The sequence below is a fragment of the Homalodisca vitripennis genome, chromosome 8 (assembly GCF_021130785.1).
Source record: "Homalodisca vitripennis isolate AUS2020 chromosome 8, UT_GWSS_2.1, whole genome shotgun sequence".
NCBI classification, from domain to species: Eukaryota; Metazoa; Arthropoda; class Insecta; order Hemiptera; family Cicadellidae; genus Homalodisca; species Homalodisca vitripennis.
In genome coordinates this window covers 33,171,158-33,744,431 of record NC_060214.1, presented here as the reverse complement: position 1 = coordinate 33,744,431, position 573,274 = coordinate 33,171,158, and the positions used below count along the sequence as shown (strand labels likewise).

Genomic DNA, 573,274 nt, shown 5'->3' with positions numbered 1-573,274 from the left:
AAAAAAGCTGAAATGACGCCCATGTGTGTTGAGTGCGTAATCGAACTACTTTAAACTCGAGAGTAATGCCATAATGCAATATTCTAATGATGAGTAACTAGTAGTGCAGTCATTGAAGCATTATTGCTCCGAATTTTTTTACTGTGAACCGAATTGCAAACAATTTTGGAATTAGGTTCATCTTACCCTTAACTTCAAAAGTGAAAATGATTTGAACTCCGCAACCACCCTGGGGGTGGTTGCCACCCCTTCTCGGGGGTGAATTTATTTTTTTTCAAAAATAACCTCGGATATCGATATAAGGCCTAATTTTAAGCAAAAAATCATCTATAATGTTTTTCGAAAAATCCAATATTTTTTCAAGTTATTGGCAATTGAAAATGCGCAATTTTTTCACGTTTTTCATCGGTTTTTTCCAAATATCTCCAAAAATATGCGTTTTATCGAAAATTTTATAAAGAACACAATTGTAGCAGGTAAAACAATGAACCATTTGGTTTTTTATAAAGTACTCTAAGTGCAATATTAAGCTAGATATTAAAAAATCAAAGCCGTTTTTTATTTTGTCTGAAATTTAATCGATGTGGTGAATGGCCATCTAGCGGCGAGCAGATGCATTTTAGGCATTCTAATAAAAAAAAAAAATTTATAGTGCTTGAAATTAGCTTTAAAATGAGCACTATTAAAAGTCTTTTGCACGTAAAATAAGTGAGCTGTATTGCAAACAAGAAGAGCATCTAATGTTTTTTTCTTTTTAAAATCAACGGGTTTCATAAGTGCCATTTCCACCAAAATTAAAATTAATCGTATTTCGCCTAGAATCAACTTTATTATGAAGAGTTTAATAGATTGTATCAGTTTGGCTACTTCAGGACACATATTTTTTCAAAAAAGTCACGATTTAAAAAAAATTCAAATTTTAAAAAAAAAAACCACCTTTTTCATAGTATCTCCGAAATGACGACATATACGTATAAAAGTGTAGGGATTAAAAAAATGTAGGTATATTTCTGAAAAACAATTTGGATTTTTTTGATTTTTCTTTCAAACAAAAATTGACGGAAATATATGATTGTTTAAAGAGCGCCTGGCAGCGCAATCGCAGCCTCTCGTAAGCCCTTTAACCCTTCACCGTTTGAGAAAAAGGTTTTTTTTTACTATATATTGCAATAAAGGATGTTGTTGTAGCTCTCTTAATTACCTTTACAATGGTTTTTTATAAATCGTGATAGCATGAAAATTGAAGGAGTTATGGTCAAAAAAAACTTATCATATTTTTACTGCTTAGTAACTGAAAATTTCGGACTGTGTATATTTGGAGAGCAATGTGAAAGTACGCAGTATAATAGAGATCCAAAACTATTGTAATGTGTATATATATACATAATATGGCTCATATATTTTTAAAACGTAGGCATGAATACATACCAACGTTCCTATATGTATATATAACACATTTGAGTGAATTTTATATAATTTGTAACTATTTTTATTCAATAAATGGCAATTTTTTACTCTAAATTAAATTATTTTTAAATATGTAATCATATATATTTACTGTTTTTAATTTAGGGGTAGTTTTAAGGGTAGAAAAAGCTTAAGAATATGATAATCATTTTCTAGAGTGTGGAATAATATTAAAATCCTTTTTCATTTTATCAAAACAATTTTTTAAAAATTTTTTATCAAGAGGTAGATTTCAAGGGTTGAAGGGGGGTTAAAAATTTTGATAATTATTTATAGAGAATATAAAATATTACTTACTCTATACTTACATCTTTTTATGTCATACCAAAGTATTTTGACGTGACGTCTTAAATTAGGTTGCGGCTCGGAGTCACTCATGAAAAAGTGTAACGCCCGGTAACGTTACGATGCCCGTCCAGTGGGTCCGCCGCACGGGATCCGCACGGGATAAAAGCAGATAACAGTGGGTCCGCCGCACGGGATAAAGCAGATAACTATGTTTATTCGTGAAAATGTGGAGTGCTTAGATTCGTCATTTACAACAACTACAACAATAAAGGGTAAATAATTGTACACTGATATTTTCATTATCGTAAACTATGATTGATTCATTAATTGTTAGATTGACACAAAAGTTGAGGAAACTGAGTTTATAGGTTATGTCATACTATTGACAAATGTTGATAGTGTTAAGTAAATTATTAGTTTAAATCACTCTGCAATCAATCGTAATTCAGTCGATTGAGAAGAAACAGCGCGTATTGCTAGTCAAACATTTAAAATAACAAATTATAACCTCTAACCTGTCATAAACAGTGCAACCAAACAAACGAACTAAAACCGACCAATCACACGCGCGGAGTTAGAATTTAAACTGTGTTTAGCAAGAATTTCAAATTCCAATTTTAGTAAATGTTTTATTCAACTTTACCATTTACAATAACAAATTTTAATTAATTTCAAATTATGTACAATGTTTTAGTAAACAAAATATATTTCTATACGGTAGTTAAAATTTGTGCAATTCTATTTTCATTCAATTCCTTGTTTCCTATTGTGCAATTTAATAATATTCATATCAATAAATTATTCTACCGAGAAAAAGACGTTGTCACGTAAAATCTTCGCCCGTAAAACCGACTTTACAGGCAAACCATCCATTTTGTGTGTGATTTTTTTCAATTTTTAGGGGTTGTTTGCAAGGGTTGTAAGATTTTCAAGGGGTTGAAAAATGATTTTAATATGAGCTAATTGTGTTAGAAAACACTTTAAAATCTCACCAGTTACTATTAAACATGTTTTCTAGCGATAAAATGGCTCAATGTCGATTTTTCCATTAAGGGGTTGTTTACAACCCCTTAAAAATAATAGGCGGAGTTCAGATTCATTTTTCACTTTTGAAGTTAAGGGTAAGATGAGCCTAATTCCAAAATTTCATGCAAATCGGTTTCACAGTAAAAAAATTCGGAGGTAAGTTACCGTATTTTTTCGCTTCAATGACTGCACTATAGGGAAAGTTGTGTTCAGTAAATTTGATAATCGTATTTTACCAATAGTTCTGCACTGTACTTATCAATTGCTTAATAAATTTAACTTGAAAACTAAAATGAATTAACTTAATGTAGTTAATTGTGAAGTTATACATATAATTATAACATAATTATTACACATATAATTCAGAGTGATTTATATATCCATATACGAGTAAAGTATAACGTTAAAACTCTTTATGTTCAAAATTATCATTATATAAATTTTAGTTAAATTTAATACTTTTTGTAGTTACAAGAATTCGGGGTTCTATGCATATCCATGTGTTAAATTTATATATCACATTGCGTAAAATATAATTAGATATTTTATACATTATTTTATTCGTATGAGAGCCTTTTTTTATTGTTTTGTAATATTAAACTGTGTTAACGTAACAAAAAAATAAAATCAAAATCAAATTTTTTAATGAAGTGGAATTTAATTTTTATTACCAAGATTTATTAAAGAATATCTAGTGAGCCTATTAAAACGTACTTATGGAAGCAGGAATTTGTATTGCAATATTAAATACGTCTTAAATAGCATAAACATTCACGACCATAACAATTAATCCTGTTTATAGAGGGTTTGAAAAATCTATTTGTACTTTTGAATAAATACGTTGAATAATCGGTACCGCTGAATGAAGATACCAAAAGAATCGATAACGGATACGTACTGTCTGAACCATATCTTGACCACCTATCAAAATCGTTTATGGCTGAATTTAACGCTCAGGTAAGAATGACTGAAATGCAGTTTCCAAAGAATCAATGAAGACTACTCGTTTGGTCGACGAAGGCCGTACTAATGTGTACATCGATTATAAACGAATTACAGTTTTATCTGCAAGTAAGAAGGTATAAAATATCATAAGAATTTCTTTCTTTGTTATAACTTTCACTGTAAGATACACAGTATGCTGTTATAAATATTATAGTATTATAATTTCGTTGTTGTTTAATTCAAGCGAAGATGGTTTTGTATTTTAAATTTAAATTCTAATAATTAATAACTTTAAAGAAAGAAAGTACAACAAACGGCCCGTACCTACCAGAATTAGTCCAAAATAAGCTTTTAACTTGAACTGCGTGACATTTGTTCACAAAAACCTCCACCTTTTCAAATCTCACAATCCCCAACATCGTCACAACCTTCGTCACTCCAATATAATTACCATTCATGCCCATAGAACAAGTTTTTTTTAAAGACATTTATTAATCGGCGGCATTAAACTATATAATGCACTCACAGACTACGAAAACAAAAACAAGTCCTTTTTGAGAGGGAGGTCAAGCGGCATTTGGTACAGCGGGCTTATTACAGTGTCAGAGACTTTGTCGAGTGCTCTGGTCAGACTAGCTTATATTGAGCTTTATGTTAAGACTAGCCACCTATGTAAGCTTTAGTTTAATTTATTTTACCATTGACAAACACTTTAATGCCATATTAATTGATCTGACGTTTTTATATTTAATTTAATTAGGCTATACTGAAAATAACTTAAATTAACTATTACATATTATTGTTGACGCAATTTTGCAGTGTTATACTGTCTAACGATAAAGAATTTCTGATTTCTAACGCCACCGTGAAGCTAGCGTCACTTTATCGTCCAGACCGTGAAGTTATCGTCCATCTGTATTCTGTGCATTAATGCTGCAGTTCTCAATCTGAAGGCGCTGATAAAAATCCAAAAACTGAGATAAAATGTATAAAACTAATGATTAAAAATCGATCTTTCACAAAATCTACACAGTTTTTTTTTTGTATTTAATATGTTCTACACAGGTTTCACCTTAAATGTATAATAAATAAAAATCCCAAACGTAAAAGCTCGACCGTAGAAAATGTATCGTTATACGAGCGTTCTCGATTAAAAATCTCTCTTAAAATTAAACAAAACAAGTGCCTGCAATGAAAATTTGTACACAGGTGTACACCAACTTCACGGTGGTACTACGACTAGTCTTCAAAGCTGCAAGTCGCAACATGCTATACTGGACTTTCCTGATCGGCATGATAATTTTAATCATTGATGCTATTATGCTTCAAGATTATTAACTTTTTGTAATGTCATATGATAATTTACCAATAACAGTATTTACTTAATGTTGTAACAGATCGTAAATAAAATATTGTTAAAAATAACTAGTGTGATATGTCTAAACTATAATCACACTGTGTCCTCCTCCATAGACTAATGGTTATAGTCTCGGCTCTCTAACCGAGAGATCACGGGTTCAAATCCCGGGGAGGTCCAATCAGGCATAGACACGATTGATAGTGTACTTTGTAAATAAATACTTAGACACGATTGATAGTGTACTTTGTAAATCAAAAATACCAGTGTTAACTCAGTAAAATAAGGCAAAATAAGGATGCAACCTCGGAATGAAAGATAATAAGCTAAAAATTTGCTTACGTCTTTATTTTGATGGTATAAAACTTACCTCAAAAGTCTCATATAATCACGTGTACGCGTCTTTAGATATTTAAGGTCAAATCTCACGAAAATCAGTTTTTTGCAAATATCTCGTTTCCCTTACGCTAAATGACTTTGAAGGTGGTTAGAGAAATTGTAGAACGAAAAATTCTCTTCAACTTTTGTCTGAAGTAATTTTGTGTACGTTCAACCCTTTTTGAGATACAGCGCAAAGAGTAGGGGACCGCTTACATGTATATACGATAATGCGAGGTCAGCCAGTAGAATACAATAAATAAATGAGTTATATTGTTAATTATTCACTTACTATTATTATTATTACTTAATACTATTACTATTGTTAGCATTATTATCATTATTATTAAATATTTATTATTTAATATACCGAGACGAAACCACTACAACATATATCATCGATGGTGGTTTTCTCTTGCATCGCGTTGTATGGAATAAAGATGATACTATCTCTGATATTTTGAATAAATACGTCAAATATTTACAAACACATTATGGGTCAAGTATCGTTGTTGTATTTGATGGTTACTCAGACTACACTAAGAACATTAAAGCAATGGAACAATTAAGAAGAACTGCTGTTGTTTCAAAATCTTACGAACTCCGCTTTGATGAAACAATGGAGGTGCCAATCAGCCAAGAAAAGTTTTTATCGAATTCATCTAATAAAAAAATATTTATAGACATGCTTATCAACAAATTAAAAACTGTTAATATTACTACAAATCAAGCCAGAGATGATGCTGATGTTCTCATTGTAGAAACAGCTATTGCAGAGTCTGAACTTAAAAAAAAAACTTCTGTCATTGTAGGCGAAGATATTTATTTGCTAGTTATCTTGATAGGACGTGCTCAATCACATCAACAAGAAATTTTTTTCAAAAAAATGGGTAAGGGTAATGTGGAGACAAAACTGTATTCATCGAAAAGTATTTGATAAATACCCTCATTCTAAGAAACACATATTATTTTTACACGCATTTAGTGGATGTGATATGACTTCTGCGCTTTATAGAAAAGGTAAAATATCGTTTATTAAAATGTTCGAAAATCATCACGATTTTAAATCAATCAGCTGAACTATTTAAACAAAAAAACTGCTCTGTACAAGAATTATTTGGAAATGGAGTACGTATTTTCTTAGCAACGTATAATGCTCCGAAATCAGAAGACGATATAGACTCTTTTCGATACACCCAGTTCATCAAATCAACAAGACTCAACAAACCAGTGCAGTTATCAAGTCTTCTTCCTTAAAGTACAGCAGCTCGTCAGCATATATCCTTCGTGTCTATTATCAGACCCAAATTTGGGAAATGATTGAGAACCCCAGGAATTCGGCTGGGTACTGCAAAATGAACTCCTGGAACCAATAACAACATTATTACCACCAGCACCAGAAGATCTGCTGAATACAATATTTTCCAATTGCAAGAAAGGTTGTGGTTCTAATTTATTGCGGATGCAGGAAATCAGGATGCACTTTAATTTGTGGGGAGTGTAATGGACAATCATGCCTCAACGCTTCATCAACTTCAGATGGTTTCAATGAAGAAAGTGAATATGCACTTGATATTCTTGAATCTTTCTATTCTGATAATTTAGTAAACGAGAATGATGATAATGAATCCGATATTGAACAGCCAGAGGAAGAAGAAGAAGAAGACGATGAACAAGAAGAAAATGAAAACAAAAATATTAACCATTAATAATGAAAACAAATATTTTATATTTGTAATTTTAATAAATTGATTATTGGATCAATAAATAATAATATATAATTAAACTTCATTTGAAATATTTCTTTTAATATTGTATGTTTGGTAAAAATAAAATAAGTATTATTTAGAGAATATATAATTTATAATTAATATCTATAAGTATGGTATATTAAATAATAAATATTTAATAATAATGATAATAATGCTAACAATAATAATAGTATTAAGTAATAATAATAGTAAGTGAATAATTAACAATATAACTCATTTATTTATTGTATTCTACTGGCTGACCTCGCATTATCGTATATACATGTAAGCGGTCCCCTACTCTTTGCGCTGTATCTCATAAAGGGTTGAACGTACATAAAATTACTTCAGACAAAAGTTGAAGAGAATTTTCCGTTCTACAATTTCTCTAACCACCTTCAAAGTCATTTAGCGTAAGGGAAACGAGATATTTGCAAAAAACTGATTTTCGTGGAATTTGACCTTAAATATCTAAAGACGCGTACACGTGATTATATGAGACTTTTGAGGTAAGTTTTATACCATCAAAATAAAGACGTATGCAAATTTTTAGCTTATTATCTTTCATTCCGAGGTTGCATCCTTATTTTACCGGACTATGTAATAAAATATCAGTGTACATCGAAGCCAGCATAGCTTAAAGCTGAGGCTTAAAAAAGAATTAAAAAAAAATATATAATCACACCTAAAAAATGCAAGTAATCAAACTGAGAATAGAACAGCTGATCTGCTTGGTGTTATCGCACTGTATTGTTTATTGCTAACCTATCTTATAAGTTTTAAAGTAAAAGAAAAAATTGCGAAACATGATTTATATCATTCTTAGTGTATTAAATACAATATAGTTTGTATATAGGTAAGTAATTATCAAAATTATTGATACCTACTTTTAAGTATGCTTGTCAGTAGGCTATTTTTAATATTTTCCTCCAGAATTTTTGTAAATATTAAGTTTGTTTAATCCTCTCCATATTATTTGTTGTTTTTCAAAAAGAAAATACTTTAGGCTGAAGTGCAGTAAGTGGTCACCAACCCAATGGAATTAACTATCAATTTTAGAAGTATGTAAACTGTCAAATATAAATACATTTGACCTATAGATATTCATAATTAATCATTGCCAGCTATTTTTATGTATCAGAATAATACGATTGTTAAAAATTAATTTAAATGAAAAGAGTAAGATCAATTACGTACTCAGTAGACTAGTGACATTGGTAATGAACAATTGTGATGAACATGTGATTTTTGTCTCAAAATGTATTATTAATAAACATTGAACAATCTTTAAAATGTCTCTAAGATAAACCTTGATGGTGATCAATTCAAGCATTCTTTTAAATATGTCGGACCCTGAAAAGTAATTGTAAGTAACTTACTATGCTGTTCAACATACTGTAAATAAAGTGTCAGTGAGGTAAACAGCCGGAATAGCCAATAAACATTTCAACATTATTAACTTATTCTGCTCATCATCCAGAAATAAAAATATATATGGTTTTAGAGAGTGGAAATCACTAATAACTTTGTTTGTTTATTTAAGAATTTAAATCTAAATTTTTGGTTGTATTTTTGTAGCCTACTGTGCTGTTATCTATGATTTTCAGTTTTATCTGCTTTTAATAGCTTATCTGAGTTTTCTGTGGTCAGAACTTTTGAGTTAAATCACCATCAATAATTTCATACATACCCTTCACTGCTTCTTCAATTACAATGGTGTATATTACTGAATCGCGGTGCATTAACTCTAATACAGTTAATTGGTTTTAAAAGTTATTTACGTGTTTCATTGCGGATTATGTGAGAAGTAAAAATATTAGGAAATTAATTGATTCCTTTTTAATTGGTCATTGTTTTTCAGAATGAGAGTAAAAGTTTGTTGTTTAATCATGTGTTATTTTTAAATCAAGAAAAGCTATTTTTATGTGATCAGAGTACCAATCTTAAATATTTCTTTTACATATAGCTTCATTATAATACAAGTTTAAAAGCCTATAACGTAACTCAGTTTGACATTAGATATTGTTTTTATTTATCATTAATATATTAATTATTAATTAATTGTAAAACCAACAGAACTATATTGTCGTTTGAAATAACTATTATTTAATTTTGTTTTTAGTATTTTTAGATAGTCATTAATACTGAGGATCGATACTCATAAATATCAATGATTGATAGATATTGATGATTTAATTGTAGTGGTGGCCGCTTAATATACTGCAGCCATGCTTTAAAATAAAAAAAAAAAAACAACAGAAAACAATGTTTCAGAAAGCCTGAACAACTTTAAAAACCATGTAAAAGGAACTAGCCTAGTAGTTGAATGAAACTGACAGTAATGCCTCCAGCCATCAGGCATTACTCAGCGCTAATGTACCTTCAGTGCTCCCCTGCACTGATGGTGACCGACAAATAAAATATTACAAACTCATCTTCGCAGAGCTACAGCTAGAGGGGGGCGGGGGGATGGTTTGCCCTGGGCAGCATAATTATAGGGGTGTCAAAACTATAGAAAGTTGAGTCGTTGCGTCTGTTTACGTGTAGTTTTGTCAGTCTGCGTGTGAATCGCTTTACTTGAGGATCAGTATAGTAACATATAGATACCTGAGTTTGAACTTTAAAGATGGACTAAATAGTAGAGCTACACTAACTGGAATTATATTAAAAGTTAGCCTGTATATTTCTGTGTTTGGTCATATAAAGCAAATAATAAATTTCAACTAAACTTCATAAATTGGAAACTTAAGATCGAATGTTTGTAAATGATCAGCACAATTGTACTGAATTTGAATAGCCTATGTAATTTTTGAATTGCTGTATATGAAAAAAGTTGTTATTAAATTACCATCTTAACTTTTATTCTTGACCGGGTGGAAAAAATCGGTATTGAGTATGTTAAATGGAGTTTTTAAAACCATTATCTTAGGCTTGTCAATTTGTATTCAACATCGTTTCTTTATCTTCTCAAGATGACACCAGATGCAGAGCGGCCTGCTGTTTTTGTGGATGAAGACCTTTTAGAGAACACTAATTCCATGACGTTTTTGCGAATGCTCCTTGATAGGGGACTGACCTGGAACGATCATGTAGATAACATATGTGCTAAAGTTTCCTCAGGCATATTTGCCTTGCAAAAACTAGCAATGTTCTGTTCCCCAAGAGTCTTAAAGATCGTTTATTATGGCCTTATCCATGCACATTTAGCGTATGGAATAAGACTCTGGGGAGATTGTTCCAAAAGCAAAATGGAGCGAGTTTTTAAAATCCAAAAAAAGCTGTAAGAGTAATTGGAAAGTTAAACTTTAGAGAGTCGTGCATGGAATCTTTCAGGGAGCTGGAATTGCTGACTTTACCCTGCCTTTATATTTCTGAGGTGATCATGTACTGCTTGTCCAAGTGTGTCTTGGTTCGTGGCAGGGAAGTTCACCAATATGAAACCAGAGGCAGGGACAGCTTCAAAACACAGCAACACACAGACTGACGCTGTCTCAACACCTACCACAACAAGTTGGTGTCAGACTAATCAACAGCCTCCCTGAAAGTGTAAAACATTCAAACAACACAAATCAATTTAAAACTCATCTCAAGCACCTTCTGGTGTCTAAAGCGTTTTACTCTGTTGAAGAATTCATGATGAGCCGCTGGGAAATTTAAAAATCAAAATTCAGCCGCTGGATCTGACGTTGGAATGGATGTGTCCGTATGAATGTATAAAATGTATGACTGATTGAAAACGTGTACATGGTTTTTTTTTACAAAATGTGTTAAGTAGATTGCGATACAATGTCAGAAATTGTTTAAATGCAGTAAAGATATTATTATTATTATTATTCTCTGTGCCCAGTGTGGGTTCAGCTGGAAGGTATAAACCAGACAGAAGTAAACTCTCCTTGGGTGGCATGACCTTAGAATGGATAAAAATTAATTTTTTAAAGTTGCATCTCAATTGACTTTTAAAATTGTTATTTATGAGCAACACTTAGACGAAGATTATCCGTACATCACAATATACCGCTTACTCTTCCAGTCTCTGGCGATTTGGTGGAGAGCAAACTGAAGTTAACTTATCAAACACATAAACCAATATTTAAAACTTTTATTTTTGTGAGGCTTTTCAATAGTAAGGCTATCGTCATCAGACACATCACAATAGTGTTTGAATGTAAATAAGTTAACAAGTAGCCAATACAAGCATCTTCAACAAATTGAAGTTAACTAAAAATTATTTAAGAAGCGTTATGAAACAGATTAACAATTTCAAGTAGGCTACTGTATTAATATTGAACGTCAAAGAGCACAAAAATTTCATTTGACATAGTCAGTATATGTGCAGCCAAAATTTTTGAAAAGTTAAATTGTATTAAGTTCATAAATAATATTCATTCTTTTACATGGTAATTTATTATAAAGTTCAATGCAGAATTTAGTGTACTTTACAAACATGTTTGTGTCTGTTTAATTTATAAAAACCACTAGTGAATTGTCTTAACTTGAAAGAATGTATTTGACCATTAGTTCTGTTGGTTGTGCAATCGTAAAAAATTTGAAAATATTAAGTATTAATGTTCTAATATATAATTATGGAAACAAAGGTATTAATTTTTAAAATGTACGTAATTTAACTGCTGATATGAAAAGTATAAAAACTGTTTTGGTTTTCCCTGGCTACATCAACATATTTTAATTTTTTAAATGTACATAATTTAACTGCAGATAAAAAAGTTACATAATATAACATTATTTTAAATTTAATATTTAAAGTAAGTTTTAAAATGGACAGAGGGGATTGGTGGGAAAGGGTGGCAATTTCAGGATTTCCCCCCTATGTTGTGAAGTGATGTAAAATAAATTTTTTTTCTTTGTACTCTGTCCCAAGTTTTCTTGCAATATTTACTATTTTTTCTTTATATTTTGTTCTTAGAAAATATTGATTTTGTGGTGCTTCTTCTGATACATGAAAATATGAATTATGCATATTATATATATATATATATATATATATATATATATATATATATATATATATAAAATTTATTACTAGGAATAGATTTGTTCACACAACTTTGGTCTATAAGAAATGAAAATAGGAATAAGTGTAAATGTCAAGGAAAAAAGAGGAGTCTATTCAAGTCATTTTATCCAGTCCTGCCAAAGCTCTCTATGGCCTTGAAAGTAAAAATTCTACATTCAGTATTATATTTTGATTTCAGGTGAGGCCAGTTATGTTTGTGCCCAGCAGTGTTTGTAAAGATTATTAGAAGAGATTAGAAATGGCAGAAAAAGCTGCACACATAACATCATCTCTTCAGGCCAGGCCATCTATTTTCGAATTGATTGCACAAGAGTCTCTTTCTGGTCTGCTTTATCCATCCTTCAAAATAATTGTTCAGGTTAAACCATTAACATGGTGATAAAAATGTAGATAGTTTATCATTCATAGAATACTAACTTCATAATATAATTAAACATCATTGGTCAATACTCATGGTTTAGCTTTATAATTTAAACAACTTGTAAGCAAAATAATAAGAGATTATACATCTAGATAAGTACTGTGTAGTCAGTATTGGGCTTTTATTTTGGCTTTGAAAATAGTAACAGTTAAGGATTGTATTTTTTTTAAATTAACCATCCTGATTTTCTTTTAGAGTGTAGGAAACAAATATCAGTTTTCCAGTTTAGTATGATTAATAATACTAACTACCTTCTAGCTTTTGAAGTATTAAAAAACACATAGTCATAATTCACAGTAAAACAATATAGTGATGCTAGATATTGGCTTCTGATGTAGTAACAATTATTACAACTTTTTGGTCGGATTCTCTCAGTAATACCAGATTCTGACCTTGAACAAGAGTCTAGAGTGTGAGGTATTGGTTTGGGATTGATGAAAATAAAATTTGTCAATTAATAATACAATATTACCACACTTTTGTTTTGGAAGGATTAAAACTTGAGGGAATCTCATTTAAATAATATAGTAACACTAGAATCTTCTTCGAATAATAATAGGCCTGGTCAGACATTTTCAATTAACCAATCCTGGACATAAAGAAGGTAACAGTTAATGGTACTGATTTTTCAAAGCCTATTACTCAGTAGGCTGACCCAATTTCTCTGTTGTTCTATCTATTAATAATAATAAGAGTGATAGACTTGAAATTTTGCATAGAACCTTAGCGAATTATGTTACACGACACATTGTATGGTGTACTCTACCTTTTAATGTTCATAATATTGTACAACTTAAATATTACAAAAGATTGGTTTGCATTTGTTATTGAGGTAAAAAATCTTCACTAAAATATTTATTTCTCAATCAAGTTCTGTCAGTGATTTCAAGGTAACTGTTCTAGAGCTGAAGTAAAATATAGTCAACTAAATAATTCAAAATCAAAATGTTGTATTCATAATGGGTGGGGGGGGGGGGGGGTGGGGGGGGGGGGGGGTGGGGGGGGGGGGGGGTGGGGGGGGGGGGGGGTGGGGGGGGGGGGGGGTGGGGGGGGGGGGGGGCATTCTACATAGCTTACATCAAAAACAAGGCGTTGTGAATCCTATGTTCCTAAATCGTAAAGGATACAAGGAAAAATGACTTTCAAATTACTAAAAACGGATTAAGACGCTTAATAGAATACTATGAGAGATTAACTTTGCACAGTATAAAAAATATGCTATAAATATTAGTCGCTTGCTGACGTCATACGATTGCAATACTTTAGTTTTTTTCTGATCACGATAAAAACGGAAAAAATGGAAAAAATAATTAAAATTTCAAAAAGTAAGAGTGTGATGGGCACACATTACTTGCACACATTACCAACTATATCTGCTGTCCTAAAGTTGGTACATGACTATACACGAGTCGCAGTGAAAGTATTAACTGGACCGGATTTATAAATACAGGCCCATAGGCTCCATCGTGGTTTTTAATGAAAGAGGAGCCCGGCTCCACCGGGAAATTTTTAAAAATTAGGTGCAAACTCGTGATTTTTAAGGGAACTAGCGTTAAATATCGTGTATTGCCTGGCCTTAAAATATTTAATTTTTATACCCATATGATACACAACTTTAGACAACTTTAATATCGTTAATTTATTACTTTGGTTTATTGTAGGTAAAGATGAAAGAAATATTAGTAGTAACTTTGATATTTACACTACTTGAAAGACTAGTTACAACATTTACATCACTATTTTTGCCAAACTCCTTTATCCTAGGGAACTTTCAAAACATCTCGAAGCAATATGTAAATAAACACTAACGTTTGAGGACCAAAGTATAGGTTGTAGCATAATACCACATTTTGACCGCAGTTTAGCCAACTTATTGACTTGGTGAAGTAAAAACTTGATCTAGGCCTACTGTGCTCTGCAGTACTATATAAAGTTGCCAGGAACAGACAAATTTCACCCCGTGCATTGAAAGTCAGAAAATTCATTTTTTAATGTCATGTATTTGGTATCACTGTACTCAGAAATAATTAGAAAATAAAAATGACAAAACAAAAAATGAACTTTTTTTCATTAACAGATCCCCTTGACACGTTGACTACGGCAGAACGATACCAGACTTACTACACCTGCTGTCCTAAAGTTCATTACATGACTATAGTCGCAGTGAAGGTATTCTGTAGCTTATATGATGTATCGTAGTAGCAAGTTAAATCATCCATGAAGTTTGATATCTAGCGGTTTATGTTGTGATCTGTCAGAAAAACTTTAAAAAAAAAACATCGCGTGTGTCTGAGCATGGAACTTGCACATATATTGCCCAACATTAGCACTGTGTAAGTAGCTATTACTAGCTTTAGTCACGGTACTTGCTAGCCAAGTAGTGTGTAACTAACAAAGATAACGGAAGCTAACATTATTGCACTTCACCTGTACGCATAATGAGTATTCCTTGCGACCTGTTCAAGGTAAAGACAAAGCCTTCAACATTTCTACGCCCACTCTGACCACACATTCAGCGATATTAAGGTGAGTTCAATAACCCTAGAGGAACCATAAACGTAAACCTGTCGAACCGTGGAAAAAGCCCTCATCTCTGTGACCGTGACCACAACTCTCAGTTCGGTGTGTAGGAAGTCGCCTCCCATCCCCGGGTACTGTTAGGACCTGCTGCGTATGGAGACCATTAACCATTATGGTGTTTTACAGCTCCGGATACAGTTGTGAGAATTCATGCAAAGTAACACCTGACTGCACAACTTTGCATAGATTTAACGGTGTAGGAGTTTTAAGATGGGCAATAAAGTAAAAAAGTGCGCATTTGAAGGCAAATCGGCAGGATAAACGTGTGTAAGTATTTACAAATGTTAAATGAATTTTAACACACAGCAAGAAAATAAAAGTTTTCCATCAAAAATGTCAAGCAAAGAGTAGTAAAATGATTAAAATGTTCAATCCTAAAAACACATTTTTTATATCTGTGATGGAAATTTTTAACTCGTTCAAAAGAAATCTGTTTATGTTTAAGAAGAACGTTCTTTCTGTGTTGCACTCTTTAAATACAGTATATGTATTAATTAATACAACATAAAAATTACAATATAATTTTATGTTTATGATTAGGTGGTGATACATGGTACTCATACATAAACTTTAACATGGTGCAACTTCTGTAATATGTAAAAGTTAATACGAAACAACGTATTTTTAGAAATATATTTTAATTTACGGGATCGATTCAGTTCTTTTTCATTTTTTAAAAATTGAATTCGTTTAATGACCTTGACCTTAATAGCTTATGTGCAATTAATAATAATGATGATGAGTAGGAGTAAAACAAGGGTCACCCGATAATGTGTAAAATTCCTCATTTGGCAGCTTCTTTAATATCCTTCAGTTAAACTTCACCATTTTTAAACACGAGCTGAGTGCAATCTAATTTGGTTCATTTTGTTCTCACGCGTCATCCAGTCACCATACATTACCGTTGCAATACCGGTTTAATGCCATTCCATGGGGATATTATGTATGATCCAAAAGAACCCTAGCCTTGCTACATTCTTTTATAGCAATTATTGCTACGGTTTCACGAACTCCAGCTACTAGGACGGGAGGCATTGTCGAGTTAACAAGTCCAATTAACAACGAGGTCTTTTTATGAACACTTAGCCCGCGTGTCCTTAAATACAGGTAGTTAATTTTGCCGTAATAAGCGCAGAGCAGCCGTCATTACCGTCGTAACAGCCAGCTGATTAGTGGTATTAAAATCAAACTGTACTTTTAGACAGACTTCTATAAGGTTTAAGTCTACTTTGATTTATTAATACTATAATTTTTCTCTGGTGGGACAATTACCAAGCTCAGTTTTAAATTATTTATGAGGATATTGGTTTTGTTTTTGTACAGGGTGGGAAAAAGTTGTAACTCCGCTAATCCCGGCTAAATAATTAATCAGAACTTCCGATGGTTTTGGCTCAGGTTAATGAAGTACTCACGTGGCGACTGGATAATAAGTTTAATTTCGAATCTTTACTCAACTATAAAATCGGTTTTAAATTAATCGTATGCAATATTATATTATAAAATAATTTAGAAACAAACTAAATTTGGAAGATGATTTTAACAATGTTACATTAAACTAATGGGAGAGAGAGAGGACGCGGACCGAGAATGTTACCTACTTATAATTTTGAACGCTACTGACGACCACCGGCTCAGCAGGTCAAGAAAGCGGCGGTTCATCACCTCAGCGGCCGTGGTCAATCAAAAAGGGACTAGGGGCCTGTGTGTGAGAGGCTAGCTAGCCCTGGAGTCAGCAAATTGTATCAGCAGTGCACGAGGCTAGGCTAGCTGCACAATTTCCAGCTGTTATAACTTTGTACTATTTCTATTATAAAAATATTAGATTCCAGTTTCTGGGCTCAAAACCTTAAATTACTAGGTTGTTGACGGGTCAGATTAACTATTAATATCGAAAACAATTGGTTACTTATCAAATGGAATAATTGTGTGACCGATAACGATATATTATATTAATTCTGAAATCATGGTTAACATATGCTTTGACTGGCAGTAACGATTTATAGACGGGGCGTTACAAAGTATTAAAAACTATTACAGGATCCCTGCAATGGAGAGTTTAGAGTGCCTTGAGACGAAAAAGGATGCGAAAATCAGGTGCAGTATGGGATGTACCACTAACAACATCTGGAGTATTGGAAAATTCTCCAAATTAGTAATGAGGCCTTTGTTGCAGATCATGAGGTTCTAGGCTTCGCAGCAACCGGTATGAGTATGGAGACAGTGACTTCTCACAATGACCTTCAAATACCTCAAGGGACATCTCACGTCCTGATGAGGTTCCCTATAACGTCACTGACGGAGACCACGAGTCTGCAGGCTCAGAAAACCGCAATGGGTTACGGCATCGAGAATTTCCTGCAACCAATGACAGGTTTCGAGTTTTATCCACTTAGGATTCTCGAGACTGTGAGGGTCATCTGGCTCAGGCTTCTAGGAAGAATGCTCGTTCCGGTATCTTCTTAAATTTCGTTCGACGATGTTAGGTATCTAAAGTTATAACTTGTTATAAATATTAATTAGTGTGAGTAACAAAGTTGTGGATTTTGAATATATTCTACTCAAAGGCCGCCGCCTATTTGGTTTCCAAAGATCCAATACCAATATTATAGAGTATCTTTTTTTAGTCAGCTGGTTACTAAATCTACATGGGTTGCTTAATCCACTAACCAACTTAATATCAGCTGATTGGTTGATATTAAGATTGCATCCTCCAATCAACAGCTTATCGCTTTATGATGGTGGACAATAGTTTTTATTTCAACTAGAAGCATAGGCTGTCATCATAATGATAATCTTTTCACAAAAAAGTTCAACAATGTAGAAAATGCTTCTGTGCTTAGTTTTTCTTTAAGGTCTCTTTTAAGGAATTGTGATACTTTTCTACTTTAAAACTCTGTGCTCACGTATTTGTCGACATTTTATGATCCACCCCAAATGCGGCATGGTAAATATCGAAGTAAAAACGTACCAAAATTAATTTTGGACTAATCAACAGAATTCGGCGTCTCGGTCTCTGATCTTACGAGAGGGTTTGCTGGTAGATAGTGCCCAAATAGAGCGTCTCAAGTTCACAGATTTTAGCAATAGACGGTGTCTCTTTTCAAAGACTGACACAATCAAAGGTAAGGTCCTCTGAAATAGTTGTTCCTAGCCCAGAATGTAGGGTCACGTTGTGAATTGTGTTTCAGTCAGATTTCTGTTTCTTTTCTATGGTGTTCTTCGTTTACTAACACTGGTACTCCCTTTCTTTTTGAAAGAAACGATAGTTGGTGGGTGATTTCTTTTAATCGTAGTCTCAAAAACATATTTTGGATCAAAAATCTGATCTAATGGCATCTAACTGCTTGAAACGTAATAGAGGGGTGGTAATGACAATAACTACTATTCACTTGCCTGTAAGTAACGTGGAAACAGAATTGAAAGGTTTAATTTTGCAATATTGCCTTGTAATGGGTTTAAAAGTGACAAAAAAAACATTTAAAATAAATGAGAAATCCGTTCCATGTTGTCATATACTACTACTTACATCTTACACGACCACTGTTAATATTCAGAGATCGCTAATGTATAGTTATCGTTTCTTAGCACACTGCGTGTAGCTTCTTACTAATTTTGAATATTTTATTGCATAACAAGAAGGCAATTAAAAATGAGAAGAAATAAGATGAACTTAAAAAAAACTGCATTAGAAAAAAAATATCAAGAGAATCCACGTTTACATATATTTTTCAATTTGAACATCCTGGTAAACAAGAAATTCTATACAGTGGTTCTAAACTGTCGTATAGAAATAATGGACTTGTGAGTATATTCCAAAATTTCTCTAGTAAATTCCGATAATATAAAGGAACTACATATTTGATACATTAAATTTGGCTTTAAATACGAATAAACATTTAGGTAACGGATTAACATCTCCTAAAGCTTAACTATTGATTGCTGAGAATACCTTATTCTACCTTGACACCTGAAATATCTGTATCCTTAATATCAGGGTGTGCTACGCATGAATGTGTTCAAAATCAAATTATGAAAAAGACTTTCCACCTCTCAAATTGAAAAATAACGCTTCAGTGAGTACAGGTAATAGGTATAGTTTGTCACACTGAAATTTATTTGGTAGCTACTGCTGTTTTATATGCACAAACTATTGTAAAAGACATTCATAATCAACTTTAACAGTTATTTTAGAATACAGACACAATTTAACTAGTGTATTATAGAACAAAAATACAATGTACCAAAACTGTTCACATTTAAAAACAACGATTTCTGAAGACAGAGCTCACCAGGCTTTATCCAAGCTTGTTATCAACATGTATAAAACGAGGCACTCTTTGACTGGATTCTGGGACAGAACGGTTGGCCGCTAAGGCTAAGGCGTCACTGGTCTTTAAGCCTCAGCTACAGTACGGTAGAAAGTAAGGAATCAAAGCGTCAGTACGTTCCAAATCCGTCTGTGACGAGATCACTTTCTCAGAGACATTGAATCAGTAAGTTCACAAATCCGTCTGTGAAGAGATCACTTTCTAAGAGACATTGAATTAGTAAGTTCACAAATCCGTCTGTGACGAGATCACTTTCTAAGAGACATTGAATCAGTAAGTTCACAAATCCGTCTGTGAAGATATCACTTTCTAAGAGACATTGAATCAGTAAGTTCACAAATCCGTCTGTGACGAGATCACTTTCTAAGAGACATTGAATCAGTAAGTTCACAAATCCGTCTGTAACGAGATCACTTTCTAAGAGACATTGAATCAGTAAGTTCACAAATCCGTCTGTGACGAGATCACTTTCTAAGAGACATTGAATCAGTAAGTTCACAAATCCGTCTGTGAACGAGATCACTTTCTAAGAGACATTGAATCAGTAAAGTTCACAAATCCGTCTTTGACGATATCACTTTCTAAGAGACATTGAATCAGTAAGTTCACAAATCGGTCTATGACGGGTTCACTGTATAAAAGACAGCGCAAGCGGGAACTACCAGAATACGTCTAAAAACGAATTTGTGGCTCCCTTTAGTTGAAAAGCAGCTTTGGGCCGTAGTACCGCCATTCTGTTCCTTACCCATGCAGGAGTTCTTGCGATGGCAACAAATTTAAAAGTTTCATCGGTAGCGAGCGATAAATATTTTCATTGTATCTAAAAAATTAAAATACTAAAATTTATCCACATACTAAAGGTTAATGAGTTGGAATATTATATGAGTGAACACCCATATAAAAACTTAGAATGAATAGGTAATATACTATTAAAATTTAATTTTATTTGTATTACTAGCAGTTACCCGTGGCTTCACACGCGGTTTCGTAGGCTATACACCTGTATGAGCACTTCTGGTTCGAGTGAACTATATTTCTGACAGCAATATTGTGTTTGTCTTCTTCCCACGATAAAGGAAATATGACTTTGGGTGTGTACTTTCCTTGTTAGCACCAGACATGAGCAAGGGGGCCATTGTGCATACTTTGTTCCTAGCTTCATGTGTGATCTATAAGATCTTTGGACATACTTTACTTGGTGGAGGAGATATGTATAAGAAATTCTTAGGACACTCACTTTGAAAAGACTTCATGATTTTAGACCAAAATGTTCAAAGAGATAATTACAAATCTTTTAAGTGCCATGTTAAAGTCTGAATATTTTTAAAATCAAGCATCCACGAGGTCGCTTTATATTTCATAACCCATCTCCATACAGATGAAAAATACCAAACAATAACATTTGCGTAACATCCCATCTTCTTAACCTTGGAGCAGCTATTCCTTTTCCTTATCAGCATCAACACTATCAATGAAATGTAAATGTGGAAATTGAATACTTAATCGTTGAAATTACTGAACAACACTGCACGTTGCCAATTAGCAGAGATATTTATTTTATAACACAACCAGAATCAATGTTGCCGCGATCGCCACTCTGAGTCTGCACCTGGTATTTCAGAATACACGGCCTCCAATACTGACCCTGCCCCGGCTGACCTCCAGGACCCGCGGGTTTATTTGTTTTGCTCTTCTTCGCAGTTTGGCACTACTCGTGCGTGGGATGAGCTAAACTGGCGGTGTAAACTTAGCGCTGACGTCATACCTTGTTGTTCCTTGTCCATTTATAGAATAATTATCCCGATAGACTCTAGCACCGTAGTGAGGGACGTACTGTACTTGTGAAGTTGGAGAAGAAGATGTGCGACCATTGTATTCGTCACTGCCCAGACTTCCTCTTCCGTTCTCACCTCATTGTTGATGAATTATTCATCCACTCTAAAGACCAGCCTATAATAGGTAGTAACGTATCAATCAACGCATGATTTATCTTCCGAAGCGTTGTGAAGAATAAATATTTGTCAAAAGTGCTTAGATTCATTAATTGTAAAGTGAAGTATTTTTAATTAAGTTTTCACACCACGTAACCCTCGACTCCAACTACAAACTCTTGGTGCAGTGCCTCGTACTTTTGTTTTCTTCGCTTCAGTTTTATGAAGTAATTTTAATTTTAGTACGAGAGGTTAGAATAATTATAAACATTACATTAACACGTTATTAATTTGGTCAGTCACTTTATGAGAAGATAGACCATTTATCAAATTATTCAAAAGAATCAGAGTTTATCCTGTGTTGACAAAAGTAAATACTGATTTTGACTAACACTCTATTACTAATTATTCCGTCCTTGCCCAAAATGTTTCTTCTTCTATCGATTCCTTCCAATACTCATTCCCTGGGCAGCAAAAGCTGATAATCAACTGGTATAACAGTTAAACTTTGACATAACGTAATTTTAAATTACATTAAAAAGGTTTAGAGTTTAACTCCAGTTCACCTTCTTCTTGGTACAGCATCTGAAAACTGACGTTTTACATATATGATTCCTGGAATCTGGAGTCATGTTCGTCTGAAGAGATCCAAAAAATGTTGGCGACCTAGAAACTCAAAATACACAATATAATTGTTTCGTCGACATCAGAGGCAATTAGACTATAAAATATAGTGTAAGAGATGGAGAAATATACTTATTGCCTAATAAGGTGCACAATTGAGTGCACTACTATGTTCTAGAGACAATCCCAAAACAAAGCGGAACAACCGAGTCATACACACGACCTAGTCAGATGGGGAAGGGTTAATTCAATGTACATGCTGAGTTTAGCTGAAGTTCACCGTCCACTTAGCCATGCTTCTGAAGTCTGACGCTTTTTCAGACTTGACTCTTGCCTGTGCACCGTTTGAGACAATGAGAATACCTCATATTCACCTAGATTACACTATTTTTTGCAGTCGGATGTTGAAAAAATGTAAAGAATTCATTATGACCTTCCTTGTCAGCGACTTTATTTACATATCTTCAGACGAATATGACTCCAGATTCCAAGAGTCAAATTTGTGGCAGCGTTAGGTTCCAGACGCTGCACTAAAAGGAAGGTGAACTGCAGCAAAACTCAACATTCACATTAAATAACCCTAAATTTAATTTAATTCATTATCCTACTATTGTTTTGTTGTAATTGAGTTTTAAAACACCCTTTAGTAATGAAATAGGTATTGTAAATTTCTCAGATTTTCAATTGGTTTTAAGGTTTCATTGTCAAACGTAAATCGACTGACTGAAATTTAATCTGAAAACTGAGCTTATAATGGTTCGAATCCTGCCGGACGAAGGCAGGAAACTGCAGATTCCGTTGATCCGAGGTTCTTCAGCAAGGTACCATTAAAGCTGCAAATTGTTGGGGACAGATAAGGAAAACGCGTTTGTCACCGACAGCAGGCCTGCAATAACGCGAGCGTTGACTTCATGGTTCTGTACGGGGCGGGCGACATCGACGACAGGGCCGTAACTACTGAGGGGTGGTGCCCTGAGATACCAGAAGTACAGAACTTTCGCTGTGGGTGTGACCATGGTAATTTAGTCAGGTAGGTGAAAGTCAATGGAAAAGTATTTTGTGTAAGAACACAACCTAGGGTTTCATAAAGCCATCGAGAAATTGGAAAAACACCATGAGAAAGAATTCAATTGTCAACATGTTTGGGGGTGGGGGGCAGAATTCCTTTAGTGTTTGGGTTGAGGGGCCTGGAGAGCTGTAGGCAAGTGTTTTCACCAAGAACGTATACTAAACCTCCCCTCCATTTTATTTATTCCGTTTCAATTTACACTTTTTAAACACATTACCGATTTTCCTACCCACAATAATATATATCCCACCAGAAATAAAAATAGTTTAACAGTACCCCACCATAGTAATAATATGTTCCGCAAATCAATAGAATATTTAGGACCTACAATTTATAATAGATTGCCAGATTATTTAAAAGCCAGCACTTCACTTGCATCTTTCAAAAACGCAAGTCTTTCTTTCTTGTAAAAAACTGTTTTTACTCACTCTCTGAATTGTTGTGCCCCACCCAACCTTACAAGTAAAAATATCATTAGTACTGTTTTTTCAATATATTTTTAATTGTAGTTTTTACCAGATATAGCAATAAACTTTAATAATAATATTTTTAGTATTTAGTTATTTTTATACATATTGACAGTTATTGATACATTTTAATGTCAATGAGAAATAAATGATTTTGATTTGATTGATTTGAATGGATGGGTAGTGAAAAGGTTAAAATAAAATGAGAGCGATTCCGCAGTTTTATATTCTTCCTGAAGTTTTTAACGTGGTTTAAAGTACGCTTTATATACTATTATACTATGCACTATTCGCACACAAAAATGCACCTTTTTAAACGACCTACATCATAAACCCGAAAATTATCACCGAATACAAAAGATGCTGAAGTTCTTCTATAGTTAATAGTCAAGCTCTTTATTGCATAGACATGAGTTACATGTATAGCATGCGTCAATTCCTCGAATATAAAATTTTACCATCCACTCTACATCAAAAGCAACATTCAAACTTACAATAATCCATTCACACGTTTTCCTCTCATTCACCAATCTTCTCACCTACACCGCCGGGTTCGTTATCCCAATTGGCTGGTCTCCCAGTTTAATGCCAAAAACTCGTTGACATTATAAAATGCCCGTGACGCTAAAAAGCGTTTTAGACGAGTTTTGAGTTCCTTGGGCGTTGGGGCATTTTTTATCCAGGGTGTCAGCTTGTTAATAAAATGAACACCCACCTGCGACGGCAGGCGTTCATAAACCAGCGTTCTGTGTTGGCCAGTTCGGTAGTTTTCCACTACCTCTGGTCTCATACGACTGTATGTCTCAGCCAGTTGTTTTGTCACATTTAGACATTCAAAATAGAACTGTATCAAAAATGTAGAGACTCGGCAGGGTCAACAGCTGCAGATTTCTAAAGGACTCTCTTCATGACTCTCTGAAATTCAAATGTTCCATTATTCGAATCACTTGTTTTTTTCAAGCTGAACATTCTTGTCTTAGTACCACTCGATAGGTAAAGTGGGGGTAAATCAGGCCATAATACGCCGTCATCAGTACTAAGTAGGGCATATTTGGCTATATATTTTCTCAAAACATAAATGCCTGAGGATATTTTGGCTGAAACACGGTCAACGTATTCATTCCATGTCAACCCTCGATCAAAGGTGTATTCCAAGGATTTTCCAACTGTAGTCTTCTTCAAGTATGGAGCATACCAACATGGCGGCAGGACAACACTGGGAGTCCACTCTGTACTAAACTATTTAGAGATAATGGCTTCAACTCCTGGTGGATACAAAGCCTTAAACAACCCGGATCTCCTCATTGGTCATCGGGCTCCAAAGGGCAACTAAATCTTAAAGTATCTCTAAATCCGATCTAAATAAGTGGCTGAACAAACCGTTAATTCCATTCAAAATATCCCTGCGGGAAACCTACAGTCTAATTAATTGAAACATTTATGCTGCCGACATTAGCAATCGCGTGTGTATATCTTGACAATGTTACTTTATACTGATCAAGCGATAGTTACGTTACAGACGCAGTCCAGGGAATGTATTTAACGGCGATTGTTAACATGATCGCAAATCGTCGGGGCATTGACTCTCGTAGGTATTGTTGACTGTGGTCTCTGCCGCAAACCTGGCCTGACGCCAACCTGCGGACACTGTGGATACATTAGTTGTTGCTCATTACATAAATTAAATTTAACACGCTTTTGTTGTATGTTTATCTGCGTTTTCTTCTCTTTAATTAATTTTGTTTACTAATATCAGAGGGCAAATTTGCGCTTTTAAGGGGGTTATTTCTACGCTAATGGCATTTCCATTGATTATACTAAATTTTTTTTTTTACCGTAAAAAGGCTCAAATTTTCTTACAAACATTTATTGCCCTCCCCGGGAATCGAACCCGTGGCCTCTCGGTTACAGAGTCGCAGCCTTACCGCTAAGCTATGGTGAAGGACACAACCTGACATTTATTGATATCAGTAGAAGTATTTATCCTAAGAAAGAAATCAACTCTCAACTGCGCTAGTTTTAATGCAGGTCGAAATAAGGAGGTATTGAAAAGGTTTTAAACATATTAAATCATCATTTTTTCAAATTATATATTTCCTCGCTCGAGAAATTAAAACCGATTGTCAGGCACATTAAGATATATTACCATCCGAACTGGATAAAGAGATTGGAATTCGTCATTTTAACGGTCTGCATGTGGTTAGCTGAAGCTGATATAATATTTATTTACGAATCTGACGGTAAATTTTAAGTATGAAAAGCTAAGGAAAATATGATCTGAGATAAAATTATCTTTCACTTGCCGGGTGAATTTACTACCATTACACCACAGAGCCCTCACTTTTTACGATTCAATTGTATGTATATATATTGAATTGAATTGAGTTGAATTTATTAAAGAATGATATATTTCTCAGGCCCCGCTAAGTACAATACAATGTATAATAATATACATACAACAGTGAATTATTAATTTGGAGTGATTTCAAAATATTGTCTGTTATTACTGTAAGTTAATATAATCCATCATGTCCATAATACTATCAAATCTCGTATTTAGAAAATTCTATTAATTAAATTTTTAGATAACCTGCAAAGTTGAAGAAAAGTGAATAGATTTGGTGAATAGGTCAATGGTATTGACCGTGGCGAATAGTCAAAACACTCGGTCAACAATGTAACTCATTAGTCTATCAGTTATTATCCATGAAAACAAATTGTTGTATATACCTCAAATACTTTACAAGATGTTGTGCGGACAGAGTTTCGGAGTTATAAATATTTACCAAGCACTATTACATAAGTGGTGTTATAACTCCTGAGTTAACCTTTGTATACCACTAATATAGTGATATACGAACTAAAAATTTAAAATTAAAAAAAGATCCGAGTCTGCAACTGTTATGCTACTGGGAATTGCAAAGCCGGAGGTAAAAACCAGTCATATTTTATCCTTCCTTATAATTTTTGGTGGTTTCTCGTTTTGAAGTAATATTTTAAATTATATTATATGTATACTTAAAAATGTAATGATCACTAATTAATATCAATTACGGCCTTAATTTACTTCGCCGATTTACATAATCGTTAGTAGGATATTCAATCAAGACCTCCTCGGGCATCCGGACCATGTCCTGAAGAAGGCTTTATTTATATCCTTAATATAATACGAAAAAGTCCTTTCTCCTCACTTCGTCTCCTTTTCCTGCACTTTCACCGGAAGCTCATATAGTACAGCCTAAACGTCGGGATATAATTTCTAAACTAATGGTTTTTGGAAAACCTCACGTCCATATTCAGGACACCACGGATCATCAATCTCATTGGTAATAATAGATATTTTAAAATGTCTAATTTCAGTGACATTGATAAGAGAAATCTCCTTCATTCACCTCATTAATAACATTTGGGTCTGTTAAGACAGATAATACTGCAGGACAGGACATACAGTCACAACAACGAAATATGCATCCTTTTTGGATGGTGCAGGACATTATCAACTTAAAATCATTACACGATATGTCACCAACAATCTTAGAATATTGAAATTGGTCACAAGGAGCAAAATCCGCGCCTTCCAAAAGTCATCCTATTTTGCCCCATCTGGTCTCGAAGTTTGAGGTTTCTAACAACAATCTCTAATCTAGAGGGTTCTCTCTTGCACAAATTTCCAATACTGGTTTGAATGCTAGCGGTAAAAGAAAGACACTTGTGGTGTGGTATAATGCTGTCCAGTTAGTTCTGTTCCGTTGCACAGACATACGTACATCATCAGGGTCCATTATATAAGTCCGTCAATTATAAAGGACCTGGTAAAAACTGACTTGTAAACCGGGGTACAGTTATTGCCTTTCTAGAAATGGTGTTTATTGCAGAGCCTTATATTACTGAAAGTAATATGATTGTCCTGTATAAGAATATTGAAAAACTAGTTAAAAATTGAAGATATCTTTCTCATTTATGGGTCAAATATACTTGCATACGTTAAAGGCTACATAGCTCAGGCATTATATAAGCATACATACAATGTCCTTGGTGGGGGTCAACAAAATAGGAGAGAATGAAAAGGGTTCAAAACATAAAATTATAATTCTTTTCTGAGATCTTATTTTCCTAGTTTGATACATATAAAAACCGACCGACAGTTACATAAACAATAGATATATCACTGACAGACAACTAGACAGAGAGATTGATGGAATTACTGCTGATTTAAAATTGATATGTGCGTCTGACGATTGGTTTTCAGTGTTTCAATCTAAAAAATCGTGAAATCCGAAAAGTAATGTAATTTCATATTTTCAATCCATTTGATACCCTCCCTTTTCTACCTCAACCACAATTACCGAGCATGACGATAGATTTCCTTCTTAGGAATAGTACCTCTATCGGTTTCAAGAAAAACAAGATTGTATGCTAATAGAGTGTAAATTGACTAAGCTCATGTAATTGACTACTATGAATACATGATACATTCTAAATTAAAAGCTGTTTCGAAAGGAAGTTACAGTACAATGACAGTCGCTTGTGATTCTAGAGTACTCATTCAAATTAAATTATACAATCGCTATCATCATCTGCCTTGATAGCACAGTAAACACGGGCTGGATATGCAATCAAAACGCAATAAAAGACAGCAATAGGAGGAGCATTACCGGGTAAGGCCGCCAGGCCAGCTGTCGTCGGGTGAGGTGGGGGCAACATTACGTGCAGCATTTATTCCAGCATGCAGCATCGCGGTAATGGGAGAGCAGCGAGGTAACCGGCCCGTCTAATGTCGGGGCGGGGTTGACGATCGGCCTTGGGGGACCTTGAGGTTCAGCGCATCCTGCGTCCTGATCCTGCAGCGCCCGTTCTCCACAAGGCGACTTCTTTGTGACCGGACATTCGCACACGGCTCTGAATCTTGTAAATTTGTGCATTGATATGCATGTTCAATTTGGTAGGGTATTTCTTAAAGATGAGTATTGTTACAGCTTAAGATCTGCTCATACAATAAATGACAATACACAAACAAAAGAAGTCAAGGATGTATAGTTTAGCGTGGTTCCAAACCGCTACGCAATCCTCTTTTGTCGATAAACACAGTTAATGTATAATTTAGCACCATCATAAATATTGGTGGTGCACCGAGGGAAGTTCCATTTAGTAAGGGGTGGTGAAGATAGTAGAAGATGATTCTAGAACATATTTTAACCACATATTCAATCTTGGCATTTAAGTAGAAAGGTTAAAATAAGATGTTTTTATATGAGAAGGGCAAAAATAATTATGTCGATAAATTTTATAGAAGCAGGACATGTAACTCCAACGAAATAATTGTATGCCAATAAATCACACTTGTGTATTATGATAAGTAAACGTCCTTCAATAGAGTGACTCCTCTATAGGCAAGTAATTAAAAGATTGGCGTTATATTTTCTTAAAAGAGGCTGGTTTAAAATAATAAAATTTGGGTAATAAAGCACCCTAAAATAGATGATAATCAAAAGAAATGTTTTATTTTAAATTTTAATAGTTTTCAAATAATAAACATTAGAAAAGCAGTGTACAGAAAATAAGTTTTAAACATAATTTGTCCTTAGAGAGAAAAATGCCAAAGAGAGGTTTTTGAAAAGAGGAAGGCACTACATTTTAGAACTTCCTCCTCATGATTTTTGGTATCAGAATATCTTGCTAAGATAAGAAGGTTGACGGATGTTATATTTATTAATTATTAATAAGGCAGGAATACGACACACTTGGAAAGTTCGATGAGGTTTCATGGAACATTTAAAATCTTTAGCGATTTCATTCTTAAAACATCTTGAGGGCAGACAGCAGACATACAATCATGCAGGACAAATGTTTACAAACCCCTGCGATACACAAGTGACATTGTGGCAGGATACTGAGTGATAGGACTTGAATTGCTTGTCAGAGTAATACCGTGGATAAGCACCATCATCGAAGTTGATGTAACTTATATGGAATGAAGCTTCAGGCAGAGTCTATAGGTCAGTTCGGTCTCGAGGACACGCAGACAGAGAAATGAAATTTTTCACACCCTTTGAGTGATTGGCTTCGCTGACGCTCAGCCAGTTAATTGCACATTTCAATTTAATAAATCACAGTAGCTAAATTTTAAAGCATGAGCCTTTTGACAAACTCCCACCCTACATTTATAAAAACTAACTTTAAATGAATACCCAGTGACGTAAAATTGTGTGCGTAACTCAAGTTGTGTGATACTGCAGGTTGCAATAATATCTCCAGGCTCCGCAACTTCGGTGTTCATAAACAGGACAGATTATACGCTAATCTGTGTAATTTGTGTTACACAAATGTTGTTTATACTGCGTGCTACAGTCAATGAGATATCTTGCTGGCACCGATGTAGTGAAAAAGCATCGTTTCGACATATTGAGTTAATTGCCAGAGTTGCAATTATTGCTGTCCAAACTTGCAGAAATTGTTTTAAGTGACTTATGGACGAGTAGATAACACCTTTAAAGTCATACGATCTGAATAGAACAACGTGTTTTACGTGTCATCAACAACTTAAAAAAAAGTTAAAAACTTGTCTGCAAAACAACAGTTTTACGCAAATGTGTCATAGTTATGCGCTACATAAAACCAACATATTTTAATTAACGATTTTCTTTTCTTCTAAGGAGAAAACGATCTTTTTTATACCTTATTCTGCACGTTCTTGTGGGCCACTGACATGTGCAAGGTTCTTACAACACGGATAAAGGAGGAGAGTCGGTAGAGTACAAGGTCGTTGGCAAAAGTAATCCGGTCAAAGACAAAATTTGAACCCGCTCTATCTCTGGTAGATCTAAAGTCCAACGTCTTTAGACCTCTCGGGAATAGACTCTTCGGTTTCTTAAACTTTTCTTGGAGCGCAAATATACGATCCGTACAATTTCGAGACTTGTATCAAATCGGGTTCTAATTATCTTCAGTAACGAAATAAAAAGAGATGAAAGCGATCAGAGTTTACACCTCCAGACGAGGCAGTAAATTTTACAACTTACAGTAAAGTGTAAGGTGCGATTTTAACGGTCATAACCGCATCAATAAATTAACAAATTAGTGGCTAGAGTGTAGCATATCACAGTTCGTGGTCCAGTCGTTGCGGCGTAATCAGTTTTCAATGCTGATCTCCATTGTTCGCTGGGATCTTTAATTGCTAAACATGAAAGTTTTATTGCAGTGACAAAGATCTTGGGTGGCCATCACTTTTACGGTCCATCAACTGCAGTAATCAACCTGAGCGCATTCTCAATAACATCTGAACACGCGAATACCTCATTGCTGTGGAGGTGCAGTCGAATCAGGGGACAATATTGTTTATGTTAAATTCATATAAGGATATTATTTATTGTGAACAATGCAGGATGGGTAAGGTCTCGCAAAGAGACCGCCTCCTGTCGAGATCCCTAAGGAAGGATAACGAGCACTATCTTAGTCATGTCATCTTAGAAGACGGAATGGCCCAGCTCTGTTCCTCCTGTCCCATAATATCACCTTTTAAGATATTATATGAATGAAAAAAAGTAAATTATATCCCCTTCCGGCTTATTTAGAAAAAGGTAAGTTTCGTGTGGCTCTCATCTCGAAATGTAAAAGTGAAGATGCTTTACTATTGGTGCTTTTAATTAGATTTGCCCAACACTGATGGGACAATAAGTCTCAATGTTAATATAATCATATCACTTTCAAATATTTGTAAATTCCATTGTCCTTAAACTAACAAAAATCACTGTAAGCATTATAAATATGTTTTGTAAAAACGAGGACTTGATTTTATTACAATGCAATACGCAATGGTGTTTGTAAACATATTTACGTAGTATGAAACGTACTACATATTTACGTAGTACGTTTTCATAGTAGTATACATCAACTTTACAACGACCGCTATATTGAAATCTTGAGAATCATTTTAAAAATTTGTATGAATAAGTTATGTTTACACTTTGTACAACAGTTGTTCTTAAAAATAAATTTGATTAACCATAACCAACCATCTAGAATCCTTTTTGTTATTTGCGATTTGCTAATGAAACTTATGCCATCAATGTATAATTACTATCTATGTGCCTTGTTTAGGTTTGAATCGGCACAAAATTGTGTGAACTTATATTGTTCATAATTATTTTCACAATGTAACTGTATAATTATTAAAATCTTTGTACGGTCAGTATATAAAAACCTTATCAAGGGATATAAAAAATCCACGCAGCCTATATACAAAACGGTATTGTATGATTGAGAATTCTCAACCACTTTTCGGCTTTCTACGATATATACTAGTTTTTGTTCCAAATTTTTTGTTGAAAATTACTTAATATTTGAAAGGCATTTTCAATTTGGGGGTATGTCGAAAATATAATACAGTTAAAAAGTGTTGCTAAATATGTACAAATTTCACATTTTCACCAGCAGCTGTTTGGGGGGTGGGGGGGGGGGGGGGTGGGGGGGGGGGGGGGTGGGGGGGGGGGGGGGTGGGGGGGGGGGGGGGTGGGGGGGGGGGGGGGTGGGGGGGGGGGGACCAATCCCGAATGCCCATATGTTGCACCACATTCACAATTCCTTAACATTTGCGATGAAGAAAACCTTTGACATACCCGAAGGCCAATTACCCCAACTGTTCAATGGACACTACTTAACCGATTTAGTGTTCTTGTGCACTAGCCTTAACATCTGTCACGCAACAGCATTTATATAAGCAGACGACCGCCTAATTTCCCACACGGCATTTAATTGCCTAGACTGACTTGGGCTGATGTTAACTTAGTTATGGAATCACAACCACTACCCAGTCTGCTCCCAAATAGAGTAATAAAACCACAGTACAACCTGACAACATTACCTACTTTTCATAAGATTCCCCTAACCAACTTTGTGAGCCGTTGTATTTATACCCCCAAACGACCTTAGTCTTTTCCACTCCATATAAACGAATAATCCTCTATTCCCTACATCTCAACCCACCATCACCCCCCCCACACTTCTTCTCACAAACTTATCAATATCTATTACCTACCCACCTTACAACAAACCCTCACCATACATTACACAAAATCATGTAACCACCAGATAAGACCAGCCATCATTCTCCACCACCAAACAACCTACCTAATCTCCTATCCTCCTACTTAATTCCCAAAATCTCTAATTCGTTCACAAAAACCAAAACTGCTGAAAAAATTAGTAACTACTCACCTTTTTATCTATCAACTAACTTGATAACAACAACCACACAAACATGAACACACCGTAATAATTAATCCCTAAAATCTACCTTCACATCTTAACTTTACCAATACCCACCCTACCCCCACCAACTTCATACCTTAATTCAATACTCTATAACTTCTCAACCATTAAAAACATAACGCGTAAGATTTAAACAAACCCATTAACTAATCATTTTTTTAATGCTGAGCCAGATTCTACCAGGAAGTACCATACCCATTTCCCCCCCATACAAAACCACATCAATGTTCACACCTAAGATAACTCGTTATATATACATTTATACCCCCATCCATCTACCCTACATCAATGAAATCCTGCTCATTAAGAAATTGGATTATGTGATTTTTAGAGATAAGGATTAAGGGACATTGGCTATGGCAAGTATAACAATGAAGATAAACATGACGCATGGTAAAGGAATAAAAGTTCTTTCTCTTCTGCATTGCGAAAATTAATAAAAACAATATGGCGATGAAATACACCAAATTCAAAGTCAACATACAAATATACGCCAACAAAGCGAAACAGATTGGAACTAAGCTCCATCTTATCAGGAGACCTACAAATACAGGCATACGACACAAACGCCGAAGTATCCTTGAAAACAGATGACACACACAACAGCACCAAGATAGAATGGCAGGATACATTTTCATAATCCCGTTATCCCTCCAAATTGTACTTGGTCAATACATCTGCATATAAAACAAAAGTAAAACGGTCTTAGTAAATTGGAAACGATCGGATTTAAAACATCACAGTACAATGGTTGGGATACTATTCAAGATAGGCCTAATATTATTGGTCTATTGGTTTCTTTATATACCGCAAATTAATGAGAAATTGCTTTTACACAACAGTAAAGGAATGTACATTTCGTTCCCACACGAGTTCCTGAAGAAGCAAGTGTAGGGGTCCCGCAAGGTGGAACTGTAGCACCGTTACTGTTTCCTTAAATGGCGGAAAGATACGATAACGTCGGCGGAAGATGCTTCGCACCTATCTTAACCGGCGGACATCTCCCCGTACCGCCAGAGTAACGTTGTCGGCTGAGGCGATGTTGCGTGTGCCAGTTCGGCGGGAATGTTGACCGTGGTGGATATCTGAACATTAAAGGTCATGCGCTATTTCATTACATATATATTTCTATAATATTTATTACAAATCTGTAACTGTGCTTTAGATGCTGATATATACTTCAGCCACTGTAGTGAGAGAGCCTGAGTTTTTACCCCATAAAAAACAACGTGAAAACTTCCACACGTCTAACGAGCTATATTTTTAGTCTTAGATTTTTTGGGGAGGAATTCCCATTTTTACCCTCTCGAAACTCGAAGCATTTAGGATATGACATATAGGCTTGCTTACCTGACAACAATACATGGCTGGTAGTCTTTGAAAGTAAAATATGGTAAACACGAAACTGCTTGAGAAGACTCAGGATTCCAAGCAGCAGCACGCGTGACGTTGCTTGACCTACGCGCTAACTGCGCAATATCAAAGTTTTAAGATGTGATTCATACGAAACCCAATTTTTCTTTTAATTTTTTCTTGTAAAAATATACACTTTGATTACTTATAACATGAAGGAAACACATTGGTTTGTGATTTTAGCCTGAATAAACATTAAAAATATCGATGAAATACAAAATATTTATGGTTGGTATTGATTATTCTTTTTAATGTAACATGAAAAATTCCATGACGAAAAGCATTTTGCAAAAAATGTTTGAAGTTTAACATTGTTGCTAATCTAGGATGGTCGTCAGTAGCAGCTAGTTCTTAAATAAACTGTATACTATTTTTAATTTGAACATAACGATGGTGACCATTTTATTTGATCGACTATGTGGCAAAGATGATGATTTCTCCAACGGTATGCTAGACTCACAGTATCCTTGCACGGAATTCGTGGGTTATCTTTCTTACTGTATCTCTACGGAACCCAAATTCCAAACAGTCATGCAAGCATTTAGCTCTTGAAGTTGCAAATTAAATTTACGAGTTAAAAGAAAATCTGCTTAATTTGCTTACAAACCAACAGGGGTGTATGACCAATCCACCCTATTCTAAACAGCGAATTTTCCAGCCCTACTGGCACGCACGCGTTGTGACTGTTGAAAAGAAAGGGGAAAGCATTGATTAGTCAATAATTGATTGTGTTGCCGACAATATATCAGGCTGTGAAGTTAACGCTCCAGTGGGGCTGACTTTCCCGTGATAATTGACGCATGGACGCAGCTGTGTGCGAGCACGCAGTGAGCAACAGGGCCATCGACGGAGGGATCCGATAGCCCATAACTTTTCTGCGGCTTCGGGAAGAATGTGCTCGAGAAAACTACGTAAAAAATGTGAAACCCGATTTGCAATGCAAGTTGATCAATTTCCGACGACCAAAAAGTAAGAGTTTAGTTAATTTATTTCAACGGTACAACACAAATTTTACAAATATTTACTATTATATTGGAAAAAAAACCAAGCATGCAAATCCACTTATGCAAACAGAAACTAATTAAAATAATAAATACACAAATATCAAAGGCTATAACGACACGCATATCAACGAGAAACAATCATATAATAAGTAGTATGGCTAATTGAAAAAAACCAATTTGAATGAATACAAGAAATAGAATAATAGTAACAGAGTAACAGTGATAAAGACCTACTAACTAAATTAAATAATAGTAAACATCAATAAATCATAAATATTTTATAAGAAATAACAGAAACTACATATGACCCCAGTATAACACGGGCAACAACAATAAAGTCCCGAATGAAACCAACAATAGATAATTTAAGTATACAATAAAACAAACTAAAACAATATCAATGTATTTTAACAGATAGGAACTAATTGTAAAACAGCGATGGTACACCAACGTTTGCAATTATTTGTAGTAATAATTTCACCTTGTCCATCTTTGTGTTGTTTGAATTTGTTTGTGTGCATTATCTTTATAGACCACTTTTTGTACAGGTTTCAACCCAGCTTTATATACATTGTTCCTGACAAATTACTTGACAAATCTTACTTTAATCGTCAAGTCTCAGAGTTTAAGGTACTACAATCCGAGTTGTAAATACTAAATTACAATTTCAAAATCTGAATTGGATGAATATAATCAAAACTAGTTCTCCTTTTAGCCTTGCTTTGTCGTTCCAAAACCTATCCAGTTCAGGGCAACTCAGAGTAGGGGAGTTTCGGGTTTAGATACAGGTCAAACTCAGTATTGATAAAAGTAGTGACCGCCCCACCGGTCTTGCAGGATATACATCGTGCTATCTCTATCTCCAGCATCGAACTCTGGACGTCTCAATCATTGTGGCAACCAGATCTACAATAACAGTATTTTGTGTTTCGTAGTAATTGGGTTTTCAAAAATTAAACACGTATTTTGTTATTCGTACATTAAAAATTCGGTATTAAAAAATATTTTTTCTTGTTTGACCTCATCAGTTGCCTTAGTTCAGGAAGTTCTCGCATCTTTTTAAACGTTCATCTACCAACATTAAGAGTCAGAGAAATAGCTTCTTAGATCTACCGTTGCCTGGTATGATAAGGCGCCTTTACTTTTTATTTATATTTCCTTATAGATAAAATCAAGGTCCTCTAATTGACAGGATGACAGGTTCTGTACTGGAGCCTAACAGTTATAAACTTTTAGTATTAGGAAAAATAAACCACCTTTTGAGTAAAATAAACTTCCAATCTGGGGAAGACAACGCAAAAAATTCGGCATCACGTTTGACGAACAAATAAAAAGGGCACTTAAAAATAAAAGTAGACAGGTTTGCAACAACAAACTGCTCAGATTAGGATCGTCGGTTCCTCTTGGTTTGGTAAGAACAGTTAAAATCGCTGATATGTCAATTTCCCACTTTGCTAGCCACTAAACAAGGTGATCAGAAGCTATCTTTCAAATTAATGGGTTTTCTTTCGTACTGGCGGTTAGTCAAAAGGGAGGAGTGTGGTTTGGACAACGTTATTTAAAAGCTGTCAAGAGAACAAGCTTCCAATAATATTTTATTTCAAATTAATTACACATCTCGTCAATGGTATTTGGCAAGATATGAATTAGACTGTTTGTGCAAAGCAAGTTTTGAGCCACCCCACAAAGCCATTATCTTTGTCACCGTCCGAGCACAGCCAATACAACCTGCTCCCGCCTCCCAGATTTGCATTGCCGCAGAAGAAGATGTTAATTGCATGTTCCGGAGCGGGCGAGGGCGAGCCGGTGACGAGGACACGTCCGACGACTGCGTGGGACGGCCGCCCATTTTTTCCAGCAGTGTTGTCAGGTCGCTATTGTTGGCGACCAGGCAGCGGCCAATAAGCTATGACAGGACGAACCGCGGAGCCGTGGGTTGAACGGCCGCGTCGTCGACCTCCGTGCTCTGTACACACGGTGAGTCGGTGGGTCGTTGCGAGGACGTGACGTCTTGCTCCACAGGTTGGGCCTGTGTACTGAGGCCACGGAATGTGACCGCCGGTGGTCACACTTTGGCCATTCATATTGTACTACACACACGTATTGTGGCTACAGACTGGTGACCCGAGAATGCCCAAAACTGATTGCACCCACCCTGAGTCTAAGCCAGATGGTGGGTATTGTTTTCGTTTTGCTGACACAACACAAACTCATTAAGCGCTGTACGTTCGTTGAATATTTACTTTTGCTAAAACCGGGAAAAAACCCCGCACCACTTGTACATTGGAAGTGGCATAAACCAGGAAGTCGCATATACTTCTCTGCAATGTTAGAGAATGTGTTCGGACAGCTTTTTCAGTGCAGGCTGGATGCGTGCATGGTCAAGAAGGACATTATTTAAAGGACGTCATCTCTTCAGATCTTAAAGTGATTGTTTTCGGTGTTATTTTCATTATTTCCACAAACATCCTGCTGTGATAAGCAATAATAAAAGTCAAGTAATCATGATTGTTGCGTTTATTTTTGAAACCATAAAGTCTTTTTTCCACAACTCTGGTGGTTAGTTTCAATGTCATTCATTGGAATAAGTTGCAAAATACTATCATAACATATAAACTGACAGGTTACTTTTTATATCCGAATTTCACAAAACTAATCCAACAAAATTAAAAACCCTTTGACAACAAAGAAAGACGATCGTATATTAAAAGTAACTCTTGTCATCCGTCAAATCGTTCACCCTTGTGCTCAAAGAGTTGGCTGTATGAGGTATTGTGAGAGCGAGGGTTTTGCACGGTCTCATACGTCGTAAACTATGGATCTGAGTTAGAAATAGTGTAGGATCGAATCCTGTCTGTTACCGAATCACTTTTATCCTGTACTGTACGACTCTCCTCTATTATTCTGTTTGATTAACATTCCTAGCACACAGGCAGTCACTTATCGGGACGGGTAGGATGAGTCTGGAGAAGAGGGTCCCCGGCCTCTCGAGTTTTTCTAAAAAACCTACTAAACACAGAAGTGTAGTAGTCTTTGTTAGGATTCAATTAAAAATAAACTCTTGAACATTCAAGTCATACGATTTCGTTTGGTCTGTTGTCATTGATAGTTTTATCAATAATTATAAGTGCTTTGGTGAAAATTTCAAAATGGTTATAAAATATTGAAATAATCCGCAATTTTTAAATATTAAAAACAACTGCTAACTGCCATAATGTTGTTACAATATTTACACATATATTAGTATGATTTATTTTAACTCAGATATATTGTTGAAGATAAAGTTGCAACTTAAATTATAGCCAAAGGAAGCTTGTCAATGTTGTACAAACAAACATATTGTATTTATTTTAAAACCCTATTGTCCTGTATTTTCAAGTTTGGGCAATCTTTTAAGGGTTGCGAAGCATGTATGCAAAATACAAGAATTCAGTCAAGGTCCACTTTAATTATATTTTTTGGCATGAGGTGGCAGGTGTTTTACTTATAAAACTCTCAATCGTTTTTGTGTTAATTCAATCAATATATAAACGCGCGGAGCATCTTGTCGTATCGTATTAATTAACACACAGTAGGCGATGTTCGTATTGCAGTACAATATTGAGTTCACCACTTCAAAATACCTTCAATTTTACTTTCATATAGTTGCAGTGTGACAATAAATAAAAAAGAATAATACAATAAACAAGTGAATAAAACGCCAATGGGAGCAGTGTAGCGGGGACAGCGGTCATCGCAAAGATATCCAGTTCAAGCAACGTCGTAGCGTGGCAGCTGCTTGGATAGTTGACCGCTGGAGCGATCCTGTCCTTGCAAGCGGCTCCCCGGGCCTGCCCGGCCATGGTGGTGGTTTCGTGAAGTTAACCTTTAATCCGTTGGCTCCCAGGTTAAATGTTAGAGAGGCTTCTTAGCCCAACTTAGCCTGGCCAAATAAGGGACATTTCTTCTACTTGACTGTTACTTTTTAATAAACTACAACGGGACACCGACTCCAGGTTTTGACGATAGCAATTTGTCAGAGAAAACGGAAAATTTCCAATTGTGGTATCACTGCGTAGTTCTTGAAAATAGGCTGTTTATCAGCGCTATAGTTCAGCCAGGAAGAGCAATCAAGGTTCTTGCTACTCGGATTCAACGACGTTGCAGATATAAAGCGATACTCGTAATCACAATACCTAAACTGAATATTCCTGTTGCGTAGTTAAAGTAGGTGAGAAAGTAGAAGTCCAATGATCTTCCAATTTGGGAAGTGCACACAATCTTTTGAAAGATATTAGATCGCACCTCATCACCGATATATTCCAACATCAAACTCCTTGTCTTCTTCTCAAACGCAATAATAGGACAATAGATAAGATGAAGGAGTATCGATTTGAGGAGGAGGTGGGATAAAAATTTGGAATGATAAATCATAAAATCATAATATACTTGGACTACAGGATTTTCAAGTTATATTAGCTATATTTTAGCAAATTTCAACACAATATACCAATTTGGGTACAGTTTTAATTTAAAGGCTATCTTTTTTTTTGAATCAAATTTAGTGGGTTTCGCCCATACAAAGGACGGTAAATCTCAGCCTAAACCACTGTCTTTGTGATATATACTTGTTACAGGCGATAAAACAAGACTATATTGTAACATTTTTCGTGATGAAAGGGTTCAATTTTAAAAGTGCAGTCGTAAGAAGGTTTTCCTCAACTCCTATTGTCGCAAGCAATCGGTTGTAAGATGAGCACACCTTGAAATGTAAGCTAAGCTAAGTGGGCGTTCTTTAATCATAAAAAATTTTGATATATATAGTGTCTTTTCAATTTCTCCGAAAATAAAAATAAAAATTCTTTACAAAGCAAATCAACATATATAAGCTAGATTTTTACAGTTAAATAGCGTGTTTTTGTACTTTCCACTAGTGGTAAAATCGACAAATAGGGAACAAAAACCGGGGAAACATCGGCTTGGAGCGGAGTCGTGGAAAATTCTTTTCAAAGGTCAATAAAATAGACAAGCTAGCGTTCTGTTAATCCGCGTGTGGTGCCTTGGTGCACTTTCCACTAGTGAAACCGGCTGCAGGTAGCAAAAACGGGAAATTGTGGATCGTCGCGGGGAGATGAGTAGTGATGGAAGAATTCTTTTCTAAAGTCAAATCATAAATAGACAAAAGCTAGCAGTTTCCTGTTAAATCCGCCGTGGGTGCCTTGGTGCACTTTCCTCTAGTGAAAACTCGTCTGCAGAGTGCAGCAAAAACCGTGGAAAACAGAGGCGCGGCGCGGCGGCACTGTTTTGTTCTGTCATGTTTTTCCCGAAACAGTTACTGCCATAGCCAATACATCATCCAGCTTACAAACAGTACAGGGTTGTTGCGAATTTTCTTACACATGTCTGTTTTTCTGTAATGGATGTTCGGTTGGGTGTATTCCCACTTTGTTAGATGTCATAGTTGGTGAGGGAGAAAGTGGGTCTTGCACTGTATTGATTGAAATCCCCCAACCCACCAGTATGACGTCATATCATTTTATTAAACTAAATGAAAATTTTTTCCTTTCGTGTACAGGATTTTTTATGTTAATTTAAGCAATTTTGGAATTCACCGTGTTCAAAACTGGAAAATATGACCTTGTCCACTAAAGTTTATTACTTTAAGATGAATTATAACCCTTTATAACGCCAACGTTCATTAGTTGGACTGTAACCTGAATTGTTTAGAAAAACCCCAGGTTGCCTCTATACATGTTTCATAGCTTATAACTACCGGACATCAGGATTTAACCAACATTTGCAATGATTCTCAACCAGTTTGATGTTTCCGATAACTGGTTTCTTCCGCATGGTTCACGAACTTCAAGGAAAGTATCGGTTTGTAAGAGTTTCATGTCTTTTCACAAGCAAGATCATTTGTTATCCAGTATTTTTTTGTATGAGATCCAATACTGGATGCACCGGGATCGCAACACTTTTGCTATTTTGAACACCGTTGTGTTGAACTTCAATTTATGCAACAAGAAAATAACTTACTGCGTATTTGACTTCTGTGTCATTGTATGAATTGTTCACTTTTACCTCCATTTATAGTCTGTACCCAAGCACTTAAGAAAAGAAATATATTAAAGGTATCAACGAAGTTGTTCCTGTTTTGTTTCATTTGAACAACAAAACTCAAAATCCAATTACTTCAGTTTAGTCCTTTTTTACAGAGCTGTGACTGTTTGACGTACTATAACCACTCACCTATTTAGTAAGACCTACATTTTTCTAGTGGTTACGTGTTTGGGCTTCGTGACGTTTAAGTCCAAAGAACCAAGGGGGGGGGGGATCGCCGAAGTATAAGGGTTATTCATGGGGAGTTTCATTAAAAGCTGCAGAACCAGAATAATGATTCTGAAATACTTAATTATAAAGATTCATCAGAAAAATAATTTTGGGGTACAGTATCCTTAGGGAATTCAAACTTTCCTCCTCAGCAGTCCCATAACGTCCCATGTACAACGGTTTAATACAGCTTATACTTCGGCTATTCTGGGATACTCGAACTCATCTATTGACCTTTTAACCAGGTTCCACTTTAGTTACCAAAATATGTCAGGATTAGTCTTGTTTATGTCATCTAAATATGTATCGTATTTCACTTGGTTAAAAATTACTTGGTCAGCTACTTAAGGTAGAAAAAGGTATGCTGTCAAAGATCATACGAGGCGTTTGACTGAGCGCGACGCGGGCGGCCTTGTGCAAAGATAAGTACTTGTTATGGAGTGTACACTACTTATAACAGTAATTATTCAATTAATCCACCGTATTTTAAAGCGTTGACGACTTAGTTGTGTTAAATTCCGTGACCGAACACAACAGTTGCCCAGAGGGTCGCTGCGGCGCGGGGCAGGTGGTTTGATCGTGCTGGTATGTCGCTCGTTTCTGCCGGTTTTAAAACCGATTCCTTCGGCAAATTTGGTAAGTGATTGGCTGTCGGCAGAGAGTGAGCAAGCCGTGTAAAACAGATTGTGCGGGTTGGCGGGTTTAGCGTGCAGCGACCAATCAACACAGACTCTATCAGACATACCGTTCAAAGCCCAGACCGTATGCAGTGTCACAGACCTTGCTTCCATTGCTCCAGGGCACAGGAGATGGTCTACAGGGAGCTGGTTACAGTTGGGTATGTTTCAGTGGCCGCACCACGTCTTTGAAAGGAAGGAGAGAGTTAAAAATAGTCAACCATGACAATTCGTGTGTTTGGATTTGGGATGAACCAAGCATTCCAAGGATGAAAGCTGGAAACATACAGCTACTGCAATTATGTGTTTCCAATAGTTTGTTCATCCTAGAATCTCACGTGTCACAATGGAAAATTATCTGTCAACTCATTCCATCACAAGTTGGATATATTCACAAAGGGAACACAACCACGAGGGGGAAGAATGATTTAAGCAACAGTGAGCAAAAGTCCTCAAATTCTATTTAATAGAAGTATTTATGCGAAAATGCTGTTATAAAACGGTTTCATAGTTTTAAGGTTTATAAAAACAATTTTTGTAGTGTACTGATCTCTAAAACATTGTGTACAAAGTTTTGGATCTCTTTATTCTATGTATTCCAGCAATAAGTTACATAACATCTGAATGAAAAAGGAAATTGTTCGCTTACTCGATGTAAACGTAACTGGATAAATTCGAGGTAATATAAAAACGACAAGTTCTTTAATGTTTTTAGATATTAATCATGTTTCTGTTGGTTAAAGTTTCTAGTGGAGGCGTCTTGAAACTAAATGGGTTTAAATAGGCCATGATTAATTCCTATTCATGACAGACAAAACATCATAAGCTTCAAATAGGCTGGCAACTCATCAAATTAGAATAACCCAAAACAGCCAATAGAAAGTGTGTGTATATGAAACTTACTTAACGATTCAAACACTTTGAGGGGAAAATCTTTTGGTCAAGTAATATTATTTTTATTATCCTACTTACAAATCATGTTTTCGTGACAAATTTTATATTTCTCGAGTTTAATTACAATTCCTCCGGGAAAAATATAATATTTTATGTTATTTTGCATTGTTTTTCCATTCTGGTAATCTTGAAAATAAACTTTGTTGGATAAGCCATTCGAAAAATTGCTTAGTAGTGTTTTTGTTGTTATAATGAACATTATAGAAAAGAAGACTATCGACCAATTTGTCACATTCTATTCAAAATTTCAAAAAAGTATTGGATTGATTCAAACCTGATTATAACTGCTAATACTGTATTGTAAATATGGAATAAATACCTACCCTAGGCTGGTTTTTTTTAAAGTTATAATTAAATGTATTTCACTTGTTTTCTCTGCAACTTTTCCTATTTTAATATCATCATTGATAAAGGTTTGGTCTAGGATTTTAAATAAGCAAAAGCCCTATAGTGCTCATGTAAATTTAATGTGCCTAAAATCTAAGTACAAACTGTAGATCATCATTCATTATTTTCAACAATTAACAGATTAATTTGTGCGGTCAAGGATCGCCTGCGTGTAGGCACGGTCTGCCAGGCTGCGGTTAATTGTTGGTGCCTATTGCCTACACTAGCGCCGTATCATATGACTTTCAGTGCCTGAACTATTGTGATTTTTCAAAATAATATTCTTATTTATGAGAAGCCCATATTTATTGATATTTGTTGGGCTTGATACACTTAAGTGGGCAAAGTTTCATAATTCGGTGTAGCAAATGTCACATAGTAAGTGCAGCAATTTACACATAGTTAAGTGCAGCAAAATTCCAATAGTTATAGTGTAGCAAGTCACATAGTTAGTGCAGAAAGTCACATAGTTAAGTGCCAGGCAAAGTCTCATTAGTTGAGTGACAGCAAAGTCTTTATAGTTAATTGTAGGCAAATTCACATAGTTAAGTGTAGGCAAAGTAACATAGTTAAGTGCAGCAAAGTAAATAGTTGTGTAGTATCACTCAAATTCATACATTCGAGTATTTGCACGTAAGAATACGGTTTTTAAAACAACGAAAATCTAGAAATAACCAATTTCCGTTATGTATTTGCCGTGGGCATGGAGAAAATATTTAAAAGTTGGTAGCTAAGCGTACTGTACCGGTATTTTTGACGACGGACATTCGGTTTAAATTCTGTTCTCAGTTAGATTACATTAAATTAAATTATTTATGTTTTTTTTTTTTTTTCCCGTGAGAAGAGGGACATTATTTGAATAAAAGTGGAATTATATAAAAGAAGTTACTAGTGATTTTCAACGTAAATTGATTCTCGTTAACGATGTAAAATAAAAACACGTTTGAATATTTAGTTAGCAAATCATTGTTCTGTATAGAGTACGCTAGCTTTTAATTGAAAAATGTCTTTATTTGAGGCGAAGTTAGGGACTATAAAGTCCTCTCTACCATTAACCTTTAATATGTGTTTTCATAGTCTCTTTAGAGCACATGAACTATTAGAGGATTCAAGTTTTTATTGAATATTTTAGACGTACTAGAATATGTGAAATATAAAGAAGAATTTTAATAGCACAAACCTCACATTCCTGGAACTCTTCACACATAGAACACGCCATTACAGCATAGATTCTGACAACAAATTCCTAACAACATTCATGTTCCTAAAATATTTTTTTTCTCTAAAAAGAACTTCTTACAGTGAGGGTTTTAATGTAATGACGAATTCCAATATACATTACCATTCATACTTAATGTTTCCGATAATAAACAATATTTTAAACTTACAATATTAAACTCATAAATAATAAAATTTGAAATTAATTCATCCATAGATTCCTAAAATAATCATAATACAACACACTTTCACAAGGGTGACAACATCATAAAATAAATCTGAAACTGCTTTTAGAAACCCAATTATTTACAACGAAGAAAATAGGGAGGTTCATGCTTTAGAGAAAAGATTATAATTTAATTCAATACAAGTTTTCACGCCCATTTTTCCATCTCCAGCCAATATACCGTGCACAGTAATACCCTTATAAGGTACTCCTGTTTGAATCTGATACAAGTGTTAAATATTGGATGTTTTTCAACAACTGCAAATGTCTCGGTTGGTCTGAATGTTACATTTATTAATCATGATTATACGGAGATAGCGGAAATGTCAGATACAGTTTAAATATTTTAATTGCGATTTTTAAGGCTGATTGATACAAGTTAATATAAAATGGAGTATGGTGAATAATGTTTCTTTTTGACGGAACTGTACTGTGTATAACAAATTCAAAATTGGATTGTATAAAATGTATATCACTTTATAAAGACATTATATGTACTGTGTTATTGACTTAATTTATAAGATACTATTTCGTTTCAATATACTTAGTATTTTATGAAGAAATGGTATTATCGTTGGTATTCATAAGAGGTAGGCTACCTTCACTAAGTGTACACACTGATTGCAGTGACACGAGTTTGTAAAGGATCTTGCACTTTAACTCAACTAGACACAGCTGACAAGGACACGTTGATATAGCTCGGAGAAGCGCAAGATTGTGCCACGACCCGGCAGGACCGTCCGGCCGAGGAGAGCCGTGGTGATTTCACGCCCCGCAATCCTCAATATTTATGCTGACCACGTCCTTTCCTGGCAGACGAGACCTTCCGTCCCGCCCCACAAACCTCAGTCGACCGTCCGTCCGTCCACGCGGTTCACTTGGTCAAACCTTCCGCGTCTGTTTGCTTAATGCAGTTCTGGGAGGTTCTGGAGCCTGCTACGTTATCGAATCGAGAAACTGACGAACGAATCATCAATTATTTTGATTCTTTGGATACTATACTAAAGATAGCACAGACCTTAATTCATATGGAACCGAAACTTTTTTATCAATACCATCGTCCTTTACTGGATTTCTCCTCTTCATAGTCAGTTTGATACAAAGTGTCTAGCACAGAGCACAGTGAGAGTCGAACAAAATAAACCTTAGATCGGCCTCCTCTTTTTCTAAATTAAAAAAGATACACGAGTTTGACTGTTATTGAAACATATTCATGGTTGTCTGTGAATCATTGACCACATTCAAACGTCCTTCCCTCCCTATGGAAAAATGGGATTTTTAAGGCTAATAGTATTATGTGAGGTAGAAATGTACTAATCTCAAAAGGAAAAATGTTTAATATAAATGTTTCATATATTTTTTTTCATTTCATGGATACCCACAAAACGTTTTATCAATAAGTACAAGTGAATTTCCAATATGCTTTAGTTTAACTGAAGGTTGTCCCAACAGATTTATCCAAATTGCAAACCATTACATACATACATATTTACATTAGTTTAATATTTATTACTACGAGAAAAGAATATCTGAAGGATAAAGCTCTAAGGTTAAGTTCTGAGTTCTAAAGTTAGTTGTGTTGAAATGACTTTCGCGTTGTATCATACAATGTTAAAAATCAAATTTATTCTTCTCTCATTTTATTAAACTCCCTGATGAAGAAGACAGTTTAGCACCCTTATGAAACCTCTAGGTGGATGGCTTGAAAGAGCTAACATGTTCGTTAAATTACGTTACAATTTCTTGTCTAGACGTGCACTTTGTTACAGAGTTTTCTAATATGCTTTATTTAACTCCACCATACACGTCAATCTCACCAAGTTGTGGTTGTGACAATTACGTAATGATGCTACATATTTACGATTATTCAAGCGCTGCGATCAGCATGATTATTATTATTCACGACGTTCATAATGAATAAGGTTCGAGTGAAAAACTGAACAGCTTGAGGACATGCGAGGTTGCACAATTTCCAGAGTTACTTAGGTAAAATCAACAATCCCTTAATGGTCCATACAGTTATTATGCTCTAGCAAATTACACTTTCTAAACTTCTGACGTTTGTACCAGACAGTAGGTTTGATTTTACTTGATTTCCTTGGCTTATGTTAACCTCTTATAAATTTAGATTGTGTGTAGAGGCTACACAAATCCTTTTCTCTCCTGTTCGCAAAGTTATTTCGGATCGAGCGATCTATAACTTACAAGTTTTGAATGTGAATTTCATTTAAATGGAAGCAACTTCGAGTTCGATGACAGTGCCGTAAGTCCATGGGATTTGGCTGGGCGTTTTTTCTACAGGTCTGCTCTCCGAGTGACAGGATATTCAGGATGGGTATAAGTTAGGAGAGTACGGCTGGCCTCCTATCGTGATCCATTGGGAAGAACATTAGGCCCTTATCTCAGTCATGTGGCAAGATAGGAGAGGACACTCTGACCAGCTTCACCAGTTCAAAAAGCAGGTAGTGGAGGCACACCCTTGTTTGAATTGCTAGCAAGAACCTCTGATACTTAAGGAATGAAACCCACAGTCCATCTCCCTTAGCGTATATCATTAGACATATCCAATTAACCCTTGGCACCCCGGAATCTTGACATTGCGGTTGTTATATGCGCTCCTGGACATCCATAAGGTTACCCAGATTAAGTGACCATCGTATTTTTGCTTATACCCAGTGCTAGGTTAACTGAAAAAAGTATAACCATAGCCAGGAGTGATTCCCTGCGGGTATTGTTTGGAGAGTTAGCGACAATTTTACTTTATTTTATGAATAGCTATGATTAACAAATAGAAAATCCACCAATATTTAATAAATTTTCACAACAAATCGTTATACATCTTCATCTAAGGAAACACATGTTAGCCTAAACTATTAGAATTCAAAGGCCCATATACTAGAAATATTTCCATGCAACCTCATTGAAGTTAAAGTGGCGTGGCGTAGCACACTTTCTTGAATTTCTGCTCATTATTCTTTGATATTTCCTTTGTTCAAACGCCTTTTACTTTTCCTTGTGTCCTTTTTTGTACAAAAGGTACTTAAATTAGTTTTTTCTTTTAAGGCGCAAGGCATATTCTAATTGTCTATATAATCACCAGGAAAGTAACATGAGTATTTTTGGACATGTTACTATTGCAATTGCCAATCACCTATTTATTGAAATCTAAAGGTGAAGCATTTTTAGAGGTTCAATGATTATATCAAAAATAATTATTACATCTTGGCCGTATCCGCCATATTTAGTAATACTTGATTAGATTCTGGTTTTCAAATCATAATAACTACTGGGAAATTACTAAATTGAACAAAGAGGTCGTTTCTACTTGTGTTATTGCCTTCTGCAGTGGCCTGAGTGGTCAATTTGTAACTTTATAACATCAGTGGCCCCGGGTTCGAATCCTCAATCTATCCTCATTGGTCTAGCCTGAAGTAATGCAATAAACTGCTCCAGACTAGAGCTTCAGAATGGCCGTTGAATTATGTTGGTAATCAGCTGATCGAGCGGAATTCTGTCAACCGTTAAATACGGTCTAGGGGAGAGTGGCTATATACAGTTATCAATCCAGTTCTACCGGAAATGTTAAAGACTCCAGTTGCATTTAAAACTAGTCATTTTCCTCCTCTCCCCTCCACACACTACCAGGAGTTACATTGAGCAACTATGTACGTAAAATTGAAAAAAAAGTAGATATTGAACGTCAACAAGTAAACCTGAGATACCATCAAAGTACATTTTGTCAGTAAGTTATATTCTCAATCAATGATTTACAGATATTATATGGCTAATATCCAGTTTAATTTGTAATATTCACATGTGTAGTTTACTGTATGTTACTTTAGAAAACTTCGGAAATTTTTTTAAAACTTCGTTTTTTATTTATTTTCATGGACCGCGCGATTGACTCTTTTGTTTGAAGAGGTTTTGTAACCTTTATATGCACACATATTCTCTATCTTGAGTAGTAGCACAGACACAATCAACCTTGCGTTTAAAAGGCATGTAAATGATTATATGTCAGGAAAGTGTATCTCTACTTCCCAATAACAATATGAACCAAACATAAAAATAGTATATTAACTTGTGAAGCACTTAACCATTGTCACTAAAGTAATAGGTAGCAGACGCCTTCTTCTGTTTGAAACTATAATCATAGGGTGTCACTAGAAGATTACGCCATTCGAATTAGAAAATTCCGTGCGAACTAGCCACGATTAAAGCTAGTTCTACAATAGATATATTAGTCTATTATTGACATTACAACAGAACCCATCTGTGATTATGAGCCACTCTAAACCAAATTAATGTGTGTTATTCTCAAGTGTCATGATGGTTAAAAGTGTTGTCATCTTAACATCGAAAATGGGCTTATGATTTTAAAGTGGCATATTGGAAAAGTTGAGATTTAAGACATACGCTTTCGTAGTTTCCTCTATGCTGTTTCACTCTAAAGTTTGTACGGTAAGAGTACACATTTTGTATAGCCTGATATATGGAAAATAATAGATTACTCACTGTATAGTGAACCTCAAAATTCCTCGGAGAAAGATCACTTCTGGGTGGCTTACCCCCGTCCAGTTAACCTTCAGTGGGTACAGAACTATACAGCAACTGGGACAGCAAAATCTGATGTGTCACTAATATCTAGGGCAAACTATTGGTATAAAGGAAATGCTAAAGCCCTTCCAACTTATGAAACACCCTTTTGACCACCAAGCGTATTAGTATTGTGGGATGAAATAACCCATATCTGTCAACACTTTAGAACTTCGAAATTAGGTAGCTACCAGTTTTTGAGTTCGAGACTCTACTTGATTCAAACCTTACTGCCATAGGTTTCCTTCTCCCACCTCTTTAAATTGTAGTTTTCTCTTCTTGATAAGAGGTGGTCAGTCGGAATCGTTAGCCGTCACGCTTCTTGAACTCTTTACGACACCATGTAGGAGTAACATACGAGTATGAAGTGATATGGTTGTTGATGACCGTGTTTTCAACCAGCGGTACCAGTTCTTGTAGTCTCCAATCTATACTTTCTTTTCCCAATTACTTTAAACCTATTGATAGAATTTTTTCTGTTCACTTCTCGTGTATAAAGGGAGGATGTGATTGTCCGGCCAACTTGTTCGTCGTGCTTCCTTATCTTACTTACAGCTAGGCTTATCGTTGACAATGGTCGTTCTCTAACCTCGTTTCTGGATGTATCTGTAGATTTACCTGTCTTTACCTGTTCCGTATTCTACATTTTCCTGGATGGGTTTTCTCGCTGTCATTGAACTTCAAACTACCTAGGAGTGAAGAGGATCAGGGTTTAATATCAGTTCTTCAAATACAGTTCATTAGACTTTATCAAAGCTGGCTGATCCCGCTCCCTAAAGTCCTAGCACGTGGTTTTTAGTTACCGTTTCTTACCTTCCTAAAGGTCCACATTACGTCTTAAAATTATTGTTTTAGAGCCCAAATTTCAGTGAAACCGATAAAGCGTGCAAGATACTCTGCAGGAAATTTAAGTGCTTTTCTATCATTTAGATGAATAAGGATTGTGACCTATGTGTGATTTCCATTTCTAATGCTTTGAATCATTCCATAGAAAGCTACGTTACTTGTGGATAATAAGTCTTTTCAAATTTTAATGGAATCTACTTTTAAACTCCAAACTTGGCTTTAAAATATCAGGAATAACTACAGAAACGAGGCACAAAGTATATTTAGGAGCTACAATCTAAACAGCTTAGTAAGATTGTTGGGAAGCAGTTCAATATGCATGGAGGTGCGAAACCCATCGAAATTCATGTAAAAAAGAGGTTTGAGAGGTGTATCATATCAACCACAGTGAATGATTCACTGTGTTCTCGCGCTCTGAAACACCAATAATTTTGGTTTTTTCCAAATTTAGGATGAATATCGTGACAAGTAGATCTCGAGTATTTTGATAATGTTATAGATTTAGCACATGCATACTGTGTCAATTAATAAATATTTAATTAATAAATAATTAATAAACATGGTAAAGTTGTCAACATAATATCGAGTTATGTGACAATCGATAGTGAATAGTGGGCCTTCGATGGATTAGATCGATATATTGACAAGTATCGATATATCAAGAAATATCGATACTACAATCGGTACGCTACTAATGAGACTGGTAAACAAACATCCGATATCTCATTGGAATGCAGCAAGACGTATGTTCAAACACACGCCACCTTATGGCAGAACCAATTATATTGAGCAATAAAGACCAATTTGCATTTCTCATAAAAAACCCTGCTGCCTCAGCACGGCTGTTAGAATGCGCATTTGAATCTGTAATCGCCTTCCTGTTGACTGTTTAGCGCCTCCTATCGTATTATATGTTGGTGACTCCTCGCTATTTTTACACATGTAGAGGTCACGGTCGGGCCGAGCGGTGAGTCACTTAGATCCTCGCCTAGCGCTGATTACACGGCCATGAACGGCCTTGAACTGCAGCCTGCAAGGACGTCGCGCCAGGAGCAACCTTCCGACTCGTCTTCACCGGCCGCTGCGTGTACGTTGGGCCCAAGGTCGTCCAAGATGCGTTGACCACCTGCAAAGGCGCATGCATAGTAAAAAATAAATTGACAGTAAATGGTTTTTTACCAGTGCAAGTTATTTGCTAAAACTAACGTTTTTAAGTAATGAAAAGACCGACCTTCTATAATTTTAAGTATGCTATTACATTATATATAAAAACTTGAAAATAAAACGAAATTGAATGTCTATTTATATATACAGTGTCTCCCGTAACTCTTTGGACTAAAGTATACCACTTTCTTGCTCAGGATCAAGAACACATGGCCTCCAAATGAAAATGTGTTTCCATTCTGTCTGTCTGTATATGTTTTTTTAATAAAAAATTTAATATCTTAAAAACTAATTAATTAAATTTTACTTAAATTTTTTTTGATAGCAAAGTTATTTACTGAAAAAGAATATCCTGAAAATTATTCTTTAGTACTTTCTAAATGGCGGAAAAAAAACTTTTAAACTTTGGAATATCTTAAAAACTACCATTTTTCTTAAGTATTGCATGGAATTTCAGAGGATTTATAACAAATCAAATGACACCAAAATGATTTAGATATAATAGAAATTAACTGTTTTAGAGCATATTTACTGTGACAAGACATAGCCCACATTGGGCTGCTGCAGTTTTATTCAGTTTTTGTATTGTTGGCTTTTTCGCCGAGAACTCGTTATGTTAAATACATATTATTTCCTCAAGATGTTTATAAAATGTTGTTATTTACAGAACATGGACTGTTCAAATTATCGAAAATACTAAGCATCTGTTATTCATCTAGGTTAAAAACTTAGGTTCTAACTCAATTTATGGCTCCATAACTGTTTAGATGTCTTTTCATGATTTTGATGTGGTAAGGCACCCAAAATTTTTGTAGAGACAACATATTAATAATAACGAGACACATTCACGAAACACATACTGTACAAATTTGCCTTTTTAAAAAAAAAAAAAAAATTAAAAAAATAAAAATTTAAAATAAAACCACAAAAACACCCCACGTATTGCTTCTTCAATGTGGGCATTATTATATGGGACAAATATACTATCAAATCTACCTTTCTTTTCAAATGTGCTAGAATTGATATTTCGCAATTGAAATTAAAACTTTTACAGTATTGGTAGTTTTAACTTGCTTCTTAATGAGAGTGCCTCCCTCTTATGTGTTTCAGCAGCTTCTCCTTTTCTCAGGTTTACAACAACCCATCAGTAAAAAAAGTAATTATAAAAGCTTTGAAGTTTCAAGAAAAATTAATATCTGTTCATATACAGGATGAAATTTTTTAAATTTAATTCCTGAAACTATGCTAGATTAAGATTTAACAATATTTCGAATATACGTTTTGTTTGAAGGGACACCCTAGAAGTGCAACATTTTATAATTACCATATCCAAATAAAATCCAGAATGTTGCGTATTATTTTTTTTTTTTTTTTTGTGATATCTTAAATAATGTACGTTTGAAAACATACTAACAAAATAATATAATAGGATATTGTCTGCGGCGGAATTTCTCGCATTTGTGATTATCTCATGGCTGACACGAACGCGAGGACATTGTTTGTGACTCGTATAATTGTTATGTACACCGTACCCCGCCACTCAATTAAATTTCAATATCACTCTCCTCTTCATAAAGTTTCCTCTTCCAACCTCTTACAGACTACTGAGACTGTATTTCTTCAAATACGCTATACGAATTGTAAAAAGAATACTGATTACATATCTCGTAGATAAATGACACAATAGTATGCAGTTTTATTAACTGCAATCCTAATAGGTTTCGTACTGATATTTTTTTCGCACACTTTGTTCTCATCACTCAAGGCTCTTTGTACAACGCACAAAATAAGCATCATTCTGGTAAGTATTTTAAATATGTTATTGAGTGAATTCTCAAGGGTTATATGTTCTATTTATTTAAATTTAAAAACAGTTTTTTTTGTTCAAGCCATCACATAAAATTAAGGTAATAAGTGGCAAGGTGAAATTGGTTTTTTATAAACCAATGAATTTTTAAATTTACACAAAAATTTGCTAGTGCATCTGAGAATAACCTGCTCTGAAGCTCTCTCACTCACACGTGCTTTTAGGGTTTATCAACTGTTTTCAAAACTAAAAAACAATACTCTCATAATATTTGGCATTGGAAATTTTGGAAGACAGTGTGGGGGCGGATCTTTACAGTCGATTGTAATTAAATCCATAATAAGGGCACGTCTATAGGTATACAAGAGTATTTGTTATATAACCAAATATTGTTACATAAATAAAATATTATTACATACATATATAAACGACTGTAAATAAGAAAAATTCTGTTAGTATTAGGCCACCACGAGTATGGAAACGTTGCAACGATGCCATTTTGCGAAAACCTGTGTATAAATGCTTTTCTTGACCACAACTACCGATGGGAACCCCCTGGATACTCTTGTAGCCCTGGTCTTTTTCTTGGCCTTTGTCAAAGGGACTACAATCACTGACACAATTAAGGAAATGTTACCTTTGTGCATACAGCCGGCTAAGTGCACTTATGCAATATAGCACACGTGCAGGTATCTTACAATTACAAGGTGACTGGGGCAAGGACTCGATTACTTTCCCAAAGGCAACGAACCCGACCCCCGCCCGTCGGCCACACTAAAGTAGCTTCTTCAGACAACAAACACCGAGTATTATCCTGCGGCAAGCAGCAAGAAAGTTCCTCTGATGTCCTCCCGACTGTATGCACTTGTGCAATACATTCGTGATTTACCTCGTGGGTTTCTCGCAACGATTCCGGAATGGATGGGCAAGAAGACTCCCCCACGTTTAGTTAAGGACAAATTATTACAAATTAACGTAGACGGCCGCCCTCAAAGGACAAATTTACGTTACGCGAAAATTACGATTATTACGTACGGTACGTACGTCCGCCATCACCTTTCGTGACAAAAATCTCCTTCGTCAGCTTTTTGCCACTTTCAGGTTTTTTCAACGTTACAACCCCTGCATTGTGGAATGTCCTAATCTAAACTCGTTTTACAAATCACCTACGTTTTGCCATAAGGAAACGTTTGGGATGAGCCTAATGTCCAACAACACTGAGCACCGAGCGAGCTGCTTGCCATTTTTAAACTCAATTTAACCCTGAATAAAGGGAACATCAGATATGTGACACTTGTGGGAATGGCAACTCAAAAAGAAGATCATTCAACTGCACTTTTTCAACTGCTCTTTGTGAGTGCAGTTCTGTAGATTTACTATAAGCGTATACCTCTTAAAAAAAGATAGGATAATTTCCGCATTTTTGTTTACTATCACATAAAATAAGGATAATTCTGATTTTTAAAAAAAAACAATTTTTTATTAATTCGCTGAGCGTTTAAGAGTAGTGACGAGTTTTAATCATTAAGAATCCTGTCTGTTTTTTTTTTAATATAGAGCGTATAGAGGTGAGGAGCCTAGATAACTTTATACTTTATGTTTTATATAGAATTTCAATTCTACATTGTCAAAAAAATAGAGTGTGATTGATGGTGCCAGATGCCCCTCCCCCTTGGGATTTGGCTGAGCGAAAAGTTAAATGTACTATAACAACGTATACTTGAGCACGATGAGTTACTGTAGTCCCTTTCAAGAAACGATGCATAAAACTGACAGTAGAAAACCTGTAACTACTTACCCTACCCTACTAAACGTCGAAATGAGGTGTGGCGTGTATTAGGGCTTTTTAAAACCTTTGTCTACAAAAACTTGTGATTAAGAAGTTCACAGTTTATCTCGAAACTGAGTAACCATGGAACTCTTTTTATTTTTTTTTCATTTTTGTTTTTATTTTTTTATTTAGCTTTTTTTTTTTTTTTTCCAAAGTTCCTTATTTTGCACTAAAAAATTAGTGTTTGTGATACGGAAACTGAAGGAAAAACCACCGCCACGGGGCGGGGGCGGGGCGGCCGGATTATACTTTCTTTTTTTTCTTCCCCGAACTTTTGCCCATTGTTAAGTGCAAAATAATCAGTAACCCAAATACGTTTCGATCAGAACTGCCCAATCGTGATTCTCTTTCTTTCAGGTAAAACGACGGACGACTAAATAAAGTCATGTTTCCTTCACAAAAATCCTTCCATCTGGTCCAAAAATAAACTTCCAAACCAACAAAATAAAATAACGGAGACTGAATCATTTTGTGATTTTGGGTGATGGGGGCATTTGGAGGGTATGCGTCGTAGTTGTTCTGTGGGCTAAAATTAATACTTTATACTCGGTTTTTAATTAAGGAAAAAAAAAGAAAAAAATAGTAAAAAATAATTTAGGAAGAAAGTAAGCAATGACATGAGACTGAATACAGTGCCATTTTGGTTTGCCATGTTTCCCCTATATAATCGAAGAATGAAGATGAGTAATTATGTGCTGCGTGTGTTCTTAATCAGGTGAGGGCTAAAACATTTTGTTTGTATTCTAAAGTGGTGCACAACATCTTGACAAAGGAGATAAGGATTTAACTCCCTCTCAGGATCTATGCCATTGTACTTGATGGTCATGTGCTTCAAGATCAAGCAAAAACGCGGAACGGGTAAGCACCCTGTTGGCCCCCAATACTTCGACGATATCCATCACCAGTGAAGGCCTACATACAGTGGTGAACGCGGCGATAATTATCAATCACATAATGAGAGGCAATATAGCTGAGATTAAGTGAGTGTGGTGAATTCGCATCACCACATCACCACGGAACGATCCTCGGTCGCCAATTCATTCTCCCTAACGCGACCTTGCTGGTCTCCAAGACCCCTGGGGGGCGGCGCTGACGTCAAGTAGGTCCCTGTCTTGTAATAAAAAAAAAAAATAAAAAAATAAAAAAAGAAAAGGTTGTGTTCCATATAATATATATCAAATTTATAACTGAAACGAGGATGAAAACCCCCACCCCCGATTTATTAAGTAAATGCGAATGGAGATCAACGTAGTATTAAAGTAAATAATAAATTTCCACCAGCGTCCACATCAAAATGAACTTTTTAAAATGAAACTTTCATCAACTATTTGAAAATGTAGTAACCGAAGACCATTCTAAACAAATGTAATATAACAATTCTATAATAATTGTACACACTGATTACAAAATTAAAATACGAATAAGTCTACCTTATTTAGTTAGAGATGAGTAAATGATTAAAATTTACACAAAATAATTGAATTTGATTGTGTATTGTTTACTTACCATTATTATATAATGGGGGGGGGGGGTGGGGGGGGGGGGGGGTGGGGGGGGGGGGGGGTGGGGGGGGGGGGGGGTGGGGGGGGGGGGGGGTGGGGGGGGGGGGGGGTGGGGGGATCTGAGAATTTCATACATAATGGAATTAATTAACTATTTACCATACTTAAAGACTTTTGTTAAACCGTACGTTAAAGTCTCCCCTATGGGTTTTTGCACAAACTACCATTTTACACCACAAGTATATTCTAGTATTATTTGAATTTGGCCATTTCAATTGCAATTATTAATTATTATCACTTAATTAATTATAAAGTACAAAATTACAATTTTTGTCATGAATTTGAAAGAATTAGACTTATATAGAACCTCAAAATAAATTCAACTAAGATGTAGTCCGTGAATTTAACCTCGACAATTTTAAACCACAAGTATATTATTTCCATACGGACAGCCACAAAGAATGTAATCAGAATTAAAGGGAGTCGTGGTGGCCACAAGTAGCTCAAGGACCGGTTGTAGCAGAGATTCGCCGGCTGGTCCTACAGCTGGTTACCGACCACTCGTAAGTGTGAGATACAAATAGCAGTCACCTATCATATTGAACAAAAAAAAGCAAAAGCTGAGTTGAAAATAATGCATGGTGCCTAATTATTTAGTTTAAACTGGCACGTCCTGCAATACGGTTGGTTATACCGAGCTCAAAATGCTATGCACCAACATCTTTTTCCAAATAGTTTTTATCTTTGAACGAGATTTGATTTTTAACGCTATTAAGTAATTTTTTAACCCTACAATATTTGTGTAAACAGGCATTCTTCGTTCGTGTAACGGAATAATTAATATTTCGTTTAAGAAAAGACGTAGAATTGTTTTAGTTAAATTGAAAACTATAACTTTCCTTACGTAGTTTATTTAAATTTAAGAAAATGTTAATAATTATTAAAATCTGTGGTAATTAATTATTATCAAAAGTAAGACACTAAACTCCTTTTAAACATTTTATATTGTAGACAGTTTCAGCACTAAGTCATCTGCAGTGTACAATTTTATAACCTGTACAACAAACAAATAAGTCAATATACACATATAGAACCTTTAAGCAATGTTAAATTTATAGTGACACAGTTGTAAGTTTAATCAGGGTTTACTATTTAATATTTTAATTTTGTTTAGTTAGATTCTTTTTGCGTTTTAGGTTTATATTGAGTATATTTCAAGGATCTTTATTATAATTTAGATAAATTAATATTTTATTCTTCTTTTATGTTTAATTTTTCTCGTCTTGTATCAATATTTTTAATTTGCATGTTCTTTTTTTCAAAATATGGTATTTGTTTTGTAATTCAGTACATTTTAGTTCTTATCATGTATACTACTCATGTATACTTTTCCTCTTTATATTTCTTGCCTTAAAGGTTGAAAATATAAAGTTGAAAGATTTTGTAATCTTCGATAAAAAAATTTATTTTTTAAATTATAATATAAAAATAAACTATATTGTTGTCAAGCTGTACAATTCCTGTATTGTGGCCCTATTCATTTCTTTACCGTCTTAAAAATGTAAAATATTACAGCATTATTAATCAGTCATTATCTGATATTATTAAAATTCTAAATCTACACATTTAGTCTGTATAACGACTAGAAATTGTTTTGTATTTATAGCCTATAGATGAATTCGATTCTTCAAACGTCCTCTTATGTGTAGTATTTCCTAAGCATTTAAGTTCATTAGTTTTGTTACTCCTTTTATTAATTTTAGATTTTTAATTTATGTCCTGATCGATGCAGTGCTTGGCTACAGCAGATTTTTCAACTCTTCCATAATGTGTGTGCATAAACATAAATAAAGAAAAACTCATAAACAATGAAGAAGGCTCTATTGAAAATTCCAGTCTTCTTTCTTCTCAACTTATTCAAAAATTATACTGTAGCCATATCTAATTTTTCATAATGGCTGAAATATTTCCAAAATCTTTGTATTCTTCTATATTTACACCATATGGTATTTTAATTGTAATAAAAATTATGTAAATATTTATTTGTGGAGTCGCCTGATGATGAAAACCTTTGGTTTCGAATGGCCTCGTCCGAAAAATAAATAAATTGGAAACTCATTGTATTCTTTACATTTAGTAGTATTTATTTTATTGTATATTCTGTTTTGATTGTTATCCATTGTTGTACCTATATTTAATTTTTAGTTTATCGTTTATTATTTGTAACTTATTGTTTCTATATGTAATGGTTTCTTCTTTGGAATAAAAATAAAAGTAAATAAAAATAAAAAATTGAGTTTTTTGAGTTTTGCTACCATTTATTTCACATCTCCCGCGCAAAGAAACACTGCCACTCTCAGCTGACGAAGGACGCACGCACCGGACTGGACAAAGACGTGCGGGCGGCAGGCGCCAATCTCACCGCGGGAACACGAGAAGAGAGAAGAAGATAACAATCGCAAGTGCTGACAGCTGATAACGTACATATTGTACCCGTCTCTCCGGTCAGCCGTATTAATAGAGTTGGCTCATCTCGTCCCTGCTGGTGCTGACGAGGCAAGTGTGTTGTGGCGTGCCAGGATAATACAACATGTTGCGGCAACACGCACACCTGCCGCTTCGTATTGTATAAATTACGTTCCGTATCCACATCTTGATCTTACTTTTTCTTTTGACGGTGCATTCCAAGTCACGGGACTGAATTCTGCTAAGAACGTAGAATGAGTGCGGCATGCACTCATTATAATTTCATTGTTATTTAAAGTCGAATGCTTCTGAAAGGATAAAGGGATGAGCCAATCAGCAAGGCAATTATGAAATCTTTATTTGGTAACCATAGTCTCATTTGGGCACATATATCATCTGGCAGGATGGCTCACTGAGTATTTTTCTTTGAATTCTGCACAAGTAAGTAAATTTGTCAAATGGCCCACTTTTAAAAATGTCGGCAAATGCCTTTCGAAGAAAAGTGCACATAATTCAAAATTGGTACCACCTCTGTGACAAAGGAGCACCATGAATTTGGCATTTTTAAGCATGCACACATTTTGTTTCACTATTATCTAGGTTTCCCGTTTCACACGGCGTCAAAAATTGGTTACATTATTCAAATCCTGAAATATTTATACTTCGCTATGGAGGACATCCTCTTCAAACAACAATATTGTTTAATAAAAATCCGTGAAATCTTTCAAGATTTGGATCGTGCTGGCGATTTTCCGACGCGGTACGATCCGGAAACAAGCCGTGTAGGTAGTAATGACGTCAGGTGCGTAAATTTAAGAAGATAAAGTTAGGGGGTTTTCTTAATATTCAAGGTCAAATAAAAATAGGGTGTTCATAATCATAAGTTATATTTAAATATTTCAACACACTATTGATGGATAACGCTCGGTGTTGCAAGCAATCTAAAACAATTCAGATTATACCCCTATTTATCGTTTTTTCCAGTAAAGGTTTTGTATACTGAGAGAGACAATAAAAAATACAGAATCCTGTTTGGAAAACTATGTCTTGAACGTAATAAAATAGTTTTTACTGTGGTGTAAAAACCAAGTACAATAATTTTTTACACTACATTTTTCTATAACCGATTTAAGTACTACGTAGTTAAATGAGAAAACAGCTGTTGTGGGAAGTAGGGAAAAACTGGAAAAATACTCTTTATAATAGTGTAATAAAAGATAATTCTCACTAAGATCATCATATTTACGGAGCAATTACTGTAATTAGGATCTATTGAAACGTTTTTATTTTAAATTGATTCAGTCACGGTTATAATACAGGTTTTCAAGTTTTCCTAATACTTTTGCAGTTAATACTGAACATTTTAATAAATTCAAAATTATTCTTACAAGCCGGTATTCAACTAGTTCTCCAGTAAAACCTACTGTTAGAAGCAAGAGAAAGATTGATTGTCGTTCCACCTTTTCATTGCTTATATTATGTAATTGCATTATTCTGATAATATTGTTTAATCTGATAATTGTAGTTGGACAGGATCCTGTCAGTCTTTCTTTACATTTAAGTAAATAGCCTAAGAGCTATTAGCCTATAAAAACTCCAATAAAAATTTTCAATATTTTTTTTGCTCTTTATTCACTCTTAGGAAAGTTTGAAATACTTGATACTTAACCAAATAAGTGAACATTTTTGTTACTGTGTTGCATGTCTGGAAGCATAGGTAAGACCTACGTGAAGCCTTCTTTCCTTTTTTTCCCACCAAATGGAGTTTTATTTGTCATTAAATCTTGAATTGATTTATTTACAGCCGTTAAAGTACGTATTATTACTAGCAACTTGAGCTCCACCCAACATAACCAGTCTAGCTTTCTTATTAATGCAAATTCGTTTCTGTTTATCATTATAGCAGGCAAGGATGTCCTATCCAGTTGAAGGTGTAATTTAAAACGGCTAAGTACTGTCCAAGTTGCTGGAGTTATGCCAAAATTTTTACTTTCGCAACAATGAATCAAGTATAATGGTAAAAAATATTCGTACTTTATAAATAAAAGATTTTATTTGACTTACTGTGACAATAAATTACATGTCATCATCACGATCGGTTCTTGTTTTCTCCCTCCCAAAAGGAAGTGATGTCGGCGAGAAGGCCACTGTGTCTCTATCTACCATTTGTTTTTAAGTTTTACGTAGGTAAATACATGCTTACGTATTATAAATTTAACGAGCGCGTGCGTGGTCTTTAGGTACTAGATTGAGCGATCTTTTTATTTCGTCGTCAGTAGGGGCACTTTCTATCGGTACTGTTCCGATCTCAGGTCAAGTCTAGATCGTCCAAAGTAACATGACGTCGGAAAAAATTATAAAAGTGCGCCACCCCGCACTTCTGACACTACCTTTTATACAGACAGAAAATTTGACATTTTAGCCATTTATGCGTTTAATTATGAAATAATGCCCGCAAAGCAACGGATATAATTATATAAATATTTTATAGCTTATTTATAAAATAAAACATCATTTTATATGAATAATAAGTAACATCGTTCACTTATATTTTATCTTCTTAAGCTGAAACACATTTAAAATGTTATTACTTTGAACTGTAATATTTATGTACGTACTGTAAAGTTAATTTATATTTTTATCTTCACGTTTTTATTTATAGCTTGGTGGCAATAATAAATTACCCAAAATCATTCCTAATGACATGACAAAGACATTTTTTCCAATTTTTTATGTATTAAGAAAATGCTTAAAAATCTGAGACTGAAATCTAAAGTATAAACTCAACTAAAACAGTAACACGACTTTATACTGTTTTGATATAAATAATTTCCTACAATAATTGAGATAAGATCTCAGCGATGCCCTCAATTCATATTCAACACTTCCTTACGCATTTAGCATGCTCTGATTTGCATTTTTATATTACTTGTTCATTTATAAAGGCCTAGTTATATTAATGAAGTCCTATTATACACTCCGTAACGTCGTTGGAACTATTCATGGATGCATTCACTTTAGTATTATTCCAGTAGTCGTTTTACTACAGAAAGCCTATCAATTACTAACGTTTTCGTAGCAATAAGACCATTTGTATACAGCCATCTTTATCTTGACGTAGAAGGCGCTCTTCTCCATACGGCTGAGAGAGTGATAGGCATCCAGCGCCCATTACAGAGTATAGAGCGGATCACAGACATAGTAATGATGCCATAACCATAACTCCAGCGGTCCTGGGTCTTTGTGTCCTGGGGGCATGAACCTTGCCGGTCGGATTCTTGGGACGTTGTCCTCTGCCGTCAACCCTTGCGGAGTTGGAGTACCTTTTCAACGAGCTTCGTTTAAAAGTCAAATCAAAGGATGATTCCATTGTTTTTCGTAGTGACCCAACACTGTGTATAATACAATTGTATCTGTGACCTAATGCAATATATACCAATCTCCACTGCAAGTATAGTAATATGGTTCTCTTACGAAATACCTAAATGTAACATAGTATGTAAAATAACTATCTACAAGTCCTCCTGTAAAAGCAAGAAAGAAAATCTTAGTGAGAAAGCAAAGAACGAACTGGCATATCCTCTTTAAAACCAATGGATGCTACATTACACCTGATTCGCCATTTGGACAAAGAAATATGCAAAATCAAAAAATAACAATGTACACAAGTACTACTTAGTGACAAAAGGTTCACCATCTGCTATTAATTGGCTTAGCGTTAGTGAAGACTTTTTAATTTCTCTTTATCTGTATGTCTGTCTTTCCGCACAATATCACGAGGAAAACTGACCCAAAGACTTGAAATTTTGCACAAGGCCCGATTTCTGTATAAGCAACATCGAGTTCGATGATGGTGCTTTTCGCTCTATGAGATTTGATTAAGCGCTAAGTTAAACTGATTAATAACATTTTTGCAACATTAGATTCATGGGTAATTATGATGGCAACAGTAGAATTTCAAGATTATTAAATTTGTAAAAAAGTTCTTTTATCAATTATAGATTACATTTTGCCTTTTACGCGGACTTGAAGGTTAGTTGAAGAAATATATCGTGAAGGAAAAGCAATTTGGTGACTATATTAATATGAGCTACCTTTTTCATATTTAAAACTCTAGAGGGTATCCCCAAAAGAAAGAGTGCTTCCAATTCACATAGTGAAAATACCAACCCCCTACATTTGAAAATCAACAAAAAAATGAATACCGCGTTGACTGATGGAAATATAACACATAAGTTAACATTCAAAATCCGAAGAGACATACTATGAATAAAAGTTCTGCATGGTAAGTACTTTTAAGATAGAAATACGTGGTTTATTACATAATGTGTTTGACACCTTTTAATACATAGCAATACAGAAAGATTAGCACGTTTTACTCATAAAATATTTTTACATATTCTAATTATAAAGTCTGCAGGAGCTGTTCTAATCTCATCTAATAGTAATAGACAATTCAAAAAAAAAATAATACAGAGTAAAAAATAATAAATAGTAATACAGAAAAATAGCAATACACTATTTCACAATTACCGCATTATTTAGTTTTTAATGTCCTACTTCTTTTTTGTCGTCAGAAGAGGGTAGACTTCAATCCTTGAAACTTAATGTTATACTTTTGTGTAACATATAACGATGCCAACTGTCCGAAATCCTATCATCCTTTGATAATATTTCAATTATTAAGTCTATCTTTATGATAACTGCACTAATTTCATCCGATAGTAATACAGAAAGATAGTGATACACTATTCCAATTGTTTGGTAACTGTCCTAAGTTTATCCAAATATTCCATGCAAAAATACCCTATAATTATTATCTATTAAACATTGCTTTGATAAATTACAAGTCATATTTGCATAATAATAAGAAAACTGATATTCACTGTTAACCAAGCAAGAATCGAAATAGATACGCTTTCCCCCAATCACTTAGACATTAAAAAAAACTAAAAACAGAAAAAATTGAAACTATTTTTAAAGCCTTTAATGGTTTATCACAAATTTAATATAACTATGATGTGCTTTTTAACTGTCTCATTCACCATCTTCACATGATTGAACTAGAGAGTGGGGAATGAAACTCTTATCGTTTATTTAGGACGAAAATCTTTGGGTTTTCTTTCCAAGTGAAAGGATATTCGCAATGGAAAGGTTGGTGGTAGGGACCGCCTCCTGCCGAGATCCCATAAGGAAGGGATCTTATGGAAGAAGGGAAGACTAGCTCTGTTCCAGCCTCTCCCAGTCAAAGCGAGCAAGGATGCTCCCTCATTTTTAGGATAGCAACAGCCTCTAACACTATTGGACTCGTGTCCATCTCAACAACTACTTTCCGCAATAAACTAAATTTATAGATTCACCCTTATACCTCAATATCTCTACATGTTATGTAAGTGTAGTACAGCTCCTGGACATTCACATGGTTGCCCAGATGTAAGTGTTACATCGCTATTTGTTGTACCCAGTGTTCAACTGGAAGGTATAAACCAGCCAGAAGTGACCATCCTGGAATCTTGTTCACTTCTTTTACTCATAACATGTAATCAGTAGATTTTTAGTTTTATTTATTTTTAAAATACGTGCCTCTCTTAACATCTTAACTTTTTAGAAGAGCCATAAAAATATAAGATCTTCTACTAACAATTTCCAATGAGGCTTCTTAAACTTATTTACGAATTTAACTGAAATTACTTCTACATCAATCACTTGAGGCTAAATAACTAAAAACTTTGCCTCGTCAGGCAGCTAATCCAGACAGCCAAACAGTATTTGGTAACAAACACATATAGTACAACCTGTTAGCCGAGGGCTTGCCTGCATTATCTACCAGCATAGGATCGGACCTTACTGATTCGACGTTGGACATTAATTAAGCCTAATTTACTAGAAATTATGGCCCAGAAATAGGATGCAATCGGAAAACCAATCTGGTGTATGGCACGACCTCAAATATCCTTGTAATCAATGAAGGGTATGGTAAACCGTACCTAAACAACGCATTATTCCATCTCACTGAAATTGGCCTTCCAAGTATTTTAGTCCACATCATGGGCATCTTTGAAGTCTTCTGCCCGGACGTCCAGATATACCTAGTCGTCTATGTCATCATAAATGGCTATTGGATGAAGATCAAATCTCTGTATTCCTCTCAATATTGTTGCAACTGGTTCAATAACCTGTCTAATAATTCTGCAACCAGAACCTCGAAGGTGAGATGTTCAAAAAAGTCCTGAGAGAATTGTAAAAAATTCTGAACCCGCTTCCCTCACTATCTTGTTGCACGAAACCCAGTAGTAAGTATTTTGGAGAATACTCAGTTGTCAAAATTATCGATAGAATTGTAATCATACTTAATTTAAATATATTCCTTTATAAAATGGTTACATCAAACTGATATTTTCCCACCGTCACAAAGGGAATTTATAAACACTAGGAAAAATCTATTCTTCACAACCTATATTACGTTTTTGCTGTCAAAGATTACTAACAATAATGGCAAAGTTTAAACCTATTTTTTATAAATTATTTTCAATCATCTGTCATTTAGAGATTTTTTATGTGTAGATTATATGAAATATACATAAATATTTAAAATAAAAACAACATATTACGAGTTTCGAGTTTAATTATTTTATAAAATACTTGTATGTGTCACTTTTTTGACAATAAATAATTTTTACTGTCTTTAAAAAAATTCTGTTTTCAAAATGTTTGAAAGACCAAAGTTGCAGAGTATTATGATTATTACAGGTGTTCCTCATATAACACCTATCCAATATAATTTTACAATTAGCAGTTACCCGCGGCTTCGTACACGATATCTTTATTCATGACGGCGACGTCATAGGCAATCCTGATATACCAAACATTCCTAAAATACATAATGGTTTCTTAAAGATATTCCAATCTCCTGATTTATTTTGGGATAATTAAAATTTAGGTTTAATCAGCATTGTTCTGAAGCCCTGAAACCAGATAGTGAAACTGTTTTAATACACACCCATTATATAATCGAATATCTGTGCAACATAGCATGACATTTAATTGATAAGCTTCAACGATTTCAGTAACACTTGAACTATTTCAGCGCAGTGTACAAGAATACTAAATGCGGAGTCCATAGCTTGGTAAGTAAAGTAAATACGATGAAGCTCTATAATAATTTTGAAAAGGAAGTAGATATATTTGAGGTACAGAACATACAGAATAGTAATATGAAAAATTCCAAAAATCATATCTGAAATATTTAAGTTTAGTTTGTAAATCTCATATAAGCACATGCCTGCTTCGCATGCCACCCGACTGGAAGTCTTTGGGTATCTGATTAAGGAAAATGTGGACATTACAGTTAACATGATACAATACATTATATATTATACTTACTCTGCAATATTTGTTCTCTATATCATCATATTATCTTGGTTCAGGCTAGGAATTATTTCATTATCATGTTTATATACCTCATCAGTGCAAAATGGACATTTTTTCTCAGCACTCATAAAATTGCACTTACTGTATTGCTTTGTGATTCCATTGAGAAAGGTCATAGGCTCGCTGCGCTCAATGTTTACCTCAAATTGTAGTCACGGAGTGCGACTGATTCAATGAGTTATGATAACAGCCCGGTGCAAATCTTTTATTCCTGTAGCTACAACACTTGAATTACGCCGTCCCAATCCCGAATACCATATGTGCACAAATTCACAATTCATTTCATTGAGTTGAAGAATACTTTGACATACGAAGACAATTACAAAAATGTTCAAGAACTATTAACCGATTTAGTGTTTCTTGTGCAATAGCCTTAACACTTCACGTTCAACATTTTATAAGCAAAGCTCAGCATAATTTCCCACACGGCATTTAATTGCTAGACTGAATTGGCTGATGTTAAGTTCGTTATTGGAATAAAAATAACTGTATGAGCAAAACTAGTGTTGTTATAATCAACTGTTTCAAACGAAAAAGTACTATTCTCTTAAACTCCCCCTCACCCGGTGGGGTAACACTCCGAGTGCCGGGTGTGTGTCGACAACCGGGACGGACATCGGTTAACATTACAACTTTGGAGCCCGTGGAGTTAAGCCCTATAGTCAGTTGTATTTTAAATCCATAAAAGATGTTCAGAGTGTAAGAGCTTTCAACTGATTTTAGTTACCTAACACTAAAAATCAAGAAATTCTTGAAATAATATAGGTAAAACACCTGTATACATTAATTATTTTACTATATTACCAAACTAAAATACGTTTCCTAGAACACATAGGTTCTGAGGATTCCATTTTAGGATTTGAGGATAATATTCACAATAAAGGGTTATCTTTTGTATTACATACTTGTGTGCGTTATTCTTCTCTGACTTCTGAAAAAAAACCTGAAAATCGGTTTCTTTCAAGTTCTGTACCGTTAGTTAGTTAGATTTTATATATTATGTAAATTTCACAACCTTGTCAGCCAGTATAATTTAATATTATTTTTTTATCCAAGGTTCCGGAACTAAATTATCGGCGGAGTAACTACCTAATTGGCACGCGTATGAAAATTTATTCTAACCCTTTGTAGCAGCCCAACTACGTGACCGATCTAACCTCGCGCGCCTTGTCCGGAAGTAAAATTTATCTTTCCGTATTCTCTTAAGATTAACATTACAAATTTGGAGCCCGTGGAGTTGAGCCCTATAGTCAGTTGTATTTTAAATCCATAAAAGATGTTCAGAGTGTAAGAGCTTTCAACTGATTTTAGTTACCTAACACTAAAAATCAAGAAATTCTTGAAATAATATAGGTAAACACCTGTATACATTAATTATTTTACTATATTACCAAACTAAAATACGTTTCCTAGAACACATAGGTTCTGAGGATTCCATTTTAGGATTTGAGGATAATATTCACAATAAAGGGTTATCTTTTGTATTACATACTTGTGTGCGTTATTCTTCTCTGACTTCTGAAAAAAAACTGAAAATCGGTTTCTTTCAAGTTCTGTACCGTTAGTTAGTTAGATTTTATATAATGTAAATTTCACAACCTTGTCAGCCAGTATAATTTAATATTATTTTTTTTATCCAAGGTTCCGGAACTAAATTATCGGCGGAGTAACTACCTAATTGGCACGCGTATGAAAATTTATTCTAACCCTTTGTAGCAGCCCAACTACGTGACCGATCTAACCTCGCGCGCCTTGTCCGGAAGTAAAATTTATCTTTCCGTATTATTAAATTAACCATTTGATGCCAAACATATAAAAATTAATGTAACTTAAAGTAAAGTTGTAAATAGTAAAGTAACTTACCCTTGAAGATCTTTTATTTGTTTGATTGAAATAGATACAAGTTGTGGCGTCGTCCTTCTGACGAGCACGTTGTTGTAATAAGTTTTTTGTCTCATTAAATGGCTAATACCGTCGCGAATTTGTTTTAGGCGAGCTCACGTATTTCACGTATTATTTGAGTAGATGGCTACCACTTTCACAACTTCTACTCATCTTCTAGTAATTACCAACTAGAAATAACCCTTCTTAGACTACAGCTTCAACGTCTCGAGCCAAGACGCCGACGCCCCGGTTGTGAGTCTACATATTGCGAAGGGAAGTGAAATCTTAATGTTGTATAAAGTAAAACATCGTAGGCATAATTCCATAGAACATTGGATATTTTAGGCCCACCTATCAGATATATACATTTTTAGTTCTTGTACTCTAATTGGCAGCAACGTGGCAAGGCATACATTTAACTTACCAACTAAAAGTGGTGCTTGTAAGTTTCACTGACTAAATTGAACTTATAAGTAAACTTTGCAATTCGAGTATTTATTACTACGACCTCAGAAGTCACCACCCCCTTGTGTTATCGTCATTCGGTACAGTTCTTACTGAGACTTCGTTGCACTCAACCGATAGTGTCTTGGCTTGTTAAAAATAAACACAAATGCTTCACGTTTGGACTAAAGTTGTTATGAATTAAATAACATAACGCATTAATACCATCCAACCAAGATTGTAATTTTTATTTTTTTATTACTGAGCCTCATTCTTACAGTATGAAAGTAAAAGAGCACCCTTGAGGGTTGCTTAATTAAATAAATTATGTAATTGATGTGAAACGTGGAGGGCATATAGGGATCTTAATGTGTGAGAAACATGCATTGAGGACAAAAATCACACATTAAGAAATAGCTTATTGAAGTTTTGAAGGGATACAGGACTAAGAACATTTACCATCGGCAAGAAAAAAAATGAAGAAACACGACTCGATAAGAACTGAAATATTTTCTCTTCTGCAATGTTAAATATTCAAAAAATAATGCCGGCGAACACACTAAATTCAAAGTCCACAATAAATATTACGCCAACAAGGCAAAAACTTAAACTAAGCAACACCATGTCAGGAGACATACAAACACAGAATCACGACACAATCAAAGAAGTATTCCTGAAACAGATGGCACACACACTACAGCAACCAAGATAAGAATGACAGGAAACATTTTCATAATCCCGCTATCCCTCCAAATTGTACATGGTCAATAATTGCATCTAAACAAAGTAACGATCTTAGAAAATTGGAAAGGATCGAGATTTAAAACCATCACAGTACAATGGTTGATATTATTCAAGATAGGCCTATTATTGGTCTAATGGTTTCTGATATACCGCAATTAATGAGAAATTGCTTTTACACAAACAGATAAGGAATGTACATTTCGTTCCCACACGAGTTCCTGACAGAAGCAAGTGAAGGGGTCCCGCAAGGTGGAACTGTAGCACCGTTACTGTTCCTTAAAAGGCGGAAAGATACGATAACGTCGGCGGAAAGATGCTCGCACTATCTTAACGGCGGACATCTCCTCGTCCACGCCAGAGTACCGTTGTCGGCTGAGGCGATGTAGCGTGTGCCGTTCGGGGGAATGTTGACCGTGGTTGGATATCTGACATTAAAGTCATGCGCTATTTTATATATATATATATATATATATTCTAAATATTTATTCAAATCTGTAACTGTGCTTTAGACTGCTTGAGATGTACTTGAGCCACCTGTAGTGAAGCGAGCCTGAGTTTACCCCATAAAAACAATGTGAAACTTCACACGTCCATAACGGCCATATTTTTGGTCTTAGAATTTTTGGGAGAGATCCCATTTTTACCCTCTAAAAACTCCGAAAGCATAGACTATGACATATAGGCTTTACCTGACAACAATACATGGCCGGTAGTCTTTGAAAGTAAAAAAAGTAAACACGAACTGTTGGAGAAGACAGGATCGCTGAGCGGTCATCCATCCAAGCAGCAGCCACGCGTGACGTTGCTTGACCTACGCGCTAAACTGCGCCAATATCAAAGTTTTAAGATGTGATTCATACGAAACCAATTGCTTTTTAATTTTTCTTGTAAAATATACACTTTTGATTACTTAAACCATGAAGAACACATATGTTTGTGATTTTCGCCTAATAACCATTAAAAATATCGATGAAATACAAAATATTTATGGTTGGTATTGATTATATCTTTATAATGTAACATGAAAAATTCCACGACGAAAAGTTATATTGCAAAAATGTTTGAAGTTTAACATTGTTGCTAATACTAGGATGGTCGTCAGTACAGCTAGTTCTTAAATAACTGTATACAATTTTTAATTTGAACATAACGATGGTGACCATTTCATTATCGACTAAGTGGCAACGATGATGATTTCTCCAACGGTATGCTAAGACTCACAGTATCCTGCAAGGAATTCGTTGGGTTATCTTTTCTTACTGTATCTCTACGAAATCCAAATTCCAACAGTCATTGCAAGCATTTAGCTCATGAATTGCAAATTAAATTTACGAGTTAAAAAGAAAGTCTGCTAATTTGCTTACAAACCAACAGGGGTGTATGACAATCCACCCTATTCAAACAGCGTAATTTTCCAGCCCTACTGGCACGCACTGCCGTTGTGACTGTAGAAAGGGAAAGGGAAAGCATTGATTAGTCAATAATTGATTGTGTGGCCGACAATTATCAGCTGCTGAGTTAAGCTCCAGTGGGCAGACTTTCCCGTGATAATTGACCGCATGGACGCCAGCTGTGTGGAGCACGCAGTGAGCAACAGGGCCATCGACGGACGGGATCCGATAGCCACATACTTTCTGCGGCTTCGGGAAGAATGCTCGAGAAAACTACGTAAAAAATGTGAAACCCGATTTGCAATGCAAGTCTGAACAATTTCCACGACAAAAAGTAAGAGTTTATTTATTTATTTCAACGGTACAACACCAATTTTACAAATATTACTATTATATGGAAAAAACCAAGCATGCAAATCACTTATGCAAACAGACAACTAATAAAATAATAAATACACAATATCAAGCTATAACGACACGCATAATCAACGAGAAACAATCATATAATAAGTAGTATGGATAATTGAAAAAACAATTTGAATGAATAACAATGAAATAGAATAATAGTAACAGGTAACAGTGATAAAGACCTAATAACAAATTAATAAGAGTAAACATCATAAAATCATAAATATTTTAAAGAAATAACAGTACATACATATGACCAGAATAACACGGCAACAACAATAAAGTTCCGAATGAAACCAACAATAGATAATAAGTATACAATAAAACAAACAAAACAATTTCAATGTATTTTAACAGATAGGAACTAATTGTAAAACAGAGACTGTACACCAACGTTGCGATATTTGTAGTAATAATTCACCTTGTCCATCTTTGTGTTGTTTGATTTGTTTGTGTGCGTTATCTTTATAAACTTTTTTAAGGTCAACCCAGCTTTATATACATTGTTCCTGACAAATTACTTGACAAATCTTACTTTAATCGTCAAGTCAGAGTTAAGGACATACAATCCGAGTTGTAAAAACTAAATTACAATTTCAAATCTGCATTGGATGAATATAATCAAAACTAGATCTCCTTTTAGCCTTGCTTTGCCCGTTCCCAAAACCTATCCAGTTCAGGGCAATCAGAGTGCGGGGAGTTTCGGTTAGTACAAGGTCAACAGTATTGATAAAAAGGGCACCGGTCCTTGCAGGATATACATCGCGCTATCTCTATCTCACCATCGAACTCTGACGTCTCAATCATTGTGCAACCAGATCTACATAACTAGTATTATGTGTTTCGTAGTTATTGGGTTTTCAAAAATAAACACGTATTGTTGTTATTCGTACATTAAAAATTCAGTTTTAAAAAATATTATTTTATAGTTTGACCTCATCAGTGCCTTAGTTCAAAAGTCATCTTTAATCCATTATTACCATATTAAGTGTTAGAGGAAGAGCTTCTTAGATCTACCGTTGCCTGGTAAGATAAGGCGCCTTTACTTTTTATTTATTTCCTTAATAGATAAAATCAAGGTCCTCTAATTGACAGATGACAGGTTCTGTACTCGGAGCCCTAACAGTTATAAACCTTTAGTATTAGGAAAAATAAACCACCTTTTGAGTAAAATAAACTCAAATCTGGGGAAGACAACGCAAAAATCGGCATCACGTTTGACGAACAATAAAAGGGCACTTTAAAAATAAAAGTCTGACAGGTTTGCAACACATAACTGCTCAGAATAGGATCGTCGGTTCCTCTTGTTTTGGTAAGAACCAGTTAAAATCGCTGATATGTCAATTTCCACTTTGCTAGCCACTCAAACAAGGTGATCAGAAAGCTATCTTTCAAATTAAAGGGTTTTCTTCGTACTGGCGGTTAGTCAATAAGGGAGGAGTGTGTATGACAACGTTAAAAGCTGTCAAGAGACAAGCTTCAAATAATATTTTATTTCCAAATTAATACACATCTCGTCAATGGTATTTGCAAGATATGAATTCGTTGTTTGTGCAAAGCAAGTTTTGAGCCACGAGACGATTTTCCAAGATCTGTAGCTGTAGCGTGGACGTTACCCCACAAAGCCATTTTCTTTGTCACCTTCCGAACACAGCCAATACACCTGCTCCCGCCTCCCAGATTTGCACTTGCCGCAGAAGAAGATGTTATTTGCATGTCCGGAGCGGGCGAGGGCGAGCCGGTGACGAGGACACGTCCACGACTGCGTGACTGCCGCCCATTTTTTCCAGCAGTGTTGTCAGTTCGCTATTGTTGGCGACCAGCGGCCAATAAGCTACTGACAGGACGACCGCGGAGCCGTGGGTTGACGGCCGCGTCTCGACCTCCGTGCTCTGTACACACGGTAGTCGGTGGGCGTGGCGAGGAGTGAGTCTGCACACAGGATGTGCTGTGTACTGAAGGCCAAGGAATGTGACGCCGGTCACACTTTGGCCATTCATATTGTACGTACACACACGTATTGTGGCTACGACTGGTGCCCGAGAATGCCCAAACTGAATGCACCCACCCATGAGTCTAGCCAGATGTGGGTATTGTTTGTTTTGTAGACACACAAAATCTTAAGCGCTGTACGTCTTAGAATATTTACTTTTGCTAAAAACGGAAAAAAACCCCGCACACTGTACATTGGAAGTGGCCATAAACCAGGAAGTCGCATATACTTCTCCTGCAATGTTAGAGAATGTGTTCGACAGCTTCAGTGCAAGACTGGAAGAGTGCATGGTCAAAGAAGGACATTATTTAAAGGACGTCATCTTCAGATCTTAAAGTGATTGTTTTCGTGTTATTTTCATTAATTTCCACGAAACATCCTGCTGTGATAAGCAATAAAAAAGTCAAGTAATCATGATTGTTGCGTTTATTTTGAAACCATAAAGTCTTTTTACCACACTCTGTGTTAGTATCAATGTCATTCATTGGAAAGTTGCAAAAAATTATCATAACATATAACTGACAGGTTACTTTTTATATCGAATTTCACTAAACTAATCCAACAAAATTAAAACCCTTTGACAACAAAGAAAGACTTTATCGTATATTAAAAGTAACTCTTGTCATCCGTCAAATCGTCACCTTGTGCTCATAGAGTTGGCAGTATGATGGTATTGTGAGAGCCGAGGGTTGCACGGTCTAATACGTCGAACTATGGATCTGAGTTAGAAATAGTGTAGGATCGAATCCTGTCTGTTACCGAATCACTTTTATCAGTACTGTACCGACTCTCCTCATTATTCTGTTTGATAACATCCTCGCACAGGCCAGTCACTTATAGGGGACGGGTAGGATGAGTCTGAGAAGAGGGTCGGCCTCTCGAGTTTTTCTAAAAACCTACTAAACACAGAATTGTAGTAGTCTTTGTTAGGATTCAATTAAAAATAACTCTTGAACATTCAAGTCATACTATTTTCGATTTGGTGTGTCATTATAGTTTTTATCAATAATTATATGTGCTTTGTGAAATTTCAAAAAGGTTATAAAATATGAAATAACCCGCATTTTAAAAATAAAAACAACTGCCTACTGCATAATGTTGTTACACATATTTACACATATATTAGTTATGATTATTTTAACTCAGATATATTGTGAAGGAACATTGTCAACTTAGATATATTCCAAAGAAGCTTGTCAATGTTGTACAAACAAACAATTGTATTTATTTTAACCCTATTGTCTTATTTTCAAGTTTGGGCATTTATTTTAAGGGTGCGATGCATGTATGCAAAAATAAAAGTGAGTTATCAGTTACATTCCACCTTAAATATGAAGTCCACTTTAAATATATTTATGCATGGGTGGCAGGTGTTTTACTTATAAAACTCTCAATCGTTTTTGTGTTAATTCAATCAATATATAAACGCGCGGAGCCTCTTGTGTATCGTATTAATTAACACACAGTAGCTATGTTCGTATTGCAGTACAAATATTGATTCACCCCTTTTTCAAAACAATCCAATTTACTTTCATATAGTTGCAGTGTGACAATAATAAAACTAATAATACAATAACAATAATAAAGCCAATGGCGCAGTGTAGCGGGTACAGCGGTTATCGCAAGATAACCAGATCAAGCAACGTCGAGCGTGGCAGCTGCTTGGATAGTTGACCGCTGAGCGATCCTGTCCTTGCAAGCGGCCCGCCTGCCCGGCCATTGGTGGTGGTTCGGAAGTCACCTTTAAGCCGTTGGTCCCCAGGTTAAATGTTAGAGAGGGCTTCTTAGCCCTAACTTCGCCTGGCAAAATAAGACATTCTTTACTTTTACTTTACTTTTTAATAAAACTCACAACGACACACGACTCACTGGTTTTGACGATAGCAATTTGTCAGAGATAAACGGAAATTTCCAAATGTGGTATCACTGCGTAGTTCTTGAAAATCGGCTGTTTATCAGCGCTATAGTTCAGCCAGGAAGAGCAATCAAGGTCTTGCTACTCGATTCAACGACGTTGCGATAAGCCGATACTCGTAATCACAATACCTAACAGAATATCCGTTGCGTAGTAAAGTAGGTGATAAAGTAGAAGTCCAAATGATCTTCCAATATGGGAAGTGCACACCAATCTTTAGAAAGATCATTAGATCTCACCTCATCACCCGATATATTCCAACATCAAACTCCTTGTCATCTTCTCCAACGCAATCATAGGACAATAGATAAGATGAAGAGTATCGATTTGAGAGGAGGAGGGATAAAAATTTGGAATGATAAATCATAAATCTTAAATACTTGGACTACAGGATTTTCAGTTACTATTAGCTATATTTTAGCAATTTCAACCACAATATACCAATTTGGGTACAGTTTAATTTAAAGGCTATCTTTTTTTTCTGATAATCAAATTTAGTGGGTTCGCCCATACAAAGGACGGTAAATCTCAGCTAAACCACTGTCTTTGTGATATATACTTGTTACAGGCATTAAAAAAGACTATATTGTAACATTTTTCGTGATGAAAGGTCAATTTTAAAGTGCAGTCGTAAGAAGGTTTTCTCAACACCTATTGTCGCAAGCAATGGTTGTAAGATGAGCACACCTTGAAATGTAAGCTAAGCTAAGTGGGCGTCTTTACATCCATAAAAAATTTTGATATCATATAGTTTCTTTTCAATTTCCGAAAATAAAAATAAAAATTCTTTTCAAAAGCAAATCAACATATATAAGCTAGATTTTACAGTTAAATACGCGTGTTTTTTTGTACTTTCCACTAGAGAAACTCGACAATAGGGAACAAAAACCGGGGAAACAGCGGCTTGGAGCGGAGTGGTGGAAAAATTCTTTTCAAAGGTCAAATCAAAATAGACAAGCTAGCGTTCCTGTTAAATCCGCGTGGGTGCCTTGGTGCACTTTCCACTAGTGAAACTCGGCTGCAGGTAGCAAAAACCGGGGAAATAGTGGATCGGCGCGGAGTAGTGGAAGAATTCTTTTCAAAGGTCAAATCAAAATAGACAAGCTAGCGTTTCCTGTTAAATCCGCGTGGGTGCCTTGGTGCACTTTCCACTAGTGAAACTCGACTGCAGAGAGCAGCAAAAACCGTGGAAACAGAGGCGCGGCGCGGCGGCACTGTTTTGTCTGTCATGTTTTTCCGAACAGTTACTGCCATAGCCAATACATCATCCAGCTTACAAACAGTACAGGGTGTTGCGAATTTCTTACACAATGTCTGTTTTTCCTGTAATGGATGTTCGTTGGGTGTATTCCACTTTGTTAGATGTCAGAGTTTGTGAGGAGAAAGTGGGTCTGCACTGTATTGATTGAAATCCCAACCTACCAGTATGACGTCATAACATTTTATTAAACTAAATGAAAAATTTTCCTTTCGTGTACAGGATTTTTTTATGTCTAATTTAAGCAATTTTGGAAATTCACCATGTTCAAACGAAAATATGACCTTGTCCACTAAAGTTTATTTACTTTAAGATGAATTATAACCTTTATAACGCCAACCTCATTAGTTGGACGTAACCAGACATGTTAGAACCCCAGGTAGCCTCTATACATGTTTCATAGCTTATAACCTACCGACATCAGGATTTAAACCAACATTTGCAAGATTCTCAACCAGTTTGATGTTTCCATAACTGGTTTCTTCCGCATGGTCACGAACTTCAAGGAAAAGTATCGGTGTAAGAGTTTCAGGTACTTTTCACAAGCAAGATCCATTTGTTATCCAGTATTTTTTAGTATGAGATCCAATAATTGGATGCACCGGGATCGCAAACACTTTTAGCTATTTTGAACACCGTTGTGTTGAAATTCAATTTTGCAACAAGAAAAACTTACTGCGTATTCTGACTTCTGTGTCATTGATATGAATTGTTCACTTTACCTCAATTTATAGTCTGTACCAAGCACTTAAGAAAGAAATCATATTAAAGGTATCAAAACGAAGTGTTCCTGTTTTGCTTCACTTTAACAACAAAACTCAAAATCCAATTACCTTCAGTTTAGTCCATTTTTACAGAGCTGTGACTGTTTGACGTACTATAACACTCACCTATTTAGTAAGACCTACATTTTTCTAGTGTTACGTGTTTGGGCTTCAGTGACGTTTAAGTCAAGAACCAAGGGGGGGGGGATCGCCGAAGTATAAGGGTACATGGGAGTTTCATTAAAAGCTCAGAACCAAATAATGATTCTGAAATACTTAATTAAATAAAGATCATCAGAAAATATATTTTGGGGTACAGTCATCCTTAGGGAATTCAAACTTTCCTCCCTCAGCAGTCCCATAACATCCCTGTACAACGGTAATACAGCTTATACTTCGTATTCTGGGATACTCCGAACTCATCTATTGACCCTTTAACCAGGTTCCACTTCAGTTACCTAAATATTTCAGGATTAGTCTGGTTTTTGTGATCTAAATATGTCTCGTAAATCACTTGGTAAAATTACTTGGTCAGCTACTTTAATTAGAAAAGTATGCTGTCAAAATCAACGAGCGTGTGCAAAGATAAGTACTTGTCTATGGAGTGTACACTACTTATAACAGTAATTATTCAATAATCCACCGTAAAGAGTTCGACGCCTAGTTGGTAAATCGTGACCGGAACCACAACAGTTGCCCAGAGGTCGCTGCGGCGCGGGGCGGTGGTTTGATCGTGTGGCTATTTCGCACGTTTCTGCCGGTTTAACCGATCCTTCGGCAAAATTGGTAAGTGATTGGCGTCGGCAGAGGTGAGCAAGCCGGTGTAAACAGATTGGCGGGTTGGCGGGTAGCGTGCAGCGACCAACAACACAGACTCTATCAGCAACCGGTCCAAGCCCAGACCGTAATGGCAGGTCACAGACCTTGCTTCCTTTGCTCCAGGGCACAGAGATGGTCTACAGGGAGCTGGTACAGTTGGGTATGTTTCAGTAGCCGCACCAACGTCTTTGAAGGAAGGAAGAGAGTTAAAATAGTCAACCCTGACAATTCGTGTGTTTTCAGATAAAGATTTGGGATGAACCAGCATTCCAAGGATGAAAGCAGAAACATACAGCTACTGCAATTATGTGTTTCCAAAGTTGGTTCATCCTACAATCTCCGTGTCACAATGGAAAATGATCTGTCAATCATTCCTCACAATTGGATATATATCACAAAGGGAACACAACCACGAGGGAAGAATGATTTTAAGCAAACAGTGAAGCAAAAGTCCTCAAATTCTATTAATAGAAGTATTTATGCGAAATGCTGTATAAAACAGGTTCATAGTTTTAAGGTTTATAAAAAACAATTTTAGTAGTGTATGATCTCTAAAACATGTGTACAAAGCTTTTGGGATCTCTTTATCTCTATGTACTTCCAACAAATAAGTTACATAACATCTGAATGAAAAAGGAAATGTTCGCTTACTCGCATGTAAAACGTAACTGGATAACTTGAGGTAATATAAAAACGACAGTTTTAATGTTTTTAGATCATAATCAATGTTTCTGTGGTTACAAGTTTTCTAGTGGAGGCGTCTTGAACAAATTGGGTTTAACTAGGCCATGATTAATTCCTATTCATGACAGACAAAACATCATAAGCTTCAAATAGGCTGGCAACTCATAAAATTAGAATAACCCAAACAGCCAATAGAAAATGTGTGCTATATGAACTACTTAACGATTTAAACACTTGAAGGGAAAATCTTTGGTCAAATAATATTATTTTTATTATCATACTTACAAACATGTTTCGTGACAAATTTTATATTTCCGAGTTTACATTACAATCCTCCAGGAAAAATACAATATTTTATGTATTTTGCATTGTTTTTCATTCTTGTAATCTGAAAATAACTTTGTTGGATAAGCCATTCGAAATTGCTTCGTAGTGTTTTTGTTGTTATAAATGAACATTATAGAAAAGAAGAACTATCGACCAATTTGTCACATTCTAATTCAAAATTTCAAAAAATGTATTTGATTGATCAAACCAGATTATAACTGCTAATACTGTATTGTAAATAAGGAATAATATACCTACCCTAGGCTGGTTTTTAAAGATAAATATAAATGTATTTCACTTGTTTTCTCTGCAACTTATCCCTATGTTATATAATCATCTGATTAAGGTTAGGTCGGATTTTAAATAAGCAAAAGCCATAGTGCTCAGTAAATTTAATGTGCCTAAAATCTAAGTAACAAACTGTAGATCATCATTCATTATTTTCAAAATTAACAGACTTAATATGTGCGGTCAAGGAACGCCTGCGTGTAGGCAAGTCTGCCATGCGGTTAAGTGTTGTGCCTATTGCCTACACTAGCGCCGTATCATATGATCTTTCAGTGCCTTGAACTATTGTGATTTCAAAATAATATTCTTATTTATGAGAATCCCATATTTATTTATATTTGTTGGCTGGATAACTAAGTGGCAAAGTTTCATAATTCGGTGTAGCAAAGTCACATAGTTAAGTGCAGCAAATTCACATAGTTAAGTGCAGCAAAGTCACATACTTAAGTGCAGCAAAGTCACATAGTTAAGTGCAGCAAAGTCACATAGTTAAGTGTAGCAAAGTCATATAGTTAAGTGCAGCAAAGTCACATAGATAAGTGCAGCAAAGTCACATAGTTAAGTGCAGCAAAGTCATATAGTTAATTTGTAGCAAATTCACATAGTTAAGTGTAGCAAAGTCACATAGTTAAGTGCAGCAAAGTACATAGTTGTGTAGTATATCAAATTCATACATCGAGTATTTGCACGGTAAGAAACGGTAAAACAACGAAAATCTAGAAATAGACAAATCCCGTTATGTATTTGCGTGGGCATGGAGAAATATTTTAAAGTTGGTAGCTAAGCGTACAGTACAGTATATTTGACGACGCATTCGGTTTTAAATTCTGTTCTCAGTTAGATTACTTTAAATTAAATTATTTTGTCCCATGAGAAGAGACATTATTTGAATAAAAGTGGAATATATAAAAAGTTACTAGTGATTTTCAAACGTAAACAGATTCTCGATAACGATGTAAATAAAACACGTTTAATATTTAGTTAGCAAATCATTGTTTTGTATAGAGTACGCTAGCTTTAATTAAATGAAAAATGTCTTTATTAGAGGCGAAGTTAGGACTATAAAGTCCTCTCTACCATTAACCTTAATCTGTGTTTTCATAGTCTCTTTAGAGCCATGAACTATTAGAGGATTCAAGTTTTTATTGAATATTTTAGACGTTCTATGAATATGTGAAATATAAAGAAGAATTTTAATACAAAACTCACATTCCTAGAACTCTTCACGCAAGAACCGCCATACAGCAAGTCTTCTGACAACAAATTCCAACACACATTCATGTTCCTAAAATATTTTTTCTCTCAAAAAGAACTTTCTTACAGTGAGGGTTTTTAATGTAATGACGAATTCCAATATACATTTACATTCATACATTAATGTTTCACGAAATAAACAATATTAAACTTACAATATTAAACTCATACAATAATAAATTTGAAATAAATACATCAGATTCCTAAAATAATCATAATACAACAACTTTCATACGGGGACAACATCATAAAATAAATCTGAAACTGCTTTTTGAAACCCAAATATTTACAACGAAGAAAATAGGGAGGTTCACTGCTTTAAGAAAAGATTACTAATTTAATTCAATACAAGTTTCACGCCCATTTTTCATCTCAGCAATAACCGTGCACAGTATATACCCATATAAGGTACTCCTGTTGTAATCTGATACAATTGTAAATCTGGATGTATCACAACTGCAAATGTCTCCGGATGGTCTGAATAGTACATGATTAATCATGATTATACGGAGATAGCGGAAATGTCAGATACAGTAAATATTTTACATTGACGATTTTAAGGCTGATTGTACAAGTATAATATAAAATGGAGTATGGTGAATAATGTTTCTTTTTGACGAACTGTACTATCTATAACCAAATTCAAAATTGGATTGTATAAAATGTTATATCACTTTATAAAGACATTATAGTACTGTGTTATTGACTAATTTATAAGATACTATTTCGTACAGTATACTTAGTATTTTATGAAGAAATGGTATTCATCGATGGTATTCATAAGAGGTAGGCTACCTTTCACTAAGTGTACACACAGATTGCAGTGCCCGAGTGTAAAGGATCTTGCACTTAACTCAACTAGACACAGCAGAAAGGACACGTGATATAGCGAGAGCCGCAAGATTGTGCCCACGACCCCGGCAGGCCGACCGCCGAGGAGAGCCGTGGTGATTCACGCCCGCAATCCTCAATATTTATGCTGACCACTTCCTTTCCTGGCAGACGAGACCTTCCGTCCCGCCCCACAACCTCAGTCCGACCGTCCGTCCGTCCACGGGTTCATTGGTCAACCTTCCCGCGTCTGTTGCTAATGCAGTTCTGGGAGGTTCTGGAGCCTGCAACGTTATCGAACTCGAGAAACCTGACGAACGAATCATCAATTATTTTGATTCTTTGGATCTATACTACAGATAGCACAGACCTTAATTCTATATGGAACCGTAACTTTTTTATCAATACCATCGACCTTATACTGGATCTTCTCCTCTTCTTATTCAGTTTGATAAAAGTCTAGCACAGAGCAGTGAGAGACGAACAAAATAAACCTTAAGATCGGCCTCCTCTTTTTCTAAAATAAAAAAGATACCGGGTTTGACTGTTATTGAACATATTCATGGTGTCATGAACATTGACCACATTCCAAACGTCCTTCCCTCCCTATGGAAAAGGATTAAGGCTAATAGTATTTATGTTGAGTAGAAATGTACTAATCTCAAAAGGAAAAAATGTTTAATATAAATGTTCATATATTTTTTTTACATTTCCATGGATACCACAAAACCGTTTTTTCAAATAAGTACAAAGTGAATTTTCAATAATGTTTAGTTTAACTGAAGGTTTGTCCCCAACAGATTTATCCAAATTGCAACCATTACATACATACATATTTACATTATTTACATATTTATTACTACGAGAAAAGAATATCTGAAGGATAAAGCTCTAAGATTAAGTTCTGGTTCTAAAGTTAGTTGTGGTTGAAATGACTTTCGCGTGTATCATACAATGTTAAAAATCAAATTTATTCTTCTCTCATTTTATTAAACTCCCTGATGAAGACAGTTTAGCCCCTTATGAAACCTCTAGGTGGATGCCTATGAAAGAGCATAACATGTTCGTTAAATTACGTTACAATATCTTGTCTAGACGTGCACTTTGTTAAAGAGATATTTTAATAGCTTTATTTAACTCCACATACCACGTCCAATCTCACCAAGTTGTGACACATTACGTAATGATGCTATATTTACGATTATTCAAGGCTGCGATCAGCTGATTATTATTATTCACGACGATCATAATGATAAGGCTTCGAGTGAAAACTGAACAGCCTTGAGACATGGAGGTTGCACAATACCAGAAGTTACCTTAGGAAAATCAACAATCCCTTAATGGTCCATACAGTTTTTATGTCTAGCAAATTACACTTTCTAAACTTCTGCGTTGGTACCAGACAGTATGTTTGATTTTACTTGATTTCCTTGGCTTATGTTAACCTCATATTAAATTTAGATGCGTGTAGAGGCTACACAAATCCTTTTCTCTCCGTTCGCAAAGCATTTCGAGATCGAGCCGATCTATAAACTTACAGTTTTGAATGGAATTTAATTTAAATGAAGCAACATCGAGTTCGATGACAGTGCCCGTAAGTCCATGGGATTTGGCTGAGCGTTTTTTCTCTCAGTCTGCTTCCCGAGTGACAGGATATTCAGGATGGGTAAAGTTAGGGAGTACGGGCTGCCTCCTATCGAGATCCATGGGGAAGAATTAGGGCACTAATCTCAGTCATGTGGAAGAAGGAGAGGCCACCTCTGAACCAGCCTCACCAGTCAAAGCAGGTAGGGGAGGCACACCCTTGTTGAAGCTAGCAAGAACCTCTGATACTTAAGGAACGAACCCCACCAGTCCATCTCCCTTAGTATACTAGACCTATCCAATTACCCTTGCACCCCCGAATCTTGACATTGCGGTTAGTTATATGCCGCTCCTGGACATCCATAAGGTTACCCAGATTTAAGTGACTCATCGATTTTTGCTATGCCCAGTGCTAGGTTCAACTGAAAAGTATAACCCAGCCAGGAGTGATCCCTGCTGGGTATTGGCTGAGAGTTAGCGACAATTATTACATTATTCTTATGAATAGCTATGATAACAAATAGAAAATTCCACAATATTAAATAAATTTTCAAACAAATCGTATACAACATCATATAGGAACACATGTAGCCTAACTATTAGAATTCAAAAGGCCATATACTAGAAATTTTCCATGCAACCTCATTGAAGTAAAGTGGCGTGGCGTAGCACACTTTTCTTGACTTTCGCTCATATTCTTTGATATTTCTTTTTCAACGCCTTTTACTTTTTCCTTGTGTCCTTTTTTGTACAAAAGGTACTTAAATTAGTTTTCTTTTAAGGCGCAAGCGCATATTCTAATTGTCTATATAATCACCAGGAAAATAACATGATTTTTATGACTGTTACTATTGCAATTGCAATCACCTATTTATTGAATTCAAAAGGTGAAGCATTTATTAGAGGTTCAATGATTAATATCAACAATATTTATACCATCTTGGCCGTATCCTCCATATTTAGTAATACTTGATTAGATTCTGGTTATCAAATCATAATAACTACTGGGAAATTAACTAAATAGAACAAAGAAGGTCGTTTCTATTTGTGTTATTGCCGTCTGCAGTGGCTGAGTGGTCAATTTGTAATTTATAACCTCAGTGGCCCCGGGTTCGAATCCTCATTCTATCCTCATTTGGTCTAGCCTGAAGTAATGCAATAAACTGCTCCAGACTAGAGCTTCAGAATGGCCGTAGAATTATGTGGTAATCAGCTGATCGAGCGAAATCTGTCAAACCGGTTAAATACGACTAGGGGAGAGAGCTATCATACAGTTATCAATCCAGTTCCTACCGGAAATGTTAAAGACTCCAGTTGCATTAAACTAGTCATTTCCTCCTCTCCCCTCCACACACTACCAGGAGATACATTGAGCAACTATGTACCGTAAAATATTGAAAAAGTAGATATTGAACGTCAACAAGTAAACCTGAGAATACACTAAGTACATTAGTCAGTAAGTTATCATCTCAATCAATGATTTACAGATATTATATGCTAATATCCAGTTTAATTTGTAAATATCACAAGTGTATTTACTGTATGTTACTTAGAAACTTCGGAAATTTTTAAAACTTCGTTTTTATTTATTTTCATGGACCGGCGATAGACTCTTTTTGTTTGAAGAGGTTTTTGTAACCTTTATATGCACACATATTCTCTTTCTCGAGGTAGTAGCACAGACACAATCAACCTTGCGTTAGGCATGTAATTGATTATAGTCAGGAAAGTGTACTCCTACTCTCCCAAAACAATATGAACCAAACATAAAAATAGTATTTAACTTGTGAAGCACTTAACCATAGTCACTAAAGTAATAGGTAGCAGACGCCTTATACTGTTTGAAAACTATCAACATAGGGCTGTCACTAAGAAGATTACGCCATTCGAATTAGAAAATTCCGTGCGAAGCCACGATTAAAAGCTAGTTCTAAATAGATATATTAGTCTAATTATTGACATTCACAACGAACCCATCTGTGATTATGAGCCACTCTAAACCAATTAATGTGTGTTATTCTCAAGTGTCATGATTGTTAAAAGTGTGTCACTCATAACATCGAAAATGGGCTTATGATTGAAAGAGGCATATTGGAAAAGTATGAGATTAGACATACGCTTTCGTAGTTTCCTCTATGCTGTTTCACTAAAACGTTTGGTACGGTAAGAGTACACATTTGTATAGCCTGATATATGAAAATCATTGATCTACTCACTGTATAGTGAACCTCAAACATTCCTCAGAAGAAAGATTCACTTCTGGGTGGCTTACACCGTCCAGTTGAACCTACAGTGGGTACAGCAACTATACAGCAACTGGGCACAGCAAAATCTGATGTGCCACTAATATCTGGGCAAACCTATTGGTATAAAGGAAATGCTAAAAGCCCTTCCCAAACTTACTGAAACACCCTTTTGACCACCAAGCGTATTAGATATTTGTGGGGATGAATAAACCCAATCCTCCTGTCAACACTTTAGAACTTCGAAATTATGGTAGCTACCAGTTTTGAGTTCGAGACTCCTACTTGATCAACCTTACTGCCACTAGGTTTCTTCTCCCGCCTCTTTAAATTGTAGTTTTCTTCTTGACTAGAGTGGTCAGTCGGAATCGTTAGCCGTCACGCTTCTTGAACTCTTTACGACCATGTAGGAGATACATACGAGTACTGATGTGATATGGTTGTTGATGACCGTGTTTTCAACCAGCGGTACCAGTTCTTGTAGTCTCCAATCTATACTTCTTTTCCAATTACTTTAACCTATTGATAGAATTTTTTCTGTTCACTTCTCGTGGTATAAAGGGAGGATGTGATGTCCGCCACTTGTTCGTCGTGCTTCCTAATCTTACATACAGCTAGTCTTATCGTCTGACAATGGTAGGTCTCTAACCTCGTTTCTGGATGTATCTGTAGATTCTACCTGTCTTTACCTGTTCCGTATTCTACATTTTTCCTGGATGGGGTTTTCTCGCTGTCTTGACTTCAAACTACCTTGGAGTGAAGAGGATCAGGGATTAATACAGTTCTTCAAATACAGTTCATTAGACTTTATCAAAGCTGGCTGATCCGCTCCCTAAACGTCCTAGCACAGTGGTTATAGTATCGTTTCCTTACCTTCCTAAAAGGTCCACGTACCTCTTAAATTATTGTTTTAGAGCCCCAAATTCAGTGAAACCGATAAAGCGTCGCAAGATACCTGCAGGAAATTTAAGTGCTATTCGATTCCTTTAGATGAATAAGGGATTGTGACCTATGTGTGATTTCCATTTCTAATGTTTGAATATTCCATAGAAAGCTACGTTACTTGGATAAAAGTCTTTTCAAATTTAATGAATCTACTTTTAACTCCAACTTGACTTTAAAATATCAAGGGAATAACTACAGAAAGAGGCACAAGTATATTTAGAGCTACAATCTAAAACAGCCTTAGTAAGATATGTTTGGAAGCAGTTCAAAATGCTGGAGGTGCGAAACCCATCGAAATTCACTGCAAAAAGAGGTTTGAGAGGTGTGTCATATTAAGACAGTGAATGATACACTTTAGTTAGTGTGTCTCGCGCTCTGAAACACCAATAATTTAGGTTTTTTCACAAATTTAGGATGAATATCCGGGACATGCCTTATCATTGTGGTGTACTTTGGCTAAGTAGATACAAAAGTGGTGCAAAGGTTATTTGAATTTCGTCAACCTATTGATATGACATTATTGAACTGGCCAAGCCTGTAGAAGAGCTTTTAAATCATCACGGGGTTTGAAAGCTTGAATTTTCAGTAATCATAGCACTCAAATCATTTCTTCACCCAATCCGTCAGAGATTATTCGATTACTTTTAGCCAATAACGGTTTTGACAGAAATCAGAATGCAAATATTTCAATCTGGTTTTGGTACGTTTGTCACTTGGGTGGATTCCAATTAATCTTAAGAGGGGCTTGAATAGATTGTGCTTATATTTTCAACCGCCTTCAAATATGTGCAAATCACTAACGTGAAAAATTTTACAAAAGTTAAATATAGTGAACGTATTAGAAATAGATGATCTGGAACTAAATTCACTATTCACATTTGATTTAACCCTTTCCACCAGGTACGTTAAATGTAGAAGACTCGGTTACTTCACCGAGCTTTGGGATCGTGTCTAAAACATCGTAGAGAAGTCAATTGTGCAACTGATGGAGACAATGAGAATACCTAACGAAGGTCTAGATTACACTATATTTTGTAGTTTAGGTGCCTCTCATGATGAAACGATGCAAGGAGGTCGTTTTGATTTTCATCGTCACCGAATTTTTTAGATCTCTTCGGACGGACGTGACTTCAGCAGATTCCAGAAGTCAAGTCTGGAACAGTGTCAGATTCCAGACGCTGCTATAAGTGGAAAGTGAACTGGAACTAAAATAAACTCTACATTCGCATGTTACGACTTATTAAACGCGGAGTTCAAAGTGATTTAATAGGTTTCTGTTTAGCCTAACTGTTTATACTAGTCATTTTAACATTCACTTCCATATAAGATTACAAAACAATATATATACAATTTGTTTATAACTTCGTTATGGGGATTTACAGTAGATATTTTGGATATTTTCGTAATCAGGGGACAGGGCAAATCTGCTGAAGATAAGAATGCATATATAAGTGTCTCTGATGTTGAAACGATGCAAAGAATTTGTTTTGATTTTCATAGTCACCGACGTTTATAAGACTATTATGTCTTTATATATATATATATATATATATATATATATATATATATATATATATATATATATATATCTTATATATTATCTATGGAATGAGTGAGTGAGTTATTCCATTCCTGTATTTCAAGTTGTATGGTTAGATGAGCAGATGATGTATTTGGTCTCATATCGGACTGTAATGTGGGTATGATGACTTTATGTCTACATACGATGTTACACATAAAGGGAGGTGTATACTGTTGTATATACATACAAGACATAACAGTATGTATATAAGCTATGAGTTTATAAATGGAAAGTTTTTACTCATTTACAAATTAAGGAAGTTCAATTTTTTATTACGTGAACTGAAAGAGAAGTCGGTTTTAGTTTAATATATAAAAACAAGTCACTCGTTTTAACCATATTTTACGAGATAAACATACAGTGAAAATGTCGTATCCTTATCTCCAATTATCTTCTATCAGTCAAATACTACTGTAAATGCCTTGTAATTTGTCATGAAACGTCTTCAAGATTTACAAATTTTCTCTTCAGGCAAGATGTCCTAGAAGGAACAAAAATATGTTTAATTAAACAAATATTAACCCAACAAAACACCGACTGAACTACTTCAAGACGTTTAGAGACTCTTTTTTTACACAACTCACTATGACGGGTTCTGCAGCAGTAAACCAACATTGCGCGAACGGCTTTTGATCTATGTAATAAGGGAAACTTGCTCACCACATTTATTACCTAGAAAAGTCACCGTTGCACAACAACCGGTCTCAGATCTGACATGTACCAGCTGTACGCGGTGCTGCCCAAGTCTCTGAGTGAAACCGGAATGGCATATGCCACTCGACATCAGCGCCCGCACTGCGCAGCCGTGGTACGGGAAACTCTAGAGTCATAGCTCATTATGTGCTACTAGCACTCCCCAGGGGGTTTCGCTTCTGGCTGGCTTATACCGTCCAATTGAATCTACATTGGGTATAGCAAAAACTGATGTTTCGCTTAAATCTGGCCAACCCTATAGATGTCCTGGAGTGGCATATCACTAACCGCAAATGTCAATATATTACGGTGTATGGTTAGTTCCGTAGGTCTAGTCTATTGCACGTTATGACTGTTGGATTTGTTGGGACCGTAAGTGTTGAAGGCAGTTGCTCCTAGACGTAAGAGCGTGCCTCCCCTGCCTGCTTTCACTGGAGAGGGTGGTTATGACTGTTGGATTTGGTGGGTCCCTAAGTGTCGAAGGCAGTTGCTCCTAGACGTTAGAGCATGCCACCCCTGCCTGCTTTCACTGGAGAGGGTGGTTATGACTGTTGGATTTGGTGGGTCCCTAAGTGTTGAAGGCAGTTGCTCCTAGACGTAATAGCGTGCCACCCTTAAATGCTTTCACTGGAAAGGGTGGTACAGAGCTCGTCTCCCCTTCTACCAGAGTCAAGACTGAGATTAAAATCCAAAATCTTTGATCCTCATGGGTCTCGACAGGAGGCAGCCCCTATCTTCAACCTTGCCCAACCAGAATATCCTAGTGACAGACTCCGGAAGCAGCGCGAAGGTTCTTTTAGGACTAAGCAGTTTATCAGCTTTTTATCCTAAAAGTATAAAAAAGACAACTAACATTAGTAGAGCTTAAACAAGTCTAGTGTGTACCTTATTATGTAACCGCCTACATTAATTTTTAGATATATTTCTATCCAAGTGACCACGTTCAAACAGTATTGGACAATGCTGCAGCATTGGCCAAATCTTTAAAGAATCATTCAACAAAGCTCTTTCTTTTGGATTTATATCAATGAAATCGGTTGAGTTTTGAGGCAACACAACTCAAAGGATAGTTTTAACATAAAAATGTTTGAAAATATAATAGACTTAATACAAAATGAAACAGAACCCTTTTGTGAATATAATTCTACAATCCGGTTTTCTTGAATAATAAAGAGATATCCATACCCTACTCTGAAACAAATTGTAGAAGTTACACTGTGCTATTGAAGCAATATACTCCCAATACCCAGGTTCGTTTCCTAGGCCAAAGCATTTAAAATGCATGCTACCATAGCGAACTAACAAGTTCCAAAAATACCATACTTTTTTACCAAGTGGTTTTCAAAAATGGACGAAAAAGAATTTCGTGCGTTGATAAAACATTATTTTTGAAAGTTAAACGGCCTCAGGAGACAAAATGGAGGTTTTATAAATATTATGGCTACTGTTCACCTTCGATAAGAATAGTTTATAAGTGGTTTTAACATTTTCGGTCTGGCCATATAAGTACAAATGACACAACACTCTGTATGCTCTGTTGGGATCACAACTCCAGAAATCAGTGAAAAAGTCCATTTTATGGGAATGGATGATAAAAGAGTCAAGGTGCGTGAGATTGCTAGTGCTAGGTAAATTTTACATGTAAATTGATATATTTATTTAAATATTAATTTAGTGTACATCACTCGAATGGTTTACCTTAAAATTAAATTCCCATATCTATCTAAGCCCACCATTTTGTTTATCGCCAAGTTAAAATTTTTGGATGGGTATAATTTCACTCTCCATTCGAATAAAACGACTATTGCAAGGAGGTTTAGAAATTGAGGAAATAGTATAACAGTTTTGCCGGCTGTAAATGAAGAGTTAATAACTTCTGGAATAGTTGTTCTCATTCATTGAAGTTTTCTAATCATAATTTCGTTTGGATATTACTAGTGTCGATATCCCATGAGGAGGTGTAGCGTGCACACTATACTCTGTCAAGTCACCTTGGAAGAAGCTGAGACCGCTCTGTTTTCCAGTCGACATTCACGGTTAGTGGTGTACCGGTTCTGAACATCCATGGAGTTTCTCAGACATAGGACTCACATTGGTTTTAGGTGTACCGATTATAGGTTCACATGGAAGGTATAAACCAGTCAGAAGTGAAACTTTCTTCTGGGAAGAAATTATTGTTATGACTAATGAGGGTATGACGAATTGTTATGAACACATTGAGGTTCTCAGTGAATAGCCAACAATACAAACAATGAATAAACGGGAGCTCATAATGTGCCGTCACAGTAAATCTGTTATTAATCAGCTATTTATTATTCGAATTTAATAATGTTGGTGGCATTACTTTTTTTATAAAATCCTCTACAAGGGCTATTTTTGTAATTATTCAGAAATATTGCAGTTCTTAAGATATCTAAAGTTTGAAAGTTAATGGCAACCATTTTGAATATACTAAACATAATTTCAATATTTTTTCAGCAACTGGCCTTGTTATCATATACATTTGAGCCAAATTTGGTATAATTTAATTAATTATTTTTCAAGATATGAATTTTTTATGTCTTTAAATCTGTTATTAATCAGCTATTTATTATTCGAATTTAATAATGTTGGTGGCATTAATTTTTTTATAAAATCCTCTACAAGGGCTATTTTTGTAATTATTCAGAAATATTGCAGTTCTTAAGATATCTAAAGTTTGAAAGTTAATGGCAACCATTTTGAATATACTAAACATAATTTCAATATTTTTTCAGCAACTGGCCTTGTTATCATATACATTTGAGCCAAATTTGGTATAATTTAATTAATTATTTTTCAAGATATGAATTTTTTATAATAAGCACATACATACAGACAGATGGGAAACTAAACATCGGACACCCATGTTCATTTTGAAATATGTCTGTCTTGTCCTGAGCAATAACGTGGTATACCTTTGACCAGAGAATTAAGGGACACTCTGTATACATTTTTTTTTATAAGCAGTCTTAGTAATATTGCACAAAAATACATTTTCAAACTACTTTATAGTACTACCTTTTTAACTATGCAAAGTCTTACTATAGAAAATTGGTAAATTTTAAGGGAACATCCAAATAAAGGTATATAGATCAAGAAAATTAAGAAATTATATTTTTGTGGTTACAATAACAGAAAATAATTATAAAGCAAGCTTCTATTTTTATTTGTAAGTTAATATAAAAACATTGTATACTTTTATTTTTATGTACTTAGTATTTAAAGGGCACTATACTCTCTGTTTAGTGGATATGTAACTCGTAGACGCTGTTCTGCATAGTCCATATGCAACACACGTGTTATGTAGAAAATTGCAAATGCACTATTCACGTTTTTTCCCAGACTACGTAACGATTTCAAATTGCATAACTTCAAAACACAACCGTTCCACGCCTATCAGCCACGCGTCGCTGTGGGTAAAAAAGAGACTGCATTAGAAGAGGGTTTTGCAACGTGAACATCGACAATGTTCCAAAAGCCTAGGCAGAGCTTCCGTAACATCCCGAGGAAATAAAGCAATGTTTCAAAAACAACATTAGAAATATTTTCTGGATATTTTTCAAGATAATTGAAGCTGTTCATTTGAAGTAGACACGGTTTAAAAATTTGTTGAAGGGAATACTAAATTCATTTCGTTTCTTGTTTGATTGCAAATCAAGAAGAAATCATTGTAATGTATTTCTATGCTTTTGTATTATTTCAGTGTTACAGTATTTCTCAAAAATTTGTACAAACGGTATGTTAAAACCTAACTAAACCATAAAAAATCCGTAAATTACCTGAAATTCTTTGTTTTGATCTATAATCTCTAATAGATATGATATCAATTTCCCTTTCAAAATTTTGAACGGCCATCATCTTCAAATCTTGTCGAGAAACGTATATGTGTAAAAGTTGATTAAATACCTCTGGAAAATTATATCTTGCTTAAAAGACCACCATCTTGAACTTTTTCCATGAGGTAACCTAAAAATATGACATGAGACGAATGCTTTTCCAATTTCGGTTTTAAATCTTGTCTTAGCCATCCTTAGTATTTTAATAAAATTATCGTGTTAAAGAATGCTTTTTAAATTTTTACCACTGCTCTCTTAAGAGTCTTACAATTGGAAAACTACAAAGAACAAATGTGCCGAGAGTACAAAACCCCTTTTCGGGTTTCACTCTGTGATACCTAATGGCAGAAATAACAATTTCTCATGAAATTCAAATGGCCTTAAGAAATATGAGAGAGTTTAAGTTATTAAAGTTTTGCTGTTGTTATGGAACTAATCGATTGGAGAGAGTTAATGTCGATAATAATCGTGAGCGCGCCTCGTAGACATTGCACTATCAGCACACAACCCGTTATTAAGCACTACAATAACTCCATTGCAATGCATATCTTGTGCTAAGTAATGTTCAGGCTTTACTAATGACTCAATTTTTACCAAGTTCCAATTGAGCATGAACATGAACGTCTCGCGATGACGCGGTGATAAGGAAGATCCTGCCTTGGCCGGGGGCCTCTATGCAGTCATAGCTTGTCCCCCGGTGACGTCATACAACTCTGTACCAAGGCCCTCCCTCCACTAATTTGCCGCAACAGGGGCCTGACATTGCCCGGGACTGCAGCAGTTTACGGACAAGGTCACGTCGCCTGCTTCACCGTGGATTACCGCTCTCATGAAGGTTATATTTGGCTCTTCATTTTTATATTCTTCCACGATCATTTTATCTTGATAAGACCTATCATCTTGTTGCGATAACATTAGGATAACAACTGTGCGTTGTCCGTGTAGTATTTTTAGGTATAAAATACTCTGGCTATTCGGTGTCCTCCAAGGATTACTTTTGTTCTTCTGAAACCCCCATTATAAAATCATAGTTTGTGCACCATTTTGGGTTTCGTGCAAAATTCCAAGTCTGTAGCTCAATTCGCTCTCGAGATATCGTGCGGAGAGGCAGACAGACAGAATGAAATTTTTCCAACGCCACGAGTGAGTTTCACTAACGCACAGCCAACCATTCTATTTCAACAACTACTCTTTCACAAGTGAGCGGTAATCTAAACACACATATAGGGCCGTATGTCAACCAAAACCAAATCCACCAAATGGAATATATTAAGCATCCCTTCTCCTCAGCTTAAAGAAGCTGATGCCACACAACGAAACTCAATTAATTTGTATAGATGAAAAATACTTACGAAAAAAAACTTGGTTAATCTATTTTCCAAGAAAATGCCACTTAAAATAACGATGTATGAGCAGTTCTAACACATTGAAGCCATAATAAAGGGATCCTTGTTTCAAAAATGTTCTTTTATGAATTATATTTATGAAGCTCCAGTCATATTACTAATTCAACAATGATAAATTCTTTGTTTAAAGTTTGTTATGGCGATGAAAGGGGTTTTTTTTAAAGAATAACAGGATTGTTATTATTTGCCACCGTTTATATGTTATAAAAGGTATAATTCTATAAGGTAACGTTTCAATGATTAATCCATACCACCAAACGGTATATTATTTACCGTGCTCTATTATTAGTACAGATCAAATTCATATCAATATGATTCCACTCTTTATTTCATTGCTCAGTTTATAGAGGGAATCGTTTAAGAAAACGATGAAAATCAATTGATTTAGAACAGTTGATTTACAGAAGCTAAAAGTAAAAGTCAAAACCATTAAAAATCTACCAATACTTTTAAGCAAAGACGATATACTTCACTGAGAAAAGTAACAGAAACAATAAAGAATTCGTTCGTTGCGCTGTATGCAGTAAATAGTAGTTTCTAGGTATGTCCATAGGTGGCGTTGTGAGCTTCTGTGCTTTTATGGCTAATTCAGGTTCGGTCAACCCACTTTTGGTTTAGAATGTACACATAACTTATAGTGACCGGAATTTTATTCAATTCTTCTTCGGTTATGAAACTAATGGGTACTAGCCAAATAAGTATTAGTCAGTTACCTCGTTATGTATATTAGCTGAAGGCGTTTCAAACTATATCAAACTATGAGTTGAGGCAAATCAATTAATGCTATTAATCATGGTTATGTTATTTGCTGTTTTCAACATTGAAAATACTATTATTGTAATTTATTCTCATTAATGATTTTTTAAGTGAAGTGTTTTTGTAACGTAATATGCTTGCCGCATCCCCTCACATAATACGTTTACTGCTTATATTGCATGGCAATTAATGGAATTTATAATGGAATTTAATCGAAAGCAGTTCACTATTTGTAATGAGATGTCCATAAACCAAAGTCAGCGAAATTTATAAATTTTATAATGATAAAAATTATTTCAAAATTGGTGCCATGTCATAGATGACAGGAACTAGCACCACTCGTTTCCGGTGGGTGATGATTTTGGCACCGAATTTTAACACGACACTCCATTTTATATTTTTCTTCTTTTAACCTATGGCCTAAGTCAGTTTTGTATTCCTCAACTGTACATTAACATGTTTCATAGCAATAAGTGAGATATAATATTAAATAGAGACGCATTCGCAGCATAAACAAAGCTGTGTACGTGGCGCTATCGGAACTGCAATATAAACCTATCAATTTCATACGTTATCGAGGCATTATTGAACCCGAACTCGTTAAAAGGTGAGAAGTATAAGCTACTAAGAATGAAGTTGTGAACATAAAAGCAAGAGTATCCTATTTGTGATTGGCTAATCAACGCAGCAATCAACCAGCTTCTCTGAAGGTCAGGTTTCAACACTGTTAACTGCACGCATGGTTGATTTACTTGTAATATTCACTTAATCAACAGCTGTGGGTTGGTCGGTCTGGGCAGAAATGATGACCACAATCATTTCTGGCACCTCTTGTTTGAAAACCATAATTAAGAAAAATTACACAATCATACCCACTCTGCTGAGGGAGGTCTTTTTGGCGGATGTCTTCTCCGCTCGTTCCATCCGCAGTCATTTGCCGACCCGTGTCCCAGCATAATGCGTGCTGTACATCAGCCGGTGTGACGTCACCTTATGACATCACGTGACCTTGACCTCGGCCCTGTTCGGCTGTTGTCGGCGATGTCCGGCTGAGTAGAGTGCGTGTCATCATCACCTCTTGTACTACACCGTCATCGTGTCGTGTTGCCTTCTAGTCATTTCCTATGGACCATGCTTTATAGTTCTAGTATTGACGCAGGGAATCCACGCGTTTGGCCTTTATTGAAGACGTATTCATATTAAAAAACGTGTCATTATTTCGATGACATTTGAAGTACACACGTTTACGTAATATTTCCTAACGAGAATTGTGCAAATTCCAAACCGAATATATCAAACATTCAGATTCGTTTGGTTTTATTAGTGTTCATCTGAGAACATCTGGAAAAAATGATCAAACAGACAAATATACTGGTGTGTCTACATTGAAACTAGCGACTCTATCCTTAGTAAATTATTATATCTTTCAAAAGCTCTATCATTGCTAGGCTGAGACATCTACAGATAATAATAATAATAAATGTTTTATTGCTTATAAACAAATACATATTACTGCAACCGTCAAACCAAATTACTGTCTATAATTTAGTATTCATGAAATACATTTGATCTCATTCATACGTACATACAAATTTTATATTCACCCCAATTCTCATTCATTCCGAATTTTTCTCACTCTTCCCCAATGTCAGTCAGCCAAACACGGTCTCCCAAACATGAGTCATAAACTCGTCTATACTGTAGAACGCTTTTGATATCAACGTGTTTTTTGAGAAATTTTAAATGCCTTTGGCATCGCAGCATTTTGTAATTGAATTTGCCTGAGAAGGCAAACGTTTATAAGCTGCAGTCTCCCATTTCGTTAGTTGTCCCTGTCTCTATTTTCGTAAGAGTGTATGACGCTACTTCTTATGGGATTGCACTTTGTCTTAAAAAAAGACTTCTCAAAAATATAAAGGCAGGGCAATGTTAACAGTTTCAGATTTCTGAATGCTGGTCTGCAAGACTCTGACAGTTTTGAAATTATTCTGATGGCTTTTTATAAAGTGAACATTCGACAAAAATGTATACTTGCACAACCTTCCCAGAAAACTACACCATAGGAGAGATGTGAGTAGGTTAATCCATAATACGCCGTCATCAGCATCTGAATTGGACAGTATTTTGATAAATAATGTCTCAGTACATATCAAATAAAATATCTCCATTGCTGTAAAACAAAATACATTGCATTAGCATTCGTCACATGTTTTCCCTTAACTAAACATATTTTTTTCTAAAACATTTTTAGTACTATAACAACTATGTTCAACATAGCCTTTTTTGCATTGATCAATAAAATGGTGATATAACATTCTTTCATAAAACTATCTGGAAGGTTATTGAAAATGATTATACAGTTCTAACGGGTAGGGTTTTTGATAAAGGCAGATTTATGTGGCGGTGTGTTTAACTTGTGATGGTTTCTAGTTTTCCCAGGTGTCAAAGGAAAAAGTTTTGAAAAATGTGTTCATTTATAAGCAAACATGTTAGTCACTTCAGGATATATATTGAAGTTATGAGGGAGAAAATTGCACATTGCATCAATAGTAGACTTGTTTTTGAAAAAGCCAAACTGACCAGGAAATAACAGCTTGTGTTTATTGATGAAAGAGGTCAATCTGTTAAGAACTTCCTTCTGAAATATCTTAGAAAACAATGTCATTGATATTGATCTATAGTTATCAAGAATCTCCTCATTCCTTTTTTGTGTATTGGGCTTACAACAGGAAGCTTAAGAAAATCGGAGAATACTTCAGCCTCAAAGGAAGAGTTGATAATATGGACGAGAGATTTGGCTAGAATGTCTGAACATAATTTTAAAAGCTTACATGACTCATTGTCCATCCCAGAAGATGTTTTTGGCTGTAAAGACTTTATCAAGTCTGTGATTTCTGCTGCATTTAAAGGTTTGAAAAAGATTGATATCAAGTTGGGGTCATTTTTTGGAGAAGGACTGGCTTTGCTTTGCAACAAAACGGTCGTTAAAAACATTGGAAACCTATTTAGGATGACAAACTAAGTTGCCTTATTATTTTTTTTTTTTTGCAGAAAGAATGGAATCAGTCTGAGACTTTGAGAAACCCATATTTTCATTTTTATTAATTGGGGTTTTTATTATTTACTCTCGAAACCAATGTAACTTTAGTGTTCCATTTGCACTTTTCCATTTTAGTTTTTCGTTAAATTTTAATTAAAGGGCAGGTTACATTCAAATATAAATTGAGATGATCTTCAAAGCTGTTAAATGGTGATTCAACGGTATCTAAGAAATTTAGAAAACTTTTATTCTGTTATAGTTAAGAAGTGCAATGTTTGTGGGCCTCGTGTCTCGGATTTTTTTGTTTTTTTATTTTTTCTGATTGGATTCCGTGTAGGCTTGTTACCATCAATGGCGATCTGTTGGGCACAGTGGTCTGAGATCACTGAGTTAATCAAAGAAACCTGGCAGTCAGTCAGATTTGTAAATGACCTTTTCAGTTACTGTCACTGAAGTGGCGGTCACTCGTGCTGGTGTGTATATTGATTAGACAAGACCAAACGACACCAACAAGTCAGCGAACGTTTTATTATGGGGGAATATTAAAATCCTCCATAACAATGAAACATTGGTCATTTTTGTAACGACAGTCAATATATTTTCAAATTCTGAAATAAATTGCTCTTCATCTCCGTTTGGAGACCTGTATACTCCAATGACGTGGATATAAGTATTATTTGTGTGAATTTTCACTTCTGTAAATTCAAAATATTTGTCTGTTGGTCCGTCAAGAGAGTAGGGAGTGATCGAATAATGATTTCACACAGAGACTGCTGATCCCCCTCCCCCTCATTTGGCTGAGGTGCGGCAGAACACATTAGCCAATTGGTAGCCAATTTTGAATTTTTAAACATTCTACATTACTGTTGTTAAAACCGAGTTTGGTGACAACAAGCAGGTCTGGACGAAGTTAAAAGGATCAAGATAACAAAATCTACACCTTGGTATGTTATCCTAATGAAGGTAGGAGAAGTTTTCATCAACGTTTACCTCTATCTGCAGTTCCCAACATCATACAGTCTTTGATTGTATTTTACACTAATGTCTTGCAAGAAACAGTAGGCCATTTAACCACTCGAGTTTCCAGCGTCATAACTCAAGTAGCAAGTGTGCTGCCAATATACACGGAGCTGGTAATAAAAAGGTTGAAAAACAGAATTTGTAACGCGTATCTTACGTTTTGTCGTATTATCGCTGGTACTTAATCGGGTGCCTCTGATGTAAAAAATATCACGAAGTACTGAAGACAATCCTAGCTCAATGTAGTGAAAGTACCAAGTATGTTTCTTAAGGCAGATTAACCACACCCCGAGACGAATGTGTGGAATAAAATAAAACAACCGGTCGTTTTGCTGAGGTTTTGTCCTATTAAAATACTCACTACTAAGCTCTAAACTCAATTTCACTCAGAGTCTTTTATTACGTGTAACAAAAGCATTGCTTTTAGTAAAGAGAGGGAGAGAGACATAGAGAACGAATCTCTACCTATTCAACAATTCTGAAATAATAGATTGAAAAACAAGTGAAGTAAGATGTTTCATGTGCCCAAATATCACGAACACGGTGTCTGTGTAGTCCTTCGATTTCCATCAAAGCTTTTCATTTATTCGACTTCCACGAATGTATCAGTCTTAAAATTTTGATTTGAGATCATTTGGGATGTTTGCTTCACAATGTCTGTATAGTCCTTCGATTTCCATCAAAGCTTTTCGTTTATTCGACTTCCACGAATTTATTAGTCTTAAAATTTTGATTTGATAGCATTTGGCCTGTTGGCTTCACAATGTCTGTTTAGTCCTTCGATTTCCATCAAAGCTTTTCGTTTATTCGACTTCCACGATTGTATTAGTCTTAAAATTTTGATTTGAGAGCATTTGGCCTGTTGGCTTCACAATGTCTGTATAGTCCTTCGATTTCCATCAAAGCTTTTCGTTTATTCGACTTCCACGAATGTATCAGTCTTAAAATTTTGATTTGAGAGCATTTGGCCTGTTGGCTTCACAATGTCTGTTTAGTCCTTCGATTTCCATCAAAGCTTTTCGTTTATTCGACTTCCACGAATGTATCAGTCTTAAAATTTTGATTTGAGATCATTTGGCCTGTTGGCTTCACAATGTCTGTATAGTCCTTCGATTTCCATCAAAGCTTTTCGTTTATTCGACTTCCACGAATTTATTAGTCTTAAAATTTTGATTTGATAGCATTTGGCCTGTTGGCTTCACAGTGTCTGTTTAGTCCTTCGATTTCCATCAAAGCTTTTCGTTTATTCGACTTCCACGAATTTATTAGTCTTAAAATTTGATTTGATTTGAGAGCATTTGGCCTGTTGGATTCACAATGTCTGTATAGTCCTTCGATTTCCATCAAAGCTCTTCGTTTATTTCGACTTCCACGAATTTATTAGTCTTAAAAATTTTGATTTGAGAGCATTTGGCCTGTTGGCTTCACAGTGTCTGTTTAGTCCTTCGATTTCCATCAAGCTTTTCGTTTATTCGACTTCCACGAATGTATCAGTCTTAAAATTTTGATTTGAGAGCATTTGGCCTGTTGGATTCACAATGTCTCTATAGTCCTTCGATTTCCATCAAAGCTCTTCGTTTATTCGACTTCCACGAATGTATCAGTCTTAAAATTTTGATTTGATAGCATTTGGCCTGTTGGCTTCACAGTGTCTGTTTAGTCCTTCGATTTTACATCAAAGCTTTTCGTTTATTCGACTTCCACGAATTTTATTAGTCTTAAAATTTTGATTTGAGAGCATTTTGGCCTGTTGGGCTTCACAGTGTCTGTTTAGTCCTTCGATTTAACATCAAAGCTTTTCGTTTATTTCGACTTCCACGAATTTATTAGTCTTAAAATTTTGATTTGAGAGCATTTGGCCTGTTGGATTCACAATGTCTCTATAGTCCTTCGATTTCCATCAAAGCTCTTCGTTTATTCGACTTCCACGAATGTATCAGTCTTAAAATTTTGATTTGATAGCATTTGGCCTGTTGGCTTCACAGTGTCTGTTTTAGTCCTTCGATTTTCCATCAAAGCTTTTCGTTTATTCGACTTCCACGAATTTATTAGTCTTAAAATTTTGATTTGAGAGCATTTGGCCTGTTGGATTCACAATGTCTGTATAGTCCTTCGATTTCCATCAAAGCTCTTCGTTTATTCGACTTCCACGAATTTATTAGTCTTAAAATTTTGATTTGAGAGCATTTGGCCTGTTGGCTTCACAGTGTCTGTTTAGTCCTTCGATTTCCATCAAAGCTTTTCGTTTATTCGACTTCCACGAATGTATCAGTCTTAAAATTTTGATTTGAGAGCATTTGGCCTGTTGGATTCACAATGTCTCTATAGTCCTTCGATTTCCATCAAAGCTCTTCATTTATTCGACTTCCACGAATGTATCAGTCTTAAAATTTTGATTTGATAGCATTTGGCCTGTTGGCTTCACAGTGTCTGTTTAGTCCTTCGATTTCCATCAAAGCTTTTCGTTTATTCGACTTCCACGAATTTATTAGTCTTAAAATTTTGATTTGAGAGCATTTGGCCTGTTGCTTCACAGTGTATGTTTAGTCCTTCGATTTCCATCAAAGCTTTTCGTTTATTCGACTTCCACGAATGTATCAGTCTTAAAATTTTGATTTGAGAGCATTTGGCCTGTTGGCTTCACAGTGTCTGTTAGTCCTTCGATTTCCATCAAAGCTTTTCGTTTATTCGACTTCCACGAATGTATCAGTCTTAAAATTTTGATTTGAGAGCATTTGGCCTGTTTGGATTCACAATGTCTCTATAGTCCTTCGATTTCCATCAAAGCTCTTCGTTTATTCGACTTCCACGAATGTATCAGTCTTAAAATTTTGATTTGATAGCATTTGGCCTGTTGGCTTCACAGTGTCCTGTTTAGTCCTTCGATTTCCATCAAAGCTTTTCGTTTATTCGACTTCCACGAATTTATTAGTCTTAAAATTTTGATTTGAGAGCATTTGGCCTGTTGGCTTCACAGTGTATGTTTAGTCCTTCGATTTCCATCAAAGCTTTTCGTTTATTCGACTTCCACGAATGTATCAGTCCTTAAAATTTTGATTTGAAGAGCATTTGGCCTGTTGGCTTCACAGTGTCTGTTTAGTCCTTCGATTTCCATCAAAGCTTTTCGTTTATTTCGACTTCCACGAATGTATCAGTCTTAAAATTTTGATTTGAGATCATTTGGCATGTTGGCTTCACAATGTCTGTATAGTCCTTCGGATTTCCATCAAAGCTTTTCGTTTATTCGACTTCCACGAATTTATTAGTCTTAAAATTTTTGATTTGATAGCATTTGGCCTGTTGGCTTCACAATGTCTGTTTAGTCCTTCGATTTCCATCAAAGCTTTTCGTTTATTCGACTTCCACGAATTTATTAGTCTTAAAAATTTTGATTTGATAGCCATTTGGCCTGTTGGCTTCACAATGTCTGTTTAGTCCTTCGATTTCCATCAAAGCTTTTCGTTTATTCGACTTCCACGAATGTATCAGTCTTAAAATTTTGATTTGAGAGCATTTGGCCTCTTGGCTTTTAAGATTATAACCCCATACATTTTGATACACAGCAGAACAAGTTATCTCGATTTAGATGTGATTTCAAAATTTGATAATAATTACAATTAACAGTAATGATTTATTTCATGTTTAGATAATCACGTCCAAAACATGTACATAGTCAGAGTGCACACTGCCACGTTAACCAGAATTGTGGCAGGCAAACTAAGAAAATACAATTTTATAATAAGGAAAGAAAAGAAGAGTCCAGTCCTAATACAGTATTTACTGTCATCAATACCGTCCGATATGGCAATAAAAACTTTTAAAAGATTTTAACATACCTAAAGTATTTGTACTAATATAAAATATCGTCGAAACTTTTACACCCTCTTTAGCAAATAAAGACTTCTCAATTTTAAATATTATTTTGTTATGGTGTTACTGTTAATTTAATTTGTTTACATCCAACCGTCATTACATTGACAGGGGCGGAAAGTTTGATCATTCCTTACACCCTTGTTTATGTGATCCTCAGAAATAAGATCATACATGCATCTCTGCTCCTGTCATTAGTTTCGTATTATGCAGTGTAACCCTTCCCATTCAACACTCCACGCGGAGCTGTTTGCTATTCCATCGGTCTCACGTGTTCGCCAATCACAGTCGGCAAAACTAATATTATCCAACAGGACCTGCTCTGTGGGAAGTTGATTGGCGGAGAGGAGTGGCGGACTCGGCAGCCGCAACGCATTGTGGGGCGTGAGAAGCCATCAGTCAGTCGGTGTAAACACGCGGCTTGGCGGGTAAATGGTCGCGACACGAGAGACACCTGTCAGTGTCAGCTGACCGCTTGGAAACAGCTGATGATAACATACATTCGCCCCGCCAATGGTGCCACCTGCGCAGAACTAATTGGTCTCAAAGAAAAGCGATACTGTTGGCGATGCATATAAAATTATTTGGTTACCGCTTTTGTGCGTTATAATGGTTTCACGGTTGTAATCATATTTATATTTCATTAAAACATCGCTGACTTAACAGACCTTTATTAAAATAACCTCTAGGAGATTAGAATTCGTTTCTTTGCTAAATTAAAATCCAGTTTTTTTTACTTTCATGTTACTATTACCGTGGTACAATTAGTCACTTTTTTGTGAGTACTTCATCTGTTAAACTTTTATCAATGCCTATAGGTTACGGGCCTACTTAACGGCGGTTTTATAAGTAGGCGACGATTAAAAATTAAGAAAACTACATTTTTAACAAAGAGCAAAATTAAACAGTAACACGTAGTAAGTCAAATATTACAAGATGGTTGCTTTACCAAAGTCTTCTGAAGATTTAGTTTAGAGTGGATGTTTATTGTTCATTTCCAATTGAGCACATTTGTATGAACTAAACCTAAAAGCCGTAGTTTTACTTACGGAAAAAACAACTGCTCTTTTATAAAGAAAACTAAATTCTTTGGCTATCCAAAACATTATAGATTTTGGCTGAATGGCTATTATGTTTCACGACAGCTATTTTTGTATTCTCCTCATTGCCACAAATCCAACCTTATTTAAAGTGATAGGCTAGAGAACAAAACAAAACCAGACGTACATAACGCAGAGGAAAATTGAAAAAAATTTGAAAAGAATTATTATAAAACGTACCAAAAGCGTTGTATTTACATTCTAGAAAATTATGCGAACTCTTTTAGTCCAAAGGTCAAGAAGGTTTGGGCCACTTCAGAGAACGCAGACGCACGTAGCAGTGGTCAGTGGGCACAGTGAGAGGACTTGCACAACATCGTCCCCGAACTTGCACAACATCGTCCCCGAACTTCTGCGGCCCTATTACTCCACTTACGCAACATCACTAATGTTCAACATTTACGAAATGCTGTGTTAGATAAACATCGACCGCCCGCCACCGTAGCGACTTGCACTGATTTTAAGCCGACTGTTGTTAAGGCGTTAATGCTCAAGTATGACTTGCGTCATAAGGAACATTACACGGAACTTTCTAACGCCATATCTGCTTCCCACAATACGACAGGCAGTCTTGACTAAAGTACGCTTGTGTCGTTTATCATAGCTTTTTATACGCCAAAGTTTAACCGCCTTGGCGATAGTGCGGGCTGAGGTCATTACGGGTTGTCTGGAAAGTGATTGATTAGTTTAATGCTCTAAAATGTAAATCTATATTTATTCTTGTATAATTAATAAGTCATCTTCTACATAAACAGAGGCAGGAGTACACCATACCACGTGTTGCGTCAGATTATATGCAACATTTCAAATCCACAGCTAATTTTATTAGGTAATATATGCTGCTATGTCACGCTTTAAATTTCATACGGTTTTACCCAGTTTGCCTACAAATTTATTTATTTTTCGATTACTGATTTCCATCACAAATGGAGAACAAAGTCAAAAACTTTCGCTAACACTCAGCCAAATCCCATGTATTGACATGCACCACAATCTAATTCGATGTTGCTTATATAGAAATGGCACGTCATGCAAGGTGTCAAGTCTATATGTCAGTTCGATCTCGAGATATCGTGCAAACAGACATCCAGAAATGAAATCTAGATATATGTTTCATCACCTGGTTTGATACAATTAAATACCGAATGTAAAGGTTATTTTTATTTTTTTTTAAATCTTATTTAAGCCTTTGTCAGCTATGCCGGCTTCGAAGTGCACTGTTTTTTTTTATTACAGTCCAATCACTGGGATTTGAACCCGAGATCTGTCGGTTAGAGATCCGAGACTATAACCATTAGTCTACGGAGGAGGAAAGGTTATCATATTTTTGAATTCAACAGTGTATTGATCTTAACCTTAAAACTGTATTACCTTATGTCTTACGAACTGAGTAGCTGGCTATTGTCTTCGAAATTCCCATTTAATTTAATTGAGAAAAGTATCCTTTTCTGTATTATGTTTTACTTCCTCATGAATTTGCCTCAGATATCATTTACATATATCGTATTTCGAAGCAAATAATTTTTATCGACTTTAAAATTGTCTAGACTTTAGGCTTTGGTTTGACATCTAAACTTGTACCCCCAAGGTTCTAAAATTAATTCACTGGTACTTATTGGATTTCGTGTATTGTTCTACATTCTTAGAACCTTTGTTCTAAGAATGTTGGATGTCTTTACATGGCTGTGAAAGAAACGATACAACGTAACAATATCTGGTTCTTTGTTCTTTTATTCGTTCAAATTGCAAATTCGTTTGTAATTTCTTTTTTACAAGAGAAAGAGAAACGCACCAATGTTAATTTTTTATTTCTAAATACATAAACAACTTGTCTTTATGTTTAGTTAAAAGTCTATGAATTTATTACGCTTCTCGCATGTATTCGTTTGCGCCATAACATATTATAAAACATCTCAAACTCTTTCGTACTTTATCGTTTTGATATTCAGAAAGTGCACTTTACAGAAACAACTAAAAATGCATTCGGATGCATATTAATTAATCATATATCAAAAATTATATATATCCCAAAATTCTATGACAAAAAATAATGGAGTTAACCCTTGTAAAGGTTAACTATGTTTTTGTGGAGCCTCTAAATCGTTTTGCTACAGCCGGTTCTTACATGACCGAGCCCCCCCACTTAGCCTCCTAGATACGGCACTGGCGATTATTATACTGCAGTAATTCGAGCAGAACCCTCACGCCTATTGGAGGATCTTCTCTTGTTCTGCGAAGGTCCCTCGTTAAGTATCTGTTATGAGTTACGCCCAGGAGGTTGTGCTTGAGCGAATTTTTATTTCGTCTCGCGTTTAGAGCCAGTCCTGGTTATGTGTGAACGAGTTTGAATTAAAAAAGTACGAACTAATAATTCTTAGGTTTTGAAAACAATAATAACTGTTGAGCAGTTTCCTTTTAAGTCTGAATATAAAGAGTAATATTTATTGCAAATAATAACATTAGTCAATGTCCACAAATTCTGCTTTTGTTGTAATGTCTTTTAACTTTAGGTGACAGTTACATATGGGCCAATAGGTGAGTGCGATTGGAGGAAAAACTCTGCCTTTTTTAATTCTGGAACAAAATTGTTTAGAAATTAGTGGATACATTTTTATGGTGGAAATGACTATTTGCAGGAAAGATGTAAAGATTATTCTTATAAACCTTTTTTAATCAAATAAGATCCATAATATATACTTGCATTGATTGACTGTGTTACGTACAGATGAGTAAAACAGTTTTGGCCACTGTTGGAGACACAACCCATAGTATGTTTGGATAAAAATATTCTTAGCTTCTAAGAGCACAGTCTCCAATAAAGGATCCCTTTATTTTGATCTTTTCTTGGTTTTAGGTTGTACTATTGAACCTATGTAACATCCACAGACGATGATTACCTTATAGGTTCCACTTGAATATCTGCAGTCGCCCAAAGACATTCCATTTTAAAAAAACACTTGCGTGGTTAAATAAAATTCTAAGAGTTACGCTTCTGAAACTCTTCAGTTGTGACCAGTTCCACTGAATACTGATCCAAGAGATTTAACTAAGTAAAAGAAATAATCGATATTTGTTATGGCTGTGATTTTTTTACTGATATATACATTCCTCCAAGAGATTCAATTAACTAAAAAATCATTGATGCTTATTATTTTTCTGATTCCACTTTTACTTGTGGTGTGAATCGTAAACAGAGTTTACGAAATTTACCATTTCAAATACTGGCTATGTTGGCAAATTGGTAATTGTTGGTAGTTGATTTCAAATTCATAACGCTAAACACGGTGAAGTATGAACACAGACGACAAAATCTGCGCCTTCTCACTTAAGTAAATGTCTCGTTCACCTTATCTCTTAAAACAAATGCAGCTAAGATGCAGCCACTAGAGAGTACAATATGCTATTAATAGAGCGTTTATGAAATATACAGCTTTTCATTGTATCTGTTCTTTTCATAAAACGTTATAGCTTCAGTAAAGAAGCTAAGGAATGACAATTTTCAGACCATTTAGACTGAAGATTGTTATGGTAAAATTAGTCTTCCAATAATACTTTATATTCATTTTGGATTGTAAAAGAAAATAATAGGTTTCAGATCCTCAGTATTTACTTGCTTATTAATAAATAAATGTTGCTTTGAGTTTCGCTTAACAGTATCTGTTTTCCAGCTGTTGTAAAGTAATAACGATAAAATTCAACAACATCTGTAACCATCACAGGAATGAATACTGTAAATTTTAGGTTGTAGTTTTGCCGTTACAATTGTTTTGCTTATAAAGTGTTATTTGCTAATGCGAGTTGCCATGCTACTTATTTTCTATCATAAATTTGTTAACTATTGTTTTTATCTTTCTTTTATTTTATTTCTCAATTAGTTATTGTTATCACTGAAAATTACCTTCATTTCTATTTGTTTGACAGTTGAATGTCTTTTAATTTACCCGAGGTTGTCGAATTAAGTCTAGTCTCTTATTACATTTACAAGCCTTTAATACGAACTGGCAAAACTTGCCAAATCTGAAGAAAACTTCATTAATTTAATATTTTAGTGGAGAGTGCCTTGAACCACCTATTCCCAAGGTATTTCTTACTTACGCATTTGCACGTATATCGATTGTTCTTTCCAAAAGTTGTGACTGTTCATATAAGATTTTCCCCTCAACTTCTTTTCAATTATACTTGTCACAAAGAATTAGATCCTGTATATGTTAAAATCTACTTTTTGATACGTAAATTACAATAATCATAGCATTTGGGGGTGGGGGGGGGGGGGGGTGGGGGGGGGGGGGGGTGGGGGGGGGGGGGGGTGGGGGGGGGGGGGGGTGGGGGGGGGGGGGGGTGGGGGGGGGGGGGGACAAGGTTGTGAAATTTACATAATATAAAATCTAACTAACTAACGGTACAGAACTTGAAAGAAACCGATTTTTCAGGTTTTTTTTCAGAAGTCAGAGAAGAATAACGCACACAAGTAATGTAATACAAAAGATAACCCCTTTATTGTGAATATTATCCTCAAATCCTAAAATGGAATCCTCAGAACCTATGTGTTCTAGGAAACGTATTTTAGTTTGGTAATATAAGTAAATAATTAAATGTATACAGGTGTTTACCTATATTATTTCAAGAATTTCTTTGATTTTTAGTGTTAGGTAACTAAAATCAGTTGAAAGCTCTTACACTCTGAACATCTTTTATGGATTTAAAATACAACTGACTATAGGGCTCAACTCCACGGGCTCCAAATTTGTAATGTTAACCGATGTCCGTCCCGGTTGTCGACACACACCCGGCACTCGGAGTGTTACCCCCACCGGGTGAGGGGGAGTTTAAGAGAATAGTAACTTTTCGTTTGAAACAGTTGATTATAACAACACTAGTTTTGCTCATACAGTTATTTTTAATTCCAATAACGAACTTAACATCAGCCAATTCAGTCTAGCAGTTAAATGCCGTGTGGGAAATTATGCTGGGCTTTGCTTATTAAAATGTTGAAACGTGAAGTGTTAAGGCTATTGCACAAGAAACACTAAATCGGTTAATAGTTCTTGAACATTTTTGTAATTGTCTTCGTATGTCAAAGTGTTCTTCAACTCAATGAAATGAATTGAGAATTTGTGCAACATATGGTATTCGGGATTGGGACGGCGTAATTCAAGTGTTTGTAGCTACAGGAATAAAAGATTTGCACCGGGCTGTTATCATAACTCATTGAATCAGTCGCACTCCGTGACTACAATTTGAGGTAAACATTCGAGCGCAGCGAGCATATGACCTTTCTCAATGGAATCACAAAGCAATACACAAAATTGACACGAAGTGCAATTTTGTGAGTGCTGAGAAAACAATGTCCATTTTGCACTGATGAGGTATATAAACATGATAATGAAATAATTCCTAGCCTGAACCAAAGATAATATGATGATATAGAGAACAAATATTGCAGAGTAAGTATAATATATAATGTATTGTATCATGTTAACTGTAATGTCCACATTTTCCTTAATCAGATACCCAAAGACTTCGAGTCGGGTGGCATGCGAAGCAGGCATGTGCTTATATGAGATTTACAAACTAAACTTAAATATTTCAGATATGATTTTTTTTTGTATTTTTTCATATTACTATTCTGTATGTTCTGTACCTCAAATATATCTACTTCCTTTTCAAAATTATTATAGAGCTTCATCGTATTTACTTTACTTACCAAGCTATGGACTCCGCATTTAGTATTCTTGTACACTGCGCTGAAATAGTTCAAGTGTTACTGAAATCGTTGAAGCTTATCAATTAAATGTCATGCTATGTTGCACAGATATTCGATTATATAATGGGTGTGTATTAAAACAGTTTCACTATCTGGTTTCAGGGCTTCAGAACAATGCTGATTAAACCTAAATTTGAATTATCCCAAAATAAATCAGGAGATTAGAAATAAATATCTTTAAGAAACCATTATGTATTTTAGGAATGTTTGGTATATCAGGATTGCCTATGACGTCGCCGTCATGAATAAAGATATCGTGTACGAAGCCGCGGGTAACAGCTAATTGTACAATTATATTGGATAGGTGTTATATGAGGAACACCTGTAATAATCATAATACTCTGCAACTTTGGTCTTTCAAACATTTTGAAAACAGAATTTTTTTAAAGACAGTAAAAATTATTTATTGTCAAAAAAGTGACACATTTTTACAAGTATTTTATAAAATAATTAAACTCGAAAACTCGTAATATGTTGTTTTTATTTTAAATATTTATGTATATTTCATATAATCTACACATAAAAATCTCTGAATGACAGATGATTGAAAATAATTTATAAAAAATAGGTTTTAAACTTTGCCATATTGTTAGTAATCTTTGACAGCAAAAACGTAATATAGGTTGTGGAGAATAGATTTTTCCTAGTGTTTATAAATTCCCTTTGTGACGGTGGGAAAATATCAGTTTGATGTAACCATTTTATAAAGGAATATATTTAAATTAAGTATGATTACAATTCTATCGATAATTTTTGACAACTGAGTATTCTCCAAAATACTTACTACTGGGTTTCGTGCAACAAGATAGTGAGGGAAGCGGGTTCAAAATTTTTTACAATTCTCTCAGGACTTTTTTGAACATCTCACCTTCGAGGTTCTGGTTGTAGAATTATTAGACAGGTTATTGAACCAGTTGCAACAATATTGAGAGGAATACAGAGATTAGATCTTCATCCAACCGCCATTTATGATGACAGACGACTGGGTATATCTCGACATCCGGGCTGAAGATTTCAAAGATGCCCATGATGTGGACTAAAATACCTGGAAGGCCAATTTCAGTGAGATGGAATAATGCGTTGTTTAGGTACGGTTTACCATACCCTTCATTGATTACAAGGATATTTTGAGGTCGTGCCATACACCAGATTGGTTTTCCGATTGCATCCTATTTCTGAGCCATAATTTCTAGTAAATTAGGCTTAATTAATGTCCAATGTCGAATCAGTAAGGTCCGATCCTATGCTGGTAGATAATGCAGGCAAGCCCTCGGCTAACAGGTTGTACTATATGTGTTTGTTACCAAATACTGTTTGGCTGTCTGGATTAGCTGCCTGACGAGGCAAAGTTTTTAGTTATTTAGCCTCAAGTGATTGATGTAGAAGTAATTTCAGTTAAATTCGTAAATAAGTTTAAGAAGCCTCATTGGAAATTGTTAGTAGAAGATCTTATATTTTTATGGCTCTTCTAAAAAGTTAAGATGTTAAGAGAGGCACGTATTTTAAAAATAAATAAAACTAAAAATCTACTGATTACATGTTATGAGTAAAAGAAGTGAACAAGAATCCAGAAAGTTTATACCTACCTGGGTACAACAAATAGCGATGTAACACTTACATCTGGGCAACCATGTGAATGTCCAGGAGCTGTACTACACTTACATAACATGTAGAGATATTGAGGTATAAGGGTGAATGTATAAATTTAGTTTATTGCGGAAAGTAGTTGTTGAGATGGACACGAGTCCAATAGTGTTAGAGGCTGTTACTATCCTAAACATGAGAGCATCCTTGCTCGCTTTGACTGGGAGAGGCTGGAACAGAGCCTTCCCTTCTTCAATAAGATCCCTCCTTATGGGATCTCGGCAGGAGGCGGTCCCTACCACCAACCTTTCCATTGCGAATATCCTTTCACTTGGAAAGAAAACCCAAAGATTTTCGTCCTAAATAAACGATAAGAGTTGCATTCCCCACTCTTTAGTTCAATCATGTGAAGATGGTGGATGAGACAGTTAAAAAGCAAATCATAGTTATATTAAATTTGTGATAAACCATTAAAGGCTTTAAAAATAGTTTCAATTTTTTCTGTTTTTAGTTTTTTTTTTAATGTCTAAGTGATTGGGGGGAAAGCGTATCTATTTCGATTCTTGCTTGGTTAACAGTGAATATCAGTTTTTCTTATTATTATGCAAATATGACTTGTAATTTATCAAAGCAATGTTTAATAGATAATAATTATAGGGTATTTTTGCATGGAATATTTGGATAAACTTAGGACAGTTACCAAACAATTGGAATAGTGTATCACTATCTTTCTGTATTACTATCGGATGAAATTAGTGCAGTTATCATAAAGATAGACTTAATAATTGAAATATTATCAAAGGATGATAGGATTTTCGGACAGTTGGCATCGTTATATGTTACACAAAAGTATAACATTAAGTTTCAAGGATTGAAGTCTACCCTCTTCTGACGACAAAAAAGAACTGTAGGACATTAAAAACTAAATAATGTGGTAATTGTGAAATAGTGTATTGCTATTTTTTCTGTATTACTATTTATTATTTTTTACTCTGTATTATTTTTTTTTTGAATTGTCTATTACTATTAGATGAGATTAGAACAGCTCCTGCAGACTTTATAATTAGAATATGTAAAAATATTTTATGAGTAAAACGTGCTAATCTTTCTGTATTGCTATGTATTAAAAGGTGTCAAACACATTATGTAATAAACCACGTATTTCTATCTTAAAAGTACTTACCATGCAGAACTTTTATTCATAGTATGTCTCTTCGGATTTTGAATGTTAACTTATGTGTTATATTTCCATCAGTCAACGCGGTATTCATTTTTTTGTTGATTTTCAAATGTAGGGGGTTGGTATTTTCACTATGTGAATTGGAAGCACTCTTTCTTTTGGGGATACCCTCTAGAGTTTTAAATATGAAAAAGGTAGCTCATATTAATATAGTCACCAAATTGCTTTTCCTTCACGATATATTTCTTCAACTAACCTTCAAGTCCGCGTAAAGGCAAAATGTAATCTATAATTGATAAAAGAACTTTTTTACAAATTTAATAATCTTGAAATTCTACTGTTGCCATCATAATTACCCATGAATCTAATGTTGCAAAAATGTTATAAATCAGTTTAACTTAGCGCTTAATCAAATCTCATAGAGCGAAAAGCACCATCATCGAACTCGATGTTGCTTATACAGAAATCGAGCCTTGTGCAAAATTTCAAGTCTTTGGGTCAGTTTTCCTCGTGATATTGTGCGGAAAGACAGACATACAGATAAAGAGAAAATTAAAAAGTCTTCACTAACGCTAAGCCAATTAATAGCAGATGGTGAACCTTTTGTCACTAAGTAGTACTTGTGTACATTGTTATTTTTTGATTTTGCATATTTCTTTGTCCAAATGGCGAATCAGGTGTAATGTAGCATCCATTGGTTTTAAAGAGGATATGCCAGTTCGTTCTTTGCTTTCTCACTAAGATTTTCTTTCTTGCTTTTACAGGAGGACTTGTAGATAGTTATTTTACATACTATGTTTCATTTAGGTATTTCGTAAGAGAACCATATTACTATACTTGCAGTGGAGATTGGTATATATTGCATTAGGTCACAGATACAATTTGTATTATACACAGTGTTGGGTCACTACGAAAAACAATGGAATCATCCTTTGATTTGACTTTTAAACGAAGCTCGTTGAAAAGGTACTCCAACTCCGCAAGGGTTGACGGCAGAGGACAACGTCCCAAGAATCCGACCGGCAAGGTTCATGCCCCCAGGACACAAAGACCCAGGACCGCTGGAGTTATGGTTATGGCATCATTACTATGTCTGTGATCCGCTCTATACTCTGTAATGGGCGCTGGATGCCTATCACTCTCCCAGCCGTATGGAGAAGAGCGCCTTCTACGTCAAGATAAAGATGGCTGTATACAAATGGTCTTATTGCTACGAAAACGTTAGTAATTGATAGGCTTTCTGTAGTAAAAACGACTACTGGAATAATACTAAAGTGAATGCATCCATGAATAGTTCCAACGACGTTACGGAGTGTATAATAGGACTTAATTAATATAACTAGGCCTTTATAAATGAACAAGTAATATAAAAATGCAAATCAGAGCATGCTAAATGCGTAAGGAAGTGTTGAATATGAATTGAGGGCATCGCTGAGATCTTATCTCAATTATTGTAGGAAATTATTTATTATCAAAACAGTATAAAGTCGTGTTACTGTTTTAGTTGAGTTTATACTTTAGATTTCAGTCTCAGATTTTTAAGCATTTTTCTTAATACATAAAAAATTGGAAAAAATGGTCTTTGTCATGTCATTAGGAATGATTTTGGGTAATTTATTATTGCCACCAAGCTATAAATAAAAACGTGAAGATAAAAATATAAATTAACTTTACAGTACGTACATAAATATTACAGTTCAAAGTAATAACATTTTAAATGTGTTTCAGCTTAAGAAGATAAAATATAAGTGAACGATGTTACTTATTATTCATATAAAAATGATGTTTTATTTTATAAATAAGCTATAAAATATTTATATAATTATATCCACTGCTTTGCGGGCATTATTTCATAATTAAACGCATAAATGGCTAAAATGTCAAATTTTCTGTCTGTATAAAAGGTAGTGTCAGAAGTGCGGGGGGGTGGCGCACTTTTATAATTTTTTCCGACGTCATGTTACTTTGGACGATCTAGACTTGACCTGAGATCGGAACAGTACCGATAGAAAGTGCCCCTATTTCGACGACGAAATAAAAAAGATCGCTCAATCTAGTACCTAAATTCAAGCTCAGACCACGCACGCGCTCGTTAAATTTATAATACGTAAGCATGTATTTACCTACGTAAAACTTAAAAACAAATGGTAGATAGAGACACAGTGGCCTTCTCGCCGACATCACTTCCTTTTGGGAGGGAGAAAACAAGAACCGATCGTGATGATGACATGTAATTGTCACAGTAAGTCAAATAAAATCTTTTATTTATAAAGTACGAATATTTTTTTACCATTATACTTGATTCATTGTTGCAAAAGTAAAAATTTTGGCATAACTCCAGCAACTTGGACAGTACTTAGCCGTTTTAAATTACACCTTCAACTGAATAGGGCATCCTTGCCTGCTATAATGATAAACAGAAACGAATTTGCATTAATAAGAAAGCTAGACTGGTTATGTTGGGTGGAGCTCAAGTTGCTAGTAATAATACGTACTTTAACGGCTGTAAATAAATCAATTCAAGATTTAATGACAAATAAAACTCCATTTGGTGGGAAAAAAAAGGAAAGAAGGCTTCACGTAGGTCTTACCTATGCTTCCAGACATGCAACACAGTAACAAAAATGTTCACTTATTTGGTTAAGTATCAAGTATTTCAAACTTTCCTAAGAGTGAATAAAGAGCAAAAAAAATATTGCAAATTTTTTATTGGAGTTTTTATAGGCTAATAGCTCTTAAGCTATTTACTTAAATGTAAAGAAAGACTGACAGGATCCTGTCCAACTACAATTATCAGATTAAACAATATTATCAGAATAATGCAATTACATAATATAAGCAATGAAAAGGTGGAACGACAATCAATCTTTCTCTTGCTTCTAAAGTAGGTTTTACTGGAGAACTAGTTTAATACCGGCTTGTAAGAATAATTTGAATTTATTAAAATGTTCAGTATTAACTGCAAAAGTATTAGGAAAACTTGAAAACCTGTATTATAACCGTGACTGAATCAATTTAAAATAAAAACGTTTCAATAGATCCTAATTACAGTAATTGCTCCGTAAATATGATGATCTTAGTGAGAATTATCTTTTATTACACTATTATAAAGAGTATTTTTTCCAGTTTTTCCCTACTTCCCACAACAGCTGTTTTCTCATTTAACTACGTAGTACTTAAATCGGTTATAGAAAAATGTAGTGTAAAAAATTATTGTACTTGGTTTTTACACCACAGTAAAAAACTATTTTATTACGTTCAAGACATAGTTTTCCAAACAGGATTCTGTATTTTTTATTGTCCTCTCTCAGTATACAAAACCTTTACTGGAAAAACGATAAATAGGGGTATAATCTGAATTGTTTTAGATTGCTTGCAACACCGAGCGTTATCCATCAATAGTGTGTTGAAATATTTAAATATAACTTATGATTATGAACACCCTAGTTTTTATTTGACCTTGAATATTAAAGAAAACCCCCTAACTTTATCTTCTTAAATTTACGCACCTGACGTCATTACTACCTACACGGCTTGTTTCCGGATCGTAACCGCGTCGGAAAATCGCCAGCACGATCCAAATCGTGAAAGATTTCACATTTTTATTAAACAATATTGTTGTTTGAAGAGGATGTCCTCCATAGCGAAGTATAAATATTTCAGGATTTGAATAATGTAACCAATTTTTGACGCCGTGTGAAACGGGAAACCTAGATAATAGTGAAACAAAATGTGTGCATGCTTAAAAATGCCAAATTCATGGTGCTCCTTTGTCACAGAGGTGGTACCAATTTTGAATTATGTGCACTTTTCTTCGAAAGGCATTTGCCGACATTTTTAAAAGTGGGCCATTTGACAAATTTACTTACTTGTGCAGAATTCAAAGAAAAATACTCAGTGAGTCATCCTGCCAGATGATATATGTGCCCAAATGAGACTATGGTTACCAAATAAAGATTTCATAAGTGCCTTGCTGATTGGCTCATCCCTTTATCCTTTCAGAAGCATTCGACTTTAAATAACAATGAAATTATAATGAGTGCATGCCGCACTCATTCTACGTTCTTAGCAGAAATTCAGTCCGTGACTTGGAATGCACCGTCAAAAGAAAAAGTAAGATCAAGATGTGGATACGGAACGTAATTTATACAATACGAAGCGGCAGGTGTGCGTGTTGCCGCAACATGTTGTATTATCCTGGCACGCCACAACACACTTGCCTCGTCAGCACCAGCAGGGACGAGATGAGCCAACTCTATTAATACGGCTGACCGGAGAGAGAAGACGGGTACAATATGTACGTTATCAGCTGTCAGCACTTGCGATTGTTATCTTCTTCTCTCTTCTCGTGTTCCCGCGGTGAGATTGGCGCCTGCCGCCCGCACGTCTTTGTCCAGTCCGGTGCGTGCGTCCTTCGTCAGCTGAGAGTTGCAGCGTTCCTTGCGCGGGAGACGTGAAATGAATGGTAACAAACAAATAAAAATGAAATTTACTCAAAAACATCAATTTTTATTTTTATTTTATTCTGGCGGCAAAACCATTAAATATACAAACAATAAAAAATAAACGATAAAATAAAAATTAAATACATAACAATGGATAACAATCCAAACACAATAACATAAATACTACTAAATGCAAAGTTTCCAATTTATTTATTTTTCGGACGAGGCCTTTTGAAACCAAAGGTTTTCATCGTCAGGCAACTCTACAATAAATAATTACATAATTTTAATTAAAATTAAAATACCATATACCATACCATAGATTTTTAGCCAGTATGAAAAATTAGATATGGCTTTTTGAATAAATTGAGAAGAAAGAAGACTGGAATTTTCAATAGAGCATAGATCGAGTAGTACATCAAATTAAAGGTATTTACTAGTAGAGTACAATGCCGCAAATCCGACCTCAAAGGGTTCACTTGCAAGTTCATTGCAGGACGTGCGAGTTTAAACTAAATAATTAGGCACCATACATAACTTTTAACTCAGCTTATTCACATCTGTTCGTTATTACAGGTGACTGCTATTTGTATATCACACTTACCGAGTGGTCGGTAACCAGCTGTAGGACCACCCGGCGAATCTCTGCTACAACCGGTCCTTGAGCTACTTGTGGCCGCCACGACTCCCTTTAATTCTGATTACATTCTTTGTGGCTGTCCGTATGGAAATAATATACTTGTGGTTTAAAATTGTTGAGGTTAAGATACACGGACTACAAGTCGACTTTATCGTACGTTCTGTATAAGTCTAATTCTTTCAAATGCTTGATAAACAAATAGTAATTTTGTACTTTATAATTAATTAAGTGATAATAATTAATAATTGCAATTTTAAATGGTCAAATTCAAATAATACTAGAATATACTTGTGGTGTAAAATATTAGTTTGAGCAAAAACCCATAGGGGAGACTTTAACGCACGGTTTTAACAGAAGTCTTTAAGTATGGTCAATAGTTAATTAATTCTACTCGCCTTCGGCTCGCTGGGGGCTACGCCCCCAGGCCCCCAAAGTAAACGCTTGCAAATTCGGGGATAAGCGGAATTCGGTGACTGGTTAAGTCCGGACATTAAGTAAATGACAAGGGATTTAAAAATTGACCTTTTTCATAGATTTTTTTCCGGATTCGTTAATAAAAACTTTTGACTTTGAGGGCATTTTGCGGTTAAACCGTTAGAGATACGACAAAAAGTGACTGGACCTTTCGTCCAACAAGAGTTGGAAATTTTAATTTTGTTTTTCGATTGTGCCCTCAGATCTGATCTACGACCTATGGTTTAGCCAGAAATGAGCTCGGGAGAAAAGTCTGCACGGGTCAGCTATCTTGAATTGTTTAGTATAAACATAATAAAAAACCGACCTCAAGGCAGTATTTTAAGTCGAACAGGGGGTTTAATATCACCAGGAGACTATCTAGTCAAGGCGAGAAATTCCCTGGGTGGGTGATTAATGTTAAGGAGGTTAAGACAAGAGGGGGTTTAATTTCGTCAGGATATTGTCTGGTCATATGAACAAATTCCCAGGGGGGGTTAACGTTACCGGGGGATAAGTCTCCAGGGGGTTATCTGGTCATACCAGGATCTTCCCAGGGGGGGGGGTTAAGAGATTTGGTGACTGGTAAAATTCGGACATGAGGTCATGGCAGGAAATTCCCTGGGGGGGTTTAATGTTACCAGGGGGGTTAACACATCAGGGGGTTGAATGTACAGGAGGTTATCAGGTCATACCAGGAAATCCCCGGGGGGGGGGGTTAATATTACCGGGGGTTAATGACACACTTGGGCCTTTTTTAGAGGGTATTGTGTCTGTGAACATAATAAATATTCCTCTGTCCCTATCTACTATTGACGCTTAGCTAACGCTCAGCCAACTCCCGAAGTCACTGAACCTTTTCTGTAGATCACGTGATTTCCTAAATCCCGTTTAAAATTTGTTTTGAGTTACGACCAACCGTTTAGCCGCTATCAAGCCCGGAATGTAAATTTTTAGGCGAAAATGTCCAATATTTTCACTTAATCGCGTTTTGCGGTCAAACTAAGGGAAATATAGTAAAAAGTCACTGGACCTTTTTTGTAGGTCATCTTATTTCCTAAATAAAACGTTAGTCTTATTTTGACCTCCGACCAATGGTTTCGCCGCTATCGACCCCAAAAACAAAAGTTTCGCGTAAAAGTTACAACAAAATTGTACATAATCACGTTTTTTTCGGCCAAACCAATCGAGATAGGGCAAAAGATTACTGGACCTTTTCTGTAGATCGCGCAATTTGCTAATTTGATGGGTCAATCAGATTTGAGCTACGACCAACGGTTCGGCCGCTATCGGGCTTGAAACATTATTTTTATCGAAAAAATCTCTGGAATTTCAAATGTTCGAGCGTTTTGTCGCTTAACCATGGAGAGATAGAGCAAAAAAGTCATTAGACCTTTTTTGTAGTTCACTTCATTCCTGACCATGAATTTTCCGTCAGATCCGAGCTAGCTCCAACGGTTCGCCCGCTATCGGGCTTACAAAAAATGCCTGCAGGGGTGAAGAATGCGCAATTTTTTGGGAATTTTTTTGAGGGGTTTAAAATGAAAAATTCTCACTTTTCGGGATTTTCCTGGTGGTTACACGTGGAAAGCTATCTGTGTACCAAATTTCAAGTCTCTAGCACTTCTAGAACTATGTTAGAATTAGTATGATCTGTGAGTGAGTGAGTCAGTCAGTCAGTCAGTTACACATGCGGTTGTATATATATTAGATTATGAATGAAATTCTCAGATCAACAGTTAATAATAGTACAATACTTCAAATAATAAAAATTCAAATACTACAGTAAATGGTGTAAATTACACTGCTATTTGGAGATTTCAACGCGAGTTTTATTCAAGTTTACTTTGCTCAAACGCTAAATACGATAGTCAACTCGATTGATTAACTATCAATATTAAAACGATTGACTTTATTGGAGATTGATCAGGACGTAAACTTCTTGTGGAAGCAGCAAATTATCTGAAAAAGAGACCAAAATAAGTACAAATACAATGTGCAGATTACGTATAAATATAAGCAAACCTATGATTATGGTCTTTTACTCAAAATTAAAATCATAATTATATTAATCCATTAAATAATAAAGAATTATTTGTTGAAAATGTGTAAAGATCAATATAAGTTTTCTTCTATGTCCGATTGAAAAAAAAATTGTTAATTCAAATAATTTGAACAGTTTTATAGGGTGTAACATACACACACAATCTTGTATGGTGAAATGTATTCGTAGAACGTATCAGCATAAGTTAGGTGGAAAATTTGCAATTTTACTCATGTAATAATATACAGTTCAAGGACATTAAAAATTGCATAATAAGCTAAGATGAATCTTTTTATTAAATAATAGTTTCTGGGTTTCCAGTTGCAACTATTTTCGAGAATTACTCAAGTATAATAGCCTACATTGTACTAGATAGTATCGGACATTTTAGTAATAATTAAAAAAAAATATGCAAGCATGATCACATGTGCATGAAACATGTTTTAATCAACGAGAAACATATGCATTTCACGCTTCAGTGCTCCGTGCAACAGATAAAAAAATCGGGCTGTGGCAAATCAGTAATAGAATAAGGAAGAATGTAATTAGCGTGCAAATTGCTGACGTGACTCAACGATAGGAAGTACAAGTGCAGCAGAACCAAATTAGGTCGTGAAAGCTCACTAAAAATCTAATTCTGTGTGGTGAATAAAGAAGAAAACTGCAATTAATCAGTCATTTGCAGGTGCAGTGAATAAACTAACTGAAGTTACGTAGGAAACAAAAAAACTGAAGAGAAACTAGATTTGTTAATCCGCCACAGTATTGTTTACTTGCACCTATGAAATACTCGCCGAGTAAGATTGAATATGATTTACGTAATTCTGTTATTAATTGTGCATATTGACTCCTATATCTATAAAGATATCATTTTTCATAGAAGTGTTGCACATTTAATTTATTAGAATCAGTTTGAAAATGACCTACCTACGATTGATTAACTTTAAAAACTATTTGTTAGGCACAACTTTCAAAATACATTTGGATTGATTGAATAACTCATTAAACTATTGTCCAAACTATCCTGAAATGGCATTGTAACTTTTAATGGTTCAGTGAAAATATTAAGGTTTACACTTAAATAAAGGTTTTAAAACCCACTTTTCTACGATTAAAAACCCTTTACCTTCTTAACAGGATTTTCGGCGTGAGGTCCATAGAAAACATAAATGAGAGCATATACCATGACGTATACAAAATTGAAGTCCCAGGACAAAAAAATAATATTAAAAAAAATTATGGTTGCCTGTAAAGTCGGTTTTACGGGCGAAGATTTTACGTGACAACGTCTTTTTCTCGGTAGAATATTTATTGATATGAATATTATTAAATTGCACAATAGGAACAAGGAATTGAATGAAAATAAGAATTGCTATAACTATAGAAATATATTTTGTTTACTAAAACATTGTACATAATTTGAAATTAATTAAAATTTGTTATTGTAAATGGTAAAGTTGAATAAAACATTTACTAAAATTGGAATTTGAAATTCTTGCTAAACACAGTTAAATTCTAACTCCGCGCGTGGTGATTGGTCGGTTTAGTTCGTTTGTTTGGTCGCACTGTTATGACAGGTTAGAGGTTATAATTTGTTATTTTAAATGTTTGACTAGCAATACGCGCTGTTTCTTCTCAATCGACTGAATTACGATTGATTGCAGAGTGATTTAAACTAATAATTTACTTAACACTATCAACATTTGTCAATAGTATGACATAACCTATAAACTCAGTTTCTCAACTTTTGTGTCAATCTAACAATTAATCAATCAATCATAGTTTACGATAATGAAATATCAGTGTACAATTATTTACCTTTATTGTTGTAGTTGTTGTAAATGACGAATCTAAGCACTCCACATTTTCACGAATAAACATAGTTATCTGCTTTATCCCGTGCGGCGGACCCACAGTTATCTGCTTTATCCCGTGCGGATCCCGTGCGGCGGACCCACTGGACGGGCATCGTAACGTTACCGGGCGTTACACTTTTTCATGAGTGACTCCGAGCCGCAACCTAATTTAAGACGTTGTCACGTCAAAACGTTAAATATAGAAGATCCTGAAACAATATAGAAATTTAAAACGTTTAACATTGCAAATGAAGTAGATTGTTTTAATTATGGCCTAAAAATAACAACAATTAATTCATAATTTTTACCTTTAGAAATCCATTATCCAACAATTTTTAAACAGAATATTTACAAAAATCACCATTCGTGACACAAATTTTAGAGCCCTCTTTGTATTAAATTCAAGTTTTGAGTTAAAGTTTGGTGTTCGTCTTGGATTAAATTATATTATAAACTGTGTAGTTTAAAGTGTAAAATAAAATATAAAATAATACTCATTTTTATCTAGTTGTCCAAATTTCAATTTTGTTTACAATTTATTTTGTTACAATATCCTTAAAACTATAATATAAAGCTGTATTTATGCTGACATTAAAAATATTTTTCTCTGGTTCCTCACTGGGAAAATGAGGAAGTGTTAATTACACAATAAGCTCTTTATGTGCCTACGCTCTACAATATTTATAGTCATAATACTTACTTAATTTATAAAATTTATTGGTATTGGTTCGTAAAAAATATGAAATCGTAGTTAAGAAGAAAATTATGTGTTATATACGTTGAATTTATCGCCATAATTTATTTTGTTTAAGTAACAAGACAATAAATAATGAGTCACTTGATTAGCTGTTTGAAGGGTTTACTCGTTAATATACGTAATAGTCTTCCGATTCACGCCGCATTGAAACATTGCTTACATAATGAACTTCTTGAGTCATTCGGCCTAGCTGTGAAGAGCCAATTTCAGTCAACAGATGTTAAACCGAATCTCAAGAACCGAAATATCCGTAATACGTAATGTTTTTATTGTGACATACGTCTCAATATTCTAAATTTATACCATAATCATCCAACAGAAGTATGAACCTATAAATAAGTCGTCAAAAATGTATGCCCTTTTTAACGTATCTAAATTTCGTTTCGGGAGTAGCAAAAATCGGCGCATGAGTCAGCTGATCTTGATCTGCTTTCCACTCCACCCTCACTCGGACAATCACCGTCTGCAGGTGCAATCGGGTGTCCTACTTCACGAAATCCGGGAGTCGACGTGACCTTGCGCGCGGCACTGCAGCTGCACAAGAGGTAAAAGTAGAGTCGCCGGGCGACCTTTACCTATGTCTGGGTTGCGATATCGCGGCGTGTGAGTCAGCGAGAGGGGCGAGGGCGAGTTAGAGGGCGGTGCTCTCCCTGCTATTAACATATGGCGGTGGTGGCCCTACTTTCAGTCGCGTTACGTCTAAAAGTTACGTTGAATTGATTTATAGACTGAAGTTATTTCAAGTGGTGTGTAATCATACTGGAGAAAAGGTTTTACGTAATTCTGCCTTGCTATAGTTAATTATGTCCGTGTTTGTTCGAAAATGGTGACTGTAAAGGTCAACGAAAAATGCAGTTTTTTGGAACAGAGATATGCTTGCGTCAAATTTAGCTTACTCCTGTATACACCCAAATGTTGTGACTGTTGAGATATTGTGGTTTTCATTGACAGTACTTCCAACTCCGATAAAAAGTCTTTTGGTAAATTTTCGCCCTTGTGTATCGGAAGTATTAGCGTGGAGTAATGTTGCAATCAGCAGCTTATGCCAAACTACGTAATAGACCGATTTTGACAGAATTTGTATGAAGATGTTGGTTGTAAATGTTCAGATTTTATAATTTAATATAAATCTTTTCTCAAAATAGACTCCTTGGTAAAACTTGTTCAATTATACTATGTACAAGATATTTATTTAATAATACTAATACATTCTTGTACCCTATACACACAATTATTTGTAATACGATAATATTACATCTATGGTACACAAGTTATTACATATATGGTAGATAAATGAGTAAAAATTATTTATACCTATTTAAAACTTATTTTTCAAAACTTAGGGTTGAAAAGATAAAATTTAAGTGTAGGTTAATATACAAATTAGAACCATGGCAACAATAATAGAGATAATCTAATATGAATCAAATTTTTTATGAAATTTTAAATCATGAAAATTTAAACAGATCCATTTGTTCAAAAACTAATACGTTTATTTACCCAAAGACCGCGTTTTCTTATAAAAAGCAAAGATTTTTACGCATATAGAATCTTTGGTTAAATTTATGCACATAAAAAGAATAACAACAAACAGTTTACAGTATTTACACAAACCAAGGATAGCGTAAACAAAATTTATGATTAAAACAATATTATTTTTCATTTAGTAAAAGTATTATCAATAGTATGAGATATGAAAAGACGACACAATCACCCAAATATCAGGCTATTTCTCTCTTTTATTTTACTCTATTACCTTTTTATTATTATTTGACGATAGAAGATTTGATAGGATAATAGGTTTTCGGACATTTCCTATCTTTAATTTTACAAAAATAGAACAGTATCTTTTGATGATTGAACAATATCCTTTCATTACGCGAAATTTAAGGTACTTTTAAATATTTATAAGCGCTTAATCTGTGCATATGGTTTTAGACACTTGATGAAGAAAATAGATTTCAATATTCGAAATGCTGAGTTCTATTTTTGTAACATTAAGAATAACAAATACCTAAAACCTGTTATATTATCAATGATTAATAGTATGAAAGACACGTGTTTTTATTCAAGGCCGATCATAACTTTTAGCCTTTTTCCAAGGCCGTCTTAACCTTTATTTTGCCGGTTTTCATGAGCCTCTGGGCCATGTAAGGATCTTACCAAACGTAATGAGGAGGAAAGTTAGTACATTACTTATGGACATCTAAGAAATCTAAGAGTTGTACGCTACATAGTCAGAGAATTAGTATCTTAGTACCGGTACTAGCGATTGAAGGTAACAATTATTGTTGGTGGCTCTTCAAAGAAGGCAAGTAAGCGTGAATATTAGTGTGGTAAAATTAGTGGAAGTTAGTGTGGTGACGCATGGGGACAATTATAACCAATTCTAAGTAAGGGAGTTAGAAGAATTAAAGAGGAAAATCACGTAGCGTAAGCGCTGCATCTTGTTTTCCTACTGGTAGTCTTATCACATACTTCTTTCTTCTTCACCACTTTGTAATTAATTTGACAAAAAATCATATTCTGTATAAACATTACAGGCTTGCAGTTTAACTGTTTTTGAAGTATATTTGCTTTTACTTTTACCCAGTAAAAATCTGTAATCTGCATTACAACATATATATATATATATGTATATATATATATATATATATATATATATATATCATATTCAAGTTAGGCCTACCTGGCCTTTTGAGAGATTTAACCCTTTTAGTAAATATGGCGTCAAAATCAATCTGACGTCGGTACGATGAGGACGTGTACTTTTTATTATTTTACTGGCCACCTATTTTACTAAATGCTTTGAAATTCTTCAGATTTCTATGAAAAGATGCATTGCATCGAAATATAAGTGTTCATAAAGTTTTTGACTTCGTATTTTGTCAGTCTGTGATTGACAAATTGCAATTCATCTTAGATGACTGCTCACCGATTATTGCATATAACTGTATTTCACTACGTTAGGAATATCCCACTTTGTTTGACGTTATTAGGTTAAAATAGTTAGTAATGGGCAGTTTAATTTTATATTGATACTTATTTTAATTGAAATTGAGTAACAGGAATCGTTCGAAGTCTCCCATAATCGTAAATACACCAATTTCATTTATATCTCTGTTGCAAGTGGCATGGATGTGGGCAGTGACGACGATTTGAGTGATAGCTATCTTGACATTTCTGAAAACATATTCAAGATATGTAAATATTATATTACATTTTTAAATATAGGCTATAAACAGTTTTAATTATTTTATTACAAATAACTTTGGTTTTATGTTAAGTACTACGAATTTCAAAGGTCATGTTACATTTACTTTCACAAAAATGGCAAAAAAAGGAGAAATGACTCAAAGTGTGAATAGAGTAATACAATAGACAACAAAATTAAATTTAACATGAAATAAATAGATATTTGTGTGTCAATTTTATTGACCACATGGAGTTCATCAACAAACTTTAAATTTAAAATTTTTAATTATTTTTTTATAAATATATAAAAAAAACATTTTCAAGATGTAATTTTGTTTGTTTCATATTTTTGTGAACTATATTCAATAAGAAGTGGAGCTAAATAGAATAAGGCTAAAATTTTAAAAACATAGCCTAGTTACGGGTAATTTAGAAAACACTTAAATTGTTTAAAAAAATAGCTTGGGATTTTGGAACATCACTTAATATTGGGCGGGGTTAAAAGGGTTAACTATAAATCGCGTCAAATTCTTTGTATCAAAATCCTTGTTTCAGTTTTTGTCTATTCTTTATGCAGTATAAAGTATATAGAAAGAATTATAGCCTAGACGTAATGTTTTACAAAATTGAAAAGTCGCTGAAGTATTAAATATACCTAGTCAGAGTTAAGAACACCTCTCTAATATGCAATCACACACAGTATAAACGGCCTAAAGTTGACTCCCAAACCAACACTTATAGCTGAGGAGGTGGATTGCCTCCAGATAGGATCGCTCAGCAGTTATTCATCCAGTTAAGCTTGTTATTTCTTGATTGTATTGGGTGTAACAGGAATATTTATATGTTTCCAAATATTTATCATACATCTACAACTCTTCTTTTGGAGTTTATTGGCGTAACGACGCGAAGCAAAATATCTACTAACCAATAAGCCACAGAATAATCACTCAATGTGGGCGAGTAACTTGGAGTCCCTCGGGGATCTGTATTGGGTCCTATAATTTATAATATCCATACATAGTAATAATTTAACACTGTACTTTAGCTAACAATCAACTGGTATTTTGAATGTGCAGAAGACGCACAATAAGCATTCAGCAAAGTCGAGGAATTGCAAATCAACAGTCGTTGCCTCAACGCAAATTTATAAACTTTATATCTTAAGTATAAATTAAAATATTATGTTATGTATACTTTTAAAATGTAACTTTTAAGAAAAAAGTTTTAGAAAGAAATATATATATATATATATATATATATATATATATATAAGAGAAAATAATGAGGATTTTTTAACTTTGGACGGGTCGGAGTAAAAACAATTGTTAGCAAGGGTTAGTTATTCGTACTTGGCAACCATCTTGAAAAGAACTATTTTCAAATTCAAATCCTTTAACGTCCTTATTTTAGATCTTAAAGTTAAGGATAAAGACTCATTTTAATTTTATCATTAATACGCATGTAAATACTGTTTAGTGTTTCAGTATCGATTTTAGTTATTCAAAAAACAATCTCATATTCTATTTCATTTGTGTATTTATTGTTTGAAAATATTTCTAAAAGTTTACTATGAAATCCTAAAGTGTTAGTATGCGTATTAAGAATTTTCAAATGAGACTATTATGTACAATGACAAAAATCAAAGAGCGCAAATATATTTTATATTTAACTTAGTTCTTATGGACTAAAAAACAAATCATTTCACTACAGTTTGTAAGTCAAAAAATGATCAAAAATTGGAAAATTGATCAAGTCTACGCCACTTAAAACTTTCAAACTTAATCACGGTTCCTTTGCGGGTATTTCCATGCAGCGAGGAGAATTAGCTTATTAAAGTTATGAAAACTGAAGAATTGGATTGATAGAAGTTTGATCATCGTGTTTTATTTACTATCCTGTTGCTGTATTATCGTGTCATCAGGAATCCACCATCAGCTATAAAAATAAAATCCACAGTCTGACGATGCCTGACAGTAAAACATTCCACGTGGGCTAAATCCGTTATTTCAGTTTAGTAGTTAAACTTTTTAGAACCTACCAGATATATCTATAACATGTCCTGATGGTTCGTCTCGCGAAACGGTATCCAATCGTAGTGAGTGGGCCAGTGATGACCCTAGGTGATGCAATACTTGGATGTTCCAGGTTTCACAACTCGAGTAGGCCGGCGCCTAGGTCCGTGAACTCAGGTGGGATGAGTCTACAATCAGCGTTTGACGTGCATTATCTGCATATACATGAGAGAAGAGCGAATGAGAAAGTGCTCCATTACGTGCAATAAAACGGAACTTCAATGCTATCTATCAAACTGTACATGTGATTGATTCTTAAGAATATTTCAAACTTTTTGTGTTGCAGATAATTAAACTAACAGAAGACCTATCTGGCTTTAATTGAAGTTTTACTTTTTGTTTGTTACAGTTTTCATTTGAATTATGGAAAAAAACAAAAAAAAAAAAAAAAAAAACAATGTAACAGAGTACCGAAAGACGTGGCAGAATATAACGAAAGTCTTGTCGACCAATCCAAATGAGTGACTTCATTTATCACGTGTTTCTGTATCACGTGATAAAATTCCATATGATTGTACTCAGTTTGTTTATTGCTACGATTGTGTCATAAAATTTTTCATATAGTAGCCGTTACCCGCGGCTCCGTACTCATTTAAAAAAATCAAAGTCGGTGGCCTACTTAGTCAAAGTACTTATGTTGGTTCCCCTATGATTTTTCTCAAACGTAAAAAAAACATTCGATCAGTTACATTATTTCAGTGTTTACGGTTACACGATGAGAGGTTGAAATGGAAAGACTATAACAGTTTTGCGTGTATATGAGCATTCTGGTTCACATGAATTACATTTCCGATGCTACAGCTACGCTTTCCTTGTTGCTCCGATCAAGAGAATATATACATACATTGGTCACAAAAACTTGACCCTACTTGGGTTAAAACAATTTATTTACAGCTCCTGTGATCTACTTCCGGTCTAATATATTTCAATTACCGTAGCTGAGTTTGCCTCGTTGTCCTGATGAAGGAAATATATTTAAGTACGTACTTAGGATTGAGAAGCCTACCTCCGAGCTCTTACATTCCCTTCTAATCTAATGCATTTACGGCGTACTGGATAATTACCCGATGCGCGCGCGCGCGTGTGTATTTGTGCACATTTAGGAAACCCACTTCTGTCAAAAAGAGTTGACGTCCGGTCTAAAATATTTCCAGTGCCATAATAGAATTGGGCATGTTGTCCTGATAAATAGATTATATGTAATCACGTAGGACTGAGAAACCTACTTCTGTCAAAAAAAGGTCTACTTACTTCTCTTGCAATCTTCTTTCGATCTAAGATATTTTGTCACGATGAAGAAAATATGTATACATACTTGGGAAAGCCATTACGGTAAAAAACGATTTACTCCCGGTATAAGAGGGAAATTCCTTTCCAGGATGTTGCATACAGGAAGTGTACGCAACATGTCATTAATCATTTATGATAGGATTCGAGTGGATGTCTTGTTTTACAGACAGAAGTCAGGGAAAAGATGGCTTGTTGAAGCATGGTAGCGTACAAATTCCACATCATAATGTCAAGGAAGCCAACCAGTCTTGAGTATCCAGATATTCTTGCACATAAACCTGCACAGTTATCATGAAACATAAATACTGTCATTATAATAGTGGTTAAATTAATTAAACATATGATCATGCGGTAATAAAGCAATGTTTAAAAAGAACAGTTGATTGTATTTAACAGGCTTTCAACTAATATTAGAAACCAAGATGGTATTTTAACTGCTTTAGAGACACGTAAGGCGTAGCCTGGAGGGATTATCGAAATGGGAATAAGTCTACATTCATCCCAAGGATGTTAAGAATGTCCATATACAATTTCAGAAAAATCGGTTTAATAGTTTATGCGTGAAAGCCCAACAAACAAACAAAGGTACTTTTGCATTTTGGTATATTATTAGGATTAGGGTAAGATTAGTTTGACCTGTAGATTCTAAATCAATAGGTTCACCTTGGACCAAGTGAGGCCTATGTACCAAATTTCAAGTCTATTTTTTTCCCAAAAGTTCACGAACAGACAGACATCGAGACCGTTTTAAGAACCATTTTAAGAACTCTGTTGGGTCCTTAATAATACTGAAAAAGCTTAATAAGGCATAGGAGCTGGAAATAAATATTGGATAGAGAGGAACTAAATAAAAGACTAAAGAAACGAAACCCCAATCCAAATAATTAATCGCAGCATGGTTTTGGTCGAAATATGGATAGACACAGCCTGGACTGCACTCCATCTGGGACATAATTCCGAAGGTTCATCCTTATAAAGTAAAAGTCAAGTGGTGGAATACAGCTATGTCAGGGAATCCGGGCCATCTTCAAGCCAGTCTCAGACTGTTACTTACGTGTACAAGCGTGTTACATCTACATATATAAAATCCAAATATCACTGACTAACTAGTCACAAAATATGAAATTACATAATGAATTTAAACTTAACTTTGTAGGTATGTTCGTCTTGGCTCTTAGTGCTCGCTAAGGAACAGCTTTGAAAAGTTTGCTGCTTAACCACAGAAATCCACGGAAAACCCCGTGAGAATTTTTATCACATTCAGAATGTTTAAAGTATTAAAATTATTATAAGGCTCTCACGCGCAATACGTTTTTTGCATATTTTCATAACCAATCGTGAGACTTCGTTGAAAACTACGATACCACTTACGTGAACTCAACACTCTTCGTAAATATTAGATACCGATGCTTGAAATATGGGTTGAAAATTAAAAACGTTGCCCAACATTCATGAATGAAATGGTGCTCAGTAATAACCAGTTTTATATATATGTATATATATATATATGTATATATATATATATATATATATATATATATATATAGCAATATATTGTACCTGAGAGCTATAAATACTTAAATGTACAATGTCAATGTATGAAAATTCATAACTCATTACTATTCAATTACAATAACTATTAATTAAGACGGCACCGTTGTAATTACACTTATTACAATTCGTAAGTTGTACTATAATTTTTTACCAGCGTGGAATTGGTGGTCCATAATATATAAAAGGACCTTACATATTATCAAGTACAAAATTGTAACGCCACTAAGGACGACTGAGGAAAGAGAGTTTTGACGGACACCACACAAAACAAAACAGTATCAAGACATTTCTCTCAAGAAAGTCAGAATGAGTTTGTTGAAATTGATGTAGTGCACGCGGTTTTCGGGAGGAGTTTTTCTTTATTTTTATTTTGAATGACCATTTAGCAGACAGTTTTAAAGATACTCTCTGAAGACAGGGGAATATAACACTTTTTAAACATTTCTCGAGTATTGGTACGAATTTAAGCAGAATTTTGGGACATGTTATAATCAAGACCAAAGAAAACTGACTGATGATAAGGATTTGGAATCTTTGCATTAAGTAATGAAGTGTGTAATAAAGTGAAGGAAACTACATGTTTTGTAATCATGAATAAAATTTTTTAAAAAAGTACTATAGACCGCTGTCGTAAATTGTATGTTCCATAAATCATACGCAAATAAAAACGTCACTCTCTGAAGTTATAACTGTTGTACATACTGAAAACTTTTCACATTCTTATCTCAATCAGTTTTTATTTGGGCTTGAGTAAGAAATTGTCAAAACCTCCTTACCTTACAGGCCTGTAATTCCTCAGGGTAATCAAAAAAATTGTCTTATTCTTTTTTCAGAGATACTATCTTAAATGGATAATGAATTTAAAAGAAACGAAATGGTTCTTCAACAAAAAAACTTGCATTACTTAACTTAATGGAAACTACTTAGACGCGGCAACACTGGCAACACTGTAACAGGTACGATGCGCGCGTGCGCGTGCGTGTGCGTTTGTGCGTGCTAAGTGTCGCGTGTGGGCTTGTTGCTGAGACCGAATAGCCCTCCGTCAAGCGCCATATATCTCGCGGTCGGCCGCAAGAAATAGTGCGACAGATGAGAAAAACTCGATCTCTTGAGAATTACAGGGGTCTGCCCAGGCCGACCCACACGGCCTGGCAGTGGGCAGAGGTCACGGGTCAACCCGCGGACTGGGAAGGCACCAAATTTTATACCACAGCACTAAAGATATCAAAGGTGTCTTTTTCAAAAGTTATGGTTACTTATTGGAATACATTTTTCAATGCTCAGGTTCGTTAAAGGTAACAAACCATAAATCAATATTGGCACGTCTTTGAATGAACCTGTCAAGTATAGATTTATACAAAGTGTACTATAAACGACATAAACTTTATCATGTACCCCCTAGCATGTATCAATTTACATACATCATTCTGACCAGTACTACCTTCGGAATTGTCACGCACTCATTACATACTGCCAAGAAAAGAATTAATCTAACTAATACAATAACTGGATAAAAACATATATAACTGCTAAATGTACCAAAAATAATTAAACACTGTTTCAAGAACTGCCACCTGCTCATGATTTTTACATTAAAAACGGAATATATAAAAGTTATAAATGAAGAAAGATTAAACTAAAAATATTTATCCAAATACACTAACGTCAATTTACGCTAGTTTGGATTACTAACTGGTTTATTATTTGTATACGTATGTAATACCTATCAACTATGTTGTTTATATTTATAAGTATTTTTTTTAATATAACACAAGAACGAACCTTGAGGAACGCCATATCGTATTCTTCAATGTATAACGTATTCTAGGATACAAGCTGATCTCGACAGTCTTAACCAAAAGTTCCTGAAATCAGTTTTATAATAATTTATGCATTGGTTTTTTTTATTTATCAAGTATAAAGTGACTACAACTCAAGAAATATCCTTGTTAAATATAACTTGTTAAATATCTTGCCTTGCTAATCCTTCGTAACCTACAGTTTTGTTATTCTATTTCAACCCTTCACATTAATCTTCAAAATAGTGTAAACATTTTTATAATGTAAAAAGATTATTGGCTTAAATTATGAAACTTCCTCCGTAATTTGGATAAAACAGAAAACAAGGATGTCAGCCTAAAGATCAGACTGCCAATTTCTTGGCAACTAGGGCGTTGAAAAGCGAGAGGCTTTTGTTTTATGTGGAATGGGAATAACGTTATTTGATGAATAAGTAGCTTAAATCCAGCTTCCTTTGCCAAATTCCATATCTGGTGACCATGGCACCTTTACTTAATGCCATCCAAGGGGTTAGTGTTCCATAATCTAAATCTGACTTCCATGGCGCCAAGTAGAGGACCATTACTTACCATTCTTAAGTTGATTCGCTGAACTGTCAGCAGTCGCAAACGTGATTGAAAAGCAGCTGCTGAGTAACTTTCGAACCACAATCGATGACTGGAGGGGTGACCTATTTACAAAATCGGGAGCGTTCCGCGGTCACCTATCTAAAGATCATGACACGCTCGTTGTTGCTTGACTTAAACTATCTGGGAAACAAGCTTTCAACCATCCGGCAAGGCTATTCGTACTTTTGCACCGCGTTGGCATTGCTAAAGAGAATGCCAATTTGTCCATTACAAAATGCCAAAAAGTTTTTGCAAAATTTCCGGTTCATACCAGGTTAAAACTTTATCAATACAACGATATTCTTGATATATTTTGGCCTCACTATGGAAAGCCAAATTAGATCAAGAGATAATACGCTGTCAGAACATTTTTATTTACTTTATTTACTAAGTTCCAGTTTAAAATCTGTTGACAGGAGATAGCTCTCCACCCGCAGACTGGAATATATCACTATCATAGGTTTAATATAGGTTTTTTTTTTTAAGAAACAGCAGAATAATTTTACGTATTTCCAAAGAGGATCAGCTCACGCGTCATATTTCCAAATTAACAGATTAATATTTACTTGTTTTAATAAGCTTAAAGGATGTAGAAGTTAATAGGATTTTGGACATTTCGGAGATGCCACTTTCGACTGTGCTTGTGTGACGTAGGATTATGCTCTTGACTTCTCGTGTTCGCGAGTTGTGCTTGTTATTTGCAACGCCTAGACAGGACTCCAAGCATCTTGGGGTATGTTTGTCTTCTTTTCATTCTCTTTTTTCTTACTTATTTTCTTTACTTTTTAATTATTGATTACCTCCCAATCTGATGAAGAGATTTCAATTTTCGAAACGTTGTGTTATACATATAACGGTGGCAAATGCTCAAAATCCTTTAATCCTTTCAACCTTTCTATCGTAAATAAAAAACTTTAAACAAAGGATGTAGGAGTTAGTAAATTATTTAACAGCAAGCAAAAATTCGCGAAATTTATTTTGCATCTGAACAGTAAAAGGTACTTCATTCATCAAATCTTTAAAGGTTCACTTCATTTATAACTGACGCAATCAGTAACAGGTCCCATTGTAAATATTGGTCTGTAAATAAAATCTTTTACTAAGTGTTCTTATGAATAATCCTGGCTTGTGTTGTAATCCATTTTGCAATTTTATCCAAGAAAATCCGCAACTTATCCTTTTGTTTCGAAATTAAATTCGAGCAAGGCTGTGAAAGTTCATAGACTGCAGACAGCCTTGTTCCGATTTATGGTGCCATTGTACCTACGAAGTACGCCTAATGGGGGCCACTGAATCGATAAGTGGTATTTAAGAAAACAATCACGCCAAGATTGCCATGGTGTGTTACCGGATTACTTGGGTTGCCGGCGTCAAATTGCCGAACCCTGGCGTGAACGGACCACCGGCAGCATAATGACACGCCGGCGGTTCTTTTGTAAACAAACACTGTGTTTAAGCTTGATGATAAAATCATGCAAAGCCTAATGGCATTCTTTCGTTACCACTCGGCACAAAGTTGCTCCTAGGTTGGCTAATACAGTCATGAAACGAGCACGTTTATGATGTCATTTGTTAAAGTATTCCTGTAATTTTGTTAATAGAGAAGACAATGCCGCTCTTTGTATGGAAATCGTTTGGATTTGCGAAGAACTAACTAATTACTATCCATCCAATCTTTCTGGAGTCCCGCCATCTTTGCAAACTGTAGTAGAGATATAATAAAGCAATTAGAATAAGGAGTAATAAAGCTTGTTGGAGAGGAGAAAAAGTCTGTAGCTTTAGTTTTGTTTTCTGGAAAACGTTATCAAAATTATAACTTAAAAGTGTTTCTTTTTTAACATAAACTAAACTCTGCAAGTGTTTAGGTCTCACACATATGTACTGTTTAGAATATTTTTAACAGCCTCTTCTATTTTTGCTGCGTGGGAACTGTGAATAAAAGCTTGAAAAAGAAAGCGGTACAATCCTTTGATAATCTTCTTTAGGATTCCCAAATTTTGAAGATCAGTCACAGGAGTACATGCTATATAAAATTTGAAAGTTATTTTCTGAAAAATGTTATTGACTTGAATAAAAAATGAACTAGATGTTGGTTCGACGTTCGTTGATCGGGTGAGTGACAGTAAACGACTCTAGATCACCAAAAAATAGCTGGTGTGATACAATCTATCTAAAATGACATAATTGATTCCATCCATCTAACGCTGGCAGTCAGGTCTGCCGAGTAAACCAGAACGTGGCAGGCACTAAGAGCAAACGGCAACCTTGGACTCCGCCCTAGCTGGCCATAGTCGCCTCCTACGGCCTCCCACTGTTCTCCCTGGTCGGCGACCCATGGTCTCTCCGGCCAGACATGTCAACTGCTCGTGACTGTCGTAAAATGTAACGTGATTGAATTTTTTTTATTTGCTCTGACTCATCTGTCTGTGAGCTTGTTGTTCGCCATATCTGGATTGCTTGCGTTTTACTATGTTCTTGTTCTTTTTACATTTTTTTGTATTTGAGTTTAGTTCAAAAATAATGTCAGATAGGCTTCTATGTGACAAAATAACAAGGCAGTTCAGAAATGTTTCTCCAATTTCCCGCAAGGACAGTATACGCTAGCAACCTCTACAAAGGAGCAAATGAAAATTATAATGTATCCCAAATAGTGATAGCCACTTTTCACAAGCCTAGACCTAATTAAACCTGTGTGCTTAATAATCCAGTGAGCTTTAATTTACAAATACGTAAAGTAATAAAATCATTGCTTGATCTTAAAATTAAAAGGATAGTGAAAATATTCCTTCCGACTCAGTGGGTAAATTTTTTCACAACTAAAAATATTTATTTGTTATATTAATTTTATTTTTCACCCAATATTTAAAAACTGCACAGAACTGTACATTTGTTAAAACAATTTTTACGAAATTTTAGAAGCGATCAAGAACAATTGATGTTTTTATCTAGGTCCTTAAATAAAGGAGTTCTGAATATTTGTAAAAGTTGGAAATGCGGCCAAGTTGTAATGCACAAATTTGGCTAATGATCCTAACAGAGATATTTATAAAATAACCTTTTTTTACAAGTTCAAACTTGTGTGGCCTTTTTTGAGATATTTATCGTTACCATAGGTACGTAGGTTACATAACATGCAATTACAGTTTCAAACGGGTGTGGTTTTGTGCTCTAGCAATCATGTTCGGCGTAATTTACTAACATTTTTGGAATGTGCTACTATAAGGATAATTATTGTAATATGATTATTTTTTATACAAAAACTATATAAAAGTTTTTATTACAATAATGATGCTGATAAAAACAGGGTTAGTCGTATCTACCAACTAATAAGTAAATAGACCTTGTTTGGAATGAAATTAATCCATCAACAGATCCACTGTAGGGAGCGGAGACCCGTACGTGCGCGTGTGTGCGTGAGGGTAACGTCCGTCTGATACAGAAGCATCAGCACGACTGGGACTGTTGCTGATAGCCATCTCGCGTGGACCTCGGGAGGCCGAGACCTCGCCGACAAATCCTCCAGTCTTAATGGCAGCTTAATTGCTTTAATTACAATAAATTGCGGTATTTGGACGACGATTCAATTTATGAAGCAATTTCGTTTGAAGCAAACCCCGCGTCACGCCGCCTATTCCTGAACAAGGATTCTCTCCTGTTGCTAGAAGTCTAGTGGTAATAATTATTTTGTAGTTGTGGTTTATCTATGAAACATAGGAGTGATAGTTTCAAATGTCAGACTATGACTAGCAGGGTAATCTATTAATAGTTGCTTTAAAGTAAGACTTTTTAAATGATTTTATCAAAGGATGAGAGGGAACTTTCCTTCGCCTTTGTGCGTCTTAGTTCCACATATTCATCGATAATATGTTGTCCCGTAAGAACTTGTTAAACGTGGACGATGAAGGGATTGAATGTTGCATAAAATGTTTTTTTGTACTAACATCTTAACGATTTTGGAATCTGCATGACGAATCATGAACCCCGAAGGGTTCACCTTAAATCCTAAAGTCCCTTTGGTTGAAATTAGTTACTGGACTATTAAAATGAATAACAAGTGTGTAAACTAGCAAATTATTCATTCCTGGGTGTTTACAATGGTGTATTTTGGTGTCTCAAGGCACTATGCTATGTAATTTGAAATTTATAATAAATATTTCGGCATTTAGTGAACTGTTCTGAAGGTTTGACAAGATGACAACAGGCGGCATGCCTTATATGGCATCTACTCAGTTTAATTTATTTACTGGATGCCAGTAAATAAGTACAGATCTGTATCAAATATAGGAAGCCAGTATATACTATTTTGAATAATATAGCTTTCACTGTAACATTATTCAATCATATCTAAATACAGAAAAACGAAGTTATACTGTATCTTTTGTCAAAATAGATGTTGAAACAACCAAGTTGAACTGTGTTCGGCTCAAATTTCTGTCCTGGCAGACAGCGAAAGAACAAAATTGCCTTTTGTTCGGATTTGTAATCATTTCAAATGATTACATGATTAATTTGATTACATTAATTATAGCCACCAGACAGTTATTGTGGAACACAATGTCAGCAGTCTCCTCCAAAGTCCATTTACTTCATTATAGTAACAACCTCGCTCCCCGCATTGAAGGTTTTTACTGCATTTACTCGAACTATAGCTAGACAGTTATTGCAGAGAATTGTACGTAATTGATTACTTAATATTCAACTCCATGAGCATTAGGTAGTCAATCATATTACATTTTATCATGGATTTTGAAATATAACATGTGCGATTCCTATAATGTTAAGTTGGCATTCTTAACCTTGCCAGAGGGGTGATACTGAGCCTGTTGGCGCTGCCAATTTTAAGAGTGGTTTGCTAAACTGGTTTAGCATTTATTACAAAATTCAACATAGTGGTTAAAAATTCCCTATCACACCCAACAACACTATATTAACAGAATTAGTTTAAACTGAAACAACAGCCAGACAAATAGTGCTCAGATATAATTTTCTTGCTGAACAAGAGTTACTACATGCGTGGCTGCCTTCTAGAATGACCACATGTCATAAAGAAGCCATTAGTACGGAAAAGTTTTGCCCATAAAGTTTGGCTTGACCTGCTTGCTCTCTTGCAATGGCTGCAGGAAGAACCTCTCACCGCAACTACACGCTTCTAGTCGGCAATTTCTTGCCGTGACCGATTTTAGACGTCGGGTTGACTCAATAGTAAGCTTCTTGCCTTCTGAGCCCTCTTTACACTCAGTCACATACATGCATAGAGAGCAGAAAAGATTGTTCTGTTCGACAGAGGGCACTACTGAAAATTAAAGGATCATTTACACCTAATATTTGTTCGTATAATTAATTTAATAGAAAATATTAATCAACTGACGCAACTTTGATCTTTAAAAAAGCAGCAGTTTTATACTATTTTATCAATTTTACTACTACTAAGTCCTTTGGATGTGACGAAATTACAAATCAGCAGCTCTTTCCACATCTGGCATCACTTAAGAGGAGGGTTATCCAGTTTTGGAATCGGACGCAGATGAAGACTGCTCCTTCATTTTGACTGGATTTTTGTTGTTAAAATTGTTGTCAACACTGCCACTTTAACTTAGCGTGTTTCTCATTATTCTTGTTATATTTTTATTGCTTGTTATATATTTTGCATTATTGTTGTTACCTCTGATAAATAAATGACAGGGTAAGGGTGCTTTCAAAATTTATTACATCATAAAATTTAATTGTGTGTAAAAATCCGTTTGTGTCATGACTGAAGGAGACAAAATATACTAGTTTTGTTTGACTATAACAGGAGATTTGATTGATTTATAAGTATTTTGAAACCATTTGAGACTTGTGCATTTACCTAAGAACCTTGGATTTTATGATGCCATATTCAATGTCAAAGTGTAGCTGAAGCGTAGGCCTACAGAAAATATATTTCAAAACACATATTAAAATTACATTGAAATCACTGAACATAAATGGTGGAGTATTAGTCCAATAATTGAGGTCCACAAAATCTGAGATCAGGACTATTTAGAAATAATATAGCCAATAATTTTATTACGAAGATAGTTGTTATCCTAGATGATTGAAAAAAAAACTTAATATTTACCCTAAATTATAATTATTATAACATAATTATTTGTCATGAATACCTGTATGTTTCTTATTTAAATACTATGAATTATTTGTAAAATGGGTAATAGTTTCAACGAACACAGAATTTCACTGAGTGGCCAAACGGGTGAAAAAAACTAAAAGTGCAATATCATTGACAATTAACAAAATTCTGTAATTCCGTACTCTTTGCTTCAGGCAAAAGCAATATATTCTAGATAGGTCTTAAGTCTTAATACATTGGTATTTTTTTCAATGTTGCTATGGTTTTGGCAATCATTATATACCTAATGCCTCCTAGAAAGTGACAAATTGAGCGGATTCTCAATTTCTTCTTGAGATAGGTGAGACATAGTTTATGCCGGTATTTTTGTAATTACAATGCTAGAATGAGGTTGGCGGGATCTTTTTTCTGGCAATGTCGGTGTATTGCTCTGTGGAGTTGACCGAAATAGATTATTGATAGCAAAAGCAGTGTACCCTCAATAAATGGCTGTGGGTGGGGGGGAGGTGGATTGTGTATTGTATATATATACTTCTGCAGGTCATACTGGGCTACTGACTAATACTTATGTACTATACATTTCAAAAACATCAATAATGTTACTTGAGATATTTTATGGTAATGTGAAGAAAGGTCAAGGTACGAGGTTATACGAGTGATTCTCGTATAATCCTCTCCACATTGAATGGCAGCTACAAAATTATCATAGTCACTAAAATACAAATACTACTATGCAGAATATCTGCCGGTTAGTTATTTTGTAGTAATGTTTGGATACTGACCAGACTGAGCAGTATGAAAACTTCTGCAGTAAATGACCGCGGCCGTTGTCTGAGTGGATGAGTCAACACTCATCAGTGTCTAGACTGATAGCGCACTTTTATTGGCCAGTCCTGTCTATATATGAAATATTACAGCATCAAGCTAAGTTCAAAGTTTAGTTTTAGATAGATTTTTTAGTCACCATCAGGAGGGAATTTATGGCAGATTTTAGTCGATCATAGCCTCCACGATATAAATGTGTACACATAGGGTTGTGCAATTAGTTCAGCGTTAGAGAAGACTATCACTGTTGAAAAATTTCACTTAAGTCTATCAGTCTGTTCGAACGCTATCTAGAATACGGACTAGCCTCTAAACTTGCAATTTGGCATTAGGATTTCTATATAAGTAATGCTGAAACGATGATAGTGCATGTCTCTCCAAGGATTGGGCTCAGGGGTAGGGTACGATAAGCGGACCCGGCTTTTTATATCGAAATTTGCAAACGATATTACTTTATCATAACCATCGATGTAATCAATCGATCCTGATTAATTGTTTTGAACAATTAACGTAAAGTCCTCCTCCGTAGACAAACGGTTATAGTCTCGGTTCTCTCAGAGGTCACGGGTTCAAATCCCCGGGAGGTCCAGTCATGTATAGACACGAAACAGTGTGTGTATTTTGAAAATAAACCAGTTTACATCGAAGCCTACATAGCTGAAGCTATGTAGCATAAAGAAAACAACAAAACAAACAAAACAACAAATAAAAACAAAAAACTTAAATAATCTATATCAACAGCTGTAAACACTTTAAAATAATACACGTAAGGTAATATTTGTATTTTACTAAATTATATAAAAAATGGCAGTCAATTTTAGAAAACTACACGATATTGCTTTGAAAGATGATAAGACATGTTTTTTTTGTGGGACTCGTACCGAAAACCCCATTATGTGAAATTTGTGGGAAAGAAACAACTGTAACTGTGAGAGGAGCAAATATGGTCGTCTTCAGTTTTCCTAATTTTGGTTATAATAATTTGTTTGATCATTGTAAATATTAAATTCAAATTTTAATTTAAAACATATGATTGTTATTGAGGACTATATATACTTTTATATCGATTGATAGTGTAGGATTTGAGATGCGAATATTAGGTATTGATGATTACATTCTTCGATATAAAAAACCGGGTCCGCTTATCGTACCCTACCCGGGCTCAGCATTAGCAAATATTTTATATTGGTCTTATGGTTAACCATTATGGCAACAAGAAAATAGCAAAATATATACATTTGTAAACAGGCTGAGTACAACTATATGGCATTTTACCATGTGGCATTTACCAATTTAGGTTATTCATACAGTAAAAAAAGTAGAGTACAGTCAATTTTAAAATTTAGTGATAAGATTTGATTTCAGCTCACTCTTACGTTGTAGTACGTTTTCTACCTCACTGGAACCTTTATAATTTAAACACTGGTATGAAACATAACTAAATGATAAAAACTGTGAATGAATTAATATGTGGCAAGATATCTTGATAAAGACCATCTACAGACTTTTCTACAGAGAAATTTTACATGAAACTTCATTTCAAGATAAATCAAAAACATGGTAGGCTGACACAATTTCTCTTTTATCAGTCGGGAGGGGGGATGTAAAAATATTTTTCTGCACGATGGATTTAGCTTAGTTTTATTTCTGATTCAGTTCAGAAAAGTGCTAGATACACGAATATAGCTCACCAAATGAATGTGTCCACTAATAGGAAGATGATCATGTGAAACATGATTTGAACTGCCTCATTGGCAGGAATACAACTGTGCTATCTGTTTTAAGATATATTTAATTTCGCAGGAGTTTGGTGACAATTTGAAAGCATTTTAATGGTTCAAATATAAAACATGTTCACGTATGTTTAAAAATGCCTGTACTGCACAAGAAAAATTATAGATAAAAGAAAATAGGTCCTAGATAGTTTGTATATATCACAAGTTATATTAGGAACATAAACCTTAATAAGAGCTTATTTCAACGAAAACATGACAACCGGCATAGCAGTAACAACGAGTGCATCGTCATACGTACAAGCCACCGTTACACTCACAAACCAAATAATAAAACTGAGCCGAATTTTAAGAAAAAAACTCACAATGTAACTGACTTTTTAAAGAGAACGTGTTTAAATATTTTTGTATTGAATACTGTCATTAAAAAATTGTAGCAATTTATCACAAAGCGTACTGCCTGGTCATTCATTTTTAGCACTAGCACGTTAAGTATACAGTGTATGTTTAAAGGATGCAGTATGTGATAAGAAGCCAACCCACCGAAAATGACATTCGCCTTAACTGACGCACGTGTGTCAATGTGATTTGCAGTCGACTTTATTCGTGTGAAAGTAAATTTTCATCATTAATTAATCCTGAAAGTTTAAAGAAACTAAAGTACTCAAATACATATTAAATTTAACATATTCATAATTTCTTACATAAAACTTTTAAAAATTACGTTACCAAGTTAGATTGAGTAAGACAGGTCACATCTGCTTGCGTAAGCAACCATCAGTTTCACCGCCTGTAAAAAGTGAACGCTTATATTTAAACGACAACCGCGTGTCGAAACTAAACGCGTCCTGCGACAAGGCGACCATTAGCTAAGCTGGTGTGTGGATGATATTGTCGCCTACCACCATTGTCCGCGGGTCCTGGACAATACTCTGGGGGAAGCCACGAGGGCGCCAAGGACAGAGGATGATGCATCATCGATAAATCTAGGATGGTATTGAATTACAATTGAAACGGATATTTGTTCGTTTTTAACAAAAATATACCATAGGACTTCTAAACTGAGTTTCTCCATAAACCATTAAAATTCCATTATACAGTTTTAGATTACCTTCTAGACGGAGTCTACGCTCCGATGAGATTCTAGATGAGATCTACATGTGAGTTGCTATTCTTGTTGCTACAGGATGAAAAAAAAACGGGACTAATCAGCTGGTCGGCGTGGCTGAGAGACAAGGGTAGACTGTTTGGTCAGCTAATTGACGTGTGGATGTGATTGCTGGCTGGGCGCCTAGACACCTGGACACGACACGTGCCGACTAGACTGACCTGGTTGTGGCGAGGGTGTGACAACTAATAGAACCTGTGACACGTGACAGGAAAATAGGGAAAGTTATATGAACACGCCTCCAATTTCTTAGAGTGGCCGATAATTGCAGATTGCACTGTGCACAGTGTTGGTGTTTAAAGAGGGAGGTCCTCAAGTCAGTGCAATTGGCCCGTCGCTGTTTTGAATGAATGTTGAATTAATAGAAATCACAATAATGTATTCTATTGGTATTGTAGTACTTCCATATAATTTAATGCAAAGTTTGTTTGTCGATGCTTTCATGCAAATTTAGCTTTCGTTGTTATTATATTCCTACACTTATTAGAAATCCTTGAATAGCCTAAACAAAGCGACTGTATTTACTTACTATGGTTTTTTTAAATCAGTATTTTATGTCAAATCGGACAATTAACTTAGTTCATCATGACGCGTTTACTATTCAAGATTCAAATTTGTTTAAATAATACACACTGAACTTAAAACACTCTCTAGTAAAGCGAGAAACCTATTTTCACAAACACTATAAAAACAAAATAGTTTGTTGATTATTTCCATTTTAGCCTCTAAATGGGAGTGGTAGTACTATATAATAATAATATTTATAATAATAAGTAGAAGTGTTTAAAAACTATTTTTTTTTAATATATAGGCCCACATTCCACTCGAACTGGCAATCAACATTGTTATGTTAAACAGAATCTGTTCAGTAGTGGTAATCGACATTATAATGTCGATCCTAATAAGTTTGGATCGACAGCTATCTTAGGTTCTTGAAATTTGTTATAATATTACAGTTTATAAATTATAGTCCCACTACTCTAAAAACAATAATAAATTAAAAAAATCATAGTTAAAATTTGTCTTTAACTATGTATGCGTAATTTTGTTAACCATGATTTTCTGTTAACCATTGATTTGATACCACGATTTTCTTCACATTCCCCTAAAACAAAATTGTATTACACATGTAGGTGTATGATATAAATTTATTTTTTTCAAATTGTTTAAAGTACGAGTGCAAAAAAAATCAAAATTGGCCTGAAAACTATTGAAAAATGACAGCCATTTTCCGGATAAAACTACCAAACACATGTTAGTAGACCTTAATAGGTTTCGTATACAACATATAAATCTTACCTTTTCACCTTGAAAAGTATAAATAAATAAAAATAGTTTTGTGTTAGGAGATGAGAGATTCAATATACTCGTATTCCAGGATTATGCACAGCTAGATATAATAAAAGCTTTTACAACAACTATATACACCTTATACTGTGGTAAAGAAACAAATGGCTGACGATTAGTATAATTTGTAATCTGTAAGAGAACAAGACAAAAACAACACTTAAGACCTCCCATGATTGACCCAGATTAGTCAGAGTAAGTTTAGGACCATTGCAGCGATGAAACTATTACGAATCCACCCACGTTCGCAGAAAAACGGTTACATCAGATGATGCAGCAATTAGCTATTCCGCCTCGACTCACAGGTCACTGCCAATTTCAGTCAGGTATTCCTGGTATTTTCCGACAGCCGTATATCATCAGGATAGCTTTACGGTGTTGCTCGAGGGTCAGCGCAATCTGTTTCTGCATGGCGGTGACATACCCGTACTGAACCGGTGTTGGATCGTCGGCCGTGATATATCAGCACTGGATCGGAGTCGGGATCACTGGCAGTGATATATTCGCACAAGATCGGTGTCGGCATAGTTGGACGTGATATAGCCGCACTGGAGCTTGCATCTGCATAGCTGAACGTGATATGGCCGCAATTGAACTGCGTCGTATCGCTGGTCGTGGATATAGCCGCACTGGAGCTTGCATCTGCATAGCTGAACGTGATATGGCCGCAATTGAACTGCGTCGTATCGCTGGTCGTGGATATAGCCGCACTGGAGCTTGCATCTGCATAGCTGAACGTGATATGGCCGCAATTGAACTGCGACGTATCGCTGGTCGTGGATATAGCCGCACTGGAGCTTGCATCTGCATAGCTGAACGTGATATGGCCGCAATTGAACTGCGTCGTATCGCTGGTCGTGGATATAGCCGCACTGGAGCTTGCATCTGCATAGCTGAACGTGATATGGCCGCAATTGAACTGCGACGTATCGCTGGTCGTGGATATAGCCGCACTGGAGCTTGCATCTGCATAGCTGAACGTGATATGGCCGCAATTGAACTGCGTCGTATCGCTGGTCGTGGATATAGCCGCACTGGTGCTGCATCAGCATAGCTGGCTGTGATATAGCCGCAATGGTGCTGCATCAGCATAGCTGGCTGTGATATAGCCGCACTGGTGCTGCATCAGCATAGCTGGCTGTGATATAGCCGCACTGGTGCTGCATCAGCATAGCTGGCTGTGATATAGCCGCACTGGTGCTGCATCAGCATAGCTGAACGTGATATGGCCGCAATTGAACTGCGACATATCGCTTGTCGTGGATATAGTCGCACTGGAGCTTACATCAGCATAGCTGAACGTGATATGGCTGCAATTGAACTGCGACGTATCGCTGGTCGTGGATATAGCCGCACTGGAGGTTGCATCTGCATAACTGAATGTGATATAGCCGCACTGGTGCTGCATCAGCATAGCTGGCTGTGATATAGCCGCACTGGTGCTGCATCTGCATAGCTGGCTGTGATATAGCCGCACTGGTGCTGCATCAGCATAGCTGGCTGTGATATAGCCGCACTGGTGCTGCATCAGCATAGCTGGCTGTGATATAGCCGCACTGGTGCTGCATCAGCATAGCTGGTCGTGATATAGCCGCAACTGAGCTGCGAGAGATCACTGGAGATATTTCAGTATCACTGGCTTTGATATATTCGCACTGGAGAGGAGACGGCATCGCTGGTCTTTGGTGGTATATCCGCTCTAGATCATTGTCTACGTCACTGGTTGTGATATACCTGCATTGGATCGGATGTCTGTATCCGAGATATATTCTTACTAGTTTGGTGTCGGCATCGCTGGTCGTGATATAGTTGCACTGTCAGCATCGCTGACTATGATAGTTTCAAATATCATATACGTCTATTTCAAGACCTCAAGTGAGGATGAGCTGAATAGCATCATAAATAGGTGATTTTTGCCAAATTCATGTCAGTTTAAAATGCAATAAGAACCAAAGGATGATATTAAGGGATTTAGCTTAAAGAAGTTGATAAAATGATGTTTTACATCAGTCAGAAATTCTGTAGGAAGGAAACCACCCGAATCATTTATATTCATTTACTAATGGAAATGCTGTTAAATAAAAAAAAATACATCTTTATTTACAAACCAATAGTAATAGTAATTAAAAGTGCAATAATAACAATAACAAGTGCTGCTGATATCAATAACAATATGGTAGTACTCTTCAACAATTGTAACAATTAATTTATCAAGATGTGAGTACAGGTTTCAGCATTTCCTTTCAAAAGACAAGAATAATGGAACATGTTCTCTACTAGGAATTTTAAAAAATTGTGTCAAACAAACTGTCTTTTGTGGAAATACTTTACTGATTATACGCTTAGTACTGCATCAGTACTACTAAACTGATCTGCTGATGTGTAATACGCTGAATATGGCAGTATTAATACACACTGAGCTGCACTAGGTTAGAGTAATGATTAATGTTAAAATTCTAATGCCAAATGTGTCTGTTAAAGCGTAAAATGTGTAAAAATGAGTATATAATCATATGGATATTAAATAAAGGAAATAAATAGAAGAATTTATTTATCCGCTACCAGTACCGGAAATCATCTTCGCCGTAGAGTAAGAGCAAGGCTGCGGTTCTCTAAAAGAGAGGTCACGGGTTCTATTCTCGGGAGGGTCAACTCACATTTGCAAATGGGTTTGCACCTGTCCAAAAACGCTTACTGTAATCAACTGAAAATGTTACGGTTGTTTCTACTAATGATAATTTTTCTCTTAAATGATAATGATAATGAAAATCAATTTGCTTAGTTCTACACTTAAACCACCCGTCAGAGATAGATATCATTATTAAATCATCATCAGCTATCTGTGTAAAAAGCCTTGAATTGTGGAATTTCAGTCTTCGTATCTAGTTTTCTGACGGGTATAAAACTATTATTTTATTCGTTTGACGTCTGCAGTGTTTCAAGCTAGAGAAAACTTCTGTTTCATATTTTTAACCCTTTCGATAGCTTTCCATTTCGGCCTTCACCAAAAGTGGCGTGGCTGACTATCGATGTCTTAATAAAAGTCCCTCCACTGATTTCAAGATAAACAAAGTTGTGTGCTTATACAATTAAATTGGCATTCAGCTTTTGGACTAAAATAACGTACTACAACGTTATTTTAAACAAAAAATAATGTTCCACACAATGGTCCACACAAAAATATTCCGATTTGTACAACTATTGCGATTAAATACGCTCTCTACACGCCGCGCCCAACACTGTTGCCGGTTTTACGTTAAGGAAAAATTATTGATCCGTGTCAACATCAGGAAACAGCTGACAATCAGCTGAGATATGGCAACACCGCCGGACATTACGTTGGAACCAAGCCAAGATATCTCTATCTGAGTCACTATTGACAGTTAACAGTGTTGCTAACCTAGCAAATCCATATCTGGCAAGCATTATCTACCGCAAACACTTCAATTTGAGCTAGATGATTTCTGTTATACAAAAGGAGAATTTGTAGCAAAAGGTCAAATATGTTTGAAAAACTGTTCGTTGTAATGCACCCCTTAATATTTGATCACGAACAGATCAACCGAGACGCAATTGACCTGCTTATTCATTCCTCGTTAACTTCCTAAGCACCCACAGTCGAATGTACAGCACGCGGATAAATCCACGTAATTGGATACGTGCCGGTCACGACTGAAGACTACGACCATTGATGATGTTTGCAGCGTTAATTTACAGATAGCGGAGTCAGATCGTGATAGAGTTAGGTCGTGTAATTAAGTTGGCAAGACTGACAGACGCGACTGGCATCTTACAATCAGCCAATCAGCTGTTGAAAGACTCAATAATCAGCTGACATGAGACAGCTTGTATTGTCACACAGGTATCAGACCAGCGATCAGCTGCGTGACGCTGTGGGGGTTCTGCCTGTTAGTCATACAACAAACTACCGCCGATAAGCAAATATTATAGAGTAGCCCGCACCAAAATAGACTGATGACATTTGAGGCGGTGTTGCCATATCTATGTAAACCACCAGCTGCTCCCTGGTGTTGAGACGGAGCAATAATTTGTCCTACCGTGAAACTGGCAACAATGCTGGGTGTGGCGTGTAAGGAACGAATTTAAAAACAAAAGTTGCACACTTTGGACTAATTTTGTGTGGGTCGTTGTAGTGTGCTACTTTAGCAAAACAGTGTTTGATAAAAGTACACAGTATACTGTAAAATGATCAAATAATTTGTTAATCCAAATGCGCAAATGAAATATTCTTCTTGAAATAGTCTTATTTATTCTTCAAGAAGAAATGGGCAAAGTTAAAACATACCATTAAAAAAAAAATGAAGGTCTTCTCATGTTTCATAGTCCTCGAGAAAATTACAGTAAAGAGGTTCCAGATTGGTTGCATCTCTACTTATCACTCGGGGTTCTAATTTTGTTTTGCACACGTAATTTTCAAACGTCAAAAATAATCATATTATTCTAGTCTGAACAACATAATTAACTGTACTGTAGTTTAAGAGATTCAGATAATCCAAAAATATGTAATAAAGATGCAATTGTTTTCTTTATGGGAAGCTTTCTTGTTATTGGTTCACACCCCTGTAAGAAAATATTAACAGAAAGAAACCTCATCACGCTTACATTCGTTTAGAAGCTTTAGGAGTCTTGTAAAAGTTGTTAATATGTTCTAGACAACATGTTATTTAAGTATTCCAAATAAATATATATATAAATCTCTATTCCAAATGTGACTTAAGTATTCCAGATAATCAATCATTATGAAAGGGTTTTCTTACATTATCTTAATAAGTACTACTCGTACAAAAATGTTTATGGGAATTATTCTTTTTACATACTGATCATGCACATAAGAGTTGTTCTTCATTCTATTATACTTAAATCATTGTTACAAACCTTTTCCAGATAAGGGTCCCCGTCTAACTTCACGAACTCCTCGTAAGTGTAGTGAGACAGGTTCAGGGTAGCTAAAGTTGGCAGTTTTCTATAATAAATCCAATTGACATCATTGCTGTTCGGGTAACTCATTTGAATAAAAAATGCGCCCGATGGGCTTTTATGAATCTTTGAATCCTATATATCATATACTTGCATTAACACAAGTTTTAATAGATAGTTACCCAATAACCTTTACGTAATAATCACCTGATGACTTTACAATAAATTGTACAGGTTGCTTTCTAGACAAGCTTCATAAATTTATTTGAACTGGAGTAATTCAAGTAGCAAGATTCTTTTTTGAGGCAGAAAACCAGAGTCTATCAAGGCGTAAATATTTTTGTTTTAAAATAGCGATTTCTTGGCTCAAACTGCATTTTTTTAGGTGGTTATTTCCAGCTGGTTTACCCCAATATTAAAAAGGTGTGCTTTGAATTTGTAACCACTTGGACATAGGCATATCCCTAGCTCCTGACGTCATTTTGGCGTTACGAAAGGGAGTGCTAATATCAGTGCAGTGGCCGTGTAAATGCCCGGCATAACAACCCATAAATAGGAGGTGGTCCTACCTTCAGCGCCACTTAAATCCATGTGTTCATTTAGGAGCCCCTTCAATCAAGAGGGGTTGCAATATTCCAGAGGGCAACTAAGGCAGCGTCCCAACTAAAACACTCCTCTTCTTCATGGAATACCAGGCTGGAAATGGTGTTCCCAATACTTCCGGGCTAGGTCTTATTGTTTGAGGCCGTTATTCATGCATTTCTTTCAGTTTTCCTTTTTTCCCTACATTGTTCCACGATCTAGAGTCACCTTTTCCGAACTAGAAATTTCTCCAAGTATTTGCCTCATATTGCAGCATCCTGTCCTCAGCCTAGACATAACTCCAATTGATAGTCTGGCGGTTGAAAGATATTCCTGCAGCTGCGTTATCAGCTCCTCTTTCTTTCTTCCGTCCATCGTCCCCTACTTAATAATAGGTATGTTTCCGCATCAATCCTGAGCCGACATCTCCAAAAAAATGAAAGCGACCTTTAACTGCAAAGTCCTAGTTTTGTTTTCTCGGGGTGGTTAGCCGTAAGAGTTCAGTTTTCCCAAATTTTCATTAATTGTCTTCTATTTGCATTAATCCTACACATCCACACGAAAGTGGTTTCAGAGATGAGGAATTCTTGTAATGAGGTTTGAACAAAAGTTGACCGTAAACTTCCCTTGTTTTATTATGTGGTAACATAAGCACGAAGCTGTGAGTAACTGGAAAGTAAATTCTATATTCTTTGTGCAGCACAATATAAAATGTCTTGTTCGTCAATTATTAAGATGTAAAAATAAAGACCCTAAAACAGTGAATATCGTGGTTTCCTGTAATCAAATAATGATAGTAAAAAAAATAACTTGCTAGAATCAAATGTCAAAATTTCCAAAATCTATCTATTTCCAAAGAAATATAGACCGTACAACGTCTCCAAGTATTTTAAATGAAAACTCTTTAATTAAACATTTACATAAAGAGTAAATAACTACGCAAGCAAATCTTTCTAACAAGAGTTTATGCGAAACAAATATAATCTGAAATATAATAATCCTCTCATATGAATAATCCTATGAGTGGAGATAAATCGAAAATTGTGATATTCAGTTAAAGTGAAATAAGCAATACATTTGGTTTTTAACCAATACATTTGGTATATATTGGTTTAAAACCACACATTTAAAAATATCAATTTTAAATACGTACACGTTAAACAACCATTTGATAATGGAGGATCAACGAACACAATAGGTTTGTAAATCTTTTAATCCACACCACGTGTCCGCGGTAACAGGGTTTCGTTTCAGGTTCATTGCAAAATTTCAAGGATTTATAGCTTATTTCATTTATTGGACTGATATAACGACAGACAATTATATGGAAAATTAACTTTGTACATTCATCGGCAAACAAAAAAGAGAATTATTGCCAGGCCTACTGAGGTAATTTAGATAAAGGCCATAGAAACTCATTCTTGTCTGTTGTAGGAGGAACGTAGTTTCCATTCAAAATTCCAAGTCTTACTGGAGATGTCCCTTCACACATGATCATCATAATTTTTTCATTAAAATTAGGATTCATACCAGTGGTACAATAATAAAATGGATATTTCAGTTACATGTGTTTAATATGAAAAATTTTATAAAACCTCTTATAGTGTACTGAGTTAGTTAATTAATAATAAAGTTTATTATTCTGGCTTGTTTTCTCGGGGCCTTTACGATAAATGTAAAATGTTTCACTGACGCTCCAGCCAAATCCCATGGGAGAGTGTTATTTATCATCCTGGAAAACTCTGTGTTCCTCACACAGAAATATAAGCAAAAAACAAAAAAAAGAATAAAGAAATAAGAAAAAGAAAATTAAAAAAATAAAAAAAAATAAAAAAAAAAAATAAAAAAGGAAAAAAACTACAATTTTAATCTAAAGGTAAATTTTAATTTGAGGGATATCTTGCGAACAGTGACGGATATACATGCAAATTTTACCAGCCCCTCGAGTGGATGGGGGCTTTTTTTTTTTCACTAACGCTCAGCCAAATCCCACTGGAGGTGTCAATTTATCATCCTGGAACTCTGGTGTTCCTCACACAGCAAATATAAGCTCAATTTCAACTCCAAAGGTAAATTCTAATTCGAGATATCTTGCGAACATACGGGACATACATGAAATCTTTTAACCAGACCCCTCGAGTGATGGGCTTTACTAACCGCTCAGCCAAATCCCATGTAGTGTTTATTTTATCATCCTGGAACTCTGTGTTCCTCACACAGAAATATAAGCTCAATTTCAAACTCTAAAGGTTAAATTCTAATTTCGAATATATTGCGAACCGATCGGACATACATGAAATTTTTACCAGCCCCTCTAGTGATGGGGCTCACTAACGTTCAGCCAAATCCCATGAGAGTTATATTTATCAATCCTGAGAACTCTGTTGTTCCTCACACAGAAAATATAAGACTCAATTTTAACTCTAAAGGGTAAATTTTAATTTGAGATAACTTGCGAACAGACGGACATACATGAAATTTTACCAGCCCTCGAGTGATTGGGTTTGTACTAACTCTCAGCACAAATCCCATGGAGTTTTATTTTATCATCCTGGGAACTCTGTGTTCCTCACACAGAAATAGTAAGCTCAATTCAACGCTAAAGGTACATTCCTAATTCGAGATTATATTGCGAACAGACTGGACATAACATGAAATTTTTACCAGCCCCTCGAGTGATGGGCCTTCACTAACGCTCAGCCAAATCCCAAGGATGGAGTGTTATTTATCATCCTGGAACTCTGTGTTCCTCACACAGTAAATATAAGACTCAATTTCTAACTCTGTAAAATTCTAATTCGGAGATATATTGCGAACTAGACGGACCTACGTGAAATTTTACCAGTCCCCTCGCGTGATGGGTTTATACTAACGCTCAGCCAAATCCCATGGAGTGTCATTTATTCATCCTGGAGACTCTGTGGTTCTCACACAGATAATATAAGCTCAATATCAACCTCCAAAGGTAAATCCTAATTCGAGATATCTTGCGAACAGACTGACCATTACATGGAAATTTTAGCCAGCCCCTCGAGGATGATGGGCTTTTACTAAACGCTCAGCCAAATCCCATGTGAGTGTTATTTATCATCCTGAAACACTGTGTTTCCTACACACAGAAAATATAGCTCCAATTTCCAACTCTAAAGGTAAATTTCTAATTCGAGATATATTGCGAACAGACGGACCTACAAGAAATTTTAACCCAGCCCCTCTAAATAGAGTGATGGTCTTCACTAACGTTCAGACCAAATCCCATGGAGTGTTATTTATCCATCCTGGAACTCTGTGTTCCTCACACAGTTAAATATAAGCTTCAATTTCAAACTCCAAAGGTAAATTCTAATTCGAAATATCCTTGCGAACAGGACGACATACATGAAAATTTTACCAGCCCCTCGAGTGAATGGAGCTTCTCTAACGTATCAGCCAATCAGCTCTCGGGGGGAGGCTTCAACGTACTTAAACAGTACACATAATGAGTGACTGGGACGTTGGTAAAACTCATAATAAAAAGAGAATTATACACAATACCGATTGTAATGAAGAGATATTCGATCCCCACTCAAGTACCTGACATCACATTTGCGTGCCGCAGAACTTTCACTACATTCGATATACAAGGAGAAAGCTTGTCCTGGGCGATATGGTGTCGATGTCGTATATGTCGCGTCATTAACTCCGATCTATCAATTCCTCTTTGTTGCATTGCATTGTTGTAAATTTTATTACGCGCATTATGTAGAAATTTACAGGACAGTTAATTGAAAATGTATTAGGCTGTAGCTGCGTGAGGGCTATTACTTACAAATTGGTTGGTGATATCCGTTTTAATTGGTTGAGCGTTAGCGAAGACGCGTTAGAGTGGAAAGTCAAAGTTAAAAGTCAGTGACAAAAAAATTTGATTTCAGAGTACTCTTGATTGGAATATCCCCCCCCTCACTTATCAGCAGTTTTATTATTTGATCACTGCTATGAAAAGACCTAATGAACAAAAAAGTCGATGTGATGTGATATATTTCATTCGCTGATTAGTTTTTCACGAAACTACATTTATACATAGACCAAATTGTAATTGTACAATTTGGTCTATGAATACAATTCTACAATTGTATAGAATTTGGCTTAGAGTAATTTTTATATGAACTTCTTTACTGTATGAGTGTTTGCTTGTCTAGATGTCCGTAGGACATTTCAAGAATAAAATGACTTAGACCTGAAATTCTTCATGCAACGTTTTCAGCGAAGTCTGTTACGCGACATTGGTAACATGTGGCGTACACATGCCTTGTTTGATACGTGATACAAACATTTCAGTCAAAGTGTTTAGTGGTATATTTATACAGCAATACACATAGGTAAGAAGTCAATGCTGCACAATAAAAAATTATGATACATATTAATTCTGATCGGTACTTTCCCCACCTCAGACCACTTCCCAGATCGTCCAACTTATCCGACGTCAGTGGAATTCATTTGATTCTAAATCAATAGTTGGTTTCATTTAAGAGTTAATTAAATTCAATTAAAAAAATATTCACTTCTGTCGAAAAAAGAAAACAACGCTCGAGATAGTACCTAAAGACATGTTCAGATCACATGAACGCTAGTTAACTTTTTATATTTATAACATATGTTCGTATTTACCTATGTATATAGCCTAATAACAAACAGTGGATAGGGACAGAGTGTTTTCCTGCCGACATCACTTTTTTTTGCGAGGCAGAAAACAAAAACCGATCGTCATAATGGTATTTAATTTTCACATTAAGTCAAATACAGGTTATCCTTACTAATAATATACTTTATTTAGATTCCCGGTGAGAAAAACTTTCCTAAAAATAATGGCCTCTGGGTACTAAGTACCTTTAATTCATTGTTTTATTTTAAATTGAATACCGGTACTATTTTATTAACTTTTCTCCAATTTCATTGATTTATCTGTGTATACACTGGTTTGCACATATTTAACTGGTATGGACTCTAGTGCAAGAACTATATTTAAAGTAGTGAATATGTCTGTATCACTAGACTTATGTCTCTATTACAGAAATAGTTGTGGGCTGAATTTATTTGAATTTTACAGATCATTACTTTACTCAATTTTATATGAGTTCAAAATACAAGCATTATTTGAATTTTTTTTAAATTAATCATTAATTATTAATTAAGTATTCCAACAGTGACTAACATAAATGTTCTATTTTTGAAGAATTGTATTATTTGAATGAATTATTATGATTAAAATTTTTAACATTATAATAATTACTAATTGTTACTAAAAACTACTTACTTATTTACTAATACCGTAAATTTTTAGATTATAATTATTTTAAATGGCGTTTATTCTTTGTTTTATTCAAAATCAACTTTCAATTTCTCATATATATATATTGTTCATTTGGTACTGTGTAAGTAAAATAAATCTGTTCTAATTATGTTCTTTTTAGGTCCCCAGTAAGAAACAACTCTTCCAAATATAATCAAAATACAAAAATACTGGCCTCCAGCTAATACAAAAAGTACCAAATTAAAGGTTCTAATCTAATAAATTAAACTTATCTAAATCAAAACCAGTAGTCAAATACTAAATCAAAACCTGTAGTCAAATATTAAACTGAAGAAAATCTTAAAGTATCCATTTATAGTTAAAGTTTAATTGAATTCCCACAGTTAGTCATGATACTCGTAAAACATGCACAAGTGTAAAATATAAAAATGTTTGAAGCAAACCGAAGTAGAAGTGCATCATCTACTCATCACAGAACCAACTCAAGAAGTTGACCAGCCAAATTTAACATTGCCCTCCCCCGCAACCTAACAACAAGATCACAAATACCAAATTCCTATGTACTTTTGGCTCTTTGTAGTTACTCTACCTAATATGATTTTGGTTTCATTAAGGCAGGTTATCTCGAATTGCAAATGTTAGTAGTCTATATAAGTACACAAATTAAAGTTGTAATATTGAATGATAATTCTTTTAAAAATTGTATTTCTGAAAACAAACTTTTTTTGGAATATCAATGCAAATTATGGTTAGCCAACTCATTATTGTTATGCAAGTTGTTTTATATGTCGCACTTCTTTATAAACTGATTTGATTTTTAACTATTATATATATATATATATATATATATATATATATATATATATATATATATAAGTTCATGTGAGTACCCTTTATACAGAATATATGGCACGTATTTACTGAACAGTTATATTGAATTTATTATTGTGGAAAAGAAAATTTATCACTGTAAGCGTATTGAATTGTTGATAAAAAAGGGTATTCATTTTAGAACATTTTTATTGATAGAATACATGAACAAAACTGAAACAATTAAGCAATGAACAATTAATTTTGAACTATCCAGCTGTACAAATCTTCTTCCAGTGTTCAATTGATAGTTCTTAGTTATTTATGTTCAACTTGAAATACTTGTGGAGTCCTGCATTAGATTTGAATCCAAATTTAGATTTCTTCTAATGTTTATTGAACCTCTTCAACAAATTTTATTTTAAAATTTTACTTGTCTGGAACAACAATTATTTTTTCCATTGTTTTTGATCTTGCATGCAGAATATATTTTCAAGATTTTATGCTGGAACTGATGCGAGTCTTGAAAATGTGTCTGTTTTGAAGTTTAGTAAATTTGCAAGGAGGATTTTAATTCTGGAATAGCAAGAATTTATCTCTTACTGGTGTATATTGAAATAGCACAGGAAATTTTAATCCTTGATTTCATTCCTGGTTATGCAAATGCTTGTCTTGTTGTGTGTACTGGTGTGTACTAAACTTGTATGAGGAATTTCAATCCAAGATTTTGCTCTTGAAACAGCAGAAATTTGCTTCTGGCATTAATTGAACAAGCACAAGAAATTTGGTTCTTCAATGTAGTTCTTGGTACAGCAAACACTAGTCTTGTTGTGGTGTGCACTAAACTTGTACTACAAATTTCATTCCAAGATTTCCCTCTTGGAACAACAGAAATTTGTTTGCTTCTGATGTTTATGGAACTAGCACAGAAAATTTGGTTCATCGATTTAGTTCCTGGTACAGCAAATATGTCTTGTTGTGGTGTGCACTAAACTTGTACTAGCAATTTCATTCCAAGATTTCCCTCTTGGAACAACAGAAATTTGTTTGCTTCTGATGTTTATGGAACTAGCACAGAAAATTTGGTTCATCGATTTAGTTCCTGGTACAGCAAATATGTCTTGTTGTGGTGTGCACTAAACTTGTACTAGCAATTTCATTCCAAGATTTCCCTCTTGGAACAACAGGAATTTATATGCTTCTGGTGTTTATGGAACTAGCACAGAAAATTTGGTTCATCGATTTAGTTCCTGGTACAGCAAATATGTCTTGTTGTGGTGTGCACTAAACTTGTACTAGCAATTTCATTCCAAGATTTCCCTCTTGGAACAACAGGAATTTATATGCTTCTGGTGTTTATGGAACTAGCACAGGAAATTTGGTTCATAGATTTAGTTCCTGGTACAGCAAATATGTCTTGTTGTGGTGTGCACTAAACTTGTACTAGCAATTTCATTCCAAGATTTCCCTCTTGGAACAACAGGAATTTATATGCTTCTGGTGTTTATGGAACTAGCACAGGAAATTTGGTTCATCGATTTAGTTCCTGGTACAGCAAATATGTCTTGTTGTGGTGTGCACTAAACTTGTACTAGCAATTTCATTCCAAGATTTCCGTCTTGGAACAACAGAAATTTATCTGCTTCTAGCATTTGAGGAACTAGCACAGGAAATGTGGTTCACTAATTTTGTTCCTGGAACAGCAGAAATTGGTCTGCCTATTGAATAGTATGAAAAATATAATTCTATGACTTTATTACTAGAAGAATAAAGTTATATTTCTGTGTTAACTAACCTTGAATGAGGAATTTCATCCTGGCATCTCAAAATGTGTCTTCGTTTGATACAGTCTTGCTATTGGAGTTTACTCCCGTTGCGTGCTGTTTCTTGAACTATGTATACTTCATGTATATTGTGTGTATGTATGTCGATCTTGTAAATTAAGTTGATTGAAAAATAGAATTTACTATGGTGGATGGCTTCAACTTTGCTTGTCTCAACTATTAAATTGTTTCTAGTTTAAAACTCATTGCACAGCTGGATTCTCCAATATTACTATTTATGGACCTGAAAATGTTGCTTCTTTGAATTTTGAATTTAGAATGATTTTTTGTACTGTATTACCATGGAAACAAAGTGTATAGTTATTGCATTGTCAATAAAATTTTAATAATGAATTATTATAATTATTACATTTCAATATGATATCCCTGATTTCATCCTAGTTTTATTTTTAATTGCATGTATGACTAAACTAATTTTTGGACTCAACTTCCTGTTTCTTCTTCTACAGACCATATATATAAAACTGTATAAAAGTAGAGTTGAACACAGCCCAAAATAATCGTATACTCACTATAAATAGTATTTCAGCAAGTGAGAAACAAAAATCCTTTGCTTGCTCAGATGATTTTTGTGGCGTAGAATTTTGTCTAATGTAAGTCTTATTATGTAATTTGCGGTTGTAGTATGTCCCAAGAGGAATATATTATAAACTATGATATAGATTCCAAATAGTTTGTACATTATTACCTTATTAAAAAAAATTTTTGATTTTATTCAAAATTTAAATAACTTTGTTAGATTCATGTGCTATGAGTACCACTTAACCATTTGAGAATTCTCTGTGCTTATAGCTTGCAAAGTTGAGAACAAAACATTAAAAGGGCCAATTCACAAATTCAGTAGAGACTAACAATTTTATCACTTTTATTTACTTACTTGGGGGTGTCAATTGCATGAGTTTATTTGAAAACGTTAATTTATTTTGGAAACAGTAATTTAAAAAAGGTCAGTTTTTATTTTTCAGATTTTGGAGCCAGATTTATTATCTACTCAACTCAATTAAAAGTGTTTTCACTTAATTACTTCAGTATTTTTGTATGTTATAATCAAGAATATTCAATAAACAAATTCAAAGTAGTATCGAAAGACCTGAGAGAACACATTGAAAAACATAATTTGACAGATATAAGCACAGACCTTTGGGTTATCTGTGTAACCCTGCTATAACATACTTGTTATGGTGTCTGATTTTTGACCAACTTTGATACAAATAGCCTTCAAGATCAAGACTCGAGCTACAGTTTAATTTGAAATGTCCAATATTTGTTTTAATTTTTCAATCATGATTACGAGCTGAAAGTTGGAATTTGAAGGGCTCCATCATGGAGAGAAAATGCTTCAAATGGAAAGAAAAAATACGTCAATAATATTCCTGAAGACTAGGTTACAGAATCACATTGCTTGGACATAGAATCACTTTTTGCCTGATTTAAACATTGGTGCTTCCCTTATAGGCAACTTAGTGTACGCTACGCTTCGACATATGCGCCAAGTTCTTTAAATTTTTTAGTGGAAGTATTTAAAGTAGAGACAAGCACCTGATATTAAATTAGAATCACTGTTCCACCGAAGATAATTTTTACACTTGATTAAAGATTTAACGTCTCTTTTATAAGTTTATAAAAAAAACTCTCATTGGATTCCTTGCAAAAAGGGCTTCAGTCACTGACTCAAGTCCTTTTTTGCAGGGAACTGTAGATTTTTCTACTATGTTCTAATGTATTCTGAGCATTTGACTTAATTCCTTTTTTACATGTATAGATGAAACACACATCCTGAACAAACCATTTTCATCACTAACTCATTTTGGGCAAAATCATGACTGAAGCCCTTTTTGCATGGACCGATTCATTTATGGTATACATGGTTAAAATCCAACTGTTACCGTTAAATATAAAAGTGTCAAAACTTTAAACGGCTCCATCATAATTTAAGGATTTATAAAAATACTCCTGTACTGAGTGAAGACAATTTAAATAATTACTAATCTTGATCGGAGTTTTAATAATACCTGGATTTTAATATAATCAAATTGAACGTAATTCTAATGGATTCAGCTGAGTAAAGTAACTAACTGATCATGCGCAAATGAAGAGAACTAATCAGAAGTTGGGGAAGTGGGTTATCTTCTTTTAGTGGTATATACACGCTTCCCTCCCCCTAATAAATTATCTTTTGAAGTAGCTTAATTCTGAAATGCTCTGAGGAGTCTAACTTCCTATGCCTCTAGAACAATTTCATTTTGGATTTTGATCGAGAATTTGCTACTACGTAATATTTTAGGTCTTTGCAATGACAATTACTAATAATACGTAATTCTGTCTCTAAATGATGGCTCTGTGAATGGTTGGATTATATCAAACGAGAAAGTTTTATGGAGTCTTCCCGATCAAATGACACTTTTTAAATTAAAGTGTTGTTGTATTCCCTCATAAATATTTTCAAAACACAAGTATTAATTAAAATGTTTTACATTACTCTGACAACACAAGACATACTTGTAAATCAATAAATTCATGCTATCTTTAAAATAACCTTTCTACATCGTTCTAAATTACTTCATTACTTACTTACTTGACTAAAATAGTTTTAAATAATTTAAAGCTCAGGGTTTCTAGACCACTTAATTTGAAATTAGTTGCACAATTACATTTTCTTTATCATTTTTTTCAAATATTTTATTGTTATGAATGTTTATATCGGTTTATTGCATTTTAAGTTCTTATAAACTATTTTTATTATGTTAAGTGTACTGTATCGATGTACACGAGTATTAAATTTCATACTGTGAGAGTATTGTTAGTTTAATTCAGTTGTTATACTAGCCCTACTTTTGCATATTAATGAAGTGCAATTCCTGTTTGTCCTCGGGCCTCATTCCAATATGGCCGAAGTTACTAAATTAAATGCCTAGAATTCTTCGTGGAGTAAGAAACACATATTTTTCTATATGTCTTTATGGAGGATATATTAAAGGGCTGTGACAATTGAACTAAAACAAAATAACGTAACTCGATTGTACCGCATTTTAAGGGCCGCTTCTACCAACAAAATTAAACCATGCAAGTTGAATCAATGGTTCATACTAACGAGTGCTTTCTTGTGCTTACAAAATTTGAGGGTATTTAACTAACGTTTACCCATAATACCAAGAAAATAAAGTTGAGCATACATAAATAATGAAAGAAATAAAAGAGTGGGTGATAACAAAATTTAATTAGGTATTCCAATATTTCCTTTTATTACAATAAAACTAATAATGTGACATTTAATGGGATTTCTGGAACTCGCTCAATTTCAAAAACAAATTTGTATTTCCGTTTAGTTCTGTGAATGATTTTTAAATCATGAAAAATAAACTTAAAGGATTATTCTGATGGAGAAACGAGTATTATTCGTTTTGTTACATTTCAAGGATGTTCGTTTGGCTAGAAAGAGTATTGCAGTGTAATGTTTTAGGAGAACAGTTTAGCCCAGATTAGATGGAATATGTAGTAATCCGAGTTTCGTTACAACAGAGTAGGACAAACGAACAGACCTGTTAGTCTAGACGCCAAGAGCCAGTTTGCATTGTATAAGCACACAATCTGGTTTTTCTTGCATGTGAAAGAGGAATTTCTACTAGAAAATATATTGGACGTCAGCCACGATAATTTTAGTGCAGGTTGAATTGTAAGTGCATTAAAATGGTTAAACATATGAAACAATACTTTTTCCGGTCATTTTTCCCACTTCTGTCTTGCATGAATCCATTATATTCCACCAGTAGGTTGTACATCTCAGATAGCACTGTGAAGAGTGTGTTTCATCATTTCTGTGGCATAGAATGTTGCACTAAGTGACTAACATTAACCTCAGTTTTAACCAAATTCAAAATGTTTGGGGGTACACTCTTTGGTTATAACGAATTTGTTAACTTGGGTTGGTAGTTTAATGTGTTGGAGAAAGCAGCTCTATGTAGACATGTATAATGTTTGTGACTACAATTCAGTGAACGTTGTATAACATATGTATGCCAACTTCAAACATTGAACATAATTGCTTTATAGCGCCTAATACATCGTTAATCATTCCAATTAGTATTGCAACACGTTCCATTGCTCAAGAAACGTATTGGCAATAGACTTGTGTATGTCACTCGAGTCTCTCCAACTTACTAAAGTTTTTGTATCGAAGATTAGAAATGACTAATTAAAGCGAGAAGAGATAGGAAAGCAAGTTTAAACAGACTGTACTCGTACAATATGTTTAATGTTGCAACACGTCCCATTGCTCAACAATCATACTGGCAATAGACTTGTATATGACACTCAAGTCAGTCCAACTTAGTAAAGTTTCTGTATCGAAGATTAGAAATGACTAATTAAAGTGAGAAGAGATAGGAAAGCAAGTTTTAACTGACTATACTCGTACAATCAGTTTAATATTGCAAACTGGCTATAGACTTATATTTGTCACGTGGGTCAGTTCAACTTACTAAAGTTGTTTCTGCATCGCAGTGTAGAGATGACTAACTAAAGCGAAAAGAGATAGTTAAGCAAGTTTTAACATACTATACTCGTTCAATGTGTTTAATATTGCAACACGTCCCATTGCTCAAGAATCGTACTGGCAATAGACTTGTAAATGTCACGTGAGTCAATTGAACCTACTAAAGTTGTTTCTGCATCGCAGTGTAGAGATGACTAACTAATGCGAGAAGAGATAGGAAAGCAAGTTTTAACTGACTGTACTCGTACAATCAGTTTAATATTGCAAACTGGCTATAGACTTATATTTGTCACGTGGGTCAGTTCAACTTACTAAAGTTGTTTCTGCATCGCAGTGTAGAGATGACTAACTAAAGCGAAAAGAGATAGTTAAGCAAGTTTTAACATACTATACTCGTTCAATGTGTTTAATATTGCAACACGTCCCATTGCTCAAGAATCGTACTGGCAATAGACTTGTAAATGTCACGTGAGTCAGTTGAACCTACTAAAGTTGTTTCTGCATCGCAGTGTAGAGATGACTAACTAATGCGAGAAGAGATAGGAAAGCAAGTTTTAACTGACTGTACTCGTACAATCTGTTTAATGTTGCAACACGTTCCATTGCTCAAGAATTTAACTGGCAATAGACTTGTATATGTCACGTGAGTCAGTCCAACTTACTAAAGTTTCTGTATCGAAGATTAGAGATGACCAAACAAAGGGAGAAGTGATAAGAAAGCAAGTTTAAACAGACTGTACTCCTACAATCTGTTTAATATTGTATTGCTCAAGAATCGTACTGGCAATAGACTTGTATATGTTATCTGAGTCAGTCCAACTTAAACCGATGTCCGCAGTTATCAAGGTACTTAAAATAATTTACTATCAGAGTATTTATTCCGTATGGATTGAATGTCACTCTGAGTCATGCCGGTAACTGCTGACACCCTATACGTATTGGATTAAATAGAAAGAGTTGACCTTGACCTTCAACCCGCGATCTCGGACAGGATTTATCCCAAGTATCGACCCACTCCTGAAGGGTTTATGGCCCGCAAATATCCCGCGGGGGATGAGGAGGCGGGATACAGCGGATCGATTTTAATAGTCCTTTTACGTCCTGAGATGTTGAAGGTCTCAGAAAAAAACTTAAGCATTATTATGTCTGTAAAATTATAACTTAACAAAAAACTGAAAGAATGTTCCGACGAAAAGAAATAGAGGTATTGCTATTGTAAGTGAAATTATGGCTGCCTTGAAAATGCCAATTTAAATTTATTATCCATTATATTTAATGTTACGTACTCCCGTGACGGTATTTAACGATGTGTGATCTATATAGACTCCATGTTATTAAATTCAATTAGTAATTGTAAAATAAAGCAAGTAGTTCGAGCATTTCAAGGTACCTCAGACGATGTATTAAGCGGAAAGTTAAACGGGGCTCTTTATGTGTAGAATACTCGGTTGCTCCTCCGTACTTTGTGCACCTGATGAGACAATGAGAACAGGTCTTCATCTAGAGTACCAGACAGAGCTATTGTGTCTTCGTCTGGTGGTCTGGTGTCTCTGATGTCAAAACGTTACAGTTTTTTATTCATCGCCAACTTTTTAAATCTCTTCAGATGGATTTAGACTTCAGGTTCCAGGATTTATATCTGAGAAACTGTTAGTTTTTAGACGCTACAATGATTGGAAGATAAAATGGAGCTAAACTTTAAATTTAATCTTGAAAGTAGTTAAGGCCATCTTGCCCTTTTCCGGAAGACATTCATATGGATTGTATAAGAATTGATAGTTAATGAATTCTTGTAATAAAAAAATAAATACATGAATCAGAAAGTTCCTTAATCTACTTAATTTTTCTTTTAATTATATCTTGTTTTACTCATTTCTAATGGAGTGTTACAGCAAGATAACATTTGGAAATAAGAATTCGCATCTTTTAACTCATTACACTTAATTGGCGATGTAATCTATCCATAACAGTTGAACAGGTAAAGCATTTTGTACATTTTGGTGTAACTTTCTGAATAGAGAATGTTTGGTTTCAGAAAGTAAATTACAGAAAATAAAGGTTTGATTGAGTAAATTTCCCCCAGAAAACAAACATCTCAAATGCATATCGGGCAACATGGTAATACATTAATCTTATCTATGTTTATAAAATGAGGAGTTTTCACAGCATACGTCTGTAAACTTGATAGTATTTTATAACTTAAGTTTGCGATAGGAAGTAACTCAGCACATAATATATGTACAGCGAGGAACCTGCCAATATTGTGAAGTTTCGTGAATTGCTGATCAAATTAGAGTAGAATATTGTAGCTATTGTATTTCAACAGGGGTATATCCTTTAACTATATGCCCAAATCATAAATACTGTAAAAGACGTTGCATTTTTTCGTTCTTTTGTGTTAATAGTTGAGAGATAAAGGTAACTTTTTGAAAAGGTGAAACAGCCTTAACACTTGTCTGAAAACGGCCCAACAAAACTTAGGGACAAAAACTGTTCACATTATTATATTATTGATTATTAAATTCATTTAAAAAGTTGCTTTATTATTGACTTGTGTTTTCTCCTTTTTAAAGGTAATATAATTTCAAGAGAGTAATATCCATAATATTGAAAATCATTTTCCTTCCAAAGCAACCTAGACAAGAATAGGTCAAAGCCATATAATACTCATGTCTTTACATACATGTGTTTATATAAACTTTATATACAGTAATCTTGGTCAAAAAATGTTGATAATTAGTTTGAGAACTGATATTTAATGGTTAACCTCATACATAGACAGCAGGTCTCAATATTAATTTGCGACAGTCTAAACTCGAATATTGAGTTAATCTTCTCGACATTGAATAAGAAAAATGAAAATGAAACACCCGTTGTAGTGCGTATATCACGCCTTGCAGCTCATCTGTGGATTATCCTTAGTGCCTTTCTAACTATGACACTGGGTCTTTGTTTATAATTTTCACTTCTTTGCTGTTAAATTTAGTTTCGGTGTATTCACCACTATGTATACATACTCTTTACATCCCTTCATACTTAAATTTTATTTTAATATTTTAAAACCAGAAGAAGAGGTCAGACATCAGATCTAGAAACTTTGTGCGTCAGATTTTGAAAACTCCTAACCATGGAAAATATCCTTAATCTTGTTACCTTTTCACATCATCCGTTTTCAGTAGAGGTCTTTAAATAAATAAATTAATGACCATTAAAAATCAAATTGCCGATACATATAAGTTTAAATACGAATTATAGAGGGTGGGAAAGCTTGTCCATTTTAAGTTCCACTGTTTATAACAAGTGCCGTTGATTCATTGCCAAGAATCAATGACACCAAAAACTTAAAAAAATGTTACTTCGTAATTTAAGAGAGCACCATTATAAATTAAAGCTTTATTTAAGAAACTTAATGTTTATAAATAAAATATATGCTCATTCCTTTAGATACATTTCATGTACGAGTGCAAAATGTAACAAATTCATACCTTACCTTCTGCTATGTGTGGTCTGATTTTAATACGTCATCAGATTGGTATTAAATGTCTACCATTTTTTAATGATGCGGAATTTTTTATTATTTACTTCATTTATTTCAGGACTTGTGAATGAAGGTCTTTTTTAATAAAAGGAATCAACGCATTGATTTATATGACGTTCAGGGCCAATCTTTTTGGAATCTGTCAAAAATCATCTTTTAAGGACGTTTTCTCGCCATCTGAAAACAGGACTAGTATATAAAATATGAAATTAAGAATCTATAAAAACAGATGTTCATAAAGAATGTTTACTATTTAGCAAATCAAACTTCAAAAAACATTAAGGACTCCCCCATTAGTTGATATCCTAGGATATCCTAGCAGTTTGCCTCCTGGGATCGGTCACATCCGCGTTCTCGGTAAATACTTCGTGAACAGGATATTCAATTACTTCTTACCTTTAAGAATATACATTTTATATTCTTCTTAGTATGTCAAATAATATCACGGACATCAGTGGGTTATTATGCAACTTAACGCTAAAGAGATAACAATTTGGTTTGAAACTTTATTTTTTAAATAGTTTGTAAAAACTAGTAAATCAGCCTTGCAAAAAGGTTTTAGGATTGTAATAAGTGAAAAAACTCGTAATAGACAACCATGTACTAAAACGTTCTTGTGGAAAATTGCTGAAGTGGTATTTTTCAGATTCACTTTAAATCGTAATTATTTCCTTACACAAATACTTTTTCTATTTCAATTTGCAGACTAATAAAATGCTAGTGGTTTTATGCACCTTAATTAATTTTTCTTTATGATTTATTATAAAAAAAAACATCTCTTAAATGTTTGTTCTTTGCAACATATTTTAAATTGTTTTGCGGCCTCAAGGTCTTGACCAATGTTCTTCTAAAACACATTTTGTAGAAAAGAACAAGTATGTTATAAGGTTAGTAAAACACGCAATACCTTCTGTATGTCCCGTGACATTTAGACATTTTTTGTCACTAGTGATTTTGGTTTCAAGGTTGCAGTTCATCTGAAGGCTTGACATATCGACGGTCAGAAGGAGAGAAAGAGAGACAGAGAGAGACCACGCCCAATATATCCGGGAAAACCCGGTGAACTCATTGCGCTAACGGTACATACCAACCGCTCAGTGTTACCTTCTGAATTAAAAATATAAAAACCATTTATTTTTTACTGAGGTGATCCTGAAGTCAACTAAAACACGACACAAATAGTTCCGCTTTGACTTAAAAACTCCCATAAACATTCTCTACACGTTTGGTCATTTAGTGTTCTGCGCACCGTTGAATTGCTCAACAGAAATGCTCACCTTTGTCTTTACTTTCCCACAGTAGTTGTATTACATTCTTTGTAAGGATCTCGTCAACTTTACGAGACAAGTGCAGAATGAATGTGATATCCTTACCACCAACAATACAGAACAGTGCAATACAATTACGATATTAAGAATTAAGAAACAACAAATGAAATCTATTGTCTCTTGAAATGAAAAGGTCTGCAAACACCGTTGCACAGATCTTAAACTACTTTAGCGCTATGATAAAAGCACAAAAACCAATTAGACACTATAATAACGAGCACTTATTTATTAATCTTATTAATCCAATCGGTTTTCTTTACAATTTTTAAAAATTTCGGAGTCACAGAAATTTAAGATAACCTTCCTAATAAGCAGGAAAAGTAGGAAATAATTTTTTATCGCTCCATGAGGATTAACAGACATTTAAATTGGACATTTCACACAGTTTAGAATCAGATCCAAGGAAAAATAGCTGAGGATAAGGATTAACACTGTTTATAGCTCGTATATCAATGTATTACTTTAGGGAATTGCAATATTTTAATTGTTTATGATTTAAAGATATAATGCTTTGTAATAAAATATTAAAATGTAGTAAACTGTATGTGTTTTATGTTATGTTAAGTATCACAAAAGTAATCAAATTTTATTTTGTCACCTTTCATATGCATACTAGAGAAATATCCATAACCCTAAATTTAGCGATTTTTCTGTAGACTGATCGCAATGTATCCTCATATATCCTTATCCTACTGCATACGACTAAAATGCCTCTTGGAATTGTTTTTTTTTTTTTTTTTTTTTTTTTTTCTTCAGAAAAGGCATCTAAAGAGGTATGAATAAAAATCATGAAAAATCGATCGAACTGAACAATCGACTTATCGATAATCGATCTTAATGAAAGTAACAAGATTTTCAAACGATTATAAAGTGAATTTGTCACTCGAGTAGAACAGCTTCGACCGTCCGTTCGGTACACCACAAGCCGCTCTCTCCATCATTGAGGAAGCAGCGATTATCCACTGACATCTCTCACGTCCGGTTTAACGCTATCGTAATTGTTGCCCGAGGCCTGGATTGGCCATAACTTCTTCGTAAAGGAAAGTGTGCATATCCCTTGAATATCAACACATTGTTTACTACACAAAATGACTAGTTACATAACGGTGAAAGAAACCAGGTACATCCTTCCGAGAGATATGACACAATTGATAACACGCCTAAAGTTCCTTTTTAAAGATTATGCTGCGAATGTGGAAGCAATGAAATTATCCGAATTCGTGACACGAGAGATAATACAGTAAATTATTATCATGGGTTAAGCGTTAGCGAAGCCTATCACTTAGAAGACGAATATTTCTTGCCTGTCTGTCTGTCTGCAGGATACCTTAGAAAGACATGAGATTTTGCATGTAGATTCACTTCTATACAGGGTAAATCGAGATCGATGATGGTACATGGGTTATGGCCGATCGTCAACTGAGTTTAATTGCCTGGAGGATATCTTAAGAACAAGTTTAGCAATATACTTGAAGTGTTACACGAAACTTCATATGTATAGGCTACAGGTAAGAACAAGTTTGAAAATGTGTTGAAAGGAATTTGGCAAAGTACTTGAGAATCCTTTGAAAATGTGTTGTTGAAAGGAATTTGGCAGATTACTTGAGAAGCCTTTGAAAAATATGTTGAAAGGAATTTGGCAAAGTACTTGAGAAGCCTTTGAAAATGTGTTGAAAGGAATTTGGAAAAGTACTTGAGAAGCCTTTGAAAATATGTTGAAAGGAATTTGGCAGAGTACTCGAGAAGCCAATCTATCAAGAGAATATATCGAGAACAAATTGAACTAAAGACTTCACAATTTTCATAAAAGTTCATGGTAAGGTTGAGTTCGACGGCCGAAAAATGTCACTTAGCCCGGTGTATCTCTACTTTGTACAAAACATTACAATGGCTCTCAACCTTTTTTTAATTGTAATGGGAGTTGAAGTTGTAATGTTCAGACGTAGGTCTAAGAAAATCAATTACCAAGAAAAACTATATAAAATCTATTTGGATTTAAAGTATCATAGATGTTTCTTAAGTTAGGGTTAACAACTACCACTGAAATTTAAAGCTTGGTATATAAAAAGCTGTAAAAGGTTTTTACAGTTTTTATATATTGACCGTTTAGCGTTGTATAAACATCCTGTTATGTCTTGGGTGTTTTCTACCGACTAAAATGGTTGTGTGTAATACCATTATTGGTTAATGTCTGACATTAGATTGGGATATTTAAGTAATGTTATGTATTAAATGTTGAAACGTATCGTATATTACGTACCGGTACTAATTCACTGTTTAATAACAATCCAGTGTCCGTGACGAAACGATCCAACCGCTGTCACTGTTTGTTCATTTCTCTACGCGCGTTTTCTTTATCCTTTTCTAATCAGATCTCCACAGTTCTACCACAGGCTTTCATAAATTGGATTAATTTTAATGGAAAATGCTTGCTATACCAAATAGATTGCATTGTTATGCAATCGTGTTACAATATTAGATTATTACTAGAAGTTGAACTAGGATAGCTTGGATGTTGAACACTCTGATGTTCCGCTGTGCTTTGGGATAGTGTCTAAAACATCGCAGTGGGCACAATTGTGTACATGATGAGACAATGAGAACAACTCGTCATCTAGATTACACTGGGTAGCTGCTAGGTAACCAAACTCAGCTCTTTTATAGGCTAGGTGTCTCTTAATGTTGAAATTATACGAGAGGTTCGTTTTGAACGACTTTGTCACAGATATTTTGGATATTTTCAGACTGTGGCATTCCAGAAGTCATGTCTGGAACAGTATCAGATTTCGGACTCCTAACTGAGCGGAAGAGGAAATGGATCTAAACTCAACATCGCTACGTTATGCGTAGAATACTCGGTTGCTTCGCCGTGCTTTGGGGCCGTGTCTAAAAAATCGTAGTAGTGCACTCAAATTGTGCACCTGAAGGGACAATAAGAACACCTCTTCGCCTTGATTAGAATTCCCAGCGGCTTATCTGAATAAAATAAATTCCCTAAGGACAAAAAGAATCAAACAAAATCTTTCTGATTCAACGAAACTCTATAGCTATTTCAAACTGGGATTGTTTCTAAATTCGTAATTAGGGCCAAATAAAGGCGGGAGAGCCAAATGTATTCACTTGAATACAATAGTTATTACTTCCTAGTTGATTCCAGAAATTGAATAAAATACTAACATTACTGCTCACTTTCAATAATGATGGTATGAAGCTCCGAAAGAAGCTTTAAGATTTTATCTGTACCAATCTGCTATCAATCTCCCATCAGATCCTTGATCCTTGTTATTGTGGCACGAGACGGAGGTAGGACTCACGTGGTCCTATCCTAACCCGACACGTTATGTAAGGGGCGGAGGCGCTGACGGCTGGACGGGGGCGGTGCAGCAGTTGGGACAATAAGGGAGGTGGGCGTCCGGCCTTCCAGCCAAGGCTTCCTCGAGATGTACGGCCTAGATTCTGCCAGTGGGAGCAGCGCCGATGAATAATCTAATTGGTCGCCGAACTGCGATGTTCAGGAACTCCCTCTATCCCTAAAAGCTTTGATTATGTAAGATAGCTTTTGTAGTGCCATTTCAACAAATGCAAAAATCTGATGCAACTTGAAACGTTGCTACTGCATATAATATATATATATATATATATATATATATATATATATATATATATATTATATTATATATATATAATACTTCAACTTCTAGTAATAATCTAATATTGCAACACAATATTGCATAGCATTGAATCACAAAAAGTACTTGCTCCGCCGGGACTCGAACCTGGATCTCTCACTTACCGGGTGAATATGTGCTACCATTACACCACAGAGCCCTTACTTTTTACGATTCAATTATTTTGTATTTGGCCGTATCTATCACATATGCGTTTTAAATAACTAAGCTAACATATGATCGGAAAACCAAATACTTTTATTTTTATTCTATTCTTTTATTCTTTTTATTTTATTTACATTAAATTTGTATAAATGACAATAGCCTTATTTAATTTAAATAAACGTTGAATTAAAATTGTAAAGTTATTTCATCAGAATGAGAGAACTTTAATATAAAAATGGAGTATAAGTCTAAGAAAATCATGTTAACGCTATCTACAAACTCATCGTACAAAATATCAAGCAATATGGATAATCTCATGAATGCAGAATATTTTGAATGTTGACTCGTCATGAACGGTAAAATGGCCGAGCAGAGATCACGAAATGTTTGTGCAGATACCGAGCCCTACCCGTCATGTCCGTGACACAGATACCCCGGTGGCCCGCCTCGCCGCTGCGCCGCGCCGCTCCCGCCAGTTCCGTGAATCGCTAGTGGGAAGCAGTCATCATCCATGCGAAACTCTCCAGTCGCTTATGTAACTGACCGCTTTGACTATACGTATATCGATCTTCTATTGGTAAAATATCTTATTCACCAACACCAGACCTATTCAGTCTTAAATTATCGTTTAGGAAATCTGCATTTACATCAATTCACGATAATTTACAAAAGTAGCAAGATAGATGGTATAGAATTTAAAATGCCTATGCAGGAGTACCTTATCAAAGTGAACTATCACAAAATATATGATATAAACTGTGTGTATTCATTATATACTTGGTCCTTAGTTGAGTGCACACCACAAGATTCAAAATTTAATTTTCTTTTATTACATGTTTAGTTTTTCTTCCTTGACAATTTCATAAATATACAACGTACTTGAAACTGTTACGAGGATTGTAATCTATCCTCTTTGTTGGGTGGGGGAGGTATTAATACATACAAAAATAAAGAAAAGAAATAAGTAAAGAAGGGAAAGAAAAGGGTTCAAACATACCCAAAAGCTGCTTGGAGTCCAGTTCAGGCGTTGTCACTGCACAGGATGGACATTTCGGACATTTATCATCGTTACAGGTTATAAAAGGTATAACACAACTTTTCGAGGATTGGAATCTATCCTCTTCGTCAGGTGGGGGAGTTTCAGGTTGGTGGCCGTTTTAAAAATTTTTCACATAACCAAATGTAAGCTAAGAAATTTACAAATATAACTATTATATAAATGGTTTCAGTTAGACAAAGTAGCCAGATTTTGCGACAGTTTAATTATAAATGTGGTTTGCTTTAGAAATAAAATACGAAGAAAAGAAGCTTCCTGTGGAGGGAACAAAAATTCGAATTTTTATATGTTTTTCGAACACAAGTGTCGATTTATGAAGGAAAACGTTATAATTCCAATAGAAACACCTTGTTGTTGTTTACGTGTTCAAAACAGTGTCGTACTCAAACTTAAAAGAATTGGCCCTAAGGCGAACATTACTACGTTCGGTTTCATCTCGTTCTCCTCATTCCAAAGTCGGGTAGTGATCGAACGAGTTTAAAAATTTCCTCGTTATTATATTATTTAAGTAGAATTGATTTAGGGACGATTAGTGATTGATTATACAAGATATCTCATAAAACAATGTAATATCAGTGAAGAGTAGGAACCTAAGTACAAAATAAAGAAGTATTGTGAATAAAACTGGGCCTAAATGAGGTCCCTGAGGAACTCCAAATAACGCGATCTGCATTCCAAGGTAGATGGTGAATATTTGGCGTTATGAGGTTGATCAGAATTGTTATAACGATCGATATGGACATATGACGACGTTCAGCCTGGCATGGGTTGCAACAGATTGTAATTGACTCATTCAAAGACTTCCGAGTAGGCTATAAATATACAATCCACTTGATTCTCCTTCAGGTAGGCAGTATTTAAATCTTAAAGGAGTGCCTAGTTACAAATGGTTGATTTCTTAACTCTAAAGACATGTTTTTTTTCTACTGTACTTTTCGGATACAATTCTAGAGGATTAGAGTTCATGTTATCGAATAACAAGCTTACAATTTACCCAAAATTGGGAGGATGGGCCTGTAGTGCTTCAAATTTACACTTGTACATCGTTAATATAACAAAGCCAAATTTAAAATAAGAAGAGAAGACTCATATACAGGGCCAGATTGAATGGGACAATAGGACGACTGCTCACTTTTAAGACGGAATGATGTAAAGTGCAGTGAGTTTAGAAGAATCAGAACTGTTGTTTTTTCAGGCTGCGTATATAATGCGTAGATCTTTGGCCCTAACAACGATTGCTTGATTAGTTGGACGTGTGAAGTTAGTATGGAATAATAAAGCTATTAATTCAAAATTCTATTCTTCTTTTAAGTCTCAATTACTGTGATTATTTCATTTGAGTTTGTTAGAGAGGCAATCCCAGTTTATCTGAGAAATTAAATACTTTCAGAAAGACTACTGATTTCAAAACAGTGATTAAGTGAACAGTGGGATTGAAAGAATGCTCGAGGGAGAAAAGTATTTAAGACCCATAGAATATTGTTCAACTCAATCATTGATCTTCCAGCTAACGAGATCTTACATACAATATGGGAAAATAGCACCTGAATGAAAGAGAGAACAAGACTGGGAATTTAAGGTAATTTGGTATTGTTAGGCACTAAACCTTAATGTTCGAGTAGCCAAGAGCCAATTTACTTTGTATAAGCACACAAACTGGTATTTCTTAAAATTGATAGATAAATTTCACTTAAATAAGAAATTATTCGTGAATATTTTTGGTTGTTAAAATATATAACATTGCTTAATGTATGAATCATATTTTCCTTAAATTTACTCACTGGGAAACCCACCATTGGCATGTAAATAAGTGTTACATTGTCACCTACTCATATACAGGCCCATAAAGTGGTGACTGTCTGTCTATTTATATAGTCCTGTGATAATGGTATAACAGTTATCGATGTGTCTTACGGTCGGTTTTAATTGTATCGAGATAGGAAAAATGTCTGAGGAAATAATCGACCTCCACTTTCCTTTTTTTTTTTTTTTTTCCTTTGGGATATTGGGGTGGATTCCTAGATCCTCACACGTCAACCTGAGCTTATTGTGTGCCCCTTTGATGTTAGAGGGGTAAGCCTATCTTTGTGCCCTTAATTAGGCTAAGAAGCTTTTCCCCGATACTAGCATCTGGTTCGTCGCCTGGTTGTTTATCACCGAAAAGAGCCCTTCTCCTTGCTCCCAGTCTCTCACAGTCCAGTATTATGTGTTTTGCAGTCTCTTCAGACTTATTGCAGAGTCTACACTCCGAGTCCTCATTTCGTAAACCTAGAGTGTTTAGGTGTTTCCTGAAGTGGCCGTGTCCAGTGATCAAGGCAATCACTTGCTTAACCCGATCCCTCCCCAGCCCCATCAGCCATCTGGTGAATCCGGAGCTAGAATCGGCAAGCAGTCTTTTGCCGAGTGCTTGTCCTTGGTGACTCTGCCACCGCAAGCGGTGTGTCTTCCTGGACCATTTGTTTATACTTTGATAAGCGGCTGACTTGCTTATACCACAACTCGGTTCTGGACCGGTGTATGGCATGCTTGCTCCGCTTTTGGCAAGCCTGTCGGCGCATTCGTTGCCACCTATGCCTGTGTGGCCCGGTACCCAACCAAGACGCACACAGTTGCGTGATCCAAGCTTGCAGAGAGTACAGTCAGGCAGCTCTTAAAGCTCTTGACTCCAACAGCATTTCATCCAAGCTTGTGTGGGAGTGCTTTAACACTCTCTGCAAGCTTGGATCACGCAACTGTGTGCGTCTTGGTTGGGTACCGGGCCACACAGGCATAGGTGGCAACGAATGCGCCGACAGGCCCTCCACTTTAATTAGCACAGTTGGCGAACTTTTTTCCCAAAATGTATATCTATTTTTAAAAAAGAGGCTGTGCTTATCCATTTCAAATTGGTTCTCGACTCCTAGACTTGAATTATTTGTATTCATTGTTATTTACAAGAGGTACAGATTCTACTACAGTGTTCAGTAGAAAACTGTAGTAACAGATTCACAATACTGTTAACGTAAAATGTTTCAAGCCCATGCAAGAGTAAAAGTTTGGGATTGTAGAACTTTAAATGATTAATAGTTTTCGATTAAATGGGTATGTTTCAGCAGCATTCTTTAGACAGGAATCCAGTATCGAGTATTGCATCAAATACAGGATAATGGCCTTGCATTATCTTTGGATTACTTTACTTTGTATTGAAGGAAAGAAATCAATACTTCAAAAGAGGTGTTTCGACACAAGTTACGATCAATCAACTAATTCAATCGTTAGATCTCTGTTATAAATGAAATAGGACAGACAACTTTCTACAGCATGTTTGGCGTATTAAGATTATGGAGGAAGTTGGGCGGAATGTAGACTGCTGCCGTGGTAAAAGCCGATGTGAAAATCTTGACCAGGGAAACATATTATATATTATGTTACTTGTGGGAAGCAGCCACGAGTGAAACCTTTTTGAAATCGTACGTAGTATTACACCATGAGAATGTATCATTGCTTTAGCTATCATACAGCTTTTAAATTTCTATACAGCAATGTCTTTGAAATATAGCTATTTTTATGGCCACAAAGTAGAAACATTCTTATGTACAATTGAAAGTACATTCTGGCAGTAGTATCCATTTTGTAATCTTTTTTTATTATGAAAGGATATTTTTAACTTAACACTTGATCTTCAGTTCTTAGCCTCGTCCAAATCCCATGGGGTGGCATGCACCATCATTGACCTTAGTGTTGCCCATATAAATTAAACTTCATGTAAAATTCAAATTATATAGGTTAGTTCGTTTTCGAACTAAAATTAAATATTTATAGTTCCTTTACTGATAGTGATACTGATAATGATCTTGTTGTTGTTATAAAAGAAACAACATTCTACAGCAGCAAACTTCTTATATTCTTCATTTCTGTAAGTTTTATGATATTGAGATTTGTGATTCATCTCTCTACCAAAAGTGGTTAAAGAAGAAAATGAAACGTTTAAATATTCCTCGGTATTATTAATGTTTTTAGAAATCATTTAACCGGACTTTTCAAGATTTTATTGGGTATTTTTGTTGATAAAAATATTATCTAGCAAGTTTTAATACCTGATCTATATTTTTTGTGCCAGCCAAATGACCTTTCATGAAGCATGAAAATGAATACATTTAGAGATTTTACAGTAATTATTTTTACGAATCGTCATATATTAATGAATGATTATCATTGAATCTTCCAGGAATAACAACAAATTGTACTTATTCTTTTGCTAGCTGTTGTTAAATCAATCACAGTACTATGTTATTAGAAGTGTTTGTTTATGAGTCACACTGATGGCTGTATGTGACAATTCAAGTCAGACGTTCCATTAAGACTTGTTAATGTTATCCACAAGCTAAAAAAATTGTTGGTGACGGCAGTCATGGGCTAATGGAATTCGCCACTGGCGCAAGCACCTTCAGTTCATTTTTTGTCCCTTGGATATTATTTAGGGTGACCATAATTTGGCACATCCAGGCTTGGACGTGCAGACATCTGTTGCAATGCCCATCACATGCACTATTCATGCACTGTTTCGTCTCGACCACCTTTTTACACACATTGGACACGTGGTCTGACAATTTTGACAGTCTAAGTAAGTGTGGCAAAATGGGTGGTAAGCGGTGTGAAACTAAATAATGACAGTGAAAGTCATGTAAGCTCGGTGACTATGGATTATGTACTCTTATATCTATACAGGAGCATTACAAAGGAGTCATACGCGTAACATAAAAAAGAGGCAAATAAAAAGGAGGGAAAGCATGCAGGTCTCGTGTGTAGTGCAAAAGGAGCAGGAAGCAATTATGTCCAGAAGATGCTATGTCTGCAGAAATAATATGGGGCTCATATGGAAAGTGCTTAAGTCCCAAATTTAAGTAAATAAAAACGTTGTCAGATAGATGTTATATAGTTAAAACTAATTCAACGAAAGATCCCTCCTTTTTCAGTGGTGTCAAGTTATACTACTAACAAACTGACGTCATCACTCACGAAGGCATTAATCCATGCCAATATTAGCAACTAACTTATGTTACTCACCTATAAAATTTAGTAAACAGGAATGTATTGATTCCACTACCTGCTGTTTGATTCTCAATATGACGAAGTATAACGTTTATATCTGTAATGGACACTATAAAACTATTAGAAACCAAATAAGGAGACATAAACAGAAATAAAATGTTTTAAAACTGATGCCGTTTTGCACAATTGGAGAACAATTATATAAAATAATTACAGCCAGAAAATGCTTTAGGTGCCAAGGTAATGAAACTATCTGCCTATTTGTGTATCTGTCCACAAAATATCTAAAAAAACGAACTGATCTATATAGACTTGAAATTAGCTTCATTGCTTCATTTTTGCTTCATTTTTTTCATTGCTTCAATTGTGCTATTAGCTTCATTTTTATATGTGTAATACTCAGTTAGATGATCGTATATGTCACTCCATGGGAGTTGGCTGAGCGTTAGCGAATATTTTCACATTGGTCATATGAAGAACCATGATAGAAACGGGAAAATATTAGAATAAAAATAAGTTTACAAACAAAATACAGCCTTAAGTGATTCAAATAAGTGATATAATGACACATGTAGCATAACTATCCCTACTCATACATAATTTTACATTGCCTCGGTATGTAGGCTTTTGTTTTTGATACAGTAATATGAAATCCAATTTAATGAAAACAATGAAGTGTTATCTGACAAGATATGTCCAGAAAGATTGCATGTGTAGACTTTTGTGTGAATCTTCATTACTACAAGAATGAGTTTTATGATGCGTCATTGTCGTGTCAACCTCTTCTTTTACATGAATACCTGTCTGTCTGTTTGCCCACAGAACATCTCGAGAAAGGAATGTGCTACAGATGTAACAATCTGTATGCGAACACAACGAAGGCTGTTACGAGAGGTGATGTACTGCTTACTTGTAATTAAAAACGTTGTAAAAAAGGTCAACGAATTTATTATTTTTTTTTCTTATTTAATGGGATAGAAAATTTTGAATAGTGGTTCATTAACACTTTTAATAGGAACTCTATTGCATTTTGTAACCCACTTGCAAATTTGTGAATTAAATTAATATGTTAAATTATTAATTTCGATTTAGATGTTTATGAAGTTCAAAATAAATATCGTGTGGTGTAAAGGAAAATATAATTACAAATAGAGACCACACGAATGATTTTTAAACATATATACCATATTATGGTATATATATATTTTATAGTTCGCATCTAAGATAATCTAAACTTCCAAATACTCTTCATGAGGTTGTTACTAGGTAAATTACACTAGAGGCATATGTAGCATATGGTAGTTTTAGATCTAGCCGAGAGATGATGCTGTGTACAGTGTGTTGTGATACTTGGATAATTTATATAACATAAAGTTATCATGATAATATTGGTTCATATTTTGTCTTTTCTATATAAATTAAAACTATAAACTGTTGTAAAAAGTTTCCGACGCATTCCTTGTCACATAAAGGTTGGCAGCTATGAATGGTTTTATAAATGATAAGGTACATTCCCTCTCTCTATTGTGATCAACAACTTCTTTGTGATATACAAATATTGCATCAACCAACCTTTCTGCAACTCGCCAATCTGCTCGCTCTCCGTCTACTCCCCACACACTCGGCCACGCCTCGCCAACACTTGCTAAACACTCACCACACGTCTGGTGATGTCATTGTCCTCTCATCCCGTCCTCTAAACTTTCCTCGCTCTTCGTCACCTCATCACACACTCTGCCTCACCTCGCCATCACTTGCTAAGCAATCACCAAACGTCTAGTGTGAAATTTCCTCTCATCTCGTCCTCTAGACTTCCTCGCTCTTCGTCACCTCCTCACACTCGGCCTCACCTCGTCAACACTTGCTAAGCAATCACCACACGCCTGGTGATGTCATTGTCCCCTCATCCCGTACTCTATTTTTCTCGCTCTCCATCACCTCATCACACACTCTGCCTCACCTCGCCATCACTTGCTAAGCAATCACCAAACGTCTAGTGTGAAATTTCCTCTCATCTCGTCCTCTAGACTTCCTCGCTCTTCGTCACCTCCTTACACTCTCGGCCTCACCTCGCCAACACTTGCTAAGCAATCACCACAAGTCTAGTGACGACATTTTCCTCTCATCCCGTCCTCTACACTTTCCTTGCTCTCCGTCACTTCCCCACACATTCTGCTTCGCCTCGCCTACTCTTGCTAAACACTCACTACACGTCAGGTGATGTTAATTTTTTCTCATCCTACCTTCTATATTTTATTTGCTTTTGTGTCCGTGATCGGTATTCACTCAAAATCTTCACGTCCAGATTTGTGTCAGTGACAATGCCTTGATTGGACTCCAATCCAAGCCAAGCAGTGTTTGTTTATGTTTGAACCCTTTTCTTTGCCCTTTTTTGCCCTTTTCTTTTTTCTGTTATTTATTTTGTGTGTTTTAATACCTCTCCCCCACCTGACGAAGAGGATAGATCCCAATTCTCGAAATTATTTGTTGTACCTTTGAAATATATAAAGTTGGAAAATGTCTGAATTCTTGTTATTTATTAAATTCCTCCATTGTCAATAAAAACAAAGAATTATCGAGTAACTTTTAATCTCAGCATAAAAATCTATTAATGAATGATATGCCAGTAAATACGCGCCTGTGAATACTGACAGGTATAGTAATGAATTTACAGTGGCAGTCGAATCCATAGGCTCCTTGCTGAGATAATTTCATTTGTTAGTCTTCCTTTATCATGTTGTCTTGTTTATTGTCCGATTTGATTACCTTTGGTAGCAGAATAAAAGAAAACCAATGGGGGAAGTGATAGTGAGAAAAATTTTAATCAGATTTAAAACATAAAAATGCCACTCGTGGATGGAAATATTTTATCCCTGTGGTTGCTTCAACCACTTGGTAATGAAGAAAATCTTAATCCTTCCATTAATACTCATTTAGATGGCTACAGTAGAATCCTAGTTGTACGTCTCCGAGGAGCTTAGAACTAATATCTAAGAACTCTAAAGACATTCAGATTGCCCTTAGGAAAAATGTTATATAAAACGGTGTTACATGCTTTAAAGCTATAATTTTTATGTAAATACAACCTCTCATTATCAGGATACAAAAACCCTTTCTGGGCCTTTCCTTATGTGCAACCATGAATTTTTGGAACTCAACAACACCAGCTTTATGATTTTTTTTTTTTTTTTTTTTTTTTTTGTTTTATTTTGTAACACATAATTTTACATAATCATGGCCCCACCAAGTCAACATGACTTATCGGTGAGGTCCATAATGAAACCTAAAAAAAAAGCAAGGGTACAAAATTACAGTTTTCATTAATTATTTGTTTTGATCAGTTTATAGTTCATGCTTTTTCAAGAAAATGTTATATTTGCTCTTTGTGTGGCTGTGGTGCTTCTATAACTCCAGATTTTTAAATATTGGCATTTTATATAGCATTAAGGGGATAATACATACATTATTCAGAGTATAAATAGATAATAAATTATATAACTGGATATATAAACAAAATATATAAAATATTGCCCATCAACAAATAACATTCTATAAATAGTTAAATATAAGCAACAAATCTCTAAACATTCAACAACAATAACAAAAATATCAATAAATAACATGAACCATCAAACAACAACAATAACAATAAATATTTAAACATTATATACATCCTAGTTTTTAAAACAAAATCTGGTTGATCACAGAAGTAACGAAAATGTACCCACTCATTCACTTCATTTGTCTGTGCATGTGTGTGTGTTTTAGATGTTAGTGTAGCTAGATGTAGTTTAGATGTAGTTCATGCTAAGTAGTCAGCTCAATGTGTGTCGTAGTAATCCATCTCTGCACTGCCTCTCTAAAAACCCAGAAGTTTTCTCAAGCTTTCAATTTCATCTGGAAGTAAGTTAAAATAATATGGAATATAAAACTTGGGTAACCTCTCACCAAACTTTGTGGCCATTCTCGGTATAGAATATTTTTGTGGAGAGTCGTGTGTTGAAAATCCTTGTTCTTTTTATTTTGTGTTCATTTTTATTAAAAATTATCCATAATATTTCTGTATATATATAACTGTTTGGGATTCATTAAAGTTTTTAACCATTTCATTGTTTCCAAATAGTCTTATCAAACACCTATTTTGCAAATTCTTTATAATGTTTAAATGGGATGTAGCAGCTGCACCCCAAATACCAATACAATATCTAATGTTGGATTCCACCAGCGATTGATATGCAACCATCTTTACCTTATTATTGGTAACTTTATCACTTCAACGTACACATAGCAGCAACACAAGGATTCAACCTTTATGAGATCATAAATGTGTTCATTAAATATCATTTTCCTGTCTTGAGTCAGTCCCAAGTATTTGAATTTATCCACTAGCCTTATATTATCACAGTCACAATTAATGTTAATATTAGATTTATGTAGACAGTCACAACCATGTAACTTAACAATAATTTCTTCATTGGCTGACATGTTCTGGGGGCAAAAATGCATCATGGCTGTCTTCTGTCCGTTTATAATAAGTTTTTTATCATGTGCCCATTTAGTTAAAATTTTAAAATCTCTATTTAGTTTTCTCAGTTGCACTGCCTAATTGTCTATGTCCACTTATAATTACTATATCATCAGCATAGGCTAAAATTGTGCAATCTGTTATCAGCTCAAATAAACCATTTAAATAAATCAAAAACATTATTGGTCCAAGTAAACTACCTTGAGGCACTCCTAATTGTTATGGTTTTTAAATCACTATATTCATTTTCAACTTTCACAGTAAATTTTCTGTTTCTTAAATATGATTCAAACCAACTTAAAAAATATTCCTCTTATACCTATTCTCTTCAAGTGATTTTAACAGTTCTTTGTGTTCAATTGTATCAAATGCCTTACTTAAATCGATGAATAAGGAAGGCGAGTGCATGGCTTCTACTATTCATAAAAACCATTTACTTTGTTTGCAAAAATTGATTTTAAAGCGTGTTCATTGATTTATTTTTTTGGAACCCATACTGGTTGGGGTTTCTAATATGTTGTTTTCTTTCAAAATATTTATTCAGATAATTCGAGACATACCTTTCAAATATTTTTTCGATGGTTGGCAATATAGCTATAGGTCTATAATTACTAAATTGTTTCTTATCTTTACTCTTATATACTGGCCCCTTATTACAGAAATTTTTAGGCTATCAGGGAATACTCCGTTTTGTAATTAGGTGTTTATCATTCTAAGCTATCACATGTGCAATTTTTCCAGAAACATATACAACATCTTTAGCTCTAATTTTGTCACTACCTGGGGACTTGGTCGATTTTTATAGTATCTATTATATCCCTTATGGTTCTATAACTGGCAACGGGTATATAAAGATATCCATTTACATCATGATCTCTATGGCTTTATCTCGCTATTTGGCCTATAGGGGCATGTATGTGTTAGGTTTACAACTCCATTTAAAAAGTAGTCAGCAAAACCATTCACTATATCATATTTGTTCCTTGTCTTGCTCATAGCATCCATTATGACTTCATCTACATTTTTCTTTTTTTTTTTTTTCCTTCCAAGCAGTTCATTCACATTGGACCATAATTTTGTGTGGTTTATCCCATTTAAACATTTTCAAATTGTCGGTTATAGTAACGATTTTTTTGATTTGTAATAGCATTATTAACTTTATTTCTAAAATATCTATATATATTCCTATTTCCTTCAGATTAGTCGGGTCACCTTTCCACAACTTAAATAGCCTATCTCTCTCTTGTGTCATTTTAATTAAATGATTATTCATCCAGGTTTTCATTCTTTTAGGTCTAGTGATTTTAGGTTGACCTCCTTCTTAATTAAACAATCATTATAAACAGAATTAAATTTGTTTGTCAATACTTCAAAGCTATGATTTATGTTCACAATTGTATCTGCTCCGATCAGCTTATTCCAATTTAATTTTGTTTAATTTAGATTTAACTAGGGCTATCATTGTACTTGTAAATATGCTTTTCAAACTCTTTCTTCACATCTTTCCCATTCTAATTTCAATGTGATTGGATAATGGGTCTGAAATTTTTGACAAGATGATTCCAGTTTGAATTAGGTTTGCGTTGCTTCTCATATATATATGATCCAGACATTGTTGTGTTAAATTACCACGCTCTCACTTCTTCTCGAGTGTTACAGAATATGCCTCTCTGTAGTCCCAAGGTCGACAAAACAGTCTCATACTGCAGTGTGCCATACATATTATCATTTATGTCTATGTTTGGTATCACCTATAAATATTAAATTGCTATATGATTTTAATCTGGTTAATACTGTTTCAAGTTCATTCAGTGTTGTATTGATGGGTATACCTGTACTGGAAGTTGGTGGTCTGTAAATAGTGTGGATGCAAAATTTATCTGCGGATTGTGTACTTATAAATTCTAATTCCAGTGTTAAGGATTCATAAGAGTTTGTGTGAATATTTATTGGTGTGTATTGTAATTTTTTTTGAATTGTAAAAAACCATCAACCCTCCACCCACTTTATTATGTCTTAATTTGTAAATCAATTTATAATCCAGGTAATCTAAACTGAACAAATTTATTTCTGATTCATTACAAAAAATTTCAGATAATATTAAAAACATCAAACATTTTTATACCCAAGTTTAAATTTCAACTCAACTTGAAGACTATCCCAATGCTTTCCTTAAAGACCTTATATTTACATACATTACAGTGAGATTCTCCTTTCCAGAAGTGCCGTTATCAATTAATGTAAACCACTCACTAAAACCATCATATCTACCTGTAACCACCCTATCATCCTTAAAGTTGTCTAAATTTGAGTTATTTATGATGCTTCAACAACAACAAAAAAACCAAAAATATATACATGCAATAACTTACTTTGCCCACATTTCTAATGAATAAAAATGTATACACTATAAACCTATTGATAATAACATAATTCTAGCCTATTTCTAAAAAACATATATAACTAACATGAAAGTAGGCCTAGGTCTGTTATATATATAGAACAAAAATAAACTACGAAGCAAGGCAACGGTACAAATAAATAATAATACATAAAAATGTGTGCAAAATTGGAAATACTCAACAACCATTAAACTAAATAAATAAACAACAATAATAACAACGCATAACAAAACAGTTCCAAAATAATCAACGAAAAATATATAAGAGAATGAATAACAATTATAGATAATAAATCTTAAATATAACTTATCGATGTATGCAACAAATACTAAGCTTAACCTATAAATAAATATCTGTACTAACCTATAATTTTGAGGAGTTTTAGAAGTGCGTAAGCCCAGCCTTCACGTTGATATAAACATCAATTATTAATTTATTCAAATCAGCCCCTAAGGGCTTAATTTTCTTAGATCTTCCCTGTTTTTAACAACAATGACATTTCTATCACCCTCCCTCTTTCTGACCAAGACTTTGCCACCCTGACACCACACAAAGGCAAACATATGCAACTTAGCTTTTTACCTTAGTGTCTCTAAGTAGGTTACGGTAGAATGGGCACAGGTTTTCATTAAAGTATACTCCTCTTATTTTCTTTATCTTTCCGGCCTTCAACCAAGTGTCTCTGTCTTCCTTTGAGAAAAACTGTATGAGCAGTGTAGGCGGCTTTCCATCCCTCCTGTGCTGTAGGCGATGAGCACGGTGAATAATACTTTTGTCGTAAGGGCACCTCAATTGACTCCGCTAGTTTACGGACCGTTTCTGCAACATCTTCATTCCTAGTCCTCTCCGTTGCACTCAAGGCCGTGGATCTCCAAATTACACCGACGACCATATTGATCCAATTCGGCGATGTCACTCTCCAGTCTTAGTACATCTTGGTCACGGTCTTGTGCTTTCTTCTTGAGCATTCAACCTCCTTTTTCAGAAGAGAGTTTTCTTCTCTAAGACCCTTAATTTTCATCTAGCAACAAGTCATATTTTTGATGACAGAAATGAAATTGACTTTTCTATAGTATCCAAGCTTGACTGAATGTTAGGCAACGTATTAACTTTTCCAAAATAGCTCTTGATACTCCTATGCTACCAACCTCAACAGAGTCTTTTGGTTGAGTCTGAGATATTACTACAGCTTCTTCTAATATCTCGTCTCCTCCCTACAGGAGGAGAATATTTAGGCACAGAAAACAACTGTATTAGACCCACGACGTACATTTCTATGTTTAGCATAGCTTTTGTCAAGTCAAAAACCATAAATGATTCATACCACAACCGTATTCTAAGATAAATTGTAGCACTACGTAAAATATTGAATCTCTTATTTACTATAAGACTGATTTTCTACGATTAGCATAGCTTTTGTCAAGTCAAAAACCATAAATGATTCATACCACAACCGTATTCTAAGATAAATTGTAGCACTACGTAAAATATTGAATCTCTTATTTACTATAAGACTGATTTTCTACGATTAGCATACAACTTTTTCATGGGCATTGCTTACAAAAATAAATGTGAGCTCAATGCTCGGTTAAATTACTTCCGAACGTTGTTTACGAAAGAAAACTGTACCTGCGTTATGTAAACATAGAACGGACTCTATAAAAGAACATTTCTTAGTTGTCCCAGTTCACCAGCAAAAATAAACTTTTAACTTTAAAGAAGAATATTGTTGAATCAACGTTACCATGAAAATATAACAGTAAAATAAATCGTTTTAGAAATTTTAGCCCAACAATGAAGTTATTTTACATCGGTTTCTATGGTAAAACCTTGTCATTTCTCTTGTGATTTTAAGGTGAACGGATCACAAGTAGTGCATTATGTGGCGTTTAAGCGATTTCTGGAAGAGTGATGTTGCCCTCGGCACTCCACCTCTGGAAAAAGCTCAGGAGGCTCTCACTGCTCTGACAGTGTTCCTCCCTTTCCCAGGCCCACCGAGCGCCCCTATTCCAATCCCAGCGCCTTGGTACTGGATGCATTGGAGGTGTGCCTGGTGATCTCCCCCTCATACCGCCGGACTCTGTCCGGTGATACGCCAAACAGCCCTTTTCAGGGCTCACAACAAATTAATTTTGAGTTTATAAGAATATAGTAGTTAAACTAACGTTGCTAGGCAACAAACCAGTAGGGCCAGCGTAGATGCTAACTCGCCGGAGCCTCGGCCCCGACTGGGAACTACTTCTGAAAGATTTGTTCTTTGCGAATTAGGTTTCCATGGAAACACAAATTACATAAGTTAGAATTAAATCAAATATTGACAAGATATTCTTAACCCTTATATCGCTAATTTAGTATTTATTGTGACTGGGGGATGTGTCCTGAGAGTATATAAAGATTGCTTATAGGAAGCTTGGATTACTACCCCTATCATGGCTTATATTCTCGATTTCGCCCTGTACTGCCGAATTCAAGTTTAAATTGCGTCATTGCAGAGATATGCATTAGTACGTAAATAGAGACAGAGAGAACTTCCACACCGAACAGCACAGAATGACTGCTTTCAACAACTTAACATCACAAGTGGGGTCAGACTAATCAACATGCTCCCTAAAGAAACTAAAGGAATGATCAGCAAGAAATTAAAATATTTACTAAGACTCTTCTTGATGTCAAAGTTGTTTTAATCTTTTGACGAGATTATGGAGGACCGCTAGATCTAGGATCATCAGTAACCAAACATGATTTAAACCTGCACAAACTCGCTTGCTAATATCGTAAGGTATACGCTTTGTATAAATCGTATATCTATATGAAATTATCAATTCATGTATAATAATAAACACAGCAATTATTTAACAATATTTTACATTTAATTTTGAAATATGCGGTACAATAATTATTGTTAATTGATATAATGAAGTAAAATTGTATTATTATTATATCAATTTCTTGTAGATGGCTTCAGTTTTGTGATCTAAATTTTGTGAATTTTTAAAGGATTTTGCCAAAGATGGTGAAAGAAACAAACTAATTGCTCCATAAAACTTGTTATATTTAGTGTGTTCAGGAATCACCTTGAGTTTTAGAGCTTTCGACCAAATTCTCTAATATGTTATTAACGATGTTTGTTTAAACAAAAAAGTGGCAAATAAAAAAGAGGGAATACATGGAGGATAATTTTAATGTGAATTGCATAGAGATTGAAGATTCTGTGTAATCTAAAGACAACAGATGATATTCAATAAAAATGCTAAGGTCCTTAATGAAATACCTAAAAAAAAGGTTATCAGGTATACGTTACAGAGTTGAAATAAATTCAACAAATGAGTCACCCTTTTGCTAGTTTTATGAAGTGATGTCACTAACAAACTGACGTCATCGTTGACGAGAACGTCATCGCACGCCATTTTAATCACGTATAACATTCACTCAACTCACGAAAGGGTCTTGTGATTTCCATGCTTGGAAGATTTAATGTAAAGTAGATGTGGTAAAATATTCAACTTAAATAAACCAAGATTTAAGAAAAAATCACTAAAGCTTTATGAATAAGTTTCGTCAACAACCGTACTCTTAGTACGAATATAGATTAAATATAAGTTCATAATGATACTGTAGAGTGTGATGTGCTCATAACCGTTTGTATGGATTACTCGAAGACTATTCGTTACAGAGAAATCTATTTAACGTATACATCTCAAATGGACAACCAATTATTAGGAACGAAAAAAGGAGATATGGACATAAATAAAATGTTTGTAAACTATGCCCATTTTACTGCATTGAAGTATAAACATGTTTTTAAATACTAACAGGAAAATATTTCAATGAAAAAAAAAAACTGCAACCATTTATCCCAATTTTATTTGGGATGAAAAAGATTCCGTAATGAAAGGGAATAACTGTGGATGAGCTTTATCTGATTATAACGTTTTAAAGTTATTTTAAAATTTGTAACCATACAATAACGATAACGGTACTTGTAGTACCGTTGTGTTATAATTTAAAGCGTTCCCCAAGTAATTAAATCTGCACCTTTTTTAAGGGCATACAAAATTTTGAATTCTTGTTTATTGTACAAATACTGTAAAACCAACTTTTAAATTTTATTGTCTCTCGTTCAAGTCTAGGAATAAAATTAATACTTGGAATTAATACTTAATTTTATATATTTATGAAGTTCAAAATAAATATTAAATGATAAAATATAAAATTAAGATTCCAATACAATATATTAATAAGAATATTTATCGTTATCATCAAATATAATTCCAAATAAGACACTTCATACTGTTACTACTAGGTAAGGAGCACTCGCGCTATCTGTAGTAGATAGTACCTATAGGATGGCCGTGGGATGGCTCAGGGAACTGGTGGCGTGAGACTTTAATGTTTAATGTTTTTTTGTGGTTCACATCATAATAGTGACTGAAGAATTAATTTTTCCTATTCAAACTAAAACTAAAATAACTTGTAGCAAGTCTAAGACAAACTCCTTAATGTCCTTAGTCCAAGGGCCTTAAATTTTTTCAGGTAGAAAATGGCTTTATATAATCAGGAATATTTTGGTCTTCTCTATCTATTGTGGTCGGCCACATATTTGTGATATGCAAATATAGCATCCACCAAATTGTCCACAGTTCGGAAATCCAATCACTCACCGTCAGCTCCCCACACACTCTGCCATGCCTCGTAGACTCTTGCAAAACACTCAACACACGTAAAGTGATGTCAATGTCCTCTCATCCCGTCCTCTAGACTTTCCTCGCTCTTGTCCCTGGCATGGCACCTCTTAGTGATATGCATAAATTCAATCCACCTGACTTACCAAATTTCGCAAAAACGGCTCGTTTTCCATCTTTTCCAAAGTACACTGTCCGTCTCGCCAACTCTTGCTAAATACTCACCACGGGTCTAGTGATGGAATTATTCTCTCTTCCCGTCATCTAGACTTTCCTCGCTCTCCAACAATTCTCCATATACTCTGCCTTGCCTGGCCATCTCTTGGTAACCAATCACCACACGTCTGGTGATGTCCTTGTCCTCTCACCTCGTCCTCTAGACTTTCATTGCTCTCCGCCACCTCCTTACACATACGCCTGGTGATGTCATCTGCTTCTTATCCCGTCTTCTAGACTTTCCCTTGCTCTCCGCCACCCCCTTACACACACGCCTGGTGAAGTCATTGGCTTCTTCATCCGTCCTCTAGGCTTTCCTTGCTCGCCGCCTCCTCCTTACACACACGCCTGGTAAAGTCATTGGCTTCTTATCCCGTTCTCTAGGCTTTCCTTGCTCGCCGCCACCTCCTTACACACACGCCTGGTGATGTCATTGGCTTCTTATCCCGTTCTCTAGGCTTTCCTTGCTCGCCGCTACCTCCTTACACACACGCCTGATAGTGTCATTGGCTTCTTTCCCTTCCTATAGACTTTCATTGCTCTCCGCCACCTCCTTACACACACGCCTGGTGATGTCATATGATTCTTTCCCTACCTATAGATTTTCATTCCTCTCCGCCATCTCCTTACACACACGTCTGGTGATGTCACTGTCCTCTCATCCCGCCCTCTAGTCTTTCCTCGCTCTCCGCCACCTCCACTTATGCGCGCGCGCCTGATGATATCATTTATAATGAGTAACTATTTAAAATAGTCACATCACTATAGGGTGTTTACATAATTACATTCTTAAGTAACCCAATTGACTATTTTTTACAATTTTAAAATTAATAGAATTTTCATTTTACGCTGTATGTAGAAAGCGTTTAACTGAAGGTTAGAAAATCTCAAACACCTAATTAATTAATGAATAAATATCGAAATTTAATGAGATTCCAAGTTTTAAAAAATTCAGGCAACATCGTTTCTACTAAAATACTCATATCGTATAAAGGCAATATTTGCAGTATATTAACTTAGATTACAAATGTTAATTTAAAACAAATTAATTAAAACAATTTTACTTCGAAAGTAATTAAATTAATAATGATTCGTGAAAACATTTGTATCTTTAATATTTTGTTAGTAATTATAAAATACAATAGAATATCGAAGTTCAGAACGCAACGGCTTTGTTTGTATACCTACTGTAACTAACTATAACTATAAGGACTATATTTGCTAGATATTGATCTTTTGACCTAACATTAATAATTCTTTCTATAATTCTTCTTCTAATATTTTGTTAGTAATTATAAAATAAACCAATACGATAGAATATCGAAGTTCAGAACGTAACGGCTTTGTTTGTATACTTTGTAATTAACTATAACTATAAAGACTATTTTTTCTAGATATTGATCTTTTGACCTAACATTAATAATTCTTTCTATAATTCTTCGTCTAATATTTTGTTAGTAATTATAAAATAAACCAATACGATAGAATATCGAAGTTCAGAACGTAACGGCTTTGTTTGTATACTTTGTAATTAACTATAACTATAAAGACTATTTTTTCTAGATGTTGATCTTTTGACCTAACATTAATAATTCTTTCCTAGACCAAGAGAAAAATCTGTACCAGGTTCAAAGTCTCTAGTATCTTCTTAATACATAGACTGGTAAACCGACAAATATACGATTTTAAAAGAATCTTTCGAGTCCTAAGCGATCTTGAGTGAGCATGAACAATGTTTATATGTTGGGTCTCGAATTAATGTAATCATGCTTAAATTAAGGGTTGAGTACTTTATTAATTTGTTTTTTTTTTTTGAGAAAAACAGAGAATGAATTGTCTATGCTACTTAAATAATTTTTGTTAGAATATCGTAGAATAATGATGGAGATGTCTAACTAGTGCATGACAGTGGATACTAACAGGTTTTATTTCTAGGAATGATTGAAACAGATGGCAACCAATCCATATTGACAAGCTTCTTGCAAGGTTGCTATTCTTTCTTCAATCCTTCCATTCTCATCCTGTCTTGCCATATCCTATTTTATTAGTATATCCAACAGAATAGATGCAAATAAAGGAGGGAAATATATAAACACATTAGAGTGCAATCGCCAAAGATATTCAGTTGACCCAACAACTATGTGAAGATGGACGGATTATCTTATCCTGCAGATGGTGTAAGTAATCTTTGTCCAATCACTAAGTGTCATGTGTCCTCAGGGATAACCTTAATTCTGTATTTTAATCCAGCCGGTATTCAAGATATTGAAGCTAAGGCTTCTCCCCACCAACACTATAATAAAAAAAGTTTTTATTATTGTACAGTTTTAAACTGTGTACAGTTAAGAAAAAAGCAGCGTCATATTTACCCCTTTCTGTGTGCAATCATTCCTTTAAAAAACCCATAAATGGATACTCTTCATATTTTTCAGAAATAACTTATCTAAATGTATCTAACGGTAGTTTTGGGGAAGGAAGAATCCAACACATAGCAATAAACTTCTGTAGATCTAAAACAAGCTTATTTAAGTATAATTGTGTCAATTCTAAATCATAAGAGCCGTAATCATCGGTAAGGGCCATATAACAATAATTTCCATGTAAAAGTGTTTGAACTCCGTAAAATTTTGACTCTTTTATTACAATAACACTGAGATTCCATGATTAGCATTTTCTATCTTGCGAAAGTTTTTAATGGGTACTTGTCCAAGAATATGAGAAGGTCAAACAACATTAGGAAATTTGAGCTCTTGAACTTTTCTTTGTCATAGGAGTATTTGGAATAAACGTAACCATGAAAATATAACGTAAAATAATTCGTTTTAGAAATGTTAGCCCAACAATGAAGTTATTTTACATCGGTTTCTATGGTAAAACATTGTCATTTCTCTTGTGATTTTAAGGTGAACGGATCACAAGTGCATTATGTGGCGTTTAAGCGATTTCTGGAAGAGTGATGTTGCCCTCGGCACTCCACCTCTGGAAAAAGCTCAGGAGGCTCTCACTGCTCTGACAGTGTTCCTCCCTTTCCCTGGCCCACCGAGCGCCCCTATTCCAATCCCAGTGCCTTGGTACTGGATGCATTGGAGGTGTGCCTGGTGAACTACCCCTCTTACCACCGGACTCTGTCCGGTGTCACGCCAAACAGCCCTTTTCAGGGCTCAAAACAAATTAATTTTGAATTTATAGGAATACGGTAGTTAAACTAACGTTGCTAGGCAACAAACCAGTAGGGTAAGCATAGATGCTAACTGGCCGGAGCCTCGGCCCCGACTGGGAACTGGTTCTGAAAGATTTGTTCTTTGCGAATTAGGTTTCCATGGAAGCACACATTACATAAGTTGAAATTAAATCAAATATTCACAAGATATTTTTTAATCCTTATATCGCTAATTTAGTAGTTATTGTGACTGGGGTATGTGTCTTGAAAGTATATACAAATTTCTTACTGGATGCATTGGAGGTGTGCCAGGTGAACTCCCCCTCATATCGCCGGACTCTGTCCGGTGATACGCCAAACAGCCCTTTTCAGGGCTCAAAACACAGTAATACTGAATTTGGAATTTGGATATAATTCCAACTACTATCTGTTGCTAAGTTACCAAATAAGTAGTACAGACGAAGATGTTAACTCGCCGGAGCCTCGGCCCCGACTGGGACCGGATTTGTAAACCTTCTTCATTAAAAATTAGGTTTCCATGGATACATACATAATATAATTATGAATATAATTAATATTGATGAGAGATACTTAACACCTTTTCTAGAAACCAAGGTGAAACTCAAACCAAAGAAATGTAATCTGTTTCGAAGGCAAATCAATTACTTAGGCCTACGTTTTCTGACAAAGGTGTATGCGTGGACTCAGGGAAGACTGCAACAAATACCAAGTGGCCGGTCTCTCGCGACAAACACAAAGTAAGAAGCTTCTTGGGGCGTTGTGCGTACTATCGGTGGTTCGTGAGAGGATTTTCGACCATCACACAGCCCGTCAGAAAACTTACTTAAAATCAAAGCTTTGCTTGGGACGAGAACTTCCAAAAAGCATTTGACAGTTTATAAGAACCGTTTAGTAATGCTATAATCCTAGGATAACCAAGGCCATAGGGTACATTAATAATTCACACCGACGCAAGAAGTACCGGAATTGTGGGTGTACAATCCCAGGATCAGGAGGACGAACAAAGACCATTGCTTACTTCAGAAAATATTTATCAATGTCAGTGCAGAATTACTGTGTCACCTGAAGAGAGTCGCTGGTTGTAGTAAAGTTCAACCTTCACTTGCATAAATATATTCATGGCCGCCATTTTCTTCTGAGAAGAGATTACGCTGCTTTGATGCGGCTGCTAAATTTTAAGTCTCCGGAAGGTCAGGTGGCCCGGTAAATAGAACGTCTGCAGGAATTTGACTTTGAATCGGTACATCGTGCAGGACCTATTCAGCGGAACGCCGATGCTCTTTCCTGAAGACACTTGTCTTTTCTTCTTCTATGAGGTGGCCTGTTGCCATGCACTTAAGATTCAAAGGTCTCTTGCGCGCCCGGAAGTGTACCATATGGCCAAATAGTTTACAGCTTTAGCAGTTATATAAACAACTGAAAACTAATTAGAGCAATTTCACCACTCTTGTAAAGAATCATAGACGGTGTAGCCCCTTGCTATTGCAGGACAGCCAAAGAACAGCTGTTCAGCAGTCTACCCCTGCTCGGCAGGAATTCTACAGAGCGGATCGTCCCGGAGAATGCCGACTCTGTGAACATGCTTCCTTAGGTGACTAATTCACGTACTCAGACTCATAATCAAAGCAGACACCGATCTACGTAAGGAGAGAAGGTCAGACGCCACCCTTGAGGAAGGTGACCGTAAGACCATTCTGCTCACCCTCAAACCCGGATCGACCAACTTTTCTTATGTTCAGCTTGAACCCACTTCGAAACTGTCCAAATGGATTCAGAAAGTGTAACTACAGAACGTTTCAGGTCTTATCATGTTACACGCTGAGTCCAGTTTGGCCAGGGCATCATCTCGTTCCCAGAGATCTTCTCTTGACCAGAAACCCAACAAACAATCACGTTGTTGATTTTGACCAGGGGAGGAACGACTTGATGACAATCCCAGTCAAGTTTCGACATGAACACACAATAGTTCAACGCTTTTAATGCTGCCTGGATATTTGTGAAAACGCGAATCGTTATAATCCTATGCCACAGACTCAGATTCTCACGAGCGCATTCCATTATGGTTATAACTTCTTCTTGAAAGACTGTCAGATAAGAGCCTATAGGGATTATCAGCTCCCTACATGGTCTTATTCCCACAATTCCAGCAACTGTCCCATTTTTTGTTTTAGAATAATCCGCAAACAGTTCTAGCTCCGTTGGTGAAAGAGGATTCCTTCCCTGTGACCAACCCTCCCATGAAGATATATAAACCCTGAAGGATTTGTCGATTAAAAGGGTTATCATTTATAGCATTTGATCAGCGATCATATGTAGAGCATTCCACTGAATCAGGATGCTAATTCTGCACTGCCCATTGTTGCAGCCCAAGTCTGACCAAAGTCCCACCTGCTAAAGACAATAGGCACTTCTTCTGGCCATTGCCCGAATGGAAATATCTAGGGGGGCGAGAATAAGAGAACAGTCTAGAATTGTGCCCGGTGCACTAGGGATCCCCAATGAATAGTTTTATAGCCCATAAGGTCAATATAAACTTTTCCTTTGACTGAGGATGGAAAGAAGTACATTCTGGTGGCGATAGACTACTTAAGCGTAAAGGATGAAGCCTATGCGTTGCTAAATTAAGAGGCATTCACTTAAGCTGACTTATTTGTGGAGTAGTTAATCAGCTTTTTTGGGTCTCGATGGAATGGATTTCCGATGAAGGAAGGAACTTTTAGTCTGTAGTGTTCTCAAGGATGTATGAAGGAATGCGCATCCGTATGACAATTAAAACAGGAGGTGAAGGAATGGTGGAAAGGAAGAATAGAACATTAGGAAAATAACTATCCATGGTTGTGTCTCAGCATCAACAAGATTGGTACCAACGCATGCATTTCCTTCTAAAGACGTGCCGCAGCTCTGTCAGCGAAACTACGAAGCAAACAAAGGTAAGCATCGTGTTTTGTCCAGAACTGCGATTCCGTGCGACTTTCATTGTGGCTGCAAAAAAAAAGAAGACTTATGTTGGGAGGTTTCAATCACCCAACTCCAGAAGCAGCTAGATGAAACTCATGGGAGAGTACGTGCCTACATCCAGAAAGTTGTTGGCAGAATGAAGTACCGATACGACGTTCGAGGTGATAAAGGAACGAGATCTTGTCTTGTTATATAACCTTTGAAGATGCCGTGGTTTTTCTCCTGAACTACAAACGTCTTTGGAGGGTCCGTTTGAGGTGGTGACAACAATAAATGACGTCATCTATAGAATTAGGAAAATACTGAAAGGGGAGACTCGTACTGTAAACTTTAATTTCTTCTTCCTGTGTTATGATAAAAAAACCATTACCCTATGAAATATAATGGGACAATTGCAGTTTCCTCCACATACCTCCCATCGCCGAAGAAATCGTTTAAAGGATTAATTACACTGTTGGTTCTAGGTTGGTGACATTTGAAATCTAGCAACATGAGGTTAAATATTGGCTGCTTTGGGTATATTACGAATGAGAAGAGTTTTTTTTTTTTAATCTGAGAAAATTGAAATACATACAGCTTGCACCAAGTACCTCTCACCAATATTAATTTAACTAATTGTATAATTTTTGTTTCCATGGAAATAAAATTTGAAAAGAAAAGATTTTACAAATCCGGTCCCAGTCGGGGCCGAGGCTCCGACGAGTTAACATCCTCGCTGGTACTACTGATTTGGTAACCTAGCAACAGATAGTTCGACTATCTTATTACTCCAAATTCAATATTACTGTGTTTTGAGCCCTGAAAAGGGCTGTTGTTCGTCCTCCTGATCCTGGGATTGTACACCCACAATTCCGGTACTTCTTGCGTCGGTGTGAATTATTAATGTACCCTGTGGCCTTGGTTATCCTAGGATTATAGCATTATTAAACGGTTCTTATAAACTGTCAAATGCTTTTTGGAAGTTCTTGTCCCAGGCAAAGCTTTGATTTTAAGTAAGTTTTCTGACGGGCTGTGTGATGTTCGAAAATCCTCTCATGAACCACCGATAGTACGCACAACGCCCCAAGAAGCTTCTTACTTTGTGTTTGTCGCGAGAGACCGGCCACTTGGTATTTGTTGCAGTCTTCTTCGAGTCCACACATACACCTTTGTCAGAAAAGTAGGCCTAAGTAATTGATTTGCCTTCAAAACAGATTACATTTCTTTGGTTTGAGTTTTACCTTGGTTTCTAGAAAAATGTTATCTCTCACCAATATTAATTATATTAATAATTATATTATGTATGTATCCATGGAAACCTAATTTTTAATGAAGAAGGTTTGCAAATCCTGTCCCAGTCGGGGCCGAGGCTCCGGCGAGTTACCATCTTCGTCTGTACTACTTATTTGGTAACTTAGCAACAGATAGTAGTTGGAATTATATCCAAATTCCAAATTCAGTATTACTGTGTTTTGAGCCCTGAAAAGGGCTGTTTGGCGTATCACCGGACAGAGTCCGGCGATATGAGGGGGAGTTCACCTGGCACACCTCCAATGCATCCAGTAAGAAATTTGTATATACTTTCAAGATACATACCCCAGTCACAATAACTACTAAATTAGCGATATAAGGATTAAGAATATCTTGTGAATATTTGATTTAATTTCAACTTACGAGTGTAATGTGTGTTTCCATGGAAAACTAATTCGCAAAGAACAAATCTTTCAGAACCAGTTCCCAGTCGGGGCCGAGGCTCCGGCCAGTTAGCATCTATGCTTACCCTACTGGTTTGTTGCCTAGCAACGTTAGTTTAACTACCGTATTCCTATAAATTCAAAATTAATTTGTTTTGAGCCCTGTAAAGGGCTGTTTGGCGTGACACCGGACAGAGTCCGGTGGTAAGAGGGGTAGTTCACCAGGCACACCTCCAATGCATCCAGTACCAAGGCGCTGGGATTGGAATAGGGGCGCTCGGTGGGCCAGGGAAAGGGAGGAACACTGTCAGAGCAGTGAGAGCCTCCTGAGCTTTTTCCAGAGGTGGAGTGCCGAGGGCAACATCACTCTTCCAGAAATCGCTTAAACGCCACATAATGCACTTGTGATCCGTTCACCTTAAAATCACAAGAGAAATGACAAGGTTTTACCATAGAAACCGATGTAAAATAACTTTATTGTTGGGTAAAATTTCTCTATTCTGTTTTCATGGTTACTTTATTCAACAATACTCCTATTAAAACTTACAAAATATAGTTTTGCGGGTGACCTATAATATTTGTGGAGTAACACTTTTATTGTGATTGCAATGTAAGAATTTAGAACTAGAAGCTTCTAGATGGTTTCCACCATGTTTAGCAAAATCTGTTATCGTTTCCTTAGACAAGTATCCATGAACAGCTTTCACAAGAAATTTAACTGAGATCTGAGGTCATATTACTTTTTGTGCCCAATGAACAATAAAATATTAATAATATTCAAATTTACGATATTGTGAATAAATGATACGTCCCAACTTTGTATATTATGATTATGATCCCTAGACGTGATTTTGGACTATGTATAAACATAGAAATATAAATGATGAATTAACAGTTTGAACAGCAGCCTTGCAAGTAGCTTGTCAATATGAACCATTGTTTATTAACACCAAACTAAATATTGTTTATAATGTGTATGAGGGATATATTCTAAAATTACTTTTTGGAAATGTGGTATAAATCTATAGTAATTTGTTTTTAGTAAATCATAAGTATGTGATTATAAGGGAATGAAATTGGCTGCAGACAGTAAAGAGAGAAATGTAAAGGACAGCTTGTTTCTAAACATGTTCAAGCGTGTGGCAATTTATACGGTGTAATTTATAACGTTGTTATACTTCTCTACATGCAGTCATTTATTATAAGTCAACCTTACTTTACTTGTATAAATCTTACATATACCAGCACAATATATGTAACACCAGTTCTACTCATCGTTCAATTTTTAAAATGATTTCAACCCGTTTTGCCTTGGGAAAAGGTTTTGTAAAGAAGAAGAATGCATTCAGTGTTGGGAAGGATAACAAAGATACTATGAAGGTACAGAGTACTCACAGGATCTACATGGTCGATCGACAGACCAGTTGTACATACCATGTATCTTGTTGGGTGTGGGAGGCAGACAGACCAGCTAAGGCTGTAAACTGCCCACAGTCTGGCGGGAGTCTCGGTGGTTCTGGACGCCATGATGCTACTGCACCACTGATAGTTTCACTTGCACGCAACAAAAGTGGCAGTTTTAAGTAAATTATGGAAGACAATATATGGGCGTTAATTAATTGCGTATGAATAAACCTATGTGGGTAATACTGCTGTAATGAGCTGTTATATAACTCAAGATATACTTCTACATGTACCTTTGTGTTGAGGACATTAGAATGTTCGTTGACAGGCAATTTAGAGATGTTATTACCTTATGGATGGCTTAATGGGTTTTCTTTATATTAACAAAACTTATATCAGCCCTAATGATAAAATGTAGGAATCGAATTATTAAAATTGTTATGAACATATTCAAATTAATAAGTTATCGATAGATCGATATACCGACATACAGACGACTGGAAGGACTGTAATTTCAACTTTTGATCGCATATTATTACGGTTCTTCCTTAGTCCAAGAGAAATCTATGTACCAAGTTTTCAAGTCTCTATGATCATGCTGTTACAAAAATCATATTGGCGGGTAAACAATCATACAAAAGGGCAGCCCTTTGACCTTTTGGCAACAAAATAAACAGCAGTCTTTCTTGGACTGAGAAGCCCCTTTGTACCAAGTTCAAGTCTGTAGGACAGATTTATCTACAGAGAGTTACAGCACATACGGACTGAAGGTTCTTAATAAATAGGAAAGTGATGATGGTTTAAGTGAGTGTGTAAATTTATGAAAGGTAGAGAAAATATAATATTCATTTTGTCCATTTAATATAATGTTACGAGAGGTTGGAGTATGTTCCACATAAACAGGTCAATCTCCGATACAAGGGGATTGTGACAGAACATTAGAGATCATTGACAATATAAAAAAGTTAATAGATGAAGAGAGAGCGCTGAGTGGGTTAGGTTAGTTCCTTTGATCCGGCCCGTATCCGCACCTCCTTACAAGAGCGGCGATGACACGGGAGGGCACTGTGACCCTTCTCCACTTGTCTAGTAAGTTCTGGAATTTGAATATGTTCTCGAAGCGCCAATAAGCATATAAAGCGTTGTAGCGACACAGCGAGGGAGTTAAGCTTCAGAAGTAAACTTAATTAACGTTAAGTGACATAATTAAATATTAATGCTCGTAACAGTTGGAAAATAATTATCCGTAGAAGGTTTATACACGTAAAGTAAGGTGCTATAGTACTGCAGCAAGACGTCTGTATCAAGAGAACAATCCTAACCGCAGGTGTCCATGCGCAAGATTGTTTGCCACTATTCATCAACGCCTATATGAAACAGATTCTTTGAAGTCTTCGTAGCATAGTAATGCAGGCATCGCCCGATCATGTATGACTGTTGAATTAGAAGAGTTGTTTTTAATTAAATTTCTGATTATCCTGAAAAGAGCACTAGAGAATTGTCACTACAGTTCAATGTCAACCATTTAGTATTCGGAGAATATTACACGGATACCTGTTACACCCATTCCACTTCCAGCATGTCCAAACTCTTTTGCCACAAGACTAAGCTCCCCGTGTTGCTTTTTCTCGATGGCTTCTGGGAAAATGTGCTGATCCAAACTTTTTAAATACAATTTTGTTTACCGATGAGGCTCACTTTACAAGAACAGCTATCATTAACTTCCACAACAACCACACTTGGGCAGACAGAAATCCTCATGCTATCAAACCTAATCGCCCACAACATCAGTTTTCAGTAAAATGTTTGGGCTGGAATCTTAGCAGATCATTTAGTCGTATTCATATTTCCTCCCAGGCTTAATGACGTGGTGTACTTGAACTTTTTAAGAGACGAGCTACCTAACCTGCTTGATGGTTTACCCCTGCATTTGTGCCAAAACATGTGTTTTATGCATTACGGGGCACCTGCGCACTACTCGTTCGTGGACACCTAAATGAGAGAGTTTCACAAATCAATGGATAGGCCGAGGTGGACCAGTTTTCATGGCCAGCAAGATCACCGGACTTAAATCCTTTGGACTTTTGCCTTTGGGGACATTTAATAACATTACTTTACTCTTCCCCAATAGCTACCATTGAAGAACTCCGATTAAATATTTTGGAGTTTTTGATCGGGTCCGAAACTCGATTAGAAGATGCCTGACCGCGTGCATTTTGAACAACAGAGGTCATTTTGAGCATCATCTTTAATCTTCCGGTGAGACCTAAAGCGATTGTAGATATGTTTATTGTATTTAAAAATAAAATGTTGAACTAAAATATGTGTTTGTTTTTTACCAGCTGTTACCAATTAGATACTCATTCCTTATTATAAAACAGCAACAGTTTGCTGTGTAGTGTAATACGTGAGGAGTCAATTTCATAACTTTTTTACAAATCTAGTTAACTTTGCTTATTTACTCAATCACTCTATGGAAATAGTCACATTTTTAACATGTTTAGGATCAAGCTGTCCTTTAAAATTCTCTCTGGTCAAGCAAATGTAGCATCCATCAAGTTGTCACATTTTTAACATGTTTAGGATCAAGCTGTCCTTTAAAATTCTCTCTGGTCAAGCAAATGTAGCATCCATCAAGTTGTCCACAGTACGGAAATCCAATCACTCTCCGCCAGCTCCCCACACACTTTGCCATGCATCGCAGACTCTTGCAAAACACTCAACACACGTAAAGTGGTGTCAATGTCCTCTCATCCCGTCCTCTAGACTTTCCTCGCTCTTGTCCCTGTTATGGCACTTCTTAATGATATGCCTAAATTCAATCCACCCATTTTACCAAATTTCGCAAATCGACTCGTTCTCCGTCTTTTCCCAAAGTACTCTGCCCGTCTCGCCAACACTTTCTAAAAACTCACCACAAGTCTAGTAATGTAATTATCCTCTCATCCTGTCCTCTAGACTTTACTCGCTCTCCGTCAACTCCACACACTCTGCTTTGCTTGACCAACTCTTGCTAAACAATCACTACACATTTAGTAGTATCATTGGTCGCTCACCCCGTCCTCTAGACTTTCCTTCCTCTCCGCCACCTTCTTACACACGTTGCCTTGCCTCGCCTACTCTTGCTAAACAATACAAACTACACGTCAGTTGATGTTAATTTCCTCTCATCCTACCTTCTATATTTTCTTTGCTCTTGTCTCCGTGAACGGAATTCACTCAAAATCTTCACGTCCAGATTTGTTGCAGTGACAATGCCTGGATTGGACTCCAAGCAGTTTTTGTCTATGTTTGAACCCTTTTATTTCCCTTTTTTCTTCTTTCTGTTATTAATTTTGTGTGTTTTAATACCTCTCCCACACCTGACGAAGAGGATAGATCCCAATTCTCGAAAAGAGTTGAAATATATAAAGTTAGAAAATGTTCGAATTCTTGTTATTTATTAAATTTCTCCATTGTTAATAAAGACAAAGAATTATCGAGTAACTTTTAATATCAGCATAAAAATCTATTAATTAATGAGATGTCAATAAATAAGCGGCCATGAATACTGACAAGTATAGTAATGAATGTACAGTGGCAGTCGAATCCATATCAACAAGCTCCTTGCTGAGATGATTTCATTTGTTAGTCTTCCTTTATCTTGTTGTCTTGTTTATTTTAATATCCGATTTGATTACCTTTGGTAGCAGAATAAAAGGAAACCAATGGGGGGAAGTGATAGTGAGTAAAATTTTAATCCAATTTAAAATATCAAAATGCCACTCGTGGATGGAAATATTTTATCCCTGTGGTTGCCTCAACCACTTGGTAACGAAGAAAATCTTAATCTATCCATTAATACTCATTTAGATGCTTACAGGAGTATCCTATTTGTTCGTCCCTGAGCAGTTTAGAACTAATATATAAGAACTCTAAAGACATTCAGATTGCCCTTATGAAAAATGTTATATAAAACGGTGTTATATGCTTTAAAGCTATAATTTTTATGTGAATACAGCCTGTCAGTATCAGGATACTCAAACCCTTTCTGAGCCTTTCCTTATGTGCAACCATGAATTTTTGGAACTCAACAACACCAGCTTTGTGACTATTACAGCTTCTTCTAATATATCTCGTCTCCTCTCTAGATAAGGAGAATATTTAGGCACAGAAAACAACTCTATAAGACCCATGACGTACATTTCTATGTTTAGCATTGCTTTTGTCAAGTCAAAAATCATTAATAATTCATACCACAATGGTATTCTAAGAGAAATTGTAGCACTAAAATATAATATTGAATATTGAATATTATATTGAATCTCTTGTTTACTATAAGATTGATTTTCTACGATTAGCATACAACTTTTTCATGGGCATTGTTTACAAAAATAAATGTGAGCTCAATGCTCGGTTAAATTACTTCCGAACGTTGTTCACGAAAGAAAACTGCACCTGCGTTATGTAAACATAGTACGGACTCTATAAAAGAACATTTCTTAGTTGTCCCAGTTCACCAGCAAAAATAAACTTTTAACTTTAAAGAAGAATATTGTTGAATCAACGTTACCATGAAAATAAAACAGACAAATAATTCGTTTTAGAAATTTTAGCCCAACAATGAAGTTATTTTACATCGGTTTCTATGGCAAATCCTTGTCATTTCTCTTGTGATTTTAAGGTGAACGGATCACAAGTAGTGCATTATGTGGCGTTTAAGCGATTTCTGGAAGAGTGATGTTGCCCTCGGCACTCCACCTCTGGAAAAAGCTCAGGAGGCTCTCACTGCTCTGACAGTGTTCCTCCCTTTCCCAGGCCCACCGAGCGCCCCTATTCCAATCCCAGCGCCTTGGTACTGGATGCATTGGAGGTGTGCCTGGTGAACTCCCCCTCATACCGCCGGACTCTGTCCGGTGATACGCCAAACAGCCCTTTTCAGGGCTCACAACAAATTAATTTTGAGTTTATAAGAATATAGTAGTTAAACTAACGTTGCTAGGCAACAAACCAGTAGGGCCAGCGTAGATGCTAACTCGCCGGAGCCTCGGCCCCGACTGGGAACTAGTTCTGAAAGATTTGTTCTTTGCGAATTAGGTTTCCATGGAAACACACATTACATAAGTTAGAATTAAATCAAATATTGACAAGATATTCTTAACCCTTATATCGCTAATTTAGTATTTATTGTGACTGGGGGATGTGTCCTGAGAGTATATAAAGATTTCTTATAGGGAGCTTGGATTACTACCCCTACCATGGCTATATATTCTCGATTTCGCCCTGTACTGCCGATTCAGGTTTAAATTGCGTCAGTGCAGAGATATGCATTAGTACGTAAATAGAGACAGGGAGAAATTCTTCACCGAACAGCACAGAACGACTGCTTTCAACAACTTATCATCGCAAGCAGGCTAATCAGCATGCTCCCTGACGAACAAAACAAAGAAATGATCAGCAAGAAATTAAAATCTCTACTAAGACGCTTCTTGGTTACTTTTTGAAGAGACATTATGAAGGATCGAAGATCATCAGTAACCAAACGTACTCTAACCTTGCATTAACTCAATCTCTAATGTCCTAAGTTATACGCCTTTATCTATTGTATATATATATATATATATTATATATATTATATATATATATCAATTTCTTGTAGATGGCTTCAGTTTTTTGATCTGAATTTTATGAATTTTTAAAGGACTTTGCCAAAGTTGGTGAAAGAAACAAAACAATTTGCTCCATAAAACTTGTTATATTCAATGTGTTCAGGAATCACCTTGAGTTTTAGAGCTTTCGACCAAATTCTCCAATATGTTATTAACGATGATTGTGGAAAAACAAAATAAATCACAAAAAAATGGAAAATAAAAAAGAGGGAATACATGGAGGATAATTTTAATGTGAATTGCACAGAGATTGAAAGATTCTGTGTAATCTGAAGACAACAGATGATATTCAATAAAAGTGCTAAGGTCCTTAATGAAATAACTAAAAAAAGGTTATCAGGTATACGTTACAGAGTTGAAATAAATTCAACAAATGAGTCACCTTTATGCTAGTTTTATGAAGTGATGTCACTAACAAACTGACGTCATCGTTGACGAGAACGTCATTCCACGCAATTTTAATCACTTATAACATTCACTCAACTCACGAAAAAGTGTTGTGATTTCCATGCTTGGAAGATTTAGTGTAAAGTAGATGTGGTAAAATAAAATCAACTTAAATAAACCAAGACAAATAAATAAAACAAGATTTAAGAAAAATCACTAAAGCTTTGTGAATAAGTTTCGTTAAAAACCATACTAGTACTAATATAGATTAAATGTAACTTCATAGTGATACTGTAGAATTTGATGTGCTTATAACTGTTTGAATGGATTACCCGGAGATTATTATATACGGAGAAATCAATTTAACGTGTATAACTCAATTTGAGAAAATGTTATTAGGGACGAAATAAGGAGATATGGACATAAATAAAATGTTTGAAAACTGATCCCATTTTTCTCAATTGAAGTATAAATATTGTTTTTTAGTTACAGTAGGAAAAATATTTCGATGAAAGGATACTGCAACCATTCATCCCATTTTTATTTCCATTCATTCCCAAATGAAAGGGAATAATATTGTGGATGAGCTTTATCTCAGTATAAATGTTTAAAATTATTTTTAAAGGTAGTGGTTACTAATTTTAAAAAATAATAATAAAAAATAATGTTTATATAATTTACATTTACCGTTGCGTTATACTTTAAAATGTTCATCAAGTAATTAAATCTGCACTTTTTAACTTTTTTCAGAAATAGAAAATTGTATAGTGTGGTTTATTGTACAAATACTGTAAAGCCAACTTTTGAGTTTAATTGTCTCTCGTTCAATTCTAGGAATAAAATTATTACTTGGAATTAATACTTAATTTTATATATTAATGAAGTTTAAAATAAGTATTGTAAGGTATGAAACAAAAGTAGGATTCCATCACAATATATTAATAAGAATATTTATCGTTATCATCAAATATAATCCCAAATTAGACGCTTCATACTGTTACTACTAGGTAAACAACACTCGTGCTATCTGTAGCAGATAGTAGCTATAGGACTGGCCGTGGGATGGCTCAGGGAACTGGTGGCGTGAGACTTAGATGTTTAATGTTTTTTGTGGTTCACATCATAATAGTGACTGAAGAATTAATTTTTCCTATTCAAACTAAAAGTAAAATAACTTGTAGCAAGTCTAAGACAAATTCCTTAATGTCCTTAGTCCAAGGGCCTTAAATCTTTACAAAATAGAAAATGACTTTTTATAATCACGAATATTTTTCTCTTCTCTTTCTACTGTGGTCGGCCACATATTTGTGATATGCAAATATAGCATCCACCAAATTGTCCACAGTTCGGAAATCCAATCACTCGCCGTCAGCTCCCCACACACTCTGCCATGCCTCGCAGACTCTTGCAAAACACTCAACACACGTAAAGTGATGTCAATGTCCTCTCATCCCGTCCTCTAGACTTTCCTCGCTCTTGTCCCTGTCATGGCACCTCTTAGTGATATGCATAAATTGAATCCACCAACCTTACCAAATTTCGCAAATCGGCTCGTTCTCCGTCTTTTCCCAAAGTACTTTGTCCGTCTCGCTAACTCTTGCTAAACACTCACCACACGTCTGGTGATGTCATTTTCCTCTCACCCCGTCCTCTAGACTTTCCTATCTCTCCTTCACTTCTCCACACACTCTGCTTTCCTGGCCAACTCGTGCTAAACACTCACCACTCGCCTAGTGATGTAATTACCTATAAGTCACGCCCCATTAAAATTGGGTCTTCATTATGGGTTTTTATGTAATTACATTTTTTGAAACTCAGATGATTATTTTTTTCATTTTTAAACATAATATATAATTTTCATTTTAGGCTGTGTGTATAAGGCGTTTAACTGAAGATCGGAAATTCTCAAACCCCATTTATTTATGATTTAGTAAGGAAAGTTAATGAGATTTCAAGGAATTCAAACAACATCGTTTCTACTAAAATACTCATATCGAAGAAAGGCAATATTTGGAGTATATTAACTTAGATTACAAATGTTAGTCAAAAACAGTTTCACCTAATTTTATATCAGAAGTAATTAATTTCTTAACGATTCGTATAAACATTTTTTCCCTTAATATTTTTGATTAATTAGAAAATAAACCAATACGAGTATCGAAGTTCAGAACAGAACGGCTTTGGTTGCACACTGACTGTAACTAACTGAGTATAAGGACTATGTTTTTGATAGCCGTTGATCTTTTGACCCTAATATTAATAATTCTTTCTTAAACCAAGAGGAAAACCTGTAACGAGTTCAAAGTCTCCAGTATCTTATTGACACTTAGACTGAATAAACCGACAAAGGTAATGTTTTCTAAAAGGATTTTACGAGTCCTTAGCAATCTTGATTGAGCATGAAAATTGTTAATATGTTGGATCTCGAATTAATGTTATTATGCTTTAATTAAGGGTTCAGTACACTCATATATTTGTATTATTGTTTTACTGAAAAAAATCTCAGAAAGAATTTATATGCTAGTTAGAGGTGTTTTATTACAAAATAATATAATAATGATGATAGATATGTCTAACCAGTTCATGACTGTGGATACTGACAGATGCCGTTTCTAGGAATGATTGATACATATTGGCAGCCAATCTATATTGACAGGCTTCTTGCGAGGATGCTGTCTAGTCTGTCAGTACTTCCATTGTCATCCTGTCTTGCCATATCCTATTTTATTAGTATATCCTACAGAATAAAATGGAAAAAAGACCGGACGGAAATATATAAACACATGAGAGATAAATATATAAACCCTAAAGATATTCAGTTGACCTAACAACTTTGTGAAGATGGACGGATTATCTTATCCTGCTGATGTGTAAGTAATCTTTGTCCGTCCACTAAGTGGCCATGTGGCTTCATGGATATCCTTAATTGAGTATTTTTAATACGGCCCAACATTCAAAATCACTGCAATTCGAATAAGTTAAGGTTTCTCTCCAACGTAACACTATAATGCACACAATGCTTTTATGAGTGCACAGTTGAAATAAAAGCAGCGTCATATTTGCCCTTATTTATGTGCAAACCATTCCTGTAAAGAACCCAAAAATAGATACTCTACATCATTGGCAGAAATAACTTATCCTAATGTATCTCACTGAAGTTTTGCGAAATGAAGAATCCAACACATATCGATAAACTCTTGTAGATCTAAAAAGACTTGCTATGTAATTGTCTTATTTAAGTATAATTATGTCAAGTCTAAACCATAAGAGTTAAAATCATCGGTAGGGCCCATAGCCCAATCATTTATATGTGAAAAATTATTGTCCTTTCGAAAAATGTTGAATCTTTTTATTACATAGCATTGGGATTCTATGATTAGTATTGTATAACTTGCTAAAGTTTTTTTCAAGTGTTTTTGTCCAAGACTACGATATGATCGAACTCATTATTAAATTTGAGTTCTTTAACTTTACTTTCTATAGTAGTATTGTTTGAATAAACGTAACCATGAAAATAGAACGTAAAATAATTCGTTTTTAGAAATTTTAGCCCAACAATGATGAAGTTTATTTTACATCGGTTTCTATGGTAAAACCTTGTCATTTCTCTTGTGATTTTAAGGTGAACGGATCACAAGTGTATTATGTGGCGTTTAAGCGATTTCTGGGAGAGTGATGTTGCCCTCGGCACTCCACCTCTGGAAAAAAGCTCAGGAGGCTCTCACTGCTCTGACAGTGTTCCTCCCTTTCCCTGGGCCCACCGAGCGCCCCTATTCCAATCCCAGCGCCTTGGTACTGGATTCATTGGAGGTGTGCCAGGTGAACTCCCCCATCTTACCGCCGGACTCTGTCCGGTCGGTGATACTGCGCCAAACAGCCCTTTTTCAGGGCTCAAAACAAATTAATATTTAATTTAGAGGAATAGGGTAGTTAAACTAACGTTGCTAGGCAACAAATCAGTAGGACCAGTGAGGATGTTTACTCGCCGGAGCCTCGGCCCTGACTGGGAACTGGTTCTGAAAGATTTGTTCTTTGCGAATTAGGTTTCCATGGAAAACAAACATTACATAAGTTAGAATTAAATCAAATATTGACAAGATATTCTTAATCCTTATATCGCTAATTTAGTATTTTTGTGACTCGGAGATGTTGCTTAAGAGTATATAAAGAAATGCATATAGGGGAGCTTGGATTAATAACCCTACCATGGCTATATATTCTCGATTTCGCCCTGTACTGCCGATTCAAGTTTAAAATTGCGTCAGTGCTGAGATATGCATTAGTACGTAAATAGAGACAGGGAGAACTTCTACATTGAACAGGACTTTGTAATATGTTTATTTAGGGTATTTGTTGAAACATAAAAGTGGCAAATAAAAAAAGAATGCATGGAGGATATTCTTCATTTGTACTTGCACAGAGAGTTGAAAATTCTGTGTAACCTGCAGGACAACACAATTATACTCAATAAAGGTAATAAGGTCCTTAATGAAAAAATATATGAGGTTTACGTTACAGAGTTTAAATAAATTCAAAAAAATGAGTCACCCTTTTGCTAGTTTTATGAAGTGATGTCACTAACAAACTGACGTCTCATCGTTTGACGGGACCGTCATTCCACGCAATTTTAAATCACGTATAACATGCACTCAACTCACGAAAAGAGTCTTGTGATTTCCATGCTTGGAAGATTTAATGTATAAAGCAGATATGATAAAATAAAATCAAACTTAAATAAACCAAGATTTAAGAAAAATCATTAACGCTTTGTGAATAAGTTTTGTTAAACTCTTAGTTAAAATAAATATAGATTAAATATAAGTTCATAATGACACTGTAGAGTGTGATGTGCTCATAACCGTTTGTATGGATTACTCGGATACTAGTTTATACAGAGAAATCTATTTAACGTCTATAGCTCAACAGGACCGAAACATTATTAGGAAACGAAATAGAAGATATGGACATAAATAAAATGTTTGTAAACTATGCCTATTTTACTGCATTGAAGTATAAACATGTTTTTAAATACTAACAGGAAAATATTTCAATGAAAAAAAAAACTGCAACCATTTATCCAATTTTATTTGGATGAAAGATTCCGTAATGAAAGGGTATGTGGATGAGGGACTGTGGATGAGCGTTATCTAATTATAAACGTTTTAAAATTATTTTTAAAAATTTGTAACCACACAATAACGATAACGGTACTTGTAGTACCGTTGTTGTTATAATTTAAAGCGTTCGCCAAGTACTTAAATCTGCACTTTTAACTTTTTTTAAGGGCATTACAAAGTTTTTGAATTGTGGTTTACCGTACAAATACTGTAAAGCCAACTTTTGAGTTTAACTGTCTCTCGTTCAATTTTAAGAATAAAATTATTACTTGGAATTAATACTTAATTTTAGATATTAATTAAGTTTGAAATAAGTATTGTAAGATATGAAACAAAAGTAGGATTCCAACACAATATATATTAATAAGAATATTTATCGTTATCATCAAATATAATCCCAAATTAAACACTCCATACTGTTCCTACTAGGAAAACCAAACTCGTGCTATCTGTAGCAGATAGCACCTATAATAGGACTGGCCGTGGGATGGCTCAGGGAACTGCTGGCGTGAGACTTAGATGTTTAATGTTTTTTGTGGTTCACATCATAGTAGTGACTGAAGAATTAAATTTTCCTACTCAAACTAAAACTAAATTAACTAGTAGTAGGTCTAAGACAAATTCCTTAATGTTCTTAGTCCAAGGTTCTTAAATATTTACAGGTAGAAAATAGCTTTTTATAATTAGCAATATTTTGCTCTTCTCTTTCTACTGTGGTCGGCCACATATTTGTGATATGCAAATATAGCATCCACCAAATTGTCCACAGTTTGGAAATCCAATCACTCACCGTCAGCTCCCCACACACTCTGCCATGCCTCGCGGACTCTTGCAAAACACTCACTCAACACACGTAAAGTGATGTCAATGTCCTCTCATCCCGTCCTCTAGACTTTCCTCGCTCTTGTCCCTGTCATGGCACCTCTTAGTGATATGCATAAATTCAATCTATCTACCTTACCAAATTTCGCAAAAACGGCTCGTTCTCTGTCTTTACCCAAAATACTCTGCCCGTCTCGCCAACTCTTGCTAAATACTCACTCATGGTCTAGTCGTGAGTAATTCTCCTCTCATCCCGTCCTCTAGAGTTTTCGTGCTCTCCGTCACCTCCACATACACTCTGCTTTGCTTGGCCAACTCTTGCTAAACAATCGCGACACATCTGGTAGTATCATTGGTCTCTCACCCCGTCCTCTAGACTTTCCTTGCTCTCCGTCACCTCCCCACACACTCAGCCTTGCCTGACCAACTCTTGCTAAACACTCACCTAACGCCTGATGATGTCATTGTCCTCTCATATCATCCTCTAGACTTTCCTTGCTCTCCACCACCTCCTTACACACACGCCTGGTGAAATCATTGGCTTCGCATCCCTTCCTCTAGACTTTCATTGCTCTCCGCCACCTCCTTCCACACTCTGCCTTCTCTCGCCAACACTTGTTAAACACTCACCACACGTCTGGTGATGTCACTGTCCTCTCATCCCGTCCCCTAGACTTACCTCGCTCTTCGTCACTTTTCTACACACTCTGCCTTGCCTCGCCAACACTTACTTAACACTCACCACACGTCTGGTGATGTCACTGTCCTCTCATCCCTTCCTCTAGACTTTCCTCGCTCTCCGTTACCTCCCCACACACGCGCGCGCCTGGTGATGTCATTTATAATGAGTAACTATTTAAAATAGCCACATCGCTATGGGGTGTTTACATAATTACATTTTTAAGTAACGCAATTGATTATTTTTTACATTTTTAAAATTAATAGAATTTTCATTTAACGCTGTATGTAGAAAGCATTTAACTGAAGGTCAGAAAATCTCAATCACCTAATTTATTTATGATTTAGTATGGAAATTTAATGAGATTCCAACAAGTTTTTAAGGAACTCAGACAACATCGTTTCTACTATAATAAAGTAGAACATAGCAATCTTGATTGAGCATGAACAATGTTTATATCTTGGGTCTCAAATTAATGTAATCATGCTTAAATTAAGGGTTCAGTACATTAATAATTTGGTTTTTTTTTGCGGAGAAAAAACACAGAATGAATTGTCTATGCTACTTAAAGAATTTTTGTTAGAAAATCATAGAATAATGATGGAGATTTCTAACTAGTGCATGACAGTGGATACTAACAGATTTTATTTCTAGGAATGATTGAACAGATGTCAGCCAATCCATATTGACATGCTTCTTGCAAGGTTGCTGTTCTTTCTTCAATCCTTCCATTCTCATCCTGTCTTGCCATATCCTATTTTATTAGTATATCTAACAGAATAGATGCAAACAAAGGAGGGAAATATATAAACACATTAGAGTGCAATCGCCAAAGATATTCAGTTGACCCAACAACTATGTGAAGATGGACGGATTATCTTATCCTGCAGATGGTGTAAGTAATCTTTGTCCGTTCATTAAGTTACACGTGGCTTCAGGGATAACCTCAATTGTATTTTTTTAATACAGTCGGCATTCAAGATCACTGCACTTCGAAGAAGTTAAGGTTTCTCCCCAACGTAACACTATAATGCACAATGCTTTTATGAGTGCACAGTTGAGATAAAAGCAGCGTCATATTTGCCCCTATTTATGTGCAAACCATTCCTGCAAAGAACCCAAAAATAGATACTCTACATCATTGGCAGAAATAACTTATCCTAATGTATCTCACAGAAGTTTTGCGAAATGAAGAATCCAACACATATCAATAAACTCTTGTAGATCTAAAAAAAGCTTGCTATGTAATGTCTTGTTTAAGTATAATTATGTCAAGTCTAAACCATAAGAGTTACAATCATCGGTAGGGCCCATACCCAATCATTTATATGTAAAATTATTGTCCTTCGAAAAATGTTGAATCTTTTATTACAACAGCACTGCGATTCTATGATTAGTATTGTATAATTTGCGAAAGTTGTTCAAGTTTTTTTGTCCAAGAATACGAAACGGTCGAACTCATTAGTAAATTTGAGTTCTTTAACTTTACTTTCAAAAGTAGTATTGTTGAATAAACGTAACCATGAAAATATAAAGTAAAATAATTCGTTTTAGAAATTTTAGCCCAACAATGAAGTTATTTTACATCGGTTCCTATGGTAAAACCTTGTCATTTCTCTTGTGATTTTAAGGTGAACGGATCACAAGTGCATTATGTGGCGTTTAAGCGATTTCTGGAAGTGTGATGTTGCCCTCGGCACTCCACCTCTGGAAAAAGCTCAGGAGGCTCTCACTGCTCTGACAGTGTTCCTCCCTTTCCCTGGCCCACCGAGCGCCCCTATTCCAATCCCAGCGCCTTGGTACTGGATGCATTGGAGGTGTGCCTGGTGAACTCCCCCTCTTACCGCCGGACTTTGTCCGGTGATACGCCAAACAGCCCTTTTCAGGGCTCAAAACAAATTAATATTGAATTTGGAGTAATATAATAGAGTAACTATATGTTGCTAAGCAACAGATAAGTAGAGACAATGTAGATGTTAACTCGACGGAGCATAGGCTCCGACTGATGTTAGATTTGTAAAATGTCCTCTTTACAAATTTGGTTTCCATGGAACCGTACATTGTATCAAAAAGGATAAAACAACATATTAATTGATGTTTTCAAAAATACGTATTCCTAGAGACACTTAGGACGTATATATGTATATTGACAAAGTAAATACAAATAAATACTGAATGAAACGTCATGTGCTCAAGATGTGTAAAGTACTCTGAGAATCAACAGATAAATACATTTTACCCTATACATTTCAAAATAACATATTGAATTATTACGAACCAAATAACAATATAAGGGCAGAAATAAAATGTTTGTAAACTGGACATATTGTGTTAGATTGCAGGATAAATATTTAAAAAAAAATTATAAACGGAAAAAGCTTTCGGTGGCAAGATACCTAGACATATTTTACACTCCCATTTCATGTGTGATGATAGATTACCAAATGAAAGAGAAAAACAGAACTATGAAGTTTGGAGTTTCATTTGATTGGGAGGTTTTTAAAACAATTTTAAGAATTAGTAACTGTAAAACTTACAAGTGGCGTTGCGTTGTAATTCAAGGCGTGCTTCAAGTTAATGAATGGGCACTTTTTATATTATGTTCAAGATAATAAAATATTTTTAGTTGTGGCTATTGAATATATAAATTCAGACAAACTACCAAGACAATTTTTAAATTTTGAGGACCGTTGGTAAATCTGGAAAATAAATGGCTACGTTCGAGTTTTATAAAACTCTAATGTAAAAAGACTTCATTTTAGATGTTTATGGAGTTCAAATTAACAGAACCTTGCTTGAAACAAGCAACAATTACAAATGGGAACTACGCCATTTAACGTTGGAAACATGTAATTATAATACATTATATAAAGTTTACGAGTATTTAGTTCTAATCCAAAACTCTCTATGGTAGGCAAACCTCTACCCAAGTAGACACGTGAGATTACTACTAGGTAAACAGCCTAGTAAACAGGTAAACATTCGAATGTTGCGTTATATTCTCCACGCAAGGTCCACCTAGGTCTAGCTATAGGATGGCGCTGTGAACTGTAAACCACAGTGGGTCTGTGAGACTAGTATGTTTTATGTTTTCTGTATTTCCTATCATAAAACCAGGTTGAGACATTTTTCTCATTTACATTAAAACTAAAATGTTTCATAAGTAATAATAGTCTTTGATACTCAATAAATATTTCCATCTATAAATGATATTTTAAATCAATAAAGGATATCCTCTCTCTACTGTGATTGGCCACTTTTATGTAGTATGCACAAATTGTATCCACCAAACCGTTTACAGTTTTCAGATCATCCTGCCCTCCGTCACTACTTATAAAACTTATAAGTTATAAAACTTACAAATGTCGTTAACATGAAGAATATCATTTTAGAAAGTTAGCATTCAGATAATTGTGAGCTGACAGGTCCTTCTTAAAATGTCTCTGACCGTCTTTGCGAACACTTGATATAATGGTGCTAGAGACTTGAAACTTGTTATTAAATTTATGTTGGTCCTAGGAAGTAGTCTGTTAGTTTGGAGTTACGTTATGTCTGGTCAGTTTTATCACCATTGTATTGATATTTGTTTATGTTACGATAGTTGGAACTCACAATTATGAGCTTGTATCCAAGTGAGCAACATGTTAAGCGAAGTGTTATATTCCATTTTATTTCCTAACGATCAAAACTTATGAATTAATAAGAAAAAAATTATTATCAATTTATGTTTCGTAAACATAATCCAACGAATATTGTATTTATTGTTTTAATAATGAACAAAAGTTACTGGATTTACTTTGGTACTCATAAATGTCTGTTGTGAATATTTTTTCATTGACGGAATTTCCAGTTTAGGCTGATGTATAAGGTAAAATAACTGAAGCTCAAAAAATCTCAAACATTGTTTATTTGTGTTTTATCATGAAAATTTACAGATATTCCATCAAGTTTTTCCAAGAAGAAATTCAGCCAAGATCGTTTCTACTAAAATACTCATATCACAGAAAGACAATACTGTATTTGCAGTATATCAACTTAAATTGTACATGTTAGTCAAAGAACATTCCACTATATTTTGTATTCAAAAGTAATTAAGAATAATAAAGATTGGTAAAAACATTAATTTTTTTCCATTAATTTTTAGGAATGATTATGAAAATAAAGCAATGCAACAGAATATCGAAGGACAGAATTTATTAATATTATTTTGCTAACTGACAATATCTAATTGAGTATAAAGACATCTTTACTGATCATTGACCATTGGACCCAAAAATACCTTCATGACCAAAAGGAACTTCTATACTGTTTTAAGTCTAGGTTCGTATTAACACACATATGGATTGATTGATAACCGTAAGCGTTTTAGGAGAATCTTATTAATCCTTAGTTGATTTCATTTAGCATGATCTATTTTTACAAATATATATAATATTTATTTTATAATATATTTTTATGCGGGTTTTTTTAGAATCTATTCATACATTTTCAGGGCTCAAAACAAGTTAATATTTAATTTGGATGAATAGGATGGTTAAACTAACGTTGCTAGGCAACAAACCAGTTAGGCCAGCGTGCATGTTAACTCGACGGAGCCTCTGTCCCGATTAGGAAGTAGATTTGTACATTCTGTTCTTCCCAAATATGATTTCCATGGAAACAAAAATTATATAATTAAGAATTAAATTAATATGAGAGACACTGGTTTGTTTTAGGCTTTATGTAATAATCATTTCAATTTACTCAGATCCAAATAAAAGTCTTCACTTTTTTAATGAACTCAAAGCCGCCTTACGTTTTTGATTATGGGAGGTATGTAATGGAAGCTGGATTTTTCCAGACATTACATAGGTTTTGCTTTCTTTTTATTGTAACATAACACTATGATGAGGATTAGAAGATGTGTTTGATAAAATGTAACTGTTATCATGCCTCTTTACCTGCGTATCTTTTCGAATACGTACACGAACGATAAGATAAAAATCAGTCCCTCAGAATCAGGACATAAGGTATAGTTAGTGGTTACTATCCCTCCTTGTTGTTTTACAATACTGCATTACTTAAATATGTGTGACGCAATTGAAAATACCGCGATTTGTAAAGTGCGGTCGGTAATACGGAATTTGATGGCTAAGCACAATAACCCAAATGAGATTTATCGCCAACTCGTGTAAAGTTTATGTGAACGGTGCGGTTAATGAGTGTGGAGTATGCCTGTGGTAATATAGATTTAAAAACAGCCGAACTAATGTGCAAGATGAATAAATAAAATATTTGCTCCACCTATAGCCTATGTTAAACATTATTAATTGAATCTAGATAAATATAATAATAACACAGAAAAGTTTAACTATAATTTATACAATCTTAAAACTAACTTGACTTTAAATAACAAATATTTTTATACGGTCTCTAATTTAAACATTCCCAATATTAAAATTAACTGTGTTGTCTTTTCTGCCCCAAAATAGCATCCTCAGGGTTCGAGAGGGACGGTACCTTCTCTTGAATTGCGTCGCCTCTCTCCAGGGTCTCTACGTTTTCCAAGGGGTGAAAATACAAACGGTAATGTCGATTCCTAAGTCTTTTCCAATATTGATGCGATTTTCTTCCAGTCTAGACCATCGTTGCCACTGCCTAACTTAGGGGATACCGAGATTCTTCACATCTAAGTATTGCAGGTAGTCACGCAGATTGAACAGACTCTACAATGCATAAGTAGATTCCTTGACATAGTCTCTACTTGGTCACCAACTAGGTCATGTGTCGATACTGACGTTGAACGTGTATTAATTTCCCCGTAACAATCTCTTGAGCTCAAGTTCCTTGATTCCCCCACCGACTTCTTAATGAAAGACTTTGGCGATCCCTCGTGAAACTACTACATCCCCTGATACACAGTGAGCAAGGACAAACTCGTTTGGAAGGAAGGGCAAAGGCAAACAAATCTCTACCAATCACCTTGGTCACTTTCTTTACTTTATTTTATCCGATTCTAAGTTGGCCATGAATTCACCAAAATCAGTGCTGATTGAATAAAGAGCAAAAAATTCTCAGCTTTCTTTTCTTTCGTTTTCCCCATGATACAGGGAGAAGCAAATAAAATGGATATTACGGGTCTGCTTCCTAATACGATAGATAACGTAATTTATTCTTATGACCGCCTTAAACCCTCCCACGATGTTTGTAGTTTAGGATAAACCCACGGCGTCTTCGATCTCAAAAATCTTGTCGGTCATTTATCTTGCCACTCGCTTCCTGGATGTTAGCACGCACTCTCCCATGAGTTTCATCTAGCTGCTTCCAGAGGTGGGCAGTAAAATCCTCCGCAGATACGTCCTCTCATTGTTTGATGCCAAAATTGCAAACCGAAATAAGTCGCAGGGAGTTGCAGTTCCCGACCAAAAAAGAAGCTTGCCTTTGTTTGTTTCGCAGTTTCGCTGACAGAACTACGGTACGCCATCGGAAGGAAATGTATGTTTTGGTACCAATCTCCCTGATGCTGAGACATAAACTTGGACAGTTACTTTCCTAAAGTTCTATTCTTCCTTTCGATCTCCATCAGCTCTTTTAGTTATTGTCTTACCGGTGCGCTTTGCTTCACACATCCGGGAGAACACTACAGACTCAAAATTCCTTCCTTGGTCGGATTTCCATTCCATCGAGATCCAAAACAGCTGATGAACTACTCCACAAATAAGTCGGCTTAAGTGAATGCCTCTTGATTTAGCAACACATAAGCTTCAACCTATTTGCAATGGACATTGCAATGGTTGCAATGGACTACTACTGTAAGTAGTCCATTGCAACCGAAAAATGCACTTCTTTCCATCCTCGGTCAAAGGAAAAGGTCCAGTTATTTTGACCTACGTGCTCGAAAGGTGTTCTAACATTGTACTTCTTCAGAGGGGCCTCTTTTTAGACGCAACGGGCCATTTCCTAATGCGTAAGTAATACAGTTCCTGCATCAACTATTGACGTCCATCGTTATATATGGATTATAAAACTATTCACTGGGGATTCCATCAGAGGGAAGGAAACCTCTTCTACCAGCGGAACTAGAACGGATTGTTCTAAAACAAAAAGTGACGCAGGGGATGGCATTGTGGGAGTAAGACCATGTAGAAAGCTGATAGTCACTATAGGTCCTTATCTTATAGTATTTCAAGAAAAGACGTAGCCATAATGGGTTGTAGTCGTGAGAATCTCCGTCTGTGGCATAGGAGTAAAACGATTAGCATTTTCACAGACAGCTAGGCAGCCTTAATGGCGATAAACAATTGTTTGCTCATATCCAAACTTGTATTGGATTGTTATCAAGTCGTTTCTTCCCCGGTCACATTCAAAAATGTGATTGTTTGTTGGGTATATGGTCTTGAGAGGATCTCTGAGAACGAAAGAGCTGATACCCTGGTCGACTATGGCTAACCATCAAATATGATGTGACTTCTATCATTCTGTGGCATTTCTAGGTATGAATCCTTTAGCGATGTTCTGAAGTGGATTCACGCTAAACATAAGAGAAGATGACTGCATCCGAGTTTAAGCATGATTAGAATGGACCTACAATAGCCTTTCCCTAGAATGGCGTCTGACCTTCTCTCCTTAAGTAGAATGGTGTATTTTTTCATTATGAGTCTGTGTACGTAAATTAGAAACCTAAAGAAGCATCTTCACAGAGTCGGGAGGCATTCTCCGGGATGATCCGCTCTGTAGAATCCGTGACGAGCAGGGTTAGTCTACTGAACGCCTGTTTTGACTGTCCTGTAATAGAAAGGGGCTACACCATTTTTGGGAGCCCTTACAAGGGCGGTGAAATTTTCTTAATCGGTTTTCAGTGGTTTATAAAACTGCTAAACCGTAAACTGTCAGGCCATATGGTACACTTCCAGGCGTGTATGAGACCCTTGAGAATTAAGTGTATGGCAATAGGCCGCCTCTTAGAAGAAGAAAAGAAAAGTGTCTTCAAGAAAGAGCATCGGAGTTCATGCTCACATCAGAGTTGCGTGATCTGTTCTCAGAAGAAAATGGCAGCCATAAAGATATTTATGCAAGTGAATGTTGGACTTTGTTACAGCCATCAACTCTCTTCGGGTGACACAGTAGTTCCACACTGACATTTTCTGAAGCGATAGCCTTTGTTCACCCTCCTGCTCCTGGGGTTGTACACCCACAATTGCGGTACTACTGGCGTCGGTGTGAATTATTAATCTACCTTATGGCCTTGGGTTTCCTAGGATTATAGCATTACTAAGCGGTTCTTATAAACTTTCAAATACTTTTTGGAAGTTCTCGTCCCAGACAAAGCTTTGATTTTAAGTAAGTTTTCTGACGGGCTGTGTGATGTTCGAAAATCCTTTCACGGACCACCGATAGTACGCACAACGCCCTAAGAAGCTCCTTACTTTGTGTTTGTCGCGAGAGACCGGCCTCTTGGTATTTATTGCAGTCTTCCCCGAGTCCACGCATACACATTTTTTAGAAACGTAGGCCCAAATAATTGATTTGCCTATTACATTTAGAAAAAGTGTTAAGTATCTCTCATCAATATTACATATATTATGTATGTATCCATGGAAACCTAATTTTTTATGACGAAGGTTTACAGATCCGGTCCCAGTCGGGGCCGAGGCTCCGTCGAGTTAACATCCTCGATAGTACTACTGATTTGGTAACCTAGCAACAGATAGTTCGACTATCCTATTATTCGAAATTCAACATTACTGTGTTTTGAGCCCTGAAAAGGGCTGTTTGGCGTATCACCGGACAGAGTCCGATGGTAAGAGGGGGAGTTCACCTGGCACACCTCCAATGCATCCAGTACCAAGGCACTGGGATTGGAATAGGGGCGCTCGGTGGGCCAGGGAAAGGGAGGAACACTGTCAGAGCAGTGAGAGCCTCCTGAGCTTTTTCCAGAGGTGGAGTGCCGAGGGCAACATCACACTTCCAGAAATCGCTTAAACGCCACATAATGCACTTGTGATCCGTTCACCTTAAAATCACAAGAGAAATGACAAGGTTTTACCATAGAAACCGATGTAAAATAACTTTATTGTTGAGTAAAATTTCTCAATTCTGTTTTCATGGTTACTTTATTCAACAATACTCCTATTAAAACTTACAAAATATAGTTTTGCGGGTGACCTATAAGATTTGTAGCTTAAGTAATAACTCTATCTTTTATTTATTTGTGATTAAGATATATATTTAGTCTGTGCCATTTAATGTAATGGTACGAGAAGGTGGGAGTATGTTCCACAAAAACAGGCCAACCTCCGATACAAGGTGGTTGTGACCGAACATTCGAGATCCCTGATAATATCAAACAGGATAATACATGAAGAGCGCAGTTTGAGAGAGAGCGCTCAGTGGGTTGGGTTAATTCCTTTGATCTGGTCGCACCTCCCTACATGAGCGGTGGTTGGCATGGCAGGGCACTGTGACTCATCTTCATTTGTCTAGTATATTCTAAAATTTGAATGTGTTCTCGAAGTGCCAATAACCATAGGAGGCTTTGTAGCGACGCAGCTACAGAGTTGAGTTTCTGAAGTAAACTTGCTAAGTGACTGAATTAGTAGTAGTAGTCGTGACATTTGGATTTGTAATAATAATTATTGACTGTGTGCGTATTAAATTGACTTGTGTGTAAATAGATAGACAAAAATTAAATGATCAGTAGAAGATTTATACACGTAAAATAAAGTAAACTTGTAATACATCATTGCACAGAGGTGTAACATATTTATCAATCACAATATGGAAATAGTCACATGGATCTTAAGGTTAAACTGTCCTTTAAAAGTCTCTCGTCAAACAAATACCTAAGACGTGATTTGAGTGTCTACAGACACATTACATACGGAGGGAATTTTATTTTGCGACGATCACATTCTTATTTATAATTACTCAATGGGAAATTGTTATAAATTTACACTACCCAAATAAACTCTCAATGTAGAACATATCCATCTTGTACATAATCGGTAATATTTAGTTTGGTATTAATAAGCTATCACTTTTACCCTTTTTAACAGATAGAAGTTATCGTTTTTTGATGTGTTGAAGTTATAGTTATTTGGAGTTGGATAAATCCCAAAATGTTATAGTTGTAATATGCGATGTTGAGTAAAGTGATTCCAACAAATATTTCAACAGTTTTAGACAACACAACCTCGAAGCTACACTAACGGAACTCAAATAATTTGGAAAACATTAACTTGGAATAACTTGTAAATCTAAGTAAATAGCATCGTTCTTATTTTAATCATAATGATAACGGCTTGCAATATGATTTGTTAGTTTTATTTAACGCTTTGGGAGTAATAATAAAAACAATTTGTTTTAGCAGGTAAAATGTTTATAAGTAGGTTCAGGGTAAATAACTTCACACATAATTTAACTTTCCAATATGCATAATAATAATACATTACAAGTTTATTTTAATCATAAACTGTATTAATCTACTCATTTTTATTTTTATTTTTCAACTTAAAAGGAAAATCAGAGATAAATAAGAGATTGATGAAAGAGATATTTAACCAATACGCGGCTGTTGATACCATGAGATGAGTTTTCTTGAAATGGTTGGTGGCTGTCGAGTCCATATTATGACAATCTTCTTGCAAGATACTGCCCATATTGTCAGCCTTCCTTTCTCATGTTGTATAGACTACTTGATTCACCTATTTTATTACTGTAAGTGGTTGAATAAATGGATACTAATAGGGTAAAACACGAGAATGCTGAAAGAGAAAACTAATATATTAAACTTCCACTCGTGTATTATCTTATCCCAGCGGTTCCTTCCACCATTTATCAACGAAGGTAATCTTAGTATGTATTAAGATCCACATGGCTACAAGAGGATCCTAATAATTGTACTTCTTCTTCGTAGCCTTTTACTGTATGTACAATGAAGAATCTCAAAGTTAGTCCTAGTACCTAAGATTTATGCTTTAGACCAAATTTATATTTCTATGTTTAAACATGGTTTATGTCAAGTCCAAAATCATTGGTAGGGTGTATTGCAAAATCTTTATTAATTGAAAGTTGTGGATCTACTTAAGTTAGTTATTAAAAATGAGAAGAATTTCCATGATTTAATAAGAACTCAATTCTTAATTAAATTTTTTGTGAGCATTGTTCATTGATACATGTCTAAAAAATCCACAACGGCTTTATCTATACATGGTAACAATGTTATAGAAGATATATCATTTCTTACATTGCAATCACTATAAAAACCTATTAACAAATCTGAGTTGTTCGAACTCACCAGCAAAAGTGTGTTACAACTTTTAACAGGAGTATTGTTGGATCGATGAAACCATGAATACAGAATAGAAAAATAATTGGCAATAGGAAATTTACCGCAACAATAAAGTTATTTTACATCGGTTTCTATGGTAAACCCTTGTCATTTATCTTGTGATTTTAAGGTGAACGGATCACAAGTGTATTATGTGTCGTTTAAGCGATTTCTGGAAGTGTGATGTTGCCCTCGGCACTCCACCTCTGGAAAAAGCTCAGGAGGCTCTCACTGCTCTGACAGTGTTCCTCCCTTTCCCTGGCCCACCGAGCGCCCCTATTCCAATCCCAGTGCCTTGGTACTGGATGCATTGGAGGTGTGCCAGGTGAACTCCCCCTCTTACCGCCGGACTCTGTCCGGTGATACGCCAAACAGCCCTTTTCAGGGCTCAAAACAAATTAATATTGAATTTTTGAGTAATAGGACAGGTAAACTAACTATTGCTAGGCAACAAACCAGTAGACCTAGTGTGGATGCTAACTCGATGGAGCCTCGGCCCCGACTAAGACTGGATTTGTAAAACTTCTTTATTGCAAATTTGGTTTCCATGGAAACATAAATTACATAATTAAAAATACAACTAATAGTGTTGACAACTACTTACCCTATTTTTAGAGCTACGTGTGTAATATATTTTTCCAAACCATTTGTATGCTAAAATATAGATATGTTTAAACTATATTGAAAGTCATTATAGTACTTAATAGAAAGAATCAAAAATATCTTTTTTTATAATTCAATTATCGAAAATGAAAGTATTACGATAACTTTATGATTCGGGGACAAAAATATAATAGTTTATATCTTAATATAGGCTATTTTTGGATATCATAAAAGCTCATTTACTGTGTACAGTTTAATTTATAATTCATATGGGATTTCATATCTTGAGTTCTAACGCTTTCTCATTAATTCCCCTCACACGTTCACTCTCTGCTGAGCGATGACTTCCTGGAATCCTCGATAAAGCCCTGTTCCTGCAACTAATAATTTTCTAGGTTGTATCGCATATTCTTCTCCTTATTCGTCGGAAGCATTAGACACTCATGACAGCAATTGTAAGTTGATTCGCGTCAAGGCGTGCCAAAGAGGTTTCAAAGGAACAATTGTACCCCAGCAGAGCACAATGAGTGCCCGTTAATGAAAGATATTATTGAGGGGATTAAAGCGACAGTTTACAAGTAGCGTGGCGGGGTCGCGCTGCGAGAGGACGGAACGAATGATGAAAGGTGGGACCGTGGCAAGAATGTGATGTGTGCTTGTGGATAACAGGACCGTAGAGCACCGACCTCGACAGAACGGACAGAGGATTGCAGTAGATGTCACCTCGAACTCGGTATCTCCATTGACCATGGGTCACGAGAGACCACGGGAGCCCCCGAACTGAAGTGATCCCAAGCTTTTAGATTGACAAAGAGGTTCAAATACCACGGAACGTCCTCCGTAAATATACCTACATGGTACTCCTGGATTTCCACTTAGAAGAAGTGTCATAGGATTTAAGGATCCAGGCGAACTTCCTTGTCATTTCTGCTTTAATACATTTATACTGTTATGCCTAGCAACACTAAGTTCGTAAAATACAGATATTAATCATATCTTATAGAAACTTGCTAATAACGTAGTGTAGCTAGTACGGGTTTTATTGCATTATAATCGAGTTAAACTACGCTGAGCGTAGCTTAAATGGGAGGCAGCTGAGCGATTTTGTCCTTGCAAGCGAAAGCTTGCCAAGCAATCGGTAGTGGTTCAGAAATATCCCACAATGCTTACTATCAAATGAATAGTATCCAAGCGCATAGTAACACGTAAGAAATGGATACTTTAGATTAAAATGTAAATAAACTAGCCTCGTTTTCATAAAGAGTAATTTAAATCAGCTTTAATAAATAACATTCATGATTGGCTGATCTCTAGACGACAGTTACGTATTCAAAAAATGTTAGCTTTTAAATCAACTTACTATCATGAAAGTCACACCACGCACGATATGGTAGTATGAAGACCCCGATTGAAGCGTGTAATCGTGTCGTAGTCTATTCTTCCGTCTGTAAAAAAATTATAGAGAAATCCTAATTAGCCCGAATCTTAGCACATTGATTCCTATTTTCCAAACAAGAATGCCAATGTGTTGGAGTTGAATGGTTATAGGGCGTCCATATGTCCGTCTGAATATTTCCCTGTCCGTGCGCTAACTCTTGATATACAGATCATAAGATCTGGAACGGTATATAAGTTCCTAGGAACTTGGTACACAGTTCCTAGAGACTCTGAAACTTTCTTTATATGTTTCTCTTGGTCCAGGGAGTAGCTGTATTGGTATTTGGGTAAATAGGCAGTCCATCTGTTTGTTTTTTTAATTTGTCCGTCTATATGACAGCTCTTCATATGTCACTCAGGTTAACACTGAATATTGATTCCCCTACGTTCCTTTTAGATTGATTGATAATCCTCTATATATTCCTGTATTTTTTAAGGTCCTAGAGGCTTGAGACTTGATGAACTGTAATGAAATCACTTGGAAGGTCCAAGAAAGAGGTTTACTGAGTTAATGTTTTTAAATTACAAGGACAGTCTGTCTGTCTGCGTGATTCCTCTTCATTACGATCTATTGAGTTCTTTAGTACATAGTATCGGTTATTTGATTAAGTTATTTTTATATAGGTCAAATCAAATCAAATCAAAATCTTTTTATTCATACACACAAAACAATAACATATACACTTCCATAATTTAAATGAATAATTCCCCATATAGGTCTGTGTAAGGGGAAGAGTCCATCAATCAGTCTTTTCTTAATTTACATTTGTGTACCATAGTTTAACATAAAGATTTACCAAAGATCTGTTTAAGTAGTACAAAATACATTATTGTAAAAATTGTATATATATATATATATATATATATATATATATATATATATATATATATATAATGATACGCATACACACACACACACACACCCATCTCTATACAGTTTAGGCACCGCTTAACCACCATATTACTATTAGATGGATGAAAACAATCCAACAGCACCACCAAACCACATCCCACAATAATAATTCCTACTTACACAAAATTCCCAAATAATTTGCTATTAGCAGGCTTCCTCGTAATTTATTGGTAACTGGAACGAATCAGTGCCTCTGCAGCAGCATCACCCAGGCTGAGCTGAGGTATAATAAAATATTTTCTAATTCTTCGTAAATGACCTATTTGTCCAAAAAAAACTGATAAAAAAGTATTAGAGATTAAATGCAGTAAAAAAATAACATACTATCAGAAAACTGGAAGCTATTAGATTTACCTTCACTAGATGCCATCTTAATTTATGTAACAGTCTTTTCTTAAGGTGGCAGCCGTTACGAATGTTAAACAAAATTCTCCTGAGAAGAAAGACGTGTGACTTTTATTTATTTCGCATGGTCAAAGCATCATTAAAAACAATTTTTTTAGTCAGTCCTGCATAAGTTTTTTGAAGCAATGGGAAAAAAATCAGCACACCTAATGACGGTGCTTACAGAAAAAGATCACGAGCAAAGATACAAAACTCTTATGGAGCGTAGTAGTATGAGAAGTAAACATTTAGTATTAATATTCAAAAGTTATTTGTACATTGAACACTAATCCTCGATTATGTCTGTCTTTGTTTAAACAATTTTCTCATTTCTCTTTTAAATTCATTTTATTCATATAAAAGCTGCCATTTTAGGCAGTGCACCTAGATGTCTAGTAGTAAAATATGGGATTCTAGTGGGATATCAACGAGAAAATAGATGCAAGTCGTGGTTCTGGCAGTAGTGCGAGTCTACTTGAGAAGATCTGAAAACAGAGTTTATGACAAATGCACATGCACTAATACTTACAGGATGAATCAAAAACCGAAGTTGATAAGATGTCAGTGACAAGTTAAAATTTGGATGAACATATTGACCATGCCAAAAGGGAAAGAATAAATCCAAAGTTCGAAATTTCAAGCTTAAACCTCCTTGAAGTACCACCACCAACGCGTTGGCCGTGTCCATGTATTGTACTATCACCTGTGAGATGTGACTTGTACTAGTAACATTCTTGTAGTTATGTATGACGATAACGACATAATCTTAGGATCCTTGGTTCAAATGGACAGTAAATGTAATCCACAAGTACAGCTATTATGGTAGTATTAATATAATATAAATGCAATAAAATGGATTGGATATGCGTGGCTACAAAGCCATTTAATTACCTGCAATTTCGCCTTGACCCTTAGGCACAATAAAATAAATATTGCGCTAGGTTAAAATTCTTAAGCAATCGTAAATAGTTTACACGAACATGTTCCATCACAAACCATATAAATTATACCTGTAATAATCATGAAACATTTATATGGTTGATCACGTACTAAATCCTTATGAAGTCTTTATAAATTGATAATCGATTGATTAGGACTTGGCTTAGAAACGTACCATCGAGTAATGTTCTAGTTTGTACAGGTTTTTGTGCCAAACATACTAATCCTTAGTTTTAAATAAAAAGTCTTCATTTGTTATGAAACTAAGGCGGCCTTAGTCCAACCTTAAAATAACCCATTTCAACTGCTGACAGTTAGAAACAAAATTGTAAATCTTTATTTAAAGTTTGGTTTTTTAACCCTTTGAGTGCCAAGTATTTTTTGAGTGGGTATACTGAAAAGTGCTGGGTATTTTTCTAGTGGGTGTACCTAAAAGTGCCAGCCCTTTTTCAGGCATTTTGCAAGGTTTTAGTAAAAAATTCACAGTTCGATTATTTAATAAGCTATCAACATGGTTCTTTTTTATTTTTCTCTGAAAACTCTGTTTAATTAACATAAAATAACAAAGTTACCATAACACTAAATTTAGGAATACCAAAAATGGACCTACCTAAAAAATTTTCAAAAATATTTTTTAATTTCTTTTTTCAACCAAATTATTATGACCAAAAAAATTCATATCCTTTTCTTAGTCCATATCACTGGAAAGTGTATGCAATTGTCTGTAAATCTTGAAAAATTTACATTATTATCTTCAATAATAAGTAAGTTATACAACTTTTAAGAAACTATTGTCACATTGTTTTCTGGTAGCTATGTCAACCAAAAATGTTTATATGTGAGTTTCATAATTTGATCGGAAGTGTACTATAACAATTTATTTTGAAAAGAACGATTCTTCACAAACATTTCAATATGATATTATTTAAAGATATTTAAGGTTACAATTTTTATTGACTTTTTCCCGAACGTCCGGTAAAATCGGACGTCGGCACTTTTCGGCCAACTTTTGCCGTCCGGTAAACTCGGACGTTGGCACTCAAAGGGTTTTTTAAAAAGATTGCGATGCAGAACTACATTGTGTAACTGATTTCTTTTATCACTCAACAAAGGCAGTCCGAAATAATCTTGTTTCAAACATAGTAATACAATTGCAACGAGCTTTGGAGATTTGAAAGATGAGATTTAACTGTAATCATTTGTAATCTTATGTGTTCACTTGCGTCTCTTTTCAAATTAGTACACGTAAGAATTAAAACTTTTGATGGACTACTATTACGTATAGGTAAAATAAACAATATTGGGCATCGCATTTTGAACTTTTGAAATTGAAAACATGATAGAGATTGACATTTTAAATTGTGAGATTATCTTGAACCCAATTTAGGTACACACGCAAAATAAAAATATTCCTAACATGACAGTATATGATTTAGTTTCTGACATTAATGAAATACTCGTACGATCCAGCACAACGTTGCAGGCCAATTAAACCCGGATCTTCTTCTCTATGAATGAATGGAACAGTTTTTGTTGTTGGACTTCCTAAGACGTAGTACCTATATCACCTCTAATGTGCTGAATTTGTTAAGTGAAGTGACAGCTGTAATTGAAGTAGTAAATCTTGTCTTTCGATATAATGGCAAAGCTTCGTTGCTGTAATGATTATAAATAATTAAATACTGAACAAAACAACACACACAATTCGTTACATCAAGTTTTAAATAAGAGAATAATCGATTTTATGACAATCGATTGAAAGGTAACCAATTGTAATGGTATTATTGAAAAATTATATCATGTATCATTGACCCATCGTATAAAATTCATTGTATTGTATTTGTATTACGTTATTTTGCCAGAGTAAATTACTTTTTGTTTACTTTGATTGTTCATCTAAACCAAGGATCTTAAAATTATATACTTATAAAATTGCAACTGTTTTTATGTTATAGGACTCTTCAAGTTTACTAACATTAACCAAATTGGCTTATCTCAGATTCAAATAGAAAATGTATAATATACAGGCTGAGTAGCTAGATCACGTATTCGATTTATCTTCTCACACTACCTTCGCTCTTGGACGATGTAGGGACTTATAGATGTGATAAGTTGGTCACATGTAGTTCAGCCTAAATCTAGTTGCTTACTGATTGAAAGCCGAGACTTGACTTAACATAATTCAGAATCCACGTAACGCTGTAGGGTTTCCATAATTGTAGCAACATACGGTTATAAATCTCAGTATTTTGGTTATTTTTTGTAACTATACCATGACTTCGGACTCTACCAGTTTCCTATTTATGTTAAGTAACACAGACAAAGTAGGTCTGAAAGACATAAAAAGAAGGAAAGAGAGATTGATTGGTTAAACAAATCCAAAAAATAGACCTTATTAATGTCAAGGCTCCGTCACTCATCCACTTCAACCATCACGGACCCGACAGGGCCTTACTGAAATACTGCCTTCCATCTGATTGTCCGTCCGTCCAACTTTCTATAATACATGTTCACATTTTTGTACAGTCATGTAACTTTCTATAGAAAGGTCCTGCACACTTGGTCCTTGGAAGATTCTTATTGATTTTAGGTTCTAAAGGTTGTCTGTTCGTTTGTCCGTCTTTATGATAACTCTTACCAGAAAGGCCATAGAGACTTGAAATTTGGTACATAGCTTCCTCTTGGTCCTAGAAAGTTATAATCCTATTGATATGGTGTCAAAAGTACAAAGTGTAGTCCTTCCGTTCTTCTTTCTCTGAGCGTGGTAACTTATTAATTACAAGTTGGGTTCTTTAATACCACAGAGATATCTTTTTGGATTTCGACGTTTTTTACAGTTCATGGTTGATTTATTTTTGATAACTTTTATGGTATATTTCATAGTTTAGGATAGTATAAACTAAGAAATCATCTAAAGAAACCGCATTACGTCATCAAAAAAATTTCAAAATATTAATATTTTGTAGGTGTACACAATGCAATGGTTACTGTAGAGTGTAAAGTATAGTTTAAGATGCATAACAGCTTACTACAACAGTCTACAACAGTAGTATTACTCACCAATTATGTCATTTCATCCGCAAAATTTAGTTCGTCAATCACCTTCCGAAATTCACTTTAAAATATCTTCTGTTGCGTGCAAGTGAAACTATCAGTGGTGCAGTAGCATCATGGCGTCCAGAACCACCGAGACTCCCATCAGACTGTGGGCAGTTTACAGCCTTAGCTGGTCTGTCTGCCTCCCACACTCAACAAGATACATAGTATGTACAACTGGTCTGTCGATCGACCATGTAGATCCTGTGAGTGCTCTGTACCTTCATAGTATCTTTGTTATCCTTCCCAACACTAAATGCACTCTTCTTCCTCACAAAACATTTTCGAAAGGTAGAATGGGCTGAACTCGTTTAAAAAATTGAACGATGAGTAGAACCGGTGTTACATATATTGTACTGGTATGTATAAGATTTATACAAGTAAAGTAAGACTAACTCGTAATAAATCATTGTAGGTGTAAGAAATGTACAAATATATAAATTATATTATATTTATTGTCATACACTTGAACACGTTTACAACCAAGCTGTCCTTTACAAGCCTGTCTGGTTTATAAGTACATATGAGTATCAAAGACATGATTAGAATGTCTTCGGAATAAAATATGCTAATTTCATTCTCTTACAATCGCATTCGTATGAATTACTCTAAATAAATTATTATAAATTCAAACCACATTTACAAAAACTCGTTTTATAATATATCCACCATATACATAATTAAGAATATTTAGTTTGGTATCAATAAACAACGATGTTACCAATTTTTTATCTTTGTGTTACCTTTGTGTATAAGACATAGTACTGGTGGGCAGAAAATTCCGAGCTCTTTTATATGTGTAATGTTGATGAGAGTGATTCCAGCAAATATTTCAAGAAATTAAGACAACATAACGTCGAAGCTACACTTAAGGAACTCACACTTTAACTTGGATTAAATAAGTAAAGTCCACCAAATCTTATTTTAGAAGTAATCAGAATAATAACTTTTTGCAATAGCCATTGTTACTTTTTACGTCTTGGATATAATAATAATAAAAATATCGATTCAGCCTGTGAAGTCAGTAAAATAAGGGGTTTTGGGTAAATATATTTACAAGTAAATTAACAGTCTAATATGCATATTAATAATTCAGTAATAGTTCGAGTTTTTACTATTAACAGGTAGTATGAACCATCTTAACTTTAGTGATTGATATTTAAACTCTGCGGGAAAATCAAAGAGATGTAAGAGATTAATGAAAGAGACGTTGAACCAACACGGGGCTGTGAGGACTGGCAAGTTCTGTTTCTAGGAATGATTAAACAGTGGAAGTTGAGTCCATAAAGACAAGCCCCTTGCAAGGATTCGGTTTATACTGCCAGTCCCAAATTTGTCTCATTTAAATATATATAAAATGATTCATTATTCACAATAAGACATGTTTCATTGATTGATATTTTCTTTATAATTGGGTACTAAATGTAATATGACCTCAAAGTTTGGTTATCTTTCTTGTGAACTATGTTGATGAACACTAGTCCACGAAAGCGATTACGGGTTTACCTAAATATGGTTGAACCTTTATAAGATTTCTTATAAGATATTCTTATATAAGATTTTTTACTTTAAGATTTTAATTCTAAACTCTTACGTTGTAATCATTATAAACAAAACTTACTCAGCAAGTCTTACATGTTGGAAGTCACCAGCAAACATTTTAAAATTGGAAAGGGATATTGTTGAATTAACGTAACCATGAAAACAGAATAAAAAATTTAACCCAACAATAAAGTCATTTTACATCGGTTTCTATGGTAAAACCTTGTCATTTCTCTTGTGATTTTAAGGTGTACGGATCACAAGTGCATTATGTGTCGTTTTAGCGATTTCTGGAAGTGTGATGTTGTCCTCGGCACTCCACCTCTGGAAAAAGCTCAGGAGGCTCTCACTGCTCTGACAGTGTTCCTCCCTTTCCCTGGCCCACCGAGCGCCCCTATTCCAATCCCAGCGCCTTGGTACTGGACACATTGGAGGTGTGCCTGGTGAACTCCCCCCCCCCATACCGCCGGACTCTGTCCGGTGATACGCCAAACAGCCCTTTTCAGGGCTCAAAACAAAATAATATCGAATTTGTTGGAGTTTAGGATAGTGGAAATAACTGTTGCTAGGCAACAAACCAAAAGAATCAGCGAGGATGTTTACTCGACGGAGCCTCGGCCCCGACTGGGAACTGGATTTGCAAAATTTGTCTTCGTGAATTTCGTTTCCATAGAGACACCCAACAAGATACATGGTATGTACCACTGGTCTTTCGACTATTAACCCTCTCTGTACCTTCATGGTATTTTTGTTTTACTTCTAAACGGTAACAAATGCTCTTTTTTACAAAACCAGGTTGAACTGGTTTTATATAATCTGAATGGTGATGACTGGAACCAATGTTACTTAAACTGTACTGGTGTGTGTAAGATTTATGCAAGTAAAGTAAGGTCAACTAGTAATGCATCATTGCATGTACAGAGGTGTAACTACGTTTTAAATCACACTGTATAGATTGCCACATGTTTAAACATGTTTATAACTAACTTTTCCTATTAGCTATTAACAGCCACCACCACCTCCCTCACACACAGTGAACATTCATTGTACGAGTATATTTTTGATAATATTGCCACATAAAATAACAAAAAATAGAAGCCATATTTGAAAAATTCAATTTAAAACAATTTTTGTTCTGATACTTTTTAGGATACCATATCTATTAATCCTTTTTCCTAAATCTTGCCCGTATGCATTTGTACAAATATTTAAATTGCTTTGGAAATTACAATATTTTGTAACTAATTTTGAGCTTTGAACAATCTCATAAGATTTAATGACAGTGGACATTCCAATTTTAAAAAAATACATGTTACATCTTTACCGTAAAAAGGAGACAAGGTACATTAAAATTCGTGATATTTATGAAGAAACCCGCAAATTCTTGTAAGAGAATAGGTTTTGGAAAGTTGTTCCTCCTAAATCATCGTAAATTTCCGAAAACCGTATACTATCAATGACAAGCTTGAACATTGTTTATGCAGGTTTCTTGAAACACTTCCCGTTATTCAAACAGGCTATTAATGGAAAGCTCTTCTTTTTTATTCCATTTGGGATCCAACTGTATTCGAGAAGTGCGTAAGATGCACTGGTCCTAAAATGTCTATTCCACGACAACTGACCATCTTGTACATTTCTATCGTTAATTATCTTCCCTTCATAGTTGCTTACATTTTATACGTATCTTCCAAAACTACTTTCCGTGTTCTCAGACATAATTCATTCAATTAGTCTAAACCTCAACTTACGCCATCATTGCTTTAATTTGTAGACATTTCTAATGGTCCATCTGTTCACAATCATGACCTAAGGCATAATTTTATAAAGTTTATAGTGAATTCGCCACGATGATGGCGGTATTTCTCTCTTAAATGTTGACATATAATGATCGATACATGACCTAAATACGTAAAAGTTTATATTCCTTTTCGAAAGTTATATAATATATACATATAAGTTGTACAGTTTATTATATATGGATTATTTAAAGTGGTTCCTAAAATCAATAGTAAAATTCTTTAAACCAAACATACTTTTGTAGTTCATTCTGTGATTTCATAATTTGAACCCGGAATTGGTTATACACATGATACAGCCATGATGCGTATTTGATACCATGAAACATTTGTTCTGTATCCTTTGCATTTATAAACCAATTAGTTTTACGAATCACTTGGGTCAATATCATATAAAATAATAAAAAATTTGAAATTTAAGATTAACATTTAGTGCATCTTTAAAAAAGATTAACAGGAAACAATACAATAATACTATTAGCTGCAGGTAGAAGTTTGTCTAACTACTAATCACGAAATTACTGTAGATAATAATACCTGTAGATTGTCTAATTGATTATTTATTAATATTATACAGGAAACACGATTTTTTTACTGTTGGTTGAAATGTTGCCAAACCAAGAGAACGAAACCTAGTTTGTTTCTAAATAATTTGCATATGAAACTATTACTATTGTTCAATAAGAAATGAAAACAATAGTAATCTTAAACTGCAAATCACATGTTAGGTTGCTTTACACGCAATCAAGTTCTACAAGGAATGTGAATTGACTGAGTACAATAATGACTGTATTCACTGGGAGTTAATGAAATGGAACCACCTAAACCAATTGGTACCTTGTATGATTAACTACCAAGTTCCGTTTACTCGTGATTAATATTGTGAACGTTCCGCCTACCGCTGATTCCGAGGAACGGATCCCCGCAATAAACTGCACAAAGCAGTCGGCATTGAAGTTTCAGTCAAAGCTCGGGGGTGAGGGCGCCACTCCAAAACGGGAAGCTCACCGAATAACGCAGAGCGACCTTGGAGTCCCACGCGATCGATAATAAATCAACTTGCAAGCCTCGGGGGACTTGAGGCTATAAACCGAACAAACAGCGGTGGAGTGGGCGGCTTGGCTGGCAAACACCGTGAACCGCGCAGATGCAGTTTTACAATATGCAAATCAAAATCCGGGATGATGAGTCAAAAACCCACCCATCTCGCGTCAGCGTCCGCAAGTTCCGTACGAGCAGAGGATGATGCATTTTAGTGACCACTGGTTTGGATCTTGTGAACTTGTGTGGGAGAATGTTGAGTGGTAAATTTAGTTATGTTTTGTTAGAATACTCTATTCACCTTCCGCTTTGAGTTTCGAAACAATCGAAGTTTCGGCGACTTCAATAAATCGGTTTCAACCATTTACCCTACTGGATAAATTGCATTCAAGGGTCGACATCAAAATGATTACTACTTGTATCATTTGTTGCTATTTCGATGTTTTGGCTCATTTCAGATTTGGTGTACACCTCAGATTTCAGATGGAATAACTTCGTTTGTTTCGTAGCTCGAAATGCGAATTGAGTATAAACTCAACATCGTTGATTACCCTTTCAGCTCAGTCTTTGGACTATGCCCAACTTATTAGTAGTTCTGCGTGTGGATTTACAGATAGGCTACCATGATCATATTTGAAATGTTGGGTATCTCTTTTAATATTTCCTGTGTTTCTTAAATTATGACATGTTCAATACATGTATACAAACGTTGTTTCCATCGTTCGCCGCTAGATAGTACGTAACCACCACTTCACGACTGGAAACATATATTAGCATTGGATGAAATATCCTCTTAGACTATTTCATAATTAAAGACAATACCTAACTATATTAATAATATCTCATATGCTATGATAATTAAGGACTCCTCTTAAAATCGTGTCGTGCCCATCCCATGTATTTTTACCCGTCCGTCTGTCTGTCTATAAGTCCACATGTCTGTCTATCCGCCACATGTCTGTCTATCCGCCACATGTCTGTCTATCCGCCACATGTCTGTCTATCCGCCACATGTCTGTCATCCGCCACATGTCTGTCTATCCGTCACATGTCTGTCTATCCGCCACATGTCTGTCTATCCGCCACATGTCTGTCTATCCGCCACATGTCTGTCTATCCGCCACATGTCTGTCATCCGCAACATGTCTGTCATCCGCCACATGTCTGTCATCCGCCACATGTCTGTCATCCGTCACATGTCTGTCTATCCGCCACATGTCTGTCTATCCGCCACATGTCTGTCTATCCGCCACATGTCTGTCTATCCGCCACATGTCTGTCTATCCGCCACATGTCTGTCTATCCGCCACATGTCTGTCTATCCGCCACATGTCTGTCTATCCGCCACATGTCTGTCTATCCGCCACATGTCTGTCATCCGCCACATGTCTGTCTATCCGCCACATGTCTGTCATCCGCCACATGTCTGTCTATCCGCCACATGTCTGTCTATCCGCCACATGTCTGTCTATCCGCCACATGTCTGTCTATCCGCCACATGTCTGTCTATCCGCCACATGTCTGTCATCCGCCACATGTCTGTCATCCGCAACATGTCTGTCATCCGCAACATGTCTGTCTATCCGCCACATGTCTGTCTATCCGCCACATGTCTGTCTATCCGCCACATGTCTGTCTATCCGCCACATGTCTGTCTATCCGCCACATGTCTGTCATCCGCCACATGTCTGTCATCCGCCACATGTCTGTCATCCGCAACATGTCTGTCATCCGCAACATGTCTGTCTATCCGCCACATGTCTGTCTATCCGCCACATGTCTGTCATCCGCCACATGTCTGTCATCCGCAACATGTCTGTCATCCGCAACATGTCTGTCTATCCGCCACATGTCTGTCTATCCGCCACATGTCTGTCTATCCGCCACATGTCTGTCATCCGCAACATGTCTGTCTATCCGCAACATGTCTGTCTATCCGCCACATGTCTGTCTATCCGCCACATGTCTGTCATCCGCCACATGTCTGTCTATCCGCCACATGTCTGTCATCCGCCACATGTCTGTCTATCCGCCACATGTCTGTCTATCCGCCACATGTCTGTCATCCGCCACATGTCTGTCTATCCGCCACATGTCTGTCTATCCGCCACATGTCTGTCATCCGCAACATGTCTGTCTGTCTATCCGTCCGCACGTCTGTCTATCCGGCTGCCTCTCTGTGCGGCAGCTCTTTTTAGAAAGATTCTAGAGACATGAAGAGTACACAGTTTCGTCCCAGGAAAGTACTATATTAATTCTGAGGTCAAGAGACTTCTTTAGGTAGTCCGTCTGTCTGTGCAATAATCGTTCATGACGTCCTTTCTTGTTCTTCGATACTCCATCTTGTAGGTTTATTATGGTGGTGTTTATTATATCTGTATAGTACTTTATTTCAATATCTCACAAGGCTCGTTCCAGTAAGACCAACTCCTCTAATTCAACTTACATATCTGAAAACCCATTGACGGTCACCGTCATACTCTGTAAGGTATGCATAAACCCAATGCAATAATGGGGTGGTCTATATTTGCCTACATAACAAATGCAGATGTAGTAAATATATGTATTAAAACCTTTAGAGGTAGATTTTTTAAAATTCAAGGAAACAGTGCCCTTTTCAAGAACTTTATATGATTCCATTCGCTTTGAGACAATCATGAATTATGGCCTACCTAGGTACCTCAAAAAGATATCACAAGAATCGTTGAAGCGTAGAGAGCTTGTTAAATATTTTAATGCTATTTTTAGCATACTAAGTAACGATACTATTAAGTGTGAAAATGTTCAAGATAAAGGGAATTTTTATTAATTTACTTCTTTACTGGCTTCGGCGAAAATGTCATGTGAGCTATCAAAAGTTAAGAATTACCTCGAAAAGGTACTTGCTGTTTGATAAAATGTTTATCAAACCTAGCTTTAAATGAGTACTCCATTGGTTTGATGCCCAATATAAGTATGAATTTTACTACACCTTTAGCATCTTTCCAATAAAAGAAACATCTATCTTGTTAGACAGGCGTGGAAACGATTAATCCTTTCCTAGTGTGGGACATCCTAAATCCATGTTCATGGTGACATCATAAACAAGCTAATTTGATTTCCTAAGAAAGGCTTTTCCTATTTTAGGCATAGACTTAGGATAACAGATATTTTCTGAAATTCCATTATTGTTGAGTGTCAGATTTAATGGAGCCTGCACACTTCTGTTCCTCGAGTTTGCGGTAGCGACACCGCCTGCGGTTACACAACCTCTACTTACCTGTCATCGCCGCTTCGGCTCTGCGAGTCATTCATGCAGTCATTCATCGCGGCACCACAGTACGACCGGAGGAATGAATGATCACAGTTTCCTTCCCACTTTAGTACACTACAAAAGTTAACAGGAGAGACTTGTGGGTAGGGACACGACTTTCTACTAACATAATTATACAAGGTAGAACTACGCCACACAAAGTGTCGCGTAACAGGCTTCGCTGAGTCTGCATGGAAAATTTCAGATCTATGACTAATTTAACTCTCGAGGTGTCAGGCAGGCGATCTTACGGAGCAAATATTTTTACATCCACTCGGCAGAAAAAAGACAAGATTGTGTCAGCCTACTGAGTAATACAACTCAAATACTCTCAATGCATTGTTAACATACACTATCATAGAACACATTCATGTCTATGTAGAAATGAAAATTCATGCAAAATTAAAAGTTTACGGATGAAACCTTTCCCGTAGTACCTTACCACATGATACATTCATATTTTTGTCCATTAAGTTAGGTTTCAGTGCTCGAATACTAAAAGTTTCGGTGAGCTAGGGTGTGGGGTACTACAATGCAAGATTGCGAGAAATCAAATCTCGCCGACCTTTTACATTGACTTTCCGCTCTATTATTTTATCGTTTACTCCATGAACGAAACTGTTACACGTTAAAATCTGGATGTACTCAATTTGCTTACAAATTTATTTATCCTTCTGTTTTCTCTTTGCCAACATAGTTACCTATAAGATTAATGTGAAAATATTCACTAACGCTCAGCCAAAATCACATAGAGTGACATACATTCTTCAAAGTAACACAATTCGATAAAAGGGAATCCTTCAGTAAAATATGATTAAAATGTGTGATTAAAAAAAATTCATTTCGTTTTAAAACTTGTCGTTCAAAATATGTCACTCATTAAAGCTAACACTCGCTTATGTGCTGCAAATATTCCCATTTTTGTCTCCAGCCATTTTTACTTTAACGTGATTACATAATTACCTAAATTTACTACTTTACAACTTCTCATAGAGCGTATAAACTATTCTCTATGTTTCCAATCCCTCAGTTAATTTATTTTAAATAGCTACGGTTCTGACATTTTATAAAATTATCCCAACTAAAAACCTATTATACCACTTAAATGGTTTCATAGACTTTAGGCGTTAAGTAAAATACAAATCTACAACCATAGGCCCAACAAATGGAGAAACGATAAATCGTAAAAGAACTATTTTGTTTTTAATATTTTTGGTTACTTACCTTGGATCTCCCTCTCTCTTGAAGTTTAGTTCTCAGTCACATTTTTCAAACAACTTGTATAACATCATAAAAAATGTAGAAACAACAGAACTTGTGTGATGGCTATTATTTCAATCATTGCACTATTTTCCACGCTAGGTACGGTGCTGTGAAAGTTGCTCTCGGAACTGCATCCAGTATATGTATGAGTTAGATGAAAGTGAATTAATTTTACATACTGCTTAACAAAAAATGTCGAAGCAGCATTGTAATATCCCTGGAACAGTAGGGATATTAACTCTGGGGAAATGGTGCCTTTTGAATTCCGTCGTTGTCCGTTGAATTTATACATCTGAAGAGAGGCAGTGTGATCAAAATGGTCGTGGATCGGTACTGATCATTGTTTTGGTGGGGTTGTGTTGTATCAAACTACAATACTACAGGTGTAAAATTCCCATCTGAGCCGCAGGCATACTAATGCTTGAACAATTTCCGACGTAACGCAGCAGAATTAACTTACTGTCAGTGATTTTATGTGCATCGAGAGGGAATTTGCAGTACAAATATATACGACCACTGGTTTTGAAATTTGCAATGATCTAACCGTAAGTGTACTTGTCAATTAAACTATTAAGGCTATTGCTGTCTTTTATTATTAAAGTTTACTATATCAATGTGAATTGGATTCAGAAATCAAATAGTAAAATGAAGTGTAGTATATTTTTAATCTGGATCTTTCTACACTGTTTAGAACATGATCACGTAGAAGCCATTATGAACTAGATTATATTAGATTAAGGAGGGGGTATAAATTACATTTAGTTCCAAACGCATCAACCTACGCTTATTTAGCACTTCAAGTTCCGCCAGTAGGGCATGCCCTGTACCTTCAACGAGATCCAAAAGCTTCTGCTCAATGCTGATGTCGAATTCATCACTTGAGGTTCTAAATAGGGTTCTTCTACTAACCTCAAGCCTCTCACAATCCAAAATAAGGTGTTTAGCAGTCTTCTCTCGCTGATTAAATAGTCTTTAGTGGTGAGTGCAGGTGTTTTCTCAATTGACCGTGTCCAATAATAAGGGAAATGGTCTGTATCACAAGGTCTTTGTTAACCTTCGTCAGCCAGTTTGTAAAATGGATGTTCATGGAACTAAAAAGGGTTTAAAATTAATTTTGTATTGTATTTTTGACTCAGATATGACAAAACAGGGACAAAGTAAAAGAAAAAATAACACTCTATAAATACCATACGGGCGTAAACCGGACGTCATAAATAAATAAAGTGCTATCAAGTCGGTTAGGTGTCACTAACTGAACACCAGATGTGCGTTGTTTTGAATTTAATAAAGAAATATTGGGCATAGTTGCTATAGCCAGGTGTATTTAAAAACCAACAAAGGCACGTCTAGAGTATAAGAGCTTAATTATTAATACAAGTGATTTTGTATCAAAAATGTAAACTAAATAATTGTTTTACACACCTTAAGAACCAAGACATCTTTTAATAACTTATAGTTACTCCCTAGATGATTAGAACATTTTTCTTTCTTTTCTAAAGACTTTTCTTCTTTTACTTAGTAAAATAAGTTATACCTTGATATCTGTACGTTTTTATTAGGAAAACAACCATAACTTAGTACTTTAATGTGTAATTCAGTAACCACTGTTCTAGAATGAATCTAGATACATACACACACACACACATATATATATATATATATATATATATATATATATATATATATATATATATATACACACACAGCTGAGCATTGTTGGTCACCTCAGAGTATGTTAGAAGAATCGAGATAGATGTATAACAATGTAACCAACAATGCTCAGATGTTTATATATCTATCTCGATTTTGGCAACATATTCTCAGCTGAGCAGTAATCTTAGTAAGTAAATCTTAGCATTAATAGCCAACTGAGAATATGTTGCCAAAATCGAGATAGATGTATAAACATCTGAGCATTGCTGGTCAGCTGAGAATATGTTGCCAAAAATCGAGAGAGAGATATATAAACATCTGAGCATTACTGGTCAACTGAGAGTATTTTGGCAGAATCAAAATAGATGTATAAACAGCTGAGCGTATGTTGGCAATTACGATTGCAATCTTTTGTAACGTTGTGTTGTGTTTGGAAGTTGTGTTGAATAAATGTCGTAACAATTGATATTTTTTTTATTGAAGTCTTTGGTTTAGGAACGACGATACCTAATACCACCTTACAAAGTCAACAAATTTTTTTAATGATGTAGAGAGACTCGGCAGATAATAAAAACATAACATATATTTTTACGGTTCTTCCTTTACTTGCCTAAAGCGCCAAAGATTAGATGTCGTACTCCTTTAATACCCCATGCATTGTGGACTCCAATGCCACATGCCTTAGGCCCTGCTAATGCTGCCACATAGTAATTATAAAGCCGCCATCCTCAACGTACAGCACAAATAATAACCGAAGGCTAAAATTAACTCTCTTCTCCTTCATTATTCAACGGTTGCGCTCGGCGTGTTGCGTCGCACGTATTTATGCATACGATGTTGCAGCATAGTCCAGGATTATCCATTAATTATCAATTGTTTAACTTAACGCTTGCATTACATTCACGTCTTTTTGTATACGAACGAGTGCCCTTCGTCCTATTGTATCGTCTTACGCAGTGGTCTGATTGTGAAGCTAAATAAGGTTTACGGATTCATTAAGAACAAAAGACGTATTACTGGCTGAGCATTAGCGAAACTTATCATTCCTGTGGCCTTGAGGTTTAAAAGGTTTCTCTGCCAGCACCATATGGCGAGATCAAATTAATCTATAGATAAACCTGAAATTTTGTGTGAGGTAACATTTCTATAGGCAACATGAAGTTCGATGATGTGCATGTAACTCTGTGTGATTAAGCTGAGTACTAACGAACGTTTTTACCTTCGTATTTTGGTTGCCATGATGTCAACGTTAAAATCATAAAATAAATAAATTTTTAAGTAAATTGGGTACAGCCTTTTGACTTCGGGATTGGTCGATAAGAATTTTATTATGCTCCGTAGGGTCCTTATATACTCCATTGAATCGGCTAATTTGTTTAAAAACTACCAAAATTTGTCAAACTAAGTTTGTTCAAATATTTTTTCTGTCTGTCCGTATTCAGCAGTATATCGTAAGAACGAGTTGAGCTAGATGGTTGAAATTGTGGATATAACTTTCTACATAAGCAACATGGTGTTGGTGTAGTTCTATTTCATTGAGCATTATCGTAGCTTAAATAATCCGTAGAATATTCCAAGAACTATTCACCTCTACACTTTAAATTTTGCATGAAACTTCATTTCTACGTAGACAATATCGAGTTCGATAATGATGCATCTCTATCCATGGTACTTGATTTAGATTCATTGAAACCAATCACTGACAAACTGATTTTTACTTGTTTAGGCGCTGAAGAACTTTCTTACTTTTCTGATTTCCTGTCCGTCTGCCTTCATCATGAGAGTAAAGTGTGTCTGTAGACTATAGAAAATGTGTGTGCTATACAGGGAAGCATGTTACGCGACACGTGGTCTGGCATACTTTTACTTTCAATATTTTAAGACTGATAAAATATACTTATAATTTAGTGTCATACAACGGATAAATGAGAGTAAGGTGATTTTTCTTACCTTCATTTGCCGCTGAATCAAAAGAGTCCAATGATGCTTGTTTGACAAATGTCAACCATACATGCACCCGTAAAATTCCAATTTTAAAATCTCCATCGATGAGTTATGAAGCGAAAAAGTAGTGGTTTATTGTCCTTAATATTGCGAAGAACTGAATTATTTTTCAGATGAATGAATGAATTGGTTGTTCATCACCTCCATAAAATACTCGTATATCACAGGTTTTACTATACGTTTTCTACTGTCACTCTTTTATTACTCGTATATACATAAAATTTAATAATTTACCTTTAATATTAAGGTTTGCATAAGGGTGCCAGAAAAGATGAGAGTACGCGAAAGAAGAGGAATTCCCCAATCCCTATTGCAACAATAGGTCCTTACACGTTACTGAAGAAAGGTTGTGTGACTAGTTCGCTGAGAACTCAAGCTCATGACTTCATAGGGCAGACAGTTGTGTGATTTATGGTTCTCAAGGCACGATTTTTAGCTTGGTGCGCAGAACACGATACTCGTTACTTGCTGTAATACAAGTAAAGAAAGTGAAGATGCGCGTGAGAGGAAGGCAATTGGAAATGGGGGGAAGACCCCTCTCGCGACTATGTAGATAATTACTTGCCCCAGGCAAATCAAGTGGCAAAGGAATGCTGTTAAGCCCACAACTTGGAGCGGTTGAATAATTTTGTATCCAGTAGACGTATTTAATTATTTTTATGGAGGCAATTCCAACTTCTTGTTTTCATCCGGGTACTACAGGTTCTGGTTCACCTTATTTTGTTTACTTAGGAAAAGAAGCTGAGGAAATCCGTTGCGCTGCTTCCGGGGTAACAGGGTATTACATCTACCATGAAGAAGGGTGGTGTACAATAATCTTGTTTCCTTGGAATTAGATAAATTCGCGACTACCCAATCTTGTGCCTCGTTCTTTTCGACCCAACATACCCTCTCTGCCCTTCAACATCCCTGGTTTTTTATGCTTGGTGGGCAACAATAACATTTGCACAATCGTCCCTGCAGCTAGTTTCTTGGATCGAGTCACTCGAACTCTGATATTCCTTTCTCGTGACGATTAAAAACGTCTTTTACGTATTTAACAAGTACTTAAGGAAGGTGTGGTGAGTAGAATGAATAAACACATCTTCGTTCATATCGTTTAATCGACGGTGGTGTAATTTATACTTCATTGTCCATTTTTTTTTAAATTATAACGCCAAGACGATATCACGTATCCAATGCCACACTGATTGCCATGTATCAGATACTGTTAAGCATTTCATACGAAGCTGTCGCAGAACCACGAAGGCCGTATTTATTGCATCTACGGCTACTTTAGTGTAGATAGTAAAATGTTGACACTATAACGTCTTTGAGAGCGGCGTTCTGTAATAGACTTGGGTCTCAACTGTTTTGAAGAATCATCATGAAGATCACCCGAGGAATATACATGACTTCTTGAATGCTGCGTAAACTTTGAGGGGTAATTCCAACCGACCAACACGTATAAATTGAGTGAATTATGAGAAAGGTTAGCGCTGTCCTTTTCAGTTCTATCCCGTTCTATGATTATCCAATTTAAAACTATCTTTCGTTTATATCTCTAGCAATTAAAAAAATGCGTTCGAAATTTTCAGAAATGTTTTCCATAACAATTTGTCAGCTTTATAGTACATCTGTTGACTACTTTGAAAAACATGATCATTTCTCTTTTTCTGGCTCATTTACATAAAGAAAAAGTCTAATTGTACCGTATGAGTGACTCGGAGATTCCAATCTCTCTCGGAGCCATGATTCTATTGATAAATTTTGTGAATACCGGAAATAAAATATTTCACCGTTAGTGCTCATAGTGACTGAAAACGCCGTGCAGCTGAGTGCATGAATCAACTCACCTCAAGTACAGTTTAAAGGCTAATAGACCAAGACAAACTGATTTAAGTTTCATCCTTGATTTAAATAATTGCAAATGGAACATAAATCTAGATTCACTTAGGGACGCCTCAATTGTAATAATTCCCTCGTTCATTAGAGCACTTGGAGGCAGTAAACCGTGTGGTGTAACACAGGACAATTAGTGTAACAACGATCGTGCTCTCGTATTACACTTGTGCATTTCTCTGGAAAGTGGCTTGTAATTGGACTTGTCCTGTTTGGCCGTTACGCAGAGTGGCGTGGCGTGGCGCGGACACGCTGCTGCTCGATGGGCGGTTATCAGACCGTCATATTCAGCCTTATCACACCGGCCGACCTTGGAAGAGCGGTTCCAGGCAGTAATGATAATGGGAGTGGATTGTCGAGATCATTATCGCGCGACATGTCATTATATGGGGCGGCTGCCACTTGGTGTTAATGATACAACTTTATCAACTTACGCGTGATGCAATGTGGAATAGAATGTCCTTTTACATGTACGGTATAGTCCAGGAGTCTAGAGCCAGTTTGTATTGTATAAGCACATAACCTTGTCTTTCTTGAATATGACAGAAACATGTTTTCTGAGAAGAAGAGTAAGAAGAAGGTTCGACCATGTATCTCCGTACCGGGAAAATAAGCTGCCCGTATTCAGGATTTTAACTTGCTGCATGACACATAGTGTTTAGACGATTCTTGAGCCCTACTGCCTTTTCGACAGACTCTCTTCCCGTTACGAGGTGGCCCAGTGCAGGTCTCGCCATGGTAGGAAGCTTTCACCTTCCTCAAGTAAGCTTAGAATTGGGAAGGAAGAAGTTTTCATACTTCGGCCCCAAACCTTACAATGAGCTCCCCGATGACCTCAACACACACAATACCTTTAAAACTAACGTTACAAAATGTTAATGCATTTCATTTCCAATTACTTTAAAATAATTTAGTAATTTATTGTTAAGAATTTATGAAAATAGTTGTTATTTGAATCTGATATATCAGAGAAACGCTATAGATTTAAGTCATTTGATTTGATTGGTTTGATTTGATTTGAAGAAATCGTACGTTATCCGTACATTAGAGTTATCCGGTGAATATGAAATGGGAAGGCATCAGAGGATTAAACATATGAAGTAATAATGTCTTATCATATCATATTTTTCTTAACTTGTGACTCTTACAACCGACACATAGATACGTGAGTAAATTTTTGAAGCGGTATATACAGACCCTTAAAGTACATACTTTCAGTCTTTTGGTCAATTTTAAGTGTATCAAGCTAGAACAAATTTCTGAGGAAAACACTATCGTTTTTATTTTTAACCCGTTTTGGTACTCTCCTATTTCGACCTACGCGATAGTTATCGCGTCTAACGTTAGATTTCTTTCTTCGGAAGCATCCCTCAATCGATTTCAAGAAAACCTAATTTGTATGCTTATACAATGCAAATTGACTCTCAGATCCCTGACTATCGATAAACAAAGTGACTCCCTGACTAATAGTATTGATCTTCAACATGGTTTTTTTACAAACCGTATATTGTGATTTACGTAGATTTCATAGAATAGCTTCATCACTGAATATTCAAATCACTTCGTCATTTCCAATTATCACCTCCAAATCGAAATTTCCTCGTTAAAATATATAGTCTATATGTTTAGTAAAATTGTATTTATATCTATGTCCTTAGCTCTTAAGTATATGCAAGACAAATGCAACTTTTAGATATGCATATCGTAGTTTTGAATATACTCGTAGGTTAAAATTTAAATTAACTCAGCTATTTAGTTTAGTTGTAAGTCGAAATGATACAGAAAGTAATTGCCTTTGAATGGTCATACAGAGGATTTAAACGTCATGTTGAAAAGAGGTATGACAGCAATAATTGGTCTACAAGGAGTTCGGTGACAAGATTTAACGTAAGCATAGCTCAAGATGTACATTGTTTTAAAGTTTAATGCAAGATGAACATCAAGTAAAGTGCAAAGTCCAATCGAAAAATAAGTACTTTCTATTGTAATAACTGATACCAGGTTTTCCATTTATCATTCATCTCTGCTAAGCAACTCTTTCATAAAAGTGTGAAGAGTCACTAACTACCTTTAAAACTATTTCATAAGTCCAATATTCTACTAAGTTTAACCTTCACAACTTGAGCGAAGACAAGAATATTGAACCATCTAGAACAGGAACTACATTGTAAATGTTTCAAACTTTAAACCAGCATAATTTTTTAGAGTGAGCCTTTTGAAGCCGGATCTTTGCATTGTACTCCACTAATATAGACCTTTAATTTGATGTACTACGCGACCTATGCTTTCATTTAAGATTGCCTTCTGACTATTTGTGGACTATCCCTCTGACAAGACAAAAAAATGGTAGTTGCTTCAAAAAGTAGATTTTATAGGTGCAATAATGATGTACCAAGCTTTATTGATTTACCTGTAATCGTTCGGGAATTATCATGCCCATGCAGGGCTTTTTACACTCTGTACATGTGTATTACAATCGGCTCCTAAATAAAGATGGATTTAACCATCATTAATATCTCCTATAAAAAAAATTAAAATATTGATGAATCGTATTAAGCCTTTGAGCCCAATGAATAGTCCACACAAAACCATACTTTACGGTGCTTTTCGGGGTTAGGTTACCTTACGTTATGTTTGGTTAGGTTAGGTTAGGTTAGGTTATGTTAGGTTTGGTTAAGTTAAGTTAGGTTAGTTTATGTTATGTTAGGTTAGGTTATGTGAACGCAGCTCTTCACTCATTTCCTTATAATTTGTAAAGGTTGTTATATGCAAGGTTATTTCAAATGGTAACCAAAACCTATCCGAGGTGATTCTCATTAGAAGACCCTTATCTACGGAACTACTACTAATCATTAGATATGAAAGCCCTGACGATTGGATATTGTATCCGTAGATTTCTCTGCATATTATGTGAGATAACACGAGTGTTAACCTTTCCCAATAAGCTACTAAATGCAGTATTTCGTGAAATTTCAGTAGCATCTGCCAGTAGGGCAAGCATGCTACTCGTTGCCTTAGTTACTCGTTGAGGTGACTAGGTGGTGTTGCAAAATTATTAGTATTTGATTTTTACCATTGGATGTTCCTGTGCAAAAACCTGTTGAGTGGAGTTGTAAGCAGAAATAATATACTAATAATATTTGTTTGACAATTGCCTAGTTAATACTATGAAGCAATGTGAATGACTATGCAAAATTCCTTAGTACTTAATTAATAAATTATAATTTATTAATTAATTTACGTTTAATTAGCTGGACACCCTTGGCACAAGCATCATTACTTGTGCAGTATTAACTTGCAATACACTTTCACTTTATTCGATTCTGAACAATATTTACAAATATTTTTTGATAAAAAATGTTGTAATCTCTGAGTGAATAATTAATCATGATATTGGAAGAAATTATAGAGATGCAGCTGTAAATATTTACAAATGTTTGATTAAACCTTGAGTTTAAGGCCACTGGGGCGGAGCCGTAAGGTCAGAAGTTAAACCCGTTTTATGGTGGATCTGCATAATTGGGAAATGTAGTTGCCTAATTTCTTGTTTCCAGTGTATTCATTTCGCCAGGGGTGAATTAACTTTTGTTTAATTCAGTTTCCAAATCTCTCACATACCGATTATGAATATTAATGATTATACAAACTTGATGAATAGTGTATTTAAAAAAGTCGTACAACAAGGGCTTTAGATTACATGTATTTTATGATAAAAAAATGTGTAAACAACACAGCTAAATATGTATTATATAATTAATGGACAAAAAGGGAGCGCTCTGTTGTGTAACTGTTTTCGCTCTGCAAGTGAGAGATCCGGGTTTTGAGTCTCGTCGGAGCCAGTCCCTATTAATTATATATGAAGATGACATCAAGGAGGGCATAAATAAAGGGGGGGGGTGGGGAAATATTCGCTTCAACCCGGATCTCTCACTCGACGGATAAGAATTCTACCTGTAACACAGAACCCTTAATTTTTGTCCATCATTACTTCGTGTTCGGCAGATTCTGTCACACGTGTTTAACTATTGAAACTAACATATTATCTCAAAACAGAACACAGCTTTCAATATTCATTGCATTCGTTGATTTAGTCTAATAGTATAAATACAGAACTAGTAGTTTATTTATTGCAGTAATTTATTTTAGATGTTTCAAAACTATTATACCAATCTTTAGGAAATCCTAGGGCCATAAAACCTTCAATCATTATATAATTGTTGGATACTTCAATTGCATTATATATGTGATATTTACAATAGAATAAATTTTTATAACAACTTTTCGGTGCAGAATTAAAGTAAATGTTATCCGTGTTATAACCGATTTGTATAAAGAATTTTAAGTAAAACACTAACTTGTAATTAAAGGTGACACCCATTCCAAAATTTTAACTTTAATTATCTAAAATGAACCATAGTTTTTTAAAACACCAAAGTACACTTTTATAGAACATTTTATTAAATATCCACAATTGCTTTACCTTTTTAAATTGGAAAAAAATAATTGGGTTATAACTTTCTTTTGGATAGATTATATGCCAGGAATGTTGTCTCCGAGATGGAATTACAGATAAATTAATTGTCAAATATTCATAATTTTCCGGAATAAATATTTTTCTTACGTCTAATCAATTTTTAAGTGTGTTTTTTTTTTTTTTTTTTTTTTATATATAATGCTAAACGGTAAACTGTGTTATTATATTTAATTAGGTAGCTAATCAATTGATTTTAAGCTGAGTGATTTCACAGTTGTTCAGTGTTACTACTCTATTGCTGATCTAATGGCTATTATGTAAAACCAGAATTGTTGCTCAACTGTTCATTTAAACCAGACCTTTTCAATGCTAAGCTAAATTTGAAAGATCAAGTTTATTTGTTATAATAGCGTCATTAATTCCTTTTTATGCTAATAATCGTATTGTACGGATTTCCTTACAATACGATTATTACGATACGTTTCTTTAAGAAAGTGAACGTTTATTTTTAATATTTAATTATGATTTTTAGTTCTTGCAACCTATGATTAGCTAGTTACTTAATTACCTGTTTTAAACTATTAAATTTATTGCAAGTATACTAACACAGACCTATGGTTACATAATAACTTCAGTTTTGTATGACCCAACCAACAATTTCCCAAAGGGATGGTATATGGTTTTGGAAACACCCTGTATGTTAATTTTAAAAGCACAAAACTTGTATAAAAAATTTTCCTGTTGTAGATGTTGCTTTATACTGATAGTTTGTATTGCGATGTCAGCTGCAACAGTTATTTTCCTTACGGGCAACAGCTAGCACAGCCTGGCTTGAAAAGAACAAGTCACCTTCTTTATGTAATGTTTTACTGGAGCAATGCAGAATACTACAACACTACATTATCTACAACAAAAAGTGGAAGATCCAGATTTAACACTCTCCAGTTAAGCTGTAGAGGTGGAGAGTGGGCCCGAAGGCCGCATGCCTCTCATGTGTGCGGGCCCTGACCTCACCACGGCAAAGGGCATAGGGCCACTCGGACCCTAGGACACTATGAAATGTTAAATATCAAAACATATGTGAAGTACACCAGAGTACGTTTGTACTTAGTTTCTGCGGTCGATTATCGCCGTTGTTAAAGAAGTACGAACAAAGAGACAAATAAAACAGGGTTAAAAATTATGTACCTGATGATTCCATTATTTGAACTCAATCATGACTAACATGGATGTTTTTTAAGAACCTTTTGATTAGTAGGTCGATTTCCATTGCTTTAAAATCGTGTTTCATCCTTTAATTATTCCAGAAGACAATATCTAATTTTTATTATTCAAGAACGCAGTATAGTTTTACATGAAAGCTATCGAGAAATCTTCTGTGAGAAAAGAAGATATTGATCTTCAGACGCGCTAGATTTTTAGGAGTAAGAAAGGAAAGGTAGCGTAAGGTTACAAATATCAAAAGCTATTTATCCAGTTTTACACAATAAAACCCAATCATCACATGCATAGATAATATTTGTCAGCCACTGGAACAGACCACTGGTGTAACAACCCAGAATACAATTTGAATACAAATACAATACTCAGAAAGCTACTCACTATAATGGTGAACACCAGAAAGGGGATGCGTATAGGAAAAAGTGGTATCTATATATTATAACAGCCTCACCCTCCACTGAACTTTCATTCCATTTAAAATTGTGATATAGACGAGAAAGGAAAAATTAATATAACATAATTAAGGCTCTTTTGATCCATTATAGGAGCTTTATTGAACCTTTAACAAACAACAAATAAGTGATTATCTCTACCCAACTTCTTTCATCCCGATTTTATACCCCTTAATCCAATAAAAGTCCTTTAAATTCTCCTTGAGTTAATATATTTTTAGCAATATATGGGACAATAAATAATACACCATCTGTTAAACTGCAAGTATTAGTTGTGATTATCTTCGCTTGGGCCTTTTAATTTTACCGGTACAAGAGTAAAATACAGTAAATAAACCGGATTTATAAGTATACTATTACTGTCTGCTCAACGTGAATTACGGTTTTCTGTAGACTCTGTTTCGATTCCACAAACGACTTAAAAAAACCAAGTTTATTGACTCACAGACGTTTAATCTTATAGTACACATCTTGAAGACGGCACTTTAAACGAAGTCCATAAAGTAAAACAGAATCGATGATAACAGACCATCTGTCTTATACTACGATTCGCACTAAACTAACGTTCTCTCGCCTCCCATTTCAAACTCCATTAAGCTCCTTCTGGAGAAGATTGAGACATCTCGATTTTACAACATAATAAAATTATTTGGTGGTGTATTCCATGCAGAATCAGGAAGCTGGAGATTCAATTTGAAGTTGCGAGTTCTATCACTTTTCTTAAAAGGTGTGACAAGGTTGGACAAGAGCCCTGATGCTACATTCTCTGAGTCGAGTGTAATACCATCAAAACCAGGTGCAGTCGAAAAGGGGATTCCTCACAAGTCTTTTAAAATAAAGTCTTTTAAGACCCTGGAAAATCTTCTGGACCTTGGTATGACAGTTGATTGACAATTGAATTGTTGTCCCACCATCACTTTTTCAGAATAAATTTCTTTACCTCTGGTCACATATCAATTACCACATTTGGAATTCCGTTCTAGTTACAGACTTAAGTGTACTCAGGTCATCTCAACACCTTGTTTTAAAGATTATTAAACAGGGTAACGCACCCTTGGTTTAAACAATAAAGTCTGAACAGTATGTAAAACTCAATGCACTCATTTTTAAACCCTCTCCAACAAACTATTATTCTAACAATTAATTATCTAGCTAAGATAATAAATCTTTATGTCAACCATAGGATGTCAAGAATAGTTTACGCCAATGGTGGGCTCCGAAAACTGACAGACGATGAGGAAATCGCAAGCCTCCTACGACCTTTTGAGATGCTGCTTCGACGAGTCACCTTCAATTGAATATTAAGTGAGCAACCAAAAAGGCCTTCAATAGACGCTGATTCCTTTTGCATCATATTCACTTTGGGAGTTCCTGGGCGATGAACACCCAAGACAAATCTTTGTTGTGAAAATTCTAAAACCGTGAGGAGAATTGACTGAGAAAAGAGAACTTCGGAGAACATCTAGGCAGTCACCATTTCGGCCTCTCAAATAAAACCACTGAAGTGTTCTTATGTCAATACGTTTCATTTCATGCTATAATTCAAAATTTTCTAGATGAATTACCCAACAAAGGATTTTTTTAATACGTGTATTTTCGATTAATAAAACCCAAAATTTTAAATGCGTGGTATTCCATAATGCACATCTGTAGGTAAAATAGTGGCTTAATTTATACTGCATAGCATAATTGTTAACAATAGGGACGTACATCCATAAAGTATAATATTGTTTACTTGCAATAAACAGCAGATAAGTAAAAGCATAATTATATTGTTACAAAGAGCGCACCATACACGGGAACAAAACAGCAGACCCACGAGCTTTGAAAAGGCCGTGTTGAGCAAAACAAGGAGTTACATTCCCACAAACATCCACCAGCTAAGTAAACACTCTCAGACCTGTCATTAGCCAGCATTACAGGATAGCATCTTGCCGTTCTATCCGGTAATGTTTATAATAACAATGTGCTTCCTTCAGGCCACATCCTCGAGTCCTTACCGTCCTGCCTTGCACCAACTTCTGATGACTTCTTCGTGAATGGAGGATAATCGGTGTTATTGTTGCGCCGCCTCATTGTCCACATATTCTATCCTTACAAGAGCACATTATGGGGACGACTTCTATTCTTTTGGTGCGGCTGATTGTTACGGTTTGTTGAACCCTTTTCAAGAATTTCACGTCTCAGAGGTGTGGGTGATTAACCTTTTGTTGACCGACAATCATGTGGAATATTGTGTCAGACAACCATAACGAAATTAAGATTTTTTATATTTGTATTCCAGATACCTTCAATTTGTATTATGACTTTATGAACTAAGACTGATTCTCAAAAGACTCTCAGAACGTCGCGGAATAACAGATCCCAAGAGGGTCGCCGAATCAGAACGAAAACAGGATAGTACGCAATTGGGTCTAAATAATTTTCCATCTTGCACGACAAGTTCTCTCGCGCGGAAAGGTCTCCGTCACACAGAAATCGGTTAACCTTTTGGGATACGTAACTCTGTGACGACCTAAACGCGTTTTGCGAATGCGTCAATGCAAACTTCTCCTTTGAGCTAACGCTTTTATATCGTTGCGATGATTTGCCTGTTTCGACTTCGATTTATTTTACCTCTTCAGCTGTGAGGTAAAATATAGCATTACTTTTAAAATCGTTTTATGTTTTTAATTATATGTAATCTGATATGTAATATAGCGCCAACAAATTGCGTTGTTTAGGACAAAATGCCTGGTTAGTGAAGCCTCGAGAGGCTGGAATTTATTTCTGTCTGTCTGTCTTTACGATACCTCGAGAACTAAATAACTTATAAACTTGAAATTTTGCATGAAGCGAGTTCAATGATAGCAATGGCACCCAATGGGATTGGACAGAGTGCTAGCGAGCAATTACCTAATGCGCTGCAATTATATAAGTATACAGAGTGAGTTTTATGTCCTCGCACACCTAGATATAATTTAAACGGCCCGAGATATCTATGTGAAACATTGACCCTACCTATTATAACATTTTTTTTTAATTTTTCAAGTTGTTGAAAATTTTGCCCCCCTTTTCTGAAGGGGGGCAAAGGGGGGCAACTAAAAAATTTTAAATACAAACCCCTATCATGTGACCCCTCATTTTAAGGGGAATAAAAAAAGAAATCCAATAATGCAAACTAGAGGTCTCTACGTTTATTTTAACAGATTATAGGTTAATATGTTATAATAGGTAGGGTCGAGGTTTCACATAGATATCTCGGGCCGTTTAAATTATATCCAGGTGTGCCAGGACATAAAACTTAATCTGTATATAACAAACCTATGTATCACTCTTTTTCAACAAAATTTATTTCCCTAGACATTCTTGAATGTCAAATACATTTATATGTCAGACATTTTGAAACATTAAATCATTTTATTTTGTAGCATTGAATGAGTTAACTCATACTGAAGTCAATATCCGCATAAACTTTAACTTAAAACTGCACGAGCATCGAGATTTCAATTTATATAAGAGAAAATTATTGTAACTGCACAGGACTGTTTAAGTTTGCTCTTTATCTCCCTTTCCATATCGCTTTGAAACAGGTTTTGCTGTGTCCAAATGCTACTTGTTGATACACACTTGACGATTCAGAAACAACTGTGAGACATAGAATGGTAGCTTATGAACGTTTAAATTGTGAGGCACTATTCATTCCGTCAGCAGGCTTCTAGAAACAATAATAAATCTACCAATGCCCAAGGTTTTACCTATTGGCTTTCACATGGATTGTATAATTGTAGTACGCTTTATAAATTTGGCTAAGGGGCGACCAGTTAATTTCGCCTCAATAAAGAAGTGTTTCTTTCTTTTTTTCTTTCAGTTTAGAAGATGTACTCCTACGCTTCCATTGGGTATGAATAAAACAGTGAAAGTATGTTTGGTTGTGGTTAACGTTGCAATAGTGTTCAAATTTCAGACTTCAAATGAAATTTTCTAAACCGTGTATATTGTTTCAAGACTATTGGATTACTAGATAATTTATAGCTACGAGTTTTAAAGTAAAACTCATAACGAACAAATAGGAAATATCTAAACGAAATATAACGTATTTAAATTAACTTTAATGTTCCATGACTATTTTTACACGTAAATATGTTCCTGATTCTTAAGAAAAATAATATATTATTAATTATAAATGACGCTCTTTAGATGTGGTATAAAAAGACAACTGTTTAATTATAACAATTCCTGAGCGTATGTGTTGTTTAAAAATGTATTGCGTGATGTTTGAGATGGTGCAATACATTTTTGTTTGCGACAATGTTTTTTTTATTTTAAGATCACAGCCGTTTAAGATAACTTCCTTGAAGAAAATATGAAGTATTTTTTATCGCTCTCCGATGAAATACACGCATTTAACATAGGAAATTTGGGAAAGTTTTTAACCAAGCTAAAAGTAAAAACAGAAGGGAACAGAAATGTGAATTTTTACAATATGGAGTTATCGCTTCAGGACGTGACATTATTTATAATAATTTGTGGAAATTAAATTTTATAAATTAAATGTGACTTGATATACATTATCTTTTGATATTTTGTAAATAATACGTTTTATAAATAACAAAACGTCTAATTACCTTCTTCTTTTACATGAATATTGTAAAAATTCATATCTTTATGTTCAATAGTCCTTATTTGGTCCCTTAAATTTTGCTTAAAATGCTTCATTGGTTCAGGAATCATCAATTTTTGTAAATTTGTCTCGTCTTCCAAACATGTAACTTAATTGGCTGTTACCAAAATTATTTTTAAATTTAAAAAACATTTTCTATCCAAAAATCGAATGTACCACCTTATTTCTTTTGGTTTCAAAATATTGACGTAGAATATATGTTTTATGTAATTTTTATTTTGAATTATTTATACTGTTTGGCAAGACATTAATAAAATATTTTACAACGAGCGCTGCGGCATAGGATTAATACCATTTGTAGAACACCATTTGTTACCAAAGATGTGTCGAGATTTTATGTTATGTTTTCCTTCTTTTGGGTCACCAGTAAAAAGATAAATGGTGACCTTCAGTTAGCATAATTTCTTCATCACCCGTTATTGCTGTAATATATATTGCATAGTAATACCTTATTTTACATTTTCCCTTAAGATTTCCTCGGCAGCAGTGGAATGAATAAATTGGCTTGAGAGTCGTGGGATGCGCCAATGAAACACGGTAGCAAGTGATTTAGTCACTGTCAAGGCCGTGTCACTTTCAAGGTCACTCTCGGCACGTTCCTGTCACTGGTACTCTCGCTGTCACCGCTACTCGACTGTCCTCTACCGACTACGTGACTGCAGTTTCACTCAGTTTCAAATACTATAATAAGCGTTCAACGAGTCCTTCTGCAGTAGTACCTGCAGGAGAATTGGTGGACGGGTCTACTCCACGGTTCGATGGGTAATTTTCAACTAAAAGAAAGTCCAAATGACCCTGGTTGAGCAAACAGCTTTGGGAGACACCAGGGCTTATGCTCAGATCACGCCCTGATCAATAGCCTATCAATCGTGAAGAGGAAAATACTTATATGCCATTTTGCAGAACTACTCAGTAGATGCAAAGATGCCACAGAATTCAAGGACAACGGATCGAACGTCATATTTATGTACGCAAAGCGATGGTTATGGGTTTACCCGGTCTTTTGAGGACAATTGTCGACACATATTTAGAGTACATATAAATATTTCCTTTTTTTACAAAGTTATGACTTTTAAAAATTATTAAAGCAATTTTATATTATAAATGAAAAATTGTGTTCATGTGATATACGAGTATGTGCTCGTTTTGACCATTTAGATCGCTTGGAAAGTCATTAAAAATACTAGAAACAGTATTGTACCTAGGATTGAACCTTGGGGAATACCAAGCTAGTGGTTTGTACTCGTGTAGGTTGGTCATATTGATATAAATTCTAGAGGTAGAATATCTCGAAAGTTTTCTGGTCATCGTGTGTGACCCCTTGGCGTTGGATCGGTTTGTTTTAGTGCACCGGATTTTGGTGATTCAGAATATACTTTATTTTCTTATTATGCCAGCAAAACAAATAGAAGGGAAGACCAATAAGGATAAAACAGGAAAGGTATGAAAGGATGGGATGAACGTTGATGTCCACAACATTGGTCCCTTTTTAATCATTCGATTTTTTTGTTAAAAAAGAGGCTAAGGGATTACCAAACCTTACAATTGCTGCAACTCCGGTTCTCATTTTAGTCCTTGCTGAAGTTTATGCGGCTCAGAGAACGTTATTTGTGATTCTGTTGAGCAGCCGAAATGTTAAGCACACACTCCAATAACTCCGCGCTTAAAAGAATGCAACCTTATGGACTTACAGTTGGAACGAGATTATCCCTACATCTGTTCCAGGTTTGGTTGCCATGCTGTCTGTGCACTTGATAGAATATGGATGGGACCCAAGCAAAAAGTGATCAAAGAATTTTGGGTATCAGCAATTTCTTGTCTTTCCCATTCTGTTCTATTTATGCCGAGGAAGAAACCCTTTTATTTTGCGATCAATAGGACAAAGGGGAGTTCGTCTATCTGTCTATCTATCTGTGCGATACCTCACGATAGAAAGGCCCTTGCTACTTAAAACGTGGTGTAAAGGATTCTTTTGGTACTGTGATACCTATGATACTGCGTGGTATCGGTTTATTTTAGTTCTGAATGTAATATAAATGCAACACGGAGTGTACCTCGCAGTGGTCGTGAAGATATGGTAAGGGCTTTTCTAGTAAAAAAAGATATTTAACCAGGCAAATGTGTTGGTGAATGTCCAACGTGTGTGAACAATGTGAACATTCAAAGCCATAACTGGTTGCACCATCACGTCGCCTTTGTGGTGTCGTGGAGGCGATGGACTGGATCACTGCATTGAAAGTGAAACGTTCACGAACACGGCCACCGGAATTTCCTGTGTAACCGGACAGACCTGTGCCGCATCAGCCATTATCCGTCAGTCCTCTGTCGGCGGGGCGATTAACCCGTGTCTGTGTCAACCGTTCATTACGTAAGGCTAGACTTTGTAAAGAAAGGTAAGGTGCTGAATCCAGCGAAATCGCGTGGTATTCCAGTAATAAGAATTAGGTTTTTTACTAGGCTCAGAAGTTTTACTAATCGGATTGAATTCGTAGTGCAACGAGTATATCCGATTTACTGCAATTATTTTAAAATCCGCTTTCCTTATTTCTTTATGGATATACTGCCATCACCCACATAGCCTTGAAGTGTAATGAATAATTTACCAAGTTCATAATTTATATAAACCGATTATTGATCTTAATTTTAGCTACTCCTAAATTAGTAGTATGGGAGTTAATCTTTGGTTTTTCTTGGATGAACTCGTTTAGAGTATACACAGTATTACGATCATATAGAATTAAAACATAGACCTCTAACTGGTCAGTACTAGGACTGATAAAAAAACTTGTTAGTGTTGCGATATATCCAGTAAATGTTGGTTAATAAGTCTGGCCTTAGGAGCGCGCTGCGAACTGCGTTCCAGTGGGACTTCTGTGATTTATATCTATGACTAAAATTTATTTTCAATACGGTAAAATTTTTCATTAATAATTTGTTTCAGTTGTGACCACGACTATCAGCTATGAGGTCTCCTAAGAGAGGGTTATAGGATTTGGACACACCCATCTGCTCATTTCTCCTGGCACGATCAACCCGACTTGGACAACAACGGGGTGAGAAATGTTCTTCGTAGTAGTAAAAGTTTAGTATTTCTAAAACCTTTTCCTCTCGTTCCCTTCAATATTACGAAGAACCAATTATGGTCGGTTTATATACCTTTGATTGTACTAGTTACACAGGAGATTAATCATTCATACGGACGGGGTGTGCTGAGGGGGGGGGGGTGTTAGTTACGAAGTCCGATGCCGACAACGTTCATATTCGATCTCCTTCCAAAAAAAACCCTCTCTGTCCACCGAAGTATCATGCCAAGTAACAGAGCTAGTGTCGAGATTGCTTTTCCTGTCTCTACAAATTCAGCAGGACTAGGTTGTAATTCTGGTGAGCTGGCTCGAACAGAGGAATCTATCTACTCAATACTTGCACCCTGTTAACGAAGCGAGTGAGGGAGACCATATAAGATACCGTAAGTTCGTTTCACGGCAGCCAGGGCCTGTCTATCACACTAAAGTAAGTGTTCGAGTGCCAACATTCGCCGTACCTTAATTATTTATAGAATTATCGATAGGGTTATCCCTTGAGTAACTAGTATACAATCAAAGATAATAATCTGGATTAAAATATAATTGAATTAGACAGCAAACCTCTGACAATCTAGTTGATTGATGTATCGTCTATCTTACCTGACTATAGAGGCAGAGACAGAAGGTATTTCAGGCCCATAAATCACATTATCTAGGGCACAAAATGTACCTTTAATATGAATTGCATTAATTACGAGTGGAAACGTTATAAAATGTTTTTGAAGGGAACAAGGTGATAACAAAAATATTTTTTTAATTTATTACTCTTTGTAGTTATTCTTTGTTTTATCTGTTTATTGTATTATAAAACTTATAATATGCAATAAATAAATTTGTATTAACATTTTTAGGAACTATGCATACTTTTCTAAGGAAACAAAAGAGATAGACTCTTGAAGTATTTATACATGTTTAATAAATACGCATTTTATAAGGTTTCACATGAAATTTGTACATTATTTACCTTGAAAAATATAATAAAAACGTAAGCAAAAGAGAGCAAATTTTTGATATGTGAAAAAATAGTCGTAAATTTTGTTAGTTTTATATGATACACTATTATAGTTTGACAATCCTTTTTGATAAAGGCATTTGCTGAAATATTAAAGGACATTTAATGAAAGAAGTCTACTTACATAGTGTTAAGTTAAAGTGTGAACGCGTTCAGAACGTTAAAGGATTGTTGTAAATGGGCCTATCCCGTTCTTGTCTGGTTCTTATCTGAAAGAAATGAAGTAACAAAGTTCTAATAAACATATTTCATTTCATTTGGCGTTTTCTTCCTGTCGGAGTTTTAAATTAATTGTAAAGTATATAAACGGTTTACTTCTGTCCAAGCATTTTTGTGTCAGAAATTCACGTAATGCGTGACTATTTTTCCTATTAGAGCCTAAAACAGAGCAAACGTTTAAACAATTATTTTGATGGTTTTCAAATGGCACAAGTATTAAATTTGTAATGTTCGATTTCACAAAACATAAAAAAGTTGTATGCAACTGCACAAAAAATTATTGTTTTAATGTTACTCGTAATTTTTAAAATATGCAAAGGAAATTCAGTTATGTAATAACTTTATTATGCTTTATATTACAAACTTTTAAAAAAAAAAAAACCTTGCGTTGAAAAAAGGAGTAGTTGCTCCACTTAGTGAAGCTGTTTTAAAGTTTTTTCATCTCTTCGGACACAGTTAAACAGCAGATTTCAATGTCACTGTATTCAGTTGAAGATTGAGAGCTTTGCTGTCTCTTTGAGTCCCACCCAAGTCAGTGTACGAGACTATACTCTACGTCTTGTATAGCTTAATTATACTTTCCAGCAATTGAGCACTACCTCGGGAAGCTTTAAATGATAACAAGAAGACTGAAGCCGTAGTATTTCCATATAATATATTTAACCGTCGTCGCGTCGGCTAAACAATTACCTCCATTCTCCAAGAACACCCCATCATAATGCGTGTCAAGTTTTCAAATTTAAATTTTATATTAGGTGAATTTGATTCAGGAGTGAACTCGTATAAACAAATCTTCTTCCCTGGTTGATACCAGAAGATTATAAGGCACTTGAACGGACTTAATGATTCGTTTAGTTAATCCATCACATCTGAACGGTTCAAAACATTTGAAAAAGTGCCAATGTAATTAAAAGCAATAACAAAACTTGTTATACACATAATAGCATTTACTCTTTTTGCACACCAATGACCAGACCGATTATCCTTACGTGGTGTATATCATCACGTGTGATCAGAGAGCTCCTGCTAGTGTGAGCGTTGTTCCATGACTCAGTGGGTCCGTAGGCCGCCGCCCACTGTCCCGTTGCGAGGTGGACGCTCCCCAAGGCCTCGTGGGAGTCCCGCTGTTTTTTTCCACTTTTCGTGTGGGCACCCGGACCCGTAATGGCAGCATTAACGAGCGGCTCGAGATCTCTGCCTTGGTCGCGGCGGCATGTGCCCCGAGTATGCCGGGCATGCTGATCTTTCCACCCTCCCGGAATTTGCCGACAGCTCCTTGTGGAATCGGAATTGTCATGACCGCGACTGAGGATTCTTCTGTAATTCTACACAAAACCGAAGTGCGCCATAAATTTACTACATTGCTCTTTTACGAGTGGTAATGCATTAGCATGCGTTATACGAAATGCTTTTTCTCTACTCCGACCCGACTTGATAATGGCTCAATCTGGTGGGTACATCGGTTGTCGAGAGATAACCGAGTCAAGCAATGTCGAGCGTGGATATTTCTTTGATAGGTCACCAAAAATCATCTTGTCCTTGCAAGCAGCGATCGCGTTGATCCCTTGTGAGGTGTTAGGGAGGAATGAGCCCTAACTTCGCTTATAAAAATATAAAATCTCTATAAGGATTTAAGCGGCTATCCGGGATTGTACAACAAAAAGATCCTAAATATAAGCACTTTCTCGTGTCTCACGAAATAGTCCACTAACAGTTTTCGTCTTATCTTAATAACAATAATATTCTGACCAAATTCCAATCTGGATTCAGATCCAATCATAGTACCTCTACAGCCTTATTGAAGATTACTGATGACATCTGATTGGCAAAGAGACTAGTGACCATTTAATATTGTTTGACTTCTCCAAGGCCTTCAACCACGAATACCACTCCCTCCTCCTAATAAAATTAAAGAAGTATGGTTTCTCTGATGGCTGTATTAATTGGGTCGAGTCTTACCTTACTGGACGTCAGCACGGGGGGTTCCACAGGACTCTGTACTTGGGCCCCTTTTATTCTCACTTTATATAAACAACGTTACTTCAATTATAACACATTCAAAGTTTCATCTGTATGTCAACGATTTGCAAATATACGTTCACTGTTTACCAAACGAATTAGCTACTTTTGTGTCACTACTCAACTTGGATACAGAAGCCATTAACTTTTGGGCAACACAACAAGGACTGAAACTAGATGAAAACAAAACGCAAGCAATGGTAATTGGTGACTCAAGAGTGATAAACTGAATTAATCTTAACACCGTACCGAAACTTAAACTTAACAGTTGTGAACTAAATTACCAAAACAAACTGAAAAATCTCGGACTCACTATGAACACAAATATCAAATGGACTGACCAAGTTACGATAACGTGCAGAAGAGTCTTTGAGGGCATCCACAGTTTGAAGCAGTTCGCCTTGTACCTGCCATTTAATGTTAAGGTGATGCTCATTAAGACTCTTAAACTACCACAGTTTAACTTCTGTGACGTCGTGATGAATGATGACCGTTGAGCAATCGGACAGACTCCAGCATGCTCAGAACTACTGTATAAGAGATATTTTTAATCTCAGACGTCAAGACCATGTTATACAATATTTTCTGTATGTTAGTGTGATTGAATGTCTTGTTATTCCTCATTTTGAGTTTTTCTTTTATTAATTATAATATATAAAAACATTTTCTTTTGTATTTTAAGTTTTGAATTCATTTTATTATGTAGATTATTACTTTAAGCTCATTTAATTTTGTGTAGGTTAAAAAATTTTGTTATTTTATATGTATATTATAATTTAATGATTTACCGAAATTGTATCAAACTATTGTAAATTTACTGTGTATAATGTGAGGTGGAGTGGTAGAGAGGGCTTGATAGCCCTAACTCCGCTTCTATAATAAAGGCATTTTTAATTTAATTTCATTTTCATTTTATTTCAATTTCAAAAGATGCGTACATAATATAAACTCTGCAACTTTTGGTCCTACTCGTCCATCCAAATTGAATTATTAGGACCGATTTTTTTATTTAAATGTTATTTTAGTACATATCATACTTACACAAGAATTATTTATATATAAATGTTCTTTTCTTTGGTGGGCGCATTACTTATTTTTCAAATAGCAGAAATCACAAAAAAGAAAGGCTGTATAGTATACCTGATGTTCAAATACACAGAAGCAATTATATTCTAAATTATACTACACCGACCAGTCTAAGATAATAACAGTGGCAATTTTAGACCTTTTGCCGACGAATATTAACTTTGCATTTTACACTATTGTTAGAAAACAAATTCAAAAAGGTAATTTGAAAGAACACTGGCAAAACATGTGGGTATACGAGTCACTGATTTTTTACAGAAGCAAAAATATCATAGTAGGATTATTTGGCACACAGTAATCATACAAACCATACTCATAATAAGTAAATACTTGCCTTTAAAGAGCCAGGTTAATGTAAAGTTAAGGGGCTGAACGCAATTTAAGTACTCAGATAGCCTGCAGCATGAAATTCTGTAGGCGCTCCAGTCCGTCCAGCAAGCATACTGGTGAAAGTTCTGTCCTTCGCGTGACGTGCCGTTTAATAGAGTAAATATCTCATTTTGGAGTTTAAAGTTACTTTACGTTAGCTTAAATAAATTGTGTGCTGGAGATTTGTATTATTGTTTTTCGTTAGTTCAGTACTATTCAATAGTATTTTTCATAACTGGTAGCAGAAGTGGTTGTTTATAGTGCGCAATCGTATTTTATGAACGAGGAGAAGCCGAAGTCAAAACTCAGACTAAGGGCTGAATTATTCTTTTGTTCCACGTAGTGAACAAAGTGATTTTTTATATGGAAAAATAATTAAAATTTATAGGTTTGTATTTATTTATTGACAGTGTTATCAAAGGAAACATAGTCAATATTATAATAGGATTACGCGTCGAAATTTTCTTAAACAACAAAAAATCAATTGAGATTGACTGATCACTATAATAATTTCACGAAAAAAAACACTTCATGGACGTACTTAGCGTCTAAAATAGCTATTATTTGTGCATGATGATAAAATAATATATTCCAGTATTGAAATATCGCGTTTTTCGTGTAATGCATAGTGGAGTTCGGAAAATAAAGCGATGAAGCATCAGCATTGTTTTACGGACGGATTATTAACGATATTTTTCATTAAATAGGAAAGCATATTTTTATAAACCATATACTATCGATTTGAGTTTATATGTACAAATAAGTACACTTGTTACTGCGCGGGAAAAGTTCATTACGTTCATTCTCTGTGCAATAAAACAATACGTAGTCGCTTACTTTGGTAGGCCTAATAAGTTGTTTACTACACGAATTGAGGAAAATGTTTTTATTCCTTTTAATACCTGTCTCACGAAATATTAGATATCAACTATGTTTAGCCTTTTCCAACAAGTCTTGAGGAACATTTTTCCTATCACGCCTCTAAACAAAACTTTAGCTAAACCGAAAAGTAAGTAATACTGGTAGTATTAAATGTTTACTCATGGCAGTAATGTTTATCAGAAAAAGAGAGGAACAGCTGTTTCACTAGGCAAGGAGTGGGAAACTGAACTTTGTGTACTTTTCCCGCTCCCTTTTACAATGGCATTTAATTTTTCAGTATGGAACTGTATCAATGTTGATTTCATGATGTGAAAGCTTGATCTAAGACTAACCTTTGAGGTTATAAAATCAATGTAGAAATATCCCGGCACTTACATAACACTGACAAAGCAATCCAAAAGTGTTAAATTCTAAAATGCTTCCATACATTGATCGTAATTGGCTCGCAAATGTATAACCAGCGTGAAAATAAAATGGTCGAAACCAACCACCTCAATTTTCACGACCTCCCAGTAGATCGATTATCTCAAATCGCTACGAGAGAAATTCGGCTTTTCCGACAAACCTAATTTAGTGACTAAAATTCCAATACAATGGCTTTAGGTGTAAGTAGAATTATCCATTCCAGCACTTCAATGGTGTTTTTACTTCTGTGACGGTGGAGTGATAGGGAGCTTTTTGAGTTAAGGGTAGTCCTTTCCTTTTCCTAAGGTGAAATGATTTGATATAATGCCCGCTGAGTACAGGAATCTCGACAGGAAGCGAGCTTTTAATCGTCCAACCATTCTCAATATCCTGTCACTCCGAAAGCAAGCTCACAAAAGTTCCTTAAATACAATGAGGGATTTCCTTAGAGTATTTACCCCCAATTTGAACAAAAAAAAACCATTTTTAAGACCTAAGTTATAAAACCTCCAAAGCGAGAAACGATAATACCAGAACACAACAATGGACAACCTTGCAAGCACACAAGTTCAAAACATGGAAATTGACGCCAACAACGCTCGAGTGTTTATGGGCCGTGTTTGACACTATGGTTGTCAATTAAATGTCCGCGGAAACGGCTTGTAAAAATTATTTTAACCTTCACCAAATAGAGATATAAAACCTATTACATGTTGTTTAAGGTGCGCCAAATTAGAGTACTGATTTTAATACCGTAACTGAGTGGACTGCTAACCCAAGTCAGAAGAAAAGTTACAATTGAGGCATAGGCTCTAAGTAATACATCAAATGAAAACCGATCCACCTTTGAAGAGAAAGATAAGTCCAAGTGTAATCTAACGTTATTTCCATAATGAGATGGAATTCCACCCTCTTGAAGTAAAAAAATTCCTATTTTGTAGTGCTTTTAAAAAAACCAATGTTTATGTCAAATTTACTCCCTTTTCGGTTCGCGTTTAAGTAATGATCGAATTGGTTGATGATTACTTAAAAAATAAATTTGTAAACCGCCGCTCCTTTTCTCTGCGGTTTCATATAGTTTTTAAAATCAACATATGTAAAATTCTCAACATGTTTACATTATGTTAAACATACACTTTTTCCTGATCAGGTCTTTGTTGTATTTTACGTATTTCTTAGCGAACGTGGAACGTTACGGTGTTCATAAGAATAAATAAATACACATAAACTGTTTTTAATACATACAAAGAAAAGCATGTTTGACTAATGGACGATATTAGGGTTAAGGGCCAGATATCAGCACGTTGGTGAATGCCTTAGACAAACTTATTATCCACAAAATAACGGTATGTCCTTATAAAATCTTCTTTAAATTTCTTATTAGCTGCACATTTTAATTTCCTTTTGACCTCGGACCTTTTGACCTAATTGAGGTCGGATTTGTGGACATTGTTATTTTCTATTAATAACGACCTTCAAATTTGGATACGCTACTCAAGGCTATGTTGTTACTAAAAACTGTGTTCCTTATTACGTCTATCTGGGAGCGTAGCGGTTCTACCTGAAGACGCGTTAAAATTAGTTTTGGATGCACTAACAAGATTTACAGTTTTTTTAATTCTATTCGTCAATGGTTAAAAGAATATAAGGCCGTCCTTAGAACTTGGTTGGCACCTATTGCACATTATAAATCATTTCAATCTAGATAATTGGAGTGACTATCTCAGTTCCATAGGGAATTATACGAAGCGCGTTTCGATTATACAGGGTGGAGTCTGAAATATGGTTAAAAAAATATGTTAAGACGTGATTGTAGAAGCTGTATCAGATAAGAAGAACAAATGTTATATTACAAGGTAGGTCCGGAAACGCTCCATTACGTGAGTAATGGCTGGCGAACGATTTTTGCATTTGTTTTCAGTTCACCTGGTGAAATTAAGTGATTCCTGAAAGGTCTTTGTTCTTACTTTTTTAACTCCAAATAAGAATGGGAAAATGTATAAAGAAAATCACCTGAAAAATCAAATAAAACCACTCTAGAGGTTGTTGTTGGGGGGCTTGTGAACAGTTTTTTTGGAGAAAAAGTAATGAAATTTGCCAAAAATTCTAATTAAAAAAATTACCGTCTTAAATGTTTGATGTCGAATAACATCGTTTAAATGACCATTAAAACAAATTGTTTTTCCTTAAAACTGATTGTAAAGAGAAATTTTAATTCCTGGAAAACAACCATTAATAAACAAAGTTCACCGTGGAGCGTTTTCCAGGGACCTAACCTTTATATAACATTTTTTTTCGTATTTTTAGCTCGAATATCACGTCTTAAAAATATTTTACCATATTTCTGACTCACCCTGTTAATAATGATGAATTGTCCGGACGCATGCAATGCAATTATTGTATTTGTGTGACGTCATAAAGATTATTATTATTTCATCATTATTATTATATTATTAATATTATTATGGCCACAGAAGATGAGTAACAAACACTTATTTATTGCTACATAGTACGTCAAACATCTATTTCTAACATACTGCGCGCGGTAACAGTTATTTTGTTATACCTTTAAGCTGGCCCCATATAAGTGATTGGGTTTCGTTAACCTTCTGGTTGCTCTTAACCTCCAAACTTTGGTTATTGTATCGGTAGAAGGAGCTGCACACACATGTTTTTTAAAATGTAAACTCGACCAGTAATTATTATGCTAAGTTATTATGTAATAAAATTTAAATTAATACATTGTAAGTTTTAATTTTCCCCCCTACATGTTAAAAGCCCGTTGTTCACCGACAAGTGGAGCAAAAGGTCTTAATCGTATGTCCGAACGCAGCTTCGTCGTGTTTGTAAAACTCGATTGCTCCCTAGTGATGAAAAAGTAATTATTATCACAACTGCTGCAACATGACACTTTTCCTTTGAATTAATTGTAATAACCCTCCCCAGTGCTATAATCCCTGATTGGATGTGTTAAAAGAATAATTTATAAGGTATTTAATACCAATAAAAACACAGAAATACAAAACAGTGTATAAATCCATGCTATGCATATACAAATGTTGAATGATTTACTTTTACATCTTCGTTAAGGATGTGTTCAATTTTCAACCTGCGTAAAGTTGTTATTTTTTTCCTTTGTATATGGCTTTTAAACAAAAACCCACACAGCGGAAACCTATTACTATTCTTATAGAATAATATTTATATCTTCTAATCTTCCCTTTTGGCGTAATTTATTTACGGTTCCCCCAATACTATGCACAAGGTTCAAAATCCGTTTAAAAACAAAAACCGGTGCTTATAAAACTAAAAAGTTCATTTGTAACACTAACACGACTATTAAATATATAATTTTATTTAATATACTTCCGTTGCAGGCGCTGAGGAACTAAACGAAGTGGCACCAAAATCGTCGAAATCTGTTCGTTCCGTTTTCTCCAGCTTCTGTAGTCTCTGACCGGACAACGCTTATTACACAGTAGAATTTGTCCTTTCACTACACGTCCGGCAGTAGCAGCTTATGCAGACGCAGGACAGACCGCTGGCAGTGAAAGGGTTAAAGACGATAATATAACACTGTCCACTCTTCATAATATAGAGGAACGTGATACTTCCTAATAGTTGTTACTTATTTCCATGACAGCAGTAGAGAGGGAGATTATGTAATACACTGTCACCAATACCGCAGATCTGTAGAGTCTATTCATTCTTACAAATCCATACATAGTAGTCGTTTTCTTCTCCTTGTCTAACGGCCGGCTGTTGTGAAACAATATTGAGTTTTACCCTCTAAAATAATTGTTAACATTAAACACTTTTGTGCCCTTATATTTGGCCGTATAATTGTGGAAGATTTCCCTTTTGAGGAAGATATATCACTTTAAAGATGTTTCATTTCAAAGATGTCTCATGTCTAATTTATGAAAGATATCTCATTTCAAATAAGTCTCATTTATGGAAGTTATCTCATTTAAGTATGTCATATCTCATTTATATAAGATATGTCATTTCAAATGTCTCAGTTTTTGAAAACGTCTCATTTGTGAAAAAATGTTTCATTTCAATGATGTCTCATTTATGGTAGTTATCTTATTTAAATATATCTCATTTATGGAAGATATATAATTTGAAATGTCTCAGTTTTTTATATGTTTCATTTCAAGGATGTCTCATTCATGGAAAATGTCTCATTTCAAACATCTTACTCATAAGCATTTCCAAAAGCGGTTCCTGCTATTCTTGTAAAATTGTATAACTTTCAAACACTCAAATGGCCAGTAAACAGATTTGAAATTGTTTGCTGAACAAGTAATAAAAATTCTAAAACAAAACAACCGTTTCGGTGCGTATTAAATTTATCTGTAAAATGAGATATGTCTCCTAATTCTACCATTACAAATAATGGCTTAGAAGTGTTTTAAGTTCGGCACTGCTATTATGGTGTTAAAACCAAAGATGGCTACCAGTGCAGCCGGCTTTTCAGGTTCACGACTACAGCTGGATTTATTACAAGCTATATTGTATTGCAAGCACCTCTCACTTACACAAACGTTCAAGCGGAAATGTTTAATATTGGTAACAGAGTTAAGGAAATTGTTGATTAAGTCACAAGCCTATGATTGGGATTTAGCAAAGAAGTGTGTAAATTTCTCAAAATGCTCAAAAACATGTATATTATAAGCTAAATTATTATGAAGAAACTTATCATATAATAGATTCTTATATGAAAAATCTTGAATTTCTTAAGTTTCCTTTGATTTTGTATAGAAGAATAGTTATTACATGTATTATTTTCCCTATAAACATCATTTTTATATTCGCTTTAGTAAGATTGAATTTGTCTTACACATAGCCACATTATTAGCTAGGAGGTATCCACTGCTAATCTGTTAAAAGAATAAATTGTGTAATATTAAGATGTTTCTCATGTACCGCAATTAATTATTTTTATGTACAGCATATAAAATTAAACAATGTACCACTGCTCTACTCGTATATTTATATTCTATTAAAAAAAGTTTTGGCTCTGTAAATAAATATAAACAATAATAAAAAGTTCAAGTAGGCGCAACTGATTTTATTTTTTTTATTTTGAGGCTCATTTTCCTTTTAAGATAACATTCCTAAATAAATAAAATTATAACAAAAAGTGTTTGATCACTCACGAGGATACATAGATATTTTAAGCAAGAATTTTTGGCTCGAGGAAAAGCGGCTGAACATGAAGGTGAGATATTTAAAGTTGACAACCTAATGAGATATGACTTCGGGGATTAAAGTTTTTCATAGTTCATTACTCAAGCAAGTATCGTTTTTAATGAAGAGTAATGACGCGCTTTTAACAACGTAATACTTAAAGAAATTATTTCGTATGACTGCAACGTGTCATTCACTTTAGTCATTCTCATATACCCTTACTGTAAGCATTTCATATCGTTATCGTCAGCCGTTTTTTTATTTATAAATTTTTTACCTGGTTACGAGATACCCTCAAATAGTATTTTGAATGCCACAGTTCATCGTACATGCAATGACGAAAAACTTTGTTCGTTAGAATAGAATCCATTAACTGTGCCTTATTCGATGAGCCTTAGCGCAACGTATACTACTTGGGGTGTTGATAATTTCTATATAGACAACATGGGATTTGATTATGGGTGCATTTTACTCCATAGAATTTGGCTGAGCGTTAGCAAACATTTTTACATTGGTATTATGGGTAACCATTGTGGTAAAAAATCGCATAATGTATAACTTTTTAAACAAACTTAGTATAATCATGTAACATATGTAGCTTAGCTATCCGTAGATATACTGAGGAAAATTTTATTTTTAGACTTTCAATTTACTTTATTTTATTAGACTTTATTTTTAAATAGAGAAGAACGATTTCTACGTTGGTGTATATCCATCTATGGGATTTAGCCGAGCTTCATTAAAGCTTATTACTCGGTAGGCACAATTTTTCTTTACCTGCTGGAAGGATGGAAAAAAGTGTTGTACGCTTTTCTATCCTTCTCTCCTTAGGACATCTCAAGAATGAAATGAGCTATGAATTTGAAATTTTTGATGCAACCACAGCGAAGCCTTTTATGCAAGACGCGGTGAGACGTGCTCCTACCTTATCGAACTATAAATTATCTGTTTTAATACAACGAACCGAATGCCGATTGCACCATCGTAAGTGAGCTGCTTAACTTATTATGTTAATTTAAAAATAGAATATAACATTTACAAAAAGGCTTTGGCTAATTTTAGATTTTTTTAAGGGCTAGTTGTCTTCTAGATTACGTAATAAATTTATATAAAAAATAAGGTAACAAAATAACGTAACAGCGCCTTGCCTACTTAAAACAACGTATATGATTGTTTTTAAAATAACAACCAGATTATGGTGGGAGGGCCGATAGCTAAGATGTGTAAGGATTTTAACTTTGGATCTGAGTTAGCGCAGGTCTTTGACCATAGCACTTTTTATCAGTACCTTCTGCCTCATACTGTACCGACTCTCCCCCTTATTCTGTCTGATAAGATCCTTCCACAGGTCAGTGGCCCGTGAGGAGGGGCAGAATAAAACGATCGGCCTCTTCTTTTTCTTAGAAGAAAGCAGCTTAAATGCAACAGGAGACGGGATTTCCTCTTTATCAAAATCTGTTACTATAGGTCTTAAATACAATTTTTAATACACTTTTTTATCTAGATTACTTTTTCTAGACGATCAATTAACGCATGTAAAACCAAATGTTTCAACGTTACTTAGGGGTTATAAAAAATCGCTGATACAGTATAGACCCCACCGGTCGTGAAGGTCCAGTATCCAGTATCCAGATACAGTAAGTTGAGGAGGAGGAATGCCAGCCCGGCGGATGACCGGTACCCGGTGCCAGGACCACGACCGCGGAGGTGGAGGCAGTGACGTCAGCCGCCGCTCGCCGCCTGCCGCGTCCACCTCAGTCTGTGAGAAGACTTCACGCGAGAAGGTAGCAAGGAGTCGAGGTGTCATTGTTTGTGTAGTGCCGTGCCGCGAGTGTACTGCGTATGGCGATCTGACAATACGGACTAGCCATGGCCACGGGTAAGTCCATCCTATATTCTACATAGATCTGAACAAGCCTTCTGTCTACTAGCGTTTAAGTCTCCAAGCCCGTTAGAAAGTTATCTTTCGCTTGATTTTTTTATTTCAATTCAAACTGGAGGCCCATTTGATACATTTCCATTGACTGAATAATCCAGACTTTCTGAAATATTGGAAAATTATCATCATTATTTCTTTTAATTTTTTTTTTTGTATTTCAATTTCAACTTGTGGTCCATTTGATAAAGTTGCGACATCTAAGCGCGCTGCTTGACTAATTATGTTAATTTATAAATAGAACTTTTGGATTTTTTAAGGTCTAGCTGCCTTCTAGATTGCATAATAAAACTATATGAAAACTAAGGTAATTTTAAAACTTTCTCTTAATTTTTTTATATTTTAATTTCAACTGATGGTCCATTTGATAAAGTTGCAATGATTGAATAATTCAAATTAATTCGTATATCCTGGAACCACAATTTCTGATAGGGGAGTCAAAACTAGAGAAACCGCACAGTCTTTAAGGTATCGGATCTTGAGTCTGAAATAGTTTAAAACCTGCATTGACGGCATAAATTGTTACCACTATCATACACACGAGACGTTAAAACACCTTTCTTGTTGTTTTTATGCTAACTTTATAGAAACCTGCCATACTTTTTTTAGTTACCACTGCATAAACTGGAGCCATATCAATAAAAATGTAATGTTTTATGTCGCAATCTAACATACCTAAAAATAGCCCTACGTATGTGAAGATTCTTTATTTTTCATAACCTGAACATTTCCACTCAATAAAATTTGATAGTATGATGAACTGTCGATTTATGTCTTTACGATCTTTAATTTTAGATGCTATACGGCAAGTAATTAAATTAGCAATTCTTAGCAAAAGTTAGCATCCTCACTTTAGTATTCATCGAATATCAAAAGTACTAGTTACTATATAGTTAGTTATGACTAAATAGTCCAGAAAGGTCCGGTAATATCTTTGGTAATATCGTTGGTCGTCGGAAAATAGTTTCGGTTGTCCCTATACTTCTAAATTATAGGATGAGAGATAATATTAAACACATTGAAACATTTTATAAACCAATCATAAACATATTATAAACATATTTTATAAATCAATCTCCAATAAGAATTAAAAAGTGTTAGTATGTTACAAACGTACAAATAGAATGAAAAACTGGACTTATGTATGGCCAGCTTTAATTGGCTATTTGGTTTGTTAGAAACTGAGAGACTCCACTACGCTGCAGGTAAATAAAACTTAACGAGCAACGCTAGCCTGAAGTTAAGAATAATAAGCAATATTGTGTTTTCTACGTGGAATGAGCGCATTAACGCGCTGAAGAATTTAGTGGTTTTTTCTTCAGTTCCGTGCAAAGTCATAAAGATTTGAATCCTGGTCAACACCACCACGGTATTGTACTAGCTGCAGCATTGTTTAAACTCAGCTTGAGTAGTTTGGGATATAAAGGCGATTTTGAAATGATGACTATCAATTTGTTAATATAATCACGCATATTAGGATTTAAAATGTCAAGACTGATTTCTGTACTATATTCTACTTAATATCATTAATTTTCTTAAAATGGAACAGGAATATTTAAATTTCCATGATTTTCTGAGATAAAATATTGTTCCCAGTCACGTAATAATTAACAACTTTACATTTGTTTTGCGAAAGATCTTGAATTTGTATTAACATTACATGAATAAAACGTTTTAAACATCGTTGTCTAGTTTTTGTCTAAAATCTTTGCATGTATCTTCAATTTTAAATTTCGGTATTTTAATTGGGCATTGTACATACAACTAACTTTTTTTATTTACTCCAGATAAAACATGTTATTTACTTTCCTAACTGATATTAAGACGTTAGTTAGTTTTGTAACCACTCATTTAAACGCAATTGTAATTTAGTGTCATTACTAGACTCTAATCGTATTTTAATTCCAACCCAAAATGTTTTTTTGTCTTCTCCTTTTTTACGTTTTTATGAGAGTAGTAATAATGAGTCGTACTTATACAACTTCTTCATTCAAAAGATTTTGCTTTCATACACTAGATTTGAGAACGACGTTATTTATTATGTATAAAATAAAACCCGATTTCCTTATATATCGATTAAACTTGTAGGATGTTTAAAGTTATATTAAATTAAAATAAAATATTGATTAATTTTACTGAAGAAACTAACTGAGTACATTTACTTGTTTAATGGTGAACTACATAGTATGTTTTAGGTCACAACATATTTATTGATTAATATTATTAACAAACATTTGTTAAAACTTACTGCACAGTTACAAGTACGTAACTAATACATGTTCTGACGCCTGAAGAACAAAACCACAAAACATACACAATCTACTATATCGGAAATGATAACAAATCTCATATAATGCGGGTACATAAATTAGATATATTTATTTCTCATACTAAAAAGCTCATTTTTCAAAGTTGACATTTTTGTACTTTCCTGTGCGTCGTGTTGTTTCTAAATGTTTACTCTATTTGGCACGAATCATGAACTTAGTTTCCAGTTCTTTCCTAATCAAAAAACAATAGACAATCAGTAATATTAATCATTTTATAATGTTTAGACTCACGGTTTAACAACAATACCTACTCAATTACTATACAAAAAAAAAAAAAAAAAAAAAAAAAAAAAAAACAGAACGTAAAATAAATTTTCCATGTATCCATGTATTGGAGATTATATTACCATTTCATATCAAGGATAAAAATAATGGCAATATGGGTGAATGTAGGGGATTGGGGGTACTCTAATAATAAATTCTTGAACTAATGAAGTTGCAGGGCGTTTTCCTTCAGCTGCAATTTAAATCGGATGGGTGATAAGACTGTCCAATTAACAGGTACTTATACGTATTTATAAGATTGCAAAACAGCTACTGTACGCATATTTTCCTTTTACAGTGATTAGCACGCAATTCACTTATAAATAACTAAGCAGTAACCTTATGTGTAATGTAAAAGTGAAATAACTAACATATAACTTATGACGTCACTACATACGTTTTTTTATCTTTGTCTATTACAGAGTAAAAGTAGGATAATGTTTTCTACATTGAAATAACCATAATAAAGATATTTAAAACTTGTTTAGTTAACTAATGCTACACTCTTAAAGGTTTTGACAGTCTTTAATAAAATTCTGTAAACCTTTATGACATAAATCGTTGTTTTTGCAATAATTAAACAACAGTAGCATTAAAAACCAATATCATCGTTTTTGATTAGTCAAATAATATTACCTTTTCTTCCTAGTTTGAGAAGATGTCATAATTATATAGGGCTATAATTTGAAAATTCCACCAAAATTAATCTTTGGACGGAAAACATGAACATTCCTAATACAAATAATGAAGATTCTAATACAAATAATTATCTGTTGGTTTTCTCCTTGGCGTCATTTTAAAAGCACCTTACGCGTTAAACTGACTGACTATAATCAACAATATGTAAGTACTTTTCGATTGCCGATCATCAATAAACCGATCAGAATATAAGGAATGTTCAACTCACATCCTAACCTTAAATTTTTATATTCTTTTTAATCACGTACAAATATTAAACCGTATTGTAAGAAACGTGCCATAGGCATCAAAATGAAACTATTTTTAAATCCATAGTCAACTGAAAGTTTGTCATAACCATTCAAGACAGACGTCTTGAGATGATCAAAATGACGGATAGGAAGTGTAAGTTTAAAATCATACAAAATGAACACCTTCTACCTCCTTATAAGTATGAGGCTTGCAGCGGTTTACATATGCATGAGCGTCACTCTATCGTAACTGCACGATCAACATGTAGGTTCAGTCCTTGTACCTTATTAGTGTTACACCTGCGGTGGATAAACATCTGAATTACTTTTATTATAAAGATATTTCCGTCGCTCATACACTCAACAACTTCGTTAGAATTTTTTCATCTAAATTTAAATACGGAAGTGTTTTATAGGCCTGCTCCCTTAATTGGATCTATTCCACGAAACACGTCTAACTGTCTATGCGAACTAAATTAGTTTCGCAACAATACCACGGCCTTGTCTTTCTCCATAATGGAATCCATCACACACAGCCGTGAATTTAATTTGATATTGTGACGATTGTCTTATAAAATGTCAAATTAAATTAAATACTATCAAACATGTGTTTCATAGTTAATATAATTTAGAATTGCAAGCGTTTTTTAGTAACTTTTTCATCGTTAAACACATTTTCTGCATAACGGAATCTCGTTGGCTTGAATTCGGAGAAAGAATATTTTTGAGGCGTTGGCTTAATAAACTCTAATTCTAAAACTCTACAAAAACTTAATCATGCATTTGAGGTCAGTTATAAATAAATAGATATTTTATAAGAAATCGCGTCAAATAATAATTTTGAAAATAGTTTTAAGTTAACATTTTGTTACACTGGATTTGTAATACAGCAACTTTATTAAAATGACACATACTTTGCAACGATGTGGTAGCAAGCGAAAAATATAATTGTCTCCACTTTTGAACGTACCAAATGAAAAGTCGATTGCTTCGAAGTAAGTTAACTTATAATTACATAATCATAAGTACAAACACTGCTTAGAATGTAATGCATTTCACAAGTCATTTACAGATAAAAATAAGTTGCAATTCTCCATAGCGAAACCTGTGACAATTCCACATATTGAAATACGTGCCAGTTCTACGTTTAGTTATGTAACAGCCTACGAAGAGGTATTTCGTCCTGTGATAAAGTCCGATGCCACTTGAGGGTTGTGGTTGGGCGCTATCTATTAGCAAGTAAAAGAAACAGTGAATATAAACATGTTATAAAAATAATTAAATATCTTATATTGAGTTAACTAGAACAATAATAAAATATTTCAATCATTTTAAATTGAAATCAACAAAATTAGGGTATTCCTAGGAGATTCAAATGCTATTACTAATCTAAATAAAATATTTATCATGTTACCGCTATCTACAAATTGTACAAACCGCTACACAGAAGTAGCTTTACCACACAAAATGTCGATGCAAAGTTTATTCTCTTTTAAAGACATAAGTTTTACATAACGAAGTGTTGCATTTTCAAGCAATGAAGCATATGGAGGTTCCATATTTAGTATGTGACAGTTCCACATAGCAATTGCAGTACAACGATCGCAAAGATAGTTCAATACTACGTCATAATTCATGCTTTCTTCAGATTTTCCCGTCGTATTCATCAGAAGTCCGTTTTCACCTTTCAACCCACTCAATCTACTTATAAATTCCACGGCCTAGAAATAAAAGGCTGCAACAGACTCGCGGATTGCGCGGTCGCGGTAGACAGACAGGCTGACAGGCGAACTGCCGGACGGACCGCCGGACGGGCACAAGGAACGGTCGCGGACGGAACAGTCTGTTTAATTGGGAGAGGAGAAAGTAGGAAACTGGAACGCTGACTTTCCATAGCTCTCTGGATCTCTGTGACCCGGCGAGCCGATATTACCACAAATCCTTTCGATTTCCTAGCGAACGTGGACGGCGCCTTGCCCCTATTTCCGACAGAAAGGGAAGGTGAGGTTGTCCGGCCTCACTCTCGCCTTCTATCTAGGAATGTTCAGCTGACCCTATGTATGAGTTATATATCTAAGGAAGAAAACAACGTGTAGCATGTTAAGAATGAGCTATTCAATGATCTTTTTCAAAATTTTCACGTGATCTTAATTAATGTTTACTTAACCTACAAAATCAACAAACTAGATAGTTTATAACTAGTTTCCCTTTTATTAATGTCTGAGGTGTTTGGGATCCCATTCATATAAAGGGATCATCTAAGAGTTTCTACCGGGGTCTTTCTATGCCAATGGAATTTTAATTTATTGCACTAAGTTTTAGGGATAAACAGACCAAACCTATTTACAAATTTGTATTGACCTCCAGTAGAATCGAACCCGTGACCTCTAGATTAGCGAGTCTTTCTCAGTTATGCCAGATTCATCAGCCTACATCAACAAGAAATTCACATTACCCTCACACACAAATAATATCCCTGTAAGTATGAATCTGCAGGTACGGGCTGCACGTATTTATAAACATCCTAGTTTACTTTAAAAAAACTAATCAAAAGCTTGGTGACCCGTATGAATTGGATGGATTTCAGAAGGTTTAATAGCACCAAGACTGTACCTATTGAAAAAACCGAAAGGTAAAAAAGAAGTTCTCATTATGGGCAAGTACTATACGTGGGGCTATTACATTTATTGGTGGATAAAAACGAGCTGGGAAAATAGATGGTAACTGGGGAAAAAAGTGCGGCCATGAGAGCTTCCCGGAGCGCACCAGAAGATTGCCTCAGATTGATTTAATTGCCGCGGAAGGCGTAATTTGCTGGAGGAAATTAAAAGGGAAGCTATTTCCACTGCGAAAAGCCACATTGCAAATACCTGGGGGCGGGGCCTTTCAGAGCAAATGGCCGAGAAAATACGGGTGTCGAAGGCAAAGGTGCCGCGGGTCGCAGGTAGAGGGAGGTGTCGCTGGTGTTACGGGGTCAGTGGGGGGGCCTCGGGCTCTGCATCAAAGGCTCGCCAACCCCTAAATCACATGTTTAGCCGCCCCAGATACAATGACCGGCGAAAGTTATAGCCCCTTTTGAAGCGGTTGTGTTTTTGACAGAGGCCCTTATTGATTCTCCTCTTCCTGAAGTCAATGGGACGGTTTTGTTAGCATAGTAATTGTTATGCTACTGCTATGCTATTTGTTAGCATAAGCACTATCAATTCTGAATAGTATTAATTCATTAGGAAGGAATTAAAAGTTTCTTGACATCTTTTATTGACACAATTAATTTTGAAATTTTAAATAACACTCATTGCAGAATGTATTGAACGATTCAGTTACATATTTTAGATGATTTTCATTTCATTGATTAGATTACAGAATTTTAAATAAATTGGTTTACTTTTGTGCCAGTGCAACATATTTGAGATAATTAATCAGCAGGAGTTCTGAAAATCCCATTTTAGGATACAGTCGATTTTAAGTAAGATATAAACTTAGACTCCACTATCATTTACACTCCTTTTACACTTCGGATGGGTTTAGATATTCATCCACAGCGTGACTTCAGGCAGTCTTCGAAAAATTAACATAACTTATTAATTTTAGATTGTGAATAAATAAACCAGTATTAAAAATCCCTAGATAATCGTCTACGATAAGAGGGATCAAGTAGGTTAAAAATCATTAGGGAGTATTTTTACATATTTATTTTACTCGTACTTAATAAAATAAGACTCCTGGCGTGGTCTGACTAGCCACATGAACAGCAACAGGCCGAGAACGGAGCCTTGTGGAACACCTGTGATGACTTCCGCACGACAAAAGGTGGTTCCGCTTCGTTGGTGCACTGCACACCCCTCCCTCCCCTCGTCATGTGCTCCGTAGCGTTTCTTTTCCTCTTTTCAGGGTTGTAACTAGAAAAGCCATAGATATTATTGAAATGTTTGGTTCCATTAAAAAGGAGGACGCTTGTAATGAGATGCGAAATAATGGACAGGTGTTGAAGAGTCACCATGAGGGTATCATAACTGACCCCGATCAGCTGACAATACCAATGAGCGACTCGTGCTGCGCTGTCACTCAGTCTCAGACGGATGTCAGCTGTTACCCAAGTGCGCGCGCACGCACCAGGCCTGTTGCAACATGTAGTGTGGTGTGCGTTGGTAGTGCCTGTCATACTTTCTGGAGAATATCCAAAGCTTTGTGCTGAAAATAGTGAAACACTTTGTTGAAGCGAAAGAAGTAGACTGTAAAAGTGGCGAAGTTTAACGAGCAACGGTGAATAGAGAGTGAGATATTGCTGGAAAGTAATCCGAATGTGTTGATAAGGTACTTTGTTTTCCAGCTGCAACTCGGAAGATCGTCCCGTTTGAAAGATTGCGACCAATTTGAAGCCGTGCAATCATCGTTGACACGGTAATGTCCGACCATTTATAGCGCTATGATCTGGCTGTCAATCTTTGATTTCTAAATTGCAGCGATTCAAGGAGACCAAGCGAGATTTGTCAGTGTCGCCTCCGGATCGTTTGAATTGTTCTTCCCAGACGACCATCCAGTCGGCAACGTCGTCTGTCCCTGATAGAGATATTGCGGCCAACAATGGAATTGCCCTGAAGGTCTTCATTGCTCGTTACCTCGCATCGATACGTACCCCATCCTGTCCTGTAATTGTCGAGACAATTATCGTATTCATCAACATCAAGTTATTACAGGTTATGCGCCAGGCTCCAAGAGAAGGAAAATCTTGATTTTATAAAGAAGTTAAATGATTACTGGAATTAGGATTTAAAATTAGATACTGGTTTTTGATCATGTTACGGAAATATTTGTGTCACTAGTAGTGTTTTATGTAAGACAGGAGAAGAACAGTGTTTACAAGAAGCCATTTTTAACAATCGAATGACGCTTAAAATGATATTTTATTCTATTACATTGGCTTAAAGCGTTCCTTTGGAACTAATTGTGTTAGAGTAGCTGCACCAATAATACTGAGAAGGGCTCTCAAAATTTCCAATTTTTTACGATAGTGATAACTATATTGGTGCATGAGATATTTTCCCATTTCAGATTTTGGTCTATTTTTTTTTAACGCCCTTTGAGTCTTCTCTCCGGAGGTTGCTTCTAGCATGTCCTTGCACGATTAACCACGATATTCGAACATACCTGAGTTATACAGTATTATTTTTATTTTAGCATTATTAATTTAAACATTTCCAGAGCTTTTCTTAAAGATTGCACTCTGATCCGAGAATATGCTTGTTAATTCATTACATGGAACCAAATACAATGTCTTTAATTTGAAAGGTCTGCAATGGATTGGATAATTGTATTATGGGCAATCAAAAATTATCTAGAGTTATTGAATTTCTAATTGAGTTCCATTAGGTACTTATGTAAAATTGGACATTCAACCTCTAACAAAGGATGCTTAGCCAGGAATGTATCTGAAAGACGATCTAGCGAAGACAGCAGACACACATCAAGTTCCGTGTGCGATGATAAAATCATCCATTCCTGTTATATTGCGCAAGCCCCTGGAAAGGTCAGCCCTTGATAATAAAGCTAACAGCCTCGCCTTGACCCTACCCTACACCGGACTCTACAATTACCTACGAGGATTCGCTCGCACAAGTGGGTCTGTGGTGTCCGGGCTTCTTTTATTTGGGTTTGAATGTCACGCGATACTAACGCGCACTAAGTGTAAATTACTACTTAAGCTTGGTTCACGATTCAGTACATCTCAATTGGGTTTTTTTTCCATTGAAGTCAATTGTATTCAAATCCTCTGTTTGGCTTCAACAGAGGAAACATTTTAGGGAAAATATATGCGCAGGTAGTAACTACCTCGAGAGTGGATTTTTGTGTATATTGTTGAGGTCATTCAAGAGTGCGGCATTTTGGCTTCTTTGAGTCTCCTTCGAAACCCAAAAATGAATATCTATGGTGTAAACTTTTAGCTTTTATACCAGATAATGTAATATACAAATACATTAATTGCACCCAATTACTGTAACCCTAACAGTATCAAATCTTTACCTTCAAGTACTTTGATTCCAAAATTTGCGGCGTAAATTTGCCAAAAGCAGATGGGCTAAGCTATAAATATTAACACAAGCAAGACCATCTTCAAAAGCTTCCTAATCTGTCTTTTCCAATCTTGTTTTTCTTTGGAATTCTTTCAGTACTCGGGAAGAAGCTCGGGTTTCCTCGGTCTTCACTCATTGGGCAAGTAAACCCACCTACAGGGTGTTACATAACTAAGTCAGACAACACAACAGAGGAGTCCAAGCGCGAAGATCGTATCACAGTAGCCGACCGTTCGTCCTGCGAACTGATGGCTTTGGGAGGTTTCTCTAGTTTGCTGAATATATTTCCTCAGAACCGAGTCTGACCCATTGGAGCTATTCCAGGTTGAACTAATCCAGAATTCATTGTGAATGGGGTTTCGCAAAGAGGGAAAACACAGAAATGCACAGAGTTATAAACAAAGAAAAACAGATGTTCTATAAACCCGGAAACAACAACTGACCTTGTAGGCGGCGTCTTAGTTATCTCTCTCACGTTTTCATAGCCCTTCAAATGTTGCCGCCCCTTAAAAAAGTGACAGCAATCTGTCTTCATTAGGGTGATTTTGTCAGACTTGAATGGGGTGGAAGGATTGACTCGGATTGGAAGTCGATTAATTTGATTGCTTTAATTAATGGTCTTCCAGTGACTTTTAACCACTACGTCATTTTTTATGGTATTTTTATGTTCTCGTGTATCACACAATCTAAAACAATTAGTTCAATACAGTTGAAGTTGACAATTATTAATTGCCATAAAGCCCCAGTTAAAACGAAGTAAAAACAAATACGTTTTAAGTGACAAAGTAACGAAACTGCACGACGTTTTATTTTATGACTGCAATTATTGACTAATTATTTTATTACGATTAGCATTCAAGATTGTCTTTGTTACAGTCCTACTTCATCCATAATTCCCTCCGCATTTTATTCTCCAAAATTGTTTGAACATCGCAATTGCTGCAAATTACAATCAATTGCTCTGCCCACCAAAATTACAAAACAATCAGGAATGTTAATTATAGTTTTTACTAATGCAAAATTCCGAATTACGTTATTAAAGTTAGTAACTTGTTAGAAAATATCATAACGAAAGTGAGCTCTTGCGGTTACCCTCTAAAATTATATTAAGCTCATTTGTTAAAGTATGACGAATTTTAGAGTCTTCTTTGGTCTTTAGAACACTAAGTGTTTAAGATCTGTTGTTTATCTTTGGAATCCTTCCTATATCAATAATCTTGGATAAATTAATCAACTTAAAGGACGACTAGTTTAGGAAGGCCTCAACAAATTATTTACAGAAATTGTAGGGTTTGAGAATTTTTAAATTGTTTTTCTGTTGGACATTTGTTAAGGAGTACTCATCCTTCTAGATTCAACAATTCTTGAGAAAGTATAAATATATTTATAACCATTATAATAAAATTAGTTTTGTTGACTTAATCATGGGTGCCTTAGAGGAAAGAATGGCCTCTTAACTCTAAAAATAACTGATGTCATGGAAATAAAGAACTAACTACATTAGGTTTAGAACGATTTCATTTGTTCTGTACTATCAACCAAAACTTGGCTGGAGCCAACATATCCACGCGTGCAGATAATTCAATCCATCACACCTGTTGTGAGATAAATTATTGTTACAGTTTGCTCCATTATTTCAAAAACACACTTCCCTTTCGTTTCTAGTAAAAGAGGTACGAAGTGTACTAGTAACTATTTCTTCCGTCGGCACGAGGCGATCAATCCTTTCCAAACCGGATCAGACGGCGGAGTGGAGAGGTGAAAGCCGGCCGAGTCTCAAGTCTCGAGTCTCGAGTCATGAAGTGACCAGGACTCGGGGGGCCAGGGGCGGTGATGTGTGGCTATCAGCGGGATAATGGAATGGGCGAGTGGTGTTAGACGAGGACAATGGACAAAGCCACGTTCACTCACCGAGTGTCTGGCTTGTATAAAGGGGAGTTAATATATTCCCACCACATCGCCATGGGGATGTCCGGGCCAATGAGCTTGACTCGTCTCCCCGAGGACGGGCGGCGCCGAGAGTTGTGCTTACAATATTAATCTCCTCTGTAATTAATAGCTTCGGATCCACAGCTTAATCGTGTCCAACACGCCGTGCTCTAATACAATGAAGAATTTATCTTCAGGAAGATCCTTCAAGTACTGAAAGAGTAATATTTAGCAGAATTGAATCCAAAATTTCAATCGTTTTCCTTTTCTGAGAATTCTCTATAATTACGTCTTATCATAAAAAAGGTTAGATGGTACAAAGATTCAACATTTAGAAGATTTTGTTCAATTTCATTTCATCATCGAATTTGGAGATAACATCCTTATCGCCGCTTGAGGCTGAAACACGCCTTAGTCAGGTTTCTTTCTCCTGAAAATCTTCCCTGGTTAGTCACCTCCTCTTGCACCGAGACCATGGAAGCCGTAAAAGGTTCTGTTCACAGATCTTGACAGAGATTCCTTGCCAAACCAGAGTGAAGTGAAGCAACGCTCAAGGTCGGCGTGGGCAGGGCTGGGAGCGCCTCTACGTCACTGAAACAACTCGCTCCTCCAACCCAGCACGGTTACTTGGTGGAGGTTGCCATTAGTTCTTGTTAAATATTGACTTTTCAATTGGTCCAAGCCCTCCGTAATTCTGAAAATTATCCACGCGGAATTTACAAATTAAGACATTTTTTGCTTGTATAACTAAGAATTAAAGAACTAATTTTCTTGTTCATCTTGTAAGATAGGAACTCAATTAGTGAATCCAGGAGGCCTTTGAGGTAAATTGTTTTATCCTTAAAGTTGTCTTGACAGAACCCTTCTTTATTTCGTTTAAGTGCTGTTTCTGCTTATTCAGCAAATGCATATCTTCTCCTAATGAGCACAATCCTTGGCTTAAAGTTATTATCCTCGAGGATTATTATTAGCCTTCAAAGAAAGGCCCTTCTTTTCAAGGAAGAACCTCGCTCGGAGTCCTGATTCATCCCATCCAACGGTTAGCAAGTCACTAACTGAATGGGAGGAAATTTGATGCCAATATTGCACAATTAACTTTCCTACAAGCCTTCTAAAAGTCATGCAAAACCCAATCTTGCCTTTCTTGGAGTCGATACTTTCTCGTGTTTCTCAACCTCTCGCCGCCAACGCCGCCATGCTGTACAAGTAGCACTAGTCTACACCTGGGTGTATTTAGCGAGTTCCAATTTACAAAACACAAAATATCACTTTTATAAAGACGTGTCTTCCATTTTTAGCTGGATTTCGATATGAATCTCCATTTCAAACCGTTTTAGTTCCAAAGAAAACCACAAACTGAATATTAAAGATCGAAATATACCGCGAGCATTGAAAAGTTATATTTGTAGGATTTGTGGTCAATTCTAAAATGATCGAACAATATCACTTACAATCTGCTAGAATAAGATCTTCGTATCATTTACAAGGTGTGCTCGAGAGGTCGTAGGAGCGAGTAAATAAGGAGTAGGAAAGACGTCATTGTTTGCCCGGTTACAGCTGTTCACAAGAGAAGAAAGTGTGAGTGTGGTAAGTGGGTTGTGGATACGCGTCACCACTTTCTCTGAACCGCGCGGTCCGAAATGGAGTCGAACCGATGTCGACGATGTTATGCAAAAACGATCCCACGCCCTTATTACGTTCTGAAGAATCCGAGCAGGCTCCCTTATCTGGCAGGTCGACTTTCCATCCATTATGGCACATCCTAGAAGTAGGTGTCAAAGTGGAAGACTTTCAACCGTAGACTTATTCGTTCCCTCTCTCGTCATTCTATTCTGAACGTTCGTTCTTTTCACTAAATTTTGGATGATAAGGTATACAATAAGTTATAACCAACAATAAAATCTGTACCTGATGCGAAGTCATTTTTAACCTCTGAAACACATCACAGACAATCTACAACTGAACCTGCAGCAAACGCAAATGGGACAAAGTAGATATAAAGCTAAAAATAAACACGGCATCGATAAGAAAGGGTGCAACCGGTTATTTCAATTTAACAAATAAATGGGAACATTATAATGAAAGTATTAAAGTTGAAAAACAAAACAAGATCAATCTGAAAGTAATTTTTGCATATATTAACAAACAAAAAAGTTGATTGCAGAAATTGCAGACATTAAACCAGATTATTTGTTCTAACTGGAATATCGTCGATAGCAAACGCTGCCTTCTAAGATTATATTGTCCTTGGACGTTTAATTCTACCATCAATAAAACCAACCATTAGTTTTGTCTGTAATTTTTCAACTGTTCTCTTAAAGGTTTTTTAAATTTAAAAAGAATTGTTACGTCCCAGAAATAAACATCCAACTATTGACAAATTTCAAAAATATAACAGTAGTTTAAACCAAATCCATGGTATCTAACTAACGCCACAATAATATTTCACTCTAGATGAATAATAGGTACCAGTCGTCATTGGTCCGGTACAATTAACAAACTGAGGTTAATCTTAAGTTTTTTATTTCAAAATTCAAGACATCCACTTGAAGATGATACTTAGGCTGTGGTTAAGCGTGAAAGGAAAAGAGGTTTCAACTCTAACAAGGATCTCCTGTGTTAATTGAGAGGACCTAGAGCCATAAATATGCTAAAGATGTGAGCAAACAAAATTAGAATGATTCATTCAACTGTGAAGGGCAACAAGAAGTAAAGCAGGCTTTTTAAAGAGTCTTCGAAGGAAATTAATCATGATTCTTCGCAAAATTAGAAAAATCGTTCTTTACTTGTGTAGTAAAATTCCAAAGCGAGCAAAGATTGTACGTTAATTCGTATTCATCTAAAATCCCCATTAATATGCAGGGCTACCTACATAGATCTCTGCCAGGATTCACGTAACTTCTCGGAATCTAAATTCCCTGCGATGGTCACAAAGTGTGGAAATGTGTCGAAAGCAGGTGGAGAATAACGATGAATGGCCCAACTGGCCCGCGCCTGCCTTGGCCAGGTGCCCATCTTCAGACGTGTAGGCTTCTTTAGACTTCGCGGTGAACGCTGCCTCGTGATCCGCTAATAAAGATGGTGGTTATGTCATAATGGAATTCCATTCTTTTTCTTCTGTGGGCGCTTTCTCAGGTTGAGAGCATGAAATATATTTCATAATAATCCTGTGTACTCTATAAAATTATAAAAATTACTTCGAGGAAAGTGCAAAGTTAAAAAGTATCGTGATTGCTGGATCTTTTGAAAATCTTAAATATCTTCGTAATCCGTAGCACTGCCTAGTCAAGTCTAGTATCTGCAATGGCCATAGAGACGTATACCACTACGGCCTTGAATACATTCCTTCGGGTGGGATCAGTTTACAGTTTGACTTCACTTTTTATTATACGACCACGTGATGTTTATTTCTTATATGCACGCTAGTAATATGCTACGGTAGAATTTTACTCGCTACTGTAAAACCCCTCTAGAGCCACTGCCATAAATTGTAAAGTTCATATTTTACAACACTCCAGTAGCATCGACTGTGCTGTAAAAATTACTTTCCTGGAGCCGATATCCAATTTGCGTCTTATACGTGCACAACCATTAGAATAGGTCGTATGTCACACTGGTTGTGGCAGGGACTAAAATCAATGTCAAAATGGAGCAGTTGAAATATAAACGAATGCTTTTTCTCATCTCAGATTATTTCATCTTCATCAATTTCTTTGCTTGATATATTTAAAAGCAAAGGTCAGACATGTAAATAATGGTTAACAAGGTCTGCTACTCATGAATACAGACCTACTATTTTGCTGAAAGTAGCGACTTTCCATCTCTCTATCAATTTATGCCCTTATACGTGTTTGAGGTGACACGGTCCAAACGCATAGCAAATTGTTATCAAACTCGTGACTTCTCAGTTACAGAGCCACAACGTTAGCCTGCCTTTTACTGCCGACTATTGACAAACTTTCAAATTGTCGACGAGTCGAGAACAAGTAGCATACTGAAAAGTAAGCCTAGGTCAAATTGTGAACAATTTTAAAGACCAATCAGACAAAAAGCTATAGAAAAAATTTAATTTCACAAATTAAGGTTTAGTTGTTTAATGTGAACAAGAAGTAAATCTCCCTTTATAGAACTCAAATTATCAAGAATCTTCAGGTCTGTGCATCTTCTTTGCATGTTTCAGTTCAATGTGTTGCTGCCATTACCACAGAGTTGCGGTCAAGCAACCAATAATCAATTATAACGTTCAATTTCTTATCATTAACGGTAAAATAGCGTGCGTTTCAAATTGAAAATATGGAATAGTCGTCTGATTCCTTAAGATCCCGATTTCGCATTTGAAAGACCTACGCCTCCTGTTCTACCGAGCGTTCAGGTCCAAGGTCCTGCGTACAACAAACAGTGCCGAAATGTCTCCTGACTCGATCGACATATTGCAACGACCTGTGACCAGGACCTTAAATAATTCAAATTTCCTCCGTTTTGAAAGTTGAAATAATCGCTAATATCTCCGTTCCTGGCGACAGACACGAGCGGGAATAGGAATAATGGAACCCCCACAGGGACGTTGTGTGACGGTTCTTACCTCAAGGTGACACAGTGAAGACATTTTACGTACTGTTTCGTTCTAATCCTATTTTGATGTTTCTTTACATCAGCGTAGATCCAACTTCAGTGATATTTTTATACTTGATTTTTATTTGTAATCAATAGCCAAAGCACTAATTACTCTACACTAATAATTTACTGCTTACTGGTAATATTAATCAATTATTATTTAAACAAAGGAATCAAAGTTTTATATTATAGACATTAATTTTACAAACATTGCAGAATTTTAATTTCACCCATTCCGATGAGATAGTTCGTGATGTAGGCCTAATCACATTCAAACGTATTACGTACAGTCATATCCTTGATTTTATACGTTATATTGTAGGATAAAATTAAATTTATTAATATTATGAACACACACAAAATGTTTTAAAAATAACTATCTTTGATGCCAAAGATACCACAGAATTTCATTATGGATCTATGACATTTTACCCAATAATGATGTCTGGAGCGTTTTTCATTAATGTAATAAAAAAAAACTCGGGTGTACAAGCATCTGACAACCCTTAATAATATTGTATACATTGATTTATTTTATGCACTGGATGTTTTTATTGGCTGCTCCAAACACCGGTTGACATTCAACCGGTGACCGGTCCAGTTGTTTAACCAGCGACATTTTCCTACTCGCCTCCCTCGAGTTGCCTGCCTTGAGCCCGATGGCAGCAAATCTCGCGCTCTATCGCGCCTTTGCTCTGTTCTGGTTCCCTGTCTGGGGCTGATAGCGTGGTCTGTAATAAGCTACGTGGAGGTTGGATCTTTTCCTCTGTTCTGGTTCCCTGTCTGGGGCTGATAGCGTGGTATAATAAGCTACGTGGAGGTCGGATCTTTTCCTCTGTTCTGGTTCCCTGTCTGGGGCTGATAGCGTGGTATAATAAGCTACGTGGAGGTCGGACCTTTACCTCTGTTCTGGTTCCCTGTCTGGGGCTGATAGCGTGGTCTCTGATAAGCTACGTGGAGGTCGGCAAATAAAATATTCTTTGACTGTGTACGTACGGTCTACATAATCTAGCCAAAATATTCCGTTTCTCCATTCCTCAATAACCTTCACTTCTACCGCACTTTCATTACTTTCAGTCTGAACCGGCCTTCTGAAAAATGAACCACACATTTATGCAATCTTCGCCGATTGCTCGATTATTGCCCGCAAGAATTTGGGAATCTGCAATAAGTACTGACAGATCTCGTGGCCCCGGTGACCTCGACAGTGACGCTAATTTAAATCCTACAGTAAATGTCAAGGTCTGGGAGTTATTTACTGTAATAAACCGTAACATCTTATGTGCGCTTGAAGTACTTCCGTTCGATAGTCTTTCCGGATTAGAGCCAAAATATCATCCCTCCATTTATTATACTTTTCAGACTTCTCAGCACAGCTCCGTATCGAAATGTTCCAGTTATGTATCGACATTTCCGGAAATTACCAGTAAGCTGTCCCAGCGTAGTTCTATCATTGTTAGGACAGCTGTTACCTTCCGCTTCACTGAGTTTGCTATCAGATGATTATACTGTGACCGTGTGCTGCTGCCCTGTTACATCCAGTGTACATTATCCAATCTGTTATTGCTATTGCAACGCTAAACGAAAATAGTAGGAACCAGCCGAGCTGAACCGAAGTATTTGGTGTCCATTTTCTAACATTCCTCTTTTATGTGGGCAAAAACCCCTTATTTAGGTAGACTTCATGGTGTTTGTATGTATTTGTATAGTGCAAGTAATAACTTATGTATATAAATTTTTTGAATATGTTCGTTTTGGATTCTGGGGGTCATGATCGGAGAAAATCAAAAGGACCTCCCGCAAATTCCGACATGAGGGTGATTGCATGGGTAGATTTCTTAGAATTGGTCAGGGTGTTTTATTTTATCTAAAAACATTCCCAGGAAGGGTAAAGTTACCGGAGGTTAAAAGGACAGGCGCTTCTTTCCTTTATGGAATTGAGTCTATTTTGAGGATCAAAGTCGACCAGGCGGATTGGGTCATCAAATTTTGAGTACATCAGATACTGTAGTTAACTTAACCGAGGGCATAACCCTTTACCAGAGGATGAAATCTGCTGGAGGTAAAAGCATGTCAGAAGTCGACTAAATATTTTGTTTATTAGCTGGTTAAGAAGGGACCTTTGTGGGTTAATATGCTCCATCCCTAGCAAATACATACAACGCCTCATCCATCACTTTTGGACCATATAGTAAAAAACGAATATTGCATATTCAAGTTGACAGCCTTTTGCGAAATCTCCATTTTTTCCGACTGAACCGGAAGGAATACTTTGATGAATGATGGTTTTAATCATTTATGTGATATGAGATTTGAAAGACACTAAGTAATTTTTTCAACAAAACTATTTTGACATTATGATATTCAAAATTGACTTTTAAAAAACATACTTTTATGGGGTTTCATTTTGAAATGTATTATGGAATCAAATTGTAAATCATATACAATAGGTATTCAAGGCATTGTTGAGTGTTGCAAAAATGAGATAATGGAAACGAATACTTGAAGAGAACGTTATAACAATCCAATCTAGACCACGTTCAGATGACCCAATCAATAGCAAATCATACATCATACGTACGTACGTAATGTATTACGAAATTAACTTCCTCCACTCCATGGGTTTGTACGTTTCAATCGTATTTGTCGGTTTAGGCTTGGAGTTTCGACACCGGCTGACACATGAAAGGGCGTATATTAGTCACACGTCTCACACATAACGATGCACTCAGCACAATATGTGCATGCAACCGGTGGCGAAAGTGACCGAGACGCATGCGCAGCGCATCCCACTGTGCTGGACATGGCCTTGTGCTCGCAACCAGTTCAAGGAGCTACACTCGCAAAGTTACGACACCTCGGTTATGAGGTCTACCGCCGACTAAACTCCTCGACAATCGCGTCTGGTGGTAAATTTGTTTTCCCTGTGGGCGCCTTATTGGCAAACCACAAGTGGATGTCTATAGGCTCGGAACTTGTGCGAAAATCATTTGATCATGCAAAATGTCATAAATTATGGATTTATTCACCGTGTTCAAACTGCTTTTTTTTATCTTTCGGTAACTGTGTTTTTATAGAAGATGGTAAACAATTGTTTTAAATTGCAGCGAAAAAGTGAACTTGGGAATATTTCTTGATCAGTTGAACATATGTATTGACCTATTTAAAAAAATTTTAAAATACTCAAAATCTACAACTGTTTGCGTAAACTAGAAATTTAAATTTACCTTAATTTTAACTTATTTAAAGACTCACTTTTAAACATTGGAAAAGCTAATGTTTGAGATAAAAAAATGTGACAATATATGTTACAAACCACGAAAATGTACATACAAATAGGTTTATGTGTCTTTGAAGATTTTCTTTTTAAGTAGGGTTGTTCTGTATTTTAAAACTGAAACACTTTGAAATCTGATCACTTTTTGTCAGAATACTTGCTCTAGCATTTATAAATAGAGCCTATACTGTTTTCTGTTGATTAGAAAATTTTGACCTTTCACATCAAGAAAACGAAAATAGACAAATAGACCTCTTGTTCGAATTGGAGCTTTTTGTGTTCCCATCCCAGTAGTTTACGAGTATTGAAAAGGGAGGGAAGGAATCGCCTCTTCTAAAATATTCAGGAGTGTCTCCTTACTTTGGATGGTATTCCTTAAAAATCTCCTTAAAAGATTAGATAATGCTAAACTGGAAATCAGGATCGATTTTTTATCAACTTCATACATGTACTTCTTTCAAAATAAATTATTATATCCGAAGCTAAGGAAAGGTGCCGATTTACTAGTCACAAAGGAGGTAGAGGGGAAAGTAATTCTAGAGGAATTATATCCTTGAAATAAAACTCATTAAGCTAATCATAACAACAATATCTCCGTTCTCGAGGTTAATGCTTGGGTTGTGATAAACATTGTAATCAGGGACTTTTCATAAGCTTTGATACACGGAAAAGTATCTGAAAGGTTGTGATTGTCCAATACTGTCGTTCCAAGCCCTCGCTGCGGTGGCTCCACGGTTAACTACATAGCGACCTTGTTATTTATTTCACTCCTATACGTAGCCCCCACGCTAATCATAGCAGATGGGCGTTTAGGCTGGCGTATATTTGATTGAGCCGATCACCTTGGGGATAAAGAAAAGCACTTTGACCATTTAGGTGACGTGAAAATTCGTATAATTAGGCCATGTATCATTTTCCGTTACCGAAAGATAAATAAATCACGCCTTTGCATTAAGCGAATATATGACTTTGAGGGCTGGTTGATTTGGAACTATCCTTTTTTATATTGCAACTCCCGCAAATTTAAAATAGTTAAATAGTGCCTCATGGTGCGAAAAGAATAGGGGTGACACCTCAATCAACTTACTCTCAACTGTAGGATGTGAGATCCTATGATGGCCATCCGTGTACACTTTTACACTTTGGTCAGCTAGCATTTTGGCTACCTGTAGTATAATGAAGGCTTTGCCTTTCTAGAACATTCCTAGTAAGGTTTCCGGAAATGGAATGGGAGATCAAAATGTATCAAAGCCTTTTTGTTCTGAGAAAAAAATTGCTTCCTTCATAGTGGTATGACACACGTTTGCTTGCCTCTACTGGTTTTCAGGTGGAAATCAGTTTAAATGAGAGATAGTTTGTCATTCATATTATTGTTTACTCTCGTGACCCACTTTGTCAAAACCTTACTCCGCTCAGGAATTTCACTATCATGCAAAATTTTAATTATTACAAAATTTGTTTTCTCCTTTGGCAGACGAAATATAACAGTGACAGGTGAAATTTAGGTGATTTTTAGGTGATTTTTACTTTCCCTAAGAGTGAATAACTCTCTCAAGGATCCAACTGGTAGACACACAGGTTGCCCCTGACACAGTGGAAGAGTTGAATGTCGCCGGGGGGGAGGTGAGAGGGCATCCCACTGCAGTGAAAGGTCTAATCACAAGTGATTATATTCCACAAACAGATGACATAATTGGGTTAGGTGAGCTCCCATACACGCAACCGGGTACTTGGAAACAACAGGGCTCGCCTGGTCCGAGAACAACACCTTGAGGAACTCCTGTATTGCATTTTATGCGTGAGAACGTTCGCTTTTCTTTGGCTACTATCAGTCACTGAAAGTGTTCTTGGAATTATAAGTTCTAGATAATTTACGCTGTTGCCAATTGTATTTCTGCTGATCATTTTACGCAGTTAATTCAAAAAATTGTTAAATCTTCATAATTCAAGAGTGGAACAAATATTATTGTCGAAACTGCATACTTTGTTCTAAAATATTAAAACCTTTTTCTCAATGATTTTTTAGTAGATAAGGACGTTTTTCGTAAACGGTACTAAAATTTTTAATGTCTTATTTTGTATTAATTCTCCCTTCCATTTTGTTGGTATGAACCTGAGGGTTGGTAAATATCTTAGTGACTTTTAAAATTTTTACTTGGGCAATATTATGTAAGCTATCGAAATATCCACGCTCTTTACTACTTGACTTGGTTGTCTTTTCATTTCATTTTATGAAAGTTTAAAATGTTTTCAAAATGTTTCTTCTAGAATGACCAAAAGGATGTGGTTATTTGCTTTAAAAATTACAAGGTTTGTCACAACAAGTTGGCAACCCTGTCCTAAACCAACAGCTGACTTTTTATCAGCTGGGCCGGATGTAAAACAGCTCGTGACATAACCTTTTATCTTGTGTTCACAAGAGGTGGGAATTTATTGCCCCCAGGTCCTCAAACACTAGCTCGAATTCTTCTCCCTATTCGGGCTTCTTGTCGGATCAACTTTCGACGCAACTGTTGCAATGCTCACTCGAGTCGCTGGAATTCGATCCGGTTATAGCATTAGTTGTGACATCCTTCTCGTGATGTTACGCTGCGCGTCTCTGGGTTGTTTTCTTTTGGTAACACTATGGAATCCAGGAAATAGCATTCATTTTAGCAATGCCACAGCTTATTTTAAAAATTACATATAATAAAATTTATTAATTTGCAAGGGTTGACGTATTTTATTATTGTAATTTCCCAACGTATTGTGAATAGAAAAATTATTATGTAATTATAATTCATCTGCTGGTTTATTTACAGTCTTTAAATTTTTCTTTCTTTGCAGACAGATAATCTGTACACCATGGGCTGTGTCAATTTCAAATGCTTTATTGGTTTTCGCATTTATGTGGTTTTGGGAAGTAAGTAATAACTGAACTTCCATAACACTACTAATGTAAATTACGGTAGGAGTCCTTTATAAGTATAAAAATCACCTTTACAAATTTCTCCCAGAAGTAGTAGGATTTATGATTTACGTACAGCTGGTATATTATAATACCGTGGAGGTTCGCGATATCTTTCAACATTAAATAAATAACAAAGATACCTCTAGTGCACATCGTTAATTGACAGTTACTCTGATAGTAAAATGAAGAACATTAAAGCTCGTTTTAGCGCCCATCCATTTTAACCCTTGAGCCTCCTTATAGGCAAGATTTACAGCCTACGTCCACAAGTGCGGCTTGAAAAAATAAAACAGTAAATCACCAGGTGCACCGCCCCGCCGCGTCTGTGACAGAACAGCCATCTGTCTTCGGCTGACACCCCGTATTGGCGAAAAGAATAGAACTCTCTTTTGCACTTCTAGGAATTTTACTTTTTTACCTTTCCCAAACTATTCGAAAGGGCTTTCAAACGCTCGAATTGCTGAATAACACAAATCACAACTTCAAAACGCGGGTAGTAAGGGTGAGACTAAATTAAGACTCTAAACTAAAATTATTGTAGAATTACTGTATGTTACAAAATTCTCTATTTATCTTTCAACTGTTTCTGCTATTATTTGTAAACACATCGACCCTAGAGAGGTCACGAAACACTATATTCGTTAATAACAAATCAATATTTCTTATCTTGAATTTTAAGAGATTCAATTAGTATGATGTCCCACAGTATTTTTTTCTTTATCCGTCACGTTGAAATATTATAAATTCTTTTCAATGAATTAAAATTTATAAGTTAATTACTATACATGTATGTTATTCATTGATTAAACTGGATTGAATATTATTTTACTTCAACTATAGCCTAACATGATGACTAATTTGTATCAAAAGTTTCTATATTTGGGATTTTTCTATGTTTAAAACATGTTTGAAGTGGACAGTGCATAAATGAAAATTGGTATTATTTTCATACGATTTGTTTGGTAAATTCAGTGAAAAAGGATAAAAGATTTTGCTCTTGAGTCAACGTGCGTTTTCATCTCCACATGGTGTGACGGACAGCCTTTTCTCTTCATGTTGCTCCTGAAATGGTACAGCCAAAGATACTAGTGCTGTGCCAAACATGTATTTGGCACGTTCTAATACTTGGACTTTTCTTACACTTTGCACACACACTTTTAAAGGATTACTTTGGAATGGTCAATTCCAATGGTCGGTTCCAAATCAGCTTTCAAAAATGAATATATCGTACCAAGCCATGTATAGCGTGGTTAGCAGCTGGTTGGCAAGAGTTTGGCATTCTTCTGCTTCCAGGACGAAGTGAACAACACATGTTTACAGCTGACGGATGTCCTAGTTTCCTGGTATTATGGGTCACGTACTGCAACAGTTACTCCTGGCTCGAGCCCTGATGACTTCACCCATTGTCCTGAGGCCGGTGGTGTTAACGGGAGCTGTTGGCCTCTAATACCCGCCTCGCCCAGTCACCGGCGGCATCTTGCTGATGACATCAGTCCAGAGGTCGCTGACGTGCTTGTTAGTTGCTGCATTTTACAGCAGCCCCGTGGACCGTTAGGACTTCTTTATACAGGGCAACAGCCTGTTCATTGTTCACGGAGCGTAATCAAGATTGTCCACAACCTTATTACACAATCAGCGGTGGTTCTGTTGTAAATGTTCTTTTTGACTCTCTTGGATTCTTCATAATGTACTGTTTCTCTACTCTCTGTGCATGGAAACGCCAATATTTTCCTAACTTATAAATAAAAATATGAAACATCTGTTTATTAACAATCATCATTACGCTTTTTAGCTCATACACTTATGGAACTGAAATGGTTTTGTTAGGTCCTATTCTTTAAACATCCTTTGACGGGGAATTCTTTTCATTACATTATTTGTACTGATACAGTCTCGAGAATCCATTCAGTAACAATCTTCTTGTAAATATTTTGATAATCGTCGAAATGGACGGTCTAAAAGATATGTTGATGCACTTCCATCTCTTTGAGATGATCAGAGATCTTCGGTGGTAGTCGTAATCCTTGAGATCAAAAAGTCCTGGAGGTACTGGCCGCTTGAGAATTTTGATTCTACATATATTCTTGCATAAACCAAAACATTGTATTCCCCACTATTGGGTAATGGCATGGGAAGTTCAATTCACAATTTCAGAGGAGGCTTTGATCCGACCCACCTCCAAGCACTGCAGACTCATCCGAACTCTCAAGTAATGGAGATGAATCAGCACACATTCCTGCAGCATGAGCTAATGGTTGCAGTGTGGATGCCCAAACCGCGGCGAACACTCGGCATGAAGCATGAATGGGCACTGTTCAGACAGAGATTAGCGGAGGGGCTCATGCATATGCATGCACAATTAACAGAACGGACCATCCAACACGTCTAGGGACTGCTTTCAGTACACAAACACGCGTGAACACTGACTATGAACGCGTGGGAGAGAATGTTCTTGCGCAAGTGCAATCGTCTTGAGAGCAACTTAGTTTCGTAAAACCCTTCCAGATAGTATCTTTCAAGAACTAACCAAACAACAAACAAATTTTACAAAAATATTCACACGGATTTACTGTTGCCAATTAAAATAAGATGATGAAGAATCACTATAAGACACAGTGCTGTCAGGCTGAAAAGTATTGCTTACATTTTATGTAAAAATTTGAGAAAATATTGCGTTGTAAAAAATCGTAAAAAAATTATTGTTTCTTTGAAAAATGTGTATGTCCAGTGAGGAAGATGACAACTGGACGTTCTGCATTTCAAATGCAGTCCAAAATATAAAAATACTGGTGGGCTGTTGAGATTCATCTTTTATTGGCAAGTTCCTCATTTCGCTAATAAAATGTGACTTGAGCACACGTATGGATCCATGTCGTCCACGGAATTAATTCTAAAACCCATATCAATACATTACATCTTCAAACCGTTCTACAGCCCAAAATTAAGTAACTCCATACAAAAGAACATTAACAGAATTTAACATCAATGAATGTTAAGACTGTCGGAGTTTGCCCGAATTTGATCAAAAATTTACATTGCTCGTAGAGTTGTAGATATTATTGAACGAACCTGGTAGCACAGAGAATGGTTCGTTTTGTACACGGCCTGGCTGACTTGCCATTGAGGCTATCAGTTGTATCTGAAAGCTGGAGTATCCTCCGGAACCTCCCCGCTTTCCTCAGAAACCTCTTGCAAAATTGTCGCTTTCAGTGTGCTAAACCACCCACATTTTAGGACCTCCAAGAGGAAATTTCCAAGTTTCCAGCGTTGAATCATCTTTAACTAAAAATATGAAGTCCGATACGACTATTTGAAAGTGAGTAACTGTGACTCTAAATGGCATCTTATTATTGGTCAGTGTTTTTGTCTCCAGCCTCGAGATGGTACATGAATAGTTTGACCTTGACTAAACTTTCCAGGCGGATGTGCTCGTGTGAACCAATACGAGTTTTCCTCCCAGATTTACGGCCAGTTCATTGCCTGTTTACGGTTATGCGCTGCATCGTTTATTATAGCTATTCATTATGCGTACTCAGTTATGATATTTGCTCTATGGTATTTCTATTTTTCAGGAGTTCCTTCAACGCCAATTTTTAATTGAGGGTACCAAACATATTTATAGGAAAACGATCCAAACGCATTTGCAGTATAAATTGTATTGATCCCTCTAGAGTCGAACCTCTATTAGAGCCGTAGCCATACTGCGGCTAGGCTGTGGGGAAGGTCTTCTATATTTAAAATGCCACCGGTTCTTTGTACTCTATGACGTTTGCGTTTTACTTCGTTATAGTCAATGAAATTACAATAATTGTGTGAAGAACATAGGTTCTTCTACACATAAATGCACAAATGTTTTAAAACAAGTGCTTTTTTAAAATTAATATTATGTATATAGAATAATTTATTTCATTTCAAATGTTCGTAGGTAAAATGGACTATTGGGTCTGCCGCTGTAGTAATACAATTTTTAAGCAATTATCTTTCAGTACATCGAAAAATCCGAAAAAAATGGCTAAATACGTATTATGGGTAGTGTTGAAGGATTTACACTGATATAACATAACTGTGGATACCATGCTGTGGCTTCCATGTGAAAACAAATCATTTCTTGTAGCATAGAGGCAACGAATGTATAAATTTGTTTTAGGTACCGACAAAACTTAGGGTTCAGTGTGTTGGTTACCTAATACATTCGGGCATTTGCTCCAACATGTTAACGCTTGCAAGCCTTATACCATTACAGTACAACTGAAATTTATTCGCCCCAAATAAATCTTTATACAATTAAATCTTTAAGAATTCTCTAGCAGCGTAGTATATTAGTGGACAACAGAGAGAGTTTCTTTTGTTATGAAGTAATGATGAACAACACGATGATGTACTTTGAATCTCCCCATTCTATTCAAGTCATTACATCGCCCCTTCAATAATAACTCTATTATCTAAGCATTCCTCCCGCAATAATCACCATTGTTCAGCGGTAGATAAGAAAATGTGAGTTCCAGTTAATACCATACATTCATATTGAAAACTAAAACAGTGAATAATTTTTAGTGTTCCTAAAATAAAGTGTTAAACTGTCCTGTTCTGCTTAACGGATTATAGTAAAACATATGTTATAAATAATAGGCAATAAATCATTAGCCAAGCCATAGTTTATTATCAATTCACAACAAAAATATCATATGAGCACCATAATCATTCTAATTGTGCAACTCAATACAAATAAAAAAATAGTTTACTGTATTTCAATGAAATTATTTGAAGCTGATGTATTCAATAATGGTGGTTACACTAATTCACATATAGACTGTAGGCTATTTAAAGTGTATTTTCGGATGAACGGAAATTTATTTTAACCATGTTATTATTGAGAGGACGGAATTTCTGAGTAACTGAAAGTTTACATTACAGAAATAGTTGTCTTCTGATCTGAATCTGGGGCAATATTTCATTCATCAAAACGGCATTTCACAAAACCCAATAAACTGCGAGTTATTGGTGATTGAGACAATGCCCAAGATCTGGATCAGTTGCGAAAGTTCGTTTGGCCAATAAGTCGCCATGGCCACTCGCTCGTAGGGTGAAAGGTGCTTATATAATCAGCTGTTAATGAATTAACGCTCCGCTACCATGGCCACCGGCCCGCCATATTGCTCTCCAGGAATACCGCTACAAACAGCGAAAGTGATCTTTATCTAATCAAAACAAATACATTCTAATACGAATAACTGACAATCGGTGGACTTTGTAAGATTGCATTTAAAACTAAGCATGACTAAAACCTTTTTGAAATATTTACCACTTTATGATGCGCTAGTGTGGTTATACTAAATAACGTTATCAATGAATAACTTTACACAAGGTTTTTGTGATTCTGACATATATACATATATTTATTTATCCCATATCCTATACAGCCGTATGTGTTCATACGTATAAGCCTGTACTTTAAAAGTCGCAGTGTATATTTATAATCTAAAATATATATATATATATATATATATATATATATATATATATATATATATATCGGATACAGACAGATGTTTTTTAGGTAGTAGTAGTTATATCAGTATTGAACAATTTTATTTTCGCAGTGGTCTTTAATAGTGAATTTTTAAAATATTATTAATAATTATCACGTAGAGGTTCCAAGATGTATATTTTAAGATTTTGACTCATGTGTAGGCTATATTAGGTAATTGGGAATTACATAAATTAAATAACCTATGTAAATCGTTAACCTTAAGAGCATGTCATATAAGTGTATTTCCCATATGTATTGGTAGAAAAAAGTAAATCTTAAAAGAGTATTAAATTAGGACGTAACCGCCAAAAGTATTTATTCTTGGACAACAACCGTTTTTAAGCATTAGTATACTTTTTATTTAATGCGTAAACATTTTATGATATTTTGATTATTTCTTCACCCGGAGTAATATGATACTAACATGTACAGTAATAAATTCAATTTAGTGCTATAATAATTCAGTAATAATAATCATGTCTCATTAGGAGTAGAATACAACTTTTACTAAACTGATCATTGACAAATTTAATAACACAAATTTACCAATACCAAATAATTTTTTAATATTTATATAATTCTTTCAAATAGTATTTGAACACAATAAGTTTAGGTCAAATCTTTCCTACATTTATAAAATAATAAATTCTATTAAACAGCTAACAGCTTTATTTCACACATGACATTTAAAAGTCAAATACTGCACAATTTAATGTATTGAAGTAAAGAATAAAGTAGATTAGATACAGGATCTAGTAACAAGAGTTAACTTCACCTAGAAATCGTTTGTTTCATAATGTAAACCGTTACTAAGCTGTTAACTGGTTTGAAAAAAATTGTAAAATGTTTATGATCTAAACCTGCGTTAATTGCTACTGGTACAGTGTTTTATCATGTAGTGATAGTTCTAGGTTACAGCAGACCAGGCAGTTATAGCTACCACGCCCTTCGCTATTGTAACACATTACACTGGTCTACTACTCTGTGTACAATGTAGAATGTACCTGTATTTTCATACATATACTACCAAGTACAGCATATAGAAACTATAGAACTTATAGTATTCCATCCGTAGCTGAGTGAAACTAGCATCTTTATCTATAACGATAAGATAAGAAAGGAGATGAGGGAGAGATAAGATAAGGATATAGATAAGAAATTTTGTTCTGCAAAGGAGTAAACCTGTTTCTTATGATTGTTTCTTTGTTGCAGCAAAAATGAAGATAGTTTTGCCGCTAGTCGTGTGGATAACAATATTTACAAATTATGTAAGTATTTGTGTTACTTTTTTAATAGCTATAATTTAGAAGGGTTAGGGCTGTACATGCATTATTTCATCAGAAACTTTGTACTTGTTTACAGTAGGTTAATATAGCTTTACTTCTATGTTCACCTGGTTAAGGAATGAATTTATTTTTAGCTTATCGAAAGTAAGTCTATCTTTGTTGTGTATTCACTATACTGTATACCCGTATATGGTATAATATTATTCCGCTTTGTTCAAACAAGTAGAGAGGCTACTGGAGTAGTTAAAATTTTGCGTATTTTCTGTGTTGGCTAAGTGTAAATGGTAGGAATGGTGCACAAAACATAATGTGACATAAATTGTTACTCTCACATCGTCATAGTTATAACATACCGGAAAATTTAAATCACAGAAAAAAGTAATAGGGGTGGTGTTTCCACCGGCCATCGATCCTTACTTGAATGAAGGTAATAATTTTGTACTGAACAATTATCGCCCAATTTCAATACTATAAGTTTTTATAAAAATCTTATAAAATACTGTTTTGAAAGAAGTAAGTTTTTCAGTTACTTTTCTCCGATCGGCATTTTTATCCTGTACGCATAAATGTTGTATGAGATTAAATTGAAGAAACCCCCATTTATTATTGGACATCGTCATGTATTGGACGCAAAACAATTTAGAAAGCTTTTGGGTTATTTTGTAAAGAAATGATTTCCATGGTTTTTTAGAATTAAACTCAGCTACTATGGCCGTGTAGGAACCCCACCAAATAGTGTCAGTGGGTCAATAATACACCTTCTTTTATTCGTGGTGATCACGAAAAGAAACTATTCCAAAGGTTTCTTTTTCCGCCCCCAATGTCCTTCGCCGGTTGCAGCGACGGAGAGTGCCACAAACAATAGACCACTTGACAGCAAATTATCGCCATTACAGGAGAGATCAGAGCGGGCTTCACACCTCTGAAGAAACGGCGCAAGAAACAAGCCTTTCTATTGCCGTTGCAAATTTACAAGTGCATCTAACTTTCACTGGGGCGCTTGCATTGACCGGTAATATGCTCTGTAGGGGTCATCACAATAATTTCCCTGGGGCTTAATTTGTGTGGTGAATAACTACCGGAGAAACCGATGTAATGAGCTCATTGCAGGAAGTACCTTGGCCAAACCCACAACTAAGTACTGTACTGCCATGTAGACGAACAGAATGCAACACTGTCGCACGTACATGGCCGCGGTGAATGTCTCGCAAGGTGTAAGAGGGGGGCGGGTGGTGGGGAAGGGGCAAATGTCAGGGGGAACGATGCCCCCCAGCTATTCTAACTGGAGCACTAATCCGCAGCCAGAAATACACCTTTTACTTTTTCTGCCATTTCAGTGGTGGTTTGTAATCAATTAGGCCATTCGAATGATATTATCTTCTAATTCTTTTACTATTTCAATGTGAAGTAAAGAATTACATTTCGATGTGTAAATACTTCCTACCAAAGTTACAGTATACTGCTGCCATACACATACATTTGATTTTATGCTATATAAAAATTTCAATACGTGTAGTTGTTGGATATGAGAGATTATTTAAATCTGAAAGAGTACTGAAAATAAATCTCTTTTGATTATTTTGTACTAACTAGAAATTAACAAAAAATGTAAATTAAGTCGCTATAAATTATGCGCAGTCTTATACGAAACTGATCCAAATCTGTAACTGTGTCCCAAATGAAACAGGACAAATTTAGCCGTCTAAAACCATATATTAACAATAATAGTAGTTTTCTCGACATCTATCGTCACAAATTCTTACTTAATTAAAAAACTTATTATTAATATCTTGAACTTATTTCTTATTCTTCTTTTGAATAAAAAACTATAATCATTGTTCTATAGCCTTCATTAATGAGTAAAGAGCGTTTCCTACGCGAATATGGAACTGCGTCGAGGCAGACGAAGAATGAGTGCTTCTAGTATAATTTAATGACGATTTACTTATCGTACAGAATTAAGAAGTTTCTTAGTGCAAAAAAACCGACGTAGAGCTGTAATTAGCCACCACAGCCGTCGCTGCTGCAACTCTCGCTGGGTAGAAAGCATATCACCTCCTCCCTGGAATGCTCGTTATTCCCGTAATTAGGCTGAATAGATCTTACGAGGGCAGAAGAAGTATTGACTGAATACCAGAAGCTGTTTAGACAGTATTTCATCATTGATTAAGTGAAACTGACTTAGGTGAATGGAAAAATTGCATCTCTCTCTCTCTCTCTCTCTCTCTCTCTCTCCCCCCTCTCCTCTCTCCCTCTCCCTCTGCCTCTCCCTCTCCCCAAATAATGCCTCGAAAACTCTTTGAGGTAGTATTCATATTCAAAACTGTATCCACTTGTCATTTAACATTGAAAGATCCTCTTTAACTTGCAGTATTCTCAAACCCATGAAATACTGAATACACGTGAAGCTGAATATAAACGTTGTGGTCATGGTTAATCAACAACATTGATTTTATCATAAAGAAATTTGGACAATTGGAACAAAAATTGCTGAGAAAGTGTTACATTTCAGGTAATTTAATTTGCATGATATATTTTATTTATTCTGAGTCAGTTTATCGCCTTTAAGGAAGCCACAAGGTCAAACTGTCAATAAACTTCACGAAAAATACCGATAATATAATATGAATAAGGTTATTACTAGAAATTTAGTAACTATAAAGCGACAACTCTAAGACACTGCAAAGAATAGTTTTAAAATATTTATGGATATAATTTTAGGCTGTTTGGTTGAACAGTAATATTAAGATTCTATAAATGTGATGAATTATCAAGAATATGATGATTTCCAATAGCATTTTGAAGATACTAAAACATGACTTATACATATGTATTTAATGGCTTTAAATACATGCTAGAGAGCATACAGTATTTAATGGCTTTCGATACATACTAGGGGGCATGTCTACGAATAATGGAAGGTGAACATGGAAGATTAAACCACCATATCATAATTGAAATGAAATAATTAATACCAATCTAAGTTGTATACCACAAAAAAATTTGAATGAGAAAAACATATTCAAGATTACCCTATCCATCCTATTGAATTCTGGCCATGTACTTTATGATAAATTATTGAACTACATTTTCTGTAGATAGGTTTTGACCTATTAATCTTATGATGTAGATAGAGGGAGACATATATATATATATATATATATATATATATATATATATATATATATATATATATATATATTGTAAAATGACATTTTTGGCTGCGCAAAAAAGTTCTCAGCCTTTACGGGAAGAATATGCGCACCACTCATTTAATAATTAAGACTATTCAATTATATACACATAATAAGAATGTGACTATGTTTAAGGGTTGGTAACAACAAATGTTCAGTTGTATAAAATAACATTTTGAAAAAAATTTTCCTCATTTCTCCACTCCTCAGTTTCATATTTCCAATTCATCAATTTGGAGCCCACAACAATTTGTAGCACCGTACTTTCATAAACTGAAGCAGGACGGACTGAATACATGTCATATCGAGAAAATGAACGGTAGCGTTTTCAGTTACGTAATATTCCATTCAGATTGAATTGGGTGAGTGCTCCGATCACTGCAATTATACCTGAAAAGTGTAATTTTGATTGCCAACTTGACAGACTCAGCGGTCGACTGCAGCTCTACTCAGAGTCGTGACCGACTCAACCTTGGTCACTCTCTCCAACCTCGCGGAAGGCCTCGATATAGGCAGGCGGTTGCAGGCAAATGGTGAATTCATACCTATCTCTCAACAATTTGGTACAGAAATTGAACTTTCCCCACGTGACCGATGTTTTAAAGGTTAGTGGCACTGAGCTGCGTGTTCTTCAAATAATGACGTAAGATGATGCTACTGTACGTCATCACTTTTTGATAGGATCAATTGTGCAGTCGGCGATTCCACATAGCGTCGTTAAGTTACCCGTGTTACTTCTATATTCAATACTTCACCACACCAAATTGTTACGTAGAAGTAACATTTAAACAAGAGCGTATCGAGCCAGTTGTAATCTGAAAGCTTAAAACTTTCATCTAGAATTCATGCTAAATAGATCATTCTTAAGACCCTAAGCTCGATCTAACCAAACTAATTGCACTAATTAAGTAATCAAAACTAACGGCGTTTTTTAAGTGGAATTCGAACTAAGAGGGAACTAGACATACGGTAAGCTTCCCAATTTTAAGTGGCGCCAAATTAAATCTGTTCAACTCAAAAATGGTATTTGAGACTCTTAAACCATTCTGAAATTCCAACTACAATGATGCATTATCAATTTTATTCCTTAATGATCGTTGTTGTTTTTGTAAACAGTATCAGACCTACACGTATCTCCATAAATTTCCCATACCCTTAGAAACTTTTTTAACACTCGATCGAAACTCCAGTCCACGCCCTCCTATTTATTCGCTCGTGTCGTCGACTGTCACTTTTGTAGAGGTTACTCAATAAAGCTCCAATTACAGACAGCTTCTTTAAAATCGGCCGTTTCCAACCGCACGACCCGTAGCAGCCCCCATTGTTCAGTCATGGCTGCCAGATGTCAAAAGTAGGCCATGGAACGGGTCCAGAAGGGCGTGGCAGTGGGTGGACCAGGCTAAAGGTCATACGCCACTTCACTACTTTTACTTTTGCATATACCCGCTCTCCTATCTCGGTCTGAGAGCCTATTGTCACAGTCCCACTGACGGAGATAGAAAGTGAGTCTCCAACTGTATTTGGGCGTCACTGACGTTCGCTGCCAGACAGACGCCCTCGAGGAAAGTGAATCCGGAGGCGCACCTTTTTCTGATCCCGATTCTGATCTAGTGGCAACGCCAGATTGCTGCCGAATCATTGGCATCTGAACTCATTTTGTTGACCATCACGTAGATCCAAAATACTTACAATTGACATCAAGCACATATTACTAAACTATTGTAACTAATACGATTTGTTTCATCTCTAACACAGAAACTCCAAATAATCTTGATTGATGTTTGCTTGTTTCATATCACAGATTCATCCAGGAGAAGGCTAACTTCTCTTGATGTAAATAGACACCAGCTGTCCTAATCAGTATTTCAAAATCCTCAATCCGTCCATCACGGCATTAATTGTCAGACGATTTCTCCTCCACGGCGTAAAAAACTACCAATGTAAATTTTTGATGCAAATTAGATGTTTTTGTTCGTTTTAACTGTTCCGAACCAAAGTTATCTAAAAAACACGAGGGTGTGCTCTTTCATCCATAATTGCGAGCTGATAGATCTTTTGTAGATAACTGACAAGATTTTGCACGTCTTTTCACAAGAAGTCATCTGTCTTTGGACGCGACAGGACTCCACCTCCAACATTCTTGCGCTCCTCAACTGTCACCATCCTCCTCTATTTATCTACTCTTGCAGACATTCATCTTCCTTCCTTGACGTTTTGCTCTTCTGCAGTTGGAGTTACAGATGGCACTATTATAACAACAAAGAGCAGTCTTTTAGAAACCACCTGTGTAATGGTATTATAATAAACAGTTTGAACACATTGTTGTTTTCACATTTCATCTTTTCTTTTTTACTAAATACAAGATATTTGATTTTAATAGGTGTAGATTTTTCCATTTGTACTCATGTTATACGTTACGAAATGGACTACCCACATTAGGTTCATGAAATAATCTACTAGGTTTTGTCGTTTTAACAATTTTGCGTGTTTATATATTCTGATAGACTTCCAGGAAATCAACTTAGTTATCAATAATTATTTTGCCAATTCAGTGGCTCATTATACGAATGAAAGAGTTATGATTTTATCATCTGATTTTAATCTCTATTGACTTATTGTGAAGAAAAATGAAAGTGGTTTCCTTGTGCAAAGGTCCTTGCTGTTTTTACAACACGTAAATGTCGTAACTCATGTACATCCCCCATAGGAGAAAGCCCGTGGTCGTAAGCGCAGACCTGGTGTAATGCCAACTGGTCGTAAAGTGTGATCTCTGCCCTCCTCCTCTCATCTTGCCAAGGCACGTCCGAACCTGTCACTCTTGAGTAGTAATGGACAGATGGGAGAGAAATGTGGAATGTTGTGTGCTCCAGCATTCATAGTACCTGGCAAATACAGCCCATTCTCACCACTGTCACTCAAGATAATTCCTCAATAAATTACCAGATCCGAGTCTGAACACATATTCCTGCGAGCTGTGTGGTCCGCATACGAGCTAAACTCAAGGTTTTGGAAAGATACAGATAAGCTTTACGACTTACTCCTTGTAATACCGAATTGTTCCTTTTTTCAATTCAGCTAGGGTACTGTCCAGCTGATAAACTGTGAAGGTTTCAAAATTATAAGGCCGTTTTTTGTGGTATAATGTTACTCTGTGGTATAATTTAACGTTTTTGGCGATTTAAACCATGCATCGGTTTTTCGTAAATACCAACGAAACAATATCTGTTGACAGCAATGGATGATAGAAGACACAAAATTGTGCATTTGGTAGCGAAGCATTGTGCAACAATTGGTGCAAAGTTACTCGATTTTTATTTGAGCATTTGAAAATGGCTTTGAAATGAATGATGATTGAGTGACTTCTTCAGTGAATTGTTAAAATGTCACAATGTGAAAGTATCTCATGGAATCATTCAATTACTTTATCATCAATGTTTATGTCCTTGATGTTTCTGGGTAAACACTTTTTATAAAGCTAAGATGCTGCTGCTGTTAAAGAGTCATATGCTACATACAAATTACGTAGGCTATAAATGAGTGAAATTTACAGCTTTTTATATTTGCAAACATAAAGTGAGAATTGTTTATAAATGATCGCGGTACTACGCGCGCACGTAACTCGAGCAGACCGTCACACCAGGAACCGCTGCGCCCACCAGGAGACCGCAGCCCCGGGCGACATCTGGGCCACCGAATGAATTGTACTCACGACTGGAATTAAGTAAGATTTAATTCCCAAATACAGTCACAGCGAGCCAAGTCACGCTGTATTATGTGTTCGGCGTGGCTTACTTCACTTTCTAAATCGCGCCGAATCCGAAATAAGTCCGGCTGCTGTCCCATTCCATCCTGGAACCCACCGTAGTGAGGAATACGAGCCGGAGGGAACATCTGGTTCTTTGCTGAGCGTAAGCGAAGCCTATCCCTCAGGGTTGTCAAAATGTTTGCAAAAACTCGATCTTGCGTTCGCGGAAATTGAATTTGATAATAGTGTACTCCCCTCCATGACATTTAGCTTTGCTATTACTCAGGGAGATATCGCGTGAATAAAATTGCTACCATTTAGTTTGAAACTCCATGTCTACTTAGACGAGATTGAGTTCGATAATAGTGCATGCTCCTCTGCGAGGCTATAGTACAGAGGATACACCAGGTACAACGCAAGTTTGGATTGAAACATTATGTGGGTGTAAATAACATGGTCATCTTATTTGCTATGTTAAAATAAAATTTGTAATGTTATACGATTAAGTTGTTGTTATTTCTTACAGTACAAAACTTCTTACAGTATATCTCTTTGAGTAATTATCTCGAGAGTTAGGAAAATTAAGTTTAACTCCTTAATTTGGGGAAGGATTTGATGACTTAATGAAACATTTTATTTATATAAATGGGCCCACACTTAACAAATATAATAAAGAAATAAATAAGTTCAAATTTATTCGCACACAACTGAATTGAAAACGATAGTACAAATGATGTAGCTCAAATTATTATAATTTATTCATATTGAATAGACGCTTTTCTTGAAACATTTATAACTCTCTCAGATTTTAATTTATAAGTTTCAATGTATTCATTTTGTACCTGAAGAATTTTATGTTTTTACTCTTAGTGTAGATATAAAATAAGTTTTTTACACCTATTTGATCTGTAGACGTTGTAAGTTAAAAGTCAATTCATTCTAATTTCTTTCAATTCAAAAGTTATGGGTTGGTTCAGCTTAGTTGTTATTTTCGGTTTTACTGACTTTTTATCTACAACTATTATAATATTTATTTTTTCTTTGAGTACCGGTAATTATTTTATATTTTCTTTAAAAAAACTTTTGTTTTTCATAAAAACTATAAACGTTTAATAAAATGCAGTTGGATTCTCCACATTTAAATTTCAATATTTCCTCCTCTGTTTATACTGTAGATAAAAATTAAAACCACATTGTTCGGATATTTTCATCTTTGGTACGCTAGTTAATATATTATGATATCTCTTTCCTAAATAAACATTATTTACCGTATGGAAAATGAACATATTGTGATGATATTTCATTTAGTTTTAATTTTTTTATTTTCTAAAAATGTTCTGAACTACACTACAGCATCACTAAAACTACCACAGTTTTCATATTTTGTAATTTCATTTCAAATAGTTTAAAAACTTTGGTGCTAATACAAGAAATTTTGACTGAAAGGGAGATAAACCTCTTAACACCTTTGTAAATGTTTTCCTTAGTCCTTGGATCCCCAGTTTACTTGGAGTAAACTACGCTTTTATGACTCTCCCCACAGATTCTTCCCGAGTCACTGCAATGGGATTGTACATGACTGGTTTTCAAACTGCAGCAACGTTTGACGGAGTTTTTTCCATGACTCTGTACGTGTCTAATCCTTATGATTGAGCAGAACCCGGTTCCAGTAAAAAGCCCAACAAGGTTTCCCCATGTGGTTATGTAAGGAATATTGTTTTCACAGTGAGAGGTCTCCCGAATTCTCCGCAATTGTGTGCGAATTGTAGCGACTACTTTTGGCAACAGGATTTCACCGTCACATAAGATTAAATTGGTCGCGTCGGGGAACGAACACTCGATCGAAGCACTGGGCCTTCCGCTTCCCTGGTGACAGCGATAATTATTCCCGCTTTTCTGATTGCGCCTGATGAAAACCCCCGTTTTCTTGTAACTCCTAACGTGAATTCTCAAAACTCAAAAAACTGTTACGTGGAAAACGACTCATCTCTTCTCCAGTGACCCTCAGCTCGCAATTGTCGACTTCCTTACAAATTATCCACAGCACCTAGCGTGAAATTGTGAAGACAAAACGTTATTAATTCAACCTTGAAGAAAATATTGTCCCTAGACAACTACAATACCCGCTGACCGAATATGATATAATACAACAAAAATTGTACACTTGTAGTGGTTTCCGCTTATAAACTAAAAGTAATAAGTAGCATTTGCGGTTTCCTTTAATCCTCCTTCCCTGAACAGGAGGTTGTTGGTGAAGGTTGGCCAGTACTTGTGCAGTTCTTTCCCAAGGAAAATGCCATGGATTCCGTTAGTTTAATATATTGCTCGTTTGTGCGACGTAAATAGTGTCTGAATATTTTAAATGTGCAATGTTTTATAATCAGAGATTACGTAACCAACCTATAGTTTGCCTTATTTTTTAATGCTTCAAAGGTCAAAAATTTCATTTGCATCAAAAATTAATATTGATGAGCTTTGTTAGTTTTAGAATAGAATTTAACTGACAATGAAGCCTTGGATGGACGTATTAAAGATCTTGTGAAGCAGATTAATGTTTTGAGATATCAGATGTCAATTGGCCTCAATAGGCAGTCAGCCTTCCCAGACAACTTTTGAGCAGGCTTTGAGCACTTTTTGTCACATATCTTGGTGATTTAAAATGTTATGCAAAGTATCCTTTTTTAATGTCATTTACTTAGTAAAACTACTCATTTTCAGAATTAATCCATCAGAATAATTGTTATTAGTAATTTAACTTCTTGACTAAAACTTCATATTACTATGATTACAAAAGAAGACTAATTCATCTATTCGGATAATGATTCTCACACTTACATCACAAACAGGAATGGGATGGGAATGATGGCTCTGATGAGGCAATTCACGATCTCTCTGATTGAAAGTTCGATTGATTTCATCGCCATATCCACCGCTTTTCGTGATTAATGGTGGTGTTATGATCGTAAAAAGTTCACTCCTCGGACATCAACCATCAATCACGCCTCTCACTCCATTTCTTACTGATTCACAGGCGGTAAGTATATTTTCGCCTTCATGTCTATCAATCACACGTCTATTGTTCTGAGGCCTAAGTGAGCCTTTCCACTTTCTCTGGACGATGGGTTTTGCGAGCAGACGATCTCTTAGTGGTCAATGACCTTGCGATCAGTTGACTCCATTCTTTCTCGGTACTGGAAGTATTAAACCCTACCCACTCAAGAACATTCTTTATCCCCAAAATATGAAAAGATTATTCACTTAACGTACGCTAACAGTATAAATATAAAGAAAGAAGGGAACCCATATCATTAGGAACTTTCACTTAACATCTACTCTTGGATAATATAGAAGCTACCTAAGCCCCTGCACCTCTGGTAATCATTCTTTTACTCCACCTGTTCACATGAACACGAAGAACCATCATTTCACTTAACTTCTACTCTTGGATAATATGGACGCTACCTAAGCCCCTGTACCTCTGGTAATGATTCTCTTACTCCAACTGTTTACATTACCAGAAGAACCGTCATTTTACTTAACTTCTACTCTTGGATAATATGGACGCTACCTAAGCCCCTGTACCTCTGGTAATGATTCTCTTACTCCAACTGTTTACATTACCAGAAGAACCATCATTTTACTTAACTTCTACTCTTGGATAATATTGAAGCTATCTAAGCCCCTGCACCTCTGGTAATCATTCTTTTATTCCATCTGTTCAAATGACCACGTAGAAGAACCTCAGGCTTGATTGATCAGAAGTCTACCAGGACTTGTGCATTGTGAGATAACGTCGGAGTTTTGACAAACAGCAAACTGTTAACTCTGACACCTCATAAAAATAAATTCCAGATCATCACCTCATTTACAGATCGGGTTTATGACTTTCCACTGCAGAACTCATGTACCACGGTCCAACCAACACCGAGTAAAACCCACCCACCGTGTCGCATCGTATTGCGGCCACAGTGTCATGGCGTTGATGTAACCATCATGAGTTCAGTAAAACAATGAGTCACGTGATCGGCTGTCTGTACCCACTGCTAACCAGCTCAAAGTTGGCTATACAAATGTCGCCTTTCTCTTGTACTTTTATAGTTAACCAATTTCAACGTGAGAGAACAGATAATTTCAAACGCTTTCTTTCAGGACCACAGAAAGTCTAAGCAAGAAGTTGGAATTGACATTCGTACTCTCCTTGAAGTCCAAACATCTCTGCTCTGCTCTTGTGGGGAGTTATAGCTCTTCACTTACGTTAGAACCATGAAAATAGCTGTTGTAAATATAACACAACAATAATATCCTTCGGCAAACCTTTCTCTTTCAACAGTATAGTTTATTTTCTTTAAATCATATCTTTGAAAGGTTCTCTTCCAATTCTGTTTAATTACATTCAGACATTAGGCTCCAGGATCCTGAACTAATTCATTTGATCAATCAAACTGTAAGGTCCAAAAATAACTGAACACTTCAAGATCGTGTCGGCCAGATTCCATGTAATTAGAAATGTACACAAAGATAAAATGTATAAGAAATTAATCCTTGCTTTCTGGGTAAGGTGGAGGATGATGAGTTAGTCTGGATCCATTTGCATTTTATCTTATTCCTTTTTCCTTGGCCATATTTAAGGGTGTAATGTATTGCGAGATTAAAATAAACTAGGAGAACTTTTAATGCGTATTTTAGTATGAAACAGTAATTGAACTAAATCGATCATTAATATTCTGTTGAAGACGCTTGGAGGTTCAGAACAAGGAAACTTTCCAGGACAATCTATGTCAGCCATCTGCTTGAATGCAAAAACCACAGTAGGTTTCTGTTGGCAATCAGCGTTTGAACTATCATCCATTACCGTCGCCTCATTGCCATCATAACGCTGAATACTCATTAAGAAATGATAAATAATGTGTATAAATCTTCGCAGCAATTACTCGGTGAGTTAGCAGTGATGTAGAACAGTGATGGATGAGGGCAGGATAAATACCCCCACGCGGTGATCGTCTAACTGTCCACGAGATGGACTCCATGACTCGCACTCCTGGTGGTATCCAGGTACACCACTACAGTCGGTCATGATTACCATGGTTACCACCGCTAAGCTCTCCTGTCAGTCACCATTAGCCATCCAAATCAGCTGTAGTGACGACGATTATTCGCGCCAATTCTCGCTTTCACTCCCGCGCTTGCGTCACCACAGCGCCTGCGCGCGCCGCGGCGGCGAAACCGATAGACCGAGTTATCTGATCTACTTATCCGTCTGATTATCGGAATTGATAGCCATCCCGTGGAACCAATCCAATGAGCATGCTTGCACTGAGGAAACCTCAAGATTTCCCTCTGTGTGTATAACACAGTCCCTTGTTTGTTTGTTTGCTTGTGCCGTTATATTATAATATGTTGTTTGTTTTGACGTACCTTCCATCAAAAAATGAACTTTTTTAGAAGTTGTATACTTAATTAAAAAAGAATCATATTTGTAAAATTAATATAATTCTTTTCATATAAATACATTTTTAAATTCTTAATTGTCCCGAAGAAAACAATTTTCATGTGCCGTAATATTACGAAAAATACTTCACTTGTCTAATTCCAACGTCTAACACCTTAGCTAAAATAATAATAATAAATATAATTTATTTTATGACACTATATTAGCTGATAAGCCCCTCTGACACATACACTGTGAAATGACAAAGGGTACAATTTTTCATCATAAACAAGTTTTATCAATAATACAATGAAACCTAAAGTATGGTACAACATGTGCTATTCATTCAGCAAGGCGGTAATTTAAAGTGGAAGAGCTCAAAATCACAAATTAACCCTACTAAATTATCGCGAGTGATTCAGCTAATAATAGATATAAGGAAATAAATAAGCCCGGCTATTATTCATGTTATTCAACAGAACTAATCAACAGGTTTCGATATTATTCAGTTGAGGTTGAGTACCCCTCTCTCCTTGTTTAATAAATTGATATTTTAATTATTTTTTCACAATTTGATTAGAATAAAATAATGTACTTTACTTTTTACGGAAAGAATATTTTATGCACACTATAATCAATATGAAGTGACCGCACCTAAATTAAGCAAGCATCGCAAAATGATTTGAAAACATCTTCGGGTGTTCAGACGCAGGAAGGGTCAGATAGGAACGTATACGAAGACGACTAGAAGATGGGCCCGCACCTGTACTTGCTCACTAGAGGTCAACCACCTCCTCACGTTTATGGAGATTAGATCGGGCCGAAGAAAATAAAAACTCCAGTTTTGATTCACCTGACCGGTCTAATAGCCTGGGTCCACCACAAGGTCCTGCATTTAGTGAAGCTGTCTCTAGCCCTAGACTCGGGTCGCAGTTACTGAGGTATTCTATCGACATTCCAGACCCCTTTCTCAAGAGTTGTTGCGTGAAGGGTTCTAGCAAATCTCGACGAGAAAATTTATTACTTCATTTGCTGCATAGGTCCTAAAAATCATTTTATTACTATTATATTTTAACGCAGCCGTAAAGTATATTTATCATCCGGGTTTTAATAATGTGCATAATGAGAATTTACAACCTCCATCATAATATGTGGAAATAATGACCACGTTCACTGATGCTACTTAAACGACCATTAGTTTATTAAGCTCCTCAACGATAAGTTATTATTCAAGATATGCTAGATGTTTGTAAAATATGGTTAAAACAATTTTAATGGTGTTAAGACTCTCGAGTATTCATAGCTTGACCTTGATTATAGTTTCTGCTTCCAGACCCAACAAAAGTTTTGTACATGTTGTCTTCTTTTTACTGACAATACTACGAAATTGTTTATTTCATTTTACTTGTCGTTAACTAAACGTAAGACCCATAGTAAATCGCCATTGGAAATATTTAAAGCATTAACAATTTGCGTTGAGTTACGTTTACAATCCTTAACAGGCGGCAATGTAATGCAGTTTCAAAAGGTTATATCACTATCAAGTTGGCTATGGCTATTAAACTAACTTTCGCCTATGCTGGTGTGAAGTGTTCTTGCGCTCTTGGATTTTCGTACTCGAGATTTGTGCTCGGGACAGAACTCCAAGCAGGTGTGTCTGAACCCTTTTCTTTCCCTTCTTTTCTTCTTCTGGTCTTTATTTTTGTATGTATATAACACCCCCACCTGACAAAGAGGATAGATTCTAAACCTCGAAACGTTGTTTTATATCTGGTGTAACATTTAACGATAGCAAATGTTAGAAATCCTGTTATTCTTTCAAACCTTCCATCGACAATAACAAACTTAAAACAAAGAGTATTAAACTATGTTGTAATTGCTCTAAAACGTAAGAATGGATCGTATTTTTATGTCTATTATTATACGCTGATAACAATATGCTCTAGAATGTGAAAGGAGTTCCTAAGCTTTTACATTTGCCCAACTGTACAATTTGGCTGCAGCAACCCACGGTCCACGAATCAGGCCAACTATGGATAGAGTAGCTCCAGTTGGCTAATGCCTCCAGCCTACCTCAACTAACGTGAGCGATCATGTGCCGTTGCCAAACCCTCGGCATGCAAACACAATGATTCGGCGACCCGTGCCGTGATTACATGCACAATCTTGCTGATTTTATTACGATACAGTTTCACAAGAGCTTGCTCTGCATGGGCTGTTGGACGTGTGATGGTGGTGTCGGTGTCGTATTGGAAAATTCCACAACGATTTTGTCTCTGCATGAGTAAGATTTGTTCTGCAGGCAGGAGACAATAATGTTATGTAACTTCAGGTCGATGATGACTATAATATGATGTCATTACCACTACGATGATCCCCAGATATGAAAAGAACCTTTAACCTCTTCTAAAATTGAGACGTTAAAATATGCCTTGGTTCCATGACATTCTCAAGGATAGAATCGTCCTCTGTTAAAATATTTCGGATTTCTTCTGTAGCTTGAAAACGAAGAAAGAAAGTCACAGTATAGAACGTTCCAGAATATAGGTGACGACTGTAAAAGCCGTCTAGTTTTCAGGATTATACGAATTAAGTATGCTATTACTACGCTAGTGTAACTCATGTGCCCATAGTTCCAATATCGAAGCTGGAAGGAATCTTCAGTAAGTGGCCGATGGATATAAAGTCCTCTAGGTATTATGTTGAATCCGTTATATACAAGGGAAAGGAAAAACATTACCGTCTTGATCTGCAGATAACGTTTACAGAGTTAGGTACTTAAAAAGGATCTTGAATATTGTTGGGAACGCTTCAGGAAAGATAAGTCTTGCAATAGGTGTTGGACATAAATCGGTTGTTTGCTGCTAACGCGGTTTAGAGCAGGTACACTGTATTATCAGCAGATAAGATAGCGGCAGACCTCAGTTGGGCTGCAGTTGCTGCTAGAGGCACGAGCACGCTCTCACTCTGTACCCTTGTTAACTAGAAGATAATAACCAGTTTAACAGCTGTTTAACAATTATACTTAAGATAATGATTTCCCCAATTATGAGTGTGGTCGTTTCAGTGTTCTTGTGGTGGGTGTTAAAATAAGAGTATTTATAGAAGACTACCTTGTACTCTAATATAATGTATAATTGAATGAAAATATATTTAAACTATTCTGATTTACATTCCTTACGTGCTTTTGTGCATAGTGATAAACAAATAATTGGCTTTTTACAGCTTTATTTCATAAAATTATGTATTTACCGCAAGATTACTCGTAGTGTAAATCACTCAGAAAAAGTAATGATGATAAAACGGTTGAGAGTTAAAAAATTGAATTGATTTAAGTGTAAACTTATTTTCTTCCAACCACCCACAATGACACAATGCTCTTCTGTCTTCACTAAGAAGGGCTTTCCCATGTAGGCCTATTGTAAAGTCAAACAAGTCCTGTGACAATTAGTAAACTTTCTTCTGCAAGGCAAAACATCATTTACACTCTTGAAAGAGAAAACACATCAGCCAGCATCGCAGACAGCTAATTTGCTTCTTCCGGACATGATGAAAGCAGATGATTAGCAGGCGCAATAAATTACACTGGAGCTCTTCTTAAGCTACATCTCGCCCCTGTTGACCGTAAGACAGAACTGCAAGAGATCATAACCACAGCAGGACAATCATAATTTGGCAAGAAGGAATTGAGTAAAAGATAGATTTTAGTGGATCAAAGAGAAAGGATCTGATAATCTCACGATATGTCTGCTAAGTAATGCTGTCTCTAGAGATACAGTTAGGATGACCTTAATGTAAAACAATGTGATCATCTGGAGATACTAAGCGTTGTTGTTGAGGTCAGCCTGTTCGATGGTTGCCATAGTGTATCACTCGTGAAAAAAGAAAGTGGTTGAGCTCCTGGGCATAACCACTAGCAGATGGTGCAGTGATGTAAGGTCGGGACAAGTTGATGATGAAAGTTCAAAGTCCATAGAGTATTTCCTGCCCGTTGAGCCAAGTTTCCTTACCGGTATTCATAGTTTCTCCGCTCGAGGTCTCTGTTGATGAACGTCTTCACGCCAACAACCTGCCGCAAGGACTTGCTTTGGTCCCATAGGTAAAACTTTTTTCTAAAGGGCATTAAGAATGTGTTAACGGTGATTCCTGAAAAGGGATTAAATATAAATACATTTTCTGTTGATATGTCATCTCAATAGAAATGTTGGCACAAGAGGAAATTCTGTATATTTATTTCACAAATGAACCATCCGTCGTCCTCGCCCTAAGAGACTTTAATTGCTAGAGGAATCAGTACACAAAGCGATCTAATGTGGAGAGTTCGGCACAGAAATCTGATGCGTGTCAAACCGCAGATTGTGCAAGCCAGGCCAAGATTTCACCTACCACAAAAGCCAATCTATTCTAAGGCGGAATCAGCACTTCATCCATGTTCTTTGACCTTGAAGATCTAAGGATTACTCGGTTCCCAACCGATGTTGGTAAAACTCCGGGAACATTACCAAACCTCCAGTCGATGGCGATATCACCGCACGAGCGCGGATGTGGGTGCCCTTGAACGCCAGAAAAGGAAAGAGTCGCCGAGGTTTAACGGGACATGGAACTTGTAACCTTTCGATTGATGAGGACTGGTTTCAGCCCGCGAGTACAGTCCAAAACCGAGCTCTCGGCGGCGAATCGCACCGTTTAATTTGTTAAGACTTGTTTGTGGTATCGCGTCGTGAATCAGCTCTTGATTAATTAGGTCCCCTCTTCCTCGTTCAACATGCTCAAGACCGTTAGAATAATTGGGGGTTTGAGTATGTTATTATTGGAACAAGAAATAATTGTGATCGTAGTTTTTACTTTAATACTTGCTGATACTGACTTTTAATAACAAAATGAAAATTAGATTCATTATAGTAAAGCTAGAGCCCAAGAGAGTGAAGTGTGCACCGATCTTAAGCTCTATAACACAGAGGATGTTTTCAAATCTCGTGTGAGTGTTCTTCGTACAAGTTCTCAATTTCGAGAAGTCTAGTAGAAGTCATTTTCAGCCAATGTTCAAATTCTGTAATGCAATCGACGCCCAATCAATCAAACACTTATTACGTGCTGGCTACTGACTTGACGAACAATACATATTGACTCAGATGAGCAACCAGCGACCAGCGGGATGCCGCTGGAACAATGGTACCCGGCGTGAGATGATTGGGAGCAACGGGCCGATTGGCGACGGTCAGGGAGCGCCAGGGCGAGGGCCGTGTCACGTCCAAAGATGGACACTCATGCGTCACGTCGGGGACCGTTCACGTGTCGCAAGAGTCCCTGGAGTAACGGAGAGTCCTGGTGACCCTCTCATCACCACAGCTGCTGCATCATCCCGAGATGTCACCTCTGCTCTGCCAAGTGGGCCGTGAAATCTGGTAATGTCCTTCTGTAACAGGACGGAAATGTGATGAAGAATGTGAGATGCGATAATGTTACGTGAACAGTTATAACAGCAGGTAATGTGCAGTAGTTATTCTTCATACAGTACTACCTGCGCCATAATAAGCTGAAACGTTACACCATTTTAGGTGAATCATTTCAACTCTGTATTTCTTCCGTCCTCGTGTAGTTAATAATGTAATTATTAACAATTTAAAGAAAAAGTGCTTATTATATTTCAGTTATATATACTCTTTTGCCGTATTTCACCATGCATATGTAACATTTATCATGCTATAATTAATTATTCTAAAATGAACTGACTTGTAGACTTTGAATTATGCATGAAGCTTCATTTCGATAGGAGGAACGCTGTGTTCGACGATGATGTTTGCCACTCCATGGGATTTGTCTGAGCGTTAGTGAATATTTTTATATTGGTCTTATGCGTAACTATGATGGCAACGACAAAATCACTTCACTCACTCAAAGACATTTCTTTGACACACTTCTTACACACATAGAGATGTACACTTCTTACACACTTCTTTTAACATGTAATGTATTAGTACCTGTAGTCCAACTATAAGAGATCTTATGGTGACAATGTGTAGAATTTCGTTGTTTAAACACTCATGCGAAACCCGATAATGAACAAAATGTGAATGACTCATAGTGTAATAACATTATGTGTCTGTATTTTACTTGATAACTTATAACATAATGTGTCCAATGTATCCAATTGCCAAAATTGTCAGTAATCCTTGGTACTAATACATGTCAATTACCTGTAACGCTTAAACTCACAGGAACTAATGAGTTTGTGAGTTTACGAATGGTATGACTGTGAGAAGCCTCCAAACCCGGACTTTGTTGAAATTCATTTGTTCTGCAAGAAGAGGACTGTCCAGTGATCTATCGGAGGCGAGCGTGAGTCAGTGGTTTACCTCCCTTTATGATGATGCACCTCGTGCGCAGATCTGCATCTGACGTAACAGCAAGGTCGTGCTGTTCCCATCACGCCGCTGCCTCCCCGTGAACTTGAACACTGAGAGTCCACTAACCATTCTCATCACCATCCAGTTGGGTTGATGGCTCCTTGACAACCCATCAATTCCTCACGATTCAGTCTTTTAATTTCATGATTCGTTGTTGTCGTTTCATTACGTTTATTATTAATTATCTACTGGTACATTAAAAATTTGTCTACAGTTCTTACCAATGAACTATTACTATGTAAAGTAAACCACCCATCATCATTTGAACATTTCTAATGATACCAAAAGTCTTCGGCTATGCTGTTGGATTTTGTTGGAAATTTGTGACCGTTAAATTCATTATGTTCAAGATAAGCTAAAACAACCATGAGTGACTTTGTTTACTACGCATGTGCTCTAAACCATACATTGTTTGGCTATATATTTCAATGGAGGAGGGCTAGTTTCTACTGATGAAGAGATTTCTCAGATATTTTATGATGAAGTTGCGTGACGATAATTCCAGAGGGCAGTTTAGGTTGTTTATGAATTGAAATAATGGTGATATAATGCCAGGGTTTTAGCCACCGGAGAGCGGCTAAGGTTTGGTGTCCTTGTAGGGCGAGGGCGCACCGCCCTCTCATCAGTATTAAAAGGACCGACCGATGTAAGGGGGGGAGGGTATCTGTAACACCCCCTGTGGGCTAAAAGTGTGTCAAATCGGCAAAACAGCGGCCTTTGCGCCTTTGTAGTTGTGAAAGTTTTGACAGTGCATCACCTTTTGGTGATTTTAAAAGGTGAGATCATCACCAAAAACTTTTCAATTGAAGTGAAGTGCTCTTGAATTATCTTCTAATAAGAGGTTAAGTTATGGTGATATTGTTTTTCACCCCTACTGCACAAATCGCCCTAACCGGCAAATCATGAAACATAACTATATATGCGCGAAGGTATTCTATAAACGCCCGTTCGTCCAATGACTACAACTGCAACGGGTTGAGAAAAACCTCCCGTGTACATCGCTTTCGTGACCATAGAGCACGATCTCTGCAGAACATCAGTAATACATCACACGGCAGAAATATGGACGTGCCGTCCTGAGGGCGGGTGGTCAGCCACGCTTGAAGAAATATTACACTCGCAGAAGACACCCCGATGGGTTCTAATCCATTCGGTACGATATTACAGAAGCTATAAGGAAGTTCGCGTTTCATTCCGTCTTTAATACACTGAACTGATGAAAAGGTAATTCAATTTGTATGCTTTTCAAGAGCGCATAGTAAAACAGACCTGTGTCAATAAAAGTTTAATACTTGCGGAAAATTTATTTCTTCAATCGTTGGACAAAAGTTGCAAATTTTATGATGTAATTTTTTAATCTATTGATCATTGTAAAATTTTTCACACTAATTGATATGCTACTAAAGTTATTTGACCGTTTCAATTGGTCACTATACACTTTACAATTACACTGTTTATGTTTTATCTCAGAGCTACTAACCGTTCTATACAGACTTCCAGCAAAATTTCAACGTCGGATTTATCATCACTGTAACAATCACAGTTCTCAGCCTTCGTTTATCATAACCGTTCCGACGAAGTTCAACCCCATAATGGCTGGTCGTACTCGTTTTTGTTGAAAGCTAGAGAAGTCTCCATAGATGTCGACGCGGCGGCAAAGAATGCCTCTTCTTGGAGACGCGCCGCGTTCGTTGACCTCTTCTTCTTCTCCGGTGTTATTTAACCCTCTGCAACCATGACGGCCAGCCAACCAAATATGAGGAAAAAATATGAATGGGGACCAGACCATGCGTTAAGAGTCACTTGAAAGCGTTGTTGCCGGTGTGGTAACGGGTTTCGCCCTCCACCTCTTCGACCTTGGCTGACCGATCGGTCTGAATAGATTACCGTTCTAGAAACAGCCGTATATTAAGTGGGTGGTATATATCTTCGCCATTATAACAAGAGCTGTTATTCGTTTTCCAACTTGCAAATTTGCATTTGCTGCTTTGCTCCACTAATTTATGTTTTCAGCTGATATGGGTTAACCGTAAATACAACCAAATTATAAAATGGCGAACAAAATTACAATGAGATGTAATGTAATTGCTATTCGTTTGTTTCAAAGTCCATTGACACCTTTTTGGGATAACGGGATGAACAGAAACGAGCAGGTTTAGAATTACAGCTTATTCGAAGAGCAAACACCAATTTCGCAGAGGAATTCGAGTCCCGTGCATGTTGTGTGCTAAAACATGCAAATCAAGTTTGTATTACAGGCCATCCTGGCAACTTCGAGTCACAGCTAACAAGTACCTGGAGGATGCCACACTAACGTGTACGCCCGTAACACACGCAGTGTCAACAATTACCTTGACATGTGAAGCGGCCTGCCCAACCGCACCTCTTCAGCTTGTGTAATTGCCCTTGATGCTTTAACCTCAAGTAACGGCATCTCTCCACACTCGCCGCTTGGACAGCACAATGCTGCGCAAGGTGAAATGATAATTGCCGTAATCATATCATCAGGTGTTCCGGAAGAAGTAGAAGTCGGAATTATGTGTGATCTTGTCTTGGGTACCGTACTGTTCGTGGAATCTTTACAAGCATGTGTTATTCGTGACGGTGACGGTTCCGCTGGATGATAAATCTAATTACTGTATACTATGCATTGTGTGGGACTAAATTGAAAAGTCGTGTATTGTGATGTTTCAGTACACATATACATGTAACATTTGTAAATGTATAAAATTTGAGCTTGTATGTATAAAACTTTATCTGGATCTTCTTTAGTACTGAGAATTACAGGATTTTAAAATCAATTGTACCCCAAATTACAACCGGCTCAAAGTTAGCGTACCGACCGTAGACTCCGATTGTTCATGCCAAACGTGATTCCGAATTCCAAAATGTGGACCCAAGTAAAGTATAGGGCCTAAAAGATAACCTTGTGGTCATCTTTGCTAATGACACGTTCCCCCCGCAGATGAGGCAGATTATAGACCCTCGGTGTCCACCAGCTCGTTCGCGCTGTCCCAGCAGCCAATTATTCATTCTCCACACGTAGCATTTCCTGGACACGAGTGCGCCGCTGGCCGCTCCTATAATCTGAGGATCCGTGGTGCACCCCTCGGCGACAAACTGAGCCGGGCGTTCTTCCTTGCGGAATCTACCAAAATTGTGTTTTCTCCGGTACTGCACGATTGCCTTCCGTTGTCTCGAAGCTGGTTATCCCATTCATTTTGGATGAAACATCAGAATCCACATCACATCCTTTATGAAAAGGGCGTTGATGTGATCCCGTTTTTTCGGGTACGTTTGTCATAACTGAAAAATGTACACATGTACAGATGTACACATATTGGTATATATTTTTAGATCATTTAAATGATCTGTTACTGGATTACTGATTTGCTGACTCTAAGGTTGAGAAACCAAATCAGAGTACTCAAGCAAATATTGAGTTTAGCTTAGTGTAGCGTCTGAAATCTGACACTTTGTCAATCTCTACCACTCAACCTGAATCAGTGCCAAATTTCAGATACTGCATTAAGCGGAAGGTAAAATGGAATTAAACTCAATATTTGCATTGACTCAACCCTTCCAACGATAGTTATACCATGAGTAAACTACTGATATGCAAGCGTAGCAATAGTCAAGATTTGAATCATTATCCTTAGATTACTACTATTATCCTTAGAATCAAGGCGAACTATTTGTGATTTAGTGTCGAAATCTCCGCTTGTGTCGGAATGCATATAACAGAATATGTTATTTGAGGGGTTTCGTTATAAAAGTGCGTCTGTTTTTGTATTCAAATCTTCCATCGGCAACAGCAAGTTTTGTTCAGAGAGTATTCTATTAGTTGTTTTGGTCTAACACGTGCAGGAATAAAAGCCGATATGACTCACAAAGAGAATCATTAGCTCCAAGCAAGGATGACTGAAGAATACAAGGGCCGATCATTAATAATGACACAGATGCCGAGAGTAGGAGCAAGGTCGGGGGTGTTTCTGGGGCACTAGCCTCGCGGGGGGTGAAGACAAAGCCAACGCGGCTGCCTTTATTATGCTCCTTACAGAGCACTTGCTTATGTAACGATGTGATACAGCCTCCTACTGGGCATTGTTCCCGACTGTCCAAGGCCTCCAATGGCACTACTGAACCATAATTGATCCGTGTTTTTCAAATTCACCATCAATATAATCAAGTGTGAAGGACTGCATACCTGCAGTTTAATCTAATCAGGTAATATTGACCAATCAGAAGGAAATGTTTTTAATTACCTTGGTAAATTGAATGACTCACATTTTTCTTAGTGGCAATTAACTTATTGTTTGGCTTCATTGGTGAGTTACTAGTGGATTATTTTGTTGATTGGATGTCTATAGAAAGGTAACTTGCTAAACGTACTTCAGAAATAAACAACAAAATTAAATGCTCTTATGTATCGTTAAGGTAATCCAAAAGCTTCTTGATCACTTTGTCGTTCTCTTCCTGAACTTCAAATAATTAGTGATTTTGTCTGTTAATTTAATATAAATAATTATTATTGAAAACCTTTTTTCAATATTTAATATTGTTTCTACATTTCAAAATTCTATTCTAAACGGATGTTGCATTAGTTTGCTAAAATTAACCATCCATGCTTGTCAATAAATGTAATGTTCTATAAATGCTCTTGAGAAATCAAACGTAAAGGATATTTCCTCTAGCAAAGAATAATACTGAATCTATTGGACAACGCACATACTTGTTGCACTAACCCATGAGTCAATCATATTCTATGATGATGAGTTAGAACACATTTCATCTGCAGCTTTTTTACTACACAGTTTAGCGAGACTAGAGGACGTATTAGCTTACCTCAATCTGCTGTAAAAGCAAGTTCAGTTCTTAAACTTCCGAGGCTAATTAGGAGCGTAAATCAGCCCTCTTACTTCGCCATGAAATGAAATGGTACCCCAGAACAGCGCTTAGTAATAACTCCGGAGTAATGGCTCGGCCTGCAGAGTTTAGAGGCTAATTACCAACTGCTCCTGCTGAAGAAGGGTTTAGTAGTAGTGCCCTATAAATCCTGGAAACCGTGGCTAGATAGTGCGCTACCGACGTGTGATTATGAGCGCTGGGCTGGAGGTACCGGTCCGCGTTCCACCGTTCCAGTCTGCAACTCGGCTCTGGACACTGTTCCGTCCTGCGACCAGTTCTATAACGTTACCTCTGGCGGCAATTTAATACTCCTCGCGTAACTGGTTCTCCGCCGCCGCGAGTTGGAATTGCGTCATGGGGGGAAATGTGTTCTAGTAGTTGCAATTAATGTAGTGAAGTGGTGTTTCTGTCACGGCCACACCGCCTTATTTTGTAGGAGTCGTTATATTATGGTCTCTAAAGGTCAGTTTAAAATTAAAACGTTATGATTAACGCTGAATGTAAACGTGAAACCTCTATCCGCAGTGTCCCCATTGTGGGCGATGGCATGGTGCAGAGCTAGCTTGTCAAGTTATGACCTCCATGGGACAATTTTCAGACGTTAAAAATTACGATCGACGTTGGATCCTAGGATGATGTTTTATACCGTTACAAAGCAGCAATTCCAATAGTTTCCAGTAGGATTAAAAGAAACTGAAGCTGACCTTTGTATTTTATATTAAGAACTTGAGTTGTTACTGCATCATCAGTAGAAATAATCTTCTGCTGATTGATTATATGATGATACAAACAAAGTGGAAATGTAAAAATTTAGTTATATTTTAGTTTAGAAGAAAATACTACAGTACAAGATTATACAGGGCTAGGTACAGCTGTAGCACTGCAAAACCTGTCTCTAGGTGGAACCTTTCACTCTCCCGACTTATGGTAGTAGACTATATAGTAGCAATGTAACTGGAAACGCGCTGCAATATAGCTTGCCAATAAGGTTAAGTGTTGTCATATGAATTTCTCAATGCCGCATCCGGTTGTAATCGACTATTAAAAGAGAACTCCGACACACATCATCAGATACGGTAGCGGAAGAGTCGATTCACAAAATATCATCTTTTACCTATGTCAATCGATTCTCTACCAGGCGTTAAAGTCTCCAAGACAGAATTTCAGTACACAGATTTTAATTCACTTACCGACAATTAGATAGAAGAATACACTAATTCGATCATCTCAATTAAGTGATATTCATTCTGTTAAATCATTGGAAAGCAACCTAGATTGTATATATGGGTGTCTATGACAGTGTATGCACAATAGGTTCAATGATCTCTAACGGTTTCTGTAGATCCTGTCTTTGAGCCTTCACACCTATAGAAGAGCTCTTGATGTGCATCGTGACGAGTAGGCGACTGGTATTATGCACCCAGACTCTCTCACACTCATACCAGTTTTGTTTGACCACGCCAACACGCCGCAGGAGTGCGGTGGCCACACCCGTGGTTACTGACGGGACGGCCTTCCCGTGGCTTTTATGGCTTCTTCATCGCCACTCCCGCCCTGGGAGGAGCGATTTTATTGGCATGGTGGCTTCGAGGGATTTGCGGGCTCGGCAGTATCGCATCTTAACCTGTAATGTTTCACAACACCAATGAAATAGTTCATCCTACATAGCAAAAGTTTTAGGTTTGCACCTTGGCAAAATTATCCTAAAAGATTATCCTACATGGTGCAAAAATCGTATCACTAAACCAGAATTATCTTATCACTAAACAAAAGCAACAAATTTCCTGAAGAAACGTAGACCGTATTTTACTCCTGGGTACTACTCTATGGTTACACTGATGGACTATTACTCTGTGCCCGGCAATCTTGTACCTGAGCATATCAAGAGGAGGTTTCACACCTGTTATTATGTACCTTGTCGTGATATTTTCACTGCCTTCGACATAAAGCCTATATCGGTTTTACTCACCTTGTTTTGGCCGGTCGCATTTCATCGGTACCCAGAATTCTGGCAGGGCACAGCACACCTGAAGAACATGTGATCTTTCCCATGGATACCAACTGGTAAAGGTCTAGCACCATATGGTTCTACTATTTCTTTCCGATTCTTTTCTTATGTTACTAATTGGAAACCAGTCAATGAAAATGGTGTTGAATCTCTATCAATTGGAAATCAAAGATCAATAGCAAAGCGACATATATGGAGAAACCAATTGATGTTAACCATTGCTGACATTACGGTCAGTTTTACATCATAAATTACATTAATAAAGTACCACTTGTTTTTCCTTCTTTTTATGGTTTTTATCATCGAACATCTCGTAAAAGGGAAACCATAAGTTAGATCTTCCTTACTTAATAAATTCCATATTGTATTTATTTCTAAAATTAGGATCCAAGGAGAAATGAATTGCCAATTAACTCTTGCAAACCCAAAAAAATCAAAAGTCGGAAGGTAATCATCTGTTGACAGCCTCCTCCACCATCCTCTCCCCGACTTTCCCACCCACTCAACACTGATTACTGTTAATAAAAACGGCGACGACGTTGACAACCTGTTAAAATATGATCGAGCTAGGAAGCTGATCGGCTTTCACCCCTGGAAAGTCTTCCATTAATGGAATCAGAACGTGTTAGCCTATCTGATGTCGTGGTGAACGTCTTGTCAGAAACGTCCATCATTTCTTTTAAGTGTATTATTCCAAGCTGATTTGATAACATCTCCTGGACATTGTTGTTATATCATTGGTCCTATTAATAGTTGTTCGCTTTGTAAAGTTTCAGCTGCATAGAATTATACACTTATTTTTTATTAAATACACGTATACAACACTTCTTTCTTTTGGGAAAACAAAATGTATTTATCTACCATTATAAATTTAATGCTTATGTGATTTCATCCAACTATAACATATGTGATGTTCTAAAAAATATTAACGTTTTTTTTCTTTTTTCAGGTGAGTAATGATGCATTAACACGCTTTTTTCACGATCTTGGTAAGGTAAGCAATTATATTTTACCGACACAACACGATGGTCTGAACCACGATTTTTTTGCCAAGCAAAATATTTTTAAAAACAGACCGACCATGTTTTTTAATTTAAAATAAAATTCAAAGAACTGACTAGTGTGTGATTTTTAGAATATTTGAGTTTTGGTTGTGGTTTCAAAAACACTATTAGTTACTGATGCGTAAACTCCATTACCTCAAATGTTACATTCACGATAAGTATTGTTTTTGTACAAATTGACACTTTTACTTTGGAGAGGATAACATTAAAGTATAGAAATCCCGTTTCTTATTTCGTTTTGTTATTTCCATTAAAAACACTCTAATTACTCTTAATGACAAGATAGTATTATTTTCACTATAGAAAACGTTTAATCGATATTTCATGTTTCGTCATGTTTGGCATGTTTTTTCATTTATGGCATGTTTCACGGTTGTTCTTAAAGATTTATGATGACGCAAGCCTGCATTCTAAATTATGATTTAGAAGGGAACAGGAAAAATCCTTCCATAGTCAAAAACCAACTCCAAACAAAAAAACGAGTAAGAAACCATGATCAGGCTTAAGAACTGGAGTTCTTAACAAATAGAAATCAATGGTGAAATTCATATACTAGAATTTGTTGCATCTTTGTCATGTCGTTTCATTATCATAACTGATTAAATTATTACTTTTTACACTGCTTGAATTTAGTTAATATGCATCCAAACAGAGTATGTTACTATTAGTTATTTTTAGTTATTTTTAAATCATGCAATTTTAATTTTGTTCTAAAATTTACATTGTATATTAGTATTATTGTGATTGCAAACTCGAGTGAAGATGGACTCGGTTCTCACACACAGGCTTTTGCCCATGTGGGTACCTTCTCGTGTATATTATTATCACTATACTGTATTTGTATTATATGTAAATGAGATAAATAAATGAAAATGAAATGAATTAATAGGTTTTACTTATAAAAAGACCTTGTTGATGAAGCTGAAAAATTCTATAACGCTGCTCATAGAAATACGGCACTAGGCTTGCTCAAAGCAATATTGAGAGATCTGGTGGAGCCATGTAAAGGTTATACCCGTACCACGTGGTACACGCTCACCTCTGTACATGTTGCACTATAATAGATTCACCACGCCACACTAGCTGTTGTACTTGGTGTTTATCTCTCTCCTTTGCGTATTCTATTACAGCAACAACATTAAAACCCGTTACACCTTACTACACTGTAGTCGCTTAACAGGTTATTTAACCAAACAGTATTATAATGAGATTGAGAAAAAGTTAAATCTCACAAGAAAGATAACTAGTGACATTTCATGCCTGTCAGTTCCGAAGGAGCCGATAGGATTGAAAGGAAAAGTGAACGGAACTTCACTTTTTGTATTACTGTGATTCCTGTACCTGACAGCATAGTTTCTCCTGTGCATTTTGTTTTGAAAGGGACCGTTTTTAATTTTAAGGCAACGAATCCGAGGATTACAACTCTTTTTTGGCGGGTAGGAACAAAAAGGAAAATAATTTATTAACGGTTATCAACATAACTGTAACTTAATTTATTTCTTAATATTACGCAAGTATCTATAGACTTATTCTACAAAATGTGTAATATACTTATATATTCCCTTCAAAAAAATAGTTAAAATAATTGTACATGATCATTTATTTTCGGTTATAAATTAATAAATAGGCGAACAAAAAGTAATTTAAAGTATTATTATTACAACTGTGCCTTAAGATGTTCGAATAGTGGGATTTAGATTATTGTATTAGCAAGAATTTCGTCAATTGTATGTTGGTTTAAGGTATTGTTTGTAACTTTTTATTAAAAATTGTTATTTTTAAAAGTACTATATGATATTATCTGTCATCCTTCACTTTTGGGTATGTTCAGCGATTTTTGCTGTGTTTTTACTTCACAAAAGTTTTTCTAAGGATTCAACTTCTCACCAATGCGTTAGAATTATCCTAACTTATTTTATTATGAAACGGTTATCACAATATGACATATAATTCCTGCAAAATAGAATAATTTTAGGAATATAATTCATATTTACATTTTGCAACCATTCGATTCCACTTCTACACGCCCTCCGCAGGTCACGAAAGCCTGAGATATCTTTCCGCGTCATTAATATACCTCACGTGAAGAGTTTGAAGATTTCACATTCCTCGAAATGCGGCTGAAACACATGTTTTTTAATCCCTAATTCGCGTAAATAGAGGAATAACCTCTTTTTACTAAGTATTTGTTAATTGTCATAATTATTAACGTTTGCAGCAGTAAAATCAATTATGGCGTGGTACGAATTCTAACATTTCCAAAGGCCTTCTCAAAATCGGGTCGGTGTCTGTCCGTAATAATTGAAATTCCTTGAAACTTTTGGTTTCCTCTTGGTCTTAGAAGAACTCTATTTAGTTTTAAATTAAATGTAGGAATACGCATCTTATATATTTATTTGGGTCTATGTAGAACCATGAAGGTAATTAAAAAACACGTAGGATAAATAAATGTTTAAAAAAATCTAGTCAATCATAGTTTCTCATATGAAGTAGTTGCAAATGTGATGAAGTTACTTTATTAAATTGGTTAGTAAGTTTTTGTTTCTGTCGGGACTTTTGCTGTTCCGTTGTAAAGATTTATTGACACTCATTTTTCTTTAATCCAAGTTCAAAAAACTCTTACAATGGTCCCCTTAAAGTCAGATTGCTAAGACGATTGAAGCAAAACTGTTATAGATGTTCAGATACTATTAGTTAGGGAATAATTTCTTCCTGCAGGAACTTTAAAAGAACGGTTTTGATACATCTGGAAAACATCCGTAATGGGAATTTAGAGCAGTAATAATCCTTCTATGTCTCCCGCCGTTGCTTTAATTATAGTGAGAGGATGTGAAGGCCGTACTGAGGTACAGTAATATCGTCACTTTTTACACGCCACCATTACAACACCGTTCTGCAAGCCGTGCCAGTATTTCCTCAATCACAAATCCATTGCGGGCAGTTAGATACCATCACCGTGTCCCTTCGTGACGTCACGTCGCGGTCTATTGCCTAACTTCTCATTCGAACCCCAGGACACGATGTTTATGTATAGGAGCCGATAATTACTATAAGCATTAGGGGCTTTAAAAACAGTGAAAGTGGATTGCAACTTGAACGGTAAAACTGAACTGGAGATAATAACAGTGTGGTACCAAAGAAAATTATTACGCGGCTCTACTGACGAGGAATCCACACAGCTAAATATACTGTCCACACCCCTGATTTTATAATTACGTTTGTATTGTTTAAAGCTGGACAATCAGATTAACAAAGAAAAGGTGCTGTAGGTGGTTGGTAGACGAATGCAGACGTATTGTGACCTTCAGTTTTAATGATTAGTGTTGTGTATAATTTTTTTTATTAAGTGCATGTTTTAGAGTTAGTGAAGTTGACACACAACACGGTGGTTGTGATTCCTGACTTAGGCGTGTCACAACGCATTGGTGTGATTTGTTTATTTTAACTTTGATTGTAATTGTGTATTAGGTTAGTTATTTACCTGAAGAAGAGATCAGATTGCAGATCTCGAAATGTAGTGTTATTGACTTTTTTGTGTATTAACTTTAGATTTGTGTATTGTTTTTTTTGTTTGAACGACGGCAAATGTCCGTCAAAAATAAACTGCAAACAAAGAAAAGGTGCTGGATAAGACAAATGATTCGGGACTAAAAATTCCATGTACTCCGATTTCTGAGTTTTAGAACTTTGAACCGGGAAGTTAAGGTCACCAACAGACAGTGATGGAAAGAGATATGAAATTAATAACCTGGATCTCAGACGCCAATATTTCCATAACCATTGGTTCGGTCTCCAGGTTAAACTGTATGATTCCACATTAGTTTATTACATTAGAAATTAACTTGCTATACTAAACTCAAGAGACACAACAACAAAACACAGACAAAAAATAATAAACATAGGATGACGCAAGCTTCTAAATCAATTTATAATGGTCGTGAATAATTTAAGCTAGCTTCACTTCCAGAATAGCAGCAAAAACTTACAAGACAAGTGGGTAGACCATAAAGTGATAAAATTTTAAATGGTCTACAACGTTCAATATCACAAAAAGTGGTCAAATAAGTGCTGCCAACTTTTTGATATTTCCACGCTGTCTTCTTTTTTTATGTTAGATTCCCATGATTGGTTTTGTAGTTTTTCATATTGGGGCAGTATTAAAACATTTTTGCTAGTACCTTTGTATTGTTATACCTCTTGCGTGGTCAGTTTTTTAACGGTGTTCCGCTGTTCGATTTTCCGCATCTAGAAGTTCAGTATCTGAGTTCGGTTTCAAGATGAGAGTGACATTTTCTCAACGATCGGCGACATGGCGCGCGTCACAGGAGTGGGCAGGCGACCTTGCAGTGTATCCGTCTCCCCACGCGGCACCTTATATAGCCAGCTAGCGGTCCTGCCCCGGCCCACACCGGCCACTCAGCTGCAGCTGCTGAGGCAATTTTGTTTGCTAAGCAAGTTTGAGGCAAGCAAGCCTTGTCCTGCTAACTCTTCACACATATTCCAACTCGTACAACTATGTTTTTGTTAACATTTGTCAAAATTCCACACACACACACACACATTGGACATTATCATTTAAATCATCGTTATACGAAAATATAGTACTTTATCAATGCTCTTTTTCAAGTGTTTAATTTGTAGGAATGGCCTACCCAGATTTGCACGTCAAAAACTCGTGCATAAACCTTTTTGCGTTCAACTTGTTCTGTGAGTAACCATGGTTTGGACACGTTGATTGCATCACACTAATAATATTTTGGTTTTTTTTTATTTTTTACGCAAGAAGAAGAGTATAGGTTACATTTCCATGAAACTTAGTGCTCAATTTTTGTAAATATTATTTTTAATTATTCTGTATTCTAAAGAGATAAGGCAAAGAATTATACTATATTTCCTCTGTAAGCTAGAGCGCCCGATGGAAGTTTCAACAAGCTCTTGACCATTTTAAGATCAGTATGAAAAACACCATACCATAATATGTCGCGTAACAGGCTTCTCTGAGGTTGCATGAAAAATTTCACTTTCCAAATATCCTGTGGATAGACAGACAGACATTCAATAATACAGAACAGACCATTTTACTCCTACTCGCAGACAAAAGAAACATTGTGCCAGCCTACTGAGTAATATGCAGACTAGAGTGGTAGTGACGCTCAGCCAAATCCCGTGGATGGACGTGCACCAACTCATTCCTGTCTATGTAGAAATTAAGTTTCATAAAAATGAAATCTAGGAACTTCAGCCGTATTCTGTAGATCTGATTTAATATGTCCCATGCCTCTAAATGACCTACTCTTGGAATGATTAAGGAACGTTTTTCAACATTTTGTCTTCAGGAAAGGTATCATAACAAAGTGTGACTAAAGATTAGTTAAACTGAAAAAAAGAACTCAACCGAAAACCGATTGGACTATCTTGAGGAATCTTCGCGGTCGTTGAATTGAGTCATTTCTCAATCAAGAGGGCGTTGGCCAGAAATTTTCATCAGCCCATTCCTGTTTGACCCCTTAGACAATCAGTTTGACCTCGATTACCTTTTGCTCTACGATATGTCAAGCTTGTCCGAGCTTGTCTGATACCCTGTATATCAGAACCCACTCAAGAGATCAGGGTCGTTTTGGCGGCCGTTTATCACTCGAGGGCCAAGGCTTACCGGAACAGTTTCGCTGGAGGATTTATGATTCAGAATCGTTGGCTCTGTTCAATTACTTCTGAACTTCAACATAAAGGAACTCGCTATCGGTGCACTATTTCATAAGATGTTTGTTTCCTAATTCGGTAATTCCACCACTATTTTAGAGCCACCGAACACACGGTAGTACTAGTGATGATGTCACGAAATCAACTGTTGAAGACCTTTTATCCTTTAACTCTTTCATATTCCTCAAAGATCTGTTGTTCGACTTGAAATACAGTTAAACAGTTTGAGAGACAGAACACTCACTCTCGTGTGCCCTCATTTCGAGTATCCTCCAGGAAAAGATGTGTTACCATTGTGAACGCATTAAGATCCGATAAACGCCCAGACCGTCCCGATTAACCACGGTCAGTTCGAGTTTGGTCACGTTCATGCTGAATGGGTTGGCAGGCCTGACATTGGATTATTTATAGAATAACCGTTAACAGCCGCAAGGTCGCGGGACAATCGAAACACACCCACGTCGATTTAAATGGCCTGGCACAGTCTGGAATACATCAGTCTTTTTGGTGACTGGTCTGCCGTTCTGCTTGGTTAAGCGGCTTTGATACGCCTTAGTGACCTTAATTCTACTCCGCGTATTCTGCCTTATTTATATATAGTTTAGAGTAAAAGGAGACTATTCAAAAACCCAAATAGGAAACTTGTCTTCTTGTTTTTCTAATGTTGTTATTATTGTAACATTTCCAAGGTGCCAGTCCAAATGCGTTGCATGAAACGAATGATGTATACAATGAAGGTATATTGTATATTTATGTGTACTGCTATTCCTTAAAATCAACTGATCTTTTAAAAGTTCATTAATTCCAGTAACTGCAAAATTAAAGTATTCAGAATTCTTAGTTATATATTGGTCTGATGCACTGAACAACTGATAAATACTGATGCTCAAATGACTTTTGATAAATCCAGAAGGACTAAACTTCTCTTGCGATGATTAAATTGATCTTGGACGTTCTGCTAGCAGCATAAAAACACCACGGTCAAACATCGATACCTCGAATCTACCAAATATCTAACCCTCATGTAGTTGGATTGCAGCAGCATTAATAGCCGCCAGTGGCGGCCGATTCCTGTCAGAAGTGAAAGCTGTTACATTAACACAAGCACTAATCGCATTATAATAATTTCTACTTGACGGGTTGGGCAGTCAAGTGGAGTGAAAAGTGTAAAAAAGTTACCATAGTGCCTATAGACAGAAAGGGATAAAACTACGCTAAGCTATTACTAAAATGAGAAAGACCCATTCCATAAGAGAAAAATCACGAATGCGGGTTTAATGATTATGACATCTCATCCTGAAGTTTGTCAACATGGTCAAAGCTGCTCGTTCAATTCTGCATACAATTATTTCCTAGTTAAGTTGTAACGATACTGCGAGCGTATTTAGAAATTATATGAGTATCGTAAAAATGTAGCACACGTTGAACGAATTTTAGTGAATTTTGATTATAGCTTGCCTCAACATGGCATCAAATGAATATTTGGTCCATTCACAAAAACATTTGTCTCAACCTGGAAGATCGCCTTGAATTCAGTCACGTCAGTAATAAAAGTCCAAACGACCACTTTTATTTAAATTGAGCCGTCCCTACTACTCCCTCAAGAGATTCCTCCGACGCGACGTATGAAACCAAGATAGGGCGAACAGGATACGTGCCAGAGAACTATTCGCTAATGAGGTTCACAAGCGGGCACGAATGAGCCGAGTAAACAACCTAACTGTGGCCGGGGTCGTCGCCACAATCAAAAACGCCGCCACGTCTGGAGCGCCGCTATTTGGGGCTCACGCCCTCACATATGATTGCATTGTTCGTCCACTGGCCGTATTTGGGGGACCAGGATCGCCGCGAGCATACTAACTCTGTTCCGCGAATTGATCGCTTCCTTGTCGTCCATATGAGCGACCTACAGAAGAGGCGTGAATAATGTCGACATTCCTTGCAATATTGCAAAAGCCTTTGGCAAGAATCAAGTTTGTTGGCTTGCAATCGACATCCTACATGAGTTTAATTCTTTGATGTACTCATTAACCAGAAGCCTTGATTGAGATCATTGCATAATGCAAGGTCGATTAACCACGTTTCGTTAATGGCTTTAGGCTGGAGTTTGGATCTACAACTGGATGCCATCGCCTTATAAAGGATTGGTCAAAGTTATATTATGCGAGGAGTTTTAAAAATTGAAGGTGATCAAGGTATTAACAACCGTCCACATAAAGGCTTTCATAAAAGAAGAACCACATAAAATATTACCAAACTTACGATACCTTTTTATGTGGTCAACCCAGATTATTGCCAAATGACTAGTCTTTATTGAGCGTTTTGATCAATAGCTGGCGAAAAGCATCAATCATAATCAATTCATTTGATCAAGCTTGTTCAAATTTCATTAGAAGTGTCAATTTTGATCATATTTTGGATGATAGTGGATAGGTCAAGGCTGATAGAATTTTATAGTGTTCTTAAATGGTTTATCAAGTTTCATCTGGAGGTTTTCCGTAATTTCATCAAATTTTGATGGTTAACCTACGTTATAACACTCACATGGTTGACATTCGCCACTTTTTTATAAATTACACTATCTTCATAAAAAAAACCATTGATAAGAAAATGTAAGATACACCGCACTATGCGTCAAAACAAATCAAAATACATCACCGTTAATATTATTCGTTAAATTCTTATCGTATGTTTCAAAGATTTTAATTGTGACCAGCTTAGGAGGAGTAGGTCAAAAATGACTTCACAAAACCCAAAACGTACTCTTGGGTAAGAACAATTGATATGACCTTAATCTCGGAATGTCACCGGGTGCAACAGCCGCCAAGATGTTCCCAACCGCCGTTGACCGGCCTTGAACACAAAATAGCAAATAAAATAGCAGCCATTATGCGGTTAAATTGGCCTACGGTGAATGGGTCGGATTATGATGAACTTAGATAATAAATGTCCGAGCAGAGAGTGAAAGGAGGTCGCGGCGGCGCGTCACGGCGACGCGAGAATCTGCTGCCATCTACTCGTCAAATATTGCACTGAGTCACCGGCCGACAACGGTTATCAGCTGTTAACTGATCCGATACAGTGTTGCCAACACCGGCTGTTAGCTCGTCTAGCCACCTGTGAACATATGGCAGTTTGTCTATCATTCAATCTTTGCTGGAAATATCACTTCGGCAATTTTGTTGATTATAGGCCGAAAATGTCTGCAAAGGTTAAATTGATGTATATCAGCGACTAGTGGTTCATTATGTGATTTGTGTTATGGTTTGTGTGGACCATAAACACCAATCGTAATAGAGATAAGCAAAGACTGGATACTTACCTAGTAATAGATGTTTTGCGTCCTTAGTTTTGTCACCAAAACAACCATTTCTCCCTTATTTTAGTCATAGAGTATTTCATAATGGCCATCAGTACAGATATACCTGGCTATTGTGCCCCAAATGTATCTTGAATCCAAGAGCGAATGTTGTCAGATAAAAGACTTTAACGCACTTAAGAACTGAAGTACTAGGACATTCTGCTATCCTAAATATCCAAGGATGGTTCCTTATGTTATAGCCAAAAGGTAATTAAATAAATCTTCTAGTTATAAATATAACTAATATAAATAATCTATAATAAATATTCTAGTAGATACAGCTCTTGTGAAATCTTTAAAAAAAACTTGTAGTTCCTGACTTCCTAGTAGGCCATCAAGGACTTTTTTCTTGAGGCCTACATGAAAAGTTCTTGAAGCTGAGAGAACTCATTTACGCGATTATACTCCCACACTCAATTCCGCTTTTTCCACTTTATTATCATTTACAAGTACATGGTCGTTTGCTGTAGTATTCAATTTGCGATACTTGCACATCTAGGTGATCATCGCCAGCTTCTAATTGCATGCTTGTAATGGCCAAGGAAGCATTAATTGTTCGCCTTGTAATTAGCCAGATTACGCAACTGGCCCGCTACGCTACACATTAGCATATGACTGCCGCTATAGAAGATTGCCTGCCGCCGCTATAGCGTTGCTGCTAGCCTCGCACTCTTCCTCAGACGAACCCTGGAGGAAGTCCCTAATTGCCGCTATTCTTCTCTGTCTTCCCCCAAGGCTGTGTTGATTAGAAGACTTTATATTTCCGCTTCCCTGCAGATTACCTTGTTATGCAATGTGTAAAACGGTAAATGGTAATTAATGTTTTTATAACTTAGTTAGTAAAACAGGTGGATCTAAATTTCACAAGATAGCTCTTCATTTGTCTGAGCTGATGTTTTGAACGGTATATTGTGGTATTTTTATACGTTCTATAAGTGTTAAAAATGTAAGTAGAAGATGCCTGACTGTACAAAGCTGAATTAGAGTAAAGCCAGGGAAAGGAATTCTATAAATAATATAATACTTGTTTTCGAATGTAAACTGCCTAATAATTTCTTGATAATGCCAGCTTCTGATAAAATAATAGACCCTTTGTAAAAATGTATTATAAGCTATGAGATAGGTAAGTTAGTGTAGCAATTTATAATTAATAACTTTAGTAAATCCTTTGTCACCAAAAGAGCTATTTTAAGATCTAAATGCTAATATTAACGCACAATACAACATCCGCAAATTTTTTTTACCCAAATAGTAGTAATTTTAAAGCTGAGCAATTCGATTTTTAAAAATCTTCAAAAGAATAAAATTTGTAGGTCCTTTCACAGGACGAACTTTATTTGAGTGAAAACACATACGTTTTATAAAACCACTAATTATTGGCAGTATTATTATCAAGTGAATCATAATTTGATTTAGTTTAAAAATAAACGATATCCAAACAAAATTTGTTAAAAATAGACTTCCTGCTCTCCATAGTTATTTATCCTGAATAACGTTTCATATATACTTAAAGCATTTTCTTCGGAACTACATTTGCAAAGGCACAAAGAACTAATTTCGTATTCCTTTCCATGAATAAGGCTTTTAACCACTCCTGAGATTGGACAGGATTATATTTATGAAACACTTTTTAATTTGTCCTTTCGGTATATGAACCCATATATTATAAATGCAATATTAACTCGTTCTACTTTTGTGTACAAAATACGGTACATAACTACAATTCAAAAATGTACATTTGAATTTTTTTTATTAATTATTTAGGATTATATGGCAAACCTTTCCCATATAGAGGGCTGGTGCTATTGTAAAGTACTCGCAATTTTAAATAAATAAATTTCAGTTTTTTGCATTGAACTATTTTGTTACATCTCTGTCATATTTATTATTAATCAATTTTTATTTATCATTTACTTCGGTAAAATCCTAAACTCATGTTTGAAATGTACAAGGTTACAGCGGTCGTTGTATTTCAATATTCATAGCTCAAAAGAGTTGGGGAAGGAAACACACCATTGTGTACAAGAGGGAAAAACGAGACCTTCAGTGGCTAGCAGGGCCGAGGTTATCACAGCAGTGACGTAGGTCGTAACCCTTAATTTGTTGCACTCCCTGTACCTATCATCTATTAGGCGAGTCAGTATCAAGCAAACCGAGCCATATGCAAAAAATTAGAAATCATGATATGCCAAACTACTTGATCGTTGTTTTAAAACCCGCTCTTCAATTTTCAAACATCTCTGTGTGGGAAAGTATAGAGGACTGTTAATATACTTATATAAATGGATTGTTTGGGAAATTTTGTTCATTCCAATTTACTTATTATAACGTAAACACAATGAGGTTTAAACATTAATACTAACTATGTTGCTCAGTTAAAGGTGTCAGTTTCTCCAACATGCAAAACTTGTATGTAGACATTTTTATAATCAAAACTTATGTTTACATTTCAAAAGTTTCTGAAAAAAAATTTATTGTTTTAAATGTACTTATGTCCTAAATACACAGCATATTTCATTATGTGATCAAGTGATAAAGTTACTTTGTTGGATCGGTTGGTATTTCGTTACATCATATTGGGATAACCTATCGTATAGTTTATATTTTAGGAAAAGGAGATACCGATCTTATTTAGTCTTATTCTCCTCGTCCTCATGAGCCATTGGCCTGTGCGCGGGTCTTATCAAACAGGCCAAACAGGAGATTCGGTAAAGTACAAGGTTTACAGTGATACATATTGCAACGGTCTCAAGTCGCTCGAGAGAGCGCTCGACCAGACGCGGATTGAAGATTTGCCGCCCCTGGGCTATCCACAATTTGCCGCCCTCCCCCCCCCCAAACGATGTAGGCTTACCTTGGTACAGCGGTGGGTCGACGTGACGTCGGCGGCAGCGAGGCGGCCACGCTAAAGCTTGTAGCTTAATAAAACTGAAATTAAATAGTTTGAATTGTCAACATTGAAGTTACGCTTCTTGCAGTTGCAGTTATTGTTTTAATATAAAATATAAAACATTTATCAACTGGCAAATTACTAATATATCATGAAAAGAAAGTAGAAAATATCTGTTGGATTAAGGACAATCAAATTAAAGAAGGTATATTTAGGAATTACAATACATTAACTTAACTCTGATTTTAATAATACTTAGATTTAGGATTTAGGTCATCTGAAACTTTTTTGTAATTTGCACAAATTTATTTAGAAATTAAATTTGCCGCCTCCTGAATTCTGCCGCCCTGGCTATAGCCCATTCAGCCAACCCATATGTAAATCCAACCCTGCGCTGGACAACTTACTCTCCAGTTTACTTTGTGTTTGTTCTCAACGCATTTCATAAACGTATTAATGAATTACATATCAACTGTGTGTACATTTTATAGCAAACTCTTATAGCAGTGCTCTGCTGAGCGATAGCGGGTCATCCCGTTCCCAGATCCCACACCTCCGCGTCCCGCCAGGCGCTCTCCACTCGCCGCGGTATTATCTCCCATTATACTGTGTGGAGCTGTTAATGATGAGCTGCGTGATAACAAAAGAGCACCTTACACAGCAGCATGAGCCTACGGATAATGTAACACTTTATTGTTGTGTTCCCATCCGTTACTTTGGCACGTCGATGATGGTCATTTGATGACCGAAAATTGCTTGTTGGCAATGAAGTTAGGTGCTCCACCTTATTTTCTGCTCGAGGGCTTTTTATGGTCAGCAAGAAGCTTTGTTGTCTAATTATGGCTTCATTTTTATATTTGTTGGAACATAATTATGTGGCACCTTGGATAAAGTTTAGGTTCCTTACTAGCGCATAAGTTATTTGTTTCAATTTTTCAAGATGTTATAATACTACAATCAATAATAATTATTAAGACATTTCATAGTTATTTCATGTTATGTTAACTTTTTATATCCGATTTGCTAAGAATGCCTCATGTAAATTTTGCTTACCTATTTCATGCTTGCTTCTTACAGATGGAAATTTAACATTCAGATGAATTTATTTATTCTTTGGGTGATTTTGGGTGAAAAACGTTCTCCTACACTCATTTAAACACGATTTTACTTTTATAAATGCCTTTATCCGCATATAAATAGTGATCGCTAGATTCATCAAAATTTTAAAGGGTTTGGTGAGATTTAGTTAACCCCTAACACAGCGTAAAACTCGGCAATTCGTTAATAGTTTTCCAGATCACAACGCATAACTAATCTGCTTACATTGAAATCCACATGGGCAAACCAAAGTGTAGACTATTTAATCGAGTAACTTCATAACAATTAAAACCATAAATCTTTATCTTCATTTTTTACAATCCAGGAAGTAGTTCAGAGTAACTAATTTAATTATACAATTAGTAGGCTATTAATGAGGTTGAATTTATATCTTGACTTGAAAAGTTTGGACGGAGCAAGCACATGATTTAATGTCGGCATATCACAGAAAATATAAAACTCATAAGTCACACAGTAACAGCCGGTTACAGCGCTACCCGACGGCCAGTGCTAGTACTACCAAACTGGCACTGTTGAATAGTCGTGGGACTAACCTCGGCGAGATAGACGTCTGGGTTTGATCTTTGGCAATTGTTTCAGACCGATAATTCCAAGTTATTTAGAGCAGCACACACAATTTACTGTCTTTTTATTAGTGTTATTTTTAGCGGCCAGTTATAAGATTGGTGTCAAAATTAATTGAACTTTCAAAATCTCAGTGGATATAATTATATTAGTACTAAACAGGTTGTTCAAACTAATTTTCTCGTAATTTACATGTATTTGACCATGATTTGATGTCCGGCAACTATAAAAAACAAGTGAAATGAGTTCTAAGGTTCCACGATGATGTCATGCTCCAAGGTCGCCCCAGATCCTCTCCAGGACCGCCCGGTGAGTGGCATTGCCTCACCTCGCCACACTCCTGCGGGATACCTTTGATCAGCTGGTATAATATCATCAGCTGATCTGCAGTCAGCTTACAACAATAGGCTGTTTCAACTGTCACTCGTCCATCAGCCTCACTGCTACACACTCCTGTTATCCTGTTCTCCATATCCTCGCATTGTCTCTGGACATTCAGTCAGTCTTTATCGAATAGATCTGGTCACTCGCTCTCGTACGTTTGTAGTCCATGATTCGATTACTTGTTGAATTAATGTTATATATTGTCTATATTTAGCATTACTAGCTTACTTGTCGTTTGTGACAAAGAAGATAAAAACGTTTCCATCTTGTGCCGATGGCCCAGCGGTCTAAATCGTTGGATTTTGGGTCTGAGTTAGAGATAGCGCAGGTTCAAATCCTGTCTGTGACCGATGCACTTTTTATTAGTACCATCAACCTCGTATTGTATCGACTCTCTTCTGTTTGATAAGATCCTCGCACAGGCCAGTGGCCCATGAGGACGGACAGAATAAGGCTTAAAAGGAGATCGGTCTGTCTTTAAAACAAAGCTCGTGCTTTTTTAGCCCACAATGTAAATGTTGATGTTTATTCACTTGAGAAAACTGAAAATTACTAAATTTACGGAACGTTGATCAAGATTACGAACGCTTCATTAGCGTTATTGCAAAGACGTCTGTTGCATAACAACGACAAATTTTACAGAACGGTCGTTAAAATTGGCAACAGATACATTTTAGTATTCCAACGTCCTTTTTGCAAGAACGGAAAGTGTTACATGCAGGATTTAGAGCTCGTAAAGTAACAGCTACTTAATAAGGGTCCATGGCCAAATTGCGTTGTAGAGCAAACAGAGCAGCACAAGTAGCATGGAACGTGTTTATGAACGGTAACCTGGTTTTAGCAGTAAAAACATTAGCATTCATTAGCTCACTTGTCATTTTATTACGTTTATTTTTCAAGAGTTCAATGCCTTATGATCTCCGTATTCACAGCCAATTGTTTTTTACGTTAAATAATCACTTGGTATCAGAGCTTTTTTCCCAAATATCAATATATCACTTTCTGAACAAAATTTGACATAAAAAATGACATAACTACTTTAAAAATATTTAATATTTTTAATGTACTTATGTCCTAAAAATCGCAAAAAATTTTAAAAAACTTAAATTTAATATATAAATTATTGTATTTTTTTTTTTTTTTAATTTTGTTATTGATGATAGAGGGTTTGAAAGGATAATAGAATTTCGGACATTTACCTTCGTTATATGTTACTAAAAAATAATAACACTACGTTTCGAAGATTGAAATCTACTCTATTCTTCAGGTGAAAAAAAGTTATTGATGTGATCCCAGTCATGCACTTCTCGAAACGTTCAATAACTTGTAAAATTTAATTTTAATATATTACCTTATGAAGTATAATTATTAGACACAATGGTTTATATCCTCTTATGCAATTTTGTAACTGTTAGCTTTGATAGGTACTAAAAGTCTGCTTTTCCTAGTATACAGTTATTGCCATGTTTGACAAGAAATGATAGAGAATTATATACGTAAGGATTAATGTCACGTTCTGCACCTCAAACGCTACGAGTGAAAATCACTGACGAGCTTTAAATAGTCAAGAAAGAAAGAAGACAAGAGGATAAACATCATTTCATGTCTATGTTTTTGTCAGCCACCTGATCACAGTTGTGGCAGTTATGACTCAGGTGGCAACTACCTCCGTTGCCGCCGCGGGCGCTGAACAGGCGGAAGAAGAAGTAAAGAGAGCAGAAGAAGATTAGAGACTGGAGGAGAATTGATGAACTCCTTGTCGGGGTAATTGCCGCTGTAGTGAGTGCGAGTAACAGTATACGCGATTATGCAGATTGTATCCCCTGGGTAACTGTACCTCTCTGTACCATACTATGGCCCGTGGCAGCCCCGCAGCCTAGAGCAGAGCACGACTTGACTTTCACCGAAATAGTTGGCCAATCACACTATTGTTTTAGTTGCCCGCATTCGTAAATCTGCGTTGCGGGTGTGGCTCTCTTAGCCATTGCGTTCACCACTTGAGACTTTTCTGGTCTAAGGTCCTGACCGGGTTTTATTGGCACGGATAAATGGCGCATTGTGGGAGTAAGCTGATACCGATCTAATGACTAGTTATCGAAAAAGGTGTAAATTATTTTGCTGACTTCCAAAACCAAACTGATCGTCTCTTGAACGAATTTTACGAATATCTGAACAAAATCCATAGTACAGACGTGGGTCTCAAAATCATTGACAGGCCAACAAATTTTTTAAATGCAAACTTTCACCTTTTTAAACTCTCCACGATGCAATTCTCCAAACCCACGCGAAAATCCCACAGTGTTGACAGTGTGCCAATTAGAAAACTTAAGACACCCATGAGAGGGGCGGCTCGCCTACAGGACTTTCTCGTGTCCTGGTTATGATCGTGGGGGCTGGGTGTTCCGCAACTAGTCTGCTGAAGGTAGGAGTCGAGAGGCCTTTGGGGTGGTCAGGGATAGATTTTTAACTTAGGTTAGGTCGAGGTGCTACGATTACTCTGCTTGGCAATAAACTGTGGAAGTCTTTCTGTATATACCAAATGGGCTATGAAGATTTAGTTTTTTGGGATATAGCTGGAGAGTCTCAAGAAAGGGGAAGTTCACCAGGATCATCTATCCCCAGAACAAGGCACTCATATTGGAATAAGCTTGCATTGTGGTCCAGGCGAGATTCTTTACTGTGGAATTCTGGGAGGGGGGTTACTTTATCCTTCCAGAAATCAGTAGATGACATATGATATTTTTGATCCATAACTTCATCGCAGTAACCTTTTATCGCTAACAGCGTTTTTTGTTAAATTTAACCATCGTAAAATCAATTTGGTAAGGAATACTTAACCTTTTCAAGTCATATGAGTGCTGTAATGAGAAAGATCAAGATCAATCAATTAATTTGATCATTTAAAAATAGACTATTTTTAATCTTACACATTTTTTCTAAAGTAATTTATTATTATCATCTGGATATATCCACTACTATATTCTGTTCTATTCCTTTAGGACCACCAATAAAAAATATTCAATTCCTGTCAAAACTAAAATCGCCGTCGCCCGAAAGTGAGGAGAAATCAATCGATTTGTTGTAAATCCGAATGGAAAAAGTGTATAGAAATTTATGTTACAATAAACATACGGTAGGCTACCTACGAGGAACATTTTGTTGAGATAATTATTTATTGAGTTAAAGGTTACAATTTTCATTACGTGATTACTGTAACAGAATCTTAAAACGTGCTTCACTTTCTAGCCCTTTATAGTAAATTGTATGGACTTTAAATATCTAAGACATCTATCTCATCTATCAAACACTCTATTTGCTACCATTTCCATCTTTCATTTTCTCTCCTTTTAACCTATTTGGGGTTAATGATGTTTAGGTGGAACCCATACATAAAATTTTGATTTATTCAACTTAAAACCTATTTTCCAAGAAATAAGCGTGTTAATTATATAGGTGTATAAGAGCGTCTTCTTACAAAGCAGAATATTCCAAAGGAACGGTCTAGGGATCAAAGCGTGTAGTGTCAGCCTAAAATTGTTAACCATGAACGGCTATATGATAAGAAGGGGCACCTTTTGTTTATGGGTAAATAATATACATTTTAGTACTCTTTGGACACTTAAATATAGTACAACTAATGTTTTCAGTTTACTCAAATAGTTGGTCTCTGAAATCAACAAATCATCCTTTCGGAGTGAAAAGATTTCTTTAGTTCTAGAGTTGTCTTCAAGGGTAATTGCTCGCAGTAACATAGAGGTCCGGAGTGGTGTGCAGGGAAACACTCCACAATTTGCCCAGTGCCCGTCACGAGTCCAAGGTGACCGACTAGTGGCCGACGCGTCGTCCCGTAGACTTAGATGTCGAAACCCAGACCAGCTTTCTCTCTCAGTTGTCTGTCAGACACCGACCAGTTATTGCACCTAAGTCTTATCTGGCATTATCGAAATGACTTGCACGGCCTAGCAGATTCCGATCTCCCATCATCCTTGCATATAGGACAGTCCCTTATCGGACAAATTAGGTGATAAAATCTTGAAATAGTGCTTCTTTTGCTAATCAATAGATTAGCTTTAGATGTCCAGCATCAGTGATTATTCCGTTGACAGACAAGATTTAAGGCGTGTTATTCTAGACATGTTTAACGATTACGTTTATTGTCTGCTTGTAATGAGACAGTTTTTGCCCATTCACAGTTTACTGCGGTTGCGCAACTTCTAACAAGTTTCTCCACTCTCCTGGTCAGGTTGGAAACTAGACATTCAATCTTTAAACCCATCAAGTTCACCGTGAGTAACAGGATTTTTAACACTGCCACCGACATGAAAGAAAACGAATGAAAAGAGAGTACATAATAAAAGATAAAATTAACTAAAATATTGGCGCTTGGTCCCATAACATCAACTTTTTTAAATTAACTTACTCGTGGGTAATGGGTAAAAGGAACTAAATTAAAGCGGAGATTGAATTTCTGTGTTTAAATTGTACATTTAACGCAATAATACACTTCTGCAGAGAGGACATTTATAATACATTGCGTAGTCATCTTAAGCAAAAACGATCCAAACCGAATCGAATCACTGAGCGTAATCTAGCGTAGTCTTGGTCAACAGGACGCGCTAGTTATGCGTAATGCCCGACCCGTGATATAGTAGTACATATATCACGCTGTAAAAATGTCTAGTGGAATATCTATTTTATCCTGTTTTTTAATTATTTATATATTCATTATATATCTTCTGTATTAACAGGGTTTTAGGTTGAATTTTATCCACTGAAGACGTATATGTAGGGCGTTCCAGCAGCCAGAGTTAATGAAATTATTTGAGCGTTTCCTTAAATACATGAGCAAGAGTATGAAGAAAACTGTTTCTCTATTGAAAGTTTATCCAAATACGTTTATATTACATTGTTAAGGAGGAATTTCTTATTGTTTTCGGTGTTGTAAGGGTTTCTATCGAATGTGCCAAAGACCAAGAGGGTTATCTTTTCGATGTATACTCTTGTCTGTAAAAGTTCTCCGATTCGTCAGGGTCGCTCAGCATGTGAACTAATCTTTTTGGACAAAGAGGTGTATAGAATATAGCCTTCTGTATCGTTCTGAACAGCCAGGCTTCATGGCGGGGTAAATCCGTAATAAGTACTTTATGTGTAACTGTAACCACGGTAATCAGAGGGGCTATTAAACAGTAGATACAGCAACCGAACGGTTAGCAGTCCATAAATTACCGCAGATGTGCAACAATGGTGATTGTTCCAATCGTCTCGCAGTTACTGCAAGTGTTGAGTATAGAGCAAGGGCAGTTGTAATTCCCACCAGCACGCCGCCCCGCACCGTGAGCCTGGACATTATCTTTACGGCCGTCGCTCGACAGTGGTAGCAGAGCAGGTTCTGTTTGCAAGGCTGAGCAGAGTTCAGAGCTGCTGAGGTTATTAAATTAACTACCACTCACATCACTCGTAATGCTGAGCCATTATCGGAGCACCAATTCTCCTGAATGTCACTCCACCGTCGAGTAATCGACATTTCCTTTGAGAGAATGAACCGGATCTGGAACCGGACACAGTTGATTGGGAAAAGTCATAGTAGTTTCATCTTCGATAAAGGTAAAGAGGCTTCAAACTCTGGTTTTTGTATTATACGAAATCCTAATTTCAGAACGATATCTAATGCCTTTCTTTGTTTCTTTTTGGCGATGGAAGGATTGTGAAGGAAACAGGATTTTCCGGACATTTGCCATCGTTCCGGTAAAATTTTGTCTTCTGCTTCTAAATCTTTACTTAAAGAAAGTATTGCATATCATCATCGTGAAAGATGCCTCCACCAAAATAGTACTGAGTGTAAAAAACTGAATTAAAACCCCCTGATCGGTGCAGAATTCAACAACATTCTCGAAAGCATTGAAATTTGATGAAAAAAGTCTCTGAAATAGACATATATCTAGTGGTTTCTGGTGATAGATTTTTAAGTGGAGATTTAGAATCAAAGCAACAGAGAAGATCTAGAGAGAAGTTCATCGAAGATAAAAATTTGTATTTGATCGATTTTTTAAAATACTGCTATTTTAATCTGAACTAAAGTTGATTTTGAATGAGATGAATGCAACGATTACGAATACAAGAACTTCAAATTTCTGAAATTCGCCGAGCCGTTCATTGAGCAAGAAAGTTCAAGGACATATTCAACCAGATTCCATAGTTTGCTTTAGAATCTCAATAAAACCAGTGCGTAAGAAGTGTAGCTTGCATCCGGCGATAAAAAGACGACAGGCCATCATTTCAGCCTGGGAATCCAAATTACTGTTAGCCGTTCTAGAGGCATCCGGCGAAGAGTGACTCAGCGAATAATGAAGGCTGGGGCCTTGTGTTCTCTGAACCCCTCGGAGGTTCCGCTCGATAATTCGAAACAAAGGGCTTACGATGCAAAAATAATTACTTACATAATCCGCGCGGCAAGTGTGAAAATTGATTAGTTCAAGGTTCCGGCGAACATCGTCGGGCAGGTCCTCTTTCAGAGGTTCACGGCTCAAGGTTCGCCGAGTAATAACCGAGGAAGATAAACAATCGATCGCTTAAGGCTCTGAGCGTACAATCCGAGTTACACTGGGTTCTGTAATTAGGCTAGAGACGCAGACGACGCGCCGGCTCTGGGCACCTCGCCCCTCTCTTGATTGTGGAGAGACGCCGGGGGCTCGACTGTTTACCAGCTGCATACAATGGTGCCTGACAATGACCGACAATTGGTTTCGGAATGGGTCTCGGACTCGAGTGGGCATCGAAATTCGTCTCACTTATGCCACATGGCAGTAAATTTCTTTGTGGAAAAATATTTTTTTTAATCCTTGATATTTGAGATATTATGATTTTGAAACACGATCGTAACTAATGTATAAAATGGATCTCAATGTATTACTTTTTTGATGTTAGTGCACGTTTTTGGCAACTATTTGACCAAAGTCAACTTTCTTATACATGTCCAAAAACCACCACCCAGTTTGGAAGTGATCCTTCAGCAGCTTTCCTGTTTCTTTACCGCCAACACGGAATATGACGTGGTAATTAGGAAACTAATTTTGCGCTCTTCGAGGTCAGTACGTGTTCGCCCATCCGAGCCCAGCCTTGCCCAGTCCGGGAGCGCCGCCCTGGTCATCAGACCGTCAGCGTCAGCTGGATAACGGGCCACGCTTAGCGCCACTTACGTCTACGACCCATCCTCAACAATAGCGTGTCCAGTGAGTGCATGTTCCTCCCATGCTAATTCCCCCACAACTGTTCCTCAGTCCGGTAACGGCGCAAACCACTCCTCCCACTAACTGGACTCTTACTCCTACAAGACACCTACTCCAGTTTTCCAGTAATCCTACAGCGCGCGACCGGTTCACCTTGGTGTCACCGCTAATGTATGCCGAGATGGGAGGTTTTCGAAGCCATTTTGCCCGGCCCCGCCCTGAACTTCCCACTTTGTCAGATGCTGGTTTATTTTTCGCCGACATTTGGTCCACGAAGGTCGTTACCAGCGGCTACTGGACGACCTTGGCTAATGGCTCCAGACGGACGAATTAATTGATGGTTTCCACTTACAACCGTATGGTCACTGCAGTAACGGATCCTTCATGAACTCAACCAGTCATCATCGTCTCAGAGGATTTGTGACATCAGAGCTAAACTGTACATCAGCTTGGAGATAACTGCTTTCTATTTGCCTCACACTACCCATTTCACATAGGCTAAACTATAATCATATCCACATTTGGGACCTTAAAGTGCATGACGAGAAAATAAGTTCACATTGCTCTTCCTCTTAGACGGACCTGATGGAATTGCCAAGGAACATCGAATTTTTCCTTAACTCTGTGTTAAGTTCAATCATAACTTAGACCTGTATGTCGGTCAGGCCTTTCATAGCTATGTTTTTGACAACATACATTTTGAAAAGAACCTTTACATATACCTTCACTTTTGCAATAACAACTGCTTTGCCAAAACCCACCATTGATTCAGAAAGATCCAAAGGACTCTCCAACCGTACGTTCCACCTATCCTCTCTCAAGCCGCCGCAGCGCCCCCTCGCGTGATCCTCGGTTCTGGTTCGCAGGCACCACGGTCCGTCATCACGACTCTACAAGACCCGTTGCTCCGACTGAATAATGAGTCAAATATCGCCGAGGATCTGCTAATCGTATTCGCCAGGATGGACCGTTATCGAGCTGTTTTATGTGGTCTGCCCTAGACCCTGCCCTGCTGCTGCCGCGGGTAACGGAACTTTTATGCGGTTGTGATGAGGGACCCTCACCACCATAAAGATGACAATGAAACAGGGGACAGATTAGAGAAATGGCTTCTGATTACCGGGTGTAAATTTACTGTAAATGAACTTGCAGTTTTTGCCAGTGAAAGAAATTTAGGTGACAGAAATTGCGTTGCGCTTTTTTTAAAGTATTTATTTTTTGTTTTTGTAAAATATCTACAGTATTTATTTGTTGTCTTTTATATGTCGTCAATATATTATAAAAACATACCATTGAGCTGTTGTACTTATTTGGAAGAAAGCACAACTAATGTTTTATTATGTTTTAATGTAAAGTATATAATTCAATATTTGAAGTAAACAAGTTTAAGAAGCATTCATATAAAGGTTTTGCCTCAAAATTCAATGCTCGAAGCAAACACCCAAGTTTAAGAAACATTAATGGCTCCCTTTGTACACCTTAATAAGGTTCTCGATTACAATCGAGTTTCAGTATTTTGAATGTAAGTTCTGATAGAATATTTTAATTCTTGACAGATCGCTTGAATTCAATAACACGTCTTCAAGGTTCAATATACGAACGAAGAATATATATGATCTAAGAATTTGAATGCATATGCAGCAATATTGTTTCTGAGAGAACGCTTGCACTTTAACGCAAGGCAACGTCGTGTAGCAAGCGTTGCTTCAAGGCCGTTGTTTCCCCATTTAATTCATTATTGGCCTATTGATCACGTTCACCTGCCCTTTCAAACCGTTGTTGCTAGCCCGGGCCTGCCTAATGCTTTCAACAGGCTAGTTTTAGAAAGACAGGTGTGATAATTAGTGTTGATCAAGACAAAATACAGTAAAAGTGGTCTCAAGTGTGGGTCATTTCAGAGTGTAGCGTTTCATAATATTAGGGACCTTCGAATTTCAAATTAAATCAAATTTTCTTACAAAAGAAACTAGAAGTGAAATAGGGCGAAAATTTGTAAAGTGCATTTTGTTGAAGCATGTTTTGCAAACTATTTCGTACAACTAATGGAGGAAAAATAGGATACTCAAAATATACCCAACCGAGTTACGAGTACGATTAACTATATTTAAGTTCTAGGAAATATTCTGTGATTATCAAGTTAACACATTTACTACCTGAGGTTACACTGGTTTTGTATAGTGACAACACCAAAATTAATTAATTGCCGCCTATCAGCCAAATCGTTTAGTATATAAAAGGGCAACTCATTGATGTGAATGATCAAGTGTATGTTAGATTATTAGATGTTGCATTCCATTCTAACTCAAACGTTTCGTTGTTCAAATGAAACAATCCTACTCTTGGACAGAATGGATCGTATCCAAAGCTGTTCATTTGGAGCTCACACAACTAAAATTTCAAATCTGATAAACAATTTATGGCCCGATTGAATCTCTTAACTCAACATAGTCTGAGTCACGTTTCGGGTGTTTGAAGGTTCCACGATAGACGATCTCACACCATGTCCGGCCGTCCTCTAACATTGTATGATCACGATTACCATCGTGTCAGACCAGTTTATTCTGAGCTCGGTTACACAATATTGCTCGGTGTCACGAATTCCTGCCCAGAAGCCATTTCTTCTTATCCCTCGGTTATCTTGCCAAAACAATAATCACGAAGCGGTTCCTATACGGAACGTGACTTAGGATGCGCTAATTTCTAACCGCCTCCAGATTGGTTTTGGTGTGAGTATGACCATCTATTTCGTTCTTGACCTTTGCCGTATTGTCTGAGCAGTATCTAGTCGAAGGATCCAATTTGTCTTAAAACTAAATCGGTTTGTTTGTTTCCAGACTCTATCCGTTAACGGAATTGGCTAATTACATTAAGTTTGTTTTGTCTTTATTTTTTCTGTTAGCAAAAAATCAGTATTTGTGTTAAAGAGATTTCTTGTTTGTATACACATATAAACTAAAAATGTTAGTCTTTATCTGATAAAACGGGAGTGTAAGCTATACAAATGAGGTGGACGAACTCGCCATGGTAGGGGTGGTATCCATATTTTCGATCTTTCACTCCCAAGCTTGATGAAAGTGTCTAGCAGAGTCTTACGATAGCCCTGAGTCTTAGCAGTCTTACGAAAACTGACATTTCCGCCCTTACAGACCCGATGATAAGCACATTCATGAAGCACAATCAAAATGGTAAATACTTATATGCTTACTTTCACGGTTCAATCGGTAACAGTGAAAGTTGTAGAAAAAAGGTTACAAAATATCCTCGAATTACGCCAGACACAGGCGGACAACTGACGGTGGTGGCTGAAACAATGAGAGAACGTTCCGACTTCCTGCCAGCCGCCTGGTCGTCGCGCGCCATGGTTGATGCGCCCGGGATCCGTCAAGGTCCCCAAACAAAGGATAGGGTTCCAGCGGTCAATGCGATTCGTGAGGTCGGCGGATGTGTCTAGTTGAGATTGGCTGGGAGTTGTGATGCATCACTGACCTGTTTGGAGATGTGCTCAAAAATCATCTTGGAATACCCCAAGGTACTGTACTGATACTGACCTAGAAATTTTCAATGAATGCAACAATTGTGTCAATTTCTATTGTTTTTCCAAGAAGATTTTTTATATACTGACCATACCATATTTAATACTGAAAATCTTCATTGTTCTGGAATGTTCCCCATAAGAATTCTGTATGAAAGGAAAATTAATTCTACAGCCAGATGTGTTTTGTAATGTGTGATGTACTCGTAGTATAGTGGATGTATTGTAACAGTAATTAGTCTTAAGATTCTTTTCAATAATCTTCGTGAAATATCCTAAAGCTCAACTCTTCATTATATTATATATCTACAACAATATCCTTGCTTTGTAAGGTATTCAGGTTTTATTAGTTGCTTAGAGATTGTTCTTGTACTGAATAATTCGTTAAAACATCTTAGTGCTTCAAAATGTTTCACTGTAAAATACTACTGGAGCGGAAATTACATTTTTATATCTGGATACATAACACCTTTCCGATGTACATCGTTGGGTTTAAGTATTGATCAGTGCTTAATAGGAACTGAAATATGATGTTAAGTTTTATAGAATCGGCTTTATTCCAACAAAACATATCCTCCTGACAATAATCATCTGAAGGACGTTGTTTTAGTGCTAGACAGTTCATATTGGCTTTTACGAGTAAGACTTTCACAGATTTCTCCACCGAGAGCGGCAATTTTCTTCTGTTTATCCTCAGCCAAGTATGTGTAATATACATTGGGCAAGGTCTGCAGCGAGCGATGTTTCTAATAAACATCTATCACTATAAATAAAACATTCAACAACCTGTTTGCGAATTAATTGGCGGCGGGCGGTGATCTCAAACTAACGGTACAGGGGTGCCAACCAAAGCTGCGCAGAGTTGCTTCGGCCTGTTTTCTTGGACGGGTGCCAGGAGAAAGGAGTAAGCTTTTTGCAACGGTTGGCGGATGTTAGCAGCAGTGGTGACGCGATAACGGTAACGTACCTGGTTGAGTGCACAACGAAAAGTTCACGGGCCCTGTATTTCTTACAACTTTAAATTCTTGTCATAAAAGCCTTTCGCGATTTCTCGAGAAGTAACTGTCTCGTAAAACTCTGAAGCAATTACCGATTAGCGGTGCAGTAAACGTCAAACAATACCAAAATTGCTTAGGTACAATTACTTACAATAATATGTACTTAGTATGTCACATAACGTGGCCCGTAAGAAACTTCGTTGAGGTACATGCAAAATGTTAAATGTACAATTCATCTACAGCCAGTTAGACTGGCCATTATACAGAATAGAAAATTTAGATACATTCATTAGATACAAATGAAAAGTCATACGTACTTCTTAAAGGTGTATTCTAATTTTGATACATTACAATCCTACGTCTTCCATCTTTAAAACCAAATTTTGTCTTAGTTGTTCAGGAAGTCCATCATCAATATAGCAGCCGACAGAATAGTTTTCTTGTAGGCAGTAACAAACCATATTAGGGAATCCAGTATTCTCTCTATGCTATCATACATTGCAGTATTTTTATGTTAGTAATTTTGCAGTACAACTTTAACCGAGTAAATTTTAAAGTTCTAGGATTTCTTGGTTTCTATGGCTATAATAGGTATCCAAATTTATTGTTCCTGTCTAACAATGCTACTATTACATTACGGTTATAGCATAGTAATGTATAATTTATGAATAATCTATGTAGCGATTTCAATTCTGAACAAATTTGTATCTAATAGAATAAAAGAAAACAAGAAAAACACTATGAGTAATATTACTTCCTTTAGAACCAGAAATAAAGAGAATAATATAAGAGAAAATAAAGTACGATGTCGGTTCAATACCGCAGACCTGTAAAAATATTCGCTAATTTATTATTTAACATCGAATAACATGTTAATGTACTTCAACATTGCTCACAGTTACATATAGTTTATACAAGTTTGTTCACAATTAAATTTCCTGAGCGATTCATTTACAGGTTGTATGCTTTTACTAGTTTAATTTTAGATCTCAGCTTGAGTGTAATGCCAAACATGCCAAGGGCCTAAGTAAAACTGAGTACCCTGGAATTTGTTTTATTCAACTTGCAGATCATAAAAATAATAAATCACAAATATTGGTGTGTAATTTTAACTATGGGAATTTTTATTTAGATGCATTTCACTCCAGAATTTAACATCTATGCATCATCTTTCTCCATCTCTAACTAACTCTTAAACTTTTTATGTTTTCTCGTAGGAGATTCAAAATGAAACTATCCAAACTCTTTGTGACTAAATGATGGAATCAGTTCAACTTGTCGAGTACTTTGGTACTTGTCCATAATTAATATCCCAAACTTCAAATATATGCACGCAAACTGAGGATGATAAACGAACACGTAGCTAATAAGGATACTCCAAATAGGTTAACAGAGTGCCAAATCGCTGTAACACTAAATGTCTGTGTTTTGATCAACGATATAGTATTATATTATTGTAAGGATGACAAAACACTTCAGGTTGACATATGAGGCAGCTCTGATTTTTTATTATTCTGAAGTATTTATTAAACAAGTCGTTATTTAACCATAGCACAGTACTGGCTAAAACACTCTAACCATGTATGTACCAGTTGCAAATAAAGAACAACCAAACCAACGCCAATACTGGATTGAAAACTCAGTGGTTGGCTGTATCCGAATATAGAAGACATTGTATTTGTATGATTCCTTAAAATTCTTCTCTCAAGGTAATTCTTCTCACAACGATAGGTGATAGATCTTGGCGACTATGGTGTGACCGGGAGTTCCACTTGGATCAGAACTAGTTCCTTCTCTATTTCTGTAACGTTAGATGCATCTACAAACCATTTCCACTCCGCTGATCCTCAGAGCCTGCAGCGACCACGGCGGCGTCCGCACGCACTCATTACCATCCCCGCTAATTTCATTTCCGTGCCGTCGACATCGTCCGAGGATACGTCCTCTGAGTGACGACGCGGTTGTCTCGGACAGCTGGGCACGGTAACCCGACTCCGACTATCTGATGAGACGAGCCAACAATATGAGTCCGCCGCCATTTAATTCGCACTCGACTAGCGGCTGCCGCGCCGCACCGCGGTTCTTCTTCTCGTGATTTATTCGCCTTTGTTTTGTCACCGAGTTTGCTCAAATTGCTCGGCCGTTGTTGCGGCAATTTACGGCGAACCCCGGCGATAAATATGGAATACCGTCTGTTTCCAGTGGAGTGTGACCATAATGTTCCGCACTGCGGTTATTATACATGGTTGTCGGTGTCTGGTGCGAAATACCGCACCTGCGCAGTACGTTCACCGCAGTTTGCGCTACCAGATTATTAATTGGACATTTATATATGCCGTGTAAGGACTGTTGGGTAATTCCACAAGCCTCTGCAACCTGTAACTCTTTAATTCACTTAGTTGTAGCGCCGGATCCACGGATGTAATGGTTGGAATAGTGGAATTGTGTATCCATCTTTCTTCTACCAGTTGTGTGCAACATCAAAGCATTAGGGTATTCAGATAAGAAAAGAAAGTTCAGTAGGCTATAACACAGTCATGGACTGTCCTTTGTTACCACTAGTGGATTGTATAGAGATAGCCCTTATTACTACAGTATAATGTCATACTGTACAGGGATTTTAGCAGATATCGCAATGCTTAAACCTATAATTTAACTTTAATTCGTACAAAATATTGTTGTGAGTTCCAAATTGTGTCAGCTGCTATTTTTTTAAAGGAGTAAACGAATCTAGGTAATGAGATATGGTGAAAAGAAATCTCACAATATATCTGAACTCAACCTCGTCAATCTTGGTGCCACCCCTAATATTCACTTGTATTAACACTGGTATTATGGTGCAAAATAAACATGACGTTGCCTTTTACATCTGGGCAAGCCAATAAATGATCAGGAGCTTGGATCGTAAATGTCGTAGGACTTAGATGGGATCGTAACTTTACTACTCCTTTTTCTACTTTACTATAAAGGATTGCGGTTGGAATATCAAACGCTATTACCAACTCTAGACGTAAGTCTGTTCTGACTGGCTAATGTTAGTAAATTACTTGTCCACAGTTGTTCCCATCTGGCAATGGCTAATATCAGGGATACCCCATAATCCCCCATGGGATCTCGACAAGAAGCTGTCCTACTCCCAAACCTACCCATTCTGAATATCCTGTAATTCCAAAAGCAGTGCAAAATACTTCAAGTGCTTGGAGGTGTACAGCTTCTTGCTTTGTAGACCATGAACGTAACATTAATTCCGAATAAGGTTAGAATTATTTACTTCATAAATGACCCGTAGCTTTGCACTATCTATTCACTACTGCGTCAGTTTAAAGACCAATCACAAGGAAGGATACAACTTACAAGTAGTAGTTCGAATTAATTAAGTCTACAATGTTGTGTACTAATACTAACATTTAAAATTTCTCTCTTCATGGAAAAGTGGAATTATCATACAGTTCACCAGACCTTGTTTGAAAAATAAAATATTCCTAAATAACGCTATGGCATCATTGATTAGACGTAGGAGGAGTACCGAAGTTCTGGTCATGTCTAGAGGCCGCGGCCGTGCAGCCAAGGGTGTCTCACAATTCACGAATAATATTCACTTATCTCCACACCTCATCTCCACTGACCTCTCTCTTTCTCCCTTCTCTCCTTCCATCCGTCCATCTCTATTACTCCCTCTACATTCATCTGCCTCCTCAACTAATTGTGGAGCGCGGGCCTTGACGCCTAATTGTGCTATGCAGATTCAAGGAGTTCCTTGTTCATAATTGTCCACTGTTCGTGACATTTTATTCGCCGGAATTACCCCATTATCCGGTTATGTAATGAAGTATGCTACCTTCGCACTAAGTGTCTGTCAAGGAAAGACGTTCCGTTGGCTTACTGTTTTGTTTTTGATAGCCTTAAGACCATTATGGACCTATGGTGTAACCGGGAGTTTCACTTGGATCAGAATTAGTTCCTTTTTTATTTCTGTAACAACATAGGCATCTACAAACCATTTCCACTTTGTTGGACCCTCAGCTTTAACATATTTTCAAATTTGGTCACAAGAGTGACAATTCACTTAACTGTTTCTTTCAAATCCAAATCATTGAAAGCTGCTTAAAACTAAATTGATTTAGTTGAAATAACATATAAACCTCATTTTATCCTAATGTTCCTCGTCCGGGCCTTTTCTTGAATAAATTAATTATTTTTCAAATTTTAACTATTGGTGCTTGCACATATCAAACTCCAAGAATACTCGGTTTGTTATGAAGATTCTTGCAACCCGAGTAGAGCTAGAAATCATTGCAAAGGAAAAGTCCAAACCACATTTTTTTGTTGCCTCCCGAGGAATCGACCCTATGCCTCGGTTGGAGAATTGCAGCCACGTGAAGGTATATTAGATAGGACGAAGAGGTTTCTTTATCTTTACAGAAAACTTGTGTTTCCTCTTCTTTTATTCCTGTACAATATGTCTTCCTTCCTGGCCGCCGCCTGTTACCTCCCCATGGACGCCCAGTGACACAGTTCGCTATCTAGCGGTCACTGGGTCTACGCCACGATCCGTACAATAACGGTCCGCGGACACATGTGGGCGGTCAATGCGAGTCATGTTTTCCTCTTCTCGTAAAACCCGAGCGTGTGAACCTGAACGTGCTCCCAGGAAATGAAAGTGGCCGCTTCGTCGTCGCCCGCGGGCGCGTGGGAGGTCGGCCCACAACGCGAATTTCGGGAGCCGGCAGTTGCAGAAACAATTATCTCTGTCAGGAATAATTTGTAATTAGCAATATTATAGTTTTCCGGCATGTTCTCATGGTGTAATTGCGCGTTAAGTTCTGTCGAGCGTAGCATTGCAAGCGCTTGCGACTGAGCAGCGGCGAGAGGTCGAGTTTCGTCAGTCCGCCCACAACTGACCAGTTGCTCAAAGTTCGCTTGGAACATTGCTTACCTTGGAACAGATAATAAATTATTGTACCAGTAATTGTTGGTCAATTACAGGTTGTTCAAATAGAGTCAATTGTATTATCTAAAAACGTCACATTCTCTTACTTCGTTTTGTAAGATGCCTATCAAGGAGAAGCTATTCAGCAAATAGTTATCCCCAAATAGGTAACCCTCCTGAGAGTCTGGACGTCCTCAATGTCTGGAGACTTCGTGCACAGTGAAACGCTAATTGTGAAGATCACTGAGGGTCAGATAACAAGGTACAACATCAATAATGGAAGCCGCTCATCCACGTGACGTCGGGGGAGTTTTTGCTCCGATGACTTGTGGCGATGTCAGGCCTATTGAAGCATGACCCTTCTATCCCTGGCCACCGCATCAGATCCGCAAGTCTATGCAAATCAGTGGGACCATCACTGGAACGCGGTCGTTCATCTTCCTCAGGCGTGCCGTCTACTGCTCATCAATTCCTATTATTCTTTGTTGAACATTTCGGTGATGAAATACATCAAAGGGTTGCTGAAATACTTCGTTATTGAATGAACAACAAAAACACTAAATTTTGGTCTTTTCAGTCAAACCTCCGCTAGGGATTGGCTTTTTATAATTTAAAATATAAAAAACGATAATACACATTCAAGACATGGGTGATACCACAGCATACAAATGCGCGTAACACAACAAAATACCGATCCACACATGTCACATCCGTAGGGAATTTTTATTTTTATTCTTTGCGTTTTGTGCATTGATTTAATTGGACTGGTTGAAGGCGGTAGTATGAGATCAGACTCCAGAGCTCAAAATGGAGGGCTTCTCGTTTTCAAGTCGATTAAGGAGGGCGGATGTCCACAACAATCCCTATGTCCAAAGACATTCTTCTATCACTTCTTTAGAATACGCAATAAAGTAAAGGGCAAGGTTCGACTTTCTCGCGTCAACCGCCATATGGTTGGCGTCAGCGTTGCGTAAATTATTGCGTAAGTAGAGGCCAGTCTTTATCTGAGACGTGAGTGGACACTCGTCATCTTTGCTCTGGTTTCCCCCTTGTCTGACGGTAATTAGCGGTCGTTGCGAGCACGTCCAGCACAACAATGTACTCGATTCCCTTCACAATCAATATATCACTTGGATTGTTCCTTGCAATTACTCCGTATCCGATAAATCTAAAGTACATTGGTTATGAATTACCTCTTTGTTTTTATCTTCTTTGGTACTATTATCTGAGTATTGAACATTCAAATTAACTATTCAACAACGAGAACTTTTTTTGAAAGATTTCCTCAAAACCTTTGATTTAGATTGCTGTTGAACTCATATGTCCACGCTAAAGCATCATCATTGCGGCAAAGAGATCTTCTGCAAGATTGGACGAGCAAATGAGCAAAGTAAATTAGACTTCAACGTCCATTTTAAATGCTAACACCGGGTACTAAGATTGTATCTTGTTGCAATGGGGAATGACATCACTTCCAAGAGTAAAGGAAAGATCATTATGGAAAATAGCACTTCTGCGCCGGAATTACAGAGATGGAACTCCGGCCGAGGATCAGGTGTCAGTAAGTCAGTGAGGTGCTGCTGCACAGTTACCTGCAAAATGACGGTATTGATGTCAGTGGGGCCATGACTGGACAGGCTGCAGCGGTATAGCACACAGCGGCGTCAGGCAGAGTCAGAGCTCACCCACGGCCGAGGTATGTGCAGGAAAGTAGGACGGCATTATGTATGCAGACGGCATACACAGAACTGCATCTTTTTGTCTCCAGCCTCCAACATACTCCACATTGTTTCACTTTTACTCTGTCCTCTTCTACATGTCCGCTGTTGAATAAACCTGTCCCTTCTTTGATGGTTTATTTTTGGCTGTAGTTCGTAAGAAAAATCTTTTTCCTAAAAATTCGTCTCCTGTAAAAAAATATTAATTGCACATTTATCATAAACTGTAAGGCATACTTAATGGCTCCTCGCTTTTGAATTCGTCCTTTTTGTGTACTTGTGTTTTTGAACGTTTTATATAGTAAAATCTATTTTAACTATGACACTACAAGTAGTACTCTATGAGTAACGTGGGTATTATATTCTGTAGCCTCTCTCAGCATGATCATTGTAGTCAGAAAATATTGATTTTGGAATTGTTTAGATTACTATCATTAATGTTTACTAGCAATGCAATCTTGCGTGAAATAATAACATGCACATCCTTACATACAGTTTGCACATTGCCGCGGAATGCGTGTCATCCACGTGTTGTGCGATGGACGGAGCGGCTGTGGTGGTGGTGGTGAGGGCTGGGAAGAACTTGCACGTCCCGTCAGATTGTAGGCCTACTCTGCTCCTTAATTAAGTGTCGCATCACGACTCCACTCTTCGATGACATCGCCATGTTTATTAACCGTCCTTTGTCTAGGAGGAACACCCTCGATCTCGCGTCGGCCAGTCACGAGTCTGCCGCCTCCGCAAGGGCAATGTCTTTCAGGATGACCTCTGCCAGATAGTGAGACAGCGTCTGACCGCATCTGAAGCCATTGATTAATTTCTGATTTGCAATACTACCAACATATTTTTGGACCATTAAAACTCCTTTTGTCGTCACTTGCATTAGCTCTATTTTAAAAATATGCTGCCTTATCTACTTAAGTTACTGTAACAAGTCTCCAATTCATCCTTCTGTTATCTAATCCGTTTTTCTCTTTTGTTTCAGGTACATGCTCAAGGCGGTATAGGTTTTGGAATTAGGAAAGAAATATTCTTTTTAAATTTAGAAGACGGTTATTTCGGGTGTCAAGTGAACGAGTCGACGGATGTCCTCCAACTCTACGAACTGTCGAGGATATGTGATGGAACACCGGACTGCTACAGAGGATCCGACGAACTCCGGAGGGAACTCAAATGCACGAGTGAGTAAATCCTATTTCTTATGAATTTTAAGGAGCAAAGACGTACGGTTATTGGAAGCGATGAAAGCAGCGACATCACTTAACACTTAAAGAGTTCCATTGGAATGTTGAAACGTTTGGAGTTGTCACCAACTTCTCAGAACCGGACGATTACCTGGTCAAATCACGTGATTCCTCCGATAGGCCTTCCATCTAGAGTCCAAAAGCCTCCCGTCCATTCCAATCAGCTTCCCGCCTTTTCCAGGGAATCCTCCATCCTCCTGTGGTCTCCAATTAAAGCTCATTCCTGGGAACAATAGAGCATTACCGGGACCGTTCACCGTCTATGGTCTCGTGAGTCAACCAGCGTTTACCTTCTCGAGAGAAGTAAAAATGACACCTTCAGCTAGGCAATTACGGGAAAACTCAATTCTATCAAGTTGCACCGCAATATTCCAACAGTTGTTGGCATTAAAAACTAATTCGCGGTTCAGAAAATAGACTTTGGACCCGCTGCCATTCTAACAGCTGAGAAAAACAGGAAGGTCGAGATTTATAGCACAATTTTATTGTTGGTGCAGAAGCGGTTCTTGACCTTTAAGGTCAAGAGTTCAAACACCCAACTGAATGCAGACGCTAATTGCATGTTAAACGGTTGCTAAAATTCGCATTCGGATTTGAAGGTGTACCTATCACTGAACGTTATGACGTTGAAGAAAGATAGCAAACTGTATATACTCGTATGTCATCAAATGTACGCAGAAGGACATAACTTTTTTTTAGTTACGTTTTAGTAAATAGAGTATTGAATTTACGATAACATATGGACATAACAATTTGTAAAATTTGTGGTTACAAAAAGTGGATCCGTTTGAATGTAAAACTAGCTGCATACTAATCACTCAGGATGTTACGATAGCCTTCCTTCTTCTTTTGCATCTTCCTATGTGTGTATGTTGCTAGAGTGCTTCACATTACCAACATATCAAGTATTGCACCCTATACCGTTATATCGCGCTCCTGTTGTGATTTCTTGTCTTAACTACACCAGTTAGTATTTTCTGAGGTGTGAGCAGGTAGAAATTTAAAAAAAAATTAATTCTTCCTTATATGAAGTCCTTTAACATTCTTAAGGGTTGTTATCGATTACGTTATCCTTCCGTAATTTTTTATTTCTTTGGATCCCAAATTGTTTGTGGTTTCCTGGCTGAGTCCCAGATGTACCTTATTTAAAATGTTGGAGTTGGGTAAAACTGCATAGCATTTTATGTAAAGATATTATTCACAACTATAAAACACATTACTTCTTATAATATACTATGATAAATATATAAGAATAAGTGTTTCTTATCATATTTATGAGAAATAGGTAGCCTACTCATCAATGGGTCTTTATCTTGACTTTTAGATTTTTAATGCATACAAACTGGGTTATTAAATTATATGTAAAAATTAAAATGAAATGAAATAAAATAAAATAGGAAAATCTGTTATTTTAGTATCACTGGTAGAACATAGTAAAAACAATATACAAGGGTCTAAAAATGTATTATATTAATTTATACATAATACTGAAACCGACCTAATTTACAGTTTGACTTTTATTCCAAAGTTTTTACTTCAAAAAATGCCTTATAAAAAGGTTAACTGTATTTTTTCATTTTCCATACGTAACCCTTTTCTTTTTGCCATCTGTTTTGTACTTATCACTCTGCATACACAGAAATTGTTTGGCTTTTATTAGGACTTTTATTAATAAAAAGAAAGAGATTAATATGTATTATAATAAGTGGTCTTTAAAAAAGAATTTTGGGGTCATATGCAAATACACACCACGTTCCAAAATAGGAAATTAGGTTCATAGGTAAATGCACATCACGCTGCAAAAATAGGACGTAAGCATCAAAAGTATTATAGATAAGTTCAGTATTCACTTTGGAATTCATTATAATTTATATTAGGTACCATATTTCTACCATGGGGTTCTTGTTGGTTATAAGTCTTATTTGATCTGTGACTGATTGATAATCTGCAACATCTTGGATATGATTGAAAAGACTATGAGCGACGAGAGGAAGAAGTTGTAAGAACCTAGTGAGTCAGCGCGAGAGGGAGGAAGCACGTGTGTCACCTCTGGAATACAGACTAGTCCATCAGCAGGAAGTCTAACGGACATCATTTCACTATTGTTCTCAGCAGGCGCTGTGAGGTGGGCGGGGACCAGTCATTGCTCCGTCGTCGTCGTCTCGTCCTGCGGCCACAGACGCGTATCGCACCTGCCTGCACCTGACCTGTCTGCCGATCTGGTTAATCTCTCCTAGATTTAGATTCACGGTTTAGATCACACCTGGACACACCAGTTGGTGGCACCTTTTCTGGACAGTACTCGTCGATACTTTCATAGTTCATATAATAGATACAGCAAAAATGTAAAGTCCTATAAGGTTGCCGCACCGAACTTCTATCTGCTGCCACATTTTCTGCCGAAATGTTCGTTCCTATGTGATACTGACACATCCGTTAACACATTCGGTTTCTTAGTCCACCAATGCTTGCGATCACTTGTCTATTGCTCAGAACTGATCTGTCTGCAGAACTGTTCCCAAAAGGAACTGACTAATTTCATCAAGGTTCATTTGGTCCAGCAATTCCTGCGGTCAATTGTCTGTTGCTCAGAACTGATCTGTCTGCAGAGCAGTTCCCAAGAAGAACTGGTCAATGTCATCAAGGTTCAAAATATTGATCCTCCAATGCCCACGGCCACTGTCTGTTGCTTAGAACTGATCTCGTCTGCAGAATTTTCTTTGCGAGAAAAGATAAAGGTTCAAGGTTCGGAACATTGCCCAGCAAGCAATGATTACGGAATTGCCTGTTGTTTTGGCTGATCTGTCTACGGCATTTTTCTCACAAAAAACTTACTAATGACTTCATGGTTTAGAAATTGGTCCAGTAATGCCTGAGATCACTCTTCTATTGCTTACATCTTATCTTTTTGAAGAACGAGCTAAGGTCTTCATGGAGCAATTCTTACAGTGACTCAGAATTCATCTGTTTGTGGAACTGTTCCCGAAAGAACTAGCTAATGCTTCCAGGGTTCAAAATATTTATCTAACAGTGCCTGTGGTCACATTCGTGCACTAACCTATATTTCCCACTTTTCGGACCTATTTCGAGAGAAACAGGCTATATATTCTCGACTACATACATGTTCCGTAATAATGGCACTCAAGCTGATCTCGATGTACCTCTGCGGAGCGGTTCTCAAGAGGATGTGACAGATCTATTCATCAATCAGTATCGTCAATCAAATGTTTGCGGTCACTGCCTCCACCTGACCTGCCTGCCGGTTTCTTCCCGAGCAGGACCGTCTGATCTCTCCGTGATTGAGGTCCTCGTCCCAGCAATACCTGTGGTGTGAGGCAACATCACGAAGCATCAACATCATGCGAAATGTGAATTTATCTGCTTACTTCCTTTATGGAAAAAAAGTATTTCGTTTAAAACTTCTAAAAAAATTATTACACAAAGTTAAGTTGGGTCCTGTACAAATTTTAAATTGTCTTGAAATATTAGACGTAAACTTGGAAATCGACAAATGTACGTGTCCTTGTGACCATTTCATTCAGAATATATGTTAATGCACTTACCAAAATATATTAAAATCCCCTAGTATATGCCACTCTTAAAATAAAACCCCGCTATACACAGGCCAACTTGATCACGATGCCCCAACTGTACCGAGCTTAAGATTCTTCTCTAATGATTAATAAAGGGTGCCGTTAACTTGAGCGTCTCAAATAGATGTTTTCACAGTTGAATTTCCATCCCAATTGTTCTTGTTATGGACAATTACCAGCATCTGCACCTTATAGCTGTAAAACTATCGAACCCAATATCACGGCTATTTCACAACACTTACATAAACAGTGGAAAGCCGTCGGGAAATGCTTATCTAATTAGAGTGCCGAAGGTTTTTGCTGGTGGAACTAACGCAAGCTGCGGTTCTTGCTTCGCAGCCTGCGCCGAATCGAACGCCTAGATATCTTTCCGCAACTTCATTGATTATTTATTTCCTTTTCTTCTCCATCCACAACGTTTGCGTTTGTTGTTAATTCGTAACGCTGGCCAATTTCCTCTTCCTTGTGCAATAGATTTCTTGCATTCGATTTCTGCATTTGTTACGACGCCTGCTGTGTGGAAAATTAAAAAGAAACAGGGCCGTTCAGGACAATAAAAATCCTTCAATAATCGATTAAATCGTGACAAGCTTATGTTCATAAGATCAAATTATAGTCTACCCCACTTAAAATCCTCGTGGACCCAATGACTTCGTATTAGTTTCGAAGTCGTATCTGTAAAGAAATAGGTCGGTAGTTAGCCCGTCTTTCAAGGGAACCATTAAGCTCGATTCTCTCCCGGTTGCAAAACGTATGATGACAAGCGGAACAAAACAAGTGTGGTGATTGTTAATGTAAACAGCTGATTGCAAATAATAGTCACTATTTCCGGAAGTGGCAGTGGCAGAGTATCCTCGACCTTCCGGTGCCACAGTTGCAGTTGCAGCAGCTCAGTGCACCGTGACTACTGTGTGAAGGTCGATGATTGTCCGCCTAGCGCCCAGGAAACGGGGTTTACACGTTAAACATGCCTCGTGTCAACCCGTCCTGTTATGTAACCGAGATGAGTCGGCTTTCCATAATTGACTTTGCCGAGAAAACTTGCCTCACGAGCGTGTTGCAAGACTTGGCGCCTCTGGTTGCATTTGTTTTATTGCTAAGAGTTGTCTACAAATAGGCAAATTGTTAATTAACTTAAACCACATTAACGAAGTTGAATTAGAACCTACCATTGGTATTCCGAAAACTTAACACAGCTCTAAAACCGACTTATATAGAGAAATATTAGAAAGTGATCCGTTTCTTTTTCACCTACTACTACAGTACTAAAAGTTTTGTTTAATCATCAAATACGCTAGACACTTCTCTTCGTGTGAATCATCAGTTAATAAGAGAATTCATTCAAGTTCTGAGATTACGTATATAATTCGAAGAAACGCTGAAAATAATCAGGGTTTGTAGCCTACTTCGAACAACATTAGAAACCACTACAACATTTACAAGGGAAGGAAATACAATCTATCAAGTATTACAAAGTATCGTATTAACCAATTTCGTTTCTTCATCACCACACTTAAATCCCACCATTCCTTTTGTGAACAATTCGTTTAGAGACATAAGAGCTTGAAAAATATATTACAGCCTAGCTCATGAAAAATGGCAGTAAGTTCGTCAAATGGATAAAAATACAATCATTTCAACGCCGCTCCTCGTAGCTCCCTCAAAAGTATTTGGGTCACGGTTTTCAGAACGAGTAAAAACAGATTTTCCTGAATTCCGCTTGACAGACACTATCAGGCTCACGGCCAGAAAAGTGAAAGTCTTGGAAGACGGACGGCACGGAGAGCCAACAGGTGCTGCCGAATGGTCTGGTCGAGAGGTGGGGAGAGAGGTCATCTGCATAGCACACGTCCTCGAGCAGAAAAAACTGGGCCAGTGAGCCCTGCGATAAAAAGTGATCCTTTGTCAGCTGGTGACGCCCTTGTCAAAACACTCGCCGATGTTTGTTTGAAGCGATCTGTGCCTCATTTCACATCTCACACTCCACCCCTCAAAGACCCCTAGGGTGAGTTGTGGGGTCGATGCTAATTAAAAATCAAAGTGATTTTTCTAGAAGGTTTTTGGTGTCCATGGAAACATCCTTTTTGCGTCCTCCATGTAGCTAATTATAGTTCACTTGTAAATGAACTAAAAACACGGGATTCGTCTGAATGGCAAAGAAGGCAAAAGTAACGTGACCGCGGAAAGGAGTGGGAAAAGAAACCACTGTTTGCCGAGAATCTACGATAATAGAAGGACCGTTAGAGATGAAAGTGATCCTGACCACTCTTGCGGTCCAGCCAGCCTGAACGTGAACTGTGAACAGGCTTTGTTTCCTTCGCAATCGTCTGCTAACTGTGTGCCCGGCCGTTACTTTAGGCAACATCGGCAACAACATTGTCCGATCTTCCGTTCCGCGGTCGTCCGTCGAAAATCAGTTAGAGCATCCTTCCCACAGGGTATTTGCCCAAATGCAGTACGCTTCTTCCTCTACGGCCCCTAAATAATTAAGAAAGCGTCTATTATTGGTCTTATTTCCAGATTTGTAACTTACAGTTCTCTTCACACAATGTTACATACTTTAGAGCTACACGTCACTTGAACTTAACCTTACTGCTTTTTCCGCCGATTTGTTGTTCAAGGTGGTCAAGGTCCATATCCTCATATTTCCTTCGCTACCGCCGCTTTCCAATGGAAATAGCTTACCTAGTTGGCCTCGCTCGAAGCAACAGGCAATCTCGAGGTGCTGACGTGACACAGACTGCAGTAAAGAAACCATCAACCAGATTAATAATAATTTCCCCCGATGAAATTTTTGTAGGGAATCTATATATACAAAAATTTGCCCTAAAGTTAAATGCGCCAAGAATTATTTTATTCACGAAAACAAGTTTACTTTATCTTAAGAAACTTACATATTTCTGTTATGTAAGAGGTGTGAAAATTACTCAATTGCTTGTGAAACCCATCGTCGTTGCGCTTACTCTGGTATTGTATGCTATGTTTAATTTATGAGACTATTATTCCGGACTACCCAGACACCATGGTGCAACAAAAAATCTGAATATGCCAAACTACCAATTATGGTATATTTTAAACTTTGGACGGTGGGTAAAACCATATATTGACTATTAATATTTTGGATGGAAAAATCTGGAATGATGTATTTAAATATATATATATTCTTAATCGCTGTTACACGGATGGACATTATGTGCTGTTATACATTTCTTATGAGGTATGTTAAAGAATTATAATTCGCTGTTATATTCGAATTCTCGAAGAACCGATTGCACAGTGAAGATCTGAATCTATCATTACTTGAAAACATATCATAGTTTAAGGTCCACACGTACCAACAGAAAAACTACGAGTATAACTATCGAACATTACATTAAAGTTAGCCTATTACTACTTGATAGATCTACGAAGACATTGGCTTCATACTACACTTGCAAAAGAACTTTGACCAGAACCATAACCTCAATGTTGTCTTTGGTTGAACCACAACTCTTGGGAAAGGTCAGTGCGACGGTTGCCAGTGTCATGAACACCACTCTGAGCCGTCCCTGACCGCAGAGACCGCGGGTCCCTCACTACCACCAACAGGAAGTGCACGGATACCCTCTCTCAGAATAGATGGAGTTCTTGGAATGTACAAGAGGAGATTAATCTAGCATGGAATCGACTACATGTAAATTCGTGTAGCATTATGCATTCCATAGGTTTACCATACAAGACCTTGGGAATGTGTTTGGTGCCAGTGGTGTGCTTCTCAGTACTGTCTACGATCTTAAAGGTAGACCACCTAGAAAATGCTGCATTCTCTAGGGCTACAATCGTGTAAGCCTACTTTACTATTTTTGATCCAAGAAGGGTTTGCCTTCACACAAGCACAAACAGGATCAATATACGAAAATGCTTCCCACAGAAACCTTGCCCCCGCAAATAACAACGACATTAACTTTGAATATCGAAATTGATTCAGATCAACATATGAAGAGAATATTCCGTGAGAGCTGTCTTTACGTTTGCCAAAGTCAAATTTTAAATAAACAGTAAGATAAGAATTATTGAAACATTTTACTTCATACAACATTGAGAATTTGTATATTTTTATGAGACCCATAAGTTGGTCTTCAGGTCTTGAGTCATCTTACCCCTAAGGAGAATTTTTTCATTCTCATTTTCCTTCTAGTCTCATTATTACACTTTCTTCAATTGGAAACAGTCATTAGGGTTGAATGTACCTTTACACAGTTACGAATGTGTTGCATCAGATCTTTTTCGTAAGATATCGTAGTCCATAAAGATTTTAATGGAGAGCCAGAGGGCAAAGATTCTGCATGTTGGATGTTGAACTATGTATTTACTGATTTTGGTAATTGCTTCGGCTTGTTAAAACTTATAAGGTCTGTAGGCAGTAAATCTAACGATGGTTGTATCCTACACCCGGGGTCATGCTGAGGGCTATCGAACTGCCATTGGCGCCCCAGGTGCAGCCCGCAGACTCGGACCACCGCAAGAGAAGACGAAGCGACGCAAGTGAACCGTATCGCTCGCCGCAGCAACAGCCACAACACAAGGCCGTGTCGCGTTTAATTGGATCGGTCCAGCAGAATACCGAGAGCCGATAGCTGCGAGATCTGTCGGTCAGCTCCTGGCCAATTAGTGCCGCCGGCTCGGTGAATAACCTCCACACCTAATTGACATCGGCACCGGAGCCTCCGCGTCGATCAGATGTAAACTCACCCGTTGATTAACCCCAGAGCGGTCATCGCAAATAACTATCCTTCGTCGTGAACAATTGTAACCACGCCTGGAGTCCCCGGTAACCGGACTGGACAATGGGTGACGCCACTTAGCTCCGGTGACTTATGATATCATGCTCTTGAATCGATCGTGCTTCCGCGACCATAATATTCGCCTGCTTTGTTGGCAGCTTTGATGGTGGCCGATTGGTATTTGTGGTTCACAATTGGACCTTGTTAGACCGTTATCGATGTAAGCAGTGATGAAAAGTCTTTGGGGATCAACCTCCCCTCCGTGTTCACTCTAAAGACCTATGCCACTGACTAGAACTTTTTCATTCACTTCGTTCTTCTAAATCTATTCTATAAAGGGCATCGCGATAGCGAGATCCTTGGTTAGCTGTTGTGATTTAGTTAACATTGTGTGCGTAGTGAATTGCCGTTCTTCGACTACGAAAATCTTCAATAAGAAGAAAGACTAGTTGTTCTGTTAAGAATACCCAACAACGATTTATTCTACTCTTTTAATTTTTTTATTTGGAATTCTTTCTACCCCAAACTGTACAGATTCATTTTAAAATTCGTGACCTTCCCAGAAACTGTTAAAAAGTTGCAGTATTTCCCATTTTTTGTCTTTTAAGCCTTAGCTATCATGCCGACTAATTGGGTACACTATTTTGGGATGTATTGTTTTACTCTTTTTTATGGCTTTCTCGGGATTAGAACCAAAGATCTCTCGGTTAGCGAGGCATGATCTTATCCATTAATCTATGGAGGAAGGTAAGCCTTACTTTGTGGTTTCATGTGTGCGTCATTTTACGGGTAGGGTACGATAAGCGGACCCGGTTTTTTATATCTAAATTGGCAAACGATATTACTTAATCATAACCATCGATATAACCAATCGGTACTGATTCATTATTCTGAACAATTAACTTAATCTATATCAACAGCTGCTGTAAACACTTTCAAATAATGCACGTAATCGTATTATCAATATTATACATATATATATATATATATATATATATTATATATATATATATATATATATATATATATAATTATGTGTGTATAATTATAAACAATTCAATAACAACGTAGACCATATGAATTATTGTGGCTCATAATTATTTATGAGTTTTCCTGTTTATCGATCTCGTTCTGGTTTGTTTATTATTTATGCAATGTCTTAATTATTTATGAGTTTTCCTATATTCCTATAAACTCATATTTTAATTCAAAACGTATGATTGCTATTTAGGACTATATATACTTTTATATCAATTGGTAGTCTAGGTAAATTCGAATATTATTTATCGATGATTTATATTCTTCGATATAAAAAACCGGGTCCGTTTATCGTACCCTACCCCATTTTACGTCCTGTGTCCTTCGGTCTTTGTGTTTTCCTCCTTAAAACGCAAAGCAGTTTATTGCATAAGTCCGCATATTTAGGTATTGATTATAATTTTTTGGGATTACTCTTTTAGAGAAAAATTCAGAATTTTAAGAGTGCATATTCTACGAAGATGGAGGATTTATCTATTAAAATTTGCAGATACAATTGTTAGAATTTATAATGTCAAAACCACACGAGTCTCCTCATTTTTCACTTTCAAAACAGTTATAGTCTTGAATGTAGGTTCCCAACGGTCGGAAAGTTGACCTACGTCCCCATCAGCGTGTGAGTGTCCAACTCATCTCCAGGAGGAAAGTGAAGCAGGAGTGAAAGCTGCGGTTAGGGTGCGCAGTGGCAGTGATGATAGCCCCTCCTAGACAGTGCAAGTGTATTGAGGCTTAGTCTGGACTCGTGGTCGTCCTGGTATTTGACCTTGAACTCACTAGTAAGGTCTCTTCACCACAGGCTTCGTCCTGCTGCCTTCATGTTGCGTGATGTTTGATGATAGAAGAGATTGTTTCTACTCGACTTTCTACGTGTAAATTTAAGGATTTAGGAATCTACCAAGATAAGTTGTTCTAGTTGCTTTGACGTCCAACAGATATGAAATATGGACATCCTCGTATATTTACAAGGCATTCACTATTCACAATTTCATTGTGGCATCATTTGTAAAATTCGAAAATTTTAAAATTATAACCTTACAAAGTTGCTGAATTCGGACTTTTATATGCAATAATATAAGAATACATAGATTCCTTCAACCACCACCAAAACGAATAGCCGAAATTTAGAAATTTGAGGCGAACCTTCCCACCGGTTTTATCACAGATTGCGACTATTTATAATTACACCAGAAACTAAAATATGTGCACCCGAAGCTGAAATCGTCCACGCACCAAATCAGCAGTGACCTTTTACTATTCCGGTACCATAAACACTGTTTTGAGGTTAGCGGTATAAATTAATTATTTAATTGTATATCAAATTAACAATTTATTAAAGGAAATGTGCTTCTAACCATATTTGGCACATTACAAATATGCCAATTGTGTATTGTTATAATTGTTTAATACTTAATTGTGTACTGATTTTGGTGTACTTGTTCAACAGAAAGCAATTAATTATTCAGTCAGATACGCAAAAGCATAGATTGTGTGACGATATATTCAACTCATGTAAGACACAAACTGCAGTTATCTCTCAACAGTGGTCACTGACGAACCAACTCCCCCATGGTCTACTGTCTGGGGTGCGACAAGCAATTAGTCCCCCTTGATGTAGGAATTCTACACCGAATGTGAGCAGGAAATGCGGTTATTTGCGCAGGATAATGAAATTCAGAACCGGCGCTGCGCACACGGCACCGTTAGCGCCGGTGTCGTTAACCTGCGTAATCACCGAACTGCTGCGTACCACCGACAAATTTGACAAGCTCCCGAAACGTAGCAGCTGTCGTGGGAATAGCTGCGGGATCCGCATTACCCGGTGTACTGCGTCGCGGCGGTCACGACGTAAAACATCTCTCTGAAATACAAACCACGGCTTAACTTGTCACAGATCATTTCAGAGGGAATGGCTCATAAGCGATCTTAACATTCGACTATCAATGGTACCATACTTTAGTTTAATTGCACTTTTGACAACATCGAATATTATTAATACAGTCCAATCTTTATAATCCGACAGATATGTCAGATGATACAGCACACTGTCGGATTACCAAGGAGTCCGGATTACCAAGGGTGCCATTTACACAATGCATAAATAACCTATAATCTGTAAGAAACGTGAAAATAAGTAAACACTAAACACTGTAAGAACAAACTTTTTTTATTGTACGTACCTAATTATAGTAGAATGAACAAACTGTGCATACATAATACATAAGTGAAAACTCTTAAAATACCATCTTTACACTTTAAAAAAAATCAAAAACAGTTTTTTCTTCTTTCTTAAAGATTCTCTTCACTTGTACAGTACTACAGTGGCCTGAGCGGCCAGCGCCGACTGCCGATAGCCTTTCTCGAGCGTGTCGGACTACCGAACGTCGTGTTGGCCTGGCAAATGTCGGATTATCAAGATTGGACTGTATTGTTTTTATTTTAATCAAGAAAATAGAGTACCACAACAATCGAGTGTCGCTAAATATGTTAATCGATTATTATAGTTTCGGTATTCATGATAATCGATAGATTCGGTTACTACTAATGCTTGATCCACATATCTCGAATAATCTGTTTTAATTACAACCCCAGATCGAGGTAAATCATTAACATTCCTTGATTTGTTTTCGACAGAACTATTGAAATCTTGATTAGTGCTCAACCGGCTCTCTCCTGGTTAGTTACATATATTCCAAATTCTTCAAATTCCGAACAGCTAGAATCAACTAGAGTTTTTTTTTTCATGTAATCATGCAACTTTATATTGTTTGTGCGAAGGAACGACGCGGCGGGAGGTTTCGGGTTCGATCCTGGTAAGGAAATTGTGAAATTAACCAGATTTTATGTTAATTTAACACTGATTAGACCAGAGCCTAATTATCTTAACCAGTCTTGACCGTTCGTTTACAAACTATTTCTGCCTCCAGAGAGCAAAAAGGCATACACGGCATGGTACCGCGTCTGCGGTGCGGTCACACCTGAGCGCGTAAAATGCCACAAGTAATGAGCGTGAACTCCTTGTCGATAAAACCGCGTAGCTGGACTTCCGGTGATGTTCCTAGAAGTCCGGTACAGTTAGTCGAGCCATCTTCGGCCAGAGTTTGTCATCAAGAGAAGATAAATAGTGGCGGGGCCGCGGACCGCTAATCGAGACTCCAGCAGCTGGTTCGGCCAGTTCCAGTCATGTAACAGCTGGAGTCTCCAGCGCAAATATCTTGTGGGCTATTATATAGTAGTTGCTATTAAAACCGCACGATATGACACTAAGTACGGACGGGAAATAATAGATGTTGTCATTAGCCTAACTGTTTTGTTATTAAAAACACTTCATATATTATATAAGACTACTTAATATTTAGATATTTTGATTAATTTGAAAACATAAGTTTAAAATACAAATGCCAAGGTAAATACAACATCGGGTGTAAAACACTACATTTCTTGCAATTATAAGCGGTTTTGCACTCATTTTGTCGCTGTAAACCATAAAGAGTTTCATAACCTATCTATGCCTTTTAAATCACATAATGATATAATACATTACCTTTGGAAGATTTCCCGTATCCGGGACGAGAAACTCAAGCCGGAACCCACGCAACCAGCCTTTTGTGCTATTCTCGTTTCCTTGGCTTGCAGACTTGGAAAGAATGTCTCATCTTGCTTTATTTTATTTTTCAAGAGGGAGTTTTCAATGGCAATGGCATTTTATTCATTACACTAAAGATGTTTAATAGAAAACGGATCAAACCCATTTACAAACTTTTATCGACCTCACTGGGAATCGAACCCGAGATCTCCCGGCTAAAAAGCCAGTTACACCACCACACTGCCTGATGAATTCAACCCTCGTACATTAATACGCATAAGAATCCTTGCTAGGTACACTCATGTTCTGTGGTCCGTGGAGATGTTTGGTACGGTCTGATCAATTTGCTATGGATTGTAAAATAATTGTACTTTTATCATATTTAAAATTTAATCTTTCAAGAAGATCTGTCAGATATAACACTGACCTAAACATTTTTATATGTAGCGACTCCAATGAGGCTATGCCCACTGGGAATGCAACATAGGCATCATCCATGGATGGAGGGGGTCAAGCATCCCCGAGTTAATTATGATCATTATGTCGGCCTCAACATTCACACCCTAATCATCTCATTCCACTAGGGACGGAAAATTACAAATCTAAATACACTGCACAGATTGTATTTATCATTTTATTAGTCTGTATTATTATCATCGCCGTCATTTTCTGGAACTATATAGCGTTATTCTAAAACTACTTCTTTGTTCCAGATGACTGTCATAAAAAGGATGGTGTAAGATGCCAGAATGGCGCATGCCTCGACTCCCAGTGCCACTGCAACGACGGGTATGGAGGCTGCTCCTGCGAGGTGCCAGGTCAGTCAATCTTAATATTCTTCAATCAATCTTTAATTCTGATTTGCTTCCGTATTGAATCAGAAACTCCAGGGCTCATCGATACTTAAAATGTAAAATGTACTAAAGTAAATTTAGATAATTATCAAAGTGTCTAAGGATAATTTATAAACCCTATCAAAATGATAATAACAATTCTCTAATTGCTTACAGATGAGAACGAGTGTAAATATCGACCTTGTGATGTGTTTGCTCACTGCACTAACTCGCTAGGCAGCTTCCACTGCTCCTGTTTCCCTGGATACCAAGGGGATGGCTTTTACTGTCAGGGTGAGTAGTGTTTTAGTGTTCAGCCGGTCCTAATACTAAAGAAAACATATTGAAATTTCGAACTTTCAGAAAAACAAAGAACGTTTGAAAATGCCATATTATCTTATTTGTTTCAAACTATCTGATTTCTAGTGATTCCTAGAAATGATATTAAGCAATAGACAAGTGTTTGTTGCTGTATCTTGTACGTAGTTTATTACAAGCAGTAATCTATATAAATAAAAATTAATTTCCGTTCGTTAGTCTCGCTAAAACTCGAGAACGGCTGAACCGATTTGGCTAATTTTGGTCTTGACATGTTTTTAGAAGTCCAGGGAAGGTTTAAAAGGTGAGAAACATTACAAAATTTTGTCAGAATATTTAATAATTCAGGAAAATAATTATATTATTTACACACGTAATCCAAATTTAACTGACCCTAAACAGCTGTTGATTTTGTCAGCTGAAGTTCACAAAAGTCACAGAAATATTTGTTTACATTAAAATTTTATAAAATGTTAAATAATTATACAATGCTTGATCAGTAGTGTGTTGATTACAAATACAAAATTATGATCTAATTCTTATTTTAGATTGCACCAATGAAGAATAAACCATATAATGCATTGAAAATTATATTTAAACGGTGTTCTAAAACCCACCTATAAGAAAGCTGTGAATGTTTTTTTTTGCACATAAGGTTGAAACGGGATATATCACTTAACAATTTTACTGTAGAAAAGCAAAGGGATGGCACATTCTTTCCCTAATATCAGAAGCTGAATACAAGCGACGGAAGTAGATGCATTATTACTAAAGTAGTCTTTTTAAACCTACGTAAGCACATATCAGGATAAAAACAATATTACTTATAGCACCTAAACATATCACATACCGCAAATAAACGCTTTTAAATCTAAGTTAGATTTCAAAGCTCATATATGTTTTTATTTTCTTGGCCAATGCTACAACATAAACTCAACTATGGAGCTGTAAACAAATTAGAGCGGAAGGGAATAATCGGTTGTATGCCTACCTGACTTTTTTAACCGCATTATTGTTTCAGTCGTACTTAAGTTATATATTTGATTTATTGGGACAAAAAGCAATTTGCCACTTGAATAATCTTAAACAGAAACTAAATAAAAATAGTCGAAAGTAAACGCTTTTTGTTGAACTTGGTTTGTTTTCTATATGACTTGAAAATGCTCAGATAGGAAATGATCTACAGAACAGACGGAAGTTGACGTTGACTAAATTATATTTTTAAGACTTATGTATGTCCATACAACAAAACCTAAATTAGAACCAATAAAAATTTTATTTACGTTTTGAATCTTTAAATTATTGATTCTGAAATAATATTTACCTGGAATGTCTACTTATGTTAAAAAAATTGTAGGGTTCCATCATATTACACCATAAATTCTTTCCAATTTAAATTGTTTATATAATTAATTTTTAATTTATAAATAAATTGTTGTTGATCTTGGAATATTTTACATTGGATCCGCCAGACTGCGCTACGACACGTAATACAAAGTGAACTATTACTTAACAGCTGTTAACACTTTCAGCTTAAGTTCAACAAAGAGGCTGAAAAATGTGCTTACATTTAAATTGTTGAAAATATTACGTTATTATAAAGTCCTCGATCAGTAGTGTAATGCAGATTGCAAAGATGAAGTTTCACTAATTGTTCTCTGTAAACATTATAATATTACAACACAGCCATATGTTTAATTAATTATAGTCTTGAAAGCATAGACTAAGCATAAACATAAACAAATAACACCACTTCTTATTTCAATATATTCTGTACTCACTTTGGAGGGTAGAGGTTAAAATTTTCAAATTAAAGACGTGTGTACAGAACAACGTCTGTCGGGTCTGCTAGTTATTACTAATTTTGTTATGTTTGTTGCAAATAACTTGTAAAACCATCACAGAACCTTCAAATATTGTTGAGCACCATGCAGAAACCCTTAATAAAAGAGTTGTGACTTGTAGTAGTAATGTTAGAAAATTAAATTCTGTATTCAGCATCTTAAATTTATCTATTACAAAAAAATATTGTGGCATGTAAAACACGATATCCAAGGTTGTATGATATATTATGTTTCATAAGGAAAAATATTTTTGAAAAATAATCAGGCTTTCATAGAATACATGTTTACCATTGTACCATTCCAAAGCTATCCTTTCGAATAGAACAGTTCATTAAAACAGTCACTTTAAATCACAATTCTACAGAAAATATAAACTTCAAACAACTTAAAGAGTGGTGACTTTGCTTTTAGAGTTTTCAGTATTAAATTATTTATATTGTTTGATTAAAATTAATGTACTATGTTTATCTATTATTATTTTCAGGTATTTTAACGGTTTGCTCTTTACATAAATGCACGATAGAAGTCTTTTACTAGCACTCAAAAAGCCACTAGTATTATATGAATCCAATCAAATTTAGGATATTCAATTTATACGTTTATTCACCGTTCACGTTTTCTATATAGCGAAACTTTTATTTTGTTATTGGTTAAGTGAGAGTGACTCTGCAACTAAGCTGCAACATTTACAAGTTGGTGTCAACGGTAGTTGTTTCGCGAGGCTATTGTTTGCTCCATTCATATTCGGAACTAGAGAAAGTACACTTCCCTCCGAATGTTAATGAGACTAATTGCACATTCAAAAGTAGGCCAAACGAATTTCGCCTTGATGCAACTTCCTTTCTCTTTCTTACTGGCTCAAAAGTACACAACCTGCAACGTTGTTTACTATAGCTTTGTTGTGTATACAGTTTTGTTGTAAACAATGTGGAAAAATTTAATAAACCACGACTAAATCGAACTGCACCTTACTACTAAAATTGTATCTAATTTGTAAAGCGCTACTAAGGTTTTTATCAAGTAGATATACTTTTATAGATACCAGTGCTTCAAATAAGATTCGTGCTTAAACTTTATTTATTGCGTGATCGGACTAGAATTAAAAATAGTCGGTGAGTAAGTTCTCAACTGTATTAGTAATATTCGCGTGACGCTTCCTTCCGGAACTGACCTACAGCTACCTAAAGTGGAAGGGCGGAAGTTAGAAAGAAAGGGCGTTGATCCTCAAGGTTGATGCCCTGACGCTAGAAGCAAGACACCGGAGCGTGGCGCTCTCAGACCTGTTCTCAACCAACCGCCATCCAGGAAGCGGTTTGAATTAGTTGCGAACTAATCCGATGGAGCGCGTTATACACCGTACTTTTTAGTTGCCTGTGGTAGCCTCAAGTTGAAAGGACATTTCCATGTTCTATTACTGAGTGACTGATATTTGTACGCGGTCCTTGTTTTGAACTATCTCATTATTTTTTCCTAAATGATTACTGCAATATGCTAATTGCTTTATGTTAAGTACGCTGCTGAATAATCATAAAAGTATAAAACATGAATATTCGGAAATGATCAAAACATGGCATGTAATGTACTTGTAATATCATTGTGTTGATGATCCGTAATTCTGGGGTGAGACAGTTTGGTCTCAATAAATTGCTGAATGGTTAACTTAGTGCAATAAGAAACGGCCCGTTTCTTTAACTACAATCCGGCATGCAAAAACAGTCAACTTGTTGATAATAAGTAGATAAATGATGCAACACGGGTTAAAGAAACTAATAGAAAAGAATCCGATTTCTCTCGGGAAGGTTTAGAGATATTTTATTTTATACTGCATTCAGTTTCTAATTTCTAAATGTAAACTATATATCCGATTGTTTTGGAGAAGTCTTTCGTCAGAAGACTGTACGATATATTTATTATGAAAGCTCTGCAATACATAATTATTTTAAAATAATGGAGATGGGTTTGTTACTGTTGGTCAACCTGTTTATTTAGCCGATCTATAGATTAACCAACAAGCTTAACGTTTAAGATAACATAACAATACAGCTGATTTTGACGTTCGTGTCATAACCTATAAATAATAGAAAGTGTCAATATTAAAATCATTACAGCAAAGCTTGTCCATAAATAATATCAATATTATCATTGTACAACTACAAAATAACAGTCTAACGATAATGAAATTAAATGCTAAGGTCTGTGTGCACAATACATATTGCCTGACTCAATTTTAATGGGCCGGTTTGTTTATGTTTTGTTTACTTTTTTGTACTGATTACAACTACCCTAGTCTATTGTATATTTCATATAATTTACTAAATATCACTGTTTTATAAATGGAAATTCTTATGTTTTATTTACTGAACAATATTTCAAAATTTCCATTTCTTGTTATATAACAGTAAACCAAAACTTGCACAGAGCAAGTTTGCAGTGAGCTGCGGTACCTATTTAAGATAATTTAATTACCTCTGTCTTTTCTGTAAATATTGTACTGGCTTTTCTCATAAATCTGTAATTAATTAGAGGTAAGTATAATATATGTAATTTAATTTAATTATTTCAAGTGTATTTTTTTAGGGAAATAGATTGTTGTACATATTTGTACTTAGTTTGACATGGGATTTGTTATCATAAGTAGTTGTACTCCCTCACTCCTAGTTAAATGGTATTTGGTGGAGTGTCTGATCATTCACCCTCAACAAATTGGTAGGTAAGAAAAAGTGTAAGCAAAATTTGCCAAATTTTAAAAAGGAGACCAGACTCCCTCCACAAAAAATGCTGCCATGGAATTTGCAAATGAATCTTCCTTATATTTTTACTTCACATCTATACAGGTATTCACAAAGATGGTTTGCAAGAATTTTGGTAAAGATTCCACTTTGTAAGCTTCCTTTAAATGCAACCAAGAATATCAACTAGTTAAGTAAATTTGCACCAATGAAATTCTGTTAGTGTTAAAATGATAACAATGATCAGAGAGGACTGAAACCATATATTTTCTAAAATTCTGTTAGTGTGCAATAAAATCTGTCCCTGACTTCAAATGCTTTGAAATAAGTGGTGTGAACATTTCTGCATTTTTCTTATTGTTTGGGTATATAGAAAACTAGTGATCATTATTCATAATATTCCAGAAATTGAGTGTCAATTTGCACTGTACAAGCACACAACCTTCAATCAATCAATACAAAAATTTCAATTTTCTTGAAATTGATAAAAAAATTTGTCCGAAGAATGAAATCTGCACCTATTTAGAGTTAAATTCAGTACTCAACTTATTTAACCTACAAGGATGAAGTAAACTATGGAATGTATGTACATTTGTTTTAGGGCCTATTTGTCGAATTCACATTTCTTAAAAAAAACTTTACGTTACAGATATCAACGAATGTGAAGATCCAGCGATAGCTGCTCGATGTGTCGAAAACGCCGAATGTTGTAATTTACCAGCTCATTTTGTTTGCAAGTGTTTACCTGGATTTGAAGGTGACGGAGAAGAGGAATGTAGAGGTAAGTGTCTGTAGCTTATGTACCGTACGGTACTTATTAGTCACAGTTCGATGACATCAATAAAATTGTGCCAACTAACATAGTTAAGATTTATTAATCTTTAAAATAAAAAAATCATATTCAACAAGTGCAGGTTCTATTCCAAATTTTGTTTCAGTATTTTTCTCTGAAACTCGTTATTTTTCCCATAAATTCGTCTTGTTTATTATCATGATAAAATGTTTCCTTCTTATCCTGCAATCACTGGTTTTGAACAAGCTCATCCTAACCTTGAATACCTCAAGGTCACCCGAGTGTGGGAGCTGAATATAATAAAAGGTCGAGCCGTGTCGTATAATCACACACCATGAGATCATCACAAGGTCGTCACAGTTGATGTAACATACCAAAATAATCTGTTAAATCGTCATTTACTAATAACAATGTGATGATTACAACAAACTAACCTAACATCAAAATTTGGGTACTTTGGGATTATACCGACCACACCCAGACATGAATCGTTATTTCACATTTCGTTTCTACTGATTACTAGATTAGCGTAGAACAATATTTCGTCAATATAAAACAGGAATTGTCTTATCGCAAACCCCTCCCCATCCTCAGACAGAGGTCAAAGTCGAGCGTCTAGTAGATAACGTGATTGCAGAGTCTCGCCGCCCGTTCAGCTGGTGCATCGCTTTGTTGTACTTCGGTGTTTTACCTCTACATTTCTCCAAACACAAAAATTCAACAAAAAACAAACATTTACCAAACTAAACTCTTTATTAAAAAAACACTAAAAACTTGTTTTTATTCTTGATCACATTCCGCCACCCAAAATGCGAGTGCCTCCGGCCATCAGCGCGGGCTTTGGCAGCACCTTCGGTGCTGCCCCGCGCTGATGTCGACGAAAGAAAAACATCCCTCGAGATAGTACCTATCAGTAAAATATCAAATTCTAGAGGGGCTAATCAGAAATATAAATTGAATTGTAATGGAAAGGCAATTATGTACCATGCAAATCACGTGATGCCGCGCGGTCTGCCGTAATCAGGATTCTCGAGAAAGATAAGATAACAGCGACAACAATAACGATCACAATACCTGGAAATGCTTGTAAGTTTGTAATTTTGTAATTGAAGAGTTGTTTTTTCGTTCTATCATGTTTGTTTCTATAAATTTCTATTTTTGTGTTCTTCATACTAGTGTGGTCGGTATAATCCCAAAGTACCAAAATTTGTATACTACTATAGCCACAGAGTGCTCTGTTGAACAGGGGTTCCTCGAACTCTGATTAGTATAATATCCATCCATTAGTGGTTATTTAAAAAATATATATGTTGTTAGTCAATTAAATAAGTAATTTTCTAACCTGTCATCTTTAAAAAATGCTTACATATTTATTTTCCAAATTGTACAGATTACGTTTAAATTATGTAACACTGTCTGTTATATAACAAAATTAAAATCATCCTTTTTTAGTCTTATTACACCATTTCCTCAAAGAATAGATCTAAATGGGAACTTAAATGCAAAGTAAGGGGAAGAGTTGGTGGATCGTAATGTGAGAAAAAGTACTCTGGTCCAAGCAAGGTTTTTGAACTTTCTTTATCTCTAGCACAGGTTAAAAGTCCAATTCCTTGACTGTTCAGTGCTAGCTTTCCCAATTTATCCCTAAATCCTTAAATACTTTAACAAAAAGTTAAATTTTCTTATGTAGCATTTATTATATTATTCATATTATGGGCTACATGAAATAAATGACAAGATAATCTATATTATCAGTGTTTAATGTTATTTAAAACATTTCAGTTTATATTAGAGTATATTTATAGTAAATGTGTACATGTTATATATTATGACAGACCATATCAAAGTCATTGTTAGCGTTTCATTATATATTAAACAAGTTAATTCGTTATTTGTTCCAGACATAAATGAATGTGCTCAACCTGGCATTTGTGGCCACAATGCTGTATGTCACAATGTACCTGGAAACTATACTTGTCAATGCTTGGAAGGCTTCAATGGAAATCCCTTCGATGGGGTAAGACAATATTTGTCTTGTAATGTTGCATGATAAAACCTTTTGAAGGAATTAAATATCATTTTTAATAATAATAAAAAGAGTTTGAAGAATTTTGTTATGTGACAGAATGTTGTGGGTGTGACTTATTTGAGTTTTTATAAATTTTCTACAACTGTATAGAATTGTATTTTTAAAAACCCGAAAGATCCTTCTTACAAATCATGCCTTTGTTTATCTGCCTGTAATATCACTCTTGATATAAATGTAGACTTGAATCATAGATACATAGGTCCTCCTAGGCCAAGAAAAATTATAATGTACTCATACTTATTTATTCTGAACTATTAGAAAATTTGTTTGCTGTAATAGATGTGGCCATGGATGATTACTCATTGAATTTTATTATATAATAAATAACTAAGACAATATCCAATAAAAATAACTATAAATAAATTTATTATAATAAATGCATAGTAATATAAGCTGTTCTAATCACTACACACAACACACAGTCAACAAATTTTGTTATATTTTGACATTATTTATATATTGTGACAAAACAAGTTACTAGTCAATCAAGATTTATCACAGATTTAGCACTGTTAATATACAAGGTTACACTATAGGTTCTGATGATTTTGTGATTACTACCGTGTGTCCTTCTGAATTGACAGACAAAAACAATAACAGGACAAACATAAACAAGCTGTTTACAAGTGAGAATAAAAACACACATCGTGTATCGGGGAAGCAAATCACTGCATATGTGCTTAAATCACACAGTGTACAGATCTAAAAAAACTTACTTAGAACTTTGGGTTTGTAGGAATGTGGCACAAGTACCAAAAGTGTCAGCTAAACTAATTCAACTGATCATGGAGTATTACTCTAAAAGATATTAAAGGCACGTTTTTATTGTAAAACTGTATTCATAACAAAACAATAATGTGAAATTTAAATGGTGTTCTAAGAAATTCAATAAGTTTAAATTCAACAAATTTTTCTCATAATTATTCAGAAAAGTACCTGTAAAACTTTATTCTCAATGTGTAATACTTCCAATTTCACTAACAGTGTGAGGACGTGGACGAATGTGCTTACGAAGGAGCTTGTGCACCGGGTGCCATCTGTACCAATGTGCTCGGAGGTCACCGCTGCGCCTGCCCACCTGGCTTCGATGGTGATCCACTTGTCTCGGGCTGTGTGGACGCAAACGAGTGTGCAAGGAACCCTTGCGGTAGAGATGCGCTGTGCAGCAATGTCCCCGGTAGCTTCAAGTGCTCTTGCCCCCCAGGAAGTATTGGAGACCCCCTGCACTCTTGCACAGGTAAGTGCAAGTCCACCGACACGTGTAAATTCTCACAGTTGTACAAACGTTATTAACAAAACTTCAATGTGACTAATCGAAAATAACTTTTCTCCGCTAGCCCGTTTTTTAAGACTTGTGAGAAATTTTCTTTGTCTAGAAGTGGACCATTAGAATTCTTTTTAGTTCCATGATGTGTAAATAATTTTTATTGAAATGTAGTTTTTTGTGTTTTACTCGCTTTTAATTGGTTAATAGTCATTGTAGTTATTCATTACCAGTAGAGTAACCTTTGAAAGTAATATCATTAGAATCATTATGTTCTACTTCTCTCAGATTACAATCTATAGTCTTGCCGTCCTTGTTCAAACCGGTGTTTCGAAAAATTTTGTTTTTACTGTATATAAAAGCTTTAAATTAAATAAAAATATAAATGTATATTAATATAAGAAAATAAGCAATCAGAAACGTTTTAATCCGATTACTGTCAATCGTACAGAATTGTAAAACCGGTAATCTGAGAAAATGTAAATAGAAATAATGCTTTATGTGTGTTTGGTGATTGAGTATTAACCGAGGGTTTTGGCACTCTAATCCTGACTAGACATTAACGAATGCGAGTCATCACCTTGCGGAGCGAATGCTGACTGTATCAACACCAATGGAAGCTACACTTGCTCGTGTCCTGCGGGCTTCACAGGCCCTGCAGACAAAGAGTGTGTGGACATCAACGAGTGTGGGCGGCCCAACGCCTGCGGGGTCAACGCAAAGTGCTTCAATGTTCCAGGCTCATTCAAGTGCCTCTGTCCGCAAGGATTCAGCGGACAAGGACATACGTTCTGCCAAAGTTAGTGCTGGGGCGATTTTAACTCATATGCTACCATGTAACTGCTAATAACCTGGTCTCAAAGTACTAAATTCCTTTTTTTATGTTCTCAGTTCCATCTAAGCAGGATTTGTAAAGATTTTTCCAGTCATTTTTCAGATCTATAGTAGAATGATCCTACTTATATAATATTATTATTTTAGTACTTTGAGACAAAATTTCATTATTTTTATCCTAAACAGATTTTGGTAAATGACATCAATGTAATGGTGGAGTAAAATTGCAAAATTAAACCAAGATTGTATCGTGCATTGGTCCATTTAAAGTTTGGGTAACAAAGTAATATAATAATAAAATCTTTGAAGTGAATAAGTTATAACAATAGATATTTTTGTTCTTAAGAAGTTTGTAGTTTTTACGTAGTTCTCATCCATTATATTGAACCTTTTTACCAAAGTCTTTAATTTAGTTGCCAATTAAAAACGGATATGTGACTATCGTAAAATATTGAATATCCTACATATTATAACTATTAATCACGTATGTAAAAAAACATTCAATCTCTAATCAAGATTGAATTTGTCTTTATGTTCAAAATTAATGAATTTTTTTCCGTGTTAGAATGATTAAAGTCACATAACTATAACACCGCTTACGCTTTGTGTTTGTTTGCTTCATCGCTTGTTCTGCTTTGCTTCTTTCACACTCTTCTGTACATTTCAAGCACTTCTGTTTACCATCTGTACAGCACCTTTATTGGTAAACGTCTTATGTTCTTTTTCTCTTGCAGCCTAAATGTGTTCTTTCTGATTCCAGAATCTTCTACTGACGTTCTTTATTTATTTGTACAGTCGTCCATTTTCTACACTGCTACAAATAACAATTTTGATTGCAAAACCTACATTGAACAGTTTTTACAATTTTATTTCATTTCATCTCACAAATTTGTCTCATTATGTTGTAATCACAATTATTTTATTTGTTGAGTTGTAAATTAATTTAGCCTTTTTAAAACATTTTCAGGATTGTTGGTTTTTGCAGTCAACGCATTTCTATTACTAATAATCTGTGTCACCTTTTCTGCAAAACACAATTATTTTCGTGTTTTGCGTTGGTCTGTGCCTATGTTCTGTCTTGCTCAGCTTTCTTATCTTTCCACTGTGTCTGGAAGCGTTTTTCCACCGGCTTTCTCCGAGGTAATATCTCTTGGCTTTTTTTCCATAGAGGATCCAACAGGTAAGCACATTTACTTTTTATTTTCCTCTATATAATAGCTTTCATTATATTCTTTACACCACTTGCATTCAGTTCAAACTGTTCTTTTTTGACTGACGTTATTATCAACAGAGTTTAATTGTGTTTTGTCAATTTCACAATTATATTCAATAGTCTCAGTTTGTCTTTTAAACCGCTTTCAGCGACGTAACTAGGGGGGGGCACGCGGGCATGTGCCCCGGGCGCAAGTTGTTGGGGGGGGCGCCAACACGGCCACAGATTTTTTCTAATAAAAATTGTTGAAAAATATTTTTTAATGCGAGGTGTGTTGCAAAAGAAATCATTATATTTATTATTTTTATTTGATTTAAGTCTAAGAAAATGCAAAGTGAAATGATGAATGCTATCTGACTATTTACGAATCATGTTTATACGGTCTGCATGAACTTGTACAGAACGAGTATGGGCACACTGTGTTATCTGTGGAATGACTCACTAGGACCGGCGCGGCGTCAGACACTTCCTTCCCCTCCCGGCTCCCACCCGCAGCTCCCCATCCCTCTCACCGCACCACACATGCCACATTGCCACAAACACAACACATCGATGGCTCGCTGGCCTGACCTTGACTAACAACTAACTGCGTATGTTGTGCAGTTGTGCACTACTATTGTTGACAATAGTTCATACTTCTACTTCATTATATACATCATCAGTGGTTCGCGTTCACGTAAAGTGGTTGCGGAGCTGTTTCTTTGAGTGTTACTAGCAATATTATTTTCGTGTTTGTGAATATTAGTCATGTCGAAAAAAACTGTCTGGTGCGGAAAATCGCAAAAGAGCTAAAGAGAGAAAAAAAGAAGCACATCAATCCTCGTCTCTTCTATCATCATGGCTAAATGAAACAAACAGTAAAGGTAGGTAAGATAGATATACAGTACTTTGTTACTTTGTATTTATTAACTAATACAGATTAATGATTAACTTATTGAAACCTTAAAAATATATCCATAATTAACTTTTCTGTAACTGTAGCAGCGTACTATTGGATATGAATCTGTGTTTAAAAAATATATAATTGAACACAGGGTTTAAGCTTTTCTTCTTCTATAAGCTATTTCTTAGAAACCGCTAACAAGCAGCAAATCTAGTCATCGTCACACTTGAAGACGACATTTCGCTTTAACCAAGAACTAAGAACGTCATAATTTATTTTAAAAAAAATAGTATAGTAGGAGATGCTTTTGTCGGCAGTAAATTGTTTAATTTAGCGTTAAACTATGCTTTTAGATAAATACGGCACAATTATAAACAGCTAAGTTCTACCACAAATTGACAAATATACCAATAATATTATTTTATCGAATGAAGGTAACTCGAATTTTTTATTTTTTCAGATGAAATCAGCTGTAGTACAAGTACGACTTTTGAAGATGGAGGGTCATCAGCTGATGCAGTCCAAGACGTGTTTTCAACTAATGCTAATCTTGGTACGGAAAATCTTCAGCTGGAAGAACTTCCAGTTGTACCAACGGGTCACCCAGGATGACGTCGAGGGTGAAGAGATCGAGATGTTTCAACCGGAGCAAAAGTATAATAATGGTACGTCTACGATTTTGACAACTGATCCAACCCATGGTGAGTCTACTAAATCTATTGATCTAAAAGATCCGGGGAAGTGGCCTAATACCATTTCGGATGCAGACAGATGTTTTCTTCGTATCGAGATTATTGAATGAAGGGAAAATAGAACCTGATCTTAACAATACTTTAAGAGATGGGAGACAGTTGACTAAAGAGTGTTTACAAAAAATTATGCCTAATGGCTTAAAAGTACATCGAACATGGCTAGTCTATAGCAAATCAAACAATTCCTTGTATTGTATCCCATGCAAACTTTTTTCGCACACTGAACATCAACATCCACATAAGATTTCTGCTTTAGCCAAAGATGAAGGGTTCACTCAGTGGAAGAAATTGAGTGAACGGATTCCTGAGCATGAGAACTCCTTAAATCACAAACAGTGCTTTTGTGCTTGGAAAAATTTAGAATCTAGTTTAAGTAAAACGTTCTGGGCATTGACAAAGAACTACAAGACATGATTGCACTTGAAGAGGCACACTGGAAGGGTGTTTTGTATGCTATCATTGATGTAATCTTACACCTAGCAAAAGATGGCAGCCCATTACGAGGCTCCAATGAAAACCTGGATTTCAGTGACCCTAGATGCGGTAGGTTTTTGAACACTATTGAACTAGTATCTCATTACCATGCACCTCTGAAAGAGCACATTCTTCGCCATAAAAAAGGCCAAGTCAGTTACTTTTCGCCGCGCTCATCCCAGAATGAATTTTTAGACATTATTGCAGGAAAAGTCAGAGAAAACATATTTTGTGTGACATCAAGGCTTCAAAATACTTTTCAATTATGTTTGAACTGTACTCCCGACGTAAGTCATTTGGAGCAAATGTCTCAAGTCCTTCGTTATGTGAAAATCACCGAACAGGGTCCGGAGGTAGTGGAGAGTTTTATTGATTTTGTAAAAGTTGGTGAAAAAAACTGGATTGGGTCTTTCGCAAGAAATTTCAGAGAAAATCAAAAAAGATGGCTTAGATTTGAAGAACTGCCGGGGCCAGTGCTATGACAATGGTTCGAATATGGCTGGCAAATACAAAGGCGTCCAATCTAGGATTCTTGCCGAAAACAACCTGGCTTATTTTTGTGCCTTGCGCGGCTTATTCCTTAAATTTAGTAGGTGCAAATGCTGCTAGTATGTCAGGGGAGGTACAGTCATACTTTGGAACTCTTAACTGCTTGTACAATTTTATTTGCTTCCTCCTCGACCAATAGATGGGAGGTTTTATTAAAACATGTCCCTCTATCTCTAAAACTACAAAGTAACACCAGATGGTCGACTAAGAGGGAAGCTGTACAAGTTATATACAAGCATCTAGGTAAAATTATAAATGCTTTAAATGACCTCAGAACCAGCCTAACTACCTCAGATGAAACAAAAACTGAAGCAGCTAATCTTTTGAAAAATGTCAAGCAGTTTGAGTTTATAGTTCTCTCCTGTTTTTGGTACAAGCAATTGACCCGCATTGACATTGTGAACAAGCTCCTACAAGTGGAGAATATCACCATACATAGATCGGCCAAACACATCAGTCGATTGATCTCTGAACTAGACTCGGAAAGGGCAAACTATTCAAACGCTGCAATGAAAGAAGCCAAAGAAATGGCAACAAATCTTTGGCCTTGATCCTCATTTCAAAGTAGTTCGAAAGAGAAGAAAAAAAGCGCATGTTTGATGAGAATGCCGAAGATGAAAGCACCTGAATTCTCAGAAGAGAAGAAATTTCAAACAGCAGCTATTAGAAATCGTCGATCGCATTCTTTGTGAACTCAGAGAAAGATTCAACTCTATTCAAAACATAAAATCATTTGTTTGGTTTTCTCAACGGAGCTAGCTTTGGAACAATGAGTGGGGATGACCTAAAGGCTAAAGCAATTGAATTAGCCTCCAAATATAAAGAAGACTTGGACAAAGACGAATTGGCAAACTGAAGTGGAAAGTTTCAAATACCATGGTTTGGATTTAGTACCAAATATCCAAACAGCCAATTCGATTGGATCTTCTGAAATTTTGTGTGTGAACAAAATGGAGGATGTATATCCAAACATAATGACTGCCTTACGGATCTTCTTGACAATTCCGGTTTCAGTGGCTTCGAATGAAAGAAGTTTTAGTAAACTTAAAATAATAAAAAAATTATTTACGGAATTTGACAGGGCAACAGAGGCTGACAAACCTAGGGATTATTTCCATTGAGCACCAGGTAGCCTCAAAACTATGCTTCAGTGAGATTGTCAGTACATTTGCTGCAAGAAAAGCCCGAAAAGTTAAATTCTAAGAACAATTAAAATGTTTAAATCAATATTTTACATAATTTACTATCATAAGTGTTTTAGTATAAATGGTGTTGTTTTGAAATAAACTATTTGTTTTTGAAAATACGTATTCTATTATTTACCAAATATATTTAGGCCTATATACTTTGAACTTGAGGTTGAGTATTTTAAGATCAAGATTCAAGATAGTATTAATGTAGCGTACCCGGTACCGATGGACACACCACACTTTTTAAGAGGAGTTATAAGGAATTAGTTTCAGTTCAATTGGTGGGGGGGAGGGGCGCCAAAATAGGTGTTTTGCCCCGGGTGCTGAATAACCTAGTTACGTCGCTGACCGCTTTATGTTTTTAATTGAGTGTTAGTTTTTTGTAACTGTACAAATATTAGCTATTTAATACACTCTTAATTTCATAATATTATAATATGTAAAAATCTTGGATTGCAAAATATGAAATCTTCAACACAAATTAGCAGTTGTTAATTAATCACTGTTAAAGAAGAGCGTATTTAGTACAAAAATACTTGATTGTAAGTTTTGTAAATTTTTCAAAACAATTTAATTGTTGGGGCTTAAATAACACACACTATCAGTTTAAAAGATAAAGCCCAATCTTTTATTAAGGATTGTTACCTGTATTTAGAGTTTTTATTAGTTGCCCATTTTTGAGTACAGAAAAATAATGCACAATTGGAAGTTTAGTCAGAGAATATCTTGCAAGTTTTGAATGAAACAAGTGTACATTTAGATATTATTTTAAAATAGATTTCTGTCGAGATTGATAATTTTAAGAACACAGGACAGATATTTCAAGTATTTACTCTTTCTCTTCCACTCTGTCCTATTTTTTATTCTCCATAATACTTACCTTCAACTATTCTATCCTGCCTGTGCAACGCACTGACTTCAAATGTTTTTCTAACTTAATGCAGTTTTTTAGTTCACTACTAAGCAATGAAAAGATGTGATTCTATTATCTGTAATGTTTAGTGTTGTAAATCAAATTGAAATCATATAAGTAATTGAATTTTTATATTCATTAATAACCATTCAGTTTTCCAATATTGGAAATTGATAAAAATTTGAAGAACGAATATTAGTAATAAAAAATAATTGGTTATAACCAGATTAAAAGCGAAAATATCCACTGTAAGTGACATGTTTCTCCTACATAGATATCAACGAGTGCAAGCAGAACCCTTGTGGAGCGAACGCCATCTGCAAAGATACCGTCGGCAGTTTTGTATGTTCATGCAAGGAAGACTTCACAGGAGACCCGTTCAAAGGCTGTATTGGTATGTTACTTCTTCATTCCATATGTGATGTCAACTAGATTTAATTAATATTTATTAATTTTGATTAATATGCAATTTTTTTGACACTGAAAATTGTTAAATTACATGAAAAACATAAAACCAATATTTAAAACTTTTATTTGTTTTGTGAGGCCTTTCAATAGCGAGGCTATCATCTTCAGACACATCACAAACTTTTATGATGTGTCTGAAGATGATAGCCTCGCTATTGAAAGGCCTCACAAAACAAATAAAAGTTTTAAATATTGGTTTTATGTATTTCATGTAATTTAACAGTGACCAATATAAGCTCCATCTACAGCAGAAAATTGTTGGTTCAAATTGAATATAGGTTATTTTATGTTATTAATTATAGATCTTTCTCAAAAACTAAATTATCTGACACTTAATCAAATTTTTGTATGCTATTAAGCAGTTAAAAAACTGGAATGTATGAAAGCTGAATATTTTATTAGTGATTCAGAATAGAATTTTGACTGGGCTGTAACTTTTCAGTAGAACATAAACTGGGTACTGTGAAAATCCTGGGCAACGACGTTGATGCCCAAGCATGTTTCGGGGCAACAGCAAATAAGTCATGACGGTTGTAATGGGTGGAGCTCCCTCGATGCCAAAGGCTTTTAGCAACCGTAGGCCCGAAGTAGACCATCATTCCGTGCCTTCTTTGACTAGTGGAGGCTGGAACATCTCAAGCCTCCCCTTCTCCCAAAATGAGGATTAGCTAAGGCTTAGAGTGTCCAACAATCAAACCCTCCCCCCCCCCACATGGTGGCTGTTGGGGTTCCTTCAAGAGGCATTTTTCCAATCCCACTTACTGTACTAAGTGTCTCCTCACTTAAAACACATATAAATGATGTTTCATCTTTAGCTATAACGGAGGTAGTTACAGTACAGGACAGTCACTATGCTGAATTTTTCAAAACTATCTAATGAAACTTGTCTTCTGTTCCTAATGAATGTCGCTGTCCTGCAGATATAGACGAGTGTGTCACCCTAGACAGACCTTGTGGAACCAATGCAGTCTGTGAGAATGCAGTCCCAGGTTACAATTGTCTGTGTCCGCAAGGTTACTCTGCCAAGCCAGACGCCAAGGTCGCTTGTGAACAGGTATGTCTTTTTGTTGTCCTCTATTCAATTTAATTTTAATTAATTAAATTGAAGTTTATTGCTGTTTTCCTTGAAGTTTAGATTGACAAAGTAGTAAAAGTGTGTGGTAATAAAATTCAAAAGGCATGATTTTAAATAATTCATTGACCTTGTTAATAAAGTTCAAATTTTTTTTACAAGCAAAATGATTCAAGGCTGTGCATTTTGAAGCATCTCTTGAGAATAAAATAAAATTTCACAGTTTAATTTTTACAATTATTTTGTAAAAAGTAGATTTGTTAATGTAAAACATTTTATATACTAAAAGTCTGCATTTGCTTCAGTAAGAAAATACCTGAAATAAAGCAATTGCAGTGGTGTCCACCCTTTCCCTTGTTAAAACTTGAGAAGAAATAGTTAAGAACAATCTTTGTGTACACAGGTTGACGTGACAGTTCTGTGCAAGACCAAGTTTGACTGTGTTAACAATGCCGAGTGTGTGGAGGGTCAATGTTTCTGCCAGGACGGATTCAAGGCACAAGGTTCGGTGTGTGTGGATGTTGACGAGTGTGTGGGTCAACCATGTGGACCATACTCGACATGTCTAAACACGCCCGGAGGCTTCCAGTGTAACTGTCTGCCAGGCTATATCGGATCTCCGCCGACTATGTCCTGTAAAGGTAAGCGTTAGAAAGTAAACCAACAGTGCGGTTTCTTAAATTGAACTGTTTATGACAGAAATCGCTTAGGTGCCAAACTCTTAACCTTAGCTGAACACTAACATTTTTTGTTGTGCTGCAGTCATGATGTGCATCCTCACTGAATTAAGCTTCGTGAATAAGAAAATCATTATATTAAGATAACCAGTTGGTTTAATACACAAGTCTTCAGTTGGGTTTTTATAGATCTAATGCATTTGGTAATTATCACTGAATCCGTACATACCATGGGAGGCAACAATTTTATATGAACGGCAATTAGTCTGAATGATTTACAGGATTTGAGTATTGATATAGATCATGATTATAATAGATCAAATTTACCATTTTTGCACATTTTGATAGCATCATAAACCTTACAATCTGATAAGTAATTATTTATATCTGTTAATGATGTATATTGCTAATTTTCAATCATAAAATCATTATTTTTTTTTAATAACTAAAAGTTACACTACAAAAATCCATAAAAAAATGTAATGATTTGAATTTTTTCACGTCTTTCAAATCACCAATTCAGTTGTTTTCGGCAAATAATTTTTTTTTTTTATTGATTTGCAGTTTAATATACATGAAATATTGCTTTTAGAACCCTGTAAGGATATCACTTGTGGTGAACACGCCTTCTGTAAGCCTGATGGCAACGAGACGTACTGCATCTGCGAAGATGGCTGGACGTTCAATCCTCTTGATATCAGTGCTGGATGTATTGGTAAGTTTGGTAATTTTGTTTTGGAGCATTCATAGTAGTAACTTCCTAGTTTTTTGTATTTACATTAATATTTCAATACATAATAACATCTTTTCAAAGTATAAATTTTTAATTGTTAAGTGAATGATATTTGAAGTATGTTCACGTGAGTGAAAACATCTGCTTGATTCTTGAACATTTTTTTTCAGACATCGATGAGTGTGACAAGATAAATGGACCATATGGCCGTTGTGGACCGAATGCTGTCTGTACCAACACGCCCGGGGCATTCAGTTGTCAATGTCAACCTGGGTTTTCAGGCAACGCATTCAAGCAGTGTTTCGGTAAGTTTGTTCTGTAAAATCTGCGTCCGTTAATTTGTCTACACATTGCATAATTGATGCTTTTGTTGTATTGAAATAGACTCAGATGACATTTTCGTTTCCAGATGTAAACGAATGTTCGAGGGCAGATGCGTGTGGACCCGGGGCGGTATGCACCAACGCTCCTGGCTCATACTCGTGTAGATGCCCGGAAGGCTCACTCCCCGACCCTGACCCGTTCACCCGATGTGTGACTATTGTTACATGCAAGACCAATACTGACTGCCCCGGCAACGCTATATGTGATCCTCAGAACCGCTGTCTCTGTCCCGAGCCTAACATCGGAAATGAGTGTAGACGTAAGTGAAATTCTCAACCTTTAAAGTTACATTTAGTATTTTATATTTCATCAAAGAATTCTATTATTTGTTAAATGAATACTGACAGAAATGTATTTTTTAAAGTATTTTCTAATATTAAATAAATAACTTTTGTAAAAACTACATTTAAAGATTTAAATAATTATAGTAGTAAATTTTAATTTTAAATTTAAAGCAACATATTAATTTTAAGTTTCATTAACACAAACAGTTGAAGATTAAAGTATTATAAAAGTAAAGGATTCTTAATTCTGCTTTCTAATTTTTCAACACTCTTATAAATAGAGTATTAACTAGTTATAATACACGTGTGTAATTGTAACCTTAAATCGTTCTGAGAGAAATAAGAACAGTACATTCTTTACCATTTATAATTCAATTATAAATCTTTAAAAGTTACTATAAAAGTGTTTTGTATAAATTACAACTCATTTAACAGGCTTGGTTTTTTTCACTCTCAAACTTAATTATGACTGTTGCAATAAAAGTCAACATATTGTCTGAACTCCTTAGTTCACTTTATACATCCTTCTATATTCTGCCCCATGTATAGCCTTCTATACATAACCTGACTATAAATGTGTAATATCGCAATGGTTGTAAAGAAGTAATAGTTACTCATAAATAACAAAATTGGTTGCAGTGCCACAACTTCAGTGTATATGGTTGTATCAAAACAATGAATTTTTGAACTACCCACAATGTCATTGATAATTGCTCTGCACTAGAATTAATGCCTGTGCTTTCTCATTGTATAGATCCTTGTGAAGGGATGGCTTGTGGTCCCAACGCCCAGTGCATGCTTCTGAACGGAGAAGCCAAGTGCTTGTGTCGTGCCGGTTATACCGGCACAGTGCCGGCCGGCTGTGTGGACATAGACGAGTGCCAGGTCAACCCCTGCCCGCTGGGTGCAATCTGTAACAATGAGCCTGGCAGCTATTCCTGCCAATGTCCGGGTGGCTCAGGTGGTGACCCTTACAAGGACGGATGCTCCCAACTCAAGGTCAGTGTTAATGGTATTGCTTATGATCTAAGAATCTGCAATTGTAGGGCAAGGAAGAGGACGAAAGGTGTATGTGATGCCTAGCTAAAGAAGAATGCTGTGATAGAAAAGAAATGTTACAGATTATTCCACAAACGAATTATAGGAGTAATGTAAATTCAGTCAATTTCCTTTACAACGTAGTTTTGTCTTTTTTGTCGTGTTATATAGTGTAAAAGCTCAATACTATTAGAAGGAAAATTATTTACTACCCATAAATAATATTTTCATTGGTATGAATTTATTACAAAATAATATACTGCTTTAAGTTCAAGGTAAATTTATGGAGACAAATGAATCAATTATAATTTACAGTCGTTTTGGGAAGAAATATTCTAAGATTGTTTAGAGAAATTGTTAAATAACTGAATTTTTCATGAAAAGTGACACTTCTTAAATTGTATGCTACTAACAGATATAGTGAAATTGAAATTAGGGTCTGTGAAGACCTTCACTTTTTGATCCCTAAATATGTTATATTTAGTAAAATTAAAATGTGTAAAATATTTTAAATTTTTAACCAATATAGAAAATAAAACATGTAGGGAATAAAAAATAATACTGAGTAATTTGGCTACATTCACAACTCAACACCATTTCCATGTTTTCAATTTTGTATCAATGTAGCATTTTCTCTTTGAGCCGCAAGTAAAGAAATTATCTTGAAGAATAATTTCATTTTTTATGGACTGCTACAAATGACTAACCCAACCAAACGTCTGTCCAACAGGTGCCAGAGTCGTGCGGACCCAAAGTGCCGTGCCCAGGGACCGAGATGTGTGTGAAGGACGACTATGTAGGACACAATGTTTGTATCTGCCAAAGCGGCTACTCAAGGGATCCGAGCACGGGCCGATGCAAGGACATCAACGAGTGCAGTCCTACTCACGACCGACCTGCCTGCGGCCTCAATGCTATCTGCAAAAACATGCCAGGCAGTTACGAGTGTGTGTGCCCTCCAGGCTTCAACGGCAACCCCTTCTCTCTGTGCGAAGGTTAGTTCTTTCATTAGTAGAGCAGAGTAATATTCATTAATTTAATGTTTAACGCTACATGTAACCATCCAGAAACCGATCTAAGCATACTGTAGTTACTTTTCACTTATTTTCCTTTTGAAACTTATCAGACCTTTCAGGACTAACTAACTAGTAGTATCTATTTACCTAATATCACTAGTTTAGGTTCAAGGTAATAAAAAATGTATTATTAACTTTTATTCAATGAGATTTCAACCCCAAATCCACTAGTAGGGCTACTTTATTAAAAGTTTTTGATGTGAGTTTTGATTCAATCTACAACAATCTGAGAATGAAGAAATTATGTGGTTGGCAATGCTTGCCTGTTATCATACACACTATAGTTAGCTGGTCTAGGTTGTGTTGAATTTGTATTGGTTTTGTTTTAGCAGTGTTTACAATTAATTACCATGATTAAAGAAATTAGAATTCTCTCTTAATTTGATCATTATTTTCCAAAAGGTATGTAAAACAAGAAGTTATATTTTGAAAGCATCTTTGGTTACTGATAAATGTGTGCACACTGAATTGATCTTATAACGAGTTATAATTCTACAATTTGATTTCATGTAGTTATTGTGAGTTACAAACAAAATTATAGTGTGTATATGTAGAAGATAAGAACGATCAACCAAGTTAGTTCATTCATTTTATAAAAGTTTGATTTTTGGCACAGTACAATGATTTACAATTCCAGTACTCCTGTGAGAAATGTGATACAGTAGTCTACCTAATTTTTAATAGTATGTCCCTTGAGAATAAAAATTGAAATGATTACGCAAAATTGCATTGCAGTGTACTAAAACTCACCCTGTTCTTGTCTGGTCCCAGAATGCAACAGTTTGGAGTGCCAGTGCCAGCCGCCGAACCGCCTAGTGAAGGGTGAATGTGTGTTGGCCGATTGCTCCAAGGAAAGGTGCCCCACAGGCGCAGAGTGTATCACTATCGCAGGTGGCGTCAGCTATTGTGCCTGTCCCAGAGGATCCCGGCCTGCAGATGATTGGTCTTGTCAAGGTACGTGTACTCTCGAGGTGATTGCGTTTACCAGATTTGATTCTGTAATAAACTGATACTAATATTGTTTATTGGCTACATTAAATATTATTAATTCATATTTAAATTTTTAAAATGCTTATATAACATATGGATATAATTTGTTGCTTTGCAGATATCGACGAATGCATAGAGAACGGGCAGGTGTGTGGATATGGAGCGCAGTGTGTCAACGAACCTCTCGGTTACAAATGTGTGTGTCCACCTGGATATGGAGGTGACCCCCAGCGCTTCTGCTCACCCAGTCAGGTGCGCTGCGTGGCCGACACGGATTGCTCTGCAAACGAGAAATGTGTACAGCCAGGCGAGTGTGTGTGTCCACCACCATTCTTCACTGACGCAACCGACAGCAACAAATGCAAGAGTGAGTTTTATGATTGATATGATTGAAGGAACTTATTTTGATGACATTATACCACAATAATGGATATCAGTACAGATAACTTACATAACAGATGGAAAAAATGTATTTTATCATTTCTGTAACTGCTGTATGTGTGTAATAACTTATTATGATATGATAATCTGAATTTCTTACAAACAGAGTTAATATTTAAATGGCTAATACATTTTATTTTCCAACAAACTAAGAATCTGTTGATTCTTTTGCTTTTTTATAAATTAGTTCCACACAATGGTAATAAGTTAGCAGAGCTGGATTTATAATCAATACATTAACTGTTAAGTGACACATTCATGTTGACTTGCAAAACCAAATACAGGTAATTTAATTTCGAATGTAATATAGAAGGAAATCATTGTAATACTGGTATTCATGGATGATTTTTCCTCATTTTACTAATTCATTTAGGAATTTAAGGGTTAAATTATTTGGCTTCAGAATTTTAAAAGCATATGTTTATTATGGATTTTTAAAAATTATATTATCGTTTAACTTACGTGAAAATATGTTACTTGCACTTTAATAATAACATATTGTACTTTAAAATGGTTACATAATAGTTCCATTTATTAGCGTATTCTCCTGTCAAAGTTTGTACATCCTAATCACAATATGTGATGTGCAGGTCCTTGCGAGAGATTCCCGTGTGGTATGAATGCTCAATGTTCTCCAACTGACCCTCCACAGTGTTTGTGTCTGGCCGGCTACAAGGGCGATCCCCAACAGGGTTGTGTGGATGTCAACGAGTGTGCTAGTAACCCTTGTGCATACGCTGCGCGCTGCATCAATGAGAAGGGAGGCTTCAAGTGTATTTGCCCCCATGGGATGACTGGAGATCCGTACAGAGGCGGATGTAAGTTGGAAAATCTATTTCCGTATTTATTTTGATCGTTAAGTTTTAGTTATAATTTTAACCAAATAATTGTATTCTACACTTAAAATTAATGTAATACCAAAAACTTAACTTTGTGCTTTTCTGGCATTTATACTATTTTTTCCCTCACAGGTATCGGTACGATATCACCGAAGGGAGAGTGTGCTGTGGATGATGAGTGTGCTGGACAGCTGGCCTGCGTCAACAACGAGTGTGTGAATCCCTGTAATTCATTGCCATGCAGTGCCAATGCTTACTGCGAGGCTGAGAACCATGCTGCTTGGTGTCGTTGTTACCCTGGTTTCCGAGAGAACCAACGAGGTGATTGTGTCTCTCGTAAGTACCGACAGGATTGTCTCAATTGCATAATTGTGTTGATAATCGTTATATGCTGGTGAGAGGGCTCATGTAAAGTAATATAATCAATCTTTTCAAATTGTTAGGAAAAGTATTTTTCATTTGTGAATTTTTACCAAATTCATCTATTGTCCAATAACACTGAATTGTTTAAGATTGTAAATGTTATTGGGAATCAAAGTTACTAGTTTTCATTTTTTTATTATATCTGTAATATTGTTATTCATTATTAAATTCTAACAAAAGTATCTATCAAAGTGGTTGGTTGTAAAATATAATCAATTCATTTAACTTGAGTCCTGTCCCCGGTTAAGTGCTTTGTTTCACACTGACTTCTTATGTTGATTTATTTTTCCAATTAAAGTTCTAATGGAATTTTGTATAACCTTTTATTTTTTATCTTATTATTATACTATCATTTGTGTAAGCCGTTTCTCACTTGCTTTATTAGTAATAAACCTGTGTTTGACTTTTTCTGTAATAAAAACTAGTTAAAAAAGTGTATAAAAATTTAATAAAATTCAATGCTGTTTACAGAGTGCGAAGGAGTTATTTGTGGGCGAGACGCACAATGTATTGTGACAACAACTGGAGTAACATGCAAGTGTGCCGAGGGTCAGCGTGGTAACCCGTTCCCTGGTGGAGCATGTGTACCAGATGTCTGCTCTGCTGCCAGCCCCTGTGCGCCACCAACCGTCTGTATAGGTGGCCGGTGTAAAGAACGTTGCGAGGGCGTCGTCTGCGGTGTGGGTGCCACTTGCGATCCCAATACCAACCAATGTGTTTGTCTACCTCTCTTTGTCGGCAATCCAGACCTGCTTTGTATGCAACGTAAGTTTTATTTAGCGGTTCATACTCTTTTGTTTTCTAATTATGTCAATATTTTATTTAATATAACACGTATCACATAAAAATCCAAACAGTTTTTTTTATGTATGCAATTTTTAAATTGCTTTTTAAAATGCAATTTTAACTCAAAAGTAGCAAACAAAAAGAAAGTTTTTGTGTCTTTGACAACACCGTCTTTTGTGATTACAGCGTCAGCACCGCCCATATGTGTACCCGAATGTGGAGTCAATGCCCACTGCGAGTACGGAGCTGTCAACCAGTGCGTGTGCAACCCGAGCACCAGTGGCAACCCGTACCAGGAATGTGGCCCTCAGGACAAGAGAGCCTGCTCGCAGCAAGTGTGCGGCAAGGGGGCCCAGTGTCACGAGACTGTCGATGGTCTCACCTGCACCTGTCCTCAGGGCTTCCGTGGCAACCCATACATCAGCTGCGAAGGTACGTAGATGTTACATCATAGAGTATTAGAAGACGATAAGCACATCTCCAAAATAAGGTTTTGTATAGCCACCAAAAAGGAGATTCAGTTTACAATAAATTAGTAAGTAACGGTCATTGTCATCATTTGAAACAGATAGGAAATAGTATATAATAGACGGTGTATCACGAGTCAAAAAGATTTTCTCGTCAACAAACCTGAAGGTTTGATCAAACCTTTTGATCCCATTATATCTCTCAATATCCTCCTAGCACCATGTCCTCATGCTAAAGCCTCAACCAAACAATAAAATAAAGTAAACTGTATTGTGTGTGCCAAACCAATGCGGAAGTAATTTGGAGAAAGTAAGGTGAGAATGGATGTTGTTTATTATGAATGACTGGTCTATACTGGTTTAATAAATATATAGTAACTTACCTATTCGGTATTTTCCAAAAAAGTGTTTTTTTGTCGATTCCACAATTATATATTTCGAAATGAGAGTCCCAACCGTCAGGTTGTTAAAAAATTGTAAAGATGAAAAAAGTTAAAAACATATTAAAAATGTCAATAAAATACAGATTTAATAAATTAAACATAAACAAAATAAATATTTGATGTAATGCACACATAGTAGACTTAACCACACATGCTTAACCACCATGTGGCCTACTACTACGTTGGTGCTTTATGTAATGTTGTGTTAAAATAAAAAAGAATACTTTCTTTTATTGTAATACTTTCATGAGCTGTATTTCATAATCCATTATCCAGGCCAGATGTATCTAAAAACAGAATGTTTTTTTCAGATATTGATGAATGCATTGGCAACGCCTGTGGCAATAACGCTGTATGCATTAACACTCCTGGAAGTTTCGACTGCCGTTGTGTGGATGGTTACCTAGGCAACCCTTTCACGGGATGTTTGCCAGTGGCACCTCAACAATGTGGGGACCCCATCACCTGCGCCTGCAGCAGTGACAGGCCTTGTCCCTCTGGGTGAGTAATTAGGGTTTCTTGGGACATCAGTAGATTTAAGCTTACACTTTTTCTTATCAACCTCATATGAACCATACCGAAATTTTTACAGGTTTCAGAAACCCATCTTTAAAATTTAGTTTATTTTGTAGTGAATTGAAAAAATGTATTATGTTAATGTATATATTTCATTTTTAAGGTGTTTAAAGTTAGATGATTCATAACGTTGAGACGTCTTGTTTCAGTTACACATGCATGCGAGGCCACTGTAAGAACCGTTGTGATGGAGTGAAGTGTGGACCCAGAGCTGGATGTGTCAACGGGAAATGTGTCTGTCCACCTGGGCTAATCGGAAATCCCAGCAACCTCCAGTCTGGATGCCAGGTGGAGGGGCAGTGCAACAACGACTTTGACTGCAAGAGCGCTGAGATCTGTTTCCAGTTCAGTAAAAACGTGCGAAAGTGTGTGGACGCTTGCAGTAAACTCCAGTGTGGGCCCAATGCTCTCTGTGTAACCGAAAACCACAGGTCGTCCTGCATCTGCTCAGACGGCTACGAAGGCAATCCGGGAGATTTGAATATCGGGTGTCAACCAGAGAGATCAGTTACCCCTGAGTGTTCCAAGGATGAAGATTGCAAGCCTGGACTTGTCTGCGTGATAGATTCCAATGGCCAGAACATTTGTTCTAACCCTTGTGAAAATCTGGTTTGCGGCCAGAATGAAGAATGTCTCATCGATGACGACGACCACCCGATCTGTCAGTGTAAGGAGGGATTCAAATGGAACCCAATAAGCTCAACTTGTCAGAAACCATCTTTACCAGACTGCGAATCGAGCCAAGATTGTGCGGATACTGCTGAGTGTAGACCGGATCCACTCGGAGTGTTGAAATGTACTGGAATATGCTTAGAGTTCACTTGCCCTAGTAATGCAGCTTGTGTTGCTACTAACCATGCTGGCCACTGTCAGTGTTTACCGGGATTCACGGGAAATCCAAATGATAGGGAAGGATGCAAACCTGCTCTGAGAAACCAGTGCACTCAGGATAGCCAGTGTGCCGAAGCAGATACCTGTAGATTGGACTCAAGCTCTGGAGCCTTGTCGTGTCAACCAGCTTGTGATATGCTGAATTGTGGCCCCCAAGCTGTCTGTGTGGCTAACAATCATGTGGCGCAGTGCCAGTGCCCTCCAGGGTTGTTCACTGGTGACCCCAATACTTTTGGGTGCCAAGCAGTTCCGTGCGTCTACAATACTGACTGTCCTTCACACCAACTGTGCAACCGGTTGAGCCACACATGCCTTGACGTCTGCGAGGAGGACACTTGCGGAGCCAACGCCGTATGTATTGCCGAAGACCACAAATCTGTTTGCCAGTGCCCAAGTGGATTCAAGCCCAACCCACTTCCCGATATTGAGTGCGTTCTGACAGAAGTCTGCAACCCCAATCCTTGCCACCCTTCTGCTGTCTGTGAACCGACACCATCTGTGGGTCACACTTGCCGATGCCCTCCGAATCACGTCGGTGATCCTTTCACAGAAGGCTGCCGTCCAGAAGGAGATTGCCCCGAAGGGGACTCAGATTGTCCCGAACAGTCGGCTTGCGTCGGAGGTAAATGTGTAAACCCCTGTGATGGAGCTTGTGGACCGAACACTCTGTGCAATGTAGTGGAACGAAAACCCGTCTGTGAGTGTCTCCCGAAGTTCACACCTTTGTCGAAGAATGTTGGTGAGGGCTGCTTGAGACAACTCACGAGCTGCACTTCGGATGCCGACTGCCTCGGAGACGTCTGTATCAACGGGCAGTGCAAAGTGGTCTGTCGCAAGTCAGAAGATTGCTCGGAGGGCGAGAGGTGTGTCGCCAACAAGTGTCAAGTTCCTTGTGTTGGACACTCACAGTGTCAGTCTAGTCAAGCCTGCCTCAACAGTGTATGTGTCATAGGCTGCAGAAGCAACAAAGACTGCAAATCTAGTCATGCTTGTATCAACAGTAAATGTCAAGGTGCGTAATTAAATTTTGCCTTAGATAAGATATATAAATAAGAGTGAATTTCTAATAAGAGATACAATGACTGGAATGTTGATTTTAACCTTTCTATTATTCCACAGACCCTTGTGCTGCGGAGGGCGTATGCGGGCCGAACGCTCAATGTGCATGCGTGAACCACGAGACAATCTGCCGTTGTCCCGATGGGTTCCAGGGCAACCCGTCACCACAGCAAGGATGCGTGAGGGTACCGCAGTCGTGCCGCAGCAAGGACCAATGCCCAAGGGGCCAGATGTGTGTAGAGCATGTGTGCAAGCAACCCTGTCGCAGTGAGGGAGAGTGTGCGGCCGGTGAGAGGTGTGACAGTGGAATCTGTGTTCAGGTCTGCTACGGCGACAGTAACTGTCTAGCTGGAGAGCTCTGCGTGGCAGGAACCTGTAGGCCTGGCTGTGCCTCTGATACTGATTGTGATGTTAACCAGATCTGTGTTGACAACAAGTGCAGGTAATCTTGCAGCTATTTTGTTGGAATTTTTTTACAGTTTTTGTTTTCAGTAGGCATTCAAAAGCATCTTAAAGTTATTTACTTTGCTGCAAATATTTCTTTGAAATTCAAGATTAATTATAACAGTGATATAATTATTTAAACATCGAAATATAAATCATCAAAGAGTTTTGTCGGATTTTATAACTATTAAATGTAAACTAAAATTTTGTAATTATAAATATTTTTAATGTAGTAATGTTTCTTCATGTTTCAAAATGCGATAATGTTTTAGGTGTGGAACTGGCTTCAAAGTGACTGTCCGAGGGTGTCAGGACATCAATGAGTGTCTGCAGAATCCCTGCCATGAGAGTGCAGCATGCACTAACACTGTCGGTTCATTCCGTTGTTCCTGCCGTCCAGGCACTGTGGGCGACCCTTACCTCTCACCAGGATGTGTCCGACCAGATCAGTGTAAGGCGGATGTGGATTGCGCAGACAAACTCAGCTGTGTGCAAGGCCGGTGTACGGACCCGTGTACCACTGCTCACTGTGCACAGTCTGCGCTGTGTAGTGTAAAGAACCACCGAGCTGAATGTAGCTGTCCGCCTCTACATATTGGAGACCCCACAAACAAAGATATCGGCTGCTTCAGGGTGGAGTGTGTATTAGATAGTGACTGCCCCCAGGAGAGATACTGTGATGGTGAAAACAACAAATGTGCAAGTAAGTTTTGAAATCAGTTTATAAAATATTTTTTCTTTGCATTTTCTTTCTTATAGTACTCTTTTCCCTGCCCTTCTCTTCTTCTTATTATAATCCTGCACACTTCACACACTTTATCCTCTCTGTTCTTAGGTATATCTCATATTCTTCTGCTTTGAATTCATACTCAGGAGCTGTCTCGGCTTCCTATTTCTCATCATCCTTTTTGTATGTTCAACCATTTTTATTTATTTATTTAAAAACACAAAATTTTTCTATTTTCAGGCAAAATCGTATGAGATAAATGATGTACAGAATGAATGCGAGTTTTTAAATAAAATGTTATCCCTTTCTATTGTATATCTGTTATTCATTTTTATATCAGTTATCTATTTCTTTTTTTATCCCAATTCTAATACTCAAGAATTCTATTTTACTGGTTTATTCATGCTTTACTCTTTCTTTAACTTTCATACTTGATGTCTCTTCACCATAAATCAGTATGTGATTCATAATATATTAATGATTTCAATACAAATTTCGAATATCTAATCTCGAATGTTCCAAACTAGATGTCATGGAATTTCAGGGAGTATTCTGGAAGTTACGAGGGTAATTCGGAAAGTAAGGTCCGTTTTTTTATTTAAAAAAAAACCACACCATATTTTTTCAAAAAACTTGTTTTATTTGATTCCTGACATCAATCACTATTTTTCTACATAATTTCCACTTTTGTGTAAACACTTGTCATAACGATCTACAAGTTTTTGAATGCCGGTGTCATAGAAGTCGGCCGCCTGCGACGATAACCAGTCTTGTTAACCACTTTAACCGGTGACGTCGAGTGACACCACTCCATTGACTGGCGTTTCGTTTCTGGGGTTATGTGGGAAACCCATGTCTCGTCACCCATCACAATGTGGTCTAAAAGGTTATCCCCTTTCTGATGATATTGGATCAAAAATTCAAGAACAATACCCATTCTTTTTTTTTTGTGTTCCTCAGTAAGCAGCCTGGGAACCCAACGTGAGCACAATTTGCGAAAATCCAAAATTTCAGAATCAATTTTAAACAACGTGTTCACGTTTGGAAATTCTATTGCTGATGAAGAAACAGTGAATCGCCGATCTTCACAAATTTTTTCATCGACGGCTTTCACCAAATCTTCGGTGATCACTGATGGCCGACCAGATCGTGGTTCGTCATGGACATTTTCCCGTCCATCTTTAAAACCTCTCACCCACTTCCGCACTTTGCTGTCACTCATTGCATTTGGACAGTACACTTCACTTATCTGTCGATGAATATCCGCTGCTGAAACGTTCCTTGCTGTCAAAAACCGTATCACAGACCGTATTTCACAGTCGGCGGGACGTTCAATAGTTTTAAACATTTTAAAAAGGCACAGACAACAGCAGACTACAACGATTTCACTGCAAATGGCGTCGTTCTGCGCGCAATGCATACCGGGAGTCAGGGCGCATGCGCATTTCCCTGCTCGCTTACTGCTTGTCTGGTTAACGCGAATCGGACCTTACTTTCCGAATTACCCTCGTAAAATAAACTTTTTCCTGATATGAACACGTGTCTCAAATGTGTTTTTCTTTTAGGGTATGACAGATTCTTAATTTCAGATATAAAAATGTATAACCAACTAAAATAAACATTAGTTTGAAATAAATTATAGCACAGTACTTACGTTTGTTTAGATCCATGTGACAGACTGAACTGTGGTCGAGGCAGCTGCAGAGTAACTGACCACCAGGGCATCTGCGCATGCCATGATGGGTACCAATTCATTGATGGAACTTGCCAAGACGTGGACGAGTGTTTGAACAGCCCTTGTCACCAAACTGCTGTGTAAGTGGTTTTTTTTCAATCACATAGATGGAATCCAAGTAGTGCCTGATATTATGATTATAATATCATTTGGGAGAAAAGAGTTTAAAGAATGTTGTACATTTGCAGGTGTCGCAACATTCCAGGAAGCTTTCAGTGCGTCTGTCCAGACGGTTTGGTCGGTGACCCAGTGGTGAGTGGGTGCCGGAATCCTGGTGACTGCGCTTCCGATGTGGACTGCCCGACGACTGCCAGCTGTATCGACAGTCGCTGCCGTAACCCCTGTGACTCTCCTGCTGCCTGTGGTGTTAATGCAGAATGTACCCCAGTCAACCATGGTCCCCAGTGCCAGTGTCCGCCACAGACCAAGGGAGATGCCAAGGTAATTATCAGTTTATCTGAAAGGCGAGAATTTCAGAATCTTAGGATCACTGTGGAAATTTTCCTATTGAGAACGTAATCTGTGATTATTAGGACAAATGAAAGAAATTAATCAAATACCTATTGGTGTGCTAATTTATTTTATTTCATCTTTGAAAACTAATGATATGCAATTAAATTTTCAAATATTCCCAAAAATGTACTTAAATTAAACTTTCAGGTGGAGTGTGTGCGGGTCGAGTGTGAAGAGCATTCGGACTGTCCGAAGGCTTACGTCTGTCTTAACAATGCTTGCCAGGATCCATGCAGTGTGCCAAACTTGTGTGGAGACAATGCAGTGTGCAGTGCCGGATATGGTGCCGGCCAGACGGTATGCTCATGCCGGCCTGGCCACACCGGAGATCCAGACTTGGGGTGTGTGCCGATACAATACTGCGTAGCAGACAACCAGTGCCCTTCTGGCACCAAGTGTAGCAACGGCATCTGTCTCTGTAAGTGCCATTTTGCGTGTATCATATATAAAAATATACTGTTGTTTAACGTTACTTCAACGTGTAACGTATATGCTAAACTACTTGAGTAGAGGATGCTTATGTAATGGTGGACTCATTGTCATATGATTCAACTTGAAGAATGATTTAAGACTTTGGCAAAATATAAATGATTTCATTGTTTTATTTTCTGTGGTATTTTAATAATAGTCATGTACCATACTGGTCAACTTTAACTAATCATCATTACCAAATCTGAATTTAATGATAACTGACATAGAAGCAATAAATAAAACAGTAAAAATATTCTTCTTAAAAAGTGAGCACATAGAATGAACGGGTTTTGATTGAGAGGCTGACTTTAAAAGAAGTTAGAAACAGAGTGAGCCTCTAAAACTGAACAGTTTAATATTTTTTGCCAAAAGTGAACTCCTCAGCTGGAATTGAAATGTTTAACTGGAAGTCAGAAACTTTTACATAATTTATGAAATTTTTACTTTGTCTCAAATTCAGCAATAAGTATGACTATTATTTGTTTACAGCAATCTGTTTGACGTCCCGCGATTGTGTTGGTGAGCAAGTGTGTATCAGCGGCCTGTGTCAACCCACCTGCAAACACAACCAGACTTGTCCAGACCTGCAGTACTGCCTCAACGGAATCTGTGTGCAGGAGGTGCGATGTCGATCTAACGATGATTGCGAGGCCAGGGAGGCATGCAACGCAAACAGTGTCGGGCAGGTGAGTGTTAATAGTTTATGATCAATAAGATACTCCACAATGTGATGGAAATATTGATTTCTTCCCACTGTAGTGATGAAATATCATTTTTTGGACCGTTCAGGTTAAAAATTTTACAAAGTAGTTTTATGGAACAGAATACATGTATTGGTATAATTGAACTTTTTGTGTGTTTTCTGTACGAATCATTGGCAAATTATACATGATAAATATATGGCCATTTTCGAACCAATAATTACATGTAACTAATTTTTGAACTAAAATTTAATCATAACAGATGTTTAGAAAACCCTTTCAATAATAAAATTATAGATGTTATAATTTTTGTAACAATCAGTATATACGAGTTATTTTATAACAACTTGAGAGAAACACAACAGTGAACTTCCACAGTGCTTGTTATTAAATAATACTACTTGTTAACTTAACAAAACTAGCTGAAAACATTGTAAATTACAAACAAATAATATTTCAGAAAACTGAGATTTATTATTTGACCAAACCAAGGGTCTCATTGCAAGTAAAGAAAGACAGTACTTTCATTCAATAACAATGTTTAAATTTTTTTTAAACTTAAGTTTTTAATTGTGGTTTATTATTTAAGATATTTTATATGATTTCAGGCCGAGTGTAAACCAGTGTGTGACGGTGCGCCTTGTGGCCGCAATGCAGAATGCTCTGCTTCCAACCACCAAGCCAAATGTGCATGCAAATCTGGTTACCACGGCAACCCTCAGATTGGCTGCCAGCCCATCGAGTGTCGCTCCAACGATGACTGCTCTAAAGATAAGCTCTGTGAAGACTTCATGTGCAAGATTTCCTGCCTCGCCAACAACCCCTGTGGCCAGAACTCCCTGTGCTCTGCAGAGAACCACAAACAGGTATTGGTTCAGTTTCAGAGAATCCCGTCATCTTTGAATTTACCAATAAGATTGAGGTTATAACTATTTATTTTTGTGACTTTTACTAGAGTTCAACTTATTGAGGGTGAAAACATTGTAACTAATTGAAGACTTATTTTTATAACCAAAATGTTCAAGAAAATCTAAGCTCTGTCACTTTTCCGTTTTTAAGTGGAATAAAATCATATTCCAAATATTCTGTGATTGGTGTGATCCTACAGTCCAATATACCGGATGGGCCATAAGTCACTTGATACTATCGGTTACTTGTACAATTTGACTATTGTTGTAGCTATTCAGCTGTTCGTTACAAAAATACTGTTTTTAGGTTATGTTGAACAGTAAATTATACTTGTTAGAAGTGATTTTATATGGGAAATAAATACAATAATTGTAAACATTAATAATGACTGTCACAATGTTTTTTTCAAGTGACTTATGGTGTGTGACTTATGGTGTGGTACCCACTTGGTGTTTTTGTAGGTTAAATTTTGACTATTGTTTCATACATAGATGTGATGTATTATATTTGTATTTCTGTACCATATAAATAACCACTAGGAGCATATGTAACCTGTTTCCTTTTGAATTGAGAAGGATAGGAGTTTTGGTACTGTATCAGAAACATAATTTCAAGAACCTACTAATAAAGCCAAGACTGGAATCGTCAAGCTAGTTAAAGTAAGCAAATCAGAGCATAAGGTTGTGTTGAGTAGAATTTTGGATTTACAATCAACTATTCGGGGAAAAGGTGACCATGTTGTTGGTTAGTCATAGCTATTCGATGAGATTAAAATGTGATCATACTTCAAAATATACATGAAACATACAAAGAGAGATAAAAATCTGACCTTTGAAATTTATCAGTTACAACAATACAATCTGGAATTTCTATTTTAATTTAGTGCCAAATTATTATTCTGATTATAAATAATTTTTTGAAGTAAGGACTTGACTGCTTATCTATATTCTCAATGATTATACAAGGAGATGTTAACATCACTTTTTCCAGTTGTTTTTGTGCTTTATTTTTGTTTGTGATTAAGTAGGCTATCTGTTATTTTTTCAAGTAAATTCCATCTACATTTTAACACACACACAAAATTATTCAGAAATAAGAAATTTAAGTAATTGTCAAAGTATAAATTCCAATTTGAATATTTACTCTTTGTCAATGATGATTTACTGTCAGGTTTCTTATTTTTAGTCCACTGATCTTCTAGCCATAGTCTTAGTACTTCATCTTTTTATACAAACTGACGATGTCTGTTGACAGGTCTGCTACTGTCAACCCGGTTACACGGGTGACCCTCACCTAGGCTGTTCGCTTGTAGACTTCTGTGCGTCTGCGCCTTGCGGACCGGGCGCCCACTGTGACAATTCGCGTGGCAGCTACAAGTGTCTCTGTCCACTGGGGACTGTTGGGGACCCGTACCGAGATGGCTGCCATCCCCCTGTCGAGTGCGAGACAGACCTGGACTGTCCGGCCGCCACCAAGTGTGTCAAGGACAATGGAGTACCCAAGTGCAAAGGTAGTTAGATTTTCTCTCTACAAATTCTACTTCGATGAAATAAGCTATTTAAATTCAATTTAATTATTGGTAAACCTTTACAAAACATGTATCCTGTTTGTATCTACCCTCAACGGCATGACTCACTCACTATAGACGGCTCAATAAAAATTTATACTAAGATTTATAATACTTTACCCAGGAAAATGTTGAGTTAAAAAATTTGTGTTCCTTTTCAAACTTTGAGTTGTTTAGTTTAGGCTACCATATAATAATTGTTTAACTAATATAGATTTTACTAATTTCATACCAAGTTTCATCCAGACTGGGGTTCTGATGAGTTTGTAAAAATAACAACAACATTTTGGGAAATAAAACCCAATGTTTTTCTTTGTCTCTGTTTTTTTTTATGTATAAATAATATAAAGTTTATTTAGTATATACCACGTGCGTTCATGGTTGGTTATATACCACTGAGGAGTATAGCTTGCCAAATTGTTATATATTTAAAATAAATCTACACATTTCGCTATGTACCATCATCATACAGAAGTAAGATATGTACAGCAACATTACTGGATTAACTGAAAGAGTTAAAAAAAACTCTCTTCTAAATGTCACAATATGTCAGTAAATTGATTTTTATTGTAATTTATTAGCAAAATTAATTATGTTCCGTATGAACCTTCAGTCTATGTTTCGTGACATAAAAAATTAGTACCTAACAATTCTCGATGTTTGTTTTGCAGACGTGTGCGAGGGAGTGGTGTGTGGTCCCAGTGCTGAGTGTGTGTCTGCAGACCACACAGGCTCGTGTCAGTGTGTGGCCGGGTACGAAGGGTCTCCCAGCGACCTAACCCTCGGCTGCCACCCCACCCCTGTGCACTGTGAAGCCAATAGCGACTGTCCCCAGGACACCTACTGCTACCAGCTGACCTGTAGACGTAAGTATCCTAAACGATGCAACAAATGTTTTCAAAGTAACTTTACTAATCTCAAGTGTTTAAGGTAAATTTTTATACGCAGTCTTCTTTCTTCCATGAAAAAATCAATGCTTTGATATTTATTGTTAGATCACACTGATCATGTTTATTGATATATTACTACATTCAAGGCAAACTGCCTTATTTTATTAAAGCTGTTATGGTTTCCTCCCCCTTAAAATTATAAGAAGTTGTTCACAAAAATTTACAATTAGAACATTTTCCCCACAAACATGTTTATTTACAAGTTTAGCAATCACTTTAAAAGTTAAAAGTAGAAGTTTAATCAAAGAAGTTAAATGATTTTTAATGAATGCAATAGAACAAACTATCCTCTAATAGAAACATTTTTTCTTTTGTTGACTTAATATAACTAATTCTTATGAAAGTATTTGTTATTTTCCTTTTTAAAAGAATTTTTGACTTAATTTGTAAAACAATTAAAATAAATTACAATTCTTAAGCATCTGTAAAAAGCTATATTTTTTATCAGTCTTTCCTAAACTAAACCTGTTTCCTAGTAGTCATGCATTGCTAGACACTCCCAATCATATGCGCAGTAGAGTCTTTGTCATATCTCAGAAATGAATCTGTTGTGTTGTGTCTCCTGTAGCGTGGTGTCAGTCGGACAACGAGTGTGGATTGACAGAACAGTGTGTGCAAGGCCAGTGTATGAAGCCCTGCGAGACGCCGGGGGCATGCGGGATAAACGCAGAGTGCCGCATCTACAACCACGTCAAGCAGTGCAGTTGTCCACCCGGCTTCACTGGTGATCAAATCGAGTGTGTCAGAAGTAAGTCAGCCACTTGTAGGGTGGATTCTGTGAAATTATTACGAGTGGTTCCTCTTTGGGTGTTGCAATGAGCATAAACATCAGGACACAGTTTGTTAAATTTATAGGAACTTATTGAAGGTCAAAAATGTTTGTTTCTCTAGTTCTTCTAGAGCTCTTTTAGAACACACTAATAGTTGTTGGCAATCCTGTTCTCTAGTCTGAGTTGAATTTTGTGAACCCACCAAAAAGAGTTGGCAAACTTGTTGTTTACTGCTAGCAATTTTTTTTATTTACATTATTTGTAGTGCTGTAGACATATTAATGTTTTCATTTAGTACAGGACAGGATAAAATAACACATGTACAGTCGTGATATGGTATTAAGTGTTCTCTAAAACTGTTATCATACATCTCGATACTGCATTTTTATGAGTTAGAATTAATTATAATGTAATCATAAAATTGTTAGTGTTTTGATTTGGAATTTTTATTTAACTGTGGCATGAACTGTATCAGTCTATTAGCAGTGGCACTAACAAACCCCGTCTTGTTACAGTCCCAGTGTCATGTTCGTCAGATGCTGAGTGTGACGAGGACAGTCGCTGCGAGAACAGCATGTGCCGACCTGTCTGTCAGACAGACAACGATTGTGCCTTAAATGAGAAGTGCCTCAAAGGCAGTTGTATTTGTAAGTATTATATTGTTATCAGTAGTTCCATGGTAGAACTCAAATCTCAATATAGTTTGATACTTAGTTTGGTACTCAGGTTCTAAATAAAACAATATAATTTTATCATGCATATTTGAAGTGGACCGATGTTTCTAGGTGTCGAACGAGGCGACTCATCTCTTGTGAATTACATTACTGTATTCTCACCCCAAAATGTTGTTAATTAAATGATTATGATTAATGATTATGATATAATAATGAAGTATTCTTGGCTAAGGATAATAATTATGCAAATCTGGAAAAAAATGTGAATTCCTTTTAGGTTGCGTATTAGTTCATAACTAAGTAATTTTCTTTATTCAAAATAATTTCAGGGAATATTAAATGTCCAAATTTGTAAAATTGTATTAAAAATTTAAACTAATCAGAATTGTTTTTAGTCTTTAATAGGTCTGCATTTAGAAAATGGAAAATTTTTAACTAGAATTTCTGTACATATTTACTTGAACATGATAGTGCAACATCATACGGCAAAATTTTGAACTTTGTTATGGAATCAAATAGTACATCTTTAAATCACTTAAATACTAAATAGTTTTATTTTGTATTTTAATACAAACTATTAAAAAAATGGCTAGTGAATAATCACTTTTTTTAGATGATAAAATATTACTATTAATTTTAAGGCCAATCATTCAATCAAGTATGAAGTAGTTTAATGCTGACTAAGTAAAAGTATCATCTGAAAACAAACATATTTTATTTCATCCAACTGAGAAAAGCCATTGATAAATAATAAGAACCGCACTGATCCTTTGAGAATCCCTTGGAGGCAACAAAAATCTCAACCCATATACAGGTTTTCTATATTGTTTTTTTGTATTTTCTTTACTATATCAATTTACAAATTTAAAATATCAATCCACAAACAAGGGATTCTCTCATTCCTAGCACCCTGAGCTCGCTCAGTAATAGTCATGTATCACTAATTTGGAGTTTTTCATTGGAAATTAGCATTGATTACTAAGGAGTTTAAATAGTTCATTAGGTTGGTTAGTGATTTTGTTTTTCATAAAACTAAACTTGTTTCTTTATAGCCTGTTGTTTCTACCAATGTAATATAGTAGTCTAGACATGAATGTTCTTTAAAAACATTTAAAGAAATATTGAAATAAAGCAATGGGTTTGTAGTTCTTAAATTCCAATTTGCATTTTTAGACTTTCATAGTTTTTCTACTAATTTAATTATTATATTCTGATTTTCTTGGCACCGTTTTATTTTAGTTGTTGATAGTTTTACACATTATGTTTTTTTTTATTACAGTGACATGCCGTGTCGACCATGATTGTTTCCTGGGTCACATATGTCTCCACAACATGTGCATCTTCGGCTGTCACTCTGACGAGGACTGCTCAGCCAGCGAGGCGTGCCGGGACAACAGATGCTCAAGCCCCTGCCTAAGCTCCCCATGTGGGCCCAATGCTGTGTGTGCCGTGACCAACCATCGTGCCACTTGCTCCTGTAGGGCTGGTCTTGTGCCCAACCCTTCCGCTCAGGTCAGCACATACATCTTATACGCAAATTTCATGTGATACTCTAATATAAAGAGCATTCATCAATTAGAAATAATGTAAATTTGATCAGTATTCTTGGATTTATTTTTATTAAAAAATATAGATTTTGGTGATCTAGAAGAGTTTAAAAATATAATGTGTACTAATTAACATATTGATGATTTTTTCTTTGTGTGCAGATTACTAAAAGTGGATACCTCAGACAATTAAAAGTTTAATTTTTAACATTTATTATATATTTTAGTATTTTATTTTAAATACTCTCAATACAGCAAAATTATAAATTGTAAAAGGATATGCCAAATTATGAGTTATATTGTGTCCACAATAGAAGTAATATTCATATCGAAACTCTGTTTTTCAAATACAAAACAATTTTGATTGCAGGTGGCATGTGTAAGGGCACCAGCACCGCCTTGTTCCTCCAACCGTGACTGCGGTACCGGTGCCACTTGCCAAGACGCTGTGTGCCGTCCAGTCTGTTCCTCCAGTGCCGGTTGTCTTAGTAACGAGCAGTGTGACACGACGGGTGGCGTGTGCAAGCCGCTGTGCCGCAGGGATGATGACTGCCGCAGTGGTGAGGTGTGTGACAACCTCATGTGCACGGTCGGCTGCCGCAGCGACAACAGTTGCCCGGAGGACAAGGCTTGTGTCAACAGCAAGTGTATTGGTAAGTGGTTATTTTTCATCTTGTCTCCACTATGTGACATAGTCTACTTTGTTCCTAAATCAGATTGTTACTAAAATGCGTTGTTGTTGGAATAGATTTGTGTGCGTCACCGACAGCCTGTGGGACGAATGCTGGGTGCATGATGCATCGCCACCAGAAGCACTGTGCTTGTCCCCCTCCACTCCTGGGAAATCCTGAGATCGGTTGTCACCACGTCGTCACTCCTTGTGTCACCCAGGAGGATTGTGAACCTACCCAGGCCTGTCACGCTCTCACTTGCACCGCCCGTTGTCAAACGTCAGTTTTTTAACAGCTCCTTTAAGAATAAATTAACTCAAAGTATCTGTTTAAATCCATCTGAAATACAACTTAATCTATTTTTGTTAATAATAATAAGATTGAAACAGTAGTTTTAGTTTGGTAGAACCGTGTAAGTACAAAAGTAAGTTTCTAGTAACATAAAATATAAACTTTTATTGGTACCTATTCCAGTTTTTTAAATTTTCTACAATCAAGAAATATTTTAAAATAATGTATTTTCATTTGTAAAATGTTTTTCACTATTTTCAGTTGTCCTTAAAAATCACTAGTTAAGCAATAAGAGCTAAGTCTTGGGTGTCAGATAGGGGATTTTTTAGTAAGGGTTAAAAAGAATTTTTGAACGTGATATTCAGTGGTGTTTGAATGTGCAACGGTTACAGGGACTTCAACTGCTTGTCAGACGAGAGATGTGTGAAGGGAATTTGCACGACTATCTGCAACTCCGATGCCAAATGCGGCAGCAACCAGATCTGTGAGAACCGCCTGTGTGTGGTCGGCTGTCGTAGTGACAACTCCTGTCCGGACGACCAAGCATGCATCAATAAACAGTGCAGAGGTGAGGGTGTTGCTAAATAAGTTGTAAAAAAGGAATAAAATAGGGAAAGCCCTCTAAGTGCTCTTTTTGTATCACTTAAAAAGTAATTTATTTTATGAATTTTGCAAGCTCTAATTAAAGAGAACGTGTATTTTTTATGATGGGTACTAACAACATAACTGTTACAGACCCTTGCGATGGAGCAACTACATGCGGATCGTGCGCGGAATGTCGTGTAGTGAACCACGGAGTGCAATGTCGCTGCCCCACAGGCACCATAGGCAACCCGCAGATCACCTGCGTTAAGCCGCCGGTGCGTTGTGACGGATCATGCAACTGTGACCAGTCCACCGGCTTCTGTACCGTTGCGTGTGACAACAACAAGGAGTGCTCCTGCGGTGAGGTGTGCATGGCAGGCGTGTGCAGCATGAAGTGTTCCTCCAATATCGCTTGTCCGCAGGTACGATCTGGTTCAGTTCCATTTGTCAGTTCAGTATGAAAACATTAATTAATTCTAAGCACAATATGTTTCTAATAATGTTTCCAAAACTGTTTTAATGGAGAGTATAGGATCAAACATGTTTTAAATGTATTTTTTGTTTCGTCCGCAATGAAATTTACTTTCATGAGAGTCCCCAATGTTATAAGTGCTGGTTGCTCTTATTATTTTGGATTATGATATTTAAGTATATTTTAAAAATGTTTCTAGGAAACCTACTCATATTTTGGAATTTAACAAATTGTTTAGCCCAATAAAATGGAAACAATATTAAATCAATAGAGTAACACATATTACTGTACACTAAAAACATGCATCAATAAATAAAACATTAAGTAAAAATAAATGGTTTTTCTTGTTATAAATATCACTTTATAAAACAATATTTATGCTAGTATGTATAGTAGTATACATTTCGTAGCAGGTAAAAAAATTTGATTATGACCTAAAATGTTGCAAATTAGATAAAATTATACAAGTTGGACAACTAACTGAAAATGGAAATAAAACTAAATATTAAAAAGTTCTGTTAATGACTATCTATTAACTCGTGTTTTTTCCATTTACATTTTTAATGTGTAATCTTGTTGTGTGGGAAACTTTGTAGGAACTAAGTATATATGTTTCTTAGCTTGGAATAGTGTAACAAGTGTTAATTTAAATCATGAAGGTAAAGGATTCAGGAAGATAGATGAGTTGTAAAGATAAGCAGTAAGAACTGCTTGATTGTTGAATTCAATAGATTATCCCATCACTAGTTATTCTTCGGTTACATCTGGAAACACCGCGCCACACCTAGGCTTGCATTGATATATCTCGTACTATATAATTATCCCCCAGAACAGTTCACTTTAGACTGGTTTGTACTTGCCAGTAGAGCCTATACTTGATATGGCTATACTCAGTCCCTGGTACCGTCCCTTGCCTGCCTTGGCTGGAAGAGGCTAGATCAGAGCTAGCCTTTTTCTTCAAGGTGGCATTACTGTGATAGTGGATGTTCTATAACATGGGATCTCAGCAGAAGGTGGCTTTTACTCTAACCCTTAACAGAATATCCTGTTACTCTGTAAGCAATACAGAGATCTTAAGTTGAATAAGAGATATCCTCAACTTTTTATCCTAACTGTGCAAAAAAAATTAAAATTACAATCCAACGTATGTAACTATTATAAAGCAATGTTGGAAGTTTCCCTCACAAATAAAAATCAGCACTTTAATGTATGTAGAAATTTATTTACTTATGTATTCATTGAGGTGGCATACCTAAAATTTTGTACTGTATATGTATAAATTAGTTATATTACTACTCCTAGTACTGTGTTTGACACATTGAGAAACTGTGAGTAAGAATTTTACTCTGACATTGTCAAGTCGTATTTTAGTAACTTTTGTCATGATCAGTAGTGTATATTTATTATTGATGCGTAGGGATATGTGTGCGAGGATGGGGCGTGTCGCAGCGGATGTCACGTGACAGCAGACTGTCCGGTTACCAAGGCTTGCTTCTCAGGGCAGTGCCAGGATCCATGTGGTCCAGACAGCCCTTGTGGCACCAATGCCCTTTGTCGTGTGTCAGACCATCGTCCTGTGTGCCTGTGTCCTGAAGGCTACCAAGGGGAACCAAGTCAGGCGTGTGTCAAAGCGGTGTGCACAGCAGACGACGACTGTGAGGGCAACCAACACTGTGCGCCTGATGGAGCCTGTCGCAACCCCTGTCTTGAAGCTGGCGTTTGTGGAATCAATGCACAGTGCAAAGTCATCGGCAAGCGGCCCCAGTGCTCCTGCCCTCCAGGGTATCAGGGCAATCCTCATGTTGAATGCAAGCAAGGTTAGTACTCTGTTCTAAAACTTTTGAATTAGAAAATATGAAAGTTCAAAATACTATAACTTAAAAGTTGTAGAATCGAATACATAAATTATAAAAAGACAAACTTAATTTTGATATTTTGTATCAATAGACCGGCTTAAAATTTGGCAGGGGTGTGGTATTCAATAACAATGTGTACTTAAATGCTTTTTGTCATGGACTTGGAAGGTGTTGAACCTTCTCAGCTTCTCCTATTTTCATTCAAGAAGATCTAAAACTTATGTTAAATTAATAAAAGATTAAATGCCAAACTCCTAAGAAACTTATTTATTCATTGCTAATAAGTAAATTAATTTGTCTGCTTGGATGTTGTCATTAAAGCTTGGGTTCAAAATGGGATTTAATAGCATTTCTTTGTAAATGTAAAATTTAGTATTTATTTGTGTCAAATATTTAATTTCAGTCACTTTAAGAATTATTTGCACTGGTCAGGTACATTCTGAATTATTTTAGTGAGTGGTACATTTCTGATTGTGACGACAACAACTTATGTTGCAGGAGGTGAGAGTTGCAGTCAGAACCCCTGCGGAGAGAACACACAGTGCCGCAACGTGCCAGGCGGTGTGGCTTGTATGTGTGAATCAGGCTGTACCGGAGACCCATACCAAGGCTGCGTGTGTGCCAAGTCAGCCAACTCATGCCAGGACCTCAAGTGTGGCACTAATGCAGCTTGTAAAATGCGCGACAATAAACCTCTCTGCTTCTGTCCACAGAAATATCCGTTGGGTGACCCTTTAACTCAATGTGAGTACTCACTTATCTCATTACTCTTTGTCCTGCCAATTCATTACTCCATTGGAGAGGATTCTAAGTTATGAATTAAAAAACAAGTGAATAGAAACCTTCATGGAATAAAAACAGAAATGGACTAGTTATGATGGATTGAACATAACAAACTATTGATATTTTACAATTACTCCGTTACAGTCAAAAGTCTGTTTTAGAGCTTAGGAGAGAAGAGCACATTAAAAGTAAGGTTAGACTACTGCTTGCTACTTTTGCACAGCAGCATGAAGAAAATTTAAACAGTAATGCCAATTTTGCACACTAAAATTTGGTGTTACTATAGTAGAGTAAGTGATTGGCAGTTAGCAAACTGGTTTACAAAAGTTAGCATCAAATCTTACTCGTATTCATGATCAGCAAAGAATCATTATTGACAGCAAGTCATCTCTGATCCATTTAGCTTAATTTTACTGTATTTTTTTCTTTCTAATACAATACGAAGGCTCTATTACACGGACACTTTAAACTTCTACATTCATTCTTCTTCAACAACATCTAACAAACTGTGATCATCAAATGTTAATTTATTCACAGTAAAATTCATTGATTAAAATGTTTAGACGAGTAAAAATGATTTTTATAAAATCTATGAAATAATTTAATGTTAACTATACTGTGTATTATGTCCTGTGGTCTTATATTATTATCCTTTTATAAGATTTAATTAACGTTTTTATGAGTGATTATTAAAAGTATATATAAGAGTATTTATCTGCATTATTGGATTTCAACATGCTTTGACAACGATTTAATAATAAAGATTTAATAATATCTTTCATCTCTAGAGCAATGTGATAAACAAGAATAGTAAAATAATAATTTTTCACATCACTATTCATATGTAAATGTTTTTTAGTATAGATTTAGGCCTTTTTGAAATATATTTACAAGACCTGCATAATTATTTCAATATGTAACAATAGGGATTTTATCTATGATAAGTAAAAGTTATAATTGAATGTTTAAACATGTGTAATGAATGACGTTTGTGCAGGTTCCGCTCCAGTATTGCCCAAAGACTGTCGTACGATGGGCTGCGGTAAACACGGGGAGTGCGTGGCCGTGCAGGACAGCTATGCCTGTCAGTGTCCCAGCGGCATGGTTGGTAACCCTGAGGTTGAGTGCAGTCCAGGTAAGTCCACTTTCCCAAAATCCTGTGCTAATTTGGAAGGTACCGTGCAGGCACAAATACCGATCGCACTGTTTCCACCGAGTTACAGTCCGTTCCTTGTTTCAAAATCGGTGAATACTACGTGCTTTAGATGTTTCTAAAATCAATATGAATTGTTTCATTAGGAAAGAACGTTTTTATGTTGGTAACTAAATTGCACTTTTAAAATGACTAATTTTTTCTCCCCTACTACAGTTGTTAACAAAACATTACAAAACTTTATTAAGAAACTGAATAAGATTTCTTTTAGCACTCTGGAAATATCAACGGATTCAATGTATCTGTGAAAATGACATAATCTACAACATGTTTATGTTTTACACAACAGTTTGCGAACAAACCCAAATGTGTATAACCAAACTCCATTACTTCCGTTGACATTACAATCAAGCAGGTCCATCACACTACATCCCAAGTGCTTTCATGTTTATAACAAGTATAACAGATAACGTGGAGTCGCACAAATTCAACCTCTCTGGACCCGGTTTGGAAGCAGTAGGTGATCCGTACTTGTGTCTATAGTGAGCATGCCTAGGCCTAAATCCACTGTAAAATAGTGCTGTATTTAACACGGGGGCTCTTGTATATATTGTAAATGTTTTGTTCCATGTCCACATCGCCATCCGCTTTGTCATGTGGAATGTCAAACAGTCCCAATCTGCCTTGTCGGTTAACACCTCTCGCTCCACTCAACATCCGTAACTTGTGGGACAGACAAGGTTCAATTTCAGTTGCTTTACTGTTTTGTTATTTCAGAAATCATTGTTAAATTCTGTTTGGCACAAAAAGAAAGATGAGTTAGAAATATGTATTATAAAATATTGTTCAAGTGTGCTGTTTAACTAAATCATTTTTTTTATTCGAGCCGTGTTTATCTGTAATAAAGAAAACATTTTAAAATTCATCAGTTTGTTTCTTGGAAAGTTAAATTTTAAACTGTGCAAAATTAACTATATTCAAAGAGCCCTGTAGGAGTACAATTTCTGTTTCGTCTACATCTTATCTTTTGTTTTATTTAAGATCTTGAAAAGTCAGATTGGGAACTGTGAAAGGGAACATTCTCACAATTATACTGCCCCTCAATGCATTTCTTAAAATTTAGGCCTTTTGCTATCCGAGTGGTTTTTTTATAATCTTAAGTGTACAGCTTCTTCTGAAATTCTATCTTAAGCATGATTGTGAGAAATATTTCACTTTCACAGTTCTTCCAATCACTGTTCTCTCTGTCATTCCCACTGTATATTTCATCCTGTGCACTGTTTGCACCCCAGAGAGCACTTGCTCCGCAGACTTGGACTGCCCTAACGAGAAGGCTTGCATCAATAGACAGTGTCTGGAGGTGTGTAGTGTACGGGGGGCGTGTGGGGACAATGCATTGTGTCGACCAGTGCAGCATCGTCCACAGTGTTCGTGTCCCGAGTGTCACACAGGGACTCCAGAGATATCCTGTCAGCCGGACCCCAAGTGTGAGGAGATTCATCCGCGACCCACCGTCCCCATCCCTTGCTCGTCTGACTCGGACTGTCCGTCCACCATGGCGTGTTTCACTGACAACTGTCGTAATCCCTGCCTCATGGCCACTCTCAAGTGCGAAGTCAACAAGAAATGTGAAGTGAGACATCACCGACCCATGTGCGTTTGCAAAAACGGCTTCTCCGTCAGTGAATCGGGAGAACTCAGCTGTGCTCCAGACAGTTCAGAATGCAGCTTCGACGATCAGTGCACTTCTAACTTGGCCTGTATTAAGGGTAAATGCTCGAGTCCGTGTTCCTCATTGACGTGTCCTGTCGAGAAGATCTGTGAAGTCGTCAACCACCGCCCTGTCTGCCTCTGCACCAAGGACTGCAATCCTTCCTTGTCCATCTGCCTGAGGGACAATGGCTGTCCTCCACAACAAGCCTGTGTCAACTTCCAGTGTATCGACCCTTGCTTAAACACGACCTGCCCACAAGATACTCCATGCTTTGTTGAGGACCACAAGCCACTCTGCAAGTTCTGCCCTCTTGGGTTCACTACAGATCCAAAATATGGATGCCTCAAAGGTAAACCACCCCGCCATAGAAATGAATTTCAGATTAAATACAGATTAAGCGATACCCAGTCAAGAAAAATTTGGAACCAAACACTGGAAAATTATAGCAAACGAAAGAGATAACATGATGAGGATTTTGCAAAACAGTGCACCTTTTTCTTGATTTTATCCAACTCACTTGCTAATTGTTCAAAACAACTCAGTCTGTACTTTCCCTTCATTGTCTGTCTCACTTCTACCACTTACCCTTATTAGAGGTGGCTCTAATGATAATACATACATGTTTAACATGTGTTTTGTGTAAATAATCAGAGAGTATCAAATGCATGAATTTAAGTATTTTATTATAAAATATAACAAGTTGAATTATTAAAGAACAGTAGTAAAACTGCTGCGGCAACTCTAATTTTTAATACTAGTAGAAAATTTTTAAACACTTAACCAATTTGCTTGTGCTCCAGTAGTGTGTCACAAAACAATACGACACAAAGCACTGTAATTCCACATGCAGTTGATCTCCTAATTTGTAAATATTGTTGTGGTTTGCATCATTGCAGTCTAACATCTCATCTTGTCTCACTCTGTCATCTCACTCACTCATCTCATGTCTCATCCATCAGTAGTATAGTGTAAGTTGTATATATTTATATATAACCATGTATGTAGTTGTTGTACATATTTTGTTTGTATATAAATGGTTTCACAGAGAATAAAGTGGTCTGCACTGAGGATAAGGAGTGCACAGCCACACAATCCTGCATTGGCGGAGAATGCAAGCACCAATGCACCAACGTTACCTGCGGTCTGAACGCTAAGTGTAAAACACAAGCAAACATTACAGTATGTTTTTGTCCTTACCCTTTTATCGGCAATCCTTATGATAAGTGTTATTTAAGCCGTGAAATACCAGAAAATGAAACAAAAGGTACAACAGATAAGGTAAGTACACAACTTTCAGACGCAACTGACTCGCCTCTGGAAACAACATTATCAGAAACCAAATCCTATCCTGATATTTACACAACAATAAAAGAATTTTTTACTCCATTTTTCACCACTCAACAAAGCACTAGTAATGAAGACGTGACTACAACTGAAAACCAAATTGGTATCGATAGTCCAACACAGTCATCAGTTAGTTCACATAAAACCCCAGAAACAGTGCCAACATCACAACCAATGACTACAAATACACTTGATGCCGTGAACACAAACAATAACACAAACGACACTGACATAAGAATAGGCAGCGTACCTCCTCAACAAACACAAACCACACATGCAATTACTGGGAAGGAACCTAACCCTGCTGGATATACAACTCTTCAACCAGAAGGAGAAACAGGCAAAACCCCAGGTTACCCATCTTTTACTAGTGGGAAGGAAACAGTCACTATCCCTGGATATACAACACTACATCCAGAAGGCGAAAGAGACAAAACTACAGATTACCCATATAATACAACTAATAGGAAAGAAACTGTCACTACTCCTGAATATACTAGTCTACAACCAGAAAAAGAAACAGGCAAAACTGCAGAATATCCACACGTTACTACTATTGTAAAGGAAACTGTCACCACCCCTGGCTATAATACTATTCAACCAGAAAAAGAAACAACAGGTTACCCATCTATTACAACTACTGGAACAGAAACAGTCCCCACTCTGGAGTATACAACTCCACAAGAAGCAGAAACAGTCAAAACTGCAGAATATCCTCATGTTACAACTATTGTAAAGGAAACTGTCACCACCCCTGGCTATACTACTCTTCAACCAGAAAAAGAAACAGACAAAACAACAGGTTACCCATCTATTACAACTACTGGAACAGAAACTGTCTCCACTCCGGAGTATACAACTCCACAAGAAGCAGAAACAGTCAAAACTGCAGAATATCCTCATGTTACAACTATTGTAAAGGAAACTGTCACCACCCCTGGCTATACTACTCTTCAACCAGAAAAAGAAACAGACAAAACAACAGGTTACCCATCTATTACAACTACTGGAACAGAAACTGTGTCCACTCCGGAGTATACAACTCCCCAAGACGCAGAAACAGGTAAAACTGCAGATTACCCATACATTACAACTAGTGAGAGGGAAACTATGTCCACTCCGGAGTATACAACTCCACAAGAAGCAGAAACAGGCAAAACCGCAGAATATCCTCATGTTACAACTATTCTAAAGGAAACTGTCACCACCCCTGGCTATACTACTCTTCAACCAGAAAAAGAAACAGACAAAACAACAGGTTACCCATCTATTACAACTACTGTAATAGAAACTGTCTCCACTCCGGAGTATACAACTCCACAAGATGTAGAAACAGGTAAAACTGCAGGTTACCCATCCATTACAACTAGTGAGAGGGAAACTATGTCCACTCCGAAGTATACAACTCCACAAGAAGCAGAAACAGGCAAAACCGCAGAATATCCTCATGTTACAACTATTCTAAAGGAAACTGTCACCACCCCTGGCTATACTACTCTTCAACCAGAAAAAGAAACAGACAAAACAACAGGTTACCCATCTATTACAAGTACTGGAACAGAAACTGTGTCCACTCCGGAGTATACAACTCCACAAGACGCAGAAACAGGTAAAACTGCAGATTACCCATACATTACAACTAGTGAGAGGGAAACTATGTCCACTCCGGAGTATACAACTCCACAAGAAGCAGAAACAGGCAAAACCGCAGAATATCCTCATGTTACAACTATTCTAAAGGAAACTGTCACCACCCCTGGCTATACTACTCTTCAACCAGAAAAAGAAACAGACAAAACAACAGGTTACCCATCTATTACAAGTACTGGAACAGAAACTGTGTCCACTCCGAAGTATACAACTCCCCAAGACGCAGAAACAGGTAAAACTGCAGATTACCCATACCATTACAACTAGTGAGAGGGAAACTATGTCCACTCCGGAGTATACAACTCCACAAGAAGCAGAAACAGGCAAAACCGCAGAATATCCTCATGTTACAACTATTCTAAAGGAAACTGTCACCACCCCTGGCTATACTACTCTTCAACCAGAAAAAGAAACAGACAAAACAACAGGTTACCCATCTATTACAAGTACTGGAACAGAAACTGTGTCTCCACTCCGGAGTATACAACTCCCCAAGACGCAGAAACAGGTAAAACTGCAGATTACCCATACATTACAACTAGTGAGAGGGAAACTATGTCCACTCCGGAGTATACAACTCCACAAGAAGCAGAAACAGGCAAAACCGCAGAATATCCTCATGTTACAACTATTCTAAAGGAAACTGTCACCACCCCTGGCTATACTACTCTTCAACCAGAAAAAGAAACAGACAAAACAACAGGTTACCCATCTATTACAACTACTGTAATAGAAACTGTCTCCACTCCGGAGTATACAACTCCACAAGATGTAGAAACAGGTAAAACTGCAGGTTACCCATCCATTACAACTAGTGAGAGGGAAACTATGTCCACTCCGAAGTATACAACTCCACAAGAAGCAGAAACAGGCAAAACCGCAGAATATCCTCATGTTACAACTATTGTAAAGGAAACTTTCACCACCCCTGGCTATACTACTCTTCAACCAGAAAAAGAAACGGACAAAACAACAGGTTACCCATCTATTACAACTACTGGAACAGAAATTGTCTCCACTCCGGAGTATACAACTCCCCAAGACGCAGAAACAGGTAAAACTGCAGGTTACGCATCTATTACAACTAGTGAGGGGGAAACTGTCTCCACTCCAGAGTATACAACTCAACCAGAAGGAGAAAAAAGAAAAACTGCAGATTATCCGTCTATTACAATTAGTTCGAAAAACACTGTCACTGTTCCTGGTTATACTACTTTACTACCAGGAGGGGAAACAGCCAAAATATCTTTGATGGAATCAGTAACAACTACTGGATATACCACTGTTGTGCCAGAGGATGATATAAGCAGATCTACGGAATACTTCACAATTGCGGGTAGTGAAAAGGGTACAGTAACAACCCCTGGAAAAATCATTTTAGATCCAATGGATGAAACAAGCGAAACAACTACACATACGCGTACAACAACAATTAGTATTCCCACCCAACATAATAATACTAATGATTATAACCCGGAACAAGATCTTTCAGACAATTCTAATTATGTTACCTCTAATTACGATGACTTATCGGAGGATGAATTACCTAAAACTACAGAGAGTATTGCGACCGGTATTTATAACATGTTCTCTACTATGTTTCCTCTAAATCTTATAACATCAAATTATGACAATACTATAAACTTAACGAGCAAAAGTGAAGAAACAACTGATAACTTACATAGTACAACTATAACTAAACAAGAAATAAGTACTCCTTTATATACCTCTCTACAGCCCAGTGATCAATCAACTCAAAAAATAACAGAAAGTGCGCACTACGGAACAGCTACTAGTAGTGTGAAAGAAACTGTAACCACTCCGAGCTATACCACTTTTACGCTGGAGGATGCACCAAAAAGCTCTACAAGTTATGTATCAATTACAACTAGTAGCAAGGAAACAATGACAACTCCTGGTTACACTACTTTATTGCCAGAGGGTGAGACAAGCAAAACTGCAGGTTACCCTTCAGTGACAACTAGTGGCAAGGAAACAATGACAACTCCTGGTTACACTACTTTATTGCCAGAGGGTGAGACAAGCAAAACTGCAGGTTACCCTGCAATTACAACTAGTGGCAAGGAAACAATGACAACTCCTGTTTACACTACTTTATTGCCAGAGGGTGAGACAAGCAAGACCCCAGGATACCCTGCAATTACAACTAGTGGCAAGGAAACAATAACAACTCCTGGTTACACTACTTTATTGCCAGAGGGTGAGACAAGCAAAACTGCAGGTTACCCTTCAGTGACAACTAGTGGCAAGGAAACAATGACAACTCCTGGTTACACTACTTTATTGCCAGAGGGTGAGACAAGCAAAACTGCAGGTTACCCTTCAATTACAACTAGTGGCAAGGAAACAATGACAACTCCTGGTTACACTACTTTATTGCCAGAGGGTGAGACAAGCAAAACTGCAGGTTACCCTTCAATTACAACTAGTGGCAAGGAAACCGAGACAACTCCTGGTTACACTACTTTATTGCCAGAGGGTGAGACAAGCAGAACTGCAGGTTACCCTTCAATGACAACTAGTGGCAAGGAAACAATGACAACTCCTGGTTACACTACTTTATTGCCAGAGGGTGAGGCAAGCAAAACTGCAGGTTACCCTTCAGTGACAACTAGTGGCAAGGAAACAATGACAACTCCTGGTTACACTACTTTATTGCCAGAGGGTGAGACAAGCAAAACTGCAGGTTACCCTTCAAGTGACAACTAGTGGCAAGGAAACCGAGACAACTCCTGGTTACACTACTTTATTGCCAGAGGGTGAAACAAGCAGAACTGCAGGTTACCCTTCAGTGACAACTAGTGGCAAGGAAACCGAGACAACACTTGGTTACACTACGTTATTGCCAGAGAGTGAGACAAGCAGAACTGCAGGTTACCCTTCAGTGACAACTAGTGGCAAGGAAACAATGACAACTCCTGGTTACACTACTTTATTGCCAGAGGGTGAGACAAGCAAAACTGCAGGTTACCCTTCAGTGACAACTAGTGGCAAGGAAACAATGACAACTCCTGGTTACACTACTTTATTGCCAGAGGGTGAGACAAGCAAAACTGCAGGTTACCCTTCAATTACAACTAGTGGCAAGGAAACAATGACAACTCCTGGTTACACTACTTTATTGCCAGAGGGTGAGACAAGCAAGACCCAGGATACCCTTCAATTACAACTAGTGGCAAGGAAACAATGACAACTCCTGGTTACACTACTTTATTGCCAGAGGGTGAGACAAGCAAGACTGCAGGTTACCCTTCAATTACAACTAGTGGCAAGGAAACAATGACAACTCCTGGTTACACTACTTTATTGCCAGAGGGTGAGACAAGCAAGACCCCAGGATACCCTTCAATGACAACTAGTGGCAAGGAAACAATGACAACTCCTGGTTACACTACTTTATTGCCAGAGGGTGAGACAAGCAGAACTGCAGGTTACCCTTCAGTGACAACTAGTGGCAAGGAAACAATGACAACTCCTGGTTACACTACTTTATTGCCAGAGGGTGAGACAAGCAGAACTGCAGGTTACCCTTCAGTGACAACTAGTGGCAAGGAAACAATGACAACTCCTGGTTACACTACTTTATTGCCAGAGGGTGAGACAAGCAAAACTGCAGGTTACCCTTCAGTGACAACTAGTGGCAAGGAAACAATGACAACTCCTGGTTACACTACTTTATTGCCAGAGGGTGAGACAAGCAGAACTGCAGGTTACCCTTCAATGACAACTAGTGGCAAGGAAACAATGACAACTCCTGGTTACACTACTTTATTGCCAGAGGGTGAGACAAGCAAGACCCCAGGATACCCTTCAATGACAACTAGTGGCAAGGAAACAATGACACAACTCCTGGTTACACTACTTTATTGCCAGAGGGTGAAACAAGCAAGACCCCAGGTTACCCTTCAATGACAACTAGTGGCAAGGAAACAATGACAACTCCTGGTTACACTACTTTATTGCCAGAGGGTGAGACAAGCAAAACTGCAGGTTACCCTTCAATGACAACTAGTGGCAAGGAAACAATGACAACTCCTGGTTACACTACTTTATTGCCAGAGGGTGAGACAAGCAAGAACTGCAGGATACCCTTCAATGACAACTAGTGGCAAGGAAACAATGACAACTCCTGGTTACACTACTTTATTGCCAGAGGGTGAGACAAGCAAGACCCCAGGATACCCTTCAATTACAACTAGTGGCAAGGAAACAATGACAACTCCTGGTTACACTACTTTATTGCCAGAGGGTGAGACAAGCAAAACTGCAGGTTACCCTTCAATGACAACTAGTGGCAAGGAAACAATGAGACAACTCCTGGTTACACTACTTTATTGCCAGAGGGTGAAACAAGCAAGACCCCAGGTACCCTTCAGTGACAACTAGTGGCAAGGAAACAATGACAACTCCTGGTTACACTACTTTATTGCCAGAGGGTGAAACAAGCAGAACTGCAGGTTACCCTTCAGTGACAACTAGTGGCAAGGAAACAATGACAACACTCCTGGTTACACTACTTTATTGCCAGAGGGTGAGACAAGCAGAACTGCAGGTTACCCTTCAATGACAACTAGTGGCAAGGAAACAATGACAACTCCTGGTTACACTACTTTATTGCCAGAGGGTGAGACAAGCAAGGCCCCAGGATACCCTTCAATGACAACTAGTGGCAAGGAAACAATGACAACTCCTGGTTACACTACTTTATTGCCAGAGGGTGAGACAAGCAAGACCCCAGATACCCTTCAATGACAACTAGTGGCGAAGAAACAATAACAACTCCTGGTTACACTACTTTATTGCCAGAGGGTGAGAAACAAGCAGAACTGCAGGTTATTCTTCCATTATAACTAGTGGCAAACAGGAAACAGTGAACAACACCTGGTTACACTACTTTATTGCCAGAGGGTGAGTGAAACAAGCAGAACTGCAGGTTACCCTTCAATTACAACTAGTGGCAAGGAAACAATGACAACTCCTGGTTACACTACTTTATTGCCAGAGGGTGAGACAAGCAGGACTGCAGGTTACCCTTCAATGACAACTAGTGGCAAGGAAACAATGACAACTCCTGGTTACACTACTTTATTGCCAGAGGGTGAGACAAGCAAGACCTGCAGGATATACCCTTCAATGACAACTAGTGGCAAGGAAACAATGACAACTCCTGGTTACACTACTTTATTGCCAGAGGGTGAAACAAGCAGAACTGCAGGTTACCCTTCAGTGACAACTAGTGGCAAGGAAACAATGACAACTCCTGGTTACACTACTTTATTGCCAGAGGGTGAGACAAGCAAACTGCAGGTTACCCTTCAATGACAACTAGTGGCAAGGAAACAATGACAACTCCTGGTTACACTACTTTATTGCCAGAGGGTGAGACAAGCAGGACTGCTAGTCACCCTTCAATGACAACAATTGGCCAAGAAACAATTACACCCCCTGGCTACACGACTTTATTGCCAGAGAGAGAAACAAGCAGAACTCCGGGATATACTTCAATGACAACTAATAGTAAGGAAATAGACACAACAGCTGGTTACACAACTTTATTGCCAGAGGGTGAAACAAGGAGAACTGAAGGTTACCCTTCGATGGCAACCAGTGGCAAGGAAACAATGACAACTCCTGGTTACACTACTTTATTGCCAGAGGGTGAGACAAGCAAGACCTGCAGGATACCCTTCAATGACAACTAGTGGCGAAGAAACAATGACAACTCCTGGTTACACTACTTTATTGCCAGAGGGTGAGACAAGCAGAACTGCAGGTTACCCTTCAATGACAACTAGTGGCAAGGAAACAATAACAACTCCTGGTTACACGACTTTATTGCCAGAGGGTGAAACAAGCAGAACTGCAGGTTACCCTTCAATTACAACTAGTGGCAAGGAAACAATGACAACTCCTGGTTACACTACTTTATTGCCAGAGGGTGAGACAAGCAAGACCCCAGGATACCCTTCAATGACAACTAGTGGCAAGGAAACAATGACAACTCCTGGTTACACTACTTTATTGCCAGAGGGTGAGACAAGCAGAGACCCCAGGTTACCCTTCAATGACAACTAGTGGCAAGGAAACAATGACAACTCCTGGTTACACTACTTTATTGCCAGAGGGTGAGACAAGCAAGACCCCAGGATACCCTTCAATGACAACTAGTGGCGAAGAAACAATAACAACTCCTGGTTACACTACTTTATTGCCAGAGGGTGAAACAAGCAGAACTGAAGGTTACCCTTCAATGACAACTAGTGGCAAGGAAACAATGACAACTCCTGGTTACACTACTTTATTGCCAGAGGGTGAGACAAGCAAAACCCCAGGATACCCTTCAATGACAACTAGTGGCGAAGAAACAAAAACAACTCCTGGTTACACTACTTTATTGCCAGAGGGTGAGACAAGCAAGACCCCAGGATACCCTTCAATGACAACTAGTGGCAAGGAAACAATGACAACTCCTGGTTACACTACTTTATTGCCAGAGGGTGAGACAAGCAAGACCCCAGGATACCCTTCAATGACAACTAGTGGCGAAGAAACAAAGACAACTCCTAGTTACACTACTTTATTGCCAGAGGGTGAAACAAGCAGAACTGCAGGTTACCCTTCAATTACAACAATTGGCAAGGAAACAGTAACACCCCCTGGTTACACGACTTTATTGCCAGAGGGTGAAACAAGCAGAATTCCGGCATATACTTCAATGACAACTAGTGGCAAGGAAACAGTGACAACACCTGGTTACACAACTTTATTGCCGAAGGGTGAAACAAGCAGAACTGAAGGTTACCCTTCGATTACAACTAGTGGACAGGAAACAGTGACAACTCCTGGTTACACTACTTTATTACCAGAGAGTGAAACAAGTAGAACTGCAAGTTACCCTTCCATTACAACTAGTGGACAGGTAACAGTGACAACTCCTGGTTACACTACTTTATTGCCAGAGAGTGAAACAAGCAGGACTGCTAGTCACCCTTCAATGACAACAATTGGCCAAGAAACAGTTACACCCCTGGCTACACGACTTTATTGCCAGAGAGAGAAACAAGCAGAACTCCGGGATATACTTCAATGACAACTAGTGGCAAGGAAATAGTGACAACACTCCTGGTTACACTACTTTATTGCCAGAGGGTGAGACAAGCAGAACCCCAGGTTACCCTTCAATGACAACTAGTGGCAAGGAAACAATAACAACTCCTGGTTACACTACTTTATTGCCAGAGGGTGAAACAAGTGAGACCCCAGGATACCCTTCAATGACAACTAGTGGCAAGGAAACAGTGACAACTCTTGGTTACACTACTTTATTGCCAGAGGGTGAGACAAGCAGAACTGCAGGTTACCCTTCAATGACAACTAGTGGCAAGGAAACAACAACAACTCCTGGTTACACTACTTTATTGCCAGAGGGTGAAACAAGCAAGACCCCAGGATACCCTTCAATGAAAACTAGTGGCAAGGAAACAGTGACAACACTTGGTTACACTACCTTATTGCCAGAGGATGAAACAAGGGAAACTGGAGATTACTCTTCAATTACATCTAGTGGCAAGGAAACCGTGACAACTCCTGGTTATGCCAATTTTATGACTGAGAGTGAAACAAGCAGACCTACTGATAACCCATTAACTCTAGTTAGTGGTAAAGAAACTGTCACTACTTCTGTTTATACTTCCATACATCCAGGTAATGGATCAGTAGGTTATTCAACAATGAGTTCAAATATAAAAGGATCAGTCACTTTATCTGTCTCTACAACTCAATTAGCTGAGGTTGACACTAGTAGTTCTACAACTTATTCAACATTGTCAGATAAAATTACTGAGGCTTCTGCTGGTTCAAACGAGGGCAGTGATAGAACTGAGTTTTATTCATCTGCTGTGCCCACTGAAAAAGAAAGTTCTATTACACAACGATTTACTATTATGACAACTGTAGAAGATGTTTCTTTGACTTCTGCTGGGTTTTCAACAGAAGAAACTAAGAGAACTAAAGGGATTATGGTTCCTACATCTAGAGATGAAAAAGGCAAAAATGAACACCAAGCAACTTTAAGTTACTCATTTACAACACAACCTGTATTTGATACAACATTGGATGGTTTAGACGATAAATTAGGTTCAGACATAGGTTCAAATAATTTAAACACTTTGACAACATCTTCCACTTATACTTCCAATGGTCCTTTTGATACCACAACAGAAATTTCCCCACCTGAAATTGTTTATCCTGATCAAGGTCCTAATGATTTTACCTCAACTACACTTCCTCCTGAATTTATTCCAAAGATTCCTTCTTGTCTCTCCGACTCTGACTGTCTGTCATCTGAAAGTTGTGTCAACTTTACTTGTACAAACCCCTGTAAAGTTTTCAATCCCTGTGAAGAAGGTGTGGTCTGCAATGTCATCGACAACACCGTTGTTTGCTTGTGTTTTCGCTTGAACCAGACGGCAGGGATGCTCGGTTGTAACAGAACACCAGGTAAACACTACAACACACTCTTGAGCATCATTCCGGCATTGTGCGTTGCTCGCTGATGCTCGACCATACATTCGGTACACACAAAAACATGACACTGTGTGTTAGGCTTGGAATGGACACTCTGAATGTGATGCTATCCTTAGTGGTGTGGTGATTGTAATATTCTTTGCAACTGTTGTTTGAATAATTTAATTTTCTTAGTTTACCTTTATTACAATACTGTTTTATCAATATCTATTTTTGCTTGCACTTTATATAGACTTAATGTAATTTGGATATTTTCTTGTTATTTTAGTTTTCTTAATTATCAGGTTGAAACTTGAGAATGTCAACTTTATCGTGCTTTGCATCCACAAATAAATATGTTCCACACATTGTTAGTTTCCTTCAAATGATAATTAATGTAATCACATTTTATAATTTAGCTTTTGATAAATTTACATTCTTTTAGTAATCTCTAGTACTGTCTTGTAGTAATGTTCTACACCTTTGTAGTTAAATACACCTGTTTTTGGCTTACAATAAGTGTTTCCTCTCTATATCAATTCTTACAGGAATGCCATTTAAAAAGCTCTGTCAACCTAACGTGTTTGATCAAATAATAATTTTTCCACAATTTTTGAGATTTTGCTTGTAATGCAAATGAGTGCCATAGTGTGCTCACCCTATTAGTTGCGATAATTTACATACTCCTATGTCTTTATTGGACAGAGTCCAATCTATTGCATGTACCCTGTGTCTTCTTCATAAATTATTTTCAAGCCTTGTTTTTATTTCAGTGCTTCCGTTCGTCTGCATGTAGCTCCAGAGGTTGCCGACTTGACGCTGGACAAGCTCCTGGATACGCTACCGTACTTCTGTTCACCTCTTGGAATCTGATTGAATGCCTTTTTCATTATGTTGTCTGTTTCTGTTGTCTTACCTGTTATACTGACTTGTTACGTGTAATGGAGGTGGTGGTGGGAATATTGTCGAGTAGCGAGTGTGAATATAACATTCACACTCGTTACAGAACTAATGTTTCATGTTCACTAACATCTCAGTTGGTTGTGGGTTGTATTTTTGTAAAGTATGTCATTCTAAATGAAAACTAATGGTCCATTTGTCAGAATGTGTTTTATTTGAAGATAAAACTTGACTATACTTGTCAAAAATGTCTATGTTAGAGATTGCGATCATCATACCTATTTTTAGGGTAATTACTCTGATCATTCTAATATAAGAATTTAAATCAAAATCATTCAGAAACGATTTTAATAAAATGTTAGGGACTCACTTTTATAAATTTTTTCAATTAACCCTTGATTTATTTTTAATTTTACACGTGAAAATATATACTTACATATAATATATTCACATATTCTCAAATTAATTTCTGAATGAAATTCAAATTGATATTCTTGTACCTTGTAAAAGTATATTTGTATACCATCCATCAGATTATTTAAACCTTAAAGATCAACTTCAAGTTTAATTACAGTTACAAGATATTTCTGTTGTGTTTAACGTCAATAGACATTGTTGATACTTGCAGTGTTGGGATGTGTGTCAAACGATGAGTGTTCACACCAACAAGCTTGTGTCAACGGCGCCTGTCAGAACCCTTGTCATGTTGCCAACCCTTGCGCACCCCACCATACTTGCCAAGTCGACCACCACAACCCTGTCTGCGTCAAAGGTAACATATGAGTATTGTTGTGTGAAAAACTATATCCATTGGAATATTCCAGTGTTTTAATTATTGACCTTTAACCCTCTCCCGCTCGCAAGGCATGAATCGGCACGGCCACAACGTAGCCACTGCAGCCTAAACGGCACAGATCGGCATGCACTGCTTTATCTACTAGAGCCGATAAGTGCTGCTCTCGAGTAGCAATAGTTTGTCTACTACGGGTTGTTTGCTATCAGGAGACCATTTACTTTACTCTTACAGTAGATTTATTCCATTATTTTGCTATTTATATTAGTTGTGCGGAAACAATGGCGGGTTGTAGTCGTACACTTCGTGACAGTGAAATCGATCTCGTTATTAGTAGTGATTGCGACGATTCAAGTGAGTGTAGTGAGGTACCAGAGCTTTGTGAAGTGGTTGGTGGCATTGAGGATGTAGTTCGGAGTGATCACAGTGGCAGGGGCAGTGACGGCGAGCCAGACAATGACCTTCACCAAGTAACTACGCAACAAACAACCCGGCGCCCTGCTGTCCGTGTGCCCCCTCCCTGGTCTCGTACAATCAACTTCATTGAACCAATATATAGTAAAATAATTAATATATATAATTATAGTTAATTACAATGACAGAACGTATGCAAGTTGAGACGCCGTGTATTTTGACCGAGCCCGACCGGCAGAGCAAATTAATTGAGGTTAGAAGCACCGTGAGCGCCTGGAAACAATGGGAGCGGGAGAGGGTTAATAATGTTATAATCTGGCCAACAAAAAATGTGTATCAAGTAGCTTACCCATATAATGGTATTGGTTATTTGTAACAAGATACCACAAAAATTGTACTTTAGACCGTAATTGTCTACAAATTATTTGTCATTCCTTATTAATTTTGGCATTACATTTGTTACTGTTGAAAAGGTTGGTAATTTATGAATACATACTTGAAAACTGTCACCGAAGACTCAACATGCAGTGTAGGCTTATTGAGACAAATAAAGTTTCATAAAAAACAGATTTATTCTTCAAAAACTGTAAATATTAACCAAGCATAATTCTTATAACTCATTGAAACTATTTGACTACTACATGAGGTAGAACTGTTAAATGGTAGGTTTGAAAGGGTAAACAGTTTTGAATTGCTATGAGCTGGATTGAACATTTGAAATATTAGAAAGTTTTGGGATAGTTTTATTTAACAAATTAAGGTTTGTTTTGAAGTATTATTTGGTTTTAATCCTTTTCTCAAGATTGATGGGAAGACAGTAACTTAAACCATGTGCGCTGTATTAACTAGTGGGCATTTTTAAATTTCAATTCAATGTCACTTAGAAAAATTGTTACCAAGTCACTATAAAATATGTGTCCAAATTAAATGTTATGCTCTTTAGTTTGGTTTTTAAAATAGCAGAACCCATTTTGGGAAGAGGGAATGTGCTATTTTGAACGTTTAGGTAGTTAGTGTATGGTGTTAATTTTCTTAACATTAAGTAGTTAGTTGTATGCTAATAACTTTACTAGGTATTTATCTAATTTCAATAGTTATTATGCTTGAAACTATATTTATTTTACATATTTATTTATTATAAAACATCACACCACATATTGTACATGACTGGTGACTTGACTTCCAAAATCCTAATCGGTTGTTTGTCATTTCATTCAAAATGTACATTCAAGTAATTTACAAATACTTCACTACTATTTCCCTAATTTTTTACAAGGAACATAATTATGGGATAGTCAGAAACAAATTTCAGGTAGACTATTCAGTAAATGTTCCTAAATAGATTTTTACATAAGTTCACTTAAAAACAGGATATTTTATTTATTTTTTTAATACTTAGCACATTTTTTTCTGGTTTCCTATTGATTACATGGTTTGATGTGTCAACTAACATAAGAATCAAACCCTTTAGTCCAAGTTCAAATCCTATCTGTACTGGAGCCTTTTTGTAACATTACTGTAAAACTTATTTAGTACAGAATGTTTGCTTTACCTTCTTTGTTAAATTTTCCATGCAAGTCTGTATTCTTTGGGGAATGGATAAAGCAAGGTTATAGAGAAAGGTTGAAAAAATAGAAAGACAAAATTAGAGAATTTAATCTCATATCTCCCCTTAAAATCCCAATACACCAAATCACATACGTTTCTCTTTTCTATCTGGTACTTGTATGTTTATATAAACTATAATCCTGCTCTGAATGTTGCAGTTTGCGAATGTCAACACTCCACCGACTGCAGGCCTCATTATCACTGTGACGGATGCGCTTGTATACCAGACTGTGAGTACCTATGAGATTATGAAAATGTACCGTTGAAAAATAATGGTCAAAGTGTACACTCCCGCTTTTGTAGTGCTGAGACTTCCTTCAATGCTTCAAAGATAAAGTGTAGTAACATAAAAAAGCAAGTGCAATAAAGAAGGTAGTGTCCAATTATCAAACATTAGCAGCATCTGGTAAGGAAGCAATATTGATCGATTTTGGTCAAATTGGTCATTGACTGGTGAAGCTGCAGGCAATTAGGATCCATCCCTTCAACTCATCTCTATAAGTGGATATATTTACGTTGGTTTCAGTTTAACATCTTTTAACTAATAATAGTTCCCAGAGTAAGGTCAAAATATTTCAAATATTTAATTTTATTGACAATTTTTCATATCTTGACCGTGATAACACAAATTTCACTGTCACAAATTTCCTGTACAACAACTTTTCATTAGTTTATTGAGATTTGCATCATCAAAGTCTCATTTTATCTGTAGTAAGTATTCTATTTTTCTCCTTGAAATAGAAAAAGATTAAACTTGTACGGGTAGAAATGATTGAACAGTGTGGTCAATAATAGCTCAAGAGTGTATATCTAGAATAGTATCCAAACTAGTGTGATTAAGACTGTAAAAAACACCAAATTTAAATACTTGTATTGGGGTTGCACAGTTACAAAGAAGAAAGTTGTATCTTTGAGTCTATATTCACCACTCGTGTATGGTTTAGAATTCAGATAAACTCAACAATAATGGTGTCACAGTATCTTAGTTGTTCTATTATTGAATTTCAGCTGAAGGAGTTCCATCATGCAACTGTGGTCCAGGAATACTCTGTGACTCTATCACTGGAGCCTGTTTAGGACCTGGCAAAGGTAGGACGGCCCCAGTGCCCCATCAGTGGTTCTATTTCTTTTATAAATTGAAGTTTATTTTGTGTTATATTAAGTCGATTCAAGTAACAGCGTTTTTTGTTGTAGGTAAATTTACAAATGTGCAATATGATTGTTACCACCAGTTTTTCACCATCGTTTCACTAATATTTGTGAAAAGTCATTGATATTAATTTTGGTAAAGTAGCAAAAAATACACAAATAAAATAAATGATTAGAGTGTTGTTAGGAGAAATGGTGTGTTGCTGTTTTGTCACCCATCCCGTAGAATCCTGTTGGTACCCGAGCTTGTTTAGCCGCACTAACAGGGAGGCGCCACCGTAGCTGGGAACATCGCAGACATCGGACAGTACTCTACTGTTGACTCACGTTTTTCTCCTACGTCTATTATTTCCCTCTTGCTTTCTTTTCCTCTATCCTGGTGTGTTTGAACAAAGGAGCAACACACCTCTATTATCTTTCAGACTTTTGATTCTTTGTATATATTAAACAATCATACTGTTCTGTTTTATTTTCCGTTTCATTTTATTTGGATTTCTGTTGAATGTAAAAATGTTATGTAAAAACAAAAGACTTGACGGAGCAGGTGATTTTTGCGCTGAAGCACAGACTGCAGCATGGGGATACTTCAGCATGTAGTTTGTGGCAATTTTACCAAGAAAGCAATACATGTCTTGTTGGTAATATTTTATGTCAGTCGATAGTTCTCCGAATGAATACGCTTATAGTTTAGAGAAGAGCATCTCTTCCTTACCAACTATCTTTTGGCTGAAAATCATTAAGGGCAAGACATTTGGATGGAGAACATATCTTCAGTACACTCAATATTGAGCTTATGTCATGAGGTTTTGGTGAGAAAAAGCATCACAAAATATTGATTGGTTAAATACTCAAGTGCTTGGTGTGATGCGTTTTTGGGATGTATGAGTGTTATTGTGTGTGTGTTGCACCTCCTTGCATGGTATAACACTATTGCATGCTTGGTAAAAGGTAAAACTGCTTTTAAATCCTTCTCCACAAGTCTATGATTAAATCAGACTGACTTTTGTAAATAATACATAGTAAACCAAAGTTTATTATTCTTTGCTAAAATTCTCAATATATCTTTTTTCTGATCTTACCTCTTTAACTTCAAAGAATGTAAATAAGATTTTGTAAATATCTTAGAATTTGCACAATAGTTGATTTATATGAAAGCATTTTGCACTGCTCTTGCATCTTATACCTCACTAACTTTGGCCTTTGTGTGATTTCTCTGTGTTTCTCTTGGGCCGGCTAACAGAAGCTGGCGGCACGCTCTCTCCTTCCGCTCCAGCTGAGACTGAAACCACTACTCTCTCATTGGACACTTTTACTACTGGTGTAATAGACCAGGGGTTTCCCACTATTCCCACAGTAACACAGTCTGTCTCAGAAACGTTTAAAACAGGCCTTGAAACAACACTTTCTCCTACACTTAACCCTCCTGTAGACCTTAAAACTACATTGGGATCTGAAAGTGTATTAAGTACAGAACCACCAACATTAACTACTGAAGAGGCTCAGTTACCTGGAGGAGATGGAGGTACTTTATTTTCGGACACTACAACAACTGAAAAGATTTTTCAAACCACTGACGGCTTTCAACAAGATATACTCACAACATCTGATAGAACATTTTCTTCAACAATGTCAGACGAAGATACTCAAATGCCAATTGAAGTAACAACACTTAATTTTGAAAGTACCTTGAGTACCACATCTAATATAGTAAGTGAAGGTACTACAATCAGTCCACAAACAACACCACAACCAGAAGAAATAGAAACTACAAGGAGTTTAAGTGAAATTACAACCAGGTTTGAAGATGAGCCCACCACATCTACATCTAAAATTCCAACAGATGTCATTTCAGAAGTTGAAATCACAACGAGAAGAATTTCAGATGAGATAACCACATTAGAACCGACCACGTTTAGTATAGGAACCACCACAATGTCTAGTACTATAGTAGAGGTTACTACTCCTGCTGAGACTAACACTGCCTCAGAAGCTCCTAAAGTAGGAGTGTCTGCCAAAATGCCAAAGAATGGTGTTGAACCTGTTGTTCCTGGGAGAGAAGAGCCAGTCACAACTGAAAATGTTCCTGAGATAGTTACCACAACTCAAGATGTTGATGTTATTCAAGGTTCAGATGAAAGCACCAAAGATTTACCTGAATCTGATGAATCTAAAACTGAAATAATCCCACCTGATGACAGATTAAGCTCACTCCCAGATATGTCATCAACACCATCACCTACGTTTGAGACAACAATAAGAGAAGAAATACTTACATCTGAAAAATCAACTAAGTTTCCTGAAATAATTCAGCCTACAGATGAAATAGATACAATGAAGACCACTATATCATCAGTAGGGGTAGAAGAAAGAGTAACTGAACCTAGTGTTCAAATATCTCAACCTACTACATTTAACCCCTTTGAAACCACTAGTCAGGAAGTAATATTTAAGACTGAAATAAATACTACACCTGTTGGAACTGATATGATAAAATTGGATCAAACCACTTTACCAATTTCAGGTGTAACAACAATAAAGACTGAGACTGAGCCTAGCATTAATGAAGAAACTACAATCAGTGAGAAACAAGGTTCACTTGTCACCACCATTCAAGGATCTCAAACAATACCAATAAGCTCAGAATTCACAACATTAGAAAATCTACCAGAAAGCACAACAGTTAGATCTCCAGAAATTATACCAGAAATAACCACAAATACTTTATCAGAAGTTTCAATTAATACATCCCCAAATATAATAACTTCAGAAATATTTCAAGAAACTACAACTGTCAGTTTGCCTGAAATAACAAATTTACCAGTTACAACTACTTCAGTACCAGAAATAATATCAGAAAGAGTCTTGGAAACTACAACAAATATTTTGAAAGAAACAACATTTAGTAATCTACCAGACATAACAAATAAAAACATTCCTGACGTGACGACTCTCAGAAATTTTCAACAAACGTCTGTTGGAGTTCTACCAGGGGTAACATCAGGTTTTCCAGAAACTACTGAAAGTTTATCAGGTATAACGACATTAAGATCATTGTCAGAAACCACCAATATAGTACCAGAAATAACAACCTCTGACGTTTTTACAGAAGCTACTACAACTTTACCAGGAATAACTACTTTAAGAAGTTTTCCAAAAGAAACTAGTGACAGTCTAGCAGAAATTACAACATCAAGCAGTATTTCTGAAACTGCAGAAATATTACCAGATATTACAACTTCTAGAGGTTTTCAAGAAGCAACTACTGGTCTATTGCCAGAAGTAACAACATCAAGGAGTGATTCTGAAACAACCACTGAGAAATTTCTAGAAATAACAACATCTAGAAGTTTGCCAGAAAGTACTACTAGTAGTTTACCAGAAATCACGACATCGGGTACTGTTTCAGAAACAACAACTGAGAAATTGCCAGAAATAACTACGTTTAGAAGTTTATCAGAAGAAACTATAAGTAATTTGCCAGAAGTAACAACAACAGGTAGTATTTCAGAAACGACAACTGAGAAATTTCCAGAAATAAGCACTTTTAGAAGTTTGCCAGAAACTACTAGTGGTAATTTACCAGAAATCACAACATCAGGTAGTATTTCAGAAATGACAACTGAAAAATTGCCAGAAATAACCACTTTTAAAACTTTGTCAGAAACTACTAGTGGCAGTTTACCAGAAATCACAACATCAGGTAGTATTTCAGAAATTACAACTGAAGGTTTTCCAGAAATAACCACTTTTAGAAGCTTGTCAGAAGCAACTACGGGCGGTTTACCAGAAATCACAACATCAGGTAGTATTTCAGAAATTACAACTGAAGGTTTTCCAGAAATAACCACTTTTAGAAGCTTATCAGAAGCAACTACTGGCGGTTTACCAGAAATCACAACATCAGGTAGTGTTTCAGAAACAACTGAGAAATTGCCAGAAATAACCACTTTTAGAAGTTTGTCAGAAACTACTACTGGCGGTTTACCAGAAATCACAACATCAGGTAGTGTTTCAGAAACAACTGAGAAATTGCCAGAAATAACCACTTTTAGAAGTTTGTCAGAAAATACTAGTGGCAGTTTACCAGAAATCACAACATCAGGTAGTTTTTTAGAAACGACAACTGAGAAATTGCCAGAAATAACCACTTTTAGGAGTTTGTCAGAAACTACCAGTGGAGGTTTACCAGAAATCACAACATCAGGTAGTGTTTTAGAAACGACAACTGAGAAATTGCCAGAAATAACCACTTTTAGAGGTTCACAAGAAACAACTACTGGCAATTTACCAGAAATTACATCAAGTATTATTTCAGAAATTACAACTGAAGGTTTTCCAGAAATAACCACTTTTAGAAGCTTATCAGAAGCAACTACTGGCGGTTTACCAGAAATCACAACATCAGGTAGTGTTTCAGAAACAACTGAGAAATTGCCAGAAATAACCACTTTTAGAAGTTTGTCAGAAACTACTCGTGGTGGTTTACCAGAAACGACAACATCAGGTAGTATTTTAGAAACAACAACTGAGGTTTTGCCAGAAATAACCACTTTTAGAAGTTCACAAGAAACAACTACTGGCAGTTTACCAGAAATAACTACATCAGGTAGTGTTTCAGAAACAACAACTGAGCAGTTAATTGCAGTAACAACTTCAAAGAGCTTGCCAGAAGCAACTACTGGTAATTTACCAGAAATAACAACATCAGACATGATGATTCCAGCCACAATTATGACAAAAGATTTACTAGGAACTACCACTGATATTTTTCAAGAAACCACCACCTCAAGCGGTGTTCCTGTAGAGCCATTATTTCCAACTGAATCACCTTTTACAACAGCAGAGGCCACCACTAATATAGTTTCAGAAACAACTACTTCAGCTTTGGAAACAAATATTGAGGTGACTACTTCCAGTGTGCTTTCAGATACTATTACTTCACCTCCTAGTTTAGAAACAACCACAGTAGAGGAGGATGAACAAATTACTGAAGGTAAAACCGAAACAGATTTACAACAAACAACTACTTCCCAATCTATACTGGAACAGACTGAATCTTTTACCACTGAAATCATCAGTACTGTATCTCAAGAAACTGATCAGATCACAACTACACAGTTGACTAGCCAACCAACACCAGCACCTACAACAGAAATTTTTGGTGAAGTGACTACTACTGAACCAGCAACTACTGTGGTTACAATGACGAAAAGCACTAGTGGTTTGACAAACTGTACTGATGACAAAGATTGCCTTGTTGGGGAGACGTGCAGGCAAGGAGCGTGCTCAGCCAGCTGTCAGGACGCCACTCAGTGTACGGTAACTCCACAAGTCTGTCCACCCGGCACCACCGGCAGATACCCACAATGCCAAAGAGGTATTATATATACTTGCACTCTATTGTAATATAGTTCTTTATCTAATCAAATAGTCTTCTCTTCTCTATTTCAACTAAGCCTATTATCTTTTGTGAATATTTATGTCGGTTGTAAATTTATAAATTTTGTTGACTATTTTTATTGGAAAGTGCATGAGTTTTGACTACACATTGTATATTTTTAAGTGAATTGTTTGTAAATATTACAAATGCATGGACATTGTTGAAGTTTTGCTATTGCACTTCCGTTTCGTTACTGCACAGAGTAATTTTTTAAAATTTTTCTTCGTGTTAAGTACTTTCACTATTAAATTTTGAAGCATGAACTCTTTTCATAGAATTTTGTATTCTAGTTGAAGTTGTTTGTTGAGTTAATAGAGCTCATTATATCAGTATTGAAATTTATTTATTTTATTTACAGCATGAGGGTCTTAATTTTCAGGTATTAAACTTTATCCTTGCTGATTTTTACAGAGCAATAATTTTGTAATCCAATATTTAGGAAATTCCAAATTAGTATTTTTATTTTTAAAGAAAGTTATTTGATGTCATACTTTTTCAAAGATTTTTACTTGACTTTATAAAATAATATACTGTTTTCGCTTATATATGGATAAATTATATAATTAAAATGTAGGTTATCTCTTCAGTTGAAGTTAAAATTTAAGACAGTAAGTCAATATTATAGTTTAACAGTGGTATAACTAAGAATGTTGATAGTAAAATATTGTGGTAGTCAGTTATTTATTGCAAATGAATGATAGTAATATTTTTTATTGAGTTGTATTTACTGCATTAGTTTTGCAGCTAAAATTTAAAATGAATTGTTTACTGAACAATTTTTTATAAATAATTTTATGTAATGATTTTATTTTTCCACAGTATACTGTATATCTGACAAAGTTAAATATTTCTCTAAATGATGCAGTTGTCTTCAAGCAGGAGTTTCACAAAAGAGTTAACATTTTCACAGCGTAATACATTAATACCTGTAACCCCTTGATAACCCAATTGTCTTGAGCTTACTCAATAATATAAAGAGAATGACCGTAACCATGTGACTAATACGATGTAACATGGTGGGCGGCAGTGCCGGGAGGGAGTCCGAAACGGCCACGTCCCTGCGAGTGGGACTCAGAGTGCCTCGACACGGAAGCGTGTTATAAAGGCGTGTGTGAGGATTTGTGTGGCCTAGCTAATCTGTGCGCACCCTCAGCCAGGTGCCACGTCGTCAAACACAGGCCCGTCTGCACATGCCCTCCTGGCTACCAGGGAAACCCTGCGCTAAAATGCTTCTTGCCGCAGCCATGTAAGATTTGACACCGCCACAGTCGTTTGTTGCGCTTGTCATGTGTTGCAACTACCTTGTTTGATTTTTTAATGGTTTCATTGTTAATGTTACCAAAAAATATTTTATTAGTTCCATTGCCCACACAGGAAATCAACACTGTTGTCTAAATTACTTTTGAAGCAATAATATAGTAGTGTATCCAGAAATAAAAAATTCTTGAGTGTGTTTCCTTTTAGTCAAATTAAGGATGTTTATCTTTGAAACAGATTTCTACCATTAGTGCATTTCGAATTTAAGCTTAAACGTCCTAACGTTGTTGGAAGAAAATGGAAAAATAATAAGGGAATAGAAAATGTTGTAAGCTTGATTACATTGAAAAAGATTTATAAAAACAGAAAACAGAGGTATTCATTTACCAGGTACTAAGAGTGGTTTGAATAGTACATGTAAAGTCAGACCCAAATTAATGGAATTGGAATTAATACTAGTGCATATCAAGGCTGCTTTCATTTGATACCATCTCTTGTAGTAAGTCACACCAATTATTCTCCATATTACAATGTGATAACTACTTATTTTGCAACTTGAATGATTAAAAAGTGGAGTTTTCACCAAAGATCATTACAGCTAAAGAATAAGAATAGTTTTTTATTTGTTTTGAGTGTAAACCAGAGGGACTTTTATAATAGATTTATCACCACACACCTGAAGTCAAGAGAATAGTCTAAACAAAGGTTTACTGAAGGATGAACTCATAAAGCCATCTCAAAAATGCACCAGCTCATTTCTTTGTTATTGTTACCACAAAATTGAAAGACTTGTAACCATTTACTCTCTGGATTTTGCTTGATGGTATCTGCACTCTGTATAAAAAATATATAAAGATTTTGTTCAATCGAGAATTAAACGTGGAACCAAATGCCTATTTTGAGGTCTTTTCAAAGATGATTCAAACAAGTGCTTAACTCAGATTAATGGTTAAGAATTATGTGAATTCATCCTAGACATACTAGTAATTGAATATAACATTGACACACACCGGTCCCTTATCACACACAAGGACTTGTCAAATCACCCATGTAATTTGCTGATTAATTATGAACAAAGCAGAACACTACCGTTATAATCTTAGCCTTAACTTCCTTAAATTTATTTTGACACCAAATGATACCTCATTAAAAAAATGTATACTTTTTATATTTTAGTCCAGAATTTTTAATCTAGTTATTCAAACTTTACTTTTAAATATTTTCCCCTAAACTTCTAAAACAGTACTATCCTTTAGAAGAAATATCATGCAACAATATTTAAATTTACCAAATTGTACTTATTTTAAATTGTAATTTAGATTAAAATGATGCAAAAATTGCATTTTTCAAAATCTTAAGGGAACTTTTATGATCAATTATGGATGATATGAAAGAATAATAGGATATTGAATATTTGCTATCATATTTTGCAAAATATATAGAAACATACATATGCTTCCTCAAGGGAAGTACTAGTATGAAATTAATCTTGTTTGGTCATGTGTTAATAGACCAATAAATTTGTTTAATGGTAAATACCCATTTAACATATTTTCATTGAGGTAAAGGACAGGCAGTATGTATACACCTGTATAAGAAAACATCATTATATTTCCAGAACACACTCTACAGTAATTTTAGTGTCATATAACCTAACAACTTTATTCCTAAACTGACAAAATTATTTGTAAATTTAATGAACTATTCTATTCATATTGATGAATATGAACAGGAGTGTAAAAATACTAATACCTAACAGTTAATCCTCCTGTGGTATGAGTATTATTTGTGGTATTTCAATGCTATTCTGATTAAAAATGAAATGTACTCATAATTTTACAATTCGATTTGTTGTAACATGACAAGTGCAACTAACGTCGTAGTGCTCTAGAAATAGAGTGATTGAAAGAGAATGGTGCAAAATAAATGATTTTAATTTATTGTAGGTTAATCCAGTTTGCATTGACTAGTTAATCCACAATGATAATAGTAATAGTAATGGGGTCAAAAAGTTTTTTAAAATTGGTAGTCTAGTTCAATGTGCGGTTCCTCACCGTGGTTCAGCGGACTAAGTTCTTTGTGACTTATTTTTCATTCCTTTTATATCTCTTCTTTAATCTAGTAAAGGATTTGACAAGAATACAGGACGTTATAGGCATTTGCTGTTGTTAAACGTAAAAAGTAATATGAATTTAGCGTTTCCAGATATCTGCTCTCTTTTTCAATTAGCTATACTTAATGCAAAACATTAAACCTGAAAACAATAACAAGTTAAGAATGTGTTGAATACGTCAATGTAATGACAAAACAAAGTTATGTCAAAACCGATCATGAAACACCGTGTGCTATGAAATACAAAAACAATATGATTTGTACAGTTAGTTTGTGGTGACCATGTTTGGTGAGTTATCTTACTGTCTTTGGCGTGTTATGTACCAAGTTTCTTGCTTTGCTTAATATTTTTGCAGGTTTAACTTGTGTTTTTGTTACTTGAAGAAGGAGGCTGATCTAATTTCTTTAAATGGCATATCTTGTCACGCTCAATTCGGATACTTCGGTTGTCCTTTTGATCTTGTTATTTTATTTTCAGTGTGAGTCTCACTAGGAAATAAATCAATACAAATAAATAGATTCAAGAAGTAAAGTTTATTTCTGTACCATTCTTTTTTAATCACCCTGTAATGTACCATAGTTAAAAAAATAACAATGGTCTAAGTCCTGTATAAACACTAACCTAACCTATCCTGAGTGTGTGTGAGTGTGTATATATCACATTTTGTAATAAGTCACCACTGTAGGAGCAATAGTTATTAATTTGCACAATAGCTAGTTTCATAGTGATCATAGTATGGTTGTAACCATTTCAAATCATAGGCTAGTAACATTGTTCGATGATTAGAATATTGATTCGTACCATTTAATGCCTTCTACAATGACTAATCCATGACTAATGTAATATTCTACAGTTCTTAGCGGAAAATCGTGGAAACCCTTTTGAAGAAGTGAGTAAATTATTTATGTAAATCGACCACTGTACGTTAATGATGACGTATTGTATGTATGAGGTTGTGTTTGAAATGGTTAAATCAGCTGTAAATACAGTACAGTTTGCAGTTTTGTAACGAACAAGGAGTGTAAAAAAGTAAGTGCTGTTTGCACACGTTCTTGGGTCCACTGTTGTATGTAATGTATATAATGCGTCTACTCTTACCTGTCTCTTGACTCTTCCTCTGGTGTCCCCACTCTTGTAGTGGTGTGCCACGTCAACGAGGACTGCGGCCTGACAGAAGCGTGCATCAGCGGCGTGTGTCAGCATCCCTGCAGTGTGCACAACCCTTGTGCACAGTACGCCATCTGCGTCAATACCAACCACGGCAGCGAGTGCAGTTGTGCTGAGGGCTACCATGGAAACGGTTTCGTCGGTTGTCTGCCTGGTGAGTTCTGGTATCGCTGTTTATAAAGAAGCACATTTAGTTAGGAAATAAAATATGTGTGTGACAAACCAACACCGTACAATGATTTTGATATTTTCCTGATAGAAGTTAGGGTTGTTCTTAGCCTTGAAATCACTAATTTAACTATTTAAATTTTATAATATTTTCCATGGCTATACAACTAAAAACCATCTATGCAGTATTTACAATTTTTAGTATCAAAATGTTTATCTAGAGATGGAAAATGTCAGAAAATATAATATATGTACAAATGTAATTCACAAGGCATTTCACAAAGAATGTCTAGAAAATAACTGAACCATTAATACAATAGAGGATTTCTGATCACAATAAGGCTTACAATGAAAGTACCAACTCTTTCATATCTTCTACTCGAATTTCATTTTCCGGGATATTTCAGCCTGTTGGTGCTAGTTCAAAAGAGTATATAATTTGATATTGTGTTAATATTAAGCTTTCAGAAAAATAATGTTGTGTTCCATTCAAAATTGGGAAAAAAACCAATTCAAAAAATTAAACATGCTACAAGTAAGAATATTTTTGAAAACAAATCTTAAAGTTGTTTTATTACACAAAAACAATTAAAATAATATTTGTGCACAGTTCAAAATATTAGAAATTTAAATTTCGTTAAACAAAGTTAACAGTGCAATAGACAGTGTAAATTGTAATAAAATTGTACAATAAAATTTGCTAGTCTAAGTAGGCCTACTCACATTTACAAGTCATACTAGATTGCCCACAAGCTCTTCAATTGAGTAGTTGCCCTTTTTTTTTTTTAAATATTTTCCATAATTTTTTTAAATTTCCCATAGGGCATATATTTGTATAATGGCAACCTATTAAAAATGGCTTATGCTGAATTTAGATTTCTCTAGCATAATGTAGTTACAATCAAATTTCTCCTTGTTTCTTGTATTATGTTTATGTTCATCAGATCATGGTTAATTCATTAAAATGGTATCATACAGTAGGATATAAAGTATAAATATACAAGGTAAAATGAAAATATTTAGGCTTATGAAGTGATTCTTACAAGATTTTCTATTTGTAGCAATCTTGTAGCATTAATAAATGAGAGTTAAAAAAATGTATTAATGTTGTAAGTAAACACAAGACACGCATAGACACACATGCTATATATTTTATTAATATTCCCATATTCCTGTGTTTGTTACTATTACTGTACAGAGGTGAGTTTCCATGTATTGTTCACCATTTTCCAATATTATCATACACAGAGCTAACAATATGATATTATTTCAGTTGGAGACTCACGTGCTCCTGTCTGTCAATACAATGAGGACTGCCCCCCTGACAAGCTGTGCGACAGGCTCAATCGCGTCTGTATCAACCCTTGTGCAGAGGATTCGTGTGGGGACAACGCTGAGTGCATACCAACTAATCATGGTGTAACTTGTTCATGCCTGCCTGGTCATCAGGGCAATGCCTACATCGAATGTGAAGCAGGTAATCATTTTTGTGTCTTCTAAAGGTGAGCTCTTCGCTTGATTGAGTCTCAGTAGCTACAAGCTTGATTTTGTTGCTGCAGTGACCGGATGTAAGAGCAACCGGGAATGTCCGAGGAATGAGGCTTGTATCAACGGCCACTGTACAAATCCTTGCCGCTGCGGTCCCAATGCTGTGTGTGATGTGGTGAACCATCGGGCCACTTGCAAATGTCCACCTGGCTACACAGGCAACCCTTCATCTGGTTGCAGAGGTATCTTCCGTAGAAAACCAATTTTAAATACTAACCAATAGTTTTAACTCACCAACATACTTGCATGGGTACAAAACGCACAGTGCCATACATGCTGAATACTTGGTAATGTGTGCTATTTTGTTAACTGACATCACATGTAGTTTTCTATTTCCCTACTAAATTTTATCGAGCTACACTCTCGTGCAATAACAGTTGGCCATTCTGACTGTCTCAAAGCAGGAGTAGGCCTAAAGTCTTGGTGATATGAATTACCTAATTTCTAATAACTTTTATATAAGTAATTTTATTTTTATTAAACTTTTGTATTTAATTACACAGACAAACAGTACAAAAGCTGCTAAGCCTAAAATATTAATTCAAATAATAATAAAAAGAATTAGTAGTGAAATTTATTAACTATGCTCAACTACCAATTAATCGCTAAAGACTATAAATTATTATTATCTACTTTACTTAGAACAATCTGTTTATAAACATAATCTGTATTTATTGAATACATTTTAATACCATAAAAATGTACTAACATAAATAGAATTTATAGTACTTTTTCAAACCACTGCAAAATCCTCTGATAGGCCGATTGGATTTTCAGGTTGTGTTTAATGATAAATATTGCTGGATCAATCGGTTAAATATTTTATATTTGTAATACACGTAAGAAAAGCTCTACATTTTATATTGCAATATGTATGTGAAAAAAAATAATTCTTTTCCTTTTTAGGACCTCAAAATCCATGTAATCCTAATCCATGTGGCATCCAAGCTCTTTGTGAGATTGACAACGGAAATCCCATCTGCTTCTGTCCAAAAGGAATGACTGGAAATCCATTCAAGAATTGCAGTAAGTAAATTAGAAATTCATTGCTGTTTCACTAACACAACAAATTGTACTAAGTGAGAATTTTTGTGATGGAAAATGTCTTCTGTTACAGTACCAGAAGGAGATGACTGCACCCCAAACCCTTGTGGCCCCAACTCAGGGTGCAGAATGGTTCATGGAGGACCTCAATGTTTCTGTCTGCCAGAGTTTGAGGGCAACCCTCCGTCCAAGGCTTGTGCTCTGCCAACTCACCCCTGTGACCCTTCCCCTTGTGGTCCTAACACACAGTGTGCCATCCTCAGCAACGGCTTCGCCAAGTGCACTTGCCTCCCTGGATACCTCGAGAGCCCAAACACAATACGGGGTTGTGTGGAGAAAAGAAACCAATGTCAGCCTAACCCGTGTGGACCCGGCGCCATCTGCGATCCCAACAGACAACCTGCCTGCTTCTGCCCCGAACCTCTTGTCGGCAATCCGTACAAACAATGTGCACGTAAGTGCTTAAATTTTCTTACAACTACTATTTGAAAATGCTAGAATAAAAGTAACAGGTATTATATTATGGTAAATATAATACTAAATAATTTGTTACATTGGAACGTTGCAGAACCAGTCAAGTCTCTGTGCCAGCCCGGACCGTGTGGGCCCAACGCTGATTGCTATGTCACGGGTAACACCGAGCAGTGTTTCTGTCGAGCGGGATACGTGGGAGACGCGTATTCCGGTTGTCTCCTGCCTCCTGCCAGCCCTTGCCAGCCCAACCCCTGTGGTCCTCTGGCTCTCTGCAGTGTTACACATGAAGGTACTGACAGTAGCAGTGTAATATGGCCTACCAAAAATGTTTGTCAAAATAAATGTTTGTTAGAACGTTGTAACTCACATTGATAAAGAATTGTGTACCAAAACACGATTGATGGAATCGAATAGTCAGACCACTTTGACTATATCACAAGCAGTTATCCATTTTATGAGAAAGCTGAAAGGCATAATTATATTGATTGCAAGGCATAATTTTTAATTAATTATATTAAGTGTTTTACCATGAATTTTATTACCAGTTTGGTTCATTTTAGATGGTAAACTTTACATCTCACTGTACTAAAAGATCTATGAACAATTTGCAACCAGGCCATCCCATGTGTGTGTGCCCTGATGGAATGGCTGGAGATCCCACATCCGGATGCTCAGGACCGGAGTGCCGACAAGATGACGAGTGCCCCCTCCATCTGGCCTGTATGGGCTACCGTTGCCGTGACCCGTGCCCCGGCTCTTGTGGCGCCGGCGCGTCCTGTCGTGTCGAGAAGCACCATCCTGTCTGTACCTGCAACCACGGTCTCACCGGCAACCCTCTTGTTAGATGCTACCGTTTGCCAGGTAATATGCCAGAAAATGACAATGACATTCGCAAAATTCTAGTAAAATAGATTGAAATTTGTCTTACTTTTATTTCTATTTTTCATCTCTATGCTTGTAGTAGTTTGATAATTTTATTAATATTGAGGACTACTCAAGATTCAAAAGTAGGAACAGCCTTAACAGCCTTAAAAGGGTAAATCCCTTATTTTTTGTGAAGCTTCAAGACTTTAAACTTCCTTGAAATTATGGACTGAACATGCTTGATATGTTCTCATGTTGTTTACTTTAATGGCTCAAGACATTTAACCTATTACAATAATAGTTTGGTCAGTGATTCAGGGACTGAGTATAAAGATGACATAATGTGTAATTATCAAAACATTACAGGAAGTGATTTGGTGATTTGTCTATAACATCAATAGTGTTTTTATTTCAATTTTTTGTAATATCAGTTTATTTATTTATTGGAAAGGAAGGAGTTATTATTTAACGTTCCTAAATTTATTTGATAAAAAATTATCTTAGTTTGCAGGTTACTTTCTTAGAGTAGTGATTAAAATACACTAGGTCATTGTAAGGATAATTATATTGTAGTCTCTGTAACAAACAAAACGTTTAGCTGTTCAAGTATGTTAAGGATATTAAATTGTTAAAGATCACACACCAATTGGCAACCCTTGCATTCCGAGCCCTTGCGGACTCAATACGCTGTGTGAGGTGAGAGGAGGGCGAGCTGTGTGCTCCTGCCTGCCCGACACCGTAGGGGACCCCCACACTGGCTGTCGGCCCGAGTGTGTGCTCAACAGTGATTGTGCACCGAACCAAGCGTGTGTGCACCAACACTGTGTCGACCCCTGCACGCTGGGTAGTGTGTGCGGACTTGGCGCAGTCTGCTCCTGTCGTGACCACACCGCCAGCTGTACCTGTCTCGAGGGATTCAGTGGCGACCCATTCATACAGTGTATTCCCATCCGTAAGTCGTGTTCAGCTGTTTAGCATACTGTTTAAGACATGCCAAAAATAGTAAGCTGTCCTTACATTCACAAAAAGAAAATATATTTTTAGGTAGAATGACTTTCCCTGAATTAAATCTTAAAAAAGAAAAACTTTGATTTACAATGTTAATTTTGAAAATTATTATTCGTACATTTATTTTTATATAACCATATTTCTACCAATGGTTACAAATAATGAATAATTATTATAATTAAATGACAAAATTTATCAATATTGCAATAACAATGTTTTCAGTCTGTTTGCAAGCAGAAACTTGGCTTTTCCAGAAGAGATTTATTGCAGTATGGCTTTTACTGTACTAAAGTGTTGATACACTAAAACAATATATAATTTTTATTTTAAGAAATCAAATATTTAAGAAACTTAAATTAACTTTTTGTTGATATTAGTTAATTTAGTTAAAATTAACATGAATCTATTGTTTTACCAATGAGTAATTAAATACTAAACCATTATGAATGTTAACGCAACTATAAATGATATATCCTCATTGGTGGCTAGATGCACTGTCATATTATAAATATACATTTTTTAAACACAATGTAATTTAAAGAACATTAGTCAGTTGCTGGTGGTCCATCCGAGGATCTGCTTTAAACACGGGGCTAAAGTTTAAAACTGTGTTATAAGTAGGACCTCGTCTCAAATCCATAAATGTTTCACTTAAAAAAACTTGGACTTAAATGTTTCAATGCTAATGAACTGTTAAAAATACCATTATCTGTTTAAACTTGTTTATAATGTATATTCAAAATAAATGTTCTTATAGGAAAATGTATACTGAACATAAATTATGAGCAGTTTGTATTAACAAGTAATCATATTATTAAAAATTCATTAGCATCAAGACACTAAAGTTTCTATTGTGAAAAATTATGAATTTGAGATAATTCCTATTTATGAGACAGTTTTAAACATAATCACTAGTGTTAAAAGCCAAGAGCTGGAAGCTTACTAGAATTCCCTCTTAACTATATCTTTAATAATATCAAGCTAAATTCATTGACATCTTGATACGGATTCAGCTTTAAATTTATATAAAACATTTTAATGGTTACAGTAATTTGTAACTTACAAATTTGAAAACATTTATTTCTATGATTAAATGTAAACAATGCTCTTGTAATGTATGTGCCCACTGCTTTATTTATGAACAATAATTTCTTACACAAGTGATTGTGTTTAATGTAGAGCCAGTGGTAGTGGTAGGAAGCAACACCAGCCTACCATGTCAGCCGTCACCCTGTGGACCACACACAACCTGCAGTGTGTACAGCCCTACCGTTGCCATGTGTGACCCGTGCGGTGGTCCAGGGGCTGCCTACAGCCCCGCCTGCTACCCTGAATGTCTCACAGACTCGGATTGTCCTTTCGACCGCGCCTGTATGGGTCACACCTGCCGTGACCCTTGTCCTGGTTCATGTGGCGTCAACGCCCAATGTGCGGTTTGGCACCATCATCCGATCTGCTCGTGCCCTCATCCGCTGGCCGGCAACCCATTTGAACACTGCCTACCTCAAGCACCTGGTAAGTTGAGGCCTGACTTGCCAGTGAGTTTAAAACTACATCTTCTAATCACTTTGTCCCTGTTGATATTTATACATAACTACTGTTGTTTGGTTTTTGAGTGAGAAATTGTAGCAATTTCCAATTTTGCTCTTTTTAGAAACACTATATTCTTTGTATTTGTTTCAGATAGAAATGTACTATTTCTTTTTATTTTTCATTTGTTTCATTTTCAAACTGTGCCAATGTAAGAGATTTGGCCAAATCATTTATAAAATTAAAATTAAACTTATAAAGGTTGATATAGAAACCCGTAGAGAGATCATGAATCTCTATGATGGACTACTGGAATCCTACATTAATATTGAAATAAAAACAAAAACCAAGTTTTTGAAAATAATATGGCTTCATATTTTCAAAACAGATTACCAACCACCGCCCTGTCAACTGGCACAGTGTGGACCTAATACTGACTGCCACGATAGCAATGGGATGGTCACCTGCATTTGTCGACCTGGCACCTACGGCAACCCGTACGTAGGCTGCCGACCCGAGTGCGTGCTCAACTCAGACTGCCCTGCCAAACAGGCTTGTGTCAACAATAAGTGTGCGGACCCGTGTGTGGGAGCGTGTGGTGTCAGTTCCCACTGTCAAGTTGTCAACCATGTACCCGTATGCTACTGCCCTCAGGACTATTCCGGGGACCCCTTCGTCTCCTGCTATCCTTTCAAGCCAGGTACAAATTTACTAAATCATTATAGCGCCAAGGTTTGGAGTTCTTTATTTTCAGTTTTGTCATTTATACGTTTTAAGTATTTTTTCTATGCAGTACTAGAGTGACTTTCTGTACTCACAATGAATAATTTCTCTTTTCACTAAGCTGTAAATTTTACTTTCTACACTTTAAGTTTATGTCAATTTTCTCTTTTTTCTCTACACTGATCAATGCAATCTGTTATTTTTGTAGTTGAACTATTTAAAATATTTGTGTCAAAATTAAAATGCTTCATTTAAAAACTGTAATAAAATTTAATTACATTGTTAATAAAATATAAATAAACTTCTACATTTCAATTGCCAATAAAATTTACTTTCCTTGTATTATTGCTGATTTTAAAAATATACTAAAGAGTGGAGTTATAGCAGTGTTTAATACTATTAAATATTTCAAATGATTATAAAAATCAAAAATTGTAATGTTATACCCTTCAAATTTTAATGAATTAAGAATATTTGTATGGACTGAGACAGTGTGTTCCTAAGATCTTACTTAAGATAAAATGATAAAACAATAAATGATTTGTGTAAATACTTTAATCAAGAAAAATAATTAATGTATTGTAAATTATTTATTGAAACATTCATTATAGAAATGAGTGATATTTCATGCATAAATATCTGAAGGTTGTTACATAAGATAAAAAATCAAACTATTCCTGTTTAAGCTTCAACAAAAGAAGTCAATATTTCAGTCACTAGATGTAAACCATTAACATTAAACCCTTGCAGATTTCTCATTCAGAATCTTTAATGTGATGGGTGTTACAGACTATCCAGTCATCGGGGATATGGGCCATCCTGGCAACCCTTGTGACCCATCACCCTGTGGACCCAACTCGAGGTGTCTGATCACGCCAGTGGGTGCAGCTGCGTGTTCCTGCCTGCCCGGCTACCGCGGTGTCCCACCCATCTGCAAACCTGAATGCGTGGTGAGCAGTGAGTGCCCACAGACCCAGGCCTGTATCAACCAGAAATGTGCCGACCCGTGTCCAGGTGTCTGTGGTCTCAATGCGCGCTGTCTTGTCGTCAATCACAATCCCATCTGCAGCTGTCCTGTCGGCTATGTGGGCAACCCTTTCACCAGCTGTCAACTACATGCTGGTAGGTTGGAGTTGACTCAGCATAAGTGATCTTTCTTATTGAAATGTTTGAACAGTAATTTATGATATTAAGGGTTGAAAACAGTGACAGAGTTAGGACCAAGTTACTTTTGTAATGTCTAGCCATAAACCTCTTACACTCACCTTTGATAAACCAATACTTTATGACTTGACATTACTTTAAAGTAGGTCTCTTTACTTTACTTACTTACTGTATGGTGGTTTTAAGTTTTCGTTACATATTTCTTAGTTAATATTTATAATCAAGTAGTATATGAGCCATGGAACATTTTTCTTCAACCTGCCGCCCCTATTACTGGAATATAATATCATATCTGAAATAATAACTACAGTCTAGAGACAAATTAGAAAGCGGTGCTCATCCAAATTTGTCGTCCTCTACTCACCACTCATTCCCGACTGCCTTGAAGTATATATCCGCTCAAGAGACATCTCTTCTCTCCTAATGACTGTTATCCGACATGTAGGTCCCCAAAAAAATACCCATAGCCATGAAAAAAGAACCGACATTAATCAGGTAATTTTAAGAGCGGGCAATTCAGATATGGCTATCTACAATCCAAAATTGACTATAAAACCTAAACTTTCCAATTAATTTGTTTTATTATGAGGTGAGGATTAAAACTTAAAATTATTAATGATGTTTCATGTAGCTGCGGAAGAACCTAAAGTGCCTGGAGGAAACCCATGTCAACCGTCGCCTTGTGGACCAAATTCCATCTGCCTGGTGAAGCAAGGTCGGCCGGTATGTTCGTGTAGTGCCAACTATATTGGTAGCCCACCGTTCTGCAGACCTGAGTGTGTGATGAGTCAGGAGTGTCCCCACGATAAGGCCTGCATACAGGAGAAGTGTCGCAACCCTTGCAAGCAGAGCTGCGGTCTCAATGCCAAATGTGATGTCGTCAACCATACACCATTCTGTAGTTGCCTGCCAGGCTACCAGGGCGACGCTTTCATCGGCTGCTCTAAAATACCAGCAGGTAAGTCTAAAATACTATTATTAGTTACCTTTCTTCCAGAACAGTGTGATTTATTCCTTGAAACATTGTGGATTAAACAATAAAATTGTTGTATCTTGACAGAGAGACCTCAACCGACCGACCCTTGCTCTCCATCACCTTGTGGTGAGAATGCACAGTGCTCCAGTCCGGACGGGGTGGCACGATGTACCTGTATCCCTCCTTACGTGGGCAACCCGTATGCAGGCGGGTGTAGACCAGAATGTGTCATCAGTGCTGACTGTCCTGCCCACTTGGCCTGTTTGGTGAGCCACTGCAGAGATCCTTGTCCAGGCGTATGCGGTATCAATGCTCAGTGCAGCGTCGTCAATCATATAGCTGTCTGCTCCTGTCTCCCTGGCTTTACGGGTGATCCTTTCAAGTCCTGCCGACAAGAAGTGGTTGCTGGTGAGTGAAAACGGCTTGCTAGCTGAAAACTTGTAATTATCTCTTACTCGTTTTGTGTTCATGACAGGGTTTATCGATGTTCATTTAAGTGTATGTTTATAGCAATGTTTATGTATACTTGTAACCATCTCACAACTGCAGAGAAAATCTTATAGAAATCAAATAAAAACATAAAAATATCATATAGTTTTGATTTTCGTTTTAATAATAGATTAACATTAAAGAAGACTGCTCAAGAAATTTAAGCATTGTTTTGTGTACAGTGGATCCGCCCAGAAATCCCTGCGATCCCAGCCCTTGTGGCCCTAACAGCCAGTGCCGAGTGTTGAATGGTAACGCTGCCTGCTCGTGTGTCAGCGGCTACATAGGTAGCCCGCCCAATTGTCGACCCGAGTGTGTAGCCAGCTCAGAGTGCCCCCAGACCCGAGCCTGTATTAACCAAAAGTGCAAGGACCCTTGTCCCGGCACTTGCGGTCTGCATGCTCGCTGCCAGGTCGTCAACCACAACCCCATCTGCAGTTGCCCGCCCAAAACTAATGGAGACCCGTTTGTGCGATGTGTGGAAGAATGTGAGTAGTGCAATTTAGCTACAGTAAACTGATTTATGAATTAACTTAGGAAATTAATATTCTGACATTACATTCTCATTCATTATTTAATTTTATGAACTATACATATTTCATTTATCTGACGTTGGATCTAAGTTAGAGATACGTTCTGTGGTCTTAACACTTTTATCATATATATTGTAATGTTCTGACTCTACCCCCCTTTTCCATTTGATGAGATCCTCGCACAGGCTAGAGGCATTAGAATACTGATAAATTAAAAATAAAAAGGATACCAGACTCCCGTTTTTCTTTTTCTACATGTTGATCGTTTTATGATATTTTGAGTTGTTCTCACATCTTTATGTTGAATTTATAATATATACTAGTGTTTCAACTGAAATTTGTGTCATAGCGTGTTGGTTTGAATATATATTGTGATATTATAAAGAATTTGACTTGATAAAATAACATTTTTTTACAGCTCCAAAAATTCCATCACCAGCCAACCCATGCATGCCATCACCTTGCGGTTCTAATGCAGAGTGCCGGGTGATTGACAAGCGGCCAGTATGCTCATGTCTAAGTGGTATGCTCGGTGCTCCGCCAAACTGTCGCCCTGAGTGTATTATCCATGCCGATTGTCCCACGAAGTTGGCCTGTGTACAGAATAAGTGCCGTGATCCTTGTGCTGGATCGTGCGGCTTCAATGCACAGTGTACCGTCGTCAACCACCAGCCAGTCTGTGCTTGCAACGCGGGCTTTCAGGGTGACCCGTTCTCCGGCTGCAATCCCACACCAGGTAAGGCTTTTCACTGTGTCGGTGTCAGTTAGTTTATTCTCTTGCAACAAGAGTTTTGTTATTTTTATGCTTTTTGGATGATCGGTTTGTTAGCAAAGGCACCATGAGTGGCTTTGACATCACACAGCTTGTGTTTTTATTCATGCTTGTTTGCTGAATGTTGTTTGGCTTGTGATGGCCATTGTGACTGGGAATAGCTCAGCTGGAGCTTGTTCATTTTCTCTGCACTATTGTGTTCAGGTACAAGGTGAGTATACTGTGTAATTTTAAACTAATTAGAAGCGTCAATGTGCAAACACTGGTTAAATGTTCACGATTGTATGACCGACGCAGTTCGACTGAAGGAGACGAAGCGACCGTGTTCACCCTCGCCATGTGGGTCGAACACTGTGTGCAAGGAACGTAATGGCTCCGGGTCCTGCCGGTGTCGGGCCAACTACTCCGGGGACCCGTACACCGGGTGTAGGCCCGAGTGTGTGCTGACCACTGACTGTCCCCCGTCCCGTGCCTGCGTCAGCAATCGCTGCGTGGACCCGTGTCCCGGCGTCTGTGGCGTCAACGCGCAGTGTCAGGTCATCAACCACGTCCCGGTCTGCTCCTGCGTGGCAGGTTTCACCGGCAACCCCCTGACCTCGTGCCAACTCATCCCTCCTTGTAAGCTTTACTAACTCTCTCTCATTCATTATTTGGTACATTGGTGTCCTATCAGTTTCATCTTCTTGTCTGTACTGTTTCTTTTCATTAACATTACTAATTGACACAATCATGATAGTTAAATGTGTTATTTTATTCAAAACTATTTAAAACATACTATATAACTAGTAATAACAAAATGAATTAGGAGTGTATTTCATTATTTAAATTTGTATGTACTAAATTTGTTTTTTATATAAAAGTTTCAATAATTCTTTTATGATATGGTACTGTATTATATGACTCCTCTCACCACCTGTTGCCTGAGGTGGAGATGTAGTAAATTTTAAATTAGAGAACACACTAAAATTATACATCATACAATAAAAAAAATAAACAAACACATTTACTTTATTTAAGCTTCGATCTTTCACAAGAGACAAAATTAAAGTATCATGTCTTCAGGCAAAGAACCTCTTGATCTGGTCTCTTTGCTTACTATACAGTGCAGAACTAACTGGAACTATAAATTCCAACTGCCCCACGGAGGTAAATTATGCGTTGCTGTACATAGGACAGGGGAAGATTTACATATTTTTTGTTAATAACACACGATGACCATTATCGATCTGGACTTTATTTCTTATCTTACAACATAAATAGGACTAATGTCACTAAGTAGCTGGGAGAAGGGATCTGATTCGACCATCAAGAAAAGGAATCATGGAAACGTCAATACTTGACTGAATTGATGTATTTGTGTTGGTTTTTTTTATAGCTTGATGTATAATTTTAGTGTCTCCTTGTGTATTTCAAACTTGAATACACTTTGAGTTGATGTATTAACATCATTTTTGCTTTTACAAAAGTAGAATTATATACTATTTTTAAACATTTAAAAGTGAAATAATAACAGTAATAGTTGAATTACTCATTACAGTTTTTAATTGGGGAAAATTACGTTTTGGATCTGTGCAAGTTTAATTTTTCCAAATACATAAAAGTTGTTTTAAAGCAAAAAATAGATTTTCTCTCATATTTACTATCAATTATAATATTTAGATCTATTGGAAAATGTTGTTTCGTCTAAAATTTAAATTCTATTTCTATCATCATCTTCAATTAATTAATGTAACACATTCTTCTCACACAACTGTACTAACTCATCTCATCTCTGGTGTGGTGTAACACAGCTGCCCCGCTCAGGCCCCAAAGGCCCACTAACCCCTGTATTCCCAGCCCCTGTGGGCCCATGAGCGCGTGCCGACCTGTCGGTGCCATGGCAATCTGCTCGTGCCAGCCCGGCTATGTCAGCATGCCACCCACGTGCCGGCCAGAGTGTGTGGTTAGCTCTCAGTGTCCACTGAACCGAGCATGTACCAACCAGAAGTGCGTGGACCCTTGCCCTGGCACCTGCGGGCTCAACGCCATCTGTAAGGTGGTCAACCACGCACCGATGTGCAACTGCAACCCTGGCTTCACTGGGGATCCCTTCACACGCTGTCTCAAACCTGACAGTAAGCATGGCTTTCCTCACTGGACAGAGGTGTCTGGTTTCCACCATGAATAATTTACATAACCAAAGTTGAACAACTAGACTGTTTCCTATAAGCTACATGGTGTTTAAACCACACATCTCTTTCATTACTAACTTTAATCTGGCTATCATCACTATTCATATTCACTCGCTATACTTTATCTTAATGGAGATGGAATAACTCTTTTAAAACTGTAACAGTGCTAATGGTATCACCTCTTTCCATCATTTTGTCTAATAAAAATTCTCAACTAATCCTGAACTCTGGGTGGTATTTCACCAGCCATAACACGTTATCACACTTTAATTTCATGTTATGGTTTTAAATTGTTGGAATTACATTAGTTTCCACCTGGATCTTTTGTTATTGCACCAAATAATAAAAATCTCGGGTTAAAATATAAAAATTGGAGATTGTAAGTTTTCTTTTATAAAATAGTAGAAAACTAAGTAAAGATGTTAACACACAAATTACTTTTTTTACGTGTTGTGCTGATAACAACGTGTTCCAACAATTGCAGACCTAACCACATACTCAGTCACTTCTAACACACTAATGCTTGTTAACTGTCTTGCTCTGTCTCTGTCACACCATCAGAGTGTCCAGTGATGCTCCCCATCGATCCCTGCATGCCCTCCCCATGTGGCCCCAACTCACAGTGCCGAGTGATCTCCAACCAGCCCGCATGTTCCTGCCTGCCCAACTACTCGGGCCGCCCGCCAAACTGTCGCCCCGAGTGCACCATTAGTGCTGAGTGTCCCGGGAATCTCGCTTGTCAGCAGGAGCGCTGCACTAACCCCTGTCCCGGCTCCTGTGGTCCCGGAGCCACTTGTAGGCCGGTCAACCATAAACCGGTCTGTGCCTGTTCGGCCGGATTCACTGGAGACCCTTTTGCCGGATGCGTTCCTCAACGTAAGCAAAGCTCTTGGTTTTTATTTCGCAACATACAAATGGATTTATTTATATTTTATGTCTTCATTAACTTGCAGATGAAGATTTTATTTTTATTGTTTTCAGGTTAGCCAACTAAAATTATTATTTTACTGTATTACTTCACTTAATTCAATGGATTTTCTTAGTGTATTATAAAGGGTTTGTGCTTTCAGCAATGTTATGAATCCTTGAGTTGTTACTTTATTATTTCACATGAATTTATTGTTGTATTTATTTTGACAGATCATTTGTTGATGGCTTACGTGCTACTGAAGCTGTTCACTGGGTTGTTCTCAAAATTTTTCTTTTCCGTCGTTGGGTTGTCACAGTTATTGTGTGAGTCGTTTGCCTGACAGCATGTTGTTTGTAGTTGTGGAGTGTGTAGCCGAGGTGACTTTGGAGACCCCGAGGGATCCCTGTGTGCCGTCGCCCTGTGGCCCCAATGCCGTGTGCAAGGAACGTCAGGGAGCTGGTGCTTGTGCCTGTATGCCCGGTTACCATGGGGACCCCTGGGGCGGCTGTAGGCCCGAATGTGTCCTCAACTCTGACTGCCCCCGAGACCGTGCATGTGTCAACAATAAATGCCGGGACCCGTGTCCGGGTGCCTGTGGACTCAACGCAGACTGCCATGTCAGCCACCATACTCCCGTCTGCTTCTGTAAACAAGGACACACGGGCGACCCCCTCTCTTCCTGTAGACCCGTTGTTGTTGAATACTGTAAGCCTTTCTGCCTTAGCATGCCCTTGCTTCTGCTTGCTTGTGTTAGTACCAAAACCCTGTTCCCTATTTTTTTCTTTAACGTTTTATAAAAGTTCTTTAAAAATGTTAGGAAATTAATTATTTTAAAATACACGGACCCTAAATTCAACTGATAATGTAAAGTAACAAGACTACTACCAAGACTACCAATTTAACCATAGTTTGGTAATTTTTCATATTACATAACAACCACAGTAATATGTTAATTTAGAATTTTAAATCACATAAATATTATAATATAAATTAAACCACTGCAGATTACTGACAAAAAATCTCATATGCAGTAACTGGAAATAAGCACGGTAAAGAATTTATTTTGCACTATGTAGCACTATGCTGTTAAATTGGGAAAAAATATGATTATACGAATTTGATCAATTCTGTGTGGCATTACTATTCTGCTACCAACGCAAAAATTAATTCGGTCCACTAGGATACTCACGTGAAACAAATCTTTCTGAAAAAAATAATCCATGACTCAGCTGTTAATTTTGCAATCAAAAACTAAGATAACAACCACTAATAAAATGTAATACAGTAACAAAAATTAACCATTGTAATATTATTTTTGATTAGTCTATGTTTAAAATTCTAAAGAAATCATATAAATTATTAAAATGTATATTCTTTTACATTTTTGTTTCAAATTAATTTTTGTTCTATCATATAAACATACTTTTTGCCATTTTTATGAATGAGAGTAAAACTCAATGTTTTCAATAGTACCCATCTTCCTATGTAAAGCTCTGTTTGGGATATTTGGTATGAGGTGATGGTATGTTGGCAGTACCGCCCATGCTCGGTCACCCCTGTGTCCCCTCTCCCTGCGGCCCGTACAGCATGTGTAGGCCCATCAACGACTATCCTGTCTGCTCATGCCAGCCTGGATACTACGGCAGCGCACCCCATTGCAGGCCGGAGTGTGTGGTCAGTGCTGACTGCCCTCAGGACAAAGCGTGTGTGAGCCAGACGTGTGTGGACCCGTGTCCAGGCACGTGTGGTCTTGCAGCTCGCTGCCAAGTCGTCAACCACAACGCGATCTGCAGTTGCCCGCATGGTCTTGTCGGCGATCCATTTTTGCATTGCTTTAAAGAAGAAAGTAAGCATGCTGTCATTTGTCTGTTCTGGCTTTTTGTGCATGAATTTCTAGTTTCATTCATTTTACGCTCAAACTCAATTTTCTTTGAATTACATATTTGATTTAATTTACAAATATAAAGTTAATACATTCAAATTTTAAAAGTCTACTGTGTACCTAACCATACAATAGGCAATCTATTTTACAAATTCATTCATTTATATTTGTTCTTAAGACATTGTAGATTTATTAATTAACATTTAACATTTTTTTAAACAATTTGTAAACATTGTCACTAATTTAAATGTACTTTCTAATCTAGATAAAGTTTACTTAATATATATTTATATATAATACTAATGATTATGAAAATGTTTACTTTTTGAAGAAAATGGTAAAACCCAAAGTAATTGGTTCAATAATTTTATCATTAACATTGAAATATTTTATAGCTATAAAAAATAATATTAAATTATCCTTTACAAATTTTGTTCTTTTTAATTTTAACAGCCTACATTTGTTTTATTAATAGAAAAATCTTCTTTTATTTCAAACACTGTTATTTTGAATAAGTAAATATAATTTCTTGAAATTGGTATATTGAGATTTATTTTCCAACCACTTATCTTCATCTTTTTTGAACTTTTCATTCATTCATTTTTTACAAAAGCACTTTTTTCTGTTATACTATAGTTTTTTGCAATATGCATTTACTTTTCTCTGGCTTGATTTCTGGGGTGTTTATGCATGTGTAGCATACTTTCCTGCATGATTGTTGAGCTGTGATTGTTGCTTGCTGTAGAGACACCTGTCATCGTAGAGAGCAAAGACCCCTGTATCCCATCGCCTTGTGGGCCCAACGCAAACTGCCGTGCAATAGGGAATACCCCAGCATGTTCGTGCCTCCCTTCGTATGTCGGCCGACCACCCAACTGTCGACCAGAATGCACCAACAACGCTGAGTGTCCTGGCCATCTGGCCTGTCAGAACGAGAAGTGTAAAGATCCCTGTCCAGGCTCCTGTGGAGTCCACACCAATTGTGTTGTTATCAAACATTCGCCTGTGTGCTCATGCAATGAAGGATATACCGGTGATCCGTTCTATGGCTGTTCTGTCATCCTGCAAGGTTCGTGTTTGAGTCCACTGATGTTGCTGACTAATCCTGCATTCTCACTCCAACTGACATACCGGATTAATCCTACTAATTTTATCTGTTTTATCTAGTTTTAAACATGTTCTTTGCAGGTTGGAGTCTTTCGATTCTCCTGAGAATGATGCTGTTTCGAGACTATAGTTTAATCAGAGAGTTCAACATTTTCCAGTCCACGAATCTGGAATAATGTGAAAACATTACTTTGTCCTCTTTCCTAAAACTGCTTACATTGGATATTTTTGTCCACTTAAAACTGGATTGAAACTTATGTTTTGAACTCTCTGTATCTTTGTTAAGCATTACCGTATTAAAACCATTTTGTAAAATATACAGTATAAAATTCAAGCTTACTAAAAACTTATTTACTTACAAAACTGACAATACTCGCATTATGTAACTGTGTCATCAGAATCACGAGTGGAACTGCTAATTAATTTGATTTACTTAATGAATCTTTACTTGTTTCATGGTCTAATTTCCTAAATAGAGTCTATATTTAAAACCACTCCTAGATCTATGCTAGGAAGATCATGATTCTGATGACACATCTAACTAATTAACTGGAAACAATTAATTGTTGAAAAATAATTCTAATGAGTAAAATTGCAAATTAAGTGATTAAATTGTACTGAAAAATAAAATATATAGGTATACAATAATTTGTTTTGTACCAAGTTCTAAAATCAGGGTTAAGTGAATGGTGGTGAGTTGATCCTGATTACCGAATGGTACAGTGCGTAACGTTTGGTGACACATCACATACTGCAACTGTAACCTTCTGTAGCACATATTTAAAACTTGTGTCTAACAGGAGTAGTCTTGATTGAAGACAGAGAACAACGATGCTTGATATTCAACATATATGATTGTATTGTAGCGCCTGCACCTGAGGCACCTCGTAATCCCTGCAACCCTTCACCGTGCGGTGGTAACGCAGTGTGTAAGGAGCGTAACGGGGCAGGCTCATGCACATGTCTGCCCGAGTACATGGGAGACCCTTACGCCGGATGTAGGCCTGAGTGTGTCCTCAACACCGACTGCCCTCGTGATCGAGCGTGTGCCAACAACAAGTGCGTTGACCCATGCCCAGGCATGTGTGGCCTCAACGCCGAATGTCGTGTTGTCAATCACGCCCCATCTTGCACGTGCCTGCCAGGTTTCACTGGCAACCCTCTCTCTGCATGCCAACAACCCCCTCCACCATGTAAGCCCACTTTGCATGTTCTAACACTCATTTCACTCCACTGTTACTTTTAAGTTCTGCCACTGTGCATTTTGCTTTAAAAAGAAATAAATCGGTTCTTAATATAAACAAATTACAACTTTTGTGTGGTTCACTACAAAATGGTGCCACTGTGATCAGATCACCCGAAATAGAACCTTCCTCTGCAGCAGTCAAAAGTAATCAACAATTACTTGTATTATACTTCTGGAGTAATTGTTAAATCTTATAATCAAGAATGATTTTCAAATTATTTCCTCATTAAAACTATAGTTGTTACAGTATATCACTGTTTAGTTATATACTGTAGTGATTGGTTATTGTGTTTTTCACTGAAACACTTTTTTTAAAGACAAATTTTTATCTTTGAATAAACTTAATTTTTTTATAAGTAAACCACAGTAGTAATTAATTTATATATGGTTATTTCTTTATCTAATCATTTTATTTGGCGATTTCAAATAGTATCTATTATAACGTTCATTTGAATACAGTTCCCCTATGTTTCCTATTCAATTTGTTTGGAAATGTTACAGTGGCTTTAATCTTATTCTTGAATGTCTGTCACTTTCACTTCATCTCCGTTCTGTTTTGTTAGAGAAGTGTGGGCCTGAAAATCTTATTCCAATTTGAGTTGATGTAATATAAAAATAAATTCTTATTGGTTCAAGTAACTTATATATGTTTGGTTTATTTAAATCATATTTTGGAAAAGTAATTTGTTATACACACAAAATATTTTAAACTTATCAATTCCACAACAAAAGAATATCCTGAAAGATTACAATGTTTATATAAAAGTAAAATATTTTAAACGTTATAAGGAAATTATAATAATATAAACAAAATTTTAATTTATGAAACCACTTCTCTGACAAAGTTGCATGTCGACTGACTCGCATGTTTCTCTCACAGCGCCGACACCCCTACCCAAGAACCCATGTGTGCCCTCCCCTTGTGGTCAGTATAGCATGTGCCGGGCAGTGAATGGTCACGCCGTCTGCTCGTGCCAGCCTAACTACATCGGCTCTCCCCCCTCGTGCCGGCCAGAGTGTATGGTCAGTGCCGACTGTCCCCAGAACAGAGCCTGTATCAACCAGAAGTGTGCCGACCCGTGTCCTGGCACTTGTGGCCTCAATGCCAGGTGCCAGGTCGTCAACCACAACCCCATCTGTAGCTGTGCCCCTGGCTTTACTGGAGACCCTTTTGCTCGATGTGTTCAACAGAGTAAGCATGCACTCTCTTTCATCCTTTTCATTTTGCATTTCCATTTACAGTTTTCTTCCTTTTCTGTTATTCTTTTAACAATGTCAATAATAATAATAAAAAGAAACTTCAAAAATCGATTACTTATTTTTTGTGTTGCTAAACTTACTCTAAATAGCTATTAGAAGTTTTAGAAGCTTTTGTTTTCAAAGCAATGCATTCTATGTAGGCTTCAAATACAAATATGTATACAATAGATTACTCAGATAACTTGAGCCATTATTATCTGAAATGGTTTTTGCTCATACAGAATAATTATGTACAAGTTTAAATGCTTTGACAATGAAGTCCATTAGATCTCAGTTTAAGAAAGAGCCCCAATTAGATACATGTTGAACTGTTATAGAATATATTGAATAGAATATGAGAAGCCAAAAACTAAAGCGTAAAAATACCAAATGTTGGTAATGTACCTAAGTATTTAATTTCTTATTTCTTAAATTGAAGTTTTGTAAAACATTATGTACACATCTTTTACACTACTTTAATTTTATAATAGTATTTTTTCATTAATGGTTCTATTTTTCTGAAGAGAAAGCCAGTAGGTAATGTAATTTTTTAATGAAACATTTATAGTAATTCATATTAATTAATTGTGATAATTAATACAGATTACACAGATATCATCATGTAATGAACTTCACATTTCAATCATATTCATATCTTCAATATTCCTTCTTTTGCATGACGGTTTTCTTTTGACTAACTTGTGTGTTTTAACAACTTATCCAGAACTTGAAGGGAGTAGTAGAGCAATGATTCCTGCTTGCCTGGGACTAAATGTTTACCGAATTTCATTAATATTTGTTACCTTAGTTATTGGACTTAAGGTTAAGTATTGTATGAGGCAGATGGGTTCATTGTTATTGAGGACTCTCAAAACACAATGAGAACAATGGGGTTCTCTTAAGTCCTATCACAGTCTATTAAGATTGAATATTGTACACTTTTACGATTTCAATATTTTCTGAGTGTCCAAACAAACTAAAATAATTTACTATGTATTAATGTATTTCACAAGATACACACCAGTATTAGTGAAGACTAAAGCGAGACTGAACCTGAATACATGTAAATTACAACATATGTCACATTATGTTGAACCACATCTATACTAGTTTTGTTAAGCTTTTTTTAACTTTTTCTTTGAATTTTAGAAAGAAGAGAAGCTTCAGAAAAGCTTAGAAAAAAGTTTACTTCTGAGCTTATTGAACAGTTGTGGGTTGATATGGTTTATTGGGGTACATGACAGTTTTGTATTATTATTAAATCTGTAGCAGATACAGAGAAATATAATCCAAATTTTATGGAAATAGAGAGAGCATTTGGATGCACAGTCTATAGGGTGTTGGGCTTTAAGCCTGGGATAGAAACAATGTATTTTCCTCCTTTTTTTCTGTTTCTTTTTTAAGATTCCTATCAGACATCAGGTGATTTGTGAGTAGGGGAAGTAGGGATAAACGTTTAGTCCGCAGGCAGCGAGTAACATTCACTCTAATCTCCCTTCGACTAACTTGCATGTGAGCTAAATGTGATGCATGTGTGGCATGTCCAGAGATGCCTTTACCCATCCCGCCCAGCAGTAACCCCTGTGTGCCGTCCCCCTGCGGACCCAACTCTGCGTGCCGCGTGGTCGGCAGTCAACCAGCGTGCTCGTGTCAGACCAACTATGTCGGTCGGCCCCCCAGCTGCCGACCGGAGTGTACCATCAACGCCGAGTGTCCAGGCAACCTAGCGTGTCAGAATGAACGTTGCCGAGACCCGTGTCCGGGCTCGTGCGGTGCTCAGACGACCTGCACTGTGGTCAAACACGCGCCTCAGTGCGCCTGTCAACCGGGCTACAGTGGTGACCCGTTCGCAGGTTGTGTCATCGTGCAGCAGAGTAAGGCCATATTCACTTTACCCTGACTTGAGTTGATTTGTGTATCAATCAATGTTTGTCACAGTATTTTGTGCATTATTTGTTTTTCCCATTTTATTTAGTTATTATCTTTATCTTCTAAGCCACCATTGTTCATTAAGCATGTGAAAGAATTTTATTTAATTTGTATACTGTGTTTTTTCCAGCATTGAAGCAACATGGTGTATTAAAACAAATTTTACCATTTTGTGTTTTGCTCTTTTTATGAATGAAGTTTTCTTTTTATCTGTTTTTATTTTTTACATTCACTTTGCTTTTCTTTGTTTGGTAAGATAAAAAATAATACATAATAATTTATTGTATATTTAACCACTACAGGACATTCTGTGTGTTTGGTTAAAAATAAAAATACCACTTGCAGTAACACCGACAGAAGGACCGAGACAACCTTGCAACCCGTCACCTTGCGGAGCTAACGCAGTATGCAAGGAACGTAATGGTGCAGGCTCCTGCGTGTGCCTACCCGAGTATTTCGGTGACCCTTACACCGGCTGTAGGCCAGAGTGTGTCATCAACTCCGACTGTGATCGCAGCAAGGCTTGTGTCAACAACAAGTGTCGAGACCCCTGCCCTGGAACTTGTGGTCTCAACGCTGAGTGTCGTGTTGTCAATCACGCACCGTCCTGCTCTTGCTTGCCTGGTTTCACTGGGGACCCCTTGAGTGCATGTCGACAACCTCCTCCTCCACCCAGTAAGCTTACTCTATCTGTCATTCTCTCTGTTTTTTCCATCTTTTGGTTGTTTCACTGTCACTTTGGGTGTGCTGAATGTCACCGTTGTCGGGTTCCACTGCATCTGTCAGTCGCATGGTTGTGGGTTTGGTTTAAAATGTAAAAATCCATGTTCAAAATGGAATATTTGGAAAATATGTAATTCATTTAGAGACAAATAAACCTTTGGTTTAAATTAAGATCGGTCAAATAACTTTGTTTAAATGGTTTACTGGAATATATAAACCTCAGACAAGGTTTATTAGGCATTGTACTGTTTGTACTGTTTGTCGCTGTTATGTTCTTGAAGTAATAAAATCAGTTATTGTAACCTATTTAGCATTTTAAAGCATGACTCAAAAATAATGGCAGGGACCAAAATGTGTAATTTTGTGAAAAGACATTTATCAGTACAAACAACAAGCTATTTACAAATGCCTCTTATTTAAAAATGTATAAATCTCCAATTAAAAATGAAGGATTGAATAATAATTTTGAAATGTACTGAATGTTAATGGACTTTATGTATTACAATTTTTCTATTGCAGTACATTTTAGTAAGATTATAGAACTACAAAATTATTCTAAAAATGGAAATAAATAATTTAGGTTTCATCCAATCAGTTATTTAACTAAAATTATCTTACTCTATCTTAATCTTCTGGAACATATTTGGTAAAATGAAGATTAGATTTGGTTTTTTCCAAACAGTTTTTTTTTTTTTTTTTTTTTTTTTTTTTTTTATTCACTAATTTCTCTTTGTAATCATAAAGTCCTGTATGTTGTAATTAAAACTAAAGAAGTCAAACAAATTCTCAACCATAAGGCTATTCTGCTTGACTTGGTTGTAGAATGTTAGTAACATATTAACACCTATCATTGTGTTTATTATTTTTTTTTATATTTTTAACATACAGGCGGTTGATTATTATTCGAATAGAGCGTATTGGTTGTATCATTATAAAAAGTTATTTGCACTATGAGGAATCGGTTAACAGAGTTTTTCTGAACAAACTTATTTAAAAATTAAATGGAGCTTTAGGAACTTCTCTTTGCTTCTAAAACCTGTGCATCTTTTATACTTGTTCTTTCTATTCTTTACATTTCTCTCTTCACCGCAGTGACACCATCCAAACCGAAGAACCCGTGTGTGCCATCACCCTGTGGACCCTATAGTGTGTGCCGGGCAGTAAACGGTCATGCCGTCTGCTCGTGCCAAGCTAACTACATTGGCTCTCCCCCATCGTGCCGACCAGAGTGTATGGTCAGTGCCGACTGTCCCCAGGACAGAGCTTGTATCAACCAGAAGTGTGCCGACCCGTGTCCTGGCACTTGTGGCCTCAACGCCAGGTGCCAGGTCGTCAACCACAACCCCATCTGTAGCTGTGCCCCTGGCTTTACCGGAGATCCTTTTGTCCGTTGCTTGCAAGAGAGTAAGCCTTCCTCTTCTATCTTTCTATTTTATTATTTCATCAATAATTATTATTCTTAAATGTGCCTTAATTGTCTATGAATTATTCAATCTCTTTTTACTATGTTTCTTACTTGATCTGTTTCTGTAATTAAAAACTTTATGAAGTAAACACTAAGTAACGTATATACACAAATTAAAAAAAATTCTACTGTATTCTTATTTGTTGTATTGAAATTAACTTGTCGATCAACATTTAAACAATGACAATGATCTTGTATCGATCACAACTTTCAGTTTTTCTATATTATTTTTATTGTAAACGCAGGAAGCAAACTAATATATGTCTCCTGTGTTAAAAATCTGTTAGTTTTGCTTCAATTACATTTATAATTTTGGGAAGCAAACATGTTTTGACTAAATTCGTTAAAGTGTCATCATCAAGTACTATGTTTTGCATAAGACCATGTATAAAATCTTTTATTTAATTAAAAAAATGCATTTATTAATATATTATTAGCAAGTATGATATGTATTAAATTGTACTTAAGAAATTGCATATAAATGACAAATAAGCATCTACAAATCAAAAAAGCTAAAGCTAGAACATAAATGCATCTAGTATTTATCAAATTAAAATGCTTGTGAAATAAGTAAATAACCTTCTTTCTCGTAACTTGTATTGATTGATTGGTTCAGTTAAAAAATGAAAATTGGCAGTAAAGTCTTCAAAATCTGTATTTTCAATTCCTTTTATGTCTTATAAAACTTCTGTGTGCCTATTTTTAATCCATTTCTTTATGTGTTCTTGTGGCCTCTATGTCTGACTTCTGCTCTATATCTATGCATGCTCTACTATCCTCTGTGTTGCCTGTGCTATGCAGAGCCTGCTGTACAACCACCCAGTGGAAACCCCTGCGTTCCCTCCCCGTGTGGCCCCAACTCTCAGTGTCGTGTGGTAGCCAACAACCCTGCCTGCTCATGTCTCCCCAACTATGTCGGGCGTCCACCCAACTGTCGCCCGGAGTGTACCATCAATGCCGAGTGTGCGGGTAACTTGGCATGTCAGAACGAGCGATGCCGAGATCCGTGTCCAGGGTCGTGTGGCACCAGAGCCACTTGTGTCGTCGTCAATCATGCCCCGCAATGCTCTTGTGAGCCAGGCTTCACCGGCGATCCCTTCGCCGGATGTAGGCAGATACTAGAAAGTAAGAAACGCAGCTTTTCAACATCTCGCTTCCGCTAGGTATTGAAGGGCAGTTTTAACAGGTTTGTGTATTGCAGTTCCTCCAACGGAAGGCCCGAGACAACCTTGCAACCCGTCTCCTTGTGGAGCTAATGCAGTGTGTAAGGAACGCAATGGTGCAGGCTCCTGCGTGTGCCTACCCGAGTATTTCGGTGACCCTTACACCGGCTGTAGGCCAGAGTGTGTCATCAACTCCGACTGTGATCGCAGCAAGGCTTGTGTCAACAACAAGTGTCGAGACCCCTGCCCTGGAACTTGTGGCCTCAACGCTGAGTGCCGCGTAATAAATCATGCACCGTCTTGTTCTTGCTTGCCTGGTTTCACTGGAGAACCCATGAGTGCATGCCATCGTCCTCCTCGTAAGAATACGCTTCCTTCTTTTTGTTTATATATGTTTCTTTTTTCTGTATCTTCTTTTTTCAGAAATTATTTCTTATAACACTTTATGGTTCGATACCAATTGAAATTTGAGTGTTTGTAATAATATGAGGCATGTCCAAAATAAAAGTAGTTTTGAAATAAAAAATAAAAAACCTTTTTCAAGTAATTTTTTTACACAAATGTTGTATCTTTTAAACTATTTTCAACATATTTTCTTCCATTGTTCAGGCACGTGTAATAGATGAGCAGATCATATATACCTTCCACGAAGGAACATTCTACTTGTAAAGACAACATTATCTGTACTCCATTTTGTGCTTCGTTATCACATTTAAAGTTCTTACTATTTACCTACCATTTTGTATAAGTATATTTGTTTTTAGCATATGCAAGGACAAGAGATAGTCAAAGTGTACCAGCTTTGGCCTCTATGGCATGTGATTGAATTGTTTCTAACTGAACTGTTCAATAGTGCGGAAACACATTTTGTGATAACCTAACCCATCTGGTTATGTTACAATCTCATTCAAAATCTTTCTTGTAATTTGTAAAAATTCATTTTGAATTATCTGTCCTCTATAATTTTATATCACTCAGAGGGCCTCCCACTTTGCATTTCACCATGGTCACTTTGTATTCTCTATCCTTCATTGAACTCACTTCCGCACCATTCATCAATCATTGCTCTTTCACTGTAGATCTCTGTAATATCACAATAGATTTCTGCTATCTTAACATTCCTTGTATCCAAAAACTGAATTTTATATCCAGTGGGATTATCAGCTGTTTTAAACAGATATAATAAAAAAAAAATTAATCAACCATAATGATGGTCTTAATGAAACTGATCAACTATAGAAATAAGTGATCACGTGCAGAGTGTAACCAGTGCTGCAACGACACTTCAGTGATCAGTACTTACTTTCTGGACATGCCTCATATTCAGATACTTCATCTATCCTTTAGATATTTTTGGGAACTTTGATATTAATTATGTAAACTTTGACGATTTAAAAAAAAATAACTTAATAAAACTATGTAAATGATAAGTTACCCATGATGTTTAGTGATTATTTCAATCACTGGTTGAGAATTAATTATTATTACTTAAATGTCAATTAAAACCTATTTTATACTGACCTAAATAAATTTACATCAAGTTTTTGCAAACATCTGAATCTAAATGTTTAGTACAAGGACTTGCTTTGATGCAATACAACTTCTAGACTCTCTACCTTGTTTACTTTTGTTATTTTATCTTGCATTACTGTGCTGTGTCTTTTTTCTGTTCTCCATGCATGTTTTCCATTGCAATGTTTGCTTGTAGCTGAGACTGTGGTTCCTCTAAACCCATGTGAACCGTCACCATGTGGACCCTATAGTGTGTGCCGGGCAGTGAACGGTCACGCCGTCTGTTCTTGCCAGCCTAACTACATCGGCTCTCCCCCCTCGTGCCGGCCAGAGTGTATGGTCAGTGCCGACTGTCCCCAGGACAAAGCCTGTATCAACCAGAAGTGTGCCGACCCGTGTCCTGGCACTTGTGGCCTCAATGCCAGGTGCCAGGTCGTCAACCACAACCCCATCTGTAGCTGTGCCCCTGGCTTTACCGGGGATCCTTTTGCCCAGTGTGTCAGGGATCAAAGTAAGCACCTTGCTGTCACTGTCCTTTACCCTTTATCTTCTCTTTTTAATTGTGTTGTTCTCATTCGGTGTGTTGCGAAATAAAGTAGAACTAGTTTCACAATGTAGATTTGCTTCAAAACATTTGGGGAACGATTGCTAAAATATTTCTTTCTTTCAGTTCTTTATGTTACCAAAATGTACTAGATAAAATATACTATCATTTCTAATCAGTCTCCAAATTATTGGTAAATTGAAAATTAATATGGATCCAAATGCTATTTATTTCTTTTATAGTGTGTATAATTTTTTAATATTTAAGCGATAAAGTTTAAAAATTTGAGTTTTTCTGAATAACCAATAATAATATTGAAAAAACATGAAGTGTTTGGATGAGTATAAATTATATCTTTAAGAGACATCTCCCATAACTCTACAACCAAAACTAATGGTGTGATTTTTTTGAATTTTGACATTGTTCTTATGGAGATAAAATCAAGATGGCCACCAGTACAGGCAAGAAAAGAACACCATGCAGTTCAATATATACACAGAGATTATATAGTGGTAGTTATTTAAAATATCAAGGAGTTTTGTAATGTAAATTATAAAATTAACAGTAACTATTTTTAAATCAGGAACATATTTGTAATTATTTATTTTGAAGAAAACAAAAATGTTCTGAAATAGTACACGCTCTATTATAACAGTGTATTTTACTTGATATTTTACAAAATTTCATTTTTGATGGCAAACATATTATCATATCATATCATCAGTATAGGCAGTCTCTCGTGCTCTAATCATTGTCAAACAATGCAGTAAATCTCAATTACTTGTTAAACATCAATCATTAACTCATTATTAGTCATTTTACTTGTACTATGGGGAGGTCTTTGTTTGCCTGTGAAATATGTGAGTGAATGTACATACAGATGACACAAATTTTTATTATAATCACAAATACAATTCTTATTGTTAATAAATAACACTCTTTAATCGTTCATTTTGATACAAAATAGCATATTTTTGAACAAAAATCAAAATTAGGTTTCTAACAAAATGCTTTCGTTAATGTTGATATAATTCACATTATAATATAAGAATTTTGCAGTTTTCTCGAAAGTATATATTTCTTTTTTGCAGTATATATTTTCGAAAGATTTTAGCAAATTTCTTTTACTATTTTATAAATATTATCCTTATGCCAAATCTGTTACTTTCTTTCTGCTTTATGTTCTATAATTTCTCTTGCTATTGCAAGCTTTTTTATTTATTACTTGAGGATCTAGGAACTATTTGTTTCATTTATCTTGTTCATACTATTCTTCCCTGTCTGCATGTCGTCTCAATGTGTATGCATGTATATTGTAGAGCCACCCACCCCGACCCCACCCAGTGGAAACCCCTGCGTTCCATCCCCGTGTGGCCCCAACTCTCAGTGTCGTGTGGTGGCCAACAACCCTGCCTGCTCATGTCTCCCCAACTATGTCGGGCGTCCACCCAACTGTCGCCCGGAGTGTACCATCAATGCCGAGTGTGCGGGTAACTTGGCGTGTCAGAACGAGCGATGCCGAGATCCGTGTCCAGGGTCGTGTGGCACCAGAGCCACTTGTGTCGTCGTCAATCATGCCCCACAATGCTCTTGTGAGCCGGGCTTCACCGGCGATCCGTTCGCTGGGTGTTCGCAGATACAAGCAAGTAAGGAACTTTACTTGGAAATCTTCCTCCCTTTCTCAATCTGGAAGGACAGTTTTAACTTTGTTGTGTATTGCAGTTCCTCCAACGGAAGGACCAAGGAACCCTTGCAACCCGTCTCCCTGTGGAGCTAATGCAGTGTGTAAGGAACGCAATGGTGCAGGCTCCTGCGTGTGCCTACCCGAGTATTTCGGTGACCCTTACACCGGCTGTAGGCCCGAGTGTGTCATCAACTCGGACTGTGACCGCAGCAAGGCTTGTGTCAACAACAAGTGTCGGGATCCCTGTCCGGGAACATGTGGCCTCAACGCGGAGTGTCGTGTTGTCAATCACGCTCCATCTTGCTCTTGCTTGCCTGGCTATTCTGGAGACCCTCTTACAAACTGTGTACTTACTCCAACACCTAGTAAGATATATTCTTCTCTTACTGTCCTACATACCTTACTTACCTGTTCTTTAGTTCTTGGTAGAACTATTAGGAGCTTGATTGAATTTTCTTAAAACCTGTATAAGTAAGCTATAATAGCACTTCAAGTAGCAGAGTCAAGAGTTTAAAAAGAGTGAGGGGTTTAAATGGAAGTTTCTAATGTAGGCAATAAAGTGAGCTAGAAAAATTCCATGCCTATGGCTTATATCAAGTATAAATTAACTGGTTAGTGTCATGAATCTTTGCTGGTTTGAAAACTTTGCAGTATACATTTTTATTAGACAAATTGTTTAATACTGTAGTTTTTAATGTAATTTTGATGGTATGATACCATATATAAATAATTTAATTCCTGTCTTAAACTGGTAGTTATTATTTAATTCTCAACTTTGATCTTTTTTATAGCATCAATACATGTTTGGAATATTTGATAGTGATTTATCATATAGAACTTTTTATCTTTCTCTTCTGTCTTCTCATTCTGTGTTCTGTGTCCTGTACTTTACTGTTAGACTGCATGTTTGCTTTGCTTGTCAGCCCAACCGACCCCAACCAACCCTTGCCGTCCATCGCCATGTGGGCCCAACAGTCAGTGTCGGGAGGTCAACGGTCATGCCGTCTGCTCGTGTCTGGCCGGTTTCATTGGCTCTCCCCCATCGTGCCGACCTGAGTGTATGGTCAGCTCCGACTGTCCTCAGGACAAAGCCTGTATCAACCAGAAGTGTGCCGACCCATGTCCTGGCACTTGTGGCCTCAACGCCAGGTGCCAGGTCGTCAACCACAATCCCATTTGTAGTTGTTCGCCTGGATTTTCTGGAGATCCCTTTGTTCGATGTTCTAAAATAGAAAGTAAGGAGTTCTTCTCTTATCTTACTATTGTATTCTTATTTCAGTCTTTTCTTTTCCTCTGTAAATTTACTTAATTTATTGTTTTAAAACTGTTTACTTCGAACTCTTCAACAAAGGCTTGATGTGAATCAGACTTTAGAATTAGAATGCCTTATTCTTTTCAAAATTATATGTAAAATTTTTCTTTCTTCAAGTCTGTACTTGCATTACTTTAGATAATTGTTAACAAAGTTGATTTTCTTTATATTTCATAGATTTCTAAATTTTTGTCCTTGATACTTTTACTTTTTTAATCACTTTTGCTTTGAATGTATACTTATTAGCATTCTATCAGTGTTTTTATCTCAATTTATTACTTTCTTAATCTTCCCTAGTGTGTCCTCTGTCTTGTTCATTAGTACATGTTTGTATTCATTTGTCTTCCAATCATAGTATTCTATAGTTTTTAAATATTTGTTCTTTTATAAACTTTGGGTTTTGCATTGTTTTGTTGATTCATTTGTTTTTATCAATGATTTCTAAAGACTAAAATCTTCTTAAACGTTCATTCTTTCTTCACTATGAAAGTGTATCTTTGCTAGTTCATATTATTTTCAATCTTAAATTTTTCTGTATTATCTGAGCACTACAACTTTTTTTATATGATTTCAAATTTATTCTTTGGAAATCTTGTAGAACAAGTTATTTCATATAATTTTGCTCAGTTGTTTAAATGTTTAGTTTATTGATTGGTTGACAAATGATTTTCTCTTTTATTCTCTATCTGTGTGGTGGTGTTGTGTGCTTTTCTCTACTCTGTGCCTGTCTCTATCCCTTAGTCTCCACAACGCCTGCTCCGCCCACAAACCCGTGTGATCCGTCACCGTGTGGCCCGTACTCGCAGTGCCGTGTTGTGGGCGTCACACCTGCATGTTCGTGCCAGGTGAACTATGTCGGCCGCCCGCCCAACTGTCGCCCGGAATGTACCATCCATGCCGAATGTCCCAGTAACCTGGCATGTCGCAATGAGCGCTGTCAGGACCCGTGTCCCGGCGCGTGCGGACAGAATGCGGAGTGTAGAGTAGTCAATCACGCCGCTGTCTGCACCTGTCCGCAAGGCTTTATCGGCGATCCTTCTTCTGTTTGTCAGCCTGCACCCATCTCCAGTAAGAAAGTGATTTAAGCTATTTAACTTTGGTTTAATTTAGGTAAACTAACAACTGAACATGATTGACTCCTACTGATGGTTCTGGCAGTTGTGAATATTATGTTCAGCGCAAAAAATGAAAAATTGTGTAACACTGTGTATTGTAGTTGTACAAATTTTAAAATTTGGAATTTTGTTTAGGTCGTATATTTTACTCTCTTAATTTATGTAAACTACTTGTATGATTCTTTTGTCATTCCTCTTACACCCACGGCATGTAAATTTATTAATAATTACCAAATCTTCAATTTCTGCAGTTATCAAAGTGATTGGTTCATTTACCATGTCTCATGTTCCGTAATGATGTACAAGTTTGTTTCCTAAGACGTGACGATGCTCCACCTACATCTACATAACAGGTCCTGATATGGAGTGATGCCACTAACAGTTTACCTGCTGATGTTTGATTTTCGTCCCCACAGCCACAGAGCGCACTCCGGTCGTGACAGATCCTTGCTTCCCATCACCGTGCGGTGCCAACGCAGACTGCACCAACAGGAATGGTGTGGGGTCCTGCACTTGCCTTCCAGGGTTCGAGGGAGATCCCTACAGTGGTTGTCGGCGCGAGTGTGAGACCAACCCTGATTGTGCACCTGGATTAGCATGTATCCGCTTCAAGTGCGCTGACCCTTGTCCTGGCACTTGTGGCACCGGAGCTGACTGTGCCGTTATCAACCATATACCGTCCTGCTCCTGCCCACCTGGCTTCACTGGTGACCCATTCTCAATGTGTAGACCCACACCACCAACACGTAAGTTCTAATTGCCCTTTTGGTTGATTGTAAGCAAAGACTATCACTCGAAGGCTGAAAAATTTAATTCTGTCTGTCTGTCTATCCGCATGATATCTCAAGAACAAAGCAACGTTCAGACTTGAAATTTTCCATGAAGCTTCATTTCAATGTAGACAACATCAATGATGGTGCATATCATTCCGTTGGTTTTGGACGATATATCAAATACTGATATGAGTATTTCGGTATTGCACAAAATCATTGAACTATATCAGCTGTTAAGAAATGTTTGCTAGTTGGTGTCACCAAGTCTTTGGCAGTAATTTTATTTTGTTAGCTATGTCTACATTGTGGTTATCAGAAATTTAGTTTATGATAACCACATCAGTAAATATTCCAAATGTAAGTAAAATTCTAGATATGAGAATTTAAACTGCTAAAATAATTCACACAAGAAGAGATCAGTCAAATAAAGAATATCATGTTTTGAGGTTAGGTTTATCATAAACCATTGTCAGTTGAAACTGTGACTGTTATAGCTCCACCGAGGCCGGAGGATCCTTGTATGCCGTCACCTTGTGGACCCAACAGCCAGTGCCGAGCCGTTAACCAACAAGCAGTGTGCTCTTGCCAACCTAACTACATCGGTGCACCACCGGCTTGCCGACCCGAGTGTGTGGTCAGCTCCGAGTGTCCTTTGGACCGTGCTTGCGTCAACCAGCGCTGTGCTGACCCCTGTCCTAACACCTGCGGCGTGCGCGCACAATGCACCACCAAGAATCACAACCCCATATGCGCCTGTCCACCCGGCTTCACTGGTGATCCGTTCTCCCAATGTGTGCGAATTCGTAAGTAGTACTTGCACTTTTTTTGCAGTTTGTCTTTTTTATCTCATTATTTTCATTACAGTATTGTGAATTTCATCCCATTTACTGTATGAATTCCGAGTCAGTTATTAGCATTGTGCAGAGCCTATAAGATACAGTTTTACCTTGTTTGGCCTTTCATGGTGTATTGTTTTGTTACACTCAATGTAGCAAATTCAATAGGTTTTTAAAAATATTTAATTTAAATTGCTTTCACTTTTATATTATGTAATGTTTTTTAACAATACTTGTCTTCACTCTTCGGCATTTTAATACCATAGCTAACGTAAAACTTATGTACAGTGCAAAATAATTATTTTAAACTTAACCTTTCCAGCGTTATTGACGCGGATCCGCGGAGGGCTACTACAAGCTCAAAACGTTATTGCCGTGGATCCGCGTTTTTGCATTCTTTATTTTCTTAATGCTATGTTAGTTGAATATTTTGCTGCTAGATGGTTCTAGTAGTTATGCGACATACAGACGGGTTGCCCTGCCACAAATTCTATTACAATGGGAGTGGCAGTGGCTTCTAATTGGCCAAACACTGTCTAACGGGCGTGGCCTTGCGCCTTTCACAAAGTCATTGACGGGAGCTCCCGTCAAGGCATCTAGTCAGTTAGTTAGTGAGAAGCGTCCGGTACACGCACATGTATTTCGGTTATCGCTAATTTTCTGTTGTGTCCTATTCTTTTTAAAGTAAATTATTCATATTATATACAGCAGTGTCCAGTGTTTATTTATCGGTAGTGTTTTTTTACCTTTATTCGCGTGAATGGCGAATCCAGACGATTCGGAATTTGAAGATTTGGTAATTCTGAGCAATTACTTGGTCAACCCCAAACTTTTTCATATTTTTACTACGGTCATAAGGATGTTATCAGAAAGCAAGAAACATAATTCAAGCCCCGCAAGGCCGTCCTACAGGTTGCCGAGCGATAAAAAGGTTCAAAGTCCACGCGATAACAGTGGTTTGCGGGAGAGGCGCGGAATGCCAGTTGTGGCAGCCCGCCACCAAATAAACACTCTTTGTGTACTTTTGTATTTTTCTAATTTTATTAGTTTGTAATATAGTATTATGTTTATCTGTAAAACTGTGTTTCATTCCCCTATTTACTGAATAAATTATAAAAAAATTAGTGACAACTACACTGCTATTCTACAATATTCTCAAAAGTTAAAAATTAGCCTAGGAAATCCAAAAAGGGCTAAACAAATTTTATTTACCATTAAATAACTCTATTTTGACATACAGAAAGGAAAATAAATTTAACTTTACACATTGGAAATTAAAAAAAATTCTAACTTAATCAAGGATCAGGTCCAATTTTTCATGACGCTTAAAGGGTTAACTGTTTAACAGTATTTCCACATTATTTTTGGCTATATTCTTATTTCTTTTACTTCCATGGGTGGTGTCATCTAAATTTTCCAAATTTAAATATTGTATCACAATTACAGTTTTTTTTAATATTTTAGTATCGCTGTAGTAAGCCGATAACAGATCCTAAACTGATACAATATTATTACCACATATTTACTCATTATTAAATATTTACTTATCCAACACATTATAACTCATCTATATCATATAATTGACAGATGCTTACACTTCATTTAATTCTTGAAGAGGTATTTCGTAAGATGAGAAACATACATAATATTGACCACGGTCCTGTATAGCTTGTACATGATTGTTATAAATTTTTGTACTGATAGTAACTCTTCATCGACACTGAAATTTGGACAGATCACATTGCAAGGTTGTAATATTACATATTTTAATAACACTTAATAAAAGTATTTTAATGGTAATGATCCAAGTGGCATTAAAATTATTTTAATGCCACTTGGATCACTCACTACAAATTATTGTTGGAAAAAATATATAATGGTTCATAAGAATAATTGTAAGAACTGTAACTACTAGGATATCTCTTTAAAATTTTCACCAAAATGTTTGTAACGCTCTTTGAAAACCACTTTAACATTTTTTGGAAGTACATTTTCGTATCACATATGAACAAAGCACCTACTTTTTTTATAAGGAAACAAATTTTTACAAGTAAATATTTATACCACTCTAACTTTGCTTTTAATAGTCTGGTCTGCTAAGTATAGGCATGTACACAATTTTACCGTTGTCTAAGCAGTTCACAGATTAATTATGAACAATTCTAATTATTTAACCAATATTTCATATTAGAAATGTTCATAATTTTTATGATGTTTGCAACAGAAGCAGAGCCAGTTGCCCCGCCAACATCGCCAGCACCTTCATGCTTCCCGTCACCGTGTGGTCCGAACTCGCAGTGTCAGATGGTAGGGGGTGTGCCAGCGTGTTCGTGCCTGCCAGACTACATCGGGTCCCCACCGACCTGTCGGCCCGAATGTGTGCTTAGCGCGGAGTGTCCCAGTCAGATGGCCTGTATCAAGCAACGCTGTAGAGACCCGTGTCCAGGCTCGTGTGGAGTAAACGCTAACTGCCATGTCGTCAACCACCTGCCTATCTGTACCTGTAATGAAGGCTTCACTGGAGACCCGTTCACTCAGTGCTCACCGATACCGATCAGTAAGACTTCTATAAACTGTCCTCAAAAATAACCTTTTGAGAATACATAGTAAACAAATTGATCAACCTACAAATCAGCATATTTTGTCTAAATGTTTTATTGCGCACAAACCTAAATAACATAATTCTTAATGAATTATCAACTAAAAATAAATTAATCTTAATGATATTGGTACAAAATAATGCAGGTTATTTTTCTGGTGTAACAAAGAAAGGAATCCAGTGTAAAAATATTGATTTTTTGACTCTATTCTTTCTTAACATATTATCATTATTCATACTTATGAAGAGCAAATAAAGCATGAAAATGTTTAAACTATTATAATTTTTTTTGAGTGCTTGTTGAGATTTTTGTACAGCAAATTATATATTTGAAAATTTTATACAAGTTCAAAACGTTTAATACATGTATAAATAATTAGTTTCATATTATTGTGTTGCCTCCAAAATAAATTTTGAGGAACTTTGCTTATTTGTATATAAGTTTGATTTTTTTCTGCACTAAAAAATCTCCAATTAAAGGTTATACTAAACAGTAAGGTATTACGATTAAAATACCTTGTTGTGCTTCATTAAATGTAGTTTAATCTTTTATACTTTTCTTTCAACGTTTTTAAGCATATTTATATCAAGTTGATTATGTCCTGTAGAAAATGGGGGGGTCCATAGTACTTTAAATTTTCTCTGTTAATATTTTGCATTTTTATTTGAACTAGTTGAAATTTGTTTTAAAACAAAGACAGACAGATGTCTTCAAAGAACCCCATTTTTGTAGTGCTTGGATGAAATGAAACACACTGTTATCAACTGAAGTCCCCTCCCCCTGAATTGCATATTTTATTTCTGTTGTTTTAAAGAATTTAGAAATTAATTGGAATTTGTGCTTTCAGCAACACCAAAACCAGAAGCAGTGGATCCCTGCAACCCTTCGCCTTGTGGACCCAATGCTGTCTGCAGAGGTGCAGGCTTGTGTGAGTGTATCCCCGAGTACACGGGCAACCCCTATGAAGCATGCCGTCCTGAGTGTGTAGTCAACCCTGAGTGTCCGAGGGACAAAGCCTGTCTGCGCAACAAGTGTAGGGACCCTTGCCCCGGCACTTGCGGCCAGAACGCTCAGTGCGACGTTGTAAACCACATCCCCGTCTGTTCTTGTCCTCAGGGCTACACCGGCGACCCTTTCACCAGCTGTCGGGTCTTGCCACCAGGTTGGTTACCCTCAAAAACTTCAGTGTAACAGGGAAATGGATTTTTTTGCTTCTGCATAGGAATGCATAGGTTCTCGTATATTTCAACACTAAAATGGTTTTATTAGATTTTTATCAAATTTTAATTATTGCAATCCTTGTAATTTAAAGCACTATTTTTACTTTCTATACCCAACCTTTATGTATTAAATAGTATTTTAGTGACTTGAATTCAAATATTTATTTGAAATATCTGCCATTTTGATACAATTAAAGGGTTTTGTTTAGATTCCTGTGGTACAATGGTTACATGTCAGAATTTACAATTAATTGTCTAAATTGTCAAACTAAGAGCCTTTCACTGCAACTCATATTCAGAGTTAATGCAAAACAATATTTATTATGATTTTTAGTATATTTTTGTTTTATTATGATGTAAAGAATTGTTTTCTGGTTTTTGGACATAAGTTTCGAATTACCCTGAATAAATCAAACTTTATTTCCTAAAATTGGTCCTGACTGTAGGTAATATGCTTTCTTCCATTTTATAATTTTTTTTGTTTCTTATAAAGTAAATGTTATATTTAATCTATATTAGACTTGTTATTTAATTAATTGTGTTCTCATACTTCCTTGCAAAATACCAAAAAAGTATTGTAATAGTCTAAAAACAACTATACTATTTTTCTTACTTATTTTTTGCTTACTCAACCTTGTTTTAGAGAATGCTTCATTCTTAATATTTTTGTTCTGTGATTAAGACCATATTGTTCTGTGTTGTGCAGTAGTACAAGGGCCGATAGACCCGTGTCAACCGTCACCTTGTGGACCCAACAGTCAGTGCCGGACACAAGACAGTCACGCTGTGTGCTCATGTCTTGCCGGTTACTCGGGAGCACCACCATCATGTCGACCTGAGTGTATCGTCAGCTCCGAGTGTCCTCAGACCCGTGCCTGTGTCAACCAGAAGTGCACTGACCCCTGCCTCGGCTCCTGCGGCCTCAACGCTCGTTGCGAAGTCATCAACCACTCGCCCATCTGCAGCTGTCGTGAAGGCCAAACTGGAGACCCGTTCAGGAGCTGTTTCGATTTGCCTCGTAAGTTATCAAATGGCCCAATCACTTTTAATATGTTTTTATCAAGTGTAAACAACCACTAGTGCTGAACAGTGAGTAACTGATTGTTGTTGCTATCAGTCTCTGTTGTTATAACAACTTGAAATGTCTTGTGATTAAAAACTCAACTCAACTGATGCAAGTATTCATGAGTTGGTTGGCTTCAACTCAATTTAGATTTTTATTTCTCAAAAATTAGTTCTAAAACAGTGAAAGTTGAATTAACTTTTGAGGTTCATATTCTTTTCAGTGTTGTTCTGTAGAAGAGTATATGTTTCTTTACTTAAGTATGTTAATGTAAGATTTAATTCTACAAGTACTAAAAATTAGACATAATTCTTATGTCTTGACAAAACAAATCTTTGAAAAAATGTAGTCATTGGAAAAATTGTATATAATTGTGATAATAGTGGGTAACCATAATAATAATAATAAATACAAGGGTTTTGATCAATGATTCAATTTTCCCCTCAATGTTACAGCTCCAACACCTCCTCCCGCTGACGAACAGGAGAGGGACCCGTGTGTGCCGTCGCCCTGTGGCCCCAACGCCCAGTGCCAGACCAATGGACGTTCACCTGCCTGTTCCTGCCTGCCTGACTATGTAGGGGCCCCTCCCAACTGTCGCCCAGAGTGCGTCATCAATCCTGACTGTCCCGCCACGCAAGCCTGTGTCAACAGCAAGTGTGTGGACCCTTGCCCAGGCTCGTGCGGCATCAATGCCCAGTGTTCGGTCATCAGTCACGCAGTCACCTGCACCTGTCAGGCTGGCTTCACTGGCAACCCCTTTGTACAATGCATCGCCCAGCAACGTGAGTCAATTTCCTTCTACAGTCGTAATGATACATTACACAATTTAATTCCTGTTTTGTGTAAGAATTTTGTAAAATATAAACATGTAAATAACAAATTTTAGTGTCAATAAAAAATGTCTGATTCCACTAAATTGACAGTTTGAAAGCATTTATTAACAATCTAATTCATTATAAGCATTCAGTTCAAATAAGTATTATCAATATGTATTTAAAGTACTTTGTGATCAAATTTTTATATCCATTTGGGTTATAACAGAAAAAAACAGTACTTTACTGTAGTACTATTTATAGGTTTTAACAATGCATTTTAAAATTAATATTTTAAAACAAACAACCCTCTGTGCTCAAGAGTTTTGTTTGCCGTGTAATATGAAAGTTTTTAGCATAAGTTATTGTACATTGAATCATTAAAAGAACATTTTGTTTCTGTACAACAGAAGAGCAGATCAACCCTTGCACACCCTCACCTTGTGGATCTAATGCGATCTGTACGGAGCGTAATGGAGCGGGAGCCTGCAGCTGTATCCCAGACTACCAGGGTAACCCATACGAGGGTTGCAGACCCGAGTGTGTGCTCAGCTCTGACTGCCCTACGGACCGTGCATGCATACGCAACAAGTGTCAGGATCCCTGCCCCGGCGTATGCGCTCAGTTCGCCCAGTGCACTGTCATCAATCACATCCCTACCTGTACCTGCATGCCGGGATACGTTGGCAACCCATTCGTCTCCTGTGCGGTCCAAGAGGCTCCAGGTAATATATTATAATGTTGTCAATCAGTCATCACCGTTAACGTTGGTTTCAGCAGACAATTATTGCATACTGGATGAATACGAGTACTGAATATCACTCAGTATAGAGCCGCAGTTATGGTATTAAATTGTTAATCAGTAACAGTTATTTAATCCTCATAGATGAAATAATGGACAAGGAATTCACAGATTTAACCTGATATGTTTATCAATTACCTATCTTGTTATCCTAAGATGACAGAGTCTTGACAGAATCAATATTTGTAGTGAATAGTTTATATAAGCTCTTGCATTACATCTTTTGGTACTTATTGTGATTAAATTGAACTAGGACGAGATTCCTTAAGGCATTAAAAGTCAGTAAATTATGTAAAGAGCAGCTCAGAAAGTTCAACATGATAGGGAGAGGGGGAAATCCCTTCGGATCCTCTTTGGGTGCCATTGTATAACTTTATTTCCTTTTGCTCCAGAGATAACTGGTGAATCCATTAAAGACCAACTCTCCCCCTCTCCCCAACTTCTCAAACTTAACCAGAACAACCAATGTTAAGTTAGCTCATTGTAGGACATTACCAACTGTTTTTTCTCCATCTTCTATTTGGTTTTTCTCTTCTGTCATGAAGACGATATAAGATAATAACATAAACACTTTTTTTAGTTGTGTTTTAAAGGTTTCTATTGTGTGTTATTTAAAATATTTTTCTGCTGAATGCAGGTAATCAAGTGTAACTTCCAAGTACTTTTACTAATAATAGTTTTCTATTTTTTAAATCGAAATGGCTTTAAAGTAGTTTTGATTACTGAGAAATCATGAAAATAACAGGTAGATTACAAAAATTGTGTTCTTCATTATTAGAAAGCACCCTTAATAGTATATGAACCTTTGAGAACTGCATTTGGTTGAAGACAGTGTAATTTCATTTGATAAAATTACTACAAGGATGACTATCTGAAAAGAGTACTTCTGATGATTGTTTAAGTATCTTTCAAAGAAAATAATTAACACCACTATCATTGCTTCTGTACAGTGACGCAGGCCACAGTGGTGGACCCGTGCAACCCAACGCCGTGTGGGCCCAACAGTGTTTGCCGCAACAACAACGGCCAGGCTGTCTGCTCATGTGCCCCCGAGTACCAGGGAGCTCCTCCCAACTGTAGACCCGAGTGTGTTGTCAACAACGAGTGCCCGACCAACCGGGCATGCTACAAGTTCAAGTGTACTGACCCCTGTCCTGGCACCTGCGGCATGGATGCTCAATGCCAGGTTATCAACCACAATCCCATCTGCAGCTGTCGTGCCGGCCTCACTGGTGATCCTTTCATCAGATGTTTCCCAGTGCCAGGTACATGATCTCATTATTACTAGTGAAACAGTAACTATGCATATAGTTGTCAGTATTAGTTTTGACTGTATTAGTTACACATGAGATAACTCATCCAATGCTATAAATTGAAGCATGGGAAAGAGTGCGCTCGGACTGTTCCCTGTGGACTTAAATGGCACAGCCCTAGCCTCTATATTTAGAATTAGCCCTCTTTGAATTTCCAACCCTTTATTGGAAATGAATTCTGGAAATAATTGTACTCAGTTGTAGTTATAACTCAATATACTTCCATTACACATACTTTTATTTATACTACAATGTACTTTTACAACATATGTTGTGCCAGTTCCCACAGTATTATAGATACTATGTCTAATTTATTGAGTCTGTTTATTGACCATTATTGCTATAGAAGAAAAATACTTTTTGATGAATTGGTAAATTTGTACGTTAATAAAACTAAATTAAATATAACAATGCATTTTGCAGATCTGATTGAATTCATATCTGACCTATAATTTCTATGTAGGTCAAGAAGTAGATCCAAGATTAATAAAACAATTATATTATACTTAACACATATAAATACAATAGTTTTCTAGCTCACACTAGGAAACCGAGATGATAGAAATGGTCCGGGAGTGGTATATAATAGTTTTTAGTAATAAAATAATGTTTCATTATAGCAATTTGTTAACAACATTATAATGAAAATGATTTAATAGTTCAACCAACACCGACTACACAGCAAGAGCCGTTGGACCCATGTAACCCATCTCCCTGTGGACCATTCTCTGAGTGTCGTGCGGTCGGAACGCAGCCATCCTGCTCCTGCCTGCCCAACTACACTGGATCACCTCCCAACTGTCGACCCGAGTGTGTGGTCAACACTGACTGCCCCTTCACACAGGCCTGTATATCGGAGAAGTGCCGTGACCCTTGCCCTGGCTCTTGCGGTCTAAATGCTGACTGTCGTGTACAGAATCATATACCGATCTGTACCTGTGCTGCGGGCTTCAGCGGCGATCCTTTCTCACAGTGCTCACCCATTGTTGGTAAGTTTTAATGTTTTATTACTGATTATTGAAGTAAGAAAACTTATTTCTTTATACATTAGTAAAATAATCTGTATGATCATCCTGCATATGCCTTAGAAATTATATAAATTCTTTGATCTTCTATCTGTTTTTGAGGAATCAAGTTCAGCTCTTTATAAAAGAGGTTTTATTTCATGTCACATGAAGTTGTAAAAAGTATATTTATTATTACAACAATATTTTAATAATTCTAATAACAATTCAAGTATCGGGAAAACTCATGTTTCTTTCAAAATCCTTTCATCATCAAAAATAAACTTTAACGTTATTATTGAGATGTGAGTTTTAACTATCGTTGATTATAATGCAGTAATTTTCTATTTCCTTTAACAAACTGTGATTTAACATAATGTACTTATATTTTAATTGTAGTGGAAGAACCACCGCAAGCAAAAGACCCGTGCAATCCATCACCTTGTGGGGCCAATGCCATCTGTAACAACGGAGCATGCACGTGCCAGACCAACTACTTCGGCGACCCGTACACAGGCTGTCGGCCGGAGTGCACAATGAACTCAGACTGTCCACGCAATCGTGCTTGCAGTAACCAGAGGTGTATCGACCCCTGTCCAGGAACCTGTGGCTCTGGAGCTACATGCGATGTCATAAACCACATTCCCACCTGCACCTGCCCCTCGGGTACCTCCGGTGACCCCTTCGTTGCCTGCAAGGAGGTCAGACTGCCTGGTAAGTTGCAATTTCTTCTATACTTTTATTTGAAATACCAGTTGAGCACTATGTATTTGTAAAGCTCTGACGTTTCATGTTCAAGTACTTGTTTAATTTCTAATAGTAATGATGTTAATTCTAGACCGTAATAACAATGATTAGATTTAAAATTTAAGAAATAACTCCAATTGTGGGAGTTATAGCTCGTGGAGTTCTGGAGTAGTATCTCTTAGTCTAGTATCAATGACAGACACATAATTACTGCAATATAAGATCATCACTTAAATAGAACATTCAATACCTCAGGAATCGATTCTGGGCCATCTCTGTAAACAAAATGTAATTTATTACATATAATACGAATATACTGCTAGCAGTTATAAAATCACATAATTATTTACAGCTGCAGCTCCAGTGGATCCCTGCAGCCCGTCACCGTGTGGCCCGAACAGTCTGTGCCGAGTCAACAACGGAGTGGGTGTGTGCTCATGCCAGAGCGGTTTCGTGGGTGCACCACCTTCGTGCCGTCCTGAATGTGTGGTCAGTGCCGAGTGTCCACTCACCCAGGCCTGTCTCAACAGCAAGTGTCGTGACCCGTGCCCTGGCACGTGTGGCCAGAATGCTCGGTGCCAGGTCGTCAACCACAACCCCATCTGCAGCTGTGCGGCCGGCAACACTGGAGATCCGTTCCGACAGTGCTTCCCCATTCCAGGTTAGTTCTTGTCTTTCATGCATTTATTAGCTGACAACACTCCAAAAGCTAGAGCAAATTTTTATTTAACTGTGTCTCATATATTTATAATCATTATTTTAACCATTACAGTGTTGTGAATGTCATGTGTTGTTAGTTTGCTACCATTCAGAGACAACCTAGGACTAACAAGATAAATTATAACGTACTAGACTTTTTACTGAATTAACTACCATAAAAATTAACTAATAACAAAGAAAATTATACGTATTGTGTGGTAGATTAATGCAATGGTTTGAGTTAATATTGCACTAGATTACTTTTCAAATGAACTAAGATTAAAAAATGTAGTGAACTCCTTTGACTGCAATTTCTAATAGTTTTCTAAAAGTACTATGTTTAACATTAAGAATAATTAACTATAACAATGGCAGAGGATATTGGAATATTTACACTGTTATTGTTGTTACAGCAACGCCAGTGCCGAATGTGCCGACAAATCCGTGTCAGCCATCACCGTGCGGACCGAATGCAGACTGTCAAGTGCGCGGTGACAGTCCCGCGTGTTCGTGCCTGCCCAACTACATCGGGTCCCCACCGAACTGTCGTCCCGAGTGTACTATAAACCCCGAGTGTTCTAGTCAGTTAGCGTGTATCAACCAGCGGTGTGCGGACCCGTGTCCGGGCTCGTGCGGTTATAACGCGCAGTGTTCCGTGGTGAACCACACGCCGGTGTGTTCGTGCAACGCTGGCCACACTGGAGATCCATTCACCGGCTGCACACCAGTACAAGGTAGGGTGAAGCGACATTCATCTATTGCTTGCTGCATGGCATGAGGAGCTGACTCGGCGCAGACGACGCAACGACCCCCACCCCCCACCACCACCACCACTCTTAACACTCACACTTCTCTCTCTTAACCTTACTGTACCTGTACTGTGTACCTTCCTTTATTACGTGTTCTTCTACTGCTTCTCAGGGTGTTTCAATAGAAACTGACACTTCAACATTCTCTTGTCTCTTGGTCAGTACCATTTCAAAATATTTGTAGAAATCTTCAACGTATTTCTATTTGTATGCAAATTAAATTTAATATTTACGAAAATTGTAGCAACTGTACTAATATGATCTAGAGTTGTACGCGTCGAATATTGAAGTGTCTGTTTAGGTCTAAAAAAACATCAACAATGATTTATATTTTTAAACAATGCTAGACCTTTTAAATATAACACAGACAAAACAACTGAAGACTAAATTTTTACTCAAGATAAAAATGAAACTTTGCATTGTTGGTGGTTTTTTTTAAGATAATAGTTTAGAATAATCATTGTGTTACATTAGACGACAACACTTCCATCTCATTCTTTAATTCACGATATAACTCTTGTATCTTTCATTGTAGTCTAGTTTAAATGTGGCATCCAAACCCCCAATTTCTTTCATAACCAAATTTGTGTGAGGTTATCATCTCATTTCTAAACCAATGTTTATCTATTAAATGCCAAAGATTTTATATGTAATCTCAGAGATGTTATTCAACTAAAGTTAATTATTTTAATATGGATAACTTTCATTATATTTTTCTGGTGAACAAAATCTACCAGAAAAAGCCTTCTAAGATATGAATCTGTGTAGGATTTGTTTATTCATGAAACTAAATTCATATTCATTCACTAATTAATATACAAACCCCAGGTAGTTAAAGAATAGAACAGCGTTAAGTTTTTATAGGCATTTATCATTGTTCACAAACTATAAAAATATGAAATAAATTTTTAAGATTTTAAGCCAGTAGTATTTTCAAATTCAGTTTCAGTTTTTAATAAAAATTTTTTTGGAAACCTCTTAATAATAGTTGTATAAAAAAAGATTGATTGAGATGGTTATGTTTACTGTAACTTTTTACTATTTTGACAGAAAATTGTTTGTCATACTAATGGAACAACTTTGATATATTTATGGAACAGTTTCTTCCAATAGAAAAGCCACACAACAATTAAGTTCCTAATTAGCAAAAAAGTTATATTGATAGATAAGTGGAGGTATAACTATAACATATGAATTACACATCATAATGATCAGCTTACAATATACCAAAGTAAAATATATATACACAGTGTTTCAAGCTTCAGTACATGGATAAACGATTAACATTTTATTAAGTTTCCAGGACAATGTTCTGCTTGTGTTTATTTAAAGTACTTACTGTTTATTTATAGTAAATTTACTGTATATAAATTCTTCTATTGCATTTAGCATGATTCTTTGCAGTAAATAAAACTGAACATTAGACTCAAAATTAATAAATTGTGTTTCTGATTTTGCAATTGCGGCCATTTTAATATTTTAATGTCAAATTGTATGTAAAATCAACATCAAATACAAAATATGGAAACAAAAGATAACACAAAAAGGCAAAACTTGGAGTATAATATACAGTTTGGTTGAACTCGTTGAAAGTTTTATTTTTACTTTTCAGAATATGTTAAATGAATAAACGTTAACCTTGTGTTTAATCACACAGAAAAACTAATTTTCTTGAATAGTTTTCAACCAAACTTGACAAACAACGTACCTACTCTAAATATTTGCTCTTAATCCAGGTCTTAAGATTACTACCGCTTTTCATGTAACGTTTCATAAAGTTTCTATGACATAGAAATTTTAAAATGGTCACCATTTTGAAATTGAAAGAAATTCTTTTTGGATCACAAGTATTGTCTCTCAAAATAAGAAATATGTGTGCAAAAGGTTATTCAATGTTGCATAAAACAGTCCGTAAATTGTAAAATAACATACACACGCAAACAAGAGTAGTAACGAAATAGAACATGCAATCTTATCGCATTTTCTATTCTTATATATTTCTGTTTATTTACATTTACTTAACCATTGTCAAAGTACAGATATTAAATTTTGGAACACTGTGTATATTTATAATTAAATCAGTGTATAAAATTGGAAGTGTTGTTTTCTGAGTTAACAGCTAACTGATCTTAGGGCAGATCATTAGTACTATTTTAATTTACTAACAGTCTTTTGGAATTAGATGTGTCTGATATCGTGTCCAAACATGCTGTGGCTTACCATTCAGTTTAAAGAGGAAAACTATCTTGTGTTTATTGGGACCCTTAAAATATGTAAGAACTTCTTTTATTTGATAGTAAGATGAATATGTAAACTTTAAAACCGAAAGTTCGTAGCTTTTAATCACTTCAACTGTAGCTTATTATTGTTAAATCTACACATTTAGAAGTTTACAGTTTACACAATAACAGTTTAAGTTTTAGACGATCGTTAGCTGGTTTTGTCTGATTTTTTTTTACTTTTCAAAAAGAAACTCTCAGCAAAAAGTGGGAATTGAATATATATCCACAATAATCTTGTAATGTAAACTCTATAGAAAACAAAGAATATCTGTTGTGCATTAAAATTTGTATTTTAACACAGATTTTATGAGTAGTTGTACAGACTATACTCTGCAACTAGCAGTAACTTTGACATAGGTTTTTCAGTTTTTCTATGTAATAAGAGAAGGTTATTTTCCAATACAAAAACTACTCTATCTGTCTAAATACAATTGTTAACAAATATTGTTTGTACTTACATGCTAACAATTAAATTTGCTTATTTTTAAATACAAAAGTAATTCTTTGAAAGTGTAGACCAGCTAATACAAACGTTTTAAGTATAAATAAAAGGCATTATTTTTTCTCCATAAACATTTATAGCGATATTCCAAAATATTATAGTTTGTTTGTAATTGCAACTTATATGATATTAATTTTTTACACCACTGGGTTCCAAAATCCTGTAAACACTATTTTACTTCAGTTGATTTTAAAATAAAAATCTGAAGTTTGTAACTAATTTGTGTTGAAACTATCCAATTTTTATTCATAACAACTTCTTGAAAAGGAAGTTGAAAGTGAGTGGGCTAGTCAATTTGCAAACAGATTAGTCAAAGTCGAACCAAAGGGTGTTTCCTTGTGTTGGTATTAAAAAATCGCCAAATATTAAATTATAATTCACTTAATTTTTAAAATTTAACAACTAGCCTATACAACTGATGTACAATAACAACTGGATTTCTCATTTATTGCGATATAAGTTATCTCACTCATGTATTTTGGTATATACAGTCAGTCAATCAGAAGTTTAAATCCTGCAGAAAATATTTATTGGAAATTATAGATGATAAAAATTGTTTCATTTATGATCCAGATTAAAAAGCTTGATCCCAGATCAAACTTGTTATATCCTTCATTTACGTTTTTGTTTATTTAATTTTTATTAGTGCCTTCAATCAATACCATAGTCAAAACATTTGAAATGTAAATCACAAAAAAGTATCGTCATCTATTCTCCATAAATTCTATTGATGTCTATATTTGATGCAGTTGTGACAACTTACTGAAAAAAAACTAAATAATTATTGTCGGACTTGAGCAGTTTTAATGTCTGTAGTACCACATGAAGTAATCCAGTAGTTGTTATACATCAATAGTGTAGATAGATATACTTACATTATAAAAAAAAAAACATTGCCAAAGGTAAATAAATTTGAAACTCTATAAACCAAAGAAAATGTATATGCATTTGTTAGTGTAGGATACAGATGGCTGAAAAGTACCCATTTCCCTACTTTGTTTGAAACAATTCCTTGTTTTAAATCATTTACACTCAAGTATAAAATAAAATTTTATATTTATTTTCAAATTGGCTTTCAAAATATCTTTTGCCTCTAGCAGTATATTGTTTAACATTATCTCAAGTTTTTTATGTTTCTCTGCTTAAATTTTAACTATTTTCAAATTATAAAATAAAATGAGTTCCAAATAACACTGAACATGATGAAAAAGGCTGGAATAATGCACTGTACAATTATAAAGTAGATATTAATAAAACGGTTTAACCGGGATGGTCAGTATTCCTTAAAGAATGAGTTAAACCTTTCCTTAAATATTTTATGTTTAAAACTTTGCTGAAGATACTTAAATGTTTTGTTAGTCAACTCAGGATTTAGTGTAATAGCAATAACTTCAACATAATTTCATAGTTAGTATTTTAATCAGTGCAATATATTGAAATGGCAGTTTTGCTTTAAAGTAGCCAAATGTAGAGTTTAAAATGGGAATTTTAAATGTGACCAAACATTTTTTGTATGGCAGTGGAGACATTTCAGCCATTTGTTGACAATGTTCCTTATGTAGTTTTTAAGTTTTCTTATGTGTTTTACCTTTAGTCCACCTACACTTTGGGCAATATCTACATTCATTTCATTCACTCTTTCATTTCCATTGTGTCATTTACTCCTATCGTTCTAGTCATTCTGCTTAAAAGTCTTAATTGTGCATATCTTTCTCTCAGTTTTCTTTCAGTATGATATGTCACTTACTTTGTGTTACATCTTTTGTTTGTTCTCAATTTCAATTTTCCTCACTTCTTGTGGTGTAACATTCTTCATTTTAGAATGTTTGTTGTTTTCATTTTGTTGTTTCTATAACATATCTTTAATGTTTGTTTCTGTCATTCTTTCATTTCATTTACTTCCAAACACAGTTTGAAATTTTACCTCATCCCAAGCAGATACATATTTGAAAATTCGATGTAGAATCTTTTTCAAAGTACATACTATACATATAAAGAATATTACAAATGTTTTACACTTTTTTGCATCTAGTTTTCCTAGAAACATTCATAGATAGAAAATTTAAGTTTAGAATTACCAAGGCCCCCTGACAACGAGACTTCGCACCGCAGATTCAGCATGTCAGCTCCTGTGACTGTGTTTGTGTATGTTGCATGCAGCACGACTCGTGACTGTTATTGTGTATATAATGCATCGTGACAACCTCTCAAATATATATCTCTCTCTCTCTCTTTTGCATGCCATGGGGACTCATCCAAGGTAAGTGCCGAGTCCCCCGCCAGTGCTTCGAGGGTTCATCAAAGTCATTTCTGCTTCTTGTTAGGGCCACCGTCGTACCAAACCGCAAAGCTACTTTACGTTCAGACTGTTCTACTCTTTTCTCTTCTTTTTTTGTTTCCCCTGTGAATTGTGCACATTCTGAATTCAGTGAGATAGTATTAAAGTATGATTAGTTTCCGGATTACTCAAAATTTTAATTTTTTTAAACAGTGAAAATTATGCAAAACAAATTTTTAGCTCAATAATCATGTATTTTTATTAAAACAAAGCATACAAAATTAATAATGGTTTTAAAATTTTAGAGTATTAATAATTTTTATAAAGTTTATTTGGGATTAATTGAATTAACTCAGTAAATTTTATCCTTGTAATATTTATTAAAGAATAGTAAATTCAGTTGCGTTGGTTATTTATTCTTAATTTTTTTTTAGTTTGAAAAATCAACATATCAATGTTATAAAAATAATGATTTATATGTATTGCATTTTACTTTTTACATTTTAGTAGGTAACAAATTTTAGTTAAATGTATTTTTTGGTTCTTATGTACTTTAGGAAATAAATATTCATTTATATTTTCAGAAGGGCTTTATACATATAAATATTATTTATATAAATGTTTTAACCTTTTAATAATAACATAAACTTTTTAAGTTGACTTGTCTTTAGAATGTGCATAATTCATCTTTGGTGCTGGCTTTTACTGGAAAAGTTTCTGGTATTAAATGTTTGGCCAGATATGTCTAGTAAAATTGAGGAACTTCATTTTACATGGAAAGAATAAAATAACTGTATCTACTAACGTTAACTCTGTTAATTAGTAATAACAGTAACCATTTGTTTTAAAACGTTTTAATTATTATCTTCAAGTAATTAATTAATGAATAATACAAATAAATGTTCTTCCATGTCAACTGAAGTTCATGGCACTTTGAGTGTACATATTTCTAGGAATATATTTTTACACTTTATTTTAAAATAATATTTTTTTATATTTAACATTTATTTTATGAAAGCAATAGTCTATCACAATAAAGTATTAAAAATATACTTTTGAAAAAAAGACTAATAAAATATTTGACTGTGTGGTTCATTTTACTCATAAAACTGGTAAAATTCCATTTGTCATACTTTATGAATTTGTGAAGGATATTTTGTAAAATACCACAAATATTCAATATGTTTCGAGTATGAGTTTGAAAAATAAACTTTTCCATATCAGTATCAAAACTATAAAAACAATATTTCACCATAATATACAAATCTACTCTTACATCAATAACTTTAGAGATTAGAGATTAAGGATTTGTGTTCAGAAAAAGGTTCTCAATTTAAGGATAATCCAAGTGTGTCACTTTTCATTCCTTCAATGATCCCACCAACAAATTAATATATAAGTATTTAATTTGCCATTTTCCGCTCAAAGTCCAAACCTATTAGACTGAATAAAATATTAATTTTCAATATTGGGGGCTGAAAATATGTTTGTGCAATACTACTTTATTGTAAAGTCCATTCTGTCCATTACGTCTTAATCTTTGAAATGTGTATATGTTGAATATAGTTGCGATATTTTGTGCAACATAAAACATCACCTTGTTTCACATTGTCAAAAAATGAAAATAATCTTGGTTTTCATGATTTTGGGTGTTGTCCCAGTCAGAATTCGAGTTTTCTGTCATTTTGGATGCTCACAATAACCTCCTCGCCACAATAATTCGGAAATTAAAACTTGTTTTGTTATTTACACCAGTGGCATATAAAATAGAAAATTATTTGGGGGAGCTGACACATTGGGGATTTAGGCGGTGTAAGAATCTTCACTCAAGAAATTTTTGAGCTCTAAAATCTCATAAATGTTTTCTGGCTTAAAAGTAACTACTTGGTGCAATTTTAATGTTTGTCTTTCAACATTTTTGGGGGCTCAAGCCCCCTGATCCACAACCTTTTATTAATGCCCAAGGTTTACATGTTATAAATTAAATAAGATACCATTTATACATGTTGACCTCCAAAATGATGTCTTTTCATATTACATACTCTTAATAAGAGGTTTACCAATCCAACTTGATATTCATTGCTCTATTGTTTAATTAAATCCCAACTATATGAGTCAAAAGTGCTCATAAAAAATCAGAAAGCCTTTAGTTCTTGAATGGTATAACTTAAAAAATAAATTTCAGTCATGAACAGAGGGCATAAAACTCTTTCTTGTACCACCAATGAAATTTCAACTTCTTGGGGGTTCGGCCCACATGGAGTTGGTTAAAAATCTTTAATATAACTAATGTGATTTGATTTGATATAATTGGTGGACACTAATTAGTAGGCAATATAATGTACAGGACGTTTATCAAAACATGGATCAAAGGATAGATTTAGAATAAAGAGAATGCCATAAATGGCGTATCTTTGTAAAGTAATTTGAAAAGTGGGTACAACTATATTTTTACAACCCCCAAATGAGACTCATTGTTATTTAGCTTTTCTTATCACGAATTCATTTTTGGGTCTTTTTATAAAGTGTTTACTAAGATCCAAAATAGTATTCAGCTTTACTTGTACTTTACCTGACCTTTTAAGATTTTCCACCAACTCCACATCTACCCGGGGAGTTGAAGATCAATCACCCAACCATCTATGGTACTGATGTGCACAGTTTAATATTTAAAGTTAATGGGATTCAATGTGATATAGGCTGGGTTAATATTTTATTTAGGTCAATGTTATAATAGAAACAATTGTATCCTTCCATAACAAATTGTTTGCATTTAAAACATTAACTTTGAGTTATTTTTTGACCAAGCCCAAGGAAAAATGGCTGAAGTCAAAGAAATTAATTTTTTACAGTACATGTAACATGGAAAGGATTGATCTATTTTCATATGCAAAGAAATTTAATTCCTTAAGTAATGTGTAATTTTCTTAAATAATATTTAATAAAATTCTTAAGTTATAAATAATAAAAAAACATAATATTCCTTGAAACATAGTTTACTGAATCCATGTACATTCTGTAAAAATTCAAAACCATACCTTCAACCATTTTCCTAGGGCCCGGTTACAAAAGTAACTGTAATTACTTCTATAAATGCACGAAATTTCTAATAAAGAGAACAAAAAAATCTTTATGTGCTTTATCACCTTCAGGGAAAAACCTTAAAAGAGAGGAAAATGAAATTTTAAAAAATCCTGACTAAAACCAATCACACCATCTTTTTAAACCAATAAAACCAAACCAATTACATCAATCTATACCTTTTCAGGACCTTGAGAGTCATGAAGCTTAAAACATTTTATGCAAGGTACATCACATGCAGAATTTACCAGTTCTTGATAAAAGAAAGCTGTAAAATTTAATTTTTGTGTTATTTTATTCAGTACTATAAAATAACAATGTAATTACATTGAGTTATTAGCTTCAGAGAGGAATATGTAAAGATGGAAGTATGTGTCTCCTCAGTATTTTTTGCTCTGTTGCTTGTTTAGAATAAAGATTTCAAAATGAGTACTTCCTGTTTTTTAACTTTTTAATTTTTACATAATTTTATTATATATACTGTTTGAACTATCCATACTTTCACTATATATAGAATGCGTGATGGACCAAAAACTAAGTTGAAGCAATATTACTCACTATATAAACAAATTTATATCAATACAGTACAACATTTGATATGGGATTTCTTACTTTCCAAACTAAATTCTTTAAAAATATTATGTCTTTAAAAACAAAAAACAATCAAAAAATATATATCCATTTTATATATGTCTTAAAAAGTGGTATTGTGAAGTGTTCAAGTTAGAAAATTTTAAATTAGAACTAAAAAAGTAATATTTCTTTAGGTTTTTGAATGTTAAATATCAAAAACACACTATGTATTTCATCAAAACTGAATTTATTATTCCTTAAATGGTGTACATTTTACTTTTTCCAAAACAATGTTCCAGGTTTTATTGCTTTACATTAACAGGTCTGTGAAGTAATTTCTTGACAAAATTATATTCAACAAAAACTTTTTATTATTTCAGATTATTTAAAAACATTCAAACCAAATATGTGATAAAAAATACCTCTATTTAGTTTGTAAGTCATGATAATACAAAAGAAATATTAAAATGCATGCAGAAAACTGTCATGTAAGCATGATGCATGTAAATTTGTGTTTTTTGTCAAATGAAATTGTTTCTGTGTTATTGTTTTTCAGTTTCTTTGTGTAATGAACGTAAAGTTGCTTGCGGTTGTTGTTAGTTAGGGACTACAGTAGATCTAGAAGATGTCACAGTTGATTGTCTCTGTCTTTGTTTAGCAGATTTTGTTTTAACTGTTGTTTTTTTAGCTCAGAGCTGCGTTGTTGCATTCTGCACTATTTATTGAGTTTTAACTGTAGGGTTATTCAATATTGGACCTCTAATATATCAATTTCGAGTTCCACTATTGATAGCTCTTGGTTTATTATTAAGTTGTTTGATGTATTTTCTATTGTTTAGAATGATATAAACATAGATATTTTATAATTTATGTGTACAATAATACACATATTTTTATAAATTAATTGTAAACGTGTCTCTGTAACAATGATGAATAATTTATGAGTAAAAATGCACTTCAAACGTATTGTATACTTAGTAAAATAATGCAATACATTTTGAAAATAGTATTCTATGCCAGTACTTACTGGATGGCATTGCAAAAAATTGATATATATTTCTCCTAAATGACTAATGGTTTATAAATCCCCTATGGAATTTGAGAGACTTAATTAGATTTGTGATGAATACAAAAATAAATTATTCAAACAGCCACATATCTTACCTTTCAATAAAGTACCTAGAGTAATTCTTAGTAAAATTTAAATGAATTAAATGCCATCCAATACCACAGAGGCATGCATTAAAAATTTAAAAGTATGTTGACAATAAATGATTGTTAAATTTGTACATTTGTTACTATTTCATGGTAAACCAATAAAACATCTTTAATATGCTAATGGCAAATGTTGCTATTTTGATGTAATATAATGTTATCTCTTATAATAATTTTAATATTGTATTACTGTTGAAACTAATATGAAAGTCTCTCTCAATTTAATAGGATGAATTAAATTTTGTATGAACATTTGAATTTTGATATTCAATAATATTTGTACTATTCCAAATTATAATCTAATGGAGAATATGAAATTTACTATTTATAAGTAAAATTACATATCATAAAATTGGGAGTGTTTTCATTATTAAAAAAATATGATGTTGTATTAGGTGTTCAACATTTTTATATTTTAACATTAAACTTTTCATATTTTTGCTCAAGAAACTGTAAATATTTATGTAATGAAAATGGTTATGTTAGATAATTGCAAATTAATTTAAAGTACAATTTCTCTTCTGTTATGAATATTTTGTATTATTTTAAAGGTAATTTGTTTTATTATTTCAGTATTCTAGACTTATAGCCCTTGCTGAGCTTTTTATTTTTATTTGTTAGTATTGTAAACACTGTTATTCTTAGTATTTATTTGTTTAACATTTTCATATTTACTTTGTTTTTATATTGACTGAGATTATATATTATACAATTAGCTGTTGTTTACATGTGTATTTTAACTATAATAATGTAATCTATGTGTTACCATTTTTCTGCCATTTTTAGGTGAATGGTTGCTATATAATAAATTATCAATTATATTACTATTAGTTACTACATTCTTAGGTATTACATAAATATTTGATTTTTTAATATTATTTATATTGTTATATTTTAAATTATATATAGTGATATTTTGGTTTTTACTTAATTAAATTATTTACAAAAAGGCTGTTGCAAGTTTAAAACAAACCAAAGGATATCAAATTGTTGTTTTATTTTATATAAAAGTACATAACTTTTAAAATGTATGAGATGTTTCAATAAATATACTCATGCTAACTGATACTCATGTTTTTTCTAACCTAATGTAAATATTATCTGGCGTAGACATAGTTAAATAGTAATTATTGGATAGTTTCTTTAAAAAAAAATGAGTAATGTATCTTTAGTCTAAGTTGAATATAAACATTTCTGTTTTACCAGAATACTAAAATATGGTCAGTCTGTTATGGAATATAAATCTAAATCAAAATATAAATCCAAGACAACACTTACATTAATTTCTTTTTTAATGTACTATGTAATTTAAACATTTCAAATTATTTTAATGATATAATAAAAAATAATTCATCGATTAAATTTTTAACCCATTATTTATAAATTTAAATGCAATTATTTTCATTAAGTTTAATATTGAAAGACAATTAAATTAAATTTTAACAAATTATTAAAATAATAATTGATTATTAAATGAGGGAAACATATAAAATCTTTAGATAACCTTCAAATTATGCATAACGTTATCTCCTCCTCTGCCAATAGTCTTATTTTAATGTAAAATAAATCATGAATTTAATTTTTAAAATTATTTCAATGAAACAAATCAAACTTTCACCTTCAGCGTATAAATAAAAATTCAAACAACAAGACTATGAAATAAAATTTAATAACTATCTCAACAGGTGTTTGTGTTAGTTGAGGGATACCACACAAACACTTTTAATTTGTAAAGTTGGTTATTTTAATTCGTCTAGAGAACAGATTATTGTGGATATTATTAGAAAACCACCTACTGCAGTTTTATAGGATGTTCAACAAATAACTTAACTTGTAAGATTTTGTTTGAGAAAATTCAGACTGAAAGTGCTAAGCAAGTTTAATATACTTAAACTTTTAAGATATTGAAATTGTTTCTTGAAAAAAAAACTACATGCCACTTTAGCATTTTATATTTTCTCAATCACACATGTTTTATTGGAAAGAATCCGATTGATCGATTGACAACTGATTCCAAAAGTGCTCCTGGCTTTCTAACCAACTAATGCTTGGACCTGGGCTACTGGCCACTAACCCTGTGAGGGCCAGTTGAGAAGTTTGTGTATGACTGGTTCTAGCCACCCCCGTGTCTGAGGTCACCACCCCCTGCACCCCCTCGCCATGCGGAGCTAATGCCATCTGCAGGGAACAGAACGGGGCCGGCTCCTGTGTCTGTCAGGCTGGCTACTTCGGCAACCCCTATGAGGGCTGTCGGCCTGAGTGTACTGTCAATCCCGACTGCCCCACGAACCGTGCCTGTGTCCGCAACAAGTGTGAGGACCCCTGCCCCGGCACCTGTGGCCAGAACGCAGAGTGTCGTGTCATCAACCATGTCCCCATGTGTTACTGCCTACCAGGATTCATTGGTGAACCATTCCGCTTCTGCAGGCCACAGCCTGTCCAATGTAAGGATTACTTTAGTATTATTTTAGATTTATAATGCTTTTGGGTAGATTTTGTATACAAAATCAGCCTATTGCAATTGTTCTCATGATAGCACTTACTGAAAATTCCTCAATGACTTCTCCGAACATGAATCCCAGAGCCCAAAACCACCCCTTTGTTCAAAATGTAATATAATATGATATACAACATGGGTTGTGAAAATGATAACTGTTTCTAAAAAGCCCAAAAAAGTTCAAACTTGGAACAAAAATGTATCTTATTAATATCTCGGCTAAGATCATTAGCGAGCTTGGTACATCATTTTGTTCCATTACAGTGGTTGTTCAAACTTTTTGTAAAATGCACAACTCCGTTCTTTATGAAGCTATAGAAAAAATAAGAAGTGTTCTAGAATACTTACAACGTTCCCTAAACTTTTTGTCATATATAATTTTGTCTTTTCTTGAACGGTTTTTGAGAGATTGAGTACATATGAATCCCATGAGAATAATATTTCAGCTCTCACAAAATCTACCTACTTCTTCTGACTGAGCCAAAAGGACTATTTATTCGTTTGTTAAGATCATCTTCTCAACTATTCAAGCTGACTCTACGATATTTTAACCAAAACAGATATGCAAGGTAAAATCAAAAGGTTTCTGAGATAGACCTCCATATTAAATTAGGCAGGGTTTAATTAAAAGGGGAAGTAATTTTTAGTAGTTGTCTGCACTGCTGGTGAAAGTATCACACCATCTGATATTTTTTCTGGTCTCCTACTGCAAGCTGTCGGTCATTTAAGTTACAATACATTATTATAAATTCCTCAAGCTAAAGTAACTGATTATGTGTTGCGCAGTAAATTTTCTGACCAGTATATTTCAGCAGTGGAAATATGTGGGAAACTCTAGGTTAGTTTGGAAAACTGTTTCATTCTAGTTGCCAATATAGCAAATCATTATAGTGATGGGAGAATCAAATACCTAAAAGAATCAAATACAGTGTATTCAAAAGCACCCTTTTTGAACTATTCAAATACTTTTTCTAACAGACAAGTCTAGACTTGTCTTAATTCCTTCCAGTAATCCATTATTTCTTCGTTATTTGGAATTGTCGTGCTAAAAAGGTAAGAAAATCCTTTGCCTTTTATGCTTCTTGCAAACATGTCATACCCATGATTTATGTGCTCCAGAAAAAATATATTTGTTTACCTGCTACTTCAGCCCCGTCTGAAAGATTCTTTTCTACTGCGGGTTTTGTCACCAATGATCATAGAAATAGATTGAAGCCAAAAACTTCAATCATATTTTGCTTTTACACAACTACATGAAATAAACATTAAATTTAGTAAATCGTATTTACGCTGATTACTCAGCCAGAACAACCACTCAGAAGTTTTTATTGTTCACAATTTTATATTTATTAATTGAATATTTGCACAATTATGCATTTTGTCAAGTTTGAAAAGTTTTAATATTATTTATTCCAATTTATGAATTTCCCCCTAATTATTCTTTTCATAATTCATATATATATATATATATATATAATATATTCATATATATATATATATATATAAACATTCATAGTATATTCATATATATATATATATATATATATATATATATATATATATATATATATATATATATACATATATCTTCAATAAGAATAGAAAAGAATAGAAGAAAAGAACATAAAAATTCTCTATATTTCGTCATAAGACATTTTCAAGAGATATACAGAAGGTAAATAAGCAAATATATCAACAAAAAATAATAAACAAAAGAAACATCATATGTTAATAAAACTAATTTTGAATTACGTACAAAGAGTAAATAATTATGCTTATTACAAGGAATATAAAGTTATAAATTAAAATTGTAACATGTAATTTATACATACTGCTATCCGTATCTCAAATTTAGACCATCCGGATGTTTAGTTTGTAGCACCCTCTGATGAGCTATTTCTAAATAATTTATTTTAAGTTTATGGGGGTTCTGAATTTTGTTAATACTTTTTAGAGAAAAGCATTCATCGAATTTTTTGTTATGCTCCATTGCGTGGGCCGAAATAGGATTTGATTTAATTTCAAGATTTGTATCGCTGCGATTTTTGTTCATTCTAATGTGCAATGGAGTTATAGTCTGACCAATGTAGTCCTTCGGACAGTCTTTACATGACAATTGGTAAATAACATTGCTGGATTCACAAGTCATTTTACCAATTATCGGATAATTCCTTTTCGTTGTGCTGCTACAGAAATGTTTTGAACTTATTATTAAATTACATGTTTTGCAGCGAGGCTTAAAACAGGGTTCACAGCCAAAAGGTTTGTTTAAATTTTGAGTTAGCTCATCAGAGGGTAGTTTTGGTCTTACTAATATGTTTTTCAAATTTTGAGGCTTTTTAAAAATTACTTTAGGTGGATTAGTGAATATATTTTTGGTTACAGGTGAAGCCTGTAGAATATTGTGTGCAGTTTTTATTATACCATTAATTTTGTATAGCCCTGGATGATAGGTGGTAATAAATTTTCCTTGGTTTTTATAATTCCTAGGAGTAGAGTTTTTTAATTTTTGCATGTTACCATTTACAATTTTGTTAGGATACCCTCTATTTCTAAAAACATTTTTTAATTTTTCAGTGTGACAATAATAATCATGTTTATTAGAGCAGAGTCTGTTTGCTCTAATAGTTAGACTTTTTGGAATAGATTTTTTAACGTAACCAGGATGGCAGCTTGAGTAGTGTAAATATTGCATTGGATTTGTATCTTTGACATGGATTTTTGTTTTTAGGTGTCCCTGGTCTAAAAACACATCGACATCTAAAAACGTAACAAGATTTTTAGAAATATTGAAAGTGAATTTTAAAAACTGAAAATGAATTTAATTGTTGAATAAAATGTGTTAAACTATCCATGCCATGTTGCCAAATAATAAAAATGTCGTCAATAAATCGGAACCAAACTAACGGTTTTAAATTTTGAGATGTTAAAAAATTTTGTTCAAGATATATATATATATATATATATATATTTAGATAAATATATGAATGTTTTATATATATATATATAAAACATTATATGTAACTTAAATGACCGACAGCTTGCAGTAGGAGACCAGAAAAAATATCAGATGGTGTGATACTTTCACCAGCAATGCAGACAACTACTAAAAATTACTTCCCCTTTTAATTAAACATTCATATATTCATCTAAATCCTCCAGTGAATACATGTATATGAATACGAATACAGCTCTTGAATATTTTATTTGAATACTATTAGTCTAAATGATTGAATACTGTATGTTTCAATTCGATTCTTCCAGAAAAACTATATTCATTTCAAAAGTATTCAAATTTATTTTTAGATATTCGAATATGTGAATACCCAGGCTATATTCGAATATTATTTGATTTTCCCATCAGTCAGTATAAGTCAGTATAGTAATGGTCACCATGAATTAAGTAACCATCTACTTGTCCAACACATAAGTAAAGCTTGGAGGGTTTATAATAACAATATATTACAGTACTTTTGTATTATTAGAAAGCCACTATTTTTGGAAATGTTTTTCATACTGGGAACCTAATAAACTACGTTATTAGAAAGAACAGACTTTATTTGACTAACTGTAAAAATTACATTTCATTATGACGATGCTCTTGTTTTCTGCCTCCTAAAAGGAGGCGATGTTGGAGAAAAAGAGGCCACTCTGTTTTTATCTACTGTGAATTTGAAATAAATACTTAAGAGATAGTGTAGAGAAAACAGACAATGATTTAGATATTTTAACATGATAGTATTATTTTTATCCCAGTATTAGTTTTACAGTAAAATGACATCTAAAAACTTGGTATGATCACAGACTGTATCAGATGAGATAGTGTGATAGGAGTAGTGGTGTATCCATGTTTCATCAACAGTTATATATCAACTCAGAAACTCATCAGGATTGTGACTGAAAAGTGCCAAAATAGCCTCATAGTCGACTACACGATTGTCTTTATTGTCCTATGTCAGTAAAAGTAGCAATCATCTTGCCAAGATTTTTTTCACACCCAATTTTTTTTGCAAAAGTGAAGCCACTGTATCTTGCGATAAGCCTGTGGCCTCAACTATTTCGCGCACTTTGATTCGCGTTAATCACTTAAAATCATATTTTGGATTTTGTCAATCATTTCGGGGATAGACACTTCTACAGGGTGTCCGGATCTGCATTCATCTTTTGTGGATGTATGACCATGTTCAAACTCATTCACCCAATTGTAAACAGATGTATCATGAACTTTGACCAACTCAGCTTTAATCTCTTGCAGCGTCAACCCTTTCAAATCAGTGTTTAATCACTGCTCGAAACTCTCTTTTATCCATTGTTATAGACAAATTAAAGTTGTTTACTTCAATCAAGAACAACAATTAAACTATGTGATGGAAACAACTGAAACTATAACAGCGAGTTATAATTGCTAGTTAATGGCAAAAATTTATTTTCGATACTACAATCACCATCTCTTTGATTTTCGAAGGGCTTATTTGAACAACCCTCATATCTTAAATCATAAATCATTCACATTAAATTTGGAAAATGTATAATTCAATTCCCTCTTAGCATTGTTCTGCTGCTGCTTGCTATTGACCACAGGTACCTGTATGAGAATCTTTCTTTTGGGAGAACTTAAAGTGAACGTTAATACAGTACAAGATGGATATTGTAATTAAAAAGTGTATATTATGTATAGGATTAAGCCTGTGTAATCTCTAACCTATACAAAAGTATAAAATCTTAATTTCAAAAAATCTAAAAAGTTTCATAATTTCTAAAAATTGTCACACCTCCGTCATTTTAATTAGATGCCAGTGGGGCAGCACCCTATTAATTAAACATCTCAAAATATAAGAAAACATATTATTACAGTTCATCCAAATTTTAAGTCAGTTGTTTCGATAGTTTGTGTGTGATAAAAGGACAAACATCCATCCATCCATCCTAATAATAAGTAAGAAGTAGCTTTAGTAGGATGGCTTGCCATAAGTATCGATCCTTGGTCCTTTATTATTTTTATGGTGTAAAAAAAGAAACTACGGTACCAAATACTTTTAGAGGAAAGAATAATGAAATTTCCCTCTATGCAGACTATTCAAAAATTAATTGTGCATTATATTACAATATTTGGAATTGATTCTGATCAAGTTTGATCTTAAATCACCTAAACAATAACCAAAAAATGCCTCTGAATCGAAAAGAATGTTATGTCCTTTTTTATTTAAAAAAATTTGTAAATTTAATCCTAAATTATTGTGAATTTCCTCAATAAAAATTATGAAGATGTTTGATTGACGTGAGGAAAGCTTGGATTGCAATAGCCATATTGAAATGGTTAGAAGTTACCATCAGAAACCTTAAATCGGAATAGCCATTATTGAAATGGTTAGAAGTTACCCATCAGAAACCTTAAATCGGAATAGCCATTATTGAAATAACTACATTGATCAGGTTTTAATGCTCTGAGGAAAATTTTGTATAATGAAACTCAAAAACTAGTTTTCTCCCTTAATCATTCACATTTATTTCAAACTATAGCAACCTATATAGGTAATGAGACACACTCAGAAAATCTACTAACAATATAATTTCTTAATTATTCATGCAAAAAGGATGCAAATCAGTTTAAATCTGTACCATCTTTAGTATAGTAGCATCTCTCTATAAGCACAGTATTTTCATGGCTTTGTTATTTATGTATTTCAAATGGCAACAAAATATTCCTTTAGAAACACAACTTACTAGATTGTCTATTTATGTTAAGACAGATCCAACACACACTATATTTGCTCTCTAGTCTCAGAGTTTCATCTTCTGCTAGCTAAAACACATATGAAAGTATCTTAAAACTTGTGTAATTCTATCATTTTTCTCTGTTTAGGTAAAACAGCTTTATTCAATTTAGATTATCCATTACTATCAACTGTGCAAAAACAAAATGTACTAATTATTGTAAAACAAACCATATTTTATATTTCAACCCAGTTTCCTCTTAGGATTAAAGATACTCGTATTGTCCAATGCTTTTTCAGTTTATTGATCCTTTTCGATTAAAAGAATAAACCAGCCATTAGTTTCTGAAAATTCACCTTTACTTGAACACTGGCTAACCTTATTCCTCCTTTTTTTAGCTGTACAAGCTGAGCCAGTGAACCCTTGCAACCCATCTCCATGTGGACCCAACAGCCAGTGCAGGGAAGTGAATGGACAAGCTGTGTGTTCCTGTCTGCCAACATACATAGGTCAGCCTCCAAGCTGCAGACCTGAGTGTGTTGTGAGCAGCGAGTGTCCAGCCAACCGAGCTTGTGTCAACCAGAAATGTGTGGATCCTTGTCCTGGCACTTGTGGTCAGAATACTAGATGTCAGGTCATCAATCACAGTCCAATCTGCAGTTGCAATCCAGGCTTCACTGGTGATCCTTTCTCAAGATGCTCTCCTATTCCACCACGTAAGCTTTCAAATCTTGCATACAAAGTCAAAATAAAATATTTTGAATAAAAACTTATGAAAATATAATTCAATATATGGCTGCAATATTGGAATTTCTGCTGAAAGAACAATTTCTGATTTCAGCTCAACCACCACAAGCTACTCCAGTCTACAGGGATCCCTGTGTACCATCACCTTGTGGACCGAATTCTCAGTGCCGTGATATTGGAGGGAGTCCATCATGTTCCTGCCTCCCAGAATATTTAGGTTCACCTCCAAATTGTAGACCTGAGTGTCTTATTAGTGCAGAGTGTGCCAGCAACCTTGCCTGCATGAGGGAGAAGTGTAGAGACCCCTGTCCAGGATCTTGTGGTGCTGGAGCCCAGTGCAATGTCGTCAACCACACACCTATCTGCACGTGTCCTGAAGGCTTCACTGGAGATCCTTTCACCAGTTGCTTCCCCAAACCTCCTGATGGTGGGTATCACAAATGTCAACTTAGCATCTTTCTAGCATCATTAATTGTGCTTCCTGGGTGAAATTCTACAAGTTTATATTTATTTGCAGTTGAGCCAGTACAAGCTAGTGATCCATGCAACCCATCTCCCTGTGGCCCCAACGCCCAGTGTGCTGATGGAATCTGCAGCTGTCTGCCAGAATTTCAAGGAGATCCTTACTCAGGATGTAGACCAGAGTGTGTCCTCAACACCGACTGCCCAAGAGATCGAGCCTGTATCCGCAACAAGTGTCAAGATCCTTGTCCTGGAACCTGTGGTCAGAATGCTGTCTGTCAAGTCATCAATCATATCCCCATGTGCAGCTGTCCCCCGGGCATGTCTGGCAATCCATTTGTCGATTGCCGTCCACAGCAAGGTATAATTTAAAGTAATATTTTTTATTTAATTTCAGGAATTTTGTGAGATCTTGTATCCAAATAATTCCTGAGTAGCCTAATTAAATCCAATTAATTCAGACTTGGAGTGTACAGTATTCCAATAGTACACCTTTATGCTAAGTATTAGATTAGCTGCGTTCACATTGTTCATACTCCATTCCTTTCATTTGTAAGCCTTTTAGACCTGATTCCAAAACAAACATTTTGAACTGAGATCAACATTGAGGCAGTCCAAACTTTCATTGAGAATAATTAATGCATAACTCACAATGCACAACATTATTGTAACGTACTGGATACCGCAAAATTATTGCAAAGGTAAGGAAGCAGCAGTTAGTCAGACCCGACATTTTTCTCTTGGGCAACACAAAGCCAAATGGTACTAATAACACAAGTCAAAATTTGATTGCAATAAGATGGAGAATACTGGAACATACAACCCAGACTGTCACCTTGTGACTTTCATCTTTAAGAAACTCTCAAAAAAGTACATAGAGGACAGCATTTAGAGAACAACGAAACAGTAGAGACATTTGTGCTCCAATTGCTAAAAGAACATCTATCTAATGAGTTTTTATGATGATGGAATAAAAAAGCTCCGAATCCGATGGGCAAAATTAATTTCAAGGGAGGGAGAATATCTATTAAAATTATATATATTCTAAAGTGTAGTCAAATAAAGCTCTAACAGTCCCGTTTATACTTGATACACCCTTCTGTAAGATCATTTATTCAAACATATTGAATTGAATTACACTTAATAATTGATACTTTAGAACACTAAAAATTATTAATTTTAAGAATACAATTTTGATAGTGGTTGTGTTTATGTGCAGCTCCGGTAGTAACACAGCCATGCAACCCATCTCCTTGTGGACCATACAGTCAGTGTAGAGAGATCAATGGACAAGCTGTGTGCTCTTGTGTGCCTGGCTACATCGGAAGTCCACCCACCTGCAGGCCTGAGTGTGTGGTCAACTCTGACTGTAACCTCAACCAAGCATGTAGCAACCAGAAATGCAGAGACCCTTGCCCAGGAACTTGTGGAGTGGGGGCAAGATGTCAAGTCATCAACCACAATCCCATCTGTAGTTGCCCTAATGGTTTCACAGGAGACCCATTTGTTAGATGTCAGCCCATTCGTAAGTTTCTCTTGTTGGTTTTGTATCTTATCAAAAATTTATATAACTAAGTACTTCGTTAAAAATTTCCTATAATCACTTGGAATTACTAATCATGTCTTGTTGTTTGTAGCTCCTCCACAGCAGACTCCACCAACCAATCCCTGTCAACCTTCACCATGTGGCCCCAACTCTCAGTGCAGAGTATCCGGGGACAGTCCATCCTGTTCCTGCCTGCCTGATTTCATCGGAACTCCACCCAATTGTAGACCTGAGTGTGCAAGCAACAGTGAGTGTTCCAGTCATCTGGCCTGCATCAATCAGAAGTGCAAGGATCCTTGTCCAGGCACTTGTGGATCCAATGCTATGTGCAGAGTGGTCAGTCACACTCCTCAATGTGTCTGTGTAGTAGGATACACTGGAGATCCTTTCGTCCAGTGCATCCTGCAACAAGGTATGGAACCTCTTCACAAGCTTTTTCCTCTCATTAAATTGTTATGCTTAAATTGTACTCTTGTACACAAAATTTTCCTACTACGAGTTCTGCATATTCTTTCCAGCTGAACCCATCCAAGAGGTATCAACTCCATGTACACCTTCACCTTGTGGATCCAATGCAGTCTGCAGAGAACAGAATGGTGCAGGAGCCTGCACGTGTCTACCTGATTACATTGGCAACCCTTACGAAGGCTGTCGACCTGAATGTACCCTCAACACTGACTGTCCTTCCAACAGAGCTTGCATCCGCAACAAATGTCAGGACCCTTGCCCAGGAACTTGTGGACAGAATGCTGACTGTCAAGTTATCAATCATTTGCCATTGTGCACTTGTCGACCTGGCTACACTGGAGATCCCTTCCGCTTCTGTAACGTCATGCCTCCTCCACCTCGTAAGTATTTCTATCCTCTATATTGAAATTATTCTATTCCAGTAAAGCCATGAAGATAAATATGTCTTGTGCTTTTAAGTAATTTAATGAATATTTAACTACCTTTTGCTATTCTAGCTGTGCAAGCAGAGCCAGTGAACCCTTGCAACCCATCTCCATGTGGACCCAACAGCCAGTGCAGGGAAGTGAATGGACAAGCTGTGTGCTCTTGTCTGCCAACATACATAGGCCAGCCTCCAGGCTGCAGACCTGAGTGTGTTGTGAGCAGCGAGTGTCCAACCAACCGAGCTTGTGTCAACCAGAAATGTGCAGATCCTTGCCCTGGCACTTGTGGTCAGAATACTAGATGTCAAGTTATCAATCACAGTCCTATATGCAGCTGCAATCCAGGCTTCACTGGTGATCCATTCTCAAGATGTTTTCCTGTGCCTCCACGTAAGATTACTATATCTTTATTCGTGTAAAATGGAAACAAAAATTGTGGTTTGGCTGGTCTTAGTGTTTTAGAATTGCATTGTTCACGATGAGAAAATTTTAAAATAATTAACTTATAAGCTATGGCATATTGAATTTGATACTTCGTTATTATGTGAGTGTCTCAAGTCCTTTGCTTTTTTGGATAAATCTGATCTGATTGGTGATTTGAGACGTGTCTTTAACTCTAAATTTTAAAATAAACTAATTCGATATTGAACTGGCTGACCCCTGAAAGACTTTCATTCAAATGATTGAGCCCATTCCAAAACTCTCATCATTGCTATTAATTTATTTAAATCAACCAATTTATTTTTGAAAATCTTAAGGCAGTGGCTACAGTTGCATGCAAGAGCTTGCTTGAGTTTTTTGAAGTGTATAAATAGTATGAACTATGGAAATGAAAAAAAACGTTTGATTTGGATTAAAGAAGATAGGGTATTAGACGAGCAGTTGTCTGTATTTACATGTTGTGCTTTATTATCTACAAAGGATGCAGTAAAACAGGTGGTAACTTTACTATCCAAATGAATTTACCTCTTTTTAGAAGAAGAAATCACATCTAAAAATGACAAGTGTCGAGTATCACAGAAAAGGATTAGAATAAAAGTAGTCTGGAGACATGATTAAGATGAGAGCCATATTACTTGCAGTGGGTAAAATGAATGCAGTTATTTGCACCCATAATCTTGCTATACAGTTAGGAGAATTGTATTTGCCTCAAAAATGTATGTAGAAAACAATTTTGTATCCTTAGAATAGTTAGATTTTTATGGAACGAACTACAGTGCACACTTCTGAACCTAAATAATCTGAAAACATCTTAAATAGCTGCTCATAACTTGAGAAGTAGCACAGCAATACCAAAGGCCAAGTATTCTAAGAATGTTACCAGTAAAATTAAATTTATTTAGTGAAAGTTTAAAGCTTATAAATTCTAGCCGAAAATGTGAGCATCCATTTGTGAAGGAGTGATTAATAAAGATGTATGTGATTTTAGTATTCTATACTATGAGTTTCCATCAAAATTAGTCATAACTTCCAAATAGTTGAATTTACTGTTCTTTAGCATGCAAGTCATCACAAATGGAACACACGTTCATGAAAAACCTCTTTGTGTTCCACGGACATGCAACCTGCTTTAATTACAATTGTACTGCTTTAAAGATTATAAGCCATTGTCTGAGAACAATTTATTTTTAATGTTAATTTAGATTAGATGAAAACTTTTGTTGAAATTTTGAGTTGATACGTTATAGCAACTGTCTTATTTTTTAGCTCCACCGCCACAGTCTGCACCAGTATACGTTAATCCCTGTGTACCGTCACCTTGTGGACCGAATTCTCAGTGTCGGGATATTGGAGGGAGTCCATCATGTTCCTGCCTCCCAGAATATTTAGGTTCACCTCCAAATTGTAGACCTGAGTGTGTCATCAGTGCTGAGTGTGCCAGCAACCTTGCCTGCATGAGGGAGAAGTGTAGAGACCCCTGTCCAGGATCTTGTGGTGCTGGAGCCCAGTGCAGTGTCATCAACCACACACCTATCTGCACGTGCCCTGAAGGATTCACTGGAGACCCTTTCACCAACTGCGTCCCCAAACCTCCTGATGGTGAGTGGTGTAATTATCAAGACCTTATTCATATCTTACATTATTCATTTTGGATGAAAGTAAAGATGTCATCAACTAATGTTCATTTGCAGTTGAACCTGTACAAGCCAGTGACCCCTGCAACCCATCTCCCTGTGGTCCCAACGCACAGTGTGCTGATGGAGTCTGCACCTGTCTACCAGAATTTCAGGGAGATCCTTACTCAGGATGTAGACCAGAGTGTGTCCTCAACACTGATTGTCCAAGAGACCGAGCCTGTATCCGCAACAAGTGTCAAGACCCTTGTCCTGGAACTTGTGGGCAAAATGCTGTCTGTCAAGTCATCAATCACATCCCGATGTGCAGCTGTCCTCAGGGCATGTCTGGCAATCCATTTGTTGATTGCCGTCCAATGCAAGGTATATTGTTTTGGTTTAAATTTGAGTAGACTAGAATACGTTGTATCCAGAATAATCAGGGTAACAACGCATATAATATTAATAAATCATTGGCACTAAGCTATTTGTAGTGGTTGCTAAGATTAATTTTTTTATCCTAATGAGTTACTTTACAAATCTCTGGATGTATCTATGCTGGGAATGAAGAATGCTGTTTTTTTTTCTCCTGATACATTAAATTATATGACTTTCCTTTGTACTCAAACCTATAATCTTTTAATTTAAGTTCTGCAGACTTACTCATTAAACCTGGAAAACCTCTCATGTTTACTTATTAAAGTGGTTAGTTATATTTTCCAAATTTCTATATTTAGTATTTTGCTATATATCTTCAAAAATCAACCCTCTGGCTTGATACTTATAATGACAATTTAGCGCCTATTTTAATGGTTTTACAAATAAAATACAATAGCCTAAGTTCTATAGGAGATATAGAAGTGAACATTTTTAAGTGGTTTCCATTTCCAAGTTAACATGGTCTGAAAAATTTTAGCATTAAAACATTTATTTAAAATCTATTATTTGTCTTTTTTGTTTTTTCTGTGTAGTTTTTTTTAAACTATGAATCCTTTGTTTTTCATTTCTATTATTTTTTCTATATTTCTACGCAAAAATGTTCGAGACGAAAATGTTCTACGAAAATATAAACGAGTTCTAAAACATAATCTTCAAAAAGTTGTTGTTGTACATTTTTTTCCTATGTTTTTCATATTAAATACTAAATTTCTTTATTACTTACAACAAATTAAACTGGAAATATGTTGTATGGTTAGAGGTAATAACAACGAAATCATCAATATGGGTCTAGCCATTTTCTTAAACTTAATATCCTTTTGACATTCCCTGTATTACATTTACTAGTGTTCTACCGTTGAATAGTGCTAGTACACAGTCACCTTAAAAGCACCAATTTTACCAACTTAAAAAAGTCCTTTTTTAATTTCAGCATACAGTTACATTTACTTCCTTCTGAAACATTCAACTATGAACTATAAATAAATCTGTTAATATGTTTTTATAGATCATGCTTTTGAGTTTTATTTTATTACTTGAACCTGGTTGACTAATTTAAAAAATACTGTTTTTTATATTTCTTCATTGGAGAATGGATTGAATATTGAGAGACATTAATAATGGTTAATAAAAAATACATTTTCATTACAGCTCCGGTAGTAACACAGCCCTGCAACCCCTCTCCCTGTGGACCATACAGTCAGTGTAGAGAGATCAACGGACAAGCTGTGTGCTCTTGTGTACCTGGCTACATCGGCAGTCCACCCACCTGCAGGCCTGAGTGTGTGGTCAACTCTGACTGTGGCAGGAATGAGGCCTGCAGCAACCAAAAATGCAGAGACCCCTGTCCAGGAACTTGTGGAGTGGGAGCAAGATGCCAAGTCATCAATCATAATCCCATCTGCAGCTGTCCCAGTGGTTTTACAGGAGACCCATTTGTCAGATGTCAGCCCATTCGTAAGTTCCCCTTTTTGATATGATGTAAACTGTTGACAATTTTAAAGCAATATAAAAAATCTTTGAGTAATGATTTAGAGATTCTAATCAATTTATATTGTTTTTACAGCTCCTCCACAGCAGGCCCCTCCAACCAATCCCTGTCAACCTTCACCATGTGGTCCTAACTCTCAATGCAAAGTATCTGGTGACAGTCCATCTTGTTCTTGCCTTCCTGAATACGTCGGAACTCCCCCCAATTGTAGACCTGAGTGTGCAAGCAACAGCGAGTGTTCAAGTCACCTAGCCTGCATCAACCTGAAGTGCAAGGATCCTTGTCCAGGCACTTGTGGAGCCAATGCTATGTGCAGAGTCGTCAGTCATACTCCACAATGTGTTTGTGTGGTTGGCTACATTGGAGATCCATTTGTTCAATGTACACTGCAACAAGGTAAGATATATTCTCTTAAATTTTAATTTTTATGTTTGATACGATTATTTTTATCACTGTCATACTTTTCTTAAAAATCAATATCCAATTTTTGCTCATTCCTTCCAGCTGAACCCATCCAAGAGGTATCAACTCCATGTACACCTTCACCTTGTGGATCTAATGCAGTCTGCAGAGAACAGAATGGTGCAGGAGCCTGCACGTGTCTGCCTGACTACATCGGCAATCCTTACGAAGGATGTCGACCTGAGTGTACCCTCAACACTGACTGTCCTTCCAACAGAGCTTGCATCCGCAACAAATGTCAGGACCCTTGCCCAGGAACTTGTGGACAGAATGCTGACTGTCAGGTTGTCAATCACTTGCCATTGTGTACTTGTCGACCTGGCTACACTGGAGATCCTTTCCGTTTCTGCAACGTAATGCCTCCTCCACCTCGTAAGTATTTCTGTCCTCTGTAGTGAAATTATTCCATTCCAGTAAAGCCATGAAGATTAATAGGTCTTGTGCATTTAAGTAATCTAGTGAATATCAGTAGACATAACTAACTACTTTTTGCTATTCCAGCTGTACAAGCAGAGCCTGTAAACCCTTGCAACCCATCTCCATGTGGACCCAACAGCCAGTGCAGGGAAGTGAATGGACAAGCTGTGTGCTCTTGTCTGCCAACTTACATAGGCCAGCCTCCAGGCTGCAGACCTGAGTGTGTTGTGAGCAGCGAGTGTCCAGCCAACCGAGCTTGTGTCAACCAGAAATGCGCAGATCCTTGTCCTGGCACCTGTGGTCAGAATACTAGATGTCAAGTTATCAATCACAGTCCTATCTGCAGCTGCAATCCAGGCTTCACTGGTGATCCATTCTCAAGATGTTTCCCTGTGCCTCCACGTAAGATCATTATATATTTTCTGTTTGAAAACCATTATAAAAATGGTGCGTAACATGTCTATGGTTAATTGTGGTTTCTATTGTTTGTGTTAAGTAAACTTGCCTATACCAAGAACTATTCGAATTGTTTAGTTAAGAAATGTTTTATAATGTGATAATACTGAAATCCTAGAAAATATTCCATTATAATTATCATAGTTGAACACGTCAGAATATAAATCTGTAATACTACAGAATCTTAGGGCCAAATAATTTTCTTATGCTGTGAAGTTTTTTAGTTTAAATATTATATTTTTTACCTAATTAATCTAATCAGTAATATTTTTTAGTAAATAATTATTTATTCACATTATTAAGCTAGACCATGTCACTCATTGATTTTGCAATTGATCATAAATTTTCTCTCACTCTGTGATATAAAAGATTAGATATATGCAGGTATGCTATTGAGTTAAAATACAATATTATTTTCCAGGTTTTTGGTTGTTTTTTTTTTTTATTTTTTTCAGCTCTATCTAAAATGTTACATACAAAATACACAAGAAAACTTTCAGAACTTTTAGGACCTTTCTATCAAGATTTATAGGACAGACGGGCATTGACAGAAAACAACACGGTTTTAAGAATGTCCTGTTGGTTCATTGTTAATTTATTACTTCTGGAAACTAGAAACAAGAAACAACAGTTGTTTCCCCAAAACAGATATCATAAATAATAGTAGTATGTCGAAATATTATATTTGTGTTTGAGAACAATAGTAATTTTTATACTTTGATGTTTTAGCTCCACCACCACAGTCAGCACCGGTTTATTTAGATCCATGTGTGCCGTCACCTTGTGGACCTTACTCTCAGTGTCGGGATATTGGAGGCTCTCCATCCTGCTCCTGCCTGCCAGAGTACACAGGCACTCCACCCAACTGTAGACCTGAGTGTGTCATCAGTGCTGAGTGTGCCAGCAACCTTGCCTGCATGAGGGAGAAGTGTAGAGACCCCTGTCCAGGATCTTGTGGTGCTGGAGCCCAGTGCAGTGTCATCAACCACACACCTATCTGCACGTGTCCTGAGGGATTCACTGGAGACCCTTTCACCAACTGCTTCCCCAAACCTCCTGATGGTCAGTATCAAAAGTATCAAAGAGATCTTTATCAGTTCAAGGATTCTCCACTTTGTAATATTGTGCAGTATTTCATATTTTATTGTTAATTTACAGTTGAACCAGTACAAGCCAGTGACCCCTGCAACCCATCTCCCTGTGGTCCCAACGCACAGTGTGCTGATGGAGTCTGCACCTGTCTGCCTGAATTCCAAGGAGATCCTTACTCAGGGTGTAGGCCAGAGTGTGTCCTCAACACCGACTGCCCAAGAGACCGGGCTTGTATTCGCAACAAGTGTCAAGATCCTTGTCCTGGAACTTGTGGACAAAATGCTGTCTGTCAAGTAATCAACCATATCCCCATGTGCAGCTGTCCTCAGGGCATGTCAGGCAATCCATTTGTGGATTGTCGACCTATGCAAGGTATTAAAAACACACAATAAAAAAAATTAAACTTGAGAATTTAATTACAGTTTTTTAATTTATTAGGAAACATAGCGTTATGAGAAAATGTCTAGATGCTCAATTGTCTTCATGTTTTTGTATGCTAAAGCTCATTAATTTTTGTTTGTAATAATACAATTGCCAAGTTATGGGCTTAAAATGGTGAATTTAATTATTTGTTTGAATAACAAAAATACCTATTAACTGTTTGTACATCTGTAGTTTTAATGAAAAATGTTATCCAGCACCTGGTTATGAAAATGCAAATTTCCTTTTTAGCTCCAGTAGTCACACAACCTTGCAATCCCTCTCCCTGTGGACCATACAGCCAGTGTAGAGAGATCAATGGACAAGCTGTGTGCTCCTGTGTGCCTGGCTACATCGGCAGTCCACCCACCTGCAGGCCTGAGTGTGTGGTCAACTCTGACTGTGGCAGAAATGAGGCCTGCAGCAACCAGAAATGCAGAGACCCTTGTCCAGGAACTTGTGGAGTAGGAGCAAGATGCCAAGTCATCAACCATAATCCCATCTGCAGCTGTCCCAGTGGTTTTACAGGAGACCCATTCGTTAGATGTCAGCCAATCCGTAAGTTTCCCTCTGCATCATGGCAAAACTGTATATCACTATGTACTTGGTTAAAAATTTGCCTATAATCATTTATAATTACTAATCATATCATGTTGTTTGCAGCTCCTCCACAGCAGGCCCCTCCAACCAATCCCTGTCAACCCTCACCTTGTGGTCCCAACTCTCAGTGCAAAGTGTCTGGAGACAGTCCATCGTGTTCTTGCCTACCTGATTTCATTGGAACACCTCCCAGCTGTAGACCTGAGTGTGTGAGCAACAGCGAGTGTTCCAGTCACCTGGCCTGTATCAACCTGAAGTGCAAGGATCCTTGTCCAGGCACTTGTGGAGCCAATGCTATGTGCAGAGTCGTCAGTCATACTCCACAATGTGTCTGTGTGGTTGGCTACACTGGAGATCCATTTGTCCAGTGCACATTGCAACAAGGTAAAAATGCTGAGTAAAATGTTATTTATATTATTGATATAGTATATTCTTACCTGGGATACTTCTGTTTCAAATCAATACTTATTATTATAAACCTAATTTTCCTCAAATATTCTTTCCAGCTGAACCCATACAAGAGGTATCAACACCATGTACACCTTCACCTTGTGGATCAAACGCAGTCTGCAGAGAACAGAATGGTGCAGGAGCCTGCACGTGTCTACCTGATTACATCGGCAACCCTTATGAAGGATGTCGACCTGAATGTACCCTCAACACTGACTGTCCTTCCAACAGAGCATGCATCCGCAACAAATGTCAGGACCCTTGCCCAGGAACTTGTGGACAGAATGCTGACTGTCAGGTTGTCAACCACTTGCCATTGTGTACTTGTCGATCTGGCTACACTGGAGATCCTTTCCGTTTCTGCAATGTCATGCCACCTCCACCTCGTAAGTGTTTCTGTCTTGTTTGTGTCTCTGTTTTAAACGTAGTAAAGATGATTAAATGAAATTACATATTATTTCGTAAACCATTCTAGCTGTGCAAGCAGAGCCAGTGAACCCTTGCAACCCATCTCCATGTGGACCCAACAGCCAGTGCAGGGAAGTGAATGGACAAGCTGTGTGCTCTTGTCTGCCAACATACATAGGCCAGCCTCCAGGCTGCAGACCTGAGTGTGTTGTGAGCAGCGAGTGTCCAGCCAACCGAGCTTGTGTCAACCAGAAATGTGTGGATCCTTGCCCTGGCACTTGTGGTCAGAATACCAGATGTCAAGTTATCAACCACAGTCCAATATGCAGCTGTAATCCAGGCTTCACTGGTGATCCATTCTCCAGATGTTTTCCCATACCTCCTCGTAAGTGGAGTTTGTACCTACAGCTTTGTTCTTAGTTTCTAAGTTTATTTTTTATTGAAATCCCAATATATATTCATGTATCTTTGTTTAAATTTACATTAGTGTGCTTTGCCTTAAACATTGTTTTCAAAAAATCTTGGTTTGTCTGGTTTAAAAGCTCAAATTTGAAATTTTACGGATTATGACCTATATGTTAATAAATAATTTGATAAAATAAAAACAAAATGTTTTTGAAAGCTTTATTTTTTAATTTGTCTAAAGCAATAATCAGGTTAGCAATGGATATCTTTTTGTTTTTCTTTAACAGTTTTAGTTTCAGGAATGTGTATTTTAATCTTTATTTGCACGTGTATCAGATTATCTGGGAATAATGTTCAAGGCTTTTCTTAGTAAAATAAAGCAAATTCAACTGTGTCAACAAGACAGCATTCATTGGAATAATATGTCATAGTGATCATATTGTGAGTCAAGAGTTTTCTTAAACGGTTAATATAAACAACATGTTTAATTAATATTCAATCACTCATAAAGACCAGGAAATATAATTTAAAATAGAATAGAAATATCAAGTTAATTTTTACAAATTAAAAAAAATGTTAATTGCTGCATGGCAGTTTTATTAAAATTCTACATTAACATTTTACATATAGGAATATACTATAATTTGTATTAATAATTTAACAGATTTTTCATAAGTAAGATGTGGTGTCAAACCATAATTTTTATTGAATCATTGTACATTTCAAAATAATAATTAAAATGTACCATATAGTACAATGAAATTAGGGCATACATTATATATACATTAAATTGTATAACTGGCTATAACTTTTTGTGATTCAATGTTTATTGAATATATATATATATATATATAACGGATGTCAAGTTATCAACCACAGTCCAATGTGTGTTGTATATATATACAGTTCAAGACGAAATTCAGCTTATAGCAAGCCCAGAATGAATAGGACAAAAATATTTTCATCTCTAAAACATTTTGAATTTATTTAATCATTACACTACAATATTTTTCAGCTCCTCCACTTCCAGCTGATCCTATTATCAGAGATCCGTGTGTACCATCTCCTTGTGGACCTTACTCTCAATGTCGGGATATTGGAGGCTCTCCATCCTGCTCCTGCCTGCCAGAGTACACAGGCACTCCACCCAACTGTAGACCTGAGTGTGTCATCAGTGCTGAGTGTGCCAGCAACCTTGCCTGCATGAGGGAGAAATGTAGAGACCCTTGTCCAGGATCTTGTGGTGCTGGAGCCCAGTGCAGTGTCATCAACCACACACCTATCTGCACGTGTCCTGAGGGATTCACTGGAGACCCTTTTACCAGCTGCTTCCCCAAACCTCCTGATGGTGAGTGGTGTAATTATCAAGATCTTTTCAATTTCTTAGATTAATAATTTTGGATGAAAGTGAATTTCTAACCAATTTTCCAATTCAATAAATTTGAGCTGTGGAGTCTCTCAGGGGTCCATTCTCAGTCCAGGTCTCTTTTTTATTCATGTAAACGACATAGGGTCATCATTACTCCATGGGCGACTCGTGCAGTATGCTGATAATACAACTCTTTGTTTCTGCTATAAAACACAATAAAATTTGGAACTCCAAACTTTTGTTGATCTCAACAATCACATCCAATATTTCAGCTCTATCAATCTCACAACAAATTTTGCAAAATCGTTTTCAATTTTTTCTTGCACCCTAGACTCGCAGTGTCACTCTGTCACAATGTTGGCAGACTCCATACTGAAACAGGTACACTCAACAAAAATCCTTGGAATACAGCTGGATCAAAGATTGATCAAATCAACGCTGCATGTGCCAAGCTATCCTTGGGCATTTATGTCTTGAAAGTGATTGCTAAATACTGCCCATTTCAGGTGCTGATGATTGTGTATTATAACCTCTATTACAGAGTAGTACTCTGGGGATCATGTGCAAACACAGACTTCAGGAGGGTATTCCAGCTTCAGAAAAAAGCTGTTTGAATCACTGCAAAATTAAAACTCAGAGAGTTGTGCTAAGAGCCCTTCAAAAGCCTGTGACTGCTGACATTACCCACTCTATACATCATGAAAACCACATTGTTTTTATGTCTAAATGCACCTTGACAAGGCACCAAGACATCCATAAGTATGAAACTAGAGACAGAGAAAACTACCTAACTGGGAGACACAATACGGTAGTTTTTGAACACTCACCCTCACAAGCATGTGTTCACTTCATCAACAGATTGCCAGATTAAATCAGAAATGACCAAATGCTTAAAGAGGTAAAGACTCGCCTGTAACGCTGTTTAGCAATTCAAGCATTATGTAATGTTAGCGAGTTTCAATCACTGCTAGGACTGAGATTGAAAAATTGGTAAGTAATTGAGTCGAATGAATGTACAATAATTGTAAGTTTCAGTGGAGATAATTGGGTTGTGCATTATCAATTGACTATTGGAATGCAATACTTGTTATTGTCTCCTGGAATAAAAGAATTCTATTCTACGTACAAATGTCAACAAGTAATGTTCTTTTGTAGTTGAGCCAGTACAAGCCAGTGACCCCTGCAACCCATCTCCCTGTGGCCCCAACGCACAATGTGCTGATGGAGTCTGCACCTGTCTGCCAGAATTCCAAGGAGATCCTTACTCAGGATGTAGGCCAGAGTGTGTCCTCAATACCGACTGCCCAAGAGACCGAGCCTGTATCCGCAACAAGTGTCAAGACCCTTGTCCTGGTACTTGTGGACAAAACGCTATCTGTCAAGTTATCAACCATATCCCGATGTGCAGCTGTCCTCAGGGCATGTCTGGCAATCCATTTGTGGATTGTCGACCAATGCAAGGTATTTTAGACACTCATACTTTATTATTTTAAATTTAGTACCACATTTTTTGTGTATTGGATTGATAAGGAAATAATTATAACTGGGATAAATGTTGTCAATTTATGCTGCAAACACAGTACTACTACTTGTGTTTCTTATTTATCCAGCTCCACCAGTGACACAGCCCTGTAACCCATCTCCTTGTGGACCATTCAGCCAGTGCAGAGAAGTGAATGGCCAAGCTGTGTGCTCTTGTGTGCCTGGCTACATCGGAAGTCCACCAGCCTGCAGACCTGAGTGTGTTGTCAACTCTGACTGTAACCTCAACCAAGCCTGTAGCAACCAGAAATGCAGAGACCCTTGTCCAGGTACTTGTGGAGTGGGGGCAAGATGTCAAGTCATCAACCACAATCCAATCTGCAGCTGTCCTAATGGCTTTACAGGAGACCCATTTGTCAGATGTCAGCCTATTCGTAAGTATTCCATTAATGTTGTCATCTATGTACATATCTAATATGATTCTAAATAAAATTCAAAAATAAATCTAGTATGATTTTGGATTTTTAGTCATGACCAATTGTGTTTTGCAGCTCCTCCACAGCAGGCTCCACCAACCAACCCCTGTCAACCTTCACCTTGTGGTCCCAACTCTCAGTGCAAAGTGTCTGGAGACAGTCCATCCTGTTCATGTTTACCGGACTTTATTGGAACACCTCCCAACTGTAGACCCGAGTGCGTGAGCAACAGCGAGTGTTCCAGTCACTTGGCCTGCATCAACCAAAAGTGCAAGGATCCTTGTCCAGGCACTTGTGGAGCCAATGCTATGTGCAGAGTTGTCAGTCACACTCCACAATGTGTCTGTTTGGCTGGCTACAATGGGGATCCATTCGTTCAGTGTATTTTGCAACAAGGTAAAGAACCTTTGACAGATATCTCAAAACAGTATATTAACTACTTTATTGCCTTTGCTTAGCATTTTTACTGTGATAAAATTAATTTTCCTTGTGTTCTGTCTACAGCTGAACCTATCCAAGAGGTATCAACACCTTGCACGCCTTCACCTTGTGGATCCAATGCAGTTTGCAGAGAACAGAATGGTGCAGGAGCCTGCACGTGTCTACCTGATTACATCGGCAACCCGTACGAAGGATGTCGACCTGAGTGTACTCTCAACACAGACTGTGCTTCCAACAGAGCTTGCATCCGCAACAAATGTCAGGACCCTTGCCCAGGAACTTGTGGACAGAATGCTGACTGTCAGGTTGTCAACCACTTGCCATTGTGTACTTGTCGATCTGGGTACACTGGAGATCCTTTCCGTTACTGTAACATCATGCCACCTCCACCTCGTAAGTATTTGTGCCTTCTGTAGTATTACTGGCCAATTTAAAAAATGATATTAATTAATATAATAGACACTGTCTAACATTATTCTGCCTTCTATTCCAGCTGTGCAAGCAGAGCCAGTGAACCCTTGCAACCCATCTCCATGTGGACCCAACAGCCAGTGCAGGGAAGTGAATGGACAAGCTGTGTGCTCTTGTCTGCCAACGTACATAGGTCAGCCTCCAGGCTGCAGACCTGAGTGTGTTGTGAGCAGCGAGTGTCCAGCTAACCGAGCTTGTGTCAACCAGAAATGTGTGGATCCTTGTCCTGGCACTTGTGGTCAGAATACCAGATGTCAAGTTATCAATCACAGTCCAATATGCAGTTGTAATCCAGGCTTTACTGGTGATCCATTCTCAAGATGTGTGCCTATACCTCCACGTAAGTGTAATTACTTGATATCTTTAAGAAACCGTGTACAATTGTTTATATAATATTTGAAAAAAAATAATCTTAAACATTTATATTGTTGTAACGGATTCACAACATAAATTGTTTATTTTCATCTTTCTAACATGAATGATTAACCAGAGGTAATAAAAATGGATCCAACAAATCTGCCTTATCAGTAGAATGCATCTTTAGAATTCCTTATATGAAAAAAAAAGTTGTTATAATTTTCAAGTGTTGTTTTAGAATCTTCTTTGTTTGTTATTTTAACGTGGTTCCGTGCTAAGTTTAACTTTAAAATTTAAATACACAGTGATAAAAGGCCTACTTTCATCAATAATTTGTTTTTTCTTTATCTATACATTTTATTTTAATAAAAAAGTCAAATATAAATCAGTGTTATAACTTAATTATTTCTTCCAGTATTGGAGATTCAAAATCCTTATAAATCAACCCTCTAATAAAAAATTCTGAATTAAACGTCTATAGAGTGTGAGCATTTTCGTAAATAAAACATAATTTTTCAGCTCCTCCACCTCCAGCTGATCCTATTATCAGAGATCCATGTGTGCCATCACCTTGTGGACCTTACTCTCAGTGTCGGGATATTGGAGGCTCTCCATCCTGCTCCTGCCTGCCAGAGTACACAGGCACTCCGCCCAACTGTAGACCTGAGTGTGTCATCAGTGCTGAGTGTGCCAGCAACCTTGCCTGCATGAGGGAGAAGTGTAGAGACCCCTGTCCAGGATCTTGTGGTGCTGGAGCCCAGTGCAGTGTCATCAACCACACACCTATCTGCACGTGTCCTGAGGGATTCACTGGAGACCCTTTCACGAACTGCGTCCCCAAACCTCCTGATGGTGAGTGTCAAAATTTTCAAAGAGATCAGTTCCAGGATTCTCCATTTTGTATTATTGTGCAGTATTTCATATTTTATTGTTAATTTACAGTTGAGCCGGTGCAAGCCAGTGACCCCTGCAACCCATCTCCCTGTGGCCCCAATGCCCAGTGTGCTGATGGAGTCTGCACCTGCCTGCCAGAATTCCAAGGAGATCCTTACTCAGGATGTAGACCAGAGTGTGTCCTCAACACCGACTGCCCAAGAGACCGAGCTTGTATTCGCAACAAGTGTCAAGACCCTTGTCCTGGTACTTGTGGACAAAACGCTATCTGTCAAGTTATCAACCATATCCCGATGTGCAGCTGTCCTCAGGGCATGTCTGGCAATCCATTTGTTGATTGCCGTCCAATGCAAGGTGTGTGAGGTATTTGACCTACAACTGATGATAAGTTGAACTCTACAGTTACATTATTTAATAAACTTTTGTTTTTATTGTGAATAGTAGCAATAACAAAATAATGTTTTTATCGAGTGACAATTTGGAAATTTCCCACTAAAACATTTTCTAGGGTATGTAATACTTTCTTTTTGTTAATAAAGATAACAAAGTGTTTTGAGCTACTCTTCTATCCCGAATGGTAAAACTGATGTTCTTCATTTTCACTAAATAATTCACCTTTGTATAAATCTAAATGTTGTTCATTCTTTAAAAGTTTGTTTTTATCTTCTAGGGAACAATAGAATCATACCAAACACTTGATATACCCCATAGATCTGCCCTTAATATAAATTTGGAACCCTTTATTTCATTACACAAACTAGTGATTTGATAATTTTTTACAAACATTTTACATAAGTAGATCACAAACACTTTTGAAATAACATTATTGTAACGAACTCTGATATTATATGTCTCATTTTTTTCCTAGCCAATTTTCTAAAGGGGTTTGTTTAAAATTCAGTTAGGTCACATCTTATGAAAAATTACTGATTTAATTATCATGTATACTTTTTTTAAATTAAATGTACAAAATTTGTATTATGCATTATTTAATAGAATTCAATCTACTTTGGACATATTTTACCATCATTTCAGTCCTGTATTTTACCCTGAGTACTCAATTAAATTTTTTTAAATATTTTGATTAGAACTTTTACTCTTCCTACCTATAAAAAAACAAAAATGTATTAGATATTCTTATGTATAATTCCTTTTTTCAGTCTAATCCCTAACTTAGGTTCACTTTAAATAGTTTGACTTACTTAATACAAGTCTTCCACAATTAGATCTTTAAATAATTTCCCACATGAGTATTCATTCTCTTAGTTTTGTTTTTCCTTAATATGTATATAAGCTGTCTTTTTTTCTCCAGCTCCAGTAGTAACACAGCCCTGCAACCCGTCTCCTTGTGGACCATACAGTCAGTGTAGAGAGATCAACGGACAAGCTGTGTGCTCTTGTGTGCCTGGCTACATCGGCAGTCCACCCACCTGCAGGCCTGAGTGTGTGGTCAACTCTGACTGTGGCAGAAATGAGGCCTGCAGCAACCAGAAGTGTAGAGACCCTTGTCCAGGAACTTGTGGAGTGGGAGCAAGATGCCAAGTCATCAATCATAATCCCATCTGCAGCTGTCCCAATGGTTTTACAGGAGACCCATTTGTCAGATGTCAGACCATTCGTAAGTTTTCCTTATTGTTATGATGTAAATAGTTGGTAACTTAACGGCAATATAAAAATTTTTTTAAGTGATCATTGTGATTCTAATCACATTTTATTGTATTTGCAGCTCCTCCACAGCAAGCCCCACCAACCAACCCCTGTCAACCCTCACCTTGTGGTCCTAACTCTCAATGCAAAGTGACCGGAGATAGTCCATCCTGTTCCTGCCTGCCTGAATACATTGGAACTCCTCCCAACTGTAGACCTGAGTGTGTGAGCAACAGCGAGTGTTCCAGTCACCTGGCCTGCATCAATCAGAAGTGCAAGGATCCTTGTCCAGGCACTTGTGGAGCCAATGCTATGTGCAGAGTCGTCAGTCATACTCCACAATGTGTCTGTGTGGTTGGATACACTGGAGATCCTTTTGTCCAATGTATTCTACAACAAGGTATGAAACCTCTATGTTAAATATAATATCAACCATTAAATTGTCAGGTTAACCATATATTTACACCTGCTTTGTTATAAAACTAAACTTTTATTTTATATTGTTTCCAGCTGAACCTATCCAAGAGGTATCAACACCATGTACACCTTCTCCTTGTGGATCTAACGCAGTTTGCAGAGAACAGAATGGTGCAGGAGCCTGCACGTGTCTACCTGATTACATTGGCAACCCCTATGAAGGATGTCGACCTGAGTGTACCCTTAACACTGATTGTCCTTCCAACAGAGCTTGCATCCGCAACAAATGTCAGGACCCTTGCCCAGGAACTTGTGGACAGAATGCTGACTGTCAGGTTGTCAACCACTTGCCATTGTGTACTTGTCGACCTGGCTACACTGGAGACCCTTTCCGCTTCTGTAATGTCATGCCTCCTCCATCTCGTAAGTATTTGTGTTTTGTTTAGTAATATATTGAATTCAATATGGTAAAGATGAAAAGATATTATTCAATAACATTTTACAAATTATTTCAGCTGTACAAGCAGAGCCTGTAAACCCTTGCAACCCATCTCCATGTGGACCCAACAGCCAGTGCAGGGAAGTGAATGGACAAGCTGTGTGCTCTTGTCTGCCAACTTACATAGGCCAGCCTCCAGGCTGCAGACCTGAGTGTGTTGTGAGCAGCGAGTGTCCAGCCAACCGAGCTTGTGTTAACCAGAAATGTGTGGATCCATGTCCTGGCACTTGTGGTCAGAATACCAGATGTCAAGTTATCAACCACAGTCCTATCTGCAGCTGTAATCAGGGTTTTACTGGTGATCCTTTCTCCAGATGTTTCCCTGTGCCTCCTCGTAAGTTTAATTACACAATAATATAAATTAAAATTTTTTTTGTAGTTAAGAGGTACAAGGAAGGCATTTATGGGATATAATTTGGTAAAACTTTTAATAATGATGAGGACTCTCGACACAAAGTTTTAAACATGTTGTCTTAAAATCAAAAATAGTTAATTTTTCTTCAAGCGTATTATTTCCTGTAGAGCATCATTTCACTAGAGTTTCGATTGTGTTTATTAATTTTTGCAACTCTTGCCTTCTGTAAGAAATATATCTTGCAGTCATAAGCACTTTACAACTGCAAGAGCTTTTAAATTCTCATTTAATATTTTATAATTTTAATGTAACACACATTTTTCTTTACTAATAATTGTATTGAATTTACTTTTTTTGCTTTTAATGCATCAATTAAATTAATTTTGTCTAATATTACATTCAATTAGGTGATTTAACACAAGATGAATCATTATAATTATGATGGCAAGTTATCAGCCAAATATATTACTCTTTTTTGCATTATATTTGTGTTCTCTTTTTTGTCATAACCATTGCCTATTAGAACATTTATATGGTTAACAGTTCAGTGATGACACAGATTTATTCTGCCATTATACAGTAGAACCCCTCATATCCGGCCACCACGGGACCGAGCCCCTGGCCGGATAACGATTCTGCCGGATAAACCAACCTACAGTACACAGCACTTGACGAAACAAAACAATTGTACTGTACTGTACTAACCGCACTGGAAATAATCAACGAACTGTTTACAGGTTAAACCTATTAGCTCAACTGAGGACAACACAGGAAAATGTAAACAAATAGATACACCAAAATAACGCAAGAGTGGGAGACTAGTGCGTGCACTGCGCGTCTGCAAGCCGTGGTAAATAAATTTCGATATTGGCTTCCGGGAATTGGCCGGATAAACCGAGGTGCGGTAAAACCGAGGCCGGATATGAGGGGTTCTACTGTATTATGAATTGCTTATTGGAATGATCTATTTAGCACTGAATCTTTATTTACAGATCCAAACACAAATCTAAACTTTCTAACCTTTTGGAGTAGCTTAAGAATTTTTAAAATTTTGTTAGTTCTTTGAGTTTAATTTTTATAAAACTTATCATCATGGATATTTTTAGCACCACCACCACCAGCTGATCCTATTATCAGAGATCCATGTGTACCGTCACCTTGTGGACCTTACTCTCAATGTCGGGATATTGGAGGCTCTCCATCCTGCTCCTGCATGCCAGAGTACACAGGCACTCCACCCAACTGTAGACCTGAGTGTGTCATCAGTGCTGAGTGTGCCAGCAACCTTGCCTGCATGAGGGAGAAGTGTAGAGACCCCTGTCCAGGATCTTGTGGTGCTGGAGCCCAGTGCAGTGTCATCAACCACACACCTATCTGCACGTGTCCTGAGGGATTCACTGGAGACCCTTTCACCAACTGCTTCCCCAAACCTCCTGATGGTCAGTATCAAAAGTATCAAAGAGATCTTTATCAGTTCAAGGATTCTTCACTTTGTGCAGTATTTCATATTTTATTGTTAATTTACAGTTGAGCCAGTACAAGCCAGTGACCCCTGCAACCCATCTCCCTGTGGCCCCAACGCCCAGTGTGCTGATGGAGTCTGCACCTGTCTACCAGAATTCCAAGGAGATCCTTACTCAGGATGTAGACCAGAGTGTGTTCTCAACACCGACTGCCCAAGGGACCGAGCTTGTATTCGCAACAAGTGTCAAGACCCTTGTCCTGGAACTTGTGGACAAAATGCTGTCTGTCAAGTCATCAATCACATCCCCATGTGCAGCTGTCCTCAGGGCATGTCTGGCAATCCATTTGTTGATTGCCGTCCAATGCAAGGTATTTAAGACACTCTCTAAAAGAAAATTAACTTAAGAGTTTCTTAGCAGAATTTCTAACATAATTGGGAAGTGTAGAATAAAAAAAGGCCTGTTGCTTCAATATTACATGATCTGTTCGGTCACAGAATCTCATTTTTCCCTTTATAATACATATGCCAAATTATGGATGTAAAGTTTTTTTTTACTTGTATTGTATTTTAATTATATTAACTGTGTTTAGTTCTCATATTGTCCAAATGACAACAGATAATTCTTGTTGATATCTTGAACTATTATTTTATTCATACAAGTACATGTATTTCAGAGGTTTAATGAAAGACATTATTAGTACTTAAAAGTGTTAAAAATAAACTTCATTTTCAGCTCCTGTAGTAACACAGCCCTGCAACCCGTCACCTTGTGGACCATACAGTCAGTGTAGAGAGATCAATGGACAGGCTGTGTGCTCTTGTGTGCCTGGCTACATCGGCAGTCCACCCACCTGCAGGCCTGAGTGTGTGGTCAACTCTGACTGTGGCAGGAATGAAGCCTGCAGCAACCAGAAGTGTAGGAACCCTTGTCCTGGAACTTGTGGTGTAGGGGCAAGATGTGAAGTGGTCAACCACAACCCCATCTGTAGCTGTCCACCTCGCTTCACTGGCGACCCTTTCATCAGATGCACACAAATAGGTAATTTCAATGTGCTCTAGCACGCATACTGCACTATTATACTTGCACATTTTGGTACCACTTCCAACTGATTTTTGGATTGTAAGTAATTTAAATTTGTATGGATTTTAGTTGTATCCCAGACACCACCAGAACCACAAAACCCCTGTCTCCCCTCACCATGTGGGCCATTCTCGGAGTGTAGAGTGTCTGGAGACAGTCCATCCTGCTCCTGCCTGACAGAATACATCGGAACTCCTCCCAACTGTAGACCTGAGTGTGTGAGCAACAGCGAGTGTTCCAGTCACCTGGCCTGCATCAACCAGAAGTGTAAGGATCCTTGTCCAGGCACTTGTGGAGCCAATGCTATGTGCAGAGTTGTCAGTCACACTCCACAGTGTGTCTGTGTGGTTGGCTACACTGGAGATCCATTCGTCCAATGTATTCTGCAACAAGGTAAGAAGTTATGCAGAAGTATACATGTTTTTAGGAATTAACTAAACCATTAAATTACATATTTTTGTATTTATTTGTTTTAAAACTGAATTTCCACCTTCATTGTTTCCAGCTGAACCTATCCAAGAGGTATCAACTCCATGCACACCTTCACCTTGTGGATCCAATGCAGTCTGCAGAGAACAGAATGGTGCAGGAGCCTGCACATGTCTACCTGACTACATCGGCAACCCTTACGAAGGATGTCGACCTGAGTGTACTCTCAACACAGACTGCCCTTCCAACAGAGCTTGTATTCGCAACAAATGTCAGGACCCTTGCCCAGGAACATGTGGACAGAATGCTGACTGTCAGGTTGTCAACCACTTGCCATTGTGTACTTGTCGACCTGGCTACACTGGAGATCCTTTCCGTTTCTGCAATGTCATGCCTCCTCCATCTCGTAAGTATTTGTGTTTTCTATAATGGTACTATTTCATTCTGTCTAATACATAAAGATTGAAATATTTCATCATAGTTCTTTCTGTCTCTCTAGCTGTGCAAGCTGAGCCAGTGAACCCTTGCAATCCATCTCCATGTGGACCCAACAGCCAGTGCAGGGAAGTGAATGGACAAGCTGTGTGCTCTTGTCTGCCAACATACATAGGCCAGCCCCCAGGCTGCAGACCTGAGTGTGTTGTGAGCAGTGAGTGTCCAGCCAACCGAGCTTGTGTCAACCAGAAATGTGTGGATCCTTGTCCTGGTACTTGTGGTCAGAATACTAGATGTCAGGTCATCAACCACAGTCCTATCTGCAGCTGCAATCAAGGTTTCACTGGTGATCCTTTCTCCAGATGTTTCCCTGTACCTCCACGTAAGTTTAAAGATTTTTGTAAATAATTATTTACTCCCTATAACCTCAAGGAGAAAAGAATGAAATAACTAATGAGAAAACCTTGTTATTAAATTACAATAATATTTACACAAGTCCAAATTTATCAATACTCACCTATTATTATACTTTAATAAACTTTAGAATTAAAAACTATTTTTCTTAGGCAAATATTTGTAAAATCAGTAATTGTGTTTCTCAGCTCCACCACCTCCAGCTGATCCTATTATCAGAGATCCATGTGTGCCGTCACCTTGTGGACCTTACTCTCAGTGTCGGGATATTGGAGGCTCTCCATCCTGCTCCTGTCTGCCAGAGTACACAGGCACTCCACCCAACTGTAGACCTGAGTGTGTCATCAGTGCTGAGTGTGCCAGCAACCTTGCCTGCATGAGGGAGAAGTGTAGAGACCCCTGTCCAGGATCTTGTGGTGCTGGAGCCCAGTGCAGTGTCATCAACCACACACCTATCTGCACATGTCCTGAGGGATTCACTGGAGACCCTTTCACCAATTGCTTCCCCAAACCTCCTGATGGTGAGTGTCAGATTTATTAAAGACAACTTAACCAACTCTAAGGCTATTTGTTTTCAATTGTTGTACAAAATACATTATTAACATTTATTTCCAGTTGAACCAGTACAAGCTAGTGATCCATGCAACCCATCTCCCTGTGGCCCCAATGCGCAGTGTGCTGATGGACTCTGCACCTGTCTGCCTGAATTCCAAGGTGACCCTTATTCAGGATGTCGGCCAGAGTGTGTCCTCAACACCGACTGTCCAAGAAATCGAGCGTGTATCCGCAACAAGTGTCAAGATCCTTGTCCTGGAACATGTGGACAAGGAGCAAATTGTGAAGTCATCAATCACATTCCCATGTGTACATGCCCATCAGGAATGTCTGGAAACCCATTTGTTCAGTGCAGCCCATTTGAAGGTAACTAATTGTAGATCAGTTTTTAATCGTTAAACATCTGTAATATTGTCTAAGGTTAATTCCGGATTGGTTGCACCATCGTACACCTGGCTTGGAAGCCATGTACTTTTTTCGTTGTGCGCCATACCTGTAAACATAAAACATGTATACAACCTTAAGCAAGACAAAGTATCCTGTAGTTGAGAATTCTTTTGGTCACTTGAAATAATAATGAAATACACATTTTAATTCAGTATTTATTTCATGATCATAATGGCTAAGCTGTATTTTATTTATTGTACTAGCTCCAGTAGTAACACAGCCCTGCAACCCATCTCCTTGTGGACCATACAGTCAGTGTAGAGAGATCAATGGACAGGCTGTGTGCTCTTGTGTGCCTGGCTACATCGGCAGTCCACCCACCTGCAGGCCTGAGTGTGTGGTCAACTCTGACTGTGGCAGGAATGAAGCCTGCAGCAACCAGAAGTGTAGGAACCCTTGTCCTGGAACTTGTGGTGTAGGGGCAAGGTGTGAAGTGGTCAACCACAACCCCATCTGTAGCTGTCCACCTCGCTTCACTGGAGACCCATTTGTCAGATGCCAACAATTACGTAAGTACTTTTTCATCAGGTACTGGTGAACATTTATCCAAAGAAAACCTCTGGTATACATTTTTAAAATAATAATTTTTCTGCCTTACGAAATGTATTTTGTTTTTACATGTCTTTTCCATCATAAAATTGCCTTTTTAACCTTATGGAGAGATAACATAGTAGAAATTTATTATTATGTACTGTTTGTGGGAGAATTTAGGTAATTGCATATTAAAACTTAGTAATAACATCATTAAACATGTGGCAAGCAGTTTATTATCGACTTAATGAAACGTCCAATCAAATCAGAACATTCACTGCATATCAAAACTTATGGCACCATATTTACTTCCAAGTTTTGATGTACTGTGCAATATAACCATAGCAAACCATCAATTATTCTGTATTGATGTACATCTACACCAGAGACAATTTAATTTTCGATTTCGGTCTAGAAAAATTTGTTCGAATGTTTTTCAAACTATATTTTTATAATATTTATAGTTTATCATTAAAAATAGTAATTTAATATTTCTGAGTGCATGTATTTTTTATTTATTTTTGTTAATGTATTAATGTTTCAACTCTGTTTGCTGTTGTTGCAGCTGAAATCCAAGCAACGCCTGTTCCCCAAAATCCCTGCGTACCTTCACCATGTGGACCATTCTCGCAATGCAGAGTGTCAGGTGACAGTCCATCCTGTTCTTGCCTTCCTGACTACATCGGAACTCCTCCCAACTGTAGACCCGAGTGTGTGAGCAACAGCGAGTGTTCCAGCCACCTGGCCTGCATCAACCAGAAGTGCAAGGATCCTTGTCCAGGCACTTGTGGAGCCAATGCTATGTGTAGAGTTGTCAGTCACACTCCACAGTGCTTCTGTGTGGAAGGATTTACAGGAAATCCATTCACCGGATGCACCGTCGTTCAGTGTAAGATCATTTCCAATCGTGAAACCACTAATGGGCTACTTTATCAATAAAACTTTGCTGTATATTCATACATACTGATGTATGTATATACAGTGTTACGTTTGAGTATTGGTTTTGTTTACACTAACTCTGCTTACTAACATGGCATGGTATAAGGTGAATTTCTATTTGGAAGGCTTACAATTCTGCAGATATACTATCCTTGTGTGTCATAACTCGAATTCCCCATTAAGGTGAATGCTGTTCACATATTCCCTTATTTTACTAAGGACAATGCTTAAATACGTCCATCTAAATTCATGTACATAAATACACTATCGTGTATAAATTATGTATGCTGTATTGCATGGTTTGTTTTACGTTTCTCCTCACCCAAAACTCCCCTTTCTTTATGTCTGTTACGTAAAATATTTTTTTTTTTCACAGTAAATAAATTGTTCTAGCACTAGTTTTTTGGAGTTCATAATTTTTTTTTTTCAATTTACCGAGTTAAAAATTAATTCATATCTCTTTTGGTACATTACGCATATGGTATCACCCGTAGATACAAGTGATGAACTCCTTTGTCTAAAATGACAGGCAAGAGGTCGCAAGATCACCGTGTGAGTGTAATCCATTGTCACCGATTCTATGGTGCCTTGACTTGTTGTGCTGGTATGAGGCAAAGAAATTAAAGTCAAAGGACGGAGCATGTCCTTCGAAATAGAAATGCCCTTCTAGAAGAAGGACAATCTGTGCTTCCAAGACAGCAAAAGTCCGTTTGTAACAGGATATGATGCTAATTTACGTCTGGAATTTCCTAACCCCTGGTCACAACATTAAACATGTGCTATAAAACAAACAGTATGGCCATATGTAGCTTGTAACTAATGAAGCAAATGGTAAACAACTACTAGTCATTTATGGCGATGTTCTGTGTGTGAGATACAAATTAGTAAATTAATTGAACTATTCATTTAGTACTCCTTTCCCTCTGTGTGTCCTCAATATGGTTGGTTATGGGTTTGCATGTGTAACAGTACGTGATTATAACTGCTTATGTAGCATTTGTCGTAGTCATAAATATTAATCATAGTAATTCAGTAGATTGTGGAAACATGTGTGATTGAGATAAATATTTAATGAATTATATTTTAATTATAAAAGTCACTTAGAAATTTATATACAGTACAATGTTTCAAGTTTAATTGTTTGTAAAATATCCATGATTCAACATATGATTTGGTCTGATACGTGGAAGAAAAAGATTCTAAACTTGGCAGAGGAGATTGTAACCAGTTTCTTCGCAACAAGGACATCAAGAATAAATCAGTGAAACAGTTATTTTTTTCAAATTAATAATTTTTTAATTCTTTTGTGAATTCAAATGTATTAATATTAAAACCCCATGTTTTTATCTAGTTACTTATTTTCTTCTGAGTATGCAAAAGTGTCTAGTCATTTTAAAATAACTGTCATTATTAATTTTTAGTTGGATCTATAGTGTAGTATAGTTTTTTAGTTAAACTAGTATACATAAAAATTTAAATTTTAAAATATAAATTCATCGATCATTAATTTTTATTATCTTAGTTCTTTGGACTATACAGCCGATGTTATTGCTGTCATCTAAGTTTTACAACTCACATTATATTCAAACTTTGCTAATACACTTTAAATCTTTAAATATTTCAAAATCAATTTTTAAATTTGTGAAGAGCCTTCTTTAGTTAACATATTTTGAATCAAACCTAAATAGATTCTTTACTTGTAATAAATAAAATAAACTGTATTATTTTATTTAAAAAGTAACAAATATTAAGTTTTTCTATTCTAAATCAATAATATGTGTTTTTATAGCACAGCAATATTTTTCAGTAATACTTTTTTTATAAATAACAGTTTTGTAACAAAAAATGTGTGTTTTATGGCATAAAGTTTTCTAGGTTAAATGGATTCTAAGTTCTTAAAATATTACCATTATTGTATAAACCTTAAACTGAACACACATAATATATATGTATAATCATATAAATAGTATATAAACATTTAGATTTGAAAGTATTTACCTTGATTAATCCATAAAAATACACATTTATCAGTTTAATGATTATTTAATTTATTTTATTATGTACTTATTAAATTTTATGATTACTATGTAACAATGTATTCTATTCCTACTAAGATATTGTTATTTATTTTATTTGTGATACTTTTTGTATTTCAATACTTTTATGTACCTTGTATATTTGATCGGACATTGTATTTTTAGTCATTTATACGATATAAGTATGTATCTTATTGTAAATTAAGAGAATATCTTGGTCTAATAATATTAAAAATAATTCTAATATAATATAAAATAACATATTGTAATTTATATATAAAGTAATTATAGTTAAAGAAAATTTTGTTACAATATCCAGAAATATTTAAGTATAGAATCAGACATTAAAAACAGTAATATTGCCACAGTATGTTTGGAATATATATTAGTTGAATCTTAGCAATCTTTGGTTTTACGCCATGTAACGGTGGTGGTTTTATGCTGAATAAGTAATATTTAATTGATTGATTAGATTAATGCTTAATGGTGAAGACAACCTTCCGGTAAGTATTGCAATAATATTTTTATATCTGAAAAAATGTAATTGAGTTTTTTTATACATATTTATTTATTTTCAATATTAATTTTAGAATTCTTCAAAAGTTTCAAAAATAAAATCTGTTAACCATGTATAATTTTCAATGTTCCATTTTTGAAGTAGTCTAAAAGATGAAGTGGTTTCAAAATCAACCAGTTCTCCATTCTATAAAGAGTTATAAAAAAATGAAATGTAAAAGTTGTAAGTAAAAGTCACATTAAAAGTATAATTAATACAATTACGCATTAACTATTGAAATTAAATAGATTTCCTTCATATTCTTTTCTATATATATTTTATCACCAGACAAACCTGAAATATATTACAATTATTTAACTTATTTTATTATTATTTATTATTAAATAATTTAACGTTGCATCAAAACAAGAGTCTAACTCCAACTAAATATATAAATTAAGATAATAAATACAGACGGTGAAAATTATTCAAATCTTTCCTTTACAGTATTTTTCCGTATCCGTAGGGCATATTTTTAACATGAATTGAATCTGTTAAATTTAAGTATAACATTTAATAAGATATTTTAATGTAAATTGAATATAGGAAACAAATTAAAATAAATTAACGAGGTTGAATGTTCTATTGGGACAAGCATGTTAATTTATTGTTCCTCAGCTCCTAAGCTGCCGATTTTTCAACATCTTATTCAAAGTAAACTACGTAAAAAAATATTTATTGTGTAGGAAAAAGAGTTGTCAAATCAATCAAGCATATCAACAGTCATTTTCCACTTGTTATATTGCGGTTATGTTAGAAACAAATTATTAAAAACAATAATAAATTATCAACCAATCAAATCTGTTTGGCATATTGATTGTTCATGTGTCATGAGTCTAAATTCCGTAAAACTTCACATAAAATTGTTTACACCCCATTGAAAATTAATTTGATCTATTGTAAAGATGGAAATTGGTTTTTTTGTGTTTAGAACAGAAATATTACTATCAATTTTTATGAAATTTTTATGCCAATAAATTGTTAACAATTTAATAAGTTTATAGAATATTAAAAAGCAAACGTAAAAGATTAAAACTGGAAATAATTCTGTTTATCATCCTTGATTTATCCCATTAATCTCTGCATAACTGTAATATATTAATAGTGGTAAACATATGTTTATCCAAAGTAATTATGTATGTCCTAATGAAAACTGCTCACCAAATTCAATCTCTGTTTGGTCATGGTGAGTGCTTAGATGCACACGCTTACAGAAACTTTCACAACAAACCTAATTTTCTCTGGTGGTTGGGGTTGGGTACTCAGTTATTCAATTATCACAATACAGTCTTCTATATATAATGCAAGATCCAAAACTCCATATTTACTCACAGTATAATAGAAAACATTCATATAATAAGAATCTATTTTAACTTTTGTGAAAGTCTTTATAATGCTAGGATAAAGCTTGTGGCCAAAAATATAAGGTTATTAGGTTTTATAGTATTTCATTACATTTGCGTTTATTAGAAACTGTAAGTGCGAAGCAGATTTATCTGCACTGATATTTCATTTTATCAACACAATACTAGGTTAAACTTGAGAAAACATTTTTAATAGATTCCATTCCCATTTAGTGACAAGGTTGTTCTTGAAACCACTTTTTTTTCTTTTGAAAGAAATAAAAAAATAGCAAAAATGTATATTATTTTGTAGCATTTTAAGCCATGAACTTTTGAATTAGTTTTAATTGTTCAATAGACAAATACAATTCTAAATTGTAAACAAAGAAAAAATATATAAATGTTGTCCAATTTGTAGTTGCATTACAGCATTTTGAGCTTGTAAAGCATTGGAATCTGATCTTGTTTACAGCCATTCCTCAAGAGGTATCAACACCATGCACACCTTCGCCATGTGGTGCTAACGCAGTCTGCAGAGAACAGAATGGTGCAGGAGCCTGCACGTGTCTACCTGATTACATCGGCAACCCTTACGAAGGATGTCGACCTGAGTGTACTCTCAACACAGACTGTGCTTCCAACAGAGCTTGTATCCGCAACAAATGTCAGGACCCTTGCCCGGGAACTTGTGGACAGAATGCTGACTGTCAGGTTGTCAACCACTTGCCATTGTGTACTTGTCGATCTGGGTACACTGGAGATCCTTTCCGCTACTGTAACGTCATGCCTCCTCCACCTCGTAAGTTTTTGTGTCCTCTGTTTGTTACTATTCCATCAATTAACCAATGATATGTTTACAAGCATAGATAATATCAAAACCTAATGATTTACATTTCCATTTTATTTATATATCTAGCATAAATATTTATCTCCTATTTAATTTTCACTCTGTCATCAATGTTATGTAGTTTTATTCAGAAATTAAAATCTTCAAAAAAAAGAACTTTTATAATCAACAAAACTTGTATATGATTTTGTTTAATATTCTCATTAACACCACTCTATTTAAGGCTATTTGGAAGACTAATTATTTTGAATAGAACTATTATATGTATTACCCTTTGATCATTATAGATTATCTAGTATATAATAAAATAATAAAATTCTGCCATAAGTCAATTTGTATACTTTCCACTGCTAAAACTTCAAGGGCTGTTCATAAATAACTATTTGATTATTCAAGGTCTATAAGGTTCAAGGTTCAGGGGTTCATATTTGATAGTAACACTATAAAACAAAAACTCTCTCGCTTGTTTTCAACATACTAAATTTACTGAAATCAAAGCAAGCAAGTTTTGAGTGGTCTCCTATCCGAAGAGAAATGTCTGACAGCTCATAAATTATGAGCTGACATTTTTTCTATAATTTTGTCATTCACTTTCCAACAAATTTCATGTGTCACAAATAATAATCATTCACTTCAAAAATTCAAACTGGAACAATGATAACCACAAAACGAGGAGGTATGGAATAGAAAATATATCTTGAATATTTTGGGAAGGATAAACACACATACTCGATTCATAATTAGCCACTGGTTACGTACCATATAAATGCTATGCACCAAGTTCACATTGAATTATTGCAGTTATAATTTTTTTACTATTAAAATCAGTTTATATTTACAAGTATGTTTGATGATAGTAACCTAATTATCCCAACACCTCCAACAGTATTATGTGGCGACTTGGTGTGTTGACTTTTATTATTTCAACACTGATATGAAATCCAATAAAATGAACAAAAATGTGATTATATTATGAGGCTAGATATCTGGAGATAGTGTTCATCATTAGACTTTAAATTTTACATGAAACTTTGTTTCTACATAAACATGAATAACTAATAAGACGGGGCATGTCCATCATCGAATTTGGCTGACCGTTGTTAACGTCTATAAGTTAGTAGTCTGACACAATTTATCTTTTGTATACTGAAGGATGTAAAAATGTCTTTGCCTTATGATTTTTTATCGTTCTATCTCTCAATAATGAAATGAGCTATATACTTGAAATTCTGTATTGGACCACAACAAAGTCTATTACGTGACACATGATGTGGCATACATACTCCTACCTTGTCTATTATAATTTTAAGAAGATCAGAAGCCTCTATCCAACTTCATCTTTTTTCTTTTACAGCTGTACAAGCTGAGCCAGTGAACCCTTGTAACCCATCTCCATGTGGACCCAACAGCCAGTGCAGGGAAGTGAATGGACAAGCTGTGTGCTCTTGTCTGCCAACATACATAGGCCAGCCTCCAGGCTGCAGACCTGAGTGTGTTGTGAGCAGCGAGTGTCCAGCCAACCGAGCTTGTGTGAACCAGAAGTGTGTGGATCCTTGTCCTGGCACTTGCGGACAGAATACTAGATGTGAAGTCATCAACCACAGTCCAATTTGCTCCTGTAATCCAGGTTTCACCGGTGATCCATTCTCCAGATGTTTCCCCATTCCTCGTAAGTTTGACAAGAAAATTAAATATTACCAACGAATTTGAAAACCATTAAAAAATACCTCTTGTATATTTTTTATGTAGTTATGATAGCAGTTACCTAACTGAGATAATAGGATGCTATATTCCCTGTAAAGTCCTGATACGTCGTAAATAAATATATCAGGGTGTATAGAGAATTTTATGATGTGGTAAAATATACCTTACGCTTTTCTGTGGTTATTATATGGTCTTCTGTTTATCATTTACACATATTTTATTGTTTAAATTTTGGATGAATACATGTAAAAAATTAAAAAAGCTAAAGATATTATGTAAAACTTACCTCTGATAATGTTTTTCAGCTCCTCCCCCCCAACAGTTACCACCTGTATACGTCAATCCTTGCATGCCTTCACCTTGTGGGCCGAACTCTCAGTGCCGAGATATTGGTGGAAATCCATCATGTTCTTGCCTGCCGGAGTATCAAGGAACACCTCCTAACTGCCGACCGGAATGTACAATCAATCAAGACTGCCCCAGCAACCAAGCCTGCATGAGGGAGAAGTGTAGAGACCCTTGTCCAGGATCTTGTGGAGCTGGAGCCCAGTGCAACGTCATCAACCACACACCTGTCTGCACATGTCCTGAGGGCTACACTGGGGATCCCTTCACCAGCTGCTTCCCCAAACCTCCTGATGGTGAGTATCATGATTTCCAGCTATACCTAAAGTAATAACTATTATTAATTTTTATTACTGTGGTACAGGGTCTAACAAGTCAATTTTCACTTTACAGTTGAGCCAGTACAAGCCAGTGACCCTTGCAATCCATCACCATGTGGGCCAAATGCACAATGCAACAACGGAATCTGCACCTGTCTACCGGAATATCAAGGAGATCCTTACTCAGGATGTAGGCCAGAGTGTGTCATCAACACTGACTGTCCAAGAGACCGAGCCTGTATCCGCAACAAGTGTCAGGATCCTTGTCCTGGTACTTGTGGACAAGGAGCTCAATGCGATGTCATCAACCATATTCCTATCTGTAGCTGTCCTCAAGGAATGTCTGGCAATCCTTTCGTCCAATGTCAACCCATGCAAGGTATATATTTATACACTATTTTTTATATATTTTCACATTTTATGTTACAGTTAATTAAGAAATTACTATTCTAATAAATATTCTAATAACTTTTCATTTATCCAGCTCCACCAGTAACACAGCCTTGTAACCCATCTCCTTGCGGACCATTCAGCCAGTGCAGAGAAGTGAATGGCCAAGCTGTGTGCTCTTGTGTGCCTGGCTACATCGGAAGTCCACCAGCCTGTAGACCTGAGTGTGTGGTCAACTCTGACTGTAATCTCAACCAAGCATGTAGCAACCAGAAATGCAGAGACCCTTGTCCAGGAACTTGTGGAGTGGGGGCAAGATGTCAAGTCATCAACCACAATCCCATCTGTAGTTGCCCTAACGGTTTCACAGGAGACCCATTCGTCAGATGTCAGCCCATTCGTAAGTCTAATTTTTATTACTGTGTCAAAATTTATGCAGCTCAGTTGAAAGTTAAGTACATTTCTCTGTGACTATTTCAAACTCATTACATTCCATTCAAGTGATCATATATGCGAATACCTCAATAGTAAAATGTACACAGTATGATTTTGAATTTTTAATAATGTCCTGTTGTATTTGCAGCTCCTCCACAGCAGGCCCCACCAACCAATCCCTGTCAACCTTCACCTTGTGGTCCTAACTCACAGTGCAGAGTGTCTGGAGACAGTCCATCCTGTTCCTGTCTGCCTAACTTTATCGGAACACCTCCCAACTGTAGACCCGAGTGTGTCAGCAACAGTGACTGTACCTACAACTTGGCCTGCATCAACCAGAAGTGTGCTGATCCTTGTCCAGGCACTTGTGGTGCTAATGCTGAGTGTAGAGTAGTTAGCCATTCACCTCAGTGTGTCTGTGTGGTAGGCTACACTGGAGATCCTTTCTCTTTCTGCAGTCTTCAACAAGGTAACCTGAAGTTGATTTATTTATTTATTTTGAATTTTGGAGTGTATTAAAAGGCGTATCAATAGACCACACGTTTTTGTTTATAGTATTTCTTTATTTTAGAATATATATATATATATATATATATATATATATATATATATATATATATATATATAAAACTTTCAACTACTATTTTTAGATTTAGACCCCTTGGTGTAGTTAAAAACCAACATTTCTTTTTAAAAACATCTACATTATTCCAAATAAATATAAATTGTTTATGCTGACTTACTTCAAATTTCTATTTAGTTGGCATTTTCAAGTGGTCATAATATTATTTCAACTTTATTGTTGTTTTGAAAATTGTGTAATTTATTTCTTTGTTATAGCTGAACCCATTCCTGTAGAAAGGCCTACACCTTGCATCCCATCCCCTTGTGGATCAAACGCAGTCTGCAGAGAACAGAATGGTGCAGGAGCCTGCACGTGTCTACCTGATTACGTCGGCAATCCTTACGAAGGCTGTAGACCTGAGTGTACCCTCAACACTGATTGTCCTTCCAACAGAGCTTGCATAAGAAACAAATGTCAGGATCCTTGCCCAGGAACTTGTGGACAGAATGCTGACTGTCAGGTTGTCAACCATTTGCCATTGTGTACTTGTCGATCTGGCTACACTGGAGATCCTTTCCGGTACTGCAACGTCATGCCTCCTCCACCTCGTAAGTATTTGTTTCTTTTCTAATACATTTTTTGTAAATGAAGTTTTAAGAACATTACATAACTTCATCTTACTTCTTTTTCAGCTGTACAAGCAGAGCCAGTGAACCCTTGCAACCCATCTCCATGTGGACCCAACAGCCAGTGCAGGGAAGTGAATGGACAAGCTGTGTGCTCTTGTCTGCCAACTTACATAGGCCAGCCTCCAGGCTGCAGACCTGAGTGTGTTGTGAGCAGCGAGTGTCCAGCCAACCGAGCTTGTGTCAACCAGAAGTGTGTGGATCCTTGTCCTGGCACTTGTGGTCAAAATACTATATGTCAAGTTATCAATCACAGTCCAATCTGCAGCTGCAATCCAGGCTTCACTGGAGATCCTTTCTCCAGATGTTTCCCTGTGCCTCCACGTAAGTGTTAAATTAAAATTCATTAAGTATCTCTGGAAAGAGTCTCATTTCTGGTTTTATCTGGTAATAAGGGCAAGTGCGTATCCCACCCAGATTTCAAAGAAAGGAGTACTTTTTACATTTACCTTTAGCAAACTTTGAAGTAAACACAAAATGGTGTCTTCTCTGGTGCCTCAGTTCCATTCTTTTGTTGGCTAATATTGTACTTACAGCAAGACTGTCCATGTAGTAATTTTCCTATGTATGTCATGTAGTAACTGTTTCTAATGTAAAATTGTGTACAATACTGTCTTCTTAGAGCTGTAAGACAGATTGTTAGGATTTGAAATTTGTGCCTAATTAATAGAGGAATTTTCCATAGTTAAACCTTATGTAAAAACAAGACATATTTAAACCGTTATCAATAATTTATTGCTTGCTGGTAATCAAACCATGAAAACAATTAACAATGATTTCCTGTAGTCAATAAAGTGGTATAGGAGTAAACAAATGATAACTTTTAATACAGGATAATACTTTATTTTTATCACTGTTTTTCATTGTTTTCATTGCTATTATTATAATAATTATTATGTTTACAATATCAATGAAAGCAATGATTGGTATGCTTTATAAACTTGTTATCCTGCAGCTCCACCACCACCAGCAGATCCTATAATCAGAGATCCGTGTGTACCATCTCCTTGTGGACCCAACTCTCAGTGTAGAGACATCGGCGGGTCGCCTTCATGTTCCTGTCTACCTGACTATCAAGGAACCCCACCAAACTGCCGACCAGAGTGTACTATCAACCCAGACTGTCCTAGTAACCAAGCCTGTATGCGGCAGAAGTGTAGAGACCCTTGTCCAGGATCTTGTGGTGCTGGAGCCCAGTGCAATGTCATCAACCACACACCCGTCTGCACATGTCCTGAGGGCTACACTGGGGATCCCTTCACCAGTTGCTTCCCCAAACCTCCTGATGGTGAGTATCATGATTTCCAGCTATACCTAAAGTAATAACTAGTATTAATTATTATTACTTTGATACAAGGTCTAACAAGTCAATTTTCACTTTACAGTTGAGCCAGTACAAGCCAGTGACCCTTGCAATCCATCACCATGTGGGCCAAATGCACAATGCAACAACGGAATCTGCACCTGTCTACCGGAATATCAAGGAGATCCTTACTCAGGATGTAGGCCAGAGTGTGTCATCAACACTGACTGTCCAAGAGACCGAGCCTGTATCCGCAACAAGTGTCAGGATCCTTGTCCTGGAACTTGTGGACAAGGGAGCTCAATGCGATGTCATCAACCATATTCCTATCTGCAGCTGTCCTCAAGGAATGTCTGGCAATCCTTTCGTCCAATGTCAACCCATGCAAGGTAATAATATTTCTTACACTAGATTTTGTTATATATTCCATTTTATTTTGCAGTCAATTTAGAAACAGCTATTGATATAAATATTCTAAAATCTTTTCATTTATCCAGCTCCTCCAGTGACTCAGCCCTGTAACCCATCTCCTTGTGGACCATTCAGCCAGTGCAGAGAGGTGAATGGCCAAGCTGTATGCTCTTGTGTGCCTGGCTACATCGGAAGTCCTCCAGCCTGCAGACCTGAGTGTGTGGTCAACTCTGACTGTAATCTCAACCAAGCATGTAGCAACCAGAAATGCAGAGACCCTTGTCCAGGAACTTGTGGGGTGGGGGCAAGATGTCAAGTCATCAACCACAATCCCATCTGTAGTTGCCCTAATGGTTTCACAGGAGACCCATTTGTCAGATGTCAGCCTATTCGTAAGTATTCCATTTCAAAGTCAAAGTCAAAGATTCTTTATTTACATATACTTAAAGTACAGTAATGGCGTCAATTCCTAATATCTAAATATCTAAAAATAGTCATAAATTGAAACAAGTTGTCAATAGTTACATACAAAGCAAGTAGCATACAATGTTTTTTGCCTGACGTTGTCATGAGGTTAATGAATAAAAAGGTCTATATTTCTAAAAGATAAAAACTGCAAGAATATTAAAAGTTACTTAGATATATAGTTAATATTTAGAGTTTAAAAAATCCAAATTTAGAAAGTTGTAATCAAAATTTGAATGAAAATCTGAATTTTGTTAAATATCTTGATTGTCTATGTATTCATTCAGGGTGTAGAAAGGTCTAGTTGTTAGCCAGTTGTTCAATGACGTTTTTAACTTCTTTCCTGAGAGAGTCTTCATGTGTGCTGGTAGTAGGTTGTAGAGCTTCTTGCCCATGTAGGAGGGTTTCTTCTCATACAGTGTGAGGTGATGTGCCGCCAAAGTGTAGTTTGCAGCATGACGAGTGTAGTAGTCATGCTGGTCAGCTACACGTGGCAGGTTCTTGCCGTCAACATATAGTATGACCTCCTGGATATAAAGAGCAATCACTGTCTTAATTTTAAGCTCCTTGAATGCTTCTCTACAGGAGTCTCTTGGGCTAAGTCCATTTATAACCCTTATGGCTTTTTTTTCTGGAGTCTTAGAATTCTTGACAAGTTCTGTTGAGCAGTATTCCATTTACAATCATATATGTACATAATATCTAAATTACAACAGTATCAAGAATGATTTAGGATTTTTAATCATGTCCTGTTTTGTTTGCAGCTCCTCCACAGCAGGCCCCACCAACCAACCCCTGTCAACCTTCACCTTGTGGTCCTAACTCTCAGTGCAAAGTATCTGGAGACAGTCCATCCTGTTCTTGTCTGCCTAACTTTATTGGAACACCTCCCAACTGTAGACCTGAATGTGTGAGCAACAGTGACTGTGCCTACAACTTGGCCTGCATCAACCAGAAGTGTGCTGATCCTTGTCCAGGCACTTGTGGTACTAATGCTGAGTGTAGAGTTGTCAGCCATTCACCTCAGTGCGTCTGTGTAGTTGGCTACACTGGAGATCCTTTTAGACAGTGTCTTCTCCAACAAGGTAATACTCATATATGTATATTGTAATAACGTTTGGCAATATATATATATATATATATATATATATATATATATATATATATATATATATATATATATATATACAGGTGTGGATTATAAGATTGAACATATAATAGATTAATTTGCTTCACAAAATAACAGTACAGCCAGTGTATACGTAATGGGTTATAAAATCAGACTTTTAGAGAAAGTCTCTTTGTTATGGTTTTTGTTAGATTATATTGAAAGTGAATGTAAGGACTTCATGCTTCTATCGAGTCACATGAGCTTATTGCGCATCCCTTAGGGCATTCCTAACCCCTACTTTGAATGAGATCTATGATTTTTTTGTGTAGTACTGACATCCAATTCATCATTTGACCGAGAGATTCCATATAGATTCTCTCTTCTAATCTTTTAAATCCAAAATAATGTGACAGACAATTCCTCAAACCAATATTATGATATAACCTAGGATCTTCAGTGGTGTGTCCTGAAGTGAACAATTAATCCTAAAACGACTGTGTCAAATAATTAAATTGATTATTTGTTTTAAAAGGCCACTCCTAAGTTTCTTTAACCAGTTCCTAAACCGTTGGTGCCTTTAACAATTTACTCCACCACATTTCAATGCTGTTAATAAGGTAGTGAGGAATTCTGACAGAAACATAACTTTTTCAGATGTAAAAAAGTACCCAAAAAGTTCTAAGAATAGAATAAGAGTACAAGTATTTTACAAATATTTATTTTTTCCAGCTGAACCAGTCAAGGAAGTGTCTACACCATGCACACCATCGCCTTGTGGTGCCAATGCAGTCTGCAGAGAACAGAATGGTGCAGGAGCCTGCACGTGTCTACCTGATTACATCGGCAACCCTTACGAAGGATGTCGACCTGAGTGTACTCTCAACACTGACTGTCCTTCCAACAGAGCTTGTATCCGCAACAAATGTCAGGACCCTTGCCCAGGAACTTGTGGACAGAATGCTGACTGTCAGGTTGTCAACCACTTGCCATTGTGTACTTGTCGACCTGGCTACACTGGAGATCCTTTCCGTTACTGCAACGTCATGCCTCCTCCACCTCGTACGTATTTGTTTTTTTGTAGTGAAATGATACCATTCCAGTAAATCCATGATGATTAATTAATATTATCTAAACTTATTCTTCATACTATTCCAGCTGTACAAGCAGAGCCAGTGAACCCTTGCAACCCATCTCCATGTGGACCCAACAGCCAGTGCAGGGAAGTGAATGGACAAGCTGTGTGCTCTTGTCTGCCAACATACATAGGCCAGCCTCCAGGCTGCAGACCTGAGTGTGTTGTGAGTAGCGAGTGTCCAGCCAACCGAGCTTGTGTTAACCAGAAATGTGTGGATCCTTGCCCTGGCACTTGTGGGCAGAACACTAGATGTGAGGTGATCAACCACAGTCCAATCTGCAGCTGTAATCCTGGCTTTACTGGTGACCCATTTTCTAGATGTTTCCCAGTTCCACCACGTAAGTTCAATTATTTAAAGTTTGTTAATATGCTAATTTCCTTTTTTATTTTTGTATGAGAGTTTAGATTTGTAATCACTGTTTAGAACAAATATTTTTTGAGATTGACACCATTTCAAAATGTTTGGAAATAACACATTATTCTTATACTTTTTATGTGTAATATATATTTTATTAGATTTTTTACATTTTAAAAATGCATTTCTTCTTGTAGCTCCTCCTCCACCAGCTGACCCCATCATAACAAATCCATGTGTACCTTCACCTTGTGGGCCAAACTCTCAGTGTCGTGATATTGGAGGAACACCATCATGTTCCTGCCTGCCTGAGTATCAAGGAACACCTCCTAATTGCCGACCAGAGTGTACAATCAATCCAGACTGTCCAAGCAACCTTGCTTGTATGAGAGAGAAGTGTAGAGACCCCTGTCCAGGATCTTGTGGTGCTGGAGCCCAGTGCAATGTCATCAACCACACTCCTGTCTGCACATGTCCTGAGGGATTCACTGGAGATCCCTTTACAAATTGCTTTCCTAAGCCTCCACCACGTAAGTTTAGAATTTTTTATTACATGCTCCTTTTTGTGTTGAGTAAATATGTTATTATAAAAAAAAAACTTTTCCCACTTATTATAATGACTCGTGCAACTATTTACCCCAGTGATCAGCACATCAGTTTGATTTAAAAAAGGAATTGCCAGCTTATTTTCACCGTAGGATGAAAAGTAAAACAGTTTTTACTTGATGTATAACATCAAAACTAAATTAATTTGCAGAACTAATAAAGGTTGATTTTTCTTAAGAAAAACATTTAAATTGAAAAGGAGCGTAGCGTTAAGTTGTTATTAAAACATCTTTAGAAGAAATTGGCTGCAGTTTTTTTTATGTAATTATATAATTGAATGAACATTGATTACAGCAACTGAACCACCAAGGGCAGATCCATGCAACCCATCTCCCTGTGGCCCCAATGCCCAGTGTGCTGATGGAGTCTGCACCTGTCTACCGGAATATCAAGGAGATCCTTACTCAGGGTGTAGGCCAGAGTGTGTCATCAACACTGACTGTCCAAGAGACCGAGCCTGTATCCGCAACAAGTGTCAGGACCCTTGTCCTGGAACTTGTGGTCAGGGAGCTCAATGCGATGTCATCAACCATATTCCTATCTGCAGCTGTCCTCAAGGAATGTCTGGCAATCCTTTCGTCCAATGTCAACCCATGCAAGGTAATAATTTTTCTCTCAATAGATTAAGAATATTGATAATAATTTCTATTCACATTTTATGTTTAAGAACTACTATTCAGATAATTTTTCTAAAATATTTCCTTTTATCCAGCTCCACCAGTGACACAGCCTTGTAATCCGTCTCCTTGTGGACCATTCAGCCAGTGCAGAGAAGTGAATGGCCAAGCTGTGTGCTCTTGTGTGCCTGGCTACATCGGAAGTCCTCCAGCCTGCAGACCTGAGTGTGTGGTCAACTCTGACTGTAATCTCAACCAAGCATGTAGCAACCAGAAATGCAGAGACCCTTGTCCAGGAACTTGTGGAGTGGGGGCAAGATGTCAAGTCATCAACCACAATCCCATCTGTAGTTGCCCTAATGGTTTCACAGGAGACCCATTCGTCAGATGTCAGCCTATTCGTAAGTATTCCATTTACAATCATATATGTACATAATATCTAAATTTCAACAGTGTCAAGAATGATTTTGGATTTTTAATCATGTCCTGTTTTGTTTGCAGCTCCTCCACAGCAAGCCCCACCAACCAACCCCTGTCAACCTTCACCTTGTGGTCCTAACTCTCAGTGCAAAGTATCTGGAGACAGTCCATCCTGTTCTTGTCTGCCTAACTTTATTGGAACACCTCCCAACTGTAGACCTGAATGTGTGAGCAACAGTGACTGTACCTACAACTTGGCCTGCATCAACCAGAAGTGTGCTGATCCTTGTCCTGGCACTTGTGGTGCTAATGCTGAGTGTAGAGTTGTCAGCCATTCACCTCAGTGTGTCTGTGTAGTTGGCTACACTGGAGATCCTTTTAGACAGTGTCTCCTCCAGCAAGGTAATACTTCATAAATGTATATTGTAGTAATGTATGGCATTTGTAAATAACTTAAATTTGTATTGCTGTATGTTTTCATCACAGTAAAAGTTCAAAATTGTATGACTAAGTTTTAATGGTTTATTGTCTGACAAACATTTGATTGTCTAATTTGATTTATGACTTTATCATAAGGAAAATGTTTCTTTTAGAATTTTAAATACCCAGTACTACAAATCTTTAAAATTTCTTAATTAATAAAAAATGTGTGTATATATATATATATATATATATATATATATATATATATATATATATATATATATATATATCGATTTAACTAATTTTTAACTAATTAACTTCCAGCAATGTTTTTTATCAAGATTTAATCCTTTCAGCTGAACCAGTCAAGGAAGTGTCTACACCATGCACACCATCGCCTTGTGGTGCCAATGCAGTCTGCAGAGAACAGAATGGTGCAGGAGCCTGCACGTGTCTACCTGATTACATCGGCAACCCTTACGAAGGATGTCGACCTGAGTGTACTCTCAACACTGACTGTCCTTCCAACAGAGCTTGCATCCGCAACAAATGTCAGGACCCTTGCCCAGGAACTTGTGGACAGAATGCTGACTGTCAGGTTGTCAACCACTTGCCATTGTGTACTTGTCGACCTGGCTACACTGGAGATCCTTTCCGTTTCTGCAACGTAATGCCTCCTCCACCTCGTAAGTATTTGTACCTTCAGAAAAAGTTACTTACAATCCATTAAACTTAAATTTTAAAATCCTTTAGATTAATGGATAGTATCTAAACGTATTCTTGATACTATTTCAGCTGTACAAGCAGAGCCAGTCAACCCTTGTAATCCATCTCCATGTGGACCTAACAGCCAGTGCAAGGAAGTGAATGGACAAGCTGTGTGCTCTTGTCTGCCAACTTACATAGGCCAGCCTCCAAGCTGCAGACCTGAATGTGTTGTGAGCAGCGAGTGTCCAGCCAACCGAGCTTGTGTCAACCAGAAATGTGTAGATCCTTGCCCTGGCACTTGTGGTCAGAACACTAGATGTGATGTCATCAACCATAGTCCAATCTGCAGCTGTAATCCTGGCTTTACTGGTGACCCATTTTTCAGATGTTCTCCAATTCCACCACGTAAGTTCAATTATTTATATTGTATTTTAAGAACATGCTAATATTTTCCTTAAATTTTAATCGTGTATAATGATTCAATGACTAACCCTCACTACCGAATATTTATACTTTATTTTGCATAATGGTAATGTATTAATTTTTCCAAAATATTGCCCTTGCTCACAAAATACATTTCTTCTTATAAATTTTATTTGTCAAAAAATATTAATGCAAAATATGTTGAGGTCCGTTATAGTGTTTTGAAGTTAATAAATGTTGGTTGTGTTAAACTAAATTCTTTATTGAGTTTATGCATTTTTTCTTAAAATGGTATTGTTCAATATTGTAAATTTTTCCAGCTCAACCGCCACCACAAGCTCCTATCTACACAGATCCTTGTGTTCCATCACCTTGCGGACCATTCTCTCAATGTAGAGATATTGGAGGATCACCATCTTGCTCTTGCCTGCCTTCATATACTGGTTCTCCACCAAACTGCCGACCAGAATGTACAATCAATCAAGATTGTCCCAGCAACCAAGCCTGCATGAGGGAGAAGTGTAGAGACCCCTGCCCAGGATCTTGTGGATCTGGAGCCCAGTGTAATGTCATCAACCACACGCCTGTTTGCACATGTCCTGAGGGATTCACTGGAGACCCTTTTACCAACTGTTTCCCCAAACCTCCTCCCCGTAAGTAACACTAACATCTTGTAGATGGCATGCATAGTTATTATGAATTCTTTTGGAAAATGAAATCACCAAGTGGAGATTTTTCTGGTTTCCATCTTTCTGATATCAATTTTCCTTACAGCAAGCCCACCAGCTCAAACAGACCCTTGCAACCCGTCGCCCTGTGGCCCCAACGCTCAGTGTGCTGATGGAGTCTGCACTTGTCTGCCAGAATATCAAGGAGATCCTTACTCAGGATGTAGACCAGAGTGTGTCCTCAACACCGACTGCCCAAGAGACCGAGCCTGTATCCGCAACAAGTGTCAAGATCCTTGTCCTGGAACTTGTGGGCAGAATGCTGTGTGTCAAGTCATCAATCATATCCCCATGTGCAGCTGTCCGCAGGGCATGACGGGCAATCCATTTGTCGATTGTCGTCCACAGCAAGGTTAGATTAGTTTTATTTGGTTAAATATGTCATTAGTTTTTTTTTATAGTTTTAATCTTAACTAAGTTCAATCTAATCTAACTTTTTAAGTTCAAACAAAGTATTTATTGAATTTAATTTTTAAAGTTTATTTCTTTACAAAAATTAAGATTTTCTAATTTTTTAAAAAATGAAGTTGAGTGTTTATTTTCTCTCTGAAATTCCATGTGTTCTGTTTCAATGACAGCTCCAACCGTGACGCAGCCCTGTATCCCTTCACCGTGTGGGCCCAACAGCCAATGTCGAGAAGTGAACGGCCAAGCTGTTTGTTCCTGTCTGCCGGGATTTATCAGCACCCCGCCCACCTGTCGACCAGAATGTGTTGTCAGCTCTGAATGCGCTCTCAATGAGGCGTGTATCAACCAACGCTGTGTTGATCCCTGCCCCGGTACTTGTGGACTGGGTGCTCAATGCTCCGTCATTAATCACAATCCAATTTGTAGCTGCCCACCACCCCTCATCGGAGATCCTTTCTCCAGGTGTTTCCCGAAACGTAAGTCATGTTTTGTCTCTTTTGAAATATTACTTTAATTTACATTTATTTTTTCAATATTCACGCACATATTTTGATCCAATTTTCAGTTCTGTATCAAACGATAATTGTCTGATTGTTACTTGCAGCAGCAGAAGCTATTCCTACTTCTCCAGCTGCTCCTGTAGACCCGTGTGTCCCGTCGCCCTGTGGACTGTACAGTACATGTGTGGTCACGTCGGCCGGCTCCCCTTCCTGCAGCTGTCTGCCCGGCTACGTCGGCACTGCACCCAACTGTCGGCCAGAGTGTGTTAGCAACAGTGACTGCTCGCCTCTGTTGGCATGTATCAACCAGAAATGTCGTGACCCTTGTCCCGGATCCTGCGGTCTCAACGCCGACTGCCGTGTCGTCGTGCACATACCCAACTGTTTCTGCGTACAAGACTACATCGGGGATCCCTTCACCGTTTGCAACCCTCGACCATGTAAGCGGCGTCTTCAGCAACAACTCTCGTTCATCGCCTAAATTTAATATTTAATTTTATCCTAGATAGAACGTACTTATGTCATATTTTTTAATGCTTTTATGTAATAGCTATACTTAATTTACCAGTTAAAAATGTACATAGTTTATCGATACCACTTGCACAAATAGTAGTGCTTCTTGGTTAAAGTTGGGAACTGGCATATAAATAAATATTCCTTAGCATATATTGTAATTACAATTAACAACACATAGTTCCTATGAAAAGAGAGTAAAGGGTAAAAGTGCTTCCAGCGTTAACATTCATGAATATAATAAGAAACAAATCTTCTTTTACAGCAAATCTTCTTTAAGTGTGAGCATTGTACTGCAAATTTATTTGATTGCACATATTTTTAATTATTTTATTAGAAAAATTTATAATGATATCCAAATTTTGTGTTTGTATCAGTGATATATATAGTATAAGAAGATTTGTTAGCTCTGCCTAGTAACGGTTGTAGTTAATTGGAAGTTAAATTTAAGTGCTAATGTAACATTACTGTAACATCATTCAAAAGCCTTGCACGTCCTTGTTCTGGTAGAAGTGGACTTGCAAGGCTTTTTAAATTAATTAAACATTATTTGCTATTAACATTATGACAAATATTTTTAACAGAGTGCGCTGTAGGTGGAATACTGGCCATTGAGAAATAAATTGCTTCTTCTACTACACGTGGTAAAGTTGATGCACTAATTAGCATAATAACTGTGGTGTTTAGTAGCTTATGATAGATTACATAACATATTAAGTAGTATGTTGTGTATAAAATTATGAATTTAATAATTAGATTCTCATGCTGAAGGTTAAGGTTAAGCTACAAGATGCTAATATGAGAGACGATGGAAAATATATATCCAGTAGATTCTTTTGATATCAAAATATATCAACACTGTATTTATATTTTCCATTAGGCAAAGCAATGAGTATGGTTAGAGGTTCAGTTAGTGTGAAATCAATAAAATTTTAAGAGGTTTCAGTTTTGGAGTATCACTGCAATATTTCTAAAATTATTATAATATCTAAACTATAAAGTGAAATACTGTCTATTAAGAAAAGTAAAGTTTAATATTGGTTTCAAACCGTTATGAACCTTGTTGGACATATTCAAAGCTAGCTCTTGCTATTTCGCTGCTGATTTGGAATTGGTCGGATTAGGTCAGTGAAGGGCTTTTGGTTAAGGACAAACAGAAAGTAGTAACTACCAGATGTCTGCAGAAGATGCTCATGTTTGAATATTCATTCATCCCTCAACAGAGTTAGTGAACCTTTTTGTCTCTTTTCACAGCTTCAGTTTTAGTGAACTACACTGGATTGGGTGTTTTGAATATTCAAACCTCTGAGTAGGTGTGGGATAGGTGTGTCAGAACAGCTTCAGTAGACGCCGCTAACAATGGAGGTTCTGGATTTGTATGTATTCAAGGAGGTCTCAGAAGTCCTGAGGTTGGATTTTGATCAACTTCAAAGAGGACCGCTTCATGGCAGGCAACATTATCAGCGTTTAATCTCTCGGCATGGATCTGCATGACTTTGCATGTGTTTTATGTACTGTTTATACATGTAAATTGAATGATTTTTTGCATGCTGTATTGTTTGCTTGTTTGTGTTTCTCAAAAAGCCTAATTTTTCATGAGTTGACTCAAAAAAAATTTCAAGTGGAAAAACTATTTATTTGCTTTCAAGTAGGTCATGAATTTTTTAATTTTTCTCAGTTAATTTTTCAACACCACAGCTGATGTCAACTCTGAAAAACATTAGGCCGTCATGTGGACCGTTACTGACCTGTTTTTGTGTTGCAGCCGAGCCACCCACTGCTGCAACTCCCACTGATCCTTGTTTCCCATCCCCCTGTGGGGCAAACGCGCGGTGTCGTGTCGAGAACACGTACGCTGTGTGTGAGTGCCTGCCCGAGTTCCAAGGCAATCCGTACGAGGGCTGTAGACCTGAGTGTCTTGTCAGCTCGGACTGCCCTATGAACAAGGCCTGTATCAACACCAAGTGCCGTGACCCCTGCCCAGGAACGTGTGGCTTATCTGCGATCTGTACCGTCTCCAACCACATTCCCATCTGCTCCTGCCCTGATGGCTTCACAGGGGATGCTTTCCGAGTCTGCAATCAAGTTCCACTTCAAGGTCAGTGGGTTTTAATTGATACTAGATTTATAATACCACAGAAAAAACTAGTGATTTTCACAAGTAATACCAGAGCAGAGCAAATTCTGCAATTTTTGTGTTTACGGATAGTCTTTTATGCTTTTATGATTCACTTTACTGAAAATGTGCAATATAAGACAATAGGCTCATTAAATATTCTCAAAATACATAAACTGATCAAATACAGTAACAAAGGATCCGACAGAACATTAAAATATAATCATACCAACCTTACTCTGTTTTAATATTTGTTACAAATTAGACCAATGTGAAAATGTTACATTTTGTGATAGTTGAAATATTAATGTAGCTTATTTTAGAAATACAGGATTCCAACTACATTTTTACTAAACCTATTTTTCTATAGATACATAAGTAATGGTGTTGAACTGCCACCATATTGGAACAAAATGGCATACCCAAGTTGGCCAATGAACTTAACCATGACATCTTTAATAGGTTAAATTTTGTACCTAATTTCAACTTGTTTGGGCCTTTTTGGGGCAATTATTGTTCCGCCATCCGCATTACATACTACATATATAACAAATACATGGGTGGTTTTGGGATCTGGGGATAATGCTCGGTGAGTTATGTAGAAATTTTCCATAAGTGCTACTGTGAGGACAGAATTGCAGTTGGCAGAATGGGCACTGTTTTAAAAAAATTCTGACTTCAATTCTACACTTCCTATTTTGGAAGGAGTCATTTAATAAATCTCGAATTCTAAACATTCTTCATCATTTATTCCGTGTTATATAATGAAATATAGTGGTTTTTATGGATAAGTACACACCCGTACTCAAACCAGTTTTTTGGACAATTTTACTGGGGCCCAGCCCAAGGGCGTATATAAGGGGGGGCTCAGGGGGCTCGAGCCCCCCCCGAAATTTGAAACACAAAAAAAATATTATAACTTATATACGATAATTTATTTTTATTTTCAATAAGCTGTGCTTCTATACTTTCGACTACATTAGTATTATAGTTTATAGTGGAATTTTAAGAATACATTATGATACCTAACAATATTCAATATTTATTTTTTTCAGAGGTTGAAATTACTAATATTTTGTAAGCATGCAAATAAGCGTTGCAACTGTAAAGAGTGCGAGGTAGCCTGACGCTCCTGACTGTCGCGTCGGCCCGCTCGTGTAGTGCCAGCGCCAGGCATGCGTATATGACGATGACGTTCGCCGCGGCCTAGCAACCCTCCTCCTCCTACAACCCCCCACCCACTCCCACCACACCTGACCTCATTCCGCACTACCACGCCATTGTCTGCTGTTGTCTAGTGCGTATCACCCGTGGTGACATTTTAAGTGCTGTATGCATATGTGCTGTGATTGTAGTGACTGTTATCAAGTGATATGTTTTGTTGTCGCGTTATTTAAACATGATCTGATTACTTTATAGTTGACAGTTTTACGTGTGAAGTACATAGGCTACATTAAACATTTAAAATGAAGAGACAGAGTTTCGATTCAAGCTTTTTTCGTGAAGAAAAAAAACGTGTTTCGTCTGAGATCGACGAGCAGACATCGTTTGAAATAACACCGAGTCCCTCCACTTGTGCTACATCAACTGGCAGCGTTGTTGAGATCAAGGATCACACAGGTGAAATTGAACATAACCTTAACGAGAGTAATCACACTTTGTTAGTTCACAATATCAATGATATTGGTCATTACTGCTCCTCAACTTCCTTTTCACTTCAAAATGAAGAGAAAATTTCAATTATTGAGAACTGTTGGAAGCCTCAACGTAGTTACGAATTTCCTAAAGTTGAAAATAACAGAAGTTTTCAATATAAGTGGTTGGAAGACTTCAAATGGTTAGCTTATTCGGAAGCAAAGGAAGGGGCCCTGTGTAAATATTGTGTTTTTTTCTCACACAACACAGGTGGGAAAGGAAACCATCAGAGTTTAGGAGTATTAGTATCAAAACCACTTACTACAAAGCTTAAGAAAGCTAGGGAGGTTTTCATGCAACATGAAAATAAACAATATCATAAAAACTGCAATGTTAATGGCTGAAGACGTAAAATCCTTAGTACATGGAAAAAACAGAAAGTGTGATAAACAGTATCAACATGCAGAGAGAAAAATGAATGTTCAGGAAAAACAAAAATAGAATTATACGATAATCCAGACAATTAGATTTTGTGGAAGGCAACAAATTGCTCTTAGAGGGCATCGTGATGGTTGGAAGAGTGGATCTTGACGAGCCTATACAAAATGATGGTAATTTTCTCGCTCTTTATTAAGGTACAGGGCTAATTACGGGGACAATAATCTTAAAACACAGCTAGAAAACTGGTGGTGGCAAAAAACTATGTATACTAGTTCTGTTATCCAAAATGAAATTATAGGTATTTTTGGTTCCCAAATACAGTCAAAAAATTGTATCCAACGTGAACGTGTGAGAAAATCTGTATTTTATTCGTATTAGCAGATGAGACAACAGACATTAGCCAAATTGAACAATTTTCCCTCTGTGTCCGATATGTTGACGAGGAATTGTTTAAAATTAGGGAAGATTTTCTGGCTTTTGTACCCGTGTATGATGATGTAACAGGTCAAGGTTTAGCCAATACATTAATGTCAAGTCTAACCAGTCTTGGACTTGATTTTAAACAATTTACGTGGTCAAGGATATGATGGGGCTTCTGTCATGAGTGGCCAGTTTCAGAGGGGTACAAGCATACATAAGTGAAAAAGTACCCTCAGCCATATACACACATTGTTCCTCTCACTCTCTTAACTTATGTCTATCTGATGCATCAAAAAATCCCTGATGATAAGGAAATTGTATGGGTGTCATCAGTGAGGTGTGTAGTTTCTTTCACAAGTCAGCTAAGAGGAAACTGCGATACTTAAGTCAAGTATTTCTGAATGCTGCCCTGAGATGAAAAGAAAAAAACTTATATGTCTGTGTGAGACTCGCTGGGTGCAACGCCACGATTCAGTTATAATGTTTAAAGAAGCTTTGGAGCCTATAATTACCGCTCTATCAACTATTTGAAGAAGAATCGACTGCAGAAGCTTCTGTAAAAAAGCAACACACACTAATTGCCTCCGTTGACCAGTTTTCAGTTTGTTGCATGTCTTTTTATTTTTGAACAACTTTGCTTTCTTTGACTATCCGCCTTTCAGAGATGCTCCAAAAGAAAGATATAGATCTTGCTCAAGCCAACAAACAGATTTCCAATGTATTGGAACTAGTAAAGGAAAGGCGAAGCAAAGCAGAAGAGGACATTCCAGGCTTTGTTCAGTGAGCTAAAAGTAAGCACTGACAAATTAGGTATCAAAGAGGAAACCCCCCGTACATGTCGCAAGCAAACTAATCGCTGCAATACTCCTTATACAAACGTGGAAGAATACTACCGGCGTGTAGTGTATATACCATACCTTGACGATTTCTGCTGTTCACTTCAGGAGCGTTTTAAAAACCACAGGGAAGTAATCGACTCACTACAGAATGTTCTTCCTGAGCACTGCATTAAAACGGAATTTTCATCCCTGGAACCTGCCCTGACGTTTTATGAAAAAGATCTATCTTTCAGAGATGAGGTACGAAGTGAATTTCTACTGTGAAAACAAAAGTGGAATCGTGAAGAAAAAGAAAGTTTGCCAAAAACTGCAATTTCTGCTCTTGAATAAACTGTGATGGATAAAGAACTATTTCCCAAACATGTTTAATAATTTTGAAATTGTTAGCGGTTTTACCCGTTTCAGTGGCTTCTGCAGAAAGGAGCTTTTCATCTCTCCGAAGACTTAAAACGTCATCTGAGAAACAACCAACTTCGGAAAACAGGTTGAATGGTCTTGCACTGTTTATCTATTCATAGAGGACATTACCATAACTGATGAGGAAGTTTTAAAACAAATTTTCAACCTGAAGTCTAGAAATTGGAATTTTGTTTTGTTAATAAATGACCAATAAAATACAGTGTTTTCATGAGATACTTTTTAGCTTATATTTCATTTTTCTTCCCTTTGTAACAGTTCCATAAAGTAGGTCACTTTACAATAACTGGGTTATTGTAGCTTGGAAGGCTGTTTGAGATTTTAGTTTTTTAACGATTATTAAATATTTGAATTGTGTGCATACTGAAATTTACTATTTCTGATTTCATTTAAGGTAAAATTAAAATAAAAACTAAAAAATAATCAATTCAATTGCTAAAATTAAATTATAGTAGTATTATAGTCAACATTTATTAGTTTCAACTTATTAATATTGTGGTGTGTTGTGTTTTAGATTACGTAGGACAATATATTTCTTTTGTATATAACATACTATTTTAAACCAAAGATTTAAAAAATAGGACTTTATACGCCTCTATTATTTTTCTATTTTTAACAACTGAAAACTACCCAAACTAGCAGACACTTAAGTTGTTTGAATTTTAATTTTATACAAAAAATATAAATATACAAAGGATACAGCGGTCTTCTTCTATATAATAAAACATAATAACGCTAAAATGGAAAAAGTGAAACCTGCTCGAAAAGAAGGGAAACTCGCCATATGAAAAACTTAAAAATCTCTCCGAAAGAGTGACTTTTTCATTCTCTTCCATTTTAGCGTTTTATATACATGCCAAAAAACCTTAAACCTGTGTTTTTAAGACTTAAATTGGACTAACATTTTCCATACCCCCCAGACCCCCCCCCTATTTCAGCCCCCCCCAAAATATTTTTCTATATACACCACTGGCCCAGCCACACATCTATTTGAAGGGACTGTGTTAACAGACAGACGGTGGATGGAAACTATATATTTTTTCCGCGGGACCTGTCAAAACTGTGGGGGGTGGGGGGGGGGGGGGGTGGGGGGGGGGGGGGGTGGGGGGGGGGGGGGGTGGGGGGGGGGGGGGGTGGGGGGGGGGGGGGGTGGGGGGGGGGGGGATGTAATAGTGCTTGGTAGGATATTTATAACTCCGAAACTCTGTCCGCACAACATCTTGTAAAGTATTTGAGGTATATACAACAATTTGTTTTCATGGATAATAACTGATTAGACTAATGAGTTACATTGTTGACCGAGTGTTTTGACTATTCGCCACGGTCAATACCATTGACCTATTCACCAAATCTATTCACTTTTCTTCAACTATGCAGGTTATCTAAAAATTTAATTAATAGAATTTTCTAAATACAAGATTTGATAGTATTATGGACATGATGGATTATATTAACTTACAGTAATAACAGACAATATTTTGAAATCACTCCAAATTAATAATTCACTGTCGTATGTATATTCCTATACATTGTATTGTACTTAGCGGGGCCTGAGAAATATATCATTTCTTTAATAAATTCAACTCAATTCAATTCAATATATATACATACAATTGAATCGTAAAAAGTGAGGGCTCTGTGGTGTAATGGTAGTAAATTCACCCGGCAAGTGAAAGATAATTTTGTCTCAGATCATATTTTCCTTAGCTTTTCATACTTAAAATTTACCGTCAGATTCGTAAATAAATATTATATCAGCTTCAGCTAACCACATGCAGACCGTTAAAATGACGAATTCCAATCTCTTTATCCAGTTCGGATGGTAATATATCTTAATGTGCCTGACAATCGGTTTTTAATTTCTCGAGCGAGGAAATATATAATTTGAAAAAATGATGATTTAATATGTTTAACCTTTTCAATACCTCCTTATTTCGACCTGCATTAAAACTAGCGCAGTTGAGAGTTGATTTCTTTCTTAGGATAAATACTTCTACTGATATCAATATGGTTATGGATATCAATATGGTCAGTCATGTCAGGTTGTGTCCTTCACCATAGCTTAGCGGTAAGGCTGCGACTCTGTAACCGAGAGGCCACGGGTTCGATTCCCGGGGAGGGCAATAAATATTTGTAAGTGAATTTGAGCCTTTTTACGGTAAAAAAAAAAGAAAAAAAAACATTTAGTATAATCAATGGAAATGCCATTGGCGTAGAAATAACCCCCTTAAAAGCGCAAATTTGCCCTCTGACTATTAGTAACAAAATTAATTAAAGAGAAGAAAACGCAGATAAACGTACAACAAAAGCGTGTTAAATTTAATTTACGTAATGAGCAACAACTAATGTATCCACAGTGTCCGCAGGTTGGCGTCAGGCCAGGTTTGCGGCAGAGACCACAGTCAACAATACCTACGAGAGTCAATGCCCCGACGATTTGCGATCATGTTAACAATCGCCGTTAAATACATTCCCTGGACTGCGTCTGTACAATAACTATCGCTTGATCAGTATAAAGTAACATTGTCAAGATATACACACGCGATTGCTAATGTCGGCAGCATAAATGTTTCAATTAATTAGACTGTAGGTTTCCCGCAGGGATATTTTGAATGGAATTAACGGTTTGTTTCAGCCACTTATTTAGATCGGATTTAGAGATACTTTAAGATTTAGTTGCCCTTTGGAGCCCGATGACCAATGAGGAGATCAAATCAAATCAAATCATTTTTATTTTGCCAGAACATTACAAAAATGTATAGCAATAGTCATTTTTCTATAATTTGGACCAATCAATCCACATTGAGACCAGTCAAACATACAGAAATTCAGTCGCCCCACATTCACTCTTGCCAATTTTCCCATTTTCCAACGCTGGTTGTCAGTGTTCCAATTGTGCGGTCACCCAGTCGAATGCCATAAACTCCGTCAGCACTATAAAATGCTTGAGACGCTAAAAAGCGTTTTTAAACGAGCTTTTAATGCCTTGGGCGTTGGGGCGTTTTTGATTGAATTTGGCAACTTGTTGAGAAAACGAACTCCTGCCTGCGAAGGCAAGTGTTTCGTAAAACCCCCGTCCTGTGACTTCCAGTTCGGTAGGTATCTCTGCCTCTTGTCCCATACGAATGTATGTCTCGGCCACGTGTCATGGCACATTTAGACATACAAAAAAAGATTGTCTCTAGGATGTAGAGACACGGCAGAGTCAACAGTTGCAGTTTTTTAAAAGCTTCCTTGCATGTTTCTCTGAACCTTAGCTGTGCGATTATGCGAATCGCTTGCTTTCTGCAATTTGAATGCCCTGAAAAAAATGATAGTTTGCGCTGGCTCCCCACAGCACCAAACCGTAGGTGAGGTGGGGGTAGATCAAGCCATAATAAGCCGTCATCAGTACCTGACTGGGGCAGTATTTGGCTAAAGACCTCAATACATAGATGCCCGAGGCCAGTTTTGAGCAAACATGATCAATGTGATAATTCCAAGTCAATCCCCGATCCAGGAATATTCCGAGGAATTTTGAACAGTCGACTTCCTCCAGGAAAAAGTCATCCAATAAAAACGGCTGGCCCGTCATTGGAGTTTCCTGATCGCAACGCGAAAGTCAAGAAATTTGATTTTGAAGAATTTGCTTTGAGGTTGAGGCTGTTAAAGTGTTGGACACAATTGTTGGTGTCAAGAAAAATTTGCTGTTCCAGAATAGTTTTTTGATTTGTTGGTGAAAACAAAGTGTCGTGTCATCAGCGTACTGCACAAGTTTTCCATGCAGTAGTGATGACTCCATGTCATTGACATAGATGAGGAAAAGAATCGGACTGAGTATTGATCCCTGAGGGGACACCATAGCTCAGCTGAATCGGTTCAGAGAATTTGTTTGAGATTTGGACGATTTGTGTTCTGTGGCCTAAAAATGAGCTAATCCATGGAGCGGCACGCCTCTGATGCCATGAGATTCAAGTTTGTCAAGCAATTTCGAGTGGTTCAACACAGTCAAATGCCTTAGATAAGTCGAGAAACACACTTAATGTGGAGTCTCGACTTTCTAAACCCCTCTACAAACCATTTCGACAAGACTCACAACGGCGTCTGTAGTCGATTTCCCCTTCCTGAAACCAAATTGGTGTTCAGGAAAGCAGGTTATGGTTGTTTAGAAACTGAAGCATTCTAGTTAAAAAGAGTTTTTTCAAAAATTTTGCTCAATGCGGGCAAAAATTGAGACAGGCCTATAATTATTGGTTGAGCTGGGATCATCTTTTTTAAAAATTGGAGTTACTTTCGCGATTTTTAAGGAGCGAGGGAAAAACTCCTTGTTGAAAAGAATGATTGACTAATTGGGATAATGGACTCACAATATGCTTTGAGCATCTTTTAATGAGATCCGGGTTGTTAAGGCTTTGTATCCACCAGGAGTTGAAGCCATTATCTCTAAATAGTTAGTACAGAGTGGACTCCCAGTGTTGTCCTGCCGCCATGTTGGTATGATCCATACTTGAAGAAGACTACAGTTGGAAAATCCTTGGAATACACCTTGATCGAGGGTTGACATGGAATGAATACGTTGACCGTGTTTCAGCCAAAATATCCTCAGGCGTTTATGTTTTGAGAAATATATAGCCAAATATGCCCTACTTAGGTACTGATGACGGCGTATTATGGCCTGATTTACCCCCACTTTACCTATCGAGTGGTACTAAGACAAGAATGTTCAGCTTGAAAAAACAAGTGATTCGAATAATGGAACATTTGAATTTCAGAGAGTCATGAAGAGAGTCCTTTAGAAATCTGCAGCTGTTGACCCTGCCGAGTCTCTACATTTTTGATACAGTTCTATTTTGAATGTCTAAATGTGACAAAACAACTGGCTGAGACATACAGTCGTATGAGACCAGAGGTAGGGAAAACCACCGATCTGGCCAACACAGAACGGTGGTTTATGAACGCCTGCCGTCGCAGGTGGGTGTTCATTTTATTAACAAGCTGACACCCTGGATAAAAAATGCCCCAACGCCCAAGGAACTCAAAACTCGTCTAAAACGCTTTTTAGCGTCACGGGCATTTTATAATGTCAACGAGTTTTTGGCATAAAACTGGGAGACCAGCCAATTGGGATAACAACCCGGCGGTGAGGGTGAGAAGATTGGTGAATGAGAGGAAAACGTGTGAGTGGATTATTGTAAGTTTGAATGTTGCTTTTGATGTAGAGTGGATGGTAAAATTTTATATTCGAGGAATTGACGCATGCTATATATGTAACTCATGTCTATGCAATAAAGAGCTTGACTATTGACTATAGTAGAACTTCAGCATCTTTTGTATTCGGTGATAATTTTCGGGTTTATGCTGTAGGTCGTTTAAAAAGGTCCATTTTTGTGTGCGAAGAGTGCGTAGTATAATAGTATATAAAGCGTACTTAAACCACGTTAAAAACTTCAGAAAGAATATAAAGCTACGGAATCGCTCTCATTTCATTTTAACCTTTTCACTACCCATCCATTCAAATCAATCAAATCAAAATCATTTATTTCTCATTGACATTAACATGTATCAATAACTCTCAATATGTATAAAATAATTAAATACTAAAAATATTATTATTAAAGTTATTGCTATATCTGGTAAAACTACAATTAAAAATATATTGAAAAACAGTACTAATGATATTTTTACTTGTAAGGTTGGGTGGGGCACAACAATTCAGAGAGTGAGTAAAAACAGTTTTTTTTACAAGAAAGAAAGACTTGCGTTTTTGAAAGATGCAAGTGAAGTGCTGGCTTTTAAATAATCTGGCAATCTATTATAAATTGTAGGTCCTAAATATTCTATTGATTTGCGGAACCATATTATTATACTATGGTGGGGTACTGTTAAACTATTTTTTATTTCTGGTGGGATATATATTATTGTGGGTAGGAAAATCGGTAATGTGTTTAAAAGTGTAAATTGAAACGGAATAAATAAAAATGGAGGGGAGGTTTAGTATACGTTCTTGGTGAAAAACACTTGCCTACAGCTCTCCAGGCCCCTCAAACCCAAACACTAAAGGAATTCTGGCCCCCCACCCCCCAAACATGTTGACAATTGAATTCTTTCTCATGGTGTTTTCCAATTCTCAATGGCTTTATGAAACCCTAGGTTGTATTCTTACACAATAATTTCAATTGGCTTTCACCTACCTGACTAAATTACACCGCGGTCACGCTCACAGTGAAAGTTCTGTACTTCTGGTATATCAGGGCACCACCCCCAGTAGTTACGGCCCTGACGTCGATGTCGCCCGCCCCGTACAGAACCATGAAGTCAATGCTCGCGTTATTGCAGGCCTGCTGTCGGTGACAAACGCGTTTCCTTATCTGTCCCCAACAATTTGCAGCTTTAATGGTACCTTGCTGAAGAACCTCGGATCAACGGAATCTGCAGTTTCCTGCCTTCGTCCAGCAGGATTCGAACCATTATAAGCTCAGTTTTCAGATTAAATTTCAGTCAGTCGATTTACGTTTGACAATAAAACCTTACAACTAATTGAAAATCTGAGAAATGTACAATACCTATTTCATTCATAAGGGGTGTTTTAAAACTCAATTACAAAACAATAGTAGGATAATGAATTAAATTAAATTTAGGGTTTATTTAATGTGAATGTTGAGTTTGGCTGCAGTTCACCTTCCTTTTAGTGCAGCGTCTGGAACCTAACGCTGCCACAAACTTGACTCTTGGAATCTGGAGTCATATTCGTCTGAAGATATGTAAATAAAGTCGCTGACAAGGAAGGTCATAATGAATTCTTTACATTTTTTCAACATCCGACTGCAAAAAATAGTGTAATCTAGGTGAAGAGGTATTCTCATTGTCTCAAACGGTGCACAGGCAAGAGTCAAGTCTGAAAAAGCGTCAGACTTCAGAAGCATGGCTAAGTGGACGGTTAACTTCAGCTAAACTCAGCATTAACATTGAATTAACCCTTCCCATCTGACTAGGTCATGTGTATGACTCGGTTGTTCCGCTTTGGTTTGGGATTGTCTCTAGAACATAGTAGTGCACTCAATTGTGCACCTTATTAGGCAATAAGTATATTTCTCCATCTCTTACACTATATTTTATAGTCTAATTGCCTCTGATGTCGACGAAACAATTATATTGTGTATTGTGAGTTTCTAGGTCGCCAACATTTTTTGGATCTCTTCAAACGAACATGACTCCAGATTCCAGGAATCATATATGTAAAACGTCAGTTTTCAGATGCTGTACCAAGAAGAAGGTGAACTGGAGTTAAACTCTAAACCTTTTTAATGTAATTTAAAATTACGTTATGTCAAAGTTTAACTGTTATACCAGTTGATTATCAGCTTTGCTGCCCAGGGAATGAGTATTGGAAGGAATCGATAGAAGAAGAAACATTTTGGGCAAGGACGGAATAATTAGTAATAGAGTGTTAGTCAAAATCAGTATTTACTTTTGTCAACACAGGATAAACTCTGATTCTTTTGAATAATTTGATAAATGGTCTATCTTCTCATAAAGTGACTGACCAAATTAATAACGTGTTAATGTAATGTTTATAATTATTCTAACCTCTCGTACTAAAATTAAAATTACTTCATAAAACTGAAGCGAAGAAAACAAAAGTACGAGGCACTGCACCAAGAGTTTGTAGTTGGAGTCGAGGGTTACGTGGTGTGAAAACTTAATTAAAAATACTTCACTTTACAATTAATGAATCTAAGCACTTTTGACAAATATTTATTCTTCACAACGCTTCGGAAGATAAATCATGCGTTGATTGATACGTTACTACCTATTATAGGCTGGTCTTTAGAGTGGATGAATAATTCATCAACAATGAGGTGAGAACGGAAGAGGAAGTCTGGGCAGCGACGAATACAATGGTCGCACATCTTCTTCTCCAACTTCACAAGTACAGTACGTCCCTCACTACGGTGCTAGAGTCTATCGGGATAATTATTCTATAAATGGACAAGGAACAACAAGGTATGACGTCAGCGCTAAGTTTACACCGCCAGTTTAGCTCATCCCACGCACGAGTAGTGCCAAACTGCGAAGAAGAGCAAAACAAATAAACCCGCGGGTCCTGGAGGTCAGCCGGGGCAGGGTCAGTATTGGAGGCCGTGTATTCTGAAATGCCAGGTGCAGACTCAGAGTGGCGATCGCGGCAACATTGATTCTGGTTGTGTTATAAAATAAATATCTCTGCTAATTGGCAACGTGCAGTGTTGTTCAGTAATTTCAACGATTAAGTATTCAATTTCCACATTTACATTTCATTGATAGTGTTGATGCTGATAAGGAAAAGGAATAGCTGCTCCAAGGTTAAGAAGATGGGATGTTACGCAAATGTTATTGTTTGGTATTTTTCATCTGTATGGAGATGGGTTATGAAATATAAAGCTCGTGGATGCTTGATTTTAAAAATATTCAGACTTTAACATGGCACTTAAAAGATTTGTAATTATCTCTTTGAACATTTTGGTCTAAATCATGAAGTCTTTTCAAAGTGAGTGTCCTAAGAATTTCTTATACATATCTCCTCCACCAAGTAAAGTATGTCCAAAGATCTTATAGATCACACATGAAGCTAGGAACAAAGTATGCACAATGGCCCCCTTGCTCATGTCTGGTGCTAACAAGGAAAGTACACCCAAAGTCATATTTCCTTTATCGTGGGAAGAAGACAAACACAATATTGCTGTCAGAAATATAGTTCACTCGAACCAGAAGTGCTCATACAGGTGTATAGCCTACGAAACCGCGTGTGAAGCCACGGGTAACTGCTAGTAATAAAAATAAAATTAAATTTAATAGTATATTACCTATTCATTCTAAGTTTTTATATGGGTGTTCACTCATATAATATTCCAACTCATTAACCTTTAGTATGTGGATAAATTTTAGTATTTTAATTTTTTAGATACAATGAAAATATTTATCGCTCGCTACCGATGAAACTTTTAAATTTGTTGCCATCGCAAGAACTGCATGGGTAAGGAACAGAATGGTGGTACTACGGCCCAAAGCTGCTTTTCAACTAAAGGGAGCCACAAATTCGTTTTTAGACGTATTCTGGTAGTTCCCGCTTGCGCTGTCTTTTATACAGTGACCCCGTCATAGACCGATTTTGTGAACTTACTGATTCAATGTCTCTTAGAAAGTGATATCTTAGATTCAATGTCTCTTAGAAAAGTGATATCTTCACAGACGGATCTTAAACTGATTCAATGTCTATTAGAAAGTGATCTTGTCAAAGAACTTACTGATTCAATGTCTCTTAGAAAGTTCGTCACAGACGGATAACTTACAGATTCAATGTCTTGAGAAAGTGATATCGTTAGAGACGGATTTGTGAACTTACTGATTGAAAGTGATCTCGTTACAGACGGATTTGTGAACTTACTGATTCAATGTCTCTTAGAAAGTGATCTGGTCACAGACGGATTTTTTGAACTTACTGATTCAATGTCTCTTAGAAAGTTATCACGTTTACAGACGGATTTGTGAACTTACTGTGTATCTTCGAAAAGTAATCTCGTACTGATTACTGATTCAATGTACTCTTAGATTCAATGTCTCTTAGAAAGTGATATCTTAGACGGATTTGGGAACTTACTGATTCAATGAGAAAGTGATTCTCGTTACAGTGATTTGTTGAACTTTCTGATTCAATGTCTCTTAGAAAGTGATCTTGTCAAAGACGAATTTGAACTTACTGATTCAATGTATCTTAGAAAGTGATAGTCGTTACAGACGGGTTTGTGAACTTACAGATTCAAGATAATTGAAAACTTACTGATTCAATGTAGACGGATTTGTGAACTTACTAATTCAATGTCTCTTAGAAAGTGATCTCGTCACAGACGGATTTGTGAACTTACTGATTCAATGTCTCTTAGAAAGTCTCGTCACAGACGGATTTGTGAACTTACTGATTCATTGTCTCTTAGAAAGTGATATCGTCAAAGACGGATTTGTGAACTTAGATTCAATGTCTCTTAGAAAGTGATCTTGTCAAGACGGATTTGTGAACTTACTGATTCAATGTATCTTAGAAAGTAATCTCGTCAGAGACGGAATTTGTGAACTTACAGATTCAATGAGAAAGTGATATCGTTACAGACGGATTTGTGAACTTACTGATTCAATGTCTCTTCGAAGTGATCTGTTACTGACGGATTTGTGAACTTACTGATTCAATGTCTTAGAAAGTGATCTGGTCACAGACGGATTTTTGAACTCTTACTGATTCAATTGTCTCTTAGAAAGTTATCACGTTACAGACGGATTTGTGAACTTACTGATTCAATGTCTCTTTCGAAAGTGAATCTCGTCAAAGACGGATTTGTAAACTTACTGATTCAATGACTCTTAGAAAGTGATCTCTTCACAGACGGATTTGTGAACTTACTAATTTCAATGTCTCTTAGAAAGTAATCTCGTCACAGACGGATTTGGGAACTTACAGATTCAATGTCTCTTAGAAAGTGATATCGTTACAGAAAGGATTTGTGAACTTTCTGATTCAATGTCTCTTCGAAAGTGATCTCGTTACAAAGACGAATTTGTGAACTTACTGATTCAATGTATCTTAGAAAGTGATCTCGTACAGGACGGATTTGTGAACTTACTGATTCAATGTCTCTTAGAAAGTGATCTCGTCACAGACGGAATTTGTGAAAACTTACTGATTCAATGTCTCTTAGAAAGTGATCTCGTCACAGACGGATTTGTGAACTTACTAATTCAATGTCTCTTAGAAAAGTGATATTCGTCACAGACGGATTTGTGAACTTACTGATTCAATGTCTCTTAGAAAGTGATCTCGTCACAGACGGATTTGTGAACTTACTGATTCAATGTCTCTTAGAAAGTGATATCGTCAAAGACGGATTTGTGAACTTACTGATTCAATGTCTCTTAGAAAGTGATCTTGTCAAAGACGGATTTGTGAACTTACTGATTCAATTGTCTCTTAGAAAGTAATCTCGTCAGAGACGGATTTGTGAACTTACAGATTCAATGTCTCTTAGAAAGTGATATTCGTTACAGACGGATTTGTGAACTTACTGATTCAATGGTCTTCTTCGAAAGTGATCTCGTTACAGACGGATTTGTGAACTTACTGATTCAATGTCTCTTAGAAAGTGATCTCGTCACAGACGGATTTTTGAACTTACTGATTCAATGTCTCTTAGAA

General features: G+C 36.3%; 6 protein-coding genes and 1 long non-coding RNA gene across 7 annotated transcripts; 6 read left to right on the top strand and 1 right to left on the bottom strand.

Annotated features, from left to right (window-relative positions):
- Nucleotides 1–156,354: 156,354 nt before the first annotated feature.
- LOC124367127 lies at nt 156,355–157,983 on the bottom strand. Its single transcript, XR_006922866.1, has 2 exons — nt 157,705–157,983; nt 156,355–157,603 (listed from the first exon to the last, which is right to left on the bottom strand). It is a non-coding gene; the product is annotated as an uncharacterized LOC124367127 (long non-coding RNA).
- A 112,743-nt stretch (nt 157,984–270,726) lies between these two features.
- Nucleotides 270,727–548,043, top strand: LOC124367525. The gene is made up of 143 exons (XM_046824409.1): nt 270,727–270,838; nt 300,002–300,057; nt 360,237–360,432; nt 374,186–374,290; nt 374,483–374,599; nt 379,846–379,977; nt 381,891–382,006; nt 383,063–383,315; nt 383,899–384,141; nt 390,425–390,544; nt 391,539–391,672; nt 392,094–392,331; nt 392,960–393,082; nt 393,271–393,405; nt 393,510–393,743; nt 394,523–394,767; nt 395,537–395,801; nt 396,654–396,836; nt 396,991–397,239; nt 397,904–398,131; nt 398,285–398,488; nt 399,047–399,340; nt 399,548–399,793; nt 400,583–400,772; nt 400,997–402,750; nt 402,858–403,239; nt 403,514–403,944; nt 405,633–405,783; nt 405,892–406,144; nt 406,364–406,634; nt 407,177–407,373; nt 407,997–408,254; nt 409,552–409,807; nt 410,536–410,730; nt 411,383–411,562; nt 412,100–412,231; nt 413,538–413,770; nt 414,176–414,458; nt 414,554–414,755; nt 415,160–415,335; nt 415,503–415,774; nt 417,242–417,641; nt 418,179–418,424; nt 419,461–419,598; nt 420,909–421,679; nt 434,379–434,522; nt 436,724–436,795; nt 437,574–437,654; nt 438,955–441,516; nt 441,619–443,091; nt 444,182–444,400; nt 447,663–447,845; nt 449,133–449,336; nt 449,419–449,589; nt 450,314–450,433; nt 450,525–450,905; nt 451,020–451,214; nt 451,541–451,786; nt 452,424–452,741; nt 453,977–454,312; nt 454,716–455,027; nt 455,840–456,172; nt 456,846–457,172; nt 457,275–457,598; nt 457,862–458,167; nt 458,631–458,948; nt 462,423–462,770; nt 463,600–463,911; nt 464,693–465,016; nt 469,814–470,143; nt 471,284–471,595; nt 472,458–472,781; nt 472,858–473,178; nt 474,528–474,842; nt 476,195–476,521; nt 476,598–476,924; nt 477,483–477,794; nt 478,613–478,939; nt 479,403–479,732; nt 480,254–480,562; nt 482,820–483,152; nt 484,043–484,357; nt 485,122–485,433; nt 485,934–486,263; nt 486,704–487,018; nt 488,046–488,360; nt 489,068–489,397; nt 489,812–490,126; nt 490,512–490,820; nt 491,272–491,592; nt 503,716–504,042; nt 510,209–510,526; nt 510,652–510,984; nt 511,075–511,380; nt 512,239–512,544; nt 512,657–512,977; nt 513,084–513,413; nt 513,531–513,848; nt 515,166–515,498; nt 515,591–515,896; nt 517,100–517,405; nt 517,515–517,835; nt 517,944–518,273; nt 518,403–518,720; nt 519,504–519,836; nt 519,933–520,238; nt 520,539–520,844; nt 520,950–521,270; nt 521,393–521,722; nt 521,812–522,129; nt 523,165–523,497; nt 524,674–524,979; nt 525,129–525,434; nt 525,552–525,872; nt 525,981–526,310; nt 526,411–526,728; nt 527,265–527,597; nt 527,688–527,993; nt 528,952–529,257; nt 529,366–529,686; nt 529,797–530,126; nt 530,219–530,536; nt 531,664–531,996; nt 532,085–532,390; nt 532,756–533,061; nt 533,173–533,496; nt 533,609–533,938; nt 534,032–534,349; nt 534,570–534,902; nt 534,997–535,302; nt 535,587–535,892; nt 536,480–536,803; nt 541,261–541,587; nt 542,990–543,304; nt 543,645–543,980; nt 544,078–544,383; nt 544,489–544,794; nt 544,978–545,298; nt 545,670–546,002; nt 546,087–546,404; nt 547,036–547,368; nt 547,466–547,772; nt 547,881–548,043. Exons 1-143 carry the CDS (start codon nt 270,829–270,831, stop codon nt 547,903–547,905), a joined length of 44,463 nt encoding a protein of 14,820 aa, XP_046680365.1. The 5' UTR covers nt 270,727–270,828; the 3' UTR covers nt 547,906–548,043.
- Nucleotides 458,980–460,443, top strand: LOC124367529 (adhesive plaque matrix protein 2-like). The gene has a single exon (XM_046824414.1). The coding sequence runs from the start codon at nt 459,236–459,238 to the stop codon at nt 459,614–459,616; it is 381 nt and encodes a 126-aa protein (XP_046680370.1). The 5' UTR covers nt 458,980–459,235; the 3' UTR covers nt 459,617–460,443.
- On the top strand, nt 461,151–462,364 carry LOC124367527 (keratin-associated protein 10-2-like). Its single transcript, XM_046824411.1, has one exon. It carries the CDS (start codon nt 461,728–461,730, stop codon nt 462,139–462,141), a length of 414 nt encoding a protein of 137 aa, XP_046680367.1. The 5' UTR covers nt 461,151–461,727; the 3' UTR covers nt 462,142–462,364.
- On the top strand, nt 466,523–468,067 carry LOC124367526 (delta-like protein 4). The gene has a single exon (XM_046824410.1). The coding sequence runs from the start codon at nt 467,150–467,152 to the stop codon at nt 467,654–467,656; it is 507 nt and encodes a 168-aa protein (XP_046680366.1). The 5' UTR covers nt 466,523–467,149; the 3' UTR covers nt 467,657–468,067.
- LOC124368103 (delta-like protein 1) lies at nt 547,947–551,249 on the top strand. The gene is made up of 5 exons (XM_046825377.1): nt 547,947–548,190; nt 549,024–549,344; nt 550,100–550,429; nt 550,526–550,862; nt 551,129–551,249. Exons 1-5 carry the CDS (start codon nt 547,947–547,949, stop codon nt 551,247–551,249), a joined length of 1,353 nt encoding a protein of 450 aa, XP_046681333.1.
- On the top strand, nt 551,183–552,323 carry LOC124367528. The gene is made up of 3 exons (XM_046824412.1): nt 551,183–551,390; nt 551,761–552,066; nt 552,179–552,323. The coding sequence occupies exons 1-3, from the start codon at nt 551,304–551,306 to the stop codon at nt 552,188–552,190; spliced, it is 405 nt and encodes a 134-aa protein (XP_046680368.1). The 5' UTR covers nt 551,183–551,303; the 3' UTR covers nt 552,191–552,323.
- The last annotated feature ends 20,951 nt before the right edge of the window (nt 552,324–573,274 follow it).

What these genes read in the sequence shown, in the direction of transcription:
- LOC124367525 (XM_046824409.1), top strand. An exon ending in CCCTTCATCTGGTTGCAGAG is followed by an intron (nt 449,590 to 450,313) that starts GTATCTTCCGTA and finishes TTTCCTTTTTAG; the next exon opens with GACCTCAAAATCCATGTAAT. An exon ending in TGATTGCCGTCCAATGCAAG is followed by an intron (nt 532,391 to 532,755) that starts GTATTTAAGACA and finishes CTTCATTTTCAG; the next exon opens with CTCCTGTAGTAACACAGCCC.
- LOC124367529 (XM_046824414.1), top strand. Translation starts at nt 459,236, where the DNA reads ATGTGCAAACACTGGTTAAATGTTCACGATTGTATGACCGACGCAGTT.
- LOC124367528 (XM_046824412.1), top strand. Translation starts at nt 551,304, where the DNA reads ATGTCATCAACCACACTCCTGTCTGCACATGTCCTGAGGGATTCACTG. An exon ending in CTTTCCTAAGCCTCCACCAC is followed by an intron (nt 551,391 to 551,760) that starts GTAAGTTTAGAA and finishes CATTGATTACAG; the next exon opens with CAACTGAACCACCAAGGGCA.
- LOC124367527 (XM_046824411.1), top strand. Translation starts at nt 461,728, where the DNA reads ATGCTCCCCATCGATCCCTGCATGCCCTCCCCATGTGGCCCCAACTCA.
- LOC124368103 (XM_046825377.1), top strand. Translation starts at nt 547,947, where the DNA reads ATGGCCAAGCTGTATGCTCTTGTGTGCCTGGCTACATCGGAAGTCCTC. An exon ending in ACAGTGTCTTCTCCAACAAG is followed by an intron (nt 549,345 to 550,099) that starts GTAATACTCATA and finishes TATTTTTTCCAG; the next exon opens with CTGAACCAGTCAAGGAAGTG. An exon ending in CGTAAGTTCAATTATTTAAA is followed by an intron (nt 550,863 to 551,128) that starts GTTTGTTAATAT and finishes CCAAACTCTCAG; the next exon opens with TGTCGTGATATTGGAGGAAC.
- LOC124367526 (XM_046824410.1), top strand. Translation starts at nt 467,150, where the DNA reads ATGTCGACTGACTCGCATGTTTCTCTCACAGCGCCGACACCCCTACCC.